The sequence below is a fragment of the Lutra lutra genome, chromosome 13 (genome assembly GCF_902655055.1).
Source record: "Lutra lutra chromosome 13, mLutLut1.2, whole genome shotgun sequence".
In the NCBI taxonomy this organism is placed as follows: Eukaryota; Metazoa; Chordata; class Mammalia; order Carnivora; family Mustelidae; genus Lutra; species Lutra lutra.
In genome coordinates this window covers 46,722,067-47,298,782 of record NC_062290.1, presented here as the reverse complement: position 1 = coordinate 47,298,782, position 576,716 = coordinate 46,722,067, and the positions used below count along the sequence as shown (strand labels likewise).

Genomic DNA, 576,716 nt, shown 5'->3' with positions numbered 1-576,716 from the left:
TGTAAGCCACACTGTTCCCAAGAATTTTGGAGGAGGAGACAAACAATATTCTCATATATAGCTGTCAGAATTAAAATAAGACGACTGCTACCATATTTATACAATTCCCTACGGAAGATGCACTGCGAGGTGCCTTTCAGTGCGTGAGTTCAGTGAATATTCACGCTATTCTGTCATAATTGTTAAATCTGTTTGTACTCCTGAATTACACGCAACTCGCTGTTTCTCCATGGATTTCCATGATTCATGTATTTTCAGCTGATTTGCCCAATGATTTCTCATTGCTGTAAATATGAGGAGAGAGAATACCTGACCCAGCTTCCCACCCTCAGTTTTGAAGAAAGTCTGTCAGTCCTTATGTGCATGAGAATCTTGTCATGTGGATATCCACCAAGCATTGTGGTATTCCAAAAATGAGGAAATACTAGCAGTGAGCAACAGAGAAGAATTCTTACCACATCAAACTCTCTAGAAAAAGCAGTGGGATATTATGCCACTTTAGTAAACAGGGTCACAAGGAGGAGTTATGGAACCTAATTAATGATGCCAAATAATTCCAGGAAACATGATCTTCTCTGTGGTAATAGATAATCTGATGAAGGATTGAATGAGTTATCCATTCCTGCCAAGTGAATTCTTAAAACCGAGCAGATCACTGATGTGAAAGGTAATAAGAACCAAGACAGGATAAACCACTGTCAGTAGTTCAGACATGATGAAAAATAAATATAACATTAAACACATTAACATGATTTGCCAGAATATCAATTCCATGAAATCACTCAAGAAACAGGAAATGACATAAAAGGGCAAACTATGCCCAGAATAACGAACCCCATTATTCCCAGATACCATGCAATATTCTTCTCCAAGTCAGATGCACTGACTTCTCTTAGTCATGATGCCACTCACTCCAGGGTGGTCTCTGCTTATCCATTCTACCAAACCGACTGTCAGGAAGGTCAACAAAGGCATCTGTGTTTCTGACATCGCAGGCAGTTTCAATCCATATCTTCCAGGAATCCGCTGATGGTCTTTGAAGCACATTTACTTCCTTAAAGACACTCACCAGCATCCTCTCTAATCCCTGTGCTGTATGACCAAGAGGCCACCGTCTCCTTTGTGGCTCTTCTCTCCCCTCCCTTCAATGGTTGAAGAGCCTCAGGATCAAGTTTATGTCTGTTTCTCACATGACATGGTCTCCCTGCATGACCACCTCTGTTTCTGGCTTCCCTTCTTCCACCTTCCTGGAGATCATTCTTCCCTGGTTGCGTCTCACCTGCACTGGCTGCCCCATCTCTGTGCCCCTGACAGGCTCCCCTACTCCTTCTCAGCCTTAAATGTTAAAGGTTCTCTGAAGCATGAGGTCATCTTCTCATTTCACACTCACGTGAGACGGAAGGACTTTCAGTACCGTGGCTCAATTTCCAAATACGCAAAGGAAATTGTGATTTAATGTCTCCAGGACATGCATTGTTGGAGAGTCCAGACTCATCCCTGCATCTCCAGTGGGAAGTGTGCTGTCCCCTCTTCCTGACTTTCCTCCTTCAGGCTCCTGGTCACAGATCCCCTTGGCCTCTAGCACTGTGGAGAGGTAGCCTCAGACTACTCTAGAGTGATTGCTTTCCCCCTCCCTCTGCTGGCAAAGCCGCAGATTTCCCTAGGCTGTTCACAGGGGCAGCCTAGCGGTGATTCCGAAGGTACAACTCACAAACCGGTGGGCTGTACCAACTAGAGAGGACTGGACGTTCCAACTGCCCAGTGGAAAAACACAGAACCTCGAGCCATGCTTCCATAACCGCTCGAGTTCCAATCATTGCCTTCTTCTGGCGAGTGTGATTGTCTGCACGCTCCTTTTTCTCCTGGTACCAGCGCTGAGACTGGCCCTGGGACCTCAGCTGTGAGTGGATCTAAGAAGAGTTGTTGTTTTCCGTCTTCTTACAATTGGTGGTTGTTGGTTTTCTTCTTGTTGCTGCAGCTGTGAGGTCAGGAAAACTGTTCCAACTGGTTCAGTGTTGATCCAGAAACCAGAGGATCCTGCAATACGTGAACACGTGAACAACTTCAGGCTAGCTCTGTCCTGCGGACGGAGGCCCTTAGGGACAAACCTGTCACAGACACATTTTACCCACAATGCTGAGTAACTTAACACATTGTGTGGCTGAAGCAGAAAGAGGAGTCCTTAGAAAGATGGACCTCATGGCTATGTGACTTAGTGTTGTCAGTCAAGAATATAATGTCCAGCTCCTTTTCCTGCTTTCCTCCTTTTTATCATTTCCCTTTCCTTATGTCTTCATTTGAATACAAAGAGATGGGTCGCCTGATTTTGACTCAGACTCCGTCCAAGGTAGTCACTCTGTTTCTTCTGTCTCAGATGGAGATGGCGCCTCTGGAAGCACGTCTTCAAGGATAGGGCAGGGCCCTCAAACCCGGGCGAGGCTTTCCCACTCCCGACGCAGGTCCCACACAGGTTTCCAGGGTTCTGGCTGCCCCAGCAGGGATGGGTTCAGGCAGCAAACGGTGGTGCCCGGTGAGGAAGAGGGTGAAGGTCAGCTGCAGCATCTCGTGGAGGACAGACTTGGCATGGACCTCCTGGTACTGGCAGCCATGCACCTTGTCCCAGAGGAGGTGTCCCTGGTTCAGGAGAAGGGACTGATGCTCCTCCTCTGTTCAGAAGCAGCGGGTCCCCCTGTGAAGCTGCCAGGGGCCAGGAGACCGCTCGCAGACCAGAGCTGAGATGCTGCCATGGGGATCCAGGAGGAGCCCCGCAGATGGGATGGGCGCTGGACCTGAGGGCTTCTGGTGGCCTGGCGGACCAGTGGGGGATACCCTGGCCCCTCATTCATCTTCAGTTCTTTCTATTCAGGAGTCTTCAATAGAACAGGGTAGTTTCCATTTGCAGAATGTCCCCGGTACACTTTCATGCCTTTTCATTTTTGTGTGCTTTTCTCTATATATGCTTTACATGGCTTAGAAGACTTTAGAAGGCATCACCCATTTCAATTATTAGTTCATTTTTTCATGGAAGTTTAATTAGTCCAAAGAAGGTAAATCTCCCAGATCTATATTTTAACTAAAGTCACTAGCTTCTGTTCTGTTCCTTGCTTTCCTCTACTTTCCTCTACTGCCAGTATGATTTCTGGTGAGTAATTCAGTCAAACAGCTGGTCCCTTTGGTCACAACCCTTCTACTTCCTGGCTTCATGGACCCTTTCCATGCACCCTTTGCTATGATGCAATTCCTTGAAGCGTTTCTCGGCTTTGAAATAGACTTTTAACCAATATTCGCTCTTACACTACTGCCTTAGGGCCATTCCACCTTTGTTTGCAGGGTGGCTCTTTTCTCCCTTAACCAGGGGAGGCTTGAGGCACCATTTCTCACTCTACGCTCTCTTCCCAGGCAACCGCTTCCTTCCCTGGGCTTTATGTGAATGGAATGTCTTGTAAGTGGCAGAATCAAGGATCCATTTTGTTTGTTTTAATTTGTTTTGTTTTGTGTTTTTAAAAGATTTTATTGATTTATATGACAAGAGAGAGAGACAGCAAGCACAAGCAGGGGTAGTGTGAGAGGGAGGAGCAGATTCCCAGCTGAACAGGGAGCTTGACACAGGGCTTGATCCCACGCCCCAGCATCATGACCAAAGCCTAAGGCAGACACTTAACCAAATCAACCACTCGGGTGCCCCTGAATGATCTGTTTTGTAAAGAATATTTGCACTTGGGTGTCTACCAGTGTAATGTAGAACGTATCTGGTGCTTTTCATTTTTTTCCTCACATGTCTGCTTCCTTTTCTACTTACAGAATTCATATTATCCCTTCTTCTCACTCTTCCCTTTAACATACCTGATAATACTTCACTATGATAATTGTTCTGAGGTTAGTTTTTCTACAGAATCCAAGATACAGACACAGCATTGGACTTGAGAAGTCAGCCTTTCCGGTGACGACAGCATGCAAAGTGACTTCCAGGAAGTCGATGCGATTACTTCTAATGTGAAAATGAAATAATGAGTGAGAGAGTGATAAAATCTGTTCTTTCATCAGGTAATAATCAGACTTGTTTCCTGCTTCAATTAGAAACAAACGCAAGAAGTTTTCTTTTTTTTTTTTTTTTTTTTTTTTTTTTTTTTTTTTATTTATTTATTTGACAGAGAGAAATCACAAGTAAGCAGAGAGGCAGGCAGAGAGAGAGGAGGAAGCAGGCTCCCTGCTGAGCAGAAAGCCCGACGTGGGGCTTGAACCCAGGACCTGGGATCATGACCTGAACCGAAGGCAGCGGCTTAACCCACTGAGCCACCCAGGCGCCCCCGCAAGAAGTTTTCTATAGAAACATTTAATGAACAGAAAATAAAGAATTTAATATATGTAAAACATATACAATACTCTTAACCACAAAGAGTAGGTACAAGTAATATAATACAATAAAAAAAATAACTTAAATCTTACAAATAGTGAAATAAATAAATAGCTAAATAGGGAGATCAGCATGGTCATCTGAAGACAACAGGTGTTTGTATCATTGAGTCAAGTTGCCTAATACTCCTTGAACACATGTGACAAATTGATTCAGTTCATGTCATGATGACAGCAGAAATGAGAGTCTTTGACACTACAGGACACATGGGAGTATGATATAATTCTTCAGAGAGAATCATTTCCATGTTGAAACGGGTCTCACTTCCTGCTCCGCAATCTCTTATGCAAGGCTGTTGATGCATACAAGGGTTTCATGGTCTCTGCTCGGACCATCTCCCAGGCACAAGGGCTGTATTGCTTCTCTTGCAGATAGAGGGAGATTCTCTGGAAGTAGTTCCTCAGGAGGGAGTCCCCATTCACCGGGAGTGTCTCTCCCACCCCCGCCTCCTGCAGGGGACAGGCTTCCAGGTGGCCCAGCTGCTCAGAAAGTCCCGAGCACAATTCCTCCAGGAGGGTCGTGTTCCAAGGAGCAGGGGAGGCCTCCGTGCAGAAGAGGTGGAAGGTCTTCTGGTTCGTCACATGGATGGCAGAGAGGGCTTGAGCCTTCTGCAGCTGCTCGCCGTCAAACACCTGCTGGGGGAAGCCAAAGTCGTTTGTGTACTTGTCACAGTAGCTAGCAGACAGTGTCCTCATTTGTCGCAGGAGCATCAAGGCCCTCCAGTGCACCAGGCCATGGTCCTGAGGCAGGTCACATCCCAGAGAGCCGAGGGAGTGGCAGCTGAGCAACACAAGGGCCACCAAGAAGGAGCACGGCAGGGCCATCAGGGTATCCTGCAGATGCTGTTGTCCTGGCTGGGGTGGGCACGTCTGGGACCTGTGACTCTAGGTTCTCTGAGAATCTTCCCTTGTGCATGAGACTTAAGTAGGGGACATAGGAGTTTTCGATTTCTGAATATTTCCCTAACTTTCTACTTCTCTTTTTGCTTTCCTTTCTACACTTTCTACTTGGCTTTGGAGTATGGGTCTCTCAACCATGTATTGTTTTCTTTAAGTATTATCCTTGCCTCCAGAATCTCTTTGGATGTTTTTTAATTGCAACTTTGAAGAAAACTTAATATCAGGTAGACACAGTATAGATCATTATATATTGTATTTTAGTCTGTGTTTTAAGATAAAAAAAAAGTGTAAGGTTTATACAATTCAGGGTCGAGAATGGCTAAAACGTTTAAGCTAGTAGTTATATTTTAAAGCTATTGATGCTTATGTATATAAGTACAATTTTATGAGTGACTTATAATTTCATTACATGTATACAAGGAAGTATATGGAGTACATATGCAAATTAACAATTTCTAAAAGGATATAATGATTTTAGTGTACCTGAACATTTCCAATCAATCCAGATTGCTAAATGCAAGTGAAAACTGGAATTATTTACTTAACATGTGTTTTTTTTAGTGTACTGAATTTGAACGTGTCCTCATATGACAAAATCATGTTTTTAAGGTTTTTATTTATTTATTTGAAAGAGACATAGATACAGAGAGAGCACAAGTAGACAGAGCGACAGGCAGACAGTGAGGGAGAAGCAGGCTCCCAAGAAGCAGGGAGCCTGATGCAAGGCTCCATCCCAGTACCCTGGGATCATGGCCTGAGCTGAAAGCGGCCACCCAACTGACTGAGCCACCCAGGCACCATGACAACATCATCTTTATCTTCCCCTGCTACTACGTACTCTGGAAGGTATTGTCAAAATGCTTTTTCTGTTTAACACTAGATAACTACTGAGGTGTTGAATGAGTTTTGTAGAGCTAACTCATAAATTTAAAGTATTTGTGTTTTCATTTCCAAAGCCAGCATCACAACAGGCCTCAGACATCAGCAATGGCCGCAAGACACCACTGGCAGCTCAGCAGTTAGAAAGATCACCTGTCCAGGTAAGACTCTGAGACCCAGGAAATGATGGAGAGAACCTCCTCCAATCCTAAGGGATTCCGGTTCTTCCGAGATTTGTCACACTGACCTTCAGACACTTTGTGTCCTCCAAGAATTCTGTGCCATTGCTTCTTATGTAATATCCAAGAAACCCCAATGAATGGCAATGAATACCTAGGTTTTGTTAGAGCGCTCCAAGGCATTACAAGTGCCCCCAGCAGGAAGCCTGGTTCCCTTCTGGGAAGAGGAGGTGTCCAGGTTCTAATTCCAGATGACTGGATTTTCCCAGCAGCACCTCACTGACAAGGTAGTTATCACATCTACTAAGCTCTTTCCTCTGCAGTGACTGAGTGTCCTCCATCCGGGCTCTCCTGAGCTCACTCCTGAGGACAGGCTCACCATGAACTGAGGACTCAAGATTCCCCTACTGTGCGGGGGCTGGTTTCCTTGTTAGCATAGCACTTAATGCCCCGAGTTCCTTGCCCTTGCCCTTGCCCTTGCCCTTGCCCCTTGCCCCTGGAGTGTTTATGTCCGGGACCCTCTCAGTGCTCACCTCCTCCTCTCCTGACCAGGAATCAAAGGTGTCAACAGCCCCCAGGTGCTGAGGGTCCTCGTTTGTTTGCTCCAAGTAGAGGGAAGACCGATTATAATCCTTTCACCTTGAATAAGGGAATACATTTATTTTGCCACCACGATGCTTAATTTCCCAGTTTTTCATTTTTTTAAAAGTAAGCTCCACACACAGGGTGGACCCTAAAATGGGGCTTGAATTCAGTCTGACATCAAGCCCTGAAGGGAGAGTAAGAATCAGATCCTCAACCATATGAGCCACCCAGGATCCCCTATGGTTCAAATTTTCCTGAAACTAGGGAACACTTGTTACGTCCAAAATTTCTGAGCCGAGCACAGGGAATTCACTGACTGGGTCTCTCAGGAGAAACTTCCAGCACAGAAACGGATGACTTTCACTAGCTCATTCAGACTGTGTGTTTCTAGTAGGCAGCTTCATCTGGCCATCTGTCTTGTGCTCAGAATGCAGGGGGGGGTGAGGCTCAGGCTATGATGTCAGGGACACACTTCCTTGTTTCCTTTCCTTATTCACAGTGTTGCCTTTTCAACTTAAGTAACAACAACAAAGAGTATTTGAATAACTTAATATTTCCACATGCTTTCCTGGACATGCTCTCGCTTGCTGGTCCTGATCATATTTTACGTCATCGTGAGGATCACACAGAAGGAAGGAAGAGGATGGGCAAGGGGCTGCCCCGGGTTTCTCTTTCATTTTTAGGACATCAGTTTTTCTGTTTCTCATGTCAACTTTCCTCGAAAGCAAAACATGGCAGCTGTGTGGGGGAGGGGGGAAGACAACTGTTCTGTCTAAACGTGACCAAAGTGAAAGAGTGGCCTGTCCGCTGAGAAAATGGCAGAGTGTACGTCATCCAAATTTGATGCAGAAACACTGGGGACGAGCAGCTTTGGCAGACGGGGAGAATGAAGGCTGTCCTGAGTTATTGCAAGTTAGGAAAGTGTCTGTCTCAGCCAGAGGATCCCACAAGACCAACTCTTGGATCCCCATGAGGTCCTCAGCTCTACAAGAGGAGCCACCTCATTTTCCTTTCCTTTAATCCACATGTACTCGGCTCTGAGGAGAGATGAGAGGAGTCATACCAATCAGCTCACAAGAGATTGGCGACCAGGACTCAGCTGCTCACCCTCACTGGAAGGAGACAGGATCCTTGCCCTGCCTGAGAGCTCCACCTACCTGATAAGTCCACTCAGACCCGGAAAATGTTGCCAGAGAAATCCAATATGAAGACAAGGGGAACTGAAAGATCCTACATGATTCTGCTCTGCACCTGGCTTAGAATAATGATGAGGATCTTTTAAATGATAACACTAAAGCTGATTGGAGTCTAACCCTTCTGAGATCCTTGAAACCATTATGTCTGTCTTGTCAGTAATCCCATTGGATTCCGCTGCTTTCTGCAGCTGTTTGGAGAGAAACAGAAACCCGGTGTTAGAATTATTCAGATCGAACAAATATCCAAGGTAGAACACAAAGGAGTTGTGAGATAATGGCTGGTCTGAAAAGAGCTGTTAAAAGATGTGAGGAATAGAAATGGACAGAGGATTCAAGAACCAGGAGAGGCCATGGCATGAATTCAGTCAGATGGAGAGGTTGAGGGATCGAGGATTCTAGATGGCACTGTAGTTGCCAAAGGCTTGTTGAGTGTGGTTGTGTATGGCAACTGGGGGTATGGGAGGAGTCAAATGCATGAGTGACTTGAAGTTCCTAAGACAAGTTGTCAGGATCCCTTTTAAATACTCATGAGAGTGGGGAGGAGTCAAGATGGCAGAGAAGTAACAGGCTGAGATGACATCAGGTAGCAGGAGATCAGCTAGATAGTTTATCACACCATTCCGAACAGCTACACTCTAACAGAAGATCGAAGAGAAGAAGAGCAGCAGTTGTGGAAACAGAAAATCGACCACTTTCTGAAAGGTGGGACCTGCGGAGAAGTGAATCCAAAGCGATGGGAAGATAGAGCACAGGGGCATGGTCGGGGTCCCCGCAAGCAGTGGAGCAATGGAGCACAAAATCAGAACTTTTAAATGTCTGTTCCACTGAGGGACATCGCTCCAGAGGGTAAGCTGGGGTGAAGCCCATGCGGGGATAGCGTGGTCTCACGTCCTGCGAGGTCACAGAAGGGTCGGGGGTGTTTGAGTGTCACAGAGCTCCCAGGTATTAGAGCGGGGAGCCAGTTACAGAGACTGAGCTGAGGAATAAGTTCTCAACTCAGACTTACCTTAAGCTGTGATCCGTGGCATAGGCAGGCCCCTGCTCTGTGAGCAGGGACCCCACAAGATCCTGGGAGACCCTCCCGGAAGAGTGCAGGGATCTGCTGGGTTTGGAGACTCCAGGCGGGACTGTGTGCCAGAGACGCTCGGTGACAGGCTGGGGGAGCTCAAAGTGTGGCTAGAGGCCAGGGAGATGGGAGTGATTGAGCACTTTTCTCCAAGGGTGCACCAAGGATGGGGCCCCGAGTTCTCGGCTCCTCTGGTCCAGAGATTCAGAGGCCACCATTTTCTTGCCATCCTCCTGAACTCTATGGAAAGTGTTCAGGGAACAAAAGCTCCAAAGGGGAACCCCAGTGGATTACTTAGCACAGCCCATGGTAAGGGAAGTGCAATTCCGCTCGGGCAAAGACACTTGAGAATCACTACAACAGGCCCATCCCCCAGAAGATCAGCAAGAAATTCAGCCAAGGACAAGTTCACTTACCAAGGAGAACAGCGGAATTCCAGAGGAGGAACATGCAAAGCATGGAATTCATGGCTCTCTCCCCATGATTCTTTAGTATTGTAAAGTTAATTAAGTTCTTTTTAGTTTTATGTTTTTGTTAAGCTACAATTTTTTTAACCTTTACTCTTTCCTCTCTAAACTTTTTAACAGGTTTATCTTAACAATACCTTAAATTTGAAAATTTTTGTTGAACCTTCATCATTAAACTCATATTTTATCCTTCTTTGCATCTATCTTTATTGTTTGTATACACTTAGGGTTTTTCTTTTAAAAATTTTTGGGATAAAACTTCTTCTAATAGCTCAAAGTAAACCCTAAATCTAGCGCAGGTCTTTCTTCTAGTCTCCAGCCTGAGCAAATTCTTTCTCCTTATCATATCAACTCCTTTCTTAGAAATTTTTTTTAAAAACTTTCATCTTTTTAGTCATATTCCATCACTACTTCATCGTGTTGACCCTTTGTGTGTGTGTGTGTGTGAGTTATTTTGTTCATTCTTTAAAATTTTGGGAGATAGTTTCTTTTAAGAGACTAACATATTCCCAAAATTAAGTGGATGACTCTGTTCTAGTCACCAATCTAATATATATAAATATATACATATATATATATATACATATATATATAATATACACAAATATTTCTTAAATATTTTTTCTTTATTTAATTTTTTTTTCTCTGACCTTTTTTTTAAACCCATTTCTTCCCCCCCCATGTTTTGGGTCTCTTCTGATTTGGTTAGAGCACATTTTCCTGATGTCCTTGCCACCCTTTTAGTATTTTATTCGCTCCTTCATATATTCTTATCTGGATGAAAAGAAAGGTGAAAATTTCACTGAAAAAAAAAATAACAAGAGGCCGTAACGAAGCCTAGGGACCTAATCAATACAGACATTGGTAACATGTCAGATCTAGAGTTCAGAATGATGATTGTCAAGGTGCCAACTGGGCTCAAAAAAGGCATGGAAGATATTAGAGAAACACTGTCTGGAGATATGAAAGCCCTTTCTGGAGAAAAAAACGAACTAACATCTAACCAAGTTGAAATTTAAAAAGCTATTAATGAGGTGCAATCAAAAATAGAGGTTCTTACTGGTAGGATAAATGAGGCAGAAGAGAGAATTAGTGATAAAGAACCAAATGACAGAGAAGAAAGAAACTGAGCCAAAGAGAGACAAACAACGACTAGACCACAAGGGGAGAATTTGAGAGCTAAGTGATAACATAAGACAAAACAACATTAGAATAATTGGGACTCCAGAAGGAGATGAAAGAGAGAGGGGAGCAGAAGGTGTATTGGAGAGAATTATTGTAGAGAATTTCCCTAATATGGCAAAGGAAACAAGCACCAAAATCCAGGAGGCACAGGGAACTTCCCTCTAAATCAATAAGAATAGGTCCACACCCCATCAGCTCATAGTAAAATTTAAAAGTCTTAGTGACAAAGAGAAAATCCTGAAAGCAGCAAGGGAGAGGAAGTCTGTAACGTACAATGGTAAAACTATTAGATTGGCAGCAGACTTATCCACAGAAACCTGGCAGGCCAGAAAGAACTGGTGTGATATATTCAGAGCACTCAATGAGAATAACATGCAGCCAAGAATACTATATCCAGCGAGGCTATCATTGAAAATAGAAGGAGAGATAAAAAGCTTCCAGGACAAACAAAAACGAAAACAATTTCTAAACACCAAACCAGCTCTACAGGAAATATTGAAAGGGTTTCTCTACGCAAAGACAGAGCCAACAAGTAGTAGACCAGAAAGGAATAGAGACAATATACGGTAAGAGTCACCTTACAGGCGATACAGTGGCACTAAATTCATATCTCTCAATAGTTACCTGGAATGTAAATGGGCCCAAAACCCCAAGCAGAAGACACAGAGTATCAGAATGGATAAAACAACAAAACCCATCACTATGCTGCCTACAAGAAACTCATTTGAGACCCAAAGACACCTCCAGATTTAAAGTGAGGGGGTGGAAAACAATTTACCATGCTAATGGACATCCAAAGAAAACTGGGGTGGAAATCCTTATATCAGATCAATTAGATTTCAAGACAAAGATTCTAATAAGAGATGAGGAAGGACACTATATCATACTCAAAGGGTCTGTCCAACAAGAAGATCTAACAATTGTAAGTATCTATGCCCCTAACATGGGAGCAGCCAATTATATAAATCAATCCAAAGCAATCTCAAAGAAACACATCGACAAGAATACAATCATAGTAGGGGACGTAACAGCCCCCTCCCTGAAATGGAAAGATCATCCAAGCAAAAGATCCACAAGGAAATAAAGGCCTTGAGTGACACACTGGACAGAGGGACATAACAGATAGATTCAGAACATTCCATCCCAAAGCAACAGAATACACATTCTTCTCCAGGGCACCTGGAACATTCTCCAGAATAGATCGCATCCTGGGTCCTAAATCAGGTCTCAACCAGTATCAAAAGATTGGGATCCTTCCCTGCATACTTTCACACCACAATGCTCTGAAGCTAGTACTCCATCACAAGATGACATTTGGAAAGAACCCAAATACCTGGAGACCAAAGAGCATCCTTCTAAAGAGTGAATGGGTCAACCAGGAAATTAAAGAAGAATTGAAAAAATTCATGGAAACAGATGATAATGCAAACACAATGCTTCAAAATCTGTGGGACACAGCAAAGCCAGTCCTGAGCAGAAAATATATAGCGATACAAGCCTTTCTCAAGAAACAAGAAAGGCCTCAAATACACAACCTAACCCTACACCGAAAGGACCTGGAGAAAGAACAACAAGGAAAGCCTAAACCCAGCAGAAGAGAGAAAGTAAAGATCAGAACAGAAATCAATGAAACAGAAACCAACGCCCCCCCACACACAAAAAAAAACCAACAACAATAGAACACATCAACAAAACTAGGAGCTGGTTCTTTGAAAGAATGAATAAGATTGATAAGCCCCTGGCCAGACTTATCAAAAAGAAAAGAGAAAGGAGACCCAAATAAATAAAATCATGAATTAACAAGGAGAGATCACACCCAACACCAAAGAAATACAAACAATTATAACCACATATTGTGAGCAAGTATACGCCAGCAAATTTGACAATCTGGAAGAAATGGATGCATTTCTAGAGACGTGTAAACTACCACAACTGAACCAGGGAAAAAGAGAAAACCTGAACAGACCCATAACCAGTAAGGAGATTGAAACAGTCATCAAAATATCTCCAAACAAACAAGAGCCCAGGGCCAGACGGCTTCCCAGGGGAATTCTACCAAACATTTAAAGAAGAATTAATTCCTATTCCCCTGAAATTGATCCAAAAAATAGAAATGGAGAGAAAACTTCCAAACTCATTTTATGAGGCCAGCATTACCTTGATCCCAAAACCAGACAAGGTTCCTATCAGAAAAGAGAATTACAGACCAATAACCTTGATGAACACAGACGTGAAAATTCTCACCAAAACACTATCCAAAAGGATCCAACGGTACATTAAAAGGATGATTCACCACGACCAAGCGGGATTTATTCCAGGGCTGCAAGGTTGGTTCAACATGCACAAATCAATCAATGGGATACGATACATTAATAAAAGAAAGAACAAGAACCATATGATATTCTCAATAGATGCTGAAAAAGCACTGGACAAAGTACAGCACCCTTTCCTGTTCAAAACTCTTCAAAGTGTAGGGATAGAGGGTACATACCTCAATATCATCAAAGCCCACCATGAAAAACCCACTGCAAACATCATTCTCAGTGGAGAAAAACTGAGAGTTTTTCCACTAAGGTCAGGGAACACGGCAGGGATGTCCATTACCACCACTGCTCTTGAACATAGTACTAGAAGTCCTAGCCTCAGCAATCAGGCAACAAAAAGAAATTAAAGGCATCCAAATCAGCAAAGAAGAAGGCAAACTGTCACTCTTTGCAGATGATATGATACTATATGTGGAAAACCCAACAGACACCACTCCAAATTTGCTGGAATTTCGATAGGAACTCAGTAAAGCGTGAGGATATAAAATCAATGCACAGAATACAGTTGCATTTCTTTACACCAAAACAAGACAGAAGAAAGAGAAATTAAGGAATCAATTCCATTTACAACTGCACCCAAAACCATAAGATTCCTAGGAAGAAACCTAACCAAAGCAGCAAGGAATTCATACTCAGAAAACTATAAAGAACTCATGAAAGAAATTGAGGAAGACACAAAGAAATGAAAAAATGTTCCACGCTCATGGATTGGAAGAACAAATATGGTGAAAATGTATAAGCTACCTAAATAATCTACACAATCCCTATCAAAAGCCCATCCATTTTTTTCAAAGAAATGAAACAACGAATCCTACAATTTATATGGAACCAGAAAAGACCTCGAATAGCCGAGGAATACTGAACAAGAAGGCCCAAGTTGGTGGCATCACAATTCCAGACCTCAAGCTCTATTACAAAGCTGTCATCATTAAGACAGTATGGTACTGGCCCCAAAACAGACACATAGATCAGTGGAACAGAATAGAGAACCCAGAAACAGACCCTCAACTTTATGGTCAACGAATCTTTGACAAAGCAGCAAAGAATGTCCAATGGAAAAAAGATGGCCTCTTCAACAAATGGTGTTGGGAAAATTGGACAGCCACATGCAGAGAAATGAAACTTGACCATTTCCTTACACCACACACGAAAATAGACCAAAATGGATGAAGGACCTCAATGTGAGAAAGGAATCCATCAAAATCCTTGAGGAGAACACAGGCAGCAACCTCTTTGGCCTTAGCCACAGCAACTACTTCCTAGGAACATCACCAGAGGAAAGGGAAGCAAGGGCAAAAATGAAGTGTTGGGAGTTCATCAAAATCGAAAGCTTCGCCACATCAAAGGAAACAGTTAACAAAACCAAAAGACAACTGACAGGATGGGAGAAGATATTTCCAAACGACATATCAGATAAAGGGCTAGTATCCAAAATCTATAAAGAGTTTATCAAACTCAACACCCAAAGAAAAGGTAATCGAATCAAGAAATGGGCAAAGGACATGAATAGGCATTTCCAAAAAGAAGACATCCAGATGGCCAACAGACTCTTGAAAAAGTGCTCCACATCACTCAGCATCAGGGAAATACAAATCAAAACCACCATGAGATACCACCACACACCAGTCAGAATGGCTAAAATTAACAAGTCAGGAAATGACAGATGTGGGGGGCGATGGGGAGAAAGGGAAACCTGCCTACACTGTTGGTGGGAATGCAAGCTGGTGCAACCAAACTGGAAAACAGCATGGAGGTTCCTCAAAAAGTTGAAAATAGAGCTGCCCTACAACCCAGCAATTGGACTTCTGGGTATTTACCCTAAAGATACAAATGTAGTGATCCGAAGGGGCACGTGCACCCGAATGTTTATCGCTGCAGTGCCACAAGAGCCAAACTACAGAAGGAACCTAGATGTCTATTAACAGATGATTGAATAAAGATGTGGTGTATATATATATAAAATGGAATACTATGCAGCCATCAAAAGAAATGAAATCTTGCCATTTGCAATGACAGGATGGAACTTGAGGGGTTATGCTTAATGAAAGAAGTCAATGAGAGAAAGACAATTATCATATAATCTCCCTGATTTGAGGAGTTGAGAGGCAAGGTGGGTGGTTTGGGGGTAGGAAAAGAATAAATGAAACAAGATGGGATCGGGAGGGAGACAACCATAAAGAGACTCTTAATCTCACAAAACAAACTGAGGGTTGCCGGGGGAGAGGGGATTAGGGAGACAGAGGTGAGGTTATGGACATTAGGGAGGGTATGTGCTACAGTGAGTGCTATGAAGTGTGTAAACCTGGGGAATCACAGACCTGTACCCTTGGGGCTAAAATACATTATGTTAATAAAAAAAAAATAAAATTTAAAAATTTAAAAAATACTCATGAGACATTAGATTTGTCTGCCAATGAGGTAGATGTTTTCCGCTGGCACTAGAGTGACCCTCCTCCTTCCATACACATTGCAGGCTGCTGTCCTGTCAGGGTCACCCGTGGTGAGGCCGCTACCATGGGCCACATCCACCTAGAAGAATTCTGTGCTCCCAGTGTCCACTTGAACCTTCTCAGTCTCGGGAAGGACACAGAGAGACAGTTGACTCAATGCTGCCCTACTGTCCTACTGTTCCACTTCCTGAGGTTAAGTCACTAATCCAGTGGACACTTTCCCATTTCCATTCTCCTTCCAGGTTCCCACACTCCTGCTGACTTTCAACACTTTCGTGTTTCCAGATGTCAGCTGTGGTTGTCTGAGCAAAGGAGTGTCCTACTCCTGGGGTAATGAGAACTTAGGGAGTGCTCCAACACAGGCACAGTTGAGCTCCGGGATTCTTTGTGCAGGGGCCCTGGAATTAGCTTGTTTCTGTGTGGGACCAGATTTCTGGGGGCCTTGAGCTCCACAGCACAGCAATCAGCTGACAGGAGGTTGGAGGGAGGGCAAGTGCACACTCTGGCTTCTGACACTACCAAACCTTGGCTGCTTGTGGCCAATAGTGCAGGGTGATGTCTCCCAGCCTGTCCCTGGGCACCCAGCCCTGAGCCCTGCCTCCTCTATGTCCCCTGGCAGGCTGAATAGAAATGCCTGAGGATGGAAAGTTGGTTGGGGTCGGGGCGCCTGGCTGACTCAGTCCTTTAAGCATCTGCCTTGAGCTCAGGTCATCATCTCATGGTCCTAGGATCGAGTCCTACATTGGGCTACCTGCTCAGTGGGGAGTGTGCTGCTCCATCTGACCATCCCCCCTCTCATGCTCTGCCTCTCTGCCTCTCTCAAATAAAGAAATAAAATCTTTTAAAAAAATGTTGGCAGGGGTGCTCACTCCCCTCGCCCCTGCATTTGGCCTTTGCTGCTTGGTTCTCCAACACTTTCCAGTATTTAATAATCAAGAACATTGGGATTGAAACCGACTATGGCTATAGGGATTTTCAGGACAAGACTTACACTTTGTTATAGACAGAGTAAAGAAACAGGTTTATGACAGCATTAGAATCTCTGGATGTCCACAAGTAGGCTTTATGCAGCTGGAAGGGACATTCTCAGAAGAGGTTCCATTTTGGTCACCACCCTTGTCGCATTTGGCCACCAGGAGGTGGTCTTCCCGGAGAGGAGCTTCACTAGGCCACCCTTCAACCTGATCCTGCTTTCTGTTTCCCTTGAGCCACAGCTGCTGTTCCATCACATTGGATGGAAATCCGAGCAAAGCCTCTCTAGCAGGTGGTTCTGCAAAACCTAGAGATTTCATTGCATTTTTGTCTTCTACTTGCTTTCTTCTGTGGCTCCTTCGGAAAACCTTTAAGCTGAGATGACAGCAGAACAGAGGCTGTTGTGTGAACAGGCTGAGAGGTCAAGAGAGTGAATGCTAAGGGGTGGGGACTTCTGCCTTGTCGAGGAAGGAAACTGTTAGGACACGGAAATGTGTTCTAGAATGAGCGTTGAGGGAGGGTAGAGGGCAGGGTGGGTGCCAGAAGGTTACGGAAATAGCATGTTCTTCTGCGCTTTCAACTAGATATTTATTCTCGACTCTCAGATGTTCGTAGAAGCCACTGTCTCATCACTGGTGATAAATAAAAACGTTTCTTGGCAATGTGGGATGAATTAGTCAGCCTTTTCTAGAATTCACTACAGAATTCCAGTTTGGGAGGCTGCCTCCTTTGTAAGTCAGCTACTGAAGTGTAGGCCACACTGTTCCCAAGAATTTTGTAGGAGGAGACAAACAATATTCTCATATATAGCTGTCAGAATTAAGATAAGACAATTGCTACCATATTTATACAATTCCCTACAGAGGATGCACTGCTAGGTGCCTTTCAGTGCTTGAGTTCAGTGAATATACACGCTATTCTGTCATAACTGTTAAATTTGTTCGTACTCCTAAATTACACACAGCTCACTATTGCTCTATGGATTTCCATGATTCATGTATTTTCAGCTGATTTGACCAAAGATTTTTCATTGCTCTAAATATTAGAAGAGATAATGCCTGACCCAGCTTCCCACCCTCATTTTTGAAGAAAGTCTGTCAGACCTTATGTGCATGACAATCTCGTGATGTAGATATCCACCAAACATTGTGGTATTCCGGACATGGGGAAATACTAGCAGCGCGCAACAGAGAAGAATGTTTACCACATCAAACTCTCGAGAAAAAGCAATGGGGTATTATGCCGCTTTAGTAAACAGGGTCACACGGAAGGGTTAAGGAACCTAATTAATGATGCTAAATAATTCCAGGAAACATGATCTTATCCGTAGTCATAGATAATTTGATGAAGGATTGAATGAGTTATCCATTCCTGCCAAGTGAATTCTTTTTTTTTTAATATTGTATTTATTTATTTATTTGACAGACAGAGATCACAATTAGGCAGAGAGGCAGGCAGAGAGAGGAGTGGGTGCAGGCTCCCCACCAAGCAGAGAGCCTGACGTGGGGCTCGATCCCAGGACCCTGGGATCATGACCTGAGCTGAAGGCAGAGGCTTTAACCCACTGAGCCACCCAGGCACCCCCTGACAAGTGAATTCTTAAAGCAGAGCAGCTCGCTAATGTTCAATGAAGTAAGAACCAAGACAAGATAAACAACTGTCAGTAGTTCATTCATGATGAAAAATAAATACAACATTAAACACATTAACATGATTTGCAGAACATCAAATCCATGAAATCACTCGGGGAAAAAGAAATGACATAAAAGGGCAAACTATGCCCAGAATAACGAACCCCATTATTCCCAGATCCCATGCAATATTCTTCTCCAAGTCAGATGCACTGACTTCTCTTATTCATGCTCCCACCCGCTCCAGGGTGGCCTCTGCTTATGCATTCTACCAAACCGACTCTCAGGAAGGTCAGCAAAGGCATCTGTGTTTCTGACATTGCAGGCAGTTTCAATCCATATCTTCCAGGAATCCACTGATGGTCTTCGAAGCACATTTACTTCCTTTAAGACACTCACCAACAGGGGCGCCTGGGTGGCTCAGTGGGTTAAGCCGCTGCCTTCGGCTCAGGTCATGATCCCAGGTCCTGGGTTCGAGCCCCGCATCGGGCTTTCTGCTCAGCAGGGAGCCTGCTTCCTCCTCTCTCTCTGCCTGCCTCTCTGCTTACTTGTGATTTCTCTCTGTCAAATAAATAAATAAAATCTTTAAAAAAAAAAAAAAAAAAGACACTCACCAACATCCTCTCTTATCCCTGTGCTGTATGGCCAAGAGGCCACCGTCTCCGTTGTGGCTCTCACTCCCCTCCCTTCAATGGTTGAAGATCCTTAGAATCAAGTTTATGTCTGTTTCTCACATGACACGGTGTGCCTGCATGACCACCTCTGTTTCTGGCTTTGCCTGCTAGATGTGGACCTCAACCATGGCATTTCTTGTCAAATGCCAGCTCTCCTGCCCCTAACACTGGACATACATGCCTCCATGTCTGCCAGGGACCTGTCGAGGGGTGTACAGCTTTTCTGTGTGCACTTCCTGTGTGCTTCAACCCCTCCGTTCTAGCAGCAAGTGAGAGAGTCACTTCCTTTCCTTCTTCATTAGAACACTAGGTAGGAGGATTGTTTATAGATTCCATCCCTACAGCAACCATATTTATATGTCCCTACAACAAATATGTAGACATCAGGATCTGTATTTATTATGTCCTATAGACTAAGGTCAATGTGCAAGTTGTCTCAGAGAAAGTCAGTTGTTATTTCCAGTGTTAATGCAGTATGATGGTAAATGCATTCTGCTATCCAATTTCCAATGGAGTTACAAAATCAGACCTGGTGTGCCTCTTTGAAAACCTTTTTGTACTTAAAGTTCCATAAAAAAAATGATATACTGATTACATATTATATATATATTTTATTATATTCTGCGATGTAAAGGTGCACATCATGTTATATGAAAACTGAATCTTATAAATATTTACATAAATAAATATTTAAATAGATAAATAGAACGAGCAAGATCATCTGTAAGCAACTACTGCTTGTAGAGTTGACATGTTCTGAAAACACGTGACAAACTGACTGTGTTCATGTCTTCACGACAGCAGAAATGAGAATCTTTGACACGGCAGAACTCCAGAATGTGTGATGTTATCAGTCAGAATGAATCATTTCCATGTTGAAAGGGGTGTCACTTACAGTTTCTTAGTCTCTTTTGCAAGGCTGTTGATGCATACAAGGGTTTCATGATCTCTGCTCGGACCATCTCCCAGGCACAAGGGCTGTATTGCTTCTCTTGCAGATAGAGGGAGATTCTCTGGAAGTAGTTCCTCAGGATGGAGTACCCATTCACCAGGGGCATCTCTCCCACCCCCGCCTCCTGCAGGGGACAAGCTTCCAGGCAGCCCAGCTGCTCAGAAAGTCCCGAGCACAATTCCTCCAGGAGGGTCGTGTTTCAGGGAGCAGGTGAGGTCTCTGTGCAGAAGAGGTGGAAGGTCTTCTGGTTCGTCACATGGACGACAGAGAGGGCTTGAGCCTTCTGCAGCTGCTTGCCGTCAAACACCTCCTGGGGGAAGCCAAGGACTTTGACAAGTTTGTGTACTTGTCACAGGAGCTAGCAGACAGTCTCCTCATTTGTCGCAGGAGCATCAAGGCCTTCCAGTGCAGCAGGCCGTGGTCCTGAGACAGGTCACATCCCAGAGAGCCGAGGGAGTGGCAGCTGAGCACCACCAGGGCCACCAAGAAGGAGCACGGCAGGGCCATCGGGGATCCTGCTGATGCTGTTGTCCTGGTTGGGGTGGGCACGTCTGGGACCTGTGGCTCTAGTTTCTCTCAACATCTTCTCTTGTGCGTGTGGCTTAAGTAGGGGACATAGGCGTTTTCAATTTCTGAACATTTCCCTTACTTTCTACTTCTCTTTTTGCTTTCCTTTTTTGCACTTTCTCCTTGGTTGTAGAGCATGGGTTTCTTAACCATTTCTTTTTCCTATTGCTGCCTCCTGTCACAGTCTTTTGAATATTTATGTATTTGAACCTTCCAACAAAACTTGGTAACATGGATCTACAGTCTATATAGTTATGTATGTATAGCTCTACTTAATAGATTAGAAGAAAGTGTTCATTTTACTCGGTTTATTTAATTCAGTGTTAAGATGGACAAAAATTTCAACTGGGAGCTATATTTTAAGCTACTTATTCTTTACTGGATATCTAAATATAATGAATGACTTCTAAATTTTTTCTTACTTAAATGGAAATATAAAAGTACAATACTAATTAAGAATTTGTAGAAAGACATAATAGTATTGGTGTCCCTAGATACTGAGAATCATTCCAAATTGCTAACAGCCAATGAATTATTCAATTATTTATTGCATGTTTGCTTTTTGTGTATTGTATTTTAGTATGGCCTCAGTGAGAAAATGATTTTTAACTTCTTGTTGCTAGATACTCATCAAGTTATTCTCAAAATATTTCTTCTATTTATACCAGATAGAACTCTTGATGCAATGAATAAGTTTTGAATAATGAAATGATTATGTAGAATCTATTCGTATTTATTTCCAAAGCCCACATCAAAACAAGGCTCAAAGACCAGCAACATCCACAAGACAGCCCATGGCGTGTTGAAGCCTTTTTCCCAACCCTAACAACTACTTGTTACATTGTTGGAAGCACCTGGACAAGTGTTCACTCTGGTGGGGGGATGCTGTAATGTGGGAGAGACCGTGCAGCTATAATCAGGGCAGATGGGGAATAACTCAGGACCTTCTGCTCACTTTTACTAAGAACGTATCTGCTCTTTTTTTATTTAAAAAAAAAAAAGGGTATTTTTGTTGAAGTTGATGGCTTTAACACTAGCAGAGTCCGTTCATTCCAGGAAAGTTTTTGTTTGTGTTTGTTTGTGTTTGTTTGCTTGCTCTGGAGGAAAATATCCCACCAGGGGACAGATTTCTACATACAACACAAACCCATGTGCACACCTGGTCACTGTCTAGCCCTCCTTGCCCCCTGTAAAGCTGGGGGCTGGCAGCCTCCCCTGTAAAGACTGTGACAGGCCACAGAACAGCAGCCTCCTGCTCCTATCTCCTCTCTGCTCCTGCCACTGTGACATCACTGCAGTGGGGACATTCCCTCAGGTCAACAATAGTCACCAGGAGAAAAGAAAACAACAAGGCTACTGCTAGGAGAGTTTCGAAAAAACCTGGAAATTTCAAACAACTTGTGTTCTTCTTTGTGGCTTTGTAATTGGAAGCAAAAGGGCCAGACAGAAACCACAAAGGAAAAGGAAGCAGCTGTGTGAATGGGCAGGAGAGGACCCTGAGGAGGGAGGGAGGAGGGGAGCTCACAGGAGGTTTCTACACTGGGGGAGGGGGAAACACTGTCATTGGAGAGTCAAAGGATGGGATCTGGGGAAGCAGGGTGGAAGGAGAAATGTTCTGTACCAGAACGTATAGAGTATGCAGACATAGGTACAAGTGTATATGTATACGTACTATATTATTGTGTATTAATTACATTCAATGGATAGTGTAAGGTTTTACAGGGGAGATAAACAGGACACCAGGCGAGGTCGGACAAGGCAAGATTAATTAAAGGCGCTCTCTGGCGAAGTTTCAGGGCTCAGGAGAAGGGGAGCCAGGAAAGTCGCACAGGGAGGAGGTGGGCATCCTCAGGAGAGGTTCCGCAACTCTGGAAAGAGGAGTCAGGGAAGTCGCGCTGGGAGGGGGTCAAGTGGGTCTTTTATCTGGGTTAAGAGAGGGAATAGGTTCACAGCCATATAAGGTAAGATATTCGGGGATTGGAGGGTGAGGGAGTCCTGATGTTCCGGTTTCTTGCATAGGTATCAGGTTACTTGTGGAGACATGACCTGGGCATACATCCTTATGGCCCTAGAGTCAAGGGTTAGGAAAGGGGGGGGGGCTGGAAGATGGCAGCCCAGCGGTCATTTCTATTGTTTCTTCTGCATTCCCAGAGCTGCTGACCCTACAGGTAGGCCACCTGTTCCCAATGGGTATTTTATTTTTCACAACGATATTTAGGAGGATTAACCCTTTGCAGTCAGTTATAGGGAAAAGGCTAAGGGCCAATTAATTTTTAGGGAAAACATAAGATAATAGTTCACATCTGTTAAACTCTCACTCAGTGGAAGATACTAGATGCTTTGAAATGTGCCACTTCATTATCACAACAGCTCTAGGAATATTTCCACCCCACTTTACATCTGGGGAAACTGAGCTGCAGAGAGCTCAATGAGGTTCTTACGATCAAACAAGGAGATGGAAGCAGAGTCCAGATGCAGAACACAGTCCTGTAGCCCATGCGATAAATTCCTGCCTGAGGTTCCTCTTGGGAAATTCTGAATCTTCCCTTCTGCCACACTTCCTGGAAATCATTCTTCCCTGGTTGCGTCCCACCTGCACTGTCTGCCCCATCTCTGTGCCCCTGACAGACTCCCCTTCTCCTGCTCAGCCTTAAAAGTTAAAGGTTCTCTGAAGCCTTAGGGCATCTTCTCATTCCACAGTCACATCAGATGGAAGGACTTTCAGCACCATGCTTCGATTTCCAAATATGCAAGACACATTGAGATTTAATGTCTCCAGGACATGCATTGTTGGAGAGTCCAGACTCACCCCTACATCTCCAGTGGGAAGTCTGCTCTTCTTGACTTCCCTCCATCGGGCTCCTGGTCACAGATCCCCTTGGCCTCCAGCACTCTGAAGAGGTAGCCTCAGACTATTCTAGAATGATTGCTTTCCTCTCCCTCTGCTGGCAAAGCCAGCAGATTTCCCTCTGCTCTTCACAGGGGCAGCCTAGCCGAGATTCCAAAGGTACAACTCACAAACCCGTGGGCTCCACCAACTAGGGAGGACTGGACGTTGTAACTGTCCAGTGGAAGCACACAGACCCCTGAGCCATGCTTCCGTAACAGCTCGAGTTCCTATCACTGCCTTCTTCTGGCAAGTGTGATTGTCTGCGCGCTCCTTTTTCTCCTGGTACCAGCGCTGAGACTGGTGCTGGGACCTCAGCTGTGAGTGGATCTAAGAAGAGTTGTTGTTTTCAAAAGAGTTTTTGCTGTTGGTGGTTGTTGGTTTTGTTCTTGTTGCTGCAGCTGTGAGGTCAGGAAAACTGTTCCAACTGGTTCAGCGTTGATCCAGAAACCAGAGGATTCTGCAGTACGTGAACACCTAAACAATTTCAGGCTAGCTCTGTCCTGCGGACGGAGGCCCTTAGGGACAGTCCTGTCACAGACACATTTTACCCACAATGCTGAGTAACTTAACAAATTGTATGGCTGAAGCAGAAAGAGGAGTCCTTAGAAAGATGGAACTCATGGGCATATGACTTAGTGTTGTAGGTCAAGAATATCATTTCCAGGTCCCTTTCCTGCTTTCTTCGTTTTTATCATTTCCCTTTCCTTATGTCTTCATTTGAATAGGAAGAGATGGGTCGCCGGATTTGGACTCAGACTCCTTCCCAGGCAGTCACTGTGTTTCTTCTCTCTCAGATGGAGATGGATTTGCTGGAAGCACATCTTCAATGCCAGGCCAGGCCCCTCAAACCCAGGGGAGACTCCCCCACTCCCGTCACAGGTACCACACATGTGTCTAGGGTTCTGGCTGCCCCTGGGGCCCTGGGCGGGTTTGCCCAGCAGGGTCAGATTCAGGCTGCAAATGGTGGTGCCTGGTGTGGATGAGGGTAAAGGCCAGCTGGAGCATCTCATGGGGGACATAGGTGGCCCGGGCCTCCTGAAACTGTGGGCCACGCACCATGTCCCAGAGGAGCTGTCCCTGGGTCAGGGAAGGAACAGATGCTCCTTCTTGTGTCAGAAGCAGCACGTCCTCCTGTGAAGCTGCCCGGGGCCCAGAGGCAGCTCACGGCCCAGAGCTGAGAGGCTGCCATGGGGAACCAGCAGGATCCCCGCAGCAGGGCTGGGCGCTGCACCTCAGGGCTTCTGGTGCCCTTGAGAAACAGTGGGGGGTGCCCTGACCCCCAATTCATCTTCAGTTCTTTCTATTCATGAGTCTTCAATAGAACAGGGTAGTTCTCATTGGCAGAATGTTCCCGTACACTTTTCATGCCTTTTCATTTTTGTTTGCTTTTCTTTATATATGTTTTACATGGATTAGAAGACATTTGAAGACATCACTCATTACAATTATTTTTTCATTTTTTCATGGAAGTTTAATTAGCCCAAAGAAGGTAAATCTCCCAGATGTATGTTCTATCTATAGTCACTAGCTTCTGTTCTGTTCCTCGCCTTTCCTCTGCCGCCAGTATGGTTTCTGGTGAGTAATTCAGTCAAAACAGCTGGTCCCCATGGTCACAACCCTTCTACTTCCCGGCTTCATGGACCCTTTCCATGCACCCTCTGCTATGATGCAATTCCTTGAAGCCTTTTTTGGCTTTGAAATAGACTCTAAACCAATATTCGCTCTTATGCTACTGCCTTAGGGCCATTCCACCTTTGTTTGCAGTGTGGCTCTTTTCTCCCTTAACCAGGGGTGGTTTGAGGCACCACTTTTCATTCTACGCTTTCTTCCCAGGCAACCACTTCCCTCCCTGGGCTTTACGTGAATGGAATGGCCTGTAAATGGCAGGACCAAGGATCCCTTTTGTTTGTTTTGGTTTGTTTTCTTAAAGATTTTATTCTTTTATACGACACAGAGAGAGAGAGACAGCAAGCACAAGCAGTGGGAGTGTGAGAAGGAGAAGCAGACTCCCAGCTGAACAGGGAGCTCGACACAGGCTTGATCCCAGGACCCCAGCATCATGATCTGAGCCTAAGGCAGACACTTAACCAACTGAGACACTCAGGTGCCCCTGAACGATCCATTTTGTAAAGAATATGCACACTTGGGTGTCTACCTTGTGTGTGGAACGTATCTGGTGCTTTTCATTTTTTTCCTCACATGTCTGCTTCCTTTTCTACTTACAGAATTCATATTTTCCCCTCTTCTCACTCTTCCCTTTAACATAACTGATATTATTTCACTACAATTATTGTTCCATGGTTAGTTTTTCTACAAAATCCAAGATACAGATACAGCATTGGATTTGTGAAGTCTGCCTTTCCTGTGACGACAGCATGCAAAGTGACTTCCAGAAAGTCGATGTGATTACTTCTAATGTGAAAACGAAATAACGAGTGAGAGAGTGGTACAATCTGTTCTTTCATCAGGTAATAATCACACTTGTTTCCTGCTTCAATAAGAAACAAATGCAAGAAGTTTTCTATAGAAACATTTAATGAACAGAAAATAAATAATTTAATATACGTAAAACATATACAATTCTCTTAACCACAAAGGGTAGGTACAACTAATATAATACAATAAAAAAATAACTTAAATCTTATAAATAGTGAAATAAATAAATAGCTAAATAGGCAGACCAGCATGGTCATCTGAAAGCGACAGGTGTTTGTAACGTTGAGTTCAAGTTACTTAATACTCCTGAATACATGTGACAAATTGATTCAGTTCATGTCATGATGACAGCAGAAATGAGAGTCTCTGACACTACAGACATATGGGAGTGTGATAGTATTCTTCAGAGAGAATCATTTCCATATTGAAAGGGGTGTCACTTCCTGCTCCGCAATCTCTTATGCAAGGCTGTTGATGCATACACGGGTTTCATGATCTCTGCTCGGACCATCTCCCAGGCACAAGGGCTGTATTGCTTCTCTTGCAGATAGAGGGAGATTCTCTGGAAGTAATTCCTCAGGATGGAGTCCCCATTCATGAGGGGCATCTCTCCTACCCTCGCCTCCTGCAGGAGACAGGCTTCCAGGTGGTCCAGCTGCTCAGAAAGTCCCGAGCACAATTCCTCCAGGAGGGTCGTGTTCCACGGAGCAGGTGAGGCCTCTGTGCAGAAGAGGTGGAAGGTCTTCTGGTTTGTCACATGGATGACAGAGAGGGCTTGAGCCTTCTGCAGCTGCTTGCCATCAAACACCTCCTGGGGGAAGCCAAAGTCGTTTGTGTACTTGTCACAGGAGCTAGCAGACAGTCTCCTCATTTGTTGCAGGAGCATCAAGGCCCTCCAGTGCAGCAGGCCGTGGTCCTGAGACAGGTCACATCCCAGAGAGCCGAGGGAGTGGCAGCTGAGCACCACCAGGACCACCAAGAAGGAACAGGGCAGGGCCATCGGGGTTCCTACAGATGCTGTTGGCCTGGCTGGGGTTGGCACGTCTGGGACCCGTGGCTCTAGCTTCTCTGAACATCTTGTCTTGTGCGTGAGGCTTAAGTAGGGGACATAGGAGTTTTTAATTTCTGAACGTTTCCCTTTCTTTCTGCTTCTCTTTTTTATTTCCTTTCTGCACTTTCTCCTTGGTTTGAGCACAGTTTCCCAACTCCGTATACATGTTTTTCATGATTGCCCTTGCCTCCAGAGTCTCCTTTGATGTTTTTAATTGAACCTTCTAGGAAAGTTAATAGCATGGATACAATATGTATACAGTTATGTTTTGTACTTATATCTGAGCTTGTACATACAAAAGAAAGTGTGAAGTTTAGTTTTTTATTCTTACCTATGCAGGGTTAAGAATGACTAACAATTTTAAGCTAAAAGTCAAATTTTAAAGCCATTGATGTGTAACTGTTTAACTAAATTTGATGAGAGACCTACAATTTATTTACTTATATAATTTGTCATATATATAATGCACATATGTAAATGAACAATTTCTACAAACATGTAATAATGAATTCAATGTATTTTAATATTTCAAATCATTCCAATTTGCTAACAGCAATTGATAAATAAAATTATTTAGTGGGCAATTGTGTTTAGTGTACTGAGTTGTAATGTTGACCTACGTAGGAAAATAATATTTGACCCCATCTGTGACTAGATAGGCATCAAGTTATTGTTAAAATATTTTTTCCTGTTTAGCGCTAGATATAATTACTGATGTGTTGACTATGGTTTATAGAATTAAATCATAATTTTAACCTATTTATGTTTTAGTCTAAAACATGCACCACATGAAGCTCAGATAGAGGGAGACAGCCAATGGCAGCTCAAGAGTAAGCAAAGACCACCCGTCCCAGCATGCCCTTGAGATTCAGGAGAGGATGGAGAGAAAGTCCTCCAAACACAGTAACATGTCATCCCTAGGTCTGTTGCACTCTCTGCAGACATTTCATGTTCCTTCCACAAATTCCTTGTCCATGCTTCTTGTGTGATACCCAAGAAAACCCAGTGAGAGAATAAAAATACTAAGGAAGAAGGTTTTGTTAGACTGCTCCAAGTTTGAGCTTCGAGAGCCACAGACCATTGTGATATTGAAGACTGGTTCACACCCTAAGAACTACCTGTTACACCCTTGGAAGCATTGTAAGAACTCTTCTGTCTGGTGCGGGAATGTTGATTTCAGGGAACACTGCAAATACAGAACCAGGGAACCTGTGAAAAGTGTTGATATCTTATATTCAGTTTTGCTGTGAAACTAACTGCTCTTTAAAAAAGCATGTTTTTCTAGGGACACCTGGGTGGCTCAGGTGGTTAAGCTTATAACTCTTGGTTTGGGCTCAGGTCATGATCTCCTAGGTCGTGGGATCAAGCCCCGCCTAGAGCCCTAGGTGGGGCTCCACACTCAGAAGGGAGCCTGCTTGAGGATTCTGTCTGCCACTCTCCCCAAGACTATGCCCTTCTCTATCTCTCCAAAATAAATACATCTTTTTTAAAAAAAGTATGTTTTCCAAAAATATATAAAAGCTTATTGCATTAACAGGGTTAGTTCTTTCCAGGTAAGATTGGGTTTTTATCCCCCCCACTCTGGAGAAAAACCTTCCAGGGACAGCCTTAGGCAGAGAACACAAGCCAGGTCTCCAGACTTGGTCGCAGTCTTAGTCCATCTGGACAGGAGTTTGCACTCTTCCTCAGTAAATAATTTGACAGGCCACAGGATAAAATGATCCTGCTTTCTATTTCGATTTAAATATAGCAACTGTTGCATCATTGTAACAGGGAAATTCCCTCATAACCAGAAATAGTCACCAGGAGGAAAAGAAGAGAACAAGGCCTCTTCTAGGAGTGTTTCCAAAAGGTCTAGAACTTTCACACAAAGTTGATTTCAGTTTGTGGTTTTGTACTTGGAAGTAAAAGTGTCAGACAGAAACCACAAGAGTATCAATTCTTTTCTATTCTATACTCTATTTCCTTGTGACCACTTCCAATCCTGGGCTTTAATTTGATGGAATTGCTTATAAATGGCAGACTCAAATATCTGTTTGCACTCAGGTATCTACCAGTCAACTGTAGGAGTTATCTACTGCTTTTGTTTTTATTTCTGTACATTCTGCTTCCAGAGTCCACTGAGAGATTTCCATTTTTGCCTTTTCTTATTACACCATTTAACATAACTGATATTAAGTAAATGGGATTATTGCTTGGAGGTTTTTTTTTTAAGACTTTATTATTTATTAGAGAGAGGGAGCACAAGCAGGGGGACCGACAGGCAGAGGGAGAGGAGGGCTCCCTGCCGAGCAAGGGGTCGGATGCAAGACTCAATCCCAGCACTCTGGGATCATGATCCACATCAAAGGCAGAGGCTTAACCAGCTGAGCCACCAAGGAGGTTGGTTTTTCTACAAAACTCAACAATTCAGACCAAGGATTGGATTTATTATATTCCCCTCTATCCTGACCACAACATGTACACTGGCTTGGAGAAGGTCTATTTTTACTTAAAATGTGAACAATGTAATAATGAGTAAGTGAGTTGTATAATTCATTTTTCATCAGATGATAATCAAAATTGATACCTCTTAATAAGAAACAGATACAATAGTTGTTCTACAGAAAAATGAAATGAAAAACTAAAAAAAAAAAAGGAATATAGGGGGTTTTTTCCTGCTAATCACAAAGTGTTTTCGAGGGCTCAGCAAACAATATCACTGATTACAGAGAGTCCTGATTATCACTTTCTCCTGTACTTGTGGATTGTGAAAGGAGGAAAAAGGCCTCTGCATTTCTGCTCTGACAACCTCCCCGGCACAACAGCTGTGTTTCTTTTCCTTCAGATAAAGATGGATGCTTTGGAAATCCTTCCGGACCACGATCCCCAAACAGACAGGCAGGGTTGTCTTCTTCCCTGGGCTTCCAGTGTCCCAGGCAGCAAAGAAGGCTGGAGAGGAGGTCATGGAGGGTGGCGTGGCTCCAGGCAGCCTGGCTGTGTTCTGTGCTGAAGGGGTTGAAGACCTGCGGGAGTATCTGGTGGTGGAAACAGGTGCTTTGTGTCTTCTGGATTTGGGTGATGGTCCGTCTTTCCCAAGGAAATCTGAGGTAGGTTCTGTCCTTCGGGCACGTGTGAGAGGGGACACTTTTCAGCTGTCTCATAGTATGAGGATGTCATGCACTCTGGGCTATGGGTTATGGATGCCCAGCGAGGGAGCAGGCAGGGATGCAGCAGAGCTGGGCTCCTGCTACTAGCCGAGACAGGTGGGCCATGAAGGAGTTCGGTGATTCTCCAGGAAGCACGTGGGTGTCATTTTCCATAGCTGTTTGTGGTCTACGCTGACTTGGCTGGCAGGCACCACCTCCCTGTGGTGTTCATAGTCCACACAAACCCAGCCTTTCCACCACCCTCCTCAATGAGCAGCATCTGTGGGGCACTTTTGCTGGGGACATTTTCAGCCAGGGGTGCGTCCTGCACCTTGCAGTTGCTGGGCACGACCCTGAGACCTGCTTTCATGCAGAAACTGCAGCCAGACCATTGTCAGCAAGAATCGGTTTCCTGAAGGGACTTGAGACTTGGAGCAGAAGCGTGTTCAGTGGCCTTTCCAGCTTTGGGGTCGTGTGTGCGCCTGATACCATGGCCTCAACCGGCTCAATGTAGGGAGGAGGGCACACAGTGGAAAGCTGGGAGGAAGGGACGATGGAACAATGGGGGTGCAGGGTGACGGAATAAAGGGATGATGAGGCGATAGCAGATGTGGTGATGGGACAGTGGGGCTTGGGGAAGATAGGATGATGGGACGATGGGACATTGGGGTGACAAGGTGATAGCACCAGGGATGATGAGGAGACTTGAGGATGGGACATCTGGAAGATGGGTAGGTGGGGTGACAGGTCGAGGGGAGTGAAGGGACTAAAATAATGGGGATTTGGGACAATGGGGTGTTTTGGGGACCGGCTGACCAGATGTCGAGACAATGGGGGCAATGACATGATGGGATGATGAGATGATGGGGCAATGTAGTGACAGCATAACGGAGGATGGGGCTACAGGGAGAAGGCACATGGGGACAGGGCCATGGGGCAATGAGAGATGAGGTGATGATGGTCGACAGGATGATGTGGTAACAGGGCGATGAGAGACCGGTTAGCAGGACTCAGCCTGGACCACAGTGAAGACGCAGTGGACAGAGCCAGCCACCATCCAGCCTCCTGTGTGTCATCACTGGAAGTCGTGCACCCACATGGCGCTCCCTTGACGTCAAGGCCAATTTGCCGGTGGGATAGCAGGGCAGCCAGTGCAACAAGATTGCAGACTTCAAAGAAGGAACCTGGAGACTCTGACAGCATCCCAGTCAACTTTGTCCACATGACATATTTGACAGCACATATTAAATGAAAGTGTTGAACATAAAATATCAAAATTTCTCATTTTAAAAATATTCAAGCTTGGGGCACCTGGGTGGCTCAGTGAGTTAAAGCCTCTGCCTTCAGCTCAGGTCATGATCCCAGGGTCCTGGGATCGAGCCCGCGTGGGCTCTCTGCTCAGCAGGGAGCCTGCTTCCCTTCCTCTCTCTACCTGCCTCTCTGTCTACTTGTAATCTCTGTCAAATAAATAAATAAAATCTTTAAAAAATATATTCAAGCTCATAAGATTGAGTCAATTTCTTCAATGGAGTTAAAGCTTTCTTTTATTTACATCAAAAGAATTGACTATAAATTGACTTTTCTACCATTGATGGAAACAAACGCAACAATCTGTAGATTACCTCTTTCCTTTTCACTTGAAAGATTTGTATGTTTGACAATTTCTTGGGTCTCCATGACTATCTTGATTATGTTCTTTTAACTTTTGGGAATTGAAATATCTTTCCTCTGACCTCATCTTGACAATATTGTTAGCAAGAAAACTGTTATGCACAAGCATCAAGGACATTTAGTAGGTCAGATCATCTGCACCTGTCCTGCAAACACCACATCTGTCCCCCAATGTGTCATTGTTCCTGTGTGTCCTTCCACCGCACCAGCCACTCTGCCACAAACTCTCTTATGCCTAATCTTTAAATGTTGAGGCTCTGCAGAACCACATTTAGGTCCTCTTCTCATTGTCCCCTCTACAGAGAAGTGACCACATCCACTCCCTTGTGCTCATTGCCAGATGCAGTAAGGAATTTCACATGGGAGGCTAGGTCCAAGATGGTGGAGGTGTAGGAGACCTAAATTTCGTCCGGTCCCAGGAATTCAGCTAGATAGCTATCAAACCATTCTGAACACCTAAAACTCAACTGGAGAGAGAAGATAAGAATAGCAAAAACTCTGTGAACAGAAAAACTACCACTTCTTGGAAGATAGGATGTGCGCAGAAGTGAATCTGAGGCAATATATGGGAAGACAGACTGCAGGGGAGGGAGCCTCCATCAGTTCACTACCGCAAGTGGTAGAGCAGTGTACCACAAAATTGGAAGATTTGGGGCACCTGGGTGGTTCACTTGGTGAAGCGTCTGCCTTTGGCCAGGGTCATGGTCTCAGGATCCTGGGATCAAGCTCCACATTGGGCTCCCTGCTTGGTGGGGAACCTGCTTTTCCCTCTCCCTCTATAGTTCCCCCTGCTTGTGCTCTCTCTCTCTCTCTCTCTCTCACATACACCCTTTCTCTCAAATAAATAAAATTAAATTTAAATTTTAAAAAAAAAAAACAAAATTGAAACTTTTAGAAGTCTGTTCTAGTGAAGGACATCACTCTGATGGCTAAGCTGGGATGGAACCCTTGCTGGGATAGTGGTCTCAGGACCCTTAGGGTCACAGAAAAACTGGGGGTGCCTGAGTGCAATAGAGCTCCCAGGTATTGGAGCAGGGAAGCCAGTTGCAAAGAGTAAGCCTAGATGTGGGCTTTCAGCTCAGGGTTACCATAAACCATTATCTGAGACACAACCAGGCCACTGTTCTATGAGCAAGGACCCAAAAAGCAACCAATCCAGGGAGACTCCCCTTCCTCCCTTTGAAGGAGTGACACAGGAGCGGGCCTCAGGAATCTGCTGGGTTTGGAGTCTCCAAATGGGGTGGTGTGCCTAAGATAGAAACACTTGGTCACTGGCTGAGGTGCAGAAAGAAACCAGGCAGACAGGAGTGATTGACTGCTCTTCTCTGAGAGTACACTGAAGAGTGGAGCCCTGAGCTCTTGGATCTCCCCAGGCCAGAGATGGGAGGCCACCATTTTCATTCTACTTTCATTCTCATCCTCTAAAGCTGCACAGAAAGACTTCAGGAAACAAAAGCTATGGAGAGCAAACCCAAGCAGACTACTTAGCCTGGCCCCTGGCAAAGACAGTGCCACTCCACCTGGGGCAAAGACATTTGATAATCAATGCAACAGGCCCCTCCACCAGAAGATCAGCAGAACATCAAGCCAAGACCAATTTATAGATTAATGAGAACTGCAAAACTCCAGAACTAGGGAACATAGCACATAGAATTCATAGCTTTTCCCCCGTGATTCTTTAGTCTTTCAACTTTAATATTTTTAATTTTTTTTCTTTTTTCTTTTCTTTTTTTTTAATTTTTCTTCTTTCCTTTTTCAACCAACTTTTTATCAGTTCCTTTTTAAAAATCTTTTTTAATATTCATTTTTATAGTCATATTCTATCCCTTCATTGTATTTAACAGTATTTTTTGTATATATATAAGTTTTTCTTTCTTTAAAATTTAGGGAGGCAATTTCTTCTAACAGACCAAACACACCCAAAAATCTACTGTATGACTCTGTTCTATTCAACAACCTGATCATATTCTTTTTTTTTTTCTTTTCCCCCTGGTTTCAGGTCTCTTCTGATTTTTTAGTGTATATTTTTTCTGGGGTCATTGTTATCCTTTTAGTATTTTGTTCTCTCATTCATCTATTCTTCTCTGGTCAAAAATGACAAAGCAGAAAAACTCACCTCAAAAAAAAGAACAAGAGGCAGTACTAACTGACAGAGACCTAATCATTATGGACATTAGTAAGATGTTGGAACTGAAGTTCAGAATAATGATTATAAAGATACTAAGTGTGTTTGAAAAAAGCATGGAAGACACTAAGAATCCCATTCTGGAGAAGTAAAATCTAACCAAGTTGAAATCAAAAAGGCTGTCAATGAGGTGCAATCAAAAATGGAGGCTCTAACTGCTAGGATAAATAAGGCAGAGAGAATTAGTGATATAGAAGACCAAATGATGAAGACTAAAGAAGCTGAGAAAAAAAGAGATAAAAACTACTGGATCACAGGGTGGGGGGTGGATCACGGGGGTGGGGTGGAGAATTTAAGAGATAAGTGATACCATAAAGTGAAAAATATTAGAATAACTGGGATCCCAGAAGAAGAATAAAGAGAGAGGGGGGAAGAAGGTATATTGGAGTAAATTATAGTAGAAAACTTCCCTAATTTGGGGAAAGAAACAGGCATCAAAAGCCAGAAGGCACAGAAAAATACCCTCAAAATCAATAAAAATAGGTCAGCACCCCAACATCTACTAATAAAACTTACAAATCTCAGAGACAAAGAGAAAACCCAGAAAGCAGCTCACTACAAGAGGTCTGTAAACTACAACAGTAGAAACAATAGATTGGCAGCAGACCCCTATCCACAGAGACCTGGCAGGCCAGAAAGGACCAGCATGATATATTTAGGATATTAAATGAGAAAAATATGCGGTCAAGAATACAATATCCAGTTAGGCTGTCATTGAAAACAAGAGTGATACAAAGCTTCCAGGACAAACAGAAACTAAAAGAATTTGCAAACATCAAACCAACCTTACAAGAAATATTGAAAGGGGCCCTCGAAGCAAAGAGAGAGCCCAAAAGTAACAGACCAGAAAGGAACAGAGACAATATACAGTAATAGTCACCTTAATGCAATACAATGGCACTAAATCTGTATCTTTCAATAATTACCCTGAATGTAAATGGGCTAAATGCTCCAATCAAAATACACAGGGTATTAGATTGGACAAAAAGCCAAGACCCATTGATATGTTGTCTGCAAGAGACTCATTTTAGACCCAGACACCTCCAGATTGAAATTGAGGGTGTGGAATACCATTTATCATGTAAATGGACATCAAAAGAATGCTGGGTGGCAGTCCTTATATCAGACAAATTAGATTTTAAGCCAAAGACTATAATAAGAGATGATGAAGACACTATATCATACTTAAAGGATCTGTCAAACAAAATCTAACAATTGTAAATATTTATGCCCCTAACATGGGAGTAGCTAATTATATAAGCCAATTAATAATAAAATCAAAGAAACACATCAACAATAATACAGTAATAGCAGGGGACTTTAACACCCCCCTCACTGAAATGGACAGATTATCTAAGCAAAAGATCAACAAGGAAATAAGGGCTTTAAATGAAACGCTGGACAAGATAGACTTCACAGATATATTCAGAACATTCCATCCCAAAACAACAGAATACACATTCTTCTCTAGTGCACATGGAACATTCTCCAGAATAGATCACATCCTGGGTCACAGATCAGGTCTCAACTAGTACCAAAGGACTGGGATCATTCCCTGCATATTTTCAGACTGCAATGCTTTGAAACTGGAACTCGATCATGAGAGGAAAGGTGGAAAGAACTCAAACACATGGAGGCTAAAGAGCATCCTACTAAAGAATGAATGAGTCAACCAGGAAATTAAAGAAGAATAAACAATATATAGAAACAAATGGAAATGAAAACATAACTGTTCAAAATCTTTGGGATGCAGCAATGGCAGTCCTAAGAGAGAAGTATAAAGCAATACAAGACTTTCTTTAGAAACATGAAAGGTCTTAAATACACAACCTAACCCTATACCTAAAGGAGCTGGAGGAAAAACAGCAAATAGAGCTTAAACCCAGCAAGAGAAGAGAAATAATAATCATTAAAGCAGAAATCAATGAAGTAGAAACCAAAAGAACAGTAGAACAGATCAACAAAACTATGAGCTGGTCCTTTAAAGAATTAATAAGACTGATATACCCCTGGCCAGACTTATCAAAAAGAAAAGAGAAAGGACCCAAATTAATAAAATCATGAATGAAAGAGGAGAGATCACAACCAACACCAAAGAAATACAAACAATTATAAGAACATTTTAGGAGCAACTAACTACATGCCAACAAATTAAACAATCTAGAAGAAATGGATGCATTCCTAGAGACATATAAACTACCAAAACTGAACCAGGAAGAAATAGAAAACCTGAACAGACCCACAACCAACCAGGAAATTGAAGCAGTCATCAAAAATCTCCCAACAAGCAAGAGCCCAGGGCCAGATGGTTTCCCCGGGGAATTCTACCAAACATTTAAAGAAGGATTACTACCTATTCTTCTGAAGCTGTTTCCAAAAATCAAAATGGAAGAAAAACTTTCCAACTCATTTTATGAGGCCAGCATTACCTTGATTCCAAAACCAGATGAAGACCCCACCAAAAATGAGAATTACAGACCAATATCCCTGATGAACATGGATACAAATATTCTCACCAAAATACTAGCCAATAGGATCCAACAGTACATTGAAAGGATGATTCACCATGACCAAGTGGGATTTATTCCTGGGCTGCAAGGTTGGTTCAACATCCACAAATCAACCAATGTGATACACTACATTAATAAAAGGAAGAACCAGAACTATATGATACTCTCAATAGATGCTGAAAAAGCATTTGACAAGGTACAGCATCCTTTCTTGATCAAAACTCTTCACAGTGGAGGGACAGAGTGTACATACTTCAATATCATAAAAGCCATTTATGAGAAAACCACAGTGAATATCATTCTCAATGGAGAAAAACTGAGAAATTTTCTCCTAAGGCCAGGAACATGTTAGGGATGTCTATTATCACCATTGCTGTTCAACATAGTACTAGAAGTCCTAGCCTCAGCAATTAGACCAAAAAAGCGGGGGGGCATCCAAATTTAGCATAGAACTCAAACCCTCACTGTTGCAAATGATGTGATACAGTATGTGAAAAAACCAAAAGACTCCACCCCAAAATTTGTGGAATTCATACAGGAATTCAGTAAAGTGGCAGGATATAAAATCAGTTGCATTTCTATACAATAAAAATGAGAGAGAAGAAAGAGAAATTACAGAGTTGATCCCATTTACAATTGCACCCAAAATCATAAGATACCTGGGAATAAATTTAACCAAAGAGGCAAAGAATCTTTGTGCAGAAAACTATAGAACACTCATGAAAGAAATTGAGGAAGACACAAAGAAATGGAAAAACATTCCATGTTCATAGACTGAAAGAAAAAATATTGTGAAAATGTCTATGCTACCTAGAGCAATCTACACATTCAATACAAACCCTATCAAAATTCCATCAACCTTTTCACAGAACCAGAACAAATAATCCTAAAATTTGTATGGAACCAGAAAATACCCCAGATAGCCTGAGGAATGTTGGGGGAAAAAAATAAAAAACAAAAAAACAAAGCTGGTAGCATCACAATTCTGGACTTCAAGCTCTATTACAAAGCTGTAATCACCAATACAGTATGATCCTGGCACAAAAACAGACATATAGATCAATGGAATGGAATAGAGCACTCAGAAATGGGCCCTTAACTGTATGATCAACTAATCTTCAACAAAGAGCAAAGAATATCCAATGGAAAAAAGACACTCTCTTCAACAAATGGTGTTGGAAATATTGGGCAGATGCAGAAGAATGAAACTGGACCATTTCCTTACACCATACACAAAAATAGACTCAAAATGGATGAAAGACCTCAATGTGAGACAGGAATCCATCAAAACCCTTGAGGAGAACACAGGCAGCAACCTCTTCAATCTCAGCTGCAGCAACTTCTTCCTTTCCCATTGCTAAAGGCAAGTGGGTTAAGTGGCTGTCTTCAGCTCAGGTCATAATCCCAGATCCTGGGATTGAGCCCCACATCAAGCCCCACATTGAGGCCCACATCAGGCTCCCTGCTCAGCAGACAGCCTGCTTCTCCCTCTCCCTCTACCTGTTGTTCTGCCTACTTGTACTCTATCTCTTTGTGTCAAATAAATAAAATCTTAAAAAGAAAAAGAAAAAGAAACATTGCCAAAGGCAAGGGAAGCAAGGGCAAAAATGAACTCTGCATCCTTCATCAAGATAAGTTTTTGCACAGCAAAAGAAACAGTCAACTGAACCAAAAGATAAGTGACAGAATGGGAAAAGATATTTGCAAATGACATATAGGATAAAGGGCTAGTATCCAAAATCTATAAAAAACTTATCACACTCAACACCCAAAGAATAAATAACCCAGTCAAGAAATGGGCAGAAGACATGAACAGACATTTCTACAAGGAAAACATCCAAATGGGCAATAGACAGATGAAAAAAATGCTCAACATCATTCGGCATCAGGGAAATACAAATCAAAGCTACAGTGAGATACCACCTCACACCAATCAGAATGGCTAAAATTAACAAGTCAGGAAACAACAGGTGTGGGTGAGGATGCAGAGGAAGGGGAACACTGCTACACTGTTGGTGGGAATGCAAACTGGTGCAGCCACTCTGGAAAACAGTATGGAGGTTCCTGAAACAGTTGAAAGTAGAGCTACCCTATGACCCAGCAATTGCACTACTGGATATTTACCCTAAAGATACAAATGTAGTGATCCAAAGGGGCACATGCACCCCAATGTTTATAACAGCAATGTCCACAACAGCCAGACTATGGAAAGAGCCCAGATGTCCATTGATAGATGAATGGATAAAGAAGATGTGATATGTGTGTGTGTGTGTGTGTGTGTGTGTGTGTGTGTGTGTATGAATATTATGCAGCTATCAAAAAATGAAATCATGCCATTGGCAAGGACATGGGTGGAACTAGAGGGTATTAAGCTAACCTAAATAAGTCAATCAGAGAAAGGCAATTATCATATGATCTCACTGATATGCAGAATTTAAGAAACAAGGAAGAAGATCATAGGGGAAAAGAGAAAAAAATTGAAATAAGACAAAACCAGAGAGGGAGAAAAACCATAAGACACTCTTAATCTTAGGAGAGTTGCTGGAGGGGGGGGGGGTGGGAGGATGGAGTGACAAGGTGATGGACATTGGGGAAGGTATGTGTTGTAGTGAGCGCTGGGTGTTGTATAGGACTGATGAATCACAGACCTCTACCCCTGAAACAAATAAAACATTATATATTAAATTTTTTAAGTGACAGAGCATAAGTTAACAAAATTCAGTGCAGCAGCACTGGGGATGAGCGGCTCTGACAGAGGGTGAGAGTGAAGGCTGCACTGAGTTACCACAAGTCAGGAATGTGGCTGCCTCAGCCAGAGGCTCACACAAGACCAACTCCTGGGTCCCCATGCAGCTCTCAGCTTTGCAAGACCAGCCACCTGATTTTTCTTTTGTTCAATCCACATGTGCTCAGCTCTGAGGAGAGATGAGAGGAGTCACACCAACCAGCTCACAAGAGACTGGCGACCAGGACCCCAGCTGCTCACCCTCTATGGAAGGAAAGAGGATCCTGGCCCTGCCTGAGTGCTCTGTGTAGTTTAGAAATCCACTCAGCCAGGAAAAGATGGCCTTGAGAAATCCAATATTAAACCAAAGGGAACTGGATAATCCTAAAAGATTCTAGTCTTCACCTGGATAAGAACAAGGATGATGATGTTTTATGATGGTAACACCAAAGTTGATTATAAGCCAACTATTCTGAGATCATTGAAATCATTAAATCAATCCTGTCAATATCCCCATTTGGATTATGCTTATTTATACAACTGTTTGGAGAGAAATAGAAACCAGAAGGAATGACTTATTCTGATGGTACCAAAGATCCAGGGTCAAACATTAAGGAGTTGTGAGATAATGGATTGTCTGGAAGCACCTATTAAAAGAGGGCTAGAAATGGACAGAGGATTTAAGAACCAGGAGAGGCCCCATAGCATGAAAACAGTCAGGAGGGGAAGGTGAGGGATCAAGGATTCCAGATTCCACTTCAGATGCCACAGGGTTGTTGTCTGTTGTAGTGTATGGCAACTAAGGGTGTGGTTTAAGTCAACTGAGCTGACTTGAAGTTCTTTTGTCTTTTTCAAAGGACGCGTCTTTTCTTTTTTTTTTTTTTTCAAGTTTTAAATTCCAGTTAGTTTACGATGTGGGAAATAAAGGCAAAAGAAAAATTAAATTTCCTTACTACCTATGGCCCATTGACAAGTCCTCCAAATAGGCCAAGTGACATTCTTCTAGGAACTCAGCTGCCTTCCTGTTAATACTTTGCCAAGGGCAAAAGGCAATCTTAGCCCAACCCCCAGCATCCTGTAAGTCTATTTTAACAGATAAAATTCCTCTGGAAAATTCCTTTATCTCCACCCACCAAGATGTATGTTGTCCATCATTCCCAAAGTGTATGACCCACCGATATACATCTGAAGGGTCTCATGACTGATTTTCTACTGACCTAAATGACCTTTTACCAACAAGAGCTAGCCTCCTCAACGTCCTGGAAACCTTGTTTCCAATAGCTGGGAGGCTTGTGGTATCCCTAACCCCTTCATTACTCTAAAGTATATAATTGTCACTCTTCGTGACCCCAGTGCAGCTCTTTCTGTCCACAGGTTCTGTCCCTGTGCTTTAATAAAACCACGTTTTTGCACAGAAGACATCTCAAGAATTCTCTCTTGGCTCTAGGCTCTGGATCACAACATCTTTCTTACATGAGCTAACATACAGCATAAGATTCGTTTCTGTAGAACTTAATGATTCATCACTTACATACAATACCCAGTGCTCATCACTATAAGTGCCCTCTGTAACCCTCATCCCTTTAACTGATCCTCCTGGCCACCTCCCCTCCAGTCTCCTTTAGTTTGTTCTCTATAGTTAGAAGTCTACTTTCCAGTTCACAGCTTTCTCTTTTTTTTAAATGTGTTCATCTGTTTTGTTTCTGAAATTCCACACATGAGTGAATGAAATCATAGGGTATTTTTCTTTCTCTGACTTATTTTGCTTAACATAATACTCTCTAGTTCCATGAACTGACTACAGGTTCTAAGTAAAAGTCAAGAAAGTCTATTTCAAAGAGTCACAAAGAGTAGATTTTTCCCCCAATTGAAATAGATGTTTGCAGCTGGCATTGGGTAACCCTCCTCCTTCCAATACCCTGCAGGCTGCTGTCGTGTCAGTGTCACCCATGATAGGGACACTGCTATGGACCACATCTGCATAGGAGAACTCTGTGCTCCCACCATCCAGTTGAACCTTCTCAGTCTCAGGAAGGACACAGAGATACAGTTGACTTGATGCTGCCCTACTATCCTACTGTTCCACCTCCTGAGGATAAGTCACTAATCCAGTGGACACTTTCCCATTTCTATTCTCCTTCCAGGTTCCCACACTGCTGCTGACCTTTAACACCTTCATGTTTCCAGATGGGCAGCAGTGGGTCTTTTGAGCAAATGAGCATCCTATGCCCTTGTTAATCAAAACGTAGTGATGTAGGAAATGTTCAGGTTCAGAGCCAACAGCCAAAAAAGAATTCTTGAGACCACTTTGGTGCAAAAAAATAAATGGTTTGATAAAAACACGGAGACAGGACTTTTGGTCAGAAAGAGCTGCACTGGGGTTATGAGGAATGGCTGACTATGTACCTTAGTTGGGGGAGGTAAAGATAAAGGGAAGTTTCCAAAAGGGTGTTCATATGCCAAGGAAGACTCGTAGAATCCTGGAAGCCTAGGATTGTCAACCCAAGATTGTTTTCCCCTCTAGCAAGACAACAACATTAAGGCATTTGGGAGTTTCCTGGAGGGAGTGTTTGTCAATGGGCTGGAGGTTATAGGAAATTTAATTTTATCTACATTTCTTTTTTGTCTTTGTTCCCCACATCAATAGGTACGCCCAAACACTGGCAGAGATGAGCATCTGTGATTGTTTTAGTATAGACGTGTGCGCTGAGCTCCGTGTATTTAGCATATTTCTGTGCAGGACTAGACATCTGGGGGTCTTGAACTCCACAGCACAGAAATCAGCTGACAGAGAGGATGGAGGGAGGGCAAGTATGCACTCTGGCTCCTGAAGCTGCCAAACCTTGGCTGCTTGTGGCTGGTACTGCAGGGTGATCTCTCGCAGCCCATTGGTGGGCACCCAATCACCAAGCCCTTTCATCGCCAGCTCACCTGGCAGGTTGACCAGAAGCACTGAGGAAAGGAATGTTGACAGGGATGCTCACCCCTGTCACCCTGTCTCCCCTGTCTCTGACCCTGCTGCTCAGCTCTCCAACACTTTCCAGTATTTAATAATCAATAACACTGGGATTGAATCCAACCTGTGGCTATAGGGATTTTCAGGACAAGGCTTACTCTTTGTCATAGAACAAGGAAACAGGTTAATGACAGCATTAGAATCTCTGGATTTCAACAAGTAGTTTTTGTTTTTGTTTTTGTTCTTGTTTGTTTTGTTTTTTTTTGTGTAGCTCAAAGGACATCTTCAGGAAGAGATCTGATTTCTGCATTGATCCCAAGCCTGGCCTTCAATCTTGGCCACCACCCTTGTAGCACTTGGCCACCAGGAGGCGGTCTTCCCGGAGAGGAGCTTCACTAGGCCACCCTTCAACCTGATCCTGCTTTCTGTTTCCTTTCAGCCACAGCTGCTATTCCATCACATTGGATGGAAATCCGAGCAAAGCCTCTCTTGCAGGTGGTTCTGCAAAACCTAGAGATTTCATTTCATTTTTGCCTTCTACTTGCTTTCTTGTGCTGCTCATTAGGAAACCTTTAAGCTGAGGCCACAACAGAACAGAAAGCTGTTGTGTGAACAGGCTGAGAGGTCAGGAGTGTAAATGCCAAGGGTGATCTGGGGACTTCTGCTTTGGAGAGGAAGGTAACTGTTAGGATAGGGGAATGTGTTCTGGAATGCAGTGGGGAGGGCAGGATGGGTGCCAGAAGGTTAAGGAAATAGCATGTTCTTCTGCACTTCCACCTAGATATTTATTCTCAACTCTCAGATGTTTCTAGAAGCCACCATCTCATCACTGGTGATAAATAAAAACCCTTCTTGGCAACGGGGAATGAATTGTTTGGGTTTCTCTAGAATCCACGACAGAATTCTGGATTTTAGAGGTTGCCTCCTTTGGAAGTTAGTTTCTGAAGTGTAAGACACCAAGTCCCAAGAATTTTGTAGAAAGAGACAAACAATATTCTCATATATAGTTGTCTGAAGAAAAATAAGAGAATACCTACCATATTTTAAGTGGTTTTGATGTAGCAAAGATGTTGGGATTCAAAGCCAAGAGAGAATTCTTGAGATGTCTTTGGTGCAAAAAAGTGGTTTTATTAAAGCAAGGGGACAGGACCCATGAGCAGAGAGAGCTGCACTGGGGTCATGAGGAGTGGCTGATTATATACTTTCAAGTTGGGAGGAAGTTACGGATAGCATAAGTCACTAACGAATATTGGAAACAAGGCTTCCAGGACCTTGAGGGGGCTAGCTGTTCTTGGGAAAAGATCATTTATTACTGTCTATAAAACCTTAGTCATGAAACCATTCATATGTTTATTGGTGGGTCATATGGTTAGGGGGATGATTTCCAAACTGTATCTTGGGGGCTGGAGATAAAGGAAGTTTCCAAAGGAATTTTTATCTCTTAAAATAGACTTACAGAATGCTGGGGGTTGGGCTAAGATTGCCTTTTGCCCTTAGCAAAGTTTTATCATGGAGTCAGCTGAGTTCCTAGAGGAATGTCACTCTACATGTCTGGAGTGACAATGGGCTGTAGGTAAAAAGAAAATGTAACTTTCCTTTTCCTTTGTTTCCCAAATCAGTTACTCTAGGGAACATGTGATCTTAGTTGCCTTTAAAGTGCATGAGTTGGGTTAATATTCACGATATTCTGTTATAATTATTAAATCGGGTTTTACTCCTGAAATATACACAACTTGCTCTTACTCCATGGATTTCCATGATTCCTTCCATGATTCGTATTTTCAGCTGATGGTAACCAATTTTCTCTTTGCCTTAAATATTAAGAGACTTCTTGACCCAGCTTCCCACTCAAAGTGTGAAAAAAGCCTGTCAGTCTTTCTGTCCATGATAATTTTGTTATTTCGGAATTCATGGAAGTTTGTGATACCCGTAAAATTAGGGAAAATTCCTGGCAAGTAACATAAAAGAATTCTTATCATAGCAAACTCCCCTAGAAAAAGAAATGCAGTATATAACTGCTGTAGTAAACCAGTGTCACAATAATGAAAGTTAAGTAGCTTAATTAATAAAACCAATAATTCCAGGAAACATTATTTTATCAGTAGCAATAGACAATTTCATGAAGGATTGAATGAGTTATCTCTTCCTAACCTATACAAGGTTATAATAACCAAGAGAGGATAAACCATTATCAGTAATTAAGTTATGGTTCAAAATAAATGCAATATTTAACACATTAACATAATTTGCGAGAACATCAATTCCACAAAATCACTCAGGAAAAAAAATGGCATAAAAGGACAAACTATGCACAGAAAAACTAACCCACATTGTTCCCAGATTACATGCTATATTCTTCTCCAAGTCAGACGCACTGACTTCTCTTACTCATGCCCCCACCCGCTCCAGGGTGGTCTCTGCTCATGCATTGCACCAAACCGACTCTCAGGAAGGTCAGCAAAGGCATCTGTGTTTCTGACATCGCAGGTAGTTTCAATCCACATCTTCCAGGAATCCGTTGATGGTCTTCAAAGCACATTTACTTCCTTAAAGACATTCACCAGCATCCTCTCTTATCCCTGTGCTATATGGCCAAGAGGCCACCGTCTCCTTTGTGGCTCTTCTCTCCCCTCCCTTCAATGGTTGAAGAGCCTCAGAATCAAGTTTATGTCTGTTTCTCACATGACACGGTCTCCCTGAGTGACCACCTCTGTTTCTGGCTTTGCCTGCTAGATGTGGACCACAGCCGTGGCGTTTCTTGTCAAATGACAGCTCCTCTCCCCCTGACATTGGATATACGTGCCTCCGTGTCTGCCAGTGACCTGTCAAGGGGTCCACAGCTTTTCTGTGTACTTCCTGAACGTCTCCGTTCTAGCAGCAGGTAAGAGAAGTCACGTCCTTTCCTTCTTCATTAGAACACTAGGTAGGAGAATTGTTTTTAGATTCCATCCCTACAGCAACCAAAGATACAGACATCAGGAGTCTGTTGTTATTTCTGATGTTAAAATAATATCAGGAGTAAATGAATTCTGCCATCCATTCTTCAATGAAGCTGCACAATTAGACTTAGTGTTACTCTTTTATTTTTTTTAAGATTTTATTTATTTGACAGAGAGAGAGAGAGATCACAAGTAGGCAGAGAGAGGGTGAAGCAGCCTTCCTGCTGAACAGAGAACTGGACACGGGGCTTGATCCCAGGACCCTGAGATCATGACCTGAGCCAAATGCAGAGGTGTAACCCACTGAGCCATTCAGGCACCCGTAGTGTTACTCTTTTAAAAGAATGCCAGTCATAAAAGTTCAATAAAAAGGGGTGCCTGGGTCGCTCAGTCAAAAATTAAGCATCTGACTTCAGATGATGTTGTGATCTCAGGGTCCTGAGATGGAGCCCTGCCTTGGGCTGCCTGCTTAGGGGGGAGTCTGTTCTTCCCTCTCCCTCTATCTCTCCTCCCTGCCTCTGTTCTCTCTCTCCCTCACTTTCTTTCTCTCAAATGAACAAATGTTCACTGAAGAAAAAATGATAAACTGATTAAATATTAAAAGTTTATTTTATGATACCCTGCAATGTAAATGTACACATCATAGAATATGAAAAAAATTGAATCTTACATATATCTACCTAAATAAATATTTAAATAGATAAATAGACACAAACAAGGTCATCTGTAAGCGACTACTGCTTGTAGAGTTGACATGTTCTGAAAACACTTGACAAATTGACTGTGTTCATGTCTTCGTGACAGCAGAAATGAGAGTCTCTGACACGGCAGAACTCCGAAAAGAGTGACATTATTAGTCAGAGGGAATCACTTCAATGTTGAAATGGGTCTCACTTCCTGCTCCTTAATCTCTTTTGCAAGGCTGTTGATGCATACAAGGGTTTCATGATCTCTGCTCGGACCATCTCCCAGGCACAAGGGCTGTATTGCTTCTCTTGCAGATAGAGGGAGATTCTCTGGAAGTAGTTCCTCAGGATGGAGTCCCCATTCATGAGGGGCGTCTCTCCCACCCCCGCCTCCTGCAGGGGACAGGCTTCCAGGTGGCCCAGCTGCTCAGAAAGTCCCGAGCACAATTCCTCCAGGAGGGTCGTGTTCCACGGAGCAGGTGAGGCCTCTGTGCAGAAAAGGTGGAAGGTCTTCTGGTTCATCACATGGACGACAGAGAGGGCTTGAGCCTTCTGCAGCTGCTTGCCGTCAAACGCCTCCTGGGGGAAGCCAAAGTCGTTTGTGTAGTTGTCACAGGAGCTAGCAGACAGTCTCCTCATTTGTTGCAGGAGCATCAAGGCCCTCCAGTGCAGCAGGCCGTGGTCCTGAGGCAGGTCACATCCCAGAGAGCCGAGGGAGTGGCAGCTGAGCACCACCAGGGCCACCAAGAAGGAGCAGGGCAGGGCCATCGGGGATCCTGCAGGTGCTGTTGGCCTGGCTGGGGTGGGCACGTCTGGGAACCGTGGCTCTATCTTCTCTGAACATCTTCTCTTGTGCGTGGGGCTTAAGTAGGGGACATAGGCGTTTTCAATTTCTGAACATTTCCCTTACTTTCTACTTCTCTTTTTGCTTTCCTTTTTGCACTTTCTACTTGGGTTTAGAACATAGTTTCTCAACCATTTCTTTTTCGTATTGCTCCCTTCCTTCAGAGTCTTTTGAACACTTATGTAATTGAATCTTCCACAAAAATATAGTCACAGGGATCTACAGTCTATAGAGTACGTGTACATCATACAGTGTATACATATACATATATAGTTGTATTTCCACAAATTCCATGTGCATGCTTCTTGTATGACACCCAAGAAAACCCAATAACAGACAATAAATACTGAGCACTAAGCTTTTGTTAAACTCCAAGGTTGTGCTTTCACATACCACACACGTTGGAATATTGAAGCCTTGTTCCCAACCCTAAGAACTACTTGTTACATTGCTGGAAGCAATTGGAACAAGTGTTCGTTTTGGTGGGGGAAATCTGGTAATGGGGAAGACTGTGCAATTAAAGAAGCAGGGAGGATGGAGAAAAACTCAGGACCTTCTCCTTGCTTTAGTTATGAACATAACTGTTTTTTTTTTTAAATTATATTTTTGTAAAAGTTCATAAAAGCCATGGAAATTGGCCTGTAACACTAGCAGAGTCAGTTCATTCTACAGAAGAGCTCTTTTTTGCTCTGGAGGAAAATCTCCTACCAGGGGACAGACATCTATATACAACATGAGCCCATGTGCAGACCTAGTCACTGCCTAGCCCACCTTGCCCCTCGCTGGCAGCCTCCCCTGTAAATACTGTGACTGGTCACAGAACAGCAGCCTCCTGCTCCCGTCTAGTCTCTGCTCCTGCCACTGTCACATCACTGCAGCAGGGACATTCCCACAGGTCCAATAAAAGTCATCAGGAGAAAAGAAGTAAACAAGGCTTCTCCTAGGAGAGTTTAAAAAAAAAAAAACTAATTTCAAACAACTTTTGTTCTTCTTTGTGGCTTTGTAATTGGAAGTAAAATGGCCAGACAGAAACCACAAAGGAAAAGGAAGCAGCTGTGTGAACGGGAAGGAGAATCTCCTGAGGAGGGAGGGAGAAGGGGGAGTTCACAGGAGGTTTTTACACTGGGTAAGAGGGAAACACTGTGATTGGAGAGTGAAAGGATGGGATCTCAGAAGGCATGGAGGAAGGGGAAATGTGTTGTACCAGAACATATCGAGTATGCGGACATAGGTACAGTGTATATGTATACACATTACATTATTGTGTAACTAATTATATTCAATTGATGGACCAACTGGTCCCAATGGGTATTTTTTTAATATTTATTTATTTTTTACATTTTATTTTATATTTTATATTTATATTTTTATAAATATATTTATATATTTATATTATATTTCATATTTTTATTTTATTTTTTATATTTATTTTATTTTTTTAATATTTATTTTTAAAAGATTTTATTTATTTCATCATCAGAGAGAGAGAGAGAGAGATAACAAACAGGAGAAGTGGCAGGCAGAAGGAGAAACAGACTCCCTGATGAGCAAGGAACCAGGCGTGGGACTCAATCCCAGAACCTTGGGATCATGACCTGAGCTGAAGGCAGACACTTAACCAACTGAGGCTCCCAGGCATCCTACCAATTGAGTATTTTAGAGAATCAGCAGTTTGCAGTCAGTTACAGAGAAAAAGCTAAGAGAAGTTCACTTTTCTCTTAGAAAGCTCTAGGAAAAGCATAAGAAAATAGTGCCCATCTGTTAAACTCTCGCTCAATGGAAGATACTAGATGCTTTGAAATGTGCCACTTCATTATCACAACAGCTCTAGGAATATTTCCACCCCACTTTACATCTGGGGAAACTGAGCTGCAGAGAGCTCAATGAGGTTCTTACGATCAAACAAGGAGATGGAAGCAGAGTCCAGATGCAGAACACAGTCCTGTAGCCCATGCGATAAATTCCTGCCTGAGGTTCCTCTTGGGAAATTCTGAATCTTCCCTTCTGCCACACTTCCTGGAAATCATTCTTCCCTGGTTGCGTCCCACCTGCACTGTCTGCCCCATCTCTGTGCCCCTGACAGACTCCCCTTCTCGGGCTCAGCCTTAAAAGTTAAAGGTTCTCTGAAGCCTTAGGGCATCTTCTCATTCCACAGTCACATCAGATGGAAGGACTTTCAGCACCATGCTTCGATTTCCAAATATGCAAGACACATTGAGATTTAATGTCTCCAGGACATGCATTGTTGGAGAGTCCAGACTCACCCCTACATCTCCAGTGGGAAGTCTGCTCTTCTTGACTTCCCTCCATCGGGCTCCTGGTCACAGATCCCCTTGGCCTCCAGCACTCTGAAGAGGTAGCCTCAGACTATTCTAGAATGATTGCTTTCCTCTCCCTCTGCTGGCAAAGCCAGCAGATTTCCCTCTGCTCTTCACAGGGGCAGCCTAGCCGAGATTCCAAAGGTACAACTCACAAACCCGTGGGCTCCACCAACTAGGGAGGACTGGACGTTGTAACTGTCCAGTGGAAGCACACAGAGCCTTGAGCCATGCTTCCGTAACAGCTCGAGTTCCTATCACTGCCTTCTTCTGGTGAGTGTGATTGTCTGCGCGCTCCTTTTTCTCCTGGTACCAGCGCTGAGACTGGTGCTGGGACCTTAGCTGTGAGTGGATCTAAGAAGAGTTGTTGTTTTCAAAAGAGTTTTTGCTGTTGGTGGTTGTTGGTTTTGTTCTTGTTGCTGCAGCTGTGAGGTCAGGAAAACTGTTCCAACTGGTTCAGCATTGATCCAGAAACCAGAGGATTCTGCAGTACGTGAACACCTAAACAATTTCAGGCTAGCTCTGTCCTGCGGACGGAGGCCCTTAGGGACAGTCCTGTCACAGACACATTTTACCCACAATGCTGAGTAACTTAACTCAACAAATTGTATGGCTGAAGCAGAAAGAGGAGTCCTTAGAAAGATGGAACTCATGGGCATATGACTTAGTGTTGTAGGTCAAGAATATCATTTCCAGGTCCCTTTCCTGCTTTCTTCGTTTTTATCATTTCCCTTTCCTTATGTCTTCATTTGAATAGGAAGAGATGGGTCGCCGGATTTGGACTCAGACTCCTTCCCAGGCAGTCACTGTGTTTCTTCTCTCTCAGATGGAGATGGATTTGCTGGAAGCACATCTTCAATGCCAGGCCAGGCCCCTCAAACCCAGGGGAGACTCCCCCACTCCCGTCACAGGTACCACACATGTGTCTGGGGTTCTGGCTGCCCCTGGGGCCCTGGGCAGAGTTTGCCCATCAGGGTCGGGTTCAAGCTGCAAATGGCAATGGCGGCGCCCGGTGAGGAAAAGGGTGAAGGTCAGCTCTAGCATTTCGTGGAGGACATAGGTGGCCCGGGCCTCCTGGAACTGGTGGCCACGCACCATGTTCCAGAGGAGCTGTCCTGGGTCAGGGAAGGGACAGATGCTCCTTCTTGTGTCAGAACCAGCAGGTCGCCCTGTGAAGCTGCCCGGGGCCAGGAGGCAGCTCACAGCTCAGAGCTGTGAACCAGCAGGATCCCCTCAGAGGGGCTGGGCGTTGCACCTGAGGGCTTCTGGTGGCCTGCGGACCAGTGGGGGGCGCCCTGGCCCCCAGTTCATCTTCAGTTCTTTCTATTCCTTAGTCTTCAATAGAACAGGGTAGTTTGATTTACAGAATGTTCCTGTACACTTTTCTTTTTTTTTTTTTGTTCCTGTACACTTTTCATGCCATTTCATTTTTGTTTGCTTTTCTTTATATATGCTTTACATGGCTTAGAAGACCACCCATTTCAATTATTTTTTTCATTTTTTTATCAAATTTAAATTTGTCCAAAGAAGGTAAATCTCTCAAAACTATTTTGTGTCTATAGTCACTAACTTCTCTTCTGTTCCTCACCCTTCCTCCTCCTCCAGTATGGTTTCTGGTGAGTAATTCAGTCAAAACAGCTCATACCCGGGGACACAAACCCTGTACTTCCAGGCTTTGTGGACCCTTTCCATGCACCCTTTGCAATGATGCAATTCCTTGAAGCCTTTCTTGGCTTTGAAATAGACTCTTAACCAATATTCGCTCTTATGCTACTGCCTTAGGGCCATTCCACCTTTGTTTGCAGTGTGGCTCTTTGCTACCCTGACCAGTGGTGGTTTGAGGCATCACTTTTAAATCCTTTTCTCGTTTTACACTCTTTTCCCAGGCGACCATTTCCCTTGCTGGGCTTTAAGTGAATGGAATGGCTTGTAAATGGCAGATTCAAAGATTCGTTTTGTAAAGGATATTGGCACTTGGATGGCTACCAGTGTGATGTGGAAGGTAACTAGTGCTTTTGATTCTATTTCCTGATCTGTCTGCTTCCTTTTCTACTTTCAGAATTCCCATATTCTTTTCTTCTCCTTCTACCCTTTAGTATAACTGATATTAATTCACTATGATTATTGCTTGGAGGTTGTTTTTTCTACAAAACTAAATGATACAGACAGGGATTGGATTTGTTACATCTGTCTTTAACCTGAGGACAACATACAAACTGACTGCCAGGAAGTCTATGGTATTATTTCTAATGTGAATCACGAAATACTGAGTGAGTTGTACCATCTGTTCTTTCATCACATTGTAATCACACTTGTTTCCTCTTTCTTTTTTTATGATTTTCTTTATTTATATGAGAGGGGGAGAGAGTGCGCACAAGTGAGAGCACAAGAGAAAGGGGAGGGAGAAGCAGACTCTGAACTGAGCCAGGAGGCTGAGCAGATCTAATCTGAGGCTGCTAGGATCATGACCTAAGCAGAAGGCAGCCACTTAACCAATTGAACCACCCAGGTTCCCCTTCTCTTTCAATAAGAAACAAGTACAAATAAAAGAATTTTTCTACAGAAACATTTAATAAACAAAAATTTAATAAATGTATAGCATGTATATTTGTATTGCCACAAAGTGAAAATGTGCCTGTTATTATACAGAGAAAAATAATTTGAATCTTGTGAATAGTGAAATAAATAGTTAAATAGACAGATCAGCATGATCATCTGAAAGCCACAAGTGCTTGTACCGTTGACTTAATGTTGCTTAGTACTCCTGAGAACATGCGACAAATTGATTCCATTCATGCCATGATAACAGCAGAAATGAGAGTCTTTGACACTCCAGACTGAAGAACTCTGGAAAGTCTGGTATTATTAGTCAGAGGGAATCATTTCCATGTTGAACTGGGTCTCATTGCTTGCTCCTTAATTTTTCTTGCAAGATCATTGATGCGTACAAGGGTTTCATGATCTCTGCTCGGATCATCTCCCAGGCACAAGGGCTGTATTGCTTCTCTCGCAGATAGAGGGAGATTCTCTGGAAGTAGTTCCTCAGGATGGAGTCCCCCTTCACGAGGGGCGTCTCTCCCATCCCCGCCTCCTGCATGAGATAGGCTTCTAGGTCGTTCACCCGCTGATAAATTCCTGAGCACAATTCCTCCAGGAGGGTCGTGTTCCAGGGAGCAGGTGAGCCCTCTGTGCAGAAGAGGTGGAGGGTCTTCTGGTTCATCACATAGATGACAGAGAGGGCTTGAGCCTTCTGCAGCTGCTTGCTGTCAAATACCTTCTTGGGGAAGGCAAAGTCATTTGTGTACTTGTCACAAGAGATAAGGGAGATTCTCCTCATTTGTCGCAAGAGCATCAAGGCCCTCCAGTTCAGCAGGCTGTGGTCCTGAGGCAGGTCACATCCCAGAGAACCGAGGGAGTGGCAGCTGAGCACCACCAGGGCCACCAAGAAGGAGCACGGCAGGGCCATGGGAGATCCTGCAGATGCTGTTGGCCTGGCTGGGGTGGGCATGTCTGGGACCCATGGCTCTAGATTCTCTGAACATCTTCTCTTATGCATATGGCTTAAGTAGGGGACAAAGGAGTTTTCAATTTCTGAACATCTCCCTTACTTTCTACTTCTCTTTTTGCTTTCCTTTCTTCACCTTCTACTGGTTTAGAGCACTGTTTTCCAACTCTATGTACATATTTTTCATGATTTTCCTTGCCTCCAGAGTCTCCTCTGATGTTTTTTAATTGAACCTTCCAGAGAAATTAATAACATGGATACAGTATTTATACAGTTATGTACTGTATTTATATCTGAGCTTTGTACATACAAAAGAAAGTGTCAGGTTACTCTTTTTATTCTTAACTCAATGCAGGGTTAAGAATGACTAATAATTTTAAGCTTAGAGCCAAATTTCAAAGCTATTGGTGCTTAACAGTATAATTAAATTTGATGAGTGACCTATAATATATTTACTTTATAATTTGTAATTTATATAGCACATATGCAAGTTAACAATTTCTACAAAGACATAATAATTAATTCATATATTTAAATATTTAAACCATTCCAAGTTCCTAACGGCATTTGAAAACTTAAATTATTTAGTTTACACATTTTTAGTGTACTGAATTTGAATGTTACCTCAGCTGAGAAAATAAATTGTAACTTCACATGCTACTAGTTACTTATCAAGGTATTTTCAAAATATATTTTCTGTTTAGCTCTATCTATAATTACTGATGTACTGAATACATTTTGTAGAATTAAGTACTAAAATGTAATCAATTTGTATTTAACTCTAAAAGACCACATCACATCAAGGCTCAGATAGAAAAAAACATCCACAAGACAGCCAATGACAGCTCATGAGTAAGCAAAGACCACCTGTCCTAGTGTGCCCTTGAGATCCAGAGAAAGTCCTTCAATCACAGCAACATGTTAGCCCCAGGTCTGTTGCACTCTCTGCAGACATTTCATGTATCTTCCACAAATTCCATGTCCATGCTTCTTGTGTGATACCCAAGAAAACCCAATGAGAGGATAAAAATACTAAGGGAGCCTCCCTCCCCCTCCATGGCGCCGCCCGGGCTCATTCATTCCGCGCCAGGCCTGCCAGACACCTGCGCTCTCCTTTAGCCGCTCGCGGTCGCCGCCGGCATGTCAGGCCCCACCGCCGAGACCCCGTCCGCCGTCCAGATCTGCCGGATCATGCGGCCGGACGATGCCAATGTGGCTGGCAACGTGCACGGTGGGACCATCCTGAAGATGATCGAGGAGGCAGGAGCCATCATCAGCACCCGGCACTGCAACAGCTGGAGCGGGGAGCGCTGTGTGGCCGCCCTGGCCCGCGTCGAGCGCACCGACTTCCTGTCCCCCATGTGCATTGGCGAGGTGGCGCACGTCAGCGCGGAGATCACCTACACCTCTAAGCACTCCGTGGAGGTCCAGGTCCACGTGATGTCGGAAAACATCCTCACAGGTACTAAAAAGCTGACCAATAAGGCCACCCTGTGGTATGTGCCCCTGTCACTGAAGAACGTGGACAAGGTCCTGGAGGTGCCTCCAGTCGTGTACTCCCGGCAGGAGCAGGAGGAAGAGGGCCGGAAGCGGTATGAGGCCCAGAAGCTGGCGCGCATGGAGACCAAGTGGAGGAACGGGGACATCGTCCAGCCTGTCCTGAACCCAGAGCCCAACACGGTCAGCTACAGCCAGTCCAGCCTGATTCACCTGGTGGGGCCTTCCGACTGCACCCTGCACGGCTTCGTGCACGGAGGCGTCACCATGAAGCTCATGGACGAGGTGGCAGGAATCGTGGCTGCGCGTCATTGCAAGACCAACATAGTCACTGCCTCCGTGGACGCCATCAACTTTCACGACAAGATCAGAAAAGGCTGTGTCATCACCATCTCTGGCCGCATGACCTTCACGAGCAACAAGTCCATGGAGATCGAGGTCCTGGTGGACGCCGACCCCGTGGTGGACGACTCACAGAAGCGGTACCGGGCGGCCAGTGCCTTCTTCACCTACGTGTCCCTGAGCCAGGAGGGCAGGTCGCTGCCTGTGCCGCAGCTCGTGCCCGAGACCGAGGACGAGAAGAAGCGCTTTGAGGAAGGCGAAGGGCGGTACCTGCAGATGAAGGCCAAACGGCAGGGCCGGCCAGAGTCCCAGCCCTAGGGGCCGCCCAGCGCTGGGCCTGGAGAGGCCCCAGTGTCCAGTCACGTAGAATCCACCCCCTTGGCCAAAAACCCAACCCACACTGAGAGCCGGTGTCGTGTGAAGTGTTCGTCTTGCAGTGTTAACCTGTGCCCTCTCCCGAAAACCTACACACCAAAGCTTTATTTCTATGACTCCGGTGCAAGTGCTCCCGTGTTGTCCCTGCCACCGAGGCGTCCCTCGGGAAGACGCGCACACACTACAGCGTGTGTAGAACCCAGCATCACTAATAAAGCTGCTCTTTGGCTGGAAAAAAAAAAAAAAGTACTAAGGGAGAAGGTTTTGTTAGACTGTTCCAAGTTTGAGCTTGGAGAGCCACAGACCACTGTGATATTGAAGATTTGTTCACAGCCCTAAGAACTACCTGTTACACCCTTGGAAGCATTGTAAGAACTGTTCTGTCTGGTGCGGGAATGTTGATTTCAAGGAACACTATGCAAATACACAACCAGGGAACCTGCGAAAAGTTTTGATATCTTATACTCAGTTTTGCTGTGAAACTAACTGCTCTTTAGAAAATATCCCTCTTAGGGGCACCTGGGTGGCTCAGTGGGTTAAGCCTCTGCCTTCGGCTCAGGTCATGATCCCGGGGTCCTGGGATCGAGCCCCTCATCGGGCTCTCTGCTTAGCGGGGAGCCTGTTTCCTCCTCTCTCTCTCTGCCTGCCCCTCTGCCTACTGTGATCTCTCTCTGTCTGTCAAATAAATAAATAAAATCTTTAAAAAAAAAAAAAGAAAGAAAGAAAATATCCCACTTGTAGGGATGCCTGTGTGGTCAGTCGATGAAGCTTACATCTCCTGGTTTAGGCTCAGGTCATGATCTCCTGGCTTATAGGATCCAGCCCTGCCTGGAGTCCCAAGTGGGGCTCCACACTCAGTAGGGAGTCAGCTTGAAAATTCCTTTCCTCTGCCCCTCTCCTCTATACCACATGCTTTCTTTGTCTCTCTAAAATAACTCAATTTTGGGCACCTGGGTGTCTCAGCCGATTACACGTCTGCCTTCGGCTTGGGTCATGATCCCAGGGTCCTGGGATAGAGTTCCACATCCAGCTCCCTGCTCACTGGGGAGTCTGCTTCTCCCTCTCCCTCTACCCGTCCTCCAGGCTCTTGCTCTCTCTCTCTCTCTCTCTCAGTCTCTATCACTCTCTCCCTCTCAAATAAATAAATAAATAAAATATTTTTTAAAGCCACTTGTTTAAGAAAATAAAATAATTAGGGGCGCCTGGGTGGCTCAGTGGGTTAAGCCGCTGCCTTCGGCTCAGGTCATGATCTCAGGGTCCTGAGATCGAGTCCCGCATCGGGCTCTCTGCTCAGCGGGGAGCCTGCTTCCCTCTCTCTCTGCCTGCCTCTCCATCTACTTGTGATCTCTCTCTGTCAAGTAATAAATAAAATCTTTAAAAAAAAAAAAAGAAAAGAAAATAATTAAATCTTATTTTTTAAAAACTATGTTTTCCAAAAAATATATAAAAGCTAGTGAAAGTGGCTTATTACACTAACAGAGTCAGTTCTTTCCTTGTTAAAGCATTTTTGTTTGTTTGTTTTTCACCTCTGGAGAAAAATGACCTTCCAGGGACAGCCATATGCAGAGAACACAAGCAGGTCTCCAGACTTGGTCACTGTCTTAGTCCATCTTGGGTAGGAGGTAACACTCTTCCTTTGCAAATAATTTGACAAGCCACAGAATAAAATGATCCTGCTTTCTATTTTGATTTAACTATAGCCACTGTTACATCACTGTAACAGGGACATTCCCTCATATCCAGAAATAGTCACCAGGAGAAAAGGAAGAGAACAAGGCCTCTTCTAAAAGAATTTTCAAAAAGCCTCTTCTGGAAGAGTTTTCACACAAGTCTTGGTTTTAGTTGGTGGCTTTGTACTTGGGAGTAAAAGTATCAGACAGAAACCACAAGAGAATCTATTTATTTTAAGATTTTGTTTATTAACTTGACAGAGTGAGAGAGAAAGAGAACACAAAAGGGGAGAGTGGCAAAGGGAGAAACAGTCTCCATGCTGAGAAGGAGCCAGACCCCAGGCTCGATCCCAGAACCCTGGGGTCATGACCCGAGCCAAAGGCAGATGCTTAAACAACTGAGCTACCCAAGTGCCCCAAGAGAATCAATTTTAAGTTCTTTTCTATTCCATACTCTCTTCCCTTGTAACCACTTCCAATCCTGGGCTTTAATTTGATAGATTTGCTTGTAAATGGCAAGCAATATATTTTATATATTCTAAAGAATATATATATATTATATATATATTTTCTAAAGAATATTTTTTTCTAAATATATTTTATAAAGAATATTTGCATCAGATGTCTACCAGTCAACTGTGGGAGATATCTACTGCTTTTGTTTTTATTCCTGACATGTCTGTTTCCAGAGTCCGCTGAGAGATTCCATTTCCTTCATTTTGTCCTTATCCCATTTAAAATAACCAACAATAATTAAATGAGATTATTGCTTGGAAGTTGGTTTTTCTACAAAACTCAACAATACAGGCAAAGGATTGGATTTGTTATGTCTCCCTCTGACCTGACCACAATATGTACACTGGCTTGGAGAAAGTTTATTTTTTACTTAAAATGTGAACAATGTAATAATGAGGGAGTTGTACAATCCATTTTTCATCAGATGATAATCAAAATTCATTCCTCTTTCACTAAGAAACAGATATAATACTCGTTCTATAGCAAATGTAATGAAAAACTAAAAAATGAAATATAGCAATTTTTTCTGCTAATCACAAAGTGTTTTAGAGGGGTCAGCAAACTTTCTCTTATCACTTTCTCCTGTACTTGTGGACTGTGAAAGGAGAAAAAGGGCCTCTCCATTTCCACTTTCACAATCTCCCAGGCACAGCGGCCGTGTTTCTTTTCCTTCAGATAAAGATGGATGCTTTGGAAGTCCTTCTGGACCACGATCCCCAAACACAGACAGGCAGGGTTGTCTTCTTCCCTGGGCTTCCGGTGTCCCAGGAAGCGATGAAGGCTGGAGAAGACGTCATGGAGGGTGGCGGGGCTCCAGGCAGCCTGTCTGTGGTCTGTGCTGAAGAGGTTGAAGACCTGCGGGAGCATCTGGCTGTGGAAACAGGTGCTTTGTGTCTTCTGGATTTGGGTGATGGTCCGTCTTTCCCAAGGAACTCTGAGGTAAGTTCTGTCCTTCAGGCACGTGTGAGAGGGGACACTTTTCAGCTGTCTCATAGTATGAGGATGTCGTGCACTCTGGGCTATGGGTTATGGATGCCCAGCGAGGGAGCAGGCAGGGGTGCAGCAGAGCTGGGCTCCTGCCACTAGCCGAGACAGGTGGGCCATGGAGGAGTTCGGTGATTCTCCAGGAGGCCGCGAGGAGGCGCGCGGGGTCGGTTCCCGCCCCTGTTGGTGGCACAGGGAGGACTTAGCCGTCAGACACCAGCTCCCTGCCGCTTTCATAGTCCGCATAAACCCGGCCTTTCCGCCGCCCTTCCGGCTGAGCGGCTGTGGGGAGCTTTCGCTCGGGGCATTTTCAGCCAGGAGGGCGTCCTGCACCTTGCAGTTAATGGGCGCGGCCCTGAGACCTGGGCTCTGCTTCTACGCAGAAACTGCAGCGAGACCATTATCACCAAAAACCGGTTTCCTAAAGGATTTGAGACTCGGAACGGGAGCGCGTTCAGTGGCATTTGCAGCTTTGGGGTGTGTGTGTGCCGGAGGCCGTGGCCGCGACCTGCTCATAGCAGGGCAGGAGGCAGGACACAGGGCAGGACGATGGGAGGATGGGGCGATGGGGCGTTGGGGCAATGGAACGATGGGGTGTAGGGAGGACAGTGGGACCGGACGATGATTCTGTTAGGCAATGACGGCCATAGGATGTGGGTGAGGGAGCAGATGGGCCAATGGGAGGATGGGGCGATGGGGTGATGAGGCAATGGGAAGATGGGGTGATAGGTAATGGGTTGATGGGGCTTTGAAAAGTAGGATGACAGGACGATGTGATGTTAGGATGATGGGAAGAGGACACATGGGGTGATGGGACGGACTATGGGGCAAAGGGGCAACAGTGTGATGGGGACACTTGACGACGAGGCAACTGGTCGACAGGTGGATGGGTCGACTGGATGCTGAGATGATGGCCAAGGGGACGAATGGCTGAAGGGGCCTTGGGATGATGGGGCCTTGAGGTAGCTGGGTGACAATATGATGGGATGACAGAGTGATGGCGGAACAAGATGACAGCATAATGAGATGATGGAGCCATTAGGCAATGTGATGATGGGGCGAAGGGACGAGAGCACAGGACGCTTTGGGACTTTGGGCCCATGCGAGGAAGCAGTGTTGGGAGGCAGGACGATGGGACAATGGGGCGACTGGGGGAAGGGAAGATAGGACAGTGGGATGATGGGGCAATGAGATGATACCCGGATGGGAGGATGGGGTGAGGGGATGATGGAATGGGAGATAGGAAAATGAGAAGATGGTGCAGAGGGATAGAGGGGAGATGGGACGATGGCACGATGGGGCGATGGTCGTGGTGGAGGGAGAATGGATGAGGAGAGGGCTGGATGATGAGCGCTGGGAGGATGGGGCATGACCACCATGGAAGGATGGCGCAATCTGTCGATGGGATGATGAGACAATGTGACCATGGGATGATGGGGCTCTGGGAAGATGGGATTGGGGTAATGAGACTAAGGAACAATGGGGCGAAGGGACAGGGGTCAATGTGTGATGGGATATGGCACAAATGGGTGACAGGAGGATGGGACAATGGGACAGTGGGACAATGGGAAGATGGGATGATGGGGAGATGGAATGATGGCACCTCTGGGTGATAGGGAAATAGGGCAATGGGGCAATGGAGACAATGGGAGGTTGGGTCAGTGGGAGGATAGGATGCACCTGGACCACAGTGAGGACACATTCCATGGAACCAGTCGCCTGCCACCGTCGTCTGGAAGGAAGTCATGTGCCCACAATGCGCTATCCTGACTTGTTGACCAATTTGTCTGAGGGACAGTGGAGCAGCCAGGGGAACAGGATTGCAGCCTGCAAAGGAGGAATATCAACACTCATACAGCATTGCAGTCCACTTGATCAGCATGAAATATTTCACAATACATATTAGATTAAAATGTTAGACAAAATATTAAAATATTTTCATATCAAAAATATTCCAACTCAGAATATTTTAGGCACCTTTTTCAATGGAAGTGAAACATATTTTATTTACACCAAAACAACAATAGAATAACTTTACTTTCCTACATTTGATGAAAGTTAAGTCAATCGTGCATTCCAGATTTCTCCCTTACTTGTTTGCAGTGGACAGGACTACATGTTGGACAATTTCTTGCCACTCCATGACAATCTGAGATATAATTGGTATTAAACTTCTGGTTCCTGAGCAGTCTTTCACATCCAAAATATTCAAATTAAAAATTCATAGAAATACATACCAATTATAGTAAAGTAAGAACATCCTTATAAATTTTTCACAATGGCTAAAACTAATTGGAAATTTAAATTATTTCCTTAACATGTCTACTTAGATCTTAACTTTCCATTTTGCTTCATCTCAGAAAATAATTTTTAACTTCACTAGCTGCTAGATATTCACCTAGTGTCAACTTTTTTTATTTCAGCAGTTAACATAATTATAATGGGCTGAGCCACTTTATCTCCAAAAATAACAAAATGGAAACCATTTGCATTTAACTCCTAAAGCCCAGGTTACACATAAGCAACATCCACAGACCACCAATGGCAGGTCAATGGGGCAGTGAAGGGACAGGACAATAAGCAGTGGGAAGATGGGAAGTTGGCATGATTGGGGGATGTGATGGAGGGGCAGTGGGAGGATCAGATACAGGGTGGTGAGGCTATGGGGAAATGGGACCATGGGGAGGTGGGGGCATGGGGCGACAGGTAATGGGACATTTGAGCAACAGAATGATGGGATGATGGGACATTGGGGTGATGGGGCAACAGGGCCTGGGTGATGGGGAGACTTGATGATGGGGCAACTGGAGAGTGGGTCCATGGGGAAAGGGACAGCGGGATGATGGGGATTTGAGACAATGGGGCATTGTGGGGACTGGCTGACAGGATGACAGGACAATGGGGCTATGACTCGATGGGGTGATGGGACGATGGCATGATGAAGCAACACCATAACAGGAGGATGGGGCAACAAGGCAAAGGCACAAGGGGTGATGGGAGAATGAGGAGTTGAGGGGATGATGGCTAATGGGTTGATGTGGTAACAGGGCGAAGAGAGACTGGATGACAAGACTCGCCTGGACGGCAGGGAGGACACAGTGGACAGAGCCACTCACAGCCAGCCTAGCCTCCTGCGCGTTGTCACTGAAAGGAAGTTGTGTATCCACCCCACACTTCCCTAACTCTGAGGCCAATTTGCTGGCGAGACAGTGGGACACCAGCGGAACAGGATTGCAGTCTGCAGAGGAGGAACGTGAAGACTCCAACAGCGTCCCCGTCAACTTGGTCCACATGACATATTAGACAGCAGATATTAAGTGAAAATGTAAAACATAAAACATCAAAACTTCTTATATTGAAAATATTCAAGCTCATAGTAGTGTAGTCAACTACTTCAACTGAATTGAAGCTCTATTTTATTTACATCAAAACAACAGTTAAGGGACAGCTCAGTGACTCTGTCTGTTAAGCATCTGCCTTCAGCTCAGGTCAGGATCCCAGGGTCCTGGGATGGAGCCCCACATAGGATTCCTTTCTCAGGGGGATCCTGCTTCTCCCTCTCCTGCTGCCACTACCCCTGCTTGTGCTCTTTCTCTCTCACTCACTCTCTCTCTCTCTGACAAACAACAGAAATCTTGAAAAAATAACAATCACTGAATACGACTTTTCTACCATTGATGGAAACAAACTTGACGATCTCTTGAAGATTACTTCTTTCCTTCTTTTCAGTTGAACAATCTGTATCTTTGACAATTCTTGGGTCTCTGTGACAATGTTAAACAATATTTATTTAACTTCTGGTTAAATAGTTCTGAACTATTTGGGAGGTTGAGTCTATATATGCAGAGAAGAGTGTGGCACCTAGTAAAGAATTTTGAGGAACATCAAAATGCCCCCAGTGTGAGAGGGAGTATCACTAAAAGAAAGAGAGGAGGAGCAGCAGAAAAGCAGAAGATAGTGGGATACAGAAGCCATTTGGAGGCTAGCCTTGGACATGGACAATGTGCTCAGAAGGGTCAGACGTTTGTGAAATATCAGCCAAGGGGACTGACTCTGACCTCAGTAAGGTGTAGTTTCTTGGAAACCTTGGCTGAGCAGTTTCAGGAGAACTGGGAGGCTGAAGCCACATTCCGGTGAATGCAGGAAGACCTGATGTGAAGTAGGAACAGACATGACAGAGAACGTCAAAACATTTGGTTATGAACAGAATGACAGAAGCAAGACAAAGCCTATGGGTGATCGTATAGCTGAGGATAAAGAAGATTGAAAATTCAGCACATTTGATGTTCAGTTCTTATGAAGGGAATAAGAAAATGTGGGTCTGAGGAGAGACAGTCCCTGGTTAGTCCTAAGTATCTTGCTAGAATCTTCTGTACTCATGCATCAAGAGAGTCTCTCCGCAAAGCTAAGTCTTCTGGAATGATCCCTCTGTGTGGTGTCACAGAGGTTTTGCACCAGGGGGGCAGTGCACCAGAGGCCTGGGATGAGGAAGAGGGATGCTTTTTCACAAAGAAATGGAAGGTGTACATGTGAGTATGGAAGTAGGAATGCACATGGGCTGAACTTCCATTTCTCAGACAGATCAGCTTTATGGAAGCACGTTCGTCAGTGTTGAAGATGTTAAAAATTGGCCGAATGCACAGTTTAAATAAACTTTGAACCCTTTTTAAAAGTACTGAAATGGATCATCTTCTGAATATTTTAAAAATACAACTGTTTGGCATGGGGAAAACAGAATTTTCCCAGTCATGTCAATAAGGACTTTTGTATAATTGGGGGCTAGGAGATCATATTTATCCCATGAATTAGTAAAGTCCGACAGCAAATTAGGATATATTTTTCCTTGATACCTATCACAGGCCAGGGTCATGGTTTCCTCGGGACGCACGGCCTGAACTGAGAGCCTGCTGCGTGGGTTATGTTTGCAGATCCACTACTGTTTCTGGGGAGAAAGACGTGAATTCAGGGAAAGGGAAAATGTGGAGTCTATATACAAATAATTTCGTTCAATTTTAAAGGTCAGTTTCTACTACAATGTTCAGGTGGCCAAAAAAATTTTTTTAATGTATGTATTTTTCATCAGAAACTTTGCAGACCAGAAGCGCCACATTATATTAAAATTGCTGAAAGCAAAAAAGTTTCCAACCAGGAAGACTCTAGCCACAAAGCTGTCATTCAGAAGTGAAGAAGAGTTTTTGCATAATAGAATTATGAGCAAGGCACAACTGTGGCATAATCATCTTTGCGGGGGAGGGCAGGAATTAATGGCTTTTATACCTTTGGATGCACCTGTCACAGTAACAGCTATCATAGCTGTGTTTAGTATGTCCCTGATGCTTTATGCAATTACTCAATTTTGATAACTTCATGAGTTGTTTTATTCTCACTATTTAGGGACTAGAACATGGCATGTTATATTGAGTGGAATATTGTATTCCCATTATTCTTATTTTGAAGCTGAGAAACTTATACTATAGGACAATGAAAACAATTGCCCCAATCATGCAGCAAATTGAGGGAAAGATTCAGAAGTGCCTCATTAGCGATGTATAGGTCACCTGAGAAGACCAAAGTAACCCACCAGAAAAAGATGGAATAGGACAGAAGTTTTCAAACACTTTTACAGGCACAACTTTTGGGTTTTTTTTTTTTTCAAAGATTTTATTTATTTATTCGACAGAGACAGAGAGATCACAAGTAGTCAGAGAGGCAGGCAGAGAGAGAGGAGGAAGCAGGCCCCCCACTGAGCAGAGAGCCTGATGCGGAGCTCGATCCCAGGACCCTGAGATCATGACCTGAGCTGAAGGCAGAGGCTTTAACCCACTGAGCCACCCAGGTGCCCCACGACTTTTGGGTTTTTGAGAGAGAGAGAATGGGGGAGCAGGATGTGGGGAAGAGGGAGAGGGAGAAAACCTTAAGGAAGCTCTGCAATCAGCCGGAGACCTCCTGGGGCTTGGTCTCATCACTGTGAGATTGTGACCTGAGACGATATGAAATCAAGAGTTGGTGACTTAACCGACTGAGCCCCTCCCTGGCACAACTATTTTGAACTTATTGCATTTGCCACTTCTATTAACCACCCTTTGAACCTACAATATCCCTAATATTGTGCAGAACACTGGGTAGGAGTAAGAGATGTAGAAGTGCTTCTGCTCTGGGGCATCAATTAATCACAAACATTTCAGTAACTCTCAATTATGATGACCCATGTGGGGGAAGGGGAGATAAGAGTAAAGGACAAGACCTTGACCTTAAGATGTGCAGGACCATAGGAAATTATTAGAATAATGAAAGTAGAAATAAATGAAATGTATAAACTTTTGGTAGGAGCTTTGGGGTCAGTTTTTCTTTAAGATTTTATTTATTTATTTGAGGATCGCTTCTCGGCCTTTTGGCTAAGATCAAGTGTATTTATTTATTTGAGGAAAAGAGAGAATGGGCAGGGGGGAGAGGCAGAGGGAGAGGGAGAAGCAGACTCCCCACTGAGCAGGGAGCTGGATGTGGGACTTGATCCCAAGATCCTGGGATCCTGACCTGAGCTGAAGGCAGACACTTAACAGATTGCGCCACCCAGATGCCCCTCAAGTATTTTTTAAGAGATTAAATAAGAAACTCAGATTTAAAAAAAAACAATTATCAATGCATAATGAGTAAAATATCAGCAAAGTAAATCAGAAGCCATGTTAATAATTCATAAATCATAATCAAGCAGAGTTTATGTAATAATTCAAGGAGGCTTGCACCATAGCTATTAATATAATTCAGTTGATTTTAGAAGTCTTGTGCTTAAAATGCAGAGCTTTATCAAGTTCAGGGATGAAAACCCTCAATGGTGTAAAACCTCGATGACAATTAAACTCAATACATGATGGGCGAGGAAGAGGAGTTGAGAATGGTTTCTTGTGTTTAACCGGAGCACCTGAAAATATGGAGTTGTCATTAACTGAATGGTAAACAGTAAGAAAGGAGGGTGAGTTGTGTTTGCTTTTATTTGGTTTCCAGGTTTTTAAAGGAGATTTCCATTTTGAGTAACATAAAGTTGAGATGCTTATTAGATACTAACTATCAAGTAGGCTGTTGGGTACATGATTCCAGAACTTCAGAATACCTCAGCGACCGGGTTGTGCGTCAAGCCCTGAAAACTAGGTGGGGTCAGGACCTAGTTCATGAATTTAACTGAAAAGAATTCTAGGCACTGAACACAGGAAAACCACAAATTTAGATGTCACCAGTGAAACTCGGAATGGGCAGCCAGAAAGGCAGAGTAGCACATCTAGGGTCTAACCAAAGATCTGTGTGTGTGTGTGTGTGTGTGTGTGTGTGTGTCTGCTCCACAGTGTGTGTTGTCTAAAGACTTTGTGTAAGAAAAATGAATAATGAATTTCTTTAAATAATTCAGAAAAAGACAATGCAAAAGCAACAAATGCATTGTCTGTGGGTAGGAAACCCAGAAGAAGTATGAGTTTCCAGTGACTATGGAAACATACTGCTCTTAAAGCTAAAGTTAGCTCCAAATCTATTCATCTCAACTCTGCTTTGTGATGCTGGGGCTCTCGTTCCTTTACTGTACTTCTGCTTTGCTAGTAGATTTGTTTTTCTTTTGAAAGTACTCCACTCCAATTTCAGGAAAGGGACTGGAAAGCTAGAAGTGGGCTTTGTTTTCCTGATTGTACTCTGACTGGTCCCAGCTACCACCCATTGGAAAAGGACAAAGGACAACTCATGGTTACTAGGAAATGTTATTTGTCACCCATCAGATTGGCAAAAACTGAAAAAGAAAAAAAAAAGATAAGATCTTGTGTTTGTCAGTGTATGGGAACATAAGGATTTAGACACTCTTGAATTCAGATTAATGTGGCCATGTTTTGGTGAACAATTGGCAACACCTATTTGCAATGTGTATGTATTGCAACCGATACATTTTATTTTATGGCACCTTCCTCAGAGAGACTCCCACTTGGGTGTAAGACACTTGTGTGACACTAACATTGACATTGTCTCAACTTAAAAGCAGCCAAGAAATTGTCAGATAGTCAATGTGGGCAAGAGTTAGAGAAGGAGAAGCAGAGCTAGTGTAAGGGATCCTTCCTGTGGTATGGCCCCACCCCCAAATTTTGGAAAATCTATTAGTAGCCCTTTGTGAGTACACAGCTTGTCTGATTACCCTACCCCATGTGTGTATCTGGAGAAAAGTACAGATCTGGAAGCCAGATGTGACTTGTTGTGGGATCCACCACCAGTCCCTCAGAATGTGAAGCCACTACCTCTCTTCAGATGAGTCGTGTTTGCCCTTGGGAGCATAAGAGAGTCACTGTCCTGAGGGTCACCTCCTCTGAGTTCTTTAACCCTGAATTTTCTACCTATGTGGTTACTCATCCTGTCTGAAACTCAACTTAGGGGACACCTGGGTGGCTCAGCGGGTTAAGCGTCTGCCTTCAGCTGGGGTCATGATCCCAGGGTCTTGGGATCGAGTCCTGCATCAGATTCCAAGGAGCCTCCTTCTCCCTCTGCCAGTTGCTCTCCCTCTCTCTCTGACAAATAAATAAACAAAATATTAAAAAAAGAAAGAAACTCAATTTAGGAGAATCAATTTTTTATGTAGGCTCCACACCTTGGAGCCCAACACAGGGCTTGAACTCATGACCCTGAGATCAAGATCTGAGCTGAGATCAAGAGTCAGATGCTCAACAGAATGAGCCCCCAGGCACCCAAGGAGAATCAAATTTTTTTTAATTAAGTCCAGTATTACTAATTATGTAACAAAAAGCAGACATTCATCTTCCCAGGCTTGAATTGCTGTGTAAGGGTACACCTGCCTGTAGGAGATAAGGGTTGCTTCTCTATGTGGATACGGGAGCCAAGGCCGGTGAAGAGACTGGAGGCAAGCCTGGATGAGTGACATTGACCCCACCCTCTTCTCTCCTCCAGGTGGAAATGGCACGACAGGTGGCTCCAGTGGCTCTTCTCTCTATTTCATGGGGACTCCTCCTTTTTGGTGACTGCACTGTTCTGTGACTCTTCTTTTCAGCAGTCACTCCACTCAGCTCTTTCGTGGCTTTGATCCCACTCACATGGAGGTAGAGGACTACGGAGAGTCCTAAAGCCTGTTTGGCCACGTTGGCTTCGGTGGGCTGAATAGTGGTCCCAGGTGAGCCCAGGAAAACTGCACCCTTGTCACAACCACCCATCTGTGGTGCAGGCACTGTGTGTGTCCTGAAGAAAATAGCCCATGACCCTACCGAGTATACGACAATCACAGAGGACTCCTCGGGCCTGAGAGGCCAACCGTTCTCATAGAGTACGAGATCCTGCACGATGTCGTAAAGATTGGCTGTTGGGGCGCCGGGGTGGTTCAGTCGGTTGAGTGTCTGCCTTCAGCTCAGTTCATGATCCCAGGGTCCTGGGATCGATCCTGCATCATCAGGCTCCCTGCTCTCTGTCTCTTGCTCACTTGCTCTTGCAAAAATAAATAAATAAAATCTTGAAAAAAAAGAAAGAAAAAGAAAAAAGAATGGCTGTAAAAATGGCACTTAACCAAAAAGGAGTTTGGCAGACATTGTTTTTGTGCACAAAGACCCCCTCCCTACAACCTGCTACACACACACACACACACACACACGAACACACACACACACTCTTGCCAAGATGGCACCAGGGCCACGTCACCTCTCAGTGTTCCAGTCAGTCGCCGGCAGGTGACGCCCGAGTCAGGTCGCAGGGTGGAAGAGCAACAGTGGGAGAGGCCTGATTAGTGACGATGGGGACATTCTCGGTTCTTCCCTGTCCAGGGGTCCTTCCGTCCCTCTTCATTTGTTTCTCCTTTTCACTCACTCAACGCCTGACCTTTCCTCACTCTCTCCTCACCCTCCTACAGGTGCTGTATGTCTGCAGCGTGAACATTCCCTTCACTGAAGACTGGGTGACCCCTTTGCCCTGCATTGATGCTACGGAGCAGGCAGCGTCTCAGTGAGGGGGGGCTTCCTTGCCCAGGGTGACCAGCCGGCAGGGAGAGTTCATTCTGAGTTCGAAGTTTATGTCGAAACAGGTGGATGTCACAGATATTGCCCATCTCTAAGTAGCACTGACCATAGTCTCAGGCCTTAGCACATCTGTGTCAGGACCTAGCTTAGCAATACCTCCTCCCCAACCCCCCTGCCCGCCTCCACCCCCACTCCTCCAGTTCTGTGGCCCCTGTACCATAGCTGCCTCTCTAACATCTGAAAAAGTCAAATTTTAAAGAAAGATTTTCCAGTCTCTGAACCCCTTCAGAGCTGGGCTACCTAGTGGTCATAGCTCTCTTTTCATGTCCCTTGCTTTGAATCCAGTTCCCTTCCAGTGGCTAGAGAGTGACAGAAGTGTTACTGGAAGATATGCAGCCATTTCTTCCCCAAGGCTGCAGGCAGTATTTTCTCCTTTCCCTCCCAGCTTTCCTAACCCTTCCATCAGCCTCCCTTCCTTTAGCCACCTCCTGTCGAGAGGACACAGCGGAAAACCACCCTGCTTTAGCAAGCCCAGCCCAGCCCTGGTCCACAGTACCTGACAGAGCTCCACCACCACCAGCACTTACCGAATCAGAGCCACGAGTCCTGCGTCCCCTCCTGGTCCAGAGCATGTCCCGTGACGGGGATGAGAGGAGACGAGGGGATCTGCTGTGTGTTTTCATCGAGGCTGAGAAATGAACAGCCGTGCCCAACTTTCCAGCTTTGGGCGTGGGATCTCGGGTGCAGATGCACGCAATGCCCTATCACAGTCATCATTTTTCTCTTGTTTTGTTTTGTTTTGTTTTGTTTTCCCTTCACCCTCTGAACTCAGAGCTTTCACGACTTCAAAATTCTGGGTTCCACTTTGGGAAGCACACAAATGCAATCCCATCAGAGGGGTTGAAGAACCACGTGCTCCCACATAGCACCTGGTAGATGGTTTCATGCTATTCTTTGAGTTACATCCTCTTTCTTGCAACTCAGAAAGCTGTGGAGAGGCATGGGGCTCAAGGAGGGAGGGGACGTGCCCAAAGGCTACCACTGGTAAGGAGCAGCGTCCTTTTAGAGCACAAGACAGGTCGGGGACCTCTATTTTCTTCTCCATTCCACGGATGACAGGAGATATCTGAGGCCAGGTGGGGTTAAGAGTTAAGAGTTAAGAGTCCCTTCTCTCCAGTGGGGCCAGCTCACCGCCTTTGCAAGTGCTTGGTGCTAAACCTTTATGAAGCCCTAGACTGGCCTCATCTCTTTCCTGAATATGTGGGTGCTACTTGAACTCTCAGATTCCTGGAGGGAGCCCTAGATTTTTTTTTTAAGAAGATGTATGTATTTTTAAAAAATAAGTTGTATGTATGTATTTTTTTTTTATTTATTTACAGCACGAGCCAGAGGGGCAGAGGGGCAGAGGGAGAAAGAATGTCAAGCAGACTCTGCACTGAGCACAGAGCACTACACAGGGCTCAATCTCATGATCCTATGATCAGGACCTGAGCCGAGACCAAGAGTTGATCGCTTAACAGACTGCATCGGGAGCCCTAGATCTTGACTGCACTTGTGCTGGTGAGAGGAGATTTGCTAACTACCTAGGCAGATAATGTAGGAAGATGAGAATTGAGGTGGGGGTGGGGAGCAAGGCACAGGGGAAGCAGGGCAGGGGCTCTCTGTGAGCCCAGGATCTAGAAGGGGTGACGTGTGGGCACTGGATCTGTCCTGACAGCCCACAGCCACCTTGGGAGACATTTAGTGTGACATTTACTCAGTGCTGTGAGTTCGCGGTCTCACACAATCTACCTCCCCCAGGTACACTTAACGTGTCCAAAAAAGTGTATGTATATAACTCTTGTGCTATTTCCTGTGACCAAAACAGCAACTGTCAACTTTTAACACATACGTGGAATCCCAGAGAATGTCCACCTGTGTCTTTAAGGTGGAGTGCCCAGGGTTATGGAGATATAGGTACTCGATATTCACCTTCTACCCTTCTCAGAAAAAAATGCTGAGCACAGAGCTCCAATGTTTATTTTTATTTATAATATAGACTACAGTTATACTCTGCACATTATAAGGTATATGTAGTGGAAATTTTAAAATGGATAAGTAAATCTATGATAAAACATTTTTATATTTTTATTATTGGGGCACCTGGGTGGCTCAGTCGATTAAGTGACTGCCTTCAGCTCAGGTCATGATCCCAGGGTCCTGCAATTGAGTCCCACCTCGGCCTCGCGCCTGCTTCCTCTGCCTGCCACTTCCCCTGCTTGTGCTCTCTCTTTCTCTGACAAATAAATAAAATCTTTTTAAAAATGTGCTGTAAGCAATATCATGATATTTCATAAAATCCAAGTAAAGGTTAAGCAGTATAGACTGAGAAGAGGTAAGGACTACATAAACTCTAACAACCTCAGAACATTCTTACTAAGGTAACTTAGCCCCTAAGTCTCAGGTTCTGCCTTTCCTGAAACAAATTCTTGAGAACAGCTATCTGACTGGCTCACCCTATCTGATTTTATCAGCCATTGGTAGCGCTATATATCTTGCTGATCCTGATGTCATGGCCGGAGGGCAGATCTAGAAGGGCTGTGAGAACACATGATGCGTCCTACTCCTTTTCACCCATGGCTTCCCATTCACACTATTTCAGAGGTGCGCAATTGCATGATCCCATTTGCAACAGTCATGCCCCCAGTCAGAGACAACAAATATCACATCCATAAACTGCTTCTAATAAATATCATATATCTTGTCCAGCACAGTCCTGATGTGCCTTTTTGCAACTTATAGACCAAGTTGAAAATTTGAGTATGACCAAATCCATCCAAATGAAGCAAATGGAAGAGAAAAACTTTTATAAAAAGGAATAATAAAGTTTTTCGATTTTTTAACAACCCAAGAAGAAAGAACAAACATCTAGAGACAGCAGAGCTAATTTCTGCAAGTGGTGACAAGGCAGTAATTGGAGGGTAAGATATTCTTCTTCTCCTCCTGACACACTCTCTTCACTTATTTGCCTTCTTAGTTGGCCATGTTAATGCAGTCATATTTCTTGAGTTTTTTTCTCCAGTTCCTAGAGGGACCTGGTAATAAGACTTGGAAAGATGGTGTTATTTTTTGCAAATGACTTAGAAATTTGGAGACAGAAAGACGTCTATAGAGAAATACTACAGATATTCTAGGGAACTGGGAACCCTCCTGTCCAGCTGCTGTGGCAACTTCTCAAGGAAGCTAACCAGGTGTCAAATATGTTTAGTTGACAAATACAACTCTAGTCATATTATTTCCAGGATTCAGTTGTTTCCTATAATCCTATGAGTACAATCCAACACTTTAGCATTTATAATAGACCTCTGATACACAATTCAAATCTCCCTTTAAGACCTAAGGACCTATTCCATCTGGCTACTGATAGGGCTGCGAGCTGACAGCCCTCCTACATAGGCCCTCTCTGGAAACTCTTCTTGTTAGCCCAAAGTTCTTCCCCCCTCCTGGGGGTAGCCTGTATCCAATTACTGGTCCAGGTGGGGTAGAAAGGCCTGGCACCCACACTCTTCCTCTAAAGGGTCATCTCAGCTTCAGAGCTCCCTTGGGATCAGCTAACGCCCTGAGAGAACGGCACTGCAGCTCAATTTCTCTGCCCCAGTTGTTGACCAATGCACATCCCAACAAACCCCTTGCAGGTAATAATCTCTCATCTCAGAGTCTGCTTGGGTGTCTGACCTCCAACATCACAATATACGAGATCGTCCATTTTGGGCCTCTGGAAACCCAAGCTGACATGATATTCTCCCGGACAGGTACACACTCTCTTATGTGTGCCACTTTCTCTTTCTTGTTCTTCATGACTCATTTAAGACTGTTGCTTTCACTGGAAAGCCCTGATAGTCTCAGTCTACTAATCGCTCAGAGCACAACTCCTATCATGTGGCATACGGCATTAAAATGTAACAGATCGGGGCACTTGGGTGGCTCAGTGCATTAAAACCTCTGCCTTCGGTTCAGGTCACGATCCTAGGGTCCTGGGATTGAGCTTCACGTCGGGCTCTCTGCTCAGCAGGGAGCCTGCTTCCCTCTCTCTCTCTCTGCCTGCCTCTCTGCCTACTTGTGATCCCCCTCTGTCTGTCAAATAAATAAATAAATAAAATCTTTTTTAAAATGTAACAGATCACGTTTCTTTCTTCCAATTAGACTAGGAGCTAATCCATGGTGGGGATGTGACTCTTGATCTCTTTACCTACATTGTATAATACAGTCTTTCACACATAACAACACATTCTGAGTCTTGACTGAATAGAAAAATATAAAAACAATGTAGTTTTAAAGGAAAGGAGGGATATATCGATACCATATTGTCCTGACCCTCTGAGGCATGTGAGAAGAATCTCTGTCTGGAGAGGAGGGAAGCCTGATTCCAGTTTGCCTTACCAAGACATTCAAAACAATGAGACAGCTCTGCTTGCCCAGTTCTCCTAAGGGATTATATCTATTTTTTTAGCCTTTTCACTCTTTCTAGATGGACCATTTGGATTAGCTGTTTTCTTGGAGTCAACAATGAATATCTCTCTTTCTCTGATGAAAAGTTAGTTTATATCATTAGAGTAAGGACACAGTAACATAGTAACATAATGACCTCAGATATATATAGGTCAGAGGATTATGGAGTTTCTCTTCTAATGGGCTATGTTAGGGTCTATGCAGATGGTCATTTCTGCGTGTACTGTGTACTGTGTACTCTGTTTGCTGGGGGTCCCATTAAGGCTGATGGCGGCTCAGGGTCTAATTCTACAAACCTATGAGGAGGATTAGAGGGCCCCCTCTCACAGCTACCTGACTTTCCTTTGCCACAGGTGATGGAGCAGGGCAAGAGCAATCCAGTTTGGGGACTGAATCTCTTCTTTCTGACCTGCATGGGGGATTCTTCCAAGGGGCTTTGCAATCTTGGCCATGGAGTTTGTTCCTGAAACATAGATAACTGAGGAGGGAAAGGAGAACTTGGGAAGTGTAGGTCAAGTGAGGAGGAAGTGTTGAATGACAAAATGGGGGAGCAGGTTCTAGTACCTGCATGCATGTGTTGAATCTGTGTATTGAAAGTAAAAGGTCAGTGGTGGGGAACACGATCCTTGGATATTATGGGATCCAGTGATAAAAATGGATTTGGAGGTGGTGATAAAATGGAAAGTGAGGGATAAAATGGCCCAGCGGGTAGGGAAAGGTTGGAGGTAAAGAGGTCAGAGTGAGTAATGACCCAGTGGATCCCAAAGATAACAGAGCACAGTCTTCCCCAGGCACCCCACCTGCACCCCCCTGCCCCAGAAAAGAATGAGTGCTCCCACAGTTGCTTAGCTGCTCCAGAAAAATACCCTCAAAAAGGAGCACATCCTCTGTAGGAGACAGAAGGTTCAAAGCACTTCCGGAAGCAGACCAGGGGTGGGTCAGTGTGCTACATAGCCCTTTACCAGGAAGGCTATGCATGTCTGGACTTTCCTCAGTTTCTATACTTTGGCAGAATTAACATTTCTGATGGGAGAAGAGAGTGATAGATGAATTCTCTGACCAGTCAGCCACACTCACTCCAAGGAGTGTTTAGATATTATTTATTTACATCGACAAAGATAACCCAGTCATTGGATGCTGTCCGTGTGATTGGAAACCCACTTTCCGTAACTGTTTCGTGGTCTTGGTATATTCTTTAGCCACTGGACTCTGCATGCCTTCCGGGTGTTTTATCTTAATCACAAGGTTCTGTGTTTCACTCATACTAATGTACTTTTAATTTGGGAAATCTACTTAAAAAAAAAAAACCCAAATGCGACACAAGGATGACCAGAGGTCTCGGTGTGTTTTAATTAGGGTCTATCATAGTGAAAAGCAGGCAACAGCTCTTAGAACCATTCATTAACACCTATTTTGTGATGAATCAGGTGACGTCCTCTCCTTCCAGGAGTTCGCCTCTTCTGGGAACAGAACAGAACAGAACAGGAACATAGATAAGGTAATTAGTGCTGGAAAAAAAAAAAAAAAAAAAAAAAAAACCACCACAGGGCAGCTCTAGGCATTCAGCATTGTTAAGACTCTGCCAAGGAATTAGTATTCAGTGAAGATGTGATAATTAGCTGGGTTTTTCACAAGGGGTGATTGGGAAATTTCCAGACAGACATGGAACAAGACTGCTCTCTTTTATTACTGCGTTGGTGTTAGAAAGGATGTTGCAATCCTGATGGAAAATTTGGATGAACCTATTTTCCTAATTATAAAAATGAAGAGATCTGATATAAAAAAATGAATTTGTGGGGCGCCTGGGTGGCTCAGTGGGTTGAGCCGCTGCCTTCGGCTCAGGTCATGATCTCGGAGTCCTGGGATCGAGCCCCGCGTCGGGCTCTCTGCTCAGCAGGGAGCCTGCTTCCTCCTCTCTCTCTGCCTGCCTCTCTGCCTGCATGTGATCTCTCTGTCAAATAAATAAATAAAATCTTTAAAAAAAAAAATGAATTTGTGAAACTGGGAATTTACTATTAGCAGAGAAATGTAATGCACCATGAAATATGAGCTTGTGCTCAAAATATCTTTGCAGTTTTTAACCCTCAGATTGTTAGGCCATACCCACCTCTTAGCCGGTCATTGATCAGGATCCGTGAGTTTGCACAAGTCAGAGAAAGGAAACATTTTGGTCTCTTTCTCTCACCATAACTGTCCTAGGCCCAAAGGTGCCATGTGGTACCTAAACATGAAGACTCATTCTTTGTATGGAAGACTATGGTATGAGGCTGATTCCAATATGAGGGTCCATTCCTGCTAGGAAGGAGCCCCTTACCAGTGCCAGAAGAAAATTCCCCCAAAGGAGCACATCTACACACACCATAAGCCTGCCTTCCACAGACTTGGTCTCTAGCCCTGTCACCTTGGTCACCGTTCATTAGCCCACCTTGGGCTCTGTTATTAGCCCACAGTTACTGCACGTGCTTTCTGCTTCCTTGGAACGATGTCACCTGCTGCCCTGAGGCTTCAGAAGTATTCAGCCTAAAAAAGGGAGACTTCTCTTCCACGTGTTTTTTTTTACAAAATCTGGAAATCTCATTCAACTATTTATTTGTGTTCACCTGGGAAAACTCATAGCCAGAAACCACAACAGGACAGGGAGCAAGCAGGTGTCCTGAAAGGGCAGCATAAAGAGAGGGAAGGAGGAGGGGGGATGGAGGGGAACTCCCTGGTAATTGGTGGCTGAAGAAGAAGAAAACTAGTGAAAGAACAGATCCAAGAGAGCAGCATGTCTTTCCCATTCCCATTCCAATCTAGGAGGTTCCTCCCCGGTTCATATACGGATGCCAGCCGCTATGCTGACTGAACAGAAATCAAACATGGCTTTGATGGGAGGCATCCCCGTTTTCTTCAGGTTTATGGCTAGAATTCAGCTGGCTTCTGTCAGGCAGTGTTCAAGAGCGAGATGGCACAGTTTCCAACAGTTTATAGAAGACATGTAATGGAGAAAATGAAGAAAATATCACTTATTAAGTGGTGACTCCGGGGAATAGGATGTCCTAAGGGCTCTTAAATGTACTGATATAAGTACATTCTCATAAGTACTGATATAACTGATATAAGTACTCCATTTTGGGGCACCTGGGTGGCTCAGTGGGTTAAAGCCTCTGCCTTCGGCTCAGATCATGATTCCCAGGGTCCTGAGATCGAGCCCCGCTTCGGGCTCTTTGCTCAGCAGGGAGCCTGCTTCCTCCTCTCTCTCTCTCTGCCTGCCTCTCTGCCTACTTGTATCTCTGTCTGTCAAATGAATAAATAGAATCTTAATAAAAAAAAGTACTCAATTTTTCTGAAAACTGAGTCTTGAGAAGTTGAGCAGACTTTGAGCAAACCCGGAGTTCCATGTGGAGTGCCACATAAAATCAGCAAGCAGAATCTCACATAGTGAGTTATGGGTGATTCTTTAGGTCGGATTTCTGTTTGATTGTTGACTGATTGAATGAAGATTTTATTTATTTATTTGAGAGAGAGCGTGAGAGAGCACAAGCAGGAGGAGCAGCAGAGGAAGAGGGAAGGAAGCAGACTTCCTGCTGAGCGGGGAGCCCAGCATAGAACTCAATCCCAGGATCCTGGGATCATGACCTGAGCTGAAGGCAGTCGCTTAACCGACTCAGCCACCAGGTGCTCTGGATTTCTGGTTTTTTAATTTTTTTTTTTAACTTCTTCCTCTTTTTACCCTGGGCTTCAATTTTTGGCAGCTATATTTGTACTTTCTGATTATTTTCATCTATTTTTTGTTCCTTACCTTAGATTTTTGTGGAAGAGAAATTCTCTGATACAACTTTTTCTATCTGATGAAGAAGTTTCTCAGAATTTTATATTCATTGCAGTATGGTTATATCTGAGCCCACAAAATTTCATGATTTTTATAAAGCCAACGCTAGCCTCTGTAGGACAGTTTAAAAGTTAATCAGGAAAGATCACTAAGCAAAAATATCCAGGAATAGAACAGGAAAATTTTTTTACAGATCTAGCTTTACCAGAAAATGAACTGGATTGTAATGCAGCAATAGCAAAAATATGGGGCCAGTAAGGAAACATAGGTGGCCAGAATAATTAAGAAAATAATCCCAGAAATTGTTGTATTATCGTAGTAATTAAGTTTGGAATTAAAGGTATCTTAGATGTTAATGCAGAAAGAAAGAACTTTCAGTAAGTGGTAACGGAATAAATGCCTAGCAATCCAGACTCAAATCAATTTAGATCCTCATCTCAAGTCATAGATGAAAATAAAATCCTAATGAGATATAGAAAAACATGTGGAAGATTTAAAACATAAATGGGAACTGGCAGTTCATAAGCGCTATAGCAGAATGAAAATGGAACAGTATTGGTTCTACATGTTCAACATACTGGAACTCAAAGAAAATGTCAAGAAAATGGGACAAAGAGGTACGTCATAGGACTGTAGCCGCTTTTATACTGTAGCCAAGTTTATACGTACTTTTAAGAGTTAAGAATATATAAAAATATAATGCATAAGGACAATACACAACTAGTTAATGTCATAAAATAAAACCCAAATAAAGAGAACTAAAACTAGCAGACAAATGAAAAAATGTTCTAGTCCACTAGTACTTAAACACAGTTGAGCAATGATGCTTGACATCCGAGCCTTTTATTTATTTTTTTAAAGATTTTATTTATTTACTTGTTAGAGAGAGAGACAGAGGGATAAAGAGAGCACAAACAGGGGGAGCAGCAGGCAAGGGAGAAGTAGACTCCCCACTAAGCAGGGAACCTGAGGCAAAACTCCCTCCCGGGACCCCGGGATCATGACCTAAGCCAAAGGCAGACTCTTCACTGACTGGTCCATGTGTCCCAAGACATCACTCTTTTTTCTTTTCTTTTCTTTTTTTAAGATTTATTCATTTATTTGAGAGAGAGTGAGACTCTCAAGGAAACCGTGCTGAGGGCAGAGGCCCCACGCAGGGCTTCATCTCTTGACTCTGAGATCAGGACCTGCGCCAAAATCAAGAGTCAGAAGCCTAACTGACTGAGCCACTGAGGTGCCCCACGACACCGCCTTTTAAACACATTTCTTCCCTTAAGCATTCTCTCATCACCAGTCTCCTGGTCGTCTTATTGTGCTGCCTCTATTCCAGTGTGCTTTTTCATGCTCCTTCTTCTTTTCCCTACATGAAGTTGTAAAGGTCCCTACGGTTCAGTTTTTGGTAGTTTTCCTATTTTGTATTTCTACAAGACCTCATTTATTCCTTGGCCTTTTGGGAGCAGGTATACTTCAGCTCCCAAGCTTACATTTTTGCCACAGCACTGCAAATTCTAGAAAAGTGCATCAAGTATCAAGGCTCAGTGTTTCCGCATCCTCCAGTTCCTGGGGATAGATGATAATTTTGTTTTCTTTTGCTGACCATGGTAGTATATGATGCAGTTGAAATTAGTTAATTGATTGCCTAATACTTTTATGTTTCCTTCCAACAAAAAGGAAAAGTTCCAAGAGGGCTGACACTTTTTTTTTTTTTTTTTTAAGATTTTATTTATTTGAGAGGGAGAGAGAGCAAGCAGAGAACAAGAGCAGGGGGAGGGAGAAGTAGACTCCCTGATGAGCAGGGAGCCTGATGCAGGCCTCAATTCCGAGAAGCCAATCCCAGGATACTGCCGGGATCACGGGATCACAACCGGAGTAGAAGGCAGCTACTTAATCAACTGAGCCACCCATGCCCCTGGCACTTCGTTTTCTTTATTCAGCTTTTTATCTTGAAGGCAAGGAAAGTGCCTGTGATTTAGCAACTTAAGTATTTAAATTGAATCTAATGGATGAATGAACTGTACCTTCTGCTGAGCTACAAAATAAGTCTTTGTGTTTATTTATTAAAAATGAACAAATGCAAAAAGGTTTGACAGTAAAACTTTAAATAAAGAGAATAAAAATATAGGAATGCCTTGGTCGGCTCAGTCCGTTAGGCATTTGCCTTTGGCTCAGGTCATGAACCCCAGGTCCTGGGATCCAGTCCCACGTGAGGCTCCCTGCTTCTGCCTCTGTCTGCAACTACCCCCTTCTTCCTTGGGCTGTTATCTTTTAGAATACAGTTATATCCTTACAGGTTTGCATATGCAAAAGAAACTAGTTAGATTTAAAAGACATTAAACTCTTCAAACCATGGGAAATGTTGGAAGAAATTGTGTCAGAATTTATTCATATGGCAAAATTGAAATTTACTACTGAAGAAATGCAAGTTAAAGAAAATATCCATAAAGCAAAATTAAATATGTGGGAAATGCACAAACATTGCTGGTGACAACATTTTGGAAAGAAATTTTTATATGTCTTGAATCCTTAGTGTTTATCTAAATACAGGTGAAACCTTTGTGCCTAGATTTTAGTTTATTAAGAGACTATAAAAAATGAAGTACAAGAAGGTATATATTCAGGAACAAATAATGACCGAAGGAGACTATAGCATGTAGAGTCACCGGAAAGTTGTGTAGCCATTTAAAAATGTATGAGTGGAAGGCAATTTAGAATTGTATTGCACAGCAAAAATTCAAGCTATATTATTTACATACTATGGTCACAATTTGGTATTTAGAGACACACGATATGCATTTTAATTGATTAGTAATATGAAAATATGAATCAAAATTATAATTGAGGTGTTACTAAAATTGTGCAAGATAAAAATCCTAACTCAAGCGCTTTATTGAGGAACAGTTTTCAGCATCTTGCCGGTAGGCCCTCTTCTGCCCTGTTTCTTTTCAATGCATACAAAAGCCGCCTTTCATTCAAAAGGCAGAAGCCAGGAAGTGTAAATCTTAAAGAGAAAGTATGAATTTAGCCGGAGAGCTCCGATGCCGTGCACAGTTTATACCAAACTGGCAGCATCACATACGTGCACCCGTTGGGGCCGACAGAATCCGACAAACGGAGTAACCCGGAGAGGCCAGCCAGCTCGCTGGCACCCCGCGCCGCAGCTCCCTAACACCCGCCTCTGCACCTCCCACTCTCTTCCTTCCCATCCCCCATACACCCGCCCACTGACGCGGGCAGGCGGCTGCGCAGCCGCAGTAGCCGCCTCGGCCGCTCCTAGCCCGGGGGATCCTGGGACGAGGCTTTTCCGGAAGGACGGGCTCGGCGTCCGCGGCTAGGCCGGTGTTCCAGGCCCAGACCCAAGCCAGACCCGTGTTCCAGGCCTTCGTCCCAACACAGTCGCCGAGGCGGCGCTCTGGTGGCAGCGGAGGGCGCAGCGGGCCGCTCGTTGAGGTGGCCAGCCTCGCCGCCTCGCGAGTCGCTGTACGTGGCGGCGCCTCGCCCTTGGCCCGGAGCGGAACTGCTGGAGGAGCGGCCGCGCAGGCCTGACCAGGTGAACCCGGTCCCTTAACCGCCTTTTGGTGAATCATCTGCATAATAATCAGATTTGAGGTCCACAGCCCTTTGTGGTCCTGTTGTGGAACAGTTGTCGGTGGATGACTGACTGGTGTGTTGTGAGAGGCGCCACAGGGACTGCTTGCCCCTGAAAAGGAAAGCGAGCTCTCCTGCTCTTCGGGCTGCCTCGTTTCCTTGAAAGTTTTCGGGTTCTAACTGCGTGCTCGGGTACAGATCGGTGTGCCAGAGGAAGGCTTTCCCATGAAAGTGTCTCTTGGTAACGGTGAAATGGGCGTCTCCGCCCATCTGCAGCCTTGCAAGGCAGGAACCACACGGTTTTTTACCAGCAATACTCACAGTTCGGTGGTATTGCAAGGCTTCGATCAGCTTAGAATAGAAGGCTTGCTTTGTGATGTGACCCTGGTACCAGGTGATGGAGATGAAATCTTCCCCGTTCACAGAGCTATGATGGCGTCTGCCAGTGATTATTTCAAGGCAATGTTCACAGGTGGAATGAAAGAACAAGATTTAATGTGCATTAAGCTTCATGGGGTGAACAAGGTTGGTCTGAAGAAAATAATTGATTTTATTTATACTGCAAAACTTTCCCTTAATATGGACAATCTCCAGGACACACTTGAAGCTGCCAGCTTTTTACAAATTTTACCTGTTTTGGACTTCTGTAAAGTATTTCTTATTTCAGGAGTCTCTTTAGATAACTGTGTTGAAGTTGGGCGAATTGCTAACACCTACAATCTTATCGAAGTGGATAAATATGTCAATAATTTCATCCTGAAGAATTTTCCTGCATTATTAAGTACTGGGGAGTTTCTGAAACTCCCCTTTGAACGGCTTGCCTTTGTGCTTTCTAGTAATAGTCTTAAGCACTGTTCTGAACTTGAGCTCTTCAAGGCTGCCTGTCGCTGGCTAAGGTTGGAAGACCCTCGGATGGATTATGCTGCAAAATTAATGAAGAATATTCGATTTCCATTGATGACACCCCAGGATCTCATCAATTACGTGCAGACAGTAGATTTCATGAGAACAGACAATACCTGTGTGAATTTGCTTTTAGAAGCTAGCAATTACCAGATGATGCCGTATATGCAGCCAGTGATGCAGTCAGATAGAACTGCCATTCGATCAGACTCGACACACTTGGTCACATTAGGAGGAGTTTTGAGACAGCAGCTGGTTGTCAGTAAAGAATTACGGATGTATGATGAAAGGGCACAAGAATGGAGATCGCTAGCCCCCATGGATGCTCCTCGATACCAGCATGGTATTGCTGTCATTGGAAACTTTCTTTATGTAGTTGGTGGCCAAAGCAATTACGATACGAAAGGAAAAACTGCTGTTGATACAGTTTTCAGGTTTGATCCTCGGTATAATAAATGGGTGCAGGTTGCATCACTAAACGAAAAGCGCACATTCTTCCACTTGAGTGCCCTCAAAGGACATTTGTATGCTGTTGGTGGGCGAAGTGCAGCTGGTGAACTGGCCACGGTAGAATGTTACAACCCAAGGATGAATGAGTGGAGCTATGTTGCAAAAATGAGTGAACCCCACTATGGCCATGCTGGAACAGTGTATGGAGGCCTAATGTATATTTCAGGAGGAATTACTCATGACACCTTTCAGAATGAGCTCATGTGTTTTGACCCAGATACAGACAAATGGACACAGAAGGCTCCAATGACCACGGTCAGAGGTCTGCACTGCATGTGTACAGTTGGAGACAAGCTCTATGTCATTGGTGGCAATCACTTCAGAGGAACAAGTGATTATGATGATGTTCTAAGCTGTGAATACTATTCGCCAACCCTTGACCAGTGGACACCAATTGCTGCTATGCTAAGAGGTCAAAGTGATGTTGGAGTTGCCGTCTTTGAAAATAAAATCTATGTTGTAGGTGGATATTCTTGGAATAATCGTTGTATGGTAGAAATTGTCCAAAAATATGACCCAGAAAAGGATGAGTGGCATAAAGTTTTTGACCTTCCAGAATCACTTGGTGGCATTCGAGCTTGTACTCTCACAGTTTTTCCACCGGAGGAAAACCCTGGATCACCTTCTAGAGAATCACCTCTTTCAGCACCTTCGGATCATTCTTAGGACTAAGATGTAGTACCTTTGCAGTGCATCATGGATGATCTGATACTTCCCCTTCGGTTGTATCTTATAATGATTGGTACAGTTATTAGATAAAATGGTAATTGATGTTCTTTGTCTTGTTTGGTTCTGTGTTTATCATATGGTTAACAAATGCATTCTGAAAATGTATTCAACATAGCCAGCTGTTTTAGCAAATGTAAAAAGATACGTAGAAAAATGTTTGAGATGTGTTTGTGGTGTTGTGTAAGTCAAATTGTAGGTGATTGTAGTAAATGTATAATTATGTTCATTATGCTTCAAAGCTGCAAGTTTTCATCTTTGACTTCAAAACATCAAAGGGAGGCTGCCTGCCCTGACCTAAAATAAACAAAAGGTCACCAAATATTATCACCTACCTCCCTTTTTTCGTATAGTTTTTGACATCGTTGCCAATTCACCTGATTGAGTGCATTCAGAATATGTGAAGTTTCTTAGATAGGAGAAGTAAACAGTGTAGCCCTAAGTCAGCATTTTGTATCTCTCTCTGGAGAGAGGGAAGGGGAGAGAGAGAATATAAATATGTATGTACGTACATTACATACATGTGTATATACATCCATACGTCCATACACATACACATTTAATTTTTAAATTGATTGGTATTTCAGCTATAGGGAAATTGTTTTTAAATTAATTTTTTTCTTCTACCTAGCAGCTATTTCTATTCAAGTGGGAATTCAGTACCAGAAAATAAGTATAGAGTCATACTAAATTGAAACAGATAAGGGCTACAACATATTAGGTTGACTACCAAATCTGTCATTTGGCTAAATTGTTATTTCAGATGAATCATATTACTTTTTCTGCTGTGTATTGTTTTCTATAGAGTTGCTTTTATACAGGCTATTTAGCAGAGTTCAGGCTTCTGAGAATTGGTTTTGCTGAGTAAGTTAAAGTAAGCTCTGCTCTTCTGCCTTTTTGTTCAGTAAAACTTATATGAGGAAAGCTAAGAATGAAATATGCTGAACAAAGCTGTAGGATTTTAAGTTCAGTCTCCCAACTTAGTCATTCTAACATGATCGTTTGATTTGGGGTGGTTGCTCTAGGCAGTGTATGCCCTGAGCTTTGTGGGATCTGCCTCAAGGCTGTGATCTGAGCAAGCAGGAGATAGACTCAGTTCTGTTTCAAATCAGAAAAATGTCCCTTTGTCTGTGTCTAAAGAACAGGACCAACTTCAGATTCCCTAAGAAGCCAGTTACAGAAAGCCTAGGCCACTGCTGATTTTCAAACAGGTACTAAAGTAGATGTTCAGCCTCTGAAATACCAAGGGCATCCCTACTGGTTGAGAATCATATGGGGAGATCTTAATGAGACCTTTTCAGCGAATGGGAGTCATAGGAGACCTTTGTATGTAGTGAGTTATTCTAGAGAGGTACTTTCCTGGAATAATTGCCTACCTGAAGAAGAATTTACATAGGCACATATACATACATATAAATATATCCCTACACTTGGGAAGTTGTCATAGTATAAATCAGGAATGATCTTCTCTTCACTGACAATCCCATAATAAAACTCAGGAACCCAGACAAAAGGAATTGGCTTCCAGGGATCTGAACCTTACTGCCCATACAAGTGTTGATTCATTTTAATGCTTTTTATGATTTCTGCCTTGGCAGAAAATTTCATACTTTCTATGTTTTTTTAAATGACTGATTTTTTTATTACTAAAAATAGCACAGTTGAGTACATGTAGAAAATAGAAAAAGTAGAAATTGATGTTAACTTTGTGCATTAAATAAGCAAGAAATGGCATCCCAATCATTTCTTTATTAATGAAGTTAAATATTTGTGTTTTTTGAGTAGCTCTGTTTCCTCTGAATGTTTGTGTCCTTTACCCTTGTGATACCTATTGGACTTGCTTTGTTTTTTTCATACCAAGTTATAGGATCTCTTTATATAATAAATATAATTTAACTGGCATTTGTTTGCATTGATTTCTTTTTCTTAATCTATTACAGTTTTACAAAGGCAGGGCCATTCAGTTAATTTTAGAGATAAAATTTGTCCATCTTTTTGCATTTTGACCTTTTAGGGATAATTCTGCTATTTTTTTTTTTTTTATGTAGTATTGATGTATTATTACTCTTGGTGCTAATTCTCACCTGCTGAGGTGGTATTGCTCTGCTTGCCTTCTGTTCTGCACAAGCTTTTCTCTTTACCTTGTTGAAAAAAGGTTTTTGCCTTCTATTACAGTTAACTGTTGCTTTGTAACTAGCTAAGAATTGCTTAACTAGATAAGCTAACTATTCCACCTATATCCCCTACCTCCAGCCTCACACCCTCCACCTCTCACCCTCTTAGAATTTTCTGCAGTGGACAGCTGTCTTGGCAGTCCTAGAGTAGGTGACTGATGGTATGCTAATGCTACTAATTACACCTGGAATTCTTTGCTTATAGATAAAGAAATTTTCAGTGACTTTAAAATGGTTGGAAAGAGATTTTACTTTCATAAGCTAATAATTTTTTATGGGAGATTAAGACTGAAAAAAAGGATAAACTGTAAACACATTAGATATTTTTAATGTTTCTTATTTTTCTAAGTTTCAAAATTAATGTTCATTAGTTTTTCTGATTATAGAAGTAATTTATGTGTATTATAGAAAGTACAGGAAAATAAAAGTGAAACTGTAAATGATCAATGATTTCCACATGCCAAGGGTAACTTCTGTTAACATTGGATATATTATACATGTATATAGGTACAGACATTTGTCAAATATTTTTCAAATATGCCAGGCCCTAACCTAAAATCTGGATGATAAAAGGAAATAAATCCAACTTTGAAACACACTGCTATCATTATGACTTTTTCTTCAGGTTTTATAAAATATTTATATATTAAAAAATAATGTGCTTTTTTCCTAGTTATCAAATACATGTGCATTAAGAAAAACAGATTCTGTTTTTTACTCAAATCCATACTTCTTTTTTTCCCTTCTTGCCAACAGAATTCCTGTAGTTTACCCATAAAGCAAACACATTCATTCATGTTCATATTTTTCTGGTTCATAATTAAAATTACCTGGTTCTGATTACAAAGACAAAGTATGCTCCTACAGAACATTTCATTCAAAACTACAAAAACACACCATCAAGAGAAATAAAACCAATGTCCTATCCACAGCTCAACCAATTATTAACTGAAAGACTCTAAGCTCTCAAAGCTAACGTTTACCCTTTTGTCAATGGCATTATGGTGGGTATTAATAATTGTGGTATCTTATCAAAATTACAAGTTGAGAATGTTACAAAGTGATTGGCATAAGACATGCACTGGGAAGCATTTAGTGAAGGATAGTTGGTACTAATAAAGTTGGCATTTTGCATCATAATTTTTGACTTTTTTTTTTAATAAACATGTATTATTTGCCCTAAGGGTACAGGTATAGTACATAGCACTCACCATAGCACATACCCTCACCAGTGTTCATCACCCAGCCACCTCATCCCTTCCTCCCCTGACCCTCCAGCAACCCACAGTTTGTTTCCTGAGACTAAGAGTCTCTTATGGTTTGTCTCCCTCCCCAGTCCCATCTTGTTTCATTTTTTTCCCTCCCTTCCCCCATGACCCCTCACCCCCACCTCTCAAATTCCTCTTACCAGAGAGATCATATGATAATTGTCTTTCTCTGAATGACTTTTTTCACTTAGCATGATACCATCTAGTTCCATCCATGTTGATGCAATGACAAGATTTCAGGGTTTTTTGATGGCTGCATAGTATTCCATTGTGTATATATACCACATCTTCTTTATCCATTCATCTGTTGATGGACATCCAGGTTCTTCCCATAATTTGGCTATTGGGGACATTGTTGCTATAAACATTTGGGTGCATATGCTGCTTTGGATCACTACATTTGTATCTTTAGGGTAAATACCCAGTAGTGCAATTGCTGGGTCATAGGGTAGCCCTATTTTCAACTTTTTGAGGCTCCTCCATACTGTTTTCCAGAGTGACTGCACCAGCTTACATTCCCACCAGCAATGTAGGAGGGTTCCCCTTTCTCTGCATCCTCACCAACATCTGTCATTTCCTGACTTACTAATTTTAGCCATTCTGACTGGTGTGAGGTGGTATCCCACTGTGGTTTTGACTTCTGTTTCCCTGATGGTGAGTGATGTTGAGCACTTTTTCATGTGTCTATTGGCCATTTGGATGTTGTTGTCGTCGTCTTCTTCTTCTTTTTAAATTTATTTGACAGACACAGCAAGAGAGGGAATACAAGTAGGAAGAGTGGGAGAGGGAGAAGCAGATTTCCTGCCAAGCAGGGAGCCTGATGGCGGGGCTCCATCTCCTGGGATTATGACCTGAGCTGAAGGCAGAGGCATAATGACTGAGCCACCCAGGCGCCCCCGTTTGGATGTCTTCTTTGCAGAAATGTCTGTTGTTGTCTTCTACCCATTTCTTGATTGGATTATTTGTTCTTTGGGTGTTGAGTTTGGTAAGTTTTTTTTATAGATTTTAGACACTAGCCCTTTATCTGATTTGTCCTTCACAAATATCTTTCATTCTGTCTTTTCATTGTCTTTTGGTTTTGTTGACTGTTTACTTTGCTGTGCAAAAGCTTTTGATCTTGATGAAGTCCCTATAGTTCATTGTTGCCCTTGCTTCCCTTCCCTTTGGCACGTTTCTAGGAGAAGTTGCTGCGGCTGAGGTCGAAGAGGTCGCTGCCTGTGTTCTCAAGGATTTTGTTGGATTCCTGTCTCACATTGAGGTCTTTCATCCATTTTGAGTCTATTTTTATGTGTGGGGTGTAAGGAAATGGTCCAGTTTCATTCTTCTTCATGTGGCTGTCCAGTTTTCCCAGCACCATTTGTTGAAGAGACTGTCTTTTCTCCTTTGGATATTCTTTCCTCTTTGTCAGAGATCAGTTGACCATAGAGTTGAGGGTCCATTTCTGGGCTCTGTATTCTGTTCGATTGATTTATGTGGTTTGACTTTAGTTTTATCTTAATGATTTTCATAGGTTATTTTTCTTAGAAAGTATTAAATACCTGTACAATTTTGCACTCATGAATGTACCTTCATATTTTTTTCCATTTCCCTATGAGTATATTTAAACATCTACCCTAAATATATCTATTAAATTAATAGATTAATTAATCTATTAAATATCAACCCTCATTAGAAATTGAGCAAGATTTAATATTCCTACATAAAATTTTGTCCATGTCTGACTCTGTAATAAATTCTAAAGAAGTAAAATCTGAGTCAAATAGTGTAGGCTCTTAAAATACATTCCAAGAGTGTACCAATATGCATTTCCAGCAGAATGTGTTTAGTGATTATTTGGAAGGAAATCTTTACAGTTCTAGCTTTCTTGTTTGGGTTTTTTCTTCTTTTTTTATTACAACACTGAAATTTTTGTTTATTGAGTATGTGTATTCTTCACTTGTGAATCATCTTTTCCTATCTTTTACTTTAAATCTCTTATTTGCTGCAAAGAGTTTTTTTTTTCCTCCATTTATGGCATTTTTATGGGCCCAAGGCTACTCAACTTTTTAGTTGAGATATTATGGACATGTATTGGTTGAGGTCCACAAATAATGATTTGAGATATATAGATATGATATAAATATAGATAGATATAGATAGATATACAATCACCACAGTCAGTGTAATTAATATTCATCACCACAAATAGGTACAAATTTTTTTCTTGGAATGAGAACATTTTAAGATTTACTCTCAGTTGGGGTACCTGGGTGGCTCATGGGTTAAAGCTTCTGCCTTGGGCTAATGGTTTCAGGGTACTGGGATTGGGCTCTCTGCTCAGCAGGGAGCCTGCCTCCCTTTCTCTCTCTCTGCCTGCCTCTCTGCCTACTTGTGATCTCTGTCAAATAAATAAATAAAATCTTAAAAAAAAAAAAGATTTACTCTCGGCAACTTTCAAATATACAACAATATTATTAACTGTAGTCACATGCTGTACCCTACATCCTAATTTATCTTATAACTGGAAGTTTGTGCCTTTTGACCCCCTTCACCATTCCATATAATGCAGTCAAATATGTCCATCTTTTTTGCATTTTGAACTTGTGGTGGTAATTTTGCTGTTTTTTCCATAGTACTGATGTCACATTTCTCATCTTATCAGTTGCTTTATCAGCTCTAATTCTTACCTTGCTAAGGGAGCATTTACTGCTTATCTCTTGTTCAAATTGCTTTTCTTTCTGATTGAAATGAACATGAATTTTTAAAATAAATTTTCAAAAATTCCTTTTACATTAATATTAGTCTATTTACAGTAAGTATTTTCCCATCTTATTTCCTTAAGTATGTGTCTTAATATGCAAAGTTTTTTTGGCAATGTAGTGAAATTACTTTTTCCTTTGTCATTTTTAAATATTTGCTTGTGTATTTTTTCCCACTGTGATATGGTATAATTATCCCAGTATTTTATATTATTGTTATGAATATCACATTTTACTATACTTCTAGCATAAAATCTAATGTATGTTTTCAAATTATTATCCACTTGTTCCTATCACCCCTTTTTGGATAATTTTTACTTTCTCCCTGAATTTTTATGCTTTTTAAAATCATATAATAATATCTTATATGGGCCATTTAGGGTCTTTCTTCAGTTCCGATGATCTTTTCTTCACGTTGTCTTTGGTATATAGATTGTTGTTTTGAATGATTTTGTTTTCACATTGTATTCCAAACTTTATTGCAGCAGTATAGGAAATGCATGGTTTTAGCATGTTGCTTTTTTGACATCATTACTGTCATTGATTCTTAAGTTTTTGGATGAAACATTAGTCTCATTGATTTGTAACAGATTTTTGGGTGGATTCTCTTGTGTTTTCACCTTAGAGAATCATATTATATTATCTGCATAGTATAAAAACCTTGTTCTATATTATTTGTATCATAACTTAAAAGATTGGTTAATACTTCCAGGAAAATTATAGTAGTGACACATGTCATCATGTCTTATAGGTAATTTTAATAGGGGTGATTGTAGTTTTCTAATTTCTTTGTTAAAGAGAGATGTTCTTGCTTTTGTTCATCAAAGGTGATTGTTCGCAGTGCAGAACTGGTAAAGTTTTCCTTAACAAAATGCATGAATAATAAATTTATTCCTCTATTTACTTCGTAACAGTCTGTGAACAACCACTTTCTAGGGACTGATATTATTCTGCCATCTACTGGTTGGAATTAAAAGTCCTCATTTTAGACGGATTCCAGAAAATGTATCTCCTTAAAAACAACAGCAAAAAACCCCAGAAACCCCAGTATGACAAAAACTACGAGAAATTTTTGTAGCATCAAGTCTTCACAGACCCAATTACCTAATAAATATGTAAAACCTATGATAACTCTTGGTGGATATAGTGGGTCAGATAATCAAAGAAAATGTATTTTTTGGCATCAAATAAAAATACACATTTTAAATTGCTTTGACCTTTATTTAATTGATTAATCCATATAAATCGCCAACTATCTAAAGTCTATAACATTTTTTTAAGATTTTATTTATTTATTTGACAGAGAGAGACCACAGGTAGATAGAGAGGCAGGCAGAGAGAGAGAGAGAGGGAAGCAGGCTCCCCGCCGAGCAGAGAGCCTGATGGGGGACTCGATCCCAGGACCCTGAGATCATGACCTGAGCCAAAGGCAGCGGCTTAACCCACTGAGCCACCCAGGCGCCCATAAAGTCTATAACATTTTTAAAGGATTTATTTATTTATTTATTTATTTATTTATTTATTTATTTATTTATTTATTTTAGAGAGCATGGGCCAAGGTATTGCACATGGGAGGAAGAGTAGAGGGGAAAGGGAAAGGGAGAGGGAGAGAACCCTAAGCAGACTCCCACTCTGGGGACTCCCACTCCCACAAAGGGCTTGATCTCATGACCTGAGATCATGACCTCAGCCAAACCAAGAGTTGGAGGCTTAACCCACTGAGCCAGGCAGGTGCTCCCAAAAGTCTGCAACACTGTATCTAAGCATCCACACCCACTACTGCATGCCTTCCTTGGCGGGGGGGACGACGGTGGGCAGGGAAGACATTCCCCATTCCTTTTAGGATGATGGTGGGCAGGGAAGACATTCCCCATTCCTTTTAAATTGTTTTTAGCAAAGAGCTTCATTATGAAGACACTTATAGAGTAAATATTTTGCAATAACAAAGAATATAATATGCCATATATCCAGGTATAAATAAATCTGACAAACTTACAATATTCAAAGGGCTTTTTATATTGGCTCGCCCGTATGGATGCTAGGATCGGATCACTGCTCCAGCCACATGGCTTTCACTCAGCCCCAACAGCAACATATTTACAGAACCACACAGTAACTTCTGAACCAGCTGATGCAAATTCTTTAGAGTACCATTCATGGGCTCAAAGAAAGCCTGTTTCTCAGCTATGGGAACAGTAAGAGTGGCATAACTACCCATTTCTAATTCTCCAAAATACTGTCTCAGAGTAAAATATTCTCATCCATAAAGCATTCTTTTCCTCAGGATGGATATGACTGAAAACAGGTGACTTCTTACTGATGCCTCCTGAAGGCTATCAAGAGTACACATAGTCCCATATTTCTTTTCTAGATAGAGCTGAAGGAACAAGGTTATATTTCCTGCAATCTTAGAACAAGAGGAGGCAGGTATTTCATTGTGTAGAGCCCCAACCGCCGTTCTAAGTCCACAGAGTGTTCTGGTTCTTTACTGGTCTGTCTTCCAGAAAGCTGTTACTGTACAGGTAGAGACTTATCGTCCTTTGCCTGTCAGCACCATCTGTTTAGATATGAGTCAAAGGGCAGGTCTAATTTTTACTGACTCAAACAACTTTTTCCTAGTTGGGAAACATAGTTTATCACTTGCAAGTGAAGGAAATATTCTTCCATCCAGGAATTCGTGATTCATAAAAACTCTAGGGGCGCCTGAGTGGCTCAGTGGGTTAAGCCTCTGCCTTCAGCTCAGGTCATGATCTCAGGGTCCTGGGATTGAGCCCCACTTTGGGAATCTCTGCTCAGCAGGGAGCCTGCTTCCCCCTCCCCCTCTGCCTGCCTCTCTGCCTACTTGTGATCTCTCTCTCTCTCTGTCAAATAAAATAAAATCTTAAAAAAAAAACTAATTCATGGTAATCATTAACCAAAACATATTCAATATAGAATCCTAGAGTCAGTAATAACATTTATTTCTTCATACTAGGCAAAAATTTTTACTACAGCTTTTTATTAATGTCTCCAACCTTCTCTAGATGAGAAAATCACATATTTCATAAAACCTTCCATATATCATGTATACAGACACACATGAAGATGTTACTTAAGCTCAAAGACTGGGGAAAGAGTTTTCTAACCTTCAAGATTGCTCTGCCTTCCTGAGCTCACCCAGGCCCTGAAACATTGACTTTATCCTACAAGAGGAGTGGGTTGTGGATTCCATTGACACTGTCCACTTCATTCACTTCTTGGGTTTCAATATATTCTATATTCATCCTCACCACTGATCTGGGAGCTAATTCAGCCATGCACAGCAGGTTCATGGCTCTCATTCAGGGAACCTCTATGTGTAGACCAAACTCAAGAAGATCTCTCTCCACTTAGCTCCCAGACCCAATGTCTAGAAATGGATGAGGATTCCCTGCTGGACACTTCCAGTTAGTCCACATTCCCAGTGTACAACACCCTGCTGACATGAAGTATCTACTGTTGCAGAAAAGAGAAACCCCATCAAGATCTCAGTAGCAATCAGGGTTGTAACTTTGAGAATAACTGAAGTCTGATGAAGCCTTGATCTTACGCAGAGTCAGGAGTGGGGAGGGGACTTTATTCAGGAGAATGACAGAATTAGCCATCTTATCACAGCCATGAACCAGACCTGAACTATAAACAAGTCACCAGCTGGATGCTTTATCTTTAAAAATCATGAAAACAACTGATCATTCTGTTCCATTGCATTTGCCTGGGGTTGTTACTAAACCTTAGTGACGTCACAGGACCCAGCTGTTCTAGTCGAAGAAATGGGCCGTTTTTGAATACTTAATCGCACACGTGTTCAGGATGCGGTTTGGGAGATGAGTAAAGATGGTGGTATCAGGCACAAGAAACGTGCAGGACCTGACAACCCCTAAGCTCCAGGCCTGCACAGAAAGAGTGATGGGTTTTCCCTCTAGTCCACCTTATTTTTAAACCCACCCACTGCTGGCTTTCAGGAGACTAGGGGCACAGAAAAAAAAAAAAAAAAAAAAGCTCGGCAATAGTCTAACTCCTTAACAGCCTTGTCCAGCTCTTAGGAATGCCTTCACGCCCCAGACCTAACCTCTTCCACAGCCCCAATAATTCTATTCTCCTTACCCAAATTGGGCATTTGATCTATTAACCTTCTTTTATTAATATCAAGGATATAGTCCTGAGAAACATTGTTTTCTCACATTATAGATTTGTGTCGTCTGATTGCACGTTTCTGTGTACCCTCATTTTGAAGACTCTGAGCCATGTGGCCACTTGGACACAAAAGAATAGAAACCCAATTTCCAACCCAAACACAAAGCTTCATGTAACAGGTTTTCATCCTCTACCATTATAGTTTCCAGGGAAACAGGAACAGGATTCTCCGCCATCCCGTGGCCCATGGGACAATCCTCTCAGCTTCTGAGTGATGATTGCTTTCTTACCAATGACTACCCCAGTTCCACTGTGTTCCTGGGGCCTCCAGGAGAAACACTAGTTCACACTAGCTCAAGCTTTCTTGTCCAGAGCCTGATATTCTCTTCCCTGATTTCCTTAGAATCATTAGTCGAAGTTCAAATCCTAGAAGAATCCCCTTTCTACCCCTTCCTTCTGAACTTTATCATGATTCTTTGTGGTGAATGCTGGTGAATGTGGTGAAAGCACAAGTTAAGGCTTGGTTTGACTATAGATCTGTTGCTGTCAGTCTACACCTGTGAGACTTCATTACATTCCAGGAAAGGAAGGTGTGTGAGAGTAACCAAAGAGTAAGCACAATCTTCAGCCCTATCTGTACTGTCGGTGGTCAGAGAGAGGATCATTTGATGCTAAATTTTCGGGGAAAGGGAGTGGGAGGCTGGCAGATGCCCCCTTTTATTTTATACAAAAAATAATGTTTTAAACTGTTTTTTAAATATCTGAGAGATTTTAGGAAAAAATAAATCTCTTTCTTTGACTAATGTGAAAAGAAAAAAAAATGAGGATGGGGGAAATCGATAACCAAGAAATCTTGTCTGTTATTTTCTCATAGCTATCGTGCAGGTAACTTGAATATTAAAAAATCAGCAATGTGATCATATCTGCACCCAAATCCCTTGTAACGAGAAGTGCCCTCTTGGAAACATTGATTCTGAAGACCTGGAAGATGAGAAGCAGGTTTCATAGGCTTGACTCCTAAGAGCATAAAACACACAACCTACAGGGTGAGAACGGCAAAATCACTGAAGAGCAAAAGAAATCACAGGGAGACACCGCTACAGACTGCCCTCCAAAGATAGCTACGACAGTATCTCCCATCCCACATGTGTCCTGAGAACTTTGCAATTTCTCAAAACGTTGAATCTACTTCACCTCCCGTTAAATACAGGAGGGCTTGGTAATTGCTATAAAAGAATTTGTTAGAAATAATGATGCACGACTTCCAAGTTTACATTAGAGTTTATCACCCTTGACACTACCGATACTTGAGGCCAGACAGTTCTCTGTGGTGGGGCCCTGTCCCGTGCACGGGGGGACATTCAGCAGTATGTGTGGCTTATGTCCACGAGATGCCAGTAACAGCCCTCATCAGTTGCGACAACCAAAAATGTCTCTGGACATTGCCCAAAGTCCCCTGGGGGACAAAATCATTCTCACTGGGAACCACTGGGTTAGATCATGAAAGACGATAGAGCTTGGTCACTGGGCCCCTCATTTTTTGAGCCCTCGGGCCCCGTGTAAACAGTGCAACGGTACTGGGTCCACCAGTCTGTCAGAAAAAAACAGACGTCAAGGAGAAGTTAGAGTGAGGTGCTCCTGCTCCCAGGGCCAGCTGAGATCCTAGCTGAGACCTGTAAGCCTCAGACATAGCAGTGAAAATGTCTACCAACCATCAAGTCATCCTCAGCCATCCAGAGCGGGTGTGTACCAAATTAGTATCATGCATTTTAGAATAATTTGTTTCAAAGCTATAGTAATGGGGAGAATTTGTATTGGGAGCCCCGATCCACTGCACCCCTGCCTGCCTGCTCCCTCGCTGGACACCTGCCTGGAACCATAGTCCAGAGTACACGACATCCTCATACTATGAGACAGCTGAAAAGTGTCCCCTTTCACACATGCCTGAAGGACAGAACCTACCTCAGAGTTCCTTGGGAAAGATGGACCATCACCCAAATCCAGAAGACACAAAGCACCTGTTTCCACCACCAGATGCTCCCACAGGTCTTCAACCCCTTCAGCACAGACCACAGCCAGGCTGCCTGGAGCCCCGCCACCCTCCATGACCTCCTCTCCAGCCTTCATCGCTGCCTGGGACACCGGAAGCCCAGGGAAGAAGACAACCCTGCCTGTCTGTGTCTGGGGATCGTGGTCTGGAAGGATTTCCAAAGCATCCATCTCTATCTGAAGGAAAAGAAACACAGCCACTGTGCCTGAGCATCAGATGAGAAATAGCTGAACCAAAATCATGAACTTAAAAAAAAATGTATTGTCTAGAATGGATTTACAGAAAACATCTTCAGAGAGAACATGATCTACTTTCTTAAATAAATGACTTTATGATGTAATTTTTTTAAGTCTGTTTAAGTTTTGGGGTATATTTTGCATCTCCAAAATATAAAGTCCAATCCTTTATGAAAAAGTACTTTAGCATAGTATTTTGTTGAAGACATGTGTCAGTTAAATGAATGCCGGCCACTGTAACTGATCTACAGAAAACTATAACAGGAATTATATAACTGTATACCTTTATATATAATATAATATAATATAGATTATATATATATTATATAATATCTTATGTAATATGTTATATATTATATAACTATAACAGGAGTTCCTGCTCAGATGACTCCACTGTTTGGCTCTTCTTCAAACAGTGATTCAGGGACACCGGAACCTTCTCTTCTGTGACTTTGCCATATTCCACATAGGACTCCAAATGCGTCTGTGGTACTTGAGTCTATTCCAATCATTTGCAAAGGGGAAACGTGGGGTGGATCACAGGGGCACAGGGGATGATTTCAGGGACCCAAACTGTACCAGTGCAGGGCAATATCACTTCATCAACATTTGTGTGGCCCGAATTTATTCTCATGGGTGGTCTCAGTGTAAAGAAGTTTCCACTGAGAAGCAGACTGCTGGAGTGACTCATAAAGAGGAAACAAGTTCAATGAAAAAGAGCAGCCTTCATTGTTACATTAGTCGTACTAATGTTTTTTTTTTTTTAAAGGAGTTGGGTTTTTTTTAAGATTTTATTTATTGATTTGACAGAGAGAGATCACAAGTAGGCAGAAAGGCAGGCAGAGAGAGAGGAGGAAGCAGGCTCCCCACTGATCAGAGAGCCCGATGCGGGGCTCGATTCCAGGACCCTGGGACCATGACCTGAGCCGAAGGCAGAGGCTTTAACCCACTGAGCCACCCAGGCGCCCCCGTACTAATGCTTTTTCAAGGGGAAAAATAACCAATAAGTTGGCAGCACACACTTTGAAATTCCCGAACAGCTGACCTGACACAATTTAAACCAGGGCGAGATTCAGTGGCTATCACTCTTTAGAATTGATAGCATCACTGACCCTTTGAAAGAAGCATTCAAGTTGATTCCCTAAGGCACAGCCTGACACCAGATGCGTAGAGATGAGGTCTCGGAACACTCCGTAAAATTCAAAGTTATTTCCTCATTAGGTGAGGTAGCTGAGCAAGGCAAGAGGAGGTGGTTCCTTGCAGGTCCTTGGGGCTCACTGAAATAAAAGATGAGAGTGAGTCTTCTACTGATAACCAACCTTGTGATTCTCATCCTGCTACCCTAAATACTGAAAATACAAACGTGAAGGAAATTTTCTTGCCCGTAGACATTTTTTGGTCTTGTTTTCTTTTGTTTTTAAATCCCCCACTGGCTATTCCATTATAACTTTCCTTATAGAACCAAGAGGAATTTATAAAGGATCTTCAGATCTGTTGAACTCCCACATTACATAAAGCATACCTCTGTAGTATTTGCTCGTATTATTCTTTCTCCTATAATTGCCATACTTGTTTTCCTCGTGAATATTGACGGTGCACTGGAAACAATGGAGACTGGTACTGGATGCCTAGAAAAACAGGTTGGGTAAGAGGAAGTCTCTCCCCTTAGGTATTTTATAGACCCCTGGAGGGCGATATTCCAAGGAGAAAATAGGGCAGGTCAGGGGTCAGTCCCTTTGGGTGCTTTTAAAAAAAATAGTATATCCTAGTTAACTTATAAAGAACAGAAATTCATTGGTCACAGTTCTAGAAGTTGGAAATCCAGTATCAGGGTGTCTCTTATAAGGGCCCCGATTTCATCAGGGATATGGCCTTGTACTCTCATCACCTCCAAAGGGCCCCCACCAGATAGCATCATTTCAGGGTTAAGACTTCAACAATTTCCAAACATTCATTAGCAGTTCATTAAAAGCTCCATGACTGCCATCTAAAAGAGACAATATAACCATCCTTAGTACCAAAGAAGAGTGAGTAGGTATATTAGCAAGAAAGAGCAAGTGGGGCCAAAAACTGAGAATCCACATCTTCATTTTTGGACCTGAAGTCACACTCTGCTTTTTACCTGCCAAACTGTGGAAATCGAACTGAAGTGGAGCCCAGTCTCCCTCTCAAATGGATGGAGAAAAGAGCATCCAATTGATTGTTCATTGTTGTCTGAGTTATCTCCAGAGCACCTCAGGATAAAGCTCATTCAGTGACGCTTCAGGAAAGATCTACCACAACTCATGGATTAATAGCCTGGTTGCTGTAGGCCGTGTGAATGGGGGAGAATTTGAGTTTAGATGTGTGGCACTCTGTAGGACACCAGGCTAGTTATTTTTCTGTGATGACCAAGTTAAGGCAAATTTGAGATGAGACCATCCTTGGGGGCTTCCTCTAGTGCTGGGCAAAAGCTGAAAATTGTGCTCTTGCAACCGAAACCCCAGATCCCTTTGCACCTGAAAGCAACTAGAATCCCAGTGGTTTCAACAATAATCCCAGTAGACATTGTTGACACCAGGAAGAGTAGAGTGGATATTTCAGGCATGGTCTCATATAGTCCTAGCAAACATGGCCGTGATGAAGCAAACCATTTTGGTCATTCATGAATGCCTCCTGGTAGGATGAAGAGATCGGAGAGCATGCTGCAGTTAACATGACATACTGAGCCAGGGCACTGGGCCCCGTGCCAAGGAGGGCCAAGTGAGTCCATGACTAGGAGCTGTCAAAGATGGCTATGTACCTTCTAGGTAAAGAGTAGGAATGTAGAGGGGTAAGGCAAGGTAACTTCCTATGCAAAACGAAAAGAGTTCAGAATAGAAGGTGAGAGTAAGTTTGTCACATGATAATAATATTTACACAGTTTTGAATTTAGGACAAAAAACTTTCCTTTTTTTTTTGGAATAGATCAGTTTGCAACTGATCTATTCCTCTGAAAGTCCTTTGGGAAATTTGAAATTACACGCAAAAATATAAACAAAGATTCAGGGGTGCCTGGGTGGCTCAGTCAGTTAAATGTCCCACTTTTGGTTTCGGCTCAGGTCATGATCTCAGGGTCGTAAGATGGAGCTCTGCATTGGACAACAGTCTCCAAGGGGGTTCTGCTTGAGATTCTGTCCCTCTCTCTCTCTGCCCCTCCTCCTGCTCTCTCTCTCTCTCTCAAATAACTAAATAAATCTTTTTAAAAAGAAGGGGCGCCTGGGTGGCTCAGTGGGTTAAAGCCTCTGCCTTCAGCTCAGGACATGATCTCAGGGTCCTGGGATCGAACTCCACATCAGGCTCTCTGCTCAGCAGGGACCCTGCTTCCCCCTCCCGCTCTGCCTGCCTCTCTGCCTACTTGTGATCTCTCTCTCTCTCTCTCTCTGTCAAATAAATAAAATTTAAAATCTTTTTAAAAAATCTTTTAAAAAAGGATTCACATTGATTATGTTCTTTTAGTTGCCAATTTTTACTACCAATGGTGCAAAAATTAGTTGCTGGAGAGTGAACAAATCTTAGGTATTACAATGATTGCTGCTCTTTAAATCAAACCTGTTCAACAAAATCCTATTCCCTAATATTTATTTTCTCACTATCTCTTATCTTGTTGGTTTTTCTTGAGTATCTTATGTGAAGTATTGACACTGAGTTCATGAAAGTTACAGAAAATGCAAGTTTAGAGCAATAAAATTACATCAAACAGATTGCTCACCAGACAACTCTTCCTCCATCATTTGCTTGATTTCAAAGCTGTATTGTGAGAGGTGAGAGGTGGCCTTCCCTTACTTAGTAGCTGCCATTATTATCTGTTTATGTTGCATATGTTGGAGCCTCAGTGTGAACTGGGCTTCAGAATTAAATGCAAGTTGTTCATATTTGATCATTTAATTCTACTAAAGTTATTAAACACAATAATTATATTAATTGCTGAAAAGGAATAAATATTGAGAATATCTGGATGAATATCAAGCAGTCAGTGAAATTAAAAACTATTTTCTGATATGAAGCAAAATTAGAAGTTAAGACCTAAAAATACATGTCAGGAAAATACTGTGAATTTTCAATTGTTTTGAGTACTTCTAATAAATGTTTAAGTATATCATTGCAGTCATCATTATTATGTATTGTATTGGTACAATTTTAAATTTGAATATGATTTTAATACATTACTATTTATGTAAGTGTAATAAAATTTGCTCTGAAAACTTAGCTATAAAGATAAATAAAATGTTAACTTTTAAATTTACTTATAGCTTAAAATTTTTGTCAATCTTAATCCTGCATTGGATAAGAGAGTCAAGTTTGGCACTCTTTTCTTTCTATGTATAAAGTACAGATACATAGAGAGGACACAAATAAATATAGAGGATAACTGTGTCATTAAAATTTCATGAGGGATTCAATTAGCAAAAAATATCTAAAATGACTCTGGGGTCAAGGGAAGGGGAGACAATAATGAAATGAAATTGTTGAGAAATACTGCTCTAAACCCATTTGGTGAATGCAAAATGAAAAACAAAAGTAGGAAGTAAGAGGAACATTCAGAAAATGGAAACTAATGCATCCCCATTTAAGAGTGTGCACAAGGGAAGATGTTCAGAGAACCTAGAGCCACGGTTCCCAGACGTGCCCACCCCAGCCAGACCAACAGCATCTGCCGGATCCCCAATGGCCCTGCCGTGCTCCTTCTTGGTGGCCCTGGTGGTGCTCAGCTGCCACACCCTCGGCTCTCTGGGATGTGACCTGCCTCAGGACCATGGTCTGCTGAACTGGAGGGCCTTGATGCTCCTGCGACAAATGAGGAGAGTCTCCCCTTTTTCCTGCCTGAGGGACAGAAATGACTTTGCCTTCCCCCAAGAGGTGTTTGACAGCAAGCAGCTGCAGAAGGCTCAAGCCCTCTCTGTCATCCATGTGACGAACCAGAAGACCTTCCACCTCGTCTGCACAGAGGCCTCACCTGCTCCCTGGAACACGACCCTCCTGGAGGAATTGTGCTCGGGACTTTCTGAGCAGCTGGGCCACCTGGAAGATTGTCCCCTGCAGGAGGCGGGGGTGGGAGAGACGCCCCTGGTGAATGGGGACTCCATCCTGAGGAACTACTTCCAAAGAATCTCCCTCTATCTGCAAGAGAAGCAATACAGCCCTTGTGCCTGGGAGATGGTCCGAGCAGAGATCATGAAAGCTTTCTCTTCATCAACAACCTTGCAAGAAAGGTTAAGGGGCAAGAAACGAGACCTGGTTCAACATGGTGATGACTCTCACTGACAAATAATATCGTACTTCCTTGTGTTCTACCAGGTCAAAGACTCTCATTTCTGCTATAATCATGACACAATGGAATCAATTTGTCAAATGTTTTCAGGAGTATTAAGTGACATCATGTAGAGCATATCAGCTCTACAAGAACTAGTTGCTTTCAGATGACTATGCTGATCTATTGATGTATCCATTTAATAACTTATTTATTTAACTATTTATAAGATTTAAATTATCTTTGAACAACATTAGGTATAATTTCTCTTTGTGGTTAAGAGAAAACATATATCCTTTATATTTGTTCAATTTATTATTTCCTTTCTTTATTAAATATTTTGTATAGAAAAATTATTGTATTTATTATTTAAAAAAAAAAAACAAGTCTGAGGGGAGCCTGGGTGGCTCAGTGGGTTAAAGCCTCTGCCTTTGGCTCAGGTCATGATACCAGGATTCTGGGATCAAGTCCCGCATCCCGCTTTCTGCTCAGCAGAGAGCCTGCTTCCCTTCCTGTCTCTCTCTGCCTGCGTCTCTGCCTACTTGTCATCTCTGCCTGTCAAATAAATAAATAAATAATCTTTTAAAGAAAAAAAAAAGAGAGAGAGGGGGGCGCCTGGGTGGCTCAGTGGGTTAAGCCGCTGCCTTCGGCTCAGGTCATGATCTCAGGGTCCTGGAATCGAGTCCCACATCGGGCTCTCTGCTCAGCAAGAAGCCTGCTTCCCTCTCTCTCTCTCTCTGCCTGCCTCTCCGTCTACTTGTGATCTCTCTCTGTCAAATAAATAAATAAAATCTTTAAAAAAAAAAGAGAGAGAGAGAAACAAGCCTGAAAATAACCTGACGAAAGAATGGATTGTACAATGCACCTACTCATTATTACGTTATTCACGCTATAAATTAAAAATAGACTTTCTCTAAACCAGTTTGTGTATTGCTGTCAGGATAGAGGTGGACATTATAAATCCAATCCTGCTTTGTACCATGGATTTTTGTGGAGAAACCAACCTAAAAACAATAATCATTTTGAAGTAGTACCAATTATGTTAAGTGATATAATGAGAAGGGGAAAAATGGAGTTCTCTCAGCAGAAGCTGCAGTAAGTCATTGTCAGGAAACAGAAACAGAAACAATAGATCTCTTCTACAATTGACTGATAGATATCCAACTGTAAAAATTCTTGGAAAATGGATATTTGAGTCTGTGATTTTATAAGCAGCTCTATTAACCAAAAGCCTGGGAGAAGAAGTGGTCATATCGGAAGAGTAGAGCATGAGAAAAGAACTTAAGATTGATTCCTCGATGGGCACTTGAGTGGCTCAGTGGGATAAGCTTCTGCCTTAAGCTCAGGTTATGATCTCAGGGTCCTGGGATGGAACCCCGCAATGGACACGGTCCCTGCTCATTGAGGAGTCTGCTTCTCCCTCTCTCTCCACCCTTCCCCCAACCCCACTTGTACTCACACTCTCTCTCTCAATAAAATAAAATAAAATAAAGAAAAAGATTAATTTTGTAAACTTTCAAATGGTAAGGGAGAAAAGAGCCACAAAGGAAACAAAGGTGAAATGGCCCTAAGGCAGTAGAATAAGAGAATACTGGTCAGAGTATTTCAAAGAAAAAAGTGCTTCAAAGAATTGCAACATTGCAAAATGTGGATAGGAAGTGTCTACCACCCTGTGATATAGGGAGCATTGAAACTTTAGTGAGAGCTGTCTTGCCAGAATTCATCAACAGAAACCATATTGGAAGTTAAAGGGAGAGAGTGAATAAGAGAAGTGAAGTTAATGTGTTCAGAGAAAATAGTTGTGAGAGATTTGCCTTCTGAAATGCAACAGAAAACAGAATGGGAATTGGAAATTTTATGCATTTTTTTTTCTGCAGAATTCCCTCTTTTGCAATGTATATGTCTCTGGGTCGATTCATGGATTTGAAACATTAGCAAATCATGTCCATCTGTTTAATATGTATTTCTTTTAAAGCATGGCACATTTCATTACTCACAATGCTAATTTATTATTATTTTGATTCCTACCGTGTGGAATGTCAGTAGGCTGCTCTGTGGATTGGAACCATGCAGAAACCACAGGGCAGCAGGTGGAAGGCAAGGTTGCCGAAGAGAAGAGCTCCTGATGTCTTTCTCTCACCTGGGAGTCGCCTTAGTATTGTCCTCCCCTTCCTGGTCAGATTGCCTTTGAGTTCCCGTTGCCTCAAAGCATCCAAATGTGATGACAGTTTTCTAGCAAAGGTGAGTGGAGAAAGAAAAAAAAGAAAATGATGTATTGAAAGTAATGGAAACTAATGGTCCAGGACCTTCTTTTTCCATTTTCTCTTCCCTAGTTTGGTACTGAATCAAGATGAAATGGAAAGGAATTGAGAAGAGCAAGACAACTCCTGTCCAGAAAATTACTAAATTAAAACAAACATACACAGTTTTAAAAACTCTGAGCCAGTGAAGCAAAAGTGGCTAGTTTTGTCTAGCATCCTATGTGGCCTCACTGCCCCATATTTCACTTTGAGGCAGAGCATGAGGAATCCAAAGGCTCAGGAGAAGAGGACCGACTCAATAATGCAGGGACAGTCATTCCTTCAGTCAAAGCCTCACACAGCAGGGAAAGCCACACCAAGTCCCCTGTGGCCTCAGAAACTGAGAACAGAAGAAGGACTCACAGTCTAATGACTGAACTCCATATAGAAATCAACATATAGCAAAATAAAACTGCAGTCACTATTTAAGGTAAAACTAAAAAAGGGGGGGGGGTGATAATTCACCCACCCCCGTGTCCCTGACACTTGCATGTAGTACATAACGTTTACCTTGTGTCCTCTGTAAAACACAGAAAAATACGACACTTGGGTACCTGACAGAAAGAAGAGGAATTGGTCACAGAAACACTCTTGGGTCTTGGGTTGCTGATTGTTCAGGGGACAAAAACAAATCCCCTCTAAGGCAGTTTTGCTCAAAACTGGAAGTGTGCTGAGCTCACTCCTCACAGCCAGGTAGAGAGAAGGGGAGTGGGAGAGGGAGGGAGGGAGTGAAGAGGGCAAAGGTGGAACACAGGTGGCTGTGGGCACAGCATAAGATGCAACCCGTCCTGCTCAGGGGGTATGAGATTCTATGCAGAAAGGACACACAGATGTGCAGCTGATATTAGAACAGAAACACCAAGCTGTGCCAAAAAACAAAAAACAAAACAAAACAAAAAAAAAAAACCTAGGAAACCAGCCTGGGTTTCAGGGAAGAAACTGATGAATCATTAGTAGGACAAGGCAGAAAGAGGTGGAAATGCCACTTACCTCCCTGGTCATGAGACACCCCCTCCCCTACCTCATCCAAACAGCACCCCGCATGGCCATCCTTGGAAGTCTTCTTTTGTACACAGAATCCAAGAATATTCTTCATTAGTCATTATGCCCTAAGCAATTAATAGGAACATTGGCCAATGACCAAGGTGTGGGAAGACCCCAGGGAGTGCTTGTCAAACAGGGGGACCACATTCTTTCTGAAGAGGACAGATGCTGAAGGATGAGGCAGCAGGGCTGAGGAACAGAAATGAAAACAGAGAAAACAGAGCCCAGGAGCAGAGGTAAAACTGCATTCTCAGCAAGGAGAACAAAGCCACCTACTTGTGACTGTAGCACAAACATTTTTTTTTTTCTCATTTGAAAGCTTTGGCTCCATTTACATAGAAACATCTCAAGAACTGGACAAATTAAACTTCAATGAAAAAATAATCGAAATGGGTGGTGTCTTCCAATCTCTTCTAAGTAAAGCATATGTAAAGAAAAGCAAATAAAAATTAAAAGCCATAAAAAGTGCCCAGGAACATTCTGCAAATGAAAACTACCCTATTCTATTTAAGAGTCATGAATGGAAAGAACTGGAGAGGAACTGAGGGCCGTGGCACACCTGACTGGTCCCCCCAGACAACCAGACTCAGCTATGACAGAGATTTTTCAATTGTCAGACTAGGAATTCAGAATGACTATCATTAATATCCTGAGGGTATTAATGTATTCATATTCTCATTCATTTATTCATTCATCTATTTTATCTACTATGTACTATTTAAAACAGATTTGAACAGCAAGATGCCCTTTTAAAAATAAAAAAATAGTTTTGTTCATATAATATCATATTTACCTTTATAATACATTTGAATGTAACAAAATTTGTTCATCTTATTTTTGTCAAACTGTTTTCTTTATGAAATTCTTCATGAGGAGATTTTTCAGATTTGTTAATTCTTAAAAAGAGAGATAGCCTGAATTTGTGACCAATTTTGAAGAATGAATGATAAATTCAAATCACTCATTCATTTCTCATTCATTATTTTAAAACTGCTTATCTCTATGCCAGATTATGTAGTTATTCTGGGGACACAGAGGTGAATAAAGCAATTGTAAAGCTTATTCTCTTTGAGCCTTCCATTTTGAAGAGAAAGAAGCATAAAACAGGAGAATGAGACAAGATGGCGGAGAAGTAGGCCAACTGAATTGGCCTACTTCTGAACACCTACAAACTCAACAGGAGAATATAGAGAAGAAGAACAGCAGTTCTAGGAGCAGAAAAGCAACCACTTTCTGGAAGGTAGGATGTGGGGAGAAGTGAATCAGAAGCCACGGGAAGAGAGACCACAGCAGGGAGGGGCCTGCTCCCAGCAAGTAGTAGAGCAGTGGAGCACAAAATCAGAACTTTTAGAAGTCTGCTCCACTGAGGGATGTCACTCCAGGGGTTAAGCGAGGGATGGAGCCCTCATGGGGACAGTGTGGTCTCAGGACCTGCAGGGTCACAAAAAGATCAGGGGTGTCTGAGTGTGGCAGAGCTCCACACTCAGTATTGGAACAGGGACACTGGCTGCAGAGACAGAGCCAAGGGGTGGGCTCTCAGCTCGGGGTTACCTTAAACCATGATCCGAGACACTATCGGGCCACTGCTCTTTGATCAGGGACCCCACAAGTGGCAGATCTGGGGAGACCCCTCCTTCCTCCTCCAGGAGGAGCAGCACAGGAGCACGCAGCAGGAATCTGCTGGGTTTGGAGACTCCAAACAGGGCTGTGAATCAGAGATAGACATGCTTGGTCACAGCTGGGAGAGCACAGAGTGCGGCCAGAGACAAGGGAGAAGGGAGGGATTGACTGCTTTTCTCTGAGGGCACACTGAGGAGTGGGGACCCGAGCTCTTGGCAACTCTGGGCAGAGACTGGGAGGCCACCATTTTCATTCTCCTCTTCCAAAGCTGTATGGAAAGTGTTCAGGGAACAAAAGGCACTGAGAGCAAAACGGAGCAGATTGCTTAGCCTGACCCCTAACAAGGGCAATACAATTCTCCCTTAGGTAAAAACACTTGAAAATTACTGCAAGAGTCCCACCCCCAGAAGAGCAGCAAGAATATCTAGCCAAGATCAAGTTCACCAATCAATGAGAACTGCGGAACTCCTGAGCTAGAGGAATACCCCACACAGAATTCATGGCTTTTTTCCCATTATTCCTTAGTCTTTCAAAGTTAATTTTTTTTTAATTTTATTTTTGCTTATTCTATTTTTAAAATTTTTTCCTCTTTTCTATTTTAACATATTTTAACTATTTTATCTTATCAGTTCCTTTAAAAAAAACTTTTTATAATTTTCATCTTTACAGTCATATTCTGTCCCTTCATCGTGTTTACCCTTATTTTTGTATATATATGTTTTTCTTTCTTTAAAGTTTTTGGAGGCAGTTTCTTCTAACAGACCAAAATACACCCAAAATCAAGTGTGTGGCTCTGTTCTATTCATCAGTCTAGTCATATTTTTTTCCCTTTCTTCTCCCCCCAGTTTTGGGTTTCTTCTAATTTGTTTAGTGTATATTTTTCTGGTGTCATTGTTGCCCTTTTAGTATTTTGTTCTCTCATTCATCTATTCCTCTCTGGATAAAATGACAAGGCAGAAAAACTCACCTCAAAAAAAAAAATAAGAGGCAGAACTGACTGCTAGGAACCTAATCAATTAGGACATTAGTAAGATGTCAGAATCAGAGTTCAGAATGGTGATTATAAAAGATGCTAGCTGGGCTTGAGAAAAGCATAGATGATACTAGAGAATCCCTTTCTGGAGAAATAAAAGAACTAAAATCTAACCAAGTTGAAATCAAAAAAGCTGTTAATGAGGTGCAATAAAAAATGGAGGCTTCTACTGCTAGGATAAATGAGGCAGAAGAGAGAATTAGTGAGATAGAAGACCAAATGATGGAGAACAAAGAAGCTGAGAAAAAAGAGATAAACTACTGGATCACAAGGGGAGAATTCAAGAGATAAGTGATACCATAAAACAAGACAATATTAAAATAATTGGGATCCCAGAAAAAGAAGAAAGAGGAGAGGGCAGAAGATGTTGGAGAAGATTATAGTGGAGAACTTCTCTAATCTGGGGAAGGAAACAGGCATCAAATACCAGGAGGCACAGAAAAAAACCCTCAAAATCAATAAAAATAGGTCCACACCCCATCATCTAATAGTAAAACTTACAAGTCTCAGAGACAAAGAGAAAATCCTGAAAGTGTAGGGGCCTACTTAGCCAGAGCAACTCCATCTCAGTTAAACAGACATTTTGTTGTTTGTGCCGTCAAACTTAAACTGACCCTGCACAGAGGAACTTACTTAAAAGCAAGTCTGGGAAACCAGTAAAATATGGTCGACCAGTCCGTGATAACAGAGCCCAAATACAAGGACGGGTCAGGTCAGGTGGAGATAACAGAGCCCAAATACAAGGACGGGTCAGGTCAGGTGGAGATAACAGAGCCCAAATACAAGGACGGGTCAGGTCAGATGGAGATAACAGAGCCCAGAATGCAAGGATGAGTCAGGCCAGGTGGAGACAATCTCATTGGCCAGGCTCAACCACATGGCCTTTGCTCTATAGAAGCTAGTCTGTGAAGCTGGGGGTGGTTTCTCTCTCTGTAAAAGACGGCCCGGCCAGTCAGTTTGATTCTCTGTGCTGGCATGAAATAAATTGCTTGACCTTCGCTTTGTATCAGTCTCGCTGCTTTGATCATGGATCCCATCATTTGGGGGCTCATCCGGGATCAAATATGAGGACTGAGTCAGCATCAGAATTTCTGGAAAAAGCCTCCAGAGGTAAGATCTCAAGACCCCATTCTGGGAGATCCTGTTCTGTCTGTCTGTGTGTTTGCGGAGCTCCATGGGTATAGCCCACCAGGGAGAAATTGGACGCAGTATTGCTCCCCAGGGCTGGAGTGGATGCGGGGATGCCCCATCCCTCCACTGGTAGATTGCCAGGGGGTTCAAGTCCCCCTAGGAGGTCAGGGGACCAAGAAAATCCCCACCAGTGGCAGATTGTATTTTTGAGTTGGGATTATATCTTGCACATCCTTATACTTGATATATGTTCAAGGAAGGGCCGCTGGGTCTGTGGTTGTCTTTGTCTTGTCTTTTTGTTGTCTGTTGTGTTGTTTGTTGTGTTTGAAAAGGTGTTTCACAACAAGGATCCATAAGAAGATGAAAAACAGACCAAAAAATAGTTAAGGTTTTGGCATTACATGAGGTGGGAAGGAGACGGGGGAAAGAGGTCAATGGAAAGGGGAAAGGCGGGTAGAGGATGGTCAGCTCCTTTGATCATGGACCCCATCAAAAGCAGCTCAGGACAAGTGGGCTGTAACATATAACAGTAGGAATATTAGACTGGCAGCAGATCTGTCCACAGAGACCTGGCCAGCCAGAAAGGACAGGCATGATATTTTCAGAGCACTAAATGAGAAAAATATGCAGCCAAGAATACTATATCTAACTAGGCTGTCATTGAAAATAGAAGGAGAAATAAAAATCTTCGAGGACAAACAAAAACTAAAAGAATTTGCAAACACCAAACCAGCTCTACAGGAAATATTGAAAGAGGGTCATCTAAGCAAAGAGAGACCCTAAAAGTAACAGACTAGAAAGAAACAGAGACAATATACAGTAACATTCACCTTAAGGCAATACAATGGCACTAAATTCATTTCTTTCAATAGTTACCCTGAATGTAAATAGTTACCCTAAATGCCCCAATCAAAAGACACAGGGTATCAGAATGGATAAAAAAAAAAAAAAAGACCCATTGATATGCTATCTGTAAGAAACTAATTTTAGACCCAAAGACACCACTAGTTTTAAAGCTCCTAAAGGAGCTGGAGGAAGAACAGCAAATAGAGCTTAAACCCAGCAAGAGAAGAGAAATAATAATCATTAACGCAGAAATCAATGAAGTAGAAACCAAAGGAACAGTAGAACAGATCAACAAAACTAGGAGCTGGTTCTTTAAAGAATTAATAAGATTGATATACCCCTGGCCAGACTTATTGAAAAGAAAAGAGAAAGGACCCAAATTAATAAAATCATGAATGAAAGAGGAGAGATCACAACCAACACCAAAGAAATACAAACAATTATAAGAACATTTTAGGAGCAACTAACTATATGCCAACAAATTAAACAATTTAGAAGAAATGGATGCATTCCTAGAGACATATAAACTACCAAAACTGAACCAGGAAGAAATAGAAAACCTGAACAGACCCACAACCAACCAGGAAATTGACGCAGTCATCAAAAATCTCCCAACAAGCAAGAGCCTAGGGCCAGATGGCTTCCCAGGGGAATTCTGCCAAACATTTAAAGAAGAATTAATACCTATTCTCTTGAAACTGCTCCAAAAAATAGAAGTGGAAGGAAAACTTCCAAACTCATTTTATGAGGCCAGCATTACCTTGATTCTAAAACCAGTTGAAGACCCCACCAAAAGGAGAATTAGAGACCAATATCCCTGATGAACATGGATACAAAAATTCTCATCAAAATACTAGGCAATAGGATCCAACAGTACATTAAAAGGATGACTCACCACGACCAAGTGGGATTTATTCCTGGGCTCCAAGGTTGGTTCAACATCCACAAATCAATCAATGTGATACACTACATTAATAAAAGGAAGAACCAGAACTATATGATACTCTCAATAGATGCTGAAAAAGCATTTGACAAGGTATAGCATCCTTTCTTGATCAAACCTCTTCAGAGTGGAGGGATAGAGGGTATATACTTCAATATCATAAAAGCCATCTATGAAAAACCCACAGCAAATATTCTCAATGGGGAAAAACTGAGAGCTTTTCCCCTAAGGTCAGGAACATGGCAGGACTGTCCACTATTATCACTGCTATTCAACATGTACTAGAAGTCCTAGCCTCAGCAATCAGACAACAAAAAGAAATAAAATGCATCCAAATCAGTAAAGAAGTCAAACTCTCATTATTTGCAGATGATATGATACTTTATGTGGAAAACCCAAAAGACTCCACTCCAAAACTTCTAGAACTCATACATGAATTCAGTAAAGTGCCAGGATATAAAATTAAAGCACAGAAATCAGTTGCATTTCTATATACCAACAATAAGACAGAAGAAAGAGAAATTAAGGAGTCGATCCCATTTACAATTGCACCCAAAACCATAAGATACCCAGGAATAAATCTAACGAAAGGGGCAAAGAACCTGTATGCAGAAAACTATAAAGTATCCATGAAAGAAACTAAGAAGACCCAAAGAAATGGAGAAATGTTCCATTCTCATGGATTGGAAGAACAAATATTGTGAAAATGTCTGTGGTACGTAGAGCAATCTATACATTTAATACAATCCCTATCAAAATACCCCAACATTTTCCAAAGAAATGGAACAAATAATCCTAAAATTTATATGGAACCAGAAAAGACCCTGAATAGCCAGAGGTATGTTGGGGGGTGGGGGGAACAAGGCTTGCAGCATCAGACTTCCAGACTTCAAGGTCTATTACAAAGCTGTAATCACCAAGACAGTATGGTACTGGCACAAAAACAGACACATAGATCAATGGAACAGAATACAGAGCCCAGAAATGGACCCTCAACTCTATGGTCAACTAATCTTTGACAAAGAGGAAAGAATAGCCAATGGAAAAAAGACAGTCTGTCCAAAAAATGGTGTTGGAAAAATTGGGCAGCCACATGCAGAAGAATGAAACTGGACCATTTCCTTACACCACACACAAAAATGGACTCAAAATGGACAAAGACCTCAATGTGAGACAGGAATCCAACAAAATTCTTGAGGAGAACACAGGCAGCAACCTCTTCAACCTCAGCTGCAGCAGTTTCTTCCTAGAAACATACCAAAGGCAAGGGAAGCAAGGGCAAAAATGAACTATTGGAACTTCATCAAGACGAAAAGCTTTTGCACAGCAAAGGAAACAGTCAACAAAACAAAAGACAACAGACAGAATTAGAGAAGATATTTGCAAATGACATATCAGATAAAGGGCTAGTATCCAAAATCTATAAAAAACTTATCAAACTCAACACCCAAAGAACAAATAATCCAATCGAGACTAGGGCAGAGGACAAGAATAGACATTTCTGCAAAGAAGACATCCAAATGGCCAACAGACACATTAAAAAGTGCTCAACGTCACTTGCCATCAGGGAAATACAAATCAAAACCACAGTGAGATACCACCTCACACCTGTCAGAATGGCTAAAATTAACCAGTCAGGAAACGACAGATGTTGGTGAGGATGCAGAGAAAGCGGAACCCTCCTACACTGTTGGTGGAAATGCAAGCTGGTGCAGCCACTCTGGAAAACAGCATGGAAGCTCCTCAAAGAGTTGAAAATAGAGCTACTCTATGACCCAGCAATTGGACTCCTGGGTATTTACTCTAAAGATACAAATGTAGTGATCAAAAGGGGCACGTGCACCCAATTGTTTATAGCAACAATGTCCACAATAGCCAAACTATGGAAAGAGCCTTGGTGTCCATTAACAGATGAGTAGATAAAGAAGATGTAGTGTATATACACAATGGTATACTCTGAAGCCATCAAAAAAAAAAAAAAAAAACCTCAAAATCTTGCCATTTGCAATAACGTGGATGGAACTAAAGGGTATTATGCTAAGTGAAATAAGTCAATCAGAGAAAGACAATTATCATATGATCTCACTGATATGAGGAATTTGAGGGGCAGGGTGGGGGTTCATGGGAAGGGAGGGAAAAAATGAAACAAGATGGGACCCGGTAAGGAGACAAACCATAAGAGACTCTTACTCTAAGGAAACAAACAGAGGTTTGCTGGGGGGTGGGGGGGAGGGATGTGGTGGCTGGGTCATGGACATTGGGGAGGGTATGTGCTATGGTGAGTGCTGTGAATTGTGTAAGACTGATGAATCACAGACCTGTACCCCTGAAACAAATAATACATTATATGTTAATATAAAGCCCAGCAGGGACAAAAAATTAAAATTAAAGAAAAAGAAAAGAAACATAAAGCACTAATCATGCTTTAAGAATTTCAATTATATTTCATATTATAATGAGAGGTAAAGGACAAGAGATTCTTTTGTTTGAATGAGGGATGTCAACAGGGGAGACAGAGCAGATGAACTCTTTAAAGCAGATGAAACCTCTAAACACAGACATCCCATTAGTAGACGTGTCCTCGGATCCAGAATCTCCAACAGAGTATATTGTGGAGATATTAATTTACAATGGCTTGTTGCATATTTGCAACCCAGGGCATGAGTTCACTTATGAGTAGATTGTAAAATGAAGAGATGACCTAAAGCTTATGAAGATGTTCAACTTTTAAGGTTAAAAGAGAAGAGCTTCCAAAGAGCCAGTGCAGGTAGAAGATAACAAGAGAAGAATGATCTTTAGAAAGTACTCAGTAAGCAAACAAAGATTTTAAATTTGATGGGGGGTCTTAGAGAAGAATAGGGCTAACTTGTCCCAGTGGATCTGGAAACATAGTCGCCATTGATCACTTTGATAAGATCCAATTAGGCAGAAAAATAGGCCATGTCGATAGATGAAGAATAAGAGTGTGTCATCTCCTCTCTCTTTTTACTTAGATCAGCATTGCTAAGGTTCTATATACTTACTGGAAAAAAGAAGCTCTTGGTTTCTTTGATTTTCTTTAGTTTTTCTAGTTTCTATTTCCCTGATTTTCACTATTATCCTTATTGTTTCTTTTTATTTATTTTATTTTTAGTTGCTTCTTTTACTTCTAGCTTGTTACAGTGAAAGTGAAGAATCCTGGCTTTGGATATTTCTTCTTCTCTAGCCTGATCATCTAAAGCCATAAGTTATACTTCAATCCTGCCTGGTTGCATCTCACAAATTTTTATATGATAGGGGTTTTTAATTTTTTTTTCAGTTATTTATTTTTAAAGTAGGCTCCACACCCAACATGGGGCTTGAACTCACGACCCTGTGAGCAAGAGTTTCACTTTCTATTGACTGAGCCAGCCAGGCACCTCCAATATCTTGTGTTTTCATTTCCATTTATTTCAATGTATTTTCATACTTCCCTTGGGATTTTTTCTTTGCCCCATGAGTTACTAAATGTGTTATTTAATTTCCAGATATTTGGAGATTTTTCATTATCTCTCTGGTATTTTTCTATTTTTGCGTATTGCAGTTAAAGAACTTCCTCTATCATCTCGGTACTTTCTCTATAGAGAAACTTTTTTATGACCCAGCATGTGGTCTGTACTTATGTTTGTCCTAATGAAGTCTGAAAAAATATATGTCACTTGTAATATTTGTAATATTTTCCATCTCTAAAAATTCCTATCAGTTTTTATTTGTGTCTTCCATTTTTTCCTTCATTGTGCCTTGAGGAAGAAAGTCATCTTAATTATCAAACTTAAGAAGATGTTATTCTTCATTTCAGCATCATGGACAGTTTCCTAGTTATTTCTGCTAGGAGCACATGTTCAAGCCTTCTTCACACATCGTGATTGAAAATGAGCTATTTTCCTTCTTATGTTTTATTTCATTTTTAAAAAATATTTTATTTATTTATCAGAGAGAGAGAGAGAGCTCGAGAAGGGCAAGTGGAGGGAGAAGCAGGCTCCCTGCTGAGCAAGGAGCCGGATGCAGGACTCAATCTCAGGACCCTGGTATCAGGACCTGAGCTGAAGGCAGATGCTTAACGACAGATGTTAGTCTTAACGACAGACTTTCCTTCTTAAAGTCCAATCTTCCATCAAGTCTGTATTGCATCAGGATTTTATTTTTATCTATCATATGATATGAGTTGACACTGATCCCTGCCTGGATTGGCAGGTAACCACTGTGGAATCATTTCTGGATGGTTAATCCCACCATTTGAACACCAGATACATCCTTTATCCTAAACCTAACTGTCAATTTGGGCATGATGCGTTTTATCAATCTGGTTACCTAATTTTCCTATTTGTTACACTGCATTTTCTGTAATTATGAAATATAGCTTATTTTTACATAGAGATTGATATGCCCAGACTTCTCTATTGCTTTCTTTCTACCTGACTAAATTAAGATTCGATCTTTAGGTAGGTCAATGACTTCAGAAAAATGATAAACTCTTAGGCATTAATAAGTAATGAGTTTGCAATGAATATAATGGCCAGGGACACTTCCCTCATAAGATGGAAAAATGAAAGTGAATCAGAAATTTTCTCCTTTCCAATATCTGAAGGGCAAAATTAGGTGAAAACCAGTAAAAATCAAGAGCAGCAGCATCAAAAAAGACAACAAAGAAGTGTATAAATTTGGGATTAAAATATATGAGAACTTTAAAATAAGAACTATAAGGAATATTTATGACATGTGATATAGATTATGTACTGCAACTAGATTTTGCTAAGGAAATTAGATGTTTGATCCTGGATAATTCACTAAGCCTTTTTGGACCTCAGTTCTCCAAATATAAAAGAGGCTGGAAATGTTTCTTGAGTTGTGAGTATTAAATAATCTAGAACACTTGGAGGCACTTAGCAGAATGAAGCCTTAACAGATGGTGACTATTACTTATTCATAGAGATCTAGAGAATAGTGGACTTCTCCTAGCCCTCTCTCTGTTACTGATTGCAAATTGCTGGTGGTCTAAAAAAACAGAATTGGGAACAAGTGTCTCATCAATTACATACATAATAGTATAATATGTTTATGTATATAGTACATGATATATATACACTATATATTCTGATAGCTAACACATTTCCCCCTTCTTCCCTGCTTCCCTAGATCCCATCCATTCACTACCATATTCCGATGTTTCCTTCTCCCCATGTAGAAACCCCCAGTGAGGGGAGCCTGGGTGGCTCAGTGGGTTAAAGCCTCTGCCTTCGGCTCAGGTCATGATACCCTCAGGTCATGATCCCAGGGTCCTGGGATCGAGCTCTGCATCGGGCTCTCTGCTCAGCAGGGAGCCTGATTCCTCCCCCTCTCTCTCTGCCTACTTGTGATCTCTGTCTGTCAAATAAATAAATTTTTAAAAATCTTTAAAAAAAAAAAGAAAAGAAACCCCCCAGTGAGATCCCCCTCCTCCCCGCCTCCTCAGAAGCCTCCCCTGCCCATTCATACACCTGCTTCCTTTTCCTTTGTGGTTTCTCTGACGCTTTTATTTCCAAGTACAAAGCCACTAACTGAAACCAAGAGTTGTGTGAAAGTTCTAGGTTTTTGGAAACTCTGCTAGGAGAAGCCGTGTTCTCTTTTTTTTTCCCAGTGACTATTTTTAGACATGAGGAAATGTCCCCGCTGTAGTGATGTAACAGTAGCTTTAGCAAAAAGGAAATAGAAAGCAGGATCATTTTACTGTGGCCTGTTAAAATATTTATGAAGGAAGAGTGCCGCCTACTGGCTACGAGGGACAAAGACAGTGAGTAAGTCTGGAGACTTGCTTTGTGCTCTAGTCAGAAGCCTGTCTCCAGGCAAGAGATTTTTTTCCAGGGCAAAAAGGGCTCATTCTTAGAAGGAACTGACTCCAATAGTGTAATAAGCCAATTTCCATAGCTTTTGTATATTTTTGAAACAACATACTTTTTTTTAAAAAGTGGTTGGTTTCAGAGAAAAATTGAGTAAAAGATATTAAGGTTTTCCACCTACACCCTGGTTCTGTATCTACATTGTCTTTTGCATTATCAATATCCCCCACCAGATGGAAGAGTTGTTATACTTGCTTCCAAGTTTCAAAATTGCTTCTTGTGGTTGTGACCCAATCTGAAGTATTGCAGTGGTCTGTGGCTCTCCAGAGCTTGTCCTTGCCGCGGTCTAACAAAACCTTGGTATTTATTGTCTCTCATTGGGTTTTCTTGGGTATTACACAAGAAACAACGACACAGAATTTTTGGAAGATACACAAACTGTCTGCAGGATCAGGGCAACAAACTTAGGAATAACAGGAATAATTTAGGATTGGAGGAGTTTCTCTCCATCATTTCTCGGATCTGAGAGTCTTTTTTCTTTTTTTTAACATTTTTATTTATTTATTTGGCAGACAGATCACAAGTAGGCAGAGAGGCAGGCAGAGAGAGAGGAGGAAGCAGGCTCCCCACTGAGCAGAGAGCCCGGTTTGGGGCTCGATCCCAGGACCCTGGGATCATGACCTGAGCCGAAGGCAGAGGCTTTAACCCACTGAGCCACCAAGGTGCCCCTCTTGGATCTGAGAGTCTTAACTGGACAGGTGATCCTTGCTTACTGGTGAGCTGCCATTGGCTGTCTTGTGGATGTTGCTTGTCTGACCTTTGACGTGATGCGGACTTGGCAATAAAGTACAAATTATATTTTATGACTTAGTTCTAAAAACTGATCAGTAATTATCAAGTGTTAAACAAAAAATATTTTGACAATACCTTCAAGAGTATCTAGTAGCTGGTGAAGTTGAAAATGATTTTGTCATATGAGGCAACGTTAAAATTCAGTTCACTAAAAATACATGTTAAGAAAATAATTTAATTTCTCATTTGCTTTTAGCAATTTGGAATGATTTTAAATGTTTGAGTACACCGATCATTATGTCTTTTTAGGAAATTTTAATTGGCTTATGTGCTTTATTTATTACAACTTATATATGTAAATAAATTATAGGTCACTCATCAAATTTACTTATATAGTTAAGCATCAATAACTTTAAAAGTTAACTTTTAGCTTAAAATTTTTAGTCATTCTTAACCCTGCATGGGATAAACTTCACACTTTCTTCTTTACCTATAGAGAACAGATAGAAATACAAAACAATATATACTGTGTCTCTGTGCTATTAAGTTTTCTTGGAAGTTTCCATTAAAAAACATCCAAAAGGGCGCCTGGGTGGCTCAGTGGGGAAAAGCCTCTGCCTTCAGCTCAGGTCATGATCCCAGGGTCCTGGGATCAAGGCCCGCATTGGGCTCTCTGCTCAGCAGGGAGCCTGCTTCCCTTCCTCTCTCTCTGCCTGCCTCTCTGCCTACTTGTGATATCTGTCAAATAAATAAATAAATAAATCTTTTTTTAAAAATAAATTAAAAATAAAAAACATCCAAAAGACTCTGGAGGCAAGAGACCATACAGAAAAAAATGATACGTGGTTGAGAAACCCATACTCTAAACCCCAGTAGAAAGTGCAGAATGGAAAACAAAAAGAGAAGTAGAAAGGAAGGGAAACGTTCAGAAATTGAAAACTCCTGTGTCCCCTACTTAAGCCTCACACACAAGAGAAGATGTTCAGAGAACCTAGAGCCACGGTTCCCAGACGTGCCCACCCCAGCCAGGCCAACAGCATCTGCCGGATCCCCAATGGCCCTGCCGTGCTCCTTCTTGGTGGCCCTGGTGGTGCTCAGCTGCCACTCCCTCGGCTCTCTGGGATGTGACTTGCCTCAGGACCATGGCCTGCTGCACTGGAGGGCCTTGATGCTCCTGCGACAAATGAGGAGAGTCTCCCCTTTTTCCTGCCTGAGGGACAGAAATGACTTTGCCTTCCCCCAAGAGGTGTTTGACGGCAAGCAGCTACAGAAGGCTCAAGCCCTCTCTGTCGTCCATGTGACGAACCAGAAGACCTTCCACCTCTTCTGCACAGAGGCCTCACCTGCTTCCTGGAACACGACCCTCCTGGAGGAATTGTGCTCGGGACTTTCTGAGCAGCTGGGCCGCCTGGAAGCCTGTCCCCTGCAGGAGGCGGGGGTGGGAGAGATGCCCCTGGTGAATGGGGACTCCATCCTGAGGAACTACTTCCAGAGAATCTCCCTCTATCTGCAAGAGAAGCAATACAGCCCTTGTGCCTGGGAGATGGTCAGAGCAGAGATCATGAAACCCTTGTATGCATCAACAGCCTTGCAAAAGAGATTAAAGAGCAGGAAGTGAGACCCAATTCAACATGGAAGTGATTCCCTGTGACTAATAACATTACACTCTCTGGAGTTCTGCCGTGTCAAAGACTGTCATTTCTGCTGTCATCGTGACATGAACAGAATCAATTTGTCACATGTGTTCAGGAGTATTAAGCCACATCAAGTCAATGCTACAAACACCTGTTGCTTTCACATGACTATTCTGATCTACCTATTAACTATTTATGTATTTCACTATTTATAAGATGTAAATTATTTTTCATTGTATAATATTAGATGTATCTTCATTGTGGTTAAGAGAAATATATATGCTTTAATTTATTAATTTTTTATTTTTTTGTTAATTAAATGTTTCTACAGAAAAATTCTTGCATTTGTTTCTTATTGAAGGAGGAAACAAGTCTGATTACAACCTGATGAAAGAATAAATTGTACAACTCACTCACTCTTTATTTTGTGATTCACGTTAGAAGTAAGAGCATCAACTTCCTGGAAATCAGTGTGGATATTGTCCTCAGGTTAAAGGCAGACATAAGAAATCCAATCGCGTGTCTGTATCTTTGAGTTTTGTAGAGATACCAAACTCTGAACAATAATCATACTGAAGTAGTATCAGTTATTTTAAAGGTAGAATGGGAAGAAGGTAAAATATGAATTCTATAAGCAGAAAAAAAAGCAGACACATCAGAATATAAAAACAAAAGCACTAGTAACCTTCCACATCACACTGGTAGCCACCCAAGTGCAAATATTCTTTACAAAATGGATCTTTGAATCTGCCATTTACAAGCCATTCCATTCACTTAAAGCCCAGCAAGGGAAGTGGGCACGTAAGAGAGAAAGGGACTTCAGAGTGATGCCTCAAGCCTCCCCTGGTTAAGGGGGAAAAGAGCCACACTGCAAACAAAGGTGGAATGGCCCTAAGGCAGTAGCATAATAGCGAATATTGGTTAAGAGTCTATTTCAAAGCTGAAAAAGGCTTCAAGGAATTGCATCAGTGCAAATGGTGAATGGAAAGGGTCCATGAAGCAGGGAAGTAGAAGGGTTGTGACCATGGGGACCAGCTGTTTTGACTGAATTACTCACCAGAAATCATACTGGCAGCGGAGGAAAGGGGAGGAACAGAACAGAAGCTAGTGACTATAGATAGAATATAGATCTGGGAGATTTACCTTCTTTGGGTTAATTAAACTTCCATGAAAAATGAACAAATAATTGAAATGGGCAATGTCTTCTAATCCATGGAAAGCATATATAAAGGAAAGGAACAAAAATGAAAAGGCATGAAAAGAGTACGGGGGGACGCCTGGGTGGCTCAGTTGGTTAAGCAGCTACCTTCGGCTCAGGTCATGATCCCAGCGTCCTGGGATCGAGTCCCACATCGGGCTCCTTGCTCATCAGGAAGCCTGCTTCTCCCTCTGCCTCTGCCTACCATTCTGTCTGCCTGTGCTTGCTCTCTCTTCCTCTCTCTCTCTCTGACAAATAAATAAATAAATAAAATCTTTTTTTTAAAAAAAAGAGTACGGGAACATTCTGCAAATGAAAACTACCCTGTTCTATTGAAGACTCATGAATAGAAAGAACTGAAGATGAATTGGGGGCCGGGGCACCCTCCACTGGTCCGCCAGGGCACCAGAAACCTGCAGGTGCAGTGCCCAGCCCCTCTGTGGGGATTCCAGTGGTAGCCAGTGGTTCCCAGTGGCAGCCTCTCATTTTGGGCTGTGAGCTGCCTCCTGGCCCCGGGCAGCTTCACAGGAGGACCTGCTGGTTCTGACACAAGAAGGAGCATCTGTCCCTTCCCTGACCCAGGACAGCTCCTCTGGGACACGGTGCATGGCTGCCAGTTCCAGGACGCCCGGGCCACCTATGTCCTCCACGAGATGCTCCAGCTGGCCTTCACACTCTTCCTCACTGGGCGCTGCTGTTTGCTGCCTGAACCCGACCCTGCTGGGGAAACTCTGCCCAGGGCCCCAGGGGCAGCCAGAACCCCAGACACCTGTGTGGTACCTGCGACGGGATTGGTGGAGTCTCCGCCGGATTTGAGGGCCCTGTCCTGGCATTGAAGACGTGCTTCCAGAGAATCCATCTCCATCTGAGAGAAGAAACACAGTGACTGCCTGGGAAGGAGTCCGAGTCCAAATCAGGCGACCCGTCTCTTCCTATTCAAATGAAGACATAATGAAAGGGAAATGATAAAAAGGAAGAAAGCAGGAAAGGCACCTGGAAATGATATTCTTGACCTGCAGCACTAAGTCACATAGCCATGAGTTCCATCTTTCTAAGGACTCCTCTTTCTGCTTCAGCCATACAATGTGTTAAGTTACTCAGCATTGTGGTTAAGATGTGTCTGTGACAGGACTGTCCCTAAGGGCCTCTCTCCACAGGACAGAGCTAGCCTGAAGTTGTTCAGGTGTTCACATACTGCAGGATCCTCTGGTTTCTGGATCAACACTGAACCAGTTGGAACGTTGTTCCTGACGTCACAGCTGCAGCAACAAGAACAAAACCAATGCCCCCCAAATGCAGGAAGACAGAAAACAACAACTCTTCTTAGATCCACTCACAGCTGAGGTCCCAGCACCAGTCTCAGCACTTGTACCAGGAGAAAAAGGAGCTCTCAGACAATCACACTCGCCAGGAGCAGGCATTGGTAGGAACTCAAGCTGTTATGGAAGCATGGCTCGAGGCTCTGTGTGCTTCCACTGGACAGTTACAACGTCCAGGTCTCCCTAGTTAGTGGAGCCCATAGGTGTGTCAGTTGTACCTTTGGATTCTCCGCTAGGCTCCCCCTGTGAAGAGCAGAGGGAAATCTCCTGGCTTTGCCAGCAGAGGGAGGGGGAAAGGAATCACTCTAGAATAGTCTGAGTCTACCTCTTCAGATGATAGATGCCAAGGGGATCTATGGCCAGGAGCCTAAGGGAGGGAAGTCAGGAAGAGGGGCCAGCAGACTTCCCACTGGAGATGCAGGGGTGAGTCTGGACTCTCCAACAATGCATGTCCTGGAGACATTAAATTGCAATGTGTCTTGCATATTTGGAAATCAAAGCATGGTGCTGAAAGTCCTTCCATCTGATGTGACTGTGGAATGAGAAGATGCCCTAAAGCTTCAGAGAACCTTTAACCTCTAAGGCTGAGAAGGAGAAGGGGAGACCCTCAAGGGAACAGAGATGGGGCAGCCAGTGCATGTGGGACGCAACCAGGGGAAGAATGATCTCTAGGACGTGTGGAAGAAGGCAAGTTTCAGAATTTCCCAAGAGGAACCTCAGGCAGGAATTTATGAAATGGGCTACAGGACTGTGCCCTGCATCTGGAATTCTGCTTCCATCTCCTTGTTTGATCATGAGAACCTCACTTGAACGCTCTGCAGCTCAGTTTCCCCAGATGTAAAGTGGGGTGGAAATATTCCTAGAGCTGTTGTGATAATGAAGTGGCCCATTTCAAAGCATCTAGTATCTTCCATTGAGTGAGAGTTTAACGATGGGCAATATTTTCTTGTTTTCCCTAAAAATTGATCTTCTCTTAACCTTTTCCCTGTAACTGACTATAAATGGCTGATCCCCAAAATACCATTGGGAATAAAAAACACCCATTTGGAAAGGGTGGCCTATCCACTGAATGAAATTAGATACAAAATAATGTCATATGCATACATATACACTGTACCTATGTCCGCATACTCGATACGTTCTCGTACAGCACGTTTCCCCTTCCTCCATGCCTTCCGAGATCCCATCCTTTCACTCTCCAATCACAGTGTTTCCCCTTCCCCTAGTGTAGAAACCTCCTGTGAGCTCCCCTCCTCCCTCCCTCCTCAGAAGCCTCTCCTGCCCATTCACACAGCTGCTTCCTTTTCCTTTGTGGTTTCTGTCTGGCCCTTTTACTTCCAATTACAAAGCCACAAAGAAGAACACAAGTTGTTTGAAATTTCCAGGTTTTTTTGAAACTCTGCTAGCAGAAGCCTTGTTGTTTTCTTTTCTCCTGGTGACTATTGTTGACCTGAGGGAATGTCCCCACTGCAGTGATGTCACAGTGGCAGGAGCAGAGAGGAGATAGGAGCAGGAGGCTGCTGTTCTGTGGCCCGTCACAGTCTTTACAGGGAAGGCTGCCAGCCAGGGGGCAAGGTGGGCTAGACAGTGACCAGGTGTGCACACGGGATCGTGTTGTATGTAGAAGTCTGTCCCCTGATGGGAGATTTTCCTCCAGGCCAAAAAAGAGCTCTTTCCTGGAAAGAACGGACTCGCTAGTATGATAAGGCAATGTCCATGGCTCTTATGTACTTTTTGAAAAATACACTTTCTAAACAGAGCAATTATGTTCATAGTAAAAGTGAGCAGAAGGTCCTGAGTTTTTCCCCATCCTCCCTGCTCTGGAGCTGCATGGTCTCTCCCCATTACTAGCATCCCCACACGGGAAGCAACACCTGTTTCAATTGCTTCCAACAATGTAACAAATAGTTTTTAGGGCTGGGAACAAGGCTTCAATATGCCAAGGTATGTAGTACCCTAAAGCTCAACCTTGGAGTGGTCTAACAAAACCTTAGTGCTCAGTACTTACTGTCTGTCATTGGGTTTTCTTGGATATTACACAAGAATCACAGTCATGGAATTTCTGGAAGATACATGAAATGTAGCAAGATAGTGCCACACCTAGGAATACCAGGAATAACACAGGAGTGGAGGAGTGTCTCTCCATCATTTTCTGGACCTCAGAATCTTACCTGGACAGGTAATCTTTGCTTACTTTGAGCTGCCATTGGCTAACTTGTGGACGTCGTTGATGTTTGACCCCTGTTGTGATGCGGGCTTTGGAAATAAATACAAATAGATTGTACTTTACAATTTAGTTCTTCGAAACTTACTCAACACATCAGTAATCCTATCTAGTGCTAAATTAAAAAATATTCTGAGAATAACTTGATGAATATCTAGCTGCAAGTGAAGTCAAAATCATTTTCTCATTGAGGCCACATTAAAATACAGTACACTGAAAAGAAACATCCAATAAATAAGTTAACTTTTCATTGGCTGTAGCAATTTGGAATGATTCTAAATATTTAAGTATATTGATATAATTATTATGTCTTTCTAGAAACTCTTAATTTGCATCTCACTTTTACATTTCTATTTAAATAAGTAAAAAATTAGAAGTCACTAATCAAATTTAGATATCCAGTGAAGGATAAATAGCTTTAAAACTTAGCTTTCAGTTGAGGGCACCTGGGTGACTCGGTGAGTTAAGCCTCTGCCTTCAGCTCAGGCCATGATCTCAGGGTCCTGGGATCTAGGCCTGCATTGGGCTCTCTGCTCAGCCTACTTCCCCCTCTCTCTCTGCCTGCCTCTCTTGCCTGCTTGTGACCTCTCTGTCTCTGTCAAATAAATAAATAAAATCTAAAAACAAAAAAACAAAACTTAGCTTTCAGTTGAAATTTTTAGTCAATCTTAATTCTGAATTAAACAGAGTAAAATGAACTCTGCATTTTTCAATCTACAAAGCAGAGCTACAAATACATAACAATATAGACTCTAGATCCGTGTTACCATGTTTTGTTGGAAGGTTCAATTACATAAATATTCGAAAGACTGTGACAGGAGATGGCAATAGGAAAAAGAAACAGTTGAGAAACCCATGCTCTAAACCCCAGTAGAAAGTGTAGAAAGGAAAGCAAAAAGAGAAGTAGAAAGGAAGGGAAACATTCAGAAATTGAAAACGCCTATGTCCCCTACTTAAGCCTCATGCACAAGAGAAGATGTTCAGAGAAGCTAGAGCCACAGGTCTCAGACGTGCCCACCCCAGCCAGGCCAACAGCACCTGCAGGATCCCCGATGGCCCTACCCTGTTCCTTCTTGGTGGCCCTGGTGGTGCTCAGCTGCCACTCCCTCGGCTCTCTGGGATGTGACCTGCCTCAGGACCACGGCCTGCTGCACTGGAGGGCCTTGATGCTCCTGCGACAAATGAGGAGACTGTCTGCTAGCTCCTGTGACAAGTACACAAACGACTTTGGCTTCCCCCAGGAGGTGTTTGACGGCAAGCAGCTGCAGAAGGCTCAAGCCCTCTCTGTTGTCCATGTGACGAACCAGAAGACCTTCCACCTCTTCTGCACAGAGGCCTCACCTGCTCCCTGGAACACGACCCTCCTGGGGGAATTGTGCTCGGGACTTTCTGAGCAGCTGGGCCACCTAGAAGCCTGTCCCCTGCAGGAGGCGGGGGTGGGAGAGATGCCCCTCGTGAATGGGGACTCCATCCTGAGGAACTACTTCCAGAGAATCTCCCTCTATCTGCAAGAGAAGCAATACAGCCCTTGTGCCTGGGAGATGGTCCGAGCAGAGACCATGAAACCCTTGTATGCATCAACAGCCTTGCATAAGAGATTGCTTAGCAGGAAGTGAGACCTATTTCAACATGGAAATGATTCCCTCTCACTGATAACATCACACATTCCGGAGTTCTGCCATGTCAGAGACCCTCATTTCTGCTGTCGCAAAGACATGAACAGAGTCAATTTGTCAAGTGTTTTCAAAACATGTCAACTCTACAAGCAATAGTCGCTTACAGATGACCTTACTCGTGTCTATTTATCTATTTAAATATTTATCTATGTAAAAATTTATAAGCTTCAGATTTTTCCTATAATATTATGTGCACCTTTACATAGCAGAATATAATAAAATATATTTTTAATATGTAATCAGTTTATCATGTTTTTCTTTATGGAACTTTTACTACAGAAAGTGTTTTCAAAGAGTCACACCCGGTCTAATTGTGCAACTTAATTAGAAATTAGACGGCAGAATGCATTTACCATCATACTACATTAACATTGGAAATAACAACTGACTTTCTCTAAGACAACTTGCACATTGCCCTTAGGCTATAGGACATAATAAATACAGTCCTGATGTCTACATCTTTGATTGCTGTAGGGATGGGAATCTAAAAACAATCCTCCTACTTAGTGTTCTAATGAAGAAGGAAAGGGCGTGACTTCTCTCACCTGCTGCTAGAACGGAGACGTTCAGGAAGTACACAGAAAAGCTGCGGACCCCTCAACAGGTCACTGGCAGACATGAAGGCATGTATGTCCAGTGTCAGGGGGAGGTGAGCTGTCATTTTGACAAGAAACGCCATGGCTGAGGTCCATATCTAGCAGGCAAAGCCAGAAACAGAAGTGGTCACGCAGGGAGACCATGTCGTGTGAGAAACAGACATAAACTTGATTCCGAGGCTCTTCAACCATTGAAGGGAGGGGAGAGAAGAGCCACAAAAGAGACGGTGGACTCGTGGCCATACAGCACAGGGATAAGAGAGGATGTTGGTGAGTGTCTTAAAGGAAGTAAATGTGCTTCGAAGACCATCAGTGGATTCCTGGAAGATGTGGATTGAAACTGCCTGCGATGTCAGAAACACAGGTGCCTTTGCTGACCTTCCTGAGAGTTGGTTTGGTGGAATGCATAAGCAGAGACCACCTGGAGTGGGTGGGAGCATGAATAAGAGAAGTCAGTGTGTCTGACTTGGAGAAGAATATTGCATGGGATCTGGGAATAATGGGGTTCATTATTCTGGGCATAATTTGCCCTTTTATGCCATATTTTTTTTCCTGAGTGATTTCATGGAATGGATGTTCTAGCAAATTTTGTTACTGTGTTTAGTACTGTAGTTAGTGTAAATCATGACTTAATTACTTACAATGGTTTATCCTCTCTTGGTTCTTACTAACTTGTACATCAGCGAGCTGCTCGGCTTTAAGAACTCACTAGGCGGGAATAGATAACTCATTCAATCCTTCAAAAAATTATCTATTGGGGCACCTGGGTGGCTCAGTGGGTTGAGCCTCTGCCTTCAGCTCAGGTCATGATCTCTGGATCCTGGGATCGAGCCCCACATCAGGCTCTTTGCTCGGCAGAGAGCCTGCTTCCCTCTCTCTCTCTGCCTGCCTCTCTGCCTACTTGTGATCTCTCTCTGTCAAATAAATAAATAAAATCTTTTTAAAAAAATTATCTATTACTACTGATAAAAAAAATATTCCTGGAATGACTGAGACTGACAGACTTTCTTCAAAAATGAGGATGGGTAGATGGGTCAGGCATTTTCTTTCTTAATATTTTAAGCAAAGAAAAAAATTGGTCAAAATCAGCTGAAAAATACAATATGAATCATGGAAATCCATGGAGCAATAGTGAGCTGTGTGTAATTCAGGAGTAAGAACAGATTTAACAATTATGACAGAATAGCGTGAATATTCACTGAACTCATGCACTTAGATGAACTCTCTCATTGCATCTTCCATAAGGAGCAGCTTAAATATTGTAGCTATCATCTTATTTTAATGCTGACAGTGATATATGAGAATATTATTTGTCTCTTCCTACAAAATTATTCAGAACTAGGTGTCCTCTGCTTTAGTAACTGGCCTCCAAAGGGGAGATTAACAAGTCATGGATGAGAGTCAGCCATAAGAGTCGGGGATGGCTATTTTTCAATCTTGACACCTGGGTAGCTCAGTCGGTTGAGCATCCATGACTCTTGATCTCAGCTCAGGTCTTGATGTCAGACTGTGATTTCAAGCCCCACATTGGGCTCCACCCTGTGTGTGGAGCTTACTTTTAAAAAAAAAATGAAAAAACTGGAAAGTAAGAGCTGTGGTGGCCAAATAAATATATTCCCTTACTCAAGGTGAAGTGATTATAATCGGGTCTTTCCTCTACTTGGAGAAAATGTTCACCCTCAGCATCTGAGGGCTGTAGACACCTTCTTCTGGTCAGGAGAGGAGGAGGTCAGCACTGAGAGGGTTCCTGACACAAACACTCCAGAGGCAAGGGCAAGGATCTAGGGGCAGTAAGTGCTTTGCTATCAAGGAAACCAGCCCCTGCACAGTAGAGGAATCTAGAGTCCTCAGGACATGGCGAGCATGTCGTCTGGGAGTGAGTCCAGGAGAGCCTGGGCAGAAGACACTCAGTCACTCCAGAAGAAATATATTAGTAGAGGTGATAACTACCTTGCCAGTGAGGTGCTGCTGGGAAAATCCAGTTATCTGGAATTAGAACCTTGACACCGCTACATCCCAGACAAGAACCAGGCTTCCTCTTGGGGGCACTGGCACAGCCTAGGAGCAGTGTAGACAGGTTACAAAATGTCAGAGAGAAAGGACAGTGCCTGTACTAGTCTTGCCCTTGAGGTCCCCGTGAACTGTAACCACATGGATCTGCACCAGTTATTTCTAGAATGAAGAGAAACATCAGAGAAACCCATTCACTCATTGCCATAAGACTTTGTTGTGAATATAACAGTAAATAAAACTCAGTCCTGGTTCTAGAGAACTTGTGTACCATACTTGGTCTGATCAGTACCTAACAAGATACAAATCCATAGAGAGGAAGGAGCCCATCTCCCTGTGTAAGGGAAGGAGGGTAAAACCTTAGTGCAGAATCAAGGCCAGATTTGTTCCTCACACAAAGAAGAGTAAAACAGGTATGTGTGCTGGGGTGTGTACATGAGTCCTTACATTCCTGCACCTCCTCGGTCTTTAGGACAAAGATGTCTCTCATTTGACTGGTAAGTATCCACGCGGATGGACCCATCGGAAGTTTACTGGGAAAATAAGCTTCTGTTGTGAAAGTCATAGTCTAGTTTGAGACATCCTCTTAGACCATATGGAGACTACATAAAGGAAAACAAAAAATAGGAAGTAAAAGCAGAGACGAGTGTTCAGAAAATGAAATTTTATGTGCTGCCCATTGAAAAGCTATGTGGCAAACAGAGAACCTCAGCTCCCAGGTTCCCTGCACGCCCAGCCTGGCCAGGCCTGGAGGCCTCATGTTCCCCATGGTCCTCCTGCGCCCTTTGCGCCCCGCCCTCGGGGTGCTCACAAGAGGCCCTGGGGGCTCTCAGGGCTATGCCCTGCCTCAGAGCCACGCACTGGTGAGCAGGGAGAACTTCGTGCTTCTGGGCCAGATGAGGAGACTGTCCCCTTTCTTCGGTCTGCAGGACTGAAAAGCCTTCAGATTCCCGCGGGAGATGGTGGAAGGCAGCCAGCGGCGGGACGCCCAGGCCAGGTCTGTCCTTCACAAGCGGCTCCAGCGGACCTTCAACCTCTAGCACACGGAGCGCGCCTCGGCTGCCTGGAGCGCCCCCTGCTGGACCAGCTGCGCTCTGGCCTCCATTGGCCGCGGCAAGATCTGGACACCTGTTTGCTGGGCGGGCGGTAGGGAGAGCTAGCCCTGGGAATGGACCGCCCCACACCCGCCCCAAAGAGGTACTTCCAGGAAATTCCTCTCCTCCTGGAAGAGAAGAAGGACAGCGACTGCGCCTGGGGAATCGTCAGAGCGGAAATCGTGAGTTCCTTGTCTTCAGCCACCAACTTGCAAAGTAGGTTAGGAATTAAGGATGGAGACCTGGGGTCACCTTGAAATGATTCTCAGGGACAAATGTGCCATATGACCCCCACACATATGTCTGGTCACTGCAAGAGGCTGTCATTCCTGGTTTCATTGCAGAATTTATTGACTTTAATTCCACCAAGTGTGTTCTGAGTAGTAGTAAGCAAGAACGTGTTTAAAAATCCAGCTTCAGGATCACCTGTCCCTAAGAGATGACTGCCCTGATGTTCGTTCGTTCTTTCTTTCTTTCTTCTTCATTCACTCTTGTAACTTATCATATTTATATTTATATTTTCATATTAAATATTTGCCTTTATTTGTATTAAAATTTAGAAAACATTTTCATCTTTTCAATGTATTAAATATGCATTTTTCATATTTAATTCTTATCAAAGACAACTTCTTGAGTCTGTTTTTTTGGTTTTATCTTTCTTCTTTTCTTTCTTTCTTTTTTTGAGAGAGACAGAAAGAGTATGATGGGGACAGCGGAACGTGGGCAGATGGAGAGGGAGAGAATCTTGGGCAGGCTCCATGCTGTGCCCAGACCCCCATGCAGGCCGGGGGTGGGAGTGGAGGGTCTCCATTTCGTGACCCTGAGAAAATGACCTGAGCCAAAATCAAGAGCTGGACTCTTAATGGACTGAGCCACCGAGGTCCCTGAGTCTGTTTACTCTTAAATCTAAATCCAAATACTTGTTTTCAAAGCCAACTGGAAGAATGGATGATACTATTTATCTATTTATTCATTCATTCAGTAATTTCATATGTAAACTGTCAGTGTGGCAGATTGCAGAATCACCTTTCAGAAGCACAGCTCAGGAAATCTAATGGGACAACTTCTGTTTCCAAACATTCAGTCTCACTAGAGACTTACAGAGAGAATAAATAGTTTTTAGCTTTCAATTATTGTATAGAACTCAAAAAGATGTAAAGGAAAATGATGTTCTTACTTAGAAACTTTAAATACAAATACTGTGGAGGGGAGGGAAGCTAAACATCCTTTGCAGGGTCCCTGGGAGATCCTTACTTACGGAGGTCTTGCTGCTGGTTGGGCTTAAGGGTCTAGACTAAACAAAAAATGCCCTGGGGGCGGGTGGTATTCATCTGAAATTCTTTATTGCGTATCTGGGATGAGGGCAAGGGAGTGCATGTGGTCATTGCTATGCAGGGAGGACAATGGGAAGAGGACCTAAATGTGGTTCTGCAGACCCTCAATATTTGAAGATCAGGCAAGAGGAGAGTCTGTGATGGAGTGGCCAGTGCAGTTGGAAGGACACACAGGCACGATGACACACGGGGGACAGATTCCTGCAGGGAAGAAGGTCAAAGTCGTGCTTGCAGGACAGGTGCCAACAATCTGTCCCAGGGGCTCTGCAAACAGACACCATTGGTGACCTGAACAGGATCTGGTTCAGTGGAATTGGTGGGGCAGAAACCAGAAGGGAGCAGGTGGAAGAGGAAACACAAGCACGGGACTCAGGGCCCCTGTATACACGAAGTCACTTTGGGAAGCTTGTTTGTGAAGTGGAGGAGAGAAATGAGGTGGTACCTAGAAGGACAGGGGGGTTAACATCTCTATGCATATATATATTTTTTTGTGTTTCTGTGATATCTTTCTGAAAGTGCAAGGATCAAGACAAAGAGACTTCAAAAATAGCCTAAACTCAGATTTGAAAAATTAACAGAAATCCCTAAATGAAACCTAAAATATCATCCACACTCCACAGTATAGGATTTTGCATCAGTTATCCATTCCACCAGTTTGTGTGTATGATCTTGGGCAAGACACCTAATCCCACTGGATCTTTGATTCTGGAGTGTCCTGGTCTCCTTCCGGACTCTACCTGCCCAAGACACCTGTGTGTGGGGGCAGGGACCAGGAGAGGCCCAGGACGCTGCTATGGCGGCTGTGAACACACAGGGAATCACTGTGTGGTGTCAGCAGGAGGCAGCTGAGTGTGAAGCCACGTCCTGATCCTCCCCCCATGCAATGCTTTGCTGTCACAGGCAGGACGCCATGGATGAGCAGCTCGGTAGAGAAACTGAATGAAGAGAGCTACAGCACCAACACCAACCTCACAAGCTGGTCAGGTGTCCAGGAGCGCCTTGCACCGGTGGGTAGGAGCCAGACATTCTCATCCCACCAGGAGGAGACGGCACCCATCACAGGAGCTCAACTGGCCACAAACCAAAGTGGGCTTCAAGAACCATGAAGCTGTAAGGGGCAGGAGCGGCTGGAGAACACGGAACAGAAGCAGCTCAGCTACTCTGTTCTCTCCGGGGCTCTCGGCTGCCCAGCTGAAGTACCAACGTCAAGTGTGATCCACTTCAGTTGCAAAGTGGTGCGTAGGCTGGCCACTCTGCCTCTGGCTACATTTAAAAGGCCAGTTGCAGGGTGCCTGGGTGTTGGGGGAAGCAAGCAGAGCCTGAGATTGCGAGTACAAGAAAAGGAGAAAAGACTCACTTCGTAGACTGCGACACGCAAACCCATCCAAATTCAGGTCTTAGAAAACACTGCTGGCCGAGCAAGGTGTTTCACAAATGCCGTCATCCTCCAGGAGACAAGACTGGTGTGTAACAGAAGTGAGGATCCTGATGACAAAGTTAATTGTACTGTGAATGTCTGGCATGACGGGCAGTGCCTGCATGCCCAGGACAAATGGGAATTGGAGAGAGAACTTCTCTGGGACCTGGCTGAATCAGAGATCTCCAGAGAAGCAGAATCAGTAGTATGTGCGTACATAGAGGTTTATTTTGAGGAAGTGGTCCATGAGTTTGTGGAGATGGTCAAGTCCAGTATCTGCACAGTAGTTCCGCAGCTGGAGGCCCAGGGAAGAGTTGCAGTTTGAGTCCAGATGTGGTCTGCTGGCATAAGTTCCACTCCTTCCAGCAAGGAAGACCTTCAGTGGAGTGGATGGGGCTCACCCCCATTATGGAGGGCAGTCTGGTTTGTTCAATATCTAGTAAGGCAAATGTCAATCTCACCTAAAAAAATAGCTTCACAGCAACTTCTAGAATGTTTGACCAAATATCTGGGGATTGCGGCCACACTGACCCATGATGTTAACCAACCCAAAGGCTTCCCTCAGATTCTCAACAGCCTCTTTGATTAGTGTGGACTGTGAGAGTCCTACCATGTGGCCAGGAGCTCAGGCTGGGGAGACAGAAGGCCTACATTCCAGACAGTCTCCATGACCTTGAGAAAGTTACTGCCCCTCCATGTGCTCCGTTTGCTTCTTCAGAAGATGGGGATAATAGAAAGGATGTCTGTCGGCCCATGCTGTTCACTGGCATGAAGTACAGTGACTGACCCAGTAGGTGGCGAGAAACAGCTGCTTGGTGAGTACGTGTTGGGGAGCAGCACTCATCTCCCCTCTATTCATGCTGTGTCAAGAAGAGAGGGAGGATCTGGGGGCAGGTGGAAGCTTTTCCCCACCCAGAGATTCAAGGTCCTGAGGACTTCCCCTTGCCCATCTGAACTGGCATTTAAGTGACTGAGCCACACAAGCACCCCCTCCTTGGCTGCTCTAAGACACTTCTCCGAAAAAGGATCTTGGTGGAACTCTTCTGGAAAGCTACCTGACAAAGGAAACCTGTACAGGTACCTGCAAGAGATAAGAGATACAAAGTACTTTTAAAAGCAGAGTGGGGACAGGTGGGCTTGTCATTCTGAGGTCATTCTGACCTCGTGATATTCTTTTTATCCTAAGTCCAAGGCTTGATTTCACATCCTGCTGTGATTCTCCCTCTTGTGTCACTTCAGCCTGCATGCAGAGCTTGGCATTCCACAGTCCATCTAGGAGGAAGGATGCCTGAAATAACACAACTAACAGGACAGATCAGTCCCCTTTTCTGAAGAGGAAATAGGTCCGGTGCCATGTTACTGCCTCGGCTATGAGCTCCCAATAAAGAATATAGGACCCCGGGTCACAGAGGCTAAAGGTAGCATCTTGTAGGAAGTTGAACTTGTCAAGATTAGCTCCTGAATGCCCAGGGATTAGGATGCAAACTTTAAAGTTCAAGGACAATTACAGTAAGCTTCACTTATGGATGGGGCTCTGTCATCTTAACACTCCTTTCAGACACATGGTCCCAAGTGGTCCTCACAACAATCCCATGAGATTTGGAGACCAGTGCTCTTTCCAAAGAGGAGTCTGATGCTCTGGAAAGTTAACAATTTGAAACATGTCCAAAGGACCCAGACATTTGCCCCCCAAACCAACGGTCCTTCCGCTGTATCTCACACCACCACCTAGTGGGCAAGACCCATGGCCCAACTCAATCACTCTTCCTTTCCAATGGATGAGCACAACAGGGATCAGGATGAGGCCTGTTTCCTTCCCAAAGGGCTGGCCTACCAGGTCATTAGTTTCTGAGGACAGGTTCTAGGAACTGATGTCCTCAGTGATTGTTGACCTGAGCCCTCACTGAAAAGAGATATGAAGTTTAATCCACAGAGTCTGGCATTCAAGAGCAGAACATTACATTTAAGCCTCAAACTTTTTCTTCCTGCCTCTATGTTGATGCTGAAAGACAAGGAAAAATGATATGTAAGACAGTCTCACTTTCCTCTGTCTACGAAAGCAGCAGCGGTCATTATTAGTGAATAAGGTGAGTCTACACTGTTGGGAGACCCATCTTCTAAGTTCTTCATTTTTAAAGTGGCTAACGACATTTTCTATTCATCCTTCTCTGAAAAACTCAAGGAATGGTTTTCTGCATGTGGTCCATTTAGCATATTTAATGCAGGAGTCCTGCTGAAGGAGGCCACACGGTGTCAGGTCTTCGAGATCACGTGTGCTCCATTGATAGGATTGTACTCCGAGGAGGTACTGAGTACTATCCACTTGGAGACTTGCAGAGGCTGAGCAGCTCTTTCCTCTCTCTCTCGTGCTGGTGCTGACACAATAAAGAGGCCTGGCCCAGAGATTCCCGAGATGAGTTAAAACATGAAAGAAGCCAGGGAAATCCAAGACCAGTAATGTCTATCCCGGGAGAGTCAAGGAATTCTCCCAGGGGCACTAAAGAGGAAAAAGAAATATTTTCAAATAAAAGGAAACCCTGCCCTGAGATTCATTCCAAATGTCCTCACTTCAAGCTGCTTTTCCTGTTACATCAGTTCCCTCAGTTCTGTCTCCTCACTTTCTTCTAGAGTTCCTGAATTAAGTACCTTTTTATAACCTGAGCTCTTCTACCCATTTCTTCCTTCCTTCCTCCTCTGCTCACAACTCCCCCACCTTCTCCATTACTAACCCACACCATTCCCCATCATCTGGGAACAGCTCTGTCTTTCTAAGAAACGAGAGCTAGCACCCTTCTGTTATCTGATCACATAGTCTCTGGATCTTCTAGGTTTTCACAGTGCTCTGGTTGTGAATCTAAACTTCACTGAATAAACAGGAGAACTTTTTTTTAAAGAAGTGACCTAGATTCTATGCCAGATTAATTACATCAGACACTTTCTGGAGGCTGAGGAGAGCATAATTATTTTAGAATAACTTTATTTTGAGACAATTTTCAAACTTATGGAAACATTCAAAGAATAGGAGAAAAAATTCACAAATTCCAATCATTCAAAGACACCCCCCCCCCCATACTCCAGTTGTCCTCCCCAATTCCTTTATATTCAAAGAATTTAATCCAGGATCGTGCCTTTCACCCAGTACTCTCGTATTTCTTTTCTTCTTTTAACTGGAAACAATTCTTCAGGCTTTCCTTAACTCTGATGACCTTAACAATTTTAAAAAATGTAGGGCAATGACACTGAAGAGCGAATGTTTTCAATTCTTAACGCTCTAAGAAAAATGAACCACTAAAAAATAGTAATAACAAAAGCAAGTATATATGGGAAGAGTTTGCCTTTGGCCTCCGGCTCCAATAAATCTCAGCCGTGCATTGGACCTATTACCCAATCATTCCACTGCAGGGTTTCGATATTTATGAGATCGCGTCCAGATTGTAGATGCGTATCCCCTTTCCCTGAATTCTTGTCTTTAACCCCAGAAACAAGCCTGGATTTGCAAACATATCCCAGGCAGCACGCTCCCAGTTCGGGCCGTGCGTCCCCAGGAACGCGCCATTCCTACACATTTGACTCTGCAAAAACACTGCCCGACAAAGCAGAGGATCCACGCAAGGGCCGACCCAGGACATGAAGGATCCACGCGAACCGCGGCAAAGTTTCCCCTCAGCGGTCAGGCCCGACAAGGGAGAGTTTGCTCTCTGGCCCCCACCCCGATTCCACGCCGTCCCGGACCCCGGCCTCCGGCGACACCTCACCCAGGGCAGACCCCCCGCCGCTGGCGAAGCTGAGGTTCTCCCGCGCAGGGAGTGCCAGTTACGTTGTATTCGGGCGCCCCCTTCTGGCAGTCGGGGCGCAGCGAGGGAGCCTTGCCTGCGCCGTTAAGTCCCGGTCATGCGTGTTTCTCTGTGGTCCGCTCAATCACAGAACTCAGCGGCATAATAAATTCGCCAACGGTGCTGGTGATGCTTTGGTCTAGCCGCTCCGGATCCGATGGTCGTGAAAAACAGGAAATCACGTTGTTGAGAAAATGATAACTTCTCAGTCACGCCAGAGTAACAGGACCTGCTTTAATGTTTTTTTCACCACAAAATAGGTATTAACATCCAGAAGGCACAAGCCACCTGTTCCTGCCGTCGATTCTCAACCTGTCCCATACAGGCTGCAATACAGATCTTTATCCTGTTTTCACAGAAGACTACAGTACAGCTTGGAGGAAGAGCTGGTGCTTAGATTACTCCCGAGGCAGTCTGGAACGTCAGGACCAGAAAAAGAAAGTAGAAAATCTTCAGGTTTGTCCTTACTTGGAGAAGTTATCTAAGAGTATTTCCAAGGAATCAGCAGCTTTCTGAAGAAGAAGGAGTAGAGCTGCTGTGCCTTGGAAGTTGTCAGGGGGACAGCTGAAATGTGCTTTTCCCTATTTAATAAATTCCAAAGACAATCAGGAAATAAAATCATCCTCATGACGCTCTAATCACTATATTATTGTTTGTCAAATCAAAGAAAGCAATCTGCACTGTATTTTCTGTGCCAACTGTCAAATATCTGAAGTCAAAACTTTATATGTATAGTCTTCAAAAAATGTTCAGAAAAATAATCTGTTTCTTTAAAAAAAAAAAAAGCAAACTAACCAGTGATAATACATGTTTCATTTATCTTTTCAAATTTTTGGAGGGTATTTATTGTCCCTAGAATCTGAAATATAACTTATGGAAAACCTTCTTCATTATATTATTTTGTTACAGGCTTCTGTCCGTTAAGGTAATTTTAGCTGCTTGAACAGATAAACCTGAAAATGTCAGCATTTTGAACATAATACAAGTTTATCTTCTCTTTGTGTGATACTTCAATGCGCGTGTTCCTGAACAAATGACTCTTCTGGTAGGTTCTCCCTCAAACGGTGATTCAGGGATCCAGTTACTTTCTATTTAGTGCCTTTGCCATCATCAATATGTGACTTTAAATATGGCTGTGGTGCTTGGGTTTACTCCACTTAGTTGTAAAAGAAAAAAGCACGGTTGATCCCATGGGCATGTTTTCATGGGCCAGACCTGAGCAGAGCAAACATAATTTGCACCCAGGTTCAGCTGGCCAGGATTCACCCACAAGGCCACATCTACCTGTAAAAAGACTGGGAGAGGACGTCTAATTTTGTGACCAGTGGGGAAAAGATGCACGTTTAAGGAATAATACCATCATTAATTTTTAAACTATGGGCACTAATTTGGTTTTAGGAGAAACAGCCAATTTTCTAGCTTTTGTACATTTTATCCAAAAAACGCTGACTGCAAATCTGATTCCACAAATGAAAACCAGGCAAGGGACTCAACAGGAGAAGGCATGGGCATTCATATTACTGGCCCTTTAAAAGGGAGATTCACCTGGATTCCCAAGGGCCTTGGTTCTAGATCCCAAGTTCATTTGGGATCCCTCTTACAAATTAGTTTCCTTTCAAGCGCTCTTTTGGCTTGAGGCCTTGCCAGTTATCCCACAGTCCTCCTTTACCATTCTACCTCTCGGCAAACCTCCGGCAGGACACTTTTGGTATCCTTTTTGGTGTGCATTTATTTTGTTTTGTTTTTTTAAAGATTTTACTTATTTATTTGAGATAGAAAGAGAGCAGGAGTGCGGGGTGGGGTGGGGGGCACAGGGAGAGGGAGAAGCAGACTCCTCACTGAATGAGTAGCCTAATGCGTGGCTTGATCCCAGGACCCTGAAATCATGACCTGAGTGAAAGGCAGTTGCTTAACCGACAGAGCCACCCAGCGCCCCTACTTTTGGCATGTTATTAGCTACTTGCAAGCTTTAGGCTGAGAGATCTTATCCATTCACCTCTGCTCCCTGGGCAATGTATATAGGGTAGAAGGAATTGGTCAGGAGGTACTAGCTCCCATCACTGCCTATGGTGCTTCAACTTGAAGATACCACCTTTAGGCAGCGAGAGCAGCACATACTGCTGAGATCTCCATATCCCCAGAAATCTGGGTGCACATTTAGCAATGTTCTGGGAAAAGGTGGACTGTGTGATCCCAGACAACCCTCAGAATCCAACTGCATAGGGAATGAATGGTAACATGCCTGCTCCTCCTCTATTTTTTTTTTTTTTACAAAATCTGTTCACTGTCAATAATGCAGCATAACACAATTAGAGTGGTTGGAATTTTCAGTTAGACTGATTCTTCATCACTTGGTAACTGTGTGGCCTTGGATAAATTATGTAGTTTCTAAAGCTCACCGTCCTTATTGAAAAGTGTGAACGATAAAAATGATAAGCCTACATTCTTATAGAAGAATTGATATCATAGACATTATGACCAGATAAATTTACAATCAGATGGAAAATGAAAGTAAAAATTTGGACCCTTCAAGGACTGATGTTGGTGTCACCAACGTTCCTGCTTTGGTCCTCCAAGGGACCAGGGCTTTAGGAACTGGACAAGGTTGCTGGTGATTTTTGCCAGTATTCTTACCCGCAGGGCTATGAGTGTGTTCTTCATTTTCCAAAATTCATCAATCTATCCTGATGCCATAAAACAGGGGCAGTAAGATCTGAATGACAACCATGTGGCAGACACGTAGAAACCCTCACTACAACCCTGGGTAGGAGTTGTTCTTATGAGAAAATTCAGACGTAGGTTAAGCAATTTTCCTTATAGATCAAACAGGTCAAAAGAGTACCTGAAATTGAATCCAGGTCATTCTGACTTTAAAACTAGCATAATCTTGCCCCTTTTTCCATGACGGAGAACACAATTACAAGCCCATCTTCTAAACTGGGGATGACACGGACAGCATCTTTCAAGACAGGCATCTTGTTCAATGTGAGCCCTCTTGATGGAGTCACAACGGGGACTGATCTGAAGTTTAGAAGGCACTGACCATCCTTGACATGGATGTTCTCATGCCTGGTTCCTCCAGTTTGACATCAGTCATGAAGACATTCCAGGTGTGACAAAATAAAAACCTAACGATGTTTCAGTTCTTGATGTCACTAAGGGGGTCACAAACATCATCACTGTACCATCTTCCAAACTAGAAGTATCCGCGTGTTCCGGCTCAGCCCTGCTGATATAAGCCCTATCTGAAAACGGAAGTCTGATCACATCCTTCAATGAATCTGAATGCATGTTGGAAGAACTGTGGAAGAGAACACATGTTACTCATTCATCATACTCCCCTCATCCCAGCCTCAGAGATGCAAATTCTTAACTTGGGCGAAACAAAGATGGCCATCTCAGTAGAGGGCTGGATGGTGCCTCACCATGTGAGGATCTTTTGGGGGCAAGAACATTCAGCTGTCGTGGAGAGCAAATGAGCAAACCATTGTGCTGTTGGTTTCTCAGCCCACCAGACTCCCCTATCTACTACCTAATCATAAAACCCACTCATCCTTGTGCAGAATTCTGCAGTTTTCTCTCATCCAGAATCTTATTGGAGCTTCTAAGAGGAATGACTTTCAGATCAAAGTTGGGGAGTTGATATCTCCAAGGACACCCATCCACACTGTGGCAAGTGTCAGAGAAGGGACTCACAGCCAGTTCGGAATGCATAAGCAGTGTCCTTTTTGCCATTGAATCTGTCTAAGCTATACCATATCATCAGTCATCCAAGACTGGTGAAGACCCTCAACACTAATATAGTTTTTAGAAGAAGCTAATTTTTCAGTCTGTTTCTCTTTCAAAAGTGAGTAACCTCATGGGTGCTACCCCTACTAGATCAGTTTCAAAAAGAAGAGAGTTCAGCAAAGTCAGAAAGTGGGAAAGAGAAACAAAAATGTATCTGGCCATTTATGTGTCATCTACAAGGTAAATAATATATTACCTTATTAAATCTGCCTGTCAATTTGCTGAAACAGTAATGCCATTGAGTCCATCTGTAAATGAATAAAGCAGAACCCCAAGAGATGAAGTGACCCATCAAGGGCACAGGGAGTAGTTGGTAGAGCTAGGAGTTGAGCCCAGGTGTGTTGATGGAGACCCTTATGCCCAGGAGAACTGAGTGAATGTCATGCTTCCTTCACTCCCAGGTGGCTGTGGCAATCAGGATAGTCAAATGCCCATGAGTCACCCTGCCTGAAGTCCTGAATTCACAAAGAGCCTCTGCCTTGCTCCCCGTGTCTCACGCCAACCCCCTCCCAATTCTCCTCATTCTCCTGCAGCATTTGTCTAGGTTATGAGCAGATCTTCCATCACCAGCATGAATACGTTCAAGACCCCCTCAGTTATACTGAGATATAATGGACACATAACATTATAATAGTTTCAAGTATACAACATAACGGTTTGATATATGCATACACTGTGAAAAGATTACTAAATTCAGTTAACTTCCACTACCTCATAGGGTCACAATATTTTTCTTCTGCTGAGGACTTTTTTAAGATCTCTCTAAGCAACTTTCAAATATATGATACAGTACCGTTAACTATAGTCATCGTGCCGTGAATTTCATCCCCAGAACTGATTTCTCTTGTAATTAGAAGTCTGTGCCTTTGGGCCACCTTCACTCACTTGCCCATCTCCCCACCTCTGGAATCCACCAGTCTGTTGCATACTTGAATGCCCTTTGTCTGTATTTACTCATTTCATACACTAATCCTTGAAAAAATACCACTACTGTCCCTCATATTGGAGATGAGGAAACTGGAGAACATAGCGTTTATGTTATTTGCAAAAGGCCCACTAACAGTGGGTCACAGAGCTGGGAGTCAACCCTCAAACTCTGGCTCCAGAAGCACATTCTTTAACCACCAAAATAGATCGCGCAGACTGTCAGGGCACAACGCAAGACAGTAAAATGGGACGTGTTGAAGAGTAACCACTGACTTCCCACAGCACCCTGCCTACGGTTTCCTCCTACTCTTCACGGGCAGCTCAGAACACTACGCGGAGGCGTGAGGTTTTGAGATGGCCAAGTTTTTGTCCAAGAACCAGAACTGGTAAGAAGGAATCAGATGGGATCTCAGGGCCAATAGGGCCTATTATTTTCTTACCCATTTCACAGAAGACAGTAGTAAATAGAGGCCAGGATTAAATGTGCAATGGTCCCCTACCTTGAGTAAGCCCTGCTAAGCATGTTGCCTGTGTTTGGTGTTAAAGTTGGAAGAAATTCTAGACGTGCCTTGTCTCTGTACTGAATGTTTAGATGCAACATGGCACGGAGCCTCAGAATTCTTGGGGTCTTGGGCGTCTGGAGGGCTCAGTCGGTTAAGCGCCTGCCTTTAGCTCGGGTCATGATCCCAGGGTTCTGGGATCGAGTCCCGCATCTGATATCTGATGTGTAGCACATGAAGGTTATTGCTGGGGGAGGTGGGTGAGCAAATTTGCATAACAACTCAAGGATTCTTAGAGAGAACAGGAACCCAAAGCCCAACCCCATTTGTCCCAAGATTCAGTTATTAAAACTTGGTTATTGTCTTTGTGTTGCTTGATACCACACAAGCCAGCCCAAGAATATCAGAAATACTTACAAATACTTACAAACAAAAGTGCTAATGAAATATAAATGTCTCTTTTTGTTTTAAATTGGCTGTTTATACACTATGCCAAGTCTATGTATAAACTTACTTTGGAAGAAGATGACTATGTGGGTCTAAAAACATATATTTCACGTTACTCGTGTCACTTATTATAAATTAGAATTTATTTTGCTTCTCTTATACACTTGTCTCTTTGTTTTTAAATGGGCAGAATCAAAACTGTTCTTCTATTTCTAATTTCCTGACTTCTTCCCTGCTGGAGGTCTTGGAAGGGAGCTCCGGTCTCTGAGCCAGAAATTGACCTACGTGCAGCAGATGGCAGTGTAACACCAGCTTTCCATACCTCTAATTAAGGCACGCAGCGCTCCCGACTCAAAATGAGACTCGGAAGGAAGCTGAGGGCCTGGAGAACAGAGAAGGAATATTAGCCTAAAATCTTTATTCTCTCTGTTCTAGCTTGATCCCCACTCCAGCATGGGGTAGTAAATCACCAGAGAGAGGCCACTGAAGGCCGACAGTAACAGACAGAGAGCGTGGAGGGAAGGAAGCCCTGCGGCTTAGACCCTACTCTCAGAATAACTCGATTCATCTGCCGTTTTGGTTAAAGGTTGGAGGGAGCCACTGAAAACGGGTAGGCCACATGGAACACACATAGATCTTTCATTTGTTTCCTTCACTGTAAGTGTACCTTACTGCAGTTTCAATATGAATCTTGAAAAACGTCAGAAATATAATGTCTATTAATGGCAATAATATGATGCTCATTCAAAGATGTTGCATTCCAGGATGAGGGCCTTCTTCAGAGCCAGTTTAGTAAGTAGTAAGAATATCAAAGTTATTGTTTTACAGTCATATGCTTCATCTTAAAATTGTTTATTTGTTTTTACATTTTTATTTATTTATTTATTTATTTATTTATTTGACAGAGAGAGATGGTGCATACAAGCAGGGGGAGCAGCAGGCAGAGGGAGAAGCAGACTCCCCACTGAGCAGGGAGTGGATCCCAGGACCCTGGGACCATGACCCAAGCCAAAGGCAGATGCTTAACGACTGAGCCACCCAGGCGCCCCTCATCTTAAAATTGTTTAAGTCAAGTTGATTACCACCTGACAACCAGAGGACCCCTGAGAACGTCCAATGATTACATTTGGAATACTGACAGTTATTTTGCATACTGGATCGCATGGTGGATCCAACTTACTGCCATTCTAAGAGCATTTTTTTCTTCTTTTTCTAAAATAAGAAGTCAGGGCACCGGGATGGCTCAGTTGGTTAAGCAGCCAACTCTTTTTTCTTTTTTTTTTTTTTTTTAAGATTTTATTTATTAGAGAGAGAGAGAGAGAGAGAACACAAGCCAGTGAGGAGAGGCAGAGGGAGAAGCAGACTCCTCGCCGAGCAGGGAGCCCAAGATGGGGCTCGATCCCAGGACTCTGGGATCATGACCCGAGCCGAAGGCAGACATTTAGCCAACTGAGCCACCCAGGTGCCCCAAGCAGCCAACTCTTGATTTTGGTTCAGGTCTCGATCTCAGCGCTATGAGACGGAGCCCTGCTTTGGGCTCTGTGCTCAGCATCTAGTCTGTTTGTCCCTCTTCCTCTGCTCCTCCTCTTCCTTGCTTTCTCTCTCAAATAAATAAATTCTTTAAAATCAAATAAAATCCCAAAGTCAATTCCTTCCTAACTTTTTAGACCTTCTCATCTATGCACATAAATTCACATGCATATCTGTGAATGTGATGTCTCTTACACTTATGACGCTGACTACAAGCAATGGTGCTAGTAAGAACTGGGAGTAAATACTAAAATCAGTTAAAATTAATTTTCAGTTAAAACTTAAAAATTTATTTCTAAAGTATTGTACAATCTTTCACTCAAAAATTAAGAGAAAATTTAAAGTGTTTTAAAAAATATACTATCTCGATAATAATTGGGGCGCTGGAGGGAGTATGACAAGTGTCAAAAAGGTAAAAGTAATACAGAAAGCAAAGCATAAATCAATACACTTGAAAACCAAACACATATGCTTAAGATTATAAGTATAAACTGCTTAAACATCCTTATTAAAAGAAAAAAAAAATCTTGTTTGGTTTAAAGCACAAATTTCACTATTACTTTGCATAGGGAGAAAAGCGTAAAATCAAATAATACTAAAATAGTGCAAGAAAAGATGGGTGAAGGCAGAGCAAGAAAACACAATGAAGAAAAGTGTTTAGAGGTGGCAATATTAATATGAATGAGTTATTGACAATGATTAATAATACTGATACCCATGAGAATTGAATGAGTTAAATTTGAGAAGAAGGGTCAACATACATAGGACACAAATAGAATCTGTGATTAAATTATAAAAGGCATGGAACTAAAATTCAAATAATATAAATCACTAAGCAAAAATTTTTAGCAATATATAGAAATGTGAACAGAAACATAATGTTAGCATTGCAATTTTATAAAGCACAATGTCTATAAAATAGTTATAGAAAAATAATAAGGATGGGTAGAATTAGAAAATATGATTTAAAAGAGTAAACTGGTGGCTAAGACTCCAGGGCACTATAATTTCTTTCAAACATTTATAAATCATTCACAAAAATCATCCTATATTAAACTACAAAGAAAATATTTAAAATTCCTTCAGAGCAAATATACTGTAAGTTGTACACTCAGATCACAATGTCTGAAATCAATTTTAAAATAATTTTTAAACAATCAACTAGATAGTTAAGATCACACTGACAAATTATAGTCAAGTCAGAGAGGAAAAAATGAGAAATTTAGGAATGGCACTATTAAAATTTGCAGAAGCAGTCACAGTTACACACTGAGATAAACTGACAGCTTTATCCAACATATGAATTGAAAATAGACTGACCTCACTTATTAAAGTCAATAAAAGAATTCTAAATAATATTAATACACTGTATAAATAATAAAAGCTAATGTTTATTGATTTTTCACTCTGCAGCAGGGACTGTGCTAGATACTTTACAGAAAGTATTTTTATCTTCTCAACAATCCCACCATGCCCTTAAATAATACCTTATTCTCCATTGCATATCCATAGATCATACTATTTATTGAGCACCTACTGTTTGCAAGGGCAGCAGATGATAGAAGCTATTAAGTAGCAGAACTATGATTCAAACTCAGTCAGTATTTTCCCAATTCCATATGCTTTCCACTGTGACAGAATTCAAAATCACGAGAATAACCCAGTACATCATGATTAAGAGACTATCATAGAACTATAAAGATGATTTTATACTAGAAAATATATTTATGTAATGCATTATTTATCACACCAGAACTTAAGTGGTGGTTTCTTAAGGCTTAGTTGCAATGTGGAGTCTAAAACTAAAACAAAAAACTTTTGAAATTCTATTACAAAAAGAACCTACCAATCTGACTTACTCTTTGAACAGATCTCCTTTACCCATGCGTAATTTTGTAATAAATGCATCGGTTATTCAGAAAATATTGCTTCACTGAGCTATTCTGACATTAAAAATCTACATATATTTCAGTTACTATAACCAAGGGCTTTATTTGTTAATATCACCATTGTTGTCATCACAAAAGTCTTTTTTTTAAAGATTTTATTTACTTAGTTGACAGAGAGATAGAGAGCACAAGTAGGCAGAGCGGCAGGCAGAGGGAGAAGGAGAGGGAGAAACAGGCTCTCCACTGAGCAGGGAGCCCTATGCAGAGCTCAATCCCAGGACCCTGGGATCATGACTTGAGCCAAAGGCAGCCACTTAACCAACTGAGCCACCCAGGCACCCCACAAAAGTCTTTTAAGTATTGAGAAGTTGTCAAGTTCACAGTGGTAGGTTTTCAAAATTTTTAATTCTCTATTGAAAGTTTATAGGTTATCATTGGCAACTAACGTTTTTCTTGAGTTACAAGTTCACTTTGTATCTTGAGAAAATGTTCGTCACGTGCCTGAGTCTGAGTAACCCTAGCTTGTCTGTCATTCTTTCAAGTAAAAATGGATTCTGTGAAGAGTGGCTAGTTTAGCTGACAACTCAAACAATTGTAGCCGTGCTTTTCCTCAAAACAACCATCATGCATGTGACAGAAGTTCTTGTCACACAGACTCTTAAAAGACTATCACAGAGAAAATTCAAAAGATGTGTACTCAGAAGACTTAATAAAATTAATACTCTTTCTATTTCATCAAGGGCATTATTAAGTTAAACTGGCTTTCCTTTTACTTCAAGTATTTTACAATAAAAAATATAATAATTCCTGGTACATTTTGGTGCCACTGCCTTGATTGACATGGGCACCAGGAGTTTTACCCACCATTGTTTTTGCTCCATCAGTGCAAGTTGTCAATGTGGTGAAAAAAAGCAAATAATGTCTTGGTATTATTATAAAAGTAATTTTGGCGTCATAGAGCCCCTTAAAAGCATCCTGGGGACTCCTAGGGGCCCACAAACTGCACTTTGAGAACCACTAGTCTGATGGATTTTCCTGCACCTGCTCTGGTCAGGCTACTCTCTTGTTTTAAATCCTAAAGTAGCTTTCCTTGGCTCCTAAGATATAAGTCTAACATCTTTGACATAGTCTACTGTTGGACCTCTTTCTGTTTCTCCAGCGTCATTGCAGGCCATACTTTTCATCTGTCAACACAGTGCACCTACTCTAGTCTTTTTCACTCTTTCAAATGTACCAGGCCCTTTCCTGCTACAGGGCTACCTCCTCCCCATGCAGTTGCTTTTTGCCCTGGGAAATTTTGCCCTCCATGTGATGCTTAACAAACTCCTACTCATTTTTCCAGTCTCCTACTTCATAGCACTTCCCTGGGGAAAAGTGAAAGTACTCTAAATGAGCTACCCAGGAAACTCACTACCATACCATCTTTTATTTCTGTGTAGCCCAGATGCCAAATGTAAATACCTAATTATATCATAACTACTGCTTTAATGGCTATGTCTTTTGTTCCAATGTACTCCAGTGAAACTATGCATCTCATACTCAAGACTCTATCCCCAAGGCCAATGAATGAGTGAATGAAGGGAACCACATATTTTTATACTTAGTTTGCAGAATTAGGGCTTTGGAGAAAGTCTATAAAAAAGAAGAGAAGCGTCTTAAATTTAGTAAGTCAAGAACCAACACTTTTTATTACAGCTCTGAAACAGGTCACAGCTAATGGAGCTCTTGGGTTAGAAAGTCATCATCAGTAAAGAAAGTACTGAAGTACTTGGCAAGCCATTGGTAAGTTCCAAGAAGTCCTTGTGGTGGAGATGGTGAGATATTGTCCAGCTTCTCTGAAAATCTTCTGTCTATGGGTCTCTTAGGTATTGAGTGAAAAGTTGTCATTTTCTGAATTTCCTTTAGAACTTTGTGCTTCCCCATTTTGGGCTTTACTTTCTCATCAAGGGTCTGAAAAGTTGTCATCAGTTTCAAATCTTTCTGTACTCCTACAATTGAAGTAAAATTTATCCACTAAAAAATCAGAAAATTAATTAGAAATTAGAAAATTAATTCAATGGAATGCTTACCATCTTAACAAAATCCAACTTCAAACTAATGATAGAGCTATCTAAGTCGTTTTTCCTCATGTTAAGAACGACTTTTAAGGAAGTTTTACCAGGCTTCCATTTAAAATCTTCTTTATTCCCTTTCTAGACAACTCTCTTGGAAGTGTTGATCAGGTGTGAAACATAACCCGATTTGTGTATACACGGATCTCACCTTATTCTCTGCTGAAAAACATTTAATTTGTCAAATTTGATTTTATTTACTCTGCTTAATTGAGATAATTACTGAACATTTACTGTGTGCCAATTATTACACTGAGCTCAGGCTATACCCAGATGATTAAGCCTCTAATCTTGCCCACAAGAAGAGTAAAATGCAACCTCTACTACCATGCGGGGTGTTCAAGTTGTTAGAATGTGTGTTTGCTGCTTTGTGGCAGCTTCTTTGTGTTAGCCCAAACCATGGTATTAGTCTGGCAAAGTAATGGTTAAACCACCCTTGCTTTTCTTTGCTATTTTAATGGAATTATAAAATTGTTTCCCTTTCTTTTTTATTTGCCTTTTCTCTTTATAAAAGTGGTCCTAACGCTCCCCACAATTTTTTCTATTTCCACTTTGAGGTTTGATGCAAAAGCAAGGAAGGGAAAACATAAGAGAAGGGAAGAGAAGAGAAAACACTTCCTGTATGATTTTCAAGACATCAGAACTTGCCTCTCTCTTTTTCACATTCCTAGAGAGTAAAAGGAAGCAGTAATAAAAATGTAATGCACAAAAGGCAAATGGAAAGTAGATGCTGAAAATGAAAGGAAAAAAAAGTGGCATCTCCTCTGTCCAAATGATGAAATGTTACTTAAGCTACACAAGGGATCCCGAGCTCTGCCGAGTGACAGACTCAAACCAGCCTGTGTGAGACAAGTCCCCAGGGAGGGCAGCTGGCCCTTTAAGACAGACTGTTACCGAAAGTGCTGGCTAGTTTTCAGCTTTGCTGAATCGGAGAACCCATCTATCTAGCTATTTGTCTATTTACTTTTTTTTTTTTTCCACAGAGAAGATCAGATTCCGAAGACTTAGTCATACCGACTCACACTCAAAAGAGACTGGGTTATAGATGCGAAGGCCACATTAACGTGTGGGAGGTTGGCTACTACCCGGAAACTAATAGATGTCAGTCATTTGGCGGGACACTACCTGTCACATAAACCCATGCTCAGGTTCACACAAGAGATGAGATTAGTGAGCTGAGATGGAAGGGAAGGGAGGGGAAGCAGATCACAGCAGGGAAACCTCCGTCCGGTTCCCACAGTCGGATGGGTTCGTTTTCTCCGTGTGGCAATGGCTAACAGGTGTTGAGTGCCTGTTTTGCCCAGGCATTGTTACAGGTACATGACATCATCCTGTCTTCACAACAACCCAGTGGGAGGGATGTGGTTATCATTTCTGTAGGACAGAGGAGAAAAACGAGGAGCCCAAGGTCACACACCAGAGCAGAGGCTGGAGCTATGACATGAACCCCAGCAGTGTGGCCCCAGAGTCACCTGGCCTAGCCACCAGATGGGGACTTCTCCTCTGATGATCCTTCCTCCTATCTAAGATGGACGCTTAGCAAGTTCTTACCCTCCAGTTGCCATTCTTAGTGACCAAAAAGCACCATCTGGAGGTGCCTGGGTGACGCAGTCATCTAAGCATTGGACTCCTGGTTTGGGCTCATGTCACAACCTCCCAGCTGTGGGATCCAGCCCCGCATCAGGGTCTCTGCTCAGAGCAGGGTCTGCTTGAGTTTCTCTCTCCCTCTGTCCCTCCCCACTGCTCACGCTCTTTCTCACTCTCTAAAATAAATAAATCTATTTTAAAGAACACTATTCGATTATCTCAGAGACTTAACAATATACTTGAAAGGCTACTGCTCCCTTTTCACTTGCTAAGTAAGTTCCAGTCCTATCTTCCAAACGACATGTTTTGTTGATCTCTACTGGATCTTTGGACTCTCCTGTTCCCATCTGAAATATTTTCAGAAATTATCATGGAGGTTAAAGCATCCATTTTAATGGGTATCACTTGAGTTGGTCTTAAACTCACTGAAGATATTATTTGGAAAACAATATTGTAGAATAAAAGTTATTCTGACTATCCTTGCTTTCAGAAGACTATCATTTTCTGACACAGTGCCCAAATTTTAGACCTACTCACTTTTTGGAAAATATGGTCCTTTTTGTACTTGCTGTGGGACAGAAAGCGCTCTGCATGCCTTCACTATGACAGACACTCAAGATACACATTACTGCCCTCAGGGAACTTACAGTTTATCGGGGCAATCAGATATTAAACAAATCATTAAATTGATTAAAATCAATCAAATTAAATTAAATTGATTAAATTAAATTAATTACAAGCAAATGGAATATAGCCAAAGGAGAATGCTTAAGATTAAGAAGTAATATGGAGGCAGAACAATTTAGCAGTGAAGTACCACTTGTATAATAAATTGTGGCTTTTTTTAAAAGATTTTATTTATTTGACAGGGAGAGAGAGAGATCACAAGTAGGCAGAGAGGCAGGCGGAGAGTTGGGGGGCGGGGGGGGGGGGGAAGCAGGCTCCCCGCTGAGCAGAGAGCCCAATGCAGTGTTCCATCCCAGGACCCTGAGATCATGACCTGAGCCAAAGGCAGAGGCTTTAACCCACGGAGCCACCCAGGTGCCCCTAAATTGTGTTTTTTAGGAAGTTAAGCAGCCTCTCTGAGTTTTTGGTTTCCTTATCTGCAAAATGTAATTACAGTAATTACCTCATAGAGAAGTTGTGTAGTTTAAATGAAATTCTGTTTGTAAAAACACTTTGCTAAGAGCCTACATCTAATTGAAGATTGATTGAAGATTGCTGCCATTAATATATTAAAATATCTGCATGTTAAAGATTCAATGAAGACATATCATGATAAGCCTGGAATATAATTGCAGCCCCATTAGCCCAGAGTGTGTGGTGGGATATCATTTGTCAGTGGAATACCTAAGGATAAGATATTATCTGGATTACCATACAATGACTAAGGCAAAGTTTTTACTGTGAAGGGTTATACTTGGTAGAGAGCCAGAAGAATCACACACATGCACTTTGCACTTTGCACACATGCACACATGCACACATGCACCTGAATCTTTTAGGGAAACCAGCACCTAGCAAAGGGCTTGGCAGACCCTAATTTATTTTTGACAAATGATATCTGCAAAATCAATTCCCTAACAATATCTTCACTAATCAACTCAAGCGATACCTTCGAGGTACATATACAACTAAAACTTTTTAAAGGAGGAAAGTATAAATAAGGAAAAAATAAGAAAAATTGAAATCTCCTGTTTTATAAGCTTTTTTATATTTCCTGCTGACCTGGAAAGACAATCATTTCTTGCATACATAATTCTCCCTTTTCTGACTTTGTCCACGCTTTTCTTCCTAAGAACAACTTGGCACATGTGAAAAATATGAAAAAATATGTTCCAATGCTGTGTAAGTACTGCATGGGCACACGTGGTTGGAGTCCCCCATCTAGGTGCTCATGTTAATAAATGTACATTTTTAATTGACTTGGTTAAAAAAAAGAAGAAGAAAAGAAAAGTAGAAAGGGAAAGAAAAACACGACAATGGAAAAACCCAGAAAATGGAAGTTTCTATATTCACTATTTAAACGGCACTCATCAACCAAAGTTCTCAGAGCCTACTGAGACTTCCTCTTCAGGCAGTCCTGCAGAATCGCCCCCCAGCTGCCTAATGGCCCTCTCCATCTCTGTGCTGCTGGCCCTGGTGATGCTGGGCTCCAGCCCAGCCCGCTCTCTGGACTGTGTCCTGCATCCAAGCCATGGCAATCTGGAAACCTTCACACTGTTGAGTCAGATGGAGAGAATCTCCATTCTGTCCTGTCTGAAGGATAGGACTGACTTCAGCTTTCCTCAGATGCTTGTGGATGGGAACAAGTTTGAGAAGACAGAAGCCACAGCTGTCACGCATGAGATGCTCCGGCAGATCTTCAGCCTTTTCAGCCAAAGGGGCTCCCTGGTGGCTTGGGACGAGACCCTACTGGACAAATTCCTCGCTGGACTTCATCAGCAGCTGGATGACCTGGAGACATGTTTGGAGGAAGAAAAGAACATGGAACAGTTACCCCAGGGAAGTGAGAACTCCAGACTGGCTGTGAAGAGATACTTCCGTGGAATCAGTCTCTATCTTGAAAAGAAAGAATACAGCCGCTGTGCCTGGGAGGTTGTCCGGGTGGAAATCAGAAGGTGCTTGTTCTTCGTCAGTGAGCTCACAAGGAAACTCAGGAAATAAAGAAGATGTTGAGTCTGAAAACTCATCTGGTCAACTAAACGCCTATTTTCTAGGACTCAAAGTGTCATTTTCATCTCTATCCTTATGCCAGAAGAAAAATAAATAGTAACAAATGTATGGGGTTATTACAAAGTTATGTTAAATGTTGCAAGTTGTTTAGAACAAAGATATGCACAATTCATCTGCAATAGCTTAAGATCTTTTGTACTTTTTATTTATTTAAATTATTTGAAATATTTTTGCTGTTTATACTATTTAAATATTTATTGTTCACAAACTACTTGTTTGGTATTATGTTTTGCATAAGACTACAGTTCATTTTTAAGTTATGGGAAATAAAAGCAACTCTTAAAAATCAATTTTGCTTGCACACACTTTTTGAGTGAAAACTTAACCCTAAGCCTGATCTCAGAAAATAAACCAGAAGGTTCCTGAATGAAAAAGGACAAGGATAGCCCAACATGGCTAGTGGAAAAGCCAATGCTAACATTCATACGGAATTGCAAGTGACTTCAAATTGCCAAAACAACCTTGAAAAATAAGAGCAAAGCTGGAAGGTTCCCATTCCTGATTTCAAAACATACTACAAACTACAGTTATCAAAACCGTGGGATACTGGCATAAAGGTAGACTTATAGACCATTAGAATAGAATTGAGAACCCAGACATAAGCCTATATATCTATAGACACTTGATTTTTGACAGGAGTATTAAGACCATTTAATGAGGAAAGAACAGTATCTTCAATAAAATGATGCTGGGAAAAACGGGATATTCACACGGCAAAAGAAGGAATTTGGATCTCAACCTCACATGATATAGAAAAAAATCCAAAATGGATCAAAGGTCCAAATATAAGAGCTAAATCTAAAAAACTCTTAGAAAAAAACTCTTAGAGAAAAATAAATCTTGAATGACATTAGGTTTGCCAATGATTCCTTAGGTAAAACACTAAAAGCATAAGCAACAGAAGAAAAAAAAAGATAAATTGAACTTCATCAAAACTAAAACTTTTCTGCATTAAAGGACACCATCCAGAAAGTGAAAAGCAATCTACAGAACAGAATAAAATATTTGCAAATCATATATCTAATAGGGGTTTAGTATGCAGAATATATAAAGAACTCTTATAACTCAACAATAAAAAGGCAAAAAAAAAAAAAAAGAAAAAGGGGCAAAGGATTGAATAGAAATTTTTTGCAAAGAAGATTACACAAAGTGACAACACTAATATAAAATGATGTTCATTATCATTAGTCATTAGGGAAATGCAAATCAAAACCACAATGACATACCACTTCGCACTCACTAAGATGGGTATAACCCAGTAATGGAAAATAGTGTTGGTGAACGTGGAGACATTGGAACCCCTACACATTGTTGGTGGGAATGCAAAATGTTTCAAATTCTGTGGAAAACAGTTTGGGGGTTCTTCAAAAAGTTAAACATAAAATTACCATATGGTCCAGTAATTTCACTTCTAGATATATACCACAAAAGAACTGAAACTGGATATTCAAACAAATACTTGTTCACATATGTTCTCAACAGCACTATTCATGATAGCAAAAAGTGGAAACAACCCATCGAAGAATGAATGGATGAACTGTTGTGTATTCATGCCATGGAATACTGTTCGGCCATAAAAAGGAACAAAGTATTGATACGTGCTACAATGGGAATGAACCTTGGAAACATCATGCGGAGTGATAGAAGCCAGACACACAAAATTGCCTATTGTATGATTCCATTTATATGAAATATCTAGAATAAATAAAATCAGAGAGACAGAAAGCAGATCATGGTTGCCAGGCGCTGAGAAGGAAGAGGAGTGAGGAGTGATGACTGCTTTATGTGTATGAATTTTCCATTTGGGGTGATGAAAAAGTTCTAGGTGGCTCTGTCAGTTAAACATCCAACTCTTGATTTTGGCTCAGGTCATGATCTCAGGATTGTGAGATGGAGCCCCACACTGGGCTTCGGGATCTGCTTAAGATTTTCTCTCTCCCCCTCCTTCTGCTCCTCCCCGCCCATCCCTCAAAAAAAAAAAAAAAAGTTCTGCAACTAGATTATAGTGATGGTTGCACAATATGGTGAATTGTACTAAATACCACTGAATTGTACACTTTAAAATGGTTAGCTGATACAGATAACCGTTTTTTCCTCTGATCATTTCCCATGTTTGTCTTCCCCAAAGACTGCAAGTTCCTTAAAGATGAGGAAATACTGGATCCTTTAACTGAACTCAGCTAGTCCAGAACTTTGAACAGAGGCATATTTACTTGACTGCTGAGGAACTGGTCCTTTAGAGTAGTGATCCTGACTTCCCCTTTCATAGTGTCTTCTCCTGTTTGCAGGGCAGTGTAGGGAGGGCCTAAAGACAGTTAATAAAAATAAAAAAATTAAATCCATATATATAGTAGTCGTGTTGACATAGTAATCAGAGTTTTTACGAATGCTGCATTATTCCCAATTTTCTCTAGTGTGCTAGTCTTGTCTTCTCCTTTGGACATGGTATTCTTGCAGAGGGACTCTTCTTAGCAACTCCCATGGTTTACTGCAAGTCTTGGGCAAGTTGCCTAACCCTTCTGTGGCCTAATTTTCACGGTTGTTTTATGGGGTTCATAATAATGCCTACTGCCGAGGTTTACGAGATTAAGTGAGTAATGGGCACAAAATGCCTAGCACAAAGGAATCACTCAGAAGTGAGATATTTGTTACTTTCGTTTTTATTAACTGTGCATATAGTAGTTACTCAGTAAATAATTATTCACTTCCGAGTTTCTTATGGTAATTATTTAAAGAAATTTGGGTGCCTCTTGACCTTTGGTTAATGTCTCTACATTTCAGGAGCTGGGAAGAAAGAACTGGTGAACACACAGAGAAGCTGGCAGGGAACTTACCTCAAAAACCAAAGAACAAAAACTTTGGGGGATTAAAGGGTGTTAAAAGTCTTGCATAGATAACAACAATAGCTATAAAATCGAAACCTAATTAAAAAATAGGCAAATGACCTGAACAGACATTTCTCCAAGGAAGATGTACAAATGCTCAACATCACTAATCATTAGGGAAATGAAAATCAAAACCACAGTGAGATGCTACCACACACTTATTAGAAGTTATTACAAAAAAAAAAAAAAAAAGTGTTGACCAGGATCTAGAGAACTGGAACTCTTACTCGGTTGCTACGGGAAAAAGTATGGTGGTTGCTTAAAAAATTAAAAATAGAATTACCATATGACCCAGCAAATCCAGCAATTTTACTTCTGGGTATAGCCTCAAAAGTGAAAGCAGGTTCTCAAAGATACTTGTACACTCACATTCACAGCAGCTAAAAGGTAGAAACAACCCAACTGTCTATTGACAGGTAAATAAATAAAATGCGGTTTATCTGTACAATGGAATATTATTCGGCTTTAAAAAGGAAAGAAATTTGACACATGCTGCAAGACGGATGAACCTGGAGGACATTATACTATATTAAAGAAGCCAGTCACGGAAAGACAAATACTGTATAATTTCAATTATATGTAGTACCTACAGCCGTCACATTCACAGATACAGAAGTGGAATAGAGGTTGCCATGGGCTTAAGGGAGGGGAGAACGGGGAAGTTGTTTTTAATTAGTATACATTTCGGTTTGGCAAAATGAAAGGAGTTCTGGAGGTTGGTTGTACAACCATGTGAATATAATTAGCGCTATTGAACTATGCACTTCAAAATGGCTAAAATGGTAAATTTTATCCCTTTGCATTTTACCACCATTAAATTAAACAAAAACAAAAACAAAAACCTTAAGCCTTGCATCGACACACAAACATCGTATCAGTGTGGGTAAAGGCATGGGATTTATTCCGGTTTGAACCAGTGTTTAAATTCTGAGTTCCCGGGGACGCCTGGGTGGCTCAGTTGGTTAAGCGGCTGCCTTTGGCTCAGGTCATGGTCCCAGCGTCCTGGGATCGAGTCCCATATCGGGTTCCTTGCTCGGCAGGGAACCTGCTTCTCCCTCTGTCTCTGCCTGCCTCTCTGCCTACTTGTGATCTCTCTCTCTCTGATAAATAAATAAATAAAATCTTAAAAAAAAAAAATTCTGAGTTCCCACCGCTGAACTGTATGCCCTTGGAAAATATGCAGAACCCTTTTGGGCAGCCTCAGTTTTCTTCTCTATGAAATGGGAATAACTATACCTCGCTGCCTCTCAGGAGAGCGCTCTGAGAAGAACAGATCATCTCAAGGTCCCCTGTGGCTCCTATCCCTGTCAAACTTTCAGACTTTCCAAACTCGGGGCTCTAGGGACGCGATGGGGGCAGGGACCTGCGCTGGTCTTCTTGGGGGAGGGTCTCCCGCGGGGGAAGCAGCCTGCGCAGGCCCAGTGCTGCCGCCTGCTGGTGCACCTGTGCACCAGCGGAGGGACCGGGAGAGAAATGGCGCCAGCGGTCTCCTGTGCCCAGTGAGGCCCCTCCAGGGATACTACCTTACTGCGACTCCTCCAAGAAGGGCAAGCCGTCTTCCCGCCGCGTGCCACAGGTACTGTTCAGATGGCTGTTCCCAAGCTGTCTGCCCCGCGCGGTGTTTGCCTGCCTTCTCTCCCGGAGCAGGGCAGCGTCCTCGGGGCTCTAGGCCGGCCAAGCTCACTGACCTTTCAAACTCCAGGCTTGAAGCCCCTCTGGCTGCCAGAACTCACAGAACTCAGCCCCTCTCTTTTCCCCCAGTAAATGGCTTTGGGTTATGCTCTCCTGTGGGTTCCCGTGGGTGCTCCTGTCTGTTTCTGTCTCGCTTCCGCAGCCCCAGCTCCCGCTCCTCCACAGCAGTCCTGGTGGCTTCTGCCCCAGATCATGTCTCCGCCCTTCCCAGTCTCTTGGGTGAGGCTTCTTTTCTCCCCCTTTAGTTTTGGAGTTTGTCCAGTCAATCTTCAAGCCGATTTCTGGGGTATTGAGGAGGATTTAATAGTTCTCTCGTTGTGTTTGGGACACGATCAGCCTAGGGTCCTCCTACTCCGCCGCCCACCTAGCCCCTCCCCCACCAAACTCAATTCATTCCTAACTCATATTTCAGCAAGATTTTTTTTTAAGATTTTATTTATTTATTTGACAGACAGAGAGAGATCTCAAGTAGGCAGAGGCAGGCAGAGAGGGGGAAGCAAGCTCCCCGCAGAGCAGAGAGCCCGATGTGGGGCTCGATCCCAGGACCCTGGGATCATGATCATGACCGGAGCCAAAGGCAGAGGCTTTAACCCACTGAGCCATCCAGGCGCCCCTCAGCAAGATTTTTTAAAATGAATATTCTGTTTATTTGTTAGAGCAAGAGCGAGAGAGAGCACGCACACTAGTTGGGGGAGAGGCAGAGTGAGAGGGAGAAGCAGACCCCCGCTGAACAGGAAGCCGGATGAAGGGCTCCATGATCCTGGGACTCCAGGTTCATGACCTGAGCGGAGGGCAGATGTTAACCCACTGAGCCGCCCAGGAGCCCCTTCAACAAGATTTTTAGATGGAGCCTTACAAGTTGACTTTAAAATATATCAAGAAGAAATCACTTACAAGAAAATCTGAGAAAGAGGGAAATACACAGATGAGCTTGACTTATCCAAAATGAGATGGTCCTCTAAGGCTATAGAAAGTGAAACCAGGTGGTGTTATTGTAAGAATAGACAAATTTGATCAAGAAAACAGATTAGAGGTTGAGGATAAGACAATTGAATTTAGGGGCGCCTGGGTGGCTCCATCGTTAAGGGCCTGCCTGGGGCTCAGGGCATGATACCAGCATCCTGGGATCCAGCCCCACATCAGGCTCCCTGCTCCGTGGGAAGCCTGCTTCTCCCTCTCTCGCTCCCCCTGCTTGTGTTTCCTCTCTCGCTGTCTCTCTCTATGTCGAATAAATAAATAAAATCTTTAAAAAAAGAAAAGGCAATTGAATTTAGTGGATCTTTGCATATAATAAAAGTGGCATTTCAAACAAGTGGGAAAAGTGGGTGTCAGGGGCAATTAGCTAAGTCATTTGAAAAATAGCATTATCCCTCTGTCACATTCTTCCAGGTTCTTGCTGCTTTCGGCCTAAGTATGAAATAAGGTGGGGAGGGAGAGACACATACAAGCTAGATATAGTCATGTGACACAACACTAAACAATAGAAGATTTGGGAGAAGCCTGCTGGGCAATTCTAGAGAGAATTTCAGCTCTTATTACTCTCTTTCTGCTACGGATGCTCTTGCAAGAGTTTGATACTTGGAGCTGGCATACCCTTTGACTATGAGCAAGAGACCAAGAGAGTCACAGACATGCCATTTAGCAAACTTACGGCTTTGAGCTGCTGCTCTAACCCATCAACCATCACCCTGCAGACTTTAAATTGAGATCCGCACCCCCCACCTTCATTATTTTAACCTCCGATAACTGGTTATCTGTTAACTCGCAGCAAAAAGCATTCCTAACCGATAGAATAATATTGATCAGATTTCAGCTCTTTCTTCAAGCCCTGGTAGGCTAAGGAATAACTTGTTAATCGATGCATGGGTTCTGGGGCACCTATTAAGATAAGTGTTTGGTTTTTCTCCTTGTTGCGTACTGATGTTGTGAATTACATAAACAGGTTTTCTTATTTTGAACTTTCATTAACGTGCTGGATGAACTGCTGTTGTTTATAATACACCTCTGGTCTGATTTACCCATATTTAACATGGTATTTTTATCCTCATGTTTATGAGAAAGAATGTCCTGTGATTTTCTCTTCTGATTTTGATATCTGGCTTTTAACAGCCTTATAAAATGAATTGATGAGCTTTCTGTCTTTTTCTATGCCCTCTTACAACAGAAACATGATTTACCAAATAGTTTCATGATATGGTTTCCTGCTTTGCTATTTCTTTCTTTGTTTTGTTTTTTTTTAAAGATTTTATTTATATATTTGACAGGGATCACAAGTAGGCAGAGAGGCAGGCAGAGAGAGAGGAAGGGAAGCAGTCTCCCTGCTGAGCAAAGAGCCCAATGCAGGGCTCGATCCCAAGACCCTGGGATCACGACCTGAGCCGAAGGCAAAGGCTTTAACCCACTGAGCCACCCAGGCACCCCAGCTTTGCTATTTCTTCAGGCCACTTGACTGAAGACCCGTATTGCTTTTTAAAGACTTTTGATTATGGATTGTTATTTCTTTTGGATGCAGTACCCTGCTGAAAAGAGTCTAAGAGATAATAAGAAGACCCTCATGCAGTGGGGCTGAACTTGTCTAAAACAATATTTTAGTTTTATCAAAATGAATTGTGTTGTATTTTGAATGTTATTTTTCTTCCTTTGTTCACCTTGCCGAGCAGTGGGCTCATGGATATGACAGGGGCTTGAATTCTTGTCTAGAAAGCTTATTCCGTGAACACAGCAGATAGCGCTGAGAGAACCTCTTGCAGCTTGACGGCTGGAAGACGAGAGGAAGCTCGTCAAAGCTCGTATTTCTAGCACAGTACTTATTCAATGAAGAATACTTAAATTCCTACCGTGGGCTGGAAACTGTGCTAATGACTAAGGTTACAAAGCTCAGACTCAAAAAGTCTAATCTTCTCGAAGAGACAGAAAAAATGAACGATCAGTTAGAGAACAGAATGATAAGCGTTCTAATGGAAATGCTGTATTTGCACAGAGCCATAGGCATGGGGGGTGGGTTGTGAAACGGAGAGAGATAATCAATTAATTGGTACTTTAAGACGATAGATGGATATGGAAAGACATTGAAAGAATTGGACAATGGGTTAAGGGCCAGAGACATGCAGGGATTTGGAAGCAAGAGCTAGCCAAAGAGTTGTCAAAATTGGACATTTTATGAAAATAAGTAAAAACTAGGAACAAAGTCAAGTTTCCCTGCTTACAAGAGGTCTAGAAATGAGAGACGGGAAAGTTACACAAGACCTTGAATGTCCCGGCTACAACTCAGAGACCAGGAATGCTGTTAAATTCCTTAACACAGGCCAGGAAAAGAGACCTCTCTGTGCCCAGTTTCCTTATCTGTAAAATGAAGGTAATAATAGTACCACTTTTATAACTGGGGCGAGGATTGGTTGCTTTCATTTAGATAATGTGTTCAGAATGATACCTGGCACTTAGTATGATTATTCCCTGATGTTCCAGGTTTGTGGGCAAGAAGAAGAGGCAGTTCCAAGAGAGCTGCCCAGGAGAATTTGTAGGGCCAGCTCAACCACCACACAAGGAGGAGGAGAAATTGCCATTCTCGGGGATGACTGTACCAAGTGTCTCAGGACCCGTTCCTACTCACACACACACTGGCTGTCTACTAGCACATGCCTTTCCTCCACTGCTTTCTTCACTGTGGTTCTGCCTTGTATTCAGGATCTAGAAGTTTCCACCAGAAGAATCCTCTGCTAAGATTCCATGCACCAGACTCAGCCAAGCCCCCAGGGCCAGAGGGAAATCCTAGCCTCCTTTTTCAAATTCAATTTGGCAAGTTGCCTTTTAGTTTCCTTTTCACTTGTTGCAGCAGACTCGTTATTTTTGCATTCCCTATTCGTTATGCAATGGCAGATGATGAAATAAAACTAAATTTAGCTGTAGGTTTTAATTACGTAGAGGATTTTGCTTTGGGCTGTTTCACTTTAAAAAAGACCCAGGAACTTGAGAGACAGGAAACTCAGATGGAGTTCAGACAGTAAGACACTCCCAGGTGTTAGCGGAGGGAGGGACAGGAGCTTACTCAGCTGTTATTGTAAATGTGCTGCCCATTTAGTTCTCTTCTCAACACCAAGTAGGCCTGGCATCATCCGCCCCTGAGTGGTCATGAAAGTTAAAGAAGTCAGGCTCAGAGCATTGCAGGGTATCTAAAGGGAAATGTAAATCCAGGCTTAAGGCAGACTGGCAGTCAATCAGAACCAGTAGGAGTCACGGCAAACAGGGGAGACGCTGGGTGGGCAGCCTCCATGTGTTCCTGGGCAACCAGCGTCTTGATGGGACCATCCCGAGTGTGGCAGGGGGGCGCACAGTGTGGGATCCTCTGGTTGTGCGTGCATATTGGAGCAGGGATGCAGTTAGCAAGAGCTAGGGATGACCTTCAGCAACGTGGCCTTATCCCTGAGGGATCCCAGGTGACCAGGAAGGAAACTGAGGAATGAGTCTAGTCAAAGGCCTATGACAAGACATTCAGGATGTGGGAAAGGGAAAGAAAGAGAGAGGAATCTGAAAATGGGCACTTAGATCTCAGTGGCATGTTCTGCCTGTTCACACCAGCTCGGTGGCCTGAAGGTAGTTGGCTCCCTCAGCAGCTGCTGGCTTGTGGTCACAGGGAAACCCCAACTCCAGCCTGGGGCATCGAGTGTGAGCAAGAAGAAGGAAGCAAGTGACAGATTCTCCCCTCACCCCAAAAGCAGGCTTTTGTTGTTCTAAAGGTAAAATAGGAATTCTACCGGTTCCCAAATAAAATGTCTTCAGTGAAATGAAAACTTTTGGTGAAATGACCATGCATTTTTATTGTTGCAGAGAATATTCTTTTTGAACCAAGTTCTTCCTCATTTTCTGTGTCCTCATTACCTCCCCTCCTCCTTTTTCAATGGACTTCACTCCAAGTGGAACCTCACACCACAGTTCCTACCCAAGTCCAGGAAAAAAATCACATTTGTTTTCCTGTGATTCAAAAAGCACAAGCGGGCACCTGGTTGGCTCAGTGGGTTAAAGCCTCTGCCTGCATCTCAGGGTCCTGGGATCGAGCCCCACATCGGGCTCTCTGCTCAGCAGGGAGCCTGCTTCCTCCTCTCTCTCTGCCTGCCTCTCTGCCTACTTGGGGTCTCTCTTTCTGTCAAATAAATAGATAAAATATTTTTAAAAAAAGAACAAGCAATAAAGAAAAAGGACTCATGTTATTATAAACCCATAATACTTCTTCAGTTAGGCACCCAATGGGTCCTTGTAAATATTACCAACATCAGCTGTTTTTAAATGTTTTGGCCTCAAGACCCACTGACATTCTTAAAAATAATTATTGAGACTCCCTAGAGAGATTGTACTTATGTGGGTTACATTTATTGATATTTACCATGTTACGAATTAAAACCGAAAGAGTTCTAAATACTCATTCTGTTTAAAATAGCAAAAATAGGGGCACCTGGGTGGCTCAGTGGGTTGAGCCGCTGCCTTCGGCTCAGGTCATGATCTCGGGGTCCTGGGATCGAGCCCCGCATCTTGCTCTCTGCTCAGCAAGGAGCCTGCTTCCTCCTCTCTCTCTGCCTGCCTCTCTGCCTGCTTGTGATCTCTGTCTGTCAAATAAATAAATAAAATCTTTAAAAAAATAAATAAATAAAATAAAATAGCAAAAATAAGCCAATTACATCTTAACATAAAATATATATTTTTATGAAAACTAATTACATTTTCCAAAGCAAAAAAAAAAAAAGAAAATATTTTAAAGTTTTGCATATCTCTTTAATGTCTGGCTTAATAGGAGACAACTGGGTTCTCATATCTGCTCTGAATTCAGCCTGGTGTGATATGTTGTCTGTTTCAAATCTTTGAATGGAAATCCAGAACAGAAAATGAGGAAACTTGAAGACTGCTAAAAAAGTGTCTGGGAACCCCAGAGGTGCTCAGGCCACACTCTGAGAACCACTTACACACATTATCATCACACAAGGTTGAACAGATACTTAACAGACCACAGTGAGTTTGAATTACTATTCTTTTCTGCCTGTTTTCCAATTCTGCTTATTTTCATTATAGTCCAGAAGACCGAGCAGTTTGGGAAAACACTATACTCTTGTGGTTGATATTGTTCAGGATTCTCAGCTTAAAAGTTTTAGGTAAGAATAAGTGTTCATTTACAGCTTTTTTGATTCTTGATTACTAACCTTCTTTCTTTTTTTTTTTTTTTTTTTTTTTAAAGATTTTATTTATTTATTTGACAGAGAGAGATCACAAGTAGGCAGAGAGGCAGGCAGAGAGAGAGAGGAGTAAGCAGGCTCCCTGCTGAGCAGAGAGCCCGATGCGGGGCTCGATCCCAGGACCCTGGGACCATGACCTGAGCCGAAGGCAGCGGCTTAACCCACCGAGCCACCCAGGCGCCCCACTAACCTTCTTTCATTGTGAAATGTTAGCAGTCGTTCACGAAAACTCACAGAAGAGTAAAAATGTTAACAATTAAAGCAAATATTCATGTAGCCACCAGCCAATAAAAATAATCAAATTTCACAACATTCTAGAAGCCTCACCACCATTCCCAGCCAGTTTGCCCCTCTTGGATATAACTCCATCTCTCTGTACTAAAGGTAACTGCTATCCTGAATTTTATAGTGATCACGGGCTTACTTTTCTTTATAATTTTACCTTGAATCATCCAGTCTAGTTTTGCCTGTTTTTTAAAAAAAGATTTATTTATGGGGCGCCTGGGAGGCTCAGTCATTAAGCATCTGCCGTCAGCTCAGGTCATGATCCTGGGGTCCTGGGATTGAGCTCCTTATCGGGCTCCCTGCTCAGCAGAAAGCCTGCTTCTCCCTCTCCCACTCCCCCTGCTTGTGTTCCCTCTCTTACTGTCTCTCTCTGTCAATTACATAAATAAAATCTTAAAAAAAAAAAAATAAGATCTTATATATTTATTTGAGGAGAGAGTCAGGGGTGGGAGTAGTGGGGGGCAGAGGGAGAGAGAGAATCTCAAGCAGACTCCCACTGAGCACAGAGCCTGGGGTGGGGCTCAATCTCACAACCCATGAGATCATGACCGGAGCTGAAACCTAGAATCTTAAGCTTAACCAACTGAGCCACCCAGGAGCCCCTTGCTTATTCTTAAACTTACATAAAGTGAGTACGTATTCTTCCGAGTTTAATTTTTTCATTCACCATTATGTTTGTGAGATTTAGCCTTGTTTTTAACATATAATTGTGGCTCTTCATTTGTGTTATTTATGATCCTGTCATATGCATAGACTATAATATATTTATCCATACAACTTTTAAGGGATATTTCAGATGTTTCTAGTTTGGGACTATTATGTATAGTGCTGTAATGAACATTCTTGTGCATATATTCTGATGCATATCTGTAGGATTTGTTCCCCAGGGTAATTCCTGAAAGTAGACTTACTGGGTCATAGGCCATGCACATTTTCAGCTTTGCCAGAAAATGTCAGAATGTTTTCCAAAGTAGTTGGACAAATTTACACACTCAGCAGCAGCAGATAAGAGTCTTTGTTGGTTTATATCATTATCATACTTGGTATTTCCAGTCCTTTAACTTTTTTTACATGCATCCAATGTATTCTTTTATTGAAAAATCAATAAAAAAAACTTTTAGGCATAGTATTTACAAAGTTGTCCAGATACAAAATCAAAATTAATAACTTTCACATATATATGTGGGTGCACATATATATGTATATATATGAAAAAGTAATGAATTAATCCCATTCAAAATTAGAAAGTATAGTGAAAAAAATTTTGTTCATAAGAAATAAAGATTAAATATGTTGGAGTAAGAAAGAATGTGTAAGACATAGAATCACGCCAACAGGAAAAACCTTATTGAAAGACATTTTGAAAATAGCCCAATAAAATGCCAAGATAGACTGGTCTTCTTTATGAACTGATTAATAAATATTTGCTGAATAAATATTTATTCAATAAATGAATGTGTGTTTCTCAAGAGGAGGCTAGCATTGGTGGCCTTGCAGAGTCTGATTTCCCTTCTTAATGATGCTTAGTGAGCTTAATGCTCACCCTACCACATGCTTAAGTGTTCTTTGCTCACCTATGAAAAGAGCAAGTGAGAGAAGTTGCTTAATCCTCATTGGTGGTCAAGGTGAAAAAAATCAGTCTCAATCTAAGAGAAAAGACTACGGGGGTGCCTGGGTGGCTCAGTGGGTTAAAGCCTCTGCCTTTGGCTCAGGTCATGATCTCAGGGTAGTGGGATCAAGCCCCCTAATGGGCTCTCTGCTTAGCAGGGAGCCTGCTTCCCTCTCTCTCTCTGCCTGCCTCTCTGCCTACTTGTGATTTCTGTCTGTCAAATAAATAAATAAAATCTTTAAAAAAGAGAGAGAGAGAGAGAGAAAAGACTATATAGTATTTTTCATTGGTTGCTGGCCATCTTACTTGAATCAAAAATGTACTTGTAGGCTCATATTTAGAAGCCAAGAGAAAGATGAAGATAACTTTCCCTGTTAATGCTGTTTTATTTTTTAATTGAAGTCCAAACTTTATTCAGATTTCCTTATTTTTTACCTAATGTCCTTTTTTGGTTCTGGGATCTCATTCAGAATGCCACTACATTTAATCGTCATGTTATCTTGGGTTCCTCCTGGCTGGCAATGACAATTTCTCAGTGGTAGACTTTATATGATATTGTCAGTGGTGTTATTTTTTAAGTTTCATTTCCCATTTTTTTGTTGTTGCTAGTATAAAAGGAGGCGATTGCTTTGTAATACTGAGCTTGTGCTCAGTGATCTTACTAATTTTGTTTTTTAATTATCATTGTTTATCCGTAGATTCTTTTGTATTTTGTTATAGATAATGAAGTAAAATATTTGAAACAGCAAGAGATTTGAACAGGCTCTTCACAAAGAAAATATTCAAGTGGCCAATAAACATGAAAATGTGCTGAACCTTATTAATAAACAGGGAATACAAATTAAAAACAAAATGAGATATCACTAGACACCACTAGTACGGCTAAAATTAAGAAGACTGCCAACATTGGGTGTTGGCAAGAGTGTGATCCAAATGTACTTGTCATACACAGAGAGTGAGAATGTAAGTGGGTGCAAATATTTGGAAAATAGGTTTGATATTATATGTTAAATCTGAACATATGCATATTCTATGACCTGGTTACTTCATCCTGTTCATATATCCAAAAAAGTGCATACCAGCGAGCTCCGAAAGAGGCATACAATGGTTTTCATAGCCGAGTTAATTATAATGACAAAAAACTCAGGAAGAAAAATACCAAAACATTCATCAGTAGTGGAAAGGATAAAACACTGTGGCATTTCTGAGTAGATATGACATATTCGTGTGAATTAATGAACTCTAACTGCACACAGCAACATAGATGAATCTCACCGACATCCTGTTGACTGAAAGCAGCCATTTATACAAAGTTGAAAACCCAGAACGATAAGGGAGCTCAAACGCAGTAGGGACTCTATTGGGGGAGAGTGGAATAATGATTGCAAGGGGACAAGCAGGGGGTTTCTGTCCTATTATGGGTAATGCTTCCGCCTTCACTTAGTTTGGGGTTACAAAGGCGTGCAGAAGATATTATTTTATATTAATTTGTTGAGCTGTATACTTAAGATTTGTGCATGATTTTCTATGTATATTATATAATTTTTTTTTCAAAAAGAGGAATGGGGAATTTTTCCTTTTATTCATCAAAATACTCTCTTACTGTCAACTTTGCTGCCCTTTCCAGGTTATCACTGAAAGGGTTTTGGGGTGCTTAATTTCTGTTTTGCCACTGTTCAGGCACTTACTGTTAACTTTCCATCTTATCTAAGTTATCATTTTTTTATATGGCCCTTTTCCTTGAAAAAAGAGTTGAAGAGATGATAAGACAGCTGTAATTTTGATTTCTAGATACGTATTTGTTCTGCATAGGTAATTTATTGAATCAAAAAGAGGAAGGAGCTCTTCCTGTTTGTGAGGTTTATAGAAAAGCTCCAGGGTCAGCTGGGTGGCTCAGTTGGGTACAGCTCCTGATTTCCAACTAGGTCATGATCTCAGAGTTGTGAGATCCAGCCCTGCCTGGGACGGGCTCCCTGTTCATGGGGAGTGCACTTCACCCTCCCCCTTTGCCTCTCTCCCTGCACGTGTGCCCGCTCTTTCTCTCTCAAATAAATAGATAAATCTTTAAAAAAAAAAAAAAAAGAAAAGAAAAGAAAAAGAAAAGCCGCTCCAAATTTAAATGATTTCAAATGGTTAGACCTGCATGTAAGTTTTGCTTTCTGAATGTCAGCCTGCCTCTCTAGAAAACTTCACTAACCAGAAGAAACCGGTACAGGGACAGGAAGAAGTTGTCTGCACCACAGAAAGCCAGTGGGAGAAAATGTGTGTAGAAAACAAACAAAAAACCGACCTCCACATAGGCATTACATGAAAAAAGGCTTCAGATCAGAGAGGAAAAGCTGTTGGAAAAGGCTGCGCATTAATCCTTGCAACGGAGGTATGCGTTAGGCCAGTCTAAAATGTAGATATCCCTCAGTGAGACAAGGGTATCTGGTTCTTGCGATAAAGCTATATATATTAGCGGAAATGAAACAAAAACAAAAGACCGTGTCTTACAAAAGAAGAGACTTTACCCATTCATGGGTATCCGCCTGCCACCACGGGAGCGGGGCTAGAGAGAAGCTTCATGAAGGCGACTGGAAGACAGGGCTAGACCAGAAGCACCTGAACACAACAGCAAGAACTGGGAAGAGGACAAAGGAAAGAAATTAAAAAAAAAAAAAAAATCCCTTTTTATGATTCGGCATACATCCCTTTTCTTCAATTCCTCATATGCCTTCATTTCCCACCTCCACAGCCATGAGAGCCTCCGGGCATGGCCTCTTCCTGCCTCTCCCACCCGGGGCCACCTCCAGTATTGCTGCCCATTCTGCCCAGGACAAAACTCTGGTCTCCTCTGCCCACAGGTCTCTTGAGTTAAGTACGCATGCGCCACTCCTGCATTCAGGAACCTCCACTATACATCCTGAGCTCATTTTCCACCTTAGTCCCCCTGACGCCTAACACATAGCCTTGTCCAGATCTTGAAGCTCCTTCTCCGGTTCCTTCCACACTTGTAGGGGCTCCCGGCCCTGCTCGCTCGGCCCCTCCATCGAGAGCGACACTGGTCACCGTGGCAGGCACTGACCACGGCGGGCCTGCTAGGAACCCCACAAGTCCGGACTGAGCAGTACTATGAATGTAAAAATGAGCTTCATATTTTGAGGGCAGTATTTAAAGAAGAATGTAACTACCTCATTATAATTTTATATAGATTTCGCGTTAAAATGCTACTATTTGCCTATATTATGTTAAATAAATATACTACTAAAATTAACTTCACCTTTTCTAAATGTTTCTTTTTACTCTTTTAAGGTGGCTACTAGAAAAATTTTTTATTTTATTTTTTAACTGTCAAAGATTTTTATTTCTCAAATTACCTTTGTCAGGATTCTATGCAGAATGTATTTTTTTTTAAGATTTTATTCTTTTATTCATGAGAGACAGAGAAAGAGGGAGGGAGAGGGAGAAGCAGGCTCCCCACTGAGCAGGGAGCCCATGTGGGTCTCCATCCCAGGACCCTGAGATCAGGACCTGAGTGGAAAGTAGGCACTTAATGGACTGAGCCACCCAGGCGCCCTAGGAAATTTTAAATTGCAGATGTGGCTCGCATTATACTTCTGTTGGATAGCATTGATATAGAATGCCCTCTACCCTATCACCTTCCCCATAATCATCACTTCTTCAGGCTCACCGCTTGTCTCCTTATCCTCCCCATCAGCTGTAATTCCCTTGTCCTTTGAGTGCCACCACCACCACTATGGTTGGCACCCTGTATCTGTCTGAAGGTGCTAGCTGTTGTCTTCTCCACTGTATTTTAACTGTCGTATATGGAAAGAGCACAGGTTTGAATGCAGTCCACTCATTTGATTAACTGTGTGTATCTCACACTGTTTGGCCCTCTTTGAGCCTCAGTCTTCTCCTCTGTAAAATGGGAGTAATGGTAACCCATCTCCAATGTTTACTGTGAGGATTGCGCAGAGAATGACACAGAGGAACTGCTCAATTTGTGGTAACTAATACTACTGCCACTTACCGCCACCACTATTATTCTAGATTATGCTCTCTCTGATGACAGAGGATCAGAGGCTCTTGGATATGGGCAGGATGAGGAGGCCCTCTGCCACACCTGAGGAGTTCAGCTTTACCTAAGAGTGCAAGTCATCCTGGGAGAGCAGACTCCAGTGAACAGACTCCTTGGATGACCTTCATCCCCCAAGTGCAGTGGACCATCTCTAGGTTGACTGATCCCTGTGACTCCTTTCACTGGCCTTTGTGGTGTGAGCCATGATGATTCCAGTCTAATTCAGAGACAGTTTTCAAAAAGCAGAAACCCTAAAGAATGACTTAATGACAGACATCACTGGGCATTTGAAAGTGGAACAGCTGTGGGATTATTTTGTGTTTACCAAAACTCATTGCGAAGAATGCAGGAGATGGCAGAGGTTCTGTTCAGACCTGGCATGTAAAGGTCAAGAGGCTGGGGTGAGTGACATTGGGGCAGAACAACCAGAAAGGCTGGGGCTTACTGGCTCTTCCTTAGTGTAGATTATTTTCGAATGAAAGAACACACTCACTGGTGAAAAACTAGAAAGCCACACAAAATAAAAAAGAAAAACTACCACCCTTTTGTTATACAAGTCAAACATAACCACTATCCAAATGTGAGTATATTTCTGTTATTACTTTTTTCCTCTACATACTTTTACATAGCTGTGTTGTATGTACACTTTTATATTCTCCTTTTAACATAATGATTGCTTTTTATTTTCTAATGACACAGTAATGTATGTTCATTATAGGAAAATTTTAATGTGAAGGGGCGCCTGGCTGTCTCAGTGGGTTAAAGCCTCTGCCTTTGGCTCAGGTCATGATCTCAGGGTCCTGGGATCAAGCCCCGAATCGGTCTCTCTGCTCAGCGGGGAGCCTGCTTCCTCACCTTTCTCTCTGCCTGCCTCTCTGCCTGCTTGTGATCTCTGTCAAATAAATAAATAAAATCTTAAAAAAAAAATTAAAAAGGAAAAAAAAGTTTTAATGTGAATAAAGTTAAAGTTAAAAATTTAGTAACATATTTATTAAATTCTTTTAAACAAATAAAATGCACCAAATTATGAGAATGTCTAACAATTCTATTCCCCAGATATCTTCTGATCAAGAGAAAAAACATACATACAAATGGTTCCAAGGTAAAAAGAGAAAAGGGAAAGAATTTTTCTTCTTCTTCTTTTTTTAAAAGGTTTTATTTATTTATTTGACAGAGAGATCACAAGTAGGCAGAGAGGCAGGCAGAGAGAGAGGAGGAAGCAGGTTCCCCACTGAGCAGAGAGCCTGATGGGGGGCTTAATCCCAGGGCTCCAAGACCATGACCTGAGCTGAAGGCAGAGGCTTAACAAGCTGAGGTACCCAGGTGCCCTAGAATTTTTCTTCTTTCTAATCCTCATGTTAGCATTCTCCCCCGTGGTAACCACTACTAACAGATGCCCACCAAAAAAAAATTGTATGTGTGTATCAGCATACTTTTTGTATCTATTAATTTATAAAACAAATGATAATACCATTTCATTAAATATATCTGGAATATAGGTCCATACCAGCAGGTATTCCTTTTTAATGGCTCTGTGGTATTCCATTTGTGTCTACCATGGATTACTTAATTCCCCAATGATGGATATTTAATTTGTCTTTCATATATGGCAGTACTGCAATGAACATTCATAAATGTTCATATATAATATATATTATATTCACACACATATACAAACATATATGTATATACACATATACTTCTGCAGGAATATCCATAGGTAAATTCCTAGCAGTGGCATTGCAAGTTAAAGGGACAATTCCATAGCTTGAAATTTTACATTTTGAAATATATTGCCAATTGCCATGTGGTCTGTCCTTATGAGCTAGCTTGGGCTTTCTCACAGCATGGCAGTCTCAGGGCAGTAAGATCACTTATATAGTGGCCGAAGGACAAGGTAGGCATTGTATTGTCTTTCCTGATTCAGCTTCAAAATTATACAGCTTTGTTTCTACCCCAGAATTCTCCCCAGATTCCAGAGGAGGCACACAGACCCTACCTCTTGACAGGCAGAGTCAAAGTCACACTGTAGATTTTCACGTGGGTTGGGAGATAATGCTCTAGCAACTTTTGAAAAAACAACCTTCCCCATTGCATAAATTTATACTTCCATTGACTGTATATTAGAATACCCATTTCCCCATGCCCTTTGCAAATCTTATGGGTGAAAAATGATTGCCTCTTTACTAGTTTGATTTACATTTTTACTAAGAAATTTGAACATTTGAACAGATTTTCATGTCTTTTATTGGCCATTTATATTTCTTTTCTTATATATGAACTTCTGTATGATAGCTTTCTATTCAAGGGCTCCTTGCCTGTGAAGAAAATGATCCCTTTCTCTCTGTACATCATTACAATGTTTTTGATACTGCTCTTCCTTTTTTTTTCTTTTTTTTATGCTCTTCCTCTTTGACTTTTTTTTGCCATTCAAATTTATAACTTCTTTCTAGTCATATTTATCAATATTTTCCATTAGAGTTCCTGGGTTTTATAACTTGCTGAGAAAAGTCTTCCTTACTCCAATGTTTTTTTTTTTGTTTTGTTTTGTTTTGTTTTTTTTAAGATTTTATTTATTTATTTGACAGAGAGAAATCACAAGTAGGCAGAGAGGCAGGCAGAGAGAGAGGAGGAAGCAGGCTCCCTGCTGAGCAGAAAGCCCAATGTGGGGCTCGAACCCAGGACCTGGGATCATGACCTGAGCCGAAGGCAGCGGCTTAACCCACTGAGCCACCCAGGCGCCCCAACTCCAATGTTTAAAAAAAAAAATACCCAAGTTTTCTTCTAGATTTTGGTCATTCTCGCTTCTAATCTGTTCCATATAATGTTATATGGACTATATAAATTGTATCATCCTTGGTTTCCTGAAAATAACTCCCTTTGGCCGTTAGACACTATTTTTTATGTATTATTGGACTCTAGTTGCTAATATTTTCCCCCAGATTAAAGTTTTTCATCAGTGCCAGATTTCCCCCAAATTTCTCATTTCTTGAGACTCTGTTTTTTTCTGTAAAATTTAGAGTTTTTTCTCTTAATTCTAATTATTCCCTACATATATTAATTTATTTCTTGGTTTGTCTAATTCTGATTTATAGTGTTTTGTATCATTTCTTAATATTTTAAACTCCTTCAGTAACACTGTTAAAACTTTGATCTGTTTTGTGTGCATGCATTCCTGGTATATTTTCACTATCTATACAGATATGATTTACTCCTCATTCACTTGTTTCTAATAATAACTTTGTCTGACCTCGATCATAATGCTGTCCTGTTGCTGGATTTTATAGGCAGTTATTTTTCCTAAACTTTTAGATGTGGTTTGGTAGTTTTTCTAACTTCACAGAGCTCCCTCTTCTGTTGCTTTTGTCAAAGTGCTCAAAAACATGACAGCTTGCTTTCTGAGTGGCCCATTCCCAGACTGGTCTGATCTTTCTCTTTCCTTGCCTCTCTTGTTTCTTTCCTGCTCAAATCTCCACCCCCCCCCACCCCCCATCGTGTTCAAATTTGATTCCACTTCTAGCAGTTTCTCCTCAGTGGAGGGCCCTTTCCCAAAGGGAAGCTGTGCCCAGTTGGTTTGAAAATTATTTGTATCTTAGAATATTCCAGTGCCTTTCAGAATCTACTGAGGGCCGCCCCCCTCATACTCACCAGCTGTTGATTTGAGCAAAATCCCTTCCAGTTTCAACTCTTGTTCTCAAATCAGCCCCAGGTGGCTTTCCAGTCAATACGTCTTGGTTATATTAGGACTCTTGATTCTTTTCCCCTGCTTTCTCCCACATAGACGGAGCTACCAGACAGGTCCTGTGACATTTGGTAGTTGGTCCTCATCTGCTTGCATTCTGTGGTTCATGTTAACCAGTCTTATGTCAAACGGGGTTTTGGTTTCTACTAGTAGCAAGGTATGTTTTTGCATGGGAACTAAGGGATATTCAAATTATACTACCACCTCTGCCATCTTTCTGGAATCCCGTCCGCCTAATTTTGGATTGTTTGCTACTTCTTTTCAACCCTCCATCCTCTTAATTCATTTGAATGAACACCACTGGTATCTTTCCCACTCCCCCAGTTTAGGAGGAAAGATAAACTGCTTCCTCTCCACTCCATTTGGAAGGCATTGCATCAGCACAGTTCAAGCACAGGTAGTTTTGTTTAGGAACACCTCAGACATGACCAATAGATACTCTCTCCTGGGGAGAGCTGATTACATACAGCCAACAAAGAATAAAGAATAAGAATGGAGGAATATTTGGGAGATACATTGAGCATACTGCAAAGATCAGGAGACAAGAAACTTATTGGTGAGGGGAAACCTGGAGCTCACAGTTGCTCCTAGTTTTTTTTTTTTCTTTTAAGATTTTATTTATTTATTTGACAGACAGAGATCACAAGTAGGCAGAGAGGCAGGCAGAGAGTGGGGGGGAAGCAGCCTCCCTGCCAAGCGGAGAGCCGGATACAGAGCTCAGTCCCAGGACCCTAGGATCATGACCTGAGCTGAAGGCAGAGTCTTCAACCCACTGAGCTACCCAGGTGCCCAGTTGCTCCTAGTTTATAAATACACATGTACCCAGATACTTCCGGCCTCTACTTCAGTTTGTTACAATAGATGTAATGTCCCTGTACATTAAACACATATAGAAATCACCATAACCCACAGAACTGAGGAGCTTTCTGTAAAATGATGGAGAATTTCTTTAGGCATTTGAATCCACTGCTATCAGTAAATGAGATATTTCACACAAATGAATTCATTCTCCACCACTAGTTCCCTAGTCTAAAACTTTCATAAATCCCCTATCTGTTCTGTCTCCATCCATAATGTACTCCTTCCATTACTTACTGCTTTAACTGTAAAGGGAGTATTTTTTTCCCCAGAATCTAATCAACTTATTCCACCTTGCCTAAAACCTTTCCATGGCTTCTGTTGCTCTTAGGATTAAAAACAACAACAACAATAATCCACAAAACTTCTTGGCTAAACCCTGTGCTATCTGGCTCGCACTAGCCCTCTGGCCTCATCTCAGACCATTGCCTGACCAGTCTCTGATTGGAAGGTCACATTGGCTTTTGGTCAAGTTCTTTGCCCTTACCATATATCTTAGCACCACAGGGCCTTTGCACATGCAGTTCCACCTGATCTTCCTTTTGATTTCAGCTCCACTGTCACTACCTCAGGGCATTCTTCTCTGACCTCTCCTACTACATATATCCCCATATAGCATAGGAATTCATGGTACTATGAACCTCTCCTCTGTTACATTGTCACCCTTGCATTTTACTTCTTTGTAATTCTCTGTGTAACTCTCCTAATTCATTATACAATCCATGAGAATGAGGATTATAATCTGTAGCAGCTCAGCTGAATTCTTTGCACTCAGTGGGGTTTTGGTAAATTCAGGTTGAAAGATAATGCAAGGTTTTCTGAAAACTTAAAAGTTACAACTTTAAATATCATAATTATTATAAATTTATTTTGTATTGAAACCTTTAGAAATATATCATATTCCTTTCTGTTTACATAAGCAGGATGTAAAAATCATAATTTGATTTTTACTGATTCTTGTCTTAAAATCAGTTTTATACTCCAGCAAAAAAAAAAAAAAAAACAAAAAACAGCCTTAGAAATATTGAGAAAGAACCGTGTGTTTCTGTCTGTATAAGCAGGATATAAAAATCATAACTCGATTTTTACTGATTCTTCTCTTAAAATGTTTTATAGTCTGGTTAAAAAAAAAAAACAGCCTTAGAAATATTGAGATAGAATCATGTGTTTCAACAGTAACATCCTCTGATTGCTTGACTTTTTCCTCCCATTTTCCTTCTAGACCTCTTTCTAGAGTTGTCTGCTTGAGAATAGAAAATCAATGTTTAGATTTGTTAGAACTATGTACAATGGTATGTAGTTGGAACTACATAGTTCCCTAGTTAGAACTATGTACTATGTAACTATGCTAAAACAGTTCCATAGTTAGAACTATGAAAAACAGTTAATCCTCTGATTGCTTGACTTTTCCTCCCATTTGCCTTCTAGATCTCTTTCTAGAGTTGTTGTATGCATGAGAATGGAAAATCATATGTTTAGCTTTGTTAGAACTAAATATGTTATTGGAACTACATAGTTCCCTAGTTAGAACAATTTACTATGATCTACTGCTAATTTAAATGACATAGGAAAACTGAAAGGGAGAACTGAAAGTGGGAAATTCCTCTGAAAGAGAGAGAACCTCTGTGTATATAAGGCCACACTCATGGAAGAAGGGCATTCTCACTGCAGACTCTTGAAGCGTTGCCTTCAGCACCTAGACGGTAGCAGGCGAGAGTCTTCCTCTTTTCATCATGACCAGCAGGTGTATCCTCCAAACTGCTCTCCTGGTATATTTTTCCACCACGGTTCTTGCCATGAACTATAACTTGCTTCGATTCCAACTAAGCAGCAGCAGTGTGGAGTGCCAGGAGCTCCTTCTGCAGTTGAATGGAACTTCTAAAGATTGCCTCAAGGACAGGATGAACTTCAAGATACCTGAGGAGATCCAGAAATCCCAGCAGTTCCAGAAGGAGGACATCGTATTGGTCACCCTTGAGATGTTCCAGAAGACCTCTGATATTTTCAGGAGAAATCTCTCAAGCACGGGATGGAATGAGAGCATTGTCGAGAACCTCCTTGCCACACTCCACTGGCAGAAGGAACATCTGGAGGAAATCCTGGAGGACATCATGCAGGAGGAAAACTTCACTTGGGACCACAGGACCCTTCTGCACCTGAAGAGATATTATCTAAGGATCGTGCGGTACCTGAAAGCCAAGGAGTACAGCGTCTGTGCCTGGACAATAGTGCAAGCAGAAATCCTCAAAAGCTTTTTCTTCCTTGATAAACTTACAGATTCTCTCCCTAACTGAAGATCTCTCAGCCTGTGCCTCTGGAAATGGACGATGTTGACAAGGATTTTGGGCATTCTTCAACTCGCAGAGGCTCTGTAAGTGACTGACAAGCAAGATACTGTTTTTGAAAGGACAAAGATTTTAACTTTTAAAATTAATTTATGCATTAAGTTATTTTTCTACTTGAACTTTCACCCTGGAAAATAAATTATTTTTTTATGAAACAGAAGTCAACAAAGCAGTATTAATTTCAAGTTGATTTCATTAGGCCTGTATTAAAAATTACAGAACACCTACTAGATGTTCTTTGTAAAATGTGCCTGCAAAATCATATAGGTTCTGGCCTCTGCCTTCAAGGAACTTAAAATCCAAAAAGCCATGTGGAATATGTGAGACAACAGATGATAAGGGGAGGCAAACCTTTCAGGAGAATAAATGGAACAGCCTCTTCGGAATTAAAATGGAAGAGGCAGGCTGGTGGCTCTGGAATTAGGACAGAGGGTTCTACTGCTTCTTTGCTCCTACTCTGTGCCCTCAGGCTCTCTGACCCTAAAGTTAGAATTTGACTGGCTATCAGGGCAACTAGGGGAATATTTGAGATCTTGGGTTTGCCCTAAATTCATTCCAATTCTTTGTAGGATGCTCTGCTTGCCCCCTTCCGCAACCCTGCGGGATTTTAAAATATTTATGTGCCCCCCGTAAGCTAAGGGTGAGAAGTCCCAGAACGCCTGTTGACAGTGTTAAGGAGCAGTCCTTCCCTCGTACTCTTCCTGGACAGCTAAAATGTATGCCTGTGTCCGTGGAATTGGGGGTTTCTGTCTGCTTCCTGGGTACAAACACCATAGGGAGAAAGAACTCTGCTTTAGATCTCTGCTCTCTGGCTGGGTTTTCTCCCCATTTTGTCAGAAAAGCAAGTTTTCTCCTGGCCCCTGCTGCCCTGTTCATACAGAATTCCATCATCTGCTTTTCCTGATGCTCTGCATCTCTGAACCGCACATCCCCTGAAGCCAAATCCGAAACAGGTGTGGCAGATAGAGTCATTTCCATCAAGTGGAAAACCAGGAAGCATGCGGGAAAGGGAAATTCGGATGAGATAGTGAGCTCACTAATTTTTCTCAGAGCTTACACTGAGAAAATACAATTTTCCTAGGAGCTTCTCCAGGCACCTGGCCAGCCCGTACCAATTGGCTGGGTTTCTGTCTTTGTACTGAACCCCCCGGGAATTTACATTATTATAGCTGCTCCTGCCATTAGCTGCCATCCAGACACTGCACCCCCGTATGTATGTAATTGGAAATAAGTCCTCCTCACAAGCACCCCTCAGGTGGGCACAATTACATTATTGCTGTTTTACAGTTCCAGAAACTAAGTCTCGGATTTAGGAACTGCCCCAAGGTCACCATAGCTAAATGCATGGAGGTTTAAAAAAGTACAAAGGGCCAAATCATGTAAGACTTTGTTCGTATCTAAGCATTTTCTGCCAGAGCAGTACAGAAGTCCAAGTTCCCTTTGAGGGCGTCAGCCTTGAGGAGAAGAAATCAGTATCAATCAGGGGTTTCTGAGAAGACACTGCAGTACAGGGCAGACAGTGAACTTGGGGCTCCCTCTTCTGACTCAAGGCCAGTAACACGCGGACTATGGGACCAAGAAGTGCTATATTCCCTCGTGGATCTGCTGCATTTGTCTCAAGACAGTTGAGGTCCTGGTGAAGCAAGAAATCTTCCCTCTCCCCAAAACTCCTCACCCTCCACTGCGCCACACCCCAGCTTTGCCAAAAGCCTTCCACAGATGTGCTTCCTTTTGCCAGGGATTCAAAGACAAGATGGGCATGGAGAAATGCAGACTAATGGGTCATGGTTAGAACTGCCGAGAAGTCTCTCTTGGCAATGGATCCCAGCTGCCCATCATCTTCCCTAGGCTGAGGATACTACAGCAGTCCCAGCAAGAGGCTCTTCTCTGCTCACCACTAAATTGGCCCAGATACCAAGGGGCTGGAAAGTTCTGCTCAGCATGTGTCCTGGGGGCCAGAATGCCAGAGGAAATACTTCTTCTGGAGAATTATAAATACCCATGCCACCGCTGAGTATGTCAACCCATCTACAATACCAAAAGTACGTCCGTCACCAGGAGAGCTTAAATGATAATTAGTATTTAATTCCAATAAGGATGAGGAAGTCTTGCTTGAAGGCACAATTGCGAGTAGGTGTCTGTCGAAACAGATAGCAACGTATCAGGTGTAAAGTTACTATTTCAGCGGGCACCGGAATACCTCAGAGGAGAGCACTCATTCAAGGAAATATTGATGAGCCTCTTGAGGTTGTGAGTATGCTAACCCAAGAGGTCATGCACCACCCATGCTGTGCTTTTGTGTGGGTCTGTGTCGGAGGAGGAAAAAAGAGAGAAGCCCATCAGCAGCTCTGTGATGGTCCCAGAACAAGATGGCAGTGAAGATTTTCCGGTGAGGGCAAAGAAAGGGCTTTTAAGGACGAGGATGTCTCACATGCAACTTAAAAATTAGGTCCCATGTTTTGATGAAAACGTCTCCCCCCATACCTCAGTGGAGATGGCCACCAGCACAAAGTTCCCATGTGTGTAGGACTCATAGAGGGCGTCCAGGTCTGAGTTTGAAATAACGTGGGGAAGTGGGATCAGGGGGCCAGACACCCACTCAGGAGCCAGATGAGTGGGGACACAAGGCAGAGCCAGGACATGAAGCCATTTTGCCCCCGCCTGCCTCCCACCTGAGGAATCCAAGGAATTCTGCAGACTCTGCGCCTCCACAGACAGGGGTTAGGAGGTGGGAAGTTTTTTCTCGAAAGCGCTGGCAAGCATTTGGGTTACATAGAAGTACATGAATCCTGCCCCACCCTATGGGCCTGTAGACACAGGGTCCCTACATATATTTGTATGGAACTTTTTGCAGTTAACAAAGCGGATATTTAGGCATTTTGGGTGTCAGGCACATTTAGGTACTCGGATACATCTGATAAAGGGACTTGTTCATAAAATAGTCTTTAAAAAATGAGAAGAGGGGTGCCTGGGTGGCTCAGTTAGCGAAGAGTCCAACTCTTGATTTTGGCTCAGGTCATGGTCCCTCTCCCTCTGCCCCTCTGCCCCTCCCCCGCCCCCTGCACTCTCCCTCCTCTCTCTCTCTCAAATAAGTAAATAAATCTACAAAAAAAAAAAAAAAAAGGAAAGAATAAGCCACAGATTGGGCAAAAATGTTTACACATCACGTATCTGATAAAGGAGTTATATCCAGTACGTATTTTTTAAATAAAAAACACTCTCAAAACTCACCAATAAGAGCCCACCCAATAAAAAACGGGTGGTATATGAGTGGATACTACCCCAAGAGATACATGAGTAGCAAATAGGTATATGGAACGACTGAAGCCTTCGTGAATTTGTGTGTGTGTGTGTGGCTTAGGCCAGATAATGAATGTGAAATGGTTTTTGGGTTACAAAGGAGCCCATTCCACTGGGAGGACCTACCCTAGCCACTGCCCTTTCTGAGAAAGTTCCACCAGCCATTGTGGTCGGCTTGTATATGTGATACACGTGAGGTCTGCCCAGCAGAGAAGGCAGGGCCATGATCAATACCCACTTCTGTCTTGATTAGTCCGGCTGTGAGACATACAGAGAGAACCAGCAGTTGGTAGTCATGTCAGAAGGTGACTTGCACCCAGGACCAGACCTTGCCAATTGCAGACCTTTTCTCAACATCTGTTATACTGATGGGAATAGAACCTCAAAAACTGTTTTATGAATTTATTCTTTCATTCTCAGTGTTAATTGTTGCTTCTCAAACATCAGTTTAATTGTCTAAAATCCTCTAGCGTAGTTGGTTTAAAATAATAAACTCCCGAGATTGGACTAGAACTGCCAGCATGGACATACACTCTCCTAATTTAGGTGGGATCAAGTTAGTCGCTTGACTTGTGAATTAACTTGGTGCGCACTCCAGAGACATGTTCACTATCAATTACCACCAAATCAGTGGTAATCTGGCTTCAGCTGACATTCCGTTTCAAAATTCCTGCTTTGCTTTATAATTCCATGGCATGTGTTCTTAGGAAACCTGAAGCACATTATTTAAATTTTATCTCCCGACAGTTATCCTAGAAATAAGAGAGAAATGGAGCCCACTTCGAAATGGGGTTCACTCTGCACCTCCCCCCACTCAAGCGCTCTCTAAATAAACAAACAAAAACAATCTTAGAAAAAAAAGAAATTGTAGTATTTCCATATAGTGGACTACTATTCAGCAATAAAAAGGAATGAATGCCCAATATACTTAACAACGTGGATGAATCTTGAATAATTATGCTGAATATAATAGGACAGACTTTATTTTTATTTATTTATTTTTTAAAAGACTTTATTAATTTGAGAGAGAGAGCGTGCAAGCACGAGCAGGGGCAGGGGCAGAGGGAGAGAGGCAGGGGAGGCAGACTCCCCACCAAGCACAGGGCTCGATCCCAGGGCCCTGAGATCTTGACCTGAGCCACAGTCAGATGCTTAATGGTACTGAGCCACCCAGGTGTCCCTAGTCTTTCATAATTTGAAAGGTTGCCCAGAAATGGATCAATAGCTTTGCATCTAAAACTCTGAGAAGAGCGCAAGGCACTCTATATGTTGCAAACCCCACCGCGTATATTGCAAGTTACAGAATACCAAGTCCACGGAAACGATTTCATCTCTCTCTCTCTCTTTTTTTTATTGTGGTAAAAAATACAAGACAGGGGCGCCTGGGTGGCTCAGTGGGTTAAGCCTCTGCCTTCGGCTCGGGTCATGGTCTTAGGGTCCTGGGATCGAGCCCTACATCGGGCTCTCTGCTCAGCAGAGAGCCTGCTTCCCTTCCTCTCTCTCTCTGCCTGCCTCTCTGCCTACTTGTGATCTCTGTCTGTCAAATAACTAAATAAAATCTTTAAAAAAATATATAAGACATAAAATTTACCATTTAAACCACTTTTAAGTGTACAGTTCTGTGGCATTAAGTACATTCACATATTTGTGCAACCTTCACCACTGTCCATGTGCAGAACTGTTGTTATCTTCCTCAGCTGGAACCTCTGTACTCATTGAACGCTGTGCCCTGTTTCCCCCTCTCAGCAGCCCCTGGCAATCACCATTCTACTTTCTGCCTCCAGGTGCTTCATATAAGTGGAATCATATAATAGGTGTCTTTTTGCGATTGGCTTGTTTCATTTTGCATGGTGTCTCCAAGTTCCATCCATGTTGTAATGTGCAAGAATTTCCTTCCTTGTTAAGGCTGAATAATATTCCCTTGTGTGTCTATATCACATTTCAGTTGCCTGTTCACCCACTGAATCCAGCCATGGACCCTTGAGTTGTTTCTATCTTTTGGCAACCATGAGCAATGATGCTGTAAATACCTCCCAGAGTCCAACTTTCAGTTCTTTTTTTTTTTTTTTTAAATAAGATTTTATTTATTTATTTGCCAGAGAGAGAGAGAGAGCACAAGCAGGCAGAGAGGCAGGCAGAGGCAGAGAGAGAAGCAGGCTCCCCACTGAGCAAGGAGCCCAAGGGGGGCCTCGATCCCAGGACCCTGGGATCATGACCTGAGCCGAAGGCAGAGGCTTAACCAACTGAGCCACCCAGGCGTCCCCAGCTTTCAGTTCTTTTAGGTATATTTCCGCAAGTGGAATTGTAGGATAATATGCTAATTCTTTTTTTTTTTTTTAAGATTTTATTTATTTATTTGACAGAGAGATCACAAGTAGGCAGAGAAGCAGACAGGGAGAGAGAGTAGGAAGCAGGCCCCTCACTAAGCAGAGAGCCCAATGCGGGGCTCGATCCCAGGACTCTGGGATCGTGACCTGAGCCGAAGGCAGAGGCTTTAATCCACTGAGCCACCCAGGTGCCGCCATATGCTAATTCTATACAGAAGTTTTTAAGGAATCACCAAAGCAATTATTTTTAAGTTCTGTCTTCACAGTGCAAATATTTGCAACAATAACAGAATCCAAACACAACAATAACAGCCACATTTCTTAAAGATATATGTTCTGCAAGGGACTCTGCTAAGTGTGTTATAAATACACACCATCTTATTTAATTCTCCTGAGACCCCTAGGAGGGAAGTATCAAGAAAATTAAGGCTCAATAAGGTTAAGTAACTTACCCAAGTCCACATTTGTTTAGAAAGAAAAGAAAGAAAGACAGACAGACAGACATATTTGGAATCAGAAACCATAATTTTTTTTTTTTTTAAGATTCTATTTCTTTATCTGACACAGAGAGAGAAAGTGCATGCACAAGCAGGGGAAGCTGCAGGCAGAGGGAGAGGGAGAAGCAGTCTCCCCACTGAGCAGGGAGCTGGATGCAGGGCTTGATCCCAGGACTCTGGGATCATGACCTGAGCCAAAGGCAGACGCTTAACTGACTGGGCCACCCAGAGACCATACTCTGAACTGTCATCTTCTCCAAATGTTATTTTTAATCCAAGTACACAGCACTGATACTGTGATTTAGAGAGGGAACAAGAAGCTCTCCAGTGGTCCCAGCTCCTGGCTTTGCTGCAAGTGCTCTGAGGACCTTCTGTACATCCAAGTGGCTGCTCCCTTCACTCCAGCAGTTTGTCTCCCTGCCACCCCCATGCAGAGAAGGACTCGCTCCCTCTCTCTAGAGAGATTCGTAGGAAATTCCCACTTGCTCTCTCGCCAGACTCTACAGAGAATATTTTCACTTAGGTTTTTAGGAGGCAATTGTCTGTGCCCTGAGTCATAGTTTTCCCTGGCAGGCTGCGTTTCCTGCTCTCCACCACCTCGGTCCTTCCCAGGCTGGCAACACAGCGCTGTATGCAGTTTCCTTTTCAAGTCTGGCACTGGCTTGCTTTCCTTATCTCATAGGAACACTTAAGAACCTGTGTTATTTAATGAAACACCCAACAAATTTCTCTTTCCTTTCACTTTTCAATTTCTTGGCGTGCTCTCTCTCTCTCTCTTTTTTCCCAGTGAAAACCTAGAGGTAGGGCAAATAGTTTTCAAAGCAGAAAGTGACTGACTAATCTAGAAATGTGTGAATGGGAAGTCTGTGAATTTGAAAGTCCATATATATTTTTTTTCCGTTTTTTTTTTTCTTTTTTCTTTTTAGTAGGCTCCATGCCCAGCATGGAGCCCAACACAGGGGTTCAACTCACCACCCTGAGATCAAGACCTGAGCTGAGATAGAATCAGATGCTTAACTGACTGAGCCACTCAGGTGCCCCAAAAGTCCAAATATTTTTTAAAAGGTTCTTATACCCAAGAGGAAAAGGCATGACATAGAATCATACAAACCTGAGAGCTAACGTGGGTTCTGCCACTTTCTAACTGTATGATCTTGAACAAGATATGTGAATTGGAGATAATCATACCTCGAACTCTTGAGGAGTAAATGGAATAATAGGATGTATGTCTTGATCCAGCATTGGACCTTGTCTATGAAAATGCCCAGTGTTGTAGCACCTGGGTGGCTCAGTTGGTTAAACGTCTGCCTTTGGCTCAGGTCATGATCCTGGGGTGCTGAGATGGAGCCCCGAGTAAGGCTTCCCACTCAGCAGGGAGTCTGCTTCTCCTTCTCCCTCTGCTCCTCCCCCTGGCTCGTGCTCTCCCACGTTCTTTCTCTCAAATGAATAAATAAAATATCTTTAAAAAATTAAAAAAAATGCCCAATGCTTTACTTAATTAAAAATGAATAAAAATTACAAAAATTCTCACACTGAATTAGGTGGGCTCCTGGAGTACACTTTCCAAAATCTTACATGAAAAACAAGTTCTTAATAAAGTGATAGTTGGTAGCCATATTGCTCTTATAATGGGATCTAATGTCATTTTTACAAGTCATATTTATGGATATTAGGACAGTATTCAGCATCTATGATTACCAAGTATAAATAAGACTTCTCTAAAATTCCAATTTCAGCATTTGTATAAGTGGCCTCTAGTAACTTATTTAAGAAGCAAAACCAATTGGGTACCTGGCTGGCTCAGTTGGTTGGGTGGTTGCCTTCGGCTCAGGTCATGATCCCAGGGTCCTGGGATTGAGTCCCACATCGGGAGGGGAACAGGGAGCCTGCTTCTCTCTCTGCCTCTGACTCTCTCTCTCTGTCTCTCCTGAATAAATAAATAAAATCTTTTAAAATATTTATATGAATACTCTAAAAAAAAAAAAAAGCAAAACCAGTTGTTTCACAGACCTTTGAAATGTCAAGAAAAAAAGATGAGGAAAACAGACTGTGGGGAAGGGTGAACAGGAAGAATAGTCTGCTGATCTGCTCTGGTCTGTCTGAACTGTGCTCAGCCCTGCACATACTACGTTGGACGTCCGTTGTCTGCCTGGCATGGAAGGCCGTCACCTACGGCTGTGGGAGTGGGCGTCCAGGTCCAGCCACACAACATGTGCTCGGCACACCTGTAGGTGGTGCTCTTCTCTGGTGATCCTGACACGACCCACACAGGAAGAAATGCTTAAAAATAAAGCCAACTCAAAGGACGAGCAGAAGGGAAAGACAGATGAAGACACGTACCTTAAAATATTCTTTGAGCCATGCCTGAAGGTTTATGTCCTAAAATGTTTAAGCTATCTGAGCTGTGAATAGAATTAGAGGGGACTGGAAAATAAGCTAGAAACCCACCCAACCACTCAGTAACCTCTCTTGCCTTTGGAGGCTACCCGTCTGTATATTCCTTCAGCCTAAGTTTTAGGAAGCCTGCTCCAGATAGAGCTGCCCATCCTCAGAAGCATGGAAAGGCCCCTGAAGACCTTGCTGGACTGGCCCTTTCTTTGCTCTTCCAGTGTAAGCTGATGTGTGATACATGAAGCCTCCTACAACCTCACCACTGAATGCTTTAAATTGAGGTTCAGCGAAATCTCTGTAGAAAGAGAGCCAGGCCTTCAGAGTCAAACTGTCTTCTTGTTTCTAGTGAAAAGTTCCCTCGTCTTGGAGGCACATAGCTTTGCTGGTCCTTTCATGCAATTCAACAAACATGTCCTACATGTGCAGTGCGTACCAGACCCTATGCTAAGCCCTGAGCTTACATGGACAAACGAGACCCCACATTATACTCAGGAAACTCATTTTCAGGGGGAAACAAACAGATAGGCAAATGGCTAAAAATGATAACACGATGAAAAATGTCACTCTAACAAAACAGACAGTGCCGTACAGAAGCCCAGATGAACGTACAGTCTGTCCTGCCTGACAGGATTTGAGCAGCCCTCACAGAGAAGGTATCTGCACTTGAATGTGAAGAGATAGCAGCATTTTACAATGAAAAGAATGGGAGAGAGGACATTTCCAAAAAAGAGTGGTCTGAACAAAAGAATTAGAGTCCTGAGGACACATAGCCTCTTTCAGGGGATGTCATGGAGTACAGTGCAAGGAGATGGCAGGGACTGGAGAAGAGAGTGGGAAGGAAAAGAGGCTGGAGTTTGAGTTGGGATGGATGCTGAGGGCCTGGAGAGCTGGGTCTTTGAGGAGAGGAGTGACCTGGGCAGATGACCCTGAGACAGGAGACTGATCAGAGCCGGGAAGGATGGATTAGAGCAGGAAGAGACCAGAGCTCCAGAGGCTCTGAGGGTCTGAGCATCAGGGGAATGGCGGGCTGAACCGACTGAGCACAGGCCAGTTTGTAGACACATGTCGTGCGGATTCGATTCTGTGGAAATCTCTCAGCCTTAAGGCACTCTTTTCTCTTCATAGTCACAGCTTACCTCCAATGTTGCCATTGCTACAGAGACACTCTTTGAAAGGACTGAAATGAACAATGTGCAGTCAGACTGAGAAGCAACCTTAGTCTCATTAATGAACCACCCCTCTAGCCTCAGAAGCTGTTCTCAGGTGCTCTCTTTTGACAGCATCACCGGCATCTTGAAATTAGGCTCATGAGGGGTCTTTAAAAGCAGGGACCATGCACCACTGGCCGGATACAAGAAATTACCTGAGGAAATTAACATCCTCTATGTGTGTGCAAGGTAGAAATCCATTTCTATACAGGACAGAATACTGCTCTGGCCTGCTTGCGTTTCAGCTGCTTTTCCTGGTCATACTTAGAAGGCTTTCCTGTTCGGTGATGGGTATGGCCAAGCTTTCAGCTGACAGGGTAGGGCGTGTGCCCTGCTCTCTGGCATATCCAGCAAGCCCATGACAGTTCTCTACTCAATGTCCCCTCTCTCACCCACAAATGGCAATCTCTTAATCCTGGTGACTCTCGGACTTGGGAGCAGGACGTGGTGGCCCATGAGGGCCACAAACTGGGAGGCTGAGAAAAACAGGAATTTGCTGCGCCACACTCCAAAGGCTAGGAATCTGACATCGAGGTGTCGGCAAGGTTGGTTCCTTCAGACAGCTGTGAGGCAGAGTCTATCCATCGTCTCTCTCCTAGCTTCTTGTGGTTTCCTGGAATCTTGGGCATTCCTTGGCTTCTGCTGCATCACCCTGATCTTTGCCTTCCTCCACACCTGGTGCTCTCCCTGTGTGCATGTCTGTGTCCAAATTTCCACTTGTTATAAGGACACCAGTCAGACTGGATTAGGGAGCTCATCTTAACTCATTACATCCACAGCAAGCCTTTTCCCAAATAAGGTCGCATTCTGAGGTACCAGGGGCTTAGGACTTCAACATATAAATTTGAGGGGGACACAACCCAATACATAACAGAGGGGAAGATGAAATATTCTGTTCTTTTTTCTCCTCGGTTCGACTTTGTGCGGGGTAAGAAAAAGTTGATCAGCTCTTCTGTCTTTTGCCCTAAAAGAGCATCGCCATTTTCTACCTCAGCTTCTTCAGCTGTGGCAGCCCTGGTGCTGGGGCACAGATTTCTTCTTTCCTTGAAATGTTCCTATGAAGTCAAAGTGAAAACCAGTCAGCTAAAATGCCATTGACATTTTCACAGGCTGTTGAAATCATCCTTTTCATTTTACTTGGTGTAGACTTCATAGTTTGGAGGACAAGAAGATATTTGGTGAATTATCTTTAGACCATGGTCTCTGTTGGGTGTGTGTGTATCCATGCTGGTGTTGAGGAAGGGGAACCAAGTGTAGGGAGGGAGAAAAACTTAACACTAGCTTCTTCACTTCCAGGCTGCAGCTTGAGCTCTCCTAAAATCCAACATAGCTGAATCCCAAGGATTAATTTTCTACTCTGTACCCCACCCCTGAAACAGTAAATGTGGTCTGCATGACAGATTCACTTCCTATTTATTTAGCTTTGTTCTTGTTTCTTAGGACCTAATAACATTGAATTTATTAAGCCAACAGTACCCAGATTTTCTGGGCCACATTATAATACTTTCTGTGATGATCAACCAAGTTTTCATTCTTAAACTGATTCATCTTAAACCCTTGATTTCCCCCAGGCTCTGTTGGCTTCGGGAGGTCTGTAAAACTATAAATGTCTAACCATAGAAGAGTAATTAAATAAATCATGCTACAGCCTCAAAAGGAAATACTATATAGCCATTAAAAACTATCATGCTAGACCAGCAAATAACCCTCAGTCAATAAGCAAACCGCTCATGTGGTTGTATTTATGTAGGCAAAATACCGATTCCCAGAGAGAAGTGTTTTCGTGTGATGCCTTTTTGAAAAATGAAAGAAGCACTTCAAATGTATTACTGAAATGTTTCCTTTTTAACATATAAGAGCATTTAAACATGATTTCCAGTTTATTTTATATATGCTGGATAGGAGCATTTCAGCTCACCAAAAAAAAAAAAAATATATATATATATATTACACATATATATATATATATATGTTAGCTGATAAGAAGAGGTTCAATATTGGGGAAAGATTTTTTTTTTAGTGAAATTAATTTTAAATCCATTTGAATACACACTGAGGGATATTAAATCAAGTTAAGAGTCTGAATGATCCTAGCGCACTAAATAACTTTCATCCCCTGGACATGCTAGGCAGACTTACATGTTCCGTAATGACTCACCTGGCTATAAATTCACAAGTGTCATGTGTTAACATATTTAGAATCATTAAATATATTAAGAGGTGAATTTAAATAAAGTGCAATAGCCAAAAAAAAAAAAGGATTATGCTACATCTGTATGCCTTAACTTAAAATTATTCCATAGCCAACACACTGTTAAGTGACAAAGATACATTTTAAAACAACATACAAACTATAATCCCATTTTTTAAAAGATTTTACTTATTTATTTGACAGACAGATCACAAGTAGGCAGAGAGGCAGACAGAGAGAGAAAGGGGGAAGCAGGCTCCCCGCTGAGCAGAGAGCCCGATGTGGGGCTTGATCCCAGGACCCTGAGATCATGACCTGAGCTGAAGGCAGAGGCTTAACCCACTGAGCCACCCAGGCACCCTATAATCCCATTTTTGTTAAAAAATATATATATACTACACATGCATACAGTAAAGCCTAGAATTATGTCAATCATAAGTTCTAAATGAAATACTGAAGTGAGCATCTCTAAGTGACAGATTTGTGGATGGGTTTTTATTCTTTGTACTTTTCCTGAATGTTTAGCACATTCAGGAGTAGGTAATGGCTTTTCTTGATCATTTAATAATAAAATAATAATAATTTTGAAAACTGAAATACATTGTATTCAGTCTTATCTCAACCCTGATGAGTCATTTACCTTAGCCGTACCTTGACATTCCATGGGCTACACTGTGTCCCTGAGAAGATGTGACTGGGAACATGAAAATAAGCTCCACTGGATACAGTGATAAGCCCCAGTTTAGTTTCTGAGAATCACATAATGATATTATTTTTACCTTGATGTAATTTTAAAACATAATTACCCAGTCATAAACTCTTCTCATTAAAAGAAAATTCACTAGTCTGGGATTTAGGAGACTTGACTACTTTTCTCTCTTCAGCTACTAGCTAGCGGAAAGATCTCTCTTCAGGACTTCGTAGGGCCCCGTGGAGATTTCAGAAGCTTGAGCCAACATGAATTTAGTTCTGTCTCTCAAAGATCTTTAGTTTTATCTGGTATCCATCTCTTTTAAGATTATAATCAAACAGAAAGAACTTTTCCTGGCAGTTTTACTAGACCTGAAGCAGAAAGTCTGGATTGGATTCTATCTATTTTTGAATCTATATTTGAAGTCTTATATTTTATAAGGTAATACCTATTAATTGTGTGACCAACAAATTCCTTCACCTTTCAGGGGTTCAGCTTCATTGGTTTAAAAATGAGCAAATGATCTATCTCTTTAAGATGTAAGACATGAGATATTACATCTAAATCTCCAGCACAATTCCTGGTACATAGGAAATGCTAGACAAAGGTTAGCTCTTGTCGTCATTTGCTTTATTGGTTACAGACCTCTACTCAAATACAAATTAAATCCAAGAAAAAACTGAAGTTTCTCTTAGCATACATTTTGATCAGTGTACATCTCCATGTCCATTTTGTTAAGCACAAATGGGCTTTCATGTTAATGATACTCAGGAATGAAGGAGTTGAGGAGAAAAAAGAGAAATGATTCTACATCAAAATTTCCGGGGGACTGTCAAAAGAATTCTTAATTTGTAAGAACTTGAGAATCATCTTTTCTTATCGTTAATAAAGACAATTTGTCTCAAGTGTTTACCAGCAACCACAACTTAGAATGTCCTACTGAAATCGGCTCATTTCATAATAGTAGTTAAACAATGATTTAAGAAAAGCATTTCTTTTTCTAGATTCCTCATCCATTTCTATTCACAAGTCTTCCTTAAAAAATTGTATCTACACAGTTTTAACACTCGGGCTCATACAAAGATGGACTGCAACTTAAGATAAACATTTTGTTTTTATAAGCAGCACTTGAAAGTGCTCTTGTAATTGAACTCCTAAATTCCGAATCTCAAATGGAGAGCAGAGGATTTACCAAAAATGTGATGAAGAATCATGTTTTCATGTCCCTTCATTTTGGCAGGAACTCCTGTTTCAATTGAAAACATTCCCTTACCATTACAGAAACCCAGAGGGCAATCATGAATTAAGACCTGGAAAATAAAACTGAGAGGAAAGACTGGAATAACATGTGGTTGTCATTTTCCAGGCCACAGAGGGGGTGAAGTGGTTTTCCAGGGCTAGCTAAGCGAAGGCTAGCCCATGTACCACATTCACGTGGAGGGCAGACAGTAAAAATACGAAAAGATGGTGGTTCGCCTTTTTCTTTCATGGGGAAGCAGGTGTTGACTTGCCCTGCAGTTAGGGCTGCTTAGTTGAGGATCTTGATGTCATTTTAAATTCGAGGTGAAGTTATTCTTTTTATATTGGTGGCCTCTCACAACTTCTCTGATAGTGTATCTTACTCAATCTGGCTTCCCTTCCATAAAGATAAAACTTAGTAGGTTGTGGGACTTCCCCAAGACCACAGTTAGAAATTCGACTGGATATCACTATCTCTGAATTAGTCTTACAAATTATTCTATCTATGTCTAAGAAGATGGGGGGGAGGGTGTGGAGGAAGGAAGGAAGGAAAGAAGGAAAAGTGGTATTTTTGTTTCAAAAATATACTTACAATACCAGGTTGTAAAAGCAGTATTAACTTGTAGAAATCACTACATCATTCTTCTAGTCTCTTTTATAGCTTGTGGTCACCTGTCATGTTTAATCTTAGATCCTGCTCTATCTACACTCAAGCAAACAAGACACAGACCTAAGATATTTTAATATTTATATGAGGATGACAACTCATCATCCCCCCCATCTCAAGGCAGATAGCACTAGCTGATGACAGGACTCTTCACACACACACACACACACACACACACACCAGATGAAGCCTCAGACTCCTCCTCGCTCTGGAACACTAGCAACAATTAATTTGGGATGAGACCTCTTTGTCGTCTTCAATTTAGAGCACAGTCCTCAATTTAGAAGCACAGCTTCTTCATGGAATAACATTGCCTCTGCTACTTATGTGGTCCTTGGTACATTTAATCCTTCTGAAATTCACTTTCCTCACCCATGAAATGAGTATCATACCATTACCCCACATTGAGTCTATAATAAGATAATGTATATAAAAACACTATGAATAACTGTTATTACCTTTAACATTATACAGTGGTTTGTTTGTTTTACTCCACTCATGTTAATTGTTCCCCTCATAATTAGCTTTCTCCCTCAGAAAATTCTGACCTTACACAAAGTAGTGCCTCACCTAGCACAGTGCCTGCGCATGACTGGTTCTCCATAAGCAATAGCCGCTCTCCCGGAGCCCCACTGCCTGTTCCTGACTCACTCCTAGTCATTCATCAACTATGAGTGTTCACCGTGTTTTCACACCACCGTCTGCCCCAGTTCAATAAATTGCAAAGCATACTGTCCCAGAGGATTTAAAAACAATATCTTGACTGGTTACACTAGTCTGCAGCATTCTTTCCCAAAGAGGGAAAACTTTGGAAAGAAGTATGTCAGTGGCAGGGCCATCCAGGCCTTCCCCTCCCTAAGAGGATGATCACAGTGCTATTGTTCTGGTAGCAGTGGTGACAAACACATTTCCTATGTGCCAGTCATCGATCATTAATCTTTATAACAATCACGTGATAATATTGTCATCTTCACTTTAGATATCAGGAAATTGTCACAGAGAGGTTTAACAACTTTCCAAGGTCATGTAACTGTTAAGTTGATGTATTAGTGTTCTTCAGAGAAACAGTACTAGTAGGAAAGAGAGATGTAGATAGAGATGAGATTTATTATAGGATCAGCTCACACAATTATGGAAACTAACAAGTCCCATGATCTGCCATCTGCAAGCCAGAGAGCCAGGAAAGCTGGTGATGTCATTCAGTCTGAGTCAAAAAGCCTGTGAATGGGAGTGGGGAAGGGTGGAGGGATGCCAATGGGGTACCGAATCAGACTTGGAATAAAGAATTATTTCTGAGGGATCCAGGACTATTTGCAAGACCACAAATGTGGCAACTGTGCCTGGGAGGTCATCATTTTTGTTCGTTGAGCAGCTTACCACAAGACTTCAGGACCAAGAAATAGGTCACTTACATAAGTAACTAATATGGAGCTGATTGCTAGTATTGTTTTAGATGTCGCCTCAAACTACTGTGATATTTCTAAGCAACTCTTAGTTTAATTCTTTTTGTGACTTAGAGTAATACTGTCAGTCAGTTTTCTGGATTGATAAAATTATTCTTGTGGCACCTGGGTGCTTGAGTATCCAACACTTGATTTTCCCTCAGGTGGTGATCTCAGGGTCGTGAGATTGAGCCCCGTGTGGAACTCTGTGCTGGGTATAGGGTCTGCTTGAGATTCTCTCTCTCCGTCTCCCTCTGCTCCTCACCCAGGTCATGTGTGCTGTCTCTCAATAGACAACATCTTTTAAAAATATTATCATCTTTTAAAATGCACTCTGACAGTGTGAGGATTGTATCCACCAGAACTTCAGCAATATCCAAAGAGCACTATTGTGTATATTTTCCCATAGACACAGAAAGAGCAGGTCTAACCAGCAGGATAATCCCTCTTGGAAGCTGATGCACCTCCAGGAGCCAAGCTTTACGCAGCCCTGCCTGCTCTCCTGCCTCGGGGCAGGTGGAGACAATTCAGGGTTGTGCTTTACTGAGATCACAGACATCTTGAAGATGAACTCAGTCACATTTGGGTGTAGCTGTCCAGTCACCAAAGTCAAATATGTTAAATGTCTAATCACCAAAGATCTTCACCACAGTATGTTTTGGGAAGAAGAGCTAACAGTTTGCTTGTCAGAATATTTCTGATGCTCAAAGGAATTTTTGAACACATTTGCTCTCTGAGAGAGAAGGAACCTTAGTTCAGGAAGAGCAGAGATGAGACTCTGAGGACCCTCTCCTCTCAATATGGCATCCTATCTCCATTTCTTCAATAAATTTAATCACTTGTTCTCCACAGCACTCTTCCTCTGGGTCTTTAAATGTGCACAGCCTCCCAAATGTGGAGAAAACCTTCCCTTGATAGTAATATCCATGATTTTCCTGGAATAGGATTCTTTACCATCTCCAAGGAGCATTAGGGGATTACCTGACAATATTCTTAATGGGAGCTATTTCAAGTAATGTTGTATACCATTTTATGAGTAGCTTCTCCTCTCCTGGCATCGAGCCAAGTTGGGGGTAGGGTGGGGAGCCAGTGCAAAGATTCCTGGGTTCAGAAAGCTCCAAGTGTGCAGAAGAGGCAGACCCAAAAATCACTCTTGATTATGGTAAGCATAAAGCCTGAAATGAGAAAGAAGACCCAAAGAGGCGGAAAGAGATAGGACAGAGTCAGAGGCCATCAGTGGGCCACAGAGGGCTTAAAGAGCAGGAAGTGGTTAACAACGTCAAGGGAAGGAGAAAGCCCAGAAAGATAGGGTCTGAAAGACAGGCCAAGTTGGCTGTGAATGGAAGGGGGGAGATAAGGCAACAGCTGGAGCAAAAGCACAGTCAAGGGAGAGGAGTCTATTAGCTGTGTCTTTATGTGCCTTGAGGGTGATAGATTCAATTTCTTTAATATGACAGCTGCCCCGGAAAAATGTGATGGTGATGGATGGCTATTTGAACAGCTTCAGATGTAATTAAATTAAGTTGGAGGGGAAAACACATCCTCTGAAATGCAGGCTGAGATTTTAGATTAGTGTAAAGACTAGCCAGTATTCTGTTTAGTAAATACCAACTTCTAGAGTTCTGAAGCACATTTTTAAAATTCAGCATCTAAAAAGCAATTTTTTGTGTAAAGGCAGTTTTTGATCCCTTGAGTTGGTCTGAGTTGAAATCTTAGGTTTACGGCATGCTGGCCGTGTTAATCCTGGGTGAGTTACCTAAATTATCTGTATTTCAGTTTCCCCATCTGTAAAATGAAGATATTAATATTATACCCATCATACCCTTGCCAGAGAACCAAGTGAGTTAATTCACATTATGTGTTCAGAAGAGAGACTAGCAATTCAACTGTCAACATATGTAGCTATCCTCATGATTATTATGCTCACTAATATCATGATTTCATCTTGTTTTGGTCATAGTTCTCATAAACAGAAGGCAGTTTATTTTCTTTATTTTACATATGAAGCAAAAATGACTGCATGTGAGTAAATGATTTGCTTTGAGCCTTACTCAGCCAGAATTAGACCAAAGCTCCCAAACCTTCACTCATACACACTTTAGTCTTTGTTTAATATGAAGAGATCTTTACACCAAGGGCATCGCAATTGCAAGACAGTCTGAAATTATTTTATACGTAAGATCTGAGGTAGTAAATGTGTGTGTGTTTGCATGCACATAGGCTCAAGTTTTCTATATCTCACACCTGCACTGGAATCACGAGGTCCACAATAATTAGATAAAATCTAATTATATTATAGCAAAAAATAATAACAATAAAAGAAATTAAAAGGAAGACGTACTGAAATGTAGTGAAACATCCAAACTGATGTATTTCATGGTCAGCCCTACACTCTATGGGCCTTGAGAGAGCTAGGATAAGAGTATGAACAAAACCGCAAAACAACACCAAGGTTTTATGCAAGAAACACACCAGTGAAGCCACTGTCCTGATTTTCCATTTATAAAGGAGTCACGGGGCGCCTGGGTGGCTCAGTGGGTTAAAGCCTCTGACTTTGGCTCGGGTCATGGTCCCAGGGTCCTGGGATCGGGCCCCGCATAGGGCTCTCTGCTTGGCGGGGAGCCTGTTTCCTCCTCTCTCTCTCTCTGCCTGCCTCTCTGCCTACTTGTGATCTCTCTCTGTCAAATAAATAAATAAAATCTTCAAAAAAAAAATGAGTCAGAACATGCTTATCCATCCTTGAAATGCCTGCCCTCAGCCTCTTGTGTGGCACAAAGTTGGCCTGTGACAGACGTCAGTTTGTTGAATGAATGGAAAGTTAAGTTGAAGAGCGGAAAGTAATCTAAATGTCCCTTTGAAAGTAGGCAGGAGTATTATAACTATTACAATTCGGAAAGCAAGTGGAAACATTCAGCAGATTCAGAATCTGTAGCAATTGAGGAGGTAATTCTAAACAAGAAAGAAAAACAAAAATGAATTTTATTAAGTATTGGAAGACACCAAATAATCACAATTTGGGGAGTAGATTTCTCTTTCATGCTATATGTAAACTAAAACAAAACAGAAACAACTTTAGCTTCCCAAGGCCAGCTGGAAAGCAAAAGGAAGGGAGAATGAAGAGGGAAAGGAACAACACTCACATTGCAGGTAAGGACTAAACAAAATATGGTAGGGGTTCGTTCATTCATTCATTCATTACTGCCAGCTCCCCCTCATTCCCAGAGCTCTTAAAGATGTCAGTGCAGACAGCATGAGATAACAAGTTTTATCTATAGCTGTAGCTAAGTTTTTGGTAAAAGTCCATGTTGTATTTAAAGTTTGATTTTAAAAGTCAGGAAAGTAAATATTGTATTTTACAACAATTTATATCAAAAATCTACTTTTTTTTAGATTCTTGTGATGGAATATTAAATTGTTAGGAATGTAGAAAACTAGCCTGTATAAGTGATTCTGATTCTGCCCATGATGGAATCCTTAGTATCCCCACCATGACTAATCAGAAACTCGACAAAAGACATCGATCAACTGTTTTCAGTACTGGACATTTATATATTTATATATTGTCTCATATCGAACCAGTGAATAAAGTTTAGGAAGTGGTATGGGGCGCCTGGGTGTCTCAGTCACTTAAGCGTCTGCCTGCGGCTCAGGTCATGATCCCAGCCCAGGGACCTGGCATCGAGCCCCACATGGGGCTCTCTGCTCAGTGGGGAGCCTGCTTTTCTCTCTCTCTCTCTCTCTCTCTCTCTCTGCCTGCTGCACCCTACCCCCCACCATGCTTGTGCTCTCTCTGTCAAACAAATAAATAAAATCTTAAAAAACAAACAAACAAAAAGAATAGGCAAAGCAAGGTACACATTCACACCTGCTTTCTGTCTGAGGGCACTTCCTAAATTGTGGCACCTGGGGTAAATCCCAGAGAGCAGAAAGTTCTCTTTCTGGGCAGAGAAAACAGAGATCAGAGTTTGAGGCTAATGAAGTTGCTAGAAACTGTGCTGTGAGAAATTGAATGGAGAGGGGCACCTGGGTGGCTCAGTTGGTTAAGCGCCTGCCTTCAGCTCAGGTTGTGATCTCAGGGTCCTGGGATGGAGCCTCTCATCAGGCTCCCTGCTCAGTGGGGAGCCTGCTTCTCCCTCTCCTTCTACCCCTTCCCCCTGTTCATGCTTTATCTCTCAAATAAATAAATAAATACATAAAATCAAGAAATCAATCAATCGATCAATCGGTCAGAAGGGAGAGGGCTATGTGTAGTGACAGAGTTCCAGATGTTTGCCGAGGCATCTCCTTGTGTTTTTGCCCAGGGCAGTGCTCTGTGCTACCTGGCGACCAACAGCTACTAAGTGCTATATGCCGAACATTAATCCCAGAGCTTCTCCAGCAGAGAAAGATATGGGAGTTCCAACCACCCAGAATAGAAAGACTTCACTAAATACCATGGTTATTTACTTGACATTCAAGAAAAGTCATACCCCAGAAGGGCTATTCTAACCCTCCAGTCATGAATACTTTAGACCTTGAAACAAAAGATAGTCTTTTTTTTTTTTTTTTTAAGATTTTGTTGATTTATTTGAGAGAGAGGGAGAGCATGAGCAGGGGGTAGGAGCAGAGGGAGAGGCAGTCTCCCTGCCGAGTGGGGAGCCCAATGTGAGATTAGATCCCAGGACCCTGGGATCATGACCTGAGCCAAAGGCAGAAGCTTGACCCACTGAGCCACCCAGGTGCTCTAAAAAATAAAGTCTTTAAATCAGTCCTAGAGAAAAGATGCATAACATACAGGGAACAATAAGAATTGCTGATGGCATCTCACCAAAACAATGTCAGCCAGAAGGCTATGGAAGGATACTTTTAAGTACCAAAAGAAAAGAAATAGCAAAAACAATCTATTAAACAAGGATTCTATACATAGTAAAAATGTCTTTTAAAAATAAGGTGAGGAGAGACTGGGTGGTGAAATTGGTTAAGCATCCAACTCTTGGTTTCAGCTCAGCCCGTGTTCTCAGGGTCATAGGATCGAGCCCCATGTCAGGCTCCACACTCAGCAGGGAAGTCAGCTTGAGCTTCTCTTTCCCTCTCCCTCTCCCTCTGCTTCTCCTCCTGCACATGTGCTCTCTTTCTCTAAAATAAATAAATAAACCTTTAAAAAATAAAGTGAAATAATGACAAAAACAATTCACTGCTGTAAGCCTTATATTACAGGAAATATTTTTTAAAGTTCTTAAGATAAAGAGAAATGATATCAGATAACAATAAGAATCTCTGTGAGGGAATAAAGAATTGCAGAAATGGTAAATATATAGTAAATGCAAAGGCCTTTCCTCATTTAGAATTTATTTAGAAGAGAATTGACTCTCTAACACACACACACACACACACACACACACACAACTTACTGTGGGATTTATCACATATAAATGTATAAATGTAGGAGTGAAATGTATGAAAGAACAGAAATAGCAGAAATAATGGGAGGGGGAAAATGGAAGAATTCTGTTTTAAGTTTCTTATAATGCATGTGATATATGTAGTATAATAATGAATCCAATGTGGATTATAATAAGTTAAGGATGCACATGATAATTCTTAAGCAACCACTACAATATAAAGAAAAATAGAGCCAAAAAGCCAATACAGGAGATGAAATGAAATCCCCCCAAATACTTGGTAATTCCAAAAATTCCAAGCAAGGAGAGAAAAAAAGTTAAGCTGGGCAATTAGAGAAGACAAAAGGTGGCAGATATTATTAACCCAACTATAGCAATAATTGCACTAAGTATAAACTAAATAATTAAAAGGCAGAGATTGTCAGACTGGGTAAAAAAGTAAGACCCAACTATATGCTGTTTACAAAAGACATACTTTATTCATTTTTTTTCAGTGAATATTATTTAAATACAGACATTATTCTGAGATGTTTGGTCTTCACAATGTGTGGTTTGCATACTCAGCATCTGGTTTTGTGGAAAGAAGTATTCTTCCACTACAATTTGTAGACTTATATGTCAGCATTGACCACTTAGGGCAATGGCTCTATCATCCCATATACAAAAGACACACTTGAAATATAAAGAAAAAGATAAGCTAAAACGAAAAGGACAGAAGAGGATACATACCATGCAGACACCTGTAAGAAAGCTCGTGTAATTCTTTTATTATCAAAGTAGACTTCATACTTAACAAAATATTAGCAAATGAATCCACTAATAAGGATGATACATCATAAGTTGGTGTGGGGTTCATCCCAGTAATACAAGGTGAGTTTGTCACATTAACAAATATAATTTCAATCTATTGGAGTTGTTTTGATATCTGTTGCCATACAAACACATTTTCTATAATCCTGTCTTGGCTGAACAGCCTTTCCTAACACCAAGGTAGTCCAAATAATCATCTAAATTTTTTTTTATACTTTCTTTACACATAATTTTTAATCCATTAGGAATTTGCTTTTATATGTGGTATGTGATAGCATTCCAACTTTATTTTCTTCCAGATAGATTAACCAGGTATGCCAGCCATTTGTTAAATACATAATCTTTTTCCCATGGAATTGAAATTTTTACATTGTCAAACATTTAGTTCCTCTATATGTTGAAACCCAAATCTGGGATCTTGATTGTTTTCCATTATTCCATTTGTTTGTTCCTCTCCTAATACAATGTCTGGTGATGTATTTTATTGCCTGGTAGTGCAAATCCTTCTCACTGTTCCTCTTTTTAATTACTTTCTTGGCTATTCTCATTTATTTCTCTGTATGGACTTAGGAGTATTTTATTCAATAAAAGACTGCTTATGTTTCTAATTGGAATTACCTTTCATTTATGGATCAATTTGGGAAAATTTAAATTTGGGGTCTATTAAGGATTCTACCTAAGAACATGGTCTATTTCTCCATTTGTATCATTTTTAAATATCCTACAAGCAGGTTTTATAACTTCCTTCTTAAAGAATCTGTATCTTTCTTCTTATTTCTAGGTATCTTTGGTTCTGTTACTCTTGTGAATGGATTTATAATTCTGTCTTCTTTTTAACCAATTATTGCTTTTATAAAGAAAGGATTTAGAAATTCAATTTAAAATTAAGGCTCATATCTGGCCTTTTGGAAATGTGGGATGAGATCACCCAGCCCTATGAAGGCAAGCTTGAGCTCACAAGATCATCAGGATGAATCAGGACCAGTTCCAAATTTTGTTGTAAATCTGTCTCCTCGTGGCTCCTTTACCTAGCTACTCTCTGATTTGGGTTCCTCTTTAGAGGTTTTTTTGTGTGTGTGTCTCCCTACCAGGGACACACACACACACACACACACACACACACACACACACACATACGTGTTCCATCTTCCACAGGCTTCTACCAAATTTGACAGGCAGTACCCAGGGTTCTACCTTTATTTTTTTTTTTAAGATTTTATTTATTATTTATTTGACAGGCAGAGATCACAAGTAGGCAGAGAGAGAGAGAGAAGTGGAAGCAGGCTCCCCGCTGAGCGGAGAGCCCGATGTGGGGCTCGATCCCAGGACCCTGGGATCATGACCCGAGCTGAAGGCAGAGGCTTTAACCCACTGAGCCACCCAGGTGCCCCAGGGTTCTACCTTTAAAATGCTGGAACAGGTCATCTGCTGGGCTTGCAGACTCTGGTCTCATTCTTCCCTGAAGCTTGACAGAGATCTTATTTGATCCTCACATGGGAAGTAGCCTAGGGTCTGTCATATGACTTTTATTCGAGAAACAAAGTTGCTGAGGTTCAGAGAGGCATTATTACTTGCCCACAATCACGCAGAAGTAAAATCTAGACTTGAACACTGGTCTTCCGACTAAACATTCCTTCCTTCCGGAAACTCTTCCTTTCTGTTTCTCAGCATAGTTAAAATAAAAATGGCCATTTTAAAATACCTTGAGGTTACAGACCAGTTCTTTTTGTCTTTAAATTCATTCTGTCTCCCAAACATCTAATAAGGGCCCACTAGGCACAAGGTCATGCACAATTTTTTTGATAAACAATAATTCTGTGGAAAGTATATATAAACAACACAATGAAAATATAAAACCAATGCATGAATGAGGAAGTAGGAACATTAACATCACTTACAGCTGATGGCTTTTCTAGAAACAGCTTTTACAGAGAACTCATATTTGAGATATGGAATAAATCATGGGGTTATAGAATATTAGAACCAGATTATAAAGATCTTTATGATCTTTTCATCTAATTCCCTTCAAATGACAGAATAGTCAACATTGAGAAGGCAACAGGAAGTAAAGCAAGCTGAAGTATAAGCCCCTTTTCTTTGTCAGAAACCAATTATGCAAAGAAGGAAGCTTTCCATCATTTTTCTGTTGGGACCAGCATTACCTACCACTGTTCAGCTATATAAATGCATAATCTGAACTACCTTCATCTATTTAAACAGCCAGTAAAATTCAATAGCTTTTAGATAAGTTCATGTTTAAGTGTTTAGATTGTTTAACTTTATCCCTTTTTTACTTTCCTTAGTCAAAAGTGATTACAGAAGACATGGCAGGTTTTGCTTCTTGACTCTCTATTTATCATACAGTCTTAAATTGTTAAAGCCTAATTCATTTTTAAAATCTCTTACCTTAGAACACCAAAAAGTGAAAGCCTTTAAAGGTGATTTAAATGCTAATGATTATAATTTTATTTAATGAGATTGATATAAAAGCTGTCTTTTTGAAACTATTTCTATCTGCAACCCAAATAATGCTTTCATCATTACAAAATTAAACCTTATCTCAAAAATTATCATATTAAGTTAGTTTGCTGTGGGTGACTCCTCTAGTTCATAAAGTGAATTGACCTAAGAAAAGCAATTTTCAGTAATCATAGACAATGGCATGGAGCAAGAATATACAGAAATGAAAACTGTGTGTGAATTTAAATAAAACCTTAACTGTAAATAACAGGGATAATAGTTTTGAAATATACTAATATGATTATCTCCTTTGCATTTCTTTGTCTGTGACCTTCCTTCTAGCCTGCCAGAGGCATCATTTTGCCTCAGGAGATTTGGGTTGGTTTAGTAAGACTGCCAAGGGATAGAAGGAGTCTCAGCCTTTATCCATCAAAGTGGCCTTTCCAGGTCCTAGTGAGGCAATGGTTTTGAGAGTCATGCTTTGTCAGGAGGAAAAAGCATTTCTAAATTCCCCAAAGACTCCTTTCATCATAGCAAAACTTGGAGAGGTATGGATTGAGTTTTACAATAAGCCATGGGGTGGGGGAGGGGAGGAACTTAGTATACAACAGTAAGTGAAAACACACCTGCCTAGGGAATTAGTGGGGGAGATTTCTAGGGTGGGAGGAATTAGAGATTCTTTAAAAAGCAAGTTATATGAAAATATCTGTAGCCAAAGTCCATTTCTCTCTCCCCTCACCCACCTGGAAACCAAACCACCAAGCAGGGCAGGAACTTGGGAAGGACAAGAAATGTCTGAGTTGCAAAATTTAAGGAAGTGCTTCTTTTCAGGCAGGCAATGCTGAGGGCGAACCTGCTTAAATTATGCACCCTAAGTGCTTGCTAGCCTCCTCCAGTCCCAGCCTTGCTACAAAGATGGTTTTAGAAACATCCTGGGTGACTTCGAAGAATGAGAGCCATAAGCTTAGTTTCCTACGTTCTCAGGCAGATGCTGGCAGGCCTGTGGGCTCTAAAAGTAGCTTCCCCTTCTGTACAGTGCCATGTCCAGCACAATGTGGGAAAGACAGAGAGACGCCTGCAGAGACAGCCTGAAATAACGTGGCTGATTGCTCACAGCTTACTCCAGAAGTTCACACATGACTCCTGTGAAAATTAATAAGAGGAAATCTCAATTAGGATGGAGTTGGGAGGTTTGAGGGGGATTCTCATGCCCTACCACTTGCAAACTCAAAGGAAGAGACACATCTTCCACGGGGGTATAGCTTTACTATCCCAGCGCGAGGAAGAAGGGCTGTCCTCCGCCCTGGCAACGGCCCAGCCAATGAGAGAGCGTCACAACTCAGCCAATGAAAAGCCAGTATAGTTCAAACTCCCAGTTTACTCCAATGGGCTTTTTGTTTATAGCAGCCTTCCCAATGTCCCCCTTTCCTCTATTAAAAGAGCCTTCCCTTTCTTTGTTTGGGGCACTTGCCTATGGTTTTCCTATAGCTCGTTCTTCACCTGTTGCAATTCTCTGCCATTCCCCCCCCAAAACTCACTTTTGTGGGTAAAATTACTGGCAGTTTTATTTTCTAAGGTTAACATTACTCGGTAATCGGAAGTGGGATCGGGAGAAGACCCCCAGCAACTGTGAGGCTGGTGAGCAAACAGGTGTGGGTACCCGCACAGCCCTTTGGGCTCACTGCTTCCTCTCCCACCCTGGCGTCTGAGGGTAAGTCTTTATGGGCAGGTTCCTGGATTTTGGGCAGCTCGCCCTTCAGGCCTTATTTGGGACGTATTTTAAGGGCTCAGGTTTTCTTTCTCTGAGGATCCTCATTTGGCCTTTTAGTTTGCCTCCTTTTAGAAACCAGACCATTTCTGTCGCAGCTACTGGCCTTTGGTCCAGCTTGTTTGGGACAAGATTGTTCCTATGGGAACTGGGTTAGTCTTTGGTCTGATTCCTTCTGGAACCAGGCTGTTCCTGCTGCAATTCCCCCGTTTGGGAGCTTTTCTCTTTAGAGAAAAACTCTAAAATGGGATTCCAGTTAGCAAAATACTTTGAGGGTGCCCCCCCCACTCCCCCAACTGGAACTCTGGCCAGTTTTATGTTTAAAAACTATGGCTCCTTAGTGTGCGTATGTATAATCAAGTGGACTGATTTAACCTAGTAATTTAGAAATTCAGTGGCCATTAAGGGGCATGTTGATTTCCCCAAACTTGTTTTACTCAAGATTAAATTAGAAAGCCATGACTCCAAAACAACTCAAAACCTGAATGGGATGCCTATTTCAAATGGTACCTTGAGGCTTCCAGCTGTTTTGAGGGTTCTAAGTTTGCTTCTGCAAAATACTGTTTCTAAATTCACTGAGGCAAACTGAAAGGAGTCAAGTGGTTTCTGATGACTTATTACCCTCTCCCATTTTCTTTGTCTGCAGACAGGTGGCCGCCACCTTGTGCTCAGGTTTGTTCCCCCCCCCCCCCACCGCGGCTATTTTCCTGTCTTTGCCAAACTTCGCATTTCCTGTTACTCCACTTGCTCCTCTCCTGAACCTATGAAACCTGCCTCTTTAAAATTAAGTCGCTGAGGATCTAAACAAAACTCAATTTCTTATGTTACCTGGCCTAAGACTCAATTGTGATCCGTAGTTATTGAGTTTCCTAAAATGACTGATAATGCCCATAAGTTTGCTGAAGAATTTAATCTAGTTATTTAAACTTACCAACCTGGTTTCTCAGATTTATATCAATTAGTCCACATGATTGTTGGTGAGGAGCAGACCAAACATTGGATGAAACTAGCCAGAAGGGAACATTCTGGAGGAAATTTAGAGAAACAAACTCCTAACATTTTCTCTCTCTCCTCCTTTTTGTAAGTTATCTCTCTTCCCAATGTGGGGCTGAAACTCATGACCCTGAGATCAGGATCTTTGCATGCTCTACTGACTGAGCCATCCAGATCAGATGCGTCCAAACCCCTAACTTTTTTAAAACGATTTTTTATTTTGGGGGGCACCTGGGTGACTCAGTTGGTTGAGCAGCTGCCTTGGGTTCAGGTCATGATCCTGGAGTCCCAGGATTGAGTCCAGCATCAGGCTCCCAGCTCTGCAGGGAGTCTGCTTCTCCCTCTGAACTTCTCCCCTCTCATGCTCTCTCTCACTCACTCTCTCTCAAATAAAATCTTATTAAAATTTTTTAAAAGTAAAGGATTTTTTATTTTTTAATAAAATTTTTATTAAGAGTCAACACTTTACAGACTGAGTCACCCAGGTGCCTCAGCAAACCCTAATTTTTGACAAGATGCTGTAGCACTGGCTGTAATTGCACAGCAGAGCAATTACAGTAGCTGTCCCCATGCCTGGTGATTGGAACCAAATTCACACAAAAGCCTCATGAATTGGTTCATGACTGTCAACTCTAAATTGTCTTTTAAGAATCTCCTGATCTTTAGATGTTGAGTCCATCCAGGTAGCATTTAAGTGTTTATTAACAGGTTGAACTGGGATGTTCCTCTTTTAGCTAGGACCAGGTTGGAATGGGAAACTACCACTCAAGATTTAGTTAATTTGACAAACCATCTCCCTTGAGTCACCTAAAAGACTCCCTTGAATCATCTAAAAGAGTCACCTAAAAGACTGCTAGGACACCTGGGGGGCTCAGTCTCTTAAGCATTGACTTGATTTTGGCTCAGGTCGTGATCTCAGAGTTATCAAATCGAGCCCTACATTCAGCTCGGTGCTGGGCTTGGAGCCTGCTTAAGATCCTGGCTTTCTCTCTTTCCCTCTGCTCCAACACCCCCGCCCCTGCCCACGACCAAAAAAACCCCCAAAACCAAAAAACACACAAAAAACCCACCACCACCACACTACAACAACACAAAACAGAAAACTGAAATTCTCAATTTTCAACTCTACCAAATGACCCTTAGAGCCAGAATCTCTTTGTTTCTGCTGTTATTGCAAAGACCAGGGCGATGCGGGGGGGGGGGGGGGGGGGGGGGGGAGATTGTTACAAGTTTAAGTGCTCCAGGCACCTTCAGCCCTCTAGTTAATGTTTACAGTGTCCTCCTAATTCCCAGTAATGAGGCTCCAGGGAACTATAGGTGCTCTTTCCAATCCCTCCTCTTTTTTTTTTTAAAGATTTTACTTATTTGACAGAGATCACAAGCAGGCAGAGAGGCAAGCAGAGAGAGAGAGAGGAGGAGGAAGCAGGCTCCCCGCAGACGGGAAAGCCCGATGCGGGACTCGATCCCAGGACCCCGAGATCATGACCCGAGCTGAAGGCAGAGGCTCAACCACCGAGCCACCCAGGTGCCCCCCAATCCCTCCTCTTAATCTGCTCAGAGAATCCACTCTTCAGATTCAGAGTGAATCTCTGTCCATATTGACAGCAGAGCTGCACTCTCGGTGCCCCTGCTCCAAGTACCAGAACAGTTCAGATTGGGGGAGGGGAGCACTAGTTAACCCCACCCCCCCTCCATGGATTCCTGCCTCTGAACCTGCTCCCTTTGTCTAGGCCTTTTGAGAGAGACACTCCTGTCTCCTTAGTTCCTCTGACCCTATTCATTTATTGGTCTGAGGTTTCTTAAAGTATCATGCCTGAATTTCTTTTTCCCAAAAGGGGGAAATAATTCAAGATTTTGACAGTAGTAATCAAAATAGCCAGCCAGGGGAATTAAATGACACGTTGACATCTTTTATTAATTTTTAATGGATCAGCTACCGTCGTCTTTATGGGCAGAATCCTCAACTGATGTTGGCAAATTCCACAGGACACTTCTCATCAAGACTGACGTAGATCCCTCAAAACCTCTTCCCATAATTAACACCCTATTAGTAAAAAAAATAAAAAGTCCTTCAAAACATCAACCTCCTAATAGAAGAGATTCCAAGTGTTAGGGCCTCATTATCTCCTGCATTATTTCCTGTGTTACCCCAGTATACCTATGAGAAAACTCAGTGGCTGAACATGGAGGTTTGCCCAGGACCTCAGAGCAAAAAATAACACTGTTATTTCTTTGCAACCCCCCATACCCTGCAGACATCCATTGCATTGAAAGTAAATGTTTCACTGTAATTGACCTATGCCTTGCCGTTTTTAGTATTCCAGTTTATCAGGATAGTCAATATGTCTTTGCTTTCACTTGGGAGGAAAGGAAATACACCTGGATAGTAATGCCCCAGGGTTTCACAGAGAGTCCCTCTTGCTTTCACAAACCTTAATTTTTTTTTTTTTAAAGATTTTATTTATTCATTTGACAGAGAGAGAGATTACAAGTAGAGAGGCAGGCAGAGAGAGGAGGAAGCAGGCTCACCGCCGAGCAGAGAGCCGGACGTGGGGTTCGATCCCAGGACCCCGAGATCAGGACCTGAGCCGAAGGCAGAGGCTTAACCCACTGAGCCACCCAGGCGCCCCTCACAAACCTTAAAAGCTGACTTGGATGATACACGGTTTTCTGCAGGCTCTATGAGTTAACAGTGCACAGATGATTGGCTTCCCCAACCCCCTTCTCAGACCTCTTCACAGGAAGATAGCATCCACCTGTTAAAACTTTTGGCTTTAAAGGGACATAAAGTTTCCAAAGAAAATTACAGTTTCCTCAGACTCACGTTTAATATTTGGGGCATCTGATCTCAAATCAAGAAGATTTGTATTTGGATCCAGATGAAACCCCTCATGACTGCTTAATGCTTACAGGTTACCTTTTGAGTCCCCATAACAATTTACAGGAAACTCCTTAAGCATATGCAGATTTTTCATGGTTTACTGGTGGTTCTTATTTGAAGGATAAAAATGGAAAATACCATGCTGGGTATGGCAATCGAAACTCCTTTTGAAGTCATTGAAAAAGCACCTTTATGTTTGGCCACTTGAGCAAAAGAGATTGAATTCTATACTGTTCCTTGACTTGTACTTTAGCCAAGGTTAAAACCACAGATATTTATACTGATAGTAATGGGGTAGCTCGTGACTTCGGAATATTATGGAAACAGTGAGATGTCCTTCCCTCTGATGGGAATAAAATTTAAAATGGCTTCTATGTCCAGAATTTACTACATGCAATGCTTTTGTCCACTGCTTTGGCTATTAAGGTTCCTGGGCATTCCAGATTCAACTCCCTGGAGGCCAAAGTAACCCACCTCACCAATGTTTCTGCCAAAAATGCTGCTCCCAAGGAAACCAATAGCCAAATCAGTCATGGTCCAAAGGGATGTTCTCCCAAATGATCACTTGGAAAAATTGACAAGAGACACCCAGGAATTGGCCCCAGAGAGGGCAAAACAATATGGAAATCTAATCATTGTTGGCTCAATAAAAAGAACTCTGGCCTGAGCCAAGTAACAATATGTCCTTGCCAGTAGTTCTAAAATTCTCAGCGCTTACCACTGTATCTGCATTAAACTCTTGGACTGTTGACAAAATCTTGGCATTCATGAACCAGTAGTGGTGGCAAAAAGTTAATTAGGCTGCAAAAATTGCCTGCCTCACTTGTCCCACCTGTCCCAAGTACATCCTCGGGAAACCTCCTCCTACAGATGGATCATACAATTCCCTCTCGTAGATACATGTTTTAGTCTTGGTTTATAGGTTTTCTCACCGGACCCAGACTTCCTCTTATAGGCAAGCCACTGCTGCTTCTGTTAGATTATCTCTACCCGGGAGCCCATTTTACTAGTCAGGTGGTGTGAGAAGTCTGTGCTAGCTGGCCAGCTTTGAACACTTTCATTGTATATATACCATCTTTAATCACATGTACTAAGGGCACTATTGAGATGGCAAAATTTGTAGAGACCTTCCAAATACCTTGGCCTAAAGCATTCCCATTCGTCTTCTAAATCACAGCTCTATCCCTTGGGAGCTCATAGACAGCTTTTGAGATAGAGGATATCCAATACACTTGGCCCCTACCTTCTTTGGCCCATAGTTGATAAAAGGAAATCTAATTCAATAGTGTAAAGGCCTAATTCTATTAAAAATAACCGTGCTTTGGCAGAGCAGTCGCTGGGAGACTATGACCTTAAGGATCACATCTTGCTACCTAGAGGTTTCCTCTGTCGAGAAAGAACCCTCCAGAGTCTTCTACCTCACTGGAGAGGCTTTTACCAGGAACTGCTAAGCAACCATTGTGCCACCAAACTCCAGGGAAAAGACTGTTAGATTCATGTGACACATCAAAAGAAAGTACCAAACCCTGGCTGGACCTGAAAGTAAAGATTTCCTGGAACTGAAGCAGATGACATCTGATGAGACACTTGCTCCCCAGATGTCCAGGACAGGCCTGTGTACCTTTTTCTCACTGTTGCATTTTCTCTTTTGTACGAAGACAGTGCCCCTGTCTGCATTTCCCAAGCCATTGTGAGAGGAAGGAACCTCCTCTTTTGTTTATGGCCTTTTGGAAACAGACTCCTCACAATCCCAGGACAATTAAATTTTTCATTTGCTTTTTTCTGAAGGGTTAGAAGGTTCACAATCACTGAAGTCTTTAAACTGTTAACTGTCTTTGGATTCTTACCCAGACTGATGTTCTCTGAATTTACAAACTTACAGGCTATATTATCAATAACACATTTCGTTCCAAACAGTTCTTTTGAGATAACAATACTGTTATTAAAATACCTTTGAAGTTTTGCTTTTTTGCAAAAAGTTCATCAGCTATAGTTTCATGTTTATACTTGCACTGTGTCTTCTCAAATGCACTTGTGTAATTCTTTCCATTGCGCTCTTGTAGTGTTCACTATTTTGCTTTCATGGTGACTTTAAGTGGAGAGTTCCAGAAGGCACACATGAATTCGGGTTTGTCCTCAGTAAGGTAAAGCTCTCTCCTCTTAAGTTAGAATAAATGCCAATAAATATTTCATTTGGCTACTTGTAGGCCTAGAGGCCTGGTTTAGAAGCATGATACAATTTGAAATCACTGTCACTTCTGTTTCATGTAATTAGTTTAAGTTTTGTGTTTTGTTGCCTATAAAACTTGTTAAGAATTATGTACCCAAGGGGCGCCTGGGTGGCTCAGTGGGTTAAAGCCTCTGCCTTCGGCTCAGGTCATGATCTCAGGGTCTTGGGATTGAGCCCCGCATCAGGCTCTCTGCTCAGCGGGGAGCCTGCTTTCTCTCCTCTCTCTCTCTCTCTCTCTCTGCCTGCCTTTCTGACTACTTGTGATCTCTGTCAAATAAATGAATAAAATCTTTAAAAAAAAATTATGTACCCAATAAGGTGATGCTGGCTCAGTCCTTTGAGATGATCTCCAGTTAACATGACCTGGAGGAGATAAGGACTTTAGGGAGTACCCGAGAGTTTCTCCCTCCTAACCTTCCTCTGTAACTCCGATGTGGCCTTAGGTGGTTTCTAACTGCTATGCCCTTTCCTGTAGTGTAGGACACGACACCCAGGAAAGGTCCCTCCTGGCAGTGAGGGACATAACTACTAAGTAGTGGAAAATGTGACTTTCAATCAGCAATGCTTCCAAAGAAAGATCTTGATCAAAAGCCGAATGTGAAAATTAATAAAAGGAAATCTCATTTAGAATAGAATTGGGAGGCCAGCAGGGAAAACTCTTGGTTTATCCACTCATCTTCTGATGGCTTTTTGGGTTGTTTTCAATTTTTAGTTATTACAAACAAAAACTGTATGAGAGTTCTAGTTGTACTCCACATTCACCAACACTTGGTATGGTGAATCTTTTTTCATTTTATCCATTTTCATAGGTATGTAGTGATATCTCATTGTGTTTTTAATTTGCATTTCCCTAATGACATTGGGCATCTTTTCTTTGTTCTGGCCATTTGGGTATCTCTTTTGGTGAATGGTGTGCTCAAATCTTTTGAGTTTTATTGGGTTGTTTTAGATTTTATGTAGACTTACATTTTGACTCTATTATATATAATGGAGTATTTGTGAACAAATACTGAACAATCGTATGAAACAAGTTAATATAGCACAGTGGTTAAGAATTCATATCTGGAGACAGACTAAAGTTCTAATTTCAATTCCAACATTTACTAGTTGTGTTGATCTTAGACAAGATAATTTAACTGCTCTGACCTTTTTTCCTCATCTGTAAAATTGGCTGAGAATAGTTACCATCTCCTAGGATTTCTCTGAGGATTGAGTCAGATATGTGGAGGAGGAGAGGGTCTATGGCATAGAAAAACCAATCTAAAAATGTCTCCTGTGTAATTGAATGAAGCAGTTACACACTTGAACCTGTTTGTCTTGGAATAAGACAGGGGATATATCGGGGAATGATGATGCAACAAGGCAGGTATCCAAGCCGAGGGTTTGATCTTATTTGTTTGTTTTAGACAATGTTAAGAAGGTGAGGAGGAGCAAAGGAAGGGGGGGTAGAGAGAAAGACTCTTAAGCAGTCTTCATGGAGCCTGATGTGGGACTTGATCTCATGAACCTGAGACCATGACCTGAGCCAATATCGAGAGTCAGACACTTAACCAACTGAGCTACCCAGGCACCCCAAGGTTTGATCTTTTGAATGTAGTAGTAAGGGTCAAAGCTATTTAAAGGAAGGACAGTTAAAGTTCTAACATAGAAGTGCAAGCAATGCCTTGGAACAGCTGAAAAAGAGTGATAATGAGGGCTGAGAGTATGACAACAAAGATTACAAGAGATAACTATGACTAATGCCTGAGTAAGATTAAGTAATGGGACTGGAATTTTGCACAGTGGGATGGAAGGCACTCTCAACCCAGCCTTCACTAGCTTTTTGGTACCTGTGAAATAAGGAGATTGGGCCACATAATCTCTACAGTTTTATTTGGGTCCAGCAGCCTGTGAAATTTCCAGTCTGTTCTATGGAACTGGGAGTGGAGAAAAGGGGGAGGTTTTGATCCCTGACAATTCTAGGTAGTTGAAAGAAAAAAATCTAGAATTGAAAGTTGTCAGCCTATAACTGGTTCCTTATATAGCTATTTGTGGCTAATAGAAGCAAAAGGGAACAATGGGCCACTTTCCCAGAATCTCTGCTTTCAGTGAATATTGCATGAAGTATTGTATTTAAAATGAGCTTACCGGGGAATGGGAGGGAAAAAAACACAAATGAATGGATGTTAAGTGTCCAAAGTCAGGATATGCAACCTGGACTTAATTTTTCTGAAGATCATTGTGAAAGAGTATCCTTTATCACTTTTTGTGCATGGTTTAAAAATATCTCGAGTCAGGGGTGCCTGGGTGGCTCAGTGGGTTAAAGCCTCTGCCTTCAGCTCAGGTCATGATCTCAGGGTCCTGGAATTGAGCCCTGCATCGGGCTCTCTGCAAGGCAGGGAGCCTGCTTCCTCCCCTCTCTCTCTCTCTCTGCCTGCCTCTCTGTCTACTTGTGATCTCTGTATGTCAAATAAATAAATAAAATCTTTTAAAAAAAATCTCGAGTCAGTCTGTTATTGCTATGAAATATATTTTGCAACTTTATTCTCCCCATTAGTGTTCATAGGGAAGAAAACACATTTAAACATTTGCCCAAGAAAAACAAAACTGACATGTTCAAATGATGTTAAAATTGCTTCAAGGGGCACCTGGGTGGCTCAGTGGGTTAAAGCCTCTGCCTTCGGCTCAGGTCATGATCCCGGGATCCTGGGATCGAGCCCCACATCGGGCTCTCTGCTCAGCAGGGAGCCTGCTTCCCTTCCTCTCTCTCTCTGCCTGCCTCTCTGCCTACTTGTGATCTCTGTCTGTCAAATAAATAAATAAATAAAAATCTTAAAAAAAAATTGCTTCAAAAGACAAGATATTAATTTTAAGTTATTTGAACTATCTTGGCCTCTGACATCCATACAGGGAGACAATTAAGAGTCCACTGTACATATTCCAAAAATGCAAGTATTGCTGAAAGTTTGTTTTATTTTGGTTATAAGTTTGGGAGAGGAAAATCATACCATATATTTTACATGTTTTATACATTTTCTTATTTAATCCTAACAGTCATGTAGTTGGGGGAAAGAAACCTTATTTAGAGAAGTTAAAATTTGTACAGTTCTTTTTTTTTTTTTAATTTATTTATTTGACAGAGAGACAATGAGAGAGGGAATACAAGCAGGGGAAGTGGGAGGAGAAGCAGGCTTCCCTCGGAGCAGGGACCCCGATGTGGGGCTCGATCCCAGGATGCTGGGATCATGACCTGAGCCGAAGGCAGACGCTTAATGAATGAGCCACCCAGGCACCCCAAAATTTGTTCAATTCTTACTGTTCATAAGAGGGCTAGTCCTCTGGGAATCTGTAATCTAGTGGAGCAGGCAGAAACCAAACCTCAAACAAGTCCCATCATAGACCTTTATTAGTCCTGAGTGGCTCCTTGAGGAAGCCTTGGGAAGGGCTTTAAAAGATGTCTAGAACTTTGACAGGTAACTGCTGGGCTGTGAGATGGGGAGGAAGCAAAAGAGAAAGTCAGAATAGAGGAGAAAAGTTTCACAGAGGCATGATGAGCAAAATACCTGGTGTGGCCAGGAAACAGTAAGAGATGCTCTAATTGGTGGGGGGATAGGATGGTTTAGGATGTCAGCACCTGCGACAGACTTGGAGACAAGATGAGCTGCTGTTGCCAGATGAACTAGAGACCTTGGGCCCTGCAGCTCTCACCCAGCCTGTCCCCCTGACATCACCAGAGGCTTTTGGTCTCATCACCAGAATTCAGGGACAGATGAGCCCATGTTTGAGTGGTGCAAATGAAAGGTTTCTTAGAGCACACTCTCGAGATGTGAGGGTGGGCCAGCTCAGGGGAGAGCTGTGCCCTGGGTTTTGGGTCTCTATCTTGTATTGACAGTTGTTAACTAAGCGGTGGAATATTTATTATTTGGGGAGGGGATTTCTTTGAGAGCAGGATTTTGTGCCTTTTCTCCTTACTTGGTCAGGGCTTCTGGCCTTCTTCGTCTTAGGCCTGTCTGGTGTGACTGGGTTTCTTGTGGCTTTGTGAAATGCTGCAGGGACAGGTTCCTAATTTTCCTGATAACAGGGCTCGGGTCCCCCTTTGCTGGCCTTTAGGCAACCTGTTAAGGCCTAACTAACTGCCCACTCTAACAATATAACTAACAGGCAGCAAGGAAGTGGCAAAGGGTTTTGACCAGAGGAATAGCTGTAACAGGACTGTGTTTTAAGAATTCTTCCAGCAGTCTTCCACTAATGTATGCCAGTCTGAGTAGAAGGAGGAGGCAGTAAGGCCAGTGGAGGCTGTTTGGGTAATGCTGGCAGAACCCAAAGAGGATCTGCCCTGGGCCCTCCCAGAGGAAAGGGAGAGTCCTGCTTCTTACCCCAAATGGTTCCCTAGGAAGCTCTTTCCTGCACGTATTTCTTGGAAAACAAGTAGAATTCCCTGACTGCTTGACTTGTAAAAGCTTTTTGTTTGTAGTTTGTTATTTATCTGTCAAGTAAAAGGGAGCTCTTTTTGTGTCCTTTTTACTCAGGTTCTGAGTCCTAACGAACGGAAGTGGAGTGCTAGGATCAGTAAGGGATCTGGAAAGGTTGGAGTCAATAGAACTTGATTGGATGGGGAAATGTAATAAGGACTCCGAAATTTTAAATCTGAAAGACTAGGAAAAGAGTGGTTTCCATGTGAGAAATAAGACCATGATTTGAGAAGAAAGTATGCCAAATGGGATCATTTGGAAGTTACAATAGCCTTTTCATGCAGAAATATCCAGAAGCTGTTGAAAGGCCAGAGCTGGTATTCAAAAAAAAAAAAAATAGTAGGGTCTAGAGATAGTAGAGTCGGCTGTTGTCTGCATGGAGATAAAGCCTTGTGTGGTGGATGCCTGTGCAGAGGAAAACATGGCAACTAGACAAGATGGTGGGGATGTTAAAATTCCAGAAAATAGAGCAGGAGAGGGGGGAAGGACATGCGAGTAGAGCATGCAGAGCTGGAGAGGAAAAGGGAGGAGATGTGATGTAGGTAAATGCAGCAGGCTGGTGGGGGGGGGGGGGAGGCGGATATAGTCACAGGGGCTGTGTTTGGTGATAAAGGATCCCTTCTCTGGGCAGTCTTCCCACTCCAGGCTATCCCAGACTGTCTTCCTCTTATGGCTTGGCATCGTTGACTGGTTAGTCACCAGAGTTTGCTTGTGTGTCCATTAGATCAAATGCCCGCAAAGAGCAAGGACTGTGTAGAGTTGTCTGCATGGTGAGTATAGGATGAGGAATCAGGAAATTAAGGACATTCCATGAGAGAGCAGTTTCAGGGAGGCGTTGAAAAGGAAAGCCAAAGTGTAGGTTGTGATGAAATAGAATGATGGTAAGAAATGAAAGAAGGCAGTTATGAGAAAAAGAGGAGGGAGAGAGATCACCAGGAAAGAAGGGGAGAGAATAAAATGTCTAATTCTAGGGTAGGTGAGATTTGAACATGTTCCTACGCTGTGGTGCAGACTCGTGGAAAGGAGAGGTTGAGGGTGGGAGGAGAGGCAGTGGTAATGACGCATGGAGTGAATCTGAAAGGGACTGGTGGATGCAGGGGAGGGAATGAAGCTCTGGCAGGGGTGGGGGAAAGCACTGAGAAATGTAGACCTGAAAGGTGGGCCCTGCGGTGGGAGGTCATAATGGACTGCTAGGGAGGACCCTATGGCCTAATGAAAACACAGCAGCCTTGGAGTTTTCATACTGCCCTTCATCAGTGGCATGAACTGTAGCAAGTGACAGCGTTTTATCAAATGCCTCAACTTCCCTGTGGGTAAAATGGGCGTTAACTACCTTCCAGCTCCAAAAATCAGGTGTTGTTGACCCACTTACTTGCAAGTGCTTTCTTGGCTTTTTGTTTGTTTTGAGTTTCTTTGGGGGATGTTTCCATTAGAGGGTGGAGAAGCAAAGTAGGAGTTGGGTCCTCTTAGCATGCAGGAGACAATGCTGTAGGCCTCAGTGATCAGTTTTTCTGAGAGGTGGGCATAGGATAGGAGGAAAAACACAACGTGAATAAAAGGTTTTGGAAGCATGTGTAAAGACCCAGGGGGAGGGTTAGAGGGCAAGGATGCCTGATCCTGGAGGAATCAGACGCTATAGCTGGAGAGAAAGGGTTAGGGAAGGAGTGACCACAGGCTACCTCCCTGACTGCCTCTTACAGGTGAGGGTAATAAGAGAAGCAGGCACGCACCTGGAGCCCAAGCATCCTTAGGGATGGCGTGACTGCAAGCCAGCTTTTAGAGATTAATGGGGAGGGTCCATTAATTTCCACGCAGCTGCAAAGGAGTGTCAACGCAAAGATTAGGAAGTCCTGGCAGGAGCTTCGTGAACCCGCGGGCGTGCAGCCCAACCCTGTCTCGCGCGCGTGCCGTGCCCCCGTCCGGCATTCGTGGTGCAGCGCGCTCTCGCCCCACCAGGAACTTCAAGAACTTGGCTTTCATCTAGTTCCCACAGCACGACCTTAGGTTTTTTTTTGGTTTTGTTTTGTTTTTTTTTTTCTTAAAGTGCTGGGTGGGGACAGGCCCCGCCTTTCCCGGCCGGGGGTTGGCCTCGGGGGCCGCCCCTCCCGTGCTCCCCGGCAGCTGCTCCTTCCCTGACGGCGCTGGAGGGCCCTGCAGCGGCCCACGAAACCCAATGGCGCTACCCGCCTGGCTGCAGCCCAGGTAGGGCGCCCGGCCCGTGGCGGGAGGCGAGGGGTGAGGTGGGTGAGGCGCCAGGGGCGAGGTCCCCCCCACCCCGCCACGCCCGCGGGCGGCTGCGCGGGCAGCACAGCGCGGCGCAACCCTGAGCCCAGTGCGCTCTTGAACTCTAAACAGGCATTAGCTAGTTTTCAGTTCTCTCTGCAATCCTAGGAGGAAGGCTCTGTTATTACCCCCATCTACAGGCTAGGAAATGGGAAGGACAGGCTACCCTGCCACCCCTTTTGTGCGCCCTCTACCAGTCAGTCCTGCTTTCCTTCCCCCTCTGGCCACCCGGAGTCCTTCGATTGACTTTGTCGGACCCGCTGTCCCAGGGTGGGTTTCAGACCTGCCAGGTGCAGAAACAACTGTTGCATGTGTAGATTCCAGAGCTCAGTTCAGGGGACTTGGGGCTGTGTGTTTAACCAACGCCAGGTTATTCTGGTGCGGGTTTAAGAAAGGCCTCCTTACGCCAGCTCCTCTTAGTGGTTCGCGTGATCTGTAGGGTGCCTGTCATCAAGCTACACTGGATCTGCTTCCTGCTTATTTGACTTATTTCTCAGAGGTTTCGCGTCTCCAACTAGAAGAAATCCTTGTCTATACTGGCAGGGCCCCTCCCATCACCCTTCTGAACCCCCAAGGCACATTTCAAACAGTGCTTTCCCTAACTACCTCAAATTGTGTATCTGTCAATCATTCCTGAGTCATCTCCCCAGCAACCCAGTTTTAAACCCAGCTTGACTTCCCTTTTCTGGCCTGAGCCACTAAACTGCTTTCTGTGTGTGTCTGGGGAAGGAAACGTCTGCCCTTGTAAATATAATGGGCAGTGGCAACGTACTACACACACCACCCCCCATCAGAGAATGCATTCACAAATCAGGTATGGCCAACTACTGAATCACCCACCGCTGGGAAATGCCACCACCACTACTCCCCTCTTGTAACCGTGATCTCAGGTTTTGCACTTCGCAGACTGAGTTGCGGGAACACATTGAGCATGTCAAGTGAGCCCTCACCATCTTTTTTTTTTTTTTTTTAAGTATTCAAAGCCATCTTTGCAATGTTTTAGCCCTTCGTGAAAACAAGGTTAGAACTTTCTCAAAGCTGAAAGTGAATTTTGAAATAGAGCCATCTTTGACTTTAAGCAAACTCAGGATACTCCTTTTAGCAGATAATGTATGCTGTAGGTCCCTTCAAAATCTGAATAAAAGACTCTGATACGGAATGGTTTTCTCTTGCTTGCTTAGGTGGGCCAGCAGGTTAGTTAAAAGATTTGTGCGTAATGCTGAAAAGATTATTATGAAGGAAGTACTTAATGGTATTTTCCTTTATAGGTATAGGAAGAATACCTATCTTTTCATCTACTACTTAATCCAATTCTGTGGCCACTCATGGATATTTACCAATATGACAGTCCGGTTCTTTTCATTTGGAGAAGGTAAAACTCCAGAAATCATTTTGGATTTTTAACATTCAATACTTGTTTTCACCTAGTCCTGCTTATGTTAATTTTTCAACTTCTGCGAACTTCACCGAATATCCTTCACTGCTCTAAGATTTAGTAGCCATATTTTTCAGTAACCATTCTTCTTGCTCATTGCAAAAACTAAAACCTTTTTGGAGAAAGGGGGCAGGTGAGTTGAGGGGGGAGGGACTTGGCTTCCCTCTGACTAGGCAGTTTGCTCTGAAAACACAGACATGGCATTGGGGTGGTGCCATCTGACTCTTCCTTTTTGGTTCTGCAGCAAACCTTCTCATATTTGTTGGGTTTTGAGGAAATCTGTAAATGCCAATATAACCTTTTGCCCAGAGAACTCAGGAATTAACCAGATTCTTTCCTTGTCTTTTTATTCCCCAGGCTTAACATAACTAGAGACTACTAATAAGTAAAAGACAAACTGTATGGTCCCCTTAAGAAGTAATGTGTCCCTAAGTAAATGACACACCTTCTAGATGACTCACCATCCATATGGGAGTTGGTAAAGTCATGTTTCCTCCAGTTTTCTAAAAAGTAAAGATTTTAACCAGCATTTCAATTTTTAAAAAATGAATCACTAAGTGACTGTCAAAATAACATTCTTTTCATGTTCCATCCCCACATGGGTAAGTGTCATCACAGTTTACAACTGTTGGGTGGCTTGACAGTTTGAGCAACTGCTGGTTTCAGCTAGAAACAAACACATAGAATGTACCCTAGAAAAACCATGCTGTGCTCATCAATTCAGACTTCTGTATCATAAGGAAATACATCTAATTCTGAGGTGCCATAACTATCTTTGGTTGCTTTTTCTTACTGTGAATCTGCAGTTAAAGTCTTGCCTTCAGCAACCTCCAAAAACACAACCTAAGGCTTGAATTCCAACTATGAATGTTGGGAGTCTTCAATCAGGGGAAAACATGAGCGGTGGGAAAACTTCCTGTATGTTTATAGGGGAAAAAGTCAGCGCTTCTAGGCCTTGAAAATTAGCTGGGGCGTTGTGGGCATATTACAAGTCATTCACACCAAGAGTTACAAGCAATGAACTCTTCTTATCCTGCCTGGCCTTTCCAGTGGGAAAAATTGCTTTAGTTGGCAGTGTGTTTATTTCTTAATTATTATCCTACTGTTAAAATTAGAGAAGCCTCTTATTAAAGTAACACAACCATTCATATGGAAAGCGGACTGAAAACAGCTAAGTAGGAGTTCAGTATAATTCCTGAGTCAATGTATAAATTAAATAGCTTAGTAGCAGTCTAATCACCTGAAGAGTAACACCTGCTACCTTCTCCATCCCAGAGCTGTGTAATGGGAAATGCTCTTTTTTTTTTTTTAAAGATTTCATTTATTTATCTGTCAGAGAGAGAGAGGGAGAGAGAGCGAGCACAGGCAGACAGAATGGCAGGCAGAGGCAGAGGGAGAAGCAGGTTCCCTGACAAGCAAGGAGCCCGATGTGGGACTCGATCCCAGGACGCTGGGATCATGACCTGAGCCGAAGGCAGCTGCTTAACCAACTGAGCCACCCAGGCGTCCCGGGAAATGCTCTTTTATAGCAAGTGTGGGGCAGTGGATGAGAGCATGGACTTCGTCCCTCAGGGACCATCTGTGAAATGGGAATGATGATAATAGTGCTCACCTTATAGAGCTGTTGAGAAGAGAAACCCTTAGTGCTCCATAAGTTACCATCATGTGAATGATCACTGGGCAATAAAGACAGCCAACTCTTCCCTAGATGTTTCTTAACATGGTGGGATTTCCTTTTAAAATTTAAGCCAACAAATACATCCTATTTAGAGGAATAGTTGTTTCTCCTATTTCGTTTTTTTCCAAATGCAGTGTGGGCTCTCTGCAGTGCAAACTTCAAAAGTCCCCACCAGAGGCTCAGGTTCTAATAAAGTTTTAGAAACCCAAACCAAACACATATAGGACACAAATAAGATGTTATTAAGCATGACATCATTATGAATGTGCTTTCCATAAAGCTTCTCTAGTATCCTATTTTTCTCATCTTTGTCATTTTCTCGTCAATGAAAAAGGTGTGAGCACACCAGCTTCTTCAGTAAGTTTACCTCCAACCTGTTTACAGTTGATGGTTTAGATTCTACCAGGTTACTTTTATTTGGGAATTGCTTTATAACATATATTGGGAATTATATATATGGAGAATAAATACTACAGTTTGGCCATGGGCCTTCTTTTTCAAAATTTTGCTGCTTTTTTTAGCAGAGGAGCAATTAAGATATACTACAATAGGAAGTACTTTCTTTGGTTGCATGGTATTAGTAATTTAGTAGCTGTTAGGAAATTTCTCACATGTACAATGAGAAAAGAAGTAAATAATCACAATTTTTATTTCAAAGTGCTGCATAGATTTGGGTTGTGACCTAGCTTTTACCTTATTGTATCTGTTTCTAATTCCTGGACACAGATTCCATGGTTGACACTTTCTACGCTATTGGTCTTGTGATGCGTCTTTGCCAGTCCATTTCCCTCCTGGAGTTGCTGCACATATATGTTGGCATTGAACCAAACCATCTCTTTCCTAGGTTTCTGCAGGTAGGTTTTGTTTTGTTTTGTTAACGATTTATCACTGGGGGCTCCTGGGTGATGCAGCCAGTTAAGCAGCCAACTCTTGGTTTCGGCTCAGGTTGTGATCTTAGGGTTGTAAGATGGAGACCTGTGTCGGGCTCCTCACTCCACACAGAGTCTGCTTCATGTTCCCTCTCTCTCCCCGCCTTCCCCTCCCACCTGTGTGTGTGCTCTCTCTGTCAAATAAGTCAATCTTGAAAAAAAAACACACATGATATTATTGACTATATTCTCTATGCTGTACTTTTCATTCCTGTGACTTATTTTAAAACTGGACATTTGTACCTCTTAATCTCCTTTATCTGTTTTGCCCATCCCCCCAAATACCCCTCCTCTGGCAACCATCAGTTATTTCCCTGTATTAAGGAAGCTGTTTGGGCCCTTTATTTATTTATTTATTTTTTGGTTGTTCATTCATTTGTTTTTTAGGTGCTACAAATAAGTCAAAGTATGTGGTCTTTGTCTTTGTCTTTCTAACTTATTTCACTTAGCATAATACCCTCTAGATCCATCCATGTTCTTATCAATGGCAAGATCTCATTCTTTCTCATGGCTGAGTAATATTCGTGTGTGTGTGTGCACACGCACCACATCTTTATCCATTCACCTATGGATGGACACTTGGGGTTGCTTCTATAACTTGGCTGTTAGAAATAATGCCTATGAACAATAGCAATATTGCAGTAAACACAGGGGTGCATATGTTTTCAAATTCGTGTTTTTGTTTTCTGTGGGTAAATACCCAGTAGTGGAGTTACTGGATTATATTGTATTTCTATTTTTAATTTTTTAAGGAAATTCCATACTGTTTTCTCCAGTGGCTGCATTAATTGACATTCCCACCAGTTGCCTTTTCTCTTCATCCTTGCCAACACTTCTTGTTTCTTGTCTCTTTGATTCTAGACACTGCCAAGTATGAGGAGGTATCTCATTGTGGTTTTGATTTGCATTTCCCTGATGATTAGAGCATCTTTCCGTGGGCCTGTAGGCCATCTGTATGTTTTCTCTGAAAAAATGTCTGTTCAGTTCTTCTGCCCATTTTTTAATTGGATTGTTTGTTTTTCTGATGTTGTGTAAGTGCTTCATGTATATTTGGATAGTAACCCCTTACCAGATATTTCTCATTCAGATACATTCTCCCACTCAGTAGGTAGCCTTTTTGTTTTGCCGATGGTTTCATTTGCTGTGCAAAGGCTTTTAATTTTGGTGTAGTCCCAGTGGGTTAATTTTGCTTTTGTTTCTCTTGCCTGCGGAGACATATGCATAAATATGTTGCTAAGGCTCATGTCCAAGAGATTACTGCCCATGTTTTCTTTTAGGAGTTTAATGGTTTTAGGTCTCATATTTAGGTCTTTAATCCATTTTGAATCTGTTTTTGTGTATGTTGTAAGAAAATGGTCCAGTTTCTTTCTTTCACGTGTAGCTGTCCCATTTTTCTCAATACCATTTGTTGAAGAGACTGTCTTTTCCCCATTGGACATTATTGCCTCCTTTGTTGAAGATTAATTAACCATATAATCATGGGTTTATTTCTGGGCTCTCTGTTCCGTTCCTTTGATCTATTTGTCTTTTTTTGTGCCAGTACCATGCTGTTTTGATTACTTCAACTTTGTCATATTATCTTGAAATCTGGGATTGCAATTCCTCCACTGTGTGGTTTTCTCTCAAGACTTCTTTGTCTATTCAAGGTCTTTTGTGGTTCTGTACAAATTTTAGGATTATTTGTTCTAGTTCTGTGAAAATGCTTACGGTATTTTTACAGGGTTTGCTTTGAGTCTGTAGTCTGCTTTGGATAGTATGGACATTTTAATGATAATTCTTCATGAGCTTGGTTCTGCAGGAAGATTTTAATCACTTACCAGTATTATAGAATCTGTTTTTTAATTTAATTTAATTTTTTTATTTATTTGACAGATCACAAGTAGGCAGAGAGGCAGGCAGAGAGGGGGAAGCAGGCTCCCCGCTGAGCAGAGAGCCTGATGTGGGGCTCGATCCCAGGACCCGAGATCATGACCTGAGCTGAAGGCAGAGGCTTAACCCACTGAGCCACTCAGGCGCCCCCATAGAATCTGTTTTATACTTTATACTATTTCAGGCTCTCTTGACTTAGAGTGAGCAGTTGAAAAGCAAATCCCTGAAAAATTGCAACTCAAGTCACTGATAAGAATTCTATGAAAAAAAATGACCTTACTCCAAGACATTGCACCATTAGACTAGGCAGTTGGAAACATTCAAGGCAACGAGGCTGTTGCTTTAGGAAGCATGGAGGTGATCTTCTCTTAAGAGTTGGATTTCAGGGACGCCTGGGTGGCTCAGTTGGTTAAGCAGCTGCCTTCGGCTCAGGTCATGATCCCAGCGTCCTGGGATCGAGTCCCACATCGGGCTCCTTGCAAATAAATAAATAAAATCTTAAAAAAAAAAAAAAAGAGTTGGATTTCAGGGGCACCTGGGTGGCTCAGAGGGTTAAAGCCTCTGCCTTCGGCTCAGGTCATGATCCCAGGGTCCTGGGATCTAGCCCCGCATCGGGCTCTCTCCTTGGTGGGGAGCCTGCTTCCTCTTCTCTCTCTCTGCCTGCCTCTCTGCCTACTTGTGATTTCTCTCTGTGGAATAAATAAATAAAATCTTTAAAAAAAAAAAAAAGAGTTGGATTTCAGAGCCACTTGCCACTCTACCTGTGCCACTGTCCTGGGCACTGGAGGATAGAGGAGAGTCATAGGATTGGAGTCATTCAGACTTCGGTTTGACTCCTGGCTTCTCTAGCTACACTGTGGGGTCAGATCCATAGCTATTGAGCTGTTTCAGGGAAAAGACACCACACAAAATATCTGGTCAATAGTAAACGGCCCAGGGGCACTGGGTGGCTCAGTCAGTTAAGCATATGCCTTTACAGCTCAGATCATGATCCCAGTGTCCTGTCCTGGGATGGAGCCTTGCATTGGGCTCCTTGCTTGGCAGGGAGCCTGCTTCTCCCCCAACCCCCATGTCCTCTCTCTCAAATATATAAAATCTTAAAAGAAAAAAAAAAATTAATCCCCCCAAAAAAGTTTCCTTCACCAATATCCAAAGAATAGAATATTCAGCCATTTCTTGTTCTTTTTGCCAATTTTTACTGAATACAAATGCAAAGGAGAGACCATTCATGTTTATCTAGTATATCTAATATACATCTAATCATAGACTTGGGACTCCTACAGACCTGGATTCAAATCCCAGTTCTAGCTCTTATTAGTTGTATGAATTTATTTTTTTTATTTCAAATTTTTTATTTAAATTCTGGTTAGTTAACAGATAGTGTAATAGTTTCAGGAGTAGAAACTAGTTGTATGAATTTAAACAATTTCCATTTAAACATGGAAATTGTTCTGAACCTCATTTTCTCATGTGATGTGAAAATAACACTTACCTCATGGAGTGACTGGAAAAAATGGGTGGGATAAGTTCCTAGTGCTTAGTTAAAATACAATATCTGGAAGCTATTGCTATTATTGTAGCTATTATTTGTTTCCTGTACCAGGTCTTTAGCCCTAGATGACCATGTTCCTTTTTCTTTTTTTTTTTTTTAAAGATTTTATTTAAGAGAGAGAGTGAGAGCCCACACTAATTTGGGGGTGAGGGGAGAGGGACACAGAGACAGGGAGAGGGAGAAGCAGACTCCCCACTAAGCAGGAAACCTGATACAGGTCTTGATCCCAGGACCCTGGGTAATCCCAGGACCCGGAGATCATGACCTAAGGCAAAGGACACTTAACCTACTGAGCCATCCAGGCACGCCCACCATATTCCTTTTTTAAAGCCAGGTTGAAGGGTGGTGCCTGAGTAGTGCAGTTGGTTAGGCAGCTGCCTTTGGCTCAGCTCATGATCTCAGGATCCTAGGATCAAGCCCCGCATCAGGCTTCCTGATCAGTGGGAAGCCTGCTTCTTCCTCTCCAGCTCCCTCTGCTTGTGCTGTCTTTTCCTCTCTCTGTCAAACAAATAAATAAATCTAAATAAATAAATAAAGGCAGGTTGAAGGAAGATGAGAAATTCACAGGTGGAGACTCAATACAAGAAATCATTGCTGGTAAGGCAAGAAAAAAAAATGCTATTTTCCATATGAAGAGAGATAAGTTAGGTGACTATGTGAACATGTGTTTAAAATATGCAGAAAAGGGATTTCTGTGAGGATAACTTTAACTATTTGCAAAATAAATCAGAAAAATGGAAATAACTAAATTTGACAAATTGGCATTGTGAAAATAATTTGTCAGAATCTGCATTTACTGCTAACATCTAGCAAAGTATTAGGATAAACATATGCCTTAAATTTTTGTTGATTAGAGTGACACAGATTCTTATACTAAAATCTGTTTAAAATACCATGAAAGTTTAAAGATGGAAATAGGAATATAATCCTAAGGAGCCTATTAAGAACTTAGCATTAGGGGCGCCTGGGTGGCTCAGTGGGTTAAAGCCTCTGCCTTTGGCTCAGGTCATGATCCCAGGGTCCTGGGATCGAGCCCCACATCGGGCTCTCTGCTCAGCAGGGAGCCTGCTTCCTTCTCTCTCTGCCTCTCTGCCTACCTGTGGTCTCTGTCTGTCAAATAAATAAAATCTTTAAAAAAAAAAGCATATTACTTGGGAACAAGATTTATTGATATTTATTCCTTGTTAACAACTTCATGCTAATTCTAAAGAACAGAATGAACTACCCAGGTTAAATGAAAGCTGTAGTCCATCATATGGAATTATTTTGCCTCGAATATGACCAAATTCATTGAAAGTCTAAGCATGTTTTCTTTCGCTAATACCTTTCTGGACTTTTTACTTTTATTTTTTTAAAGATTTTTATTTATTTGAGAGAGTGTGAAAGATATTTATTTGAGAGAGAAAACACGAGTGGGGAGGGACAGAGGGACAAGTAGACTCCCTACTGAGTGAAGATCCTGACAGGCTGCTCGATCCCAGGACCCTGAGATCATGACCTGAGCTGCAGTCAGAAGCTTAACCAACAGAGTCACTCAGGCACCCCTGGACTTTTTACTTCTTTAAGCTACATTGGTGAATAATAGTTTCATAGTAAAACAGCATTTTCAAAATTAAGAGTAGTGTTATTTTAGTTATTGACAGTGTGAGGAATGCAAGTGAGAAATGGGACAGGTAGACTTGGAGGAAAGAAAATAGAACACCTTAATGATGCCTAGAAAATGTGCACCTTTTTTATTTCCAAAATTATGTAGGCTTGTCCAGTAATAGAAATTATTATACAACTTAGAAATCTGATTTCTTGGAGTTCTAGAAGTTCCGGAGTATTTAAATGTGATTTTAATCATATTAATATAGTGCTTTATAGAACTATGATCGCTGTAATCAAACTATATCCTGGTTTGGTAATTTAAAATAATAATGGCAAATATATGTTGAATCTTCTTTAATTTTTTTTAAGATTTTATTTATTTATTTGACAGAGACACAGCAAGAGAGGGAACACAATCAGGGGGAGTGGGAGAGGGAGAAGTAGGCTTCCCACCCAGCAGGGAGCCCAATGTGGGACTTGATCCCAGGACCCAGGATTAGGACCTGAGCCCAAGGCAGATGCTTAAGGACTGAGCCACCCAGGCAGCCCACATTGAATCTTTTTTATTCAAAGTGAGTTTGTAGTGCCTACTGTTAATGGGGCTCAAGTGATTTTTAAGTCTTTTTTTGTTGTCAGGGATAACAGGAAAGGGATTCACCACATCAGGGAAGATGGCTACCATTTTCATCATGGGCTACTATTAATTTTTGTTGTGATTGTTTGGCTTCTTCTTTTTTTTTTTTTTTTTTTTAATCTCTTTGCGATTTTTATCTGTACTCTATTTGGATTACTCATTTCCTATCTTCTGTGTAGTTCTCCAAAAGGAGCCAGTGCTGGAAAGAGCTTTGAAAACCCATATCCTCATGTTCAAAGTTTCATTTTCTACCCCCTTCCTTTGAGTTCTGCCAACAGTTAGAAGAATTATGGGGTGACTCCGAGGCCTCTGTTTTAAAATAACCAAACAAAACTCTAAGATTGTGTAACCTTTCTTGGTTTTCCTGTTTCCCCATTTTTAAGTGAAGAAAGCATAGTTAAGAATGTGGCTAAGCTACTCAGTAATCCTAGCTGAGTGCACACAGTTTCTTGAAAAATGCTTGGTGCCCGGCTGCATTCAGTGGGCCAAAAAACACGTCCGTGTATTTGTGATGTTATTTTGCCATTACTGTTGTGAGACTGAGGCATGACTGAATTTTCATTTTGGAAACTGGCCTTATAAAATGTCAAGATAAGTAATTGCAAAAAGCAGTAGGAAAATTGAGCTAATTGAGCCATGTATCAGATGGTGGTGGTACGTGTACAGGAGGTCTGTGTGTTTTCTGTGTCTCGTTCTGTGCATTTTTAGATGTTTTGTACACACATCTTTATTTTGACAGAGAAGAGTCTTTATGAATTCCTAAAATTACACACAATTGACAGTAAGACTAAAATAATGTAACAATAAAAAATTTTTATGTATTTTCAAAATACACAATGTACAATAAGATACAATAAACAGTAATAAATTTTATGTATTTTTTTAAAATCTACTTTAGGGGGAAAAGGCAAGATGATAACATAATAGTTGCTTATAGACATCCGTTTTTGGAAATAATTACGTGTCCACTAAAATCATATAAAGAAATATAACAAATTTTCTATGTTTTAATTTATAAAATGGGAAAGTGATTTAGGTCCCAAACACATAACTATTTTTTTTAAAGATTTTATTTATTTATTTGAGAGAGAGACAGTGAGAGGGAGCATGAGCGAGAAGGTCAGAGGGAGAAGCAGACTCCCCATGGAGCTGGGAGCCCGATGCGGGACTCGATCCCGGGACTCCGGGATCATGACCTGAGCTGAAGGCAGTCGTCCAACCAACTGAGCCACCCAGGCATCCCACACATAACTATTTTAAGACATGATAATGTAGGTGAAAAGTAGACATCTTTCCTCTCCAACCCCTTCCTTCCACAAGGCTCATATACTTAGCTTGGTAAAAAAGAGAAAAAAGGTTGGATTGGGGAATTCATATTTCAGTAGATGTAATCAAATCAACTAGGCTTTTATTTTCTATTTTATGTTATTTTTTAAAAAACAACTTGGTTTTTATAGTGTGGAAACACTGCCAACCCTGATATACTGATTTTGAAGGACTTTGCTCTAACATTGTGCAGAAGCCTGAGAAAGAGGTTTTTACTGACATAGCCTTGGGTTGTTCTCAACTCCAGGAGGTGGGAAAATATCCACAAAACTAGCCTTTAGATGGGGACTTTCGACCCATGTACATTTAGGAAACCCTCCGAGTAATCCTGTTTACTCCTTTACCTTTTGAGAAATGCTTGAAATTCAAAGACTTCATATATAGCTGAATTAAAATGACTAAAGTCTGCATTTGTCCTTTGCGTTGTAGGAAACACTGCCGCACATGTGTTATTTTACAAAACATGAAAAATCCATAAATCAAAACACTAGGAATTACTATCCCCAGATTACTGTGCCCACAAAAACTTCATTTGCGAACCCAAATTGCAAAAACCGCTTTTATATTTATGAATATCACCTATTTCTGCTAAGGGCAGGCAAGGGTCTGCTTGCCAAAAATCACTCCAAAGATTTCTCACAGTCCTAGATTCTTAGAACAAATACGAAGAAAATACCAAGGGGTGTCTTAACATAAACCCTTCAAGGAAAACAGCCAAGTTTCACCCTAATTTCTTTTTTGCTGTGAAGCAGGTGCCTCTTTGCATTGCTAGATTAAAGAATCTGGTTTTCCATATAGTCATATGGGTTTTCTCTCCAGTTTTGAGTTGAGAACAGGTTTGTACTCAGGTTTATTTAGGTTTATCTAACAGGTTAGATAAAAACTGTACTGGGGATTGTGTCAAGCTGACGTTCTCGGTATTGAAACCTCCTGGGAATGAATGACCTGATTCGCTCTGTAGGTAAGATTTTAGATTTTTTTAAGATTTTTTTTAAATTTGATCCATGGAATTCTTCAGTGTGATTATTATAAAACTGTATTTATAGTATAATTTTAAAGATGCTGAGATTAGGGGCACCTGAGTGGCTCAGGTCAAGATCCCAGTGTCATGGATTCAAGCCCCACATTGGGCTCCTGGCTCAGCAGGGAGTCTGCTTCTCCCTCTCCCTCTGCGTCTCCCCCTGCTCATGCTTTCTCTGTATCTCTCTGTCTCAAATAAATAAATAAAATCCTTAAAAAAATTGTAAAAAATGCTGAGATTAACCTTTTTTATTCAATGATAGTCTTAATGATCCATATAGAAAAATATATTTTCTGTAAATATACTAATCACTATGTTAAATTATATTTATTAGTAATAACTTACATTTATTTAGGGATTTTTATATGCCACATAGTTCTCTACATTCTTCATGTGCATTAACTCATTTAATCTTCAAATCTTCAATCACAACCTTATCCTTTATAGTTTACTATATAATGCTAATGCTAATTATTATCTGCAGTATGATTACTTAACACAAAATCTAAATAAATGACTCAAGGTCACATATATTGTGGATGGTGAAGTGAAAATTTGGATTTAGGCTATTTGTCTTCAACTCTAAACTATTCTAAATTTGCTTACTGTGTATCTCCCAAGTAGGATGGAAATACTCTAAGGACTGGAACTTGGTCTCATTCATAGCTACAACTCCCAGGACCAAGAGCACTGCACTCAATAAGTATTGAATGCAGTGTGATAAATGATAAATAAAAAAATATATGTAAATAGAAATATGTAAATGCTTATGTCTCCTAGAAGAAGGTAATCGGTGGTTTGGAACATATTAAGGATATGTTTCTAAAGTTCTCAACAAAAGTTCATAGGATCAAAATAGTTTGGGTTATTATTTTAGTAAAATTATAGTCTTTGAGGCTAAAACTAATTTGTATTTTTTTAAATGAAGCAAAATTAACATGTGTTATAGTTCAGGTATACAATGATTTCAGCAATTCTATACACTACTCAGTGTCCATCACAATAAGTATCTTTTAATCCTCTTTATTTCACCCATTGCCCCCACCCACTCCCCCTTGTGCAACCATCAGTTTGTTCTCTGTATTTGAGTCTGTTTTTTTCTCCTTTTTGTTTGTTCATTTGTTTTGTTTCTCAAATTCCACATATGAGTGAAATCATACAGTATTTGTCTTTCTCTTTGACTTATTTCACTTAGCATTATACGCTGTAGGTCTATTCATGCTGTTGCAAATGGCAGGATCTCATTTTCTTATGGCTGAGTTATATTCCAGTCATATGTAGAATTTAAGAAACAAGAAGATGAACATAGGAGAAGGAAAGGAAAAATAAGATAAAAACAGGGAGTTGGGGCACGTGGGTGGCTCAGTAGGTTAAGCAGCTGACTTTGGCTCAGGTTATGATCTCAGAGTCCTGGGATCAAACCCTGCATCAGGTTCCCACTCAGCAGGCTTCTCCTTCTTCCTTGTCCCTCCCCCAGCTTGTGCACGCTCTTTTTCAAATACATTTAAAAAAAATTTAAAAATAAATTTTTTTTTAAAGGGAGGCAAACCTTAAGAGACCCTTTCAAAGGGTTTCAAAAAGTTTCCTATACCTAAGGGTCTCTTTTTTTTTTTTTTTTAAGATTTTATTTATTTATTTGACAGAGAGAGATCACAAGTAGGCAGAGAGGCAGGCAGAGAGAGAGAGAGGGAAGCAGGCTCCCTGCCGAGCAGAGAGCCCGATGCGGGACTCGATCCCAGGACCCTGAGATCATGACCTGAGCCGAAGGCAGCGGCTTAACCCACTGAGCCAACCAGGCGCCCACCTAAGGGTCTCTTAAGGTTTGCCTCGGAAACTGAGAGTTGGCGGGGGATGGGATAGCTGGGTGAGGAGGTCGCTTGATGGAATGAGCATTGAGTATTATATGCAATGGATGAATCACTAAACTCTACCTCTGAAACTAATACTACACTATATTAACTAAATTGAATTTAAATAAATAATTTTTTAAAATATTCCATTATATATAATTATACTACATCTTTTGCCATTTTCTATGGATGGACACTTGGGTTGCTTCCTTACCTTGGCTATTATAAATAATGCTGCAATAAACATAGGGGTGTGTATATCTTTTTAAATTAGTGTTTTCATTTTCTTTGGGTAGATATCTAGTAGTGGAATTACTGGGTCATATGGTAATTCTATTTTTAATTTTTAAGGAACCTTCATACTGTCTTCCACAGTGACCGCACCACAGGCATTTTCACCAATAGTGCACGAAGGTTCTGTTTTCTCCATGTCCTCATTAATACTTATTTCCTGTGTTTTTTATTTTAGCCATTCTAACTGATATGAGGTGGTATCTCGTTGTGGTTTTGATTTTCATTTCCCTGATGACGAGTGATGTGGAGCATCTTCTCATGTGTCTGTGGCCATTTGTATGTCTTCCTTGGAAAAATGTCTGTTGAGGTTCCCTGCCTATTTTTAATCAATTTATTTGGTATATTTGGTGTTGTAGAAGTTCTTCCTATATTTTGGAAATTAGTACCTTATAGGATATATACCATTGGCAGATATCTTCTCCCACTCAGTAGGTTGCCTTTTTGCTGATGGTTTCCTTCACAGTGCAGAAGTTTATTTGGGTCTCAATAGTTCAACTTCACTTTTAATCCTCTTGACCCAGAAGACCTATCTAGAAAAATGTTCCTATAGTTGATGTCAAAGAAATTATTGCCTACATTTTCTTCTAGGACTCTTATGGCTTCAGGTCTCACGTTTAGGTATTTGACCCATTGTGAGTTTATTTTGGTGTGTAGTGTAAGAAAGCAATCCAGTTTCATTCTTTTGAATGTGGCTGTCCCGTTTTCCCAGCACCATCTGTTGAAGAGACTCTCTTTCCCCCATTGTGTATTCTTGCCTCCTTTGTTATAGATTAATTGACCATATGAGCATGGATTCATTTCTAGGCTCTCTATCCTGTTCCCTTGATTTATGTATCTGTTTTTGTGCCAGTACCATACTGTTTTGATTAATACAGCTTTGTCTTTTGATTAGTACAGCTTTGTCATATATCCTAAAATCTGGGATTGTAGGAACTCCAGCTTTGTCCTTCTTTCTCAAGATTGCTTTGTCTATTTGAGGTCTTTTGTAGTTCCACACAAATTTTAGAATTATTCATTCTAGTTCTGTGAAAAATGCTGTTGGCATTTTGATAGGGATTGCGTTACATCGGTAGATTGCTTTGGGTGGTGTGGACATTTTTTAACAATATTTGTTCTTCTAATCCATAAGCGTGGAATATCTTTCCATTTACATGTCATCTTCAATTTCTTTCATCAGAGTTTTATAGTTTTTGGAGTACAGAGCTTTCATCTCCTTGGCTAAATTTATTTTTGGTTATTTTGTTATTTTTTCTATGTAATTGTAAATGTGATTGTTCTCTTAATTTCTTTTTTCTGCTACTTAATTCTAGAAATTCTCTCCATAGAGGGAGTAGTTTATAACTACATAATTGATAACTGAAGTGCCAGCTGCCATTTATTAAGTAACAACTTGGGTTTAGTCACTGCTTAATTTGAAATTTAGGATTCCCAAGTAGAACCTAAAAATGCAAAGTATCATGACCTGAGCTGAAGGCAGACACTTAACTGACTGAGCCACCCAGGCGACCCCCCTTTAAGTCATGATTTTCAACAGGCTGAATTCTATTGTACAGCACCATTTCTGTTTAGATTTCCCTCCCTGTACTCATCAGTTACTGGGTAGTCTGACATCACAGATAGCTTATAACTCTGGACACCACAAAACTTGGGATATATGTTTCCCGGTCTGCCACTAGGGCAAGTCACTTCTTTGGTTCCTCAATTGTTTATTTGTAAGAAGGTGGGGTTGGGCTAATGTAGAGTGGACCCTAGAGATCCATCTTACCAAGAGTTATCTAGGTTTTTGCTTTCTGTAGTCAGCCATATAATTAGAAATATATGTTACGTGTATGCACTCATGTGTATGCACTCATGTATATGTATCTTGAGATTTTTATCAAAAAAGGAGATCATTTTCCTAATTAGCAGGCACTGACCAAACATAAGATTAGGTGGTTCCTAAGTACTTGTTTGCTGCTAAGATCTTTTATCCAAAGGCTGCCAGGTGTCCTTGACCGCAAGCTTGGATCATTTGGTAATTATAATTGCAGTTAAGTATTCTTCATTATTATAAATATAATTAAATCAAGAAACTAGGGCATTTTAAAGAAATACGGACAATCAGTACAGCTATGTAAATGGCTTCTATAGATTGACTAAGGTTTGAATCATATCTAATTCCCTTAGCCAAGCAAAGACCCTCTTGACTCACTGCTGTGGTCACACTTGCTGATAGAGCGTGTACACTCTATGCTGATAGAGCATAGCTGATCATGTGGCCCAGTGTTGGCAAATCTCGGATTTCTCTGCACGAGGTGATTTTCCAGGATTAACAGCCTATGATTCTAAGTCACAGATGGTTCTGTTCTTTTCTCTTTGATCTGCCTTAAAAATAAGGATAACTACTGAAAAACATAAAGCAGTCCTCCCCTATCACTAATATGCTCCCTCCATCTCAAGTACATTTTCCTTTGACCATTGAGAGCAAAGTAGAATGTTTTGTTTAAAAAAACAACAAAAAAATGTGGACTCTGCAGGGGGCATTAATATGATATAAGGTGGCTCATTATATTTAGATTGGGAAAGAAGAACTTAGTTTTTGAGGTCAGTAATTGGAGCTAAGCCATAGTGTGTGAATTCTCAATGATTTGCACTTACCGACTTGGAAAAAAATGTGGATGTTGAATTCTTTTCATTTTCCACTGGCTTATAAAGGTTAGGATTATATTACTTCTCTTCCCCCTCCATCCACCCCCTTAAAAAAAGCTACAATAGCTTCCCTATTAGATGAAATCAAAATTTCTTGGCCTGTCATTCAAAACCCTTTATAACCCAGCACCCGCATGTTTTCAATTTTATCTCCTATTTATTCCCTTTCTGAGCCTTTCCCCCAACACTAGCCTCCAGGGGTTCTCCTTATTCCCTAATACACCTGCATTTTCACACCTCTGCCTCTTTGCTTTTCCTGTTCCCCTAACCTAGGATGTCCTTTTTCCTAATCAGTCTACCTAAGAAACTCTTGCCTCTTCTCTCAGATCCAACTGAGGTGTTGCCTGTCTTCATAAATCTGTGCATCCTTTCCCCAGGCAGTTATGTCCCTCACCTGTGCTCCCATTCAGAGCACTTTAAATGACAGCATTATTCACACTATGTCATAATTCTACTGCCACATTCTCCTACCACTGCTACCCTCTGGAGCAAGGACCTTGCTTTCTGTGTGTGTGTGTGTGTGTGTGTGTGTGTGTGTAAAAACCTTGGCATCTAATACATAGTGGACATATAATAAAAGCTTACCAAAGTGAATAAAAACATGTGTGCATATATCGCAGGAGGAGAAATATCCTGATTACATAAAATATGTTTTTATTCATTATGTATAATTTGGAGAATACAAAAAACAGCAAGGAGGAAGTGAAATTGACCTATAACCCTACTCCCTCAGAGATCATGTTAGCAGTTCAGTATACCTATTTCCAGTTAAAGCATACTTACTTTGAAGAGGAACTCTGGGGTTTTGAAATTAAAAAATGACCTACATGCTTAACAGATGATCCTAATTCTTGACTTTGCTGTTTCTTTCTTAGCTCACAGAGAGAATAATTATCCTCTTTGTGGTGATCACCAGTCAAGAGGAAGTCCAAGAGAAATATGTGGTGTGTGTTTTATTCATCTTTTGGAATCTATTGGATATGGTTAGGTAAGGAGGCAAAATAATATCTTTTTTTTCTTTTTTTAAGATTTTATTTATTTATTTGACAGAGAGAGAGATCACAAGTAGGCAGAGAGGCAGGCAGAGAGAGAGAGGAAGGGAAGCAGGCTCCCTGCTGAGCAGATAGCCCGATGTGGGGCTTGATCCCAGGACTCTAGGATCATGACCTGAGCCGAAGGCAGAAGCTTAACCCACTGAGCCACCCAGGTGCCCCGCAAAATAATATCTTAAAGCCACGTTGCTTTTCTACAGTGAAACCAGTAATAGCTGCCTACATTTGGTTACCCTGAATGAGAGAGGAAAACATAACCCCTTTCCAAATTATTTTATCTTGATATCAAAATGTATTCTTAGCGCTTTCCATAATGGGCATGTCAGAGGTAATGCAAACCTCCCGTGGTATTACAAGAGCAAATCAGTGCATTCAGGTTTCCAGCAGAAGACTTGGCATAGCACCAATTTGGGATAAACCTCACAGCTGCTTGCTAATGAAAGGCATTCCTTGAAATTGCTCTGGTACATGTAACTGTAACAAGCAAAGCAAGACTTCTGTTATGTCTTAGGATTTACAAAGTTGGTTTCTGTGAGTTCCAGAATACTTTAAATACAGGGCCTCATCACTCTGGGGAAGAACGTACCTCCACATACATTTATTTTGTGTTGTTTTTCTTTGAAGTATAATTTTTTTAAAAAGATTATTTGTTTATTTGACACACAGAGAGAGATCACAGGTAGGTGGGGGCGGGGAGTAGACTCCCTGCTGAGCAGAGAGCCAGACGTGGGGCTCGATCCCAGGGTCCTGAGATCATGACCTGAGCCAAAGGCAGAGGTTTAACCCACTGAGCTACCCAGGCACCCTTTAAGATTTTATTTGACGGAGCAAGCACAAGCAGGGGGAGTAGCAGAGGGAGAGAGAGAAGCAGGCTCCTCATTGATCAGGGAGCCTGACGTGGGGCTGGATCCCAGGACCCTGGGATCATGACCTTAGCAGAAGGCAGATGCTTAACCAACTGAGCCACCCAGGTGCCCCTGATTGGACAGTTCTAGACATTAATCAGCAGCGACCATGATAAGTGCGGTCACCATCTGTCCCCATACGTTATGACAATATTTTTGACTATATCCCCTAGGTTCTACTTTTATCTCCATGATATATTTTATATACCAATTCCAGTGGGTCCAAATGACTTATTGAATTTATTTTGTGGATACCCTAGGAATTCTTGAACCTCAGATTAAGAACTTTTGCTCTAGATCACCTTCAGTTTCCTTCTACTTCTAAAATTTTGCAAACAGATGGGTCTAGTCTTGTCTCTACCAGCAGTGGGGTAAACAGTCCCCTTTGCTCAGAGGCTTATCTTGGGGAGGTGTCCTAACTGCTTCTTTGGCTTTCACAAATGAGAACTGCCCCTTCTACTTGCAAGATCTGGGTGTGGATAGGTAACAAAAGCGCCCTAGCATTTTAGCTGAGTTACGTAAATTATTCATTTACTATGTTGTCAGTAACTTAGCTGAATTAAAGTATTTCTGAGTAATAGGTTGAGCCTTAGAGTGAGTTAGAATGAAATGTTTTGTTGAATGAAAAGGAGTAGCATTCTTTGTATATATAGTTTAGTAAGTTATTCCTCATTTTTAACTGATAGTTTTGTAGACTTGGGGTGAATTTCATGGACTTTTGTAGCCCATGACTTTGTGTTCATGAGACAAGGAGCCCCATCTGGGACTGGGACCTTCTGACATACTGTTCTCTGGCATGCCTGACTCTTTTGGTGTCAATTCAGTCTCTAATGAGCACAGTTAAACCCATTAGAGAACAAAATGATTTTAACATTGAGAGTAGTATCATGATGTCATGGAAGGGCTTTTTAACGGAGGAGATCTTAGGATGCATCCCACCGCCACTACTTGCTGTATAATCTTGGACATCCCACTGAACCTTCAAAAACAAAAGAATTGAGATAATTCATGTACTTTAACATTCACCTTTTATTTATTTCTTAATTAGTTAATTAATTAGAGCAAGTGTGGGGGTAGGGAGGGGCACAGGCGGAGGGAGAGGGAGAGAATCTTAAGCAGGCGCACTCCACACTCAGGTACAGCCAGATACAAGGCTCGATCTCAGGAGCCTAAGATCATGACCGGACCTGAAATCAAGAGTCAGACACTTAACGGACTGAGTCACCCAGGCACCCAACATTCACATGTAAAATAGAAAATTTATGGGTTTTAGTGTATTTAAAGATGTGTAACTATCATCACTAATTTGAGGACATTTAGGGTTTCTATAAAGAAACCCTAAACCCCTTAGCAGTAAAATCCCCATTTTCTCCTCTCAGCCCCTCGCAACTACTAATATACTGTCTCTATGAATTCACCTATTGTGGACATTTCGTATAAATGGAACCATACTGTATATGGCCTTTTGTGACTGATTTCCTTCACTTAGCTTAATGTTTTCAAGGTTTATCTATGTTATAACATGTATCAGTATTTCATTCCTTTTTATCAGTATTTTATTCCTTTTATGGATAACATTCCATTATAGCAATATACCACTTTTATTTATCCATTCTTCAGTTGATGGACATACTTTCTGGTTATGAGGAATATCGCTATGAATAGTCAGTCATATACAAGCTTTTGTATATACATAGGCTTTCTTTTCTCATAACTTGGAAGTAAAATTTCTAAGCATGTAGCCTTTTCGAAACTCAGTTTTTTTCCCTCTGTGATGTTGGGGTGGAATTATCTTCCCAACTTACCCTAAAATTCCTTTTTTTTTAAGGCAAGGACTAGAAGGACACCTGGATGGCTCAGTGGGTTAAGCATCTGCCTTCAGCTCAGGTCATGATCTCAGGGTCCTGGGATTGAGTCCCACATGGGCTCTCTGCTCAGTGGAGAGTCTGCTGCTCCCTTTGCCTCTGCTACCCCCTCTAATTGTGTGTACTCTCTCTCTCAAATAAATAAAATCTTAAATAAATAAATGCAAGGATTAGAAAAGGGCATCTCTAAAAAAAACCCACATCCAGATGATAGTTAATGTTGAAAGACTAGTGCTTTCTTCCTAAGATGAGTGAAACCAGGGAGAGTGTGCAACTCTTGCCGTGTCTATTCAACATTGTACTGGAAATACTCGTCATGGCAGTTAGGCAAGAAAATGATGTGAAAGGCAGGAAGGAGTAAGGTCTGTTGGCAGGTTATATGATTTTGTATAGAATCATAAGGAATCCACTAAAAGTACTAGAACTAGTAAACCGGTAAGAAAGGTTGTTGAATACAAAACCAATATGCAAAATTATTTTTGTATATTGTGTTTTATACACTTGCAATGACCCATTTTAAAATAAAATTAAGGAAAAATTTCATTTCTAATAGCATCCAAAAAATAAAGTACTTAGGAATAAATTTAACAAGAGATGTGCAGAACTTATGCATTGAAAACTTTAAAATACTATTGGGAGAAATTTTAAAATACCTAAATTAAGAGATAACCCATGTTTATGGGTTGAAAACTTAATAAGACTGCAACACTCTCCAAACTGATCTACATATTCAGTGCCATCCTTATCAGAATCCCAGCTGGCTGCTTTGCAGAAATTGCAAAGCTGATTTTAAAACTCATATGGAAATTCAAGGAACTTATTAGCCCAAGCAGTCTTGAAGAAGAACATAGTTGGAAGATTCACACTTCTCAATTTCAGAACTCACTACAAAGCAATAATAATCAAGAATGTGATACTGGTATAAGGATACAGTACAGAATAGAATTGATAGTCCGGGGATAAATTCTCACATTTATAGTTGATTGATTTTTGACAAGGGACCAAGACCATTAAATGGGAGTGGGAGAATAGTCTTTTCAACAAATGGTGCTGGGACAATGACATGTCCATCTGCGTGGATCCTTACCTCACACCATACACAAAAGAATTAAAATGGATCAAAAAACCCAAATGTAAGAGCTAAACCTATAAAACTCCAAGAACGCATAGAGGTAAACCTTTGTGATTTTGGATTTGGCAGAAGATTCTCAGAAACCAAAAACAAAGCAACAGAAGAAAGAAGATACACTGGACTTCATCAAAAGTGGTTTTAAACATGTAAGATGCTTGTCTACTCTTGTAATAAAAAATAGATGCCTGGGGCACCTGGGTGGCTCAGGGGGTCAAGCCTCTGCCTTCGGCTCAGGTCGTGATCTCAGGGTCCTGGGATCGAGCCCCGCATCGGGTTCTCTGCTCAACAGGGAGCCTGCTTCTCCCCGGCCCCCCGCCTGCCTCTCTGCCTCCTTGTGATCTCTGTCTGTCAAATAAATAAAATAAAATCTTATAAAAAAAATAGATGCCATTTTCGAGATTGGTACAGATCAAGTTTGATAACATGCCGTGTTTAGTGAAGGCTTGCACTGTTGGTATATGGTTTTTATATACACAGATAAGCAATTGCAAGAGTATTTGAGAGGATATATAAGAAACTGGCATTGGTCATTGTCTCTGAGGAATGGAATCGAGGTCCTAGAATGGGAGAAAGGTTTAGTTTTCTCCATGTTTTCAAGGTTTTGGATTTTGTTTTGCCATATGACGTACTGCCTATTCCAATAGTTCTCAAAGTACAGACCCGAGCCCTGTATGGCATCTGCATCACCTGGAACTTGTTTATAATAGAAATTCTCGGGCTCTACCTGAGACCCACGGAATGAGACCCTCTGGGCATATGGCCTAGCAGTTTGTGCTTTAGCAAGACCTCTGGGTGATTCTGATGTCTGCTTAAGCTTGAGAACCACTGCCTATTCAGAGAAACAAGAAGATGCAGACTACTTCCTCCATTACATCACTAAGGCAGCTTTAAAACCACCTACTGCGCTCCAAACAAGCTTCTAAGCTGGCTCTTTAACTGATCACACAGCATAGCCCAACTGCACAAGCAGAAGGATGACCAATAAGGACTTGGAAGTCACACTTGTGTTTTAAAAATTCATTACCTAAATATTTACAACTCTGTTTTTAAAAGCCCAGCTGCATACTGGATAAAATGGGCTTAGCTTCTGAGTGAACCTAAATTTACTCATCAGGGAAAGGTAATTTGCTGAGGGGTAAGGGTTCCATTTTTCTTTGTTTACCTCCATAATTATCCATAATCCAACCCCTGAGACAAGTCAGACTGACACAGTTGTCTTCCCCTTATTTTTTTTTTTTTTGAACCTCCTGCTTAAATGGTAGAAAATAAGGTTTGGAATTTAAACTTTCCACTTGTATCTCTGTGTTTAATTACAGTGTAAGGTATTTTCTTCTCTTCTTCTCCCAGATATCAGTGGGAAATGATGTTTCTGACCTCCTTGTCTTGTTTTAGGTACACTTACAGCATGTTGTCAGTCATAGGGATATCCTATGCCGTCTTGACCTGGCTCAGTCAGACACTGTGGATGCCCATTTATCCTCTGTGTGTTCTTGCTGAAGGTAAGAGTGACTTTGCATTATTGCTTCTGACAAAAACAATCTGCTTATAATGGTTCACTTAACTTTTTGATGATTAAATTACTATTTTTGCTACTGCTAGCGGACAGCTGACTCAATGGATCATTCCTGGCACACTTCCCTTGATGCAAAAAAGCAAAACATTAAGAAACAAAGTTAGAGGGGGAAGCAGCTTTGCACAGTAGACAAAATATTAGATGAGGAATGAAGTCATCTGAGTACAGGCCCTTAGCTTCATTAACTCACTGTATGAGTTTTGGGCAAATCATTTAACCTCTCTCAGTTTACTCATCCAAAAGGGGTTTAACATTTAGTGACTCAGTGATTTCTTTTTTTTTAAAGATTTTATTTATTTGACAGACAGAGATCACAAGCAGGCAGAGAGGCAGGCAGAGAGAGAGAGGGGGAAGCAGGCTCCCAGCCGCGTAGAGAGTCCGAGGTGGGGCTGATTTTTTTTTTTTTTTAAAGTATGCTCCACACCCAGGGTGAGGCTTGAATTCATGACCCTGAGATCAAGACCTGGGTTGAGATCAGGAGTTGCATGCTTAACCAACTGAGCCACTCAGGCGCCCAATGATTATTTTTAGTGCATAGAAATTCAGTTCCCCCTGGCTGGATTATCTTTCCTACTTAACTATCTACCATGCATCACACTGTCTGCCAGGAACAGTTAACTCTACGTTTAGATCAGTCATGGATTTCTCAGGAAAGCATTCCTCAACTTTCTCAACTAAGTCTGTTCCCCGCCCTCTGCCCGCAGTACAGCACCATGAATCTCTCTTTCATAAGATCTGTCTCAGGTGTGATTAGACGTTTGTGTGATTCTTTGAATAATCTGTTTCCTGTCTAGCCTCTAAGCAACTTGGGGATATGGGTTTGTTGTTGTTTCCTTGCTTCCCTTTTTCTCATGCACCCAATATATATGCTCAATAAACACTGAATAAATTATTGAACACAGTATGAACTCAGCTAGTTACTTAGCCTAAATGTAAACCTAAAACTTAAATAAAATTCATCAGTTTGCAAAAAGCTTGAGGATATTAGGGGAATATATGCTTCCTTCCGTAATGGATTTGGCAGACTGGTAAGGAACTTTCTGAAACATTAAAATTTTTGAAAACAGAAGGCATAAAGAAATTAAGAAAGCATATTATATAGTAACTAAGGGAAAACATAGAAAAAGAAATTTAAAATAAAATAGTGACATTGGCGATAATCATAAAGTGCACATAGTTTTGTACCGATGACCAGAGAAAAATTTATAGTAAATCATATTAGGTAGAACTTTAAAATTTGTTTTGCTTTCAAAAGAATTACTAATTTTTAGAACAGACTAAGCCAAAAGAATTTAGAGAATACTCCTGAAAACTAAAAAAACTGGATTGCTCATTTCTTTGAGAATGAAATTCTTCACTCATTGAAACATTTATTAAGTAAATTGCTTTATTATATTGTATGAAAAATACCATAAAGAATATATTATAAAGGACTAAGGTAGAGACAGGAGTAATCTTTTCCTAAAAATAAAGGATGAATAACTATAGAAAACTTGTACATTCTCATTATTTGATAATGTTAAGCCTTCACCTTTCTGGGAAAGCCATGTTCCAGTATGTTTGCCATAAAACCCGTTTTGTTTTTTTTTTTTTGAAATTAGATTCATTAACTTATTCTTGTAATTAAAAAGTGAAGTGTATATGCAGAAAAGGAGTCTGGAAGCATATGTGACAAAATGTTAATAATTCTGGGTGGCAGAAAATGGGTCACTGCAGTTTAACCTTCACATGTTTCTTTATATTTTAAATGCCCTAAAGTATAAAAAGACGTGGTTAAGAAAACCTGGCTGAGTTTTGATGACTCTAATATTTTTAAATAACTATAGTTTCCCATCCAATAACATCAAGGACAAAAGCAAGGTGTGTAGACAGCGAGATCATCAGTTTATACCGATTAACTGCTAGAAACTTAGGCGCAGCATCTGGAAGTCTTAGACGGCAGGTCAGTTGCGGACCCTGTGGCCGAGCCACTCATCCTGCTCAGGCTAGCCCTAGCAGCCTTGGTTGCCCAACGTTTCTTCTGTCTCTAATTTTTTTTTTTTTATTTACAAATGATTTTAGACTTACAAGAAGTTACAAAAACAGTGTATTGTTCACGTGTGCCCTTTACCCAGCTTATGCTAACAGCATCTTACATAACCATAGTACAGTATCATTTCATAAAATATCATAAAAATCTGTATGTGAGATATAACTTCATAGAACCTCCTCTTTATTTTCATTGAAGTATAATTAACATCCAGTGTTATATTAGTTTCAGGTGTACAACATATTTTGATTCAGCAATTCCATACATTACTCATTGCTTGCCACAGTAAGTGTAGCCACCATCTGTCACTGTACAACATTCTCAGAGTATTACTGACTCCCTATGCGGAGTCTTTTATTTTTTATATTCCATATATAAATGAAATCGTATGGCATTTGTCTTCTCTATCTGACTTATTCCACTTGGCATAATACCCTCTAGGTCCATCCATGTTCTTGTAAGTGGCAAATCTCATTTTTTTTTTTTTTAATGCCTAAGTACATTCCACTGTGTGTGTATCTTTAACACATAAACACATCTACTTTACCCATTCATTCATCTATTGATGACACTGGGGTTGCTTCCTTATCTTGGTTATTGTAAATCATGCTGCAGTAAACATAGGGGTGCATTTATCTTTTCCAATTAGTGTTTTTGTTTTCCTTGGATAAATAACCAGTCGTGGAATTACTGGAGGATATGATACTGCTTTTATTTTTTTAAGCTAACACTGTAATTACCCATCTTATTAAGTAGTAATTTCTCAGAAGAAGAAATCTAAGACAAAATCTTAGGTATATTTGAAGCATTCACACATACAGTGCACTCGTGTCTATTCAACCTGAGGGTCTCTGTAAGACTGCTCAACCCATTCCTAATTAGTATTTGAATGTGAACTTTCCTAGTAAGTGTGAGTTCACTGGTATGGTAGTTCTATTTTTAATTTTTTTGGATGAACTTCCATACTGTTTACCTGCCCACCCCAGTGTATGGGGTTTCTTTTGCTTCCCATCCTTACCAGCATGTGTTTTTTGGGGTTGGTTTTTTTTGTTTGTTTTTTGTTTTTGGATACCAGCTATTCTGACAGGTGTGAGGTTATATCTCATTATGATTTTGATTTGCATTTCCCTGATTATGAGTGAGGTTGAGCATCTTTTCATGTGTCTGTTTGCCACCTGTATGTCTTTAGAAAAATGGCTGTGTAGGACCTCTGACCATTTTTTAATAAGAGAGTTAACCAACTGTCTGGTATTGAGTTGTGTAAGTTCTCCATATATTTTGGATTTTAACCCTTTGTCAGATATTTTGATTTCAAATATCATCTCCCATTCTGTAGGTTGCCTTTCATTTTGTTGATAGTTCCCTTTACTGTGCAAAAGCTTTTTATTTTGATGTACTCCCAAATAAGTTTGCTTTCATTTCCCTTGTCTGAGGAGACATCTATAATATGTTGCTAAGGGTGATGTCCAGATGACTGCTTATGTTTTCTTGCAGGAGTTTTATGGTTTTGGGGTTCACATTTAGGTCTCTAATCCATTTTGTGTTTAATTTTGTGTGGGTTGTAAGAAAGGGGCCCAATTTCATTCTTTTGCAAGCAGCTGTCCCAGGTTTTTTTGTGTTTTTTTTTTGTTTTTTGTTTTTTGCACCATTTATTGAAAAGGCTATCTTTTCCCCACTCTAAATTCTTGCCTTTGTGATAAACTGACTGTATGGGCCCGGGTTTATTTCTGGGTTCCCCATCTCCTGTTCCATCAATCTGTGTATCCATTTTACCATCCTTGGATTACTATGGCTTTGTCACGTATCTTGAAACTGGAATTGTGATACCTCTGGCTATGTTCTTCTTTCTCAAGATTTATCTATTCAAGGTCTTTTGTGGTTCTAAACAAATTTTAGGATTACTTATTCTTGTTCTATGAAAAGTGCTATTGGCATTTTTGTAGGGATTGCATTGAATCTACTTTGCTTTGGGTAGTATGGACATTTTAATGATAGTCTTCCCATTTGTGAGCATGGTATATCTTCCTATTTGTGTCATCTTCAGTTTCTTTCTTTAAAGTCTTATAGTTTTCAGAGTATAGGTTTTTCATCTCCTTAGTTAAGTTTTTTCCTAGGTATTTTATTCTTTTTGGTGCATGTATAAATGGTTAGTAGCATATAGAAGAAACATAACACAATTCTGTTAATTTTGTATCCTGCAAATTTACTGAACTTACTTATCAGTTCTAATAGTTTTTTGGTGGAGTCTATAGGGTTTTCTCTATGTGGTGTAGCATGTCATCTGCAAATAGTGTTAGCTTAACTTCTTCCTTGCCAATTTGGAAACTGCTCTTTTTTGTTTTTTGTTTTTTTTTTTAAAGATTTTATTTATTCATTTGACAGAGATCACAAGTAGGCAGAGAGGCAGGTAGAGAGAGGGGGGAGGAAACAGGCTCCCCGCCTAGCAGAGAGCCTGATGTGGGACTCGATCCCAGGACCCTGAGATCATGACCTGAGCCCAAGGCAGAGGCTTAACCCACTGAGCCACCCAGGCACCCTGGAAACTGCTCTTTCTTGTGTGATTGCTGCAGCTAGGACTTCCAGTACTCTGTCGAGTTAAAGTGGTGAGAGTGGGCATCCTTGTCTTGTTCCTGATCTTAGAGAAAAACCCGTGTTTCTTAAGCACTAAGTATGTTAGCTGTGGGTTTTTCGTATATGGCCTTTATTATGTTGAGATATGTTCCCTCTGAACCCATTTTATTAGTAGAGTTTTAACCATGAATGGATGCTGTATTTTATCAAATGCTTTTTCTACATCTATTGAAATGGTCCTATAGGTTTTATGTTTCCTTTTGTCAGTGTGATATATCGCATTGACTCATTTGCAAATATTTAATGACCCTTGCATCACTGGAATTAATCTCACTTGTTTGTGGTGAATGATCTTTTTTAATGTATTGTTGTGTACAGTTTGCTAATATTTTGTTGAGCGTTTTTGCACTATGTTTATCATACTGGGGTGTAGGGTTTGGTTTTGTTTTAGTTTAACAGTGTCTTTGGTTTTGAAGTCAGGGAAATGATGGCCTTATAGAATGAATTTGGAAGTTTCCCTTCCTATTCTGTTTTTTGGATAATTCTTTAAATGTTTGGTAGAATTCACCTGTGAGGCTCTTATGGTCCTAGACTGTTGTTTGGTGGGAGTTTTAGATTACAGATTCAATTTCTTTACTAGTGACTGGTCTGTTCAAATTTTCTATTTCTTCCTGAATCCCTTTTTTTTTTTTTTTTAAAGATTTTATGACAGAGAGAGACACAGAGAGGGAACACACGCAGGAGGAGTGGGAGAGGGAGGCTATCTGCTGAGCGGGGAGCCTGATGTGGGGCTTGATCCCAGGACCCCAGGATCACCAGAGCCAAAGGCAGATGCTTAATGACTTAGCCACCCAGGCATCCCTGAATCACTTTTGGGAGATGTATATTAGGATTATCTGTTTCTTCTAGGTTGTCCAATTTGTCAGCATATAATTTTTCATCATATTCTCTTATAATCCTTTGTATTTCTCTGCTCTCAGTTCTTCATTTTTAATTTTATTTTAGTTCTCTTTTTTCTGATGAGTCTGGCTAAAGAATTATCAATTTTGGTTATTTCAAAGGACCAGTTCTTGGTTTCATACATCTGGGGTTTTTTTTGTTTTTATTTTTTTAGTTTTTCAATTAATTCTACTATAGTCTTTATTATTTCCTTCCTTCTACTTTCTGCTAGCTTTGGGCTTTGTTCTTTTTCCAGCTCCTTGAGGTATAAGTTTAGATTATTTGAGAGTCATATTGTTTGTTGAGATAGGCCTGTATTGCTATAAATTTCCTTTTTAGGACTGCTTTTGCCACATCCCAAAGATTCTCACTGCAATGTTTCCATTTTCATTTGTCTCCGTGTATTTTTTTAAATTTTCTTTGATTTCTTTGTTGATGCATTCATTGTTTAATAGCATGTTGTTTAGCCTTCATGTATTTGTATCCTTTCCAGAGTTTTTCTTATAATTGATTTCTAGTTTCATATTGTCATGGTTGAAAAAATGCTTGATAGGACTTCAGTCTTTTTAAAAAAATTTTCGAGACTTGTGTTATGGCCTAACATTTGATGTATCCTGGAGCATGTTCTGTGTGCATTTTAAAAGAATGCATATTGGGGTTTTTTTGGTTTGTTTGTTTTTTTTAAATGGAATGTTCTGTATATATCTGTTAGGGCCCTCTGGTCTAGTTCTGGCACTCCCTTCTGGCCTGCAAAGTTTCTGCTGAAAAAATCAGCTGATAGCCACAGGGGATTTCCCTGTGGTTAATGGTTTTTTTCTTTTGCTGCTTTGAAAACTCCCTCTATATCACTGACTCTTGCCATTTTATTTATTATGTGTCTTGCTATGGACCTCCTTAGATTTATCTTGTTAGGAGCTCTTTGTGCTTCCTGAAATGTGATGGATAGATCTTTTCTTTCCCAGAGTAGGGAAGTTTTCAGTTATTTCTTCAAATAAGTTATCTACTCCCTTCTCTCTCTTTCTCCTCTTGGATCCCTCTAATGTGAATGTTGTTACTCATCACAATGTTGTTGAGTCCCCTTTACTGAACTCTTTTCTTAATTTTTTTTGTTTTTGCTGTTCACCTTGATTACTTTCCATTACCCTGTCTTCCAGATTGTTGATCTGTTCTTCTGAATCCTCTGATCTGCTCTTGATTCCTTCCAGTGTATTTATTTCATTTTTTGACTTCTTCAACTCTGTATTTTCCCTTTGTTGAAGTTCTGACTGAGATCATCCACTCTTTTTTCACATTCAGTGAGTATCTTTATGACCATTACTTGGAACTCTTTATCAGGCACATTGATTGTTTCATTTAGCTCTTCTACTGTGATTCTGTTCTTTCATTTGGGCCATATTCCTCTGTCTCCTCATTTTGTCTAACTCTGTGTTTGTTTTTGTATAGTAGGTGAGTTAGCTATGTCTCCTGGTCTTGAAAGTAGTGGCCTTATGTTGAAGGCGCCCTGTGGAGCCCTGTAACACAACTTCCTCTTGGTCTTCAAAATCAGGCACTTTGGGAATGTGCACTGTGTGGGCTAAACATGCCCCACTGTTGTGGCTGAACCACAGTTGCTTCCAGTTCAGCCAACTGCCATGACCCACTTTGCCTGCTGTAGGCACACTGGGCAGGGTTTGGTCCTTACACTGTTGAGAGGGCTGTTTGAGGCCTCTGTGACTAGTTGGTGGGAAGACCAGCAATCAGCCTAGGTGTCTGCAGTTAGCCTCACTGCCACATCTTCTGTTCCACCAAAGCAGAGGGCTTATTCCCCACACAGCCAGCTAAGAGCCTGGGCTGCTGAAACTGTGGGTGCACTGATTTGTGGGGCTTATTTCTTCCCTCCCCAGGGAAGGAGTCATTTTGGAGTAGCTTTGTCCCTGCCAGGGCTTTCTGCAGGGTGTGGGAGGCACGAGCCCCTTTGAGGGTTGCCTGCTGAAGGGGGCAGGTTGGATGGGTCAGGTCAGTCACATGGTGCTAGCAAGATAGTGTTAGCACTGGCTCCCCTAAGTGACTAGCCATCTAGGCTGGGAGAGGGGAAGAGAAGTAGCACCTGTCAGCACTTTTGTTCCCAGAGAAATCTCTTAAAGATCCTTGCCTTTCCAGCACATAACCCAAGACTAGTCAATAAATTTTCTTGACATATACCCCAGGCACTTTGCAAACTGCTGCTTCTGCACAGTGTCTCCGCCAAGTTATTTATTATGTTGGGTTCTTAAGTGAGGCGACTCAGTTTCCTATTGCCCTCTGGCTCTCCTGGCATTAAGCCTACTGATTCTTAACATTCCTGGATTTAAGCCCCACTGATTTTTTTTTTTTGAACTATAGGTGACACACAATGTTACATTAGTTTCAGGTGTACAACATAGCACTTCAACAACTCTGTTACAGTATGCTCACCACAAATGCAGCTACCATCTCTTACCATACAACAGTGTTATAATGCTATTGACTAGATTCCCTATCTTGTACCTTTTAGCCTTGTGACTCACTGATTCCATAATTGGAAGCTTTTATCTTCCACTCCTCTTCACCCCTTTTGCCCGAGCCCCCTACCCCCTCCTCTGTAGCAACCATTACTTCTCTGTATTTATGGGTCTGTTTCTCCTTTTTGTTCTTTTGTTTTTTAGATTCCATATATAAATGAAACCATATGGCATTTGTCTTTCTGTATCTTATTTCACTTAGCATAATATCCTCTAGGTCCCACCATGTTCTTGCAAATGATAACATCTCCTTTTTTATGCCTAAGTAATATTCCATTATATATATTTATGTGTGTGTGTGTGTGTGTGTACACACCACATCCTGATCCATTCAACTATTGATGGACACTTGGGTTGCTTCCATATCTTGGCTGTTGTAAATCATGTATCTTCTTGAATTAATGGTTTTGTTTTCTTTGGGTAAATACTGTTTTGGAATTACTGGATCATATGGGAGATATATATATATATATATATATATTTTTTTTTTAAACCTCCTTACTGTTTTCCACAGTGACTGCACCCATTTACATTCCTACCAACAGTGGAAGCAAGAGGGTTTCCTTTTCTCCATATCCTTGCCAACACTTGTTTGACAAGTGGGAGGTGGTATCTCATTGTGATTTTGATTTGCATTTCTGAGATGATTAGTGGTGTTGAACATCTTATGCCTTCTTCAGAGAAATGTATGCTCATGTCTCCTGTACATTTTCCAATTAAATTGTGGTTTTGGTATTGTGTAAGTTCTTTATATATTTTGAATATTAATACTTTATAAGAAAATTAATTTGCAAGTATCGTCTCCCACTCAGTAGATTGCCTTTTTGTTGTGTTGGTTTCCTTCATTGTGCAAAATTTTATTTTGGTGTAGTCCCAATAATTTAATATTGCTTCCGTTTCCCTTTCCCTTTCCCATATTTATGTTGTTAAGGGAAATATTAAAGAGTGTACTGCCTGTTTTCTTTGAGGAATTTTGGGTTTCAGGTTTAGGTCTTTAATCCATTGAGCTTATTTTTGTGTATGACATAAGGAGTCTAGTTTTTCTTTTGAATGTGGCTATTCAGTTTTCCTAGCATCATTTATTGAAGAGACTATCTTTCCCCCATTGTATATTCTTACCTTCTTTGTTATGACAAGATATATAGGTATGGGTTTATTTCTTGGCTCTCTATCCCATTCCATTAATCTATATGTCTTTTATTTTTTTTTTAAAGTAGGCTCCATGCCCATTGTGGAGCCCAGGGTGGGGCTTGAACTCACATCCCTGAGATCAAGACCCAAGTGGAGATCAAGATTTGTGTGCTTAACCAACTGAGACACCCAGATGACCCCTATATGTCTTTTTTTTTTTTTAAGATTTATTTATTTTAGAGCAGTGGGAGGGACAGAGGAAGAGAGTGTCTTAAGCAGACTCTGCACTGAGTGCAGAACCCAGAGAGGAGCTTAATCTCATGAACAGAGATCATGACTTGAGCCAAAACCAAGAGTCACATGCTTAACCGACTATGCCACCCAAGTGCCCCTTCATATGTCTGTTTTTGTGTCAGTAGTTTACTATTTTTGATTATGCTTAGTCATATATCTTGGAATATGCAATTGTGCTATATCTAGCTGTGTTCTTTCTCAAGATTGCTTTGGCTATTTGAGGTCTTTGGTGATTTTTTTTAACTTTTTTTTTCTTTTAAGATTTTTATTTATTTATTTGTCAGAGAGGACAAGCAGGGGAAGCGGCAGAGGGAGAGGGAGAAGCAGACTCCTCGCTGAGCAGGAAGCCCAATGTGGGGCTCAACTGCAGGACCCTGGGATCATGACCTGAGCTGAAGCCAGATGCTTAACCAGCTGAGCCACCCAGGCACCCCCAGGTCTTTTGTGATTCTGTACCAACTTTAGGATTATCTGTTCTAATTTTATGGAAAATGCTGGTATTTTGATAGGGACTGTGCTGAATCTATAGTTTGCCTTGGGTAATATGGACATTTTAGTGATGTTCTTCCAATTCATGGGCATGGCGTATCATTCCATTTGTGTCATCTTCAGTTTCTTTCATCAGTGTCTTAGAATTTTCAGAGTATAGGTCTTTCACCATCTAGGTTAAGTTTATTCCTAAGTATTTTATTCTTTTTGGTGCAATTGTTACTGGGATTGTTGTTTTCTTAATTTCTCCACTGCTTTGTTATTAGTGTATAGGAATGCAGCTGATTTCTGGATGTTAGTTTTGTATCCTGCAATTTTACTGCATTTGTACTGTTTTTTTTTTTTGTGACATCTTTAGGATTTTTTATATATAGTGTCATGTCATGTGCAGTAAGTTTAACTTCTTCCTTGCCAATCTGGATGCCTCTTACTTTCTTATCTGATTGCTGGAGCTAGAACTTCTAGAAACTATGTTAAATAAAGTGGGAGGAGTGGGCATCTTGGCTTTTCCTGATCTTAGAAGAAAAGCTCTCAGTTTTTTAGCATTGAGTATGGTGTTAGCTTAGGCTTTTTATATATACCCTTTATTATGTTGAGGAATGGTTCCTCTAAACCACTTGGTTGAGTTTTTATCATGAGTAGATACTGAATTTTGTCAAATGCTTTTTCTTCATTTATTAATCATGGATTTTATCCTTTGTTTTGTTGATCATGGTGTATCACACTGATTTGCAAATACTTGCATCCCCATAATAAATCCCACTTAATTATGGGAAAGATTATTGAATAAGTGTTTGCTAATTTGTTGAAGATTTTTGCATCTATGATCATTATGGATGATAGCCTGTATTTTAGGGGGAGGGGGTAGTAGTGTCTTTGCCTGGTTTTGATATCAGGGTAACACTGGCCTTATAGAATATATTTGGAAGCTTCCCTTCCTCTTCCATTTATTGGAATAAATTGCCATGAATAGGTATAAACTTAAATGTTTGTTAGAATTCACCTATAAATCCATCTGGTCCTGGACTTTTGTTGGGATTTTTTCAATTATCAGTTCAACTTCGTTACTAAGTATTAGTCTATTCAGATATTTTTAAGTTGCCCAATTTGTTGGCATATCAATTTTCATAAGTCTTATAATCTTTTGTATTTATATAGAGCAGTTATTATTTCTGCTGCTTTGTTTGATTTTATTTTGGTCCTCTCCTTTTTTCTTGATGAGCATGACTAGAGTTTCATTAATTTTATCTTTTCAAAGAACCAGCTCTTGGTTTTACTGGTCTTTTCTTGTTTTTCTTAGTCTCTATTTCCCTCCTTCTACTAACTTTGTATCCTGCTGATTTCTAAGGCTCCCAAAGATAAGCCCTACTGGTTTTCAAAGCCAAATGTTATAGGGACTTCTGTTCCCAGTGCAGATCCCTAATGCCAGGCGTCTCTGGTGTGGGGTGTGATCCCCTGGCTTCTTCAGGCTTGGAGTATCCCTCCCTTTTGTGGTGTCCCTCCCTTTTGTGGTTAGTCTGACCAGGACACCAACCACAACTCCACACCTCCTACCCTTTTCCATGTGACATTCTCTCTGCAGCTAGCTGTGGAAGGTGTGGTCTGTCTTTAGGTTGTTTTCAGAGTTGTATAGATGTACATGTCTATCTGTTATCTTGGGGCGTCCATGGGATGAGGTGAGCTCAGGATCCTCCTCCATCTTCCCCTGACTCTCTGAACCTCCGTATCTTTTTCTTTGACACCAGCCTCCCCCCTCAAAATGTTTTGGCTAACATTTCTCCCAGAGTTCCTCAGCATTCTTTAAATTTTCCTAGTGGGTAAGGAGGGAGAAGGAGCTCTTCCAAGGCCAGTTACACTGAGAAACTGTAGAGGAAAACCAGTTTCTTTACTGCAGAACTTTTCAGAATCTCTACTGTACTAATGTGTTTTGAAACTCTAAGAAGTAACTCTGTGCAGCATTTTTCAAATTCATTTGTTTGTGAGAAGGGGATATGTAGTGGGGGGATACCATTCTAAGAAACAAATTATTTCTCTGTAGGTATAACCAAGTATAAAATGGATATAAGTTCAAGTCACACTGCCATAACAGCCTTGCCAGTTGACTCAGCTCTAGCTTTAGCTAAAGGATTCAGCATCTGTCAAAACCATTATTATAAAATTCAAAATATCCTTGAGCTCTGTAGACATTTATATATACACACCCCTGTAGCAGTATGAGGGGAAACTTTCACAATTCCTTCTCTGTTCTTTCAACAGCATTTGCCATCTATCAGTCGCTGCCGTATTTTGAATCATTTGGCACTTACTCCACAAAGCTGCCCTTTGATTTATCAATCTATTTCCCATACGTGCTGAAAATATATCTCATGATGCTCTTTATAGGTAAGTGGCTTTTCTGTTTTGTTTCTGCATTCTTCCTGTGCTTTCTGGTTTGTGCTGCTATCTACTTTAACAGAAAGGTCTGTGAACATGGGAGAAACAGAGGAGGACACCCAGCACGGTGAATTAGACCTCGTTAGTAAAGCACCTAGAAGTTATAATGCTTTTCGCAGGGTATCACAAGATCAAGTATGTCACTGTTTTGCTGTATAAAGAATAGGTTTACAAGCAGGTAAAGTACCTGTATTGTGTAGGAATTTTAGAAATTTGACTCTGGATACAGGGATCTACAGAGAAAGCATAGATGTCAAATTAAGCAGGCTGGGCCATTTCTGGTTTTCCCATTTATATCTATTTGTTTCCTGTTTGTTTGGTTTTTTGTGCTAGCATTTCCCAGCAGGCACGTGGGAGTAGGTGCTAAAAACCCAAGAAAAATGTGTGGAACAAAAACTTAAGAGTCAAGAAAATTTAATTGGCAAAGGATTTCTGTGATTACATCTCACTTTCTGCAGCTCTGACCTTCACAAATCCCCAAGGTAGTTGGTCTAGAGTCATCGTCAGACAGATAGGAACAACGCATCAGCAACAAGACAGATGTGAAACTTCAGTGCTGGTAGAGAGCGCTACCCTCCAGAAAGGGAAACATTAATTCCTTGCCTTAAACAAAACAGGAGCGTAGAGGAGTTCGCTTTACTTCCCTTTCCTGGCCTCTTGTTTACATGGTCCTTCTTTGAGTCTCCCATGCAAGTGTCTTGTCCTTAGACTTCAAGCAGCACTCTGACTATATATCTTTCCAGAGAAATGGTTAATCAACCTTACTTACTCTTGCCACTTCCTTCCCTGTGTTAGGCATGTATTATACCTACAGTCATCTTTACTCAGAAAGAAGAGACATCCTCGGAGTCTTTCCCTTTAAGAAAAAGAAAATGTGAAGCACCGCATTCCGATGTGAGAGAAGGAAGGACAGGCTTGTGGACTCAGCTGCAACGAACAACACAGGAAGCAGCCTGCTGGAAAAATACCTGCTACTGGACACGGCTCCGCGACGACCGCCTTCTCCTCGAGCTTGAGGCCGATCGCAGCACTCTTATCCTTGCATGTTCCACGCAACCTACTTTACCAAAGCTGTGGATTTTATACAAGTAACTTTACATTGATTCTTTTCCTGTAAGGCAAATGAGAAATAGATTCACTGGAACGGATTTAATGAAATTGAGAAACCAAAGTTGTTAGCCGGGATTTTATCTGTTTACATCGTTTTCTTTTCACTTTGGAGTTTGCAAATAGCAACTCCACGGGAGGGCAACAATGTGAAATATGTGGCAGTTGTCTAGAATAACATTTTATAGACAGATGTCACCCTCACCAGGGCTCACCCCCATCTTACACATTAGACACGCTGAGAAAATTCTACATTTTCCAAGCCCTGAGAAAGTATTCATTAATATTTGGAGTTTGATGCCTTAAAAAGAGGAGACTGATGAAAACAGAATGGATCTTTGGTAAATATACAAATATTTATTTGATCCATATTCCTTTTCTGGGGCAGGGGTTGAAATCAGGCCATGTTACTTACCTTACAGGGACGCAAAAGGTAAAAATCTAGAGTAAATTATTTTAAAGGAGATAAGGCAGTTAACTAGTGATGTTTCAGATTACTATTGAATTATTGTTGCTAATCACTGTCACATAAGTCACAGAGTTTTGAAAACTGACTAATATCACTTCTGTATCATCAGTATACATTCACTTTTCTTGAAAGGAGTCTAGAATCTTATTATCCAGTAACTATATAAAAAGGTTACTAAATATTTTATGACATAAAAACTAGGTAGTAAAATATAGTTACAGAAAAATTGGTAACTAGGTAAAGATAACTGATACCTTTGAAAATTTAGTATCCTATTTGGGATTTTAAAATACTTAAAATTATCCTTCTAAAAAGCTACATCTTGAGATACCTGGGTGGTTCAGTCAGTTAAGCATCCGATTCTTGATTTTGGCTTAGGTTGTGGTTTCAAAGATGTGCGTTCAGGCTGCACATTGGGCTCCATGCGCGGCAGGGAGTCCGCTTCTCTCTCTCTCCCCCCTCTAAAAAAAATAAATAGGGGTGCCTGGGTAGCTCAGTTGGTTAAGCGTCTTTGGTTCAGGTCCTGATCTCAGGGTCCTGGGATCGAGCCCCGTATTGGGCTCCCTGCTTAGTAGGAAGTCTACTAGTCCCTCTTCCTCTACCCATCCCCCTTTCAAATAAATCTTTAAATAAACAAAATGTAGAAGCGCCTGGGTGGCTCAGTGGGTTAAAGCCTCTGCCTTTGGCTCAGGTCATGATGCCAGGATCCGCATCGGGCTCTCCGCTCAGCAGGGAGTCTGCTTCCTCCTCTCTCTGCCTACTTGTGATCTCTGTCAAATAAATAAAATCTTTAACAACAACAACAAAAAAGCTTTTTAAAAAAGCTTACTTTTCAAAATTAAAAAATACTGAAAGTTTTGGTGTACAAAGAGAACAAAATCCATTTGCAAACTGTAGGTGACTCAGTCAAGCTTCCTCTCAGTCAATATGGCTACGTAGATTGCTGAAAGCATTACGTGCATCACTAAAGTTGCAGAGTAAGAATTAGAGAAACTATATCGCACTGGACTATTATAAGAAATTAAAATCTTGTTATTTAATTTTTAAACCACATTACCATAAGAGCCTGCCTAGTTCTCAAACTAGACTAAAAAGCACAGTTTATAATTATGGATTGAAAATCAGGTCTCCGCAACAATTGTAACAAAGCTCTGTGATTCCTTTGGTAAAACACAGTCACAACTTATTATTACGGGTGGTTACCTGTATTCATAATTGAAAGAAAAATTTCATTAGAGGTTAGTGGACTTAAGGATGTCATTTCTCTTCCACTCAAGTTCATGTTCCCCAGGTTAAGAAACTTAGACAAGTAAACATCTACCTAGTTAACTGGATATTACCCAGATTGCAAAGTTGATTTTTTTGGCTGATTTTTTTTTTAAGATTTTTTTTTAAATTTATTTATTTGACAGAGAGAAATCACAAGTAGGCAGAGAGGCAGGCAGAGAGAGAGAGGAGGAAGCAGGCTTCCTGCTGAGCAGAAAGCCCGACGCGGGGTTCGAACCCAGGACCCGGGATCATGACCTGAGCCGAAGGCAGCGGCTCAACCCACTGAGCCACCCAGGCGCCTTTTTTGGCTGATTTCTTAAACTGTATGTCCATCAAATCTCTATTTCATTTTGTTCAGTGTTGTCAAAGGCTTGGTTTCTCAAATATAATAAATATAGATGAAATAGCAAACTGTTAGATATTTTAGAAGCATAACATGTAACTTTTAAAAAGATCTTTCTTAGGGCTCCTCGATGGCTTGGTCAGTTAAGTGTCTGACTTGATTTCAGCTCAGGGTCGTGAGATTGGGTGTGGAGCTACTTAAGATTCTTACTCCTTCCCCAAGCCCTTTTCTCTCTCCCTCTCTGTAAAACAAACCTCCCTCCCAACTTTCTTGGGACCTTTCAATGCCAAGTTCCATTGCCTCAAGTTCCTAGTAACCCAAGCTAAGGTGTAGTAATCAACATCAGCAGTGCCTCTGGGACTTAAAAGGGTAGGGTAGTGGGGGGTAAAACTGCTCTGAATGAGAACTACTTCGAAGAATTTCCTTACTCAGCAAAAGTCTGCCTAAAAAATACAACACACAGACACTGTAATATCATCAAAGTCCCTGGGTTTTTATGTTACCAAAATAGTTGAATGAAAGCAGTAACACTTCTGCCAAAAGTATCCATTCAATATTAATGTGTTTTCTTTCCCTCTAGTATGCTCTTCAAGAATCACACAGTTATCCTGGTCTTATGTTTTTGTTCAATAAACAGGTTAACGTTAGAATGAGTTGATTCTTAGTTGCTGCCTAAGTGTCTACCTTTGTTCAAGAAACACCTTGTGGGACGCCTGACGCACTGAAAGCACAAAATTACAAAACTTAACTCGGCTTCCTGCAAACATACTTGTTACCAAAAAATGTACCACATCGCACTGAAGCCCCCCGCCCCGCCCCCAAGAAAAACCATTTTGTTTTAGGATACCTTATTCTGCTTACCTTGAGCAAGTTGTCACCTCTAAGACTTTGTGTTTCTTTAAAGAGATAATGTAGCTGTAACATCAGTATATGAAATATTTCCACAGAGAATCTTACATTTATTGATGTACAAAGAAAACAGTTACATTTTATTGTGCTAAAGTATCAATGATTTAAAATGAAAATATGCTACAAATGATTTCCCCTTTCCCCCACATCTTCCTCTCATTGGCTTATTTTTCCTTTGTAAACATTTTTGCCCCCTTGTTAACTTTTACTTTCTACTTCCAGGTCTAATTGCTATGTTACCTTTCGATATGGCGCTCTTGCCAAGTATATTCCAGAGAGCAACAGTCCTAGGACAGGATGCCACCTAGGACCCAGACTCTTGGGCTCCACTGGGACCCAGGAACCTACATGTTGTCAGGCTGCTTAAATGCCCCTCCTACACACTACAGTTTAAGTATCTCAGCTTTGGACAGAAATCTAGAAATCTCCTAATTTATATAAAAGCCCCCATACAACGTAGCTTTCTCTGTTTTCAGGGAGATGACGGCATTTATGTTTGGTTTTTAAAGATGTTAAAGAGGGATTTATCTTTGCTAAGGGTAGCTAGAGTTTAAAACCTCAAGTAAAGGTAACCGTCAATTCCATATTGCAAATCAACTAGTGAGAACATGCCTTAATTCACCAAATAAACGTAGGCGTCCGCTGCGTACTTACTTTGTGGTACTCTGCTGAGCCACAGGGTCCTGTGAGCGAGAACGTGGCCTGGATGGAAGTAAGAGCAGTGGGTTTGATAGGAAATCCAGCTCCAATGTTTACTAAGTGAATGAGCCCAGGGTTCCTTTCCTTCACTGCCCCCACGCTGTTGTAAAGAATAAATGCAGTGTGGTAAACTAAACCTCTCTAAATGATAAAGAGCTACACAGAAGCAGGAAATTTGTAACCTGTTTCCTGGATGCATTAAAATTATCTGATGGTTTACTAATTTATATTTTCTGAATATAAATTCTGTGAGGGCAGGAATATCATGCCTTGTTCACTCCGGGCACATGGTGCACACTCATAATTGTGCAGCTCTGACTTTAGAGATTACTACCAGTACCTCCAGAAAAAGTCCTGTTTTAAGAAATCTATCAGATAGGGGTGCCTGGGTGGCTCAGTTGGTTGGGCCTCTGCCTTCGGCTCAGGTCATGATCCCAGGGTCCTGGCATCGAGCCCCATCTGGGGCTCTCTGCTCAGCGGGGAGCCAGCTTCCCCTCCTCTCTCTCTGCCTGCCTCTCTGCCTACTTGCAATCTCTGTCAAATAAATAAAACATTTTTGTTAAAAATATCAGATTGACTAGGTAATATCTCCATTGTATTTGATAACTCTCAAAGGGCAGTTCATATTTACAAGACACAAAAGGACTTTTTTGTTTTGTTTTTTTAGCTTCTCTAAGTATCCTTTCCTAATGTGCTACTTGCTTTTAGAATGTTTTAAGAACTGGTTAAATTTCCATTATCTTCCCAAGTCCTAACATACAGATCGCCAAGCGTTAGAACTATTTTCAGCGAAACATACGAAGGTGATAACATTTCTATTACATTTTAGAATTTATAAACCATATTTCTGTATCATTGTGAGATACAGGATACCTTCTGTATCCTGTATCCTTTCTCTTTTATCCTTGTGAGTTAAGTTATTCCTTGTATCCAAGAAACAAAACCAAAATCAGGGAGTCATCCCTGTCATTTTTACTTGGTTTAACGTCCAATAATTTAGCTAGAAATTATTTCACAAGTTCCTTATGTTTGACAAGAACCAGACGAGCTAAGTGGCAATTTTAAAGAATTCCATACTGTTTATGAAGATTAACACATTCCACGCACACTCACAACTTCATAATTACTATATATAGCATACATTTTTTTAAAAATGAGGCTCGAGAGTTTAGCATCAGTATAAAGCATTTCCTTCCAGGAAATATAAAAGCATATTACATCATCTAGGACCGGAGTGACGATGATACACATTTATACATAAAGATGACAGCATGAGGTGTTTTTCTGCGATGGTAGGATGGAGGATGGGAATTCTGGCCACATCCGGTCCCCTGGTTTCATCCGAAATGCCTGCAGCTGGGAATAGGCGTGTTGGGGCATCTCACTCAGACTCACCCAGAGGCCTCGCTCTGGCTTTAGTGAAGGCCCCCATCCTCCCAAGCCCAAGATCTGATCTCCCTTCGAAAACAGCAATTTATGAAAATGTTTACCAAAAGTTTAAAACTGCTTATTTTCAAAGTGACTAAGTTATTTTGAGATAGTAGTTGCGTCCCTAACAAAGTCTTAATCCTTTTATAATTACAATTTCGCTATCTTTGGTTAAAATCATTTCGAGTGAACTTCTGACCGTTACCTTCAAAAAAGGTCATTAGCATGTAGTTACTTACCATGGAGTCATTACATGACAAAACATAAAGATAATTTTAGGCCCTTGCACGGATCCCATCCCAACATCTGCTGCAAATGCACACTTTGCAAATCAAGAGTCAGAGTGTTCTGAGACACATAATAAGGCTTTAACCCCCACATGTTCATTTGTTAGTATATCCCAGCATGCTCTTTGTCTTGGCAACTTGTGATTTCAAAATCCAACGGAAGATGACTTGTGAAAAGGAAGTGTTTACATACATAGTTTGGAACATCTGGTCTAAAAAGGCAGAGATTTCTGAGAAAATAACAATTCTGACCTGAAGTCATACAGGGAACCAAGAGAAAGAGTGTTATTATTCCAGTGACCTAATATATTAGTGTGTTTAGATTTTAGAACCTTTAGGTTTTGAAATTTACATTTTTTTTTTTAAGAGAGAGAGTTTGAGCGATCAGGAGAGGGACAGAGGGAGAGGGAAAAAAAAAAATCTCAAATAGCTGAAAGCCCTGCGTGGAGCCCTGCTTGGGGCTTGATCTCACGATCCTGAGATCATGACCTGAGTCAAAATCCAGTCAGTCACTTAACCAACTGAGCCACCAGGCACCCCTAGCACCTTATATTTTTGACTCTTCAGAGATGACCATGAAGAGGAAAATCCTACAAATCTTAAGCTCAAGACCCCCGAAAACAAAAACAGGAGGGGGGTGTTGTGTAGCTAGGGAAGAAGGGATACAGATAGATTTTGTACTCTTCTGTTTTCTTGTCAAGGGCAGGAGCAGGGACAAAGTTTGAATGGGAAGAAACCAGGCTGAGGAGAAAAGGGCAGGCTGGGTTTAGAAGCTGGGCCTGATCCTTCATCCCTTCCTCCAGCACTAGCAAGCTCTGCCTGCCGACCCAGGGCGGAAGCGCAGACAGGCTCCTCAGTGCCCACTTCCCCTTCGCTGCTCTTCTTCGCCACACATGTCTGCAAGCCGGCCCAGGGATTTAAGTCCTTCAACTGGCAAAGACCTGTTCCTTAACACTACAACTCCTCAACTTCCCAGTTCCAGCAGCTTATTAACATGAGGCAGTGTCCTTTTCTGATTTGGGGTTTTCTAGTTGACATACAACATTCTATTACTTTCAGGGGTCAATACAGGCGTTTGACAATCCTATATGTTACGCAACGGGCACCACGGCTAAGTGTAGTCACCATCTGTCACCACCATTATTTCGATATTATTGACACTATTCCCTGTGCTTCAGGGTTCTCTCTTTTGTCTGATGATAGCAATCTCTGTGACGCATGCGTGAGGCTTTCTCCTTAATAGGAGTTTTCATCTGAAAATGGGCACTAAATGCCCGGATACAGCAGAAAGGGCACTGGACCTGGGGCTTTAAGGTTTTGGCATTCTAGGTAGCTCTGCCTCTTATTAGATGTATTTTCTCCACTTTAAAATAGAAATGCGTCTTCGCAGTCTTGTTGTAGGAGTGAAATAAGATAATACAAGTGAAAGTTCTGGTGAACTTACCGTCTGGCACCTAACGATAAATGTGAGATGAATTTCAATCACCGTTTGGTGGGAAGTAAAACAAAGCGCATGCAGTGGGAAGGAAAGAGAAGCTGGCTGCTCCCAGAACATGTTCGGCTGCTTCCCTCAAATTCATTTCCCTCTAGCCCGGCCTCTGAGGAGGTAATAAAAATGAAATGTTGGCCCTGCAGGTGACTCCCTGAGAGCTCGCCCTCCCTTCCCTTTTCCGTGAGCATCTCGGCGTCGAACTGAAGTTCAGCAAAAGAAAAAACGGAGTGTGGATTACACAGTGAACCACAAATATCTGAAACCTGGAATCATAAATCCATATATTTGGAAAATAAATCGAGGAGAGCTATTTTTAACCTAAGTCATCGGCGGGTTCACTTAGTGACAACATGGATGTATGTGTCACATGGGAATAATACTGAAGGTTCTACAGGGCTTTTAAGGACCAGGTACCGCTATGGCCTGGAAGACACAAAGGAATATTATTCCAGTGGCACAACCTTTCTTCCCAGAGACCCTGTATATACACAGAGCCCTGGCAGTGCTCTCCTGTGCCCGGTTTTTAAAGCCCGCCCTGATGAATGCCTGCGCAAAGGAAAAACGAGCAGCAAACAGGTCGAATGCGGGCTGATGCTCACACCTTTGGGTGAGCTGCTATCCCAGGGGACACTGTCACAGATTTCATTTACTTGTCATTAGGCCAGCAGTCGCCCTGCTTGAGACAGAGATGTGTGCTTAACAATAAAACACATTGTTCTTTCAAGGAGGTATCCGCCCAGCTTTCCACCATCTTCCTCCTGGAGGAAAGCCAGTTCAGGTAGGACTGAGGACCGGTCAATTAGATTAGCCCAACTCCCAAGGCCCACATAGTTGTGCAGGGACTCTCACATGACCCACGCAGAACCAGAGTCCTCTCCAGGTTGCTTCTGCCACACCCACAAGCAAAGATGCCGTTCCTTCCCTTTGAGGTGGCTGGTCGCCATCCTACCAACTACGAGGAGTGCTCCTGTCTATGCCCCTAATGGCACCACCCACTGGATGCAGCTGACTGACCTGTTCAGATCTACTCTTGAACTTTTTGGCTTATGACCCAATATTCTCTTCCTTGGTTGGAGCTATTTTGAATTGGGGAACTTTCAATTGCGTTCAAGAGGCCCAAGCATAAGCAAATTACAGCCACCACTAATGAATCGGATTTGGCTAATGTTCAACACACAGCATACTTATTGTTTAAATGTGGACAGCAGTTCCAAGACTGCTTTATCTATAAACATAAGAAAATACTGAGTCAGAGAATGTCCTCTAGAAACTTCACGGGAAATCAATCGTGATGCCACTGTCACCACTATAGTTTCGCTTTGCTAGCAAAACCTTCCCCATGCCTTAAGACAAAGAAGAAACATGCACGAAATTCACAAGATTATTTTACTAGAATTTAGGGGGAGTAGATAATGTAGTCAAGTTTTCACAAAGAAAATCTTCAGGTTGAACTCCAGCCAAATAAAAGAAAATTCAAGTTCTAGTTTCGTTCCCAATGGGCCTGGGCATTGAAGCAATGCCCCCTTCTCTTGGCATGTACCTGTCGAAGGGTCAGTTTTGTGTCCACCTTTTCATGCCCCTTGACCCTCTGCATCATGACTTGGCGATCCCAGGCATGAATTCTGAAAACCTTCTTCCATTTCTATGGTTTTCCTCACTCAGCTGAGGAGGCTGCTGGCTACCCACGAAACTTCACCAACCATAGGCTCTGGTCCACACAGCTTTCTTCTTAAACTCTGGGAGAACTCTCAAGGACAGCAGGGTGGCTAAGGGGACAAAAAAAAGTAAAGTGAACTGTTGCATTTGGTGAAACTGCACTTGAAAAGGTCATTTAGATGGAAAATGTGTCAGAACAGAACTTGGCTTTTTCTTACTTGGCTCATCTTCAAGACTGAGAACTCCCATCAAGCCTTAGGCAGAATTTGAATAGTAGAACACGATTAATAAAATCTGGGGGAAAGGGTTTCTTTGTTGTTAAATTATTCTGCAACCAGTTAACAGGAAATTCTGCAGAGTTTAACAAAAACTGACTTCTGGGATGCTGGTTCTTTTCTTTATCTGGGTGATGATTACATAGGTGTGTTCCCTTTGTAAAAAAAAGCTACTTAATCTGTGTATTTTTTCTACACGAATGTGATTTTTCCATTAGGAGTTGGTTAAGAGGTAAAAAACAAAAATAAAAAACTGATCCTGCAACGAAGTTAGGTCCTTGCGGCTCAGTGGAGCGGGCATGACTGTGCTAATCTGTATTCAACTACATGCTTTCAAGTCCACACCTTTTCTTATTCATCACGGGTCCCTCAGGGATCAATTTAAGGTAGGCCAGCTCCGTGTAATTCCACTAGGTCACTCATTATAGATCTTATTTTAGGATATTAATATAAATATATTGAGATGTCATTTAAAATAGGGAGGAAATGTAGAGAAGCCAGTAACACAATTCTTGTGTGTGACTCTAATAAGCCTTTGACTATCTAATCAAGTGAACGTGTACTTCCTTGACCCAAATAACTATTCTCCAAATCAGAATCAAGTTGTTTGCTATCTTCGTGACCTAAAACACTGTATGTTTGGAGCAACCGATGGTATTATAGCTGTATGGCCATTAAGAATGAGTTCAATCTTCCTGAGGCAAAGAAAAAAAGAAAATCCTAGCAAGTCTCTAGGGACGGATCAAGTAAAGGTAGGTCAGACCACTGCCCTTTTGCCCCGTGAAGTTCTGTACTTGATCACAATCCACTTCTTACATATGCCCTTCAATATGTGGGGGTAGGGAGAAGGATCACAACCAACTGGTTAGGGAATTCTTACTTGTTTGCAACCAAAATATCATACCATACTTAGAGTAAAATATAGTCATCCTAAGACTCCAGGTTGGCCAGATAAATTACCACACGTGTAGGCCAGGAGAATCACTCTCCCAAGCTAAGACTTTCCAGTGCACTATCTTACAGTATACCGGGGTTCATCTCACCAACAGCCACTGGTTGGACCAGACTTCTGAGCCCTAAGACACAGATGACAGTACATGCTGTCTCAGGCCACAGAACCAACGCCCAACAGACTTCTCAGATTTGAGGAAAATAATGTACGTAATTTTCAGAGGTAGGTATTCTATGTTTGTGGTTCCTATAGTCATAGTTCAACAGATCAATAGAGAAGTATAAAAAGCACAAAGACTATTCAAATGCCTGAAAGCATGAGAAATGTCCAATTCCCTTGGCAAAATACCATGCAGCTGTTACAAATACTATTAAAGAAGCCAATATAGGAATAGTTAAAAGGCTTTAAAAATAACTTTTAAATAAAAAAGGCAGTGCTTAAAGTATCTATGTCTATTTTTTCAGGTGCTTAATGATTTATAAATATGTTAGAACAACACTCACACGCGGAGGGGCAAAAACTTCTTAGGAAAAAATTATCAAAATTGCCACTGTGCAATGGGACTCTGGATTCCTCTCTGCTCTTTCCTGAATTTTCTAAATTTAAATTAAAGTGATAGTTTGCCATCATAATAAAACATTTAAAAACTATTTAAATAAAAGTTAAATTTAAAGGCATGGAACTCTTTTTAAACCCACTTTCTGCTTCAAAATGCCACATAATGGCAGCTCCAGATTACTTCTCTACCCCGAATTCAGACGAACCCTTTCAGGAGCCAATATACAAGAGATTGCTATTTCCGCAGCAAAGGCAAGCACAGGGGGCCTTCGCCTCTGTTGGGCTTGCAGCACGGAAGTCATACCTTTTAAAAGATCCCTGGATTTTGCTGAGAGGCCTTCTTTAGGGCTTTCCATGATGCCGAAGAGCCAGTCAATGAACTAGGGTGAAAAAGAAGAGCAGTGTCAGTGAAGACAGTCGCACTATCAGTACAAGTGCGATCGGTCCCTTGGGTCCGACCATGCAGAGCTGGCAGACTGGCGATGGGAAGACCATGCCTAAGAGACGGGGAAGCTGGACACAGCTCCCATTCAGCCAACGACCCAGCCAAGTCAAAACCCCTTTCTCAGCTACATACCCTGAGGCTGCTGTGGATTTTTTTTTCTTTAAGATTTTTATTTATTTATTTGACAGAGATCACAAGCAGGCAGAGAGGTAGGCAGAGAGAGAGGAAGGGATGCAGGCTCCCTGCCGAGCAGAGAGCCCAATATGGGGCTCGATCCCAGGACCCTGGGATCATGACCTGAGCCGAAGGCAGAGGCTTTAACCCACTGAGCCACCCAGGCGCCCCCCCTGCTATGGATTTTAACAATGAGGCAGACATGGGCCCAGTGGGCTTCTGGTGTGCCATGAACTTCCTCTCTCATCACTCCGAGAGCACAGACAGGTTAAGAACCTTGTCCAAGTCCACTCCCAGTGAATGGCAGAATCTGGATTTCAGCCCGGGTACACCTGACTTCAGAGCCTCGCGAGCCTTCCTTGTCTCCGGCTGCCTGACACTGCAGGCATCTAGGCCCAGGCTCACAGGGTGGGTGGTAAAGAAGGAAACACATCAGACATAAGCCCGCATTTCTAAAATCAGATATTCTGTAGCTGAGAACAATTTGTGCTCAAGTGGAATTGAAACAGGAAGTTAAAATGCAAGAGAAAGGCATAAAGTAATTTACTAGGTAGAGCCAAGTGTGTTAACTGCAAATAAATCCTACAAATGAGGTAGAAACTCAGACTACTCAGGAGTTTGACTGATCTCCCAGGGTACAACCAAAATTGGTTTTGAATTAGATGGAGGGTAATTTCATTAATGACTGAATGGTCCACTCTCGACTCACTAAAAAACACATACATTAGTCATAGGTACTAGGTATTTTAACTTGGGATGTAGAGACTGGCTTGCAAGAAAGAGTCAGAAAATATTCCTAATTCTCTGCTTTGATTAAATTAAAACATTTTTTTCTCCATTTTGTTTTATAATATCTGACTGGTAAGAAAATAAATCAAGCACTACAAATACCTAACAGACACAGATGTCTGTACTGTCATCCATGGTGATCATGGTATCCCAGGCCAGGAAAAAACACAAGGGGATAATGCATTTGAATCGATTTTGATTTAAAATGAGATGGAAAAAACAAAACCTGGGACAATATGAATGCTTAAGAAAGCAAAGGCCTATTAATTGAGTTGCTTAGTGGAGTTGTGCAGGGCTAACCTGTGGGTCCATAGTTCGGAAATATTTTAAAGACTAATGTTCGGATTTTAACAATAAGCTATAAAAAGCTGGCGTTAAGCTTTCAACCTCATAAAAATCCAGTTGTCATTAAACGGGACTCAAAAAAGAATCTTTCAATCAACTGTCTTAAAGGCTGTTCAGAGCCATGGAATGAGAAGCAGAGGAAGCTATTTCCATATGCTCTGCACAACAGCTAGCTGTCTGGGGAAACTCAACATTAAAAATCAAAAGGTGCTTCCTACAGTCTGGATTTTCCGGAGGGCTAGGGTGATGACCTCGACAACTTTCCCCATGTCGTCGAGCACAGGCTGGGAGCAGGGTGGGCCCCTGGAATGTGGCTATAGGACCAAGTTTGCTATGAGGAACCCCAATTGGGCTACGGGAATGGGGCTGCTCCAGATGCCCGTTTCCCTGACCTACCCCCGGGGCATGAGGGATCGTTCCCAACCTTCCAGCTTTGAACTTGCCTTCCTATCTGTCCTCACTCTGACATTCTGAGCACTTGGAGCCTCACTCATCCCTTCACCCCCAGGATCAAGAACACATGTGCCTTCCGAATCCCAGGGCAAGTATAAGCTCTTCTTTCCGCCTCACCTCCAGCTGTAAGCAAGTTGTTGCTGTTGTCATTGCTGTTTTTGGCCACAATCAGCCTCATTCTCTGAGGCTCTGCATCCGGCTGCGATTCGGGGCTGAGGATGAGAGCCCGTGGGGTGATTCCAGTTTTACTTAACTTCCAACCTCAATTCTACCGCAGAAATCACGCAAGAGAAGATGGCGGCCTGCCCTGACATGCAAGAGGATGCCAACCTCACCTTCTGGGTCTGTTCCTTCCATGGTTCTTTCTGTAGCAGGAGAGACATGCTACTGGGAAGGAGAGTGAGGGCCTCCTGCAGAGCGACCCTGTGCAGTGGACTCTGGCCAAGGAAGCTCGAGGTTGACCCAGCTGGGCCATTTTCCCGATGCCATGGCAACCAGCTGGCACTGAGGCCGAGGAGGAGCGGGGCCGCATGGTCTGCCCATGTCACCACTGCGGCGGCAAAGAGCAGCAACAAGAAGTCCACAGCCTACAAAGGAAATGGAAACAAAGTTAGGTCACAGGTTTTAACAATTCAGAGTAACACATGTTCACACACACAGCCCCTCTCAGGATGATGCAACGTTATCTTCCCCTTCACCCCAGAAAGGAAACGGACTGAAAAGAAATTCCATTTCCATGCCTAATGAAGAGACATTTCAGGGCTCCAGAAGGTTTTAGGAATCCTCTTTGGTAAGACAGAAGCCACAACAGTTTCATTATTATTACTCCAATAATGCAGGAGAAACCTTATTTCATTCCTAAGCACACTGAGATCCAGATCCTCCCCTGTTCTGGTGTTTCCAGCGAGATTAAAGAATTCGTTAGGAGTGTAGGGAGAGGGATACTTACAGTTATTGTTATGTGGCCAAAATGGATTTTTAAAAAGAGGTACAGGTCTGATACTACTTTTGAACAGTAACAAATGACTCTCCCCAGGCATTTTCTTTTTCTGTTCTCATTATCTAATCAAAACATTTGGGAGGCGAACACTTGATTTTTGTTCCCTTAATGCTGAAACGTAAGCATGAAGACAAACTACCAACAAGCATTCTTGGAATAAGGGAGTCAGTCACAACAAATCATTAGGCATTTTTTTTAAAACAATTTTTTCAGTATGCTCTACCATGAATTCAAAGAGACTCACCAGGGTCTGGCTCCTGACCTATAGTTATAATTCCAAGAATTTGTTTAAGTTTTAATTCCAGTGTGGCATTAGTTCAGGTGTAGGACACAGTGATTCAACAACTCCATGTCTTACTCAGCTGCTCTTCAAGTGTCGTCTTAATTCCCTTCACCTATTTCACCCATCCCCCACCCCTACTCTGGTAACCATCTGTTTGTTGTCTCCAGTCAAGAGTCTGCTTTTTGTTTTGGTTTGGTTTGTCTCCTTCTCCCCACTTTGTTTCTTAAATTCCACAAATGAGTGAAATCATATGGTATTTGTCTTTTTCTGACAGGCTTATTTTGCTTAGCACTTCTTCTCTAGCTCCATCCATGTTGCTGCAAACGGCAAGATTTCATTCTTTTTTATGGCTGGATAGTGTGTGCGTGTGTGTATATATATATATACATACATACGTATATACATATACGTATGTATGTATATATATATATATATATATATATACATCTCATCTCTTCTTTTTCATTCACCTATCACTGGACACCTGCGTTGCTTCCATACTTTGGCTAATGTTGATAATGCTACTATAAACACAGAAGTGCATATACCCCCTCTGAATTAGTGGTTTTGTAAATCTTTGGGTAAATACCCAGTGATGTGATTATTGGATCACAGAGTACTTCTATTCTTAATTTTTTGAGGATATTCCATACCAACCTTACAATAACTACACTAGTTTGCATTCCCACCAACAGAGTGCAAGGGTTCCTTTTTCTTCACATCCTCACCAATGTTTGTTGTTTTCTTGAGTTTTTGATTTTAGTCATTCTCACAGGTGTGAGGTGATATCCCGTTGTGGGTTTGCTCTGCATTTCCCTGATGCAGAGGGATGTTGAGAATCTTTTCATATGTCTGTTGGCCATCCGTATGTCTTCTTTGGAGAAATGCTGGTTCATGTTTTCTGCCCATTTTTTAGTTGGATTGTTTGGGGTTTTTCTGGTGTTGAGTTGTAGAAGTTCTTTATATATTTTGGACACCAACCTTTTATCAGGTATGTCATTTGCAAATATGTTTTCCCCTTCAGTAGGTTGTCCATTAGTTTTGTTGATTGTTTCCTTTGCTGTCCAGGCGCTTCTTATTTTGATACAGTCCCAATAGTTTATTTTCGCTTTTGTTTCCCTTGGCTCAGGAGACGTATCTAGAAAGATGATGCTGTGGCTGATATCAGAGAAATTACTGCCGGTGCTCTCTTCCAGGATTTTAATGGTTTCCGGTCTTACATTTAGGTCTTTAATCCGTTTTTTTTTAGTTTATTTTTGTGTTTGGTGTAAGAAAGTAGACCGTTTTCATTCTTTTGCATGTGGCTGTCCAGTTTTCCCAACATCATTTGTTGAAGAGACTGTCTTTTTCCCATTGCATATTTTTGCTCCCTTTGTTGCAGATTAATTGACCATAAATTGTGAGTTTATTTCTGGGCTTTCTATTCTGTTCCATTGATCCATGTGTCTATTTTCATGCTAGTACCATACTGTTTTGTAATTACAGCTTTGTAATATAACTTGAAGTCTGAAATTGTGATGCCTCCAGTTTTGTTTTTCTTTTCAAGACTGCTTTGGCTATGCAGGGTCTTTTGTGGTTCCGTACAAATTTTAGGATTGTTTGTTCTAGTTCTGTAGAAACTGCTGTTGGTATTATGATAGGGATTGCATTAAATCTGTAGATTACTTTGGATAGTATGGACCTTTTAACAATATTTGTTAAAGTCCGTGAGCAGGGTCTGTCTTTCCATTTCTCTGTGTCATCTTCATTGTCTTTCATCAATGCTTTATAGTTTTTTGCGTACAAGTCTCTCACCTCCTTGGTTAAGTTTATTTCTAGGTATTTTGTTATCTTTGGTGCAACTGCAAATAGGATTCTTTCTTTCTTTCTTTTTTTTTTTAGATTTTATTTATTTATTTAACAGACAGAGATTACAAGTAGGCAGAGAGGCAGGCAGAGAGAGAGAGGAGGAAGCAGGCTCCCCGCTGAGTGGAGAGCCCGATGTGGGACTCGATCCCAGGACCCTAGGATCATGACCTGAGCTGAAGACAGAGGCTTTAACCCACTGAGCCACCCAGGCGCCCAAATAGGATTGTTTCTTTTTTTTTTTTTTTTTTTAATATTTTATTTATTTATTCGACAGAGAGAGAGAGATCACAAGTAGGCAGAGTAGCAGGCAGAGAGAGAGAGAGAGGAGGGGAAGCAGGCTTCCTGCTGAGCAGAGAGCCCGATGTGGGGCTCGATCCCAGGACCCTGGGATCATGACCTGAGCTGAAGACAGAGGCTTTAACCCACTGAGCCACCCAGGCGCCCAAATAGGATTGTTTCTTAATTTAGCTTTCTGTTGCTTCATTATTGGTGTATAGAAATGCAACAGATTTCTATACACTGATTTTGTATCCTGCAACCTTACTGAACTCACGTATCAGTTCCAGCAGTTTTCTGGCAGAGTCTTTTCTATACATAGTATTATGTCATCTGCAAAGAGGGTAAGTTTTACTTCTTCCTTACCAATTTGGATGCCTTTTATTTCTTTTTATTGTCTGACTGCTGTGGTTAGGACTTCCAGTACTGTGTTGAATAAAAGTGGTAAGAGTGGACATCCTTGTCTTGTTTCTGACCTTAGCAGAAAAGTTCTTTTACCCCCCACTGAGTATGATGTTAGCTGTGGGTTTTTTACATATCAATTTCATTGCTGGTAATCAGTCTGGTAGGACTTCAATTTTTTTGCATTTATTGAGAGTCGTTTTGTGGCCTTCTTTTGAAATCTGTCCTGGAGAATGCTCCATGTGCACTTGAAAAGAATGTGTATTCTGCTATTTTAGGGTAGAATGTTCTGAATATGTCTGTTGAATCCATCTGGCCCAGTGTGTCATTCAAAGCCTTGGTTTCCTTGTTGATTTTCTATTTGGATGATCTGCCCATCGATGTTAAGTGGGATGACCCTAAAGTCCCTTAATATTATTGTATTGCTATCCATTACTTCCTTTATGTTTATTATTAACTGTTTTATGTATCTGAGTGCACCCATGTTGGGTGTATAGTTACAATTGTTATATCTTCTTGTTGGATTGTATGCTTTATGATTATATAGTGTCATTCTTTGTCACTTTTCTCTTTCCTGCTCAGCTTGATTACTTTCCATTACTCTATCCTCCTCCCGGGTTGCTGATTCATTCTTCTGCTTCCTGTACTCTGCTATTTATTTCATATAGTGTATTTTTTATTTCATTTGTTTTTCATTTGTATTTCATTGCTTTGATTCTTCTTTATCTCTTTGTTAAGGGTATCACCGATGTCCTCCCCTCTTTTCTCAAGTCCAGTGAGCATCTTTATAATCATTACTTTAGGGACACCTGGGTGGCTCAGTGGGTTAAGTCTCTACCTTTGGCTCAGGTCACGATCTCAGGGTCCTGGAATTGAGCTCCGCATCGGGCTCTCTACTCAGCAGGGAAGCTGCTGCCCCGCCCCACCGCCTGCCTCTCTGCCTACTTGTGATTTCTCTGTCAAATAAATAAAATCTTTAAAAAAGTTTATAATCATTACTTTAAATTCTCTATCAGGCATATTATTTATCTCCATTGTGTTTAGGACCCTTACTGTGGTTTTGTCATGTTCTTTCATCCGAGATATATTCCCCTATCTCCTCATTTTGTCTAACTCTCTGCATCTGTTTCTGTGTGTTAGGAAAGTCAGCTATGTCTCCTGCTCTTGAAAGTAGTGGCTTTATGAAGAGGACCTGTGGTGCTCTTCAGGGCACTTTCCCCTGTTTACCAGAACCTGGCGCTTCAGGGGGGTCTCCTATGTTGTTAGTGGGCCAGGCTGGTGCTGCCTTGTGCTTGAGTTGAGCCAGACCAAGTGTTTGGCAGAGATGCAATAGCACCAAACCATAGAGCACCTTCCCTGAGTTGTACCCTGAGAAGCCTTCATTGGTGGGCAGGGCCCACGATCAGACGAATTGTCTGTCCCCAACCCATGGTGGAGGCCAAAGCCTGACCAATGTGGTGCTTATCTTTCTCTCTCCCCAGGACAGGAATCACTTTGGCGTGGTGCTGGTCCCTGTCCAGGCTGCTAGCACACTTTTCTTGTGGCTTGTGCTTCGGTTTGAATGGGCTTTGGCCAAGAGCATATTGGAGGAGGAGGATCTGCCATGTGCTCAGGAGGGAGGTATGCAGAGCCCACAGGTTTGTGCACCAGGGAGAGGGGACATGACGCTACCTCTGAGACCACAGTGGCTGGGCCAATCCATAAAGCATACAGGGGTAGGGCATGGATTTTTACCAAGGTGCACTCGGGTTTGCTGTGAAAGGAGACCTACCACCACCACAGGGCCAGCCCGTGTGGATCCGCAAAGAGTGGGCAGGTGGGCACACAGCTTAACAAGGCATTTGCCCATCTTCCATGAGAGGATACTGGCTGCCACCACCACTGCCGAGGCCCCACATAGTGCGTGGTTTGCAAAATGTGAGCAGGTCTTCTCAGGGAGGGGATCCACAGTGCTGGGACTGAGGCAAGGCCAGCTGGAGTGGGCAAATCCCCAGAGCTGGGGAGGAGTGGGGAGGCAGGGAGTAGTGTAAGCAAGCTAGGTAGCAAATGTGGGCGCTAAACTAGTTCCTGCAGGTGGCTGCAGGTGGCCACGTGTTTATGCTGGGAGGCAGGGGAGGGAAATGACACCTAGTAGTTCCTCTGTTCTTGGAGGATACTCCCTGTGAACATGACCCCTCCGGGACAGGATCTGAGATGAGTAAATAACTCTTCCTCTCTGTGCCCCAGACATTCCCCCCCCCCTTTTTTTTTAAATTTTTTTCAGTGTTCCAAAATTCACTGCTCCTATGTTGTATCTCCACAGGCTGTTTCTTGTGCTGTCTCTTTAAGGGCAGACACTCAGTTTCTTCTCAGTGGCCAGGTTCTCCCAGAACCCAACTTGCTGATTTTTAAAGTTGCAGGCTTTAAGTCCTACTGATTGTAGTAAGTCACTAAACTTTACCCCCTCTAGTTTTCAAAGCCCAATATTATGGGGATTCATCTTCCCCATGTGGGCTCCCCAGTGTGATAGCCTTCTTCTTCCCCTTTTCCACACCCATGGTCCATTTAGCTCCCCAGCACGTCTCCGCCCTTCCTACCCTCTTCAATGTGGCATCTTCTCTACATTTAGTTGAGGAGTTTGTTCTGCCAGCCTTTGGGTCATTGCCTGGGTTATTCATACTGACATCCAGTTGTACCTGTGGGATGAGGTGAGCTTAGGGTCTTCCTATGCTGCCATCTTCTCAGCCTGTATATTTCCACATGCATTTTTTTTAAAGATTTTATTTATCTGAAGGAGAGAATGAGAGGGAGAGAGAGAGAGCAAGAGGGGGGTAGGGCCAGGGGGAGAAGCAGACTCCCCGCTGAGGAGGGAGCCCAATGCGGGACTCGATCCTGGGACTCCAGGATCATGACCTGAACTGAAGGTAGTCGCCCAACCAAATGAGCCATCCAGGCGCCCTCCACATGTATTTTTAATACACTGTCTAGGATCCATCCATTCAGAATTTAGACTAATCTACACACTTATAAAATGGTGGTAACAAGAGGCCCCTCTGAGTTGTTGGATTACTGTGATTCAAATTATATTTCTTTCTGCTTATCTGTATTTTCTAAGTTTCAAAAGATTTTTTGTAAGAAAACAGAAAATTAACAAAAACTTAGATCAGAAAAAAAGATGACAGATTCTGCTAGTTAAAAAAAAAGTTTAAAAGTACTCAATTTCTTAAAAGTCATAATTTCATTAATTAAAATTTCAAAAATATACACAACTCTTTAGAAAGCTGGTCAGAACTTCAAATGACATCCCAGGTTATACAAATTCCACCCACACAGTAAACAGGACACCTGTGAAACATGCCTACGGAAAAAATTCTACTAAAAAATGCACAGTGGTTAGCAAAGTCAAGAAAATAAGAAGAGTGGGAACATGCTATTTTCATTTATTAACCTTTTCCTATTTTAATTTACTCCTTATCAGTAGCTAACCTTCTGGGGGTCATAGATCATTTTACCCCTCTCATGCTGTGCAAACACAGATCACTTGCATACACTTCAGGTACCTCTTCAAACCAGACGTTTGAAGACATTCTCTGGGCCAGTGTGAAGGCCAGAGCCCTGTACCTCCTCTCTGTGGGGTCAAGCATAAGTACACAGAACGCTGGGTTCCCTCATCAGCTAGTGTCCTTGTGTGCTGCCTATCAAGAAACTTATTCTGTTGAAAATATTTTTCCAAGGGCAGCCCTGGGTGTCTCCAAGAGACAGGCAAGCACATCCATTTCCTTATGACATCAGAGAATTATCACCAGCTTTACCCAAAGTAAAAGGAAGGAGGGGGAAAAACAAAGGCAAGCAGCAACTTCTTTGTCTTTTGGGAGAGCAAACGTAAGTTCCACATTTTAAGGGAGCCACAAATGACTCCTCTAGACTGTACCTCATCAAGAGCCACGTTCTGAACAGATGTTGACTGGTACGCAACATTTCTGATATAACCCATCAGCTCCAAGAGCCATTCCATTCTCTTCAACACACCTGAAACAAAAAGAGATATTTTCTTACCAGACCACAGTTTTCCTATGAAATGTCCAATAGGTCAGTACTAGCCACCATGATGAAAGCAGAACAGCTGAGGAGGATTCCATGAAACAGTCGCAAATCCTTTTGCCATACCTGAGACTTGGGATTTTGTAGTTCTCTGACACTATTCACATCAGATAAATGTAGTTTTGCCTTTATTTTCAAAAGATAATTTATTCTTCAAAGGACACATCTGCTGGGTGCCTGGGTGGCTAAGTGGGTTAAAGCCTCTGCCTTCAGCTCAGGTCATCATCCTGGGGTCCTGGGATTGAGTCCCGCATTGGGCTCTCTGCTCAGCAGGGAGCCTGCTTACCCCTCCTCTCTCTCTCTGCCTGCCTCTCTGCCTACTTGTGATCTCTGTCTGTCAAATTAATAAATAAAATCTTAAAAAAAAAAAAAGTACACATCTGCTAATGATAAAATGCATTTGTTGGAGTTTCTCTCTCTCAAGGTTAAACACACTAGGAGAAATCTGGCATGCCAGCTAGCCAGAACGTTGACTCTTGGCTAGTTAGTTGTTTTTATGGTCTTCTTTACTTACATGTTCCCATTTTATGCCAAAATCAAAGAGAAAACCTACCCAAAGATATCAGAAGAAAAATAAAAACCAGCTATTATATAGTAACTGGAGAACAAACATTGGCATAAAAACTGATTCTTCCGTTTTTATTTTTTAAAAATGAGGGTTCCCAGCACAATAAAGCTTACTTGGGAAGGCTGTCAAATTTCAGTGAGTCAGAGGAAAACGGGAACTAAACTGGAAGGCCAACTAGTTAAAACCAAAGACAATATCAGATTTATTTCAGTTTACTTCACGTTATCTTCACGCTTCCTTGGAAGTACCTACTAGACTTCTTCCTGATAAACACACTTTTGATTTAGAATTAAAAAAAAATAGTTTTTCATCACAGGTTCATTTTTCATCAGCAGGCACTGATGCAGAGATGAGACAACCATCTCAACTGCCAAAGAGAAGAATAAATCAAAATTTCCTATCTAGTCCCAAAAAGGGTATTACAATTATGTCTGCCAGTTTTCCTCATCAAGAACTGAGGAACATACAAAAAATCCAGAAATGTAAGTAACCCACCTGCGGTCACTAGGAGTTCCCCGCCATACCTGATCTACTGAAGCAGGTGCCGTTCAGACCTGACTGTAGGCCATAAGCAATGTGACCAAAGGCTCAGGTGGAGAAATGGCAGAGCTCATTATTATTCAAGAGTAAAGGTCTATGATGATCTAAAAGTTCCACCATATGGGGCACCTGGGTGACTCAGTGGGTAAAAGCCTCTGTCTTTGGCTCAGGTCACGATCCCAGGGTCCTGGAATCAAGCCCTGCATCAGGCTCTCTGCTCAGCGGGGAGTCTGCTTCCTCTTCTTTCTCTCTGCCTGCCTCTCTGCCTATATGTGATCTCTATCTCTCTGTTGAATAAATAAATAAAATCTTAAAAAAAAAAAAAGTTCCACCGTATGATTCATTAACAGAGCTGCAGGCCTAGAGCTTCTGGCTTGAGGATGTAGTGAGGGAATCCCAATTTTATTCCCCTCACCCTTGAGAAGTTCTCCTACAGAATAACAATTTAATTTTGTTGTCGCTGTTTTCCTCTTTTTGTTTGTTAGGTAACCACCTCAAAGTCATTTTCCTGAAAACATCAGGCAGAATCGATGGACATCCTGGTTGGGAAATGGAAGCAGGCAGAATCGACCCGATCCACTCGTTTATGGACTCGAGGGCCTGGACAGCTAAAGATAATAATAAAAATCACCAACAGAACCCATTCCCATCCCCAGGGTGGAGGTTGTTGAGTTTTAACTGGTCTTTTCATTTAAGGTGCTCTTCCTTTGGGGTAACAAGAGCTCTCCTGGGTCTCGAAGCACTAATCTCCCTTTTTAGTGGAGGAAACAGTTACAGGTTAAAAGGGATGGCAGATCCTTCTAGTCCTGCTGTTTCCCCAGGCCAGCCTCACCTGTGTTGGCGTGGCTCGCGATCCGCGCCTGGTAGAGGCTATGCAGTACCATCCACGCCAGGGTGTCTTTCTCCCGGTGCTGGATGGCCGCGCTGAGAATCTCCATCAAGCCCATCAAGGGGAATCGTCCTTGAGAGACCAAGTACAGTCTGACAAAGGCAGCCTTTTCTAGGCTGCTCTGCAAAAAAGCAAATTGTTCGGTTACTATTAAATTAGTTGAAGTCATTATAAAACCTCGGGGCAAGGGCAAAACAGAAAGGGTGAGTTGAAAGTTGATTATTATTCCAAATGCTAAAACCGCTCATTTCCTGCAGCATGTGACCTGTCTGCCTGCGTGCTGTATTTTAAAATGAATATACAGATAGAGAGTTATAATGTCACCTTCTGTTTTCTCCTAAAAACCGTCAGTGATTTCAGGGGTTAACTGGTGATGATATTTTGTACAGATTCGCAAATAATCATTATTATTTGCGTATCTGTACAAAATAATGTGTGTATTTGTGTATTTGTACAAAACAATGATGATGATGATGATGATGATGATGATGATGATGATGACTGAAAAACACAGTACTCGTGTACCACGCACCACTCTCAGCACTTAATACGGATTAATTTGGCAGTTCACAAAGTGCAGTGCACAGACCTCCAAGGGACCCCAAGACCCTTTTAGAGGCTCTGCGAGGTCAAAGTATATTTACAGCAGCACCGAGGTCACAGTAAGAGTCACTGCATTTTTCACAGCCACTTGCAATTTTTGTTTAAAATAACTTATCTAAAATACCCTTATAAACTATAAAAATTATTAGTTTCATTAAACCTTCGCCCTTGAGTATACATCTTTTTAACAAAAGGGATGATAAAATGGCAAGCATGCACAAGGGACTTCTGGTGCCTAGCCAAGTATTATGGTTGTCTTGAGGGAAAACCCTAAGTCTGGGCTGTGAACTGAAATAGCCACGTTTTTCGGGACACATCTACTTGGAAGGATGACTGATGGACCAATGATGGCTATTCAAACTGAGTATTTGACGGACTTTTTTTTTTTTTTTTTTTTTTTTTAAGGAGAAGAAAGTGAGACTGTCACTTCAAGGAAATACTTCACAGTATTTGTTAGCAGTGATAAAATCTGAGCTTTCAAGTGACAATTAGACTTTCGGAAAAAAATTGTATTTGCTACTGTGAATTGGCAGTTTCCCAATACATAAAAGACTTTTCTGATGATTTTAACAAGTGTGATGTTTGGTAGTGTATAATGAAATGCATCAACATTTGGAAGATTTTCAAAACTCAGTGATTCAGTATTTTCCAAATGATTTTGTGATATCATACCCGGAGCAGAAGTTGGACCAATGGGTTTTAATACAACAGACTATGTGAAGTTCACTGATAGGGACTCAGACTCCACATAGTGCCAACTACCCTGAAGGAAACACCGTTTGTTGAGTTCTGTTGCAATATCAAAACAAACAAAAAAAGATATCCATAATTGTTTGAAACTATCAATACACTCTTCCCTTTTCTACTGACATATTTGTATGAGGCTGGATCTTCCCCACATACTTCACCAAAATACCACCACAGACTGAATGAAGCAGCAGCAGCTATGAGAGTTCAACATTAAAGAGATTTCCATTAAGCCAGACATTAAAGAGGTTTGCAAAAATGGAAAACAATACCATTTTTTATTTGTTTTCAAAACTTTTTCTTATTTGTGTTAAGATGCAATGGGTTTATTATTACTTTTAAGTAAATATTTTTAAAATTTCCCAGTTTTAATTTCTTATATGGTAAATATTGAAAGATATGATCATTTAAATTACAGTCTTTTGGAGCCCTCAACAGTTTGTAAGACACTAATGTAGTCCTGAGACCAGAAAGTGTGAGAAGTCCTGTACGAACCATTGAATTTTCACACCACCCTACGCAGATGACAACCATCATCCTTCCTTTGTAGAGGATAGTAGTAAGCACAGACGTTAAGTAACTTGCTTACGGTCACATGGCTCGAGGCAGAGTAAGAACTGAAACTCAGGGAGTCTGAGCCCTTCACTACTTTATTCTTTCCAGAAAAGAACAGAAGACATTGACCTCAGTAAAATGCACTAACTCTTTTGGGAGCATAAGAACACTATTCAGCTAAGTTCTAGCAAAAATGTTCTAAGTGGTACTTTAAGAACCTGGGTGAGGAGGCACCTGGGGGGCTCAGTGGGTTAAGCCTCTGCCTTTGGCTCAGGTCATGATCTCAGGGTCCTGGGATCAAGTCCTGCATCGGGCTCTCTGCTCAGCAGGGAGCCTGCTTTCCACCCCCACCCCCCCACCCCCCGCCTGCTGTTCTGCCTACTTGCGATCTCTGTCAAATGAATAAAAATAAAATCTTAAAAAAAAAAAAAAAAAAAAAAGGAACTTGGGTGAGTAACCCAGCAATGTTCAGCTCCAGGTACCACGAAGGAAATTATATGCATTACTTCCAACTGTATTACATGAATATAATAATAACAGGATATAATAAATTACATGAATGTGATCATAAGGATAACAAATAATCACTGAGTACCAGCCTTATGTCAGATATTTTTCCAAGAACCTACCATGGATTAAGTCACTGTAACTCTCAAAACAACTCTGGGAAGTAGGTGTTAATATCTCCCTTCTAGAGATAAGGAAACCGAGGCAGAGAGAGATTATGAAATGTAACCAAGGTCACATTGCTAGTAAATCACAGAGCTGGATTTCAATCCCCAGCATAGTCCACTCTCTTAAGCATTTCCTTAGACTGCTTGTCTTTCCTTAAAACAAACTAATCTCCAAAATGCTGATATTCCAAATACTCTAACAGGAGTTCTCAAACCTCAGGATGCAACACTATCACCTGGAGGGACTATTAAAACACAGACTCCTGGACCCCACCTCTGACTCAGTAGACCTGGCTGAAGTGGGAATCCAGAACTTTCATTTCTAATCAGTCACCATGCTTATGCTGCTGGCCCAAGGAACACATTTTGAGAATCACGGCTATACAATGCAGCAATTCAAGGATTCAACTGAACAGGCACACCTGTCATCAGGTGAAATAAATGGTAAGAGGTCTACCAGCTGGGTGAGGGCTCACAGTTCTCTATATCTTTGCTATCATCTGGTATGTAGAGTTGGCATTTGTGTAAGTATGTCCACTGGAATATACTTATACTAAAAAAAAAAATTCACTGTTTATAGGCAATTCAAATCTAACAAGACATGTATTACACTAGCTAAATGTGCAACTTTGCTGGTATGTTACTCATTCATCCTTTGGGTGTGAGTAAAAGGAGTACTTCTTGGGACCCCTGGAGGCTCAGCTGGTTAAGTGTTTGCCTTTGGCTCAGGTCACGATCCTAGAGTCCTGGGATCAGGTCCCACATCGGGCTCCTTGCTCAGTGGGGAGGCTGCTTCTCCCTCTTTCTCTGCCGGCTGATCACCCTGCTTGTGCTCCCTGACAAATAAATAAATAAAATCTTAAAAAAAAAAAGGAGTATCTGTTAATTATCTTGTGTCTGGGCTAATAGTGTTTGTTTTTCAAATAGACACCTCTCTTCATTACAAAAGGATAATAAGTACCAGGTGAAAGAAAATCAAATTTAAGAACTACTTATTTATGCCTTCCATGCACCAGAAAGTTCTTCAGCCAGAATATTCCCATTCTTAGGGATTTTTATTGAAGATGTTGTCCTGTACTTATGTTTGCCCATAGGTGACACGAACATGATCTTGACAAAATGGAATTAGGTTAAAATGTTGTTCATCCATCTATCCATCCATACCACTAGCCTGAACATGAGATCCCACAGTGAACACAGAGAGCTTCCTCAAATGAACTACTAACAGATATGAAGCAAAACTAGCTTCCATCAAAAGGATACTGTAGTCACCTCTTCAATTGTAACCCCCACTTCAGTAATGGAAATAAATATATAAATACATTCTTACCTCCGTAATCTGGGCAACCCGATTGGCTTCATCATCTGTCATTTCTGAGAGGCATTTTGCTACACTGACATACAGCTCTAGATCATTTCTCTGGCAAAGAAAAATCACAAACACGTCAAAACACAAGGTAACATAACAGATATAGTCTCCATGTTCTGACGAATTATTAGATTTACTTATTTCCATGAACAGCAGCTTATGAGATATTAATCAAACCAAATATATAGCCAATTTTTATCATTTAAAAAAAACATCTTTCTTGGGTGGCCTGGCTGGCTCAGTTGGTAGAGCAGGTGACGCTTGATCACAGAGTCATGAGTTCAAGCCCCACACTGGGCATAGAGCTTACTGAAAAACAGAACAAAAACCACCTTTCCTATTATTTTATTTATGTGGCTGTACTTATTTGTGTGGCTGTACTTTTTTCCTCTTATCAGAATCCATCGTTCCAAAGAGATTTTTTAATTTCTTTGTAAAACTACAATTCAGGAATCTGTTGGGGGAGGGGAAAGGCTAGGATTACATCACTTCATATAAGCAAAATACAGGACCATTGTGCCCAACGTGTTTCCAGGCGCAACGTGGAAGCACTTCTGAGCCCACTCATCTTCTGCATTTGGTAAAAAGCCCAAGGGCGTATTTCCTGGTGTAGCACTGAGTAACCCAGGGCTCAGCTTGCTCCCAACTTTGGTTCTAAATATTCAACCTCAATTTAGATCTTGGAAGCGAACACATTCCTTGTGAAAAATGCGGTTATTTCTTCCTAGCCTTCCTGCCACATTCTTAAAACATACACCTCCCTGCTTTGCCAAAAGGGCTTTCAAAAATCCCAAACATAAATTGTCGGGAGTGTAAATATTTTTGTTCCTCACCCGAATCTTATTTGGCAGAAGGTCGAAAATGTTTCCCGTAGCTTCAGAGAGCAGACTCCAGAGGTGGTGGGTGGGGCTGGGCAGCTTCATGGCCTGACCCAGCCCCTGCAGGGCGCTCGTGCGCAACTCAGCCTGGGCAGGCGGGGAAGCGGCTCTACAAACGGGCACCATCACATTTTCAACGAAGCCCCGGATCTGTTCGTCAGAGACGTGTTTTACCCACAGAGGCGTCGACACCAGGAGGTACTTCTTGATATTCACCTGGAAGCGAAAGAAAAGAGGTCAGAAACAGGCACATCTGGGTTTGCGGTGCTCAAAACCTTGAGGCTGTCCCTGTGTTTGAGGGCAGGATGAGAGAAGAAAGGTTCGCGTTACTTCTTGGCCCCACAGGGCCCCCAGCCTCGTGGTCCAATGGGCCACCAATGCATGCAATTTTGGCTGTTGCTACCAGGACTTATGACGCACAGTGACTCGTGGGTATAGACGGCATCTGCCGATCCACCCGTGAACCACCCTGCTTAATCCATGGGTCTTTTCACAAGGAGGAAAATACTGGGCTACTTCTTGACATACATGACAGCTGCTGTTCAGTCTTAAAAGGTCACATTCTCTGGCAAGAACCAAAATCCTGAAGATGAAAGGCTCCTCTGCAGGAAATGGACTCATTGGAATACCTGATATTATTAATTTCTTCTTCCAGGAAACATAAGGAAATCAAAGGACTGGCAGGCCAGGACCATTGCTGACCACACAAATGGGGACATGACCTTGGCTTTCTGGAGGTCATGAGAGCTGAAAAGGGGGCACAGTTTGAACATAGCTGTGTGCCAGACATGTTAAGAGAGGAGGCCGAGAAGCTCTTAGGAACACAGGTATGCTACCAAAGGAGCAGCGAGTCAGAAAGAAGTCGTCTTAAAAAAAAAAAAAAAAGGAAAGAAAAGAAAACCTGACACAGCCCAGTAAATTTCAAAAAAGTATCAGCATGGCTGCATGAGTTAGCCAACCAGTTCACTGGAAAGAACGTGCCATTCCTGATCTTCTTTGTAAATGAGAAGATATATTATTAAGAAAATGAATTCACAAACTTCATTTGTTCATTAACATAGATAATAAGAGAGTCCACAATCACAGACAAATGCCAAAAAGTAACAGGGAAGTGGGAGGAGAACTAAATTCTAGAAAGATTTTTGAGGTAAACAAGACAGGCTGTTCAAGGTATACCTGACTCAAAAGGAAGGAGAGGTTCACAGAACAGTGTCTTAGACACAGATTCGGAGTCAGCTGGACTCACTCTGTTTATTGGCAATATAAATTTTGTTTAATTGCAACCTGCCTCAGTTTATCAACTTGTAAAATGGAAACAAAAAAACTGGACTTCTCAGAAATGAAATAAGCCAGGCATGAAAGACTTCATATTGTATGATGCCTTTCTAAAGAATTTCTAAAGCTTATATGAAATTGAAATTTATTAGGAAAGTTCTCTAAAAAGAGAAAAACTATAGAGACCAAAAGCAGATCAGAGGTAGCCTGGGTCTGAGACTGGGAGTGGGGATCGTCTCCAGGTGGGGACAAAGCAGTTTTGGGGAGGGGGTGATAGAAATATTACTGGGGATGGACAAAAATGTATAAATGTCCTGGAACTCATCAAATTGTACACTCAACACACCCATACTTTATGGACTATAAATTATAACTCAAGGTTGAAAAAAGAATCTGCCAGAATTGAAGAGAGATTCAGTCTGCTGTCCAAAACTGCTCACTGAGCGCTTACAAGTAGCGGGTACCTAGCAAGCACCGGGTACTGGCAGCCGGATGGGAGGTGCTTGGGCCAGACACCTCAGGGTCATTGCTGACACGGGGACGCAGCCCTCAGTCTGTCCCCCTTCAATTAAGGAGCACGAGAATACATAGCAGAGCTTAGAAGACAAAAGGGCGGGACAGGAACTGAAGTTAAAAGACCGAGGAACAAATATGAGAACTTTACACTATTCTCAAGGAATTAAAGCTTCCTGAAGAATAACAGGATCAATTAACTTAGGATCAATTGGTAAACCTCTAAGGAATCATGGAATGTGGGGTTTTTTTTTGCTTTGTTTGGTCCTAGCTTTGAATACATTCAAATTTATACAATTTGTTAATTTTGCATTTTTAAACAATCTGGCTCCTTCTGTCATAGATACTGGGCTACGTTACTTCTTCCTCAGCACTTTGCTCAAGCCACACATCCTGGCAGAGATGTTCTCCCCCCTTCACCTACATCCCCCCCCGCACCAGCACCCCGCCCCATGCCTCTAACTTGATGCCTAACAAAACCTTCCCAAGCCTTCAGGGCCCACCTGAATTGCTGCCTTTTCTGTGAAAGGGAGGAATCATATATGGATTTGCCATTCTCTTAACACCCACTGAACCAACATACTGCATATCCTAGAGATAAGCCGAGGTTTCAATAACACCACGATTTTCTAGCTGTACGATCTGGAGAAAGGACCTTTAATATCTCTGGCCATCATTTTCCTTTTTCATAATCAACGGGAGCCGAAAGCACGAACGCCGACGGCTAGGGCAGAGGTCTGAATCACACACTCTCCCAGTCTGCTGGCCAGCGACCGCCAAGGCCCCGAGTTTTAGAAAATCACATCTGTCCATTCTTGACTTTAAGAATGCACACAGCAATGAGCGCTCCTCTCCCCCAAAAGAACCGTATCCGCCTGCTGCCCAGCATCCTTAAATTTGACTTACGCTCAGACCGTGGATCAGCGGCGGCATCACCCACAGTCCCAAGAGCGCAGCTGCATTCTGGGATGACTGCGCCTGTGTCACCATAATTTCAAGGCACAGTTGCTGGATCTCTTCCCCTGCAAGAGAAGGTAAGAATATAGGTAATACAGCTGCTCCTGGGACTCACTGTCAGGCTTCCATGTCTCAAATCAAAGCATCTGCTGGTATGACTTCTCCCAGTGACAGTACTTGAGTGAACCAAAAGATATGCCAAGTGACCTTTCCACTATGAAGCAAAGATTGTACCCACTGGCAGCAGAGGGGTAAGTCTTGGAACTGGCAAGGGCCATGATCTTGCTCAGGAAATTTCTCTTGTGATGTCCTAAGAAATCTAAAGAATCTAACAAAAACGTGAGAAAAATTCTAGATAAACTCCCTGTCTCTGTTTTCCCCTCCTCTCCACCTTTCATTCTGAAGACAGAGAAATCTGTTTATGTCCATAAGGACTTAAAATTGTAGCCACATGGAGCACCTGGGTGGCTCAGTGGGTTAAGCCTCTGCCTTCGGCTCAGGTCATGGTCTCAGTGTCTTGGGATCGAGCCCCGAATCAGGCTCTCTGCTCATTGAGGAGCCTGCTTCCCCCCCTCTCTGCTGACTTGTGATCTCTCCCTCTGTGTCAAGTAAATAAATAGAAATCTTAAAAAAAAAAATGGTCACCACATTCTCTTGCAATCCAGACTTTTATTAGCCCGATTCCCATCAGCAGGCATATTTTCCCAACCAGACCTTTTCTTCTTTTTTCTAAGGATTTATACTAAAACACGAACATTTTTAATACAGCACATAAAAACAGGGGAGGCTCGGGAGAACATACTTTTCAAACGAAATCTCCAGAAACACATTACGGTGACATCGTAGTTATAGAGGTATTAGGTTAAAATGAAAGCATTTAAATGCAAAAACTGTGTATAGTCAAAAATCATCTTTGATTATCCTTTCAGTTGTACATAAATTACAGTTTACAAGTCTTTCTGCATATCATATGTAAGCGAGCACCCCAATGTAAACAACAGAGCAAACACTGCAAATACACACACACAGAGTAATACAGCACTGTTAAAAAGTGGTTCTCCCCAATCTTTTTCTTAAGGTGGGGGGGGCAAGTACATGGGATTAAATCTGCATACGCTAACATCATAAAAGAGGCTGTGGTAGGTGAATAAGAGGTGTGTGCTCCCTCTGTCTCTCCTCACCAAGTGTCTGTGGTAAAGAGAACATCGGCCCTTAAAGATGCCGCCATCCTAATGCCTGGAGCTGTGACTATGTTGTGTTACCCTGCTTGGCAGAGAAACTTCTGAGAAGTGGTTGAGGTTAAGGACTGCTGAGGTGGGGAGATTATCCTGGATTATGCAAATGGACCCATTAATCACATGAATCTTTAATGTGGAAAACCTTTCCCGGTTGTAAGGAACCAGAAAGAGGACAGTGTGACAAGGTTGTGGCTCTCCGTCACAGGCTTTGAAGATGAAGAAACAGGGGGACACAAGCCAAGGAATGTGGGAAGCCTCTAGAAGCTGGGAAAGGGAGAGAAATAGATTCTCCCTGCCTTCGTCTGCTTGGGCTGCTCTAACAAAATATCACAAAACGGCTGGTTTATAAACAATAGAAATATGCTTCTCATTGTTCTGGCAGCTGGAAGTCTAAGATCAGGGTGCCAGGATGGTCAGGTTCTGGTGGAACCCTGTGTCCCCGGCTGTAGAATGCCAACTCTCGCTGTGTCCTCACACTGCAGGAGGGGCTAAAGAGCTCTCGGGGGCCTCTGAGGGCTCTATACTCATGACCAACTTACCTCCTAAAGGCCCCACATACCAACACACTAGGGATTAGGATTTCTACATACGAATTTTGGGGGGACAAAAACACAGACCATAGCACTCCTCAAGGCATCTAGGAAAGAACGATGTCGTGGCCAAGAACCATGCTGGACTTCTGATCGACAGAACTATAAGCTGATAAATTTGCAGCGCTTCAAGCCACTAAATCTGTGATAACTTGTTCCAGCAGCAACAGAAAACTAATGCTCCATACCACGGGGCGCTTCCTTGAATCCTAGAGCTCTCACTGTGCTTTGTGATGACCATCAAACCGGGCTTTCTGTGCAGTGTGATGACCATCAGACCTGCACCACACACGCAGCAACAGGCACATGTCAGCCAAGTACTGCTTTGATGAGCGCACTTGGCCTGTGTCCTCAGACCTCCTCCTCCTGCTCAGCCTCAGCAATCTAGAAAGTGACTCGGTGGAAGTAACCCAGCTCTTCCATCCAAGAAGACAAACCTCAAGATCCCAAAGGTCTCTCCAGTCACCACCGACTGTGACCCAGAATCTCTCTTTCTATTCAGGTCACATCCTAAAAGCAGGGTCCAAAGGCCTAAAAACATTTGATATTTACCAAAGTTTAGCCTCATAAGTGGAGAGAGGAGTGCGGCCCAGTTCACAGGAGGATACTGGTAGCTTTCTCCGACAGCTGAGATGGCTTTCATCACGACTTTGAGAAGGGAAGGAGGCACAGACTCGGGACCTGCGACAGAAAGGAAACAAATTAGTGAGACACCTTGACAGCACCGTGAGAGGGGGAAATGCCAACTTTCCCTCTTTCCAGTTTCAAACGATTTGGTAGCACACCTGCAACTGCGGTCGGGCCTTCAATTCTGTGCTCTCAACCTCAACCCCATCTGTTACAGAAGCCTGCTCCTTCTGTCCTTCTCTTTCCTATTCGCCTCCAGTTGCCCCCTCTCATCCGGACAGACACATCCCACATTACTACTTAGTTGTCCTCCATCCTCACCTGTGGGTACTTCATCCAACTTTCTAAAAAGAGTAACTGATCCACATTATTGCCTCATTACTCATTCACTCACTTCCAAAAAAAAAGGGAACTATTGCCTACTTGGGCACGGTCCCTTCAAACAACCACAAAGTCCCTCGGTGCCTGCGGCCCTCTCCCCCCAGCGCTGACTCTGCAGCCTGGGCCATGGTTGACGGCTCCAGGGGTGAGCACCTACGATACAGCTAATATCCAGGTTATTCAGCTCTCTACGATAGTACATAGCTTTACCATAATTTTTTAAATTAAATTTTATTTTTTTCAGTGATCCAAAATTCATTGTTTATGCAAATAATTTTTGTGTTTTGTTTTTTTAGAAGGAGGCTAGTTTGAAAATGACACGATGAGACACTGGAGTAATTATGAGTGGAGCCATAAGACACAGTCAGGGTTCGAGTAGCTACTGAGGGCCATATAAAAGTGAAGTTCGAAAGGAGCCAGAAATGATGTGCAAAAAAGTAAAACAGCAAGGAGAAGCAAGAGCGGCTGGATCAACATACGTGGCAGAAGGGAAATCAGCATCAGCAGAAAGAGCAGCAGACTCAGGAAAAGCATCAGTAGGAAAAGGAAAAACAGATAAGGATCAGCAGATAAGCAGCAGAATCAGCAGCCACTGAAAGAGGATGAAGCAAAGGGGTGGAGTCAGCAAAAGGAGTAACAGCTGCAGAAAGGACAAGCACAAGAGAAGAAGAAGCTGAGGCAAACGAGGCAGCCCGATCAGCAGGGGTTGAACAAGGAGGAAGCACAGGCAAGGACAGAGTCAGTGAAAGGAGCAACAGCTGCAGAAAGGAGAAGCCCAGGAAAAGGGAGAAGCTGAGGAGCACGATCAGCAGGGACTGAACGAGCGGGAAGCTGAGGTGGGGACAGAATCTGAAAAAGGAACAACAGCTGCAGAAAGGAGAAGCACCAAAGGAGAAGCTGAGACAGAAAAGGCAGCACGATCAGCAGGGACTGAACAAGGGGGAAGCTGCGGTGGGGACAGAATCTGAAAAAGGAACAACAGCTGCAGAAAGGAGAAGCACCAAAGGAGAAGCTGAGACAGAAAAGGCAGCACGATCAGCAGGGACTGAACAAGGGGGAAGCTGTGGTGGGGACAGAATATGAAAAAGGAACAACAGCTGCAGAAAGGAGAAGCACCAAAGGAGAAGTTGAGACAGAAAAGGCAGCATGATCAGCAGGGACTGAACAAGGGGGAAGCTGTGGTGGGGACAGAATCTGAAAAAGGAACAACAGCTGCAGAAAGGAGAAGCACCAAAGGAGAAGCTGAGACAGAAAAGGCAGCACGATCAGCAGGGACTGAACAAGGGGGAAGCTGCGGTGGGGACAGAATCTGAAAAAGGAACAACAGCTGCAGAAAGGAGAAGCACCAAAGGAGAAGCTGAGACAGAAAAGGCAGCACGATCAGCAGGGACTGAACGAGCAGGAAGCTACGATGGGGACAGAATCTGAAAAAGGAACAACAGCTGCAGAAAGGAGAAGCACCAAAGGAGAAGCTGAGACAGAAAAGGCAGCACGATCAGCAGGGACTAAACGAGCGGGAAGCTACGATGGGGACAGAATCTGAAAAAGGAACAACAGCTGCAGAAAGGAGAAGCACCAAAGGAGAAGCTGAGACAGAAAAGGCAGCACGATCAGCAGGGACTGAACGAGCGGGAAGCTACGATGGGGACAGAATCTGAAAAAGGAACAACAGCTGCAGAAAGGAGAAGCACCAAAGGAGAAGCTGAGACAGAAAAGGCAGCACGATCAAGCAGGGACTAAACAAGTGGGAAGCTACGATGGGGACAGAATCTGAAAAAGGAACAACAGCTGCAGAAAGGAGAAGCACCAAAGGAGAAGCTGAGACAGAAAAGGCAGCACGATCAGCAGGGACTGAACGAGCAGGAAGCTACGATGGGGACAGAATCTGAAAAAGGAACAACAGCTGCAGAAAGGAGAAGCACCAAAGGAGAAGCTGAGACAGAAAAGGCAGCACGATCAGCAGGGACTAAACAAGTGGGAAGCTACGATGGGGACAGAATCTAAAAAAGGAACAACAGCTGCAGAAAGGAGAAGCACCAAAGGAGAAGCTGAGACAGAAAAGGCAGCACGATCAGCAGGGACTAAACAAGTGGGAAGCTACGATGGGGACAGAATCTGAAAAAGGAACAACAGCTGCAGAAAGGAGAAGCACCAAAGGAGAAGCTGAGACAGAAAAGGCAGCACGATCAGCAGGGACTGAACGAGCGGGAAGCTACGATGGGGACAGAATCTGAAAAAGGAACAACAGGTGCAGAAAGGAGAAGCACAAGAAAAGGGAGAAGCTGAGACAGAAGAGGCAGCACGATCAGCAGGGACTGAACGAGCGGGAAGCTACGGTGGGGACAGAATCTGAAAAAGGAACAACAGCTGCAGAGGGGAGAAGCACCAAAGGAGAAGCTGAGACAGAAAAGGCAGCACGATCAGCAGGGACTGAACAAAGGGGAAGCTACGATGGGGACAGAATCTGAAAAAGGAACAACAGCTGCAGAAAGGAGAAGCACCAAAGGAGAAGCTGAGACAGAAAAGGCAGCACGATCAGCAGGGACTGAACAAGTGGGAAGCTACGATGGGGACAGAATCTGAAAAAGGAACAACAGCTGCAGAAAGGAGAAGCACCAAAGGAGAAGCTGAGACAGAAAAGGCAGCAAGATCAGCAGGCACTGAACGAGCGGGAAGCTACGGTGGGGACAGAATCTGGAAAAGGAACAACAGGTGCAGAAAGGAGAAGCACAAGAAAAGGGAGAAGCTGAGACAGAAGAGGCAGCACGATCAGCAGGGACTGGACAAAGGGGAAGGTTAGGTGCGGACAGAACCTGAAAAAGGAACAACAGTTGCAGGAAGGAGAAGCACAAGAAAAGGGAGAAGCTGAGGCAGAAGGGGCAGCACGATCAGCAGGGACTGAACAAAGGGGAAGCTGAGGTGGGGATAGAATCCATAAAGGGAACAACAGCTGTAGAAAGGAAAAGCACAAGAAAAGGGAGAAGCTGAGGCAGAAGAGGCAGCAAAATGAGCAGGCACTGAACAAAGGAGAAGCTAAGGTGGGTTGAATCAGCAAAAGGGCAAATGCTGCAGAAAGGAGCAGCACAGAAGAAGAAGCTGAGGCAGAAAAGCCAGCAGAATCAGCAGTCCCGGGAAGAGGGGAAGCAGAAGTTGGGGCAAAGTCTGCTAAAGGATAAACAGCTGCAAAAAGGAAAAGCATAGGGAAAGAGGAGAAGCAGAGGTTAAATCAGCAGAAGAGTAGCAGAATCAGCAGATGCTGCATATGGGAAAGGAGAAGCAGGGGTAGAGTTTTTCTAGAGATGATACACAAAGAACCAATAATAATTTGGAAAGATGCTCAACATCCCTAATCAGTAGAGAATTGCAAATCAAACCACAATGAGATAATATCTCACAATGAGATAACATCCATTAGGACAACTACTATTTTTTAAAAAGGAAAGGAAAAGAAAATAACACGTGTTGGTAAAGATGTGGAGAAACTAGAGAAACAGGAACCCTTGCGGACTGTCGGTGGGATTATAAAATGGTAGAACTCCTATGGAAAACGGTATGATGGCGCCTCCAAAAACTAAAAACAGAACTGCCATGTGATCTAGAAATCCCATTTCTGAGCATATATTCAAACGAATTGCAAGCAGAAATCTTGAAAAGATGTTTGTACACCATTGTTCACAGCAGTACTATTCACAATGGTCAACAAGCAGAAGCGACCCAAACATCAGTCAGTGGATAAATGGAGAAACAAAATGTGATTGATACACACATGAAACAGTAGTCAACATTAAAAAGAAAGGCAGGGGCGCCTGGGTGCCTCAGTGGGTTAAAGCCTCTGCCTTCGGCTCGGGTCATGGTCCCAGGGTCCTGGGATCGAGCCCTGCATTGGGCTCTCTGCTCGGCCAGGAGCCTGCTTTCTCCCCCTCTCTGCCTGCCTCTCTGCCTACTTGTGATCTCTGTCAAATAAATAAATAAAATCTTAAAAAAAAAAAAAGGGTATTACTTACTAAAAAAAAAAAAAGAAAGGCAATCCTGTCATATGCTACAACATAAATGAATCTTGAAGACACTATGCTGAATCAAACAGCACGGTCACAACAAGACAAATACTGTATAAGTCTCTTTATATCAGGTATTTAAGTGGCCAAATTAAGAGAAACTGAAAACAGAATGATGGCTGCCAGGGATAATGGGGCAGGAGAAAGGGTAGACATCATTTAATAGGTACAGAGTTTCAGTTTTGCACGATGAAAAACATCTAGAGATTGGTTTTTACAACAATGTGAATATATGTAACACTACTGAACCATATACTTAAAAATGGTTAAGATGGTGGAACGCCTGGGTGGCTCGGTCAGTTAAGTGTCTGCCTTCAGCTCAGGTCACGATCCCAGGGTCCTGGGATCGAGTCCTGCATCGGGCTCCTTGCTTGGTGGAGAGCCTGCTTCTTCCTCTGCCTGCTGCTCCCTCACCCGGCTCATGCTCTCTCTCTCTCTGCCTCTCTAACAAATACATAAATAAAATCTTTAGGGGCGCTTGGGTGGCTCAGTGGGTTAAAGCCTCTGCCTTCGGCTCAGGTCATGATCCCAGGGTCCTGGGATCAAGCCCCGAATCGGGCTCTCTGCTCAGCAGGGAGCCTGCTTCCTCCTCTCTCTCTGCCTGCTTCTCTGCCTACTTGTGATCTCTGTCTGTCAAATAAATAAATAAAATCTTTAAAAAAAAATCTTTAAAAAAATTGTCAAGATGGTAAGTTTCATGTTGTGTTTTTTTACAATTAAAAAAAGTTAAAAGGAATGACTTCTGGTTTCCAGTTCTGCATGTAAGTAGCTTGAAAGTTCGCCACGCTGTCCTGATAACAAGTAAAAAGCTGAACAGACTAAAAAATCCACAATTCTTGGTTCTGCCACAGGGCAAATTGCTGCCCTGGTGATTGGAGAAATAGGCAGATGAACAGAGGGCGTAATGGTTTACCAGGCAAGGGTGTAGAGAAATCAGAACCCTCATATATTGCTGGTAGGCATATAAAATGCTATGGCCACTACGGAGAAAGAGTGTGGCAGTTTCTTGAAAAATTACACAGGATTACTATAGGACCCAGGATTTGCACTCACATATGTCCAAAAGAATTGAAAATAGGTGTTTAAACAAAGACTCGTACACAAACCTTCATAGCACCACCCATAACAGGCAGAAACAACCCAAATGTCCATCAACTGATGAATGAATGAAGTGTATATTCACACAATGGCATATTACTCAGCTGTAAAGAGGAATGCAGTTCTGATGTTCACCAGAACATGGGTGAACCTTGAAAGCATTATGCAAAGTGAAAGAAGCCAGTCACAAAGTGCCACACAGTGTATGATTTCACTTAAATAAAGCATACAGAACAGGCATATCCACAGAGACAGAGGCAGATTAGTGGTTGCTAGGGGCTGGGGGAAATGGGGAGCCAACTGCTCAACAGGTGCAAGGTTTCCTTTTGGGGTGCTGAAAATATTTGGGAACTACATAGTGGTGATGGTTGCACAACACTGTGAATCCAAGAAATGCCACTGAATCGAACATTTTAAAATGGTTAAAACAAAGAGTGCCTGGGTGGCCCAGTTGGTGAAACATTTGCCTTTGGCTCAGCTCATGATCTCAGGGTCCTGGGATTGAGCCCTATGTTGGGCTCTCTGCTCAGCAGGGAGTCTGGTTCTTCTTCTGGGGGGGGGGGGGGAGAGAGAGAGGGAGGGAAAGCACAAATGACAGACAGGCAGAGGGAGAAGCAGACTCCCCATTCATATATTGACGACGAGTAAATCCACGGTACTCATCCAGACCTTCCCTGATGTTTTACATTCTTATTTCCAGCTAGAGCCACCTCAAAAATCAGCATTTAAAAAAAAACAAGATTTTATTTGTTTGTTAGAGAGAGCAAAAGAGAGAGCATGAGCGTGGGGGAGGAGCAGAGGCAGGGGGAGGGAGAAGCGGACTCCCTACTGAGCAGGGAGCTGAAGCGGGGGCTCAATCCCAGGACCTCAAAAATCAGTATGTTTTCTTAGGCTAGTCACCAACTAACCTACTTCCTCCTCACCCTTGGAAAGGGAAACTAGTAGTGTACCTTCCAGTGATGTTTTTCTCCCCTCCGACAAGCGCTTTTTCGCTTTCTGAAAATGTTAAGAGCTCAACACATCTGCCACGTTTCTAGCCTCTGCTATGAATAACTGAAGCTTTATTGCTATTCCATCTTAAGATATAATACCAGGAGTGCAGGAAGTATTATCAGGGAATTTACCACTGCTCTTACAAAGAGAAGAATTTCTGACCAAAAAAAGTAAACATATTCACCAAAAAAAAAGGAAAAAATTCATTCATTCAATCACTGAGCATCTGGGGGTACCACGTACTGTTCCAGACATGAATAAGAGTGTTCAACAAGACGGAACAGGCACCTTCACTAATGGAGCTTATATTCTAATGAGAGGACAGACACACTGACAAGGAAAGAATCAGGTGTGATAAAAATCAAAATGCTGTGCTAGGAATTAACTGGTTGGCCATTCCCAGAACACCATCCTGGTTACACACATGGGGCAACTGTCCCTATATCATGTGGGCAGCAAAGTAGACATCACATACAGAAAATGAAGCTGCATTTTTGGGGTCGTTTTGGCATGTGATTCTCAGAAATGGCCTGATGAACTGGCAGACAGGACACAAAAATCTGTGCATAGAACTGCTTTTCTCTCCTATTAAGGGCATGAATCCAGTTTTACATTGGAAATCATTAATTCATAAGCAGATACCTTTAAATTCTTTTTTTTTTTTTTTAAGATTTTATTTATTTATTTGACAGACAGAGATCCCAAGTAGGCAGAGAGGCAGGCAGAGAGAGAGGAGGAAGCAGGCCCCCGCTAAGCAGAGAGCCCAATGCGGGGCCCGATCCCAGGACCCCAGGACCATGACCTGAGCCGAAGGCAGAGGCTTAACCCACTGAGCCACCCAGGCACCCCAATGAAAATGTCTCTCCTTTAAATTCTTTTTCTCAGGTCAAGTGTTTTCAAAATTACATAACATTTTATTCCAGGTCCTTCTACAGAATTTACTACAGAAATTTTGTTGTTTCTGGAGGATTTAGGGAATCAGGAAAGACAGACACCATGTGCTCTAACAACAGGACCCAGTGCAAAATATGACCATTTCACACATGCACACACAAAACCACACCCTATTTTATTGCTTACACAACAAGCTCTTGCGCCAACAACTTGCACTATATGTAACTACACACAACCACGCTTCACTATACACTCTGCACCTTGCTTCTCCACTCTTTGGAACTGACCTGATGCATAAGCAAGAGTTAGAAACAAGACCTTGAAGCAGGGAACAGAGGCTTGAAAATCAAGTAAGTGCTATGACACAATAAATCTTCCCCTTTTAAAAAAGGGCAGAGCATTGGTACTGAGAGGCGTAACTAGAATCACACAAAATTTTCCGCTATATTTGCAGGGAACTAATTCTTACACTAACTGGAATGAAAGGAATTATAGTAACTGTTAGGAATGGAGAAAATACTTGGCAGTTCCAAGCACGTGGTGGTTGGGGGCGGGGGGGGGGAGCAGTATGGAAAGAGGGGGAGTCCCACAACGGGAGAACAGAGTCACGTGGTTTGCTCCCCAGAGATCTTCAGCGCTGGACACAGGAATCCAATTCTAAGCAACGGGAATGATTAGCTCCCTTCTTGGCTGTGCTTTGTCTTTCAAGAAAGCGCCTTAGATAAAAAGAAATAATGCTTTAGAGAAGATGGCTTTGGAACTGGGAAAGCCTAACAGTCCTTGTTAACAGGATCCAGATGTTTTAAAATCCAGATACAAAGTTGCTTTAAATCTCTCATCCAGTTGACAGCCTCAAAGAACCTTGATATAAATGGCATATCCGAACATAATGCATTACAACAGGACCCATTATCACACATACTTTAGCTACACAGAGGATCACATCTCAATGCCACAATGCACATGTGTAACCCCTCCAGTAAAAGTCTAGTAACAAACAGTCGGCTGACAGCCGGTGGTGCATCTATTCCGCATCACGGCATGCTGTTCACGTAGTGTGGACATGTCGTTATTTTCTCCATCTTCGGTGTTGTTTAGAAGCACTTAGCTTAGAAGTATCTAAACACGTGCACGCACGCGCGCACACACACACACACACACACACACACACACACACAGCTGTAGGTCAACCAATATTTGAAAATGATTAAATGTCAAGTACACTGTTCTCAAAGCATTTAGGATAAAACACCTATGTTCTTCCTGTCCTTGAGGAAATGACAGTCCAATGGAAAAGAGAGACTTTAAACAAAGAGTCAGAAACAATTAAGAAAATAACTACTCCTATGTCAAGTACTGTGAGAAACATTGGAAAATGTAACATAAGAAATCCAAACTAGTCTGGAAACACTGAATGAGGAAAGGATGTTTAAACCAAGATGGAAGGGGTCACTAGGATTTTTCTAGACCAAGTCACAGAACACACAGGTTGAGATAATGACAGCATGGCTTAGTTGTGGAGTCGAAGAGATGCTTCGCCCCTGCCAGAAATTACTCTAAATCCAGACGGTAGTTAGAAACAGCTGAAGATTCTGAGAGGTGAGATATTCAGACTTAGTAGGATGTTCTGTAGAAGCACGTCAACAACATTCAGAATTCATCACTGCAATAACATCCCCAGACCCCTTTGCACCAGGAAGGCTGCCAAGCAGGGTGGCTGCCCATTGGGGATCAGGATCCAAAAGGGGAAGGTGGCTTCCACAGGGCTGTGGCCCAGTGGGGACAGCAGACTGTTCACATACAGGGGGACTCCACAAATGAGGAGATAGATGGAGAAAAATGGAGCCGGTTTCTCCCTCTCAGGGAAGAGAGTTACAAATATGAAAAGAGGGGAAAAGTACAACGAACCCTGTGCTGTTGAACCGGAATTGGAGATATTAGTATAAACTAGTGGCTTTCATTGTGTATAGTGAGATACAAAAATGAATATAGATATGAGAGTGAGAGAGAGAAAGAGAGAGGGTGTGTGTGTCTATTTCCTAACAACTGTTCACTGAGAGAGCTTGGGAGCAGTGATCACTTCAGGAACAAGGAGAATTTGTACCCAGATCTTTGTTTCGAAGTATCACTCCCCACTAAAAGGAACCTGAGCTACCTGGCTGTTACAGAGCTGGGGATAATACGAGATGAGCCTAGCAAGTCTTCTTGGGCCACAATGAAACAATGTACTCACAAAATGATGGGGTCATGTCAAAAGGACACAAAGCCAATTTAAAGAGGTTCTCACTGATCAAATATGGAACAGTATGAAGGTTGAAATAATGAATAATAGAATAGCAAATAATTACATGAAATACAATTTTTGTGTGGGATCAAGACCCATGTCCAGCTCCCTGCTCAGCAGAGAACCTGCTTGAGGATTCTCTCTCTCTAAAATAAAAAAAAATAAATCTTGGGGTGCCTGGGTGGCTCAGTGGTTAAAGCCTCTGCCTTCGGCTCAGGTCATGATCTCAGGGTCCTGGGATCAAGTCCCGCATCGGGCTCTCTGCTCAGCAGGGAGCCTGCCTCCTCCTCCTGTCTCTCTCTGCCTGCCTCTCTGCCTACTTGTGATCTGTCAAAAAAAAAAAAAAAAAAAAAAAAATCTTAAAAAAAATAATAAATCTTAAAAAAAAAACTCTCTATTTCGCTCTGCTCCTCCCTGCTCCCACTCATGCTCTTTCAAACCCCCCCCCCAAAAAACCCACCAAACCCCCCCCGAAAAATGAAAAACAAAGAACCAAAAAGCATGTTCAAGTCTTGAAAGGTAAAGAAGGACTGAGGAACTATTCCAGATTGAAGGAGACTGAAGAGATAGGACAGGTAAGTGCAGTGTGACATTCTGGATTAAATTTGTTCTCTGCTAAAGACATCACTTGGATGGTCAGTGAAACTTGAATAGGGTTCTCTGGCTATTTTCACTTTTTTACAAGTTTGGAATCATTTCAAAACAAAAAGTAAGAGAAAAAATGTACAAATCTTGGAGGTGCCTAGCTGGCTCAGTCAGTAGAGTGTACTACTCTCAATCTCATGGCTGTGAGTTCAAGCCCCACAGCCCCACTTTGGGTGTACAGCTTACTTCAAAACAAAGTAATTGAATTAAAAAAAAAAAAAGTGGTCTAAAATTTAATTTAAAAGTAAACTTCTCGAATAGTAAATACACGCAAAAGTGTTCATTCCTTCTGGCAATGAAATGTAAATTAAAGCAGTGTTACGGTATCATTTTATACCTGACGGATTTTTATTGTAATCATCTGTTTATCTGTATGGTTTGCTTTGTAAAATGATAGCTAGAAAGGGTTTCTTACTTTGTTTTCCAAGCACTGTGACATAATGTGACTCATAATCTCTACCAAAACTCTATAAAGAAGATTCAGTTATTTTCTCCACTTTATAGAAGCAACCGGGGCTTCAGGACTTAAGCGGCTTGTCTGAAATTACATAGCCTGCCTGTGGTGGAAGTGGGGCATGAACCACGGCAGCCTGACTCTCACGCCTTTTACCTCAAAAATATACTGCTTTTCACATGCACCCAGGGCTGAGGTACCAAAACCTATATAATCCTTTTGAAGAACAATGAGGCCAAGCCATCCCCAGCATCACCAAATCCTTTTGCCAATTTTAAGTTGCTGAGAATGTATCTTGAGGAAACCTATATGCAGAAAAGCAAAAGCTACATGCATAGAGATGTTCCCCATAATGGAAATTTTTCAAATGACGCATAGAAAAATGGCTAAATTATGATCCATCAAGTTGATGGAATATTCTACCATCATTAAAAAATGATAACTATGGGGCGCCTGGGTGGCTCAGTGGGTTAAGGCCTCTGCCTTCAGCTCAGGTCATGATCCCAGGTCCTGGGATTGAGCCCCGCATCGGGCTCTCTGCTCAGCAGGGAGCCTGCTTCCTCCCCTCTCTCTCTCTGCCTGCCTCTCTGCCTACTTGTGATCTCTCTCTCTCTCTCTCTGTCAAATAAATAAAAAATCTTTTAAAAAAAATGATAACTATGGAGATATAATGAAAGGTAGGGAAATGATAATAAAAGATTCAAAGTATATGTGTATTTGGAAGTATGTAAAAACTGCATGTGCGTAAAAGCAACTAATTAAAGAGAATATTTTTTAAAATGATGATAGGGGCACCTGGGTGGCTCAGTGGGTTAGAGCCTCTGCCTTCAGCTCAGGTCATGGTCCCAGGTCCTGGGATCGAGCCCCGAGTTTGGCTCTCTGCTCGGTAGAGAGCCTGCTTCCCCTTCTCTCTCAACCTGCCTCTCTGCCTACTTATGATCTCTGTCTGTCAAAAAAATAAATAAAATCTTAAAAAAAAAGAATGACGATAGCAGTTAGAAAGTCATGGGATAATTGGTGACTTTTTTTCCTTTCAAATATTTTTCATGGTATTTATAACCAAAAATAGCCATCAAATACTCCCAAAACATATCCCATTAACAAATGTCTAGGAAGTGACATAAGGATTCTTTTTGTACTTTCCCCCAAACCTTCTTTTAGAGGAGATGAATGATTATGTCCATTTACATGAAAAGTTTTTAAAAATCAGGCAACAAAATAAAAGAAATTTTATGATTCAATATCATCTAACACACACACATCTAGAAGGACCTGTGTTGGAATATCTATGTGGCTATCTCTGGGTGGTGATATTATAGGAGATTGAAACCATTTTTGAACTTAGTATAATATACAAGTATTCCTTTCTAGTAATACTTGTCAAAAGCTTTGTATAGGTAAGCTAGTACTAAATTATAATACTTTAACACAATCTCAGCAACCGACTTCATAATTTTACCAGAAAAACAGGACAGCTTTCCCGTATTGTTTATTCTACACTCAGACTTCACTAATCCTGCTTCCTTTGACTACACTCACCAATAAACACATCTCATGCTAATAGTCCAAAACGACCAATGAAGAATATACCTACCTGTAGTTTATACAAGAGTCCAGCACTTACACACATGCATCAGTGACCAATGAATTCGGATCAAGAAGGAAATGCTATTCATAGAGATTTTATTACAAAGATTTAAATATACTTTCCTCAAATAATACTTCTGTGAACTTTAAAGCTTAACAGAAAAACACAAGCTTGGAAAGCTAGTCACATTCGCCAGCAACAGAATGGTAAGAAAAATAATCCTCAGTCATTAGGTAGAAATACCTGGTGTTAGCACCAAAAGTGAACCATTGCTTTTATTTAGTGCTTTTGATCCCCTTTAAATGTTTTATGAAAGAGACAGATATAATCTTGATGAAATCGGAGTATGGCTATGAAGCTGAGGAAAAACAAAGATCAGAAAAAAAGAATAAATGAATAGAAAAGAAGCAAAACTAAGGGTCAAAATTGACACTCTTCAGGGAAAAAAAAATAAATAATTCCATGATAGGCAGAGATAGATTCTGAGCATATTTTAATACTTTAATAGCATTGTGAAGAAATGTCCATGGGAATAAATAATGACGATGTTGATGACATCTGCCATTAGAGGTCATGGTTATCAGGGAAGAAAGGAGAACGTCGGGGCAGAGCGAAAAACCAGTTATATTCAAAGCCATTAACTGTAGTCTTTAAAAACTAAGATTTTCATCTGTCGGGTTTTCAGATTTGGCCTGTGTGAAGGAATGGATGTTCTGAACGTCTTGTGTGTTCTATCATCCAAATACTAAAATGTGGATCCAAGTGGGGGGCGGGGAGCCCTAAGCATTAGACACCAGAGCCACGCATCCACTATCTCAAATCTGACTGGCTAACCCTGATGACGCCCTAGCCTGTCCTGGCATAAATGTGGATCCAGGATAACTCATCACATTTTTCTTCCTCTCATGAGTTAGGAAGCAGCACACAGAGGCAGTGAAGCCATACCAAGCCTGAGGTCTTCTCTCTCCTGCCTAGGCCATGCATGATTTTTATTCTCTAAAGCCATTTCTTCCTCAAAAGAGCTCACCAACGTCATCATCCTTCCTATCGGCAGCCCCACTGGGCTCTAGTGAGTGACATCCAGACATTTAAACTCAAAAGCTGCTTCAGAAGGGAGTTATTAAAATTCAAATGAGCTGGGCATATTGAAGAAGAAAACACTCGTTTGCATGCACACCTCCACATTCGGCCATCCCATTTAGACCCACAGAGCAGGGTCTGGTTTTGTTTTTGTAAATGGGCTTCGGAGGCGGAGGTCAGCCTCCCACGGCCCCCACTCCTCTGGGGTCATCATTAGCAATGTGTAAGGCTGAATAGATTTTCCTCTGAATCTAGTCAGCAAACCTGACAAGAAGGCAGCCCTCTCCCACAACCTGAAAATGCCAAAAATCTGATTGGTAATATGGCATTTTAAATACTTCATTTATCTGTCTTAAAACGGCTTTCAGGAAGATTGCAAGTAATGTCACTGAGGCCAGCTCCACCTGATTTTTCAATTCTAGAGCAGAACATTTCCTGTTGTGCCATGACTATGTAATCATAAAAATGTTATGTTTAACCAACATGAAATCCTGAATTTCCCACAGGATTCAGAGAAAATTCATGTCTGCCAAGAAATAGGGATCTGGGAGTCCACATTACATTTTATTCACTGGAAAAGAAAACGTATCTTTTCTTTTGTCTGAAGAATTTTTATTTTATTTCTCATGGAAATAACTCACATTGTCATCATTTAAAATTTTTGTAAGATATCAATGAGCAAACTAAAAAAAAAAGGAACAAAATATATATTCCTAAAATTATCCTGGCTATGGAAATTTTAGATGCTCCTTCGGTAAAAGTTCAATTTCTTACTAATGAAGACATCTCTATTATGATACTACCATAAACAGACTTAATTTATGAGACTATAAACAATTAACTCCATATTACATGTAATATACTACACATTTAATATATAACTATATTATGTACAACAATGACATAACTATATGTCCATTTTTACTGAGGGTATATAAAAGCAGTCATGCTAACTCATGACCCTAAAATAATACTACAGTTTCAAGAACTCTAGGAACTAAAGGAGTTCATCTCCAAACTCTGAAACTAGTTTATAATCTAGAAGCTGCAGGGAGTACTGTATTCAATGAGAAATCAGATGACATGACCTTTAACGTCCCTTCCAAGAGTAAGATTTTATTCTTTTATGACCTTCATTAATTAAATCTGAGTTCTCCAGATTTCTTCAGTTTAATTTGTTTAAAAACTCCCCCCAAAACTGGGATGGCACTGGATTTGCCCAGATCAACCCAACCAGGCCAGGCAAGAAATAAACTAGCAACGATCAATGAAAGAATATTCTATGAATGAAACTATCTATAATGATACCTGAGCTATCAAATTCTCAAGAGGGATATATTTTGCCCTCACATCGCTGAATAGTCGATGTGTATCAGTAGAGAGCATTTATTTAAGAACTTCTATGGCATTATTTGGACTCCAGTTAAAAACGAAAGGTGAGTCCATCTGTCTTCAGGTTGCTTGTGCTCTAATGTGGGTGGCTGCAAGAAAGAATCCCACAGGGACAAATGTTTGCAGAGAAAAAGAACACAAGATACAATTAAGAACTAGAGCCAGTGATTCCAACAACAGAGAGCCATCATTCAAGGTCCAGGGAGAAGACTTACTTCCAAGTCAAGTCTCAGCTGCATTTTCTCTTTCATGGTCAATACCCACTCAACATTAAGAAGAAAAGAAATGCGTGCTCATACTTTTTGAAAAAAAGATTAAGGTCTTCACAGATCCCCCTGACCCCTACCCCGCCACTCCCAAGGTCAGATACAATGATTCCAAGAGAAGACATGGTGTGTTGGCCTTGTGGTCAACACAGAAGTTGGTCTAGCAGATGGAAATATTCTCTCCTTCATACTGATTATGGTTTAATCCTACAGAAGCAAGCTTGGGGTACCCAAACCTAACACGTAGAAGAATGATAGCATTCAAGAAATGTGCTCACTTGCCTTTTTTCCCTCCTGTGACGAAGAAGCCAATGGCCGCTCTAATAAAACTGCTCTCAGGCAAATAGCTATAGTCAGTAGGAACTGTGGAGACAGAAAATGATCAAATTAACCAGTGAACTTGGCGGGACTAATGAAGGAAAGATAATGATCTCCTGCTGCCATATCAACCGAGAGACAAAGCAGGGATGTTTACGCCATTAATCTAGCACAACACTCCGTGGTGGCAACTAATTCTATTAGATTAAGTGACTGGCCTTGAAGGAATCACTTAGGCTATGCAAGCAAAGCTAAAATTGTGGTAAACCTAGCAGATTCTGCAAAATCACAGGGGACTGAAACTTCACTGAAGTGGTTTAAAAAAAAAAAAAAAAGTCTTTTCCATGCTGTCACATCAATACACCCCAGTCTGGTGACCCTCGGTGTCTGCAAGGAGTCCGCTGGCCTCTAGGCTGAGACCACCATTCTAGGGGTGACTTAAGGACATCCCAAGCCAGACTGATGAACCAGGGAAATGCCACAATCAGTAGTAACAGCAGCCGGCCTGTTACTTCAGAAGGCGGGGACCTCTCAGTGACCAGCATGTCCAAATCACCAGGTCTGCCTGCTGACCTGGAACACTGAGGCAGCAACACGGAGGCAAGGCGAGTCTGGGGAGTTTCTTAAATTCTTTTCCTCCCCAGCCCCCCAGAATTGCTTCATGAGATGCTTTTTGCCACAACAAATGGCTCAACTGGAAAATTCCAACAGAAACAAGGAGCTGTACTTTTCCAGACATAACAATCATTGTGTTCCCATGAACCTGGTGTGAGACGGTTCACGACCACCTGACTTGAGTACATGTGGGGCCAGCCATGTAACCCAGAGCACAATAATTAAAAATCTACGTAAAAAAGCAAAAGCCTGACATCAGCTTGCTAATTTACCAGAACCTTATCTTAGGAGCCCACTGCCCTTCCAAACTAGCATTACTTAAGGTTTCCTCTATGACTAAGTTTGGTGGTTTGGTTTTGTATTTTTTTTTCCTTTTTCCCATTTTAACATGACAACTGCCAGCTGTTTCAAGTTCATCATGTTGGGAATGCTGTGGAACAATGTCCTATTTCTCTAGCTATGGAGTGTTTGAAAGTGAGGGCAACAGTAATTACGATACTACGTGTTCATGGTGATGCTATCTCTGGATTACCTGTCAGGGCATATGTGAAACTAGGTTTTAATGACAAATCTTTGGTACCTAACCTCTCTGGTCTGGGTCCAAGAGACCCAGTGTGTCAAAATTCTGTAAAGAGCAAGGAGCAGATTCAGGTCCCCATGTATTACAGGGAAGGCTTCCGCAGAAAATCTTCAAGTACAAACTTAAATTAAGCATGTGGGAATTGCTTTTTTATTTTTTATTGCTATTTTTATTGCTTTTTTATTATTTATTATAAATAAATATTTATTTATAAATATTTATTTAAATATTTTTAATTGCTTTTTATTAAAATTGTGGAAACAGAAAAGGCCTTATGATGGTAAGACCTAGAATTTTAATTTCAATGCCAAGTATGTGCATATCTTTAAATGCATGTATTCCATTCTCTTCTTAAAAGCAGAGGCCTGGGATGCCTGGGTGGCTCAGGGTAAGGTTAAGCCTCTGCCTTCGGCTCAGGTCATGATCTCAGGGTCCTGGCATCGAGTCCCGCATCGGGCTCTCTGCTCGGCGGGGAGCCTGCTTTCTCCATTCTCTCTCTCTGCCTATTTGTGATCTCTCTCCATCAAAAACAAAACAAACAAAAAAAAAGCAGGGGTCCAAAGAAATCCAGTCATATAGGAAGAGACTTTTAATGAAATATGAGTATTACACAAACTATAATGCCATCTAGGAAAATAAAAAGAACTCTCTTCTGTGCTTCAAGGACCTGTTCCTACTTTCTGGATTTGTTGCTAAACTAAGTGCACATGTAAGTCATGTCACCTTTCTAAGCCTCAGTGTCTTCATTTGTGAAATACGGGGTTAGACGGCATAATCTGTTCTCTGAGGGAGGCAGGGAGGAAGGATGAAAAGAGCAAGGGCTTTGGGGGCTGACAGAGGTGAGTTCAACTGTGTGTCCACCACCTGCTGCCACGTGACCCTAGGCAAGTCAGGAAGGCTCGCCAAGCCCCTCTTCTTCTGACATTAAAGAATGATGGTATTTGGGCAAGTCAGGAAGGCTCTCTACAGCCTCTCCTTCTTCTGACGTAAAAGAGGGATGGTAACACCCACCACTTAAAGTGGTTGCAAAGGTTAATGCTCTTAACCAAGTACACAGCCCCCGGAGCAATCTCTCCTGCCAGCCCCAGTATTCTAAGATTCTGATCTTACCAGAGGTTCTGCTCTGACTTGAGGACAGAGTAGACAGATGAAGATGTCCTAGAAGCCAGAGAGCATTTGACTGAAGACCAATCACCCCAGACACACTGATGACCTATGGATGAAAGCATAACAGTTCAATTGGGCAAGATCCAAACTCTGTTTCATATAAGGTCACTCAGAGGAAATCATCTATCTTTTATGAGGTGGTGGCTTGTCTACTAATGACAAGTTCTCTGACAAGACATAATATCACGTGTCTAGTATACTAAACCCTGGACACACAGGTGATCAAGGATTGTTGCTGAAGAAATGAATGGATGAATCAATCAGTCATGACTGGTCTCAAAGGAATTTTTTTTTATAAAAAAGGGGGAAAAAAATCCAAAAAGTAATTTTTTAAAAAGGGTGTTAGATATTTAAGAATACCTCTAAAAATGCAAGGAGATATTATTTTGTTCTCTTCTTTAAGTAATGTTCTATTATTGCTTTATCATTCATAATGTAGATTTTCTTAAATAAGTTTTCATTTATAGATTTTTCTCCCAAGTTATAAGCACTTAAGTTTTGGTATAATTCTTTTTCTGAGAATCACATTCCTACACACAAAAGAGAGTTTCTTCTGTTCAGAGATTTATGTTTCCTTCTCAAAGCATGAATTACTGAAGCTTGTTTATGTGGTAGATGTAATAATCAGCTGTATTTACATGAAGAAAAAAGTATGCTAAATGAAAAGACTAAATGAAAAGACTATCTACAAAGTTCTATATATAGTAAGAGTATCAATTGTGCGAAGCAAATAAGAATACTTGAAATAGGACCAATTATTACGAACACTTTTTATCTGTGACATCTGAATTAGCACTTCTCAACTATTCTTAGATATCTGTCCTGCCCTTTGATCGCCTTCCATTTTACTCTGTCCTGAGGGCCTAACATCCCTTCCAGGGTCAAACTTTCATTTTTAAAGGAAACCAAGCCAACTTCAGTTAACTCAAAAATGCCAGCTTTTTTCCCAGAGGCAGTGCGTGTTTGTTGGTAAATGGGCCATAAGCCACTCTCAAGTGCTGCTTGGACTGAATGTGAATAACCAGAGGTCTCCTCGTTTTCCAAGGAAAACAGCTGGTACCATGAAAGAGAAAGGCAGTAAAAGTAAGTAGCTGAGGGGTGCCTGGTGGCTCAGTCAGTTAAGTGTCCAACTCTTGGTTTCAACTCAGGTCATGATCTCAAGGTCATGAGATCGAGCCCTGCATCAGGCTCCACACCAGGCATGGAGCCTGCTTAAGATTCTCTCTCTCCCTCTCCCACTGTCCCTCTAACTGCTCACACACACATGCATGCTCTCTCTCTCTCACTCTCTGTCTCAAAAAGGGGGGGGGCAGATTATCTGTTCTTCCATCCAAGAATTTTAAATTCCTCTTCTCACCTGAGTTACAGTTTTAATGACTTCGTTGAGTCGGGCTTGAAAATGAGAGGACTGGATGGCTTCTGACTTCAGCTGAAAGAAAAAGGAGAAATATCTACCCCAATATCCCCAAAAAGTAAATAATGACATTCTCAGTGGATGAGCTATCATCTTCTAAGCTATGGTATCATCTACCACTAACTATGTCCTTACATTTCATAAACAAAAGCTGTGGGCTCCTGGAGGGCAGGGCCCGCGCCGTATTTATCACCTATTTCCTAACATGAGTTCAGTGCAGTGAGCAGCGCTCACTGAAGAGCCTTCACTGTGTGAACACAGGCACTCCTTAGCATTACTTGTAAACTGGAACACACATATGTCCACTGAGGGAAACATTTAAAAGTGAAACAACTACCTAGATATAAACTTAAACATGGCAGATACAATATGGAGGTTCTTACGGACAACTTCTGAAATTTCTTACGATTCAGTCACTTCTTGGGCAGGGAACTTCGTGGAAAGTACACAGGTTGACTACGTCTAGTTCTTATGAACTAAATAAAAGAAGGAACAAATCTCTAAAGGGAATGCTCCCCCAAGAGCAATTTTCTATATATCAAGGCATTGAAAAGCCCAGAATAACCATTACTATGAGCATGTATCCTGTCCTTGGCAAACTGAGACACTTGGTGCTCTCCTCTTGCTGTGGCCATGCACACATATAGATTTCTCCATTCGTGCTTTGTTTTTTGGTTTTACCTGCATTATGTCCCCTTCGGAGCCTACCAAGGCCACCATGCCATGAAGCGCCGCCAAACAAAGCATTGTGGGAGTGCCCTGAAAACAAAGCATCTGGTATGTCAAGAGGCAAACAATCCTGGGGTTTGGATCCTATAAAATTTACTATATTCTAGAGAAACCCTGGTCAAAATGATACTACACTTGTAGGGTCAACGTAACCTGCATCACCAAACCAAAAATGGCAGCCGACTTGAATACAATAATAGGCTGAAGTTATTCGATCAGAGGTCGCTTCTTCTTGTTCTGTATTTTCAAAACCACAATGCTGTTTGAAAGTTAAAACACTAAGCAAGTAGCCTGTTTAAAAAAAAACAAAAGCTATAATGGTCGACAGGATGTATCATTTACAAGGGATTTAAAGTTCCTACGTCCCTTTCGTTTCAAATTGCCTATTCTTTTACTGTTAGGCTATATATCTTAGCAGCACCTATAAATGGTTCAATAAAGTTGCTCTTTTTTTCCATTATAAAAATAAAAAATCACATGCTAGGATGTGCCCTCCTACCTGTGCTAGAACAGTTCTGATCCAGGCAGGGAGCAGTCTGTGGCCCAAGTCCTCAGCTTTTCCATGTCCGCAGACAGATAAACCATGAACCAGGTTTCCCAACGCCAGGGCAAAACCTGAAGTCTGTTATAAATAAATAAAAACAAAGGGTAAAGAAAAGAAGAGCACAGATGGCACACAATTTTATAGACAGCATCTAAGCACTTCGAGGGGCTCCCTTTCCTACCGATAGGTTCTTTTGCAATTTGAAAATCAGCGATTTGCAGAATTATTATTTTTTTTAATCAAGACTTTTGGGACACCTGGATAGCTCAGTCAGTTAAGTGTCTGCCTTCAGCTCAGGTCATGATTCCAGGGTTCTGGGATCAAGGACCGCATCAGGCTCCTTGCTTAGTGGGGAGCCTGCTTCTCCCTCTGCCTGCGGCTCCCCTTGCTTGGGCTCTCTGACAAATAAATAAAATCTTAAAAAAACAAACAAACACATATCTATCTCACCTTCCAGCAACTGAAAATTTCCTTTAAAAAAAATCAAGACTTTGGTTTGCAACAGAAATTGCAGACCAACTATAAGGAATTCACCTGCACTGAATGGTTTATTTAAGGAAAATAATACTGGACCATTACAAGACTTGATTCCAATGATCCAAATTTTCAGAAGGAATTAAAGGGTGAAAATACTGAAGTAGATCATGCAAGCTTAGTCAACTCCCAAACAAAAGGAGAAAAAGTCCCCATAATGAGCACAGCATATGCAAATTTCCACATCTTGGTGTTGCAAAGCCTATTTTGAATTTAAGTGAGCAGTCACACATCCATAAACTAGTAACAATACAATATTGTATTGTACCATACAATACAATATTAGCTAATAACCAGTGAATCCTGCAATAATTCACCCCATGGCCAATATTGAGACTTTGTGGAGAAATCTAAAAAAAAAAAAAAAGTCCAGATGGGGCAATTTTATAACATGTGTAATCAGAGGGAACATATTTTTCAGTGAAATTGTCATAAAATATACATAACATACAATTTGCCATCTTCCCCACTTTTCAGTGGCATTAAATACATTCATACTGCTGTGCAACCATCACCATGACCCATCTCCAGAACTCTTTCATCTTGCAAACGCAAATCTTATACCCCTTAAACAATATCTTCCCATCCTCCCTCCCGAAGCCCTTGGCGACCACCTTTCTACTTTCCATCTCTAAGCTTCTGACCACTGCAAGGACTTCCTATCAATAGAACGGCACAGTATTTGACATTTTGTGATTGGTCCATTTCACTTAGCATCATGTCCTCAAGATCCATCCATGTTGTAGCGTGTGTCTGAATTTCCTTCCTTTTTAAGGCTGAATAATATTTCAGAGGGAACATTTTAAAGGTCTTTAAAGTAATTTGCAGGTATTTAAATTGTCCCATGCATATTCAGTCATGAGCAGACATTCTCTGCTTTGAATTTGCAGAGCTTTGACCCATCAGAGTCCATCAAGTATTCATATCTTTGCAAATTGTTATCACTAGCCTTACATTCCCTAGCCACATGTTTCAAGGTTTTATAAATACCGGTGGAGGGAGAGAAAAGCCTTTCATACTCCCTCTGACAAAGAAAAAGAAGTACCTACAAAAGATAAAGTATAAGAAGTACCTAAAAAAGATAAAGTATAAGAAGTACCTACAAAAGATAAAGTATAAGGAGAAAGAAAAGACATCTGTGACCACTGGCTATGGTAGTGAGAAAAGTTGGAAGTTTCTCAGTTCTGGGGATGCCTCGGTGGCTCAGTCAGTTAAGCATCTTCTTTCGATGAGGTCATGATCCCAGAGTCCTGGGATCGAGCCCCACATGGGGCTCCCTGCTCAGCAAGGATTGCTTCTCCCTCTTCCTCTGCCCCTGCCCCACCACTTGTGCACATTCTCTCTCAAGTAAAATTTTTTTTTAAATCTTAAAAAAAAAAAAAAAAAGAAGTAGTTCCTCAGTTCTGTGCATGAAAACATCCAGAGAGTAGTCTAATCAGAGTCAGTCAAGATTAGGACTCAGCAGCAACATGAGACCCAAAGAGAGGAGTGATCAAGGCACACATTCCAACCTGTTGGTTGTTTTCTACCAACATCTGAAGCTTGTTCATGATATCTTCAGCCTCCGCAGCCTCAACAATCCCGGTACTGAATGCTGAGGTACATACACAGCTGAGAGTATAGGCAAGAACCTAGAAGAAGAGACGGCAGGAGAGGTTTCTTCGTGAGGGAAAACAAAAGAACATGATTTAATGGACATCAGTGTTCTGTCCACCTTCTCCCCGGGATAAGGACTGGATTGAAGTACGCCTACCACAGACCAGGCACTGCTCCGCCACCTGACATGTCCTCACGATGGTATGAGATGCGGGTCAGAATCTCCACTTAACACATAGGGATGTTGAGGCCTGACTACATACAGCTTCCAGTGACAGAGAGGCAAGATTCAAGCCCAGGTCTTTAGACTCAAAATCAGAAAGTTCTCTCACCATCTCATGTCAGAACACTGGATCTATTGACAGCAGAGGCTAGATTTTCATCACCAGCGAATGTTACTAATAGCCATGTGCTCTGATCCAAGGCCAAGCCGGAGAGGAAATTCAAAGATGTGACCCATGGCTGCATTAAGATTCCCTCTTAGGAGTGGCGCATAGCGGCCAGGCATGCGGGTTTTAGAGTTACATAAATCATGTAAAATAGAGGTAATATTCCTTACCTCAGAGCACCGGTGTGCTAAGTAATACATGAAAAGATGAATAAATGAGCAAATTATAAATAAAAGAGAATGCTGGGAGTCAAGACGGCCCACACAGGTGTACATCCCACACTGACCACTGACAGGCCAAGAAACTTCGGGCAAGTCCCTCAATCGACTTGAGCCTCAATTTCTGCAAATCCTGGCTAGTCATCCCCTCCCCGCTACCTCACACTTTCCTCATGAAGCCCTCCTTCACAAAGATGTTGTTAAGGCAAAGTGGAAATGTTCAACTCCCAATCCTGGTCGGTACAGCATGAAAAAAGGAAGCTGTTTGTAAGGTAGAAATTGGATAATAAAACATCAGAGGGGAGGGGGAAAACCAAACCACCTGCTTGAGGCCTCATAAGTCGAAACATCAAGGCAGACCGAGGCATTAGTGCTAAAAACCCCACTTTCGTTTATTAATCGAACTGCCCCTCGGTGGCAAAATTTTCTCGCTTTGCTTAAAAAGATACGTCCTTTTCAACTGTGCTCTGCAACTGCTTTAAAAATGGAAATGTGGTGCACATAGTAGAACAAAACTTCAACCCTCTGTGCCCCAAAGAAATTCACAGATTCAACAAGTCCTATTGCTGAAAGCAGAGGAGCCGAGCGGGGGAACACAGCAGCCATTATGTGCCCATCAATAGCTCGTGGGCAGGCCCGGAGAAAACAGAATCTGCTCTAATGAGACAGAGAATCTGGCCAGGCTAAAAGGTCATCCCCAGGTCCTCCAGAAGACAGAGCCCAGGCTGCCCAGCTTCACCTGGGCAGAGACACACACCTCAGACGTTCACTCTGAACGCGGTTGACACACAAAAGCTGTGTCCCAGGATCCACAATTCTGTGTATTTTTGCACCGTAACAGAAAAATCTTTTCATTAAGTGTGGTAAAGGGAATTTCCTCAATGACTTTTCATGCTAGCTGACATTAAAAAAAAAAAAAAGAAAGAAAAAAAAAGTAAAATGCCTTTTTCCATCCACAGTTTCTTAAGCTTACTCCCTGGCCACCTTTTAAAGTAACATTTGGGTTGAGTGTAATTCTAAAAATCTCCATTGAACCTTCCTCCAGAAATAGCAGCTTTTCTTAGAAAGTGCCTTCTAGCCCTGCTGACTTCGTTTTTTGCATTCACTAAAGGCTCTTATCTTAAAGGCCACATTTAAGTCTGAGTTGATTTAAACAGCTGCACAGTTTGAAAACCTTATGATCTAATATAGGTTGTTTGCCACTCAAATTCTTCTCCTTATCTCAGTTGAAACTGAGGAAGAATTTAATTTCAGTGTTACCAAAATATGAGAAGTAGAAAATCAGTGGCCACGGGAAAACATGAGACAACAAAGGGAAGAAAGCCGTAACCTCCCGCTCCTACCTCCTGAAATGTTCTGCTTTGGCTCCCACTGTCATCTAGGTACGTCGAGAGCTTCCGAAGCGATGCTGCCACGTGAACTCGGGATTCTGTCTGGCTGCTGTGGCTCATGAGAGACAGAACAAGTCCAACTCCCAATATACAGCCCATGCTTGGATGCAAAAAAAAAAAAACAAAAAACAAAAAACAAAAAAAACCAAACTTAAAAATCACCGGAAATCCAAGTTACTGCTCTTCACTCATCATGGGAGTTTATAATACTCTTGGACCTGAGATGAGATGGCTGGATTCTCAGTCTGCTGCCTGGTATATAAGTGTGTCCCATGAACCACCACAGGCACACCCACTGCCCCTCCCCACCTTAAACGGAAAACTTTCTATCAGAACAGGTGTCTCTGGCCCATGTTAGTGCTGTGGACACACTGGGGAAGAACAAACGAAAATATGAAATAGATTTGACTTAAACTCTATGGTGAGGTAGGATGATGAATAAAAAGTCAAGTCAAACCAGCTCGATCCCCACACTGGGAGAAGCTCTGTGGTCCTCGACCCCATCCCCCCCATGTCCGCATATAGACGGCGCTATGATGAACTGAACGAGAGAAAAGACTCCATTTCAGAATATGAGCTGAGGACAGCTGACTAATGACAGGGGGGACACATCGCAAGCCATGATGATGAGGTACTGCTAAGTGCTTCGTGTTTCCTAGTCAACTTCCACAAGTGGAATTTCTTAAAGAAACTGTGTTATTTGTCTGCGCACAATGACATTAATCCTCTTCTCCCCTCTGATCCCTCAGAGTACCACTGGGTCAGAAGAGAAAATGGACAAATGACAGGCTTGTCAAAAGTTACCCCATGTGACAATTCAATTGGAATCTTAGGCTTTGTGCCCCAGTTCTTGGGAAAGAATACATATCCATTTAAGGAAATAAAAGGGGTCTCCCAGAAAACTTCTAGTTAGAATGATTAGATAATGCAGCTGTAGGGTGATTTTCTACTTAAAAAAAAAAAGTTTCTGACATCATTGTTGTGTTTTGAACTGAGAAAATGCTGAACTGTTTTTCAGAAATCATCTCAACTCTGGTTTGGCTTGCCTGGCATGGTATCTGGCGCTGAAGACGCCATTCCAGGGCATTTCTCCAATAACATATTTCAATGCCCATAAGTTATGTTACTTTACATGTCTATAGTATCTATCTCCTTGGCTGGCATCAATAACCTTCACATCGTTTCCTGAATATGTTAGCTCCTTCCCTCAAACACCTCCTGCAAAAGAAGCATCCACAACAGATAAGAGACACCCAAAAGGACAGAGAGGCTACAAGATTTGTTCAAGGTCATATGGAGAGTTTCCAGCAGAGCACGGCCAGGAGACAGAGGCTTCTCATTCCCAGCCTTCTGCTCCATCTGCCAAGCCCCAGGCCCTTCTCAGGGCCCCGTCGGGATGCCCTGATGAAATGCCTGGGAGAAGGCACCGTATCTCGAGCCTGTTTTCCTCAGTTCTATTGTGTAACTATCTGGCATTAGGAAATCCTTTGTAAAGAAGCTACTGCAGTAATAATCCATCATTAGCCAGGCAGAACTGCTGTTCCAGCTTACAGGAATTTAACAACAAGCTCGACTAGCATAATCACTTCCAACCAGTTAAATCCGCGCCTACCACCTGAACACGGCACACTTTAGAGACCAATCACATTTCTGAAAGAGAAAAGGTGCTCTTCTTTAGTATGGGATTTAAAGTCTTTGTTTCCATTTAGAATCTATAGGGAAGGTCTTTTTTTTTTTTTTTTTTGGCTTTTTCTATACTGGCGCATATAAAAATTGATAAAATTAGAACCAAAGATATAGTTAGACAAAATGTGATTAATACTTCGAAAAATTTGACTTTTGCTCCCTCTTGACTATTTAACTGCTACTTTCGATTAAGATTTCAAATGTTACTTCCTCAGGGACACCTTCCCTGGCCCAGCAGGGAAACTCTTCGGGACTCTACCATAATGCCCCATACTAATTTAATTCAGACAATTTTAATTATAAATTTCAAGTTTTTTAAAGAGTTTATTTTAAATTTCTATTTTTTAGAATAGAATATTTTTAAATTTCTATTTAAAAAATAATAAAGATTTTATCTATTTGAGAGAGAAAAAGAGAGAATGAGCGAGATGGGGAGGAGCAGAGAGAGGGAGAAGCAGACTCCCCTCTGAGCAGGGAGCCTGACGGGGCTCCATCCCAGCACCCTGGGACTGTGACCTGAGCCGAAGGCAGATGCTTAACCAACTGAGCCACCCAGGCGTCCCTTAATTATAAATTCTGATGAGGATTATTTGAAGGACTTTTTGATTTCTGCCCATGTCCTCCACTAGTCTGGAAGCTCCACGAGGCTGGGTATGTTTTCTAATTTTCCCTCACTGCTATATGCTGCTTTGACAGAGACAGAGTTCAGTCAATATTGAATGCTGGAGAACTGACCCAATACAGGGTTTTAAGAGAGTCCAAAGTAGAGAGAAGATCTACAAGTAAAACAGCAAAAACAAGACTGGATTCTTCTATTCAGGTTGAGGCAAAATTTACCAATGCTAAAATATACTGAATATATTATCCAAGATTCAATCAAGAAAACTCAATTTCCATTTCTTGCCAGACTAATTTAAGAAAGAGGAGTGTCAGATTTCATGCGGGAAAAGGAGACCTCTCAAAGCTCACTTAAGTTTCAGGGTTCGTCTTTCTCAGTAAGTAGCAGGCATCCTATGTCTGGCTTTTGAGGGGCTATCCTGGGTAGGCAAAAATCTTTATCTCCTGGACTAAAACTCCTCTTTTACTATCCCAAGGCATGCAGGCACAAAGACTTAGAAAAAGACATCCTGGTTCCTAGTTCACATTTACCTAATATTATCACAGCATAATTATTCATGGGCAAGGTTGCTATTCACTAGTGATTCTATTCTATTGCTACAATGATCAGTGACTGTTGTCATATGTGAACATACAATCTAACTATGGACAGACGTGTGCCAATATAAATATGCTAGGATGTATGTGTCTACTAACCGTCTAAACTCCTACTCCATCTCATTTTTCCAGCATGCTCCAAGAAGATAGTCCTGAAGCTTTATTCCTGATATTTTCTTCTGATTTCCAAGTGGTCTATATTTTAATTTTGGGGGGGGGTCCTAAGTCTTAAAGATTCCCCTAGGTGCTTAGGTCAGCACTGCTATACATTTACCTCATCTTAGCTCCCTTTTGATACGTTTGCTGGCTCTAAACCACGAATAACTTGGGCAGAAGTAGCTTCTACATCTTTCTCTCCACTGAAAACAAAAAAGAGTTCCATGGTGGTGTCTCAGAGAGATGAAATAAAACGAAATTATAATATTAGGTATAAATTTCGGGTTTTGGAATTACTAACATGAATCTCGAAGAATACTAACAAATGACAAAGAGAATGTGAGTTTTAAAATTATATGCCCTATTATGTCTTTACTTCTTTGAGTCTCTTATCCAAGTATATTAAAATATCACTGGCAAAAAGAAAAGCTGTGCAATTCTGCTCTGTGGGTTGCTATATCAACTGAGATATAATGACAAATTGTTTCTAAAATTAATCAGGTATGAATCTTCAATTCCTGACTTTATTGTCGACAACCCTGCAGATTAAGTAGGAGGCCATCTAATAATTAGTTCTAATAACAGTTAACATTTGCATAGTACTTTGCCCTTTACAGAGTGCTATACAGATGTTATCGTATTTGTAAAAGCTCAATAGCAATTAACCAGCGCTCAGGTCATTGATGGATGGCAGGACTAGTTAAGGCTGCGGGGACTGCAATGGCACAACAGGTACCACTAGATGGCAGCAGAATGTAAGTGATCAGGCCACCCTCCCCCTCCACCAGCCCAGGTGCTGGGTCCTCTCAGCAGGGACAGGTCTATTAAATCACAGAAGCGTGGTGAATTTACTCTGGGTGAATTCTATCACTTGAGGTAGCAAGCTCCCAGGTCTATTAACTACCTCCTGGTAATGCTTCCACTATTTCACTTGAGGGTAGACTGCCGGAGACTCCTGAATCTCATTAGTCAGGGGAATACTTTATGCCTGGCGGGGGCGGGTGGTGGCGGTGGCGGTGGGGGGGGGGGGGTGGGCGGGGGGGGGGGGGGGGTGTGTGGGTGTGTGTGTGGGGGGTGTGTGTGTGTGTGTGTGTGTGTGTGTGTGTCTTTTTTTTTTTTTTAAAGATTTTATTTTTATTTATTTGACAGAGAGATCACAAGCAGGCAGAGAGGCAGGCAGAGAGAGAGGAGGAAGCAGGCTCCCCGCTGAGCAGAGAGCCCGATGCGGGGCTCGATCCCAGGACTCTGAGATCATGACCTGAGCCGAAGGCAGCGGCTTAACCCACTGAGCCACCCAGGCGCCCCCTGTCTCTCTTTTTAATAGTGAGATACACCCACATGTCGGAAAAAAAAGTAGTAAACAGGGGCAGCTGGGTGGCTCAGAGGGTTAAAGCCTCTGCCTTCGGCTCGGGGTCATGGTCCCAGGGTCCTGGGATAGAGCCCCACATCGGTCTCTCTGCTCCGCGGGGAGCCTGCTTCCTCCTCTCTCTCCGCCTGCCTCTCTGCCTACTTGTGACCTCTGTCAAGTAAATAAATAACATCTTTTTTTTAAAAAAGTAGTAAACACCATATTGTCAGCAAACAGCTTTCCTTCTACTGAAATACACTCTCCCCACCAAACTATGTAAGAGACAGAAACATGGCTTTGATGGCAGACGACCTAGGCTTCTCCCCCAGCTGCTATTTGTGTGACCTTGAACCAGCCTCCTGTGCGAGAGTCATTTTCTTAATCTGTAAACCAAAGCGATGACTGTTCCTGTTTTAGTATCAATATTTAGATTGTCATTGGGGCTGAATGACAGGAGAAACGGATGTGAAAATGCCTAACGCAGTACACAGCCATGTGGTATTAGTTGAACTGAAACCAGAGACAGTTACCTAAGCGCTTCAAGCTACAAAGCGTTAGGAACGACAAAATACTAAACTTCATTAACTGTAGAGAGAACGGGAGTTTGAGAAGTTGGAGAGTTTCCTGAAGGATCTGGGCTTTTAACTGAGTTCTGAGAGACAGGCAAGACTTTCCTAAAGGGACAGGAAATTTCTGATGACCCTATTCTACTTAATTCCCCAGGTTTAGTCCCGATCTGGGCTCACCCTTTCCTCTCCTACGCACAGCTGATCATTACGGAGGTAAGAATCAAGGAAGAATAATGAAGAAATAAGAATTCTCTCGATATAAAAAGTTAATGGGGACACCTGGGTGGCTCAGTGGGTTAAGCCTCTGCCTTTTTTTTTAAAGATTTTGTTTATTTATTTGACAGAGAGAGATCACAAGTAGGCAGAGAGGCAGGCAGAGAGAGAGAAGGGGGGAAGCAGGCTCCCTGCTGAGCAGAGAGCCCGATATAGGACTCGATCCCAGGACCCTGAGATCATGACCTGAGCCGAAGGCAGAGGCCTAATGCACTGATTCACCCAGGCGCCCAAGCCTCTGCCTTTGACTCAGGTCATGATCCCAGAGTCCTGGGATCGAGTCCCACATCTGGCTCTCTGCTTGGCAGGGAGCCTGCTTCCTCTTTTCTCTCTCTGCCTGCCTCTCTGCCTACTTGTGATTGCTCTCTGTCAAATAAATAAAATCTTTAAAAAAAAAAAAAAGGTAATGGTAAAGTTAAATGTCCTTAGACATAGGAGGGTTTTATATACATAAATACCCACACTATGGACAATTCCATTATCTCTATGGCTCTCCTTCATTCAAACAAACTTCCCACAGACCAGTGGAGATAATACATGTAAGTCACAAGGCTGAAAGCCTGCAGTAAGTTGATCCACAAATGTGTTCCCGGCTTTGTAATACCATGCCTTATAGCTATGATGAATACCTCTGGGGGAAGGCAGGGCAGGGGGGAAGGGAAATTTATCTTACTCCTTGGCTGTAAAAGGCAACGCCACCAACACATGGATTGGGCTCCAAGATAGCAACTCTTCATCAGACCCGATAACAGCTAAATGGCCCTATCCCTTCCATTCATCATTTTCTACATTCAAGAGACTTCAATCATGCCACTGAACTCTCTTTTCCCATATTCAAAACCACACTCTTAAAACATCTCATTTCATTTCTGAAGTGTTTCATGATAAACTGGGTGGATGTCAATGATTCTTATCTCATCTTAGCTTGCATCTCAGAGAAGATCTTCTATCATCTACCAAGTGAAGATTTGACTTCATCTACTCATAATGAAATACCTGAGATATGCAGTTACTTCTACTATTGACTCTTTTCTCCATCTGAACGTAGCAGGCTAGATGACTTGAATGTAACTTCAGGTCGTAAGTTCCCTTAAAGGCCATGAACGTAAACAGTCACATTTGAGCAGTGCCCAAAACAGCACAAACTAAATGAGTTAATAAACTGTAGCTTAGTGCTTACAAGGTATTGAGATTTTTAGTAACAATGAACACCAGAACATCTAAACTGGAGGTTCCAAAACACTTGGAAGTCCAAAAAGATACAATGTAAGTCCTCGACTGCCTTAGTACTTCAGGAAGCCTAATAACACTATATTCTCCCACAGAAGTCACAGACCAATTAAAACATTTAGAAAACTAAATGAGTAAGTTTAAAGTTTTTTGAGGTATTTTTTTTCTTTTTTAAAAAAATATTATTTTTAAGTAATATCTACACCGAACGTGGGGCTCGAACTCAGAACCCCTGGATTAAGAGTCGCATGTCTACCAACTGAGCCAGTGAATGCAAGGTATTCTTTTCTAATTATTCTTTTTTGTTTTGATTACCTTTCAAGAACTGGAATAATAAGTTTTAAGATATTTAGTTTAATAGGCAAAATTTTTAAAAAGCATGAGGTCTGCTGTGGGGCAGAGAGAAGTGATTAATATTGAGGAGTTTGGGAACCCCGGACGTAACCTATATTTGTTTCTGTTTTGATTCTTTAGTCATTGGATTTCACAAGGGAAATCTAAATCATGGGTCAAGGTTCTCTTCATCCAATCAAATTCAAAGAATAGTTTCAACTATTTAAAAAGGTTAAGTCATGCATATAAGTCTCCAGATACATGCCTCATATGATAAGTAGAAGACAGAACTAAGATATTAATAACTTAATGACAGCCATGAAATGACATTCGTTACTTTGTATTGAAGCAAACTCTCTATTACTGAAACATGGTTTTTAGAACAAGTACCTTTAACTACAGGTTCTGATTATTAGTGAAAAGTCTTTGCAAAGGAATTCAAGATCCAGTCCTACAAATAATTCACGATTGAAGGTAAAGTTTATGGCAGAGAAAGAGTCAATCCCCCTGTATCAGAGAGGAAATGGAACCAACATACTTATATTCAAGACTAGGATCAAAGCAGCAATTTTCCAGGGTATCCAGAGACTTCATCAGAAGGAGGTTCATCTGTTGGCCAGATATATCACTGGGCAAAGACCAAGAGGAAAAAGTCAGTTACTTAAAATCATTCAAATACCCAAAATACCGTATACTATTTCCTCTTAATATTTTACTAAACACTCATTTCATTAAAAAAATATAAAAGTAACAATAATATTGATGATTCACATATACTTATTTTGCAGAGCAGAGAAAAAGAGTCTGAGAATTTAATAATTGAGTTCCTGAACAGTATAATCACTTGTAAAACAATAAACTCAAAAACTGCTGCTTTTGTGTTTCCTCACCCCATTCAGATTTTAAACCACTGAAAAATAAAAACCAAAATCAGAATTCCAGAAACATTTCTAACAATGTTAACGTGATTTTCTTCGGAATATTTAACAACCCGTGAAGCTGGAATTAAGAATAATCATTCCGAATCTTTCTCTTGCAGATACTGTTACTTCTGATTTCATGTCTCACTTGTGAAGGGTGTTCTCGTCCTTTTTGTTTCACTTGTTTTTTCAGAAGGTGGGGGAGGAAACCCAGCCATGTATTTTTCTGCCTTTACAGAGTCATTGATGTGGTCTTGCAATGGTCTTGGGTGAGAACTAGGACTTCTGTAGTAAAAGAAAACTTAAAAGGTGGTTCTGTGGCTGTGTTTTCAGGCAGAGTTGTGGGCTGTCACCAACACTCGACTGTTAAGGGGCTCCTAACACATCAACTGTCACAATGCTCCCTTGGACCATGCTTAGTGGAATGCAGCCCCAGGATGCCAACCAGCCACACACACTTTACATAGTATCTTCCCAAATCAAGAATCAGTGGTTTTATCAGAGGTGAGGGATTATATTCCGTAGTGAGCGTGCACCTGTGCACACTGCGTGTGCGTGCACACACACACACACACAGTTTTAATAGCTCTAAGTCCTATTATCGTTGTTCTCTCGAGTAAAATATACTTAACTATCCTAAACCAATGCTGAAGAGATCCACTAGTATCCTCTGGGAGTTATGACAGAAGCAAGCTTGGGAATAATATCCTTTTCTGAATAAATTCTAGACCAGAACTGAAATTCAGGTGACTTTTTCATAAGCCATGGCAAAAAAACAAAAAAGGATTGTCACAATTCTCTTCTACAAGGTGATTTTTTCATTCTTGAGCCCAACATACTGTCCTAATCCTGTACCCCTGAGGGAGTCATGCTGGGCCACTTACTGGTTGTCACTGACTATTCAGAGTCAACAGCCCTTCAAATGACGACCTTAATTTTAGAAAAATGGAAACTTCCTCCAAAAATGTCATTATCTAGTGTCACTGTCATTATCTAGTAAAATACTCATCAGCACCAAAAGGCAAATATTTCAGATTCCTCTGTTCCGAGAAATTAGGAAGGTGGGAACCATGAATTATTACACTGGTCACTACAGTGCTCACACACAGGCCAAAAAAGGAAGGATGCTGTCCAAACAGATCATTAGAGCAAAGTGAAAATTTGCACTAATTCTGAGGGCATTCAGTCTTGGGAAGAGCTTCTTGGTGTCCTTCCCCAGGCTCTTCTGCAGGTGCAAAGTCAAGTAAGAGAGATAGGGGTGGAAGGTAATCTAGGAACTGGCATGAATCCTTCGGGTTTCTCCAGGTAGCATGATTAAATTAACCACAAGTGTAAACTTGTCAAGCCCTAAAACCAGCAGCATCTCCTCCTAAACTAATGATGAGGGGAGCCAGAGCCAAGATAGGATGAGATGAGTTGCCTGGAATTAAACTGCCATGGCTCATTTTTAGTTGTAGAACGTGTTGCTTGAAAGATACTGAAGAAAGAGCATGAACACAGATGGTGAAGAAATTGCCATTTGTAGCAATAGTGGCAAAGGGAAAAAAAAAATCACTTTCAAGCTTTAAGTCTTTAAAAAACATGCTGCGTTCTATCACACACACGAGATATGGAACAGTGAATTCACATGCAAAGGGCAGCCTTGTGTTCATGTCCAGAACCAGGCCTATGAATACAAATGCTGGTCAACAGAACAAAATGAGCATTCTAGAAACGCTTTCATTTATGATCACAGAGACGAAGCCAATCTTCCCCATCATCTGACAGATGTTTCCAAGAGCTGAAAATGATCATCTGAAAGACAGTATTTCCCTAGATCAATAGCAGTTCTCATAAAGGTTTCACATAATGGTATCTGCACAAAGCTATGTAAATTATAAATGCAAACTTAACCACTGGTTTCAAACTGAAATCTAAATATAGCATAATGCCATCCAGTTTACCCACATCGACACTGTCTCTTGGCTTCGGACAGACTATTCATTTCTGCCAACCAGGGAAGTTTAAGGACAGTGAACGTCACAACAGGCTGCCTCTCCCTGCTATCCTATTTCCAGTGCGGGGGAAATTCCAATTCAGTGCACACCTAAATATTCATGATATTCAAATATTCACGTTGTACCACACTGCAATCAACCTGGATATATAAAATTCTAAGGCTTGTTTCAAAATAAAGAATAAGTGGGACGGATAACACAACCAAAGTAGATTCAGGCACAAGAAAACTTTCCCATCTCGTGGAATTTTCCGCCTGGGTCTTTGCTACTCGGTTAGCTCCATTCGAGGTTAAAGCTAGCTGTCCAACACCGAGCAAATGGAATAAAGCACACGGTGTAATATACACAGATTAAGACTCTTCAAGGATTATAAAAATGTAGCCAGGGCACAGGATAAAAGCAATCTTTAAAACTGGGTACATGCAGTTCTCAGTTAGCCTGGGTGATTCTCACCTCCCTCAGGCAGCAGGGATCCTCCAGTCTTTTCCTCCCATTTTATAATGACATCAATAATCAATAATTATTTTCACCCTTGGAAACCAGGGGGGAAAGCAGCTTTTTTCTTTTTAGGCCACTTTTCCTCATATCTATTACACGGATCTATGCAGGTCATTCAGCTAAGCACGGAATGATTTTCAAGTTGCCATCACCTTCATAAGAGCAACCCCCCAAGCACACTAATATCTTCGGGATGGCATTCTGGGAAGACGGATGCACCCACAGAGGAGAAAAAGGCACCGATGCGCCCATTTCAAAAAGTTGAGCTGCCACCAACACGCTCGCGAGCGCATGTGCCTGCGGTGCCGCCTGCCTCATCACAAAGACGAAAAGGAGGAGTATTTTCATCGACTGTACCTGAGTTTCTCCTCACACAAGCAAGAGAGAAACATCCCCAAAGCCAGGCCCATGTGGATCTGCACGGCTTGAGACTCATCAGCTCTCGGTTTCCCAGGTAACCTGGCAGTCAGCATGTTCAGGATTTCCTCAACCTTCTCTTTGCAAGAAATAATGAAAACTGGCACGAGGAGAGACAAAGCCGTGGCGGCAGCGGAGCGGGCGATCGCGCTAGCTGTGTTTTCACCAGAATAGGATTTCTAGGACATGCCAAAGGAAGAAAACAGGGGTTGGCCTTTTGTTTAAAACATGAAGGAAGCACACCTGTCACAGAGTGTCACAGAGGCACCGCACCACAAGATCCGAGGCTCTTAGAGCTGCCACTCTCCCCCCACACCGCCCCCACCGCCAACCAAAAATATCATTTAAAATCATCTGTATCTGTGTTTGTCTAGGTAGTAGGTTCCCTTTTCACCCTCCCTTACCGAAACAATTTGCTCCTAAACAGCTGATTAGTAATATCCTTTTACATTTGGAAAAAAATAAATAAATGTCTTCTTTGAAAGGGTGTGAATTCCCTCACTATAAAGCCTGAAAAAAAGTCAGTGTTTGGAAAGACCACGTGTGTTTACTAAAAAACAAAACAAAATGAAACAAAAAATCAAAGTGAAGTTACCCAAGCTTGGAGAAACCACCAAGCCATATTTATAAATGCCCAGAAAGCCAGTTTTCCAGGAGAGAGAGGAAGCGTGTGTGCGGTGGCGGTGGCGGGGTGGGGGTGGGGTGGGGGGTTAAAGTTTAGTACGAAGGAAGAAGTGTAAGTTTAGCACAGGGATCTATTGGCAGATCTCCCAAAATTTTGGTGGGAACACTTCCCAGTAGATGGATTATTTCCTACAGGGGGTTAATTCCTTTTAATTAAAAAGGAAGTTGAAATCCTAAAAGCCTTTGGTTACAAAGCAATAACCAGCTATTCAAAACGAAATGGAGAGCTCTATATGCTCCTTCTTATATGTAATTATGGGAAAAGAAATGAGTAACAGCCCCAATAAAATGGCAGGGCAGCTGAGTATGAACAGCTTCTACAAGAATTCTACAAGAATCCCATGTACAGACATTATATATATTTATAAATATATCTCAAGTGGGGAAGAAAGCCCATTTATCACTCCGCATTATTATCTACTTCAAATTTTCAGACACACCATAAAGGCTGTTCTGTCCCTTGCAATCAAAGCACATTAAAAAGTGTGTTTAAGGGGCGCCTGGGTGGCTCAGTGGGTTAAGCCGCTGCCTTCGGCTCAGGTCATGATCTCAGGGTCCTGGGATCGAGCCCCGCATCGGGCTCTCTGCTCAGCAGGGAGCCTGCTTCCTCCTCTCTCTGCCTGCCTCTCTGCCTGCTTGTGATCTCTCTCTGTCAAATAAATAAATAAAATCTTTAAAAAAAAAAAAAGTGTGTTTAATTCTGTACCCATTTGCTCTCTAAGCTTCAGTACTTCAAGGACAAAAATCAAACATGTGCTAAGGTATTCTTTAAGTTAACATAGCATTATTGTAATGACAATACTATTCAAAATGACCCAGCTGCTCCAACACTGGAAGTCAAGAAAGTGGCTTTCGAATGAGTGCTTTGAAGAAGTAGAATAATGCAAAAATCACAATGGTAAGAGGCAACCCTGAGCTGGCTACTAGGGAGATTATATTTATTGGTTTGCAAGAACTAAGCAGCATGATTAGAAATCTCATAGAATATCCTGGCCTGGTGAATATCTGAACCAGAGAGCTATTGCAAAGACCTCCACATAAACTAGATTTCCGTCCGTCATTAAAGGAGTAAGAATACTTCCGACAGCAAGCAAAGGATCATAATGCAAAGATTTCTTTGAGGAAAATCCAAATTCCAACTTAATTCTATATTATCTACAAGTCATTTCTTTGTCCCCAAGTATAGTTAAAAATCCTAGTTCCAGACCCCAAGGCCCGGATGAATATGTAACAGGTCCTCCCAAAAGCAGGAGGACAGAGGCATGCAGAACGCTGTATGGAGAAGAGAAGGGAATGGAGTTTCGGGCACAATTCATGATCTTAGCAACCGTTCATGACCTGTGCTATATTTTTATTCAAATCGACTATAATCCTCTGCCACTCAGCTGATTGTCCCATGATCACTGTAATTCCCTAAGCAGTGGAGAGTGATAAGGCAGAACCAAAATAATTCTGGGCAGATACAGAAATAAAACATGCACTACAGCCAATGAAGGGGAAATAAAACCTAAACAACAGAGGTGTGTTTTTAGTTTGTTTCAAATCTTAGGATATTAGCATGAAGAAAAAGAGGGACTAAGTGACAGGTGCAACAATATTCCTTGGTATGTTTAGAGTATTTCAAAAGTTATAGGAGGTGATCCTCGCAAATCTTTCATAAAGTTGGCAAGGCATTAATTTTTACCTTCATTGTAATTTTTACCTTCATTAATTTTTACCTTCATTTTACCAAAGGAAAATAAAATGATGGGTTAAGTATCAGGCCAACGGTCACAGAACCAATAAGGGGCAGGGCTGGGGCTACAATCAGTATACATAATACTGTTCAATTGCCTCATTTTCCAAGTTAGGACACAAAGGTCCAAAGAGTCTGACGTGAACTGCCCATGGTCACATATTCCAGAATTTTAAAAAACCAGGACTAGAAACTCAGGGCTCCCGATGTTTAGCCAATATTTATTTCACGACAACTATAGCTCTTGCCTCTGATTACACATGGGAATCATCTAGAGACCTTTCAAAACACTGATGGTACCCAGGGTCCATCCCTAAGCAATTAAATCTGAGGAGAGGCCTGAAGGGCAGTACTTCTTTTTTCTATCTATACAGAGATTTCAAATACATACACATTCCTCAGGTGATTCCAATGTAAAGCTAAGACTGAGAATGATCACACCATGGTATGGCTTTCGTATGGACAACTAATATGAGTAGCCTTGACCCTTCACTTTTCTGATCATTTTTAAAATTTTCTTTCTCAGACTTACGTAATAAAATGAAGAGAAAACTTGGCCTCTGGGTTGGTAATGGCTATCCACAATGACCAGGAGCGTATCAGACACCATGGAAACCCACTCCTTCATTGAAAGGAAATTGGGCTGAACCTGCAGAAGAAGGAAAATATGAAGTGAGGGGCGACCGGGTGGCTCAGTCGGTTAAGTGTCCAGACTCTGGATTTTGGCTCAGGTCATGATCTCAGGATCCTGGGATCTACCCCAGATCATCAGGCTCAGCACTCAGCAGTCTGCTTGAGGATTTTCTCCCCTGCCCCCCTTTGCCCTTTCCCTTGCTCACTTTCTCTCTCTTTCTCAAATAAATAAGTTTAAAAAAAAAAACAAAAAAGAAAAAAATAAAATGATAATAGAAAAAAATGAAAAGAAAACCTAAATATTATTTCTAGATCTAGGGCACAACCCCCTTCTGTATTAAAGAGTACAGTGCTGCTATTATCAAAAAGTAACCTTCAGGGCACCTGGGTGGCTCAGTCAGTTAAGCATCTGCCTTCGGCTTGGGTCATGATCCCAGGGTCCTGGGATCGCGTCCCGCATTGGGCTCCCTGCTCAGTGGAGAGCCTGCTTCTCCCTCTCCCTCTGTATGCTGCTCTGCCTACTTGCGGTCTCTGTCAAATAAATAAAATCTTAAAAAAAAAAAAAAAGTAACCTTCAGCTGCCAGGATATTAGGAGGCAGATAGATATTTAACAAATACACATCCTCAGTTTGTGCCCCAACAGGAATAAGATTTACCTTTTATACAAGACAAGCAGAGGCGAGAGGATGGGGATTAGAAAACAGACTGTGTCCAAGAGCTCTCCACAGCCCACCTGTGTTTAGTGAGGGTGACATGGGGGTTAAAGGAGAGATGTGCAGAGAAAGAAACTCAAAATGCCTCATTTCTCTGACTTGCCATTTCACAAAGGAGGCCATAAAAAGCAGCCTACAAAATTCTCTTCACCATCTTTAGCATTTCTGCTTACTACCACCACAGATTTATCATTCTGAATCATCACAACATTTGCCTAGCTAATTAGGTATGAAAGCACAAATGATCTTCAGTTGGGAAAAGAAAAGGAAAGAGAATGCAAAAAACCAAAACAACAACAAAACCCAACTCATTAAAAAGAGACCTTGGTTTTAAAAATCACTCATGACCGTGGATGTCAAAAGCATCCATTAACTCACATGGTCACCCCCAGGTGGTGCAAACGACAAAGGTCAATGCCCTGTTAAGCATCCTTGGAATTAATAGTTTGACTCAAGGAAGGCCTTCTTCCCAGGCTGTTTGGGTCTCAGTCACAGGCAGATTGGAACAAAGTTTGAAAGCCTCAACGTTCATCAAATAAGGAGTGAATTTGTACTGACAACCAGAGACAAGGCGATGAAGAACAAAAGCAGAGCTCCAGGCGGTGTGGCTTCTCCATGTTTTGTGTACTATGTGTTTTAGCACAGAACCAAAGAGTGGGGAAATAAAGAATAAGATTGCCTGGAACTCAAACTCAGAGCTAGATCCCTGGTTATCAGTGGGGCAAATTATCTGCTCGACTGCCCCAAATCAGGGATCCTAGAAAGGCACTTTTAACTTTTTAGGTCGTAGATTCTACTTAGCATGTTGTCTCTGCTAAAGTACTCTATGCGTCTTTCAAGGATAGAAAACATCTTTCTCAGCATTAAAGTAAGATTCTGCATTTAAAGTTAAATTTTCTTACGATAACTACACTTTTATCCTTCATGCAATAATTGCCTGGTCTCTTTCCCTTCCGCACAGGTTATATATATTTGTAGCTTTTGCCACACAGCCTCTGTTCTCTGGTTTACTGGTAATGGCACCCTTTGGAGAATTCCCTCCTCCAGGACTTGAAGCTTGGTTAAATGCTCAATGAAGCCTACCCATCCGACCTGCCCAAGGGGTGGGCACGAGACCCATGGGACCCTAAATCTTGAGTGACACAAACACAGTACATGACCAGAGCGGATCCATCCCAGGGGCAGTGGTCCGTCGGCTGTGATGGTTCTCCTATCACTTCCTGTGCCTAAGGCTCTTCCCCAAACCCAGTTTTAAGCTTTGCCTTCAATTCCATGGACTTCCCGATGCCCTATTTTTCCACTTTTTTAATTTAGATGAGAGTTGGTTCCTTTGCTTGCAAACAAAAAACTCCGCCATGAAAAAAGAGTACAGATGGCCCAGAAGACTTACTGAGAGAACCGAGACAGGCTGAATGGCGTTGAAAAAAGCCCGGCTCTTGCACAAGAAGTCACATGATGGTTACTATGACTGAGCACTTAGTATCCACCAGCCATTGAGCTCTACAAATATTCACTCATTTGATCCTCAGAGCAATCATGTCCGTTGAGTACCTCTATCCCCACTTTACGGATGGGGGAACGGGCTTTGCAAGGAAAATTACCAAAAACAGATCACAGAGCTAGCAAGTGCAAGTACTGGGATTTAAATACAGGACACTCTCCTACTCCAAAGCCTATGTTTTTTAACCACTTGGCTATATTGTCTCCAGATAATGATAGCTACTAGATAATGGGGCTTAAAAGAAGAAGAAATCCATGCCTTTTTATTTTGACAGATATGAATTATCTGAAAAAGTACATTGGAAATGAACATTGGCCAGCTCACCACATGTTTAATTAAGAAATAAATGCCTTGCAAAAATGAATAGGCACTTTGTCATTGACATCTACAATTAAAATGAAAAGTACAATTTTTTTCAGTCAGTAAACACTGCTTATTTATCATTTTTTGACAGCATTGTTCACTTTCAGTAAGCCTAGTTAACCTCCTAAGATTGGTTACCACCGATGTAATCACAAAAAGACAACCCCTGTTGCATAAAATTGGTACCTTCAAATGGAAATGACCACTTAACTGTGATGGAGAAAGCAAAACAGAAAAGCAGCAAGGAAGAGTGTCTGAGGAGCCCCTCGAGCTCGCCCGCCGTGTAAAGACCCATGGAGCAGTCTAACCGTGCTGCCGCAGGCATGGGCTCTAAACTCATAAATTCAGGGCCAGGCTTAAAGAGGCTTCTCAGTTTTCAAACGGTGCCCAACTGGTTCAAATCACCCTTAACTCACCTCCGGGACCCCCTCCGAGTCTGAGGAAAGGCTGGCTTCATGCTTGGATACGACCACAGCAAGGCTGCTTAAGGCTAACAGCGCGTTGCCCTTGACCACTGGGCTCTCCCTGTTCAAAACGAAAAAAATTCCAAGAGAGGATTTGGGGGCATTAACAGGGAAAAGAGAAGGTGTTATTACACAGAAGGCAGATGAGGTCAAAACGCACTTCCATTCCCTCACAGAACTGTAGCCCCACACATCCGCTTGTGCCCTGATGTTTTTGCCTTCTTCTGACACTGGTGCGGATTTCTTATTCTCCTCTACGGGTATGGTCATTCATTCAGCTTTTTTTTGGGGGGGTGGGGGGGACCTACAAATCTAAGCTCACATATCTAAGTTCGTTCTTTCTAAAGTTTTTATTCCATCGTTGGATGCGGCATTTCATAAGTTGTGTCTTTCTGTTTCATCTTTGGCTAATATAAATTTATTGATTTGCGTGGAAAAGACAAGCGGAGACAGTTGTGTGAATGAGTACAGTAGAATGCAACTGGCCTCTGGCTTTTCTCAGGCGCTGGTGTGTGGACAGCACTCTTTGCCAGCAACCTGCCATGCTGGTTACTATAATTATTATCATTATCCTCCCCTTCTTTCCTTCGAGATGCCAAAGCCAGCAATCTTAAAGGCAGTTTGTGATATAACCTAGAGACCCTAGATAAGATGCAAAAAATAATAATAATAAATAAATAAATAAAATTCCTGTTTTTAAACTATCTGGATGGAGTTGCCCTCTCCTATTATCCAAATAGTAGTTTTTCTATGAACAGCAACAAAATCTTTAGTGTGACTTCTGGATTTAGTATCAAGAAAAAAACTGAACCTTTTCAAATATACTTACCACCTGAAAATGAACACTTAATATTTTTCCATTATTCCAACGTGATTCTATAGGAGAAAAATCTTCAGTGGGACACTGATGAGAGGCTCTTGGCTGGCCACCTCTGTCCGAGCACCCAAGCCCTCGGACGTTCCACTCTGTCCTGGTTGGGGGTTCCCATAACTACAGAGATTGTTTCCCAAAACCTGGATTTGAGACCTGAACATGAACCTGTGAGTACATGCTAGAATGACTCCTGCTCACCCCAGTGCAAGAACAGATCTGTGGGGTGAGGAGACTTCCAGCTCTGCTCCCCATGCAAGCTGAGGACCTCCAGTCCCAGGCCACAATCATGACAGAACCTGTGAGTTAGGGGTATTCAAAAGTGAATATGCACACACACGTTCTTGCATTTTTGTTTCCACTGGGTAAGAACAGGATTCAGGACTTGCCATCATCAAGTTCCTCCATTTACCTATCCATGAAATCCCTCCCGCCTTCTCCCTCTCCACCTTGGGGTGGTTACACTCAGTGAAGGCTTCCTTTGCACACTTGCTCATTCTGTTCACTCTTGCTTAATTCGTTCCTCCACAAGGCCTGTCATAATTTGATAACACAACGATGTTTATATTGAGGGGTGGGGTGAGGAAAGAAACTAGGAGGAAGACCTGAAGGTTAAGCAGATGCCTTCAACCTAGGTTTTGCTAGACTTCTGCAGTGAGGATCACTGGGATATGGATAATAATAAAAAAAAAAAACAAAACAAACAAACAAAAAAAAAAAACACCAGGAAACAGGACAAGGTCTGTGCACTCCAAGGCGCCCAAGCCATAACATCACTTAACAAAACCAAAATTAAATCTTCTATTTCTAATATGATCTCTCTCCTTTAGCTGAGAATATCCTGAAGCCTGTCCTGCTACAAAACAGCCATCGATCCCTAAAGTTATAGTGAAAAAAAAAAAAAAAGAAAGAAAAAAAAAGTTTCAAATTCTGAGTGATCTCACAATTCGATCCCTGGTTTTTATTACCCTATAGAAAAACTCAGATGGTCACCAGAAACTGGGTGTCAAATCATTTAAAACAAGGATATTAGGGGTGCCTGGGTAGCTGAGGTCATGATCCCAGGGTCCTGGGATGGGGTCCCACATCTCGATCCCTGCTCAGTGGGGAGCCTGCTTCTCCCTCTGCCTGCCACTCCCCCTGCTTATCCTTGCTCTTTCCCTCCATCTCTCTCTCTCTCTTTCTCTGTGCCAAATAAATAAATAAATACTTAAAAAAAAATCCAAGGATATGAGACAAGATGACATGAAAAGTCCTTCTGTAACCCTGAAATTCCAGAAGAACATTTAGCTTCCGTTTCAAAACAAAGCCCTGAAATGATTTTGTTTCAGAAGTTCCACTGGTCTCGACATCCCCAACATGCATTGTTCTTGTAAAATGGAAAAAAAATGTATTAAAGCCACTAGGGATTAGACCTTTGCTTGAAGACTAAATGCATATTTGGACATTAATCTTTGAATAGAAAAAAAGTATATCACAGTCCATGCAGTGAATGCTCAGGCCAAGTTACACACTTCACAAAGGTGCTGTGACCAGCTCTTGGTCAACTTGGCCTTCCCTGCATGCCCAGCACTGTGACTTATCAAGGGGAGACACTCGATACATATTTAGTGAAACAAATTCACGGAGGAGCCGGCCAGGTGAAAATCTACAACTGGGTTCAGCAAAAACTCATCAGCTTGTGGATCAAATAACTATCCCCTACTGGTCGGGCAGTGGTAACTAATTTGCATAATAACATGTCAGCATCAGTACAGTATTTATCTAGGCAACACCACTAGCATTTTAATTAAACTGTCCTTTGGAACAAACTGATGCCATTAACCTAATTAAAAAGCACAGGGAAGGATGAGCTACAAGGATGCTTTCTTAGGGACGAAGTATTACATTATATATTAGTAAAATGATCCCGTCCTTTGGGGATTTTCATCTTTGGGTTCAGATCTATTTCATTAATAATGATGAAAATAAACTTACATCAATCATTGGGGTTTATCTGTGTTCTGATTCTCCTTAGCCCTATACCTGATGCTTTAAAACTGCTCTTAAATGAGCAAATCAGTCTAATTCTGTGACTGCATTTAACTTACAGCTCAGAACAAAGTGAGTCTTACAATGGTCCAAACCAGCCTGTGGCAGCCATGATCCAAGAAAGGGAAGGCTAAGCAGGCAGCAGGTGGTGGTTTGGTCCTCCCCTGGTTGGAGGAAGCCAGTGGGAAAAAGTAAAGAGAGGGGAGCAGAGTAATTTTTTTCCTCCTGCACTATCATTAATCTCTCAGCCTCCGAACCTCGCTTGCTGTCATACCTACTATTGTCAGCATTGCTTTAATAAGATAAGGTCTATAAAATACTTTGAAATTTTTGATGAAAAGGTTTAGCACCATGAGAACATGAATTATTTTTATTCCCTACCACTGAGAATGTGAACACACTCTTCCTAGGTATTAGTCATGAAACGATGCTTTGCAAATCTGAAGATTAAAATCTTGTTGAAATAAAATTTTAGAATGGAAAATGCAAAAGCTACTAGAGAGGCAAAATTATAGTCTAATAGAAAGCTGCTAAATTCTTCAGCATTTACGGTTTTTGCTGCAAATGTCAGAGCACTCTTTTTAACAGGATGTAAGTAGGCTACATAATGGAACAAACTACTAAAGGTAAAGGTCAAAGACAGCCCCCGACCCAGCACCCCCCCCTTCCATATGCAGCTGAGGGCTCCCCCACTGTGTCTGCAATTCACCAAACTGGATAAGCAGACACAAATGAGTCCCTAGCGAAGCCTCTCTGTACTTTAGTTTTCACTTTGTCAACAGATATGTCAACAGATATTTCCCAGTGCCTCCCACAGAACTGAGTGCAAGGGAGGATTACCACTTCTATCTCCCTTTATTCAGAAGACATGAGGCCGAATAGTGATCATGTACTGCGATCAGACTTCACCATTACGTGCCTGCCTAAGAAATTACTCGTAGAAAGCGAACTCTCAGGTAGATCATGTTCTTTGTTTTTGTTTTTACCCTAGAGTAAAACCTATTTAGCCACGGAAGGCTCTGGGACAGATAGGGACAAACTACACTATAATTAAATATGTCTAGATAATGCGGACACATGAAATCCTCAGGTCAAAGGTCAATCCACGTCATTTGGTGGATAAGAATAAAGGAAGTCCTACAGAAAGGGCAGCAGCTAAAGGTGACAGTGGAAGGGAGAAGCGGCGGTAACTGACATGTAACTTACTGCCAGAAACAATTACTCAGCTTGTTAGCAAAGGAACCTGAAGAGATTGTTCCAGCAAGTTCATTAGGGTGTAATTTTCTGTTGAGAGTTGGCTTAAGATAAATAAAAAGCCTCAAGGTGGTAATACTTGTTATTTTTGTTAAAACAACCATAAGGTTATGATTGAAACTGCCATTTTCATGGGTCTTCATGCTCGTTTTAGGTATTTAAAAATTCAATTTTTAGATACCCTGGACCCAGTAACACAAAGGGAATGAAAGGAAGTAGTACTCTGATTTATTTCCTGGCTCATAGTTGAGATTTAATAACCTATTTGCAGAACCCACACAATTCACATTAGCAAGAATTTCTCCTTCCCTCAGCAGCCCCCACCCCCGCCCCAAACCAAGTGAGAATCCTTTAAATCTAAGTCAAAGCACAGGGCACTCTGTTAGGTGTACAACAAGGGCACGACCTCAGGGACTCTTGATGTCAAAGTCATGTTTGTATTGATTCCTCCGTATTCTCACAAAAAAAGACATGAACTTAAGAATTAACACAAGAAAGGATAACAACTGATTTATAAAAAAAAAGAAAAGAAAAAAATCCTTTAAAATCCTTAAAGTTAGGACATACCCTAAAGGGAGAAATGGGATGCACCTGCCAGGGGGAAAAAAAAATGTTTAAACAAAATTTTTGGTAAGAGAATAAACGAATCTTACTTGGCCGCCGCCTTGGTGATCTCATCCGTCAACATGTCTCGGACCCTGCAATAAAGATTGAAAATAGGTGCAGGAGTTTATGTTGGAGTAAGAACCCAATCTTTTTGCTTACCTCTGGCAATAACTCCAAATCCTAAAACAACATATGTAGAACTTTAGTGTAAGGTGAAAAAACTGCAATGGAGGCTTTCCTTCAAGGACTTTCCCCCTGCCTGTTTCTTAGGTCACTTACTGGAGGCAGGAAAGAAAGTGACTGTAACCAAGGAGCGACATGCAGGCAGCGTCACGATGGTGTCACCTCTTAAACTGAGCGGTGGCTATACAGGTGTCCCTTATGTTTTATTCTGCTATGGGCTGAAAGTTTGTGTTCCCCCCAAATTCGTATGTTAAAATCTCCACACCCCATGTAGAGCGTTTGGAGGTGAGACCTTGAGGAGGTCGTGAGGGTGGGGAGCTCGTGAGGGGATGAGCGCCCTTGTTAAGAAGAAACACAATGGTTGCTCTCTCTCCTGTGAAGATACAGGGAGAAGGCAGCCACTCGCAAACCAGGAAGCAGGCCCTCCCCAGCACAAATCTCCCAGTACCTCAATCTGCATTTTCCAGCCTCCAGAACCATGAGAAATTTCTGTTATTTAAGCCATCCATCTAGTCTATGGTATAGCAGTCTAAACTAAGTCTAAACTAAGACATTCTCTCGTTTTTGGCAGAAGAGCTCACTAAAATAGCAATTTACTATGTCCAAATTGTAGCTAATGGAATCATCACTACAGAAAATAAAATTAAAATGGTTCTAAAATCACTCTGGAGCCAAAAAAAAATAATTACACATGTGGATTGGAAGGTAGTGTACTCAATTCAAATGTTCACAAGATAAAATCTCTTTTCACCATAAAAGCCTTGAGATCAAGAACAACCATGGACTGCCGTATTTACATTTTGAAGAAGCAATCGTAAGTATTTTCACCATACACCTTAAGTTTCTTAAGTTCAAACTTTTTATAAATATAAAATTTTGCAAATGTTATAGCTGCATTATTTTCACTGGAAATATTTTAAAAATCTTAGCTATCTGCAGTCTCTGAGAATGACTTGATCTTCACAGCCAAGTTTTTCAAACAGCTGCAAACACTGTTCCTACAGACTATAAACCTGCATTCTATAAAACTATTTGACAATAAATTTCTCTAAAATATATTGTCCTAGGGAGCACCTGGGTAATTCAGTCAGTTAAGTGGCTGGCTTCAGCTCAGGTCATGATCTCAGGTTCCTGGGATCAAGCCCCATGTCCAGGTCATTGCTCAGCAGGGAGTCTGCTTCTCCTTTTTCCTCTACGTACTCTCTATTTCTCTCTCAAATAAATAAATATTTTTATAAGATAAAATTAAAATATATTGTCCTATCTCAGTCTTCCTGAATGGAGTATGCTGCATTCAGTGTGGGTTTTTTTTACTGGTCAATGGGGAATTTTTACAAATGATGACCTGCCTATAGTTCTAATGCTAGGCCAAACCTTCTACTTATGGGCTGGTGCCCACCTCTTACTGTCTGCTCTGTCTGCTGCACCAACTGTTCTCTACTTGTATAACTCTCCTTAGCAGGTGAACATACTATAATACCTACCATCTTCAAGGAAAAAAACACTCTCCAGTGACTGCCCCAGTTTGCTGCTTCTCATACATTAGAATTTATTTAAGATAGTTCATCTCCTTCCACTCTTTCGAGACCCTTCTATAATCTGGCTTTTGTCCCCACACCTCCACTAAAACAGCTCCTCTAATGGCCGCCAAAGACTTTCAAGAGACCAAGTCTTTCCCAGTTCTCAGTCTCTACTTTTTGCTGCCTCACAGCAACCCTGGACACAACCAGTTTCTCCTTTCTCGAAACCCTTTCTTTCCTTGGTTTCAGATTCCATACTCTCTTGGTTTTCTTCCCACATCACTGACCCACTACTTTACCTTCATCTGCCCCATATCTAAATGTTGAACCGCGCTGGAGCTCTGTCCTCTGACCTTTTCTCTATCTTTACTTATGCCTTAGACAATCTCATCCAGCATCATGGTTTTAAATGCAGCTGATATGTTGATAATACCCAAATTTATATTTTTAGCCCTGATCTCATCCCCAAACTCTAGACTCACATGGGCAATGACCTACCAGATATCTCCAAATTGGAGGTCTAACTAGTAAGACCCAAATCTGATTCCTATCCCACAGAGACCTGCTTTTCTACTGTCTTCCCCATCTTAGTGAATGGGAAATTCATACTTTTAGTTATTCACAGTCAAAATCGCGGAGTTATCCTGGACGCCCATCTTTCTGTCACTTTCTTCATTCCATCTCTCTCTATGTATTTTGGAGATACACGACCAATACACGACCCCCACCAAATGATCATTTTAGAAGATGAACCTCAAACTATATGTAAAAAAGAATCACAAAGAGGAAGCGAAATCCAAATTCTTAACCTCTAATCTTGAATTCGATGTCCTAATGTTTTAAACTGTGTCGCCATTTTGAAAGTTCATCTAGAAAATGTAACTTAGAATAGAATTGCTTAAACGGACACACATGCACATATAGCTTCTGCTTTTCTACAAATGCCAATTATCAGTAAACCAAAACCTAAACTTCAGTAAGCTTTGAATAGATTTTTAGATTCAAGAAACCTGGCCGCTGCAGGTAAAGCAATTTAGATTCTAGGCACTTTACCTAGATTTAGGTTGCTGCCACATTAATCTGACAAGGTATTCTTCCTAACCCATGTAACAATTTAAATTGCTTTTAATGTGCCAGCACTTACACATTTCTAGCTAATATAGTGGGAATTCACTTGGGTATGTCTGCCAAAGAAATTAAAACCCTGACACCTTAAAGTTGCTCCTAATAATGAAAATGTCTTGGGGAAAGTGGGGGGAGCGTGGGAGTGGAAGAGTATTCCTTGATGACATAGGAGATGTTAGGAAGACAATGAATTGAGTGGGAAAACAGAATTTTTCCTCTGAAAGCATATGAAATAATCAGTTATAGGGAATAAAAATAAAGGGAAAAGCAACCCATTTTCATGCTGCTTTAGAAAACCATTTTAAGGGGCACCTGGGTGGCTCAGTGGGTTAAAGCCTCTGCCTTCGGCTCGGGTCATGATCCCAGGGTCCTGGTATTGAGCCCTGCATCGGGCTCTCTGCTCAGAGGGGAGCCTGCTTCCTCCTCTCTCTCTGCCTGTCTCTCTGCCTGCTTGTGATCTCTGTCTGTCAAATAAATAAATAAAAAATCTAAAAAAAAAAAAAGAAAGAAAAAAGAAAACCATTTTAAAAATAATTAAAACCTTTAAATAAAGCTCTACTTGTTAGAGCTGGAAAATCCACCTATCAGATCTTCAGTCTCTTCACCTTCCGGTGTGTATGTAAGTTAAAATTCCCCGCACAAGCTTTTAAACAGTGCCCCCCCGCCACCCCGCCCCGCATCGGTTGTTTCCCATGAGGAACAATGAGCAGCAGAAAGCCATCCCCTTACCAGAGCCATGCGGTGCCTTTTTTGTACTGCACCTCCTCGGGTCCTTCCTTCCCATGTTTCAGCTGCAAGTCCAACTCTCCTGTCCTGCCCTGCCAGACACACAGCATAGATCAGCGTGCAAACTCTACGGCGGAAACGACCTTAACAGTTCTTTGTAAACACTGATAACTGATGTAGTAGCCTTCCCCACTGGCCTCCAGTGTTCCTAATAAAATGTTAGATTATTAAAAAAGAACGTGAGAGGAGAGGTAAGTACATCACCACGCAGGTATTTCAACACTCATCAGAGAAGTTTATCCTGGAGCGGCTGTAGATTTGGGGAATTGAGTGCACAGCCCTTCATTTTGGGATAGCTCATTAAAAGCAGATTCGAGGGGTGCCTGGGTGGCTCAGTGGGTTGAGCAACTGCCTTCGGCTCAGGTCATGATCTCAGGGTCCTGGTATTGAGCCCTGCATCGGGCTCTCTGCTCAGAGGGGAGCCTGCTTCCCCCTCTCTCTCTGCCTGCCTCGCTGCCTACTTGTGCTCTCTCCCTCTCTGTCAAATAAATAAATAAAATCTTTAAAAAAAAAAAAAGAATTAAAAAAAAAAAGATTTGAATTCCATAGGTCCCCTTAAAAACAAACAAAAAACAAAAAACCTTTATCATAATGATCTGCCTCTGTCAGCAGCTGATAATTTTAACAGACACTAAACCAAGATTGGGGTCTAGGCACCAGTACTGTTAACAGAATGGGAGAAAATGAGGATTTCTATAACACTTAAGATTCGGGTCATATATAACCAAAGTTATTCTCATACATCTGCACATGACATTTTTATTTCACGAATTTATTAAAGTGATACCACACTTTTCAACTACTATACACAATAAAACTACAGCTACTATCACCCCTTTAAGACCAAGAGCTTCAGATATTTCTTTTCCGCTCTATTTTTTTATCCTCAGGATTATTTTGATCAGCTCCTTTGCCCTCTGGTCTAGCAGAAATTACATTATTTAAATGTACTTAAATACTGGGTTTGGGGGCGCCTGGTGTCTCAGTTAAGTGTCCAACTGTTGACTTCAGCTCAGGTCATGATCTCAGAATCCTGGGATAAACCCCGCATCGGGCTCCCCGCTCAGTGGGGAGTCTGCTTCTCCCTCTTGCTCTGCCCCCCCCAACCCACTCGTTTGCTCTCTCTCTCAAATGGATAAATAAAATCATGAAAGAAAGAGGCAGTGAGGGAGGGAGGAAGGAAAGAAGGAAGAAAAATACTTGTTTATTGATGAGTGCTACATTGGACGAGAACTCACTGTGTACTGTGTTACTGAGTGACACCACGCCACTTTCACAAGTGGTTGTGCAGCTTATGTTCTCACTAACAGTGAAAATAAAAAGTTCTAGCTACTCCACTTTCTCACCAACATTTGGAGTTGTCAGGCTATGAATTTTAACTATTCTGGCAAGTGCAAAACAGTGTTTATTATGGTTTGAATTTTCATTTCACTGTTTATCGATGAGATTGAAAATCTTTTCAAATGTTTATTGACTTTTAGATTTTCTACTGTGTCCATTTTTTTTTTCTTTTTTAAAGATTTATTTATTTGCGAGAGAGAGAGAGAGAGAGAGACAGCACACGTGCCAAGAGGAGGAGCAGAGGGAGAGGAAGAAAGAAATGCAGACTCTGCGCTGAGCACATAGCCTGACACAGGGCTCCATCCCATGACCCTGAGATCTCAACCTGAGTTGAAATGAGTCTGATACTCAACCCACTGTGCCACCCAGGTGCCCCTGTGTGTCCATTTTTCTATTGGTTGTCTTTCTCTTACTGATTTTTAGAGTTCTAAGGTATGGGGGCGCCTGGCTGGCTCAGTCAGTAGAGCATGCGCTCTCTACCTCAGGGTTGCGAGTTCAAGCCCCATGCTGGGTGTGGAGCTTACTTAAAAAATAATAATAAAATAAAGTGAAAAGTAAAGTCCCAATGTATGTTCCACAGAAGAACAGTATATCTCCATATAAACTGTAGAGAGGGAAGCAATACATCTTGCAGAGGGAAGGATGTGGGCTCTGGAATTAGAATGTCTTGATCTCAGGCCATTTTCACTTACTTGCTGTGTAAATTCAGCCAAGTGACTTCGTCTCTCTACACTTCAATTTCCTCATTTGTAAAATGTAGCTAACAGCTATCTCATGCCATTAGAGAGAACCACACGAAATCATGTGGGAAAATATCTATTCAGGATGGTGGCTGCTAACACATAGCTACCATACCAGGTCTACTGGTAACACAACAACAAAATCTCTCATATATATAAACTCTCAGTTACCACCAGCCTGTGAGCCCACTGAAGGCAATGACAGTCGATCTGTCTAAGGGGTTCTTGTAGTTTAGCACAACTTCCAGCCCTCAGTGCCCTGGGGCCGACCACCTCAGGACACTCGAGATCTGATGGGCATCCTATTCACACCCTTCATCATTTCCATTTACTTTACTCATCTCCGTCCCCATCTCTGTGTTTTCAAAGATAGAATCCTGGCCCTTTCATTCTCCCCTCTGTCTCCCGGAGCAAGTATCAGAGGTGAACAAATAGGAAAAACATTAATATTAATACTTATTAATACTGATACTGACCTCCCAGAGGGAGGATTACTATAACTAGAAAATAGTATTTGTGCCTATCCCTGTTACTTACGCTTCTTAAATTAGCCCCTTTACTCCTAGGAACACTTTCTTGTCTAATGTTTTTCCAAAAAGGATAAGCAGGAGGAAATGAAAACGTTCAAATCTGCTTAGAAATAAACCAAAAAAAACAAAAGAGCTCAGTATATGTGCAGCCTATTGAGAAGGCCTACGTTTCTACTCTCTTCTAGAGCCATAACCCAGTATAACCATCGACATAACTAAGTATATTTCTTATTTCTTCTTCCAAAGTCTCTCGCTCCTCTCAATCCTCCCTTCTGGAACATCTCTCTCCCCCTTTCCACCCAGTCTATGTGACGCTCTGTATTCATTCCCACTTTGCCCCTGGAGTCTCTGGGTGTCGGTCATGGTGGCCCCCATCTCTGTCACTTCGGCTTCTGGGGTTAAGAGTGCAGACGTTAAGAATGAACAACTCTTACCAGGGGTCAGAGAGAAATATACCGGGGGTCACAATTCCTGACCCTGGTTTTGATTTCAAATTATTTGATAGCCAACTGACCCACCCAGGAAGCAAATGTCTGCAGTCAACCTGATCTCTAAGTCCTCTCTCCAGGTTGAGGTCATATGCACAATGGGCCCTTTCCGCAAAGGCTGGAGACGTTAACCAGCTCAGCATCCCACACCGGCACCAAGGCAAAGATGGCTGGAGAGGCCTCCTTATCAAAATAGGCCTCTGAACTGTCAATCAAATGTATCTATTACATTTTCAATTTTAATGGGAAGAAAGCCAAAGACCTCCCCATGTCAACCACATTGATATGCTTAAAATTCAAATTCCAATGTTATTGTGGGCCAATCAGGTAAGGCTGGAAGCAGATGCCCAACCTAAACCCACTGGTGCTGCTTAGATCTCAGATTTACTCACATCATAATCAACCTCCAGGAAATAATGTGAAGTGTATCTTTCAACATGTCTCCTAGGCTTAACTGAATAAAACATGCCTCCTCTAAATGATCCTCTGGTTCAATGCTACAAAATATGTCTAGCACCATATGGAAGTGACTGTAACTCTTGTCTAGAAGAAGGGTCCTCCAGGACAGAAATTCTGGATATAGACAAGGAGTCTGGCAGTTGCTCTAATTCTCCTAAGATACCATAAATTCAGTTTTAAGTGTCTGGGCTCATTAAAAAAAACTCAAAACAATTAAAATGCATCAGTGTGCTTTCAAACAATAGTGATTTCCCTAAAAGCTTCCTGTACTTTTAAATGATAGCAAAAATCTTAAGAGTCTACAATTGGAGTTTCATTTCTATTGTCACCAATTCTTAGCGAAACTGAGAGATCCAAAGTTAAAAAGGTTTAAATGATAAATAAGCAAAGAGGCACACTAGCACCTACAACAGCAGAAAGGCAGAATAATTGACCTGCATTACTAAAAATACTCAGCTGGCTTTTCGTAAATAGATCCATCCTTTAAAAAAGTAAACCAATTTGCATGATTTGTGTTACGACTAATGACAGTGCCAGGGAAAGCGCATGCCGCAGTGGAAAGGCTGAGGCTCTGGGGACAGACAAATCCAGGGAAAGTTCCAGCTCCTTTCCCTAGAGCCCGATAGTTGTGACTGTTGGGTTTTGCACCGTTGTTTACTTTCCTAGCTAACTCTGCTTTTCGTCTGGAATCCCGTTATACGTTGGGGGTTAACATCTCACTTCAAAGGGTTACTGTAAAGATTCATTGAAATGAATTGGGCACACACTTGTTGTTCAATAAACAGTAGATCTTATTATAAAAATAACTGTGGAGGTGGGTTTTTTTTTTTTTAAATCAATGGCAAGTCATCTGCATGAGTTATACCTCCATCCTGTTCAATTTAGCCTTCCTTATGCTAAGAGCTAAATAAAATCCTCAGTTCATGCTGCAGCAGGAGTTATTCTAAAGCCTCAAAGATGTTGCAGTAAAATTGCTGGCGGCCGTGTCAGTCTCCCGCACTGGGCCAGAAGCGCCAGAGAGGAAGGAGTGTTTCAGTCTCCTGCATATCCCACACACCTGGCACAGACCTGGCCAGCGAAAGGGGGTCTATACGTGCTTGCTGAAGGAAAGCCCTGGAAATCACATCGAGGCAAACAGATGTAGAAAAAGAGCATACTCTGATTCTCGATCTCCCCTTATTGAATTAAAAACCGTAACTGGTTACGGGTTATGTTTGTTGTAATACACATTCTTCACTCATGGACCTGCTCAAAACCAAGTGCCCAGATGCCACCTGGAACAAAATGTGTGAAGCCTAAGCCAAAGGGAATGAGGGTTTCTAAAAGATATCCTCAAATGTGAATTCCAGTGCAGTTTGGGGAACCATCTAAAATGCTAGTGTGGTGACAGACTATTGTTTAAAATGACCTTGGATAGCTTATTAAACACGGATTTCCTGGTCCCCGACTCAGTTTAACAAGCCAGAAACTCTGAAGATGCAACATGGCTTAAACACCTAGACTCAATAAAATACGCTGCAGCAACGTTTCAGGACGAGAACACCAATGCTAAGATGCCCAGTCATTTCTCCCAACCGCACCGCCCCCCCATCTTTTAGGACAGCTATTACCTTTAACCCTAATACCACACTTCCTGAGACTCCATGAAAATCCTATTCTGGCCATAAATTACTTAAGTACCATCAGATTTTTTTTCTATCATCCTAAAAATGAATTTTATGCTTCGAACAAAGGTTGGTTAGTCATTTCCTCATATTGTTAATTGTTTGTATATTTCCAAACCGATCGCAAATTTTCTAATTTCAAAATCCACAAACCACAACTTTCAGTATTATTGGTCTAAATGAAGTCAAATGGAGGTATAATTCATTTATTTAGGGAGTACCTACTAGTTTTAGACACTATGCCACGTTCAAGAGGGACAACAGGGAAGAAAACACAGCTCTTTAAGAGCTCTTTAAGGAGCAGAGACAGCCAAGGGCCCCAGAGAAATATCTAAGGTAATAAGGACTTCTAAACAGGGAGCATGGGGGATGCTTGACCAGCTCGGTCAGCAGAGAGCATGACTCCCGATCTCGGGGTTGGGGATTCCAGCCCCACGTTGGGTGTAAAGATTACTAAGTAAATAAATAAATAGATAGATAAATGAATATACCATTAAAAAAAGGGAATGGGGAAGGAGGTATTCTAAGAAAGCACAACAGAGGGGCATATGATTCAGTTTTGGGGGTGGGCCCACAGGTAAGTGCCTTCCCAGATAAAATTAAAAAACAAAACAAAACAAAAATTAAAACCAGCAGGAATTAGGTGGGTGAAGACAAAAAATGGCAGCACCTAGAGCAGAAGGAAAGGTGTGTAAAAGTCAAGAGGTTAGGGAAGACGTGCTGAGTTGGACAACAAAGAGGTTCAGCCAAGACTGAAACACACAATTCCTGAGAAGGATTAGAGATAATGGGCGCCTGGGTGGCTCAGTGGGTTTAGCCTCTGCCTTCGGCTCAGGTCATGATCTCAGGGTCCTGGGATCGAGTTCTGCATCAGGCTCTCTGCTTGGGCAGGGAGGCCTGCTTCCCTCTCTCTCTCTTTCTGCCTGCTTCTCTGCCTGCTTGTGATCTCTGTCAAATAAATAAATAAAATCTAAAAAAAATAAAATAAAAAACTTTATAAGAGATAATAAGGCTGGAGTTGTAAACAAGGACAGCCTGGGAGGTACACAGGCAGACAGGAAGCTCAGTCTGGGATGTGTGTACATCAAGGTGCTTGTGGGACGGCCACGGAGGACACCTGGGACGTCTAGGAGGTCTCAGAAAGCAGCGGGGTGTAGAAGAGGAGCACCTAAGAGGGGGCTCTGGACCGGCCACAGATGGAGAACATCAAGGTTGAAAATATAAGTGCAGTTATGTGTGTAACTCACATTCTTTTGTGAGCAAAGTAAGCACTACATCTTTAAAAATACTTTATTTAGTTATTTGTCAGAGAGAGAGGGGAGAGAGTGCACAAGTAGGGGGAGCAGCAGGCAGAGGGAGAAGCAGGTTCCCCCTGAGCAAGGAGCCCCATGCGGGACTCGATCCCAGGACCCTGGTATCACGACCTGAGTCGAAGGCAGACACTTAACCGACTAGGCCACCCAGGCGTCCCAAGCTCCGCATTTTTTGACAGTGCTATTTTCCTAAGGGCTTTTTTTTTTTTTTAATATTTATTTATTTATTTGACAGACAGAGACCCACAGGTAGGCAGAGAGGCAGGCAGAGAGAGAGGAGGGAGCAGGCTCCCTGCTGAGCAGAGAGCCCAACATGGGGCTCGATCCCAGGACCCTGGGACCATGACCTGAGCCAAAGGCAGAGGCTTTAACCCACTGAGCTACCCAGGCGCCCCAAGCGCTTTTATATTAAATCCATATGCACAGTAAAATTTGAGATCCGAAGGGGACACTTCTCTACAGCACCCAATCCTATGGTTTCGTTACCTGTAAAATGGCATGATAAGCTCGACTCATAAACGCAAGCCAGGCCTGGGGCAGAAAGATCGCCCGGTGCCACTCAGAAAGCTGGATCTGAACCTGCGGGGAAAACAGACCACAACGTTAAGTCAGACTATGTGGTATTAAAACAGAATAAAACTCCTTCCGTCCCTTCATTTTAAATGATTCAGATTCTAAAACAAACCAAATCAGTCTAGAATCTGAACCACAAATAAGATCTTTCAGCTATTTTCAAAGGCGAAGGGTTTAGAGTCGCGTCAAGACAAAATAAGCCTGGAATTTTCTAAATTAAAGCCAATAGAATTCTACAGTAATCACAAGTTACGATGTATGTGTAAGACAAATGTGTCCCTGAAAATGAGGGGGCAACTCTGTGCAGCCTCTTGCCAATGTCAGGAAACTAGGTATTGTCTAGCAAATGCCCCTGGTCATTTTAAATAAGTATCGCTCGCATCCTGGATTTCCACAATGACAATTTCTTAAGTAATAAACTTCAACTGCCAACAGAACTATCATGTTGTGTAGAAACCATGAGGGCCAGAGATGCAAATGAGTCCTTCACCGAGCAATCATGCACACCACTAGATAAAGCCCTTTAATCAGTGTGGGTAAACAAGAGAAAAATGATATATGCCAATGCCGAAGCCCTGTTTCTGGAGAGAGGCCCAGACAAAACATCTGGTTTTCATAGTCATTTCTGTTTCTACCTATTAGTAGGAGGCTATCTTGCAACAAATCTTCCCAAGGTCTGCTTCTGTTAAAGAAAGATCACTCAAGAAAAACAGTTACAGCACATCACATTTGACATTTCCTGTAACCCATCTCATCTAAACCCAAACAACCAAAACTGTAGTCTGGGTCCTTCGCACACAAAAACAACAACAAACAGCCAAAAAGACAAATTTCTATACAATGACCCCAGAATTATGATAACTACAGTGTGTAAGGAGATCTTACTGCCTTGTGGGAATTAATTTTCTCAAGGGCTTTGTGAGAGGGAAGAGAACAGCCGCTCTGAATACAGCTGCTTCCTAGGGCCTCTGGAATTTTCTGGAACCCTGGTCCTCGTGCAGGCCTGCTATACATAAGGTACTGGGAAAGGTTATGAAGATTATCGGTGTGTGTCTGCAGAGAGCTTTCTAATGGGTGAGTCAGAAAGGAGCACAAACAGATTATCCATCAAAATTAGGAGGAACCGATTGCATGGAGCACTGGGTGTGGTGCAAAAATAATGAATACTGTTATGCTGAAAAAATAAAAAAATTAAAAAAAATTAGGAGGAACCTATGGGAATGAAAAGAACAAAGAAAATTATTCTGTCTGCTACCTATCACTTCTCATCTTAGCACTGCTTTTCTTAAAAAAAAAAAAAAAAATTGATACTGAGTCTGAAAAAGATACCTGCACCATGAAATGAACTTAAAAAAAATTCTAAGGATGGGTTTCTTCTTTTTCTGATTAAGTACTCACTGTATGGAGTAGGGTAGAGGGAGATTGTCAACAGGTCAACAAAAATCCTTGAAGAAACAGGCCCACCGATTCCTGTTTCCTCTCTCATTATCTGGGAAACAGTTGCCTACAGAGGCCCCATTTCCAGCTGGAGAGGCATTAATTGGTCCTTAGCCCTGATCTTTCTTTCCAAAATGGGGGGCATCTTCCTATTAATTCTATTTATGTTTCATAAAATACATTAACTCTCAAGTCCTATTTTGGGGGCACCTGGGTGGCTCAGTCAGATAAGCATCTGACTCTTGACTTTGGCTCAGGTCACAATCTCAGGGTCATGAGATGGGGTCCCAGGTCAGGCTCCATGCTGGGCGTGGAGCCTGCTTATGATTCTCTCTGTCCCCCTTCCTCTGCATCCCCCCCTTAAAAAAAATCCTATTGTGAGACCTGGATTTAACAGAAAGAACACTTAAGCACAACAACAACCAAACTTTCCTCTCTTACTTCACAACCTCAAAGTATTTCAGTATTTTCCTGCCACAGACATAATCCACAGACATCACTGCACTACTGAGACGATCCATGGTCTCAGGAATTGGTAAAAAGAGCACTGGATGCTTTTGGAAGGACAACAGTGGCAATGATGATTTCAACCTGAGTTTAAAAAAAGAAAGTATTATGGAAAAAATGTAAAGGAAAATGAACAAATCAAATGTTGAGCTTCTAAGAACAAAAGCATTTGTGCCCGGAAACCTATCTGAAAGGAGGTTAAAAACTGAAGGTTAAAGCTAATCCTCCGGCTGCAACTCCAACCACATCTGAAGGTGGGTGCGGGGACCCAGCTCAACTCTCGAGCCTACGCACCAGCCTGAACGCCTACTGGTTTATGAGATTATAGCTAGTCTCAGCTATGGAGTCAGCTGCGAATAAATCGCCTTAAAGATGCACTCTCCTGCTCTTCCCTTTACTGAAGAGAAACTCAGGGAGACAGCTTGAAGTCAGTCATGCCCTAACGCTCCCGTTGTGTTACACAGCAAAAGAGACGTCCTTGACCATTTTTAACAAAAACACATTTTAGGACACTATTCTAGTTCAATATATAGCCACCCATATAGGTTAATGTTGCTAGGCTGAAGAATACAATTAGCATTTTTAAAGCATGGAAATTATGTATAATTTGCTATACTCTGAGAAGCCTTTGAAGGGAATCCAATCAACTAAATAATTGCAAATCATGAACTTGTAACCCTGTTACTCAGCGGATGAGGGTTCTCTACTACTGTGCAGCAAGTTGTCAGGGATGTGGAATGTAGTTTGGCTTCATCTGCACATGCCCTTGCAATGATGAGTGTCTGACGGACTGTTGCCATGAGCAGGTTCTGTGATCTGGAGAAAAGGAAGTGTTTCTAGGTGTAAGAGGGAGTAAGTATAATGAAACATTACATATGTGTCTAAAAAAAGAGACCATAATAGAGAAATATACACGGGGAGGTTATGGGGGGAGGATAAGGAGGGGAGGACAGGGACAGAACACTTTACGGGACTCAACAGGGCAGTTCAGAGCAGACCTTGTTGAGAAGGTGAGGTCTGAGTAAAGACTGGAACGTGATGAAGTTATAGAAACCCAGAGAAGGGCTTGTGGGAATGGAAAACAGTTCAGCTACTATGGAACACGGTTTGGTCATTCCTCAAAAAGTCAAATACAGAATTACCCTATGACCCAGCAATTCCAATTCTACATACATACCCAAAAGAATTGAGACCATATATGCAAACAAACACCGTAGATGAATGCTCGAAGCAGCATTTTCACAATAGCCAAAAGATGGAAATAACCCACATGAGCAATGCATGGACAAACAATATATCTACAACAGAATATTATTCAACCATTAAAAGGAATGATGGGCAGATGTGCCCTAGATGTAGATGAACTGTGAAAACATTTATGTGAAACAGAAAGAAGCCAGACAGAAAGGTTCCTATTAGATGATTCTATTTATATGAAATATCCCAAATAGGTAAATTCATGGATGTTGTTGCCGGGGGAGGGGAAGAGAGGGGGAAGGGAAGAAGGGAGAGGGAAATGGGAAGTGATTATTTAACACACACATGGTGTCACTGGAGAGTGATGAAAATGTTCTGGAACTAGCTAAAGGTGATGGTTTGCACACTGTGAATATACTAAATACCACGGAATTGTATGCTTTAAGCTTTAAAAGAGTTAATTTTATGTTATGCAAATTTTGCCTCAGTTTAAAAACACACACACAAGGTAGGGCACAGGTCCTAAAGCAAGCACATGGCTAACCTGTATAAGGAACACAAAGGCCAGTGTAACCAACTATAACCAACGAGCACAGACAGAGTGAGCACAAGAGTTTGGGAAATTTACAGGGTACTCAGAGGACACAGGTAAGTCACTTCTAGGTCACTTTTCAAGACTTACCTTTTTTTGAGAGCGAGCAAGAGAGAATGTGTGCAGGTGCAGAGAGCAAGGGGCAGAAGTAGGAGAGAGAATCTTAAGAAGGCTCCACGCCCAGGGCAGAGCCCAACACAGGGCTCGATCTCACAACCCTGAGATCATGACTGGGGCTGAAATCAAGAGTCAGACGCTTAACTGACTGGACCACCTGGGAGCCTCTCAGGACTTATCTTTATCCTTATTAAAGGGGGAGCCATTATAAGATTTTGAGAAGAAAGACATGATCTAACCTATAGAACAAAAAGATGACTGCTATGTTGCGAATAGACTGCAGAAGGCAAAGGTCAGAGAAGGGACACCTACTCACAGGCTACTGCAACGATCCAGGTAAGAGAGAACTGTAGCTTAGAGTTGTGACAGCAACACCACAGAATATGACGAGGTTTTAAAAAGTGTTAAGCTATGCAATTTTCCTACCCACCCCAAATGTTAAGTAGAACGCCAACATATAAAACAGAAAACAGGCAAAACTTATCTAGATGAAGTGAGGACGAGGGCTGGGGGCTTGGTAGTCAGCCTCTTAATCATCCAACTGTATTCGTGGTGGTCCCCAGGACTCTTGTGGTTTCAACGAGAAGGACATAAACTAGGTCAGTGGTTTCAAAAGAAAGGAGAGAGGAAAGGGACTGACTATAAAGGATCATGGGGGAATTTTTCAGACGAAAGAAGTGTTCTTATCTTAACTGGGGTTTGGGTTATGTGAACGTATGCACTTGTAAAAATTCACAGAACTATGTACTAAGAGAGGAGAAATTGAGTGCCTGTATATTATACCTCAATACAAATAAAACTAAAAATACAGAGTTTGAAAGTCACTACTTTCAGATTGTAACGTTTCTCAAACCCTCACTTCCCATCGTCTATTATACCCTGTACACTTGCCATCAGCACTGAAAATCCACCCTTCCCCTTATCCTTTGTGTTTCTATCAATATCACATGTCAATATCCCAGCCATCCAGGTTTAAAACTTCTGATTTATCCCGGACTTCTTTCTTGCCCCCAACTCAACAGCCAACTCCACCTCTGAGTTGGAGTTTCTTCTATTTTTCTTCTATTTTCCATACTTTCTTCCTCACTGGCTTAGTCCTAATTCCTGCCTAGAGTATTGAGGCCCCTAACTGATCTCCTAACAGCCTAAAATCTTTCCTTCTTCTAACACATCCTAAATGGTGCTACTGCTCTTCCATTAACTCAGAACTCCCTTTCAAAAACCTTTGATGGTTCATTAAAGAACAAAGTCCAAACTATTTTGTACTATGTTCAAAGCCTTTTAGAATCAAAAGCACACCATTTACTTTAAGAAATAATTTGTTCTCATGTAAGAACTCTGCTGGCCAAGATCCCCAACCAATTTCCCCAGATGGTTTCCTGGACCTTTCCTTCATTTAACCTGCATTCTGGCTGAATCGGGTTATAAACCAATGCCCAAGTCAGTCCTATACTCTATAGAACCTTTGCATTCACTCCTTCCTCTGCCTGGAATGCTCTGGCTTCCTCTCATCTCTACTTACTGAAATAATTTCTTCCATCTCTATACTTCCAGGAGGCTTCAAACCTCTCCTGTAACATTCAACCAATTCCATCTTCGATTCTTTGTGTACGTACCTTCATCTCATGCAATCCTAGAGGTAGAGAACCTGTCCTACTCATCTCAGAATTCCTCCCATGGACCCATGATAGGATTCTGCACATAAGTATTCAATTAAGTACCTTCTGAGTTTAATCAAATCAAATGTACAGTATTTCCTTTAAGACAAAATGTCATGTGAAAACTATACGAGCATAAACAAGCAATCGGAAAACTAAGATGTTCAACTTTCAATCATGCAGGAAACAGTGTTAGAAAACTTTTTTAAGTAGACACGGCTCCACTCAAACACAAGTTGCTGGGACACAGTTATCTGAAATTTTACAAAAGCACGTCCAAGATATTCCAGCCAGGAAATGTTTAATTCCAGCTAAAACCACAGTGAGTGACAAGGCAGAATTTTCAAGTGGGTATAATATGTCCTATATTTTGAAGTTTCCTCACTAAACTTCATTTGAATCATATAGGATTTAATCAAAGACATCTGAAATAGTAGCTCAACAGAAATATCGTTGCTGGAAACACAATTCACAAATGAAGGGAAATGGTGAAAGAAAAAATCAAAAAGTAGATTTTGTTTCCTCACTGATACGTGTTGTACGGCCGTCTGTAAACTTACTATTCAGAATATACTGCCCAGAAATCTGGTAGTGTCTTCTGTCACTTATGCAATTTTAACAAACACAACTGCCATTTATAAGAAAACATCCATTTTAACAGACTTTCATTAAACACTATAATTCGAGTAAAATAACCTTGGTGAGGTTGTTAGAAGGTTGAGGCAGAATGAAAAAAGAGTAGCCTGTGCAAACTTACAAGTAAACCAAGTGTTTGCTATTGACTTTAAAACCCCAATTTCAAAAAGGAGACATGTGCATGCTCCCCAGATGTATTTATTATCAAAAGAACTGAAATATTTAATGTTAGTTGCTACACAGACTCACAAACACTGATTCACTCTACATGCAGTCTGTGACATACACACACTCCTCCCACATTCCCAGAAGAAAAGCCATTTGTCCTTAGTGTTTGAGACCCCAAAGCCACTCAATGTCCCACTGTTTATATATGAGATATAATAGCCTTCAATTTTCTGTCAATAGTAATCTTGTTGGCACAAAAATAATTTTGTTATTCCTGTCTCCTGACAAATAGTGACAGAAGGACAAGAAGGGAGGGCTTGTAGAGGATACATTTTTAAAGTAAAATGATACTCATCTCTTTGTGGTGCTTTCTGAACATTTTAAAATTTCTCTCCCTGCCTCTCTCTCCCTCATCTTCTCTCTCTCTTCCTCAGTCTATCTCTGCCCCCCCCCCCACCCCCATCAGGATAACATTAGCTTGAAAGCTGACAATTCAATCACATCTCAAGCAACCATTTACTTACTCTGTTATTTAATAGGAGGGGGGGAAACCCAGTTACCATAACAACTCACATCACATGGTAATTATGGAGTCTCTAAAATACAGCAAACCATACTTTTCACAGTGTTTTCTAAGGGGAATGTGTAATAAGCATAGATACCACTTCTCCCAATTATTATTCAGAATTTCCATCTAATTGTTTCATATTGCATGAATGCTAATGCTACTCCACGTTCTTCCTAAGAAATAGGTTTTTAAATAAAGAAGGAACTGAAAGAAAAAGGCAAATATATTCTTTGTATTTCCAATGATGGGTTATAGCCCACCTATCTAGGGAAAAAATCCACAGAAGGCAGAAGAAAGGCAAAATTAATTTATAGGACAAAAAGAATCAAATGATAATCAACACAAAAGGAAGGAAGAAGGAAGGACAGAAAGAAGGAAGGAAGAGACAGATTTCACAGAATAGTTCTGCCAGTAAGTCCAGATAAGGTTGCAGTGAAATAAGAATGAAAAAAGAGCTCATTACCTAATGCAGAGGCAGAAATATTGGGTGACAGCAGCAGGATCAGGAAAATTTGCATGCGCTCAAAGAGGGAGGGAATAATGAAGCAAGACTGCCATTCGCATCCAGGGACAGATCGCAATCATCCAATTTAGGTGAGAGTGTCACGTCAGAGTTAGAAATGCCAAAGGATGACAAGACAGGCAGCAAATTTCAGGGAAGGAACCTGTCATTCACCTTCAGCTTCCTTATCAAGAGGAATCAGTTAATGTCAGGACGGGAAAGTGTAGTTATAAATCAGAGCAGAAGAGGACGGTCACCTGAGGTGGAGAACCCTTAGTAGGTCTGAAATGACCCCTGCTTGTCCCTGTTCAAAGAAACAGAGAGAGGGAGGGGACACTTCAGGTTTAGAAAAATCTAAGCAGGGCAATGATGATACAGAACTTCTCCTGGTATTTCAGGTCAAAGTCCAAGGACACTTAGATTTTCAAGTCTTCTGAAAGTCCCATGGGAGAGTTTCACTTAAAGAAAAGTCAATTTAAAAAAAAAAAAAAAAAAAAAAGAAAAAGTTTTCAGAAAGAAGGAAATATAATAATCTCCAAAAGATTTCATCACAGATGAAATAGCTAGTTCTCCATAATGAAAATTACTTGATTTAATGAACACAGTTCTTGAGAAATACTGACAATTATGTAAAGCAAATAGGTCAGAATATGAAGAGCAGAGCTTTCAGGACATTCAAAACAAAGTTCTCTTCCCGATTCACACACTCACCCACCTACTGTTGTAGGCGTTAAGAAGGCCATAGCATATCCTGTGAGTATATGTAATCTTGGGCAGGGAGAAAAGGGAAAAGGCTACATCTATTCACATAAGTAAATAATGACATGAAACAGTACATAAAAGCTGTTCAAATTATAATAATGTCACCTCTTCGTAAGACCTCAATGATGATTAGATTCAGCATCAATTTATTAACAACATTTCTGGAAAAAGGAAACCATCACACTAAATGCACATACAAAGTCTGAGGCACATCCATGTTTCAAAAGGATTCAAACCATTAACTTGACAAAGGTCTACGAAGTATGTGCCATGTCCCAGGAATACCAGGCATTAGAGCTACATGTGACCAAAACCAGTTCCCTGATTTTATGAACTTTACACTTTACAGGAGACAGACACAAACTGTCATGTCTGCTGCCACCCACACACCCCTGTCAGGATTAGCAGGAAGATGGATAGATTTGTGAGAGCAGACTCATATATTAAATACATTGAATTCATAGTTATAAACATTCCTGAAGAAAACTCCAACCCCAAATGGTTTCACGGGAAAATTCCACCAAACATTTAAGGAAAAATTATTAGGATAGCATTACACAGCTACATTTCAGGTAAAGACAATAAAAGGAAACTATAGAAAAATATCCCTCATGAACACAGATGCCAAAATCCTTAACAAAATATTACCAGCAAAACAAATTCAGCAATATATAAATAGGATAATACATTAGGATTACAAGGAGTTTTTCCTAGAATGAAAATCTGGTTCACTCAAACAAATCAAAATAATTCATCATATCAACAAGTTTAAAAAGCATACAGTCTTCTGAATAGATACAAAATCGTGATAAAAACCCTCAGCAACTTAGGAATAACAGGAAACTTTGCAAACCTGATAAAGGATATCTATAAAATCTTTATACTAAAATAAGCTAAACATAACATCATATTTAATGTTAAGATACTGAATGTTTTCCCGCAAGACTGTGCATAAGATAAGAAATGTCTGCTCTTACCACTACAGTCAACACTGTACTAGAAGGCCCTATTCAGTGTAATCAGGCAAGAAAAAAAAATGAAAGGCACAAACATCAGAAAGAAAAAAAATTAAGATATTCTCTATTCACACACATCACAATGAAAAACAAAAAGAAGCTACAAAAAGCAACAAGAACATGTGAGTTTAGTAAAGTCATAGAAAAGTATCCATTATATGTTTATATACTAGCAATGAGCAGTTGCAAATTAACACAAAGGAAAAAACAGTTAATTAGATGTAGTAGCATCAAAATACTTAGGGACATGCAATACCCATTAAATTTAACAAAATGTGCATAAGATTTGTAATAAAACAAAACACTGACCTAAGATAATGGAAAGATACAAATACCTTGTTCATGAGTTGAAAGACTCAATATTTAGTGAGACGTCCATTCTCTCTCAAATTGATCTACAGATTCAATACATTTCAAAATTACAGCAGGCTTTTCTGTGGTTCCTCAAAGCTGATTTAAAATTTACATGGAAAAGCCAAAGGCCTAAGAAAGCCAAATTTTAAAACAACAAAATTGGAGGACTTGTATTACTTGATTTCAAGACTTTTTATAAAGCAACAGTAATTGAGCTGTGTGGTTTTAGTTAAAGTATACACACAAAGATCAAGGGAATACAACTGAGTGCAGAAGGAGACCCATGCAGGGGCGCCTGGGTGGCTCAGTTGATTAACCGTCTGCCTTTGGCTCAGGTCATGACCCCAGGGTTCTGGGATGGAGCCGCGAGTCAGGTTCCCTGCTTGGTGGGGAGTCTGCTTTACCCTCTGCCTCTCCCTCTGTGCATGCTCGTGCTCTCCTGCTCTCTCAAATAAACAAATAAAATCTTAAAAAAAAAAAAAAAAAAAGTAGTAGACCCATACATATGGACAAACAATTTTCTACAGAGGTGATTTGGTGAAGAAAGGGTGGTATATTCAATAAATATAAGTCATAGCTCATGAAAAGTTAACTCATACAGATCCTAGGCTAGAACGGAACTGTAAAGTATAAAACTTTCATGCGTAAACACAGGAGATCATCAAAGGACTAACAGATAAACTATACACGGTAGATTCATATAATGGCACATTATTCAGCCATAAAAAGGAATGAAGTCCTGACACATGCTACAGCATCTATAAACTCTGAAAACATTATACTAAGTAAAAAAAGTCAGACAAAAAAAGACCACATATGGCATGATTCTATTTATATGTAATGTCCAAAATATGATAACTATGGAGACAGAATAGTGGATTAGTGGTTGCTGGAGGCTGGGGCAAGAGGGAAATGGAGTCTCTCTGCTAACAGGTACAGAATTTCTTTTTGGTAAGATGAAAACATTCTAAAATTGATTGTGCGGATGGTTTCACAAATCTGTGAATATGCTAAAACCACAGAATTGCACACATTAAATGAGTTGGTTTCACAGCACATTAATTATGCCTCGATTTTTGAAGAAAATACAGGAGAGAAAAAGAAAACAGAAGATCTTTGAGGCTTTGGTTTCAACAAAAAGCAAGGACCATAAACAGAAAACCTTGATGAATTGGAATTCTTTAAAGCTAAACATTCACTCTTCAAAAGACACTGCCAAGGAAATAAGACAAGTTAAGATTTGGTTTAAAAAACAAATTGAAAAACACATTTCTAATAAAGAATTTGTATCAGAATATATAAAGAACTCTCGTTTAAAAAGAAAAACCTGGTTTAAAGAAACCAGGCAAAACAACAAAATACTTCATGGAAGAAAAAGTATGACTGGCAAAACAAACAAACAAACAAAAAAACACCTAAAAAGATGCTCGACATCAACAGCCATTAAGGAAACACAAAACCACAAAAGAGAAACCACTCTCCATGTATGAGAATGGCTAGCTTTAAAAAAAAAAAAAAAAAAAAAAAAAAGAGGAGTATGGACAAAGAGACAGAACAAGTGGAACTCCCTCACATTGCCACGAGGCACTCAAAATGGGACAGTCACTAGAAAAGTTTGGTAGGGGGCACCTGGGTGGCTCAGTGGGTTAAAGCCTCTGCCTTCGGCTCAGGTCATGGTCCCGGTGTCCTGGGTCCCGGTGTCCAAGGCACATATCACAAGCCCCATATCGGGCTCTGTGCTCTGCGGGGAGCCTGCTTCCCCCTCTCTCTCTATCTGTCTGCCTCTCTGCCTACTTGTGATCTCTGTCTGTCAAATGGATAAATAAAATCTTTAAAAAAAAAAAAAAAAAAAAAAAGGAAAGGTTTGGTAGTTTGTTACATTCACTAATCATATGACCTAGCAATTCCACTCCGACATCTTCCTTTATTCAAAAAAATGAAAACAGGTGTCCACACATACACCTATAGGAGAATCACTTAAAGCAGCTTCATCATAACTGCCCAAAACCGGAAACAACCCAAGAGTCCATCGATGGGTGAATAAACCAACTGAAACTCTCGTGACAGACATTTTTAAAATAAAAAGACTCAGAAGCAATAATAAGAACCCAAAAAAGTTTGACGAAACATCACCTGCAACACCACCAAAAGGATCCCATCAAAAGAAAATCTAGAAACAAGGAGAAGAGTAAAGAAATACTACAGGTATCTTGGGAAGATTCCAAGATATTTTTTAAATGCTCTCTGCTTAACTTGGTATGGTGTAGAGTAATTCAAGGACCATCCTGAATCACACCGCCTGGGTTCAATTTCTAGGCTCCTATACTTACGAGCTCTGTGATCTCAGACACATTAGCAGTACCAGCCTCACAGTGTTAGAGAGTAAATGAATACAGTTATTTTTTTCAATATTCAATATATATATTCAATATTCAATAAATTTTCAATAAATAATATATATTTTAATATATACTCAATAAATATATTTAATATATATTCAATGTTCAATACATATATATAGAGAGAGCAAGTTTTAAAATACCTGAGCTGATTATTAGCTATTATCATTGCAATTATTATTCTAACCAGATCTTAAAATTCATGTTATTTGTTGTCACCTCGTTTGAGAAACTGTATGATTCATTCACTATCTCTGCCTCTTTTTTTTAATGAATTACAGCAAGATGAATCCAAACTAAAATCCTACCATTGATTTGACAAAATTCTATCCAATCTATCTTCTAAATGACTCCTAAAATAATCATTGTTTCATCTCTTTGAAATTTTCTAGGCATTCTACAACACAAGCAACAAGTATCTTAACCCAAATACTTTGTTCATATCCAAGGCACATCTCATAAATTCTGATGCCATTTGCTGAAATTTATTAGACTGCCTTCTGCTACTCCTCACATTAACACTTTTTCTTGTTTCGTTCTGATGGTGACTTTTAAAATCAGCTTTCCATTATTACTTAACACTTTGGTTAAGTATGTGATTAAGTATCCTTCAATCTCCTAGGTGCACAGCTAAAAAACACAAAAAGGTACCAAATCTCTCCCTTGTCCATAGCAAGTATAAAAATGTTAAGGAAAACAGATCTAGAAACTATGCTCTCTTTTTCATGAAATTAAACCGCTCTTCCTCCCAGATCCTTAGTCTCTCCTTAGTTAAGCAAAGACACTGAATTAGACAAAAAAGGCTTTGAACCAAATATTTGCATAATTTCAACTCTAATTAAATACATGAAAGAGCACCGAATAAAGACAGCTCTCTAAAAACTGGATATGCTACTGGTGGCAACTGGGAAGATACAGCATATAGTCCAGCCAAATGACTGATGCCAAGATTTACACATTACACACCAAAATGAGATTTAGTACAAACATACTGTCTTAGCTCTAAGTTAACCTCAAACTGTTAAACGTTTTAAAATTCCTATCTTCATTTATTTATAAGTGGTATATAACCTATCATGTCTAAATTATATAAAATAAATCTCTTTGCTATGACACTTTGTTATTCACTTATTTTAGTTTATATTCACCGCAATAAGTCATCAAGTGTTCAACGGTAACACCAAAGAACACATTTCCCACACGCTGTCCAGCTTCTCTCTTCCCTCTGGTGTTGCTATAATCTGATATGATCAGACTTTATACAAATCATCTCATGGCATCACCTAACTTTATTTTAAAAGGGTAGCCTAAAGGAAAAACAGAATAAACACTAAAACCAAAGGTTTTTTTTTTCCTTAAACACTTTTATTTACTGTTAATTCCCGACATTCACAAAATATATAAACACTGGTGCCCTACATACTTGCAAAGGATTCAAATCAAGGAACAGGCAAGATTATTTCTTTAAACAAGAAGTTGGTACTTATAGTGAACAATACAAGTTAAACAATGATGAAATAAACCAAATTCCTACATACCACTCCATAATAATAAGGCTGGGCAATGGAAGAAGTGTGCCACTTTCTTTCAGAAATACATCCAAATATTTTAGTATTCAACTGGGTCAACTTTTTTTATTTCTTTTGAAAGCAACGTACAGGGGCGTCTGGGTGGCTCAGTCCGTCAAGCGTCTGCCTTCGGGTCGTCATCCCGGGGTGCTAAGATCGAGCCCCTCGTCAGGCTTGCCCCTTAGTGGGGTGCCTGCTTCTGCTTTTCCCTGCAACCCCTCACCCCACTCGTGCCCTCTCTTGCTATCTTTCTCTTGTTCTCAAATAAATAAGTAAAATCTTTGAAAAAATAAACACACACTAAATTTCATGACCATAAACTGAAGAGGGGGAACCCCTAAATATATACAAGCAAGAAGAACCTATTACACGGTACGGGAAGGCACCTACCTCATGTACCAGAGCGAGCGAGGTCTGCTTGAAACTTCGCCCCCTACTGGCCATCAGTCGATTCAAAGGTTTGCCATCTTTACTCTGATAGGTTGAAATATCGTAACAAAATAACATACCACCTGAGGGGAGGGGGAAACAACTTATAAAAACATGTCTTATGGAAAAACTTAATTAGATTCCCAGAGTCTCAGTAATCCACATTCAGTCAATCCGGACAGAGAGATTTTATTTTTTTATTTATTTAAATATTTCATTTACCCACTTGACAAAGGGAGAGAGAAACAGCGAGAGAGGGAACACAAGCAGGAGGCGTGGGAGAGGGAGAAGCAGGCTTCGAGCAGGAGCTCGATTCAAGGCTCGATCCCAGGACTCTGGGATCATGACCTGAGCTGAAGGCAGATGTTTAACCAACTGAACCACCCAGGTGCCCTTGGGTAGAGATTAGAAATTAATTTGCTAAGCAAATTATGATCTTTGACTACTGGTATCTGGAAAGAAAAAACAGATTTAAGAAATTAGCAGTTACCGTATTCAAATTATCAGTTATTTATGAGCCTTATTTGTAAATGAACAAAATTTTTCAAAGGCTTTTTCTGCATCTACTGAGATTATCTAAAGATTGTTATGCCTTTTTCTATTAAAGTACTTAATTATACTGATTTTCAGACATTAAATTAACCTCACTTGTATTTACAAGCTATATTGCTAAATTCAATATTCTAATATATTTTGGGGTATTTTTACAACTATGTATAATAGAAAAGACTGCTTTATAATATTCCCTTCTTGTTCTCAGTATCAAGATTATGTTGATCTCATCAACTAAGCCACCTAGGTATCCCACTTTAAAACATTTTTTAGAGATGCCTGGGTGGCTCAGTCAGTTAAGCATCTGCCTTCAGATCAGGTCATGATCCCAGGATCCTGGGATCGAGTCCCATGTCCGGCTTCCCACTCAGAGGGGAGCCTGCTTCTCCCTCTACCCCTCCTCCTCCTTGTGCTTGTGCTCACTCTATCTCCCTCAAAAATTAATAAATAAAATCTTATAAAAATTATTTTAAAGTTTCCCACTATTATTATAGGTTTGCCCATTTTTTAAAAAATTTGAATTCCAGTTAACAGAGTATAATATTAGTTTCAGGTGTACAATACAGTGATTCAAAACTTCCATACAACACCTGGCGCTCATCACAACAGGTGTACTCCTTAATCCCCATCACCTTTTCACCTAGACCCCCACCCACCTCCCTTCTGGAAGGTTTGTCCATTTTTTTAGTTTTGTGAATGGTTTTCATATAGTTTAAAAATGATGCTATTTTGTGTACACTGGTACTGTAATATTTTCTTAATGGAATGACTTCTTTATCTCCATGAAATGTCCCCTTCATTTCAAAGCTTTTCCTTTTTCATACATCCAATACCTTTTCATTGAATCCTGGACAGTATACAAAGGAAACACAGAAAATCTAAATGATTTTTTTTTCTTTCTTTTTTTTTAAACTCAGGAGTTTCAACTGCCTTCTTTCAGGTACACAGAATAAAGGAATGATCATTTAAATTGAATCAGAGACTGAACTGGGTTAGGCTTGATTATAGCTTTGGTAATTCTCAGTCTACCTCTGGTTCAACCCTGTTCCTAGGGCATGCCTCCCCCAAGATTTTCATCTGACAGCCTAATTGGTCTCCTCAATACGGAAAGCTTAAGAGAGACTCAGATGGGTCCTCCGAGGTTTTCAGTTTATCTCTTTAACCTCCCATCCCATAAACCTTCCAAATTTGACAAATAGGGAGAAATAGGCTATGTGTCTGAGGTTTCACAAGTCCCCAGTTCCACTGCTCAGACACCCCATGAATGGCAAGATCTCTGTGGGTTTCTCTGCCTCCTGTACCAGCCTCTAGTAAAGGTCAAGCCTGAAATTCAGTCTCCAGCTGAGGCCAGAATAAGTAAGTGCTCCCAGGTGAAAAGAGGCGTAGCTCTTCAGTATCAGTTCGCTGCTACTCCTGGGCTTTATTTTCAGGCCCATTGTCCTAGCTCTTCTTTGTTTCCTGTGCAGAGAGAGGCTGGAGACTGCACCACCTCTCAGAAGCTCCAGCCTAGTTCTGTAACTCTCAGTGCAAACTCAAAATTCATCAGCTAGCTTTTGAGAAAACTCTAGTTTCTCACCTCTGTTCAGCAGAGTCTTCAGAGAACCAGAATCTCAATTTCACTCTCCTCCCAACCTCTCCCTCTCCCCACTCCTTTCTCTCTCTCTCTCTAAATGGGGAGCTTTATTATAGGAATTGGCTCCCATGATTATGGAGGATAAGAAGTCCCATGATCTTGCTGTCTGCAAGGTGGAGATCCAGGAAGAGTGCTGGTGTAATTCAGTAATTCAGTGTAATTCAGAGGAGATGGATGTCCTGGCTAAGGAAAGAGCAAATTCACTCTTCTTCTAGCCGCCTGTTCTGGTCAGGCCATCACTGAATTGGATGTTGTTGCCCATCCACACTGGTAAGGGTGACTTTCTTTCCTCAGTCTACTCATTCAAATGCTAACTTCTTCTGGAAACACTCTCAAAGACAACCACAAGTAATTTTTCACCAGCTATCCGAATATCACTTAGCCCAGTCAAACTGACATAGAAAATGAGCCATCGCATCACTCTAGACCCATGGAACCACTAAAAGCTCCACTGTTTAGAGCACCTGGCTGGCTCAGATGCTTAAATGTCTGCCTTTGGCTCAGGTCATGATTCCAGGGTCCTGGGATTGAGTCCCGTATTGGGCTCCCTGCTCAGTGCAGAGTCTGCTTCTCCCTCTGCCTCTCTCTCTCTCTCCAGCTCTCAGGAATAAATAAAGAAAATCTTTTTTAAAAAATAAATAAATAAAAGCTCCACTGGTTTCTCTAGATACTGCAACAGACCTCTTCTTGGGCCAAGCCCCGGTCCTAGCATACAATCGAAGCATACAATCAGTGACGATCTCCCATGGGGCAGCAGGGGCACACTTCTAAAGTATTCTTTCTCCTCATTCCGTAGTTTTAGTCTACCTGTCTTTGCTTCTACACTTCTCTGATGCCTTTAAAATATGGTTTATTTTTGTCATTTGTCCAGGTGTGTCAAAATGTTAGCAGCAGGTGCGCTCTGCCATGACCTATCACACCCAACTTGGAAGAGGAAGTACAATCTTTAGGCTAAGAACTTGTATCTTGATACCATGTGCTGTACTTACCTGCAAGGCCAGGTTTCAAACCTGGCTGCTTATTGGTCTCATACATCTTCAATATAAAATTGGGGATCCCTGCTACAGTTTTTCCTTGGTCAGACCGGGGGCCTCCTTTTAATGCAGAGTGATAGACTCCACGGGGCATATTTACCATTTCCTGCTTCACAAGAGATGTAAAAAATTCCTCCAAGGCTGAAAGAGATGAAAGGAGACCAAAAGTAGAGTAAATACAATATGTCAGGAGACAATCATTCATTGTTAATTCACATATGTGTGTGTGTGTATGTATATATACTTATATATAGATATATATACACATATATAAAGTGTAAGTGTAGTATAAGTGTGTATATAAACACACTTATACACACACACACACAGCTCTATTTCAAACCAAACTTTACAAAGTAAGCAGGGAGTTCTTGAACCTCATCCCTTTCTTAGTCTTCCCAAATTAGAACATGGCACCCAGTTACTCAAGCTGAAAAACTTAGATATTCTGAATTCCTCTCTTTCTCATACTTCTCACATGTAATCCATTAATGAGTCCTTCTAAATCTATCTTTAAAAATATATCCTGGACCCATGCATTTCTCTTTATTTTCACTGCTACTTGGCCAGTTATTATCTTCTCTATTCCTCATCTGGACAAATTTAAACAAAACTAGCTTGTTGGTGTCTTCTCTTCATGACCATCCCTACAAACTATCCTCTACCCAGAAGCCAGAATCTGATGTCCTTGCCTTCCCTGACATCGTCCAGTGATTTTTTTCCACCATACGTGGAATAACAGTAACACTTCCGACAATGATCAAGGCTTTATATGATCCAGCCCTTGACTCTCCCATTGACCTCATCTCTGCCATGCACCCTCCTTGCCAGCTAAGTGTTAAGGGCACGCTGCCACATGGCCTTTGTTTCTATTCTGCAATAACACAAAGCTCATATCGAAGTCCGAGCCACTGTACGTCCTATTCCTCCCACTAGTGGAACACACTAGTCTCCGATTTCCACGGGACCAGCTCCTTCTTGTCAGTTAGGTATTATCAGAGAGGTCCTTTACGACTCTCCTTCATTCTGTAGCAATATCAGGACAATTATTTAAAAATCCAAAATATTAGTTCATTTGTTTGTGATCCTCCTAATTAAGCCCCAAATTTTATTGCTTAACGTTTCTACTTATTATCGACACAAATATGGGCTCAGAAGACAATAGGATACCCAAACAAAATTCTTGAGAAGTCTAGAGGTTCTATCCAGTGTTATTTTTCTAAGGACCACTAGAGGTTGCCCATGCAGAAACAAAAACAACAGAAACATGACATTTTAACAAATGTATGGAAAACAAAAAAAAGGACACCACTGCATGTGCCTCTCCTAAGAACAAAAAAGAAGGGTCTGCCTCCCGAGACTGGAATTTCATTCTTAATACACCAAAAAGTCTGCTTTAAATGACCATGATTACATTAAAGGCAGCAAGTGTGCCCTGGAGCCTCTATCACGTGCCCAGTTCTGTCATTCCTCTATAGAACCTTCCCAGATGCGACCACGCTTCTCCATTTAAAGCCCAGAGAACACCTATCTGGGACGTTTTCTATTTACCCCTCCCGACCCCCACCTCCACCCTCTCAACCCTGCTCCATGACCTGAAAGAATAATCAGGCTCCCTTGTCCTTGGGTTTCTGGTTGGCTTTTCTCCAATGGGAGACACTCACAGGAGGTCAGAGGATGGAAACAGAATGAGGTCAGGGCATGAATTCCCAGCCCCCCTCCCGCGGGATGGCTGCAAGTTGCCTGCACCCCTCTGCTGCAGGCCTTGGCCCCCCTTCCGCGGCACTGTGACAGGATGCTCTCCCTCAGTCTCCAAACCGCTATCTCCCTTTCCTTACCTGTTCAGGCGGTGGGGCGCTAACCACTCCGGGTTAAAGCACCACCGCCTGGGAATGTCCTGCGGCCCTGACCGCACGACTGCCAAGAGTCCATGCGTAAACGCTCAGGGACTCCGTCGCAGTGTGCCTTTTCTGTCAAGACCCTGACGGATACATGGTCTAAACGAAAGAAATGAGTAACATCCAACTGTATCCGATACGCACGCACGTGGGCGACCGCTTCACGCGGAGTTTCAGCACAGATTTCCCAGAATGTAGCGAAGAATCATGTTTGTGAGGACAGAGGAGCTATGGCGAGAGAAGGTCATTTCATGCTTTCTCCGAAGGGGTCCTATTTCGGCAAAAGCTCGCACGAGTCAGGAGGTAAGTACACACTGTACACACGCGAACTCGGGAATGGAAGTGTGTCTACGTGTCAAGCTCTTCAGAGAACTAAGGTTTCTCAAATTAATTCTAGCCCCGAAAATAGTCTAAATGAGGGTATGATACCATGAGTGTAACTGATCACACAGCGCCCTCTTTCCCCAACCACTAAGCCAGCAACCAGGAATCTTTCCACCCTGTAGGAGCCTTGCCCAGACCCTCCAGATGACCACGTGAGAACCTGAAGGAGCGGAAAATCTGTAGAACAGAGTGTTAGACACAAATTTTTAAAATAACCCCAATGTCCTTTAACAAGTGAATGGACAGACTGGTGCCTACTACAGTGGGATATTATTCAGTGATTAAGAAGAATCGAGACAGGCCAGTGTTGGGATAAATATCAGAGACACTATGCCAAGCAAAAAATAAAATAAAATAAAATAAAAACAAAAAGTGTATACACTGTATGGAAAAAACAACAACTGGAGAAATCCTCATAGGTTTATACTTCAGTTACCTGCTTTGTATCAACGTGAATTTCCTGGTTTGAATAATGAACTAAGGTATGTGAGCTTCTGGGCATCTGGGTGACATACACGGTAGCCCTCTAAAGTGTATTCACAACATCTTTGAATTCTAAAATTGTGTCAAAATAAAAAATAAATACCAGTAACATCCCCATTTAAAATAACGCAAATTACTGGACTCACACTGCAGCTGCTTTTGTGTTTACTTGAAAGGAAAGAGGAGAAGAAAAGGACCAGGATTCACTGACAGTGCAGTTGGGTTTTCTGGCTGCTTCAACTAGAGATCTTATACTAGCCACCCTGTACCTTTTAAGGTCCACAGTCCTAGGGCTGGTACCTTCCCCTGGTTCTTTTTTGAATAGTCGAGTAATTGCAGGGAAAGCGAGGCACAGAAAAATAAAGAACTTTGCCCACGGTGACACAGTCTGCCAGACACAGCCAGCATCTACAGCACCCCCACCAGAGTCTAATTACTGAATTTTCTCAAACAGATACAGTTGCAGAACTCAAATCCTCCCATTTCTTTCTCACGGAAAGACACTTGCAACCATCAAGAACAAATGACGTAGAACAGGTTAATGGCCACCACATCCTGAGAGGAGAGAAGCAACAGCTCACCTTGGCCACACCTTCTCCTTCTTCCAATACAACATGACTGGTGGGAAGGCCCCACGTCCCTAGGAATGATGTCATTTAAAAAGCCCACAAGAACTTTTACCTCTAAGGTGGTTTTGGGTTACAGGAGAAACTTTGGATAACAAAGTTATTTCCTTCCTGGGACTGACTATTAAAACGCTGAAGGGGTCCCAGACTCTGAAGAGCCTTCCGGAAATGGGTAAAAACAGAAGAGAGGACCAGGGAACAAATCTTTAAGGCTTGTTCTGGACATCAAGAGAAAAGGAAGGGTGCTCTCTTTGTCTATGCTGCATGGTTTCAGTTTTCTCTAACGAAAGGAGGCAGGGATTTGGGACAGAAGCTTTGTCTAGAAATAGATAATATATATTTGCCTTAATTCCTCAGAAAATCTCTATGTGGGGTGAAACAAAGGGAAAAATGTCCCCTGGTATAGGATATTGACTCTATGATTGACCAGATGACACTTCTTAAGTGTACTGACCTTAATTTTCAGAAACGGACTTTCTACGTCCATGTACAATTAAGGTAGGATTGGGGCTGAACAAGATAATAAACGCATGCTCGGCAAAATGTTGGCTAAGACTGAATTAGAATAATTAGATATAATTAGAATAATTTTTTAAAATGTCAAGGTCCTATAAGCTTTTTATCAAAACGGAATGATCATACAATTTAATCCATTTTTTAAACCATCAATTTGCAGCTCTCAAATATTGATACCATCTTTGGAATAATTCTAAAGAAAGAATAAATTCATAATGAAAGTGCCCCGTAAATCTCTGAAGATTCTAACCATCCTTTCATTTAGCTTATGGGATAAAGAATGATTATTGGAGCCAGTGACTTGAAGTCCCATTGCAAATTTGTCTGGTAGAATATAGCTTTGGAAATGAATTTTAATTTCTCACTGAAAATGGTTGTTTAAACTAGTTTTCCGGTTCAATTTTCTTTGACTCTAACGCTTTTCAGTGTGTTCTGAACACCATTCCTAACTCAAGCAGTATCTCCACAACAGATGGATATGTTGTGCCTTTCAGATAGAAAGTGGGCTGTAATTAAAGTGAGCTATTATATGTGCACATCACAAAAGAACACAATCAGACAGGTAAAATCCCTGAAAAATGCTAGCTCCCATGCCACTGAATAGGAGTCACCTGGTAAAACCAAAGGAGCAGTAAGTGACAACAGTCTGAGATAACAAGAGCCAGGAATAGAAAGATCCACATCCTTTTCGTCACCCTCGTCATCTTCGTCTTCATCTAGCTCATCGGGAGTAGGGATTTCTGGTCTTATCTGAAACGAGGGAGGGGGCAATACGAAAACATTATGTAAAATCCTTTCTTTGTCCTTTTTATGTCAAGATTTAAAAACTGAGTTAGACTCATTGCATTGTAATGTCAAAAGACCATTAAAATTTAATTTTAAATTACCTATTCATTTTCAGATTAACTGAATGGGAAACTCGCTCTTAGCAGCTACAAGCCCAGATCCATGTAAAGAACTAATGGTAATATACTAAGAAAATTACCGTAAGCCAGCATAAGCAATGATTATTATAGAACACTAATAAAATTTTACGCCATTTGACTATAAAATGCACACACTGACACATTCAATATATTGAACTTCTATGGTTTGTAATTAAATATTTGCCTTGTCAGAATACTTCCTTTTTAACTTGTCATTCTAGCCATATCTCTATGGCAAAGCTTAAAATCTTCCAGTAGCATATATAGTAGAGATCAGGAAAGGACAGAATGCTTTAGCTGACTTTTGCTTAGACTCCGCAGTTTGTTGCGAGAGAATATAAAAACACTAAAATCTATAATTGGTAGCTATACTTTATGGTGTCTAATTTGCAATTTGAAGATTTTGTGGTTGCTCTGTGATTAGTTAGGTTCGTTTGAACTAAAAATTTAAAAATTTAAAAAGATTACCACCATTGTAGTTTCTACAAGATGTAACTGTCAAACAATTAATTAAATTTTTAATACTTTCAATGACACACCATCATAATGCCCACATGGAGATAATTAAGCATTAGGGGAGGAAATCAAAATATATAAAAGTGGTTGCTATAACCATAAAGTGCCAGAACCCAGTCATTACCATTAGCCTGTCTCCCGGAGTTATTTTTAGAAATAATTAACAATTCCTGCAGACTGCCTTCTTCATAGGTCCCCAAAGCACTGTTCCATTTAGCAACTGCACTGAGTCAGGATTCTTACAGGGGGATAAAAGAAAACAGAGAGGAAATGCTTCTCTTAAGTATAATAACCTCAACTCGAATGAAGCCTTTCAACCATAACTAGTGTTCTCTTCACTAGTGAAGGAATAAAAGCAACCTGACTACCCAAGCACTTTCCAAGACACAATTTAATTCTGATTCAATATTGAGTACCTAATTCTCAGAGGACTGAGCCAGCCATAATTACAGAGATAACAATAATGTGTGCTCCGCATAGGGCATGACAGCATTTGTGGGTGTCACTGGTTCCTGGAGAAACCTGGGCACATGTGCAACCCTTTCAGCTCTCACAAGCAGGGGTTTTCCAAGTGCCTCTTGTCTGTGCCCATACTTTGAATTGGCCAAGTTTGGTTCCATCGGGAGTTCTCTTAGAAATCCTAACCAGTCCCAGTTGCCTAAGAAGATTCATAAAAGGAGGCGGTCCTGGGTCTGTCTGCCTTACTTCCTTTTTATACATCATGGTACAAACTGAAAATAACATTTGAACAGCAGCCAGGGGAAACAGACAACGAAGTTTACAGCCTGAGACTACACGGGTAACGCCAGCTACCACACCAGCGTATCAAAGCACCGGGAAGCTCTGACGTACACCCCATGCACAAATGGCAGGGGGTTTGGGGAGTTGGAAGACAGAGGGAAACATGTAAATTACCATGAAAACTCAGAGGGATGGGGAGGATATAGAGAAATCAGAACCATCCTATTCCGCTGGTGGGAATATAAAATGGTGCAGCCCCTTTGGGAAACAGCATGGCAGTTTCTCAAAAAGTTCAACAGAGTTTCCACATGGCCCAGCAATTTCACTCCTAGGTATGCAACCGAGAGAAATGAAAAGGTACAATCACACAGAAACTTGCATGTGTGTGAATGCATTATTCATAATAGCCCCCAAAGGGAAGCAACTCAAAGGTCCATGATCTGATAAATACATAAACTACGTGTGGTCTTATCTACACAATGGAATATTATTCAGTCAAAGGTGTGCATACAGATACGCACCAGAGATGAACGCACCTTGAAATCATTATGCTAAATGAAGGAAGCCAGTCACAAAAGACCACATACTATGTGATTTCATTATAGGAAAGGTTTGGGTTAGGTAAATTTAGGGACAGAGCGTAGGTGACACAGTTGCTTAGGGCTGCAGGAGGGGAAAGGGGTGATGGGGATTGACTACTCATAAAATTTTAAAATTAGACTGTGGCTGCTCTGTGATTAGTTGCACAGTTCTTTGAATATACCAAAAACTCACTGAATTGTACACTTTAAATGGGTGAATTATATGGAATGAGAATTATAGCTCAATAAAGCCGCTGAATAAGAACAGAAGAAGGGAAAGAGGAAGGTTGGAAGGAAGGGGGAAGGAAGGCGTGTTATAAAGAGGAGGTGGTAGAGGAAAGGGGAGGAGGGTGTGGCAGAAGCCGGAAGCTATCACCACCTTCGGAGGGATCTTAACTGGTGTAGGAACTATGGCAAATGACCAAATGCTTCCAATTCCAGAATTATTTAATGTAAAAGGGATAAGATTATTTTTACACATATTCTAGCCCACCCAGTCTTTCTGTTCGGTCAACCTAAATTACTTAAAATGAGTCATAGCACCCAAGCCAGCAATATTTCTTAGAAACGCTAAAGAAAGACCTACTAGGTTGGAAATAAAAAATAACGATCCACTCATCTATCTTATGTTGTCTAATTTTACATTCACATAACTGGATGCCTATATTAATTTATCTGCCATGTGGTAAAGAGCATATGTCTGCATCTCACATATGCATATATTTTAACAAAGAAACTACAGATGTACTGTAATTTCAGAATAGTTGATATAGTCTGCCGACTTATAATAGTATGATTTGTGTCTTCAAAGGCGAGTTAATTCTCCTGAATGTATTAGCACTTACTCTTGGACTTTGGTTTCATTACCTTTCCCTTTCTCTGCTCACCTCTTAAAGAAGTACTTGTTCCAGCTTCTCTGTGCTAGGCTTTTCCCTTGGTTTGTGTGTAATGACTGAGTAAGAGGAATGTACATACAACTAAGAAAAAATCAAAAGAAGTCACATAAAAAATACCTGTAAAATTATAACATTTTGGTAGATTACATTATCTACTAAAACATCCAGAAAACCACGTACATATTTCACACACAGGCACACACACAAATACACCCTTCCAATTATAGCTAAGCTTTGTTGAAAAAACTTAAGTGGAGAGCCAAATATGAAATGATTAATTACTTTTAGAATCGGCTTCAAATTGAATATTGGAAAGCTTATCCTATAAAATGCCTCCTCTATGGGTCCTGAGCCACATAACCTTTCAACCACCTTTCCTAGTGTATAACCTATGAAAACCCAGGAGTTTGTGCATAAACACAGGATTTTATTTAGAACACGTCAAGTATCCACATAAATTTATTTAAAAAGAGAAACAGCTTCTGATGAATGCAGTGACATTCACTTAAATCAAAGCCAAACAGGTTACACCATATTAATACCAACCCAGGATGCATAATGAGTTCTTTTATATTACTCACTTCTAAAATTAACTCCAGAAATCAATAACACAATCTATCTTAAGATTTCCAAAATAAAAAGTTTAATTTTTAAACAACTAAATATATTTTTAATGAACCCAAGTCAGAGATGAGAATCAATCTTCCACCTAAAGGTTCATCCATTACTGACTGTTTTACCAGAATAACAATTCTCTGTATTTTGGTTGTTTTTGTTTGTTCTCTTTTACTCGGTTGGGGGCACATTAAAGAAGACAGAAGAGAAGGATAAATAGCTAAGCACAACAAAAAAATACAAACTAAAAGAGAAAATCATCTGTGTCCATTTCTTAACATTGGAATCAACAAGTCCTCAAAAAAGCTCCCTGAAACTTTCTGACCAACTTTAGATTTGCATATTTCAAGTGATTAACATTGACACTTTAACCAACAAAACATATGGATTCATTCAACATTCCCAGATTATAAAATGGCCTACTACTTAGTGTATGTCCAATAAATAATTGCTAAACCGATCCAAGTATGAAGGGTCTATCATTAATAATGCCACAGAACTTCCTAATAACAAACCAATGACAAGAAATATGAGCTAATGAATTTGATATTCAAATTGCCTAACTCACATGGTGTCTTACTCAGCTCTACTAATCACTGACATTTTCCATCCTGCCTTACCTATAATGTTTCATTCAACCCTAACTAATGTCTGCCACTCCCCTAACACCTTTTGTTCTATCAATCTGTGAGCTTTCAACAAGTTTCACAGCTTAAATTGATGCATCAGTCAACAAGAAGTCTATCTTTAGTAAATGTGAAGAGACCTAGTACTTACAAAGTAGCTGAGTTATCCACAAAAGTAGCAATGTTGATCAGGATACAATGTATCTTTCTGTAATTTCTTCCTACTTGAAATTCACAGCACTCTCATTTAAAAGATTATCTCACAAGTTTCCAGAAACTGAGAGAATGTGGATGTACTTTCACGGGAAAGGTCCAGAGGGAGCCTTCAGTTTTGTGAGTGAACCTTGGTGCAGAGTGAGTCATCTCTGACAACAAGGAAGAGTGTTGGTTGTTACACTGTAGAAGACCCTACCTGGCAGGGGCCTTCAAATCACTGAAAATACGATTTTAGAGAAGATGAGCCTCAGTTTCACCTCACTATCAACTACCAGATGGAGGTGGGGACCTGACTCAGTTGTATCCTTAGCTTTGGAGAGCTTATTTGGGGTATGAACACACTGACCATTTTCCTAGACTTTTTGGTCCTTGGGTATTCAAACAGCCAAAGGGAAACTCAGTCATCAGTAAAAAGGAGAAGAAAGCATTGTGCAGTCTTAGAAGCAGTAATTCTCCATGAGGAGGCAGGCTGTCTACACCAGAAACTGGAGGTCAAAGACGAACTCTTTTAAATCACTTATGTCTCCTCATCTTAAACCTAGTTGAGAATATCCACTATAGTGAACCACTGTTACTTTGGGGAATAAGCCGAATCCCAGAAGGGGGTAAGGGTAAAATAAAGGCTGAGAAGAGTGGAAAAAAAAAAAAAGATAAATTTTAGAGATTTCCTTTATAGTTCTTCGTACTCTAAAGGTAAAAACCCAAGCATATCTAGAAACCCAACACTATCACCACCCTTTATGTTGGAAGGTATAAAAGAGCAATTTATGGATCCTCAGGGATCAGAGAATATTGAAGAATTAGATTAAGAAAGTATCTAATATCTCACTGAGCAGAAGTTTATGCTCAGAAGTTTATGCTCACTTATCTGAGCATAAACACTAAGAAGCACAACCAGGAACTGAATAGAAGGCCAAAGTAGGAACAGATATCAACATTCCAATATGTAAAGAGATAGAGACTAAACAGTCAAGAATATGTGGGAGTTATTTAATGCAACCTAGTACTCCAGCTGGCATATTTCATGAATAATAGCTAAAAGTAAAGGCAATTATTATGCCGTGATCTAACTTAGCAAATGCTCATTAAAATAATAATAATAAAAGGTATCTTTGCAGATGTTGTAGCCAATTTACTGGCAGTTTGCCTACAAAATTTACAGGTAGCTTTTTTTCCTTTTTCTTTTTCCTTTTTTTTAAAGACGGTTTGAGTATTGCTAGTCACCATAGCTCAGTCTGAGGTCCCATCTTTTTTAATTTTATGAGTCACAGAACACGTCTCCATAAGTCTTCCCATTTGTGATGACCGCAAGACAAGCTGGCCAACCTATGTTTGCATCCTCAACGTGGGAAATCCTGCCTTAGGATTTGGTTTCACAAGAGCCTTTTATAGGTCCCTCCAATTCAAGCCAATCAACACAAGTCTGCCTTGTTCCTACTGGCACCTAACCTCGGTGTAAACTCAATTCCAAAGAAAAACTCAACCCATTTTAACGCCTTAGGAACCAAGATACTTATATCGAAACTTCTTAGGCCACTTGACCTAAGGACAGACTCTGGGTAACGTTTCACATAACTTCTCTAACACAATGTCTGCCTTACGCTCTAGAGACCCTCGATAAACATTTCTCTGCATTTGAATTAACAGCAATACGAAATGTGAAATATACACTTAGCTCCTTAACATAACCGAATAATTTAAAGCTGGTTAGGTTCAGGATATATTAGAAAAGACTGTATGTTTTTAGTCTAAAAGTCAAGGCAGTGTCACATAACATCTTAACCCCTAAAAGAGTGATACTTTCCTCATCTAGTTCCCTGGGGCTTTTCACACTAAACTAAGTTTTGTGGGTTGTCTGTTTGTTTGTTTGTTTGTTTGTTTGTTTGTTTTGATGTGGCATCTCAATTTTGTATCAGAAATAAGGATCTTTGGCTGCCCAGGTTGCACAAACCTTAGCCGATGCAGGCCATCCTTGGATTTAAAGTTCGAGATGGAACACCAACTGGGCAAAACAGTTGCTATGGGGACACAGATGTTCTGGAACAATAAGCCTGGGGCCCAGGCATGCAGTCCTATACCTGGTCATCTACAGAGACTTCGGGGGCACCACAGGTGGTTCCCATTGGCCTCAAAGAGATTTAAATTCATATCTGTGAGGTCTAAGACCTCTGTGGTCTTTTACAGGTTAAACAAGCAATAAATATAAGTTCTTATCTTTTATAGACCACATATTTAGAATTACAACCATCAGGTAAAAACCTTCTAAGAGAGGAGATACAAATGGAGTTATAAAACCGAGCGAGAAAGCAGAAAGGCCTACCTCTTCAGGCAGATGAAGAATGGTGTGCTCTCCCGCACTGAAGTGTGACAGAGATTTATACGCGGCATTGGCTACAACTGGGTCCTAGACGGCGTACCAGTAAGACAAACAAAAGAAACAACAGACATTACACATCAACTCTGGAAGAAGAAAGACAATCCATCCCGCACCAACCTCGAAGTTCTAGAGTCAGTGCTTTGGAAATGATCCTCAAGCCTGCTTACTATGTCGCAACTAAAAATAGAAAACTGCAGTGGGTAGGGAGATCAGAAGCACTCAATTTTTATCCTAGTTTGGATGTTAAACAGAACATAACTCAAAATCGCCAGGTCCCTGTGACATAGTAGGGTTGACTGAAAGGAGTATGAGGAAATGGAGTCTGATAGGCTCCGATTCTCTAGCTACTAACCAGGAAAATTAGCCCTTGGGAATCTCAGCTCATACACTCTTGAGTCTAATATCACTGACAGACACCCTCTTCTTGATTGGAAACCATATCTAAAGAAAAGTACTGAACTTTGTTTGCTTGATGAGCTCATTGGTAGGGGAGGGGCAAAGTAGGAAAGGGGAAAGGCCTTCAAAAAAAAAAAAAGAGAAAACATCAGCAGTCTCTCTTCACATCTGTCAGCTTCACAAAGTAACAAATAAAGTGCACTTCATGACAAAAGTGTACTAATCATAAAATCTGAGAATTTCTAAAACCTAAACTCATTAACGTCACAATTCTTTAAAGATCACAAAGCCATCATTTCGAGTTAGTTCTATTTCTTATTCCTAGAGTCTTATTTCACAGTTCTTTCTCAACTTGGTTCTGTTTCACTGACACCCTTGTGATAGTACCTTGTTTTGAGTGTGGGTCCAGAGGAAGCTGAGGACTTGAACTTTAAAATTCTGAAAAATCAATAAACATCACAATAAATTGCGAAGATGAAGACAAAACAGGGAACAATCCAAAGTAGAAAACAGTGAAAATTAACTCAAAATTATACCATTAGTGATTGACTTAATCTATATTTAGCCACCATTCATGACATGAAAATAGAAAGAGATGCATCATGGAAATACATGGACATCTTAAACACAGTATGTTAATATTATTAAATTTAGAAACCTGGGCATCTGGGTGGCTCAGTGGGTTAAAGCCTCTGCCTTCAGCTCAGGTCGTGATCCCAGGGTCCTGGGATCGAGCCCCGCATTGGGCTCTCTGCTTGGCGGGGAGCCTGCTTCCTCCTCTCTCTCTGCCTGCCTCTCTGCCTACTTGTGATCTCTGTCAAATAAATAAATAAAATCATTTTTAAAAAATATTACTGAGGGACGCCTGGGTGGCTCAGTTGGTTAAGCAGCTGCCTTCAGCTCGGGTCATGATCCCAGCGTCCTGGGATCGAGTCCCACATCGGGCTCCTTGCTCGACAGGGAGCCTGCTTCTCCCTCTGCCTCTGCCTGCCATTCTGTCTGCCTGTGGTCGCTCTCTCTCCCTCTCTCTCTGACAAATAAATAAATAAAATCTATAAAAAATATATATTATTTAAATTATTATTGCTTATGTCCAACTCTTCTGCCAACTTTTGAGCTTCTGGAAGGCAAGGACTAACAATACGGTGTAATGGGAAAACAGAGGCTATGGAGCTAAATGTCCTGGACTTAGACACCAGCCTTTGTTTAGAAACCACAATGATATTCAGGCTTCTTGTCTGGCATGTAGCATGTACTCAATAAATATTTAATGAATGGATGTACCTCTCAAAACCTCAGATTCCTTAGCTCTAAAATGAAAATAATACCTTCCTATGAGATATTAGAACGAATTGGTACAATGTAATGAGAAGAGTGCTGGGGATTTAATAGGCTCTTAAGAATATCTATTATGTGTTAGTATTTCTAAAGCCTAGGACGGTTTTACGAAATATATTCTGAGTCAATGAATGGATGTACAAGCACTTAGCAAAGCCATTCAGAAAATACACAAATTGAAACATGCTATCTATTTGCCACAAGCCTATAGTTTAAAGGGGAAAATAATATACATACATATACATATACCTGTATTATAAAACAGAAATGTTCTTAAGACAGTACAGATATAAAAAAAAAAGTCAAGCCTATAGCAATAGACCCCTGCTTGCACAAAAGTTTGCAAAAATAGTGATGAATTAAACCAATTATTTATTCTCTAAAATAGATTTTAAAACTAGGGATTTAAAAAAAAAAAAGCAATTCTGGCAGAGAGAAGAACTGCACAGAGGAAAAGAAACAGAAAAGTTTAGAGGTAGAAAAAACACATTCCAAGCGATTTAGTTTTCCTGGAGTGAAGGAGGCAGAACCGCAGAGTGAGGACAGATTCTAAAAGGCCTGACTGGTTAGGTATAGAGAGGCTGGACTCCATTTTAGGCAAACACACGACACTGAGGTAACTGGGGAAAACAATGACCTTAGAAATTTGGGGGGAAAATTATACCCAAACTCTAAGCAGTTATCAGAGAACGCTTTGTTTAAATATACACATGGAGGGAGAGAAGAGGGAGGGAAAAGGGAAAGGATTGGGGGTGAGAGAGGAGGAGATGAGGGAAAAGACAGGAACAGGAAGAGACAGAGCCAGACAGACAGCGCAAGACAGATGGACAGAGGTCACTGCATTTCATGACTTCTGCTTCCAAGTGGACTACAGTTACTGAAGGGCTCTCCCTTACTGGGAGGAAACTGATGGCTAGAATGGCTCCATAGCCATCTATCTGAACGAACAACAGAGGAACCTTAGTATTAACATGAGCATAAAGAGAAACCAAAATAAGACACTGGTGAAAAAGAATGTAAATTTGAAGAAGAAGAAGGAAAAAAAAAAAAAAAAAACAACCAAGTGTCCCTTACACATACATACACACACACACAAATTTTTACAGCCATTGGTAAGCAGATATTAGAAAGCAACACAAAAACCAGTTCATAAATTAACCTGTAATAAAATCTGAGTAACTCAAAAGTACAAGCAATGCAAAGGTATATGAGTTCAGTCCTTGAAAACAGAAAGTAGATAAACACAACATGTCCTCCCTTTGGCTTTTAGTCTTAGCTCTTTATCAGTAGCCCAGGACACTTTCGGACAACGTGAGTGTATGTATCATAATAGTCTCCATAAAAAAGACTTTTGGTGAACTATATACTGTAGGAGTCTTATATTGACTTTTTTTTTAAACCCCAAAACAAAACCCCAAATCTGAGAATAAACTCATCCTCTATTGGTTCAATCATTCACTGAGTAACTACTTACTGACTGTGTGTTACGTGCCAGGCCCCCTGCCGGGGACTGTATTCTCAGGAAGGACAAATTTTATTTTATTTGCTGTGCAGCATTAAGAATGATTAGAAGACATATTATCTTATAATCCTGCCTTATCACATAATCTAAAGCATGGAAGGGACCATTATTGGATTCTTCTGGGGGAGGTAGTTTATCAAAGTCTGTGAAGCACTAAATCAAACTTAAAGTTCATGAAGATTTCAAGTGAAAATCAATTGCCGGGCTTTAATGGAAAAAGACAAAAGGGAAGCCTGAGTGGGAATGTGGCTACAGAAGTGGAGACATAAATGAATTAACCACCCTCTCATTTTGCTCATTTTGGGAAGAGAGAATACGGAACGTGTTAAACAGAACACGTGGATCTTCCATCCAGGCTTTGAGTTCACGGCAATGACAAAAAACCAAGCAGCTCATACAGACATTTTCCTCTCCTAAGGTAGTCTGATTTTACAATCATCCTCATCGTACAGATGTATATAGGAAATGTGAACTAACATGTAAAAATCAAATCTTCCTGGGAAACCTAGTAGCAAAACACAAATGACAGTATGTCTATACTATGGGAGATTCTGCCCTGCCTTATTAAAGTCTTTGTTACTTTTTTTTTTTTTTTTTAGAACTAGAAGCACTAATAAAATGCGTTTAAACTTTTGGCCTCAGGAATTCCATTATTTTAGAAACCCTATTTTTAACACACTGACTTTTTATTTTATTTTATTTATTACATCCTGACTTTTTAACATCTTGGCTCTCTTCTCATAATAAAAACGTGGTCTCCTTTATATAAATAAACCCTAGAGACACAGAATTGATAAGGACTCCTATTCCAGCAGTCCATAAAGATATCACGTTCTAAGGAACAAAAAGTGTTAAAGGATTTTTGGCAAACAAAGACTATGAATATCTTTTTCCCGAAGTTATTATGAAACCCATGTCTTTCCAGTGTGAAGAGAGAAAACATATTTGGCCTCCAAACTCGTACCTCATATTCAGCTGTGTTGACGGTTAAGGAAGGAACGAGAGAAAACAGTTCACTAAGGGTCTTCAGAATGAGAGGTCTCGTGTCGCAGCTGAGCTTCGGGGACAGCGCATTCCAAGTGGAGCGAATGCAAACGACCTGTGAAGAAAGGAAAGAGTCAATACCTCACAAAACCCCAATTGATAGGAGGCCATTAGCACAGAGTACTATCTCTCATTATAAGGAAACCAGCAAAGAACAAGAACATTCCCAGGAGTTAAGACTTGATAAGGTATCACTCCTCAAAAGAAACGATTTAAACCAATATAAACTGTGGTTGAAGACAATCCAGCCTGACTCTCAGGACCGTTTTTTTACTACTTTGCTAACCAAGGAAATAAAACTCTCCCAGGCGGACACGGGCCTGCATTGCCGGCGCACACGTCCGAGGGTGAGGGTGGGGTTAGTTACGTGTGCTGCCGAAGAACTATTCCAAACAAAGAAGGGTAAGATAATGTTAGAGTGTTTCTAAAGGCAGGTATCTGCAGCTTTTGTCCTTTTTCAGCCCTGCTGAAACTGCATCAGCACTCAGAAAATTGAGATGTTCAATATATAAATTGAACATACTCAAATCATCTTACAAACATTTAAAGGAGGCAGGAGAATAGCTCTATTATTTAAAATAATAATTTGGGCGCCTGGCCTGCCCAGCTGGTAGAGTAAGCGACTCTTGATCTCAGTGGTCCTAAGTTCAAGCCCCACGCTGGGCAAAGATCTTACTAACTAACTAATTAACTAACCTAATAAAATACTTTAAAACTTTGCTTTAAAAGTCACTTCAGATTCTTTAAGAGGGGTTAAAGAATAAAAGAAAATGACACCCCAACAAAATTGTTATTTTTAACTTGACCCAATTTTCTAAACCAAGTGCTCTTAGTTCATTTCACTATCTGGTTTTCTGGAGATTCAAGTGTCTTCTCAAGTTCAATTGCAACTACAACAGATGACTTCTTCACTTAGAGATATTTTATTAAAACTTTAAACTCCAGGAAGGAAGAGTGCCAACAAAGATCAATTAGATAGAGTTTAACAAGGCTCAATCTTTCTAAAATACTCCCACCTCTTCTCTTAAGCGTCAGTTCACACACACAATTTATCACTATCTACAAACATAAATTATTTAGGAAAAACTACATAAGGTAGTAAGTGAAAAGATGTCAAAGATAAATGAATAATATATATCTAAGGACACAGATTAAGAAGCTTAAAGAGGAGATCACAGAAGGAGTAGCTCAGAAGATGTGGGTTTAATGTTTTTGCTCTTATTTTCTCTTTTTGCGAAACAAAAGAAAAATGTTCTTCGGCTTGGGACCCCCTGCAAATTTGGGGTGAATTCACATTTACTAGGGAGAATACTGTGTGACAGTCATGTCAGTAGGCACATTTATACAAAGCAGCCTTAATATTACAAAGCATCAGTATTTGCCATCAAAAGATAAACTAATTCTTTCAAAACTCTCAATTCAACATGGAGTATCTGCCCAGCATAGCATAAAGTACTAAGAGGAACAATGGAATATAAAACATAATCTAACATCTCAAAGAATTTAGCACCTACTGATGAGAATGTACATAATTCCAAATCATCAGGAAACGAAAGAGATGATTAGATTTAAAACTGTTGTCAACAGAAAAGAGTTTCAGGAGGAAGTAGGGTATAGAGTGCTGTCTGGGGGTGGGGGTCATCAGAGAGGATATCCAGAGCCAGAAAGCCTCAAGATGGGACTGGAAGAAGGAATAGACAAATCCAGCAGACACTTCCTGAAGGGGTGGAAAGCATAAGTCGAAACACGAAGAAAGTGAGTTGTAGGCACAAAACTGGTATGCAAAGTACCAGTGAGGGAAGGCTGGCAGATCAGAGAGGACCTAGGATCCTAAAACAAGTTTGACTCAGAATCAAAAAAGAAAAGGAAGCTTCTAGCAGTTTCTGAGCTGGGGAACATCAAAATTAAAATGCCACTTTTGAAAGAATCTTCTGGTAGTCTTAGAGCCAAAGTCAAAGAAGCCACCCAACCCTGCTAATTCCTATTTCTCACTGGTCCCCAACACATACAGAGCCTCCAACATTTTCCCCAATTCTCATGCTCAGTGTGTTAACTGTGCTTTTTCTTCACTTTAAATGCCCATCCGATTCTAGCTGAGGAGGTTTCAAGACCCAGTTCAAACCCCAATTCCACAATTAAGCTTTCTCTTACAGTTCAAGCCCTCCTTTTATCCCTTTCTTTCCTCAGCCATCTAACACTTAAAACTCTGCACCACCCAATTTAGCATTTAATTATATACTGTCTAGTACTATTCACCATTTTCTTGAACATAAGTTGTCTCCTCAAGTAGATATTAAGTTCTTTGAAGATAATGATCATGTCTCATAGTTCTCCCTCCCCACTCACCTAGCATGGTAATAAGTATATAACAGATCATCAGTACATATCAACTACTCTTCGTACAGAACCTGAGGAATGCTAAATCTGAGATGGAGAATGAAAGAATTAAAAGAACCTGGAGAATGAATTGGGAAGAGAAAAGATTTTGCAACTAATGCCTAGGTGAATAAAAAGTAACATTTTAAAGAGGAGGGAGGGGAACCTGGGTGGCTGAGTTAGTTAAGCGTCTGCCTTTGGCTCAGGTATTAATCTCAAGGTTCTGGGATGGAAACCCACATCGGGCTCTCTGTTCGCAGGGAGTCTGCTTCTCCCTCTGCTGCTCCCCCTGCGTCAAATAAATAAAATCTTTAAAAAAAAAAAAAAGGGAAAACTGGACAAAGAAGCACATTTGTAGGAGATGGAACTAGGGATGATGAGTTCCATTTGATATATGTCTAATGTGAGTTGGTGGAAAGACATTCAGAGAGAATACCCTGCAAGGAAAAGAAAAGTACTTCCCGGGTTTGGGCACCAAAAAAAAAGAAAAGAAAAGTACTACAACTCAGATGTGAGGTTGGTCAACAATAGCTTTGTTGTTCGAGTATTTCTAGAAATCAAAATACCATGAGGAGGTATGGCCTCACAGATGCTCTGACGTACTCTGCAGATCAATGAAGAAGATGTCTGGCCATCAACTGCACAAGTACAAAAAAGGCCTTGCCTTGCCCTTTTGGTGGGGGGGTGGATGGGCAGGAAGGCTACAGCCTTCAAGTTTATTCAAGTGTTCACAGAACTTCTTGTAAAAAGTCTTTCTAGAAAGTTTGAAAGTGAAGGCCCGAAATGGTACTGTACATATGGACTAGGAGACGGTATTTCAGAACCGCAGCCAGGAAGTGTGGCCTTACATGGATGCAAGGTACACATGGGGGAGTACCTGTAAACCCAGGCTTGTCCCCATAATCAGAAGCAGGGAAGCCTCTAGTAAAGAAGGCTGGCTGCTTTCCCTGACCTTCCCAACCCTGGGCTATTCTTGATACTACATTGCAGAGATCTCCTGGCCCTGAGGGCTCCTTGAGTTCAAGCTATTACCATCTTACTATATCCACCTCCTGGAACCCTGGGGATCTGATCCACTACCCTTCTGACCCCTACAATCTACTGAATGATATCAAATTAGTCAGGCTCATGGTCCTGACCTTTACTGGCTCGTTCTGCCTCTACTCTTCATTACCCAATCACTTGTCTATTTTCAGAAAACAAGTTGACATCTGGCTCTAGGAATGTGATGGACCATAGCTGAAGTGACTGATGAAGAAGGAAATTCTGCTCTATAAAGCTGAGCTGAAAAGGAAAAAAGGTAGGGGTGGGAGCATGGGGAGAGGGTGGTGGTGTTAATTACCCATGCCAGAAACAAAGAGGCAAATAACCACACTGAGGGACTGTAAGAAAGTTGTCAGTTTCCATAACCTAATAGCTTGTGTTTCAATGTCCACAGGGAAAGACAAGATACCGCCTGTAGCCCTATAGAAGGCAAGGAGTTGCAACTGAGACCCTAACATAAAACCAGCACCCTTGGGGTGCCCGGGTGGCACAGTTGGTTAAGTATCCAACTCTTGGTTTCAGCTCTGGTAGTGATCTCAGGATCATGAGATCAAGCCCCCCCCAAAGGGCTCTGTGCTCAGTGGGGAGTCTTCTTAAGACTCTCTCTCCCTCTCCCTCTGCTCCCCCCTCTTGTGTGTGCTCTCTCTCTTTCTCTCTCTGAAATAAAATAAATAAAATCTTTAAAACAACAACAACAGTGGGGCCTGGGTGGCTCAGTGGGTTAAAGTCTCTGCCTTTGGCTCAGGTCATGATCCCGGGGTCCTGGGATTAAGCCCCATATCGGGCTCTCTGCTCGGCGGGGAACCTGCTTCCCCCAACCTCTGCCTGCCTCTCTGCCTACTTGTGATCTCTCTCCGTCGAATAAAAACATTTAAAATAAATAAATAATTAAATAAATAAAATAAAAATAAAACAACAACAACAAAAAAAACCCCACACAAACACAAAAAACAGCACCCTCAAAAGAACTGAATCCTTAGTGTAATGGTTGGACTAAAAACCACTGGGCTGAGACACTGAAATAACAAAACAGCAGTGAGCTAGGGGCACATGGATCGCTCTCAAAGGATACTCCTCTAACACGTAACTCAAATGGTTTGCAGAGAAAAATGAGATAAAATAAGCTCCTCTAAAAAGGAGCTCATGTTAAAAAAATTTTCGAAAACTATGATACAGTCCAACATGAAAGAATCAAGAAAAACAAGAAACATCAGGACTAAACATCTCAGACCTTTAGATAACAGAGCAGCAATACTGTAAGAATTAAAGATTTCAGTAGGAGGAGGGCGGTTGGGTTATGGACATTGGGGAGGGTATGTGCTATGGTGAGTGCTGTGAAAGGTGTAAGCCTGACAATTCACAGACCTGTACCCCTGGGGCTAATAATACATTATATGTTAATAACAAAATTTAAAAATTAAAAAAAAACAGAATTAAAGATTTCAGACAAGGCATTTAATTACCAGTAAAAGAATATGGCATGATGGAAAAGAAGAACCAAATCTGGAAAAAAAAACAAGTAAGATCTCCAATAATGAAGAATATAATCACTGAAATTATTATTTTTTTAAAGAAATACTTATTTATTCAGATACAAGTCTTTTGTCAGATATATCTATTTTGAATATTTTCCTCTCAATCCGTGACTTGAGTTTTCTTTTTTTTTAATCTTGGAACACTGCTACAAAAACTAATGATGTATTTTATGGTGACTAACATGACACAATAAAAAAAAAAATCACTGAAATTCTTAACCCAACAGATAGGAAGTTATCCTATCTACAGACCAGAGAGATTAGAGTTACAAAATATAAAAAGAAATTCGAAGTCAGGTAGTATCAAAAGAGGTGGTCTTTCTTACATTTATCAAGAGTTCCTAAAGGAGAGTCATTTGAGAAAGGCCCTTGGATAAGTGGTTGATTCCAGGACTGGACTAAGAAAAATGTGACTGAAGTCTGGAGCATCTTATGGTGCCAGAAGTAAGGAAGTGTTCATTAAAGGATGTGGACTTGCTGAAAGGACAAAGGAGCCAGTCTTAAAGTGTTCCCAATGAACAAATAAAAACCCCTAAGTCCTCAGAAGCAAAAAGAGATAGATAAATACATAAGCAAATAAGAAAGAAGGAACAGCTCTTTCTTACAGAAGAAATCCTATTGATAAATGTAGAAGCAATGACAGAAAAAAAAAAACCACCATTAGACAAACACCACAGGAATAATTGTCATAGGCAAGATCTGTTGGTGGATGTTAAAATTAGTGGGCAAAAGTATGAGGACAAACAGGACAACTAGATAGTCTCAAGGTAACTCCTCTAAGAAATGGATTAATTATAATTACAGAAGAAAGAACAGTAATGGGATGTGGAGAAACCCATTAACCAAGTGATGAAGGTTAATAGCACCAGTAATAAAACATATCAACACCATGTACTCCTGATATGATACACTGAGAAATACTACTTCTGGAGTAGTCTTGTCAAAAAACATCTAAGCTAAGCTCAACCTAATCATGAGGAAAAACCATATACACCAAATTGAAGGACACTTTACCAAATACCTAACCAGGACTCTTCGAAAGGGTCAGCATCAGGAAAATAGAGGAGACTGAGGAAGTGGCACAGATGGGAAGAACTAGGTAACAGGACAACTCAGTGCAACATGAGACCCTGGATTGGATCCTGGAATGGAAAATGGAAAGGATTTTTTTTTTTTTTTTTTTTGTGACGGAAAAAAGTCTTTATTGATAAATAGGTTACAATGAAATAAATAGAGTGACAGTTTTTGGGGGAATAAAAACTCGGGTAGGATTTCCGTGTCTCCACCCCAGCTCTAGCTTTCAGCCTCCACCTTCCTACTGGCCAGTTTGGATGATGAGGCCTTGGTGGGCACGCCCGGCCTCCTCGGGCCCTTGGGGGCCTCTATCTTCCTGGCCAGGGGTTCAGGTACCATCTTAGACCCGCCACCCCTGGGACGAGCAGAGGCCTTGGCTTTGGGCCCCTCCTTGGCCACATGGGCAATGACCTCTTTAGGGATGTGGTTTTCCTTCTTTTTGGCTGGAGAAGCAGGACCATTCTTGCCCTTAGGGACCGTGGATTTTACACTCTGACTCCCAGCTTTTGTCTTCCTGGGGGCCTCACCACCTTGGCTCTTCCTTCTGCCTTTGACCTTTGACTTCTCACTGAGCCCAGTGGCACTGGGAGGAGCCCATGGGGCCTTGTCTGGCTGTTGAGAGGCCTTTAGAGGGAAAACTATGAAGCCCCAGTAAAATCCATAATTTAGCTCATAGCATTATACTAACATTAATTCTCAGATTTGATGGCTGTGCTATAGTAATGAAAGTTAAATGTTACATTAGGGAAAGCAGAGTTAAAAACACATGAGAACTCTATACTACTTTTCTTTTTCTTTCTTTCCTTTTTTTTTTTTTTTTTTACAATAGCTTTTTGGAGATATAATTCACATACAATTCACCTAAAGTACACAATTCAATGGTTTTCAATGATACAAAGTTGTATGACCATCACCACAATCAATTTGATCATCACTCATTTTCCCCAGGCTACCCAATCCAAGACAACCATAAATCTACTTTATGTCTCTATAATTTTGCTTTTTTGTAGACCTTTTCTATAAAGGAAATCATACAACATATGGTCTTCTGTTACTGGCCTCTTCGAATAAGCATATTGCTTTTAAGGTTCATTATGGCATAATATATATCAGTAGGCTTTTTCGTTGCTAAATAATATGCCATTCTGTGTAATGACACTCTGTGCTATTTTTTTGAAACATTTCTATTGGTTTAAAGTTATTTCAAAATAAAAGGTTAAGGGCGCCTGAGTGGCTCAGTGGGTTAAGCCACTGCCTTCGGCTCAGGTCATGATCTCAGGGTCCTGGGATTGAGTTCCGCATCGGGCTCTCTGCTCAGCAGGGAGCCTGCTTCCCTCTCTCGCTCTCTGCCTGCCTCTGTCTACTGTGATCTCTGTCAAATAAATAAATAAAATCTTTAAAAAAAAATTTTAAAAAATAAAAGGTTAAAAAAAAAGGAACAGAAAAAAAAAAAGAACTACCTAAGGAAATAGTGGCTAAGAATTTCCAAAGTCAATGAAAGACATTAATGTTCTAAGTTGTCATCAAGAGAAAAATAAGGTTACATCTATATACATTATAAGATTGCTGTTTAGCACCAAAGGCAAAGAGATAATCTTCAAAGCTCAGTGGGGAAAAAAAGAGACTATCAAAAAACAGAGACTGTTGGGACGATGGGGTGGCTCAGGTAGTTAAGCGTCTGCCTCCGGCTCAGGTCATGATCCCAGGATCCTGGGACTGAGTCCCACATTGGGCTCCTTGCTCAGTTGGAGGGCCTGCTTCTCTCTCTGCCACTCCCCCTGCTTGTGCGTTCTCTCTCTCTCTCCGACAAATAAATAAATAAAATCTTTTTAAATATTTAAAAAAAGAGAGACTGTCTACAAAGGAACAATTTAGAATAATAACAGACTTCAAAATTAACAAGGCCAGAGACCATGCAATAATGTCTTAAAGGTCTGAAGAAACTATCAGCCTACAAGACTGAATCCATCATTCACTAGTAAGGGGAAAAGAAACAAGAATATATGAATTAAGTTAAATAGATGGAACACCTGGTATTAAGCACATTATAGCATATGAATATTTATGTACAAATTACCCAGAACGTGTTGCTCAGTTTGTCTATGAGTTTTGGAGAATACATCCCATTCTAAGTGCTTACATTATGTGTATTTTATTGCCATTTGTGATTCTCAGGGTGAAGGATACTTTCGTCCCATCCCCATTCCCCTACCATCTCAGCAACACTAAATTGCCCAGATTAAGACGACCATGGGCAGCGTACACTCGAAAGAGCACATGATTGGAGTCAAAAATCCCAGGCTCTCCCATTTGGTAGCCGAGTGAGGCGGGCAAAGTCATTAATCTCCTTCAATCTGTTTCCCCAGCTGCAAAACGGAAATAATAGTAGCAACACCTGCTCTATATAGCACAAGGTTAACAGTAAAGGCAATGTTGAGATGATTGTATGCAAACGGCTTTGTATACTATAAAAGATGGTTATTGCTGTTATAACCAATGGGAAAAAATCACAAATCCCCAAATAATCAAAGCCTTTGCTTCTAATTCTTGTACCATAAGAATGACTTTGTTCCTTCACAGCAGAACAGAGAGCTATCTTCTAATTTTACTTCCAAAAACTATTTCTAGAAATTCCTGGGAACAGCCTACTCCTTTTGTCGTGATGCTTTACTCCAACAGAGGGAAAGTTTTATTTAAAAAAAAACAAAAAAAAAAAACAAAAAAAAACCTTTAGGCAATGAAAACTGCCTTATTTGCCCTTTTCATAATGAAGGTAAAAGAAACTGCCTTCACAATTAAAGGACTCAAGGCATCATCATGCAGTGAAGTCCTCTTAAGCTAATTCAGCACACACAATTCATAAAAACAGGATGGTTCTGTTACCAAAATACAGGAATGGGGGATAAGAGGGAGTTTCAGCAGACACAATCAATGGGGCAGAAACAATGAGAAAAATAACACTCTTTCTTACCCTAATAATATGGGGTTAAAGGTTATAAGTATAAAAAAAAATGACTAGCACAGGTTTATTGAAGTAATTTTACAGTCCTTTCATGTCTGAGACTAGGATCAAGGCAGTGTCAGAGAAAAATAACAGAAATACTGAGTTGCCTTTTTAAGAGTCCTTTAAAATTGAAAGGACAGTTATCCCAATGACTTTCTATTACAGTTGCTCAGTTTCTGTCCTGTTCATGGCAAATAACGTAGAAGCCCGTATCTAAATTCCCAACTGTGAATCAGTAAATCAGAAATAGTTGTACTTGATGTGGTAAGGCTCCCCTCATAGTAGCAATCTCATCCTCCATGCCATCTCCAAAGAGACCTTTCAAATTAGTCTGTATTTCTGGAAAACTGGCAGTTTGTACTGCAGACTGGGAATTCCAGTATCTGCATAGAAGAGGCTTCTACAACAGACACAAGCAACAACAGACACAAGCAACAACAGAGAGGCACTTATTAAACAGACTGATCTAGATTATCAAGCCTCCCTAGGGACTCGCTACTCAGTGGCCAGGGATTTTTAAGTTTCTTTTTTATTCCCCCTTGTGAGAAGCTGCAGCTTCCCCAGCTACCTCCCCATAGGGAACAATATCTTCTGATGCAAACTCCATTGATTTCTTGGCAGGAACAGAAAGAATGACACAAAGAGCTCCCTGAAGAGATGCTCACTTTTCAGTTTTGCTACATTCTGTCCAGATTAATTATCTACTTCATGTTGGACATTCTTCTGGCCTGAACTAGCAAACTCACAGTAAGAATGTGTCAGAAATATCCTTTGATAACAAAATGATTAGCGCTTTACTCCCCCCACCCCTCAATAACCAGAGGGAATTTTTTTTTTTTTTTAAAGGTCAGTCCTTCCACTGTTCAGAGAAACGGAGGTTTGATTTCAAGGTAGTAAAGCAAAATAACAGAAATTCAATCAAAATAGCTTTAAAAATTGCTAAAAAGTTGCTCAGAAGATACAGAACTGAAAGCCAAGCAAACTCAATATCTAGCAGCAATGAAAGTAAAATACCCCCTCCATATAAATGTTACAAAAGGTGAAAGGGACTACTATGAGTGCTTAGTAGAAAGAGCTTAAGACACAGTTTAGTGCCATTACATACTGAAAAATCAACATGCTAGGCATCAAAAATAATTGATGACTTAAGCAGTCACTACAGAGGCTCTAAAAACACTTTACAGAACAATTCTAAGCGGCACAGATGAAGCTTTTAGAAATGCCTACTGAGTTTAGTCCCCTTTACAATGATGGGGTTCTGTGAAAACATTTCTGAATAACCAGTGTTGCCATGACTGAAACGTAACCTGATTCCACGTTCACGGAAAATGATTCTTCTATCCCCCTCCACCTCCTCTGTGCATCCACAGATTTGAGAATAACCCAACTGATGAATTCCTCGTGGATAGCAATGGTGCAGATCAGTCTTACTTGCCTGAATGACTCAAAAAGATGCATCTACAACTTTCTGTTAACAAAAGAAATGAACAAGCTCCCGTTTAATGAAAACTAAAGACAAAACCTGTGATCTACAAGTGCAAGAGAGAAAGAGAAAGAGAGAGCACATTTTGGCAGGTTTTCTTTAGGAATTATTTGTTCTTTCGTGCAAAAAAGCCCCTGAATTACAACAAAAAGGTTCCCCTTCACAAGGTTTTAACAAGTATAAACCCTTTTTCCTTCCCAAAAATGCAGTAGCTAGTACACTGCTTGGCATATAAAGGCACTCCCCTCCAAAAAAAAAAAAAGAAAAAAGAAAAGAAAAGAAAGAAAAAGAAAAGAAAGAAAGAAAAAAAAAAAAAAACACGTGTTGAATGAATGAGTGGTATGAATTGGCCCACCATCAGCTAGTACATGGCTGGAGAGCTTTCTGTCAAGCACCAGAGAGGGGATGTTTTGGGCTGTGAGGGCCACACAACCTGTCATTAACCACCCCGCTCTGCCGCTGTGTCACGGGAGCAGCCATTGATTAGAACATTTATGTACCACAAATAGGGATAATCGGTACATGTGAGAGGTAAGAAGGAAAACCAAAAACCACCCAAACATCAGAAATGGCACAACTCGTGTGGAAGAGAGGAATGGTGACTTAATTAAGAAATGCTTCCTTAAAATCAGTATTTGGAACTGTACCTTTGTTTCATGCCCTTGAGGTTTTACACCTCAGAAAATGACTGAAGAAATATTTACAGTAAGTAGAAATACGCCATCCATTTGTACCGCAGAGTGGGGGCCATTCTGGAGAGTTGGAAAAGGAGACATGGCATGATTTCAGGCAGAGAATTGCTAGGGAGGAGTGTACACTGAAGGTGAAGATCTGGCAATGTCCTCACTTACAACTAACCACACTGGCTTCTCCCTTAAGATGTCGTCCAATTCCACGTGTGCCCATCTGCACACTGCAGCTTTAATGAATTCTTCATTGCAAACTGTAGATGTTACTCCCTGGACCCAAGTCTCCAGAGAGAGAGAGGAAATGGAAACCACTCCTCCCCAAACACCAAGGAGTTCGAAAATTGAAATTATACGTGAGAACTCCGCAAGTCTAAATGAGCTATTAATGTCTTCTTAAATTATTCTCAGCAGTCTACTTTGCAATTGAATAATTATACCAGAAAATCCAGGAAAACATCAGGACTCCAGCGATGGTAAAGGAACTTTTTGAGAAAAGAAGCTACATATTGCTGGGGGAGAGAGCACATAGATGATCAATTTTCCTAAGAGTCCACCTGCTACAGGAAAGAATATTAAGTCAATACAGAAACAAAATGCACCTCAAGAAAGTGCAGAGGCTGCTTGTTGGCAAAGAGGCTTGAATGATGCAATGCAGAAAGGGCCACAGTGATCCCCAGGCTGAATACAGCTGGGTCCACTGGAGGACCCTCCACTGGGTCCACTGGAGGAGGACTCAAAAAAAGCCATGGGCCCCAACTGACCAATGGGCTACAAAAGAGAAAATTCCAAATGTCACCATACCTCGTCATTTTCCCTCTTTTTTATTTTAAGATTTTATTTATTTGAGAGAGAGAGGTAGAGAGAAAGAAAGCATGAGCTAGGGATGGGGCAGAGGCAGAGAAAGAAGCAGACGCCCTGAGCAGGGAGCCCACTGCAGGGCTCGATCCTAGGACCCCGAAATCATGACCTGAGCTGAAGGCAGACGCTTAACCGACTAAGCCACGGAGGGGCCCCACTCATGCTTCCTCTTTAAAAACAGCCCCTGCCCACTGCCTCATTGCAGAGAACCTGCCTCTCCTCCGCTGCGCTTCCCGCAGCTCCCCTGCGGTGTGCTCAACTTTTCAACTTCCAGCTCCTCTGTTCTGCCTCAGGTGACTTCTTTCACCTGCTGTGCCACTGGCTTCCACCAGATCATCACTGCACATTTGGGGGCCCCCATAAGATTGAGAAACACCCCATTTAGATACCACAGAAATGTCAACAGAGCAGGAGAATTGAGAAAAGATAGATACGGCCATGGAATCCAAGAGAGTAGGGAGAGGTTTATTTTTTAAGATTTTATTTATTTATTTGACAGGCAGAGATCACAAGTAGGCAGAGAGGCAGGCAGAGAGAGAGAGGAAGGAGGCTCCCCGCCGAGCAGAGAGCCTGATGTGGGGCTCGATCCCAGGATCCTGGGATCATGACCTGAGCTGCCACCCAGCGCCCCAGGAGGTTTGTTTGGAAAAAAAAAAAAAAAAGCTCTCTGTGGCTTTTTACACTCAAGAGAAGGTAAGGAAGTATGGGACAAGTACTTTGGCTTTGCCAAGAATAACGTCTTTTTAAAGTTTTCTAATGGAAATTGGAATTTGGATAGAAAACTTTTAAAAGTTTCTATCCAAATGGAATTTAAACTACTTTCTGTCTACATCTCCTGTTTATTATAAAAAATTAAGAATACAGGGGCACCTGGGTGGCTCAGTAGATTAAGCATCTGCCTTCGGCTCAGGTCATGATCTGGGGGTCCTGGGCTCAAACCCCACGTGGGCTCCCTGCTCAGCAGGGAGTTTGCTTCTCCCTCACCCTCTGCTTCTCCCCTCAGCCCCCGGCTCGTGCTCACTCTCAAATAAATAAATAAAAATCTTTTAAAAAATATTTAAGAATGCAGAAATGCAATGCTAACCCCCCAATTCTTCTCAAACCTAATTATCCATTGTATCAGAGTACACCTGCTAAAGAATAAAGATTAAGACACAAAAAAACACTGATTACGGTATGGCTTATAATATGAAAAAAAATCAAAACAAATCAGTAAATAAGTTAATTATCCCACAACAGGAAATAGACCCATGTGCTCACTCAACTGGATGTCAGAAGTAGACTGCCAACACAACTTGGTGCTCATGGTAAACTGCTAGCTGAGACAACAGATTATAAAAGAATATATAACACAGCCCTCTAACAACAAATGGTCTTTTTTTTGTTCTATACCTGTGGTTTGGAGGTGGTTTTTAATCTTTTCCTCGGTTATAACTTATGACTTTCCTACTACATACATATAAAACTTGAGTCATATTTTAAAGGAAATATATATCCATTTTATTCATTTGAGTCTCAATGATTTCTCTACAGTTAAAATTAATTTGATTCCCCCACTTCCCTATAGCTTACATAAAGATTAAAAAAAGATTTATTTTCATATGACACCTAAAATTAGTGCATTTTTAAAATGACATTTGGCAAAGTGATCCCTCTTTGGTAAAAAGAAAGATTTATGTTTCTTCCTTCTACCCACCTAAATTAATATTTTACAGGGAAATCTGGAAGTTTACTATAGCCATTCTTACTCTACAAAATGGAGCCAAACATCTTCCACCCCACCTGGGAAGCCTAATGTAATTCCAAAGGTTTCCTTAAACACCCTCATCGCCAGGAGGGAAGACTGCTCCTCCTCCCGCAAAGCCTAAGCCAGGAATTAACAGCTATTCCCGCCACATCAGGTAAATATATGGCTGGTGATAACTGTACAGCCCATAAACACATGGCAGGAAAATAATACTGCACAAAGCTGAAACAATTCTGAGATGGACTGAAGAGCTTCCCGAAGGCTCTCAAAGGAAACAGTAGCCAGTGGCACCATAAAAGTTTAGATTTAACACGCCACAACACGGATGAACCTTGACCTTACGCTGTGAGAAAGAAGCCAGTCCCAAAATACCAGATACTGTAGGACTCCATTTATATGTCTTATATGAAAACAGGCAATTTTATAGAGACAGGAAGTAGAATATCAGTTGTATAGGACCTGGAGGGCGGGGGCGGGGAATGGGGTTAATGTGGGGTGACAGCTAAAGGGTACAAAGTCTCTATTTGGGTTGATGAAAATGTTCTAAGTTTGACTGTGGTTGATGGCTGCACACATCTCTGAATATACTAAACAGCATCAAATTATGAACTTTACATGGGTAAACTGTACTGTGTGTGAATTTAATCTCAGAACTTTTTACCAAAAAAAAAGCTTAGATTTAGTGTGGTCCTACCTGCACCACAGGAACAAATATTTTGGTATCTGCCAACTCTAGGTTCAAACCTTGTCCCTGCCAGTAATTAGCTGTATTAACTTCAGTTTCCTCAGCTGCAAAATGAAGGACAGTGTTTGTCTTGGTCAGGGTCCTCCAGAGAAACAGAACCCATAGATGACAGACAGACAGATGGATGATGGGTGGATTGATAGAAAGACCGAGAGCGAGACAGAAAGAGGGGGGATTTACTACAATCTGCTGTCAGCAACCTGACGAATCAGGAAAGCTGATGGTATAATTCAGTCCAAGAGCCATACATCTGAGAACCAGAGAGCCAGTGGTGTTTGAGAGTCCGAAGGCCCCAGAAGCAGGAGCCCTGATATCCAAGGATAGGAGACGATGGCTGTCCCAGCTTAAGAAGAGAATTTGCCCTTTCTTTGCCTTTTTATTCCACTCCCTCCATGGATTGGATGCTGCCGCTCTCATATTAGTGAGGGAGGATGCCTTTTGTCAGCCTACAGATTCAAATGCTTATCTTTTTTTTTAAAAAATTTTATTTATTTATTTGACAGAGATCACAAGTAGGCAGAGAGGCAGGCAGAGAGAGAGGAAGGGAAGCAGGCTCCCCGCTGAGCCGAGAGCCGGATGCGGGGCTCGATCCCAGGACTCTGGGATCATGACCTGAGCCGAAGGCAGTGGCTTTAACCCACTGAGCCACCCAGGCGCCCCGCAAATGCTTATCTTTACCAGAAACACCCTCGCAGACATATCCCAAAATCATGTTTTACCAGTTATCTGGGCATCCCATACATCAGTCAAATTAACACCTAAAATTCAGCCATCACAGCACTAATACCAACCTCACAAGGTTAGTATGATGATTTTTATAAAATGGCTTACGAGAGGGGCGCCTGGGTGGCTCAGCGGGTTAAGCCTCTGCCTTCGGCTCAGGTCATGATCTCAGGGTTCTGGGATCGAGCCCTGCATTGGGCTCTCTTCTAGGAGGGGAGCCTGCTTCCTTCTCTCTCTCTGCCTGCCGCTTCCTTCTCTCTCTCTGCCTGCCTCTCTGCCTACTTGTGATCTCTCTCTGTCAAATAAATAAATAAAATCTTTAAAAAAAAAGACTTACAAGAGTACTGGGCAAGGGGTAAATGCTCACTGTTTACTTTTGGTGTAAGTAGTAAGACTATATTCTGCGGGCACCTGGTTGGCTCAATTGGTGAAGCACGCAACTCTTGATTTCAGGGTTGTGACTTCGAGCCCCATGTTGGGTGTAGAGATGGCTTAAAAATAAAATCTTAAAAAAAAAAAAATTATATCCCTTTTCACTTTTTATCTTGGGTAGTTTTCCGGATATGGGCCAGATATGAGATCACCATCCATTTTCAAGCACTGGGCTGAGCATGCCTCATCAGAATTCCACTTCCGTCCTCATCACTCTACTCCTTACTTGAATCAACACCTTTTCTGGGTCTGAGGACTATGGAAGCATAGGGTGTTCGTTTGGTATCTGTTTCATCCAACTGAGCAGGCTGTGTTCACCATGAAACCCCCATCCTATTGCCTGGAGAAGGCTCCCGGGCAGAACAGAAGAAGTAAAGAGATTTTAAAAGCTCTCCTCTCTCCTTCACGCTCTTTTATCCTCACTCTTCCATAGTGCGCTTTCGGGTGCTCTGAAGCTAACATGGTCCCACGGAAGGAAAAGAGGAACACCAGGAAGTTCACTGTTTCCACCTAGGTTGGTTTTGCTTTTACATGTGATGGGAGGGAGGTAGAGGAAATGTGGAAGTATCCTTTGACTCTCTGCAGCCTAACTTCCAGCCAAGGAGAAGAAGGTAAGATGGGGCAGAACCTCCCACACAGGGATGAGTATGCATTTCTCTGCCATGGCTTCTGAGTTTCGAGTCTCAGAAACCTAGTGTAACCACAAATATCTAGACAGGGCACATGAGGCTAAGGAGAGAGCACCCAACACCATCACGAACAGCCACACCCTACCCTGAAGGCCCAGCGGACAACCCAGTAGTTCTGCACTGGGGTAGAGAAGGGTTGGAGGCCTTTACACTATTCCTTCCCACAACTTTCCCCGACCCTACACTACAAGAAAGTGAGTGTCAATGTAGAATGTTTATTGCAGCAATAATAATGTTTGAGATTTCCTTGTGTTCTCTCATTTATTAGAGTGTATCATATACTTTAGTCTCAGCTGTCACCAAATCATCAGTAATGGCTACTTCTGTTAGCAGCTGCAAAAGGCTCACATTTAGCAGGGAAATAAAAGAATGAAGACTTAAGTTACAACGATCATCCATGTTTTCCAAAGTAAATAAAAAAGATATATGTGTTGGGGTGCCTGGGTGGCTCAGTGGGTTAAGCCTCTGCCTTCGGCTCAGGTCATGATCCCAGGATTCTGGGATCGAGCCCTGCATCAGGCTCTCTGCTCCAGGAAGACTGCTTCCTCCTCTCTCTCTCTGCCTGCCTCTCTGCCTACTTGTGATCTCTCTCTGTCAAATAAATAAAATCTTAAAAAAAAAAAATATATATATATATGTGAAACAATCACGTCCTATGTGTAGGTAAAGCATAGGTAAAGCAACATTCCCACATAATGCAGGTAGGAGTTTAAAAGAGAGAAATCAAAAACAAAAACAAAGGGGCGCCCGGGTGGCTCAGTTGTTAGGCGTCTGCCTTTGGCTCAGGTCATGATCCCATGGTCCTGGGATGGAGCCCTGTATCAGGCTCCCTGCTCAGCGAGGGGCCTGCTTCTCCCTCTCCCACTCCCTCTGCTTGTGTTCCCTCTCTCGCTGTGTCTCTCTCTTCCAAATAAATTAAATAAAATCTTAAAACAAGCAAACAAACAAAAAATATACATATAAAATAAAATAAAAGGAAGAAATCTTTATGGATGGTAATATATACCATTGGGCTAGCAATTCCATTTCTAAAAACTTATTCTAAGGAAATAATTAGAGATGCATGTTAAGGTTTAGCTCCAAGGATGGAGCTCATCACAGCTCTGAATATGGGAGTAGAAAATCAGAAACAAACAAAATACCCATCAACAAAAGATGGGTAAAAGTATGATACACACGGTGTACAATAAGGTACTATGTACCCACTAAAATATGTGTATACATATTGCCAGAAAGAGATGTTCACAATATGTTAAGGGAAAAAATCAGGTTATACTAAATAGTAAGCTCAATACACTCTCATTTTTTAGAATATCACTAGATAGATAGCCACATCTATATATAAAGAGGCACAAAATTATATATGGCAAGTTGTTTATATTAGATGTATCCCTGGATACTGATGCAGGCACCTTCTTGTTTCATGTTTTGCGTATTTGTATTTTCTGATTTTTGAGCAACAAACATGCCGTGCAATAAAAAATATACTTTAGAAACTCAATATACATAGTCTAAAAAATAAAAATTCATTGACAGCGTGGAATAGAATGTGAAATCATAACCTTCCTGGACAATTCAGAATGTCTCATAAACAAGCTGGTATTCAGATCTCCTAATAGGCCAACCCCTCTGTGAAGAACTAGGACTAGAGACAAATAAAAAGAGCTTATTACCTCCCCAAAGTAGCTCACAGGAGCACAAACATGGGAAGCAAATATTTACAGTTGGTTATAATGCTCAAATAGAAAGGGATGCTTTGGGGCAAAGAGAGAAGGACACAAACCTAAGGGATAAGGAAATTTCATAAAAGAGAAACAGAAAGCAATCATTTAACTACATTATTAACTAGAAAAGATCTCACTAATTAGAGAAGTTTTACTAGCATTCTTAGATTACCTGATATTACTGTAGATTACACAACTTATTCCAAAACAATTTATAATCCTGCTTCACAGAATTTATCACAACTGCAAACGGGGAGGCGTACCATGAATGGTTAAATGTCCATTTGCTCTGGGTTCCCAACTTAGAATGAGTTTTCTGGGGATTAATCCTTTACATCATTCTATCTCCAGCATTTCACAGTGCCTTGTGCACAGTGGGCAAACAAATTTTAGTTGAACATGAATGAATATAAATAAAAACAGTCAGTTTCTCCTTTCCTCTATTGGGTTGGCTCAGAAAGCGGGTTGCCTTGCTCGGCTCAAGGATGGGTGTCACTTGGTAACCAGAATCAAGTCCTTCTCTAATACCGTTCTACAGCTGCTGACTCTAAAACCTAGCTAATTCTAAGTGGTTCTGGAGTTTCCCATGGCTAAATGGAAATGTTCTTGCTTGCAAAACCTCTAAGCCATTCTTCTTCAACCCTTTTATTTATCAAGTGGCAGCAGTCTACATCTGCCCCACCTTCGGGGTGAGAGGGAGGACCCCTTGGAGGATGGGAACAGAAGTAACAAGAATGACATTATATGATAAGATACTGAATAAAAGGCAAGGGATTATTAGCCTTGTATTCAAACCCCAACTCTGCCTCTTCTTAGCTCCGTGCCCTTGGGAAAATTATTGCACTCCATGGATTTTAGCTTATTCCCATATAAAATAGGGACAAGAACAACAAACTCACAGAGATGTTGTAATAATTAAATGAGATAATGCATGTTATACTTAGTGTTGGGCCTTGACCACAATGGGCACTCAATAAATGGAATGGTTGTTTTCCTTGTGTTTGTGGTCATTACATAATGCTATTTGCTCCTAAGTTAGTCATTTAAAGACAATTCCTTGAAGTGAATGCTACAGCCTAGTTTCTTTAAAGTTAAATCCTTATTCCTTCAAAGCATCTTTTTTTTTTTTTTAAGTTTTGGGGGAGGGTTTTGTTTTTTTGTTTTTTTTTTTTTTAAGTAATCTCTACACACAACATGGGGCTCAAACTCACAACCTCATGATCAAGAATTGCATGCTCCATGTACTGAGCTGGCCAGGTGCCCCCCTTCAAAGCATTTCTATAGCATATAACAAAAAATCTAAGAAAAAGGATCATCTTAACAGATCTCTTCATAAAGAGGGCTTGAGAGGACACCTTTGAATGATACCTTACCATATGTTACACAGGCACAACCTCTATCCTGTGACCTATAAACATGCTTGTTTGTACAGCTCTACTAGTTAAAAAAGTGTGCCAACATATATTTATTCACATGTTATATACTTGAACAATAAGAAGGAAAATATTAGGTAAAGTAAGGAAACTTGAAACAATTTTTCTCAATAAAAGAAAAAAATAAAACATCTCTAAGTTCAATAACTTTTGTTGTTGTTATTGTTTTTTAAGATTTTACTTATTTATTTGAGAGAGAGAGACAGAGCACAAGCAGAGAAGGGGCAGAGGGAGAGGGAGAACCAGGGTCCTGGCTGAGCGGGGAGCCCGAAGCGGGGCTCAATTTTGGAGCCTGGGATTATGACCCAAGCCAAAGGCAGACACGTACCCGGCAGAGCCGACCACCCATCCCAAATTTCAATAACTTTTCAACCTCTATGCAATACACATTTCTCAGAGACACTCCCAATCTCAGTACAAAATACTGTAAGTAATACAGTCTGCCAATAAGCACATGTAAAGATGCTCAACACCGTAAATCCAGCAGGAAACGGCAATCGAAACCACAGTAAAATGCTTCAGACCCCATAGGATGGCTACAATAAAAACGACAGTAAGGAAGGTGGGGGAGCAGGTAGAAAAAGGGAAACTCTTACACATTGCTCAGAAGAATGTAAAATGGCGCGACCACTTGGGAGTTTCGCAACTCCATAAAAAATAAAAAAGAGTCATCACATGACCCAGAAATTCAAAGTATGTATCAAGAGCACTGAAAACAGAAATCCGTGCAAAAACATGTGTGCAAACGCTCAGAACAGTATTCATAATAGCCACAAAGTTGAAATCATCCAAATGGCCATCATCTGATGAATTTAATAAAATGTGGTATAGCCATTACAATGGAATATTACTCACCCACAGGAAGGAGTGAAGTTTTGTGAGCCCTCAAAATATGCTAGGTGAAAAGAAGCCAGATACAAAAGGCTATACAGTATACGTTGCATGATTCCAAAGACACAAGAAGTCCAGAGAAGGCAAATCTATCAAGACAGAAAGTGGTTGCCAAGGAATTGAGAGTGGCTGCTAATGGGCAGAGAGTTTCTTTTGGAGATCATATTCATTTCTACAAGCTTTCACAAATTATCACAAATGTAGTGGCCTAAATGACACAAAATATTCTCTTACAGTCCTGGAGGCCAGAGTTCAGATGACTCTTCCAAGGCTAAAAAAATCAGGGTTCCTTCTGGAGCCCTAGAGGAGAAGCTATTTCCTGGCCTGGTCTAGTTTTTTGGCTCATGATGCCTTCTTCTTAGCACATCACCTTATGTCCTCCTGCTTCAGCCAGCACATTCTCTCTCCCTGTCTCTTTCTTAGAGGGATGTGAGTGATTACATTTAAGGAACCACCCAGAAATACAGGACAATCTCAAGACCCTTAACTCAATCAGATATTCAAGCTCCCCTTTGATTATATATGGTTACAGTCATAGGTTCCAGAGATTAGGACCTGAATATCTTTGGAGGCCATTATTCAGCCTGCCACAGGAAAGATTTTGAAAATGTTCTGGAATTTAACAATGGTGATCGATGCATAACGTTGTGACTATACTAAAAATCACTGAATTATATACACTTTAACAGTGAGCTTTATGATACAGGAGTTATATCTCAGTAAAGCTGTTATTTTCTTTAAATGACACTGTTGTTAGAAAAACATAGCTATTATGTGGTTCAAAAAAAAAGGCAAACGATTTGTGTGTAGTTGTGCTTAGGTGTAACATGAAGGAATCAAGAAATTCATAAAGTCAAGGTTAACAGTGCTTCAGATAAACTTTTTTTTTTCAGATGAACTTTTCAATAATGCATACCCAGATCATCATGCCTAATTAAATGACACACTATATGTGGTATACACACACACACACATATAAATATATATGCACATGTATGTATGTAGAATAGTATATATAATATATATTACACAAACATAAATACATGCAAAATGACAACTATATACATATGTATATATGTATGCATGCATATACATTTCCTATAAATTCATTTAACTGATATGTATAAACTAATGGACTGTCATATTCTAACAGAGGAGAGGTGGTTCTAGAATCAGTGTTCACTGTGGAACTCTCATTCTTCCTTTATAAAACCTGGCTACTCCAGGTGACACCCGATCATCTGATGGACATGCAAGAGGCCATTCATCTGTATGCTAAATCTTATTAAAGTTTTCTTTCTCTCTTTTTAGAGAAAAGATAAAAAGAAATATCATAGTATCTTCTTTCTCAACCTCATGGGTAGGCTTGCACACAAACCACTTTAGAGACCACTGCTTTTGACACTGGTCCCAAACTTCACTGTACATCAAAGTCACTGGAGAACTCATTAAAAAAAATATCCTAGGTTTCATCTCTAGAGATTCTGATTTAGTAGCACAAGCTTTCTACCAACTTTGGAAGACCCTGCCCTACACACTAAACACTACCATCCTTCATTTTTCTTTGAAGTCCATAACTTAGATGTAGTAATAAGCTAAGCCAAACAAGAGAAAAAGAAGGAAGTACACTCCAATTGAAGCTTTAAGTATAACACAATGAAACAAAGTCAATGACATTCTTTTATTGGACCTGTATCTCAATCATTTCAGACCAAAGTCACTCCATGTCAGGCTGTTTAAGCAAGCTAACTGCTCCAATGACCGCTGACAAAAGCAGAGACAGTATGGCACGGCTCTGAAGCAGAAAGAATGATTCTCCAGACAATATCTACCCATTAATGCTGAATTAGAACCCAGGGCAGCACAGTCCACCTTGCTATTGCGAGAAAACGTCAGCCAAGCTTTTCATAAAGCTCAAAAACCAGACCACAGGGGCGCCTGGGTGGCTCAGTGGGTTAAAGCCTCTGTCTTCAGCTCTGGTCATGATCACAGAGTCCTGGGATCAAGCCCCGCATCGGGCTCTCTGCTTGGCGGGAAGCCTGCTCTCTCCTCTCTCTCTCTCTGCCTTCCTCTCAGCCTACTTGTGATCTACTTGTGATAAATAAATAAAATTAAAAAAAAAAAAAAAACAGACCATAGGATCAATAGCAAGAAGTCATCTGAATCATAAAGGTAATGTATACTCAAAACATGAAAAAGGCATTAGAATTACATCCAACTTATATTCCACAGACTAACAAAATACTTTACTATAAATGATAAAAGTCTCCCAAACTTAAAACTGAAGAACTAAAAGAGTGTGTATATTATCTCCTTTAAATATTACTTCTGGATATGCATGCATGTTACAGATGTATTGAGTAATTGTGTACCTACATGGAGACTTATCAAATTCTTACTGTCTTAATCCCAAGTATTTCCGAAGGAAGTTAACGGCCTTTCACTAAGAAGTGATTTTCATCATCTAGTCAAGGTGATGTGTAATCTGGAAACAGTATTTCCAGAAATGAGCCTCTTAGCAATATTTTTTATTATTATTATTGTTTATTATGTTATGTTAGTCACCATACAGTACGTCATTAGTTTTTGATGTCATGTTCCAAGATTCATTGTTTAACACCCACTGCTCCATGCAATACATGCCCTCCTTATCACCATCACCAGGCCAACCGATCCCCCTACCCCTTTCCCCTCAAACCCTCAACTTGTTTCTCGGAGTACACAGTCTCTCATGGTTCATCTCCTCCTATCCTCCATGCTATTCCTTATGTTCCACAAGTAAATGAAACCATCTGATAACTGACTTTCTCTGTTTGACTTATTTCACTCAGCATAATCTCCTCCAGTCCCATCCAAGTTGATAAAAAGTTGGGTATTTATCCTTTCTGATGGCTGAGTTATATTCCACTGTACATATGGACCATATCTTCTTTATCCATTCATCTGGTGAAGGGCATCTTGACTCTTTCCACAGTTTGGTGACTGTGGCCATTGCTGCTATGAACACTGGGGTGCATATGGCCCTTTTTTCCACTACATCTGTATCTTTGGGGCCAGTAGTGCAATTGCTGGGTTAAAGAGTAGCTCTATTTTTTAATTTTTTTTCAGGAATCCCCACACTGTTTTCCAAAGTGGCTGCACCAACCTGCATTCCCACCAACAGTGTAAGAGGGTTCCCCTTTCTCCACATTCTCTCCAACATTTGTTGCTTCTTGCCATGTTAATTTTTGCCATCCTAACTGATGTTAAGGTGGTATCTCAATGCAGTTTTGATTTGAACTTCCCTGATGGCTAATGATAATGAACATTTTTTTCATGTGTCTGCTAGCCATTTGTATGTCTTCTTTGGAGAAGTGTCTGTTCATGTCTTCTGACCCTTTTCATACTTGATTATTTGTTTTTTGGGTGTTGAATTTGAGAAGTTCTTTATAGATCTTGGATATCAGCCCTTTGTCTGTGCTGTGATTTGCAAATATCTTCTCCCATTCCATGAGTTGCCTGTTTTGTTTCCTGTTTCCTTTGCTGTGCAGAAGCTTTTTAATCCTGTCTATAAGAGACTCATTTTAAACCTAATGATACATCCAGACTTAAAGTGAAGGGATAGAGAACCATCTCTCATGCCAACAGACTCAAAAGAAAGCTGGGGTAGCAATTCTATCAGATGAATTAGATTTTAAGCTGAAGACTGTAATCAGAGATACAGAAGGACACTATCATTCTTAAAAGTCTATCCAATGAGAAGATCTAATAATTGTAAATATCTATGCCCCCAACATGGGAGCAGCCGACCACATAAGCCAACTGTTAATCAAAATAGACATATTGATAATAATATGTTAATTGTAGGGGATCTTAACACTCCACTCTCAGCATTATATCACCTAAGCAGAAAATCAACAAAGAAACAAGAGCTTTGAATGACACACTGGACCAGATGGACCTCAGAAATATATATAGAACAGTCCACCCTAAAGCAACAGAATACTCATTCTTCTCGAATGCACATGGAACTTTCTCCAGAATAGACCATATACTGGGTCACAGATCAGGTTTCAACGGATACCAAAAGATTGAGATGATTCCCTGCATATTTTCAGACCACAGTGCTTTGAAACTGGAGCTCAATCACAAGAAAAGGTTTAGAAGAAATTCAAACACTTGAAAGCTAAAGACCATCCTGCTCAAGAATGTTTGGGTCTGGGGCGCCTGGGTGGCTCAGTGGGTTAAAGCCTCTGCCTTTGGCTCAGGTCATGATCCCAGGGTCCTGGGATCGAGCCCCGCATCAGGCTCTCTGCTCCGCGGGGAGCCTGCTTCTTCCTCTCTCTGCCTGTCTCTCTGCCTACTTGTGATCTCTGTCTGTCAAATAAATAAATAAAATCTTAAAAAAAAAATGTTTGGGTCAACCAGAAAATCAAAGAACTTAAACAATTCGTGGAAACCAATGAGAACAAAAACACCTCAGTCCAAAACCTATGGGATATGACAAAGGTGGTATTTCATCTGAGGCAATGAGAGGGTGAGATCCTTCCATTTTTCATCAATACATTCATATGAACAGAGATGAGCTTAAGCACCACAGATGACAATGCCATTTTTGATAAAAGTTTAATTCTGGGTCACTTAAGGGTACGTATGAATAAAATCTTTTTAGAAATAAACCTTTTAAATTCTTGGAAGGTACCCATATAATGCTTTCAATCAGATCTCAAAATCCATAAAGCCTTTCAAACATTAATACCAACTGGTCTACTACCCTGATTCAGTTATTCCCTCTCTATACCCCATATCCACATTTATCCCCCCAAAGAAAAACCCCACCCCTTGTATAAGCTCAAACCAATGTATTTTATTCACAGGAATGGCAGAATGGCATACAATCAGCATCATTTGAGTCATTTCATTATTTCCAGCTCAGTGGCACTGATTCAGATAAGCACAATTTGTAACCACCGAGACCAGCTCTTCTGATGTTAACTGGCATCCTTGAAACCCTCTCAGTGTCCAACTTGTTTGATCTTTTAAAGAATGCCCTGGGCTTGTGACTGAGAGCCGGAAACTCACGGCTGGATACCCTGAACAGCGTTCATGTTCACTCACAGACAACTCACATCAGTTCATAATCCTCAGAGACCATGAGGCCAATTCAAGGGAGAAAACTTTTCTTACCGAAATACCTTAAACACAACGTCAACAGAAAATGGGATTAAGATCACGCATGGGGGCAGGAGGAGCTCCTAAACATTGTCACCTCCGAAGTTGAGATTATAAATTTTTCAAAGTATCTTAAGATCATAGCAAATCTGAGTACGGTGAAGGGCAGACAGCAGAGCAAAGAGGACTGAAGTATAAAAGCTGAGTCAACAAGAAGGGGTTTGAGGGATAACGGAAATAGGTGATGGGGACTGACGAGCACACTTACGAGGAACAATGAGCATGCAGAGGACACCGTACACCTGAAACTAATATAACACTGTATGTCCACGATACTGGAAGGAAAATCAAAAACTTAATTAAAATAAAGAAAAAGAGAAGCTACAGGAAATTGTAAAATTTCAACACCTCAAATTCAAGATTTCCCATTATGTTTTTATACAGTGCTCAATTTGACATGATCTCCAAATACTTCTTTAAAAAAAAAAAAACAAATAATTAAATAGTGGGAGGCTTAAGTCTTTTCTATTTAAAGAAAAAAAAACAGCAATATTTTTATTTTCCCACACATTTCACATGGCGTATGTGTGCTGAACCGTACAAAAATAACACAGTTGAAATTTTATTTTGAAAATGAAAAACCATATTGAAACATCTACTTACAGGGTGACAAAGTAAATGTTATAATATCCCGCAAATGTTTAATAAAAGGCAAGTTCCTGCTGTCCTTTTAAAGTTAAAAATAAGGCCAAACTACAAGTGCAAGTGCAAAGGGTCATTGTGCTGTATATAAAAAGCTCAGCATGGAAATAGATTCAACAAATGTAGAAAAAGCGTTTTCATGCCCAGAAAGAACTGAAGGCATAAAAAAAAAAAAATGCCCCAGCTACAAATAACGTAGAGCTCAGTTCAAAAAGACCAGCAAATTCCTTCCCTAATGCATAGCAAATTAAACTTAATCAACTCCTCTGCAAGGTTGAACAGGCAATCCACCTTTAAATGTCCCCACAAACAAAACCTCAGAACAACAAAAGAGGTTCCAGAGTGTAATAAATACCGAATCCACAGTAGGCGACAGAATCCTTACTGTACACAGCTGAGAAAACCTGCCGTGGGACAATGGATCACATTTCCATATTAAATTATATTTATCACGCTGAAAAATGCTTAAACAAAATCCAGGATTTCTATTGGCCATTTCTGTACCACACTCACTCCCTAAAACCTTTCAAACCTGCTGCGTCCCATTGAAAATGGTTCCCACCCCGTGGTGCTCCGAAGGAGCAGCTAGACAAAGAGCTGGGATGATGAAGAGAGGGCAGGACAACTACCTTCCCCCGTGATTTCAGAAAATAAATCAATAAAAGAGGATAGAATAGCCAAAACATAACCTTGGCATAGGGGATTTCCGGGAAAATCACTGCTGTGACAAATGGCCTGAAGTGAACTCTTCCAGCGGTCAAGAATCCCCAGGAAAGGCCCCTCCCCTCCTTATCTATTGCTCAATTGTACAATACTCCGCTTTGAAAATACAACACCCTCTTGGAGCTGGCAAGATGAAAGAGCTTTTCTTCATGATCCTGCAACGCCTGTTAATTTTTGCTACAACAGACTCACAGCTGATTAAGAAAACAGAGAGCCCGGCCGGCCTCGCGGTCCCATCTCAAGACTTGAGAGAGAAAACGTTAAAAGTGAATGAGCCCCGCTTTTCAGGACAATGTATTGATTTTCATTTTTACACACCCTAGAGCCTGGAGCCGTTGCCCCTCCAACGGCGGGCAGTTTGTTTAGCTGCGAAGTTACTTTCCTCCTCAAGACTTCAGGAGCAAGTCTACGAGACTCAGGCACTTACGGAATTACCTTTCTAAATTGTTGCGACTCATTCACCACCTCCCGGAGCACAGGTTTAGAAATCAATGGCTTTAGGCACAAAACCAACTGCCCCAGAGTAGACCCACATTTTGATCACCACTGGTAAAGCAATATGATGGAATGGGAAAAGCACAAGGATTAGAGTTGAACCACAGGGCACGCAAATCACGTCACCATGTATTTGTACGTCAATTCCGATGTCACTTAGACTCCCTAGACTCATCAACAAGTACCACCTACATTATAAGATGATCGAGAAGTTTCACATGGGATATAATGGATGCCAAGTGCCAAATATGGTAACTAGCATGAAGAATATAGCTTTTGTAGTTTTGTTTTACAAAGTAGAATAACATACTACTGAAAGTACAAATCTTAATCTTACAGTTCAATGAATTCTGACAGATGTACACACTGTTGTAACCACCACCCTGATCAAGATGGACAGACCGTGGAAATAGAATGTGACCCACATATTCAATTTAAAATTTTCCAGTAACCTCATTTTAAAAAGTTAAAGGAGACATGAAATTAACTTAACTATATTTTATTTAACCTGCTATACCCAAAAATACTACCACTTCAATCTGGAATTGATTTTAAAAATATTATCAATGTGGTATTTTACATGTTTTTCATAAAGCTTCAATCTGCTGTATATTTTATGTTTGCAACATATCATACTTCGAATTAGCCATAGTTCTTTTTTTTTTCCAGATTTTATTTATTTGACAGAGAGAGACACAGCAAGAGAGGGAACACAAGCAGGAGGAGTGGGAGAGGGAGAAGCAGGCTTCCTGCTAACCAGGGAGCCTGATGCGGGGCTCAATCCCAGGACTCTGGGATCATGACCTGAGCCGAAGGCAGGTGCTTCAATACTGAGCCACCCAGGCACCCCTATTTAGCCATAGTTCTAGTGCTTACTAGTCACATGTAACTAATAGCTATGATATGAGCAGTGCAGATATAGACCACAGTCTGGAATTTCCTAAGGTCTTTTCTACCCTATCCTTCTCCTTCCAAACCTTAAGGCAACCACTATGCTGATTTGTCCCCAAAGATTAATCCTGCCAATTTTTGAATTTCATAAAAATGATACATATGCACTTTTTGTGACTGGAATCTTTCAATGAGCATGTTCTTAAGATTCATCTGTGCTGTCCCATATATGAGTGGTGCATTCCTTTATCTTGCTGAATAGCACTGTACAAATACACCACTATCTGCTCACCTGCTGACCAGCTGACGAACAGCTGAGTTGTCTGCAAATGTGTTACCATTAATGAAGCTCAACTGAACATTCTTATGGAGTTTTTTGTGAACCTGTCTTCATTTACTCAGGTAAATACCTAGAAGTGGAAATCCTGGATCATTAAGTAGGTTTCCGTTCATCTTTATCAAAAAAAACTCGCTGGGACGTCTGGATGGCTCAGGTCGTGGTCTCGGGGTCCTGGCATGGAGCCCCATGTTGGGCTCCACGGTTAGCAGGGAGTCACTTGTCCCTCTGCCCCTTCCCCTGCTTGCACTCTAATAAATAAATAAAATCTTTTTTTTTAAAGATTTTATTTATTTATTTGATAGACAGAGATCACAAGTAGGCAGACAGGCAGGCAGAGAGAAGAGGAAGCAAGCTCCCTGCTGAGCAGAGAGACTGATGCGGGGCTCGATCCCAGGACCCTGAGATCATGACCTGAGCCAAAAGCAGAGACTTAACCCACTAAGCCACCCAGGCACCCTAAACAAATAAAATCTTAAAACAACAACAACCACCACTACTAAATACTTTCCCACCATGGTTTTATCACTTTATATTCCTGACAATAACATAGGAGATATTCACACCTTCTCTAATATTTGGTATTGACAGTCTTTTTAATTTTAGCGATCACAGAGGTATATAGGTTTCCCGATGACCAACAATGTGGACCTTTTTTCATGCCTACTACCCAATCCTAGAAAAAGCTTCCTTTTTGAAGAGTGGTTTGGAAAGAAGAAGGGAGAGTTGTTACAAACACAAGTTCCTATGAAATCACTTGTAATATTAAAATAACGAGACACATTTGCAAGGACTACCTGGGTCAGACAGGTAATGTAAATCTAAAAGGCAAAGGGACCTGAGCAAATTAGACCATGTGCTCGTCTACAGGAAGCTGCTAAGTGCTACTTACCACCAAGGGGTCAATGCCATGTGGACAAGCAGGCCAGGTACTGCAAGATACTCCTGCCTCACGAAGAAACAGCAGGTATCTATATTTTCATTTTTTATTAATATTAGAATTTAAAATATTAATCCTATGATAATCAAACAAAATAAGCCATACATTTCCAAACTCTGATTTATAGATATGTCGGTTTTTATGAAGACAGACATCCTTAGTATGGTAAACAATGCACCATTCTGGACTGTTATTAATTACTGGTCAAAGAGGACACCTGGTAAGACAAGGGGTGGCAACTTCCCAAAGGCAGAGGAAATCATTTTGAGTAGCAAGGCAACAATGCCCCAAAGAAAGTCAGAAAGAACTGTCCAGGGCAGCTCCCCCTTTCTTAGCAACCCTTCTATATAACCAAAGATACGCTACTACATTCTTAAATGACTAGCCACATCATATACATTTTTTAAGAATGTACATAACAGCTAATAATGCTTCAGTGGCCATGCCTATCTAGGAGTATCTGCATTATCTGGGGAGAAGAAACGAAAGATGTATGTTGGCACAACAATATAGCTCATTTGGACAACAGTCCGGCTGTTACTCAATCAGCTAAACAGAGAGCGACATAATCCAACACTTCCGCTCTTAGGTTTCATTTTTCCTGGGTGTGTATCTATCTACAAGACCTTGGTGGAGGGGGCGGGGAGTGGGGCGGCTCAGCGGGGAGTCTGCTTCTCCCTCTCCCTCTAACCCTCCCCCGTTCATGCACACTCGCTTGCTCTCTTGCAAATAAATAAAATATTTTTTAAAAGACCTTGTTAGGGGCACCTGAGAGGTTCAGTGGGTTAAAGCATATGCCTTCGACTCAGGTCAGGATCCCAGGGTCCTGGGATCAAGCCCCGCGCATTGGACTCTCTGCTCAGCAGGGAGCCTGCTTCCCTTCCTCTCTTTCTCTCTGCCTGCCTCTCTGCCTACTTGTGACCTGTCTGTCAAATAAATAAATAAAATCTTTAAAAAAAAAAAAAAGACCTTGTACATGAATGTTCATAGCAGCATTATTCATCACAGCCAAAGTGTGGAAAAAACCAAATGTCCATCACCTAATGAATGAATAAAATGTGGTGTAGCCGTACAAAGCAGTATTACTCAGCTATAAAAAATAACGTATGGGGGCACCTGGGTGGCTCAGTGGGTTAAAACCTCTGCCTTCGGCTCAGGTCATGATCCCAGGGTCCTGGGATCGAGCCCCCATCGAGCCCCACATCGAGCCCCGAATCAGGCTCTCTGCTCAGCGGGGAGCCTGCTTCCTCCTCTCTCTCTCTGCCTCTCTGCCTACTTGTGATCTCTGTCAAGTGGATGAATAAAAAATCTTAAAAAAAAAAGGGGGGGGGCACCTGGGTGGCTCAGTGGGTTAAAGCCTCTGCCTTCGGCTCAGGTCATGATCCCAGGGTCCTGGGATTGAGCCCCGCATCAGGCTCTCTGCTCAGCAGGGAGCCTGCTTCCCTTCCTCTCTCTCTGCCTGCCTCTCTGCCTACTTGTGATCTCCGTCTGTCAAATAAATAAATAAAATCTTTAAAGAAAAAAAAAAATAATAATAATGTATGGATACATGCTACAGCACAGATGAAGCTGGAAAACACTATGCTAATGAAAAGCCAGTCACAAAAGGCCACATCCTATATAGCTCCTTTTACGTGAAATGTCCACAACAGGCATGTCTATAGAGACAGAAAATAGATGAGCGGTTTCCTAAGGCTGGGGGGAGGGGCATGGGGGGATGGCGTTTCTTTTTGGGCTCATGAAAATGTTCTAAAATTGACTGTGGAGATGGATGCATGACTCTGTGAATATTCAAAAAGCCACTGAACTGTACACCATAAATGGGTGAAATGTAGACTATGTGGATTATATCTCAAAAGGGCTATTTAACAAGACAGCTTTCTTTTTAAATAAGAAAAAAAACAGAGCTCCAGGTGAGCCACAGAGCCTCTCCCTTCTAGACCCAGATATTCTTTCCCTCTGCCACGGAATTGCTACGTGCGGTTTAGAGAAGGATTCCTTTGCTGTCTATCTCTCCTCTCCCTTATTTCCAAATTTCAAATACACTGAGTGTACTTAACGCAGTGTTCTCCCCTACTAGACTGCAAATTCCTAGGCCAAAAGTGTCTTATAAATCTTCATATCCAGAGAGCCCTGCACATCCCGGCTTAAATTGTCAGTATTTTTATTTTAAAGTGAATGTTGTTTCCTGCCCAAGGAATCCTTGCCCACTGTTTGCTATTGCAGTGGCCGTGGGGTTTGAGGGGGAAGCCACACCACCCCCTCTCCCCTTGCTCTCCTCCCCACCTCCAATCAAATGAATAGATGACAACTTGGCAGAAGCCTTCTGAAAGGCTACCAACCTTTTCTACCTGAACATCTCAGGAACAAGAGAGGGATTGCATGAGATTAGGACATAAATAGGATCTCTTTTACATTTAGACCCATAAATCGCTAAAGCAAAACAATGACATTTTTAAAATATAAAATAAAAGCAAACAAACAAAAAAAGCTGAAGTTTGGGTTTAATATGATCTCAAGCAAACAAGATGAACTTTAAAGGCACTCATAATAATAATATACAAATGATTTAAAAATAAAACTAATTAAGGGGCACCTGGGTGGCTCAATGGATTAAGCATCTGACTTCAGCTCAGATCATGATCTCAGGGTCCTGGGATGGGGCCCTGGGTTGGGCTCTCAGCTCAGCGGGGGACCTGCTTGTCCCTCTCCCTTTCCCTCTGCCCCTCCCCTCTCTTATGCTTGTATACACTCTCTCTCAAATAAAATGCTCAAAAAATAAAAATTTAAAAAATAAAATTAATTTAAAATACAGTTAACTTTTTACAACTTCCACTTAAAAACCCGTATTGAATTAAATCACCACCCTGCCTCCTTTATTAGTAATTCTCCAAAGCCCTAAAGCTAAACTAACACTGGGCAAATTCACCATGAGACAACAATTTAGATCTTTCCTTAATGACAGCTTGTAATTTGGGGCACATGGGATTATGGGCTCCTGGTAGCAACCACAATGATCATAACAAGCAATGCTACCAGGAGTTAATGAAGTAGCAATACAACTGAACTGTTCTCCCCAGTAACAAACAATACTGCCTGAAACTTGGGTACAAGTAGCTACATTCCGTCTCTCAGGCTCAGGTAAACGTGGAAAGTTACTACAAAAGTAAGTTAACTATTTAATAAGATCATTAAAATAGGGGCGCCTGGGTGGCTCAGTGGGTTAAAGCCTGTGCCTTCGGCTCAGATCATGATCCCAGGGTACTGGGATCGAGCCCCACATCAAGGGGAGCTAAGCAGGGAGCCTGCTTCCTCCGTCTCTCTCTACCTGCCTCTCTGCCTACTTGTGATCTCTCTCTGTCAAATAAATAAATAAAATCTTTTAAAAAATCATTAAAAGATCCTTAAAACTCTAAAATATTTATTCTAAGAAAATAATCCAAAAGGAACTTAAACTTTACAAGGTAATTGCTTCTTAGACTACTAAATATACAGACAGAAAAGTGGGGGGAGGGGGCACCTGCGTGGCTCAGGTCATGATCTCAGGGATTGAGTCCCCTAGCAGGCTCCGTGTTCAGTGGGGAGTCAGCTTGAGATTTTCTCTTTCCCTCTCCCTCTCTCTAAAATAATAAATCTTTAAAAAAAAATAAAGAGGAAAAAAGGGGGAAGCAACTTAAAAGTCAATCAAAAATGAATTATTTGTGGGGCACCCGGGTGGCTTAGTTGATTGAGCAACCAACTCTTGGTTTCAGCTCAGGTCGCAATCTCAGGGTTGTAAGATCAAGCCCCACATCAGGCAGTGCACTCAGCAGAGTCTGCTTGTCCCTCTCTCCCTCTGCTCTTACCCCCTCTCTCTTTCTCTTTCACCTTCTCTCTTTCTCAAATGCATAAATTAATAAAATCCTTTAAAAAATTTTTTAAGAAATGGGTATGATGCATAAACAATGAATCTTGGAACACGGAAAAAATAAAATTAAGTAAAAAAAAAAGAAATGCATTATTTGATTACTTATGATAATTTTACTCAGTGGAATGTAATTAAGTCATTAAAATATGTAGCAATAGGGCACATGGGTGGCTCAGTCAGTTAAATGTCCGCCTTTGGCTCAGGTCACAATCCCAGAGTCCTGGGATCAAACCCCACATCAGGCTCCCCGCTCAGTGGGGAGCCCACTTCTCCCTCTCCCCCTGCTTGTGCTCTGTCAAACAAATAAATAAAATCCTTAAAAAATTTTTTTAAATATGTAGAAACATCAAAAATATTTCCAGCAAAATGTAAATAGAGAGGATGGAAATAAAATATATATATGTAAAAATACAATGGAAAGGAAAATAAACAAAATGAAAATGCTTTTGTGAAAAGTTAATGGAGACTATTTTTTTCAATATTCAAAGTAAATGTGATACTATAAAAACCAAATGTCTTTAAAAGTGATATAAAAACATTCAACACATCTTTAAATTATAAAATCTAATTTTTCACCAGTAAAAATACTAAAAATTAATCTAGTTTAGCTCAAAACATCTCTTTCATTTGGATCTTTATGTGAATGCTAAATTATATAAACTCTTGCAGTAAACCAATCACAAAGGAAATGGAGGAGAAGTGTGGGAAATGAGTCCAAATGTCATGCTCACAAAACGATCTCTCCAATAGTATCACACTATAACTAGGTCAACTGAACACAAACATGACTAACCAAAACACATAGTGGTCATTTGTGAATTATCTCTCAACAAAGCTAGGCTTTTTTAAAAAAGTGATTAAGACAGAGACTTTGAATTGAGCCAGACCTGGGTTTGAATTCTGACTCTACCACAAGTTAGCCATATGACCTTGGGCAATTAATTTAACTACTGTTAGCTTCCCAGAAGACAATAGTACCTTTTAGGTAGAAGGCTTCTTTAAGTAAGATTAAGTGAGATAATAGTGACTGTAATATATAATGGTTACTATATAGAAAACACTCGGTAAAACAACAGATGCTTACTAATACTATTACTAAAACATGTCTAATAGTTTTCCATAAACTGAAGTGAAATCATTCAGCTAACTTCATTAAAAATAAAGAAAATGTAATATGTGGACAAATGGAACAAATGGTAAAATGGAACTTATGAGTCTTTATCTGATATTTCACATGGTTTAATAAGCTCTGTACTAAAAGGCCCGTAAAAAAGCTCATGATTTCCCAGTGTCCTTTACTTTGATGTATGAGAACAAAATTGTTTTACTAATCATTCCTACAGGAACAAAATGTAACTTGGCTGACAAGGCGAGTTAAAAGCTATGAAGAAGAGACTATTCGAAGGATCACAGTAGACATTTCTCCAAAAAGATACACAAGTGGCCAAGAAACACAAGGAAAGATGTTCACTACCATCAGTCATCAGGGAAACACAAATCAAAGCCTTAGGAGATACACTTCACACTCACTAGGATGGCTACAGTTAGAGAAAAAGAAAGGGCAGCTAAGAAGTGTTGCTAAGGATGAAGAGAAATTAGAATCTTCATACACTGCTGATGGGAATGCAAAATGGTACAGCCACTTTGGAAAACAGCCTGGCCATTTCTTCAATGGTTAAACACAGAATAAGCGTGTGACCTAGCAATTCCATTCCTAGGTATATACCTCCCCAAAATGAAAACATAGGTCTATGCCAAAATCTGTATGCCAATGTTCACAGCAGCATTATTCATAACAGACAAAAAGAAGGGAAAAACCCTAAATGTTCATTAACTAATAATGGACAAAACGGGTGCACCTGGGTGACTCAGTGGGTTAAAGCCTCTGCTTTTGGCTCAGGTCATGATCCCAGGGTCCTGGGATCGAGCCCCACATGGGGCTCTCTGCTCAGCAGGGAGCCTGCTTCCCCCCCTCTCTCTGCCTGCCTCTCTGCCTACTTGCGACTTCTGTCAAATAAAATCTTAAAAAAAAAAAATGAACAAAACGTAGAATTACCCTGTAGAATATTATCCAACCATTAAAGAAATGAGGTATTGATACAGGATACAATACAGATGAACCTTGAAAACATGTTAAGTAAGAGAAGCCAGTCACAAAAAAGCAATGTATTGTATGATTCCATTTTTTAAAAATTGTTTATTTATTTGACAGAGAGAGAGAAATAAAACAGGGGAAGTGAGAGAGGGAGAAGCAGACCCCCCACTGAGCAGGGACCCTGATGGGGTTTCCATCCCCAGACGCTGGGATGGTGACCTGAGCCAAAGGCAGACTCTTAATGACTGAGCCACCCAGAAACCCCTGTATGATTCCATTTATGTAAACTGTCCGGAATAGGCAAATCCATAGAGACAGAAGGTAGATTCATGGTTGTCTAGAGCTAGGGCAAATGCGAAGGGTTGGGAGGATGACAACTAAAGGATATAAGTTTTTTTTGTGGAGGTGGTAAAATGTTCTAAAATGGATTGTAGTGATGACTGTAGAACTTTGTACTAAAATCCATCAAATTGTAAACATTTAAATGGATAAAATAAATAGTATGTGATTTATAGCTTAATAAAACTTTTTAAAAAATACTTTATTTATTTGTCAGAGAGAGAGGGAGAGAGAGAGCACAAGCAGGGGGAGTGGCACGCAAAGAGAGAAGCAAGCTCCCCAATGACCAAGGAGGCCGATGCGGGGCTTGAACTCAGGCCCCTGGGATCATGGTCTGAGCCAAAGGCAGATGCTTAACCAACTAAGCCATCCAGGCATCCCAATAAAACTTTTTTTTTTTTTTTAAGAGAGAGAATATTGCTTTTCAAAGACATAACTTTAGATTAAGTGAAAAAGAAACAGGGCGCCTGGATGCCGTAGTCAGGCAACTGACTCTTGATTTCTGTTCAGGTCATGATCTCAGGACTGCGAGATCAAACCCTGAGTAGGGCTATGCACTCAGCAGGGAGTCTGCTTAAGATTCTCTCTCCCTCGGCCCCCACCCCCACTTGTGTGTGAGAACTTGCGCTCTCAAATAAATAAATAAATCTTTTTTAAGAAGAAGAAAATTAAGGCAAAAAGTGATGAGATGAGAAAGCTGAAAGGCAATAATATGGAAAAGATAATGCAAGACTATTAATTTTCCTTTGAAAATGGCAAACCCTCTGCTTAAAGATAAAAGTACTTTATTCCACGCTCATATTCTTCAAAGGAAAGAAGCCTCAAAATAACAAAAGAAAGTCAGACTTGGAGAGGGTCCTGGATCTACTTTCCTTCTCTTTTCACCTATGAGTCATGTGACCTTGGAAAGTTACTTAAATTGCCAGAGCCACTGTTTCTCCAGTATTAAATGATTCCCCATACCACCAAATGTCCAATTATTTTTTTTTAAGATTTTATTTATTTGACAGAGAGGGAGAGATCACAAGTAGGCAGAGAGGCAGGCAGAGAGAGAGAGAGGGGAGGAAGCAGGCTCCCTGCGGAGCAGAGAGCCCGATGCGGGGCTCGATCCCAGGACCCCGGGATCATGACCTGAGCTGAAGGCAGAGGCTTTAACCCACTGAGCCACCCAGGCGCCCCCAAATGTCCAATTATTAAGTGTAACTTGTAAAAAGTAGTTCGGCCAATTAAAAAAGAAAAAAAAGTGTGAAGTCCTGAATCAATATACCTATAGTGTTAAGAGTAAGTTTCTTGGGGCACCTGGGTGGCTCAGTGGGTTAAGGCCTCTGCCTTCAGATTGGGTCGTGATCCCAGGGTCCTGGGATCAAGCCCCGCATCCGGCTCTCTGCTCAGCAGGGAGCCTGCTTCCTCCTCTCTCTGCCTGCCTCTCTGCCTACTTGTGATCTCTGTCAGATAAATAAATAAAATCTTTAAAAAAAAAAAAAGAGTAAGTTTCTTTTCCAGTTCCAAAATGGAAACTACATTCTTGTCTTTATGGTTCACCAAGATTCCTAGGACTTCCCCTTACATTTTTGTCTAGTAAAGCATCATCGAAGAAACCCACACAGGAAACACAATCTTCACCTTCATAGAGTTGGCAATGACATGGAATCCATCCTTTCAATCTCTCATTGGAGGCCATGATAAATGATTAAGGAGAGGGAATTGCAGGCTTAATTTAGCCCTTCAGAAAAATGAATTTCATAATCGTGACTCTAAAACTGAGGAGTCAAAAGAGCTCTACTTACTTACAAAAGGCAAGGATGGGAAAGCCCAGAGAAATTCAATTTGGAATGGTTTTCCAAATGAGGCACTTTCTAAAAGAGAGGGTTATTCAATTTTACTCTTTTCCTTATTGGTTTTTAAAATTTCATTGTTTTTGGCTTTCTATATTTTCTTTTTTAAGATTTTATTTATTTGACAGAGAGAAACACAGAGAGTAGAGGGAACACAAGCAGGGGGAGTGGGAGAGAGAGAAGCAGACCTCCCACTGAGCAGGGAGCCTGCTCTGGGGCTCGATCCCAGGACCCCAGGATCATGACCTGAGCTGAAGGCAGATGCCTAACGACTGAGCCATGCAGTCGCCCCAGCTTTCTATATTCTTAATTATATTTGACAGTCAAGGATCTAAAAAGCTGTGGATAGACAAATTACTACCAAATGCTACTGGGAAATAGATTTATAACTATGCTAAATATTTTCATTCTTGAAACTCTTGGCAACCATCAATTGCTTCACACATGATATCAATTAGAAGACAGAATAAATGGCCTCAAAGAATGCATACTGGCTTCTATGGATAGCATGCTGGCAAAAAAAAAAAAAAAAAGATTAGCCCAAAATTAGTAAATGTGTCCTGGCAAGAGCCACCAAATTGAGTGTATTTTGCAACTTTAACACACACCACAGGACATAATAGCAGCAACTTCACAAACAATGAACACATACAAAAAAGGCTTGGAATGGCTTAAACAAAATACAAGGATCAATTACTACCGTCAAGATTCATCAAGGGGAAATAGATTATGTCTACTTATTTAAATGAACATAAAGCTATTCCAAAAATTTTTTTAAAAAGAGTATTTCTATTGCCAAAATTAACAGTGATACAGCCAATTTCAACGAATTCCACAACTCAGAAAAAAAAAAAATTAATTCCACAACTCAGGACACTTGTACTATCTATAAGGAAAAGATGGTAAATAACACTAAGTACCTCTGGTAAGCGTCAATAAAACAGTGAGTTTATCCTTTTAGACAAGAAAAATGAAAAATAAGTGACAAGAAAATAAGCACTCTCTATAAAAAATGAAGTTAAGTGACTGCCAGTATTGCTTTATGATTTATTAATACTCATCTTAATATAAAAAGGATTTGAAAAGGGTACCTCTATTTATTCAAAAGACAGGGCAGATTTATTTCATTTGCAACCTGTCAAGGGAACTTTTTTTAAGGTTTTATTTATTTATTTACTTATTTATTTGAGAGAGAGAGAGAATGCGCACACAAGCGGGGCAGGGGAGAAGCAGGGGAAGGGTCAAGCAGACTCTGCGCTGAGGGCAGAGCCCAACGTGGGATTCGATCTCATGACTCTGAGATCATGACCTGAACCGAAACCAAGAGTCAGATGCTCAACCAACTGAGCCACCCAGGCACCCCTTAAAAGTGAATTTTTGATTTAAAAAAAAAAAATCATACAGGATTTGGATTTCATAACACGAAAAGAAACATAAGAGGAAGGAGAGAAACACAATAGAAAAGAGAAATGCCTTCAACCAAGCAAAGGAAGGAATATTGAGGTATCAAAATAAGACACAAGCCTCACTAAATAAAATACCTAGAGACATGATGTCTTAATTCCTCTACAAGACAATGGAATGTGAGAAGCAAAGTGGCTGCCATGGGCGGAACACTTGTATCCCCTCCAAAATTCATATATTGAAATCGTAATTCTCAAGATTTGAGTTTTAGGAGCTGGGATCTTTAGGGGATGACTAGGTTAAGAGGGCAGAGCCTTCATGACTGGGATTGGTGACCCTAAAAACAATCTCCAGAGAGCTCTCCTGCCCCAGCAGCTGTGTGAGGTTGAAGCTATCTACAAAGATGGCTGTCTAAGAACCAAGAAGGAGGCCCTCACCAGACGCTGAATATACCAGCACCGTGAGCTCAAACTTACAAACCTCCAGACCATGAGAAAGAAATGTTTGCTAATAAGCTACCCAGTGTATGTTGTGTTGTATTACAGCAGCCTGAATGGATTTAGATCATATTTAGTAAAGTCCTCTGGGTAGTAGTTTAGACTGGGGGATGAGACTTCAACAATTCTCAACTGTCTCCTTTAAGTACTGAAAGAAGTAACAAGAGCTTCAGCACTGAAAGGACAGGATATCGTCTATAGGAAGACGTTAAGTCACTGTTCTATATTATGTAAACTTAAGGGAAAAGATTAAAAACAAAAAACTACTTGGAACCTTCTTGATGGCACTCACTATATCCAACAGCGTACCAATTTTCCAGGAGCAAACTCAACATTTAAAGAGCACCTATGTCGGCAGACATTATGCCAGGTTTCTTTTGTTTTTGGGTCATCTTTTCTCTTCACTTAAAGAACGAGACGCTCAGAGGCTAAGTAAACTAACCAAAGGACAGGAAGCTAAAAACTGGTATATCTCAGGTACAGTTCCGCAACTGCCCCAAAACAAAGATGCTTCCTGCCATCTGGTACATTTTTCATGTCTCCAGTACTAACTACAGTTAATGATATCTTAGAGAAAATGGAATGAGAAAAATCAGCACCACACACTGAGCATTTCTTATGAGTTAATAAGCATCTACAGACAACAGAGCTGCGTTAACAGCGGAGGATGGGTGGAGAACACAAAGGAATTACGGACACAGTAAGACAAAATTACCATCTGTTAGAGGAGAAAAGATTAATTTTGGAAAGGACTTGATTCCTGTTTGGAAAAAATAATGACCAGGAAATCCTCCAAAACGGTAACACTGATCACCCTTTGGAGGGGAAAGTACAGAACTCTCTCTTCTCTCAAAGCTCCTATTAAAAACTCATTTCCAGAAGAGGTTTAGAATTCTTTATCAGGAAAGCAAGATCATTATTCAAGTGACACTTGCCAATTCCAGATGACTAATGGAAGCAATAACAAACAACAGTCACTGGTTTTGTGCAGTTGTCCCCTGCTGCAGCAGCTCTCTGCTAGGAGACCCAAACAGCTCTGTCCACCACTGGGCCCAGGCTCTAGAGGTACAGCCCTCGGCACACACCGGTTCCTGAACAGTGATGGTGCTCACTCTCTGCTAAAGGAAGTATCTACCCCAAAGAGCAGTCTCATATCAAGTTCAGTCTCATATCAAGATTCTAAGTAAACAACCGCCCTCGAAGGTCTATTTTCCTCGTCTATAAAATGGCATTATAATCCCCATACTGCAGAATTAATGAGGAGCATAAATGGAAAGTACTTAGCACAAGAACATAAGCATATAAACACGAGTACAGTCACTGCCTGTTTTATTATACCATTACATTCATTATTGTACCAACCATAATTGCCAACACTAAGAGAATTCCACTTAGTCTCCTTCACAAAAAGACTCCAATTGTGTAAGTATGTCTCACAGTGTTAAAACCTTTGGTTAGGGATATCAGTGATCTTTGACATCATTATCACATTTCTCCAAAACGCTTAAGATTCTGTCTGCTGAGTTGTCAACTGGGGAGTGGGCTCAAGTTCAGAAAATGGTTAGAGGTGCAAGTCTGCAAGTCTAACATCAATCCATCCTACCCAAACTGGTGACTAGGAAAGAAAGGATCCTTTGCCAGTCTTCAAGCCAACGATAATTTCTGCTGGCTATAAAGTTGCCACGGGTGTATGCCAATCTCTTCACCTCTGCTTCTACGGCGTGCTAATCACAAACCTAAGAAGCAGATTTACTCACGAGTTCTCCTAGGAGCATAACTGTCCCGTGTTACAAGTAACACAGGAAATAAAGAACAAGGGAAAACAGAGTGGTTGTCTCTAGCCTCTGGAGAACGTCTGCGGGACCAGATGTTTCAAGAAAGAATGTGGCTAAACTCACTCCCTAACAAAATTCTCTGGGAGTGAACATTCAGCACTCAATTAACTGCATCTAAACTTACGTCCTTGTAATAAGTATGGTGCATCCAGTAAGTACTTTGTTCAAAAGGATCCAAAACAAGGTTAAAAAGCCTACCTCCGCTTGGCAGAGCGCGTGAAGACCTTGGAGCACCAAAGCTGCCGGAGTGGCTTGATCAGGCTTGGTGCACTCGTTCAACACCTGGGAAACGGCTGCCAACATATCCGCACCATGCTGGTAGGGCCTACCAGAAATGATAGTTTAGAAACAAGATTAAAGCCGAAGAGCACACTCCCCCTCCCAGGACTTTTGCCTGATCAAAAAGCTTTAGAGCTTTCTTTACCCTTACATCCATTAAATGTTGACCCACAAATACGAACATATGTTTTCTGCCAAGATTCGCGTCATCGTCGTTCCTGCTGTAACGTAAGGCTCATTTTTGATAAAGAGATATTATCCAAGCAAGAGGACACTTGCTAACAAATTGTCTTCTCCCTAAACTGTAAATGCTATTGCCTGGATTGAAAAAAATCCAGTCTGTAATAATGGTGAGAAGAACTGACTTACCTCATTGAGATTATCAGTAAAGATAGAGCTATTCCTGCCTGCCGGGTGCTCTGGTACCAGCCACTGACTACAAAAGCAGGGACTGGAGATGAGAAGATAATTTATTACAGCAGTGATAGTCGGGTGGTTACACCTATCACAGTAACGATGCTGATGACGATGATGATAAAAGTAAGGATATGAATCGTAACTGACAAAACCCCCCACCAGCACAACACTGGATTCACTCACTCCTCCTCCTCCCCTTCTTCTCCTCTTTCTTCCGCATGCAGTGTGCTAGCTCCAGAATGACTAGAACTTATCAAAGAAATGCTCAGGTCCATCCTCGGCTTTCCTCATAACCACTGAGTGACAGAACAGTTTCCACTAACAAACTACCAATTGATGAAATTTGCCTGGCTGGATTCTACCATTTCACTGTCTGGAAAACAGTAATCATTTTCCCAAACTGGAAAACTTTGGAAGACTTTGAGGTGGAATATGGAATAAGTTATCAACAGACTCTAACCTGCTCTGATATCTAACTTCTCCTGAAGCTGAGCTTTAAGGGTGTAAAATCAAAATGTCAGCTAATGGGGGCGCCTGGGTGGCTCAGTGGGTTAAAGCCTCTGCCTTCGGCTCAGGTCATGGTCCCAGGGTCCTGGGATCGAGTCCCACATCGGGCTCTCTGCTCAGCAGGAAGTCTGCTTCTCCCTCTCTCTCTCTGCCTGTCTCTCTGCCTATTTGTGATCTCTGTCAAGTAAATGAATAAAATCTAAAAAAAAAAAAAAAAAAAGTCAGCTAATGACCCTTCATCTCTAAAATGTCATCCATGCCAGTAGCTCAAGAGAATCCACACGCCCAAGTTTTGGGTTTCATGTGTGTGACTTGTACAGTGAGGCTATGTTGGCGTTGCCAAAAGGCTGAACTTAGAAAAGAGGCAGAACTGCTAAGAAGTAGATACATCCTGACCCCAGATTTGAAACAAGAATCATCCACATTACCAGCTTCAGGATAATCCTGAATCTACAACAGCAGAGTCACTTCCCCAATACCTTCATGTCTTCCTCACCTCTAGAGCATACGTGGGGATTAAAGATCAGGCCTTCTTTGTAATAATTCTAGTAATTAATTCTAGACAATGAGTCACAAATGAGATCTTCCCTATTCAAGCTCCTTTTAACAATTAGGCATAACACAGGGAAAATATAAAAAAGAACAGCTGACTATAGGGACGCCTGGGTGGCTCAGTTGGTTAAGCGTCTGCCTTCAGTTCAGGTCATGATCTCAGGGTCTTGGGATCAACTCCCGCATCAGGCTCCCATCTCAGCAGGGAGCCTGCTTCTCCCTCTGCTTGTGACCTCTCACTTTGACCAAAATAAATAAAAAAATAAATCTTTTAAAAAAAAAAAAGAAGAAGAAGAACAATCCATTATAGTCCACTGCTTAGGTTTCAGGGATTAATATACCCAAAAAAAACCCAGAAAACATAGCATCACGTTTTTTATCATAATATTGAATTATTATCCAGAAAAGGATACAAGTTTCCTATAAATCTAGGTACAAGGCTAGATCTGAAATAAAAAGACATCCTTGCTTCTCAAAGTTATTATCCAATCTTACTAAGTTCTACAATCAGAAAACTGGAACTGAAAATTAATTTATTCTTACCCAAATACCCTCTATCATTCCTAGTTTTTTCCTTACAATAAAAAAATTAAGGGACGCCTGGGTGGCTCAGTTGGTTAAGCAGCTGCCTTCGGCTCAGGTCATGATCCCAGCATCCTGGGATCAAGTCCCACATCGGGCTCCTTGCTTGGCGGGGAGCCTGCTTCTCCCTCTGCCTCTGCCTGCCATTCTGTCTGCCTGTGCTCGCTCGCTCTCCTCTCTCTCTGACAAATAAATAAAATCTTTAAAAAAAAAAAATTAAAAGCAAAGGAATATATCATGATATCCACTCCCAAGAATTAAGTGCATATTACCTTTGCTTACATATGTCTCTGATCGATGCTGCTTTGGCGATGAGTTTTTCCCACTGGACTTCCTTGCCCACGGACAGAGAAGGCACATCGGACATGGCCATGAAACGCTGCAGTTCAGGGTAGACACGATCCTAAGAAGGGAATTTCATAAAAAAGGTAATTTCCCAACTGGAGTTGAATAATCATTTTACATAGCACTTTTACCTCCAAATCCCACAATTTGCATCGCTAATTGTAATGCATTTCTTCTAATCAGCAGCAAAGAATGCTTTTGTGATTGCTGGGGATTTTCTTACAGACCCATGTACTGCTCATTTCATAAGACAAGAAAAAGGTGGCTGAATCTCACCCTAATTACAAAGGCACTAATCATGTATAATCATATTTCTATTACTTTTTCCATGCAGATGGAAAAATAAAGTTCAGAATTAAGGAAATACCTTTGTTTCTACTCTCAATTTCTCTTTGAGAGTCAATCACCACCGAATGCATTACAGATCAAAAGCAGCACGCTAAACCAAAATTTCTGAATGCAATCACTGATGCCACTCCACAGCCCTACTGCATGAAAGTACTGTCACACACACTGACAAAACTGGTTTGCTTTGGTGAAAGGGACATGTTTAATACACAAGCGTACACCTGAGCTTACCTGCTTTTCCCACAAAGATGTCAGCAAGCGCAAAGTGACAGGTCTTAGTTGTGGAGTGGTTCCAAGAAGTTGGATCACTCGTAGAATTTGTCCTATACACACCTAGAAAATATTGAAGAAACTTTGGTTTCTCAAATGTGAATGTAGGTAATCCCAAAGTGACCCCAACAATGTGAAAATCCCTTATCACAGAATAAAGACTGAAAGAGAAGCCAACTACAATACAACCCATCTTCTCAGAGGTGGGGGACAGTTTGGGGGAGGGGCTAGCTAGCAAACCTGGGGGCATAAGACCTTATCTCAGACAATAGCCAATGGGGAAAACTGGCTATTATATGATTTCAAAGAATTAATTCTTAAAATACCATAATAAATACTTCTGGCCCAACAAGAGAAACAGCGGTCATGGCAAAATTAAGGGCTCAAAATTCAATGTATTAGGCATGCCTCACGCTCTTTTTTGTCCCCAGGCAAACTGTTTAATATACAAACCTTGTGAACACCAAGTGTAGGTAAAGTATACAAGATATCATTATAGAATACGGGTTCCAGTGGTCTTCCCAATTTGAACATTAAAACCGGAATCAGATTCGGTACCTAAAATGAATGTAAAGAATGTATTTGTTATGCCTTCAAAGGAAATAGATCTGTAATGCAATCATTTTGTTTTTCTTCAAAAGAATAATGGGAATATATATAACTTTGAAGACTTAAAAAAATGTTAGCTAGCCATTTGTTGTCAGTGGTAATTTCATAGTACCACTACTAGTCTATCTCTTTTATAATGACCTGCCAAATACCAATCAAAATGGTTTTCTTTTTTTTTAAGATTTTATTTATTTATTTATTTGTCAGAGAGAGAGAGAGAGAGAGACCGCACGCACAAGCAGGCAGAGTGGCAGGCAGAGGCGGAGAGAGAAGCAGGCTTCCCGTTGAGCAAGAAGCCCGATGCGGGATTCGATCCCAGGACTCTGAGATCATGACCTGAGTCGAAGGCAGCAGCTTAACTGACTGAGCCACCCAGGCATCCCCCAAAATGATTTTCTTAAATAAGCATGACATTAACTCTCAGAAATACAAAAGTAGTTAAAATATATCCTGCTCCAAAGAAGTCTACAGTTCTAATAAGAAGCTAAAACACAGAATATATAAACAACAAATAACTGTACAGTGAAATTGTTATTCCAACATGAAATAAGTAAAATTAGTTGTACTGTAAGGGGGTAGTTAATGAACAAAAATTCGTCTCCAGGTGTCCGTTTCAATCCCTCTGCATAACACAATAAAAAGAGAAGCGCAGTTCATTTGTGGATCAAAAAACGTAATACTGCCAAGACAGCAATGTTTTCCAAATAGATCTACAGATTCAGCACAATCCCATCAAAATCCTAGCTGGCTTATTTGCCAGAATTGAAAAATTGATTCCAAAAATCGTGTGGAAAAGTGAGGGATCCTAAATAGCCAAACTATCTTGAAAAAGAACAAAGTTTGAGACTCAAACTTCTCAATTTCAAAATTCACTACAAAACTACAGTAATCAAACAAGTGTGGTAGCAGCAGTAACAACAAAAAATATAAATCAATGATGGGCACCTGGGTGGCTCAGTCAGTTAGGCCACTGCCTTCGGCTCAGGTCATGATCCCAGGGTCCTGGGATCGAGTCCCACATCGGGCTCCTTGCTCAGTGGGGAGCCTGCTTCTCTCTCTGCCTCTGCCTGCCTCTCTGCCTACTTGTGTGTGCTCTCTCTCTCTCTCTTACAAATAAATAAATAAAATCTTAATATATATTAAGATTATATATATATATAGATATATATATATATATATATGTAAATCAATGAAACAGAACTCAGGGTCTAGGAATAAATCCTTATATTCATCTTCTATTGATTTTTTTGATAAATACGCCAAGAAAAATGAAGAAAGAAGAGTCCCTGAAAAATGGTGCTGGATTTCAACAACTAGATATCCACATACAAAAGAATGTATCTGGGCCCTTTTCTCACACAACACATAAAAATTAACTCACAATAAATTTTAGACCCAAATGTAAAGGCTAACGCTATCAAACTCTTAAAGAAAATATAATAGTAAATCTTTGTGACCTTAGATTAGGCAAAGCCTTCCTAGATATGACACCAAAAGCAAGTGCATCTGAAGAAAAAAATAGATTTCTTCAAATTCAAAGTATTTGTCTTTCAAAGGAAAATAGAAAGAAAATGTAAAGACAACCCATAAAATGGGGAAAAATTTTTTACCAATCGTCTAATAAGGGATTTGTATCCAGAATATGTAAAGAATTCTCATAATTCAATAATGAAAGGACAAATAACCCAATTCTAAAAGAGCAAAGGATCCAAAGAAGATAAATGTTAATAAAGACAGGGATATTCAACCATCATCAGCCATGACACAATTGCAAATTAAAAGCAGAATGACATACCATTTAATATCCAATAGGATCTATCATTAAAAAAAAGATAATAGCAAATGTTGGTAAGGATATGGAGAATATGAAACCATCATACAGTCCTGGTAGGAATATAAAATGGTGCACCCCTTCAGAAAACAGTTTGGTAGTTTATCAAATGTTTAAACAGAATTACCATATGATCTAGCAATTCTACTTCTAGGTATCTATCTACCCAAGAGAAATGAAAACATATCCACACAAAAAACTCCTACATGAATGTTCAGAGCAACATAACTCACAATAGCCAAATAGTAGAAACAACCCAAGTGTCCATCAACTGATGAACTGATAAAGAAAATGTAGTGTAGTCATACAATGGAAATATTGATCAGCCATAAAAAGGCAAAGGAACCTTGCAAACATCATGCCAAGTATAAGAAGGCTGTCACAAAAGACTACATATTATATGATTCCATTTACATGAAATGTCCAGAATAGGTAAAACTAAAGAGACAGAAAGTAATTGCTTAAGATTGGAAAGGTGTAGAGGGAAATGGGGAGTGATTGCTAATGGGTACAAGGTTTCTTGGGGGGGGATAATGAAAATGTTCTCAAATTATTTATAATTACATTTGCACAGCTCTGTGAATATACTAAGTCACTGAACTGTACATTTTGAATGGATGAATTATATAGCATATATAGAACATAAAGCATATGAATTATATCTTAATAAAGCTATTTTTAAAACTTCAAGATCTACAAGTGAATACTTACTATAAGCCTATTAATGGCACAATGTAGCTCCAAAAAAAATTTTATTTTCCTTCCAGTGCATTTCACACTTTTGTTGTCTAAAATGTTAAATTTCCTCTATCTGCTATAATCTTAGAAAGCCTGTTCCTTCTAAACTGAGGAAGACATCTACTTTAATTCACTTTCAAGAAGGAAGAAAAATCCTCTACTAACCTGCTAACCAAAAAGTAATGGTTAAACATTAATTCATTAATGAGCCTGACCATGATACACCATGGCAGCATTAGGAGCTACGCATGTCATGGCTGGACTCACAGCACTCAGGCAGAATTGATGTTTTTAACAAGTGTTGGGGCTCTATTAGAGCACAGGTTTTTCATCACCCTATCTTGAGCAAATGAAGGGAGACAAATTTTTGAACTGGCTTCTTATTCCCCATTTTAATTAAAAACAAAAGGTTATCTTAGATTGCATTGCCCAAGTTTCAATTACCCTTTCTGGTAAGATTTCTACAAAGACACTTTGACAGATTGTTAGTTCTGGGAAGGCAATCAGTACATTTACTGACATTTTATAAACAGTGCATTTAGCCGTATGGTTTTAAACAACTGTTTTAATTATATTGTCAGAAAATAAATAAAAATAAAGTACTTATTTATGTTGAAGAGTACAGGTTTTGTTGTTGTTGTTGTTGTTGTTTTTACAAGCCTCAGATATATATATATTTTTTTAAGATTTTATTTATTTGTCAGGGACAGAGGGAGAGAGAGCGAGCGAGCACAGGCAGACAGAGAGGCAGGCAGAGGCAGAGGGAGAAGCAGGTTCCCTGCCCAGCAAGGAGCCCGATGTGGGACTCGATCCCAGGATGCTGGGATCATGACCTGAGCCGAAGGCAGCCGCTTAACCAACTGAGCCACCCAGGAGTCCCCAAGCCTCAGATTTAAAGAAGTATGATTGGGTGTTTACTGTTTCCTAGTGAGTTCATAAATGAAAAAACCTAAGTGAGAATATTTTACTGTACCTATCTTAAACTTAATACAGTTCAAAGGTTATTATACCCCAAAGTAAACTGTCAAAAGCCAATAGGAAAAACAAAATAGGGGGAAACACAGATACTAATATATACATATGGAAAATTTTTTTGCATAAAGTATGAACTGTTGGGCGCCTGGGTGGCTCAGTGGGTTAAGCCGCTGCCTTCAGCTCAGGTCATGATCCCAGGTCCTGGGTTCAAGCCCCGCATCGGGCTTTCTGCTCAGCAGGGAGCCTGCTTCCTCCTCTCTCTCTGTCTGCCTCTCTGCCTACTTGTGATTTCTCTCTGTCAAATAAATAAATAAAATCTTTAAAAAAAAAAAAGTATGAACTGTTGTTTTCCTATTGAAGTTACATATGTATTGACTTACTTGAGATGTAATTATGAACTATTGATTCCTCTGCTTTTTTAAAGATTTTATTTGAAAGAGAGAGTGAGAGAAAGAGAGAGAGAGAACATTTGGGGGGAGGGGTAGAAGCAGAAGCAGACTCCCCACTGAGCAGGGAGCCTGATGCAGGACTCAATCCCAGGACCCTATGATCATGACCTGAGTCAAAGGCAGACACTTAACTGACTAAGCCACCTAAGCACCCAATTCCTCTGCTCTTGAGCATTCCACTGTGAGGCAGAAAAAAATGAATGAATTCTCTGACTTTAAATTTAAAATAAGTTGGAAAGTTCCCTATAATTCAGTCTCATGATCTTCTGGTTTCAGAAAATTCTATGCTTTTGCTTCCCTCCTTCAGAATTCAAGTCAATGATAAACAATTGTTTTAGAATGATGAGAGTGGTGCCTGGGTGTCTCGGTTGGATAAGCACCCGAATCCTGATTTTGGCTCAGGTCATATCTCTGGGCTGTGAGATCAAATCCTGTATGGGGCTCCCTGGTGGGCATGGAGCCTCCTTAAGATTCTCTCCCTCTGCCCCTAACTCTCTCTTCCTCTTTAAAAAAAAAAAAAAAAAAAAAAGTTTAGTTTAGAATGATGGGATTATTAAAGAGCTCCCCCCATCCCCGACGTAAGACTATTAGCAGATTCCTCAGCAGAAATAATATAGGCAGAAGGGGATGCTACATAAGATATTCAAAGTGCTGAAAGAAAAAACAAAACAAAACAGGAATATTATAACCAGCAAAACTTTCTTTCAAAATGAAAGAGAAATACTTTTTCAAATAAACAAAAGCTGAGGGAGTTCACCCATCAGAACTGCCTTTCAAGAAATGTGAAAGGAAACCCTTCAAGTTGAAATTAAAGGCTATTAGCAAAAGAAAAGCTTATCAAAGTATGAAATCTCAGTGATAAAGGTAAAGAGAAGAACACAGAATATGATAGTACTGTAATGATAGTACACTTTAAATTCTCATATGGGAGTTAAAAGGCAAATGTAGAAATGACAAAGCTATAAAAATATCTCAATGAATACACAATACAAAAAGATGTGATTTGTGACAACAATAACAAAGTGTGAGGAGAATAAAAAGAGCTTCTTCAGAATTCAATATGCAGCAGAAGTTAAGCTGTTAACAGATTATAATACACTGTTACAGCTGTAAGATGTTTTCTATAAGCCCCATGGTAAACACAAACAAAATACCCACAGAAGATACAAAAAAAGATAATGAGTAAGGAGTCAAAGCATGTCACTACAAAAAAATAATTATCAATGAACCACAAAGTAAGATAGCAACAGAGGAAATGAGGGACAAAAAGCTGTAAGAGCAGGGCACTTGGGTGGCTGTCACTTAAGTGTCCAACTCTTGCTTTCAGCTCAGGTCATGATCTCAGGGTTCTGAGATCAAGCTGGGCATCGGGCTCTCTGCTCAATTGTGAGTCTGCTTGAAGATTCTCTCCCTCTCCCTCTCCCCAAACTTGCTCTCTCTTTTTCTCAAAAAATAAATGAGTACTTTTTTTTTTTAACAAAGGCTGTAAGACTCAGAAAATAATGAACAAAATGGCAATATTAAAGCTTTTTCTATTTGTGATCACTTTAAATGTAAATGGGTTAAACTCCCACATCAAAATACAGAGAGGCTGACAGGATAAAAACAAGATACAAATATATGCTAACTACAAAAGATTTACTTCACATTTAAGGACACACACTGGCTAAAAATGAATGGGTAAAAGAAGATATTCTAAGCAAATGGTAACCAAAAGAGAGCAAGGACAGACATATATTCATACCATATGACAAATACTTTAAGTCAACAACTGTCACGAGAAACAAAGATGTTATGATAAAAAAGGGTCAATTCACCAGGAAAATAATTATAAATATATAAGTATCCAACATCAGAGCAATATATGTAAGCCCAAATATACGAAGCAAACATTTATAGAACTAAAGGCAGGAAAGATAACAACATAAGAGATTTCATCACTCCACTTTCAATAATGGACAGAACATCCTGGCAGAAGATGAATAAGGGAACAGAGGACATGTATACTATCACCAATATACCTAACAGACATACACAAAACATTCCACCCAACAGCAGCAAAATACAAACTCTTTTCAAGTACGCATGAAATACTCTCCAGAACAGATCACATGTTAGGTTACAAAATAACCCTTAACAAATTTAAGAAAATTGCAGGGCACCTGGATGGCCTGGTCAGTTAAGTGACTGCCTTCAGCTTAAGTCATGATCCTAGAGTCCTGGGATCCAGCCCCCACATTGGGTTACCTGTTCATCAGGGAGTCTGCTTCTCCCTCTCCCTCTGTCACTATCCCTGCTTGTGCTCTCTGTGTCAAATAAATAAATAAAATCTTTTTTAAAAAGTTTAAGACTGAAATAACACCAAGTATGTTTTCTCACCAAAACTAAATGAGACTAGGAGTCAATAAAAGGAAGAAAACAAAAAAATTCACAAATGCATAGGAACTAAACAAAACACTCTTGATTAATCAAAGAGCAAAAGAAAAAATCTAAAAGGAAATTTAAAAATATTCTGAGACAAGTAACAATGAAAACACATGATACCAAAACTTATGGGATGCAGCAAAAGCAGCACTAGGAGGGAAGTGTGTAGCAGTAAGAATCTACATTAAAAAAGAAAGGAGATCACAAATTAACTTTGTATCTCAAGGAACCAGAAAAAGAATAAACCAAACCAATGGTAGCAGAAAAAAGGAAATAAACATAAAAGCAAAAATAAATGAAATTAAAAATGGGGGAAAAAATAAAATTAAGAGTTGGTATTTTAAAATGTCAGTAAAACTGACAACCCTTCCTCTAGAATAAGAAAAAGAGAAAATACAAATAAATTCAGAAATGAAAGTGAAGATATTACAACCTGTGCCCCAAAAATCAAAAGGATGTAAGAGACAACTATATACAATTATACTACAACTGAATAACCTAGAAGAAATGGATAAATTCCTAGAAACATACAACTTACCAAGAATGAATCATTAACTGAAAATCTGAGCAGACTGATAACAAAGGAGAATGAATCAGTAACCAAAAACCTCCCAACATAGAAAAGCTCAAGAGCAGATAGCTTCACAGGTGATTTCTACCAAACATTTAAAGATGAATTAACACGGGGCACCTGGGTGGCTCAGTGGGCTAAAGCCTCTGCCTTTGGCTCAGGTCATGGTCCCAAAGTCCTGGGATCGAGCCCCACATGGGGCTCTCTGCTCAGCAGAGAGCCTGCTTCCCCCTCTCTCTGCCTGGCTCTCTGCCTACTTGTGATCTTTGTCTGTCAGATACATAAATAAAATCTTTAAAAATAAAAAAAAGATGAATTAACACCAATCTTTCTTAAACTCCTGCCAAAAAACTGAAGAGGTGGGAATACTTTTAAAATCATTTCATGAGACCCTACCATTACAATCATACCAAAACCAAAGACACTACAAGAACAGAACATTACAAGCCACTATCCCTTATGAACATGGATACAAAAATCCTCAAACTACTAAGCAACAGAATTCCTTTAAAAGGATCACATACTGTGACCAAGTGGGATTTATCCCTGAGATGCAGGAATGGTTCAACATACAAAAATCAATCATGTTACAAACTACATTAGCAAGATGAAGGATAAAAATCATGATCATCTCGATATATATAGAAAAAACATTTGACAAAACCCAACACACTTTCATGATAGAAACATGTACTAAACTAGAGATGGAAGGAAATCACCTCAACACATAAAGGCTCTATATGAAAAGCCTACTGGTAACAGCATACTCAATGGTTAAAACCTGAAAACTTTTCCTGTAAGATCAGGAACAAAGCAGAAGTGCCCACTTTGGCCATTTCTATTCAACATAGTACTGGAAGTGTTGGGTCCCCCAAAATTGGGTTCCCCAATAATGGGTCTGTGATTAAAGGAGGGGCACTGATACAAAGCGAAGGTCAAGCAAAGCTTTATTTTGCTCCAAGCATCAGGAATCAGACTGATCATCTGATTTAACTAAAAATTTGATTAACTAAATTAAATTAAACTAAATTAACTAAATTAACTAAATTAACTAAATTTACTAAATTAACTAAATTAACTAAATCTGATTAACTAAAAAGTTAGTCTGGGAAATCAGACTAACTTTCCTGCTTTCCAGACTAACTTTTATAGAGCAAAGGCCATGTGGTTGGGCCTAGCCACATACAGGTGGCCAATGAGATTGTAACACACACAGGAAACTCCACAGTAATGCTAGGCAACCAACTGAATTACAATTTACCCTAGTAGACATCTGAACCAGCCTATCACCTAGTTCAGAATTGGTGCCCAAAAGGTGCCCAAAGGGCGGGGCCCATACTCCCTGGTAGCTAGGAGACAGTATGTGCCCCCCACTGATTGAATACCTCCATGTGGCCTGACCTACCCTTGTATTTGGACTTTGTTACCTGGGACTGGTTTCCCAGACTTGCTTTTAAATAAGTTCCTGGGGGGGCGGGGGTGTCAATTTAAGTTTTACAACAAAATGCCAGTTCAACCGGGGTGGGGCCGCTCTAGCTGAATAGGCCCTTACAGAGGTACTAGCCAGAGCAATTAGGGAGAGAAAAGAAAAGAGGAAGAAAGGAAGAGAAGAAGGGACAGAGGAACGGAGGGAGGAAGGAAAAAAGGAAAGAAGGAAAGAAATAAAGATCATCCAAATCAGAAAGTTCACAGATGACATGATATTACATGCAGAAAACCCTAAGGATTCCACCAAAAAAAGTTAGTTACAACTAATAAATGAGGGGGAGAAACATAATAAGAGAATTTAGAAATGTTGCAGGATTCAAAATGAACATTAAAAAAACTGATTGTGTTTTCATAAACTAATAATGAACAATCCAAGAAGGAAATTAATAAAACAACCCCATTTGCAATAGCATCAAAAACAATAAAATACTTGGGGATAAACTAGTGAAGTGAAAGACTTGTATCCTGAAAACTACAAAGGACTGCTTAAGTTAAAGACACAAATAAATAGAAAAATATTTTACATTTATAGACTGAAAAACTATTGTTAAAATGTACATAACACCTGAAGCAATCTACAGATTCAGTGCAATCAATCCCTATCAAAATCCCTGTTGGGTCAGCGGTTCCGGGAATGCAGGAGGAACAATAGAAATGACGGCTGGGGCTGCCATCTTCCAGTCCCCTCCCCACCCCCTTCCTTAACCCTAGACTCTCCCGCCAAAAGGGTGTATGCCCAGGTCACGTCTCCATAGGTAACCCGATACCTATGCAGGAAACAGGAGTATCAGGAACCCTCACCCCATACATTCCGATCACCAAATATGGATGTGAGCCCATGCCCTGCCTTGGCTGATAAAAGACTCCCGCCAACTCCCTCCCAGTGTGACTTCACCCACTCCCCTTTCTGGAGTTGAGGAACCTCACCCGAGGGTGCCCACCTCCTCCCGGTGCGACTTTCCTGGCTCCCCTTCTCCTAAGCCCTGAAACTTCGCCAGAGATGCCTTTAATAAATCTTGCCTTGCGCCCACCTTGCCTGGTGTTATGTTTACCTCGCCTGTGAAACTTTACAATCCCGATGACATTTTTTGCACAACAGAAAAAATAATCATAAAAATCGCATGAAACCACAAAGCCAAAACAATACTGAGAAATAAATAAAACTGGGTACCTCACATTTTCTAACCTCAAAACACATTACAAAGCTACCGTAATCAAAACAGTATGATCTTAGCACAGGGGAAAAGAGACCAATGGAATGGAATAGAGAGCCTAAAAATAAATCCATATATGTGTGGTCAATTAATTACAGAGGAGACAAGAAAATACAATGGAGAAAGGATGGTCTCTAGAATAAATGATGCTGGGTTAACTGAGTATTTGCAAGAAGAAGAAGGACAATGGACCCTTGTCTTACACCATACACAAAAATCAACCCAAAATGAATAAAAGACTTAAACACAAGACCTAAAGCTATAAAACTCCTAGAAGAAAACATAGGGGGAAAACTTCCTAACATTGGTCTTGGCAATGACGTCTTGGATGTGACACCAAACAACAGGTGACAAAGGCAAAAACAGACAAGTGGGACTACATCAACCTGAAGAGCTTCTGTGCAGCAAAGCAAACAATCACCAGAGTTTAAAAAAAAGAAAAAAAAAGGTAACCTATAGAATGGCAGGAAATACCTATATCTGGTAAGGGGTTAATATCCAAAATATATCAGGAACTTTTATAACTCAACAACAAATAAACAAATAACCCAAGGAAAAGTAAGTGGAAGGAGTTAAACATCTTCCAAAGCAGACATACCAATGGCCACAGGCCCAGGAAAAGATGCTCAGCGTCACTCATCACCAGGGAAATGCAAATCCAAGCCCCAATCAGCTATACCACCTCACACCTTGGGTGTTGGGATGGCATTATCCATAACAATAGAAATTCACATGTGTTGGTGAGGATGTGGGAAAACGGGAACCCTTGTGCACTTTTGGTGGAATGTAAAATGGAGTGGCCACAATGAAAAATAGCATGGAAGCTCCTCAAAAAATTAAAAATAAAACCAACATATGATCTGACAATGCCACTTCCAGGAAATTCAGAACAAAGCCTTTTAAAATATACTGACAAAAGTCCATTAACTGTACGGTTGCTTTTAGGTACCTGTTCTAAAACGATGGTCTCTCTATTGAAACACAAACAAATCTTTCTCTAATATTTTAAGAAATATAAAGAGACTGTTTAACTTGTTTAATTTGGCACTGTTAGTTTTGTTGTTGCTGCTGTTGTTTTAAGATTTTATTTATTTAAGAGACAGAGAAAATACCAGCAGAGAAAGGGACAGAAGGAGAGGGAGAAGCAGACTCCCTGCTAGAGCAGGGAGCCTGATGTGGGGCACCATCCCAGAACTCTGAGATCAATACCTGAGCCAAAGGCAGGCACCTAACCAACTGAGTCACCCAGGTGCCCCTGGCACTGTTGGTTTTGATAATGAAACACGCCCAGGGACTTTTAAATAATCTCAAAGAGGGGCACCTGGGTGGCTCAGGTGGTTGAACTTCTGCCTTCGGCTCAGATGATGATCTCAGGGTCCTGGGATCTAGCCCCACATTGGGTTCCATGCTCAGCAAAGAATCTGCTTGAGGATTCTTTCTCCCTCTCCCTCTGACCTTTCCCCTGTTCATGTTGTCTCTCTCAAATAAATAAATGAATAAATCATTAAAAATTTTTTTCAAAGAATTGCAGTATTTCAAAAGAATTGAAATCTGGATCTAGAAGAGGTATTTGCACTCCCATGTTGATTATAGCATTATTCACAATACCCAGGAGAAGGAAACAACCTAACTATTAACCGATGAAAAGATAAAGACAATGTGATCTACACATACAATGAAATATTATTCAGCCTTAAAAGAAAGGAAATCCTGTCACATGATACAGCATGGATGAATCTTGAGGACATTATATGTGAAACAAACCAATCATAGATGGACAGATACTGCATGACTCCACATTTATACCAGGTATCCAAAGAAGGCAGTCTTAGAAGAAGCAAATAAAATAATGATTGCCAGAGGGCCTGGGGATAGGAGGGAACAGGGAGCTGCTATTAAGTGGGTACACAGATTCGGTCTTACATGATGAAAATTTCTACACAACACTGTACCATATACCCAACGTTTTGCTAAGAAGGTATATTTCATATGTTTTTCATACCATAATTTTAAAAAAAAGTCAAGGGGTTGTTTTTTTAACATTCAGAAGAGTGTATGTTAAGTTCATTTGGTTAAACAACTTTATTTATTTTGGGTGGGGGAGGGGCAAAGGGGGGGCGAGAGAGAATCTCAAGCAGACTCCACACCCAGTGCGGAGTCCAACATGAGGCTAGATCTCACAACCCTGAGATCATGACCTAAGCTGAAATCAAGACTTAACAAGACACTTAACCAACTGAGCCACCCAGGTGCCCCTCTTTGAAATGTTTTTTTTTAAGGGCACGTGGGTAGCTCAGTCAGTTAAATGTCTGCCTTCAGCTCAGGTCATGATCCCATGGTCCTGGGATCGAGTCCCACCCATATTGGGATCCCCATTCAGTGGGGAACCTGCTTCTCCCTCTCCCTCTTCTTGTACAGTCCCTCTCTCTCTCTCTGTCAAATAAATTAATCTTAAAAAAAAAAAAAAAAGAAAAAGAAAAAATTTTTTAAATCCCTGTGCATGTTTCATTATCAAAACTAACAGTGCCAAAGTCACCTGGGTGCTCACTTGGTTACGATGGAAGTGAGGCCCAGACGGATCACAATGTTAGTTGGTGGAGTCCATGTCTCAGCTCACTCCTCCACTCTACTTGGCAGAGCAAAAGCAATCAGATTCCAGACTATCTATAACAGGATAAAGAGCTATCGAGTAAGACTTCTCCCTGTAATTAGACAAAACATACAGGGGAAAACAAGCTGGAGAGACATAAACCAGCATCGCCCAGGAGTCAATCATATAAAGAACAGAGTATAAAAATTTAACTCTGGATTCCGTGAAAAATATCCACGTTGGGGACACTGTATGAGGTTACACAGAAAGCATCCTGGTCCCTCAGACAGTTCTGTAATGAAAATCATGAGGAGTGCTATCTGCTTCTAAAGTATGAGGAAGAAAAAGGGCTTTGCTAGTCACCTTAGTCATCAGATGTGAGAATATATAATTAATGTTTACAACTATCCCTCTTTTTTAAAGGAATGAGATAGCTCGTACTTTACGACTATATAAAAGATACAGTAATAAATTAATATCCACGGAAATAAAGATACTAAGTGGAAACAAATAATTTAAGACGTGGTCATCTAGGCAAAAATCCAAAATAATATCCGGTTTTCTTTAACTTTTCAGACTTGGGTTTTACAACACTAGATCTGAGGCACACAGGTACATTCCTAGTTTATATTTTATTTATGTCCTTCAATGAGATAAATGCTGAACCATCTTTGCATAAGACTTTCTCCTGTGGAAAAAAAGGAAGTAAATTCTGTGCACACAAGTGTATTTGCCATTTATAAAACAGTGGGAAGAAAACAGTATCATTAAGTTGAAAAACTACACTTTTATACAACAAAGAATGAATATACTTGAATGGCACATACAAATAGAAACATAAATGCATTCTTTAATATTTTAACACTGAAAGAAACTTTAAAATTATTTATTCTACAATTAATGTACATAATAGTATATTATGCCTTTGAACATTAGTTCATTCCACTTTCCCCACTTACGTGACATAACGACTTATGGTTTCGGCTTATTATTTAAATAATACCTTGGAAAGCAGTCCATTGACGAAATGCTGAAAAGCTAATAATTTCTTTCACTGATAAGGAAACTGCAGGCATCGAGCAACATCAAAGAAATGCAAACAGTACAATATTATTCTTCCATAATTCAAATTATATTGATAGCATAACCTAATTAATAACTGGCCTCAGGTCTTGAAATTTAACAGTTGAGAGCCAAACAAGGTCAAGGGAAGAAATCTGTCTAGAATAACGAAGGCCCCTACTGGGCACTCTTCTATTTGCGATTCTCTCTAGCCTTATTCCAGTCCAGTGTGAGTGTCTGATCTACACGGACCCCCCTACTTCTACACCTAACATTTACTGAACAGCTACTGTGAACAGTCTCCTAAACATTTTATAGAAAATCAGGATTATCACGGTGTTTCAAATGGCAAAAGTGACTCTCATGAAAGCCAGATAATTTGTGCAAGCTAACAGGGCTGGCACATGCTGGAGTCAGGCCTGGACCAAAGCCACAGCCTCCAAAGCCCATGTACATGTCACTCCGCCTTGTAAAAAGCAGGGATAACATCTTCTTCTCCTCTGTATCTCTGGTTCGCAGCACACTATAAAATGACTGCAGAAAGCATAAACTATTCCTAATTTATCTGCTCTGATTCCATTCAGCAAGATGGATCTTGTAATAGTGTTAGTTATTTGATTCTATAAACAATTATTTAAAAAATACCACTTGCAAAGTAAAGGACTGAAGGATAGTAACTCTGATCAAATTTAACATAGAATTAGGAAATATATCTACTGGGTAAATGTTAGCAGGATCTCAAAATGTTACCAGGACATCCATCAGAATTTGAAGTAAGAAGTTCCAGTACATAGAAAATCGGGTCAACAACACTGAAGCTCCAAGTATGGAAAAACAGGAGAAATATCACTAGACCAGAAGCAGATAAAGTCAAGTATCAAATCACTTAAGGAGTTTTAAATCCTAGGAGAAAAGAACTGTGATCTTTCTCTACCTAAACGTGATTTCCAGGTTAGTCTCTTAGCCACCTGATTCTTCATTATCTCTCAGAGTTGGAGACAATTCATATTTTTAGAAAATGGTATAAGAAAACTTAAAAAGTAATGGTTAGCCACATAACTAACACGCAACCACCGGTGGGAAAAAGAAGTATAACCACCATTAATTTTTTCGATTGCTAACATTTTGACAATCCTATAAATGGTAAGTATAATGACTGAATTCCTGTAAGTATAAAATTTCCTTCCTGAGCAAAACAAAACAAAGTAGGTTTTACATTTCTATCACGATGAGACCTAAATCTTTGTTGGGCTGACCAGCAGAACAGAAGTTAAAAGCCAATGTCCTTTATGTATAATGTGTCTATTTTTCCTTTCAGTTAGGTGCAGTTAATTTCTACTGTTGGATCCATCACTGGCAATGTGTTTTACGTCAGAACTGGGAGACCGAGTCTGAATGCCCTCCAATAATTAAATATAGCTCAGTTAGGTGAGCACTTATGTAGTAAAAATAGAGAGTCAATGCTTTTAAATCTACTAAAATAGTAAATTGCTCAAAGATCCCAAAGCTATGAAAGTGAGGTCAATTTATTGGGATATGAAAAACTATGGACTGACCATGTAAATGGGGAGCCATCCATACTACATTTGAGAAAAAACGATTAAAGAGCCAACACAAGTTGGCTGAATATAAAGTATGACTCTAATCATCCCTCTTCTTCAATGACAAAAAAGTCCTTTGAAGATTAAGTAAGTGGTAAATATCTTATTACTGTGAATTTCATATAAGGGCCTTAGTCTCAAATAAAAGACTGACCATGAAATAGGGTCTGCACGAATAATGGTAAACAAATGACCTTATTAGAATGCTTTATTAGCCAAGAAGATTAACACCCAGGATGAAATGAAATTAATGAAAGAGGCCAGTAACATAAAAAAGGATTGATTTAAATTTCTTGCAACAATGAATAAGAAGACTGATTCCACTGCTTGGAGTAGATAGTGGACCATTAAGGAATGAAAGAAAACAGACTTAGCAAACTCCTATTGTGCATGATCTCTACATTAAGAAAATCGTTAGACTAGAAAGATAAAATGAATGTTAGAAGAAACTGATGGTAACATTCATGATAGAAGCAGACAGTGCAAACAAAGAGGGGAAAAAAAAGATTAATCCATGAATGGTGATAGAAAAAATGGTAAATGGGGAGGAAGGATCCTAACACATCACTATGCAGGAAAAAAATTCCAGATGGATTCAAAAATTAAAATCAGAGGCAAATAATCATTTAAGAAACCAGAATGGTAAGTGGCTATTTACATGCCACTACTAAGAATTAAAACAATGAAAGACTACTAAGGTGGATATAATTTAAGAAGAATATTCCAAAACTAAAAACAGCTGCTGAATTTAAATCCATGTTAGCACAACAATAAATTCAATAACAGTTAAAAGATAAAGATAAGGAAATCTCTCAAGGAGTGAAAAAGTAGAACGAGGGAAATAGGGGAAGAAGATAAGAAAATTATGAGATCGGTATAGGAATTCAGGATCCAAATAAGAGAATTTCCAGAAAGAAAAAAACACCGTCAGTAGAGGGAAAGAAATTAACAACAATATAATGAAAAACATTCCCCAGAATTCAAGGACTTGAATTTCCAAATTTTAAAAAGCCACCAATTATCCAGCCCAACACATGAAAATGGAAAGAGCCCAAAAGTCCACTGACTGAAGAACGGATAAAGAAGTACGTGTGTGTGTGTGTGTGTGTGTGTGTCTGTGTGTGTATACACACACACCACGGAATATTATTCAGCCATAAAAAAGAACTAAATCTAAAATGATGTGGATGGAGCTAGAGAGTATTATGCCATCCTTAAAGGACTTGATTGCAAAGTTAGCCTCTAAGTGGGATCCTGGAAAATGGATTTTCTAAGGGTTCCTACTACCATTCTTTACTGATACAACTGCACCTAAACTATTTGTACAAACACAGTAAACTGAACATCGTACCTACACAGTACCCAGTAAAAACCTTGAGCACAGAGTCTTGAATGTGCTTCCCTAGCAGACAACCCTTTACCCATGTTACCACAATTCCCTGCTGGAGGAATGAAGTGTAGCCAGGGCAACTCCCTAGGACAGGACACGCAGAAGCTTGCACCTATTTTCCCCAGGACCTTTACCCAAGGAAGCTTCTCCCTTACTCATTTTTACCCATTTGTGGTAATAAATCATAATCATGGTTGCAACTATATTCTGAGTCCTGCCGGACCTTCTAGCAAATCACTGAACCTGGGGGTCGTGTTAGAGACCACTGACCAGAATCATCCTATATTTTGCTTTAAAAACAAAACCAGGGGTACCTGGGGGGCGCTCAGTGGGTGAAGCCTCTGCCCTAAGTTCAGGTCCTGGACTGAGCCCCGCATCAGGCTCTCTGCTTGGCGGGAAGCCTGCTTCCCCCCCTTCTCTCTGCCTGCCTCTCTGCCTGCTTGTGATCTCTGTCTCTCTGTCAAATAAATGAAATCTTTTAAAAAATAAAATTAAATTAAAAAATTTAAAAAAAACACCAAACACAAACACAAAACAGCAATAAAAAAATGTTCCGTAGATTTTTAAAAGGACTAACTTCTAGAGTCTAATATCAACAGTAACAGTAAAATTTTCCTGTGAGTTATATACTGAACAATCAAAAATATTTGAGGGTTGAGCTGTGTTAGGCTTTAATGATACAAGAAAAGTCAGCCCCTGCTCTGAAGGAGTTTATAGTCTACTTAAGGAACTAACAATTAGAATCTCAGTCACCACTGAATCAGCCAAACTCAGCTCCAAAGATTAGAAATATAGAAAATAGTTTCTAAAGACAGAAATTAAAACATAAGAACAAGAAAAGAATTCAAGACCGTCTTTGATAATGTGTAAAAAACACTACCTAGTGTAACAATGACGGCTTTTTCTTTTTCAGAGGAAGAGAGAGATCCCAGAGCTGGGCTGCCCAATACAGTAGCCACGAGCCACATGTGGCTATTTAAATTTGAATTTAAACAATGAAAATTAAATAAAACTAAGACCCCATTTCCTCAGCCACACTACCCAAATTTCAAATGCTCAACAGTCACCTCTGGTTACCGGCTATCATATCAGACCTACTGATATACTGTGGAACACTCGTATCCTTCAACAATGATAAAATATATCTGTATAAACTACCATGGGAAAATGGGTCTAACATATAGAGGACAGAAAAACAAAAACTGCCAAGGAACTTCTTAAAAATTTATTTGAGAGGGGCGCCTGGATGGCTCAGTGGGTTAAAGCCTCTGCCTTCGGTTCAGGTTGTAATCCCAGGGTTCTGGGATCGAGCTCCACGTCGGGCTCTCTGCTCAGCGGGGAGCCTGCTTCCTCCTCTCTCTCCGCCTACTTCTCTGCCTACCTGTGATCTCTGTCAGATAAATAAATAAAATCTTTTAAAAAAATTTATTTGAGAGAAAGAGCATGCGTGCACAAGCAGGGGAAGAGTAGAGGGTGAGCGAGAAGCAGACTCTGTGCATGGAGCCCGAAGCAGGGCTCGATCTCAGGACCCTGAGATCATGACCTGAGCCGAAATCAAGAGTTGGACACGTACCAACTGAGCTATCCATGTGCCCTGCAAAGGAATATTTATAAAACACAATGCCATTGTGGGCATATGTTTGGGGGAAGAGGTGGCGTTAATATGTATGCTTATGACTACAATATATAGTACAATATATTGTCCGGATATTTTATATATTACTACTACATATTACTCTAGTAAAATAAAGATGGTACTTTACTAAAATTATTTACAACAATGCCTTAGTAAGTGATGGAATCAAACTAAATGACCAGAAGGCACAGGACTAGTAGAAAAGGCAGAAATGGACAAGGTGGTTACAGGACCCAGTAAAGGCTCGCTGGAGGAAGAAGACTACTGCTGATTTCCTGCCCAAAGACGACACTTGACGTCAGCGAACAAAGTCTGATCATGCTCCTCAGACCACCTTCTTGCTCAGCTTAGTAGTCAAGACACATCTAGCCCTTCCTCTTGCTCAAGGAAACTTGTCTATGTTTCTCTGTTTTCAAACCAATAATTCAACTACTTATGAACTAACCATGAAAAATCTGTTTTATTGCCGTGAAAAACATTCAAAGTTAATGGAGTAACTGGCTCTTTCTGGCCAAAGAATATTCCAAGTACTGTTTGTTACTGTAACTTTATGCACACCTTTGTTTCAGTATACTTTGGGTCACTGTTACTCCTCACAATCGCCCACGCTAGCCTGGGAACGCCTTGCAGGCAGCCACACTACTCCTATTCTTTGTACTATTATCTCAAAACACACACAGAGCAAATACTCAGTAAACATGAGTGAGATGAAACTCGAGACTACCTGAAGAAAGAAGAAAAGGTTAACAGAGTAAAAATTTTTTAAGACTGGCTACCTTCACGGGCACCTGGGTGGCTCAGTTGGTTAAGACTGGCTATCTTCACACACACACACACACACACACACACACACACACACACACAGCAGCTGCCGGACATAGCCTCACCTACTGAGTACCTTCCTGAAAACCCCATTTTCAGAATTATTATTCTTGGGGCACCTGGGTGGCTCAGTCATTTAGCATCTGCCTTTGGCTTAGGTCATGATCCCAGGGTCCTGGGATTACTCCCTGCTCAGCAGGGAGTCTGTTTCTCCCTCCCCCACTTCCCCTGCTTGTGGTCCCTCTCTTTATGTTCGTCAAATAAATAAATAAAATCTTAAAAAAAAAAAAAAAAAGGATCATTGTTCTTAATCATTTTAGGCTTCTATCCCACTGCAGAAACTGTAAGGCTATTTTTAGCCAAGTAAAACCAATTTAAAAAGAGTATTTCTTATTTATTTATTTGACACACACACACACACACAGAGAGAGCGAGAGAGAGAGAGATCACAGGTAGGGATAGAGGTAGGCAGAGAGGCGCGGGGCGGGGGCGGGGCGGGGGGACAGGCTCCCTGCCGAGCAGAGAGCCCAATGTGGGCCTGATCAATCCCAGGACCCTGAGATCATGACCTGAGCTGAAGGCAGAGGCTTAACCCACTGAGCTGCCCAGCTGTCCCAAAAAAGAGTATTTCGAAGTACATATTTACCCTTACATCAAATAAATGAGCATTGGGATTTTTTTAGTATCTCTATACTATTCAACACAGTAGTAAAATGTGGGTAGTCTAAACTGAGATGTGCTATAAGACTAAAATACACCAAATTTGGAATGTTTAGTAATATAGATATATATGTATATATGAAATATTTCATTAATAATTTTATGTTGATTACATATGAAAATATTTCAGATCTATTAAGTAAAATAAATTTTTTAAATTAATTTCATCTGTTTACTTTCACTTTTTAAAAAAGATTATTTTTTTTCCTTTTTTTTTTTTAAGATTTTTATTTATTTATTTGACAGAGAGAGATCACAAGTAGGCAGAGAGGCAGGCAGAGAGAGAGGGGGAAGCAGGCTCCCCGCTGAGCAGAGAGGCCGATGCAGGGCTCAATCCCAGGACCCTGAGATCATGACCTGAGCCGAAGGCAGAGGGCTCAACCCACTGAGCCACCCAGGCGCCCCAAAAGATTATTTATTTTAAAGAGAGAGCACGCTCAACCCACTGAGCCACCCAAGCACCCCCTTTTTTACTTTTTTAAGTGGCTACCAGAAAACTTAAACTTATATATGGGGTTCATGTTATATTCTATTGAACAGCACCATTCTTTATCTCCTTAATGCACCTAAATATACTAGAGTTTCTTTCTTTCTCATACACACACACACACACACACACACACACACACACACACACACACAGAGGCACATGTAGAAGACAGATAGTGGCTCTCTTTTCATGTACTTGGGGAATAAAGTATAACAATAAGCCCCAGATGGGCAAGGAACATGTCTATTTGCTAAACAGCCTAGCAGTGCTCCTTGAACAGAATCAGTATATACATAATTGTGAAATGAATAAAAGGGGCTATAAAAGTCAACCACAGTTTTAATAATACCTAACTTTCACTGAGCACTGATTATAGACCGGGTACTCTACTCTGGATTATCTCATTTAATCTACATGATGAATTTAATATGGTGGGTTCTTCTATTACTCTTATTTTAAAGGTGAGAAAACACAGAGAATTCCAACAGAATTTCCAGTATACTTTGTAAGAGTATAAGAAATGAAACAATTCAATTTAGATAATCTATACAGAAGATTTATACAACTTTGAACAATAAATATAGCCTGACTGCCTTCTACCTATCACATGGTATTATACTAGGTGCTGTGACATTAGGAAGAATCGTAGGTTAACACAATCAAAATATAAACAAGGTATAGGCTAAATCCTGTTCCAAATAAATCCCACTACAATTATCGCATATCCTACCAAAATATTAACAAGCCTGACTAATACCTAATAATCCCGTCACACAAAATTCTTGTCAGGTTTAGACAATACCTTGGAATTTGCGGTAAAAACTCATGTTCGTATGGCACATTACAACATTGCTCCTGCACAGAATCTTGTAATCCTTACAACACCCCTGATAGGTAGTTATTACTAGAGATTGGTTGGAATCTACAAGTACTTAGATTCATTATCTGATCCGGGGATGTTCCTTATCAAGCTTTAATTCATGTTCTGCACTTGTTTGATGGCTACTGTCCAGGATTTGGGGCAGGGGAGATGGAAAGGGAAGGAGTTTTAGACAGGCCACCTAGGAAATTGGTTTAGGGTTCCAGATTCCTATCATCTTCAGAAATAATGGCCTCGGGCTGAGCAAGGCATGAAGACAGTGTAATTAAAAACTTTCTAAGAGGCTTAAAGAGGCAAGTTGCAACAACTGATCATCTTTGGGGGGTGGTGGAGGGAAGGGGAAGCATTCGAATTTAAAATAAGCCTTCAGGGGCGCCTGGGTGGCTCAGTGAGTTGAGCCGCTGCCTTCGGCTCAGGTCATTATCTCAGAGTCCTGGGATCAAGCCCCGCATCGGGCTCTCTGCTCAGCGGGGAGCCTGCTTCCTCCTCTCTCTCTGCCTGCCTCTCTGCCTGCTTGTGATCTCTCTGTCAAACAAACAAACAAACAAACAAATAAATAAATAAATATCTTTAAAATAAGCCTTCATAGGGAACAACTTAACTAGTGTCAATAGGAACTAAAGCATTCTTATTGAGCTCCTTTTTGAAAACATATTTATTAGGGCTCAAATCTTGGTCCACCTTGAAAAAATAAAGCAATATACAGTACACACTAAATGGGCAACTTAATTTTTAACGGGTAAATGACATGGCAAGAATAGTTCAGGTACTTGTAAATGCTAAATGTCCGGGTATGTCTTCATTGGCTTTTGAACAGTTTTAAAGAGCAGACATGAGGATTCATTAGCTCTTAGCACATATGAACCTGCTCCAAAGGCAGCCAAGAGAGTTGCCTAGCAACAGTGCATTTTGCATCTCTCATCATCCCCAAAGATGCTACAGCAGCAACGGCTAGGTCAAGCCTCTCATTAGCAACCTGACAAAGGGTTTCTACCTCCCATTTTGCAAAATTATTTTTATTTCCAGGTGAAGCTCAAATATCTACGTATTATTCCTACTGACAACATTTTCCCTTCCCTCTCTTCCTTCTTCTGACCAACCCCTATTTTAACAGATAGGTTTTAATGAACCCATCAAAATACCTGTAACAAAAGCAGGCATTGAGAAATCCAACAGAAATTATATGCTTATGCACATCACGGTAACGGTTGCACATCTTTGGGGCAATAAAGTAAGTAAGTTTTAGAAGAAAAAAAAAGATGCTAAAATCAAATAATGGGAAGAGGAAATAGGTAGGATTTCAAAATTCACCAAAACACACCCCAATTATTTGCAAGGCTCTTGATTTCTTATTTATTTCTTCTCTCCCCACAAAAGCTAATCTCAAGCACATAGCAAAATAGCAAAAAGGCAGAAGATTCAAGAGTGGTAATTCCAGAGTGGATCGACAGTTTATAATGAATGTAATCCATAGGAAAGGAACTCTGGTTCCCAATTTAATAACTATGTTATAATGCTGCACCTCAGATCAATAGCTATTCATTCCCTTCTGATAATATTTCTTAAAATATTTACCACTCAGCATGGTTGCCATGCAGAACTAAAAAATATAATCACATCATCTTCCTTATATACACTCAGAGAGCCTTAGAAGAAAATAAACAAAATAAGCAGACTTCTCATTTCATGAATTTTAAAGTGTTTAATCCAGATTTTGACATAAACCACACACATCCTTGGTCTCTGAGCTTCCATGCGATCATGGATTTCCCTAAGGAAAAGATTGCAGAATGTGCATGACATGTTACGAAAGATAAAGTGTGATACTATTAGACCCAGATTAAGAATGGTGTAAATGAGGAACATTCAAAGGCAATCGTCATCACACCAAGTCAAAATCGGTAAATTTTTTAAGTGATCTGAAAGGAACAATGTGATTTCCAAACCCCCAAGACCCCTCCCCCTTTTTAAAATGTACAAACAGCAAAGAATGAATCCTTGGGACGATTTCCCAGAAGGGTGTCATTTACCACTAAAATATTTCATTCCAGCAGTTGAAAGACCATAAAAGGGTGAATGTCCTCCAGAGCCCCTAATAACGGTAATAGATCTTGTGTTACTATTCACAAGTGACCTCTCAGTCAGGCGATTTAATTTTTCCCCCTGCAGCATGGTTGGTTTCACACACAGTGTAATAACAGTTTTTGCACAACAAGACAATTCATCCGATTAGAAGGACTGTATTAAGTCTTTCATGAACAGCATGTGTCACTACTGCTTTAGCTGGCGTTTGATTTAAGACAACCTAATATATGCGTGCGTGATTCTTCATTTTTCCACCGTTTTAAAGGAGATTCCTGGACTTCCCTCAGCAATTTTGCAGACCATTGCCTGAATCCTCTCTGGCTTCAAAAAATAACTAAGAACTCATCAGATGCTCACTGAGCACTTGAAAACAGGTACCAACGATTTTTCAGCAGGCAACAGAAACGTGCATAGGGCTCCTGGTTTCTACGTGGGTTAAATGAAATCCCACCAATGCTTCCAAGGAGAAGAAAGAAGAAAAGGGAGAGAATGGGCATAAGGGCATAACTGATTACTGCAATGACTTTGATGCATCGCAACATTTCAGCAACTCACCGTTAATTATAAGGGCCATAGGACATTGCCAGTAAAAGCTTCAGATAAAGTGAAATGGGAGACTGCCATTGGTAAACCTCAGCAAAGCACAAAAAATGTAAAAAGTAGAAACTAAAGGAAAAGGTGTGAAATTATCCAACCACAATCCCTCCCAACAATACATGATTTGGCATCATTCAGTATCCACAGAAGCCTCAGCCTGAGGATGTCTACACATTTCTACACATTTCACTGCCTTGCTGATGCGATTAAGAAGGTTAAATGCAGAAAGGCTATAGTTGTACCCGGTGCGGCACAGGAATTCAAGAGCATCCGGCTGGGCGGCGGGGTGTCTCCAAACAGACCAGTTCCACCACTCTCCACCCACCGATAAAATCCAAAGGCAGAGAGACAAGAGGTGGGGAAATGAGAAAGGAATTTATTTCAGTGAGACGAACCTCCCGATGACAGTGAACTTGAACCTCAAAGACTGTCTCCAAAGTACTAAAAAAAGACTTCCAGGTTTGTATAGTGCAAATGTAGGACAAAGGTCAGTGGGCAATCCACACAGGTGGGCAATAAAGGTCAGGTCCATCACTGCCTTGGGGTTAAACACAGATGGGGTCTTGCTGGCTCAGGGTAGTCCCCATTGCTTGAGGGGATAACTGGGAATCCCTTCAGGGAATGCTCTGCTGTGGGGGGGAGGGGTGTCTTTTGACTCAGTTCAGAGATAAGCTGGAAAGAAGAACTTAATCAATTAGAAAGTCTTAAGTCCAAATGGAGGACGCTGAAGTCCTTTTTCACGGTGACAGCTGGAGACACTCTCCAGGGTTCCCTTCACTCACTCCCTTTAATAGATGCTGATAGGTGGGGCTTCCCCCTTCCCTTGCTGGAAGTGGGCCAGCCCCTCCGAGGAGAGGAGGCACTCCTGCGCAACATGACTAGGCGTGTCCTTCCAGCTCACCTGCCCCAGAGTGACCCTCCTATGGCTCCCAGGCAACCAGCCGAAACCTGCAAGATTAAGCTCTCTTTAGACTCCCGATACAGGTGAGATGCTTTCCTCCAGTCTGATTGTCCTACATGCTCTGTAGGAATCCTGTTTCTTTCACAAGTGTGTAGAGCCCTCTAAGCAAACCTGTAAGATGGGTAAGACAAGTCCACTGTATTCTCTTGATCATACTGCCCGCTCTCTCTCCACTGGAAACACACACATCTTCTGTTTCGACAATTTCTAGGCACACAAGCCAATCCCTACATGGCCGGTACTCTCTCCCCCACTTCAGCCCTCGCTCCAGGGCTAGCCAGCCCATCGCTCTCTTTCAGATGCTAGATTTTGGGGATATTCACACTAAACATCTGCCCACCCTGGCTGCCAGGGATACACAGATTTGGCTCGGACAGACATGGGGTTCCACTGAAGTCCGTGTCACTAGGCTTGAGGTGAGAGAGGCTGGCAACTGTAGGACTCAGCACACCAGCAACTTGACGCAAAAATCCCCCCTCTTCTCTTCACCTATCCAGTCATCTCCTAAATTCTAGACCTTTGCTCTGAGTGACGGGTTAAAAACTGCAATAGTACTCAGTCATCAAAGTTTATTCCTATTACTCTCCAAGTTCTGCTGGATGTTCTGTCTCAAAATTCATTTTGTGGGGATCCTGGGTGGTCCAGTTGTTAAGCGTCTGCCTTTGGGTCAGGTCATGATCCCAGGGTCCTGGGATCGAGCCCTGCATCAGGCTCCCTGCTCAGCGGGGAACCTGCTTCTCCCTCTCCTACTCCTGCTGCTTGTGCTCCCTCTCCGTCTGTCTCTCTGTCAAATAAATAAATAAAATCTTTAAAAAAGAGGGACGCCTGGGTGGCTCAGTTGTTTAAGCCGATGCCTTGGGTTCAGGTCATGATCCCAGGGTCCTGGGATCCAGTCCCACATCGGGCGCCTTGCCCAGCAGGGAACCTACTTCTCTCTCTGCCTCTGCCTGCCACTCTGCCTGCTTGTGCTCTCTCTATGACAAATAATAAAATCTTTTTAAAAATCTTTAAAAAAGAAAAATGCATTTTGGTATTTCAAGGTTCCCGCCAACACTTTTTTTATTTAAAGATTTTATTTATTTATTTGACAGAGAGAGAGAGATCACAAGTAGGCAGAGAGGCAGGCAAAGAGAGAGAGAGCGGGGAAAGCAGGCTCCCTGCTGAGCAGAAAGCCCAATGCGGGGCTTGATCCCAGGACCCTGAGATCACAACCCAAGCCGAAGGCAGAGGCCTAACCCACTGAGCCACCACCAATACTTCTAACATCCTGTCATATAACTTCATCTCCTGAGAGAAATTCTCATCTCCGGCCTGACTGCAAGGTTCTCCGGATCTTGCTTCCAGATACTTACCCAGTATCTATTGAAGGAACAGTTTCCCATACCCTGTCTACCTCAGTTTTGGAGAAGACTCCTTGCTGCCTTGTTCCCCACCCCGTGAACTGCCACACATTTGTATCTTTGCACCTGCCATTCATCCTGCCTGCCCTGTCCCCTGCAGCAGGGAAACCTGTGCTCCCCCGCTTCACATATGTTCTACGGACACTTACTTACTTCCACAATGGCACTCAACATCCTGCACTAAACAGTAAATTTTCATATCTCTGTCAACACACTAAGCTCTATGATTTCTGAAAACAAAGACTATACCCTTTTTCTTAGTATTACCAGAACCTGCCATATAGGAAGTTCGCTAGAAAGAGAGAGACAGAGCCAGAGACAGGGAGACAGAGAGAGAGAGAGACACAGAGAGAGAGAGAGAGAGAGGGGATATGTGACAAAATGAACATTTTGAAAATGCTTAATAAAATGAGACTAGTAAAAACAAGGTATCTACCAGTATTTCAAGCAAAATAATTCCACGGTAATTCCACTTACATAGATCAAGATGCACCATTAAAAACTGAATACAATTTGACAACTAAATACACTTAAATAGAGTAAAATGCCACCAGTGTAATTATCACTAATAACAATTCAGACTACTGGAAACAATGAAGGTAGGAAACACTGGATTAGAGAAAAACGTTAAAGAAACAAAATTCGATTACTTTCATGTACATACTGTAACAAACTAATTAGCCAAGTGTTGCCAAGTACCAGTCCCTGCTGATATGTCTTAATGAATAGATAATGTGATCATTTTAAATTGGCACATTCATTGTGCTCATGCAAATGAGCAAACCCAAACTGCCTAAAAACAATAGCTTCAAAATCAGCTTATGTTTTAACTCAGCCTGTATCTAATTACCCTGAACCTTAAATTAATAGGATTTCACTTAATAAGATTTTACTGTAATCTAACCGAACCTAAATTCTATCCCTGGACTCCACACTGTTCCCTTTATTAGTCTGGATAACACATGACAATACTGGAAAATAGGGTTTTGTTGGTTCTAGTAGGGTGGATACGTGCATTTAATATATTTATGTGTTCATTCAAAGCAGGCAACAAAGCAGTTATCTGTCCAGGAACTAATCTGACCAGGAAGTGTCCAAGGTCACTAGGAGATAAAACAAGCAAGACTGCTTCCTTTAAGGAACTCCTTTTATGAATTCTAAGTCTACTTGTAATCTATTGAAAGTTTCCACGGAAGACCAATTACATTCAAAATAACTCTAGGACATCTAAAAATGCTAATCTGCGCTTACTCACATTCAATCATCTTTAGCACTGTTTAACTCTGTGGTATGATATAACTCAGGTTACATATATTTTTACATAATCTTTTTCTCTAGGTGGGGGGGAGGGACACAAATTGTCTTAAATGCAGGTATAATCCACTATCACAAAAATGCTACTGAACAAGGAGAACAGGACACGAGGTCTCTGAAAGCCCCATAATACATTGAAAGCCTGACACACAGAAATCAACCCAAGTCACTCCTTAACTACTTGCCTGGCTCCACTGAGTTTGTAACCATGCCTACTCATTTGAAATAAACGGACTTCAGGAAGCCCAATTGCATTACACAACTGTTCTGACAACTTGCCAAAGAGTCTATTCCACTACCCATCATGGAAAGCTCAAAATTATCACTGGTACGATAGGAGTCCAGTGTGAGAAAACAAAGGGAGAGAATCAGTCTCAAGACTTCTGGTAAGGGAACTTTACCAGCTGCCCTACCTTCAGAATTCTAGAATAGACCTTTCCCATCAAATCCACCAAATCCTGACGCATTCTTTCAGTTACAGCTTTCACATAGTAGCTACAACTGTGACTGTCAGTGGCTTTTACTCCCCAACACAAAAAAATTACATCTGAAATGAGAAATGTATTACAGCTAGGGAACCTATAGTTCATATACAAAAACAACAAAACCAAAAAACTACTCCAGCACCTCCAGAAATGTATTTATTGCACTGTTTGCCCAACAATGGTACTCAAGGAGGATCATATAAATGCCATATATAAAAAGTAGTGTTTTGTATAGTGTAAAAAGCAATATATGCTTCTTCTAGTTAATTTCGAAGATATTCTTTTTGAACTTGTATTCGACCTGCAAGACTAGCTTATGAATCACCTACCTCAGGCAGTCTTCCTGTTATGATTCCTCTGCCCCTCTGGCCTCCCTCCCTCCTACAACACACTGCACCTCCCTGTGTTATCGCACTCACCACAAGGTATTCTGATCCGATACTGCTATCTTCCCTAAGCACTGTGAATTCCCCAATAAGGGTCTTTGTATCCCAAGTTCCAGTTAAAACATGCATCCCAAAGAGGTTCTCCATGACTTTTTTCTGAAGGACTGATGCCATCTTGCCGTTTCAAGATCCTGAATCAGCTCTGTATCTTAACAGTATTTTAAAGGTTTCAAACCTAATAATCAACATATAATTTTCTTCAGCACTGACAGACATTATTTTTCAAAGAGACTACAACAACCTACTTCTTTTGTTTACTAATAGACCTGACTTCGATTAGATTTCAGAATCTCCCAGTTAGGATCACTACAAACCAAGAAGTATCAAATCATTTTGACCATTAAGCAATAATCCCAACTGCAAGCATGCTTGCTGATTTGCTGATTCACTTGGACTGTCTCAATCTTCCCTTTGATGGATGCCTTCAGGAGTTAGGATGGTATATAGGTTTTCTAGTTAGGTATAAAGAGCTGGCTAAATGTGATTTGCCTATTTATAGAAGGTCCAAAGGGAGCTAGCATAATGGAGGCAAAAAAAAAAAAAAAAAAAAATCACACAAGATTGAAGACCTGGCCAGATTTCAAACATTGATGTTCTTCTCTTAGCATGTAATTCTCTCTACAACTGACTGGGCCAATCTTAAAAATGTGAAGTTAGGGAATCTTGTTTGTTCTTTCAAAAAAATGTTTTTAATAGTTTAACTCAAAGTTGTAGAGACAGTAATAACATACTGGGTAAGAGCACAGACTCTGGAACCTTTTGTGCTGGGTTCAAATCCTGGCTTTGCCAATTACTAGCTGTGTGACTTTGGGGAACTTAAGCAAACTCTGTGCCTCAGTTCCTAAACAGTAGTGGTAGCAACTTCAAAGAGCTGTTTGTGAGTTAGTTAACAGATGCAAATAAAGTGATTAAAATAGTGACTGGTATGTTGTAAGCATATGTAAATGTTAGCTATTTTTATTTGCTATTTCTTTGTTCAAGGAGAAACTATAGTTTCTAATGAGTAGACATTTAAAACTATTTAGCACTGAAGATTAAGGATAGAAGAATTTATTCCAACGCACAAGCCAGGCTATCAAAAGGTCTAGAACTGGTTTACTCAACAGAACTCAGAATTCAGTCAAGCTGGCAAACATGACCAACACTTTCCTTTTGGGCCCTCGGCACTATAACATGAAATTGATTAATTGAATATCTTTCTGCCACAAATTTATGGTAATGAATCAGAACCCATATACCAATTAAAGATAGTTAACAGAAAAAGCAAAATGAAATGTCTCGCAATCATAAGATCATTAAATTTCAATCCACGATAAATATTTATGATGTGAATTCCATATCTAAAGTGTCATATTAGATGCCAGTGTATTTTGGTGACATTTTATAATTACATCAAACTGTTTCTATACATTTCTAGTATTTCTTTTTTTTTTTTCATTTCTAGTATTTCAAGTTACTGCTTCTACACTGCTTATAAATTACACCTTTCCCATATACTGCCAATGTTATCTAATTTACTGGGTTATTTTGTAAAGAAAACCAACTGGTTTTGTACACTTATATCTGTCCACTGTAATGAACTCTCTTATCCATTCTAAAAACAACAGCTTTAAGTAAATTCTCTTGGATTTTCTAAGGAGCTCTGGCTTTTTCCTTCGTATTATGTAAGTTCTAGTTCTTTTTCTTCAGTGAACAATGGCCAGAACCTCCAGAAAAATAGCAACATGACCATCAGCCGCATTTTTCTGATTCCTAACTTCAATGGGACAGCTTCTAAATGAAAGCTGACTTGGAATCTACCTACATCAGTAACAAATAACTTTTGTCCTTTGTGAGGCTTTTTATCTTGGACTCTGTATTATCTACCGTGGATGATAACATTACCACATCTTCTATCTTATGATCTACCTAGCTTTCGTTACCATTTATTTTCAATTTTTGTCACTTGTTTCAAGGTTTGCCTCTTAAAAACATTATAGAGTATATGAGCCTTTCTTTTGATAATTTAATTCACTCACAGTAACTGTCATAACTGGTCTACTTGGAATTATTCCTACCATCTTATTTTATGTTCACATTTACCATCCTTTTAGGGTTTCTTTCTTTTTCCTTTTGTTATTTTATTTAGAAATTATAAATCACTAATTGTTACTAATAAGGGCTTATGCGCATATTTCAACTTTTTCTGACATCAAGAACTACTCATTTTCCAAACAATTCCACCCTCAGCACATTCTCAACTCTTTACACCATCACTACCTACCCCTACCATGTTTTAAAGCTTGGACCTTAGTTCCAGGTAGTTAATTTTCATACTCTATAAATAAATTATTTTAAACTAACCATAAGGTTTACTGGATATTTTGATCACCATTCAACATTTCTTCTCTGTGCTTTTTTTCCATTTTGTTGGAGCACATCTTTAAGGGGTTTCCTCCCCTCCCCCCCAAAAAAAATCAGCAAACAAGAAATGTTCTTGAATTCTTGGACACCACTGAAAAGCCTTTATTACCAGTCATAAAAGGTAGGATAATGGGGATGAATAATCTGGGTACAAAGTGATTCTCCCCAAGAATTTAGAAGGCAATAATCCCACGTATTCCACCACCCAGTGTGCTGCTAAGAAATGAAGATCACTTATTTGTGGAGCATAACAAATACCATGGAGGACATGGGGAGTTAGGAGAAGGGAGTTGGGGGAAATTGGAAGGGGAGGTGAACAATGAGAGACTACAGACTCTGAAAAACAATCTGAAGGGTTTGAAGAGGTGGGGTGGTGGGAGGTTGGGGGAACCAGGTGGTAGGTATTAGAAAGGGCACGGATTGAATGGAGCACTGGGTGTGGTACAAGAACAATGAATACTGTTATGCTGAAAATAAATTTTTTAAAATGATTAAAAAAAAAAAAAGCAAGATTTCTAAGGGCACCTGGGTGGCTCAGTGGGTTAAGGCCTCTGCCTTCCACTCGGGTCATGATCTCAAGGTCCTGGGATCAAGCTCTGCATCGGGCTCCCTGCTCAGCAGGGAGCCTGCTTCCCCCTCTCTCTCTGCCTGCCTCTCTGCCTACTGTGATCTCTGTCAAATAAATAAAATCTTAAAAAAATAAAATAAAAATAAAATTCTTAAAAAAAAAAAAAGAAAGAAAGAAAGAAAGAAATGAAGATCAATCTTAAAAAAGTTTTTCTTTTCCCCCTTCTTCTCTAAAAATCTCTCATGACTTTCTCTTTATCCTTTAAGTTCAGGGGACACATTTAGGTACTGATCTATTCTTCCATATGCTACTTGGCTTTCAAAGGGCTCCAACAACCAGTATCCTTGTGTCTTTTTTCAGCTCATGAAATAGTTTTCTGGCGTGTGTTAAATTTCTCTTTCATTTTCTCCGATCCCCCAACTGGAATTTCTACAGAAAGATATTACAACTCCCAATATTGACGCTCAGTGTCTTCACTTTTTAATTTTTTGTTGTTGTTGTTCTGCATTCTGAACTATTTACTTGCATGTTCTGTAAATCACTAATCCTGTCTCTGTTTACATACTGGGGCAATCACATTTTCCATTTCTAAAATCTCACTATTGAATTTCTTCTTTCTCACAGCAGTATTTTTGTTTACCATATAAGAACACAGAATGATAGAACAGCTTTCCAATCTCTCTCAGGACTTAGATTGTTTTTCATTATCTTCTTCTTCCTGAGTTCTCTTTCTTCTGGAAACAGATTCTTTGGTTACTAACGCTGTTATGTTTTCTCCAAGTCTGGTGAGCCTTCATTATCCACTTATATTTATAAATCAGTGCCAAGTCGGCTGTAGGGAGCTTGCATGGGTTGCTCCTGTAGATGTAAAGCAATATTTCCTTAAAGACTGTCCTCTCATCTGAAGGGCTAACTCGGAAGAGCTGAAGAATGAATGGTAAAGGATGTCAACTGGCAGCTTCACTTGGGTCTTTCTGGCCATGATACATGTAGGCAGGAGACCAATAACACCTTCTTCCTTCCCTGTCCGCTCGTTAAAAGATGACATTTTTTATTCTGGCAAAAGTGGACTTCGATGCGTTTTCCCGTGGAGAGGAATTCCCCCTACCAGTTTTGAAATTCAAAGTTGCCACAAAATCTGATCTCCGTCTTCACCAACACTAGAAGCCCATTTCAGGCAGGTAATTCTGTTAGAGAGTCTCAACCAGAAGACAAAGCTACTCTATCTGGTATTTAACAGGGAGCAGATAGACTCCACTATTCCAAATGCAGTTCAGGGCTTTACCCCACCCCCTCTCTATATTCAGGACTCAGTGACACAACAAGACAAATGTTTCTGTTTCAGTGTATTAGAACTACTGAATATCACGGTGATATAGGGTGGAACTGAAAATCACAATCAAATAATTTCCGCGACAATTTTAAGCGATTTACAATCTACAGTTTCCTCAAAAGAAACTCTGCCCAATATGAACACTCAGGGAGGGCAAGAAATTGATACAGAACTCCTTGCTGGGTATAAATTCTAGGCTTTCTGAAATAAAAGGAAAAAACAAAAACAGTGAAGGGTTCAAATGCCAGTTAAAAACATTCTACAGGTATCTATGTGGGGTTTATAAAGAAGAAATAAGCATACTACCACCAAATGGAATAGATACCTGACCTTGAATTTCAGTCTGTGTTTCTCTTTGTCTAATTGTTTCATGTTGACAGGCTCAGCCCAATTTCGCTCTAGGCATAATCGATGCTATGGCTACAAGGGAATAGTCGTACGGCACTTCTTATCTGTAAAGCTCTTTATTAAAAGTACTGTACATTCTGGCTTCGTTTTGCTGGTGTGAAGAACACAGAAAGCAGACTGACTTCAGGGGGTAGCAATTCATAGAACTCAGTGACAATAGAACAGAGTGCAAAGTGTCCAAAGACTCTTTGTGCAAGTTCTTTTATAGAATATATTTTCTCCTTTTCTCACAGCAGTAACTTACAGACCATTAAATTTCACACATTTCCTATTCATTTTCCATGTTAAAATATGGCTTATGACCCAGAGTGGAACTATCACAGAATTCTGCCCTGAAAGTCAGCTTTTTTACTATGTGATAATATATAACTTTTGAAAGACCAGCAAGTCATGGGCCATGAACCTAGCCACATAAGTGATTTCAAATGGCTCTGAAGTGTGTACACTTTTACAAATGGAAAAAATTAAGCCCTGAAAACATTACAGAGGATAAAATTAAATTATCAAAGAAGGCAATTGTTCCCATTAAGCAAGACCTTTAACTAGACTTAACAACCAAAACGTAAAAGGGAAATAAAAGACCCGAGACTTGTAAACTCCAAGTAAAAAAATTAATTAAAAAACAAAAAACAAAAAATAGCATCTCTCTTCCCACTTCCAAACAAGAGAAAAGCAAGTACCAAGGGTTTGAGAGAGGCAGTGAGTTTCACAAAACTCAATTTGTTACGTTCTTCAATGACAGTAGGTTTTAAGGAAGGAATATGTACTTCTCTAAAGTCAAAGTTCATAAACTTTCCCTTTGGGCATATTCCATCAGTCAGTCAAAAAGAAACCGATGTACATTACCTGAGTATTTAGAGTTATTCCACTGAAGTTGAGATACTAAGCTTTAAGATTTCATTTTCAACCACCCAAGCCTACCTAAAAATTACTAACCCTTGTGGTTAAAGTTCAATGCCAATACCTATGGAGTCTTGCCATAAACTCTTACTATATATAGAAAGATAGGGAGAAAACATCATTTCTCAGGTTTTAAAGCCACTGACCAGGAGTCCTGATTTCCAAAAAGACTAAAATCTTTTGTCAGGTGTTCTCCCTACATATATTTAGAAGATCTACTGCTAAGCACCTAATAATTCCAATAAGGCTTCTGTATAAACATACTGCAATATGGAATAACAGCTTCCTCCCACATCTCTGTTCTCCAGGATCAGACTGAGAATCTCACTTCCAACAACTATAGGGAAGCTATAGTTAATAATATATCCACTCTAATAAATACTTATAAGTAATTAATATATACTATTATCATAGTAATTAATATATACTCATATAATCTATTACGTTAAATACATAATACAATAACTTATGTTATAATAATTAGTTAATAATATAGTTAATATAATACAGCTAAGCTAATAGATAGGGAAGGTTTTAAGAACTTTGTAACAGCCTTTTCTTCTCACAGGGCCTAGGGGTCTGAAAAACATCTTGGGGGTTTGGTTAGGGGAGTCCCAGGTAAACATATGGAGTTTATCTGAAGTTGGCTTGTTGGTTAAGAGTCATTAACTTCTCCTTAAGGAAATTGTCAGTCTGAGACATTTCCCAACTGTCCACAATCATACTGTACACAAATTGGCCAGTCATTGGCTCAGAGTTCAAAATAAGATTTCATCTGTCTTTCTAAAAAGCTGTAGGGTTGGGGCACCTGGGTGGCTCAGTTGGTTAAGTGTCTGCCTTCAGCTCAAGTCATGATCCCAAGAATCCCGGGATCAAGTTCCACATCAGGCTCCCTGCTCAGTGGAAAGTCGGCTTCTCCCTCTCCCCTTCCCCTCTTCTCATGCTCGCTCTCTCTCACCCTCTCAAAAAAATAAATAAAATCTTTAAAAACAAATAAACAAAAAAAGCTGTAGGGGTGCCTGAGTAGCTCAGTCAGTTAAGCACCTGACTCTTGATCTCAGCTGAGGTCTTGATCTTGGGATTATGCATTCAAGCCCCACACTTGGCTCCACACTGAATGTGATTACTTAGAAAAAAACATTAAAATTCTATAAAGTTCAGAAAATGTCCTCATTTAGGCATGGAGTCCACATTATCCTTTAATTAACTCATTAGAGTCTATGTTCACAATTCACTACCACTGATCTCACTCCTGATGAAACCCAATCCTGAACAATTCACAGAGGTAGGAAATAGCTCTCTGAAGAGGCGAGAATAAGGCCAACTGGACATTACTGTACATGAGCCATGAAGCCATGTGCTTCCATTGTCATTCAGGCATCTCTGAAGGCAGTCCGAATGACTTCCATCAAAATGAAGGAAAATAACATTACTCAGTATCAGAAAGGCAGGAACTATTACATAAACATAACCAAAAAGCACACCAATCTATCAACTTTTATTTCCAGAAAAAAACACTAATTTAGGAAATAGATGGCACTCTCATCTATTATAATCACAGACTAGGATATGAAAAACTCTCTCTAAACTAAATCAATGTGTTTAAAATTTTCAAGACTTCCATGGGAATTTACACAGGATGCTCATTCTTGGATCTCTCCCCAGAACACTAGAAGACATTCCCGCCAAGCATGTAAAAGGAACCTAACTTTTACTGAGCACTGCCTGACCTAGCTTGAATCTTCTGCAAATTGAATCTCATGATGTCCGGGTAAGAAAACTATTGGGATTAGTAGTAACTAATGACAGCATTCCTAGATGGTGGGAGGGATAGGGTCCCTATTTTTTTCAGGTGTCAATTTATTGCTGTGGCTTTGGTTAATTATCTGGTTATTTCAACATCATCATCTGCATCCAGTTAACTCTAAAATGATACTCACAAAGCCAAGTTCCCTTCAAACCACTTAACTCCATTTAGTCTTCCATGGTCCTAAAGCTACTAAACCACAGGGAAAATGCAAGCCCCGCAGGAACCATGTAGGGGTGAAAGATGAAAACTCACAGAGGAAGAGGATCCATCAGACTGCAAGATAAGTAACACAATCACAGCTTTTTAAAAAGCCCATTTTCTTACCAGTATGAACACTAATAGAACACTGACTCGTACTACCATTAATCAGCACTAAACATAATTAATACCTTAGAATAATAACAAGCATACCAAAACATACTTCATCTCTTTCAAACTTTTGAAATACTTTTTCTCACAAGATCTTCTAGTAGGATTCTTTCAATAAATCATGGTGATACACAAACTGAATACTTAGTAAGCATACGGCAGGCCAACGAATTCTATCATAGAGGTTTAGTGACCACCAAAACAGAGGTGGAAGACAGCCTTGAAATTCCTACTCTTAACTGCCTATTTACTTAGCTTCTGCTCATCAGTAGTCTAGGACTTCTGTTTAGTATCACCTGCCCATAAGGGGCACCTGAGTGGCTCAGTTAGTTAAGCGTCTACCTTTGGCTCAGGCCATTATGTCAGGGTCCTGGGATCGAGCCCCGCATTGGGATCTCTGCTCAGCAGGGAGCCTGCTTTTCCATCTCACTGTCCCTCTGTTCCGTCTCTCTCTCAAATCAATCAGTCAATCTTAGTATCAACTGCTCCCGAATCTGAGCCAAAAACTGCTTACACATAATACAGCTTTTTTCCATAAGGTGAGAAAGGACAAACACAAATGAAGTATTAATACATTTCATGCAGACTTGTCAACTTAAAGCAACAGAAACAACCCGCCAATAACCAAACGCATTTCAACTGAGTCTATTCCAAGTATCTACTCACAATTGGAAAATTGGCTTTTTCCAAATATTCAGTCCTTTCCTTTTGGCTACTTTACCTATAACTAAGGTCCAGTGAAAATATATGACATGTTCACCTCATAAGGAGGGAAGAAAATAACAGTATCACCTAAGGGCGCCTGTGTGGCTCAGCCGGCAAGGTGCTGGACTCTTGATTTCAACTGTGGTCATGACCTCAGGGATTGTGAGATTAAGCCCTGTGTCAGGCCCTGTGCTCAGCAGGGAGTCTGCTTGAGATTCTCACCCTCTGCCCCTTCCCCTGCTCTTCTCTCCCCCCCCTCCCATCTCAAATAAATGAAGAAATCTTAAAAGAAAAACAAAAACACTGGGGGCGCCTGGGTGGCTCAGTGGGTTAAAGCCTCTGCCTTCGGCTCGGGTCATGATCTCGGGGTCTTGGGATCGAGTCCCACATCGGGCTCTCTGCTCGGTGGGGAGCCTGCTTCCCTCTCTCTCTCTCTGCTTGTCTCTGTGCCTTCTTGTAATCTCTGTCAAATAAATAAATAAAATCTTTAAAAAAAAAAAAAACAGTATCTCCTAGTTCAAGGATACTTTTGTCCTTTTCACAAAAACTCCACTTCTAAGCTCTTATTAATGATACTGCCCTTGCTTATGCACGAATCTGAATAGCTCTTTAAGCATTTCACCCTACTATTCATCCTAACAGCACAATGACACTCTCATTTATCTCAAAACTATACAGAAATAATTAAAGGAAGTGTAATATACCAACTTCGATTTCTCCCACTGCTTCTTGAACATTTATTGAATAAATGAATAAACCTGATGGTCACTCTAGTACTTCCCAACCTTTCCTATCTCATGGCACACATGAAAATCAAGTTTCTAAGAAGAGTGGGGAGAACAGCTGAAAGACCAGGTGGCCAGAAGTGACCAGCCAAGTACCCAGAGCTTGGAAAACTACCTGGGTGCCCAAGAGCTTGGAGGGGAGATAGTCTTGGCAAACCTGAAATGCACTTACACCACTTCAGTCTTCTCAGAACACTAACTGAGAAGTTCCCCACTACATTTTTTTTGCCTATTTAGCATATTCCCACTTTTATCACCAGGAAACTATTTTTCCTTTGGTGAATCATCTCACCCTCTATTCACAGGATCCTGGTGGCACAGACAATTTCAGGGCTGACACTTCACCCACTTCCATGCTACCCACGATGGCCAGTTAAAGTGCATTAAAGTGTCCCATTCTCCTGCCATAACAGTTGATTCAGTGTGGGCATGTGACCCAACAAGGTCAATCCAAACACCTCCCCATCTCCTTTCCTTTTGGATGGAATATAAGGTTATAAGGCTTTGGGCTGCCGGCCAATTCACAGAGGAAACAAAGAAACTATACAGTGAATATACTGTCTAGGCCATGCTTGTTCTAAATTCTGGAGCTAATAAAAGCTATTTAAGACAGATGGGTCTCTGTTACTTATAACCCAAAGTATCACCCTAGAATTTCAAAGACCAATGCATTTCCTGCGTATCAACACATAATTTGATGTAATATATGTTTTACATCAGTGGCATACAAAGGTCAGGTAACTTGCTATAGCATTTCTTTAGAGAATCTCTGGGCATTATTGATGCATTAACTATTATAAAGATACTATCCTCTAAGGTGTCTACACTGAAACAAAACATTTATTAGAAGCTGATTTATTACAGAAGGTGAAGGAAGAAACAAAGTGGGAAGCCAAGTGAAATGATTCACATTATGCCCATGCCATATATGAAGGACACAGGTACTTGGAGAACATTACAGATCCATATGGAGAATCAGACCATAAGAGGTCTAGTCAGAAGGAAAACTTTTTGTGATCAGTAGTTGTTTACTTGACTGGAAGGAAAAAGCATGCAAGTTGGGGATAAAAAGAATCCAAATACATTAACTTCAGATCTTAGATGAACGTATTTCTCCCACCTCTACAACTAAATTATTTCCTAAAGGAACACAAATTTTCCATAAAGAGATGAACTTTTTCTTCACTGTGTTTGAAAAGAAGCATAAGCACATACCATACCTATTTGGTATGGAAATCCTTCCCTTCAGTCTATCCAGTGGGAAAAAAATTAGATTACTTTACCAAATATATGGTTAAAGTGGGGAGGGAGAGTCTTAATAATGTCTGCCTACTTATTACACTCCAAGTTCTGTGCAGACAGGAACAATGATTATTCACCCTCATAACCCAGCATGTTCATCCTTACTATACATAGCAAGGACCCAGTATTGTTTAATTAAAGACTGAAGATAGGATCAAACTGCCAAAAGTCAAAGAGAGATTAATGCCTATTACATAGGCATCTTTACCCTAAATTAATTAATCTGCATCCACTTCAAAAGATCAATATTAGGGGTGCCTGGGTGGCTCAGTCAGTTAAGCATCTGCCTTCAGCCCAGGTCACGATCTCAGGGTCCTGATACTACACTTGATCTTAGCCAAAAGGCCGAGAAGCGATTCTCTCACTCAGGGTCCTGAGATGGAGCCCCACATCAAACTCTGTGCTCGGCAAGGAGTCTACTTCTCCCTCTCCCTCTGCACCACTCCCCCAACTTCTGTGCTTGCTCCTTCTCGCTCTGATAAAATCTTTAATTAATAAGTAAATAAAGTAAAAGATCAATATTAGAACTAAGGGATATTCACCTTGGAATAGGCTGCAAAAGTTAACAGAGTGTTACAAACGAGCAAATCTACAAATAAACCATAGTACCAGAATAGCATCATGAGTAGCTTTCACAGTGAAATGTGCTTTCATTGAAGAAACGTTTGCATCAAGTATTCATTAACTCAGAGTACGGACAAAGAAGAACCAACTGAGGGGGCACCTGGGTGGCTCAGTGGGTTAAGCCTCTGCCTTCTGCTCAAGTCAGGATACCAGAGCCCTGGAATCAAGCCCCGCATTGGGCTCTCTGCTCAATGGAGAGCCTGCTTCTCCCTCTCCCTCTGCCTGCTGCTCTGCCTACTTGTGCTCTATCTCTCTGGCAAATAAATAAACCTTAAAAAAAAAAAAAAAAAAGAACTGAGAAGATAAAAACAGCCTCCCAACTCTCCCCAAAAATGAATCAACCCATAATTTAAGATTTTGATCAAAACCATCCACAAACCAAGAATAATCTATAATTCCAAGAGTTAAGCTTTATCCCCATTACTGTTCTATTATTTTCTTACTTTACCTGAGAAGAATCTGCTTGGGCTAATAATGTAGTGACCTTCAGAATCTGGCGAAGATTTTGTCCTTGATCTTCAACAAGGAGGTGAGCCAACAGAAGGAAAACATGCACAGGGATCACTGTGGTAATAGGGAGCAAGGACTCTACAGAAAACAGCCAGTCACTGGCAGCAGACTCTTCTCTCATTACTTCAAGGATCCTCCAGGCTGTAAATATTGATCCATACATGCTGGTTATGGGGAAAGCAAGCTTGTAGGAGAACTGAAAAACCAACAAAAAGAGGCACGATTAAATGAAGTAAGTCTATTTGTCAGAGATATATTCATTTATTTTTTATACTTCATTGTAAGAAATCAATCCTTCCAACAAAGTACAGAATTTTCAATTCCTGCCAAAAACTCCTCTGCACATATCTGAGCTAATAGGATTACACAAAAATAAAACAGATGGAACTCTAGAACACCTGATTTCAACTCTTCCTCCTATTTACCAAGTGCTCCTGGTTCCAGCAGGAGGGGAGAAAAGGATCAATATACAAGATCCAGAGGCAATAGAGTTGGGGAAAAAAAGCAAAAAAACAAAAAACAAACCTATTATCACTAAAAAAAAAGTATTCACCGGTGAGAGGGAAGATTTTTAAAAATTTATTTTTATTTATTTTTTTTAAGATTTTATTTGACAGAGAGAGAGAGACATCAAGAGAGGGGAACACAAGCAAGGGGAGAAGCAGGCTCCTGACCGAGCAGGGAGCACAACATGGGGCTCAATCCCAGGACCCTGAGATCATAACCTGAGCTGAAGGCAAATGCCTGACTGAGCCACCCAGATTTTTTTTTTTTAAGATTTTATTTATTTATTTGAGAGAGAGTGCATGCCCAGGGGGTAGAGGGTGGACAAACAGACTCTGCACTAAGTGTGGCCCCCAACACGGGGCTCAATGCCAAGCCCCTGAGACCATGACCCAAGCCAAAAAAGCTCAACCAACTGTACCACCCAGGCACCCCGTGAGAGGGAAGACAAAAAAAAAAAAAAAAAAAAATCACTGTATTCGCCCCGCTCCAGCTCTGGTAAGAGACAACCCTGGGCAGGTGGCAGACTTGGACTGAGGACAATTCATTTTTGTAACAGACAGAATGTTGACAGGAACAGCATTGGTTCAGCTGTAACCTGGGAATTAATAACTGTGAATAACTTCGGCAATATGAAACAGCCTGACAGCTCTAAATTGAAATAATACCCAGAGAAGAGGTTATGCTTAAGTCAATCTGAGAAATGACTCCTCATGGAAATAAAGTAGTGCCATCAGGGACAGAGATAGACAGAACTCTTGCCAAGGTGAGCAGTGTGCCCACATGGCTCAGGAGAAGTCAGAGACATCAAAGAAGCATTAAATATTGCCTGCTAATAAAAAGATTCAATTCATACAGAGCATGATGAAACAAATTAGAGGGGCACCTGGGTGGCTCAGTGGGTTAAAGCCTCTGCCTTCAGCTCAGGTCATGACCCAGGGTCCTAGGATCGAGCCCCACATCAGGCTCTCCGCTCTGCAGGGAGCCTGCTTTCTCCTCTCTCTCTCTGCCTGCCTCTCTGCCTACTTGTGATCTCTGTCTGTCAAATAAATAAATAAAATCTTTAAAAAAAAAAAAAAAAAGAAAGAAACAAATTAGAAATCTCTAGATTATAACTGTCCTGTTATGAGAGACTGTCCTGTTACGAGAGACTGACTTATACAGATACAGAACTGAAAAGATGGGAAGTAAAAATTAAGCCTTATAGGGGCTCCTGGGTGGCTCAGTCAGATAAGCATCTGCCTTCAGCTCTCAGGTCATGATCCCAGGGTCCTGAGATCAAGCCCAGCATTGGGCTCCCTGCTAGGTGGGGAGTCTGCTTTTCCCTCTGCCTCTGCCTACCGCACCCCCTACTTGTTCTCTCTCTCTCTCTGCCATCAAATAAATAAAATCTTTTAAAAAATTAAGCTTTATTGGGGCGCCTGGGTGGCTCAGTGGGTTAAGCCGCTGCCTTCGGCTCAGGTCATGATCTCAGGGTCCTGGGATCGAGTCCCGCATCGGGCTCTCTGCTCAGCGAGAAGCCTGCTTCCCTCTCTCTCTCTCTCTGCCTGCCTCTCCGTCTACTTGTGATCTCTCTCTGTCAAATAAATAAATAAAATCTTTAAAAAAAATAAAATAAAATAAAATAAAATAAAAAATTAAGCTTTATTAAAAAAAAATTTTTTTAAAGTAGGCCCCACACCTGGTGTAGGGCTTGAACTCATGACCTTGATATCAGTCTCATGTTCTACCAACTGAGCCAGCCAGGCAGCTCTGAAATTTTTTTAAATAATAGCTTTACTGAGATATGATTCACATACCATAAAACCCATCCTTTTAAAGTTTACAACTCATGAACTTTAGTAATTCATGGCATCATCATAGCTAATTTTCATCACCCCAAAAGGAAACCCCATACCCATCAACAGTCACTCCTCATTCCCCCAACACCACCCTCACAGCCCCTGGAAACCACTAATTAATCTACTTTGTTTCTATTCTGGCTATTTCATCTAATAGGAACCACACAAGATGTGTTTTCTGGTGACCAGCTCCTTTCACTCAGCATGCTTTCCAGATTGATCCATGCTATGATTTGTATCAACACTTCATTTCTTTTCCTTGGCCAGTAATATTCCACTGAATGGATATACCACTTTTTAATTAGTGGACATTGGGTTGTTTCCACTTTTTGGCTATTATGAATAATGCTGCTATGAAGAGTCCTATAAAAGTTTTTGTGAGGACACAGGTGTTCAATTGTCTCAAGTATAGGTTTTAGAGTAGAGAGATACCATTTGAAAGCAAATCCTACTGTAAAAACAAATGAGGAACCTATCTTTATTGACATGAAAAGAACTCTCATGAAAATACAAGATGCACACAGTGTGCCTGGAATGCTACCAATTATTTTTTTAAACAGGGTGGGGACTATATATTTGTATTTGCTTATACATGCAAAGAAAGTTTTGAGACTACAAAAGAAATTAACATCCACTACTCATCTTTCATTTGAGAGGGTGGGCAACCAGAATCAAGGCTGAGAAGAAAATTTCTCATTGATACCATTTTGTAATTTTTGAACCATTTTAATGTGTTATAATTTTTTAAATAATAAATTTTAAAAGTTAAATACTCACATTTATTACAGCCCTTTCTCTCTAAAAATACTTCCTACTACCCAAAGGTGAAATTCACTGAAGAACCAAAGATGAAATTCGTTGAAGTTCTTTAGACAAAGGACAAATAGCATTGGACTTGTGCTTTAAAACACCAGGATGTTGGCACAGCCATCCCAGCTAGAGGTTATTACACAAATCTGAGCCTCACTTTGCTCATTTGTAAAATGGAAGTAATGACTACCTTCCTGCTAAGATTACTGAGGTACATAATGACCCAATAAAGAACCTTGCACAGTCTTTAAAGTTGCAAAATACAGAGAAATATGATCTCTGTCATCTTTAGGAGATAAAAATAAAACTGGTGGATAGGAGTATAAGAGAAAGTAATTGGAAATCACCATCCACCATAAATTGAGTCAAAAGCAGCAACATTACCCAGATGGGTAAGAGTAAACATACTGAAACAGAAAGAAAATCCTGTTTTACTTGAAGTATTCTGTTGATGGTTAGGCTCTGGTTTTTGTCTGTTTGCCTAGGGTTAGAACAGCAGCAGAAAAGCAGTGTTGCATGAGACATCCCAGAACAGTCTCTCTGTCCCAGTGAGTGATGGCTGCCCTTTGCACAGTCCCAGGGCAAGGATGCAACCCAGGGCTTTCTCTAAGCACCAGCTACCAAATCCTGGCCCCACAGCCCGGAGGAGGGCCTGTGAAAGTGCTGGCAGGCTCTCTGTTTTAGAGGAGAAAGCAGGTGTTCAAAAATAAAGGAGGTTTATGTTAGGTGAATTATATCTCAGTAAGAAAATACAAGAAAAAAGGAACCATAAAAAAAAAATAACATTTAAAGGAATATAAAATGGCTGTAAAACATCTACAGATACTAGTTGAGAATCTTTATTTGAAAAAGCTTGTAATAAAATGTTTGAGTCTGTTAAGTATTAACAATAAGACAGATATCTGATAGCACTTCTTTGCCTAAAGGGGTCTGAAAAAGAAATTGTGAGTTCAGTGAACAATAGAGATTTTCATTAACTTGAAAGAGTAACACTCGTCTATGACACCCTGGATGGCTCCATTGGTTAAGTGCCTGACTCTTGATTTCAGCTCAGGTCATGGTCTCAGGGTCCTGGGATCAAGCACTGCTGAGCATGGAGCCTGCTTGGGATTCTCTCTGTCTCCGTCTCCCTCTGCCACTCCCTCTGAGGTTTCACTCTCCTCTCATGAGTGCTCTCTTACTCAAATAAATCTTTAAGATTAACACTCCTCTGTAATAGTGACCAAAATAGGCTTAACTAAACTGGAGCCACAATTTGATCAGGAGAAGGGGTATGGAAACTCAAACCTGGAGCCCCTTGAAAGGAGGACAGATTTTTGCCAGACCCTTCTAGCACTCACCAGAGCAGAGGCAGAAGACTGGACTAGACAAAGCCTCAAGAGGCTCTTTCTGCCCTATACCTCCATGAAGAATCTAGTCAAGAGTGAAGAGGTTTGGGAGGGCTGCTTATCACCCAAGGAAACCCACACCGTCCTCAGTATCCATGTGATTCAGAAGATGATGGAAGATATGCAAGGTCTAAGACTTACTAATTCCTCTTAACTTCCAACAAAAAGTTTCTAAGAAGCCAATTTATTTTAATGTACCATGACTTAATGTTAACCTGTAAATCTGCAACTGTTCTATTTACTTGCAAGTTCAGCACAAAGATGACAAATTACCAAAAGGGCAAAAAAAAAAAATCAAACTGGAGTCAGTAGGATGTAGGCTCTATAGTTAAACAGTCAAAATCTGAATCTCAACTCTATTCTTAACTAGCTGTGTCATCTGGGCAACTTAACTTCTCTAGCCTCAGGTTCTTCAGTTGTCAAAGGAGTATTCTAAGAAGTCATCAGGAAAATGCAAATCGAAACCCTAAGGAAAAGGCACTTCACACCTGCTAGAGGCAAAAACATAGGCAATGACAAGTGCTGGTGAGGATATGGACAAGTTGGAAGCTTCAGGCTTGGCTGGTAGGCTGGTGGGCATGTAAAATGGCATAGCTCCTGTGGAAAATAGTCTGGCAGTTCCTCCAACAGAGTTAGCATATGATCTAGCAATTCTGCTCCTAGCTATCTACCCAAGAAAATGAAAATATGTCCACATAAAAACTTACATAGGAAGGTTCATAACAGCACTACTACTAATAGCCAAAAAGTGAAAACAACCCAAAAGTTCACCAGCAGATGAATGGAAAAGTAAAATGTGGTGTGTATCTGTGCAGTGGAATATCGTCCAGGGATTTTTCCTACCGTGTCTGCCAGGGGTATATAGGAGAACCCAGGAAATGTCTTCCTGTGGAGGATCCAGGCCACCCCATTCACAGCCCAGGAGGTGGTTTCCTACAGACCATCTCTGGCCTGAGGCACCTGAGAAAATGTCACCATCTAGCAGGCCACAGCCACCTCCTTCCTACAAGGTCTCATCTTGATCTTGAGTAGGGAGACTTCTCCATTCCTTCCTTTGGGTAATCTCTCCAGTCCTAGAAGTAGGAGCTTCTCCTTACATTTATCAATGAATATTCCTTAGAGCCTCTTATAACTTTTAGTCATGGGAGAGCATTTACTAGTTAATAATTCTCTGTATTAAGTTTTTCTTTGTTCAAATTACCAGCAGGATCTCTCTCTCCTGCCTAGACCCAGACTCATACCCTGGTGCTTTCTTTCTCCCCACCACATTCTCTGGGGCCGGGGTGCAAAGATTTTAAGCACATTAGAATTTACAACTAGTGTCTGGTTTTTTATTTTTGGCTTAGGAAGACACAAATAGATGGTTTTAAATATCCCATTTAATAGCTTAATAGAAGAAATCTTGTTTTTCACAGACCACTAAAAAATAATAAAAGCTTCTGGGATTATGTTAATCCTTAAAAGAAGATGAGTGGTTGTTTTAATAACTTACTTTTAATTCTTAAAAACTGGAGATTAAAATGTGTTTCATTTCATGGTTATCAACACATCAGAAATGGGTAGGGAATACAGAATTGTGTTGTGCAGAACATTTACCCTTGTTTCCACTGACCAGTAGAACTGTGCTTCTTAAAAACTGCTCTAGTTCTAAATCAAACACACTAAGTCAGAGTCACCTATCTAAAAAGAAATAATAAAAAACAAAACCTGTGGTTTTATACAAAGGTCTTTCTGTAATATACGGAGATGGAAAAATGATCTTTCATATCTTTAGGAGAAGCACAAATCTCTCAGTGAATAGAAACTTACTGAATGATTATCATGTGGTAAACAATGTGTCAGGTGTTGAGAATGCGAAGTTAAATAAATAACATCCTATCTTATTTCAGTATGTAGAGTATTCAATTAACAACTGGCTAAAAGACTTTGAATGCTCTCATCTATGATCCGGTCACAAAGATCAAGCAAAAACACTTCAGTGGGGAAAAAAAAAAAATACAAAAAGTTCAACAACTGTTGCAATTTCAATTTCAACATGCTTAAGAGAATACAGGCAAAGTGTGAGAAAGGCCAAGATCCTTTCCCTCAATGAGCTCGCAGCATACTGGAAGAACATACACATAGCTCTCTACCTTAAGACACAACACGACTGAGTAATACTAAAAGAGCTGGGGATGCCAAGAAAAGGGTCATGAATTCGGACTCCAGGAGGCTGAGAACATCTGGCTGGGTCTTGAAGAATGAGTAGGTCAGGCAAAGGAAACAAAAGAGCATTACGAGCAAAAGAAAAGATTCAGGGAGAGAACTGGAGAGTTTGCATCCTGTTAAAATTTATAGGTATGTCTGATAGAGAGGCCTGGACGGGCGCGGAAGGAAAGCCAACAGCAAACTGTGGATTACAATTTTAAAAACGGGGATCATATCTCCACTCCCAGCTTCCATTTTGCAGCACATTATCACAGGAGAATGTATATGACCCTAATAGTATCCCTTCCTCGTCCCTCTTCACCAGCTGCTGAAGAGACAGTCTAACTATCAGAGTTAGTAAGATTCACACACACGTGAGTGAACAGTAAAGCGTACTGAAGTCAGGACGATTCTCAGGAAGTGTCCATCGTCTTAGTTACGTGTCTGACCCTCTCATAAAGGGGTGAGAAAACTTTTTGTGAGCTGAAAGAATAGAATTCTCAGACATGGGGACATCTTGCCCTGCCCCCAGGTCCATCCAGAACCCAATCATTGTTCTACAGGACCAAACCACAACAGGAAGTAAAACGATAATAGAAAATTCGGGCCACATTCTGTCCTATCAGGGTGGAGACAAGAAGTTCCTTCTCTTAGGCAAGTCAACTACCTACTTCAAGTTTGAAAGTTCTAGACGAGCAATTAGGAATTCCGAAGCTGTAGAATAAGGTCAGTTTGCCTATATGCTGGTTTCTGCCTGCACCCTCAAACCAGGAATTACAGTGCCTACATTTGGGCTGCGAGGACATTTAACAACACGCAATGAGACACAACCCTGCTTTTGCAGACGGAGCGACTGGCCTGCATTTACATACTATCTCTCTCCATGGCGACATGTTTTACCAGTTTCACTTCTTTAATCCTCATTCAATCCCCTTCAAATTCATAGCTGGGAAAGTAATACTACATTTTACTGAAGGCAACACTCAAATACCAAAAGAGAAAACGTCTAACCAACGTGGGCCCAGAACCCAGCCACTAACCAGACGTTGACCATACTTTTACATTCTCTTGACAGAAACAGACAGATGAAGCGGACTGAGGTTCATCAGCAGGGGCGAGCGGGGATGCAGTGTGGGAGACCTGCAGTCTTCCAATTGAAGGCAGCAGTGGAGGGTAGGACACAGGAGACAACAAGAGCCATTTTGTCAAGGAAAATGGCCTAAGGTGACACATACTAGAAAAGAAGTCTAGAAGTCTCAGGTCTTACAGATCCCAGAACCCTCAGGCACTTGAGGAGATTTCCCACCTTGGATTGTCCCAGATGTAACAACATGCTGCATAAACATGTAAATTAAATAGTATGATAAGAAAAAAGGATTCCTTGCTCAAATGTGTTGGAGAGGGGGGGCACCTGGGTGGCTCAGTGGGTTAAGCCTCTGCCTTTGTCTCAGGTCATGATCTCAGGGTCCTGGGATTGAGTCCCGCGTCAGGCTTTCTGCTCAGCAGAGAGCCTGCTTCCCCTCTTCTCACTCTGCCTGCCTCTCTGCCTGCTTGTGATCTCTGTCAAATACATAAATAAAATCTTAAAAAAAAAAAATGTGTTGGAGAAGCACAAGAAATTAGTTCCTTTTCTGCAGGATTTCTCAGGACTTTGAACTACTAATATAGTCAGAAAACTCAAAGAGGAGGGCACCTGGGTGGCTCAGTCGGTTGAGCATCTGCCATCAGCTCGGGTCATAATCTCAGGCCCCTGGGATTGAGTAACACATCAGCTCCTTGCTCAGCAGGCCTGCTTCTCTCCCTCTCCCTCTACCTAGCCATCCTCACCCCCGCTTGTGCTCCTGCTCTCTGACAAATCAAAATCTTTTAAAAAGAAAATTTTTTTAAAGAAAACGCAAAGAGGAAAAAATTATACAGCATCTCCAAAACTTATTTTGCACTCCCCTCTCACAGTCTAGAAGAATAGACCAAGAGCTATACCACTGTGTGACAGAATGGTAAAGTTCAAGGAGAGGAGTTTAAATCCAAACAGATATTCACCAGGAGGTGAGATTATCTGCACAAACCGAAGTCCCACATTACCACTTCACCTTTATTTAAGAGAAACAAGGCACCTCAGTGGCTTACTTGGTTAAGCCTCTGCCTTCAGCTCGGGTCATGATCCCAGGGTCCTGGGATCGAGTGCCACATCAGGCTCCCCACACAGGGAGTCTGCTTCTCCCCCGACCCCTCCTCCCACACATTCTCTCACTCTCAAATAAATAAATAACATTTTTTTAAAAAAATGAACATGAGAATCCAGGCTGAATTCATGCATTACCTTTTGGTTGTCATCTCTGTAGGGCTCCTGCTGTACCATTTCCAAAAGGTTCAGAGCCAGCTGCTGCCTCGAGGGACCTTCCTCATCCACGGACATACAGTCTTCCAGGGCAGAAGAAGACAGTATCTGCAGAAGCGGCATCACTAGCACCAAGGATGACCTTGGGATTTTCTGACCCTCGGCAACAGAGAGGAGCTTCAAAGCTATTCATCAAAACAACAATTTGCATTTAAAAAAATTACTACCCCAATCAAACAAAATGCTATTTTGTTCAAGAGAGATATGCAAAAAGTTTTCTCACCCCTTTACAACGGGGTCGGACACAGAACTGAGACAATGGATCTTACCCTTTTAGAAAGGAACATAAAAATTAACTATTGTCTAAAAGAAGCTGTTGGGGCCCCTGGGTGGCTCAGTGGGTTAAGCCTCTGCGTTTGGCTCAGGTCATGATCTCAGGGTCCTGGGATCGAGCCCCGCATAGGGCTCTCTGCTCAGTGGAGAGCCTGCTTCCCCCTCTCTCTCTGTCTGCCTCTCAGCCTACTTGTGGTCTCTGTCAGGTAGATAAATAAAATCTTAAAAAAAAAAAATTAAAATTAAAAAAATAAATAAATAAATAAAAGAAGCTGTTAATGTATATTCCTGATAACTTTAGGATACTCATAGAGAAAATACATACCATAGAGTATAAACCAACTCTTTTTTAAGTAAATGTGACTTTCTTTAAAATACAACTCAGCTGGGGCACCTGAGGAGCATCTGACTCTCGGTTCGGCCCAGGTCATGATTCAGGGTCCCGAGACCAGGCCCCACATCAGGCTCCATGCTCAGTGCAGAGTCACCTGAGATTCTCTCCCTCTCCCTCAGTCCTCCTCCTTCCCCTCCCCCCCACACACTTGGATGCTCTTTCCCTTCCCCTCAAATAAATAAATAAATAAATATCTTTAAAGATAAATAAAATACAATTCAACTTTTGTCCTTTAATTGCCAGGTCCTTCCACTGCCCTCAACAGAGCCAAGAGACTGGAGTTCCTGATCCGTGGATTTTAAGACCAATGTGCACGCTTCCCTTACAAACCCAGGTGAGAATTATATTGAGATGCATTGGTAAAGGGAGGCAAAACAGGGAAGACCTTCACTGTAGTTGCTAAAAAGTGAATCAGGAAAAGTCTCAGAGTCCATAACCAGTAACAAAAAAAGATCATTTATGAAAATGGGTTTGATTAACACAGACACTCAACTTATACATCAGAAATACACACAGAAAAAAAAAGAAAGAAATACACACAGAAATGTGTGATGACTTACTCACATATATAATCTCCCCTAGACCATTAACAGAATGAGATAAAGCAGAAATATATTTTTCACAATTATTAGATGAACACTAATTTACCAAAAGATGTTATTCATAGGCTTCTGAGCTAGGTTATCCATCAATCGATCTCCCCACAACACCAAAAAAAGTCTAGTCTACAAGCCTTAAATCATGTCAGTGAATTGCCAATATTTTCTTCTCATCATTTGGCAGTCAAACCTGAACATGGTATGAAGTACAAACACCTGTTATTCTAACACTGCTAATTGACCTTTCCTGCCTAAATATTAGTCTTTTTTAATTAAGTTTTAAAAATATGGAATGCTTCACGAATGTGCCAGTATCTTTGCACAGGGGGCATGCAAATCTTTTCTGTATCATTCCAATTAAAATATTAATTTTAATTCATAATTGTCCCTGAGAGATTATGAAAATCCATTATCTCTAATAAAACAGGACATGTACACATTTCTATCTTCTATACTATAAATCTTCCAGGCATTTTTATAAATTGCTATTTACAATCAAGGCTAATGTTAATAATTAAGAAGCATAACACTGTATTAATGCTGTGGATGTGTCAAGTTTGAAATCATCAATATCTTCTTGGTTATCCTATTTGAACACTCTTTCCCAATATACTAAACAGCCCATCTTCCCTACTCTTCAACGTAACATACTGGATAATAGAAACGCTCGGTCATTAGATTATAGTGCTGGTTGTACAACTCTGTAAATTCATTTTTTTTTAAAAAGCCACTTTATTGTACACTTAAAAATGGTAAACTTTGTGGTAAATAAACTATACCTCAATAAAGCTGTTAAAAAAGAAAACAAAACTACAGCTGTCAGGGCGCCTGGGTGGCTCAGTGGGTTAAGCCGCTGCCTTCAGCTCAGGTCATGATCTCGGGGTCCTGGGATCAAGTCCCGCATCGGGTTCTCTGCTCAGCAGGGAGCCTGCTTCCTCCTCTCTCTCTCTGCCTGCCTCTCTGTCTACTTGTGATCTCTCTCTGTCAAATAAATAAATAAAATCTTTAAAAAAAAATAAATAAATAAATAAATAAATAAATAAACTACAGCTGTCAGTGGATGGAACTGGAGGATATTATGCTGAGCGACATAAGTCAATCAGAGAAAGACAAGTATCATGTGATCTCACTCATATGTGGAAATTAAAAAACAAAACAGAGGATCATAAGGAAGGGAGGAAAAAATAAAACAAGATGAAACCAGAGAGGGAGAGAAAACCATAAGTGACTCTTAATCTCGGGAAACAAACTGACAGTTGCTCGAGGGGAGGAGGTGGGATGGATGGGGTGGCTGGGTAATGGACACTGGGGAAGGTATGTGATGGAATGAGCACTGTGTATTATACAAGACTGATGAATCTACTGACTTCTGCCTCTGAAACCAATAATACATTATATGTTAATAAATTTAATTTAAATTAAAAAATGGAAGAGGAAAAAAGCAACAACTATGGCTGTCAGAAGTACCAGCTCTGGCAAATTACACCTCTGGAAAGATGCCATGTGCTCCACTCGCAGAACACCACCATCAACAAAAAAAGGCAAAAGCGCTTCAGAAAGAGCCTCAGGAGGAGGGCACAAATGAGACAAGGCCAACAGACAAAAAAAGAGCGCAGGAAGCTAAGGGCCACCCAGGCGCCCCGCCCCTACCATATTCTTAAATAGAATATTTTTACCCCCCGCTTTTAGTCCCATTCCTCACTGGTAGGCAGCTGAGATATTTGGTAAATTACGGTGTATGTGTGGAGCCTTTGCATAAAACACCTTGTGGGATATGAAAAACAAAGTTCTATTTCAGAATGATTAGCCAGGAAAATTTCTAGAATGAAAACTCAAAGTATAGGGGCGCCTGGGTGGCTCAGTGGGTTAAGCTGCTGCCTTCGGCTCAGGTCATGATCCCAGGTCCTGGGTTCAAGCCCCACATCGGGCTTTCTGCTCAGCAGGGAGCCTGCTTCCTCTTCTCTCTCTGCCTGCCTCTCTGCCTACTTGTGATTTCTCTCTGTCAAATAAATAAAATCTTTAAAAAAAAAACTCAAAGTATATAAGACTTTCTAGCATAGCATAACACATAGCTCAAGGGACTCCCCCCAACACTTATGTTATACGTACATTTTACTCTTTTTTTTTTTTTTAAAAGATTTTTATTTATTTGTCAGAGAGAGAGAGGAGAGAGAGCGAGCACAGGCAGACAGAATGGCAGGCAGAGGCAGAGGGAGAAGCAGGTTCCCTGACGAGCAAGGAGCCCGATGTGGGACTCGATCCCAGGACGCTGGGATCATGACCTGAGCCGAAGGCAGCCGCTTAACCAACTGAGCCACCCAGGCGTTCCACGTACATTTTACTCTTGTGAGGGTATTTTTATTTACCTAAACTTAGGATTGGCTTCTGCTGACTTGCTGGTGTCTGTAGCAGTAAGAAAGCTATTCCAACTGTGACCGGTTCAACAGGAAAATCCTAAAAGAAAAACAAGAAAGGAGTTGAAGAAGTTCCCAGAGCCATGGCTTTTTAATAGCAGGTATCCAGGAAGAGTATATTTAACATGAAAGATCATCAACCTATTGTACAAAGCTATTTACAGTAAGCCAGCTCTACTACAGGAAGGATGGGGACTCCACAGCAATCACACATAAATTCAAAACATTATCATATCTGGTTGAAGAGCAGACGCTATCCACCAAATTAACTTAAAGAGAAAATGCCTGGGCACTGGGTGGCTCAGTCAGTTAAGCGTCTGCCTTCAACTCAGGTCATGATCCCAGGGTCCTGGGATTGAGCCCCACATCAGGCTCCCTGCTCTGCTGGGGAGTCTGCTTCCTCCCGCTACCCCTCCCCCCCACTCGTTCTCTCTTTCCTTCTCTCTCTCAAATAAATAAAATCTTGAAAAACAAATTAAAAAGAGACAATGCCTTAACACAACAAACAGACCTATACATCTTCAAAAACAGTCTTTCAAATCACTGAAAAACTACCTGAAATACTAAAAGAATACTTCATTTTTAAGAAGTATTTCTTTTTTTTTTTAAATATTTTATTTATTTATTTGACAGACAGATCACAAGTAGGCAGAGAGGCAGGCAGAGAAGGGGGAAGCAGGCTCCCCACTGAGCAGAGAACCCGATGCGGGGCTCGATCCCAGTACCCTGAGATCATGACCCGAGCTGAAGGCAGAGGCCTAACTTCCTGAGCCACCAGGTGCCCCAAGAAGTATTTCTTAAAAGAAGTATTTCTGTTTAATTACCTAATCCAGGCATGATTCATCTATATAACTTACATAAAGAACTACACTTAACAATCATAATAAATAATGCTATTTTGGGGTGCCTTGGTGGCTCAATTACGCATCCCACTCTTGGTTTAGACTCAGATTATGATCTCTAGGCGGGGAGATCGAGCCCCATTTGGGGCTCCACCTCAGTGGGGAGTCTTCTTTCCCTCTCTCTCTGCCGCTCCCCACCTCCCCAACCTGCTCAAGTGTGCCTTCTCTCTCTCTGAAATAAATAAATCTTTAAAAAATAAATTCTTTTATTTTAATAAAGGAAACAGTAACACCCAGGGAGGCAGAGATTATTCTTAAATCACAGTAATCTATTAAGCATATTTAAATGTAGCAAATCAATAATCATAGAAACTGAAAATCATTATTTTTCACCAAGTATATCAATCACATAGAAAGCAAAATGGAGGGTGCCGGGGTGGCTCAGTCGTTAAGCATCTGCCTTCAGCCCACTGGGATCAAGTCCCACATCAGGCTCCCTGCTCAGTGGAAAGTCTACTTCTTCCTCTCTCACTCCCCTGTCTGCGGTCCCCCCCACTCTCTAATAAATAAAATCTTTTAAAAAAAGAGCAAACTGGACGTGAAGATTAAGTTCTTGTATCTCTTGCGATTTACTTATTAGATGTTATTTGAGCCTTCTAAATAAAGAAAATATTAACACATTCTGTAACTAAAGAAGAAAGGTCCAGCACACTTCACTAAAATTACTTCATTCTGAAATTTTACAGATGCAACTGCAGAGCAGAAATAATCTGAATCAGAGGACGGGCAAGGAGAAAAAAAAAAAAAGTGTGGTAGAAACCACATGTTAAGAAAACACTTGGAGGGCGCCTGGATGGCTCAGTGGGTTAAGCCGCTGCCTTCGGCTCAGGTCATGATCTCAGGGTCCTGGGATCGAGTCCCGCATCGGGCTCTCTGCTCAGCGGGGAGCCTGCTTCCCTCTCTCTCTCTCTGCCTGCCTCTCTGTCTACTTGTGATCTCTCTCTGTCAAATAAATAAATAAAATCTTTAAAAAAAAAAAAAAAAGAAAACACTTGGAGAAAACTAATTTGACAAACTCAGAAGTTATAATCTTGGAGGGCTATTAACTCTGGCACAAATAGATGTATAATAAATATATATATCTACATCTCAGTTTTACCATTTAAAAAGTGAAAATAAACTGCAAACTCTTCCCAAGTGCATGTTTATGGACTTTTAAAAACCAGCAAAAGAAGAAAATTAAGGGGCACCTGGGTGGTTCAGTCATTAAACGTCTGCCTTCGGCTCAAGTCATGATCCCAGGGTCCTAGGATCGAGCCCCACATTAGGCTGCCTGCTCAGCGGGGAGGCTGCTTCAACCCTCCTACTTCCCCTGCTTGTTCCCTCTCTCACTATCTCTCTGTCAAATAAAGAAATTAAATCTTTAAAAGAAGAAGAAGAAAAAGAAGAAGATTAAATTGTTTTAATGGAATATTTTTTCATTTGTGTCTTTGGGCCTATACCCCCTCACCGCTTTGAAATATAGTTGAGAACAAAGCAATGGCTATCTATTTGAGGACAATGTATTTTTTAAAAATAAGACACTTATTGTATATACCATCACACCATTCTTTGTCGTGATCTTTTCCTCAATTTCATTTCATATTCTGCATATCCATTTAAAAAAAGAGAAGAAAAACCAGCAAAGTCATTTAAATTTCAAATTTCCTGGCTACCAAGAAGATGAGAGACAAACTAAAGTATGACTTTATACTAAGGCTACACTGGAAAGCTTTTTTCACAAAAGCTATCACCACAAAGGCCACAAAGTAGTATTTTGGGGCTCTGACATGGACTAGAAACATGCTAAGAAGATGGAACTTTTTTTAAAAGAGAGAGAGAGTTGCGGGTGGTGGGGGCAGGGCAGGACAGAGGCAGATGAGCAGGCTCCAAGTCCAACACAGAGCCTGACACAAGGCTCAATCTCAGGACCTTGATATCATGACTGAGCCAAACTTAAGAGTCAGATGCTTAACTGACTGAGCCATCCAAGGGCCCCTACGTGGATGGAACTTAAAGATGGGAAGGCCCAAGTAAAAATGGCATTCTCCAAGAAGAGGGAGACTTCAGAGTAGAAGGTGAAAGGAAATGAGCTGGAGAGCAAGGCACCAAGACGAAGGAATAGTAGGGGATTACACCAGGTAAGCTTAAATTGCTTAGAGTTCTAAGAAATTTATTGTTTGATTGATATTTAATGGAGACCAAATAACTTCATGAGGTCTCTTAACAGAAGACTGTATTAAACATCTCATATGCCACTTGAGATCCTATGTGTATTGCTACTACAACTCATGCTTTCTGACCCAGACTAGTGAAAGGTCCAGAGGACAGGACAGTTAAAGCCCCACAAGCTGATGCTTGACAAACTAACAAGGGAAGCCCATGGACAAATGCTTCCCTCCTTTATCTGGATCCTTCTGAGACATATTTCATAACACTTCTCAGAATATTCTGTGTGATCAAGCAATTGGTTGTTCCTAGCACTGGGCTACATGGAGATACTTGTATTATCTCTCTCCCATTTCCAGCATTTCAGGGTCTTGGCCCTTTCCCAATTGCTTCCTGGCATCACCCTTGCAAATAAACTCCTGCTGCATACACCTTGGCTTTTATGGAAATATGGATTCTGCTCTTGACGTTAGGGAAACTCAGGAACGACTTCTGGAGGAACCCAGGCTAATTCAGAGCCTATCTGGAGCAAGGAAGGAAAACACGAAAGAGGAGGAAATGCCTTTACACTGGGCCACAGAAGTCACAGGACTTTTAATAGCAGTGGACCTTGGATTCCACACTTTTTGTCCTCAATTCAAATGAAACCCTATCACTGGGCATCACCAATGAAGCAGGCACTAAGTACACACACACACACACACACACACACACACACACACACACACACACACACACGGTGAAGAAAGGGGAGTAGGAATGAGTCAGCTGATGGCTAGGTGTTTTAGAACTCAGGTTCCTGGCCTTCTCAAAGATGGGCTGTTTAGCTCTTGCTTCACTCTGACAGCTACCCAGTCTCCTCATCCACTGCAACTAATATAGCATAAGAATGCATCCATTTTCAGAACACCTCTGATAGAAGAACATAAAAATAACAAAGGGGATAAGAAAAGTTAATGTAACATTTGAACTGCATATCCAGCTAATAAACTCAGTGATATAGGAAAGATACAGTCTTAGCCTAGGTAATATGAATGTCTTTTTTTTTTAATTTTTTTTTAATTTGACAGTAAGAAATGGAGCAGGGGGAGGGGCAGACTCCCTGCTGAGCAGGGAGCCCCACTTGGGGCTCGATCTGGGACTCTGGGATCATGATGATCTGAGCCGAAGGCCGATGCTTAACCAACTGAGCCACCTAGGTGCCCCAGTGATAAGAATGTCTTATTCTACCTTATTTTGTTTCAGATTATTAAAGGATATAGGTGTACAAATTAGTTTTCCTAGGCTTTTTCTTTCTTTCTTTCTTTCTTTTTTTTTTTTTTTTTTTTGGTTAAAACTCAAACACTGGGCCAGAGTTGTGGGTAGGAAATTACAAAACACAAGTATTTTAACAGTTCTATTCATATTTACTTCCTTCTAAAATTGTTAAATATTGAGCAAAAAGAGGACGCTATAAATATGATTTTCACAGGCATCACTATTGTTTTAAATTAAAATACGGTGTAATTCCACAGGCCAATATTCCTAATGACACATACGCAAAAATCAACAAAGTATTAGCAAACCAAGTTCAATCACACATTGAAAGGATCACGTATCATAATCAAGTGAGATTTCCTCTAGGAATGCAAGGATGGTTCAACAACTGCAAATTAACATGATACAACACCTTCACAGAATGAAGAAAAATCATTGATCCCCTCAATAGATGCAGAAAAGGCATTTGATAAAACTCAGCAATCATTTATGTTAAGAATTGTCAACCAAGTGGGTAGGGAGTGAACATACTTCCAACATTCTAAAGAATATGTAGGAGAAACCTACACCTAAAATCATATTCATTGGTGAAAGCTGAAAGCTTTTCCTTGAGGATCAGTAATAAGATACGTATGTCCACTCTCACTACTTTTATTCAACTTGATAGAGGAAATCCTAGCCACAGCAATTAGGCAAGAAAAAGAGAAAAAACACATCCAAATTAGAAAGAAAGGGAGAAAACTGTCACTATTTGCTGATAACATATATTATATGGACTTGAAGATCTGATCTTGATAACCCTAAAACTTTAGGGTTACTATTAGGGTAACTATTAGAATAAGTGAATTCAGTAGTTGCAGGATATAAAAGTCAACATACAGAAATCTGTTTTTTCTATACACTAATAATAAACTATCAGAAAGAGAAAATTAAAAAGAAAATCCCATTTACAATTGCATCCCCAAAAAAAGAAAAGAGGAAAAAAAGGCACAGGAATAAATTTAACCAAAGAGGAGGAAGAACTATACTGTGAAAACAATAAGACACTGATGAAAGAAACTGAAGAAGACACAAAGAAATGGGAAGATATTCCATGCTCATGGGCTATAAGAATCACTGTTAAAATGTCCCTAACACCCCGAACAACCTAAAGATTCAGTGCAATCCCTATCAAAATACCAGCTGAATTTTTCACAGAACTAGAATAATCCTACAGAACCACAAAAGACCTCAAATAGCCAAGGTAATCGTGAGAAAGAAGAACAAAGCTGGAGGAAGTAGCACACTTCCAGATTCCAAATTATACTCAAAGCTACAGTGATCAAAACAGTATGATACTGGGGCACCTGGGTGGCTCAGTCGATTAAGGGTCTGCTTTCAGCTCAGGTCATGAGCCCAGAGTCCTGGGATCAAGTCCCACACCAGACTCCCTGCTCAGCGGAGAGCCTGCCTCTCCCTCTCCCTCTAGTATTCCCCTGCCTGTGTACTCTTTTTTCTCTCTTTCTCTGTCAAATAAAATAAGCAAAATCTTAAGACAAAACAAAAAACAGTATGGTACTGACACAAAATCAGACACACAGACCAAAACAGAACAGAGCTCAGAAATAAACCCACATGTATATGGACAATAAATCTTTGATGGAAAAGGCAAGAATATACCATGGGGAAAGGATAGCCCCTCAAAAAATGGTGTTGGGAAAACTGGACAGCTACTTGCAGAAGAATGAAACTGGACCACACATAAACTCAAAATGGATTAAAGCCTTATTATAAGACCTGAAACCATAAAATTCCTAGAAGAAAACATAGGCAGTAAGCAACCTGATGTTGGTCTTAGAAGGATCTTTTGAATGTCTCCTCAGACAAGGGCAACAAAAGCAAAAACAAACACATGAGACTATATCAGAATAAAAAGCTTTTGCACAGCCAAGGAAACCATTAACAAAATGAAAAAGCAACCTATGGAATGGAGAAGATGTTTGCTAATGACATATCTGATGAGGGGGTCAACATCCAAAATGGAAAAAGAACTATATTTTTACAGGTTTTCTATATCTTATCTCTAAAATGTTACATATCATAAACAGCATATATTATGTATCTAATGAGTATGATTATATATAATTTTACATTAGAATAGGCATTGATATTTTATATATCAATGTTATTGTTATAATTATTATAATTATTTACCATGCTATATACTAGAGCTAACAGATGTTATATAATAGAGCTAACAGATACATGTTACTGCATAATAAGATATAGAACATCAATATACCATTATATAATATATAACGTAGTATTACCTATAAAGTCCCAGCAGATCTAAAACCATACTGATCACAAGACTGACAAATAGGCAAATGACTTACCTGAGCTTCCTTGGCTTCCACTTCCCACTAAAATTTATATTTAGTTTCTGTTTCCTTCTACTCCTTTACTCTAATTTGGTTCCTACCACCATCCCTCCACTGACATGGCTTCCTCTAATGTAAACAAGAAACTTCTACTTATTGCACGCTAAGACTTCTTTCCATACCTTACTCGGTCCCTTCTGCTTATCATACAATCCTTCTGACCACACTTTCTCCTCATTTTGAGTACACTCCAGCCCCTGGAGTTCAATAAAAACCCATAGAATGTAATCCCATGGGTAAAACTCCCACCCCAAAGAAGAGGTCTACAAATCTGTACCTTTAGCTTAAGCTTCTATCCTAAATTTTCAGACCACATATCCAACTAGCCATGGTCCTTACACACCTCACACCAACCATATCTAAAGCCAAATTTAGGGACGCCTGGGTGGCTCAGTTGGTTGGGCAGCTGCCTTCGGCTCAGGTCATGATCCCAGCATCCTGGGATCGAGTCCCACATCGGGCTCCTTGTTTGGCGGGGAGCCTGCTTCTCCCTCTGCCTCTGCCTGCCATTCTGTCTGCCTGTGCTCACTCGCTCTCCTCTCTCTCTGACAAATAAATAAAATCTTTAAAAAATATATAAAATAAAAAATAAAGCCAAATTTATCCTCTTCCCTCCAACATCAGTTGGAGGTAACATCAGTTGCCATTTCTCAAAGTGAAGGGCACCATCCAGTTGCTCAAAAGAGACAGCTGAGACTCAGCCAAGGAACTTCTCCTTGACCATCTACTCAGCCACAAAGCCCTACTGATTTCATCTCCTCCCTCTCTCTTTTCCCACTCTCTATTCCTCCCTCTTCTACTCTTTCCTACTCTCTTCCCCCTAATTAGTCCCTTGCTATGAACTGAGTTGTGCCCCTGCCACACAAATACATATGTTGAAGTAACCATACCTAGTTACTTCTTACCTGAAGTAAGAATACCTAACTACCAAGCTGACTATATTGGGAGTATGAAAGTAATTAAAAAATTAAATGAGGTCATGTCTGGAAGTCTCTTGAGGTCACAGAAAGTGTCTTTTTATGTATGTATTCTATAGGGTCTGGCATATAATAGGTGTTCAAGACTTGGAGCACCTTAACTGGTGCTCCAAATGTAGTGATCGTTTTTATAACAGATGACAAAAGTAGTCATTAACAGTATGATCTAATGGTATTTGACCAAACACCTTTGATACCAATAAAGTTAAAAGAGCACACTCACCCTGCTACTGCAAGACCCAATTAAGAGAACTGATGTATTAAAATGTCATACTCTCAGGGCACCTGGGTGGCTCCGTAGGCTAAGCATCTGTCTTCAGCTCAGGTTATATCCCAGGGTCCTGGGATAGAGCCTCGCATCGAACCTCCCTCTCCCTCTCCCTCTGCCTCTGCCACTCAACCTGCCTGTACTTGCTTGAGCTCTCTATCACTTCCTGTCAAATAAATAAAATAAAATATTTTAAAAAGGAGTGTGGTTTTATTGGTACTCTCCTTACCTCCTTCAAAAGTTCAACACTGTGCTCTAAAAGGTGAATTAAAGATGAGCATTCCCCAGTTATCGTTAGGCTGACTTCACAGACACACAGCAGCTGCAGGGTCAGCTGGGTAAGCTGAATTTTCCAGAAAACGGGATGACGCAGTAAGCTTAAATATACTTCCTCAATAAACAGCATCACTTCTGTTGTCTGGATCAAATCTTTTACCTGTTTAAAAAAAAGTCATTATAGGATATTAAAATAATATACAAGGGGCGGGGGCGCGCCTGGATGGCTCAGTGGGTTAAAGCCTCTGCCTTCGGCTCAGGTCATGATCTCAGGGTCCTGGGATTAAGCCCCGAGTCAGGCTCTCTGCTCAGCAGGGAGTCCGCTTCCTCCTCTCTCTCTCTCTCTCTGCCTACTTGTGATCTCTGTCAAAAAAAAAAAAAAATCTTAAAATAAATAAAATAAAATAATATATAAAACAAAGGATAATTTTAAACTATCTAAGAAGTTTTGGCAATCTTTTCTAAACCTATAAAGACTTAGAGAGATGAAGCATTTACATAACTCAAAGAGAATTAAACCAGGTAAAAACTCTGCCTTATTTTTGCCACTAACCAAAATATAATTTGCTACTGTTTCTGTTACTGCTGGCTGACACAAATTCTTTTCGTTTATTTTTCTGACTTCTCTGAGTGAAGATTCTTCTTTTTTAAGACAAACAACAAAGACTGTGCCAACATGTTGAAGGAAATTAATCAGAGTTGGTTTTGAGCTCTCCAAATGAACTCTCAACGATTCCAACACAGTTACCTAGAAGAAAAGGGTTGGTGTGTTATTCTAATGTACTACTAAGCCCTTCATCTGGAAGAATTTGCTCAGACAACCTTAACTGAGAGCACCATTTCCACACTTGGCAGATGCAATGAAAGACCATATTCAAATGGTAGGGTGTCTTCTCAACAGGCTAATGCATTAGATAGGAAGGACTTGGGTGCTCTTGAAAATCCCAATTCAATTCAAACCCAGCTGTTCCGATCAAAATTCTGGAGTTGGTATTAAGGATATGGTCCTGCTCACAGACACATTGGCATTTACCAGAGATTACAAACAATGAACCATCTGCTTCAATCAGAAGCCTTGTGTCTGTTAAATTTATCAAGAGGAAAGCCTACAGTTGACCAGCTGTACCTTTCACCAATCGTTACCACCATAATAACCCAAAAGGATTACAAGTTATACAAAAAGAAAAATTAATTCCTAGCAAATAAGAGGGAAAAAAAGATATTAAAAGATCAAGGGAGAAGAGACAAAAAAATAGTAATTTATAAAAAGATAAACAGTCAAGTAGCTAAATTATTTTATTCTTTTGCAAACCTACAATGGGAAAGGCAAAAGGCCACCAAGAAAAGGGACTGACACCAAGACAAAGCCTCATGTTTATTGGACAATATATTTCCTTGAATGTATTTTTTGTGCATACTTGAAATTTTCCATAATAAAAAAAAATTTTGGACAACCTCAGCAAGCTAGCATTAAAGACTCTGTAATCTTTACCAATAGTTTTAGCAATACTTGTAATGTTCTGTCTTGATGTAGAAATAGATTATGTACAATGGATTACATGTGCAATGACAAGAGTCACAATTAAAAAGAAGGAACTATTTGGACCAAAGTCAACAGTGAAGTTTAAGGCAGGTAAATTAAAGACAAACAAACAAATACGAATATTAAATGGAAGAGCAACTGGCGTGAAAAGAAACTAGAAATTTCATGAACCATCATTTCATCATGGGTCAACACGGCAGCATGGCTATTTCTAAAATAACCTTTTTTTTAATTGATGAGAGTCTATTCATGTGCACAGTATGGGTCAGACCACAAATACAGGAGTGTATTCAGCTCTAAAAAGAGCATTTCATAGTAACACATTCTGAGCGCTAATAAACTAGAGAATTCCTGGCAACAGACAGTGAAAAGTCTGGAAACCCTAGTAAAAAAAAAAAGTGATGAAGGAAAGAGAGGAGGGAAGGATGGAAAGGAAGAAAGAGAAAGGAAAGAAATAAACAACACAAAATGGGATGTAGGTGGGTTTTTTAAAAAGCCTATTTTGTTTCGTTCTATAAGGAACAGAAATTAATGGGTAAAAGGAAAATGCAGGTCAATTAGAAGTACTAAACAAAAAGGCTGCCTTGCAAAACAGCACACTTCTTATCCCTAAAAATTTAGTCATGGGATGGTTATCTCAGAGAGTTTAAGAAATACCTGTAATCAGTGGGAAAATGGATTACATTCCTACTAAAATCCCTCCTGACACTCAAGATTCTTCATACTCTAATAAAGCCAATTTGTTAAGTGATTAAACGTATTTATGTTGCTAGTTCCATTAGTTCCCAATGATGTACCCAACTCCTTTTTTTTTCTTCACCTAGCTCAATTATATTAATAAGCCACAGATTCCCCCAAATATCTCGCAGAGCTCACTTGTGGAAATTACTTAGGCTCACAGATCCAGGTTCACGGGGATGAAGGCAAACATCTAGCAGAGAGCACAGACCTGGGCAATGTAAGCACGAGCTGGGAAAAGTGTACCCCAGTCCAAGCTGTTCTGCTATACAGTGCTTTACTGCCCACACAAAACAAAAGCTTTGGAAAAGCCACAGGAGAATTCATTTTAATTAACTTTTCTCTGCCTTGATTACAGGGAAGCCCATTTATGAGTCACAAAGGAAAGATTCAGTCTAGTCACTCTTCGCTAACACAAACTTAAAACAGGTCATCTGTGACCTCAAGTGATCACTCTGAAAAATCCTCACATATTCCCTCCATCAGCTAAGCAGCATGGCACTCAGATTCTAGGCAAACGGGAAAACTCGACGATGAGAGGGACAGCCTGATAACTTAATCCTTACACTGACATCATAACCCAGTGGTAAGTGGCATTTTTTTTTTAATCTGCAGTTATAGAGACATTAGCTCATATTTATTTCTCCCTCGAACTTCCCCGGCATTTTCTCCATGCCTGTTCAACATCTTTGATCCATCTACTTCGAATTATGAGAATTTACATACTTGTCTTAACTCCCTTCGTAGGCTGTGGCCTTCTCACAAGCAGGAGACAGCAGGGTCACCGAGTACGTTGTCAGGAGATATGTGGAACCTGGACTCTAGCCAGTGCTCAGCTGGTCATGCCCTGCATTTCCAGGGCTGTATCTGCCCAGAGGCACACCTTTTTCTAATTTGTACAGTTTTGTTTTCTTTCTTGTAACTCTTGTGTCTAGCACAAGGAGGAACTCAACTCAAAATTCTTTACCCTGAGGGGCGCCTGGGTGGCTCAGTGGGTTGAGCCGCTGCCTTCGGCTCGGGTCATGATCCCAGGTCCTGGGTTCGAACCCCGCATCGGGCTTTCTGCTCAGCAGGGAGCCTGCTTCCTCCTCTCTCTCTGCCTGCCTCTCTGCTTACTTGTGATTTCTCTCTGTCAAATAAATAAATAAAATCTTTAAAAAAAAAAAAAATTCTTTACCCTGAGAAGTCTTCCCTGAACAACAGAAACCTTTTATTTCTTACTAATCCTAAAATAGATTATATTGATTTACAGGTCTATGAACTTAGTTATAACAGGATATGTGTAAATGTTAAATCTATATTTGGTTCCTTCCTCATCTCCAAAAGCCTGCAAGCATTTCTAGAACCAGGCTTGTATCCAAGTTTGCAAATCATGGGTTCTACTCTATGCATGATGGGAACAACCAACACTGATTGACGCTGCTGTTGCATCAGTGGAGGAGGACAATGGGCCTTACCTGCAAACACGGAACCATGTCACAACACAGCTGAAGTATCTGTTGTTCCAAGACTGATGGTTGCTCTGGGTCACCAGGAACCCGGGGTTGAAGTAAGACTTTTAGCAGCATTAGGCGCAGTTTAGCGTATTCTTGTAACTGGGATGGTTCGCAATAGAGATACCATAGAAATGGTGCCATTATTTGGATACATGAAACTTCTGACCTGCAAATCATTTCATGCATAAGCCAGTCACCAAGTTCAACAGGGTACCAAGCAGTAATTGTCAAACATCAACTTATAGTTCATGACATGCTAGGATACCACAGAATGTAACTTGATTTTGTGATTCTTCAATTCCACCATGACTTACCGGGATCCATGCCTCCCAGGTCTTTGCACCCTGGGGGAAATGACAACACCAGGAGTCCAGAAGCCTGATGCCCAGGACTACAAGAATGTTTACTCGCATACTAAAATAGCATCTGCATCTGCAGGACCAGGCTTTGGTGGATATCAAAATGACCCTAGAACCTTTTCGGAATTGCAGAAGTCAGGATGCACGCTCCAGGGATAGGATATGAGCACGCATTTTTAGAAAAACTCCACAGGGGCAGTTCTATGGAAAGCAAAACTATACAGACATCCCAAGAAGACTACATGAACCGTTAACATTTACTTGTCAAATGGTCAACACATGGGGTGTCCAAGCTATTGCACCTCATGCCTTTCAATCCATGTCCTCACCACAACCCTATGAAATAAAACCATCCCATTGCGCAGATGCAGAAATGAAAGAGGAGAAAGGTAATTTGCCAAGTCCTTCCTCTTAAGCTCTTCCCACTCAAAGGAAGAAGGCTTTACATATCTTTCATATCTATTTAGATTTCAACATAACTCAATAACTCATCCGAAGTCACTAAAATTTAGCTAGAATTACCCTTAAGGTATATACATTTGATCAGGTCATTAACCAGCTTAAAAGAGCGTGCCCCCTTAAGATAAAGTATTTAGCCCAACTCACAAACCCTCCATAATCGAGCCTCTGCTTGTCTTTTCAGCCTCATTGGTCACTCCCCTCTGCTCTCCACTGAGCTACACTAAATGTCTTTCAGATGTTCTGTCAGGTTCTCTGAATGTTCTTCCCACTTGCTGTTCCCTCTACTTAGAACATTCTCCTCTTTTTTTCCTTTCCTGTTCCTGCCTCTGCTAATTCCTCTCACCTTCCAGTTCTTGCCTTTAAAATGACTCTCTTGGGGCGCCTGGGTAGCTCAGTGGGTTAAAGCCTCTGCCTTCAGCTCAGGTCATGATCCCAGGGTCCTGGGATCGAGCCCCACATGGGGAGGGGGGGGTGTCACTGCTCCGCAGGGAGCCTGCTTCCTCCTCTCTCTCTCTGCCTGCTTCTGCCTACTTGTGGTCTCTGTCGAATAAATGAATAAAATCTTTAAAAAAATAAAATAAAATGACTCCCTGAGGGCCTTCCCTTAACCTAATGAAAGGCAGAGCCCCATTATGGGTTTCCACAGGACAATGAATATATTGTCATTATTTACTAAATACCTCTCTCTATCTTGGGCCATACTATAAGCCAAATGACCGCATGGATTTCTGTTTACTGCTGGATCACCGATAATGACATAGTAGGCCTCCAAAGAGATATTCAATTACTAAATTAATCGATTCAGTTATACTACATCATAGAGTAGTATTACAATTAGCATGCAGATATCATAATTTTATTTTACTGTTTCATATTTATTATACATAAGGAATTATTAAATAAGCTATAAACGTAACAGGCATTATCTTTTTTTTTTTTAAGATTTTATTTATTTATTCATGAGAGACACAGAGAGAGAGAGAAGGAAGCAGACTTCCCAAGGAGCAGGGAGCCTGATGTGGGACTTCATTGTAGGACCCTGGGATCATGATCTGAGCTGAAGGCAGACGCTTAACCGACTAAGCCACCCAGGTGCCTGGCATTATCTATCCTTAAGAGGCATACAGTCTAGGGGCACCTGGGTGGCTCAGTCAGTTAAGTGTCTTGGTGTGGGCTCAGGTCATGATCTCAGGGTCATGGGATCAAGCCCGAGCACAGAGCCTACTTGAGATTTTCTGTCTCCCTCAAACAAAAAAAAAGAGGTGCACAATCTAACAATGGCAATCAGCTCTGTTCCTGGACTAGAGGACATAAAGTGAAAACTTCTAAAAGAAAGGTAGAGAGTACAATACTTCAATACTTCATGGAGGAAATGCTATTTAAATTATGCTTGACACATAATTTTATAAAACTATACATTAAACAGCAATGTGATTTCAAAACACCATTAACATATTTTCAAGTTACCAAACTGGTAAGATTTACTTATTCCTTTATTCTCTTGGCAAAATTTACTGAGTACCTACAGTATCCCATACACCCTTCTATATGCTAGAAACAAAGCAAGAGACAGAAAAAATACTCAATCTGATGGAGCTCACAAGCTGGAGGGATTTTTTCCTCAGGAGACAAATATTTACACAATCTATAAAAAAACTTCTGAGGATTTCTGAGTTCATAATTCTTCCTGAAACACGCCTTTTATCAAACATCCATTTTAGGAAGCTAAAAAAATCTTCATAGATCAAGCAAGCAGACGATGTATGTGTAGGTTAGAATACAAAGACGTTTCCAGAGAGAGATTTAAGAAACATTGTTTCTGCATCTCTAATAACACCTTCCCCCAAAGAATAAACACTCTCCAGGTGTCAAGAACATCCACAAACAGCTTATCAGTTTTCTCCTACTTTGAGATGCTAAAGGCAAACTGCAGGATTCACGTAAAGAAACGTATTTCCAAGAGGCTATTATTGTTTGACATCACGGACATAATGCTGAGCTTTGTCGGGACAATATAAGGTTTAAAAATCTCCTTGGCTTGGCGCCTGGGTGGCTCAGTCAGTTAAGCATCTGCCCTCAGTTCACAGCAGGATCCCGGGGGTCCTAGGATCAACCGTTTCAGGCTCCCCGCTCCGTGGGGAGCCTGCTTCTCCCTCTCCCTCTGCCTGCCACTCTCCCTGCTTGTGCTCTATCTCCCTATGAAATGAATAAATAAAATCTTTAAAATAAATAAATGACTAGGGGTTGCTTGGGTGGCTCAGTGGGTTAAGCTTCTGCCTTCGGCTCAGGTCATGATCTCAGGGTCCTGGGATGGAGCCCCACATCGGGCTCTCTGCTCATCGGGGAGCCTGCTTCTCCCCCACCCCTCTCTCTGCCAGCCTCTCTGCTTACTTGTGATCTCTTTCAAATAAATAAAATCTTTTTAAAAATAAATCAATAAATAAATGACCAAGTAAAAAATTTTTTAAAAATTAAAATCTCTTTGGCTTAATCTGTCCTGATTTTAGATTTTGTATTTCCTAGGTGGTATCTGATGACTGTCATTTCAGTGGGGTATGAAATTGACAGGTCTGAAGGAGAAAAGAAATATAATAAAACAGACAATTTGAAATCCCAAAGTGATTAAGAATGTTTACAAACGTAATTAACTGTGTGCGCATCTATCTACACCCAAGTGTCTCTTTATGTTCACAGAGGGAGAAGTGGTAGGGAAAAACTTGGAATGAAAGTCAAGAAACTGGGCGCCTGGGTGGCTCAGTGGGTTAAGCCACTGCCTTCGGCTCAGGTCATGATCTCAGGGTCCTGGGATCGGATCGAGTCCTGCATCGGGCTCTCTGCTCAGCAGGGAGCCTGCTTCCCTCTCTCTCTGCCTCTCTGCCTACTTGTGATCTCTCTGTCAAATAAATAAATAAAATCTTTAAAAAAAAAAAAGAAAAAAAAAGAAAAAGAAAAAAGAAAGTCAAGAAACTGAGGCTTTGGGCCCATCTCAACCACTAATTAATCCTGTGACCCTGAGAAAGTCATTTGATGTTGCTCTCCTTCATTCCTTCATCTGAGAAATTATACATGAGACCAGATAAACTTGGAAGCACCAGGCCTAGAGACAATGACATCATTGACCATTTATGCAATTCTCAGGTCTATGACAATTTATGCAATTCTCAGGTCTTAACATCACAGGCCTTCTATAAATGAGTGCAGAATTTAATTAGAAAATAATGCCCATAAAAATCTAGCATGAAGATACACTGTCATGTCAGGACATCTACATATTAAAAATGAACCCAGAGGGACGCCTGGGTGGCTCAGTTGGTTAAGCAGCTGCCTTCGGCTCAGGTCATGATCCCGGCGTCCTGGGATCGAGTCCCGCATCGGGCTCCTTGCTCGGCAGGGAGCCTGCTTCTCCCTCTGCCTCTGCTTGCCATTCTGTCTGCCTGTGCTCGCTCTCTCTCCCTCTCTCTCTGACAAAAAAAAAAAAAAAAAAAAAATGAACCCAGCTAATCAACAATTCCTAACACAGGAAGAGCCAGAATACAAGCTCTCTTCACAACATTTTGCCTTCTTCCCCTAGTTGTGAATCACTGTTTATATTCTCAGCAAATTAAATCACCAACCTTCCTTCATTACCTTCCAAACAACTGAAATTACTAAGTTCCTAAGCTAACTTGCTCTAAAATTAAATCTCAGGAAACTAATGGTTGGTCTGCTGAAAAATGCAACCAGAAATATCTATTTCATTCTGCAAAGAGTAACCCCATAGTGTAAAAGTGGACACGAGGCAACTGAAATTATTCTTAGCAAATAAATTTAATTTAGAACTTCTGATGAGGTGCCTGGGTGGCTCAGTGGGTTAAAGCCTCTGCCTTCAGCTCAGGTCATGATACCAGAGTCCTGGGATCGAGCCCCTCGTTGGGCTCTCTGCTCAGCGGGGAGCCTACTTCCCCCTCTCTCTCTGCCTGCCTGCCTCTCTGCCTACTTATGATCTCTGTCAAAAAAAAAAAAAAAAAAAAAAAGAAAGAAAGAAAAAGAACTTCCAAAAGGCTCTTGATAGCATAATCTAACACGAGAGAACTTGAATGAAAAGAGTCAACAGAAGCTTATCAGTGAAAAAAACCAAAGTCAATTAATAATCTTTTTTTAATGTATGAATATCTGGACATATTTCATTATAATAACTACATCCAAATCCCAACAGAATACTCCTTTGAAATGAAGATAACCAAAAGGTAATTAATTACACGATGGCTAACTCAAGAGGTGCAAAAGAAAGATATTCTTGAGGATTACCCTAAAAACAAGCTTGGGGCACCTGGGTGGCTCAGTGGGTTAAAGCCTCTGCCTACAGCTCAGGTCATGATCCCAGAGTCCTGGGATCGAGACCCACATTGGGGTCTCTGAACCGCAGGGAGCCTGCTTCCTCCCCTCTCTCTCTCTCCCTGCCTGCCTCTCTGCCTACTTGTGATCTCTGTCTGTCAAATAAATAAATAAAATCTTAAAAAAAAAAAAAACAAGCTTAATAATAAATTTGGCACAACAGCAGCAGCATATTTTATAAAAAATCCTAATCTATTTAACAAGAGCAAGAAATCCTCTTTAAAAAAAATGTATGAGTTTGGGGGGTGTGCCTGGGTGGTTCAGTTGTGAAGCGTCTGCCTTCAGCTCAGGTCATGATCTCAGGGTCCTGAGATCGAGCCCCGTATCAGGCTCCCTGATCATCGGGAAGCTGCTTCTCCCTCTCCCACTCCCCCTGTTGTGTTCCCTCTCTCCCTGGGTCTCCCTCTGTCAAATAAAATTTAAAAAAAAAAATAAAAATTAAAAATGTGTTTGTTATTTTTACTTTCTGATAAAGATGAACAAAAACTTATTTAGGAAACGTTAATATCTTACCAATGAAAATGCAATCTAGGTGAGGGAATAGAGGTTAGTGATGTTTCTGTTGAGCTATCATCCAAATGTCACACTGATTTTTCTCATTGGCAGATGATCCAAGGTACCCTATGTCCCTTAAAACTTCCTGTGGCAGTACACCGTGCCTAGAAATCCCATCTAACACTGAAATTATGGACTCAGAAATGGTTTTCTAAGAAACTGTATGGAGGGGCACCTGGGTGGCTCAGTGGGTTAAGCCTCTGCCTTTGGCCCCAGTCATGATCCCAGGGTCCTGGGATCGAGCCCCACATCGGGCTCACTGCTTGGCAGGAAGCCTATTTCTCCTTCTCCCACTCCTCCTGCTTGTGTTCCCTCTCTCACTGTGTCTGTCAAATAAATAAATAAAATCTTTAAAAAAAAAAAAAAAGAAACTGTATGGATAGGACATGGTAAAACCTTCAAGGGCAAGAAAATATGAATGAATGGAGCTAGTGTGGTGAATGTAACTCGGGCGTTGGATTACCTGGGACAATGGTGTCCTATCATGACCTTGCATGATGGTACTAAGTATGCAGTAATATTATATATTATAAAGCCCTCTACAACGCACCTCATGTATATAAATTCAATATTTATAGAGCAACTAGAAATGGGCCAGGCTTCATTAATACAAAGACTAATGAGGCACAGTCCCTGACCTCAGAAAGTTTTCCCAGAGAAGAATTATAAGTACAATAATGAAGTACAATAATGTTACAAATCACAGCTGAAGTTACGATAAGACCACATAAAACAGATGCCTCATTCAGCTTGGTAAGCAAGGACTTCGAAGCAGAGAGATTTAAAAGAGAGAAATGAGTCAGGAAAGAGTAAAATTCAAGAGTAAAACAGGTACTGATAATTGGGGTAAAATTCAAGAATAAGGTAGGTACTGATAAGCAAAGACACAGAGGAAAGGGAACAGCATGGCTCTCTGTGTGGAATCGAAAGCAAGTCCAAGTACCGCTGAATACACCATCCATAAACCAGTAAGTCCAGAGAAAACTGGGGAAATAGGTTGAAACCGTGTAAGAAAGAGAACCTAGCATAACAAACTCGATTTTACCGTCTAGTCCAGGGATTTTCTAACTATTTCGGAAGCCACACTATTGTTTGCCAGTAGAAAGCTGCCATGCCATAAGATATCAACATGCAGGTTCTATAGAAAGAGCTAACAAGGTAAAGGGCAGTCCCCATCCTCAGCCCACATTATGCAAGTGCAGTTTGAAAACCACAATTGTGTTAACTTAAGCAAGGGAGTGATACAATAAGATTTATTCTCATCTTTTTTTTTTTTTTAATATTTATTTATCTGAGGGGTGCCTGGTGGCTCAGTCGTTAAGCATCTGCCTTTGACTCAGGTCATGATCCCAGGGTCCTTCCTAAGATTGAGCCCCATATCAGGATCTCTGCTCAGCAGGAGGTCTGCTTCTCCCTCTCCCACTCCCTCTGCTTGTGTTCCCTCTCTCGCTGTGTCTATGTCAAATGAATAAATAAAATCTCTCTCTGAGAGAGTGCACGTGCACAAAGAGGTACAGGTAGTGGGAGAAGCAGACTCCCCACTGAGCAGGGAGCCCGATGCAGAGCTCATTCCTAGGACCCTGAGATCATGACCTGAGCCGAAGGCAGATGCTCAATGGATTGACCCACCCAGACGTCCCAAGATCTACCCTCTTGATATAACACCCTGATGGATTTTGAGAGAATCGCTCTGAGCAGGACAGGACTGGAGGCACAGATGCCAGTTAGGAACAGGTGGCAAAAGCCACAGAAAGAGATAAAGATATGAGCCAGTATCATGGCAGTACGAATGGAAGAAGGGGGGGGTGGTTAGTTTTGAGGACCATCAGAACACGCTGGTGAAGCTGAACTAAGCCTATGTATGGAGGTATTACTTGATTCCAACGTGAAGGTTTCCAGTGGAGAGATCACTCACTAATCAATTTCCGGGGGAAGAAGCTATCTTTCCTATGTATTGTGTAGCAGCTTACCAAATATTTCCAGTCAACTTTCCTAAGTAACCAATGGTTAAGGTTTTGTGTGTGTTTTTTTAAGATTTTATTTATTTATTTGAGAGAGAGAGGGCATGATCGGGGAGGAGCGGGAGAGGGAGAAGCAGACTCCCAGCTAAGCAGGGAAGCCTTAACTTAATAATAGCTTTTCTCATATTCAATATTTCAACCATCAATTAGATCTGGTAGGGCTTTTGAGGGTTTTGTTTGTTTGTTTTTGGTGGGTTTTGTTGTGTTTTTTAATAGTAAAAGGCAAAAAAAAACAAACTATCTCCTATTCTAAAACACTTTTCTTCAAGAGAAAACATAGTCAAAGCAGCTTAAAAAAAAAAAAAAGCTCTAAAATAAGCATATGCCATTCCATATCCCTCATTTATTTTATTCTTCATTACCTTTCAGGGCATTGCTGGAAAAAAGCCGTCAGCTGCTGCAAAAGTACCGGCCAGCAATCAGGTCTGTGTTCAAGCATCGTGATCAAAGGCTGAGGATGATTTCTGAAAAGCACAAAAAGTTACATAGGAAGCTGTGATTTCCGGACTACAAATTCTCAATATCCAAATACAGCAACAAGAGCCAATGCCATCTAGAAACCTTTTTCCAGGATGCAAAACTACCATTTGTTGCAGAGTTGGGTGATTAGAACTAACATTCTTTTCCTCTACCTGTTTTGCAGAAAAAAGAATCAACTTTGAGTCTCAGGGATCCAAATTAGAACACAAAGTACTGCCACACAGTAACCCTTGGACTTTGGTCAAGCTCTTGAATCCAGGAGCTCGGTCCTATTCATCTCCTTGGTTTCTCCATTCCTGGAAGGCTTGGGCCACCTCCTCCTCCTCTCTTTCCACGTCTGGAAGGTTCTATTTCTTTTAACATTGCCTCAACTTATAAGCACTCTCTCCCTCCCGGTTCCTACTTACCCTGTTCTCAGTGTGTGGCTCCATTCCCCCAGCATATTTAAGGAAAAAGAAAACATTTCTCCCATCTCAAAATAAACTCTCCAAACTGAAAATTCTTAAAATTTCTATTGAACAAGAATGAGAATTTTTATTTGGGCTACATCCATTAAGATATCTAAAGAGGGGGTGCCTGGGTGACTCAGTTGGTTATGATCCCAGGATCCTGGGATTATTAGTCATTTTTAGTCATTAGTCATTTTTAAAAACTCTTCCAGCAATTCTAACGTGTTGCCAGGGCTGAGAACCACTACAAAGAAAAAAAAAACCCAGAAGAGGGAGGTGAAGAGTCAGGAAGTTTTCGGATGTCTGGCTCTCTTAAACAGAAAAGCACTGGCAGGTCCTTCACATGGAAACTCTCGCGAGAGGCACGGCTCTGACGAGACTCCACAGTTCCCGCGTATTATACCACCACCTCCTCCCATGCTCCTCAACCTTACCTGACCTACCAGCCACTAACGTCACTTCCTGCCACCCTCCTGTTTGTCACAGCACAGGCTATTTCTGACTGATCGGATGACTGCCATTGCTAAGGGATCACTCCAACGATTTCTGCCAACACTCAAAAATCGTATCAAAATCCTATTTCCAAATTCCAAACTCTTTGGCACTGAAACCTACCTAGAATTGCTTCTACTCTAGTTGCCACAGATGTTAACAAACAAATGTTACAGATCCTGACAGTCTCCCAGGAATGTCACATCAGTCAGACTTCAAAGGTTGAGACTTCCGTAGGTCATGTTCCAGGAAACACGAATAAAAAGAAAAGAACAGCACCGGCTATCATTTTCAGTATGGGTTTGGCTCCTGCCAAGCACTACACTGAAACGAGGAACATCACATAGGACCATCCGTTAATCCTCCACTTAATGGCGGCATTTATGACTAGTTAAGAAGAAAACCCAACAAGTTATCACATCATTATGTACTATCACACACTGTGTGATCATAAAGCACTGACATGCTTTCCAATACTCTTCCCTTGTAAGTCATTCCTTCCTCCAACTCGATCCTCACCACCCCCCTCCCTGCAAAAAACACCTCAAGTATCTACTGTTTTGGTGGGTTGTTTTGTTTTGTTTTCTATCTACAGTTTAAAACTTTTGTCCAAATTAAATTGGGTCAACAGAAATAAGAGGTAGTAATTTTTTTTTCAAGATTTTATTTATTTGTCAGAGAGAGAGAGGGAGAGAGAGAAAAAGCAGGGAGAGTGGCAATCAGAGGGAGAAGCAGGCTCCCCACTGAGCAAGAAGCCCGATAAAGAACTTGATCCCAGGACCCTGGGATCATAACCTGAGCTAAAGGCAGACGCATAACCACCTGAGCCACCCAGGTGTCCCAGAGGGAGTAATCTTTTTTTTTTTAAGGTTTCATTTATTTATTTATTTGAGAGAGAGAGAAAGAGCCATGAGAGAGGAGAAGGTCAAAGGGAAAAGCAGACTCCCCATGGAGCTGGGAACCCCAAGTGGGACTCAATCCGGGGACTCCAGGATCATGACCTGAGCCAAAGGCAGTCGCTTAACCAACTGTGCCACCCAGGCACCCCTGCGGGAGTAATTTTAAAGTAGGATCAGAAATGCTGCACATACATGCAATATAATTTCACTTCTACTTCACTGGGATTATGGGAACCACTCTAGCTTTGTTGCATGAAGCTGAAGGCCTGCTTTGCTAGACACTGGATTCAACAAACTCAATTTAGTATCTCAGACTTAAACATTAAAGACAAGACAAAGTAGAATATAGGAGAATGGGATTATCCAGATGAAATACTGATTTAGACTAACTTTTCCAAAGAACTGATTACATCAGATCTAAGTATAAATACTGCAGAGAATAATACAAAATATTGATTCCAAGAAGCACTCTTGAGGCAGAAGGAAGTCCAAAATAAGAACACTGAATTTCACTAGCGATTAACATTGGATAATATTATACTATTTCAACTGAATACAACTAACCTAAAATCAATTATAATTGCCAAGATTTTGTTTTACTACTTTGAGCATAATGAAGCAAAGAGCTAAATTCTCCCTTGTGGATCATCAAATTGGTATGCGAATACAAATATAGAAAGCTGAACAGAATGAATGCATTTTCTAATTCAATATACTTTGTGGTACAACTGCCATGCATGAAGTTTTCTCAATCTTTGCACTCCCGCTATTTGGGGTCAGAGAACTCTTTTGGGGGTTGTCCAGTGCACTGAAGGATATTTAGCGGCATTCTTGCCCTCTACCCACAAGATGTTAATAACATTCAATATAGTTATGACAGTCGAAAATGTCTCCAGACATTACCAAATGTCCCTGGGGGGCAAAACTGCTCCCTGGTTAAGAACCACTGCATTACTGTAAAATGACAAGCACTTAGGAGAGGCACAAAACTGATTAAACCATGGTACCATCCCAGAGCTATTAAAAAAAAAAAAAAGACTTGATTCCACCTTCACCCTTCCTTGCAATGAACCAAAGCAATCGATCATACTCAAAATTGTAAGTTTCTTATGGAAATATAGTCCTCAAATATTAACATTAGGTGCACAAGGCTATCACAATACAGCAGAAACTCCAGAATTTTAAAGGGAAAACTCATGGAAAATTATTCCTTTGCAAAACACAGAATCATGTTCCAAAATAAACAGTATTCAATAATATACCTACTAATTTGGGTATGATAGAAAATAGTTATTTTCCTATTTAAAATATTATCATTGGAACATTTAAGATGTCATAAGGGTAAGTGTAATTCATTCTTGATGCATGTGGGGATTATTAAATTTATGGATTATTCAAGATTTCTCTTTTCCTTCTCCCTCTCATTCACTGCTCATTAGCCACTCCACTTCATTCAAGTATATCCAACTGAGAAAGGTCAAGGTAAATGGAAGGGTCCACAGTTTAAATAAGTCACCTCTGCTCTTCATTAGAAGCACTGCTGATCAAAAAAAGAACGTGTACAAAAGAACACCAAGCAAAATTTCACTTCAATTAAGTGAAATTTTAAGGTTAAGCAGTTATAACTGCTACTCAAGTTATTTAAAAAGTTGACTATAATACTTTATTCAAAATGATAGATGGGTTGACCATACAATCAACCTGATCACTTGTAAAATTAATAATGGCAGACAATGAGCTATGCAAGTTGTGAGTAACAAACATAATAGTGGGACACAGTCATCATTATTATTTATATAAGCAGTGCCTACCTAGCATCACTGGAATCACTTACTGTTAGGCTGCCACAATCCTATCTCAGGAAAAACTGCAAGTAGAGAGGTAGCGGTAAAATAGTGAAGGGAAAGCAAGGAATTGAAAGGGTCAAGAATTCCAGATTTACACTGAGGTTCTGCAACAAACCATGTGATCTCAGGCAAGAGAATTAACCTCTCTTGGGCAAAGTTTCTTCATCTGTAAAATGAAGACATCAGACTAAGAACCTTCCAGTGCTAAAGATATACAACCCAAGGGACCCATTAAAGCCCTTACCTTCATACTGCTCCAGACTAGAGGTAGGGCCAAACCCTGGAAAGGCAGAAAGCAATACAGAAGGCTCTCAACTGTTAATAATTCTAGGCCAAGTTTAGGTGGCTCTAAGGCCAATGTTTAATAAAATCTAAACCTCACAAAGGAGTCTACTTTTATTTTTAATTTTTTAAGATGTTATTTATTTGCTTGAGAGAGAGAGAGCACACACACAGAGGGATAGGAGAAGCAGACTCCCCACTGAGCAGGGAGCCCGATGAGGGACTCGATCCCAGGACCCTGGGATCATGACCTGAATGGAAGGCAGATGCTTAACCAACTGAGCCACACAGGTGCGCCAGGAATTTCCTATTTCTAATCTCAAAGAGATAAAGCATACCATATTTATTTCAGAGAGAAGTACGGAGCCCAGAAGGAGCACACATTTTTAAGTTGGAATTTCCCAACTCATGAGACTTCCAATAGATTCTGCTTTCCTCTTAAAAGAGAAGACCACTGTTTCTAAAGGTTAAAATCAATACAAACCAGGCTATCTGGTCACCCTTCATTGGCCTCGAGTGCCTCTGCTCTCTCCCTCACCGTGTGGTTTTTGTTTCTGCCATGGAGGAACCGATTTGTCCTCCATTCTTTGGCACCTTCCCATTTCACGATTTATAAATGTCTTAACTGCCACTGTAAGTGACGCATTTCCCTTGTACCGCGCACACGGAACACTCCATCAACATGGTACCGTCCTGATTCTCCGGCAGGTAGGTTTGTTTCTTAAACTAGAGGAGAAGCTGTCTGAAAGCTGGATCTGTCTTATTCTTGTTAGGTTTCCCTCTTGGTGCCGAGGCACAGCTACAATAAATGTAACACACACACACACACACACACACACACACACACACACAGGCTCTCCCCAAAGCACCTTTTCAAATTCTTTCCCTGGATCGTGAAAAACCAACGCCTCACAGTGCCTCTAGTACACAGTTTCAAAGTCCACATTGTTCAGGGATAAAACGTACAGAGGAAGCACGCAGAGTTGGTACCTAATACTCGAGTCCTCCCCACCCTTTAATAATATTGTCAACAACATAGCACGGTACACGCATCCTAACAGAACTGAGTGGGGGCAGGAAGGAATGATAAATGCGCGGTTCCACTAGACTAGCACCGAGGCAATGACAGAATAAGATATGTAACTAGATTCACCTTTCCAAGTATAAATACATCAATCTTAATAGAAAAGAGGGAGTTAAAAAAAAAAAAAAGTCGTCTTGCGGTAGGCAAATCAAAAAGCAAAAGTTATTTGTAACCTTTAGGTCACCTCAACCTTTCTGCTCCGTCGCTGAATACAGGAACGGGAGGATTTGATTTACATCATAAATTCAGCGATAGACACAGATTGCCTTTTCTGTGTGAGGAAACAATGCCTACAGTCACCATGCATTTTCATGTATGCAGCTGTGACCCGGGCCCTTTCAGAAGCATAGCATAGCACTTACTACATCAAATATGCATTTTAAAAGCATTTCTCTACCTGCTCTGAATTTTGATTTGAAAGTGCTGGTTAGAAGCCAAAAAGGGATTAAAAAAAAAAAAAGTCCCACAGATTTTAAGATTAAAAAAAAAAAAAAGCCTAACAAAAATTTAAGATTCCACAATGAATGTGGAATAAAAAAGAAAAATTACACAATAATTGGGAATATCCTGTCGCATTTTTAAGACACATGTATTTTTCCTTTCTACATAAGCTACCAAGAAAAGAAAACTTCTGGAGCAAAAAGTATTTTAATGTGGACATGTGGATGAATTTTGACAAATCTATTTTCTTTGGGTCCATAAGGCAGAGAGAGAAAGTGTGAGATTTCTTCAAAAACATAGTTCATATTACAATTGATTCTGCCCTCATAATGAACCTTTTGCAGGATCCCTATTTTGAGAGGCAGGGTTTTAACAACAAAGGTGTGTGCCAACGTCAAAAGTTTAAAATTATTCTAGGTAGAAGGTAATGACTGTGGGGAAACGAACAAATACTCAGGGTTTCAAAACTTCTATTATTAAGTTAGCAGCCATGAGTGTAAAAAGTGCGTGTGTGTGTGTGTATATATATATATATATATATATATATATGTATAAAAATAAAGTTGAATTAAATTTAAAAACTAGAGACAAGATAAATAGGCTAAGAAGGCCAGAAGGACATTTTATGCCCTTAAGGACAACGACCACCAAGTTACCAAAGCAATTTTTAAATTAAACATCTCACCTTTAGAAGAACTTAAAAGCACTTTCTAGGGGCAGTCGCTTAACTGGAAGAGCGTACAATATGTGTAGCTTATTCTTTAGGTGTGATTATAAATCCCAAGTGCAAACCCCAGGTGATTAGAACCATAAACTGTGAACAAAGACTTCCCTGGGTGGGAAAAAGGAGAGAAAAGAGGAAATGAAAACAGAAGCAAAACATGCAGTTCAACAGAAAGCATTAAATTGCAAAGAGCCAGATGGCCCTTGGAAAGTAATGGCTATGCTTCCCCTCTTACTGCCCTGGCTCCTTTCTTATCATTAACTCCGCTGGGCTTTCTCAGAGTCAGATCTGATGCTGATAATCCCTTCTTAACTTGTATTCATTTTCATGATTTTTCTATAAAGATGTCCCTTTATCATTAAAGCAAGAATTCACAAGTCGTCCGAAATGATAGGCAAAATTTTAAGGACATGTATGTATGTGTGTGTGTGTGGGTATATTTTCTAAGGAAGGATCAAAACTTTTATGAGATTCTCAAAGAAGGTTCTTGCCTATACCCCCCTTCCAAAAAACAGTAAATACCAGAGAATTAAAGTATAGGTAAGGTGATTACTGCAATTCAGGCTTGTTAAACTCCTGCTTTCAAAAAAACCTACAAAGCACGATCTCCCCCCCCAAAAAAAGATTACATATGACATACCCCAAAATGGTAGTTCAACAAGTACTGAAGTTTTTTGTAACTTCAGCAAAATTAAATACATTAACGTATTCTACTGGTTCCAATCCCTTATGGCAGCTAGACTGTGTAGCACAGATGATTTAATAATGGTGTCATGCTTATTTTATGCTAAATAAAACCAAACAGCTACATCTCAGGGGAATCCCTTTAGATAATATATTCAATTACTGAAATAATCAGCTCCCCCAAAAGCAAAATGTTCACTTTGACCCAAAAAAAAAAAAAAAAAAAAAAAAAAAAGAAAAAGCTCCAGACGGTCTTGTTTTTAAAGAATTACAGGATTCCAAGCAACCTCATTAAGAAAAAGTAAATGTAAAAAAAAAAAGTAAATGTAATGTAATACAGAAATCTGCATAAATATGAAAAACAAACAGCTACTCTTTAAAAAAATTTTTTGTTTCAAGTTTTTATTTAAATTCTAGTTAACATAGAGTGTAATATTCATTGCAGGAGTAGAATTGAGTAATTCATCACTTGCATGTAACATTAATTACTCTTAAAGACTAAAGAGTTCATTTCCGTAACTTACAAAGAATAGCCTACCTCCAAAAATAAACGTAAAAGGCAAAAACACTAAACATTCACTTGACTTGGTAAGCGTACAAAAAGACTACAGAATAAATGTGGTATATCCATGTAATGGAATAATATTCAACCATTCGATATAGATGAACCTTGAAAACATTATGCTAGGTAGAAAAAGAAAGGCGTAAAAGGCCACATATCATAGGGATTTCATTTTTATTAAATGTCCAGAAGAGACAAATCCACAGATACAAAAAAAGTAGTATTTGTATCTTTTTTTGTTTTTTAATCTATTTCCAGGGATTGGGTGTAAGGAATACTAGGTAATGACTGTTAATGAGGCTTCTTTCAGGGGGGGATGAACATGGGCTGGATTTAGCTGGATTTAGATAGTGATCATGGTTAGACAACGTAGTGGATATAATACAGAACTGTATGGTTTAAAAAGATGAATTTTATGGTGTATAAATACCTCAAAAAAAATGCATTTAAAAATATTTCAGGAGTGCCTGACTGCCTCAGTTAGTAGAGCAGGGGATGCCTGATTTGGGGCTCATGAGTTCGAACTCCACATAGGGTACAAAGATTACTTAAATAAAACAAACATTAAAAATTTTTCAAATTTGGGCTGCCTGGGTGGCTCAGTGGGTTAAGCCTCTGCCTTCGGCTCAGGTCATGATCTCAGGGTCCTGGGATTGAGTCCCACATTGGGCTCTCTGCTGGGCGGGGAGCCTGCTTCCTCCTCTCTCTCTCTCTCTCTGCCTGCCTCTCTGCCTATTTGTGATCTCTCTCTGTCAAATAAATAAAATCTTTAAAAAAAATTTTTTTTCAAATTTAATTCAGCCAGATACTATCTTAAATTTAGTTACCCTATTCTTGATTTTAGAAAAAAATTCATGTGTATCCTGTGAAGTACACCACCACCAGAAACAAACTAACCTGAATTTCCGTTACAAAGGAAGAAAGCTCAAATCAGAATCTCATTTATTATCTCAATACACCTGGTTGATTACACCCATTTCTTTTTTAAGATTGTATTTATTTGAGAGAGAGAGAGAGGGGGAACAAGCATAGGGAGCAGCAGAGGGAATGGGAGAAGCAGTCTCCCCTCGAACAAGGAGCCCAATGTGGGACTCAATCCCAGAACCCCAGAATCATGACCCAAACCGAAGGCAGACTCTGAACCGACTGAGCCACCCAGGTGCCACAATTATGCTCATTCTTAAAGATGCAGATGTGGGAGGCAAGAGAGTTGTATCTTTTTCTAATCACTATGAAATACCATGATGTTGTTTGGTTATTTTAGCCTTTCATCCAATGGTTCTTAAACCTATTTCCACATCTGAATCCCTGGAGACTTTTTAAAAAATATAGAGATTCTAGGTACACACAGTGGATGACACCCAAGCTTTCTAAATCAGAATCTATACATTCAGTGCATTTCCGGGGATTCCTACCATTTCCACCTCTCCATTGAAATCACCATTTTGAAGGTATCACAGTGAAAATCAGTTGAGAGGTTGGGGGCGTAATGAGGAGCAGTATATTTGCATGGTTCCAAGAGTCTTCTCCACAGATTGCATATTAGTTACAAGAGAAAAATGATTAACTCTTCAGTAGAGAAACCATACATCACCCCAACTGGGTAACCAAAATTAAAGTCACCACTGAAGGGTGCCTGGCTGGCTCAGTCAGTAGAGCATGTGACTCTTGATTCTAGGGCCATGAGTTCAAGCCCCAGAACGGGCGTAGAGTTTATTTAAAAAAAAATTTTTTTTTAATTAAAACCACCAATTAGGGATGAGATGAACATCAGTGCCTCCAGATGTTATCCTGAGATGGACACGGCATCACTTTTATAGATTTCCAAAACGTCAATGTCATGAAAAAGAAAGGAAGAGATTGTTCCAGAATTTAAAAGACTAAAAGGATAGGACAACTAAAGGTAACATGTGATCCTAAATTAGATCTTACACACTAAAAATAAAAAGGAAAAATGTATAAAAGGATGCTATGACAAAACTGGAATATGGACTATAGATTGCTATATAGATGTTAAAATTCTTCGGTATGATAACTGTTCTCTGATTATATGAGAATACCCTTGTTCTTAGAAAATACACTGTTAAAGACATATAATCTACTCACCAATGTTTTTTAAGAATTATACAGAATAGAAAGAATGATAAGGCAAATGTAGCAAAGTATTAAACTCATGAATCAGGGTAAATGGTATATGGGAGTCTTTTGTACTATTTGCACAATCTTTCTGGAACTTTGAAATTATTTCCAAAGAAGTTAAAGACAGACCTTCAAAACTCCCTACTACTCTTTAACTAAAACCCCAAGTCTTTGATGTGATCTTGTGTATCCTAGGCCACACCCCCTCTCCTGGACTCCATCTTGGCCTCTCCCTCCCGTGAGCTCTGTCTCCAGCCACTGGGCCTCCCACACACCAGCTCTTGCTCATGACAGCAGACAGCACGGAGGCACCTACCTCCACCTAGATCCACAATACCCTTCCTGTGCTCTTCCCACGGCTGCCTCCATCTCATTCTTCAAAATGAGTAGAAGAGAAAACACAGAAGGAGTTTATTGCTGAGAAAAAGCTAGTTATCAAAATTAAAACCAGGGCTACATTTTGATGTCCTCAGCCACAAACTGGTCTTAGCCCACTGCATCTCCATCCTTCCCTTAGGACTCTCATTTTTCTTTGTTATGGACCGAGGGATGAATGTGTTTGCCTTAAGAACTGAGTGAAAAAGATCAGTATGAATTACAAAGTACTTCAGCTTTCAGGACACACATCTTTACATTCTTAAAGTTAACTCTCCAGAGGCACCTGGGTGGCTCAGTTGGGTGGGTGTCTGCCTTCAGCTCAGGTCATGATCCCGGGGAACTGGGATGGAGCCCCACATCGGGCTCCCTGCTCAGCAGGGAACCTGCTTCTCCCTCTCCCTCTGCCTGCTGCTCCTCCTGCTTGTCCTCTCTCTCTCTCCTGTCAAATGAATAAACAAAATCTTAAAAAAAAAAAAAAAAAGAACTATCTAAATAAACTACCTAACACTGCCCAAAGAGATAAGAGTGTGCCTCACTAATCCACTCAGGGTATAACCCTCCATTACCTTTGGCCTCTTCACCCATTCAGAGCACACCATCTGCCAAAAGCATTTAATATTCCCTAATTTCAGAAAGTACAGCTTGATGTTGATCAGACCAAACCTTTCCACAAATAAGATTCTTAACATTTGCTATGTGTGCATGTCAGCCACTGTCTGGCACATCAGAATGGTGCACGAATTCTGGAACAAGCAGTCACTGCTCATGAATTCACAGCTATTTCCTCACTTCAGCAAAAGGAAGAGAGATCTTGAAAAGATTGCCATAATATGAATATGCAGAGGAAAAACGAAAGGCAGAAGCACATGATAAAATTGGGGGGTGGAGGGATGGCATATTACAAAGCAACCAAGAAAATGAGCCTCCATGAATTGTAAAAAACTCCATTTAGTTATTCTTTCTCAAAACTGAAATCCTTGCTGCAGATCCATTCTCCGCCGTGCTTTCTCTATGATCAATATTCGAGAATGTTTAAAGTAACTTAAATATAACTATGTTACAGGAAAATGGAGTTCAGGCGCCTGGGTGGCTCAGTTGGTTAAGCGTCTGCCTTTGGCTCAGGTCAGGATCCCGGGGTCCTGGGATCAAGTCCCACATGGGGCTCCCTGCTCTGCAGGAAGTCTGCTTCTCCCTCTGACCCTTCCCCGTCTCGTGCGCACGCTGTCTCTCTAATAAATAAAATCTTTAACAAAAAAGAAAAAGAAAGAAAAGGAGGAAGAAAAATGGAGTTCAAGCTGACCAACAGAAAATCTAGACCAAACAAAAGGGGGAGAAGAAAGGTTAAGCCTAAACTAGTGGATACATTAGCAGCAGTTTTTAAAAGGCAGGATAGAGGGAGGGGCACCGGCTGACTCAGTCGGTAGAGCATACAACTCTTGATCTTGGGGTCATGAGTTCAAGCCCCACATTGGGTATACAGATTACAAAAATAAATAAATAAACCTTTAAAAAAGGCAATTATTATAAAAATTGTTCACAGGTAGAAAAGAGCTTCTAAGATTTTTGAAAACTATTAAATGCCTAAAACAGGTCACAAAGCTGGTGCCCTTTGGATTGCCTCCTGTGAACAGATGTGTTTTGTCTGCCTACCCTGTATTTTTAAAAATCTGAATTGTTTTCCAGCATTCAGTGGTCAGGAGATTTCATATAAAATGTTATTAATACTGAAAGATCTGAAGGTCTAGCAACAATGAACCCCTATTGCCTCATTTCAACCACTGGCCAGCAGTTCTCCCTGCTACCAGCAGACTGGAAACCACCTAGGAAGCTTTGAATAACCACCAATGCCTCAGGCAAACTCTCCAGTCCTTCTGGGAAAAGCCCAGGCACCCATACATTTAAAAGCCCCTCAAGGCACCTGGGTGGTTCAGCCCTTGGGCATCTGCCTTTGGCTTCCATCGTGATCCCAGTGTCCTGGGATCGAGCCCCTGCGGGGGTTCCTGATTAGAGAAGTCTGCTTCTCTTTCTGCCCCTTGTCTCCCCCCACCCCAGCAACCCCCACCCGGCTTGTGTTCTCTCTCAAATAAATAAAATCTTAAAAAGATAATAATAATAAAATAAACCCCCTCAAAGGCCCTACTGTGAAGCCACAGTCAAGACTCGTGCACCCAGAGTTCCACACATGGCATATGCTAAGTATAATTGTGCCGTGGTGTTCCTCCAGCTAACCCCATCCTAAAAATCATCAGAGTTGAAGCCACATTTAAACATCCCCATCTAGAGGCACCTGGGTGGCTCAGTTGGTTAAGCAGCTACCTTGGGCTCAGGTCATGATCCCAGAGTCCTGGGATCGAGTCCCTCGTCCAGCTTCCTGCTCCTTGGAGAGCCTGCTTCTCCCTCTCCCTCTGCTGGCTACTCCTGCTTGTGCTCTTACTTTCTGTGTCAAATAAATAAAATCTTTAAAAAAAAAATAAAATAAACATCCCCATTTAATCTTAAGTCACAAAACTAAAAAAGGGTACAGCTGAGCAATATGAACTGTATCAGCCATACACACTCTAGTCTAATGTATCTCAAAGCACAGTCAGTTGACCACCTGTGCATCTCAATTTCCTTAAGAATGCAGGTTTCCGGTCATGTTCCAGACATACACATCAAAAACTCTCAGCATGAGCTCCTGATGCACGGTAAACACTGAAAACCAGTGTTGCTTTTTTAAGAGAGCTGTGGAGCGCTCTCTTCCTTTCCTGCCTCAAACAAGCAGCCACCATATGACCATGAAGAACACTCACTTGCGGGGGCCACAGAATTATTTCTTTGAACAGAGTGATGAGGTTTAAATCTCTTACATGGTCTCTTGCGTTTGTACTTGGTTTGCCCTCCCTAGGCTGTTTTTCCTTTTAAAATGCTCTTTGGTTCTGATCTTGACCTCTCTATTGTCCGTGGCAGACGTGGTTTGATGAACTCGGTGCCTTGGTGCTTAGTGGGAAACGGGCTTTTTGCCCCCCAACAGGGAACAGAGGCAAGGAGACAGGATTAAGCCTCTCAATATCTCCCCATAGTGTATCCCCGAGGGGCTCCTTGCGGCTTATATGCGGTACCTTTAAGCTCCCACAGCCCCCAGCAATATTTCTCAATTGTGAACCACAGCTGACCTATATCAAGATCACTGAGCAGCTGGGTAAACATGCTGATTCCTAAGTCTGGTGCAAAGCCCACTGAATAAGATCTGTACTGTTAACAAGCTCCACAGGCGCTTCTTTGGCACAGAAAGTTTGAGAACCACTGAGCTCTGGATTCAACAAAGAGAATACCCTCTCTAGAGCTCCTTCCATGAAATTCACAGGAACCAGAGGAAGCCACGGGCTCAGGCTCTCATTTCCAGTCCTCACAGCACCCTCCCTTCCCTTCCACACTGGCATAACGTAAGCAAATTCAGCACCAATCCATTTAAAATAACCACATATTCTATTGTACTACAATTCAAATTAATTAGCTATCAGGCCAAGAAGTGGAAAATGCGCAAACTCCAAAATTGTATGCAAACCAGGTCCTTAATACCATAAAAAACACAGGGGAGTTTCATTCCCAGAAAGCTTGCAATTATTTGTCCTACTACTTCTATTGGAAATTCACCTTCCAGCATAACCAGGGAATACCTCTCCGTGGAGTTCTGGGCTTCTCACAATCCTTTTATGCTTTCACATACAGCTCCTCAGTTGCTTCTCCAAAGCTGGAGGGTACTGGCAACCAACATGCCGCAAAGAAGGTTCGAAAACAGCATGACAATTTCATGCCTGACTCAGGTAATCACAGCTCTCTTGAGGGGGGTCTGCTCTTCAGGCTCACCTCTCCTCTGTCCCTGGCATCCATGATCCCCCTCTTGGAGGAACTTAAGGCTCTTACACACTCGATTATACTCTCCTGATTTATAGTGCCAAACAGCCATTCACATAAGGGCTCTCCATAAACATTACCGGATTATGCCAACTCAGGTGATTGATTCTGGACCTCTCGATGTGCCGCCACTCTAAAGACACAATTTATGTATCCGGTATGATTTTCAGCTCCTCAAACTGGGTTCCCTCTCCACACTTTGCACCCACTGTCTTCTGAAGAACTAGCAGGGAAAATGAATTATAAACCAGGAAAACAGGTGCAACGTGACAGCCGACTGAAGGCCTGGTACTCACACAGGGTAAGGACAATCACTGGGAAAGGGAGGATAACTCTAACCCTTCAGTTGGCAGAAAATCTCCCTTTACCGACATCTAAACCAGAGCTTCTTAAATAAGTTGCCTGTGAATTACCTGCAAAATCTAAAAGGAACTCGGGTGCCGACACAGGTAGTCTGAGCTGGAGCATGAGACCCCACTCTCCTAACAGGCTCCCGGGTACCGCCGACGCTGAGGCAGAATCACTTGCGATCTTTTTAAGAACTACAAAAGCCCAGGCCTTAGGGCAGAGACTCTGATGCAGTTGATCTGGGGCATTTGATTGTTCTGATGCTTGTTTTTAAGCACACCCAGGTGGTTCTAATAAGTAGCTAATGTTTGGAACCACTGAATTAAAAATACCCCACTGGGAGGACTGAAATATGGAGTGACTGCTAAGAGGTGAGGAATTTGGGGGGATGTGAAAATGTCCTAAAATTGATTATGGCAATGGTTGCATAATTCTGTGAATATACAAAAAAGAAAACCCCACTGAATTGTATACTTTGAACGGCTCAGTCCTGTGGTATGCGAATTATATCTCAATAAAACATATAAAAATTTAAAACTTTAATAGCATTCCTATTTTAAAATAAATAACTCCCACTGAACAATACAGTGGAATTCTTTTCCCTTTTTTTGGTAAGATTTTATTTATTTTTAGAGAGAGCGAACAAAAGCAAAGGGAGGGACAGAGTGCGGGGAGAGAATCTTAAGTAAACTCCATGCTGAGCTGAACTCCAAGGGGAGCTCCATCTCAGGGCCCTGAGATCATGACCTGAGCCAACACCAAGAGTCGGACATTTAACTGACTTAGCCACCCAGACGCCCCTAGATTTATCCTCTATCCTGGAACTCTGGCCCAAGAGTTTGAAATTCTTACACACACACACACACACACACACACAAATATTTCTATGATTCATCTAGAAATATTAAGATCTGCTCATTTTCTTCTTAGGTTCAATTCTGGTTAAGGCAATGGATGAGAGAGAAAGCTGAAATGAAAACCTTGTTATGTCACAGAGCACCACAATATATAAGGGAAAAAAGGAAAGAAAAGCATATTTATCATTTTGGAAAAGTTTACTCCACATACCCCGAGTCTCCAGGGTATTTTCTTTTCTTTTTTCTTTTCTTTTTTTTTTTTTAAATATTCTATTGATTTATTTAACAGAGAGAGACAGAGAGATCACAAGTAGGCAGAGAGCAGGCAGCGGGGTGGGGAAGCAGGCCCCCCGCTGAGCAGAGAGCCAGATGTGGGGCTCCGATCCCAGGACCCTGAGATCATGACCTGAGCTGAAGGCAGAGGTTTAACCCACTGAGCCACCCAGGTGCCCCTCCAGGGTATTTTTCAAAAAAATAATTTTCATTTTGCTTCCCAATTCAAAAATAAATTAATTTTTGAATTAACTAATAAGTTAACAATGAATTAACTAATTCATTGTACTACATTCTTCCAAAATTTGTTTGAAGATATTCAAAAAAAGTTAAGAAAAAAATACATAAAATGAAAATCTTCCCGGGGCGCCTGGGTGGCTCAGTGGGTTAAGCCTCTGCCTTCAGCTCAGGTCAGGATCTCAGGGTCCTGGGATCGAGCCCCACATCGGGCTCTCTCCTCAGCGGGAAGCCTGCTTCCTCCTCTCTCTCTCTCTGCCTGCCTCTCTGCCTGCTTGTGATCACTCTCTCTCTGTCAAATAAATAAAATCTTAAAAAAAAAAAAAAAAAAAAGAAAATCTTCCCTTGTTAAAAAGTTGGCTTAAACTCTCAATAATGTACTCAATAAAAAAGATCATAAATAGGGGCACCTGAGAGGCTCAGTTGGTTAAGCAGCTGCCTTCAGCTCAGGTCACGATCCCAGGGTCGTGGGATTGATACCCGAATCAGGCTCCCTGCTCAGTGCGGAGTCCACTTCTCCCTCTCGCTCTCACACCCATTCGTGTGCTCCCTCTCTCTAATAAATAAATAAAATTTTTTTTTTAAAGATTTTATTTATTTGCAAGAGAGAGCACTAGAGTGCACAAGCAGGGGGAGCAGCAGGCAGAGGGAAAAGCAGACTCCCCGCTGAGCAGGGAGCCCAACATAGGGCTTGATCCCAGGATTCTACCACATACACTAGTTACATGGCATCTTCTGGGGCACTCTGCTCACTAAGTAGGAGCCCTTCTCTTAACAAACAGCTTTCTGGAACCTTCAAGGCAATGGTTAGGGTCAACTTCAAAAGTAAGTACAATGCCTTCCCTTGTCCAAACTTCTCAATAAAATCCAGTGTATTTCAAAAAAAAAAAATTGTTGCTATGTGTATTTTCTTTTTAACATAACTCTACCATGTTACATTATATAGATGACAAAGAAAAGACAAATCAATGCTCCTACCTACTAAGCTTGCCGTGGGTATTAACCCTTAAATAGTCTATTACTATTTACAGTACCCTCCTACCTAACCTAAACCCCTACTGCTTTCAGGACATCTGCTCAATCAACTCTTCAGTTTTCATAGTATTGGGAAGATGGTTATAAATATCCCAGAGCAGAAAGAATGTGGGGCAACAGATTCCAATTCCAAGGAAGCAACCCTGAAATCCACAATGGTGATATCTTTTCAACTCTATCTCCATCTTCTATGTCTTGGAATTACTAACTTCCTGAGAGGTCCAACACCCACCATCACTGTTGAATTAAGTAATTCTTCATTGATTAGCATATCTGTTCATAACTTAGTTAATAATTCTCACACACACACACACAAATTATTTTAAAGGAGAAACAGCATACCTAATAGTATACAAATTCCGAATATTCTTCTCCCCTCCTTGTCCTTCCTTAAGAGCTTGCATTTGTAATAATTTCATACTGGCTTTTATCAGGCCATGTGTATTCCTGTAAAGAAATACAACAACATGTTAAATGCTATAGATATAAAGTGAATATTCTAATCAGGTACTTACATCTACCATTTTTAAATAACTGAACACTTGCCACCCACACTGAACAGTAACTACCCACATGCAGCCCCTCATTCTACCGCACAGCCAAGAGGACTGAAGGTAGACAGCTCTCATCCCACACATTTAAAAGAGAAGAAGTGGAACCAAGGAATCAAACCACCAACCTATCAATCACCTCTCTACACTTGGGGGGTATCAATCAGGAAAAAATAAACATTAGCTCACATAATTGCAGGCGGTGACCACACCAGTTACCCATACTGAATAATTAAGTCCTTCATTTATAAATATTAGTAGACCATGAATAATAACCAGACATATGAAATGGATTCGCCACTCAAAAAAGTGGGCCAGGGGACCATTCAGAGCAAATAACCCCCAATAAAATAAAGTTAATGGGAGTGGGGAGGAAAACCTTAAATTTTTTCTTTATTCTCTGTAAGAAGTAGGAAGATAATATATAGGAAGAAAGAAAGAGAAAAAAAGAAAGAAAGATTGATTTCATTATTAATTTTTTTAATTGTGACATGGAATTTTTTTCCTGAAGTAAAAGTGACAAACACAATTGCAGTATATTTTAGTGTACAATATGATATATGCATACATTAACTTAATTAAAGGCAATCATTTTATAATTAACACATCCATCAACTCACATAATTTATTTCATTTTTTGGAGGTTGGGGGGGTCAAAATGCTAAAGATCTATCCACAGGAATTTCAAGTACATAACACAGTATTGTTAACGCTAGTCAATGTGCTACACATCAGAACTTGCTCCTCTTCTAACTGGAAGTTTGTATCCTCTGATCCACCTCTCCCCATGTCTCCCATCCAGCCCCTGGCAACCACCATTCTACTCTGTTTTTATGAGTTCAGTTTTTGTGTTGTTGTTGTTGTTGTTGTTGTTTATTCCACATATAAGTGTGATCACTCATATTTGTTTTTCTCTGGGTTATTTCACTTAGCATCAGGCCCTCCGGGCTCATCCATGTTGTCACAAATTAGCCTGCCCTTTTTATATAAAGTTCTCCCCAGGAACGAAAAAGAAATCTTAGAAATAAAAAAAATATATTGCATGTTAAATGGGGGGAAAAAAGGAATTATTTTTTAAATCATGGTTGTTAATACATAAGGAGCATCCATTGTAAGCTATGTACTTCCTTAAGTGCTTAACATGTATTGTCATTTGCTATCCAAAATATAGTAAGTTACAAATCACTGTTTATTTTTAGGCTAGGACAAGACTTGGACTTAATTCACTGGTATCATTTGGAGCACTTATGTAAAGTGTTATTTAGTGTATCTTTTACAAGACTGGAAGTTTTCCAACTGACATTAAGATTTGCCCACGCTGTCCAATACAACAGCCAACAGCCACACGTGACCGCTAAGCACATGTAATATGGCTAATCTGAGATGTGCTAGAAGAGTACAACACACACTGGATTTTAAAGACTTAGGACACAAAAAAGAATATTAAATATTATGTGTAATTTTTTATATTGACTATATATGGAAATACTATTTTCAATACATGGGGCACATACTGGATATCATTAAAATTAACACCACCTGTTTAACTTTTTAATGTGACTATGAGAAAATTTTGAATTTTTGAATTATTTGAAATTATTTGAAAATTTGAAATTTTCAAATTATTAAATTATTTATTTTGAATTATTTGTTTTAAGTTTATTTATTCTTAGCAATCTCTGCACCCAAGTGGGGCTTGAACTCACAACCCCAAGATCAAGAACTGCATGCTCTACTGCTGAGCCAGCCTGGTGCCCCTGAACTCCCAGTTTTCTAACCTTTAAATTCGGTCTTATTTGGCCTTATTTGCGGACCAGATCTTAATGTGTAAATAATTAAGTGTACTATATTTTAAGTGAGAGTGCAGCATGAACAGATTATAAGTTTTGAAAAATGATGGCATCAATCAAATAACAAATCCATTCAGACAGCAGTTAAATTCAATTGAATAATTATTTAGATTATTTAAATATTTCAAGGGGGCTTAGAGGAACGGTTTCAGATTAATTATTATTTAAACCCCTGTTTTAAATTCTAACCAGGCGGGGAATGTTGGCGAAGGCACTTAACACCTAGAAGCCACAACGTCCTCATCTATATAATCTAGAATCATGGTAATAGCCCCACTTCTTGTGTTGTTATAAAGAATAAATACAAATATGTCAGTAAAGCACCTGGTTATTTTTTCAATAAATTTTGGTAATCTAATACATGTAACTACACCACCAAGATTATAATGTTTTTCCCTCTTTACAGATGAGGCTACTATGCAAACTTGTACAAGCATCAGAGTTCACAAATGCTCGGAACTGGAATGTCCCTAAAACTACCTACAAACCCAAACTTAACCTAACTCCTAGTATTTTCCATCTCTCCTTGCAAAACCGTCTTTTTCTTGTTTTTAAGCAACTGTTACTCAGTATCCAAGATCTGCTCTTAAAAAACTAAATTTCTAGGGCGCCTTGGTGGCTCAGTGGGTTAAGCCTCTGCCTTTGGCTCAGGTCATGATCTCAGGGTCCTGAGATCGAGTCCTGCACTGTGCTCTCTGCTTGGCAGGGAGCCTGCTTCCTTCTCTCTCTCCACCTGCCTGCCTCTCTGCCTACTTGTGATCTCTCTCTGCCCAATAAATAAATAAAATCTTTAAAAAAAAATTTAAATTTAAAAAAACTAAATTTTTATTGAATTCTATATGATTCCAGAAAAAGGTTACAATAATAGTTTGATTGGGGACACCTGGGTAGCTCAGTCGGTTAGGCATCCTGGGATCAAGCCCCAATTTGGCGGCGGGGGGGGGGGGGGGGGGAGTCTGCTTCTCCATCTCCCCCTGCCCCTCCCCCCTGCTTGTGCACTCACACTCGCTCGCTCTTGCTCTCTCTCAAATAAATAAATAAATAAATAGTAGTTTGATTAGTCCTGAAAATTAAAATGGTGAAATACTAGAAAATATAACCTCTAGGGGAGCAAAAATCAAAACAAGATAGAAAATTTTTTCATTGAATCTATGTCTTCAAATTCAAAAGGCTACCAAGGGCTAGGCAAGATGTGAAAAAAATTGCTGACATTTCTCAAATCCAAAGATAAAAGGAAAATCCTATGACCTCTCAGATTTTATAAAATAAAATTTATAAAGACCATTAAAAATAATTAAAAAGCAAAGACCATTAGACTGACATCATTTCTAATTTGTCATCAGAATTCTCATCTGTAACACTAAATGAAGAAATATATATGGAAATAAAATGGAAATAGAAAGGTTTATATAGGTGGCTCAGTGGGTTAGGCCTCTGCCTTCGGCTCAGGTCATGATCTCAGGGTCCTGGGATCGAGCCCCGCATCGGGCTCTCTGCTCAGTGGGGAGCCTGCTTCCCCCACTCTCTCTGCCTGCCTCTCTGGCTCCTTGTGATCTCTCTCTCTCTCTCTCTCTCAATCTGTGTCAAATAAATAAATAAAATCTTTAAAAAAAAAAAGGTCGGGGCGCCTGAGTGGCTCAGTGGGCTAAGCCGCTGCCTTCGGCTCAGGTCATGATCTCGGGGTCCTGGGATCGAGCCCCGCATCGGGCTCTCTGCTCGGCGGGGAGCCTGCTTCCTCCTCTCTCTCTACCTGCCTCTCTGCCTGCTTGTGATCTCTCTCTGTCAAATAAATAAATAAAATCTTTAAAAAAAAAAAAAAGGTTTATATAACTTAATAAGTCTAACCTCCCCCAAAATAACTAAGACTAATGTATGAAGACAAAAGAAATACTTTCAGACATAACACTCCGAAATTCTTAAGTAAGTACTCCAGTTAAAAGATAATACATGATAACTGCACAATTTTGTAAATATATCCCAAACCACTGAGTTATTTACTTTCAAATGATGATTTTTCTACCATGAGAATAGAATATTATCTCAATAAGGCTGTTATTTAAAAAAAGGAAGAAAAGAAAAAGATAAAGCGTAAGAAAGAACTGACAAAATAGAAAAAGACTACAAAGAACTGGTCAGAATGAACACCAGAAGAACTTATCTTCAAGTCTTTACCATTTTTCAAATGTGACTGTAAGTTTATAGCAATTGTTCAGAGAGGATTTGGAGGGGGGGAGGGGAGAGTGTGAAAAAGACAAGAGAAAAACACAACCTATAACTAAAATTCCAGATAGTTTTAACAAAGTTAGTGGGGAGGCTTTTCAGGGGAGAAAAAACATTAAGACAAGAGACTATCTGAGATGAAATACTTAACAACACACAAGACAGACAAAGTTACCATCCAAAAAAACAAGAAAAGCACAAAATAAGGCTAATCACATAACAGCAAGAGAGCAAAGAACATAGATACGCAAATCACAGAAGAATAAGGTTCAAAATATCCAGTGTTGATGAATGAATGGGGAAATAAACACTTTCAGGTTGAGTATACATTGGTTCAGTCTTTTTTTTTTTTTTTTAAAGTGATCTCTACACCCAACATGGCACTTGAACTCACAATCCTGAAATCAAGAGTAACATGTTCTCCCAACTGAGCCAGCCAGGTACCCCTGCAGGTTCAGTCTTTATGGAGAGCAAACTGGCCGTATTCATAAATGTTTAAATCCATAAATTCAACTTCTAAGAACCCATCATACAGAAATATCCTTACATAGCCAAAAGAAGATCTCATACTGCATTTGTTATCTTTAAAAATACAAGAAGAAAAACATGTTTGTCAATAGACAAGTGTTTAAAATATGATACATTTAGGGCACGTGGGTGGCTCTGTCAGTTAAGCATCCAACTCTTGGTTTCAGCTCAGGTCATAGTCTCAGAGTCTTAAGATCAAGCCTCACCTTGGGCTCCTGGCTCGGCAGGGAGTCTGCTTGTCCCCCCTCTCCCCTCTGCCCCGTACCACGTGTGCACACGCCCTCCCGTGTGTGCACGCTCTCTCTCTCTCAAACAGATACAATCTTTAAAAATAACAATAAAATAAACTATGATATACTCATAATAAAGAATACTCTGCAGCTGTTAACAAAGAAGCAAACGGATGTAAGGAAAGAGCTCCTATACCTATTAAGCGAAAAACGCAAGTTTTAGAACTATGTATATGACATAGGAATGGATTACCCAATTTTAAAACACTTGGAGTGTCCATACTTATAAATACTTTCTTTATAGGTTTAGAAATGGGGCTCCAACTTCACTGGAGTGAAGTGATTCCAAGTGCCTGGTCCTGACTACAGATCACCACTCCAGATCCCTCTGTATTCCAGAGGGAACCAAGTGCAGATCTGAAGTTGCCTCCGAAACACACTAAGAGCCCTGAATCTTCTAATTTCCAGTTTTCACCGGAGCCCAAAAAGAAACTGAATTTTTAAAAAAGAAGAAAAAATAGAGGGCGCCTGGGTGGCTCAGTTGGTTGAGCGACTGCTTTTGGCTCAGATCAGGATCCCGTAGTCCTGGCATCGAGCTCCACATGGGCCTCCCAGCTCCTCGGGGAGTCTGCTTCTCCCTCTGACCTTCTCCCCTCTCATGCTCTCTCTCAATCTCTCTCTCTCTCAAATAAATTAAATCTTTTTTTTTTTTAAGATTTTATTTATTTGATAGAGAGAGATCACAAGCAGGCAGAGAGGCAGTCAGAGAGAGAGGAGGAAGCAGGCTCCCCGCCGAGCAGAGAGCCCGATGCGGGGCTCAATCCCAGGACCCTGAGATCATGACCTGAGCCGAAGGCAGCGGCTTAACCCACTGAGCCACCCAGGCGCCCCAAATAAATTAAATCTTTTAAAAAATTAAAATAAGGGACGCCTGGGTGGCTCAGTTGGTTAAGCATTTGCCTTCAGCTCAGGTCACGATCCCGGGGTCCTGGAATGGAGTCTGGTGTCGGGCTCTTTGCTCAGCGGGGAGCCTGCTTCTCCCTCTGCTGGCCCCTCCCCCTGCTTGTGCTCACCCACTCTCACTCTCTTGCTGACAAATAAATTAATTAAATATTTTTAAAATAAATAATTAAAATTTAAAAATAAAATAAAAAATAAAAGAGAAGAAAAGAGCGAGAAGATGACAAAAAGGAAACATTATACCATTTACTCCTTTCACTACCTACAAGTGCCATTGTTTGGGTTTTCAAAAAAGTATGTGCTACTTTTATTTTTCTAATAGTAAAAAAAGGATAAAAGAGATTTATAATCCCATGGTGAAGAAGGACTCACTGAACACAAATAGAAGAGGAAATTTGATCCCCTAGATGGGTAATATGAGCAGAAATTTAAGTAAACAATAAAATAACCACAGTATCTTTTATTTACAACCTATGGTTAGTCACAGTTTGGCAGGGACACAGAAACATGTTCATATGAAAAAGACTTCTGAGGAACATATTCAGAAATAGGAATTAGCCCTTAGAGAAGCAGGTTCTCTAGGTACATATATACACGGAAGAGTTCTTTAACAAGACCAAGTGAAGGCTTTAATCAGGACAGAAAAGATCTGGTTACATATTATGACTATGTGTTACTAGATATTCCCACATCAACATCGGAACTCTGTCTCAAAGTCAACATCTGTCTCAAAGTCAACACGTCTAAAATCTAACTCTTGCTCTTCCCACACACCTTTTCTCTCGTTGTTCCTTATCTACCTGTTTGGCAAGTCAGAAATCAAGGCATCACCTTTGACATATTCCATTCAGTCATCCTCGTATGTAACTCATCTCAATGCTCCACCCCTTCTTTTTCTTTCTGTTTGTTTTTTTTTTATTTATGTGAGACAGAGGGAGAGAGCACCAGGTGGAGAAGCAGAGGGACAGAGTCCTCCTAAGCAGACACCACACTGAGCGTGGAGCCCAATATGGGGCTTGATCTAATGACCCTGAGCTCATGACCTAAGCTGAAACCAAGAGTCGGATGCTTGACTGACTGCATCACCCAGGCGGCCCAACTTCACCCCTTCCATAGCTCCCAAATCCACCTGTTTCCCTCCCTGGTGCAAGCAGGTATCTTCCTTCTCCTGATCTACAGCAAGTGCCACCGTTAAACTCATCTCCTCATATCCATTCTATCTGCCCACCCAAAACCCAACACTTTTTTTTTTTTTTAAGATTTTATTTCCTTGATGGAGAGAGAGTGAGAGAGCCCAAGCAGGGCGAGTGACAGAGGGAGAGGGAGAAGCAGGGTCCCCACAGAGAAGAGCTCAATCCAGGGAGTCAGGGATCATGACCTGAACTGCAGGCAGATGTTTAACCAACCGGGCCACCCAGGTGCCTCCAACACTTTTAATATTATGTGCATATTGAAGCCAGAGAGGCCTTTTTGAAACCCCTGATACCCACAAGATAAATACATGCATAGATTCCCTGACACTCAGGATAAAGATGCTCAAGATAAGCCACTGTGAACTGCCTTCTCTGGCCCCTACCTACCTTCCCAGCTTCATCTCAAACCACTCTCCCTTTGTTTTTGACACTCTTTTCTCTCTTTTGTAAAGATGTTATTAGTTTGAGAGAGAGAGAGAGCAGGAGCTGGGAAAGGGGCAGAGGGACAAAAAGACTCCCCACTAAGCATGGGGCTCAACCCCAGGTCCATGTAGGACTCGATCCCAGGACCCTGAGATCATGACCTGAGCCAAAGGCGACACTTAATCAACTAAGCAACCCAGGGGCCCCAGCTTTTGACATTGTTACTGCCATTGCTACTGTTTGGAGGTAAGACATAGTTTCAAAAGAACATTCCAGAAGATGACGACAATGGAAAACATGGCAGCATCTCGCCAGCACAGGAACATAGTTACATTACCTTTGACAATGACTCTCTATCCACTCAACTCTCTATCCACTCATCGGCCTAGCCCTGTCGGACCAACACCGGTCTGACATCAGTCACATAGGCATAGTTAGAGTTCAAAGCTACAGCTGAGCTGAGGGGCTGAAAGATACCTATTTCCCAACTCATGGCTTTCCTCCAAGTTCAATCCCAGTGCAGAAGACTCCTTGGAAATAGTGTTCCAGTCTCCGGCATGGGGACTTACTATTCCTTCCCCATTCATGTGGTTCATGTGTAGGGAACCTAGCACACATATGTTCACACAGTGAAGACACAGCCTCTAGAGGGTTACACTGTGTCTCCCAGAAGGATACATCTAATTCCTGTCCCCTGGGACCAATGAACATGACTTTATATGGAAATAGGGTCTCTGCAGATATGGTTAAGGATCCTGAGATCAGCTCATCCAGGATGGGCCTTAAATTCAATGACTGGGGGGCGCCTGCGTGGCTCAGTGGGTTAAAGTCTCTGCCTTCGACTCAGGTCATGATCTCAGGGTCCTGGGATCGAGCCCCGCGTCGGGCTCTCTGATCAGAGAGGAGCCTGCTTCCCTTTCTCTCTTTCTGCATGCCACTCTGCCTACTTGTGATCTCTCTCTCTCTCTCTCTGTTAAAAAAAAAAAAAAAAAAAAATTCAATGACTGCTGTGCTTCTAAGAGAAAGGGAAGGGAGAGCAGAGACAGACACCCAGACAAGGAAGGCCTGGTAAGACAGAGTTACAAAACCACAAGCCAAGGAATACCAAGGATTGTAACAGCTAAAAGAAGAGCTAATAGAAATGGAACACGTGCTCCCAGCCTCCAGAAGGAACCAATCCTGCAGCCTCCTTGGTTTGGAACTTCTAGCCTCCAGAATTGTGAAATAATAAATTTCTGTTATTTTAAGCCACAAAGTTTGTGGTCATTCTGTGGAAACAGCCCTAGGAGACTAACACACAGCCTCTAGCAGACCTGACTGGTCCAGAGTGAACATCTCACACATACACGGGCCCTTGGAAATCTGTAATCATGGCTAAGCTCAGTCTGGCTGTCCCTTAGATATAAGAGCTAGTAGCCCAGGTGCAAGTGGTGCCCTGTGGATTAGTGGCAGAAAGACTCAGTCTGCGGCAAGAAGGGAGAAACACGCAGTCTGTATCCAATTCATTTCTGAGGCCCGGCTGCATCCCTGTTCTTGGGTCCTAGGGGACACCCATTTACCAAAAAAATAAAAAGCACCCTTTGAGGCTCAAATTAGTTCAAGTGGGTTTCTGTAACTCATAGCCCAGAGAGTGCTAACACACTCAGTAACCTTCTGCCAAAAGTCCTTCAGTGAAGATCAGCTGGAACAAGTTCTTCCTTGGGAAGGTTCCAGAAAAAGCTGACTTGCCTCGAGAAGCCTCTCAGTTGAGAGCAGCAGAGACTTCAGACCTCAGCTACAAGCAGAGCAGCAAGAGGCAAGGCGAAAAGGAACCTCGGTTTTCCCTGGGCCTAAGAGCCAAGACCCAGATCTTAACATGAGAGGGACTTGCAGGTCAGGAATGATGCTGAGTGTTCCAAGGAAATAAATAAGGCCAAAGAGAAAACATTTTTGGTCAAGCTGTACAAACCCCAGTAATTAAAACCACCCACAAAATTGCTTTTCTCTAGGTAAATATAGCACAGTTACTATTGTGCATATGAATAGCACACGTCAGGTTTCCTTTGTTTGGGGGTGACTGGATTACAACATGAAACTCATGTATGCTCAGTCTCTTGTTGGAAAGACCTCAAATAATACTTGGTTCTTTGCTTCTGAAATATTCCAAATATGAGATACAAGGAAGTACCCATACTACTTTTTGGACGAGGGATGAGAATTACCAAGTGTCTGGGTTGAAGAGAATGACACAAATTATCTCTGGAGGGGGCATCCCTGGGTATGATGAGAACAAATGGTATGAATGTGGCCAAGACTTTTTTTCACCAGAAAGGATAATTGGTCAGCCTCAAGAACAGTAAGTCACCAGCAAATAAGGGAACGTTAAACACTAGATTAACGATCAAATCATTTTCGAAATTCATTATAAAATTATATGAGAGAGAGAGAGAGAGACAAAGAAGACCAGGAAGAAAGGAAGGAAATCAAAAACAGTTCTGGGAAACCCAGGCTTGCATAAATAACCAAAAAAAATGCTTTAAAAAAATCTAAGAAATATACTACTACTGACTACTTGCTTGGGGAAGTTCTACATACTCATTTATCTTCTCAGTCCCAGAAAACAGCCTGATTTCTTCTGAAGCCTTTTCCCACTATAAAAGTAACATGGGTTTCAGTAGTTGCTTTTCCTAAATCACCTAGAAACATCTTAGTACAAATACACAGCTCTTACAACGGAAGATTTTGAGGCAAACAAAGCCTTCAACCAGATCAAGGAACTTGAAAAGAAATAGGGCAGAATGTCCTAGACGGCAAAAGTACCTGCAATCACTTTTCTGGTTACGAGCTGCAAGCTGAAAGACGTTCTGGGACTTGGGGGTAAAGAAAAAGGATTGGAGAAAAGAAAAGGAGAACATTTGGAAACAAGCTGAACAGCTTACAGAAGTATTTAGAAGAGAAGATTGGGAAACTGACATGGTCTAACAATTCTGTCACTCTCCGATAAGAGTGAAATAAGCAATGATACCCACGTAGATACGACCCTGAAACCATCTCAAGTTCAAGAAAAATACTGATGCCCCATGGGGCACCTGGGTGGTTCAGTCGTTAAGCGTCTGCCTTCGGCTCAGGTCATGATCCCAGGGTCCTGGGATCCAGCCCCGAGTGGGGCTCCCTGCTCGGCGGGAAGCCTGTTTCTCCCTCTCCCACTCCCCCTGCTTGTGTTTCCTCTCTCGCTGTGTCTCTTTAAAAAAGAAAAAAGATACTGATACCCCAACTACAGATGGAAGCATGCTATGACCGGACCCCTTAAATCTTGGGGAAACCCATGAAGCCATCCTTCCTTGACACTTCTTCTCCTGCCAATTAAAACAAAAATGGAGAACCTAAATAGTACAGAAAAGCTTCAATAATACAAGATATGAATACACTGTCTCCTCAGTTGCTAGCCATCGCCTACAAGAGAATGAAACAAGTCCACAAGGAACAGAGTCATCAATAAAAGAGAAGAGCCTGAAACACAAGAACTTTTCTCATTAAATTACCCTAAATGTCAACTCCCAATAGTTCTTCGAGTCATTTTTAAACAACTTGGACCTTCATCAATCCACGATCAAAGACTCACTGAATCCATCAGCTTTAGTCAGGACCACTATGGGCATTTTTAATAGTCTATGCAAGATTTCATTAAAAAGCAGGCTTTAGGGGCGCCTGGGTGGCTCAGTGGGTTAAGCCGCTGCCTTAGGCTCAGGTCATGATCCCAGGTCCTGGGTTTGGGCCCCGCATCGGGCTTTCTGCTCAGCAGGGAGCCTGCTTCCTCCTCTCTCTCTGCCTGCCTCTCTGCCTACTTGTGATTTCTGTCAAATAAGTAAATAAAATCTTAAAAAAAAAAAAAAAAAAGCAGGCTTTAAGGGCACCTGGGTGGCTCAGTCAATTAAGCATCCGAATCTTGGATTCAGCTCAGGTCATGATCTCGGGGTCCTGGGATCGAGCCCCATCTGCACTGGGATCTGTGCTCAGTGTAGAGTCTGCTTAGCATTCTCTCTCTGCCCCTCCCCCTGCCCCTTCTCTCTCTCAAACAAAATCTTTTAAAAATAAAAATAAATAAAAAGTAGGCTTTCCTTTAGGAATCTCAGAAAACAGACTTTAATGTCTCATACCTTAACACACACTATTTTCCCCAAATACATAAATCGCAGGTCTCTCCCCTATTTAAAAGCACAAAAGGCACACAAATCAGGGGCTAGTCTGGTTTATGTAGCACATGACCATCTTCCCAAACACATTTTTAAAAGAAGGAAGGGGTTGGGGAAGCAGTTGAACTGAAATTACAGGCTGTCATGACATCTCAGTATCGAAAACGGAATACCTAGTTCCACAGGAGAGTACACTTTCTGTGCACAATCCTGTTACTAAGCAACTACAACAATGGCTGCACGAGCTTCCTAGAAGCTAGCACAGTAAAGGAGGGGGGTGCGGAATCTAAGAACAGAAAAATGGAAAAAACTTGCTTTGGGAATTATTATCTCAGAATAAATTCAATGTAAAAACAAAAATAAACAAAATCTAAAATAATCTAAACTTAAAACAAGCAGTTCCTTAAGAGACAAGAAAAGTACATGCTACCATGTATCATGCTCTTGAATTTCAGTTTGTTTAATTTCAAAATTCACATTTTAACTGGTGATAATGATTTCCTTACTGTGTTTCCTTTGTGGTCCCCCTTCTTTCCTTCACCCTCCCTAGGGAATAATGTTTTTTCAAATTTCCTTACTGATTAAAAGAACATTTTAGACCTCTTAAATCCATTTCTTTGTTTACAGAAGCTATAAAAACTAGTTTACAATTGTTTCATGTTGCCTTTGAACCAAGAACACTCTTAGACATCAAACTATTCCTTTGAAGGGAACAGTCTCTCAAACAGAGCCAGACACTTTCCCAGCCACGCCCTGAAGTTTAGACAACCAGAGCTTTGCAAATGTCAAGTCTTTTGCAAAGTTAGACTATACAGTGTAGCAGGCTCTAGACCACAGTTTCTCAAATTGCAGGTTGAATGGCCTGGGCTGGGGAGAGGGCTCCCATACGCGTTCCAAGAGAATTTTATAGAATAGATTTACAAAGGGCCAAGAAGCAGGTTATAAGGCTAGGGGAGATGACCTCACAGACCTTTCCTTCCATCTTTCCTTGTGCCTTTCAACACTTCCTGCAATGCTGAGAAAGCTCCTGAAGCTACATTCTCCATTCTACAGAAGGCTGCTTCTCGCTATGGCTTGCTCCCTCCCTCTCTCAATCTCTCCCTCAGTTCCTGAAAGATGCTATGCTAGTAGGTAGGCAAAATGAAAAGATTACACTTTAGAATTATTGTTCTACGTCAAAGCTGAGCAATTACTGTGTGGCTCTGTTCCCAGGGTGCCTTTAGATCCTGATAAATCTCTCTTTGAAAGAGAAATCCAGAGACAAGTAGAAACTTAAATGCTGGAAACTGAAGATGCAAAATATCTCAGTCAAGAAGCACAGGGAAATGACAAAGTCATTCCTGCTTTTATATCCCAAAGATAAAGATGGGGGGAGAGGGGGAGGAGGGAATGTTTGCTTGATTTTTATCTCTAGTTTTATACTTTTGTGGACAGAAAAGATGCAAGATGTGATTCCAATCTCTTTTAAATTTATTGAGATTTGTTTTGTGGCCTAACATGTAAGGTATTCAGGACAACATTCCATGTACACTTGAAAAGAAATGTGTATTCCATTATTTGGGGATGGAATGTTCTGGATATATCCTGTTAGGTCCATCTGGTCCAACACGTCATTCAAAACCACTGTTTCCTTGTTGAGTTTCTGTCTGGATGATCTGTCCATTGAGATAAGTGGGGTGTTACAGTCTTCTTTATTGTATTACTGTTTTCTTCCTTTATGTCTATCAATAGTTGTTTTATATATTTAGGTGCTCCCGTGTTGGGTACATAAATATTTAAAATTGTTATATCCTCCTGTTAGATTGTCTCCTTTACCATTATATAGTGTTCTTCTCTGTTTCTTGTTACAGTCTTTGTTTCAAAGGCTATTTTGTGCAATGTAAGGACTGGTGCCCCAGTTTTCTTTCTTCTTCCATCTGCATGGTAAAAAGATGGTTTTCTGTGTCAGAAAATGCCCTGCACAGCATTTGAAGGAGAAGACTGTTTGGGCCTCCTGTTTTTAATTAAATTAAATTAAATTTCTTAAATTTGATTCTCATTTTGTTTTTTTTCTAATGACAGAAACAATGCAAAGTATAGTCTTGGTAATCCTTACAAACCACAAAGCTCTGCTACTTGAAGTCAAGCAAATGAAAAAAATTCTTCACACATAATTATTATCTCCACTGGCAACAATAAAGAAAATGTCACACTTATATAACACATTTCATCATCAAATTGATTCAAAAATTAAACTGGTTCGCTTCAAGGTCTACCCTGTCTCCATCTCCCTGAGGCTTGTAAGTTAGTCAAGAACATTCTCAGACAGAAAACTTGAAAAAAAAATTTTCCCCCAGGATCTTCCAATCATTAAAATTCCTATATAGGTGGGATGCGTGGGTGGCTCAGCTGGTTAAGCAGCTGCCTTTGGCTCAGGTCATGATCCCGGGGTCCTAGGATCATGTCCCACATCAGGCTCCTTGCTCAGCAGGGAGCCTGCTTCTCTCTGCCTCTGCCTGCTACTCTGCCTGCTTGTGTTCTCTCTGACAAATAAATAAATAAAATAATAAAATAAAATCTTTTTTTAAAAATTCCTATATAGGTTTACTATAAAATACAAGGCTTTCTTCTATATCGTGACCATGTTTCTGATGGCCCTTGAAAACTAACAGTCACCTGTATGTATCAGATTACTCATTGAAGCACTACCTATACTTGCAAAAAAAAATTGAAAACAACAGGGAATTGGGTAAATTATGGCACATTCATACAATGGAATATTATGCAGCTCAAAAAAATCAGAAAGCACTTTATTTTTGTTAAAGAACAGTCTCCAAGATACATATTTTCACTTAAGAATGAAAAATAAATTGTGTGCCTAATAGGCTATTTCTTTTCTTAAGGAAAAATAAACAGGTAAATTGTCAGTTATACGTACATAAACACATTTATAAGAAAAATAAGACCTTGTAAGACTTTTGCCTCTGAGGAAAAAAACTGAAATATAGGAGTAAGCCAGACACCTTGCCTCATATACCCTTTTGGAATTTTTCCATGTGATTGTGTTGCTTATTTGAAAAATACATTTTTTTACTTTAATTTTTTAGACAGTGAGCAGAAAGAGAAAGAGAGAATCTTAAGCTGGGCAAAGAGCCTGATGCAGGGCTCGATCTTACAACCCTGAGATCATGACCTGAGCTGAAATCAAGAGTCAGACACTTAATCAACTGAGCCACCCAGGCACCTCCAAAATATAACCTTTTTTTTTTTTTTAAGATTTTATTTATTTATTTGACAGAGAGAGATCACAACTAGGCAGAGAGGCAGGCAGAGAGAGAGAGAGAGGAAGGGAAGCAGGTTCCCTGCTGAGAAGAGAGACCGATGTGGGGCTTGATCCCAGGACCCTGGGATCATGACCCGAGCTGAAGGCAGAGGCTTTAACCCACTGAGCCACCCAGGCGCCCCTCCAAAATACATGCTTTTAAATTTTAAAAAATCCAAGGTTACTGATGAATTGTAACATATACAGATGACATGCTGATTCACTATCCACAAGGCTCATGCTTTTCACTCTTTTTTTGTTTTTTTTAATTTATTTGACAGAGAGAATAGAAGCAGAGGGGAGTGGCAGAGGGAGAAGCAGGCTCCCCACTGAGCCAAGAGTCCGACACAGGGATCCAGGACCCAGAGATCATGACCTGAGCCAAAGGCAGCCGCATAACTGACTGAGCCACCCAGGTGCTCCATCCTGTTTTTCAGTTTACAATAGTAATGACAGACTTATACTGATGTGTGAAGGACATCCTACACAGCAAAATTTTCTAACACTACCTTCTGGAATTAAAAGATATAATCTGGGGCACCTGGCTGGCTCAGCTGGTAGAGCATGCAACTCTTGATCTCAGGGCTATATCAAGTTCAAGCCCCATGTCGGGTGTGAAAATTACACAAAAATAACATCCTTTTTTTTTTTTTAAGATTTTATTTATTTATTTGACAGACAGAGATCACAAGTAGGCAGAAAGGCAGGCAGAAAGAGAGGAGGAAGCAGGCTCCCTGTTGAGCAGACAGACCCTGGGATCATGACCTGAGCCAAAGGCAGAGGCTTAACCCACTGAGCCACCCAGGCGCCCCCAAAAATAAAATCTTAAAAAAAAAAAAAAAAGGTACAATATAACCTGCTCTAATTATTCCTTATGTAGACAGAGACATCACCCTGCTGATACGTACTTCTGAATATAAATAATACAACTCCACAGTGCAAGTAGATTTTATGTTTATGTTTATGAATTCTAAGGCATCTGAAAATTAGTTAGGGGGACACAAATACTAATACCTGCATCTGAAAAAAGTGCAGAAGGCAAAATCTACACAGCCTGCTTAAAATCAACCAATAAGTTAAAAGAGAAACACATTAAAATTTAACATTTTAAAAGCCTCTTCAAAATTACTTTTTTAAAAGTGTGTGTACACACGTGCGCACACGTGAACAGGTGCACAAGTGTGGGTCTGCACACAAAGAAAAAGACAGAAAATGATTAAGTTTTTAGACATGATCAAATTCTTACTTATTCAGAAATATTTGGTCATCTAATTACTGTCCAAAAATGTGCTCAATATGAAAATATAGGCTTAAAAAAAAAATACTGTGAAAGATCAAGTAGCCCAGCTGGGAAGAGAGATGTTATCTGGCCAGGAGAGGTGACATCGAGCTGAACCTTAAAGGATGAAGGAGATGGTGTCAAAAAACAGGAAGAAACCCTCCATGCAGAAGTGGAGCTCACGCAAAGGCTCAGGAACAGGGAAGGGCTGTGTATGGCTGGAGAAGAGGGTTCACGGCAGAAAACACAGGCTGAACAAAAGGCTGGAGCTAGGCTGGGGAAGGGCAAGTCTGGGGAAGGGCAAACACTAAAGGGTTTGAGTTTCTGACTAAAGACAGCACACTACAAAGAAAACTCAAGGTTCCAAAAAGATACACAGAGAGGATCTAAAAGAACAAAATAAGATTTGTGAAGAAAGATGAAAAGGCCAGAGGTTATTCAACCTAGCCAACTCTAAGCCCAGGATGCCATCTTCCACAGATAGGACAAAAAACAAACACAAGGAGAACAAGCAACCCCACAGAGAAGGCAGCTGGTAGTTGGATGAAAACTGGGAGAAGGGAACAGATGCCCAAATGATTTAAAACAGGCAGAACTGAAATGAAAGCATAGAGATCAATATCATTTTTTGAACGAAAGAGCAGCACCCCTTTTTGGGGAACGTTTCACAAGAGACACTCACTTCCACAACATGGTGCAAAGATGGTCTTGTCTGACCACCTCAGAATGGTGCCTCAGGGACGCCTGGGGGGCTTGGTCAGTTCAGCGTCTGCCTTTGGCTCAGGTCATGATCTCAGGATCCTGGGATCGAGTCTCGCATCAGACTCTCGTCTCCGTGGGGAGCCTGCTTCTCCCTCTCCCTGCCCATGTGCCTACTTACACTCTCTCTGTGTGTGTCAAATAAATAAATAAAATCTTAAGGGAGAAAAAAAAAAAAAGAATGGTGCCTCAGAAAGCCCTGGAGGCTTAACTACAGCAAATGACCACAAATTCCAAGACTATAGAGTTTAAATCAGCACGTACGAAATATCAACTGCGTGACATCTTAAGGGAAAGAAAAACAACCGGCAAGTAGAGTGAATGTTGACATTTAATGGCAAATCAGTGACTTTTTTTTCCTAAAAATGTGCTTTACTGATTAAACACAAAGGAAAGAATACCTGGTCGATGGCATCAGGTTGAGTATCCCGTTGAGCACATAGCCAAACTCTGCGTGATCCTGAGCGACAAGGGCCACCAGACCCTCACAGCAGCCCGTTCGAACCACCACATTATCACTGCAACACTTCTCCCACAGCAAGTTCAAAGCTGGAGTCTGAAAACAAACCAGTGATCAAAAGACACGTCCGATGAGCAGCAAAGGCATGGACAGCCCCAGGCATTCATCGAAGCGTAATTTGTTCACAGTGGGCTAGCTTTCCCATACAAAGATGATGCTGTTGTCCCACCATTTGTAGAATAAACTAGAGTCAGTTTTCCGGGAGAGATAATGGATGTATTCTGATACAACCACTCTCGCCCATCTGGTGTCCCGGCTGCAGAATAAGGCTGGCTGCAGACAGGGGTATAACTTGAGTTTGAGCAACCCAAGGAAACTGACAGGGGACCAAAACAAAGGCTCGACTCTCACAGAGAGCTCCAACAAGCCCTTGAACCAGACACCAGTCAATATCAGCATAGCAGTTAGTCTAGGCTGAACTCCATCCCAATCATGCCTGTGGTTTAAGCCCGAAATGCAACAACATTTTCAGAACGTGTTTCTGCTCTCCTACCAGCAATCTTTACCACTTACATGCACCCCACATCCCCCACAATGCCCCTGCCTCAATTTACTGAAGTCTAATGTGAGTCCAGAGCAAAGATAGTAAAGGGGGGGAAGAGCAAGCTGCTATTTCCATGGTTTCCAACAAATGCCTAGAAAATTGCTGTGGTCAAGAAAGAAACTGACTTGGGACACCTGGGTGGCTCAGTCGGGTAAGCGTCTGCCTTCGGCTCAGGTCACGAGCCCCACATCGGGCTCCCTGCTCAGCGGGAAGTCTGCTCCTCCCTCTCCCACTCCCCCTGCTTGTGTTCCCTCTCTCACTGTGTCTCTCTCTGTCAAATAAATAAATAAAAATCTAAAAAAAAAAAAAAAAAAAGAAAGAAAGAAACTGACTTTTTGCCTCCTCAGACCGTAAATCTGTCATGTTTGATAGAGAAGTACCAGAAGGGAACATAAGTAAATGTAAGATCTTTATTTTGAAAAATCCTATAAAAGCAGAGCTTCTACCTTTCAGAACATCCTCAAGAATCCATGACCCACCCCACCAGAAGCTCATGACTAATGATAAACCATATTTGAATGTATTGTGGGTTAGTGAAGTCCATTTATATTTACATGCGGTTTGGGTTTTGTTTTGCTTTGTTTTGTTTTTTTAAAGAACATCATGAAGCTATTTTTCCCTCTTCCTGACATAAGTTATTAGAAAAATATATAATTTGAGGGAAAAAAACAAGGTCCTCATCTCCCACAGAATAAAGAGTGAAAATCAACATCATATTGTGCCCACTTGCCCACTGTAGCTGGCTCTGAGAGCCTTTTCAATCTTAGGATCCCACTATAACAGAACAATACAGTTAACAGTCACTACAGGAAATAAATATTTATATCTCTGTTCTTTTACTCAGAAGGAAATTTTATTCACCTGTATGGCCAATATCAAACGGTTCCACATGTCATTACTCCATTATAAACCAGAAAAATGAAATAAAGGAATAAAAAAACCCTTGCCTCGGGTATTACTATGCCCTTGTGGAAGTACGCATTCATTTACTAATAGAAGAGAAAACAGTTAAGTCATAGGGATTTGACATTCAGTAAATCCCAGCTGTTTAAGTAAAACCATTAGATGACCTCTGAGTACATAATGTGATTATAGACAGGATTAAGATGAGGCTTCTCAGAAAACCTAATTTATATGCCTACATACAAATACCAGATAAATGCCAATTAGTGAATTTGCCTCTACACTGATTTCAACATGGCAGCAGAAGCTGGAAAGAGATGTGACTTGGGAGTAGCTAATCAAAAGCAATGTGAAGGGGTTTAAAAAAAAAAAAGGCAATGTGATAGAAAGGAAATCAATTATTTCTGTTGGGAAAAAAAAAAAAATCCTATTTCCATCATCGACATTCTCCACAGAGTTAACCTGAGAGCACCCACTCAAGTGGAGTCTCCAACCAGCAGGTCAAAATCTACAACACTGGCTGACCAAAACCCAAGTGGTCTGCATCTCAGGAAGTGGAGTACTGCTTCAATCCTAGCATTCTCTGCCCTATGCACGGTAATCTTCCTTCAGCTCCAAGTTCCAAAGCATGATCTTTCCAACTCAGAACTCATACTTGGGCCATCTGAAAGTAGGAGAAATTTCCTCCAGAGCAGAAAGCTGCTATGTTCACTTTCTCCATTAAACAAAAAGATTGCCTCAGAGGTAACCCTAACAACGTTGTCTAAGGCATGTCTACCCTCATCCCACCCATGCTACTTTTCACTAAAGTCACAGAATACTCCCTTTCCTCACTCCCTCCATATCTCACTCCCCAAGTCTGTTGTAACCACTTTTAAATTATAAAGAATTCAGAAGAAGAACTTAGCAAACCAAAAAACAAACAAACAAACAAACAAACAAAACCAGTTCAAGATCATTTCTACAGTGACCTGAAACAGAAGGCGTGTCTACGTGCAGCTGGGAGCAGTAGCTGAAGAGAACTCAAGCACAAAGATGAATACAGACCTGGTTTGTCGATTGGTGGATCTTTTCTGAAAAACCATTTTCCTTCAGGACTGCAGCAATAAGATGACCCACAGCCTTTAAGAAAAAAAAAAAAAAAAAAAATCAACAGATCTCTCCAGTTAGTGCATTTGAAGGTAACTCCTGTCAATACAAGTTGATATGGGGGGAAAAAAAATACTAGGTGATCGGAGTATGAGTGTGCCAACCAGTCAAGTGATAATAAAATTCCCATTCATTTGTGAGTGTGCTCTGTGGAAGGCACTGAATTAGGCATTCTACATACATAATTTCTTAGCTTCATAACAACTCTCAAGGTAAGCATTTTTATCCCAATAAGCAAACTACAGTTCATAGATGTTAAGAAAATTGCCAGATTTTCAGTTCAAATTGCTGTCACTTAGTATTAGAAGATAATGTGAGATTGCTTCATCCATTAAACTGGGAGACAAATGAGAAACTCCACAGCTTTTAAAATCATTTTTGCATCTAAATGAAATCCATCATGCTTCATCATGCCCTTAATGAAGATGGAGAAAACTCACCCCCATCTTTATGACCATAGCCCATACAGATCTGAGCCAGTACCACAACCCTTCTCTCTCGCTTAGGCCTATGATTTAATTTCTTTATTATTTTCTTATAGGTTTTAGCCCTTGCATAAGCTTTTAGTCTCATAAATTTCTAAAATGTTCCCATATCCTGCTTTGGTCAAAAAGCCCAAAATTAAATCTAAGACTCTATTTCTAGAGGACTGTTGATGACATAAATACATAAGTATCATTCCTTCCTACCGCCTCAACTCCAATCCCCTGGTTCTTCACCCCTCCCCACACTGCTCTGCTGCCTTAGAGCCGCAGGCCAGCAACAATGACAGTCCTCCTACGAATGGGCTAGAAAAAACTCTCCAACTGCACCAAGTGTTGATCCTGCGCTTGAACCGACATATGATACATCTGGGAGTTGCTGTCAGTCTTGTAGTCTCCAGAAAAGCTCACACAAAAACAAAGCATCTCCCCCACTTCGTTTCTTTTTGTATTTCACACCTTGGAAATGCTTTAAGACCTCGATGCTTGATGATCTCAGTTTTGTAATATAAATCACTCAATGACATGAATATTAAGCTTAGATCAATTAACTGTCTCTTACCTCCTAGTTCAAGGGAAATTAACGAGAACTGAAGACCAGTGAACAGCTTTGGTGGCTGTTTACAAAATACACCGTATTTCATTGAATGCAACCGTCCATCAACAGTGAGACGCACCATTATTTTATTTCTACTACTAAGGAAAAAAGGCTGCCCATTAACCTATGTTACATAATGTGCCTTATAATTTAGAGTTTTGATTTTATATTAGTGAAAGAGTTCCTTTAGAAAAATCGCGGCCAAGTTCACAATGGCGCAGGCAAGACCAGCTGTGTAAGAGGTGCTGCCCCGAATTACTAGACGCGACCCAATTTCAAAGATGCTAAAATGTGGAAAAAATGTGTGTGAATCAATGAAATATGGTGCTAACACTGAGCAACAGTTACAAAAGAACAATAAGTATTCAGAGAGAACAGGGCACAATTGCAAGAACCACAGAAAACCAGTATGAAACACAACAGGGACCAAAAAAAAAAAAAAAAAGAAAAAGCTCCCATTCATATTTAGAAAAAAAAAGGACTAAAAGGAGATCAGCTTAATGACAAACATCCCCCCACCAGGTCCAACTTCTCCAGTTTGCCTTTCTGTGTATCCTACTAACAAATCAGAGAATACAGGCTAAACTGATTTTAAAGCACAAAGTCCAAAGATAAGTGACCCTATATTGCTACTTAAGTTTTCCATAATACAATAGCTGAAAGAGACATTCTCCATCCATGAACCCATACATGTACACTTCTCACTTAATTTAACAGTAACACACACAGGCACTTCTTAGTTATCTATGCTAATGAAGGGACTCCAGGCACAGAAAATAGAAACTGTGGACGGTATCCTCTTCATCCTCCTCTTCACAGTAAGGACCTGTGCTGTACAGGACAGGACTCCAACCCAGTCAGGTAGAAGGGAATCTTGCATAAGGAGTGTTCTACTCCTCATGGAAGGGTTCCCCACTACCCAGCTAGGTCAATTCCCACAGCAGGCATCTCCGGAGAAAACTTGCTGAAAGCATCCAAGAGGCTGTACGCTGTTCGGTCTTGGAGCTGGCTTCTGTTGGTCACCTGGTTTCACTCTCGCAAGAAAAGACAGCAAGCTATTACGGCACCTTGACCAACCAGAATGCTTCTAGTTAGTGCAAGGCCAACCAGAAAACCACTTTTGGTTGAACCCTAATAACTAAAAAGTTCTCAAAATAAATTATCACCAAGCCCTGCCTGTGTTATTATATACATCAATTTTTTTTAATCCAGGGCTGAATGTTGGTTATTCAGTAAAAATCCCTTATTCTTTATAGTTGTACAGGGGTAAAATAGACCATTTTAAGTATCAATCTCTCATACTCCATAGATGTGTAACCATTTATTTCTATTCCCCAAAATTCATTGTAGACTTAAAAAAAAAATACAGATCTAGGGGTCTCCTTAATCAAGGTTTTATTACATCTAAGAAGAAAAGTATGATATAAACAGAAACCGAAACTGGGGGCGCCCGGGTGGCTCAGTCAGTTAAGTGTCTGCCTTCAGCTCAGGTCATGATCTCTGGGTCCTGGAACAAGCCCCACGTCAGGCTCTCTACTCAGCGGGAAGCCTGCTTCTCCCTCTATGCTCTCCCTCTCTCTCTCTTTCTCTCAAATAAATAAATAAAATCTCTTAAAAAAAAAAAAAAGAAGAAGAAGAAGAAGCTGAGATTGGTCAATTTCAAATATTCACTTTCCTATGTCACATATAAATTTTCAGCGTTTTTTATTTAATTTTTTAATATAATCTTTACAAGATATGAGGGCACTTGGGTCGTTCAGTCAGTTAAGCAGACAACTCTTGGTTTCCACTCAGGTCATGGGACTAAGCCCCACGTCGGGCTCCGTGCTCAGTGCAGAGTCTGCTTCAGATTCTCTGTCCCTCTCCCTCTCAAACAAATAAGTAAAATCTAAAAAAATAAATAAATAAAATAAAGTAACCTCTGTACCCAAAGTGAGGCTCAAACTCACAACCCTAAGATCAAGATTAGCATGCACCTAGACATGAGGAGCCAGCCAGGTGCCCTCACACATAAATTTTCAAATTAACTAATATAAAAGTTAATAAAGCAATAAGTATGTAGAATCCTTTACGTAGAATAAAATACTTAATGTTAAAACTGTAAAGTTCTACTAACAATCCACCAAAGCATTGCATCTGTTACCATGAAGCAAAAATAATTAAATATATAAACATTACCTGTGATTGGATAAGAGAATTTGGAAATTCAAACCTTTTCCTGATATCATCTGACATTTTTGCTCCTCTTACATGTATATAAGCTGACTCTGTAATCAAAAGAAAAGAATATTTGTTAGTCTGGCAAAGGTTTTCAAACCAATTATTCCTCAAATAACATAAAAGTAATTCATTCCAAAGACAACAATGGAAATAAAGCAAAGGGCTCTGCCCCATAATTACTGGTGTACGATCACCAACCACTCCGGCCCACAAATGCCATGATTGATAAATAAACTAAAATGCTCAACCGCTCTTGGTCTTTCCCATTAGAGCAAATCCTGGAACAGATTAATTCACACTATGGAAACACCCAAAAAATCCCAAAAGCTCCAGCCTAAATAACAGGATTTTAAAAGTTCAACCGCATGTTTGAAATAGAAACTCTTTCAAAGATCAAAACTTCTAAGAGAGAAAGAATCACATTTTCGCAAAATTATTTAAACTCTACCACGGTCTGGGTACAAGCTTTCATTTAAGCACTCATCTAACTGCTGGTGACAAGTGTGACGCCTAGGTGAGCTTTTTTCAGGGGGTACAGAAATGACCTAGAAACTCACACATTGAAACAGATTGCTTGTCTGCTAAAAGAGGAAGCAATTAGCACCAACTTTTAATATTTCCATCACACCTCTCATTCCTACTGGGCTGTCAAGAAAGGAAAGGGAAGGAAAGAAAAGGAAAGGAAAAAGGGAAAGGAAAAGGAAAAGAAAAGGAAACGGGCAAGGCAAGGCAAGAGAAAAGACAAGAGAAGAAAAGAGAAAGAAAGAAAAATGTTTTCAAGTATGCGAAATGGATGGAGGAGGGCAAGGTACTGAAAGGATTTCCTAAGGACCTCAATTTATCCAGTCTATGCAGCCCTGAACCCACCAAATTACACTGCTTTGAAAAAATAAGGTGCTATTAGTGGGTTAAACATCCCACTCTTCATCTCTTCATCTCTTGATCTCAGGGAGTTCAAGCCCTGTGTTGGGCTTCATACTGGGCATGGAGTCTACTTAAAAATATTTACATATATATTAAAAAAAATTCCAGGTAGTCCAGGTTACCCTATAAAAATAATAAGCAGCGAAAGAAAGCTCTCCTGCTCTCACAAACGGAGGTGCCTTGTGTTGAACGCAAGGCTCTACTACTTTCCTCCCTTTCCTCCAAAACTACAATCTCTGAATGGACCATTCATCCTTGCCTTCTTATTCAACATCTAGGGCCAACTTTACTCCCCTGAATTTGACACTTCGCAGCACTGAAACAGCTTCAAAGACTGCAAATTATGTCTGCTAGCAAAATCTACTCGTTAGGGGGCGCCTGGGCGGCTCAGTGGGTTAAAGCCTCTGCCTTCGGCTCAGGTCATGATCCCAGGGTCCTGGGAAGGAGCCCCATATCAGGCTCTCTGCTCAGCAGGGAGCCTGCTTCCTCCTCTCTCTGCCTGCTTCTGCCTACTTGTGATCTCTGTCTGTCAAATAAATAAATAAAATCTTTAAAAAAAAAAAATCTACTCGTTAGTTTATGCAGGTCAAAATTTGCTCAACTTGGGGCGCCTGGGTGGCTCAGCGGGTTAAAGCCTCTGCCTTCAGCTCAGGTCGTGATCCCAGGGTCCTGGGATGGAGCCCTGCAATAAAATCTTTTAAAAAAAAAATTTGCTCAACTTTCCAGATGTGTCCATCTCCTCTTGGAATTTTCTGCTCCCTGGAATTCTGTAAGATATCAGAACACCATTTCCCAAAGTGTGTCTCCAGGAAACCTAGGATGAAGAGATGTCCATGAGGGTAAAAGGTTTTGTAGGGAATATATATTGGCACCTTAATGTTCATTTACTCATTCACTCAAATACTTACTAGCTGCCTATCGGGTGTCAGGCACTGCTCAGTGTGCTTAGGCAACTTCCAGGAACAGAAAAGACAAAAATCCCTACACTCATGGAGCTTAGAGTATTACAGAAACGCTTTCTGTTTTAAATATGGCAACCAGGGTCAGTCTCTTCTGCAGGGGATGACATTTGGTGAGTCAGCCATACAGATGTCTGGGGGAAGATATCACAGACACAGTGAACAGTGAGTGAAAAACCCAAAGCTCATCACATGCTTAAGGCCACGGCTAGAAAAGAACAAAGAAAGGAGCCAAGAGTGAATGAAAGAGGCACCTGAGCAGCTTGGTCGTTAAACGTCTGCCTTTGGCTCAGGTTGTGATCCTGGGGTCCTGGGATCGAGTCCCGTGTCAGGCTCCCAGCTCCTCGGTAAGCCTGCTTCTCCTTCTCCCTCTGCTCCTCCCCCTTCACACATGCTCTCTCTCTCACACACACTCTAATAAATGAGTAAAAGCTTTAAAAAATTGAATGAAGGAAGAACAAAATGGAAAATCAAAAAGTCAGTAAGAAGTCAGATCACAGGGACACCTGGGTGGCTCAGAGGTTAAGCATCTGCCTTCAGCTCAGGTCATGATCCCAGTGTCCCAGCATTGAGTTGCTCTGAATCTGGTTCCTTGTTCAGCAGGGAGCCTGCATCTCCCTCTGCCTGCCACTCCCCCGGCTTAATGCTCTCTCTCCGTCTCACATATAAATAAATCAAATCTCAAAAAAAAAAAAAAAAAAAAAAAAGAAGAAGAAGAAGTCAGTTTATAAAACGCCATGCAGGTCACCAGAAGGACTAATGTATCTGTCCCCAGTGACATGGTAAGCTGGTACTGAAAAAGAGTGGTAAGATTTTAACAGAATCACCGGAGATGAAGAGTGCTCAGATTCTAGATACATTTGAAGGTAGACTCAATGTGGTTGCTGATGACTGGTTAAGAGTATAGAAGAAAGGGTCAGAGATGACTCCAAAGTGTTTGATCTGAGCACCTTTAATTTTAATGTCAATTCCTTTGGGCATTTTATACACTAAACAAAACAATTTATATATCACTTACCATGGATGTTTTACTAAGAGAAAAAGACAGAGTTGCCATCAACTGAGAGAGGGAAACCAGTTTTGTGGGGGGAAAGCTGGGAATTTCATTTGAAACTGGCAAGTTTCAGATGTCTAACAGATATCCAAAAGGAAAGGTCAGGTAGAAAGCTGAATACATGAATCTACAACTGAAGAGACAGATCTTAGCTAAAGATATAAATGATGATGCACATTAATTATAGAATCTGAGAAGTATTAAAGTAAGAAGTCTGATTAACTTTGCTTAACCCAGAGTTTACCAAACTTATCTGATCATGGCATCCTTTTTTCTAGAAATATCTGTTAACAGTCTACAACCAGCCCTTCCTGGGAAACGCACTGGGAAACTGTTCTACCAACTCCAACTCTTCTGTCCATTCCACTTCCTGCACCCCATCTTCCTTACTGCTGCCAAGTTCCCTGCCTTGTGCTCTCTCCCCTCATGAAAACTCTCCCAGAGCCCAGTCCATACCCCCAAACCCATCCCTGCTCTCTTTTATAAAGCCAGAGATTGGAGATGTCAAAAAGAAAGCACATATTGGGGTACCTGGCTGGCTCAGTCGGAAGAGCACACAACTCCTGATCTCAGGATTGTGAGTTCGAGCCCCATGTTAGATGCAGAGAGTGCTTAAGAAAAAAAAAAAAAAAAAAAAAAAAAAAAAAAAAAAACCTTCATGAAAATGTGCTCAACATCACTCAGCACCGGGGAAAAACAAATCAAAACCACAATGAGATACCACCTCACACAAGTCAGAAAGGCTAAAATTAACCAGTCAGGAAACAACAGGTGTTAGCGAGGATGCAGAGAAAGGGGAACCCTCCTACACTGTTGGTGGGAATGCAAGCTGGTGCAGCCACTCTGGAAAACAGTGCCGAGGTTCCTCAAAATGCTGAAAATACTACTAGGTATTTACCCAAAGAATACAAACGTTGTGATCTGAAGGGGCACCTGCACCCCAATGTTCATAGCAGCAATATCCATAACAGCCAAACTGTGGAAAGAGCCCAGATGCCCATCCACAATGAATGGATAAAATGTGGAATGTACGTACAATGGAATATTACTCAGCCATCAAAAAAGATGAAATCTTACCATTTACATCAGTGTGGATGGAACTGGCGGGTATTAGCTGAGCGAAATAAGTCAATCAGAGAAAGACAATTATCACATGGTACCACCCATATGTGGAATTTAAGAAACAAAACAGAGGATCATTAGGGGAAGGGAGGGAAAAATAAGACAAAATCAGAGAGGGAGACAAACACTTTTAACTATAGGAAACAAACTAAGTTGCTAGAGAGGGGTAGATGGGGAAACTGGGTGATGGGCATTAAGGAGGGCACATAATGTACTGAGCATTGGGTGTTATATAAGACTGATGAATCACTGACCTAAACTTCTGAAAGTAATGATATACTATATGTTAACTAATTGAATTTAAATAAGTAAAAAAAAAAAATCTTTAAATAGGAAGAAAGGAAGGGAGGGGGGGAAGGAAGGAAGGAGAACCTATCTTCTCTCACAAACACATTTACCATTTTGGTTCCACTGCTCCCAGTTCTCTCAAGAGCTCCTTGCTTCCTCTGCAGCCATTCAATCACAAAGTCGCTTTCATCCCTCCCCGCACTTGAGAGCCTACCTCTCCTCCCCATTTCTACCGTCCTCAGACCAGCTACTCTGCTCAGCTCACTTCAGTAACTGCTTAGTCCCGGGACCTCCACGAATGAGCAGATCCCCTACACTGCCGTCGGACGAATTGTCCTAAAGCGCAATTTCCATCACATTGTTTCCCTGCAAAGACTTCAGAGGTTTCACTAGCCTGTCAGATTAAAGGCACATTCTGATTCCTCACCTTTAAGCCCTCCATCAAGCACCTCTCCCAGTTGGCTTCATCGTCACCGCTGTCTGATTTCAACTGGGCTACAATGGCTTTCAAATTAGTCCCCTGTTGCTCAAAATGTGCTCATTCCTAAGGAATTTTACTTATGCTGTTTTCGCCCCCATAAAATGCCCTTCTCTGTATGTTCCCACTATTTAAAGATGAAATTTCCTTCATAGACCATCTTTGCTGCTAAGCCTTTTCCAAGTAGCCACATTTTCTAGAAGTCACCTTGTTTTACATTATTTCAGTGTTTTGGCTGGCACATACCATCCTGTGACTATTTGCATTGGGAACGGAAATATTTCTTTTTCTAAAGAGTCAGACAGCAAACTACTCAATCTACTACCGTAGCATACAAGCAGCCATAGCCATGAGCGATGGACCATAGCTGTGCCCTGATAAAACTTTTCTGAAAAGCACAGGAGGAGGGTGGGCAGTAGTTTGCTGACTCCTGGTTTAATTTGTGACTATTTTTTTAATTAATTTATAAAATGTGTTGACATAATTGCTAACACTGACATCCAAATTTGGCCCCGTGCTCCCAAGCAAAGTAAATAAATAAATATATATATTATTATAGTATTATATTATATATATTATATGTTATAGTTTATATGTTATATTATTCATAACATATATGTTATATAATATTATATAACATATATTACATGGCATATATATATATAGTAAATAATACATCTTTTATTATCTAATAAAGATGGGAGGATGCAGGGAGAAGCACCTTTCATCAAAGAAAACAAGCTTTTTGTGCCCCTAACCTCTGAAGGAAATTTCTCAGGTTAGCCTTTACATATGGAATACAGAGTGTATAATAAGCAACATTCTCAATAACGTAAGCTAAAGGGAATTTCATAAGACTTTTTTAAACAAACCCTGGATAAAGCCCTGGGTATAACATATCATGTAATTCAGCAAAAGAACCTCAGCAAATGGAGTGCAAGGACAGTTTTCTGATGATCTAATCTAACTCAGTAAAAAGGAGACTTCGGACTCTCCCGGGTAGCAGATGCTTATAAACATATCACAGGAGAGACTCACCCAATGTTAACAGTGATAGAGAGAAAGAGAAGAAAATGTGAGGTTATGCTCTCAGATCCAGGCCCAGAATGGTGGAATTTCAAAATGCTTTGGGGACAGATGAGCAGCTGGTTAGGCTAATAGCTTACTGTGCAGTGAAAAAGCCAAACCATACAGAAAGAATGACTTTGGGCACCTGGGTGGCTCAGGTGGTTAAGCGACTGCCTTCGGCTCAGGTCATGACCCTGGAGTCCTGGGATCAAGTCCTGCATTGCGCTCCCTGCTCAGCAAGGGCTCTGTTTCTCCCTCTCACCTTCTCCCTCTCACGCTCTCTCTCTCTCATGCTCTCTCTCTCTCTCGAATAAATAAATACATAAAATCTTTTAAAAATGTTAATAAAAAAGAAAAAGAAAAAAAGAATGACTTTGTCTCAAAGAAGGAGGCCAATGGAGTAAGTACCGTTTTCATCAAAACTACCTGAGTATAGGTGACAAACACCTAAGTTTACAAAGACAGCCCCAAGATCCACTTTAGAGAATGAATACATTTTTTAAGTACAATTTTTTCAAGTAAAACCACTAGAACTTTCAAATAAATGACCACAAAGCATTCTAAAAACCACTCCCCAAGCTGCATTACAGTTTGATACCACCCTTGATTTGCTATCCTTGGGCTACAAACTGCAACTGTCTTTCATCTGCTGGAGACTTAAACTTCAAGGTTAATCACAACCATTTGGCCTTTCAAGGTATCAGAACATCATATTCTCTTAGAGAATTTCAAAAAAAAAAAACAAGAATACATAATGCTTGCTTTAGCATTGGCAGTCTAGCTTCTGTCCTACTTTATTTCTAATCTCAACTTCCCTTGGGCATTTCATGCATTAAAGAAAACAATTTATGTATTACTTCTTCCCATGACATTTTTTACAAAAGAATGAGAACACTCACAATACGCTCCATAAACCGCTTGTTACAAAAAAGTGTTTGATTCTTAAAGATTTATTTCCAACCTGTCACGGTTCCTTTTTTGGCTGTCTACACCTAAATCAGAAAGGGAATTTTTAATGAGGGCTTTAAGTTCCAAAGGAATCAAAGCATTTGTTTAACTTGAGCAATTATCACCTTATCTGCCAAGATGCTCCAGCACCCTAAGAATATTTCCAAGAAAATAAACCTATCACCTGCATTCTAGAGATAATAAAGGAGCAGCAGATAGATAGCACACTTCAATTTTTCAGCTTTCTCTGGGATATGGAAATACACAACCATACATCACACAAAAGCATTTAGTGTCAAACTTCCAACAAAGTGCATGATCTGGAAAACAAGAGATCCATCTACTCACATTCCCACTCGCTACGGGACCCCAGCACAGGATTATGTGGGGTAGATGGGGATGGGATGTTGGAGGGAGTATCTGATAATCACAGAGAAAGCAGGACTTTGAGCACCCTTGACCACAAATCCCTTTATAGGAAGGACTCAGGGAAGCAATCTACAGCCGCTAAATCAAAGCTATGAAGAGTTTACATTAGCAGACTGATAAAAATACATACTTCATTCACTAACGGGGACCCCTGTTTCAGAAACACAAAAGCCGATGCTGCCATCAATAACTTTGAGGCAATCCTGTAAGTTTATCAAGACTGTGGCTTATGGGTATATTCTTGTCTCTCCTAGTTACTTTGCCCAGCTTCTTAAAGGAGGGAAAGAAACAGAGCACCTGGGTAGCTCAATCATTAAGCGGCTGCCTTCAGCTCAGGTCATGATCTCAGGGTCCTGGGATTGAGCCCCCAATCACCCCCTGCTTGTGTTCCTTCTCTCTCACTGTGTCTCTCTCCATCAAATAATTAAATAAAACCTTAAAAAAAAAAAAAAAAGAGGGTGGGGCACCTGGGTGGCTCAGTTGGTTAAGCAACTGCCTTCGGCTCAGGTCATGATCCTGGAGTCCCAGGATCGAGTCCCACATCGGGCTCCCTGCTTGGCAGTGAGTCTGCTCTCCCTCTGAGCTCTCCACTCTCACACTCTGTCTCTCAAATAAATAAATAAATAAATAAAATTTAAAAAAAAAAAAGGGAAAAAAAACCATCTATTCTTTTCAACCACCCACCCTGCTCTGCAATCCAGTACTTATGTCTTCCTTGTCCTTCTGCCTGCACAGCTTCTCACCTACCACTTCCTGGACCCTAACTGCTTCTCCACATGCTCTCCAGAATCTGGCAGCTGGAGTCTGTTTCATTCACCCTGTACCAAATCCTGAAACCTGTTAAAAATCAAGCTTAGTCTCAGTTCTTGCTTCAAAAGCTCTGAAATCCAGCTGCCACCTGCACTCTCAAATTAGCAAGACAAGACAATTAGGGCCCTCCTCAATGTAAGATCCATAAAAATGACAAGATCATGGGGAAATCACAATGGAAGTTTTTAAGACTACAGAGCAAGTATAAGAAAAACAGAGACCGCTAAGCCATCAAAAAATTAAGCAAAGAATAGAAAATACTTTCAGATTAATGAGTAATTTCAAAATCAACCCAAGGTAGAGGGCAACTAGGTGGTGTGATGAAGACACGTTGTCAACATTATAATCAGAGGGGCACCTGGGTGGCTCAATCAGTTAAACGTCTGCTTTCAGCTCAGGTCATGATCCCAGAGTCCTGGGATCGAGTCCCGCATCGGGCTCCCTGCTCATCGGGGAGCCTCCTTCTCCCTCTGACTGCTGCTCTTTCTCTCTCTCTCTCTGACAAATAAATAAATTAAAATCTTTAAAAAAGAAAAAAGAAAAAAATTATAATCAGAGAAAGCAGTATCTGCATAGATGTGGTGGAGATAGCTAACTATCTCCTTTTTTGGCTATCTACACCTCTGTGTTCTCCTTCACTCTCTGTGTTCTCCTTCTTCTGTATCAATAAAATGGTAGCCTGACCAGCTCCATCACATTTCCTAGCCTCAAGCACGCTTAGGTACGACCACGTGTGATCAAATTCTCTCCAGAGAGTTTTAACAAACATGACTTGGCCCTTCCAGGCTACCGCCTGCTTCCTCCACTCTCTGCATTGAAGATAATGCCGCTAGCTCACCGTTGAAGATACAACATGGAAGGAACCAGATCCCTAGATAATAACATGAAGCAGAACTACATACCTGGAACTCCAGCTATTATATGAGAAAGAATTTTCTACTCTGTACAAACTAGAGCATTCTGGGATTTCTTTGTTACAGTAGGTAAGACTTCCTTAATACAGCAGACCTGAGACTATCTCCCTTCCATACTTTTTTTCACTAGAGAAATGAAGAAACTGAATGTCAAGGAAGTTAAGCAACTTGCCACAAAGGCTAACCAGCCTGGCAGTTCAGGTGAAAAGGGAGGTTTTTCACTTCAGACCCAGCGTATCCCTGGACCACCAGTAGTAACATAAGGCATGACCAGCACATTCCAATACTGGCCATGCCCCAGGAGTTTTAGGATCTAGAATTCAAGCGCTGACCAAATTCAGGTGACTGTGAGTTCTGATGATCTCACCGGTTGCAATTTACTGAAATATATCCAGTTGCAATCAAATTCCTGCCTTTATAGTTTAGTTCTTTCTGAACTTATGTCACATGCTACTTACTCACAGATTTTGAAATGGGAGTCTAAAATAAGACCAAAGGCAGGAAATTCCAAGTTAGAACTGACTGCTGTCCAGGAGAACCAGGCATTAAAGTAAAAAAACAAAACTACCTCCTTGAATAATGCCTAATTTTTTACAATTTTTTCTCCAATTATTCTCGAATAGTCTTTTTGAAGTGTCATATATGTGTATGCATATATGTGTTAAATATAATAGAGAATATAGATGAAAAGCTATTTTTTAAAATCTAAAGATTTACTTATCTAGAATTTTTACAGTATCCAATCTAAGTCTTCAAAAGTCTTCAAATTAGCTCCTTTTTGAGATTTTTTTTTTTAAAGATTTTACTTATTTATTTGACAGAGAGATCACAAGTAGGCAAGAGGCAGGCGGGGTGGGGGAAGCAGGCTCCCTGCTGAGCAGAGAGCCTGATGTGGAGCTCGATCCCAGGACCCTGAGATCATGACCTGAGCCGAAGGCAAAGGCTTAACCCACTGAGCCACCCAGGTGCCCCCAGATGATTTTTTTCTATTACAATTTTTAAATATCTCTCCATCAAAGAATACTTGAACTGCTCTCCACATTTTTTAAATAAATGTTTTATGTTGCTATAAAATAATCAAAATAATCCTTACAGTACATTTGTAATAAAACAGAGACCAATCATTATAAAGTCTCACTGAATAAATGTCTAATCTAAATAGCTAAAATCTCCATAGTCATAATCTTACTTCAAATACCATTCAGCTAACTAGAATTTATTAAAGCACCACCACAGAATGTATTTTATAGGTATCTTACTTGTATCTCCTCCCCTCAAAAATGACAATAATTTTGTGCACTGGTTCTCTAAAATAATTTACTTCTTAACAAATATCAACATGGAACAAAGTGAAGTATTTAGGAATACTGATATTAGGGATTTTCTGTAAAATACTTCACTTACCCTCAAAAGGGCACAAGAATGTCTAAAGGTTGATAACAGACAAGTACATTCAAGTTCATAATACTATTCTATTTTTACGTATGTTTGAAAATTTCTATAAGTTTTCAACCCATTGAAAGTTGAAATTTCAACCCTGGGTGGCTCAGTGGGTTAAAGCCTCTGCTTTCGGCTCAGGTCATGATCCCAGAGTCCTGGGATCGAGCCCCGCATCGGGCTCTCTGCTCAGCAGGGAGCCTGCTTCCTCCTCTCTCTCTGCCTGCCTCTCTGCCTGCTTGTGATCTCTCTCTGTCAAATAAATAAATAAAATCTTAAAAAAAAAAAAAAAGTTTTTGAGGCCTTCCACCCTATAAGGACACCGGGAGAAGTCACTGCCTATGAACCAAGGAAAAGGGTCCTCATTCAATCATGCTGACACCCTAATCTCAGACTGTCAGCCTTCAGAACTATGAGAATTAAATTTGTTTTGTTTTGGGCGCCTGGGTGGCTCAGTTGGTTAAGCGACTGCCTTCGGCTCGGGTCATGATCCTGGAGTCCCGGGATCGAGTCCCACATCAGGCTCCCAGCTCCACGGGGAGTCTGCTTCTCCCTCTGACCTTCTCCTCGCTCATGCTCTCTCTCACTGTCTCTCTCTTCTCTCAAATAAAAAAAAAAAAAATTTTGTTTTGTTTTGGTTTGGTTTTGGTTTTTAAGATACATTTATTAGAGAGAGAGCAAGCACGAACAGAGGAGCAAAGGGAGAGGGAGCGAGAATCTTCTGCAGGCTCCATGCTAAGTGCAGAGCCCCACATGCCTCCCAGTAAAAGGCCAACTCTTTGCAGGCAGGGACCTGGTCTCTCTTTGGGACCACTGTAACCTCAGCACATAAGAACCTGTTCAATAAAGATGCACTGACTAACCACAGCCAGACCTAGGATTCAGAAGGCCAAGGTGGACCAAACAGTTTCTAGGGGTCAAGCACTCCACAAAACACTTTAAAAATAACTAATCCCCTTGGCTTTTCCCAGTAACTCTGAGGTAGGTATTACTACCTCCCACTTCCCACAGGAGAAAACAGGAGCTCAGAGAGAAAGCCTGTTGCCCAGGGTTATACAGCCGCATTAACAGCCCGGATTTCTTGAGCTTTACCATGTGCCAGGCAGGCACTGTCGAAGCTCTTTCCATGTCTTCTTGCTCCCAATATTCAAAACAACCCCATGACATGAGTACTATTATTATCCTCATTTTCATGTGAAAAATCAAGGGAGGCAAAGAGAGGTCAAAATTAATTGCCTAATTATGTAAGAAGCAGAGCACGAGCATGAACCGTGCAATCTGCCTCCAGAGCTCCCATTCTTAATCGCGCTACTCGAGAAAAGAGCCTTGACACAGAGTTTTTGTAAAACTAAGAGAGTCCATTAGAGCGCTTCCCTCAAAACCAGGCACATAACACTTTTAAAACGTTATCCGTTACTATTCTGAGTCTGAATCCAACACCTTGCTTTTTCTATTACATCTTGCTGCATCCCAGTGAATCAAGCCTCTCTTGAAAAACTAGGGGCACCTGGGTGGCTCAGTCGTTGAGCAGCTGCCTTCAGCTCAGGTCATGATCCCAGCGCCCTGGGATTGAGACCAGCATCGGGCTCCCTATTCAGTGGGAAGCCTGCTTCTCCCTCTCCCACTCCCCTTCTTGTATTCCCTCTCTCCCTGTGTCTCTCTCTGTCAAGTAAATAAATAAAATCTTTAAAGAGAGAGAGAGAACAGTGTATCTAAGCAAATCTCTAATGCAAGAAAAAAATTTTTTTAATATTTTATTTATTTGACAGAGAGAGAGAGATCACAAGTAGGCAGAGAGAGGCAGGCAGAGAGAGAGGGGGGAAGCAGGCTCCCTGCTGAGCAGAGAGCCCCATGTGGGGCTCGATCCCAGGACCCTGAGATCATTACCCGAGCCCAAGGCAGAGGCTTAACCACTGAGCCACCCAGGAGCCCTGCAAGAAAATTTTTTAAAAAAGAAAAGAAAACCTGGGTATGGATCTACCCGTTAAATCAGGGTTGCAAAGTAGCCCATCAGCAAGTGCAAACAGCTCTTTATCTTTGTATCTACTGCAAGCCTAAAAACAAGTAAGGGAGTCTAACGTGCAAAAGTTACATATTAAAGGGATGTCCCAGGGGCGCCTGGGTGGCTCAGTGGGTTAAGCCTCTGCCTTCAGCTCTTCAGCTCAGGTCATGCTATCAGGGTCCTGGGATCAAGCCCCACGTTGGGCTCTCTGCTCAGCGGGGAGCCTGCTTCCCTTCCTCTCTCTCTGCCTGCTTGTGATCCCTGCCTGTCAGATAAATAAATAAAATCTTAAAAAAAAAAAAAACCATTTTCCATTTTTTAAAAATAAGTCAATATTCATTGAAATAGATGAAAGCACTTATTTGCCCAAATGAGTGCTCAAACACTACCACACAGACACAGATGGCCACCGTTCCACAACTGAATGCTTGGCTGGCAGGTAGCCCCACCATGTGACGGGTCAAAACACAGCTCCACGAGACATGGAAAGTTCTATGCAGATGAGTTCACTTGTAAAAACAGAGTTTGAAATAATGGTGGAGTGTTCTGAAAAGATCAAACGGAAACCACTGTGTGTTCCTTCTCAGTTCCCACAGCTGTCTCACAAAACAGGGCTTGAACAACTTGGCATCATTTTCTAGGCAAGGAGAAGAGGATAAGGTACAGTGGGGGCCACATGGCAGAGCTAGACTTGGACAATTTTTTTTTTTCCTAAGATTTTATTTATTTATTTGACAGACAGAGATCACAAGTAGGCAGAGAGAGAATGGGAAGCAGGTTCCCTGCTGAGCAGAGAGCCTGATGTGGGGCTCCATCCCAGGACCCTGGGATCATGACCTGAGCCGAAGGCAGAGGCTTTAACCCACTGAGCCACCCAGGCGCCCCATGGACTCGGACAATTTCTATGTCCCTTCCAGCCCTGCGAAGATTGTCAGCCATCCTCAAGATGTAGATCTCGTCACAGAGGGGTTTAGCTTCCACGCCCACAGCAGCTGGACCTACTCGCACACTAGTGAAGAAGTCAGGCAGGAAGGGTTCCTCACTGACCAAGCCTGCTGCCTTTTTTTCCCCAGACTTTTGAGTTTCTTGAGGGAAACAGCTGGGTCTTGTCCCCGCCCCCCCCCCCCCCCCCCCCCCCGCTGGGCCCAGAGTGCAACAGTCAGTCAGTGTTTTTGAGTTGCTGTGTTGAGCACAGTAGCGAATACACAAGACTCAAAAAAATGTTACAATAAGAATTCTGCTGTTTCTTTTGCTTTCCAATCAACTTTCCAAAACAGAAACTGAGAAACAAAGAATCTGCAATCTTTCCCACTAATGAAGACTCCCAAAACAAAGACCCTAAGTAAATTAATAAGAGCCAGAAGGAGAAAAATAAATACGTAAACAACTTTATTGTCAAATTAACGCAGTAACTTGAATTCACTTACCATCACATTCAGGATTTGAAAATAATTCATCCCTTTTAGACACAGCCCTTCCTCCCGGCTTTTTTTTTTTTTTTTTTAACTGAGCAAATAACTTTTGTATAGGTAGTATAAAGATGTATCAGGTCCAAACCCTAAATCAGCAGAATCCAGATTAGTGAGCTTTTATTACACTGTTATTCATTTTGGTACGTTTTCTTTTAAAAGGGGGGGGTCAAAGACCACATGCAAAAGCTCACAAGACTCATTCTTCACTGTTTCCAGCTGAATCTAATAGAGATGGAAAATGGGTCTTTGTTACTTGAATACATCGTAAGTTTTACATGATCGCTTCAGTTGACGGCTATTATTTATCATAGCTATGCTTGTAATCTGCTGTGTATTACAACCCGTTAGAAACCCACAGTATCACCTCTGTGGATTTCCCACTGGGGCAAAAGGCATTTTAAGCATGTAATTACCCAACGAAGTAACATTTACTAATTTTCTCTTACACAGCCAGCATTATTCATAGCTGTTTTTATTTGTAGGGTGCTTACTAATTGAGACTAGTTTACCTTCACAACCGTCCTGGGTAGAAGCCCATTAGTAAATCATTTCAGGTTAGCACGGAGACACCAAGCAGCATATACAAGAATTAGAAGAGGCTCCTGGAAAATGCTGATATCCAGTTGGCAGAGTACAGCGCAGGGAACGTCTTTCAGAGAGTTAATTTTAAGATCATATTTAAACAAAGAAGAGGAGGAGAGCAGGTGGAGGAGGAGGAAGAGGAACATGTAGCTCCTTGTGAGAATTTTTTTTTAATTTCTCAAGTTTTAAAACCAATACCTACAATTTTTTCTGTACAGTTTCAATGGAACTTTCCAGCACTGTGTTGGACGTATATGACAGACTACGTGAACAGCAGCAGCCGCTCTTACAGACCAGCAGCTCACAAGAAGGCCAATGTTCAAAGAGCTTCATTTTAACTTCAAAGACTACTTCTTTTCTTTCTTTCTTTTTTTTTTTTTTAATTTGACAGAGCGGGACATACCAAGAGAGAGAGCACAAGCAAGGGGAATGGCAGGCGGAAGGAAAAGCAGGCTTTTCGCCAGGCAGGGAGCCCGATGTGGGGCTCAATCCCAGGACCCTGGGATCATACCTGAGCCAAAGGCAGATGCTTAACCCACTGAGCCTCTCAGGTGCCCCTCAACCTTGAAGACTACTTCTGCCTCCCAGCCCAAATGCAAACACTATGAAATTGCTCCCAACCAGGCTTACCTCCAAACTGATGCCAAAGTCCTCAAAGCCAAAGAAATAAGGGAGAACCAGCACAGCGCCCAGGACCGGAAGAGTCCCCCTAAGTCCCACCCAGCAAACTCAAGTCCAGAGGAACTTAGCACAATGGAGCTGAAAGTCTGAGGTGGGTGGAAACTAACCCACTCTGTATGGAAGTGGGCAGCCCAGGTACCACCTGCTGAGTATCCTGTCTGGCATTTCTCGGCTACAACCCGAAGTGTGGCACAGAATTGTCAAGTCCTATTCGCTTCCCATTTCAAAAGTAGGAGAATACAAAAGGCTTAAAAGCAACCACCTCTTGTGTAAAATTCTTCACTGATGAAAAAAGTAAGCTAAGGAACATGCAGATAAAATACCGATCAGTTACGAAAAATACATTTACAAGGAGTTTTACTAAAGGAATGCTTACCATAGAGTGAGAAAAAGAAATTATTACACACAATCATGAACACAACTGAGTTTAAACCATATATATAAAGACATAAGATTAAGAAAAAAAAAGTGAATATAGAAAATATTAACAAGTTCCTCTCCGGAAAATAGGATGATACGAGATCACAACCTATCACATCCCTCCTTATATCTGCTACATTTAATTCCGCACCCCCCCCCCCCGCCGCAATGGGCATCCATTCCTTTTTTTACACCAAGTAAAAATTATTAATTCACTTGAAATAAAACCATACAGTCAATTTTGGGGTTGCAATAAAAAAAATCAGTGATCTTATTTATTCACTTGCAACCATGGTCTTTTATCACTGTCTAAAGAGTCGGTTTAGCCACAGCACACACCAAGATAAAAGTCTCACTTGATCCAATTACACTGCTTATTAAGAGCTATTTAATGAGAAAGTCACACCTTTGAGTTATTAGAAGCTGTAATGGTCCTAAAGAGTTCCAAATAAGTAAGCTAACAGAATTACCTTTGATTCTAAATTGTTTGCCAGCAAATTAATCCATCTGTCCCTGAAAAAAATTACATGTCCTCCAGTGTGTTCAACTTTCTCCCATCTCATTTTAATCAAGTATGTTAGCTTCAGTTGAGAAAGCAGGTATTTTTTTAAGTTATTGTATAGTAATAGATATACAAAGAAATGTACGTTTAAAGTGTACAATGTGATGAGGGTGGACATACGTAAACACCTCCATATACTATCAGCAACATCAAGGCAATACATGTGCAACACCTTCCAGAGTTTTCTTGTGTCTTTTGGTTTGGGTTTTGTGGTAAGAAAACTTTACATAAGATCTACTCTATTAACAAACTTTGAAGTGCACAATACCATATTGTTGTACAGTAGATCTCTAGAACTTACTCATTCTAGTGTAACTGAAAGTTTATAAAAGTTAGGTATTTTTAATTGCTTCAATTATAGTACAGAGTTTATTTTCTTTTAATTTTCCAAACGTATATACAACCTTATTACCCGCCCCCCAAAATGACATCATCCATAGATAAATTTTAGGGCAGTCTTATGTTTTGGCACCTGTCAAAGAATAAAGAAAAGCCTTTTTTTTTTTTTTTTTAAGATTTTATTTATTTATTTGACAGAGAGAGATCACAAGTAGACAGAGAGGCAGGCAGAGAGAGGGAGGGAAGCAGGCTCCCTGCCGAGCAGAGAACCCAATGCGGGACTCGATCCCAGGACCCTGAGATCATGACCTGAGCCGAAGGCAGCGGCTTAACCCACTGAGCCACCCAGGCGCCCAAGAAAAGCCTTTTTAAAAGAATAGGCTTTCAGACAGAGACCAGAAGGAAAAGACCACTCCAGACAGAAGAAATACTCAAGGCAACAATGTTGAGGGAGAAGCAGGCTTAGCAAATTCAGGGAAAACCAAGGACACCAGCACGGTTGGTGCATGTCAGCAAGCTGCGCCGGGGGACAGAGGACAGAGTGACCAGGGGCCCAGATCACCTAAATCTCTGTAGGACACTGTAAGCCTGCAGGGTTCCTGAGTTAAGACCGGAAGTCCTAGAGGGTTTGGGACAGACGGATGGCCAACTTGACTACCATTTGAAAGATCATTCTGGCTTCTCTGAAGAACAGACCAAGAATGGAATGGGCAAGGATGGAAAAAGAGAGACCAGTGAGATAGGTACAGAAATAATCTAGGAGAGAAACCATGTTGCCTTGGAGAAGAACAGCAGCAGAAATGGTGAGACTAGGTCAGACTTTCTTGACAACACTTGCTAATGGATAGAATGTGAAAGGCAAGAAGAGCAGAGGATTACACCAAGGTTTTTAGTTCAAACAACCGAAAGAAAGCAGTCAGGGACGCCTGGGTGACTCAGTGGGTTGGGGCCTCTGCCTTTGGCTTAGGTCATGATCCCAGGGTCCTGGGATCAAGCCCCGCATTGGGCTCTCTGCTCAGCGGGGAGCCTGCTTCCTCCTCTCTCTCTGCCTGCCTCTCTGCCTACTTGTGATCTGTCAAATAAATTAATTAATTAAAAAAAAAAAACGCAGTCATACTAAGATGCGTAAGACAGAAGATTGTTTTTAAAACAATACAGCAGGGAGAGCCTGCTTCCTCCTCTCTCTCTGCCTGCCTCTCTGCCTACTTGTGATCTCTGTCTGTCAAATAAATAAATAAAATGTTTTAAAATAAAAAAAAAAGAAAAAAGTATTTGTGGGGCACCTGGGTGGCTCAGTCATTAGGTGTCTGCCTTTGGCTCAGGTCATGATCCCAGGGTCCTGGGCCTGACACCCCCATCAGGCTCCCCACTCAGCGGGAGGCCTGCTTCTCCCTCTCCCACGCCCCCTGCTTGTGTTCCCTCTTTCGCTGTGTCTCTCTCTATCAAATAAATAAATAAATAAAATCTTTAAAAAAAGAAAAAAGAAAAAGTTGTGTGTATGTTTTCATTTTTATTTAAAATTTTTTTTTAAACTTGGAGCTCTTAGATAAACATAAAATAACTCTGCCTACTTGTGATTTCTCTATCTCTGTCAATAAGTAGATAAGATCTTTAAAAAAAAATAACATTTAGGGTGCACTTTGAAAAGGCTCATTACTGAATCCTTTGGACCTTGCTAGGTGAGAAAAGGTAGATTCTCCGTGAGGTTTTTCTATCTAATGCAGTCTTGGCCTTTGACTTCTTATTCCTATTTAAAATTCTCATGTCAGGGGCGCCTGGGTGGCTCAGTGGTTAAAGCCTCTGCCTTCGGCTCAGGTCATGGTCTCAGGGTCCTGGGATCGAGTCCCGCATCGGGCTCTCTGCTCAGCAGGGAGCCTGCTTCCCTTCCTCTCTCTCTGCCTGCCTCTCTGCCTACTTGCGATCTCTGTCAAATAAATAAAATCTTTTAAAAAAAATAAAAGAATAAAAGAAAAAATAAAACAATACAGCAGGAGCACCCAAGTGGTTCAGTCAGTTAAGTGTCTGCCTTTGGCCAGGCCAGGATCCCGAGATCCTGGGATGGAGCCCAATAGGGGCTCCCTGCTCAGTGGGGAGCCTGCTTCTCCCTCCCTGTCTGCCTCTCCCCCTACTCGTGCCTCTCATGTGCTCTCTCTCAAATAAATAAATAAAATATTTCCAAGTATATAAATAAATAAATAAATAAACCAAGGCAGCCATGCACAAGTCTCCTGCGTCCTTAAGGGTACAATTTCTGTCCATCCCAGCAAGGAAAGGCTACATGATAAAGGGTGCAAAATACAAAGTAGAAGCTTTGTATACGTCTCACTTTTATCTGAGGCGAATCTTGACTATACACAGTAAATGTTAAAATGTGTATGCTTTAATAAATAACACGGAGGACACGGGGAGATGGAGAGGAGAAGTGAGTTAGGGGAAATCGGAGGGGGAGATGAACCATGAGAGACTGTGGACTCTGAAAACAAACTGAGGGTTTTGGAGAGGGGAGGATGGGGGTTTGGGTGAGCCTGGTGGTGGGTATTATGGAGGGCATGTATTGCATGGAGCAGTGGGTGTGGTGCATCAGCAATGAATTCTGGGACACTGTAAAGAAATTTTTAAAAATAAATAAAAATTAATAAACAACAACAACAAAAAATGTGTATGCTTAGCTCCAGCTTCTATTTACACTCAGCTCATATCCAATACCACGGCTGCTGTCCACACTGCCCCAGTCCCACCCACTCTCCAATCCCCATTAGGCCTCTGTGGCCCACCAGGTCCAAAGGAGAGAGTGAAGACAGGTTAACCAGCAGGTAGGTGGGTAGAGAACCCTTACTTCCCCATTCCCCCAGCCTTCTCTGTCCCTTCTACTTTATATCTCCTTCCGAGCTTTATGTTAAATGTCCCAGACATTCTTAAAACCATGGCAAATGGGAATAAATTTAGAATCGGGGGAGGGAAAAATGTGGTTGTAAAGTGATACTGTGAACAGAAATGTAAAGAAAATTTGAAAGTATTCATTTCTTCAAAGAAAAAAAACTTTAAAGATATGAAGTCACTTTAATAGATAATTGATTTGTGAACGAAACATCAATCGTTGCTGAAACTCTTAGGTTAAAGGAGGATGGGAACTTCATTATTAAAGGGATCAGGATGACCCCACCGGAATCCACTCATTCATCTCAGCATCACTCGAAGTAAGAAAGAAAACCAGACGCTGTGTCCTCCTGTTGTGACAGGATAAGAAGACAATACATGGAAGCCTCTAAGAATATTCCCGCCTAAAGCATTTCAAAAATGACCCCATACAGCTTTCCATATTTAACCACCAATTTATAGAAAACTCAAGACATAGAGGAACAAAGTAAACAACAACCAGGGGAGGAACAATAAGCTCAGAATTTGGGACATTTAATTGGACAAGTGACTGATTCTCCAACAACTCAATGACATGCAAAGAAGAAAGGCTGGAGGGACTATTACAGGTTAAGTGATTAAGAGACTTAATCACCAAATACAATCTGGGGGCATTATTTGGATTTTGACTCCAACAAAACAACTGTAATAAGACATTCTTGGCATAACCAAGAAATTCTGAAATAGGGAGGGACTGAGTATCAGATAATCTTGAGAAATCAGTGTTACTTTTACGTTTTGGGGGTATGATAATGGCACAGAAATTATGTTTAAAATAAAACAGTAAAATTAAATTGTTACACTTAATAATAATTTTTAATTAAAATAACTTAAGATATTAATTAAAAATAATTACTTTTACAGAAAATGTAATTTTCTGAAGGAAGAAAAATGTTAGAGAAACAAAACAAGATCAACAAAACATTAATTTCATTTAAGTCATTTATTATAGTCCCTATTTATGTGTGCGTTCAAAATTTTCCACAGGAAAACTAGGTAACCAGAGACTGTAAGATTACAATGAACTGAAGAGAAAAAAGATTATTATTGCTTGCAACGGCCAATCAATATGAATGAAGATTTCCTTGATAATATGCAACAAAACCAAACTACAAAAATAAACTGGAGGCTGAAGCACTTAAGAGATTATCATTTTCATTCATAATCACTAATTTCAAAGGTTATGCTCATGCTTCACGGGTCAGAATGATTTAAGACTACGTTATAAATCAGAATTTAATGTAACTCTGTTTCGACTGAAAAAAATACCTCTTTTTCCTGAAGATATCAAAAGAAAAAGGTCCAAGAGTTCAAGAAAAGGTTTGAAAATTTTCTATCTCAGACTGTCCCTTTCACATATAAAGTTTCAGCTTCACTTTGAACAAAAATGTTATGATTTACAACTCAAAGTGAAGAGGCAGCTAGAAAGTACCTAAAGAACAGGTATTCTGGGGGCACCTGGGTGGCTCAGTGGGTTAAGCCTCTGCCTTCGGTTCAGGTTGTGATCCCTGGGATTGAGCCCCGAATCTGGCTCTCTGCTCAGCAAGGAGCTTACTTCCCCCTCCCGCTTCGCCTGCCTCTCTGCCTACTTGTGAAATAAATAAAATCTTTAAAAAAAAAAAAAAAAAAAAAAAAAAAGAACAGGTATTCTGTGCAGCTGATTTGAGAACAGGACACTCTTCTTCCAAAGAATAAAGAGCTTGGATGTGGGAAAACAATTTGGCTCTTAAAAAAACAGGATCACAAAAGTACTTGCAAAAATAAATACATACATACATACATACATACTTGCAAGAAGAGGCCACAAATCTCCTCGGGTAATAGCCAGAATCTGTTTCAAGAGCTCTTCCATAAAACATGGAAGAGATACCCAGATATCTGAAAAAAGTTTAGTAACAAAAACCTACATTTCATTCATTTGACAAATATTTACTAGATGCTACCTTGTGTCAGATGCTGTTCTAAGTATTGGAGAAACAAACGTCCCTGCCTTGGGGCACACAGGTGGCTCAGTGGATTAAGCATCTGCCTTTAGCTCAGGTCATGATCCTGGGGTCCTGGGATCGAGCCCCACATTGGGCTCCCTGCTCAGTGGGGAATCTGATTCTCCCTCTCCCTCCCCGCACCCATGCACTCTCTCTCCCTCTCTTTATCCTCTCTCTAAAATTAAAAAAAAAAGAAATAAAAAACAAAAGTCCCTACCTTTACGAGGGATTACATTCCTAACAGAGGCAAAACAAAAATAAGGAAAACAGTAATGATATAGCATCTTATAAGATAAGGTCTATACACAAAAGTAAAGCAGGAAAGGGGGACAGATAGAAAGGGGTTCTAATTTTACAAAGAATGGTCAGTGAGAAGCTCACACATAAGCAAAGATTTAACTGAAGTAAAGGAGTCCTGTTTCTAAGAAAAGGATTCCAGGCAGAAGGAGCAGCAATACAAAAACCACCATGGGAAAATGTATCCTTAAGGTCTGAGGAACAGCAACGAGGCTAATAGAGCAAGTTTACTGACTGAGGGCAGAGTAGCTGGAAATGAAGTTAGGGAAGCAACAAAGGAGTCAAATGGCGGCAGCCCTCCAAGACCACTGCAAAGACTTTGCCTTTTACTTTGGTAAGCCATTAGAGGGTTCTGGAAAAGTGATGAGAGGAGAAATCTATTTTTGGGGTGGGGGAGTCAGAGAGAGAGAATGAGCACAGCGCCAGGCAGAGGGAGAAGGAGAAGCAGGCTCCCTGAAGAGCGAGGAGCCCAAAACAGGGCTCATCCCAGGACCCTGGGATCATCGCCTGAGCCCAAGGCAGACACTTAACTGACTGAGCCACCCAAGCATCCCAAGAGGAGAAATCTTTATGTGTGTTTTAAAAATAATCACTTTGGGTATTCTGCTGACAATATTTCAGGGGCAAAGAGAGAATAGAGCAATTAGAAGACAACAGTAGATTGCAAAAAATGCCCCCAAATTCTTCCCAATTCCTGTGTGCACATTTCTCTATAAAGTGGCTTCACTGCTCCCCTCATAATCAAGTCATCTACTTCTCCATCCCCTTGAATCTGGGCTTCCTTGTGACTGCTTTAATCAGCAGCAGAGGAAGTGACGTTGTAGACTTTTAGTCCCAATGCCATGCTGCTTCTCTTGCTTTCTGGTTTCCTCCATTAGACCACCATGTTAAGAAGCATGGGGCAGGGGCGCCTGGGTGGCTCAGTGGGTTAAGCCTCTGCCTTCTGCTTGGGTCATGATCCCAGGGTCCTGGGATGGAGCCCCTCATCAGGCTCTCTGCTCAGCAGGGAGTCTGCTTCCCCCTCTCTTCTCTGCCTGCCTCTCTGCCTACTTGGGATCTCTGTCTGACTTGTGATCTCTGTCTGTGAAATAAATAAATAAAATCTTAAAAAAAAATAAAAGAGAACTCTATCTGCTGTCCTACTAATACACAGAAACTAGTACAATTTGATGGGTAAAAGCTGACAAGCTTCATCCGAACTTGACATGCAAACTATTTGTAACTCCAAAATTTTCATATGCTTCAGCCTTACTCACACCCAAGTCTAACCTCTTCCTCATCTGCCTTCCTCTTCAATAAACACTAACCAGTCCTCACCTCTTGCACTCTGATACCATGATCACCAAACTTTCTTGATGCTCAGCGTCTTCATTAGGTGTCCCCCTACTTCTTAGACCTAAGGAAAACTATACTCTCCTTCTTTGGTGGCCACTTCAGTGAAAACTAATCATCCTTCCAAGCTCCAATGCCCAGAAGAACATTTCTTTACCATTTACCCCCATACTTCTGAGGGCATGCCACCCAAGTATCTTTATCTCCCATATATACTGATAACTACTATCCATGATCTAAAACCTCAAACCATTGTCTATCTCTCCGCTCTGGGTACCTGGATCTTCTGAGGTCCATGTCCAAGGTGAGTGATTCATCCAACACACCAGTCTCATTGCTCTTGAATATCTCCTTGTCACCTCCATTTTAGCAATCTACATCCATGGCCAAACCCTACATTCCATTAGCACCCTAAAACTTTAAACTCCAATATTCTTCTCTGAATCCAGAATATTCTATCAGCTATCTCCCTTATGCCTACATACACTTATATATTTACTTTGCCCAGACTTCTAATCTCTTGAACCAATTATTTTTTTTCAATTTATTTATCTTTTTAGTAATCTCTACACCCAACGTAGAGCTTGAACTCATGACCCTGAGATCAAGAATCGCATGCTCTTCTGACTGGGCCAGCCAAGAACCCCAGAACCAATTACTTTCTTTCACTCTTTCAGCCTCCTCCTGCTTGGTCCCCACCTCCATGCAGTCCAAACCTCACATTCCATCACTTCAACCATTGTCTTGCTAATCCTTTGAGCTCAAAGGCATTCCTACTGTAAGTACAGAACAAAATCCAAATACTGGATCATTCCAACTATTCAAAATCTTTGGATCTACTGACTTTTGCTACAGAAAGTCACACAACTATACGAGCTAGTAAAATTACAAACCAATGATAATTTTTGTTAAGATTTATTTATGTGAGAGAGAGCTTGGATGGGGGAGGGGCAGAGGAAAAGCAAGAGAATCTTCCAGCAGACGCCCTTCTGAGCGCAGAACCCGAATGGGGCTTTATCCCAGGACCCTGAGATCATGACCTAAGTGGAAATCAAGAGTCAGACGCTTAACCGACTGAGCCACCCAGGCACCCCTAAACTAATGATTCTTGCCTATCTGGTAGACCTTCCTAAAACCTCTAGTGAGCTCTCTCTTCCATTCTCCATGGTGGTTTAACAGTTCACCATTCTCCCCTAAAATTCCCTACCTCTTTGTCTTCTAGAGTTACACGTCCATTAGGCTGTTCCCTCTCATTCTTTTTCATTGAACCATCTTCCTTACGTGATGGTGCTTCCCAGAGTTTCTTGTTTTTTGTCTTTTAAGATTTTATCTATTTATTTATTTGACACATAGAGGGGGCGGGGCAGGCAGAGGGAGAAGGAGAAGCAGGCTCTCTGCTGAGGGGAGGGCCGGGCATGGGACTCCATCCCAGGACCTGAGCCAAAGGCAGTCACTTAACTGACTGAGCCACCTAGGCATCCCTTTTTTATTCTTTCTTATTCTAGAAACTCTCCCTTAGGTTATCTACAGCCATATACACCCTGTTTCAACTATCACCTGCGTGCTAAGAGCATCCTAATCTCTATCCTGCATAAAATCCTCTCCTCCCGGTGCCTCAGTTGCTCAGCTGGTTAAGCACGGGACTCTTGATTTCAGCTCAGGTCAATCTCAGGGTGATGGGATCAAGCCCCAAGTCAGACTCCAGGCTCAGGGAGGAGTCCACTCAAGATTCTCTCTCTCCCTCTTCCTCTCTCCCAACCCCTGATCTCACATGCTCTCTAAAATAAATAAATCTTAAAAAAAAAAAAAATTCCTGTTCTCATCCCCAGAGCAGTGCAGCTAGTTACCCACAGAACAGTACCAACTGTGTGACCCAAAGGCATATCCAAGACTGATCTTAGTCACCTGCTAACCCACATGGGATTCCTACTGTGGGAAGTCATAAAGTTGGGAAGCATCTTGACTCCACCTCTTCCTCAACCCACATATCAAACTGGACACCAGTTTCATCATCTTGACATTATCTTTGGATCCATCCTATTCTCTTAAGCCCCACTGCTAATTTGGAGCTTTATCAAACAGGCCTCACTCCACCACAATTCATTCCTCACCTTGCCACATGAAACTGATCTTCAACTTAAAATCTCTTACCCATGGATCACCACAGCCTCAAGGATCAAGTTCAAAACCTTTAACACAGTAACAAAGAGGGCCTTTCATTGTGGGCCCTCTGTTTACATATTCAACCTCATCTCTCTGTCCTTCCCTTAATACATTAAGAATCTGTTTTGTCGGGGCGCCTGGGTGGCTCAGTGGGTTAAGCCTCTGCCTTCAGCTCAGGTCATGGTCTCAGGGTCCTGGGATCGAGCCCCACATCGGGCTCTGCTCAGCGGGGAGCCTGCTTCCCCCTCTCTCTCTGCCTATCTCTCTGCATCCTTGTGATCTCTGTCTGTCAAATAAATAAAATTTAAAAATTAAAAAAAAAAAGGGGGCGCCTGGGTGGCTCAGTGGGTTAAGCCACTGCCTTTGGCTCAGGTCATGATCTCAGAGTCCTGGGATCGAGCCCCGAATCGGGCTCTCTGCTCTGCAGGGAGCCTGCTTCCTCCTCCTCTCTCTCTGCCTGCCTCTCTGCCTGTTTGTGATCTCTGTCAAATAAATAAATAAAATCTTTAAAAAAAAAAAAAAGAATCTGTTTTGTCTTGCATCTGTCAATTTGATGTCTTTCTTGTGCCTAGAATGCCTTATCCTCCATCCTCACCAGCTAACTTCTACTTACTGTCAAAATTCGGTTCAAGCAAACACTCCAACAAAAAGCCTTCTCTGAATCCCTTGAAATCTGACACAGATACAGTTTTCCTCTGTCCCCACAGTACTCTATGCATGCATCTAACTATAATAATTTATTTCTTTGTATTTTGGCCTCCTCTGGGGCTTCCATTCAATAGTGTAAGTTCCTCAAAGGAAAGTTAGGGACTGGACCAGAGCAGATACTCTTTATTGAATGAAAAAAATAAAATACAGTATTTAATATCTATGACTCTTAAAATTCAATCTACTTACAAGTTTCAAGAATTCAAATTTTAATACAAAGTTTCCTCCACTCCCTCCCCATGTCCTAATATATACTAAAACCTAATGGTTTCATTACCTAAACCAACCTGTTCAATGATGGTTAAATAGAGTAAAACTTACAAATTCTGAAAGCCAGGGCACCTGGGTGGCTCAATCAGTTAAGCATCTGTCTTCAGCTCAGGTTGTGATCACAGGATCCTGGGATGGAGCCCTGCAGCAGGCTCCCTGCTCAGCGGGAGTCTGCTTCTCCCTCTCCCTCTGCTCCTCCCCACTTCCTGTGGGCACTTGCTGTCTCTCCCTCTCTCTCTCAAATAAATAAATAATTTTTTTTTTTTAATTTTGAGAGCAGCTAAGCCAAAGGAAAAGATTTTTAGAGACAAAAGTACACCCTGGCAGCCAGAAAACTTAACAAAACTACAGTTACAACATTCACAATTTTAATATTTGTTCAACATGCTTATCAGCCAAATTAGCATATAGTCATTTGTTTGACCAAAATACAAAATAAAGATACAGTTTAATGCACTGAAAAGAACTGAAATCTCCAGTTTAGAAGCCTGGGTGGACTGTTTCATTGGTTCCCCAGGCAAATGAAAAGATAAATCTCTAAATAAATAATAATAATAACAACTGACTATCTATGCAACTTGGATTTTCAAATTCCTTGGGCCTAAAGAAATGTTTTCCCATCATGAACAATGGAAAACTGTATGGTATTTAATATCAAAGCTTTTAAATATCTTCAAAATATAAAAACTAAAATAATTCTAACTGAACAAAAGCAAATATAAATTTAACAAAATTTCAAAATCAGAAATGCAATGTTATTACTTCCAATGTGACTTGAAATAGGATAAAAAATTATGAAAACAGGAGTGCCTTGGGGACCCAAAGTTATAAAAACAACAATGTTCAATCTGTTGTTTGAAAATAGATGGGATCTTTCACATTGCTTCAAAGTTTGTTTCAAATAATTTAAATGGGAGAAAAACCGATAAACATCCTTTGTCCTATAAGCTTAGCAAATCTTGTTTCCATCATGTGGAGATGGTATACAGAGTGGGGCATCTGGGTGGCTCAGTTGGTTAAGCATCTGCCTTCAGCTCGGGTTGTGATCTCAGGATCCTGGGATCCAGCCCCGTGTTGGGCTCCTTAATTCAATGAAGAGCCTGCTTCTCCCTCTCCCTCTGTCACTCCCCCTGCTTATGCTCTCTGGTACTCTCTCTCTGCCCTCTCTCTCAAATAAACAAATAAAATCTTATGAAAAAGAAAAGTATACACTACCTTGATCCAATTTATCATGAATTATGAATCACAGACTTATACTTACATAACTATACCATATTTTATTATACTACTCATCTCTAGACCTGTAGCACTTCCTAAAAAAATATACAATATAGGGGTTCCTGGCCAGCTCAGTTGGAGAAGCATGCAACTCGATCTCAGGGTCATGAGCCCTATGTTGGCTATAGAGATTACTTAAATACAAGTTAAAAACATATATTCATGTATATACATACACAATATAGATTTCTCATCTCCTAAAAAAAAAATGTATTACCCACATGTAATGTGATCAAAGTTTAAATTATCACACTGGGTTTCTTTTTTGAAGAACCATTAATAGATGTCCATTGATAGATGAATGGATAAACAGGATGTGGTACATTTACACAGACACACACTCAAACACACACAGGAATACTAGTCAGCTGTAAAAAAGAATGAAATCTTGCCATGTGCAACATGGATGAACCTAGAGGGTATTTTGCTAAGTGAAATAAGTCAGACAGAGAAACACTATATGATTTCACCCATAGGTGGAATCCGAAAAACAAGACAAACAAACAAAACAGAAACAAAGTCATAGATACAGTAAACAGTCAGTTACCAGAGGGGATAGAATCTGGAAGGCACACAAAATAGGTAAAAGGGCTGAAGAGGTACAAACTTCCAGATACATAATCAGTAAGTCATGGGAATGTAAAGTACAGCCTAGGGAATATAGCGAATAAGATTGTAAGAATTTTGGGGGTGCCTGGGTGGCTCAGTGGGTTAAAGCCTCTGCCTTCGGCTCAGGTCCTGATCTCAGGGTCGTGGGATGGAGCCCCACATCGGGCTCTCTGCTCAGCAGGGAGCCTGCTTCCTCCTCTCTCTCTGCCTGCCTCTCTGCCTACTTGTAATCTCTGTCTGTCAAATAAATAAATAAGATTTTAAAAAAAAAAAAAAGATTGTAAGAATTTTCCATGATGACAGATAATAACTAGACTTACAGGGATTTTATAACGTATAAAAATATCAAATCACTATGATATGCCCCTGAATCTAATAGGGATACTATATACACCAATTATACTTCAATTAAAAAAAAAAAATCAAGTTGTGCTACAGACCTACCAATAATCCTGACACTATTAGTTCCTTACTTTTCTTCTAAATATAGTTATAATTGTATTTTTCATTGTGTTTTTTCTCCTCCAATTAAAAAAAAAAAGCCTCCTCTTGGATTTTTTTCCCTCAGTTTTTGCATTTCTCTTCAGTCTTCCCATCTCGATCTGGTCCATCTCTAGAACTAGAAAGGTACAGCAAAAGCAATATTTTGGAAAGCTGTATTTCTTTTCTTTTTTTTTTTTTTAAAGATTTTATTTATTTATTTGACAGAGAGAAATCACAAGTAAGCAGAGAGGCAGGCAGAGAGAGAGGAGGAAGCAGGCTCCCTGCTGAGCAGAAAGCCCGATGTGGGGCTCGAACCCAGGACCTGGAATCATGACCTGAGCCGAAGGCAGCTGCTTAACCCACTGAGCCACCCAGGCGCCCTGGAAAGCTGTATTTCCTTAAACTTTCCAAACCCCTAATTGTGACATAAATAATTCACATAATGGTCTGTGGGTAACATCCAAAAACTATCACAAGTCTATGAATATTATGCCTCAGAAGTATTTTAGAAATTATTTTACACCTGCAGGAAGGCCAAACAATTTATTTGCAAGTCCCATCAACCAAACAGCAAGTGAAAAACTATTGTTGCTGGGAGCCTGGGTAGCTCAGATGGTTAAACATCTGACTTCAGCTCAAACCCTGATCTCAGGGTCTTGCGATCCAGCCCAGGCTCAGCAGTGAGTCTGCTTCTCGAATTCCCACTGCCCCTCCCCCTGCTCCTGCGGGCTCTCTCTCTCTTTTACATAAATAAATAAAATCTAAAAAAAAAAAAAAAAGAAAGAAAGAAAAGAAAGGCTATTAGTATATCTCTATGGACATTTTCATTCTCAAACTAATGATTTATTTATGGTTATCAATAACCATGAGTATTCCACTTTCTCAAGGGGAAGTAGCAGTCAATTGAAATCCAGTAAATTTTAGCTTGATAAAATAAATGTTAACATAGACATGATATTGATAGGTATTAGCCAGGTGATGGTAACTACCTAACATTTTACCAAAGTATAAGCATGATAACCAAGGCAGAGGTTTTGGCTACCACTAACCTACCACTGCAACTCAAAATACTTTGAAAATTGTATACTTACCCAATTTTTAAAATTTCTTTTAGGGATGCCTGGGTGGCTCAGTGGGTTAAAGCCTCTGCCTTCGGCTCAGGTCATGATCCCAGAGTCCTGGGATTGAGCCCCGCATCGGGCTCTCTGCTCAGCGGGGAGCCTGCTTCCTCCTCTCTCTCTGCCTGCCTCTCTGCCTACTTGTGATCTCTGTCTGTCAAATATATAAATAAAATATTTTTTTAAAAAAATAAATAAAGATTTATTTCTTTTGGAAAGAGCAAGAGACCATGAGCACACATGGGGGAGAGGCAATGGAAGGGGGAGAGAATCTCAAACAGGCTCCCCACAGAGCACAATGACCTGAGCCAAGTCAACGGTGGGACGCTTAACAAACTGAGCCACCCAGGTGCCCCCAATTGTTTTTACATCATACCTTTAAACATAACACTAAAAAGCTTTGGATTATTACATTTCCAAATTTAGATGAGTCATAGTGCTTTGTATGCAGGAACTGAATGTAAATCAAAATTGTAAATATGCACTTGCTTGCTAGTCAAAGAGACATGTGGACAGATTCAGAAAGATTAAAACGTATAATCATAATACACATTGTGTTTTTAAAACGTCACTTCCCAACTGTTAACCCAGTTCAGTAAACATGCCAATTGCCCTCCCTCTTCTTGAATATCTAAAAGTTACGGAATACTTCTAATCCTATCCCTTCACTTTACAGATAGGCACCTGAGACCTGGGGTCTTTCATTCTACAGTTAGTTAGCAGAATTACAAAACCTGTGGTCATCATGGTCTGAAGCTTACTAGAGGTGAAAGTAAGAAAAACCGAATGAGGTCTCAGAACAGCTCTATATTATGATATAGAATCATAAGCTTCTGTACCTAAATCTGGAACCTGAAATTGAACCATCTTAACAACAACAAAATTACATCTCAAATCTAGACAATAAAACTGGCAGATAAAATGAGAGAAAAGGCAGGGAATGTCCATTTTTAGTTTCTGACCTAAGACCCTGACCATCAAGGAATTCATCCAAAAAGTTTGTTGAACGGATGAATGAATGATTGCATGATACCTGATAGGATGACTTCACGGATTTTAGAAGCTCCAATTTCAGGAGCTAAACTGGAGGATCATGATGATACCACAGCTGAAATTAAAACTCACGGTGCAACAAACAACTCCTATGTGAAACACAACCACCAGGTCTCTGCAAATCTCCGCAGAGCTGTTGCAAGTGTTTCAAAACATACATTCATACATAGATGCCATTTTTGTCAGGTAATTCCCGTAAGGGAGGATAGAGCCAGAGAATTGAGAAGTCTGAAAACAGGCCCTGCTCACCCATAAGCCTTTGCATTTAAGTGGACAAGATCTGAGCGAGTCACTGGTGGTAAGACCGTCTCCCCAGCCAGCCAGAAATCGGCCCGGAATCTCCTGCACTCCTTTTAACTAGGGTACGGGTCAGGGAAGAGTGGAGGAACTGCAACCTGCTGCAGGTTAAAATGCAAGGATCGCGCTGATCCGTTTCCGAGTCAAGATCCCGCTGAGCCCCACCGCAGGCACGGGAGCCGGCCCCACCCGGCATCGCAGAGCGGTCCTACGCAGAAGGCCTAGTCCTTCAGGAGTTCAGAGCCCAGACAGGACAGGACGCGGGCAAAGAGCAAGACCTATCCCCTTCCTGGCCACCCACGCCACAGCGCGGCCCTGCCACCACATGCTTCCCGCTTTCCCAGCACAGCCCTAGGCCCGCAGGGCCTCAGCCGCCCTCCACGCCAAGCTGAGAGAGGCCACAGGCGAATGCGATCCAGCGGCCTCAAAGCAGGGGACAGCGGCCCGCAGCTCACCGCCTGCCACCCCGCATTGCTTACCTCCCTTCTGCCACAAGCTCAGCCCGGCGCCGGCAGCCTGACGTGGCCCGCCCCGCCGTCTCGAACGCCTGGGGGCGGGGACTAAGGTGAGAGAACCAATGGACTGCAGACTGCAAGCGTGTGCCCCGCCTCCTCCGGCTTCGGCCCGCCCCTCTCTGCTTTCACGCGCGCGCACGGCCAAGGCCAAGGCCGCGCACTGCGGCTGGAGGGTGGCGTGCACGGCTGAACGCTTCTCTCTGCAGGGACCCGGGGGCAGGAAGAGAGGCGCGCGCAGGTGCGGCTTGTGGAATTGCACCGCAGTGGGGATTAGCCCACGAGATAGCCAATTGAAGGAACTTGTTTGGGAATGCCACTGCGGCGTGCTTGGGTAGTCCTGTTGGCAGCCTGCCCTTATGCAGCTTTTGGCGATGCAAAGCAGCTTCTTGGTGTTTGGAGATTTTGTTGCCCAGAAAACAGTAATCCCAATAACGTTAAGGATTCAGAAAATGTAATGCAGACAGTCGACCTGCCCCTTCGTTCTTCCCCTTGCCCCTTGTAGTTGCTGCTTCGCACTTTTGGCCAACACAGAACACTGCAGCCCTCAATGCTACCTACACTGGTCCACCTGTTGGACGGTCCTACAGGACGTTATAGCCTGGATATTTCTGCTCAGTTAATCTGGGGACAGCAGGCACACGTCATTGTTACTTTTTTTTTTTTTTTTTTGGTCTAATACTTATTGCGTGTGCACCTGTACACAAACACTCATTTCCATAGGAAAGCTGTAAAGTACAGGTCACGGTAAAACAGAAGCTAAAGGAGACAGCAGAAAGAAAAAAAAAATGAGCAAGTAAAAAAGGAATGGAATTCTAGTTGTGTAAAAATTATATACAAGAGTTAAGACACGTCGCTCTAGAGAACTTGACTTATCCAGCCGTTTCGAAACTCTGGTATATCTTTAGAAGTACGTATATATATAGAAGTGGGGAGCTTTTTAAAAAATACTGGTCCCTGGGCCCCATCTCTAGAGATTCTCAATTTAGTAGCTCTAATGTGAGTCCTTGGCATTGGTACTCTTAAGTTTCCAAAGTCATTTTAATGTGCTGACAAGAGTTCTACTTCTCATTTGTAGAAAGGATTTGGTTCCCTATACTCTACTTTAGAAAAATAATTATATGCCACAGGCCATTTCAGCTCTCTCAATAACCTATTATGCATTCATTCTGTAGGAATTTATCTAAATTAATTTTGAACCTACTTTTATATTCACTCTCTGTTATCCTTTGAGAGAAAGTAGTATTATAAGGTTTATAATGGCCTTCTCGATTTTATGGAATTTGATGTGTTAACCTTAAAAATAAACTGCCCCTTAAATTTTACCAGCAAAAGGTGGGTTTAAACAGGAATAGCAGAGAATGGCAATCAAGGACAATCAAGCTACAGCAAAACCATAGGCAAGTCCAACAAAGAAGAGGAATATTTTTCTATGGAGAAGAAGAATGAAGTTGAGAGGGGTTGTTTTGAATGAAAACCCATTGGAGAAAAGCAAGAGTTCTGAGTGATGTTGGTTTCACCTTGGCTGAGTTTCAGGGGTAGTCAATTTCTTGTAGGAGATGCAAAGATACATCTTTCCCTATTGGAGCCTGTAATTGATGATCCTGTTCTGTTGAAGATTCTTCTGTTAGGTTTGTAATTGCTATTAAGGGGTATGGCTTTTCCTACCAGCTTCCCCTTCAAGCATCTCAAGTCCAGTATAGCGAAGTTTTCCTGAATTAATTTTCACAGTTGATAGTCCCTTTCAGTATTCATAATTCTAAATGCATCAGAACTTCTTTTAGGACCATTTTAATTCTTTTTTAAAATTCATCTTCTAGGGCGCCTGGGTGGCTCAGTGGGTTAAGCCTCTGCCTTCAGCTCAGGTCATGATCTCAGGGTCCTGGGATGGAGTCCCGCATCGGGCTCTCTGCTCAGCAGGGAGCCTGCTTCCCTTCCTCTCTCTCTGCCTGCCTCTCTGCCTACTTGTGATCTCTGTCTGTCAAATAAATAAATAAAATCTTTAAAAAAAATAAAATAAAATAAAATAAAATTCATCTTCTAGGGGCACCCAGGTGGCTCAGTGGGTTAAAGCCTCTGCCTTCGGCTTTGGTCAGGGTCTCAGGGTTCTGGGATGGAGCTCCGCATAGGGCTCTCTGCTCAGCGGGGAGCCTGCTTCCCCCTCTGTCTGCCTGCCTCTCTGCCTACTTGTGATCTCTGTCTGTCAAATAAATAAAATCTTTTTAAAAAATAGTGTTTAGGAGCGCCTGGGTGGCTCAGTGGGTTAAGCCGCTGCCTTCGGCTCAGGTCATGATCTCAGGGTCCTGGGATCGAGGCCCGCATCGGGCTCTCTGCTCAGCAGGGAGCCTGCTTCCCTCTCTCTCTCTCTGCCTGCCTCTCCGTCTACTTGTGATCTCTCTCTGTCAAATAAATAAATAAAATCTTTAAAAAAGGGGCACCTGGGTGGCTCAGTGGGTTAAGCCGCTGCCTTCGGCTCAGGTCATGATCTCAGGGTCCTGGGATCAAGCCCCGAATCGGGCTCTCTGCTCCGCAGGGAGCCTGCTTCCCTCTCTCTCTCTCTCTCTCTCTCTCTGCCTGCTTCTCTGCCTACTTGTGATCTCTGTCTGTCAAATAAATAAATAATAAAATCTTAAAAAAAAAATCTTTAAAAAAAAATTCATCTTCTATTCCCTTGGGGGTACTTGACTGGCTCAGTAGGTAGAGCCTGCAACTCTTGATCTCAGGGTCATGAGTTCAAGCCCAACATTGGGTGTAGAGATTACTTTTAAAAACCTTAGGGGAGCCTGGGTGGCTCAGTGGGTTAAGCCTCTGCCTTCCGCTCAGGTCATGATCTCAGGGTCCTGGGATCAAGCCCCGAATCGGGCTCTCTGCTCAGCAGGGAGCCTGCTTCCCCCTCTCTCTCTGCCTCTTTGCCTACTTGTGGTCTCTGTCTGTCAAATAAATAAATAAAATCTTTTAAAAAAAATAAAAATAAAAACTTTAAAGGGCATCTGAGTGGCTCAGCTGGTTAAATGCCTGACTTTGGCTCAAGTCAAGAGCTCAGGATTCTTCTCGTGCACACTCTCTCTTATAAATAAATACAACTAAAAGCTCTACTATCTCCATTTCTTGAGACACATTAGTCAAAATTTTAATTGTACACTTAACTATATGAATACCACTGTCCTAAGTACATCAACACACTTAATCAAGAAGACAACTTATGAAGCTGATACAGTTATTACCCACATTTTCTTTTTTTTTTTTTAAGATTTTTTATTTATTTATTTAACAGAGAGATCACAAGTAGACGGAGAGGAAGACAGAGAGAGAGAGAGGGAAGCAGGCTTCTTGCTGAGCAGAGAGCCCGATGTGGGACTCGATCCCAGGACCCCGAGATCATGACCTGAGCCGAAGGCAGCGGCTTAACCCACTGAGCCACCCAGGCGCCCTACCCACATTTTCTAAGTAAGGAATCTTAGGCACAGAATGGGAAGCATCTTGACCAAGCACATGTACCTCGTTAGTGGCAAAACCAAAATTTGAATCCAGGCACCCTGGCTCTCAATAAATAGCTTTACTGCCTCTGTTATAGAAGGGGTGGCTTTTAGGAGTACGTGGGGAAATGTCCTTTTGAAGAGTGCTATTTACTCTGTGATTTTTCACTTTTTTTTTTTTTTTTTTTTTAATAAGCTCTATGCCCAACAAGGGACTTAATCTCACAATCCCAAGTTGAAGAGTCTCATACTCTACCAACTGAGCCAGCTAGGTGCCCCTGTGATTTTTCACTTTTGAAACTTGAGATTCAGAGCACCTAGGTGGCTCAGTCAGTTAAGCGTCTGCCCTCAGCTCAGATCATGATCCTGTGGTCCTGGGACTGAGCCCTGCTTTGGGCTCCCTGCTCAGTAGGAGCCTGCTTCTCCCTCTCCTTTCTGCCACTCCCTGTTTGTGCTCTCTGTCTGTCTGTCTGTCTGTCTCTCTCTCTCTCTCTCTGTGTGTGTCAAATGGATAAATAAAATCTTTAAAAAAAGAAAAAGAAAGAAAGAAAGAAAATTTAGATTCAAATTTGGGGCTGGAATGAAAGACTTAGGTTGTTAATTCTAGGGCCTAGGACTAACCTGACTGCTTGCTACAAATGTTAGACTAGGCTGGAAGTACACCTCACCCCCTTCTGGGATATACTCTACCCTACCCTACTTCTAGGATATACTCCTTCCACAGATGAGTATAGTTCAGCAGGGATCATTTCAAACTTTAAATTATTTCATCTATCCCAGGAACTGTGCTAGATATGAGTGAGGATGAAAGACACAATTTGAGCCTCAGGAAGCCAGCTCATCCTGGAGGCCAAGTCAGATTTACTTGGGCAAGACTAGAGGTATAGATTTGTTTTTTGTTTTAGAGGTACAGACTTCTAGAACTAGAAGAGGTCTCAGAAGCTGCTAGCCTATGACAAAGTTTTCACTCACAAGTGCTGAGATGAAAAACAAATAAATAAGGACATGTATTGAATTTTCATAAAAATAGATTCAGTTTAAAGAATTGTCCTTTTTCTGAGATCATGCTGTGGTGGTGGTGGTAATGTTCTCTTGTATGAAATAATGAATAGATTATATTTGTTGGGGGCTTTTTAATGATCTTAAAGCCCTATGTTGTTTCTCAAAATTTTTTGATCTTTTATGGATTTCGTTTAACCCTGTTAATGTACAGAGAGGGAAACTAAGATTCCGGAGGAACAAAGTCCAGTCCTCTTTCTCCTAGGTACCCCCCAAAACAGCCCATTTTGTGTCCAGGGCTAGAAATTTTTTTAAGTGATAGTTACAAACTTAAAAAGAAATCAAGGTCAAGGTTAGACAACAAAGATTAGAACTGGTTTCCGATAGGCCAGCTGTGTTGTTAGCCGGGAGGAAAAGGCTGCTGCCTGCTTAATTAATCAGATTAGCTAAGTAGATTGGTTTCCTTCTGAGCTGAAAGCAAAAGATTGGGCCTGAGGGAATACAGCTACTACAGGCAGTTACATTTTGATTGAGGTAAGACCCAAGAAGGTCGCTTGATGGAGTAGGCCACACCCACATCTGATAGGAATTTTTGGAGCCCTACACAAGTGTTTCACTGAGAGAGGGGAAATTTTTTGAGAAAGGGCAGGGAGAGGCAGGACCCTCACAGGAGCAAGGGGATGAGGGTCAACTTCATTCACCCTGTACCCACAGAGGCTGATCTAGATTTAATACTGAAAGCCCCAGGACAGATGGAATTTTCAATTGAAGGATTAAAATGGGCTTCAAATCTGTACATTATTTTTCTGGAAAGGCTTAAAATGTAAATGCAAATGAACTCTTTGCCTTTTAACTATCCCAGACAAACCACTGTCTTTAAGAGGTAAGCAGGCAGAGAGCATTTCTCTGTTAACCTTCGTGTATTATTTCCCCTGAAGTAGTTAGGCAGTTCTCTATTGTACCAGAACCTTTAGATAAGTACACTTTTTGAAGTCAGTATAGAAGGGCCTATTGACTTTAACAACAACAAAAGAAAGAGAGTAAGAAAAATGTGTCCACTCCCAAATCATTAACTGAACTGAAAAGAATATGCTAACAAAGAAAGACACTGTAGTCCGAATCCTGTACTGTAAGGGAAGGTCATGTCACCCACAGCATCAGGAGAGGCACAAAGCCTTGAACTCAGGCCCAAGCATGCTGGGCTAGCTTAACACACCCACGCATTCATCAGCAGGCACGAAACAGGGAGGAGAAATTGAAAACGGAATCGCCCAGCTCCACTGTCGACACATTAACAGAAAGTAATGTTGTTAGATTTAATTAGATGTGAGTATGTGGCTCTAATGGCTTCCCATTTCTTTCAGAGCAGAAGCCAAATTCCTTACAAAAGCCGACAAGCCCATACATGATTTGCTCTTGTGCTATGTCCTTCCATATGCATACCAGTTCCGTCTTTGACCTTGCCTTCCACATTCCTCCCCCACTCATTTTACTCCCATCACCCAGCCCTCCTTGCTGCTGCAGGATCTCAGCACTTCTACATACCTTCCCGACTCACTCCGTTGGATCACTCAAGTCTGCCAAGATGTTACCTTCTGGGTAACCACTCTATCGGCCCAGAACCTTGGAAGAGACTTCAGTAAGGGCGTATACATAAAGGTGTGGTCAAGAAATAAAGAAGTGACAAGGGAGACTCAGTAATATGGGGGCTCCAAAATCACCCTTGTACTTCAAAGAGCGAGGGGGGAAGGAGTTAACAAACATGGAGAAGGCTGTGGGACTTACTGACAAGAACTGGGACTGTTGGTCAAGAACACAGCCAATCCAGTGACCCAACAGGGAGAGAGCCCAGGAATTTATCCCATAACCTCTGTCATTCTCATTTCTCCTTCTGGATCTTTTGAAGCAAGGGAACCTCACACAGCTCATAAAGGTCAGCCTTCTGGGGAACAGTAAAGGGGTAAATAGATGATATCCAGCACATTTACCTCAGTGAGCCATACAGTCAGCTTCTGCTGTGTAACAAACCACCCCAGAACTTAGTAGCTTTAAAATCACAGACGTCTATCTCTTCTCAGAATTGTGTAAGTTGCCAAGGCAGTTTTGATATAGGCTGGCTCTGCGGGTCCCTCCTGAAACTACTTGTATGTCTGCATTTAGCTGGCAGCTTGGCTGGTCTAGGATGGCCTTATTCACATGGCTGGGAGTTTGCTCCATGTCAGCTGGGATGAATGGGATGATGTGACCGTGTATCTCTACTGACCGTCACCAATCCCTTTTCTTCCTTGTCAGACACTATTGTTCGAGTAGGCAGTTAGTAAGGCTCTATCACGTATCTGGAGGCCCACAAAGGGGAAGTCATGGCCAGCTATTGAGAAAGTCAGAGGAAGCCAGATCAAACTCAACAGGCCCAAGATGGCCGACAAAGTTGGAAAGAAACCCAACCAAAGAGGAAAAGGCATAAAACCCTGCTTTCAAGAATTCCCCACACCAAGTAATTACTATTTCATCCCTATGTTAACAACTATCAATAAAAGAATCCCAAACCTCAGGGCACAGGAGAAGCTCACCCACACTCAGGCTCTGTGCACTCACGTGCGCACTGTACACATGTACTTACTCTCCCTCTTCTCTTTCTCTCCCTCACCCAGGTTCACATCTCCAGAGTATACTTTCACTTTAATAAATTTTCCTGCTGTGTCACTTGTCCACTGCATTGTATGTCATTGAATTCTTTCTTTTTTTTTTTTTTTAGATTTTTTTAAAATTTATTTATTTGACAGAGATTACAAGTAGGCAGAGAGGCAGGCAGAGGGAGAGAGAGGAGAAAGCAGGCTCCCTGCTGAGCAGAGAGCCTGATGCGGGGCTCAATCCTAGGACTCTGGGATCATGACCTGAGCTGAAGGCAGAGGCTTTAACCCACTGAGCCACCCAGGCGCCCCTCATTGAATTTTTTCTTATGATGAGACCCAGAACCTTTGGCAACATCTTTGGGATGGGCTGGATGGAGACTTCTAGGCCCAGGGTCTCCCCAATTCACCTGGTAACACTATCAAATCCTTGCTAATATCAAAACACATTATTTCGGGTGCCTGGGTGGCTCAGTGGGTTAAGCCGCTGCCTTCGGCTCAGGTCATGATCTCAGGGTCCTGGGATCGAGTCCCACATCGGGCTCTCTGCTCAGCAGGAAGCCTGCTTCCCTCTCTCTCTCTCTCTCTGCCTTCCTCTCTGTCTACTTGTGATCTCTCTCTGTCAAATAAATAAATAAAATCTTTTAAAAAAAAAAACACATTATTTCAATGGAATTCCCATGTTAAAACAATCCCAATTTTTATTTGATTCTGTAATGTTGCCAGCCCCAGTGGATGGAATGTGATTAATCTGCAGCAGAGGTCAACACATGTTTTCTATAATGAACCAGAAAGCAAATATTTTAGGTTTGGGAGTCAAGAGGCAAAACTGAGCCATTATACAGAAACTTGAATAACAAGAAAAAAAAAATTTGCACAGAATTTTTATTGATGAAATCCAAAGTATAATAATTGAGTACAATCATTTCCAATATAGATCTACTAAGGAGAAGAACAGAATTCTTTGCTAGGGGATAATAGTTCATTAAATTGGAGTTCAAAGTAAGTACTCTATCACCAAAATCAATTGCAAATGTTCACCTCTGAAGGCTAATCTATGAAACTTTATGCATTTCATCTTTGAGAGCATCTTTTCACACAGAAATGGCCAAATATGTATATCAGTCTATGAGAGTATGATTTTAATTGAGCATATTTATCACTTAGAAGTAATTTACAAAATCCCCTTAGATTCTTCTCTTGATATTTGCCAATTACCATGTCATTATATTGCAGATTAACCACTTCCAATTGAAGATCCTCAATTGCAAAGTTAAATGCATTTTGAAGTATGGAAAATTCCTTTCCACTTACCCTGAGATCCAAAAATGCTATTGGAACTGCAGTTTGAGCTTAGAAAGTATATCCTCTGCAGATTTTTGTAGGAATGGAGATGTGTTTCTTGTTTGTTTGCTTTTTTTTAACTTTTTTAAAAATTCTATTTATTTGAGAGAGAGAGATCAAGATCAAGCAAGCAGGTGCAGGGGCAGTGGGAGAGAGAGAAACAGACTCCCCACTGAGCAAGGAGCCTGATGCAAGACCCAATCCCAGAACCCTGAACCCTGATGGCCTGAACAGAAGGCAGCCATTTAACTGACAGGCACCCAGGCACCCCAGAGATTTGATTTTTTCAAAAAAAGCCTTGATAGCACAGGAAATATATTAAACAGCTTGACATCACTTGCATTTCAAGCAACTTTAATTGTTGTATAAATGACTTACCAGAGTGTAACGTTTACATATAAGCACTGTTTGCCTTGTAATTTTATATCGGGACACATGATCAAGTCGGCAGCTAAAGCTAATTTCCAAGGCCATTCCGTGTTTAATAAAAGTGACTGAAAGAAGTTCTCATTCCAAAACATTCAGGTTCAACCCTGAGTTCAAAAACTGCAATAAAACTTCACCACCACTAAGTGATCAAACCTCTTTGGGTTCAGGCAAGTTAGGATATCCAGCTCCTATCTTTGACAAAAGTTCACAGAACTGATGATCCTTAAGTCCATGAGAGCACATGAAGTTCAGCAGGGAGACTACTGGGTCAAAAGTAGGACCAGTTTAAACGCTTTCTGCAAATTACCTACTGAGGAATAGCACAGTGATAAATTACAGGCTGTAAATACCTACATTTTCACAAGCTCTATAAATGTGTTCAACTAAGCCTTTTCTGCTCTGTGTATATGTTTATCCCCATCAGTTGTAAAGCATCTTAGCAGATTACACTTCAGGTTGTACTGAATGAAAGTTTTCTCGATTTCTCTGAAAATCTACTCACCTATAGTTGTTTTGGGCAAAAAAATTAATAGAGGTTGCTTCTTCAGTCCCTTCAAACTCAGTACTGACTCACTGAATACAACTGATCAGTCGTGGGAACATCTGTCAAATCATCAAGAGCTAAGGAAAACCACTCCAAATCATTTACTTCGTTTTTTAATTAACTATTGATGGTGCTCCCAGTGTCCTCAACTCTTTAAGCAACTGTTCTCGCTGAAAGGCTAATGGTCTTGAACAAGTGTGTTTTCTTTTTTTTTTTTTAAAGATTTTATTATTTATTGACAAAGAGAATCACAAGTAGCAGAGAGAGAGGAGGAAGCAGGCTCCCTGCTGAGCAGAAAGCCCGATGTGGGGCTCGAACCCAGGACCTGGGATCATGACCTGAGCCGAAGGCAGCGGCTTAACCTACTGAGCCACCCAGGCGCCCTGAACAAGTGTGTTTTCTGCAGAAACATTTCTTTAGCGGCTGCAATCAAACATGATTTAATTAACTCGCCGACCATAAACAGCTTTCCTTGCTTGACAAACAAACGAACTCCTTGGAAACTTACCCTGGTTACAGCTTTTTCATTTTCTGTAAAGAAATTCTGCTGTGATGAGATATTCCATCTTAAATCATATTTTTCTTATCATTGCTTTCCTATGAGTTTGGGATATTGTGATGAGTCTGGGAACCTTAACTTATATTGTGTTATATAACCTTTTAGCACAGGTGGAGTATCACTGTACCATTCATGCATACTCTGCCATCTAATTGGATAACAAAGTAATCCACACTTCATTGCGCCTTAAAACCGTGATGTGAAAGGGGAGTGATGTCACCAAAATATCAGGGAAGGCGACCCCACCTTCTGCTCCCCGACAGAAATCAACAATTATCTATCCATTAACAAAAATGGTTCAGGGCGCGGGGCGCCTGGGTTGCTCAGTGGGTTAAAGCCTCTGCCTTCAGCTCAGGTCATGATCCCAGGGTCCTGGGATTGAGCCCCTCATCAGGCTCTCTGCTCAGCAGAGAGCAGCCTGCTCTCTCAGCCTGCTTCCTCCTCTCTCTCTCTGCCTACTTGTGATCTCTCTCTGTCAAATAAATAAATAAAATCTTTTAAAAAATGGTTCTGGGACAGCTCTGGAGTCCACTTAAGAAACGTCGGCAACACAGAACAAAAAACCAACAATAACCACCCACAAAAAGAGGGAAGACAGCTGTACTTTCCCTGCATCATCCCGTCCCCCAGGCTGGTATTGCTCCGTGCGGAGAGGACATTTCCCAATTGGAAAGAGTTCTCCTCCCCAGGAAAGGAAGAGCAGGGTGAGCACCCAATTGTCTCGGCCTTTTGGGACCAGGGCAAAAACCTTCCACCTCATTTTCACTCAACCCAGACTAGCAAAGCAGAGACACCCCAAGATGGCCAGAGACAAAGTAGAAAAGCAGAGGCTACCACCAGCAGCCACGTAGCGGGATCAATTGCGGTTCAAAGTGACCTACTTTGCAAAGTGAGCAGATTCCAATACTGAAGAAACCAACAACCGGCACAGCATCGGCAGAGCCCTGCAGATTTCCCGCTGATTTCACCCCGCAGGTTTTCGTGGTCACAGAGGCCAGTCACCTGGGTCCCTCCCAGCTCCCTTCCTCACGCCCATACCCGCCAGAGCCAGGGAACTGCCCTGTGAGCCGTCACCAGACTCCACAAAAGGACGCCAACTGCAGGGGAAGACTGCGCATGTGCGGAAGAGGGTGGCGCGTGCACCCCTTGCCAGGACCCCGCAGCTGCTTGTGCGACCACATCGGGCCCCGTCTTTAGTCACTGCAGGCACCAGTTGTTCACCTAAGTACATGTGAGCCCCAGCCCAGCCCGCAGCACCAGCCTCCACTGCTGTGGGTCTATGGTAAGCCTCAGTCTCCATGTACCATACCCTGCGGTGGAGTTCACGCCCACACACAGGGTCCCCACAGCAGCCAGTGATTTCACACTTGGCCCCGGCCCTCTCTGCCTCCCTGGCCCCCACCGCAAAATCTGTGGTTGCATTTGTAACTAGACTTTGTCACCACACGGGCACCTACAGCTGCCCCTCGTGGTCGAGTGTATGCAGACCACTGGTTCCAGCCACCACCACTGCCTGTCCAGGTCCCTAGGAATGCAACACACCAAAATTTACGGGATACAGCAAAAGCATTTCCAAGAAGGAAGTTTCTAGTAAATGTCTACATTAAGAAAATATAAAGGGGGTGTTGGGCTGGCTCAGTTGGTAGAACATACGACTTTTTTTTTTTTTTTTTAAGATTCTACTTATTTATTCATGAGAGTGAGAGAGAGAGAGGCAGCCGAGAAGCAGACTCCCCAAGAAGCAGAGAGCCCGATGTGGGACTTGATCTCAGAACCCCGGGTTCATGACCCCAGCGGGAGGCAGCCGAGAAGCAGACTCCCCAAGAAGCAGAGAGCCCGATGTGGGACTGATCTCAGAACCCCGGGTTCATGACTCCAGCGGGAGGCAGCCGAGAAGCAGATCCCCAAGAGCAGAGAGCCCGATGTGGGACTTGATCTCAGAACCCCGGGTTCATGACCCCAGCGGAAGGCAGCCGCCTAACCATCTGAGCCACACAGGAGCCCAGAACACGCGACTCTTGATCGCAACGCTGTGAGTTCAAGGCCCACCTTGGGCGTAGAGACTACTTAAAAACGAAATCTGAAAGAAAGAAAGAAAAAAGAAAAGAAAGAAAGAAAGAAAGATGCCAAATAAACAACCTAATTATACATCAAGGAACTGGAAAAACATAAACTAAGCTGGAAATTAGCAGAAGGAAGAAAATAACAAAGATCAGAGCAGAATCTAAAAAAGAAGAAAGCAATACAAAAGATTAATGAAATTAAGAACTGATTTAAAAAGAAAAAATTAAAGAAGCAAAATTGAGAAATCTTTAGCCAGTAGACTAGGGAAAAATAGAAGACTCAAATAGACAAAATCAGAAATAAAAGAGAAGACATTACAATCAATACCACAGAAAGGCAAAAGATTATAAGAGAATATTATCAACAATTGTATTCTGACAAATTGAATAACATAAAGAAATGGAAAAATTCCTACAACATACTACCTATAAGAATGAATCATGAAGGGACGCCTGGGTGGCTCAGTTGGTTGAGCGGCTGCCTTCGGCTCCGGTCATGATCCCGGCGTCCTGGGATCGAGTCCCGCGTCGGGCTCCTTGCTCAGCGGGGAGCCTGCTTCTCCCTCTGCCTCTGCCTACCACTCTGTCTGCCTGTGCTCATGCTCTCTCTCTAACAAATAAAAATAAATAAAATCTTTAAAAAAAAAAAAGAATGAATCATGAAGAAATATAAAATCTGAACAGACCAGTAATAATGAGTAAGGAGGTTGAATCAATTATCAAAGGCATCACCAAAAGACAAGCCCAAGAGCACTGGTTTCACTGATGAATTCTACCAAACATATAAACTAAAATTAATGCCAATTTTTCTCAAACTCTTTCCAAAATTTAATAAAGGGAGGAACACTAAGAAATACAACATTACCCTGTAACAAAGCCAAATAGAGACATTATAAGAAAACTACAGACTACTATCCCTGGTAAATATAAAAGCAAAAATTCTCGACAAAATATTACCAAACTAAATTTTTAACAGCACATTAAAAGTATTTTACAGCAGGATGCCTGGGTGGCTCAGTCAGTTAAGTGTCTGCCTTCAGCTTGGGTTGTGACCCCAGGGTCCTGGGACTGAGTTCCTCATTGGGCTCCTTGCTCAGCAGGGAACTCACTTCTCCCTCTGCCTGCTGCTCCCCCTGCTTGGTTCCTCAATTGGTTAAGTGTCTGACTCGTGATCTGTCCTCAGGTCTTGACCTCAGGGTCCCAAGTTCAAACCCCACATTAGGCTATAGGAGATCAGGGCATGGAGTCTACTTAAAAAAAAAAAAAAAAGAAAAGAAAGAAAGAAAAGAAGAAGAAGAAGAAGTAAAATCATCATTGCAGATGATATGGTCTTCTTTTTTAAATAAATAAAATCTTCTCTTTTTTTCTACTTTTCTTTTTTAATTTAAATTTAAATTCAATTAATTGGCATATAATGTATTATTATATGGTAGAGGTCAGTGATTCATCAGTCTTATATACTACCCACTGCTCATTATATCATGTGCCTTCCTTAATGTCCATTACCCAGTTACTCCATCCTCTCACCTCCCTCCCGTCCAGAACTCCTCAATTTGTTTCCTATGATTAAGAGTCTCTGGTGCGCCTGGGTGGCTCAGTCGGTTCAGGGTCTCCCTTCAGCTCCGGTCATGATCCCAGGGCCCGGAATCAAGTCCCGCATCAAGCTCCTTGGCCAGTGGAGAGTCTGCTTCTCTCTTTCCCTCTGCCCCTCCCCACATGCTCCCTTGCTCTCTATCTATCTCAAATAAATAAATAAAATCTTTAAAAAATGAAAAATAGGGATGCCTGGGTGGCTTAGTCAGTTAAGCATCTGCCCTTGGCTCAGGTCATGATCCGAGGGTCCTAAGAGTCCTGCATGGGGCTCTCTGGTCAGCAGGGAGCCTGCTTTTCCCTCTGCCCGCCACTCCCCCTTGCTTGTGCACTCTCTCTCTCTCAAATAAATAAAATCTTTTTAAAAAATTACGGAAAGACTCTCTTATGGTTTGTCTCCCTCTCTGATTTCATCTTGTTTTATTTTCCCCTTCTTTCCCCTTTGGTCCTCTGTCTTGTTTCTTAAATTCCACATATGAGTGAGATTATATGATAGTCTTTCTCTGATTGATGTATTTTGCTTAGCATAATACCCTCTAGTTCTATCCACATCGTTGCAAATGGCAAGATTTCATTTTTTGATGGCTGAGTAGTATTCTAGTGTGGGGGGGCACCTCTTCTTTATCCATTCATCTGTCAATGGACATCTAGGTTCTTTCCATAGTTTGGCTATTGTGGACGTTGCTGCTATAAACACGGGACGGGGGGGTGCGGGGGGTGTGCCTCTTCAAACCACCAGGTTTGTTTCCCTTGAACTGCTTCTGTGAATGAGTGGTTCTTCTCTTACAAGGATGGCCAATAGATGGGAAACTGAGCAGTCACCATACCCATGATTCAAAGATATGCTCTTCTGCTGTGTACATGGAGGTGCTCAGAGATTGTTGCATCTGCTTAAGAGGAGGCTTGTCCCACTGATCCGAGACTTGGAGCCATTCCTATAGCCTGTGGATTTTAAGAAGACTGGTACTGGAGTATAAGGTCTTCCGTAAAATGACGCCACAAGTAAAGATTTGCTTTCACCAATATTAAAGTGTATTTCAGGGACGCCTGGGTGGCTCAGTTGGTTAAGCAGCTGCCTTCGGCTCAGGTCATGATCCCAGCATCCTGAGATCGAGTCCCACATCGGGCTCCTTGCTCGGCGGGGAGCCTGCTTCTCCCTTTGCCTCTGCCTGCCATTCTGTCTGCCTGTGCTCGCTCTCTCTCACTCTCTCTCTGACAAATAAATAAAAAAATCTTTAAAAAAATATAAAGTGTATTTCACTCTTTTTTTAAAAATATTTCATTCATTTATTTGACAGAGAGAGACACAGTGAGAGAGGGAACAGAAGCAGGCGGAGTGGGAGAGGGAGATGCAGGCTTCCCATGGAGCAGGAAGCCCAATGCAGGGCTTGATCCCAAGACCCCGGGGATGACCTTAACTGAAGGCAGATGCTTAACAACGGAGCCACCCAGGCGCCCCAGGTGTATTTCATTCTTAAGAGCTTCTTCTTCTTTATTTTAAGACGTCTACTCTTTGAAATTTATCACCAAGAATTGGGATGTGTGGCTTTTTGTATCTATGTAATTTATCTTCACGTGTATTTCGAGATAAGAGTAGAGTTCTAATTGGCCTGACACACTTGTAAGATTGTAAGTATCCATGATACAGTGTAACATATATATCATATTCATGACATAATAATTTCATTGCC

The 576,716-nt window shown here is 41.3% G+C and overlaps 14 protein-coding genes, 3 long non-coding RNA genes, 2 other non-coding genes and 3 pseudogenes across 25 annotated transcripts in view; 9 read left to right on the top strand and 13 right to left on the bottom strand.

The window, feature by feature from the left end:
• Positions 1-59,405, bottom strand: part of LOC125083069 (interferon alpha-1/2-like) — a 234,628-nt gene extending 175,223 nt beyond the window's left edge. The window contains exon 1 of the mRNA XM_047698978.1: positions 59,349-59,405. The gene's annotated coding sequence lies outside the window, so the exon portion shown is untranslated. The remainder of the gene's footprint in view (positions 1-59,348) is intronic.
• LOC125083083 (interferon alpha-1/2-like) lies at positions 4,553-5,275 on the bottom strand. Its single transcript, XM_047698986.1, has one exon. The coding sequence runs from the start codon at positions 5,236-5,238 to the stop codon at positions 4,675-4,677; it is 564 nt and encodes a 187-aa protein (XP_047554942.1). The 5' UTR covers positions 5,239-5,275; the 3' UTR covers positions 4,553-4,674.
• On the bottom strand, positions 19,789-20,380 carry LOC125083071 (interferon alpha-1/2-like; annotated as a pseudogene).
• Positions 25,782-27,219, bottom strand: LOC125083072 (interferon alpha-1/2-like). The gene has a single exon (XM_047698979.1). It carries the CDS (start codon positions 26,764-26,766, stop codon positions 26,203-26,205), a length of 564 nt encoding a protein of 187 aa, XP_047554935.1. The 5' UTR covers positions 26,767-27,219; the 3' UTR covers positions 25,782-26,202.
• On the bottom strand, positions 45,813-72,839 carry LOC125083082 (interferon alpha-1/2-like). Its single transcript, XM_047698985.1, has 3 exons — positions 72,830-72,839; positions 59,349-59,496; positions 45,813-46,479 (listed from the first exon to the last, which is right to left on the bottom strand). Exon 3 carries the CDS (start codon positions 46,383-46,385, stop codon positions 45,822-45,824), a length of 564 nt encoding a protein of 187 aa, XP_047554941.1. The 5' UTR covers positions 46,386-46,479; positions 59,349-59,496; positions 72,830-72,839; the 3' UTR covers positions 45,813-45,821.
• Positions 51,363-59,410, bottom strand: LOC125083068 (interferon alpha-1/2-like). The gene is made up of 2 exons (XM_047698976.1): positions 59,349-59,410; positions 51,363-52,517 (listed from the first exon to the last, which is right to left on the bottom strand). The coding sequence occupies exon 2, from the start codon at positions 52,333-52,335 to the stop codon at positions 51,682-51,684; it is 654 nt and encodes a 217-aa protein (XP_047554932.1). The 5' UTR covers positions 52,336-52,517; positions 59,349-59,410; the 3' UTR covers positions 51,363-51,681.
• Positions 53,332-54,744, top strand: LOC125083067 (cytosolic acyl coenzyme A thioester hydrolase-like). The gene has a single exon (XM_047698975.1). The coding sequence runs from the start codon at positions 53,425-53,427 to the stop codon at positions 54,439-54,441; it is 1,017 nt and encodes a 338-aa protein (XP_047554931.1). The 5' UTR covers positions 53,332-53,424; the 3' UTR covers positions 54,442-54,744.
• Positions 72,840-79,757: 6,918 nt separating the features above from the next.
• KLHL9 (kelch like family member 9) lies at positions 79,758-83,573 on the top strand. Its single transcript, XM_047700549.1, has one exon. The coding sequence runs from the start codon at positions 79,758-79,760 to the stop codon at positions 81,609-81,611; it is 1,854 nt and encodes a 617-aa protein (XP_047556505.1). The 3' UTR covers positions 81,612-83,573.
• Positions 83,574-95,275: 11,702 nt separating this feature from the next.
• Positions 95,276-95,903, bottom strand: LOC125084019 (uncharacterized). Its single transcript, XR_007122437.1, has 2 exons — positions 95,812-95,903; positions 95,276-95,566 (listed from the first exon to the last, which is right to left on the bottom strand). It is a non-coding gene; the product is annotated as an uncharacterized LOC125084019 (long non-coding RNA).
• Positions 95,904-98,939: 3,036 nt separating this feature from the next.
• Positions 98,940-99,631, top strand: LOC125084018 (interferon alpha-1/2-like). The gene has a single exon (XM_047701095.1). The coding sequence runs from the start codon at positions 98,976-98,978 to the stop codon at positions 99,570-99,572; it is 597 nt and encodes a 198-aa protein (XP_047557051.1). The 5' UTR covers positions 98,940-98,975; the 3' UTR covers positions 99,573-99,631.
• Positions 99,632-116,021: 16,390 nt separating this feature from the next.
• LOC125084017 (interferon alpha-like) lies at positions 116,022-116,719 on the top strand. The gene has a single exon (XM_047701093.1). The coding sequence runs from the start codon at positions 116,156-116,158 to the stop codon at positions 116,717-116,719; it is 564 nt and encodes a 187-aa protein (XP_047557049.1). The 5' UTR covers positions 116,022-116,155.
• A 5,469-nt stretch (positions 116,720-122,188) lies between these two features.
• LOC125083482 (interferon alpha-1/2-like) lies at positions 122,189-123,092 on the top strand. The gene has a single exon (XM_047700140.1). It carries the CDS (start codon positions 122,439-122,441, stop codon positions 123,090-123,092), a length of 654 nt encoding a protein of 217 aa, XP_047556096.1. The 5' UTR covers positions 122,189-122,438.
• Positions 123,093-126,525: 3,433 nt separating this feature from the next.
• LOC125082969 (interferon omega-2-like) lies at positions 126,526-127,109 on the top strand (annotated as a pseudogene).
• A 21,216-nt stretch (positions 127,110-148,325) lies between these two features.
• LOC125083790 (interferon alpha-2-like) lies at positions 148,326-148,883 on the top strand. Its single transcript, XM_047700696.1, has one exon. It carries the CDS (start codon positions 148,326-148,328, stop codon positions 148,881-148,883), a length of 558 nt encoding a protein of 185 aa, XP_047556652.1.
• A 4,420-nt stretch (positions 148,884-153,303) lies between these two features.
• Positions 153,304-249,763, top strand: HACD4 (3-hydroxyacyl-CoA dehydratase 4). Of its 4 annotated transcripts, none has more exons than XM_047700692.1 (7): positions 153,304-153,413; positions 213,128-213,231; positions 215,699-215,826; positions 229,601-229,713; positions 235,072-235,178; positions 247,481-247,606; positions 248,453-249,760. In XM_047700692.1, exons 2-7 carry the CDS (start codon positions 213,201-213,203, stop codon positions 248,533-248,535), a joined length of 588 nt encoding a protein of 195 aa, XP_047556648.1. In that variant the 5' UTR covers positions 153,304-153,413; positions 213,128-213,200; the 3' UTR covers positions 248,536-249,760. The 4 variants fall into 4 exon arrangements, with proteins under 4 accessions (XP_047556648.1, XP_047556647.1, XP_047556650.1 ...); XM_047700691.1 differs by lacking the exon at positions 153,304-153,413 and adding an exon at positions 198,707-198,964; XM_047700690.1 differs by lacking the exon at positions 153,304-153,413 and adding an exon at positions 211,506-211,778.
• On the top strand, positions 172,038-172,598 carry IFNB1 (interferon beta 1). Its single transcript, XM_047700695.1, has one exon. The coding sequence runs from the start codon at positions 172,038-172,040 to the stop codon at positions 172,596-172,598; it is 561 nt and encodes a 186-aa protein (XP_047556651.1).
• On the bottom strand, positions 210,983-211,534 carry LOC125083791 (uncharacterized). Its single transcript, XR_007122370.1, has 2 exons — positions 211,307-211,534; positions 210,983-211,087 (listed from the first exon to the last, which is right to left on the bottom strand). It is a non-coding gene; the product is annotated as an uncharacterized LOC125083791 (long non-coding RNA).
• Positions 249,764-250,860: 1,097 nt separating the features above from the next.
• LOC125083258 (uncharacterized) lies at positions 250,861-255,822 on the bottom strand. Its single transcript, XR_007122223.1, has 3 exons — positions 255,613-255,822; positions 252,409-252,456; positions 250,861-251,797 (listed from the first exon to the last, which is right to left on the bottom strand). It is a non-coding gene; the product is annotated as an uncharacterized LOC125083258 (long non-coding RNA).
• Positions 255,823-257,032: 1,210 nt separating this feature from the next.
• FOCAD (focadhesin) lies at positions 257,033-561,412 on the bottom strand. 4 transcript variants are annotated; one of them, XM_047699424.1, is made up of 44 exons: positions 561,359-561,412; positions 529,840-529,928; positions 526,480-526,554; positions 523,867-524,021; positions 506,342-506,446; positions 489,254-489,355; positions 481,082-481,286; positions 477,297-477,503; positions 469,048-469,135; positions 465,338-465,540; positions 456,226-456,483; positions 416,246-416,350; positions 415,754-415,855; positions 415,102-415,232; positions 412,691-412,817; positions 370,815-370,949; positions 367,378-367,428; positions 366,538-366,621; positions 359,712-359,850; positions 355,149-355,334; positions 351,936-352,057; positions 337,978-338,070; positions 330,900-330,988; positions 327,390-327,434; positions 322,533-322,641; positions 319,438-319,554; positions 316,427-316,665; positions 313,193-313,282; positions 305,797-305,944; positions 303,762-303,881; positions 301,672-301,794; positions 301,125-301,202; positions 300,387-300,458; positions 298,973-299,075; positions 296,632-296,712; positions 281,145-281,273; positions 278,714-278,829; positions 275,975-276,235; positions 275,103-275,192; positions 271,137-271,314; positions 269,027-269,124; positions 261,643-261,894; positions 259,406-259,481; positions 257,033-257,426 (listed from the first exon to the last, which is right to left on the bottom strand). In XM_047699424.1, exons 2-44 carry the CDS (start codon positions 529,894-529,896, stop codon positions 257,353-257,355), a joined length of 5,418 nt encoding a protein of 1,805 aa, XP_047555380.1. In that variant the 5' UTR covers positions 529,897-529,928; positions 561,359-561,412; the 3' UTR covers positions 257,033-257,352. The 4 variants fall into 4 exon arrangements, with proteins under 4 accessions (XP_047555380.1, XP_047555379.1, XP_047555381.1 ...); XM_047699423.1 differs by lacking the exon at positions 561,359-561,412 and adding an exon at positions 555,012-555,089; XM_047699425.1 differs by lacking the exon at positions 561,359-561,412 and adding an exon at positions 543,872-544,009.
• Positions 455,302-455,510, bottom strand: LOC125084201 (uncharacterized; annotated as a pseudogene).
• On the bottom strand, positions 459,981-460,109 carry LOC125084182 (small nucleolar RNA SNORA30/SNORA37 family). The gene has a single exon (XR_007122531.1). It is a non-coding gene; the product is annotated as a small nucleolar RNA SNORA30/SNORA37 family (small nucleolar RNA).
• LOC125084153 (U6 spliceosomal RNA) lies at positions 466,963-467,064 on the bottom strand. The gene has a single exon (XR_007122510.1). It is a non-coding gene; the product is annotated as a U6 spliceosomal RNA (small nuclear RNA).
• Positions 561,413-576,716: the final 15,304 nt, after the last annotated feature.

What these genes read in the sequence shown, in the direction of transcription:
- LOC125083083 (XM_047698986.1), bottom strand. Translation starts at nt 5,238, where the DNA reads ATGGCCCTGCCGTGCTCCTTCTTGGTGGCCCTTGTGTTGCTCAGCTGC.
- LOC125083072 (XM_047698979.1), bottom strand. Translation starts at nt 26,766, where the DNA reads ATGGCCCTGCCCTGTTCCTTCTTGGTGGTCCTGGTGGTGCTCAGCTGC.
- LOC125083082 (XM_047698985.1), bottom strand. Translation starts at nt 46,385, where the DNA reads ATGGCCCTGCCCTGCTCCTTCTTGGTGGCCCTGGTGGTGCTCAGCTGC.
- LOC125083068 (XM_047698976.1), bottom strand. Translation starts at nt 52,335, where the DNA reads ATGCATAAGAGAAGATGTTCAGAGAATCTAGAGCCATGGGTCCCAGAC.
- LOC125083067 (XM_047698975.1), top strand. Translation starts at nt 53,425, where the DNA reads ATGTCAGGCCCCACCGCCGAGACCCCGTCCGCCGTCCAGATCTGCCGG.
- KLHL9 (XM_047700549.1), top strand. Translation starts at nt 79,758, where the DNA reads ATGAAAGTGTCTCTTGGTAACGGTGAAATGGGCGTCTCCGCCCATCTG.
- LOC125084018 (XM_047701095.1), top strand. Translation starts at nt 98,976, where the DNA reads ATGGCCCTGCCGTGCTCCTTCTTGGTGGCCCTGGTGGTGCTCAGCTGC.
- LOC125084017 (XM_047701093.1), top strand. Translation starts at nt 116,156, where the DNA reads ATGGCCCTGCCGTGCTCCTTCTTGGTGGCCCTGGTGGTGCTCAGCTGC.
- LOC125083482 (XM_047700140.1), top strand. Translation starts at nt 122,439, where the DNA reads ATGCACAAGAGAAGATGTTCAGAGAAGCTAGAGCCACAGGTCTCAGAC.
- LOC125083790 (XM_047700696.1), top strand. Translation starts at nt 148,326, where the DNA reads ATGGCCCTCTCCATCTCTGTGCTGCTGGCCCTGGTGATGCTGGGCTCC.
- IFNB1 (XM_047700695.1), top strand. Translation starts at nt 172,038, where the DNA reads ATGACCAGCAGGTGTATCCTCCAAACTGCTCTCCTGGTATATTTTTCC.
- HACD4 (XM_047700690.1), top strand. Translation starts at nt 211,750, where the DNA reads ATGGCGCTACCCGCCTGGCTGCAGCCCAG. An exon ending in CCCGCCTGGCTGCAGCCCAG is followed by an intron (nt 211,779 to 213,127) that starts GTAGGGCGCCCG and finishes TTTCCTTTATAG; the next exon opens with GTATAGGAAGAATACCTATC. An exon ending in AATCTATTGGATATGGTTAG is followed by an intron (nt 229,714 to 235,071) that starts GTAAGGAGGCAA and finishes GTCTTGTTTTAG; the next exon opens with GTACACTTACAGCATGTTGT.
- FOCAD (XM_047699423.1), bottom strand. An exon ending in TCAACACAGCTGAATATGAG is followed by an intron (nt 367,429 to 370,814) that starts GTACGAGTTTGG and finishes TTGATTTTTCAG; the next exon opens with AATTTTAAAGTTCAAGTCCT. An exon ending in GATCCTAGTCTTGAATATAA is followed by an intron (nt 305,945 to 313,192) that starts GTATGTTGGTTC and finishes TTTGCATCCAAG; the next exon opens with CATGGGCTGTATATTGGGAG.